Source organism: Pongo abelii, chromosome 19, assembly GCF_028885655.2.
Source record: "Pongo abelii isolate AG06213 chromosome 19, NHGRI_mPonAbe1-v2.0_pri, whole genome shotgun sequence".
NCBI lineage: Eukaryota > Metazoa > Chordata > Mammalia > Primates > Hominidae > Pongo > Pongo abelii.
Genome location: NC_072004.2, coordinates 9,845,367 through 10,422,082, shown reverse-complemented (window position 1 = coordinate 10,422,082; position 576,716 = coordinate 9,845,367). Strand labels below are relative to the sequence as shown.

The following is a 576,716-nucleotide window of genomic DNA, read 5'->3' as shown; positions in this document are numbered from 1 at the left end:
GGTTCCCAGCTAGGACAGCTGAGGTGGCTGCTGTGTTTGCAGAATGGTCTCTATAAAAGTGGAGCTGAGATGCCTCTGTCCTGTCCTTCCTCAAAATTCTTGAAGGTATGTATATGTGGAAGAACACTTACTTTTACATTCCTGATGATGACGATTTTTCATTTAAGGGATATCTACTGTTTCCCAAATTTTAATTATTCTTTCCACCATTCTTAAGGATGACATTGTACACAATATAGTTACTAGTATTTTGTGATTAAATGGGGAAAAAAAGAATCCCGCATTCTCTTTATTTTTTCTTTCAACAGTAGTTGTCTGCTTTGAGTCTGCCACCTTCTTCATCTGATAATACAAGAGGTAAGAATAATTTATTATTACACTCTAAAGAACAAAGGAATCTCTATATTGCTACATCTTAATGAGCTACCATTTTATTTCCTAGTTTAGTATTGGGAATAGGATATTGGGGCAGCTATTCTTTAAAAATGCCTTCTCATAAAATTTTGACTTTTCAGGCCACTTAATCAAACAAAACTTAATGAAACTTCTCTTTCACATGTTGTTAGAACTTCAGAAAGAATGCAGCCATCATATGTAATATTTAATGAGAACTACTACAACTTAACCCATAAAGATATATCAGAGAGACCGCATGATAAAATCAAGGTGTGTTTATCTGCAAGTCGATATTTCTAGGTGCCAATCCAGGCTTTTCACTGATTCTATTTGCCTGGGTCAAGCCAGTTAGCCTTTATGTATCTCGAAATACAGTGTGTTGCAGTGGAATTAACAAACCTGCATTTAGCGGAACAGGACTCATGTCCCAGCACCGCCACTTATCACCCACCTCTATGACACTGAATGACCCTTAACCTTTCTAGGCCTTAGTTTCCTCATCCGTAAACGAGGAGGCTGGATTCTATTGACTGCTAAAGTCCTTCCAGCTCTTGCCAACTGTGATTGAAGTCAGTGGTTTTCAAGGACTCCTCCACAGAATCAAAACATTTAATGGAACCCTGCTAATGGAGAATCAAAACTAATGGAATCCTGCTAATTGTGCATGTGGAGACATGTACTTTTAGTATTATGTTAAGGGTATATATAATCATGAAAACCTATTCTACACTTAAGAATTATTTTAAATGAGTTTATATTTAACATAGCAGCTATATTCATTTAGAAAAGAACAGAAAACACTGTTCATGTGGAAATGTTCCTTCCTCAAACTTGAGGCAATGATCACTGTGTGGGTGGATTCAAGGACCCCCTGCAACAACCTGAGGCTCTGTGGGGGCTTGATCCCCAAGTTGGGAAACAATTAATCTATAATAAGACAGGAGATGGGAAGGGTAGCAATCATCTTTCTGTGTTTCCTGGATACACTGCATTATAGTAATCTCCACGTGGTAGTGTGTTGTTAATTCAAAGTTGCCTGGTGTAAAAACAAACACAGAAACAAAATATAATGTAATATAATAACATTTCTTCTTCAAAGAAAAAAAACCTGACATTAAATGTTCCAATATATATCCCCTGAAAATATGTCTAAGTTTCACAGTGTCATCAGGACACTTTTACAGATAAGACTGATTTTGAAAATAGAGTATGTGGAAATTCCATAGCTAACATTTTAAGTTGAGAGAAAGTTAATGCTGATGACAAAAGATCAAGACTCTGGAAAGCCTACAGAAGGTGGTGGCTATTGCTGTTGTTGTCGCCATCATTCCTGTCATTGTCATTGGCAACCAAGACACTTCTGCTCCACAGAGGTCACCTTCTTTTATTCTGGCCACTCACCCTGTCCTTGCCATCAGGACAGCAGGACTTATTTTATTTTCTCATAATTAATTTGTCAGCGGGGAAAATTTTTTAAGTTCATTTTGGCTTGAAACTTTATACTGGCTATCCATTTCACAAAAAGTATTTAGAAGACTGGTTAGTATTTTTAAAAAGAGGAGAAGAAAGAACGAGATTATAAACCTAAGAAAATAAGAATCAGATTTTAAAATATGTTATGTTGAAATCCAACTAAAAACAAAGAGAAATACAGACTCAACACATACAATCACTATAAAATTTTATTAAAAATTAAGAAGTTCTTTTTCTCCAAGAATCTTTTAAAGTTGTTTTTGGTTTAGATACTACTTCTGACTTTCAAACAATTTCGAAACTAATAAAGGAGACTTTAATTTTAACTTACAGCAAAATTATATGTTGGATATTCAGCTTTCATTGTAGTTATTTTTTCCTTTACTTACCTAATACCTGTCAGTTAACTAGGTGTTTATTTGTAATGATTAGATCTGGACTTATGTCCTGAAAGAACAGGTGTATCTGTCCACATTCAATTTTAGTAAATCTGACATCCAATTTTAATAATTTGGGATGAGAGGAAAATTTGCCTAAAGATCTGTATTTGAGTTTTTTAAGACAGGTTCATTTATACTGTAAAGCCACTGGAAACAGTTATTGTCCATTTCTTTGTATCATCACAATGTTAAGGGGGGAAGTTGGAAATAAGAAAGAAAAGTAGCAAGAAAAAGAAAAAATTCTGAACATGCTTGGAGCATCACAAATGTTGCTGATTGAATGTTGATTCCTCCACATTTCTCAACTAAGGTTTACAAGATAGAGGATGGAACTTAGGCTTAAAGTATCACAAAAATTAAGCTATCAACATAGTGCTTTCAAATCAATGAGCTGATCTCTCAGCTCCTTGACATAGTACACAGGAGTGGTCCCTAAAGGCAGGGGTGAGGAAACAAGCATGGAAAATTAAGCACATTAATATGAAATCAACAGAACAATTCTCCACCCCAACCCTGAATCATCATTTGGCTCTGTTTCTTCCTCTAGGTATACTTAGTCCAGTACTGCCATCAATAACCTGCAGCCATGAGTTCCGACTCTGAGATGGCCATTTTTGGGGAGGCTGCTCCTTTCCTCCGAAAGTCTGAAAAGGAGCGAATTGAAGCTCAGAACAAGCCTTTTGATGCCAAGACATCAGTCTTTGTGGTGGACCCTAAGGAGTCTTACGTGAAAGCAACAGTGCAGAGCAGGGAAGGGGGGAAGGTGACAGCCAAGACCGAAGCTGGAGCTGTGAGTAAAAACACCTGGAGCTGATTAGACTCTGCCTCATTTTGGGTTAATTTAGGTGATACTTATTTTTTTGACCTGGCCTTTTCTGCTACTTATTTGATATGCACTGGCTCCTTCTTTTCTTAACAGACTGTAACTGTGAAAGAAGACCAAGTCTTCTCCATGAACCCTCCCAAATATGACAAGATCGAGGACATGGCCATGATGACTCACCTGCATGAGCCTGCTGTGCTGTACAACCTCAAAGAGCGCTACGCAGCCTGGATGATCTACGTGAGCACCCTTTCAACGCTATTTCTCACTCACTCCACATTCTACACGTTAGCTAAAATAAATTAAGGGCTTTCAATAAATTTGGCTATTGCACTGTTCTTTTATGACCAATTGTTTGGTTAATGTTGTAAACTCTGATATGTTTTTAAATGTACATGTGGAAAACCATTTACTTAACTGAATTGCTTGAAAAACTGAAGCATTTTGTGCAGCAGCAATGATGGAGGGAGGCAACAAATGAATGAAACTTTATGAGAACTAACACAGTACTTAGGTCCCGCTCTACTTGCCCTTAAAGCAGTATTTCCAAGATAGATAAATAAGGTGATTGCTGATTGAGCATCCCCGTCCTTTCCCACAGACCTACTCGGGCCTCTTCTGTGTCACCGTCAACCCCTACAAGTGGCTGCCGGTGTACAACCCTGAGGTGGTGACAGCCTACCGAGGCAAAAAGCGCCAGGAGGCCCCGCCCCACATCTTCTCCATCTCTGACAATGCCTATCAGTTCATGCTAACTGGTGAGTGAGAATTACAATTTCCATAGCCATTTGTAAAATAGTTGTATACTGATATCAGAAAAAAACATAGGGCTAGTATTCTGAGAATAAATGTTCAGCACAAACATGATAACAGAAATAATAAAATTAGGGAAATATATTTAGAATAAAATGCACTAGTTCCAAACATAGAAGAAGTTTTGCTTAGATTTCTATGCTAAGCACTAGTTCCAAAAATGGAGGAAATTTTGCTTAGATTTCTATGCTAAAATCCAAATTAACTAATGCTAGTTCCACCTCAAAATTAATTAAATTTAGGCATCAACTCTGCATTTGAATTATAGATAATACATAATCTCTCCTAAAAAGTAAGTTTTGAAGTCTCACAGTGACAAGTTATCACAAGCACAGTACGAAACTTTAAATTGGACATTGACATAATTTTGTACTATGAACCAGGTGACTGGATGGGACACAAAATTGTTATTAATCTGATATTGATAGATTATTTTCATGGATAAAATGGTAAAATGATGCATTAGTCTATACATTAGAAAGGTAATGGGATTATTAATTAGCACATCTTTGATACTTATTTTTAGAAAAACCTTATGAGAAGCAAAGCACAAATTCATATAGTTATTTTTGCAAATGGGGAGTTTTAAAAGACAATTTTGAGTTTATAAGTGCTGTGTTGACCTATGTGTTAAGTGCGTTTTTCTAAATATTATCTTTGGCTTCTCTTTTACAGATCGTGAAAACCAGTCAATCCTGATTACGTATGTAGATTTCATTACTTTCTTTCTGTTTTGATCATTGTAGTGGCTACTACTACCTTAGATTCTGACCTTTTCTTCTGTTTGAACTTGATAGTGGAGAATCTGGTGCAGGGAAGACTGTGAACACGAAGCGTGTCATCCAGTACTTTGCAACAATTGCAGTTACTGGAGAGAAGAAAAAAGAGGAACCTACCTCTGGCAAAATGCAGGTGGGCATGATAGTCATCTAAGGACAGAATAACAGATTTTAAAATCTAACCACGTGCCCATCAACAGTAGACTGTATAAAGAAAATGTAGTATGTATACACCATGGAATACTATGCAGCCTTAAAAAAGATCAAAATCATATTTTTGCAGCAACATGAGGAGGCCACTGTCCTAAGCGAATTAATGCAGGAACAGAAAACCAAATACAGCATGTTCTCTTATAAGTGAGAGCTAGACATTGAGCATGAATGGGCGTAAAGATGGGAAGAATAGACACTGGAGACTACTAGATGGGGAAGGGTAGGAGGGAGGCAAGAGCCAAAAAACTACCTATTGGGTACTATCTATGCTCATTACCTGGATGACAGGATCATCCATACCCTAAATCTCAGTGTCATGCAATATACCCATGTACAAACTTGCACTGTATCCCCTGAATCCAAAATAAAGGTTAATTTTTTTAATTGACTGTGGTGCTTCAAAATCATAGCAGCTAATTGCAAGTGATGCCAGAATTTGGAAAATAACTCTTGGAAGAGCTTGTGAGAATGAGATGAATAGGGCAATGTACTGGCAAGTATAATAGGCAAAAATTCTCACAATCATTTTTTAGGTGCTTTTCTGGGCCTGGGGGATGCAGAAATCAAGACCACATCACTGGAGTATCCCATTCCCCTTCCCAATTTACTTTCTTTTTAACTTATTTTAGAAAGCCTTTCCCAAAGTTACAGAATACTGTGCAGGGGCAATGGGGAAGGGAAAGAGGTCAATGGGAAATTATTTACTGCAACTTTTTTCTTTGTCTGTCTTATTCATTTCTCTTAAGGGGACCCTTGAAGATCAAATCATCAGTGCTAACCCCCTACTGGAAGCCTTCGGCAATGCCAAGACCGTGAGGAATGACAACTCCTCTCGCTTTGTAAGTCTCTTGATCTTCATTTTCATGAGGATCAGCACTGACTCTTGTGTGCATGTGGTGTCAATATTTTTTCCACCTGTTTGGTCCACAGCTAAAGAATAGTTTCTGATTTTAATGTGTACAATAATCCCTCCTTTTCTTTTTTAAGGGTAAATTCATCAGGATCCATTTTGGTGCCACAGGCAAACTTGCTTCTGCAGATATTGAAACATGTAAGTTAATAAATATTAGTGATTGAGAATCTTTTTCTTTGTGGGTACATATTAGAAAATCTTGTACTTATTTCTGTTGTGTGAAATTTTCAAACACTTAATTTTTCACTGTGGTATCTTCTTTTAAATGAGCTTAATCTGACTTTCCAGATCTGCTAGAGAAGTCCCGAGTTACTTTTCAGCTAAAGGCTGAAAGAAGCTACCACATATTTTATCAAATCATGTCCAATAAGAAACCAGAGCTCATTGGTAAGACACATGTTTGATTTATTTCTACCAAAGAATAACAGCCCTTCTAAGAAGCCTCTCTGAAATGTTTTTGATGACCAAAGCAATGCTGTCTATATATTGTTCTTTTCCATGTGTTCAGAAATGCTTCTGATCACCACCAACCCATATGACTTCGCGTTTGTCAGCCAAGGGGAAATTACTGTGCCCAGCATTGATGACCAGGAAGAGCTGATGGCCACAGATGTAAGTAATAGGTGCAAAGTAGTAAAAAGTAAATTCATTTTCCAGTGTACAACACTCTCCTCTATTAGGGTGGAAAGCAGTGGCAGAAAGACTATAAATAGGTAATACAACCCTTTGGGCTTTCTTACTTTTGGAAACAAATTATAGGATATTTCAATACCCTCCCCCTACATGTGTTAAAAAGATTTCACTGCCTGTAATAAATGTTGGGTCTTTAGTATTCCTTAGCTAGTAGGCTCCTTTTATTCTATCTTTCTTATTAGTCATTTTTGGTTGATATTTATGCTCCAATATTAACGTTTCTCTGCTATTTTATGCCAGACCTCACACCTAAGATTCTGGGAAGGAACTGCAATATTATTACAACTAAACATGGAACTCCCACTGTTCTTCTACAGTCACATGTAAACATAAGCCTTATTTTGAATAAACCTCTGTGGGCTAATGATATATCCCTCTCTACTCCCTAAGCAGCATTAGAAGAAGTGGGTTTTCTACTTCAAAAACACTCATTTTGGGGACTCCATAAGCCTTTATATTTATTTTTGAAACAACACACTCTCTCCCCACCATCACCTCTTTTTTAAGGATTATTGCTTTTTGGCTTACTTTCTTTATATGTAAACTTTATATATATTTCACGTTTTCTTTTGATTTCTAAATAATCTTCCTTATTTTTAACTTTAATATCAGTGGGACTATCCCAATACCCCCGAGTTAGGGTTGACAGTGCTTGCAAAACTGCTTTTTCTATTAAAATATTATTTTCAAGAAGTCAATAATTCATTTGTGTGGCTTTATATTATAAATATCAGCTTGTACTCTCTATAACTTATTATTATCTTTGTGTGTCCGAAAGTGATAAGGAGTTAAGAAACACACCCTGGTCTGCGAGGTTTAAAAAAATGTAGCAGTCTTGCTCTAAGACTTCTGTAATAATGTCTAGTTTCTGTAAATAGGTAGAGTTAATGAGCTGGAAGTGGAAGTCAATAATCTGGGGAAAGAGTCTTAGGTAAGAATGGCAAATAAACATATTTTCCTCTGCCTGCTCTGAATCCTGCCCCCATTTATAAGCCTTTTCAAAGCCTATGTGGGCAACTAAAAAGGTAATCAAATTCGATAGAGAAAAAAGACACAGAAATATTACACTAAACGGCAAAATTCCTTCTTTTCATAAATGTCTCTTCTCTGCATGAGAAATAAATGACTAGCTAAAGTTTGCTACCCCAGGCATCTCATGGTCAGCTCAGCTGTGGCTTGCTATCAGAGAGGCATGTGGAGAAAGACCCACAACCATTGCTGTTCTCCTCATACCCTCTTTCCAACTTTATCACTCATGCCCATTAGCGGGGGAAGGTAGACTGGGATTATGTATTAGGATAGGACAAATAGGAGAATAAGAAGCAACAGAGAGACTCGTGAGACTGGAGAAAAGAAACAAAAATAGCCAAAAGACCTTGAGAAGCATGTGCCTGAGAAGCAAAGGGGGGCTGGGGTGGAGAAAAGGGGCAAAGCACTGGCCTTGGCATCAAAAGTCATGGCTCTGAGTCCTGGTTCAGTGAGTGTGGACAAGTCACATCATATGCTGTGACCAAATGGACTCATGACTCAAATGGAAAGACTGATGCATACCTCTTGGTGTTGCCATGTGGATCAAAAGGTAAAGCATATGAGTGGCAAAGTGCTAGTCAAATATAAGGCAATGCATTTTGAGAAAAAAGTGGGAGACAGCCCCGGTGTTCTGAGGGATTCTTCCATGGTGCTAATTGGGGATGAGTAAATTCAACTCTTTTGACAGAGTGCTGTGGACATCCTGGGTTTCACTGCTGATGAAAAGGTGGCCATTTACAAGCTCACTGGAGCCGTGATGCATTACGGGAACATGAAATTCAAGCAAAAGCAAAGGGAAGAGCAGGCAGAGCCAGATGGCACGGAAGGTACCACCCCCTGTTGGTATCTTCCACTTGACAAAACTGACATAGTGAACTTTTCAGAGGCAGGGACCGTGTTTTTACTTTCTCTGATCTAGCTCGTGAAGGGCAAAAGTATTACGACAAGGAAATTACACACTGCCTGACGTTTTACATTATTGAGCAGATTTGTGATTTCTGCTCATTCCATTCTTCATTGGCTTTTCGTAAGTTCATATTTGCTATTTGACTAAAACATATTTTATTTCAGTGGATAATCTGTGTGCCCACATGCACTGAAAGAAACAGAGATCTGAATATTTCTGTCACTACTCCTCTAGGTTAGGGTTTCTCAAATTATTTTTATCTGTGGTCTACTTTTGCCACGTTAAATATCACAGAGAGCATCGATTCCCCAACCTCCAATTTATCATCACAAGAAATGACTAAAATTAGTGCAAGTGGTGGCAATGCTTTTGAGGCAATATGAACAAATGAATAGGTTTCAATAACATTTGCACATCTTTTTGAGTAAAACCTTTTTTCTTTGTCATCATCATTTACATTTTAAATTGTGTAAGCCATGGTCAGTTTCACCATTCTCACCTTGTTCACACAGTTGCTGACAAAGCTGCTTATCTGACAAGTCTGAACTCTGCTGACCTGCTCAAATCTCTCTGCTATCCCAGAGTCAAGGTCGGCAATGAGTTCGTCACCAAAGGCCAGACTGTGCAGCAGGTAAACATGACTTAAATTCTCTGATTTATTTGAACCGCAAGTGACTCAGGAGTTCATCACTGTTTTCAATTTAAAAAACTAAACTATCACTTCTATTGAAGGTGTACAACGCAGTGGGTGCTCTGGCCAAAGCCATCTACGAGAAGATGTTCCTGTGGATGGTCACCCGCATCAACCAGCAGCTGGACACCAAGCAACCCAGGCAGTACTTCATCGGGGTCTTGGACATTGCTGGCTTTGAGATCTTTGATGTGAGTAGTGAACTGACAGAAAATTAGCAAGTGCAAATCCTCAGTCATTTTATCAATCTGGTTAGAGCATACAAAATCACTTTTACAAAATGTACCTTACAAAATATACAAATGTAATTCCTACTGAAAAGAGTCTTTGAAAAGATATGAAAAGTAAACAGGTATAAATAGGAAAAGAGAAAATTCTATTCTTTTGAGTCTAGAAGTCTCAAAAGTTGATCCCTGAGAGGTTAAAATAGTCAAAATCTATCCTGGATCCAAGCAGATGAGCATGAAAACACCTTTTTAAAATTACTCTGAGGGAATATTTCAGAGTCCTCATTTCACAGTATTTTGCCTAGTATGCATGATCTCATGCAGTTACTTGGAAAATAAGTATTCAAAGAATCAATTCTACTTTGTTTAGAACTATATAATAGGAAAACAATCTGAAGGTTTATAATTTAATAAACCAAAATGCCTTAAATTCAAAAGAAAATACTAATAGATACTCTGTAGATAGAATAATTAAGTTATGTGTAATTTCCTATATTTATCTTGTCCTGTAGTTCAACAGCCTGGAGCAGCTGTGCATCAACTTCACCAACGAGAAACTGCAACAGTTTTTCAACCACCACATGTTCGTGCTGGAGCAGGAGGAGTACAAGAAGGAAGGCATCGAGTGGGAGTTCATTGACTTCGGGATGGACCTGGCTGCCTGCATCGAGCTCATCGAGAAGGTTCATATGACTTTTCTAGCTTTCAAAACATGAAAACCAAATTGCTTGCCTCCCTGTGCTTAATCATACTCCCTGTTCTCAAAGAACAAGCAGTGCTGTTTCCTGACACACTCGTATATTCTGACCAGTTGTGAGGTGTGTCCCAAGTGATCTGTTATTAATAAGTAGAGCAGTTTGTAGAAAAATGTTTATCACTCACACACATATGGATTCGCATTTATCCCTCTAAAAACTTAATTCTCTCTCACTTTTCTTCCTAAACGATTTCATGCATATGGGAGAAAGGGATGAAATTACAGCTATTCCTCTGGGTTGTGTAATTAACCCTGGTGCACTCACGACAATGTATTGTGCATTTATCATCATCCCTCATGTGTAACAAGGCAGGCTATGTCAACATGTCTTAAAGATCAGAAAGTTAGTCCTTCAACCGTTGCAGTCATTAAGTCTTTCTCCATTCACGATAACTACTGAATAAACACCAAACCTCTGTATCACTTACCTAGAAAATGGGCCCTGAATTCCCCATTACTAAGGGGGTGGAGCAACAGTTACATCAGATCTAGATATGTTAACACTCATCAAGCAATTGTTAAACACTTCCAAAAGTATCTTGGGAGCTTGTCATATACTTATTGATATCAATAAAGTGTATGTGTGAACCCCACCCTAAGCAGTGGGAAGGGAAGAGTAAATGCAATTGCCACCTAGGAAAACTTAAAATACTCAGGTTAAAATTCACAAAAATATGAAAGATAAAAGAGTTTAAAAGCAGACTAGGTCTGCACAATTTGGGGAAAAGATATGTTAATTTGGTGATATAATATCTCTACTATTCATGAAAACTTTACGGTCCTCAGAAAAGGCATTTATTTTATTCTTTAGTATTTCAGTTTCTGTATCACCAAAATAGTCTTAGGGGTACAATTTGTGAATTTGTTAAATCATCAATGTTGAATTTTCTTTCAGTCTTTCCTACAAAATACATTAAGAAAAAAGCCAAACTCTTAGAAAGCAAAACCAAGTTACTATCACTTAACTCCACAGTGGTAGAGAATATAGGTTAAAGTACAGAATTTTAATGATACAACATAAGACGCAATTTTCTCCTAGGAATGGATCATTTTTAGTCCTTACACATAATCTCTCTTCCCTTCATACTTCTGTCACCTTTAGATTCGAGGTAAAGGAAGTTATATTGTCAGTAGGAAAGAAAGTAGTCAGATATATACATTTATGGAATAAAGAATTCAATTTTGAAGTGATGTTTTCAGAATCTGATTTTATACACTGAACATAAAGTGTGCCAAATGGTTCAGATTACTTTTTTTAACTGAGTCTTTCTAGCAAGTATATTTCCCATATGTTCTGGGTACATAATGATTGCTTCACATGTCATGCCTATTTAATTTATCATTCAAAGTCTTCTTTTGAAACATTGTATTTTCAGTTTTCCATCAATTACATGGAGCATAACTTTCTGAGGGACTCATGATTATCATCCCTTTTTTCCTATTCTTAGCCTATGGGCATCTTCTCCATTCTAGAAGAGGAGTGCATGTTCCCCAAGGCAACAGACACCTCCTTCAAGAACAAGCTGTATGAACAACATCTTGGAAAATCCAACAACTTCCAGAAGCCCAAGCCTGCCAAAGGCAAGCCTGAGGCTCACTTCTCGCTGGTGCACTATGCTGGCACCGTGGACTACAACATCGCTGGCTGGCTGGACAAGAACAAGGACCCCCTGAACGAGACTGTGGTGGGGCTGTACCAGAAGTCTGCAATGAAGACTCTGGCTTTCCTCTTCTCTGGGGCACAAACTGCTGAAGCAGGTCATGTTTAATAGCATTAATATGTTACAAGAGTCACAAAATAGATATACACTGTTCAACAGAGACAAATGTAGCTACAGCAAAACCTGACACGAAAACACTGGCCAATACATGCCTAATGAAAGAAAGTGTATTTAGTAACTGTGATACAGTCTTACAGTCATAGACTTTCAGAGCTAAGTGACACTATGGAGCATTTAGCCCACAGCCTGATTTCACTGATGAGAAAACAAGAATCTCAGAGAGGTTAAATGATTTGCTCAGGATCATAAAACTCACTTCTATCATTTTAAGAGTATTGGTTCTTTCAAGGTTCTCCAGCTAGGCTGGAGATAAGGAAATCCTTTGTCAGGGCCCTAGTGCTTGGGGAACTGAAGTTCTGTTCTCTTAAGTGTTCTAAGACCAGATGTGCAAGAAACACCGTGGAAGCACAGGCAAATGGGAGCCAGGATTTCCCTGCAGGTGAGCAGAGGTTCACCTACCCGGGACCAAGTGTGCAACTCTGCCTGTTCTCCAAGTGAGGCCTGCACTAACGAGGCATTACTACTCTGTTTCCTTGGCCCTTCCTTCAGAGAACAGACATTGCTGACTTGGAGTAGGGGAGTCCCATCCCCTACCCACATCTACCCCTTACACTCACAATTCTTTTGTTGTTGGTTTTTTCCTGAATGCCTATAAAGTGAGCCAAATCTTAGACTTTCTTAATCTACAATTGAGGGAGGAGAGACATGGAAAGAATAGAAATGATGCAAGCGAATGAGTGCGAATTTAAATTCTAAAGGGAATTTTGGCAGTCCTGATGTTTATGGATAGTACTTAAAAGGCAGTTGCAAATAACTTTATTTTTTCCATTTTGTTTTTTAGAGGGTGGTGGTGGAAAGAAAGGTGGCAAAAAGAAGGGTTCTTCTTTCCAGACAGTGTCAGCTCTTTTCAGGGTACAGTATATTCTTGAATTACAGATAAATACTTTCATTAAAAAACTAAACTATCAAAACAGAAAAATTTTTTAAAGATATTTATGGTGAAAGTGAATAAAGTAGTATAGCATACTTTTTAGTGTACTACTAAAGGTTTTGTAACCTTTTTAAATGCCTTAGGAAAAAAAATTAGCACAAAAAAAACTATGTATCTCTTCACATCAATCTTTATGATACATGAACCATTGCCCCTGAGCTCTACATCCAAGAGATCTGGTATTGTACAAATTTCACATGAAATCAAATGCTCTTTTAAAAATAACCACTGTATTCAATTATATCTCCTTCATGTGACAAAAATCTCAATACAAAGTTTCTCTGGTGGTGCTTGAGAATAACAAACTGAAATTAACTGATTTTGTGTAATCTGTAATTTCCTACCTGTGCTCCACATATATGATTCCTCTCTGTTATGATAATTTGTTTTTCCTTGAGACAGCTCATTAAAATGTTAAATGAAAGACAAACATTGATAGGGACTCCCATGTAGATGCAACTAGAAATGATTTTAAAACTTTTCATATGGTTCCACAGGAGAATTTGAATAAGCTGATGACCAACTTGAGGAGCACTCACCCCCACTTTGTGCGGTGCATCATCCCCAATGAAACTAAAACTCCTGGTAAGACATTTCTGATATCCAGACAAGCTCCAGTGTGTGTGTGATAGACCACGAAGTATGGCATGTGGATTCATTCTTTTAGGTGCCATGGAGCATGAACTTGTCCTGCATCAGCTGAGGTGTAACGGTGTGCTGGAAGGCATCCGCATCTGTAGGAAAGGCTTCCCAAGCAGAATCCTTTATGCAGACTTCAAACAGAGGTTTGTATCTCATTATTTTTCCCTTTCAATGTCTTAGTCTACACAAAATCACTATATAATTCAAACAGTTTTAAACTTTTCCTTGAAAAATGACATGCAATTATTTGAAAATTGATCATAAAAGAAAGAAGCTTAGGTTTATATTATCATAAGTTTTTCATCATGTCTTCCCAAGTTTTAAATAAAGCACTGTCTGACTTTTTAAATGGCATTTTGTTCGCCAAAACTTAATCTATCATCTTTTCAATGATAGCTACCAAATGTTCTACGTTTTTCAGTGAAGAAAAACCACATTTTTATATTTTTTTTATTCTGACAGATACAAGGTTCTAAATGCGAGTGCTATCCCAGAGGGTCAGTTCATTGACAGCAAGAAGGCTTCTGAGAAACTTCTAGGGTCTATTGACATTGACCACACCCAGTACAAATTCGGTCATACCAAGGTATCACCAGTCCAAATTTCTATCTGTCATAATTCTATCACTTTTAGACTTTCCCTTAAGTGGAAATAACATACTTAACTTGTTCTTTCATAAGGTTTTCTTTAAAGCTGGCCTGCTGGGAACTCTAGAGGAAATGCGAGATGAAAAGCTAGCTCAACTCATCACGCGCACTCAAGCCATATGCAGAGGGTTCCTGATGAGAGTGGAGTTCAGAAAGATGATGGAGAGGAGGTGAGAGCCCACACACAAGTCTTCCTTCTCCACACTTTCATAAATGAATCCACTGCAGTCATTACTTTTGTTGAGTGATGATCACTTTCCACATTATTCTCCATTTGCATCTTTTTTTCTTTTCCTACAGAGAGTCCATCTTCTGCATTCAGTACAACATCCGTGCTTTCATGAATGTGAAGCACTGGCCCTGGATGAAGCTGTATTTCAAGATCAAGCCCCTCCTCAAGAGTGCAGAGACAGAGAAGGAGATGGCCAACATGAAGGAAGAATTTGAGAAAACCAAAGAAGAGCTGGCTAAGACAGAGGCAAAAAGGAAAGAACTAGAAGAAAAGATGGTGACACTAATGCAAGAGAAAAACGACTTACAACTCCAAGTTCAAGCTGTAAGTATTATACATTGCAATTCAGCCACATCTTATTGTTTTTAACGTTTTAAAATGAATGGTTTCCACTGAAACATTTGTTCTGATTGTTTGCTGTTCAAAAACACCAAGACTCGGGCATAAAGAAGCAATAGATGCAAAGTCACATATCATGCTGCACATGTTCATATGTGCATTCACACACAGTTTGGTCATCAGTGAGCAAATTCATAAAAATATCAATAGACATTTTCCTTTCTTTATGGAACTTTCTCTCAGATCAGATTATTCTTTCTTTAGTGTATTTTTGTGCATAAAATAGAAGTTATGTTCTTTTTATCAGGGCAGAGAAATGGCTAAATTAATCCCCTCTTAAATGTGAGAAAACTGAGTCCTACAGTGAACAAGTGACTTTTCCAAAGTTGCAAAGGTTAGTAAAGTGGCAGATTTTTGCCAAAGGGCTAGTTTTCCTGATTTGGCCTTCCACACATGAATATCTGAAGGAAATCTGTTATTATACTTGATCAGTAGATAACAGTATTAACATTTTGTCTGTTTCATTTTAAAAGTTAGCAACTGGTATACATGTTGACCAAACTGGTAGTCACTGAAGTTTCTACCTTATAATAAATTATTGTGTGCTTGTAGATATAGCTCAGACAAATGAAAATGCTTAATTTCTCCCTTTAGGAAGCAGATGCCTTGGCTGATGCAGAGGAAAGATGTGATCAGTTGATTAAAACCAAAATCCAGCTAGAGGCCAAAATCAAAGAGGTAACTGAAAGAGCTGAGGATGAGGAAGAGATCAATGCTGAGCTGACAGCCAAGAAGAGGAAACTGGAGGATGAATGTTCAGAGCTCAAGAAAGACATTGATGACCTTGAGCTGACACTGGCCAAGGTTGAGAAGGAGAAACATGCCACAGAGAGCAAGGTACAAATCATGATCCATTTTAGAATATTTGTAAGTACCTTGATACTGAAGTATTTTAATTAAAAATTTAATCTTAAGATGACTGAATATGAAAAATGACACTGTCATAACTATGTCATCTCTTTAGTCTTTACCACTTCAATCTACTTACTTGACCTTTACCTCCTACTTTTTCAGCCATTATAGGCCTGGGTTAGCTACTGGTTCTCATTTTCCATCTCAGACTGACATTATCCTAGGATACTATAGTATCATGTTTTTCATCAAGATAATAGGTTGTCATTGACATTCCGGTCATCTGTTCAAATCTAAAGGTGAAAAACCTCACAGAAGAGATGGCAGGCCTGGATGAAAACATTGCAAAGCTGACCAAGGAGAAGAAGGCTCTCCAGGAGGCCCACCAGCAGACCCTGGATGACCTGCAGGTGGAGGAGGACAAAGTCAACACCCTGACCAAAGCTAAAACCAAGCTAGAACAGCAAGTGGACGATGTAAGTGTGAAAAAGAAAACGTTTCCCCTTGCGATGAAATAAACAATTGTAACATGAAACCAGCACTGATGGTCATAAGCCTTTAACGCTTGGTCTCTGAATAAAGTTCTTGTGCTATTTGTTGTATCTTTAAATTTTTTTCTTATGTATCTTTGAAGGCTACTAGCATAGGGTTCAGTGCTTAAGAGCTGAAATAAATAAAATGTATCATAAATTTAGCTTGAAGGATCTCTGGAACAAGAAAAGAAACTTCGCATGGACTTAGAAAGAGCCAAGAGAAAACTGGAGGGTGACCTAAAATTGGTCCAAGAATCCACAATGGATATAGAAAATGACAAACAGCAACTTGATGAGAAACTCAAAAAGTAAGTATGGTATAATTCAGCTATAACCTGCTTGTTGTATGTCACTGCAAATGAAACATACGCTAAAAAGATCTCCAAAACGTTACATCATGACATATGGAAAAAAATAATGACATCTTTGACCTTTTTATTTAATTAAACTAATACAATTATTAATCTGTAAAACATTGTACTACTCACTCCTTCAACACCAGCAGTATAAAAAAAATCTTAGATTATACATAGAAAAGAAGATTGGTAAGAGAAGTGATTATAAGCTAATGTGTTGCTCTTCTAATAGGAAAGAGTTTGAAATGAGCAATCTGCAAGGCAAGATTGAAGATGAACAAGCCCTTGCAATGCAGCTACAAAAGAAGATCAAAGAGTTACAGGTAAGTTATAACCTCCACCTTTTCTGGGCATTACAGGAAACAAAATTGACATAAATTCACATTAATGTTGACATATCACAACCAGGCCCGCATTGAGGAGCTGGAGGAGGAAATCGAGGCAGAGCGGGCCTCCCGGGCCAAAGCAGAGAAGCAGCGCTCTGATCTCTCCCGGGAACTGGAGCAGATCAGCGAGAGGCTGGAAGAAGCCGGTGGGGCCGCTTCAGCCCAGATTGAGATGAACAAGAAGCGGGAGGCTGAGTTCCAGAAAATGCGCAGGGACCTGGAAGAGTCCACCCTGCAGCACGAAGCCACGGCAGCTGCTCTTCGGAAGAAGCACGCAGATAGTGTGGCCGAGCTTGGGGAGCAGATTGACAACCTTCAGCGGGTCAAGCAGAAGCTGGAGAAGGAAAAGAGTGAGCTGAAGATGGAGATCGATGACCTTGCTAGTAACATGGAGACTGTCTCCAAAGCCAAGGTCTTCCTTAATTTGTGCCCTTTTCATCTTTATTTGCAACAATTCAAAATGACCAAGTTTATATATGACTATTTTTAGCCAAATTACACAAACATTAGATGCCATCTGAAGCTTAAACTTACTCCTAGTACACATTATTGTATTGAATCACTTAAGTTCTCTTAACTTCTTTGTAGAAAACACTTTAACCTTTGATACTATTACCATGAAAAAAATATATAATTACAAAAAAGGTTTACCTAAAAACCATACTCTAAATGATGCAGAATTTAAATGATGTTCACGCTTTCAAAGAGAATATAATTTTGATAATCGTGTGTTCATTAATTAGCCAAATTCAATGCCTCTACTACTTTATAGCCACCACGCAAGATTGATAGAAAAGTAAATAAAAATCAGCCCCTTTCCACAGGTAGTTACAGATCTCTAAATCCCAGCCTCTGGAATAAAACTGTATTGTCTCTTCCTGTTTTTTACCTCTCACCCCAGGCAAACTTTGAGAAAATGTGCCGCACCCTAGAGGACCAGCTTAGTGAAATAAAAACAAAGGAAGAGGAGCAACAACACTTAATAAATGAGTTGTCAGCCCAGAAGGCACGTTTACACACAGAATCAGGTCAGTAAATAAATAGCATCAGCCTTCGGAGAGGTGACGAATGAAAGACAAGCCTTTACCTATCAAATACAAGTAATTTCTCAAGCTCTACACATTCACTTATCATGTCTTACTTATTCTTCCATCTTTTTATTATGAGACAGTAAAATGCAATGATTCTAAGCTACAATTGGGGAAAAGAATTAAGCTCCCTGGGCTCAGGAGATTTTTTATGCCTCAGCATTACTCAAAAGTTCTCGAATTCTAAAATATCAAAGAAAACTCATACATTTTTTAAAAGGCAAGAAATAACCTTCTCAACAGCACTGAAAATCTTGAGGGTTTTTTTCGTCATATGAAATAAGAGGGTTACAATGTTATTCCATTCTTTAAATTATTGTTTACCTAGACAACAGAACTAAATCATTGCTGTTTTGTCTTCCACAGGTGAGTTTTCACGACAGCTAGATGAAAAAGATGCTATGGTTTCTCAGCTATCCCGAGGCAAACAAGCATTTACACAACAGATTGAAGAATTAAAGAGGCAGCTAGAAGAGGAGACTAAGGTGAGAATTCTCCAGCTGATACTTTCAATCACTTGAACCTTGCAACATAACACACTATTGAACTTTGCATAGAGAATTTCAATGATCAGAAGATAAACTTATATCACATAGTTTTTGGTTGGTCTAGGCCAAAAGCGCTCTGGCCCATGCCCTGCAGTCAGCCCGCCATGACTGTGACCTGCTGCGGGAACAGTATGAGGAGGAGCAGGAAGCCAAGGCTGAGCTGCAGAGGGGAATGTCCAAGGCCAACAGTGAGGTTGCCCAGTGGAGGACCAAGTATGAGACGGACGCCATCCAGCGCACAGAGGAGCTGGAGGAGGCCAAGTATGCGCTTTTAGTGCAGGGGGGCAGGAAGAAACAAAAGTAAAGGCAGTGAAGGAAAAATAGAAGAAAGAGAATATTCCAGGCTTGGGGACACATGAAAGACTTCAGCTTATTTTATTATAGGTTGGTGGATTCCACCGTATTCTTCTTCTTAAAGCCCAGTGTATGTCCACTGGAGAATGGAATGAGACCAGATCCCTCCACCCATTCCGGTCCAGAAGCATCTTAAATTTCTTTCCACCAAGATGGATTATTAATTATCAGAATATTATTTTGAATTAAATAGAATTAGTATCCTTTAATAGAAGGAAAAATTGAGACATTGAGACTATCTGGTAAATTATTATGAGTATTACAATTAACAATAATCAGTTTTTCCTTACCTGGAGTATTGAATGTTTATATTAAGGTTGTCATATGCTGTCATTATTTCAACTAACAACCTATATCAATGAATGTATTCACTAATTACACGTACTGTTTGTGGACTACAAGTCATGAGATTTACAGATTTACACACAGAAAGAAAAAAAGCATTATATTCCTAGTGAAAGAAGCCTTTCTAAATTTATCTCAGTAGTTGTTAGAATTAAACAGGATGAAAGAGTTTGTAGCAAGCATTTCCAGAGAGAGTTCTAGATAAGAGTGTGGGCTGGGAAAGGTCATGAATTACATAGGTTGGTGAAAAGAGTAGTAGATAAGATTTTGGAGGAAATTTGGGAAATGCAATAATGCAGTAATATTTATTATCAAAGGCCACCAAATCAAGAAAGTTACTGATTCATTGTATGACCTTGAACATATCACTCTGGGCTGCAGTTTCCTCATTTGCAAAATACACAGAACCACACTAGAAAATGCTTAAATTCTTTACTAGAAAATGCTTAAATTCCTTACTAGAACCATACTAGAAATTCCCTTACAGAATCACACTAGAAAACGCTACCATTCCTTGGTGATATGCCTTCTGTTCATGGTTGCCATTTCTTCCTCAAAGTAAATAAAACTCAGCCCTTTTCCACAAGTAGTTACAGATCTCTAAATCCCAGGCTTCAAAAGAGAAATGTATTGTCTCTTCCTGTTTTCTACTTCTCACCCCAGGCAAAGTTCAAGAAAATGTGCCACACTATAGAGGACCAGCTTAGTGAAATAAAAACAAAGAAAGAGGAGCAAATTTTCACATTGCCTACTCAGCTCTAGTGCTAACATATTGTCTCATACACACACATACACACACACACGTGCTTCGTAAATATGTTTGGCAATACCTGAGATGGATAAAAATAAGAACTCAACAGGGAAAACAGAATTCTAAGAGAGTGAAAATGTTTAGAAAAATTCAACAACTTGTAGGCAACTCTTGGGGAAATATGCTTTCCTAGTCAGCAGCTTTATAAAGGGCACCGTGGTGACTCTGAGTCTGCTCTTGGTCACTCATACTGACCCAATTTTCAGGAAGAAGCTGGCCCAGCATCTGCAGGATGCAGAAGAACATGTAGAAGCTGTGAATTCCAAATGTGCTTCTCTTGAAAAGACAAAGCAGAGGCTACAGAATGAAGTAGAGGACCTCATGATTGATGTGGAACGATCTAATGCTGCCTGCATAGCTCTTGATAAGAAGCAAAGGAACTTTGACAAGGTGGTCCACAGTACCAGCTCCCCGGGGGGAAACTGACATCATTCTTGGTTTCAAAGGCTTATTTTCTATATACTTCCAGGTTCTGGCAGAATGGAAACAGAAGTATGAGGAAACTCAGGCTGAACTTGAGGCCTCCCAGAAGGAGTCGCGTTCTCTCAGCACTGAGCTGTTCAAGGTGAAGAATGCCTACGAGGAATCCCTGGATCATCTTGAAACTCTAAAGCGAGAGAATAAGAACTTACAACGTGAGTCACTGTAATCATTCTATTTCAAAAATGGTAGGGAGGTATCTTTTCAATTTTTCTTTCTACTCAACTGAAATTTGGTACTTTATTATCATAGAGGAGATTTCTGACCTGACAGAGCAAATTGCAGAGGGTGGAAAGCATATCCACGAACTGGAGAAAGTAAAGAAACAACTTGATCATGAGAAGAGTGAACTACAGGCTTCCCTAGAGGAAGCAGAGGTACATTTTTCATTTGCTTAGCTCTGCATTATAAATAAATTGAAAATTAATAGCAACTGAGATCTCTATCATGTTGCAAATCTTTAGGGAATAACACATGTAATTCAGTGAAAAATACTGAATTGTACCTTGAGAATGCAGAGCTAATAGGCTACATTAAGATGTATGATAGTTTATGGGTTTTTAAATGCCTTCTTGGAGAAATTATCATAATGTGAAAGAAATAAAAAGCTCTTTAGGTAACCTAAATAAATGTTGCTTTTATTAAGGTATCTCTTGAGCATGAAGAAGGCAAAATTCTTCGCGTTCAACTTGAGCTAAATCAGGTGAAATCTGAGATTGACCGAAAAATTGCTGAAAAAGATGAAGAACTCGATCAGCTAAAGAGGAACCATCTCAGAGTTGTGGAGTCAATGCAGAGTACACTTGATGCTGAGATCAGGAGCAGAAATGATGCTCTGAGGATCAAGAAGAAGATGGAGGGAGATCTTAATGAAATGGAAATCCAGCTGAACCATGCCAACCGCCAGGCTGCTGAGGCACTAAGGAATCTTAGAAACACACAAGGAATACTGAAGGTATGCTGGGGTAAATACACATAGTGTTGTACAGTCTCAGTGCCATTGTGTAACTCAAATTTTAATGTTTTACGAGGACTATGTGTCATAAATCACCTAAGCAACATGGTAATCAGTTCAAAGTTCAAAGTTATACGCACACAACTGAAAAAGAGCTTAATTCTGGAAGGCCCAGGACAGAGTTTGCTTTGTTATCTGCAGAGAAGCACTGTGGTGAGGGGTAGGGAGATAGAGGAAGTGATGAAAGAGTTTGGCTACATGCCACTGCTTAAATCACTTCATTAATCTGGACTTCATTTGCTTAATATGTAAAATAGCACCACTGGACTAGCTGAAGTCTAAGGATACTTTCCTGATCCAAAATTTTGTAGAGCTAGCCATGGTATTTTTTAATGATTTAGGGTCTAAAATAATAAAACATCATGTTCTTTTGAGTAGAACTGCAACCCTCAGCTACAAAGAATTTATTGTTAAAGGTACTTGCAGATTGCTCCTATCTAATCATACTCTAAGTCATTAAGATCAAAGAGTGTACATGACCATAAGTTTGCATTTGCTTTAAGTGGAGCATGAATAAAAGGCTTTTTCTCTTTCTGTGTAGGACACTCAGCTACATTTGGATGATGCCATCAGAGGCCAAGATGACCTTAAGGAACAACTGGCAATGGTTGAGCGCAGAGCTAACCTGATGCAGGCTGAAGTTGAAGAGCTCAGGGCATCCCTGGAACAGACTGAGAGAAGCAGGAAAATGGCAGAGCAAGAGCTTCTGGATGCCAGTGAGCGTGTGCAACTTCTGCACACTCAGGTGAGGTTCAAGACTATGGTTTAGAAAAAGTACTCCCTGAAGCTGAAGATAATTTGAGAAGATAAGCTTGTTTATAAAGTAAAAAGTAATCTTTGTCCCTTCCTGGAGCTCTGGAAAATGTATAGGGTGCTGTAAGGATTTACTGGGACCTAGCTGGTTCACGAGTATATTTATGGGCTGGCATAATCACGCTGAGTTGAAATAATCTGGAATTCTAGAAACTTTTATTTAAAAAGCGCAGAAGACCACCTACAAATAAACATACACACAACATTTGTAGCTGTCTTGTCTTATGCAACTCTAAGCTACAAAAAGATAGGCAAATAAAATAGAGGAGAAAAACAAAAAGCCACTAAATAATATTTATGTATCACATATGCACAGAATGCTAACCTCATGGGATACAAAGAGAAGCTCTTTAGTTCAAATTCGTGGAGGCCATTATTAATACTAGTCAGCATTTTTTGTATATAGTGAATTTGTTAAATAAATGGTGGTATATCCTCACAATGGCTAATATGTAACCACTGCAGTATGCATTTATTGCCATGGGAAGATGTTTACATTATAGTAAGTTAAAAAAGCAACTTAAAAATAATATAGGCTGTGTGATCTTTTTTCCCATATAAACATATAGGAAACATCCAGAAGGATAAATAAAAGTTTATCCTTTATCTCTGGTGAGAGCGCAATAATTATTTTTTGTCTCTTGTCTGCTAATTTGTATGTTCTACTATCTTTTACAATAAATATATATTACTGTATACTTCAGAAAGTTGCACTATATAAACGTAACTATTATAGAAGTGTTAAAATCACATGCTTTATATAATTTTAAAATCAAATTAATATGCAACATTTTTCTTATTAACAGTATCTAAAGTTGACTATTCCAAATACTGTCAACTTGCCAAAAACAGAAGGGATTCTTGGTTCATTTTTATCCCAACAAGACTACTATTTTTTTTTTTTTTTTTTTTTTTGAGACGGAGTCTCGCTCTGCGGCCCAGGCTGGAGTGCAGTGGCGCGATCTCGGCTCACTGCAAGCTCCACCTCCCGGCTCACACCATTCTCCTGCCTCAGCCTCCCGAGTAGCTGGGACTACAGGTTCCCGCCGCCATGCCAGGCTAATTTTTTGTATTTTTAGTAGAGACGGGGTTTTACCGTGTTAGCCAGGATGGTCTCAATCTCCTGACCTCGTGATCTGCCCGCCTCGGCCTCTCAAAGTGCTGGGATTACAGGCGTGAGCCACCGTGCCGGGTCAACAAGACCACTATTTATGCATTTATAAATATGGAAACAACCAACATGAGTTAATAGCTAAAAATTACTGATTCATTTTAAATGAGCTGTGGTGTGGTGCTGCACGGTACAGCACTTTGAGTTTTGCGGGTTGTGTTTCATGCTTACAAATGGCAACAGTAATAGTTGAGTACGTTTGATATCAGAAATTAAATTTAGAAGTTTGATTAATAGAGCTATATATAGAAAGGAGAAAAGGCATAAACTTAGAATTATCTTCTAATTTGGTTTTTATTCTAAACATTTCTTATGATCAATAATTTTTGCCTGTGTACACTAGGTAAAATGACAACGTCAATTGTTGTAATTAAATGTGCTTCTCTTCTCTTTCATTAATTTGAAACAGAACACCAGCCTGATCAACACCAAGAAGAAGCTGGAAACAGACATTTCCCAAATCCAGGGAGAGATGGAGGACATCGTCCAGGAAGCCCGCAATGCAGAGGAGAAGGCCAAGAAGGCCATCACTGATGTAAGCAAGATGAGCATTTGTCTTACTGACACATGCATGCTGCCTGCTATCATCAGAATTCATTATTTTCGCAATTTATTTGATAACCAGGCTGCCATGATGGCTGAGGAGCTGAAGAAGGAACAGGACACCAGTGCCCACCTGGAGCGGATGAAGAAGAATATGGAGCAGATGGTGAAGGACCTGCAGCACCGTCTAGATGAGGCTGAGCAGCTGGCCCTGAAGGGCGGGAAGAAGCAGATCCAGAAACTGGAGGCCAGGGTGGGTCTCCACAACTTCACTCAATTCCTTGTGGCCAGTTACAGCCAAACTGGTAAACATCTTTGTTCCCTTCCAGGTGAGAGAGCTTGAAAGCGAGGTGGAAAGTGAACAGAAGCGCAATGTTGAGGCTGTCAAGGGTCTTCGCAAACATGAAAGAAGAGTGAAGGAACTCACTTACCAGGTGACCAGTGTTTTCATATCTTCCAGGCCTACAGCTTTCAAGAAAATAATGAGTTGTTTTAAAATAATGGCACTATCTACTTGCCCCTCTTTCAGACTGAGGAAGACCGCAAGAATATTCTCAGGCTGCAGGACTTGGTGGACAAATTGCAAACCAAAGTCAAAGCTTACAAAAGACAAGCTGAAGAGGCTGTGAGTATCTCCACAGTGGAAATCAAAGGTTCAGATGCACATCCAGGTTTTGTGGGGCCTAAAGTTTATAGAATTTAGGGGGCTTTCTTTAAATTGGGAATACATAATTAGGTATGAACATGAATATTAAGAATGAGAAAAATGAACCATAAATTACTGGAGCCTTAGAGATTTGAGTTTACTTCTTCTGACACCTCTTTAAGCAATTTTCCAGACATGTTAATATACAAATGTTTCTTGGTTGCAATCCACTTCCCTCCCTATCTAGAACATTCTACAACCCTCAGCACTCATATGGACCTGTGCAAATGAGGGTATGAATTCTAAGCCTCATTTAACTTCATGATAAATCCATCTTGGGACCTTTTTTTTCAATTCGGCTGCAGTTATCTTTTTACTTCTGTTAATTCTGAAACCTTCCTTAGGGTTCTTGGCACCAAATGCCACTACTGCACCTATTTTTTAAAGTTTGCTTTTTAGAAACAAGATGGAATTCAGATCCCTGCTACTTTGTTCTCCAGTTATCACTGCAGCCTCTTCAGTTTGCCAGAGAGTCAAGTGAGAGAGAGACTTGAGGAGGGTCATAAGCACACTCATTTACATAGGCGAGTTTGTGAGATGCCTTGCTCTCAAATAACTATGTTACTAAATAATAAAGCCTTTTTCTCTTCTTTTTTTTTTTTTCGAGACAGAGATTCGCTCTTGTTGCCCAGGCTGGGTGCAATGGCACAATCTCAGCTCACTGCAATCTCTGCCTCCTGGGTCCAAGAGATTCTCCTGCCTCAGCCTCCTGAGTAGCTGGAATTACAGGCGTCCACCACTACGCCGGGCTAATTTTAGTAAAGACGGGGGTTTCACCATGTTGGCCAGGCTGGTCTCGAATTCCTGACCTCAGGTGATCCACCCGCCTCAGCCTCCCAGAGTGCTGGGATTACAGGTGTGAGCCACCACACCTGGACAACAGAGCCTTTTTCTTTCTCATTCATGAGGCAAATCCTGAAGTAACAAAAGCAATAACAATCAGAAAATGTCCAATTTTCTTGTTATCTCAAATGCATCTCTGTTCTCAGGAGGAACAATCCAATGTCAACCTTGCCAAGTTCCGCAAGCTCCAGCACGAGCTGGAGGAGGCCGAGGAACGGGCTGACATTGCTGAGTCCCAAGTCAACAAGCTGAGAGTGAAGAGTCGGGAGGTTCACACAAAAGTCATAAGTGAAGAGTAATTCATTCTAATGAAAGAAAATGTGACCAAAGAAATGCACAAAATGTGAAGTTCTTTGTCACTGTCCTGAATATCAAGGAAATAAAATCTTTAGATAATTTTGCATCTAAAAATACATTTGTCTCTTAATTATAAGCTCTTTAGTGCTATTAGAACTAATTCCTTTATTCAACATTTGTGGAGCTCCTAATATGTGCAATGAGAGATAGTAACAAAAATGAATGTAGGCAGTGAACCCAACTTTAATAGCAGGTAAATGAAACAAGATGCTCTGAGGAGACATGAAGGTGACAAATGCACTCTCAATTCCATTCAACCAGTTTTACTGAGTATCAACTACATGTCTGGCACAGAAATGGACACCAAAGATATGACAGTTATCCCTGTCTTTGAGGAGTTCAATCCAGTGTGGAAGATTGCAATTCAAACAGATATATGCTATATGTATGTGCAACATACATACTCTGACATAAGTGTGAAAAACAAGTGTGGTGATAACATAGAGTGAGCTGCTAACTCTGGAAATCCAGAAAGGCTTCTCAAAGGAGACTATGAGCTGATTCCTAAAAGATGACCAGACAGTTATCAGGTGAAACAGAAAAAAAAACATATGATCATTCTAAGAAAAGAAAACAAGCTTGAGATTTCAGCATAGTTTTAGCATAGGCTTCATGAGCAAAGGGGAGCAGATGAGGCCAGATATGGAAGTTAAGGCCTGATTGTGAAGGGTATGGCCTCACATCAAATTGGTCCAATTTCTTAAAGAGGAGAGTTGACACAATTATGGCAGCAGTATGGAGGAATGAGTAAGGTGGGAAAGATCAAAGCCTTCAAAGACTGTTTAGGAGGCTATTAAAATGGTCAAAATTAGAGATGATGGTGAAGGAAATGAACAAGAATGGATGATGGTGATGGAAATAAACAAGAATGCAGAATGAAAGCACAGTTCTAACACAGTATAAAGAAAGGGCTTGAAAGAATGGAAGAAGTTAAACAGTTTCACAGCATTCAAACCTCCCAGTTACTTTGTGGTTACAGATTTCATTTCCTTTTGGAAGAAGTTATTTTCCTCTGAACTTTCTCCTTCTCCGAGAAAAACAGAACTTTTTAGATAAATCTTTCTGTTGACCTTCTAATTCTACATGCAGTTCTGCTCACTTATGAGGAATACTTCACCTAGGCCATGATGCAGATGAAGTTCTGTTTATTGTATGTAGAATTAGAAGGTCAACAGAAAGATTTATCCAAAAATCTAACTGTATGTAGAATTAGAAGGTCAACAGAAAGATTTATCCAAAAATCTAATTGTATGTAGAATTAGAAGGTCAACAGAAAGATTTATCCAAAAAGTTCTGTCCATTTTTGCTCCAGAAAAGGAGCCTGACTTTTCTCAGTATCTTGCACATTTTAAGGAGGAACCATAAAGGAAATTTCATTCTTAATTTCAAAAAGAGTATGACCAAAATTTTATCATAGCCATTGCCATAGTGTTCTTCTCTTTGATATTTTATTAAAATTTAAAATTTTGCTTCTTCCAAAAATAAGATAAGAGAATACCAATTTATTCTTTATAGTGGTGCTGTCTTTTCAAAGTTAGTCTTTTCTAATGGAGGAGCTGCTTTGGGAAATCTCCTTCGCCAGTGTGGGAATCCTAACTAGTAGTGAGAAGCTTGCTTCGTAAGAGGAGAATTTTAAAGGGGTAGAAGATAATTATCAGGAATACTTCACCTAGGCCATGATGAAGACTAATGAAATATTCTCCCTAGAGCAAGCATTTATTATCGCTTTTTAATTAAGCTCTGCAGAGTTAATCTACTGACCTCAAAAGCACTGGGCAATTACTTTATTATTCTGACTCCTAACTTAAATAATTGCTTATGTAGAGAGTCGAGAGTGTATTCTATTATATATGGGTCAATTATTATGGGTTTCCTGATTGAAGGAGCAAGCATATAAGTCACAGTTATTCTGGTCAATATTCTTTCTCATCTTCCTCACAGACTAGCTGATTTATAGACATATTTCCTTATCTACTAAAATAAAGCCACACATAATAATCTAGGACAGCTTATAGCGCTCTTCATCTTTCCTTTAATTGATACGAGGTATTACTGAGATTTGGTAACTGTTTCTAATCTAGTGCTGCTGGATCTGAGAACCCAAACAGGATGCATGCAAGGAGAAGGCAGAGGCTGTCTCCAAGAACACACAAGTCTGAATTAGGACAAATAGAGGTAGTTTAAGTTCAATTCCTACCTGATTGTAACACTAACACTTAGTGTGACAGAAAGAAAACGAGACTGGAAAAGACTTTGAAATGTTAAAAAAAGCAAGGGACTTCTCTAACTTACAGATAAAGCTATTTAAAGTGTACACACAGAGAACTAGGCAAAGACGACCATACCCTAGTGTTTTTGGTAAGTCAAGCATCATGACACTAATAAAACCTCCTAAGAATCTTGGCTGGGCATGGTGGCTCACGCCTGTAATCCCAGCACTTTTGGAGGCCAAGGCGGGCGGATCACGAGGTCAGGAGATCGAGACCATCCTGGCTAACACAGTGAAACCCCGTCTCTACTCAAAATATAAAAAAATTAGCTGGGCATGGTGGTGGGCGCCTGTAGTCCTGGCTACTCGGGAGGCTGAGGCAGGGGAACGGCGTGAACCCGGGAGGCGGAGCTTGCTGTGAGCCGAGATCGCACCACTGCACTCCAGCCTGGGCAACAGAGTGAGACACCGTCTCAAAAAAAAAAAAAAAAAAAAAAAAAAAAAGAATCTGTAATAAGGCCAGTCCCTTTTTTTCTCTATGTTCTGAGAACTTAAAAACCATGGTTACTAGAACCAAATTCTGTGACTGATACTGGAAATATCATAAATCTTCTTTCTACTCCATTCATAAGTGTTCAAATAACCAAACAGGTGTTAAGAATAGAAGAAATCTCACGATCCTTCTATTCCAGAGCATTACCTCTTCTATGTGTCTTATATCCAAATCTCCTATTAGAGTCTGAATTCTTGGTACCCTAAAGGATGGTCATTTTATTTACTCTCTTATTCATCTGAAAATGTAGTAATTTCAACTAACACCCTGACTAGAGTTATTGGCCAAACAACTAAGAAAGCATCTAAGGAAAGACGTTCCTTGAGATGTGCTTGAAGAAAAGGTAACCCTAAAGCAGGAAAAAAGGGAAGATTTTTAAATGTCCCTACAAAGGCCATTTAATCACAATTTTGCTAAAGGCTCACCCTGGGCATTAAATTCTCCAGTGTCATTCTTTATGTGTGAAGGGGTTTGTGAACCTCCCTATTAATCAATGGTTCTCAAATTTAGCCAGCACCAGAATCATCTGGAGGGCTTGTTAAAACACAGACTGCTGGGCCTGATCTCCAGAATTTCTGACTCAGTATGTATAGATTGGAGCCAAAGAATGTGTATTTCTAACAATTTCCTACGTGATGCTGATGCAGGGACCACATTCTGAAAACCACAGCTTTATATTACCATTATCTTTCACAAAGAAATCAGATGCTATATTCTATAGCCCCACATTTACATCTACAAATTAGGCCACAGCTCCTCTGGGCTTGTTTCTTTATCCATGAAATTAGGAGGTTGAGCTAAAAATAATCTCTAAAGTCTAATCTAAATGTTTTTGATTCCAAGTTAGATAGCACTGGCAGTAATAATGATGCAATTATAATATCTTATATCTATAGGACCCTTTGCTTCATTTGTAAAATGCTTTTTCATGTGCAATTTGTCAGTCACTGGATTCTCACAACCATGTGAGATAAACAGAATCCTTTTGGGAAACGAGGTACAAAGGAGATTGTGCTTTGTCAAAAGTTGTATGACTAATAGAAGGGAAAGCCAGACCTAGGGCATGATCATCTAACTCTTCCTTCTGGAAATAATACACTGTTCTGAGTTCCACCATACCCTGACAAGCAAAAGGTTCTGATGACATTCTTCCCTTACAAATAAGGTCAGTAATCTGTCATTTCACCAAAACAGAGGCTCTTCACCCAGATATCCATGTGGCTTCCTCCTTAATGTTTTCAGGATTCTGGTCAAATTATACCTTATTAGAGAGACCTTGCCTGGCCACCCAGTATAAAAAAACAAACATTTCTCCCTACCCTGCCAGTTATGCTTCTTATCTCCTTGATTTGCTTCATATCTGTCCATGGCACCACTTAACCAGTAATTTATTTGTTTAATATCAGTCTCCTTCTGCTAAAATATAAGTTCCATAAGGGCAGGGACTTTGTTATGCTCACTGTTGAATATCTGATGAACATTGCCTGACATGTAATGGGTGCTCAAGGAATATCTGTGGGGTGAATGAATAATAAGAACTTAACCTGTGCCATGCACAGTGCTAGGTATCTTACACATATTATCCATAAGTAAATCCTAAAGAAGTGTATATTTTAACACCTTTTCCTCAGTAGTTGATGGAACTACAAAAAAAAATCTACAAGGAATCTTCCACTTCCAGGAAGATAGAGTATTTGTACTTTTCCCTATTCCTCTCATTAAGTACAACAAAAAACCCTGGGCATTATACATAAAACTTACATAAGAGATTCTGGAAGATGGAGAAAAGATGGAAAAGCCAGGGACCTGATAAGGTTTGGCTGTGTCCCCACCCAAATCGCATATTGAACTGTAGTTCCCATAGTCCCCACGTGCCACGGGAGGGAGGTAATTGAATCCTGGGGGTGGTTACTCCCATGCTGCAGTTCTCGTGATAGTGAGTGAGTTCTCATGAGATCTGATGGTTTTTTAAGGGCTTTTCCTCCTTTTGCTTAGCACTTATCCCTGCTGTCACCATGTGAAGAAGGACCTGTTTGCTTCCCCTTCTGCCACAATTGTAAGTTTCCTGACGGAAAAATGGTTTCCTGGACTGGGTCCAGGGCCCCCCTGCTGTGTGCAGCCTTGGAACTTGGTGCCCAGTGTGCCAGTCACTCCAGCCATGGCTAAAAGGAGCCAAAGTATAGCTCAGGATGTTGCTTCAGAGGATGCAAGCCCTAGTCCTGAAGAACTGTGAGTCAATTAAACCTCTTTCCTTTATAAATTACCCAGTCTCTGATGTGTCTTTATTAGCAGCATGAGGATGAACTAATACAGGACCTCAGGACCCAAGGAATGACATAAATTCCCTGAGTTTTCTTTTTGACTTCTATGCCTCAGACTTGGAACTGAAGAAGCAGACAATACAGAAACCCAAGTGGATGAAGATTTTAAAAGCCCAACAGGGGCCTTCCTCTCTAGCCAGAGGACAAAGAAACAGGCAGCCTAGCAAGACAGAAAACTTAAGACAATAGCTTTTTAGACAATAGCTTCTCTAGTGGAATCAAACAAGAGAGAATAAGACTGTGACCCCTCCCCATCCCCAGCAAAAGACGAGTGGAAAGCCTATACTTCTGCCTTTATGAGGCTATAATAAGATGCCCAACACCTGCACTAGAGGATGATGATGCCAACCAAGCAGGAAAATGGGATTTTCATCCCTGCTGGTCAGTAATGCCCTCCTACTGTATATCAGTAGTGATAACATTGGGATCTTCGACTCCCATGCACTGGGAGTAACAAGGTACCCCTTGTCCTTCCCACCACCAGAGGAGGCCTAGAGGAAAGTCAGCACTTTCACTGTTGCTCAGTACTAATAAGCTTACCCCCATGCAACAGTAATGAAAAGATACTCCCCATTCAAGTGCTAACAGAAGGAAAACTGAACTTTCAACTCTATCTGGAAGCAGTAAGGTAGCATCATCAGCCCTGCTTCCTGTATTAGTCTGCTCTCATGCTGCTAATGAAGGCATACCCAAGACTGGATAATTTATAAAGGAAAGAGGTTTAACTGACTCACAGTTCCACGTGGCTGGGGAGGCCTCACAATCATGGCAGAAGGCAAATGAGGAGCAAAGTCATGTCTTACACAGCAGCAGGCAAGACAGCTTGTGCAGGGCAACTCCCATTTATAAAAACCATCAGATCTCATGGGACTTATTCACTACCACAAGAACAGTATGGGGGAAACCAACCCCATGATTCAATTACCTCCACCTGGCCCTGACCTTGACATGTGGGGATTATTACAATTCAAAGTGGGATTTGAGTGGGGATACAGCAAACCATATCACTTCCCTTATTAGAGAAGTGTAATAGAAAGCCAATTAAAGGGTTTAAATAAGATCCAGATTCCAAGAACAATACAAAAACGCCCAAGTTTCAACTGAAAATCACTCATTATGCCAAGAAAATCTCACACTGAATGAAAAGAAGATAAATGAGTTAAAAAAGCCAAAACCAAGATGATAGAGATGTTAAATTACCGGACAAAGATTTTAAAACAGACATAACAAAAGTGCTTCAAAGAGCAACTATGAACATGCTTGAAACAAATGGAAAAACAGAAAGCCTCAGCAAATAAAAAGAAGACATTAAAAAAAGTGGAAATTTTAGAACAGAAAAATACAATAACTGAATTAAAAAGCTCAGTGGGTGGGCTCAACAGGAAAAAGAAGAGGACAGAGAAATCAGTGAGTTGGAATAAGAATAATTGAAATAATCCAACCTGAACAACTGAAAGCAGTAGATGAAAAAAATAGTAGACAGAGCCTTAAAACAAATGATCTAATATTCATGTTATTAAAATGCTGGAAGAAGAGGGTGGGGCTGAACAGTACTTAAAGAAATAATGGCTGAAAACTTACAAATCTGTTAGGAAACATAAACCTACAGATTCAAGAAGGAGTTTACCTACACAAGATAAACTCAAAGAAATTGACACCTAGGCATATCATTAACTTCTAAATACTAAAAGTAAAGCAAAATCTTAGAAGCAGCCAGAGAAAAATGACATCTTACCTATAGGAGAAAAACAGTTTAGATGACAGGGGATTTCTCATCAGAAATCATGAAGGACAGAAATAAATGGTACAATATTTTTCAGTAGCTTAAAAGCAATGTCAACTCAGAATCTTATGCCCAGCAAAAATAAGCTCCAGGAATGAAAGGGAGATGAAGACATTCTTAGATTAAGACTATTTTAAGTCTTAAACCTAAGCCTTAGATCAAGACTATGAGAATTGTCACCAGCAGACCTACCCTAAAAGAATGGCTAAAGGAAAGTCTCTAAGCAGAAAGGAAAAAAGTAAATAAAGAAACCTTAGAACATCAAAGAGGAAAAAAACATGATAAGCAAAAATAAAAGTAGGTAGAAAAGGTTTTTTGTTCTTGAGTTTCCTAAATTATGTCTGATGATTGAAACAAAAATTATATCACCTTCTGGTGTGGTTCTAAAAGTATACAGAGGAAATATTTAAGACAATTACAAACTGGGAGGGTAAAAGGACTTACAGGGAGGTAAAACTTCTCTGTTTCACTTGAACTGATAACATGACAACAGAAGACAGTGATGAGACACACATAATATAATACCTAAAGCAAACTACTAAAAATGACATACAAAGAAACACACACACACATACACACACGTGCCATAGGGAGGACTGACTTCCAGCATGACAGCGTGAGGAGCTCCACTGATCCTCTTCCCAGTGAAATAGGTGAAAATTATCTTAAACAAAACAACATTTAAAGTCTCTGTAAATGGTTCTAAAGAAACAGAAAAGGAAAAAACATCAAGAAAATCTACACAAATACAGTAAGAAAGGTAACGTTCTGTGGTATTGAACCAAAATCACTTCCTGCCTCTTACCATCCCAGCACAGAGAGATGGGACTCCAGTCCAGATTGCTACAGCTAACTACAGGATTTCCTCTCCCTCGAGCTCCCAGTCAGAGGGCTTTCTTTCTAGAAAGCACAAGACATTAATATTTTTCATCTCACCTCCAGCTACCCGTTTCTGAGGCTAAGACCTGAGCAAGTGTGAATGAAAGGCTTAGGCTCTCTTTTCTGCCCAGCTAGCACTCAAGGAAGCTCTACCCTGGGTGCTGAGAATATTGGGGCCCTGATCACCCTTGACCTGACTTATGAGGTGGAGGTTCCACACCAGGAGAGATAAGCCAAGAGGGCCTTAGGCTGCTGCTCATCCCCACCAAGTGCTCAGTTCCCAGAATGGAGGTGTCAATCAGAAGATTAAAATTGTCTCCACCACCAGCTCCAAAGCCCTGGCTCAGATTTTGCCTGAGGGGAGAAGTGAGTCATAAAACAGAGCTCCTAATCTTTGCCCAAAGGAACTGATTTCATTTACAACAGAAGGCAGAAAAATTAAAACCCAAGTGCACTTTCAAGAACAGGGCACATTGTGGTAAAAACAAATTGCCACGAAATTAAAGATATAGACTAAACTGTATGCCAGCTAGTTTTTAGGAGAGAACCAGGTAATAAGATAGCTGGGAGAAGTCCCCCTGAGATCAAAACAAATATTAAACACTGACCTCAGAAATTATGTTTTCAAAGGAGGTAGAATTTGATTGGATTAGTTCATACAGCAATTTATGCCCAAAGGAATTATTAAAATCAATAAAGCTATCGGCCACCAAGTAGTGGAGTTTGACATCTGGGTGTGGTCAGGGAAAAAGAGGAAGAGAGCCCTCTCAAAACCACTGTCATCACAGGGTGGCTGTGGGCATACCAAAGCTGCACCTCCCTGAGTAGCAATATCAGAAGCTTTAAACTGTGGGTGGGAAACAAACTTCACTAAAATAAATCAGCCAGTTAAAAACAAATATTCTTGTGTTGACAAGAATAAGTTCCAGTGTTTGATAACAAAGGAGGTTGACTCTAATTAACAACAGTATATTGTATATTTCAAAATAGCTAGAATAAAAAAATGGAAATGTTCCCAATGCAAAGAAATGATAAATATTTGAGGTGATGGATATCCCAAATATTTTGACTGGATCATCACACAGTGTATTCATGTATCAAAATATCGCATGTACTCCATAAATATGTACAAATATTATGTACTAATTTTAAAAATAATTAAAACTTTTAAAAATAATAAAAGTAATAAAGAAATTGTTTAATAACAAATAAGAAAATAAAACTGACAATCCCTGGAGAGGGCAACACTACCCAAGGTTGCTATAATACATTATCTAAAATGTCCAGTTTCCAACAAAAAATTATGATACATGCAAAGAAATAACAGAGCATGATCCATACACTGAAAAAATCCGGCAACAGAAACTGCTTGTGACAGCAATCAATGTTGAATTTAACAGAAAAAGATATCAAACTAGTTATCATAAACATTTTCACAAAAATAAAGAGAATATGATGAAAGATGTAAAGGAAAGCATAATGACAATGTCAGATCAAATAATGTCTATCAATAAAAACACAGAAATTTTTAAAAAAAAAACAGAATTGTCGAGTTGAAAGTATAATAAATGAAATTTTAAAATTCACTACAGGAGCTCAACAGGAAATTGGAACTGGCAGAAGAAAGAATAAGTGAACTTGAAGAGAGATTGATAAAGCTTATGAAAGCTAAAGAACAGAGAGGGAAAAAAGAATAATAAAAAATGAAAGAGCCTCAAAGAAATGTAGGACACAATTAAGTACACCGATATATACACAGTGAGAATACCAGAAGGAGAGGACAAAGAGAAAGGAGCAGAAAAAATATTCAAATGTATAACAGATGAAAACTCCCTGAATTTATTGAAAAACAATTATCTATACATCCAGGTAACTCGATGAACACCAAGTAGGATACGTGCAAACAGATCTATAGATACATCATAGTAAAAATGCTGAAAATTAAAGACAGGGAGAAAATCTTGAAAGCAGTGAGAGAAAAATGACTCATTACTTATAAGAGAACAGTATGATTAACAGCTGACTTCTCAGCTGAAATAATAGAGGCCAGGAGAAATAACATGTTCAAATGGTCAAAGACACATACACACACACACACACACACACACGCACACACACACACACACACACACAAATCAACCAAAAAATCTTATACCCAGCAAATCTATCTTTCAAAAGTGAAAGTGAAATAAACAGTTTCCCAGATAAAAACTGAGAGTATTTGCTGATAGCAAACCTGCTTCATAAGAAATACTAAAGGAAATTCTTCAAGCTGACAGCAAGTAACTCCAGACAGCAATTCATATCCACACAAAAAAAGGAGTACCAGAAAATGTAAGTATGTAATTATAAGACAGTATAAATGCATATTTTTTTATCCTTTTTTCTCTTAACTGACTTAAAAAGCAGTTGTATAAAATAATACATATACATTGTATGGTTGGGCCTGTAACATAAAGAAATGTAATATATGTGAACATACTTGCCAATACAGCATAAAGGAGTTGTGTGGGAACAAAGCTGTATTGGGCTAAGGAAATGACTATAAATAGTAAAATAATAACTTTAACAATGTACTGTTGGGTTTGTAACATTAAAAGCTATAGGTAACAGTAATATGACAAAAATGGGGAAAAATGGAATAGAGCTATGTAGAAGTAACTTTTCTATATGTCGCTAGAATAAAACTAGTATGAATCTCAAACTGGTTCTGATAAGTTAAGGTTTACAGTATATGGTAAACTCTAGTGTATCTATTAAAAAAATATAGTGAAAGGAGTGGGCATGGTGGCTCATGCCTGTAATCCCAGCATGTTAGAAGGCCAATGCGGGAGGGTTGCTGGAAGCCAGGAGTTCAAGACCAGCATAAGAAATAAAGTGAGAACCCATCTCTGTAGAAAAATTTCAAAATAAAATAAAAATATAGTGAAAGAATTACTAAAAAGTTAAAATGCTACATTAGAAAATTTTCAATGCAAAAGGAAGCAGTAAGAAAGAAAAGAGGAACAAAAAAGGCATGGGACATATAGGAAATAATTACAACTACACCAATAACAGCACTAAATGTGAATCAATGTGAATGTGAATTAAGCAGTCCAATCAAAAGCCAGAGATTGTCATAATGTATAAAAATATATGGTCAAACTATGTGCTGTCTACAGAAGCCACAAATATAAGTAAAAAGATGAAAAAATACATTATCTTGCAAACAGGAACCATAATAAAATGGAATGGCTATACTGATAGGAGACAAAACAGACTTAAAAAAAAGTTACCAGAGATAAGGAGAAACATTTTATAATGAAAAAATAATAAAAGGATAAGCCCATCAGGAAGACATAATACTTATACATATATTTGCACCTAATAGCAGAGGCACCAAAACATATGAATCAAAAACTGACAGAAATGAAGGGAGAAACTGACAATTCCACAATAATGACTGAAGATGTCAATAACCCACTTTCAATAATGGATGTAACAATTAATGAAGATCAATGAGAAAAAAAGGAAGACTTGAAAAACACTATAAACCAAATAGACCTCACAGATATCTATAGAACACACCACCCAGTAACAACAGAATATACATCCTTCTCAAGTTCAAATGTAACATTCTCCAGGACAGACCACATGCTAGGCTATAAAACAAACTTCAGTAAACTTAGAAGGATAGGCATGATACAAAGTATGTTCTCTGACCACAATGGAATGAAATTAGAAATCAACACTAGGAAAAAAATTGAGACAATCACAGATTTGTGGAAATTAAACAACACACTCCTAAATAATCATGTGTCAAAGAAAAAATCAAACGGGAAACCAGAAAGTACTTTGACATGAATGAATATGAAGATACAATATACGATATACAAAAACATATGGGATGCAGCTAAAGCAGTGCTTAGAGAGAACTTTATAGTTGTAAATGTCTATATAAAGAGAGAAGAAAGAGCTCAAATAATAACCTGATTTTCCACCTAAGGCAGAGCAGGTGGGAAAAACAAATGAAATCTAAAGCAAGTAGAAGAAAGGACATAATAGAGGCTAGAGGAGAAATTAATGAAATCGAGAACAGAAAAACAATATAGAAAATTATAGTCCAATATCCCTAATAGATGCAAAAATCCTTAACAAAATTTTGGCAAGTCAAATCCAACAATGTCTAACAATACAGTCATGTGTTGCTTACCAACGGGGATATGTTCTGAAATATGCATCATTAGACAATTTCCTCATTGTACAAATATCACAGAGTGTACTTACACAAACCTAGACAGTATAGCCTACTACACACCTAGGCTATGTGGTATAGCCTACTGCTCCTAGGCTACAAACCTGGACAGTATGTTACTGTACAGAATACTGTAGGTAACTGTAGCAGAATGGTATTTGTGTATCTAAACATATCTAAATATAGAAAAGGTACAGTAAAAATACAGTATTATATCTTATGGGACCACCATCATATATGCAGTCCACTGCCAACCAAAATGTCATTATGCAGTGCATGACTATATATGAAAACAATATTAACAACAACAATAATAATAATAAATCATGACCAAATGGAATTTATCACAGGAATGCAAGGTAGGTTTAATATTCAAAAATCAGGTAATTCATAACATTCACAGAATAAAAAAGAAAATCATATAACTATCTCAACTGATGAAGTAAAGCATTTGACAATATCCAACACCCATCCATGAAAAAAAAAAACCTCTCGGCAAACAAGCAATAAAAGAAAACTTTATCAATCTAGTAAGAGGCACCTACAAATAAAGCAGAGCTAAGATATCTTGCTTAATAATAAAACAGTAAACACTTTCTGTCAAAAAATGGGACTAAAAGAGAGAGGAGAGAGAGAGACACCATGTTCTTGGACTGGAAGTCTCAATATTGTAAATCTGTCAGTTTTCCACAAATTGATCTATAGTTTTAGTGTAACCCTAATCAAAATCCTATCAAGCTTTTTTTGATAGAAGTTGGCAGTTTGATATTAAAATGCATATAAGTATATAAAGTACCTACAGTAGCCAAAGCAGTCTTGAACAGTAAGTAGTACAAAATTGGAGAACTTACTCTACAGACTTTAAAATTTATTACAAAGCTACAGTAATTAAGAGAGTGTGGTATTAGTGTAAGGGTAGAAAAACACTTGAATGGAACAGAATAGAGTAGAATGGAGAGTCTGGAAATAGATCCAATATGCATATAGCCGACTTTTTACTAAGTTGCTAATGCAATTCAATGTGGAAAGAAAAGTCTCTGCAACAAATGATGATGGGTCAATTAGACATCTGTATGGAAAAAAATAATAACGCATATACAATAATTAATTCAAGGTAGACAACAGATTTAAATGTAAATACTAAAATTATATATCTCCTAGAAGAAAATATAGGAGAATATCTTTGTAATCTCATGCAAAATTTCTTAAACAGAACACAGCAAGCACTAAATATGAAAGAAAAAATGATAAACTGGTCCTCTTCAAAGTTAAAGCTACTGCTCATCAAGGTACTGTTAAGAACACAAAAAGGCAAGCCACCTACTAGAAACAATATATGCAATACATATACTGAAAAAATGACTTCTAAAGGACACAAACAAAACAATATTCTTTAAAAATAATCCAACAAAAATGGGCAAAAGACAGACATTTCATAAAGAGAACACATGAAAGCCTAATAACAAAACTAAACGTTGCTCAATATCATTATCTAGGGATATACATTTTAAAACCACAAAGAGATTCCACTACAAACCAACAAGAATGGCAAAATTTATAAAGACTAATGATGCTGAGCAACCACATTGCTCATATATCACTAGCGAGGATGTAAAACACTACAGTTACTAGACACCTACCTCTTGATCCAACAATTCCACTCCTTGTTAATTAACTGAAAGGAATGAAAGATATGTCTATAAAAAGATAAAAAATATATACCAGCAAGAGAACAGATGCAGAAAATATGGTACATCCTCACAACAGAGTACTACTCACCAATAAGAAGAAATGAACTACTGATACATGCAAGAATGTGGATGAATCTAAATAACATTCCTCTTTGGCATGAGTCATATGAAAGGTCAGTTGTTTCCTTTGGTTGAAGAGAATATAATTACAGAGTTTTAGAAAAGGTAGAGATGTCTTAAAGTGGCTGTAATTCATCTGCTTTTACTCACTGGAGAGAGAAAATAGAGGAACTTTTAGGGCAGAGGAAATCTTAGGAATTGTAAGCTAATTTCTGGCAAGGACTCTTAGAGCAGAAGGGTCATTAGATACGGTAACTTAATGTTCACCCTGGGCTTAATTGTAAGTGGATACTAGCAAGAAGAGCAAGGACAAGGGATGTAAGCCAGACCTTGGAAGGGCCTTTACTGTAAGTTAAAATAAATGAGTTGTCACACAAGAATGGTGGAAGAGATATCTGTACGTTATAGAAGGGTTGAAATATACCAATAATTAGCCCTTAGCAAAATATATCTCACAGTTTAGTATTCTTATATATGTTACCTATAAAAACTCTTTACTTCATTGTTTATTGCTATTTTAAATAAGATTTTCAGTTTTCAGTATATCTCAAAGAGAACCAGTGGAAAATGCATTATGCTGATCCAAATCTCAGATTAAGGCGGGTTTCAAGTTTCAACCACTGACCACATCATCGGAGCACCACCACTTAACAGGTGGCAACTTAATTAAATTACAAGTGACTGAATTGACAGTTGTTTCCAAAATTTTGCTATTAGAAGAAATGTTAAACGCACAGTCTTGAGCATCCTTCCTATTTCAGTGTGCTTCTGCAGGAAAAAAAGTGAGAAGTGAAATCACTGCAATTTTAAATTTCAAAAGATACAACAAATTGTCCTGGAAATTTACACCTTTACTCACAACATGTAACATTCACCTCTCCGCACCACCATTTGCTACCATTATTTTTTTTTTTTTGTCAACTTGATGGGTAAAATACACTAGCTCTTTGTTATTTTATTTTGTACCTCTTGAGATTAAGCATGTTTTCATGTTTATTACCTATATGTATTGCATCTTCCATGAATTGTCTATCTTTTGGCTATTTTTTCTACTTGCTTGTATCTCCCTTTCTTTTCGATTTGAAGGAGACGTATGTGTGTGTGTGTGTGTGCCGAATATAACTTCTTTATTTAAGTTGCTAATAGTTTGTCCAAGCCTGCCACTTGTCTTTCAATTTGTTTGTGTAGACTTTTTTAATCATTGAGAAGTTTTACATTTTGATGTGGTCAAATGTCTGATCTTTTTGCCTTATTAAAGATCTCCCCCTACTCCAACAGTATCAATATATTCTCCTATAATTTATTCAATACTTCTTTGTTTTTATGCTTAAGACGTTAATTCATCTAGAACTTATTTTTATAAATGGTGTCAGCCAAGAAAGTAATTTAACATTTTTTCAAATGGTAAGTCTCAATTTTAATTCACTGAATTGTTCTTCCTTTCCTCTAGTGAATCAGAAATGCACCTTTATCCTATACTAACTTGCTATATATACAAGAGTCCATTTCTGGACTATATTATGTTCTACTGTTATATTTATCTACATTAATTATATATTGTTTTAATCCCATATTTTAAAAATGTGTTTTGATGTCAGGTAGAATGGCTTGTTAATTCATTGTGTGGTAAAAGCTTTTTATTACTGGAAACTTGCTTTCTTTTACTTAGAACTCCACTACTGCAATTCTCCAACCAGAATACATGCAATATCTTTTGTCTGCTACTTCCCAGTCTGGCCATTTCTTATAATATCCAACACCCATTCCTGGAAAACAAACCAATAAAAACAAATGTCTAAACAACAACTTACGTGGAATGTTAATAACACCATTATTTATAAAAGCCAAAAACTAGGAAGAATTCAAACGTCCATCAACTGGTGAATGGATAACAAAATGTGGTACTTCTATATAATGGACTACCACATATACATTCATAAAAAGAAATGAATTACTGACACATAAAACAACATAGATGAAATTCAAAAAATTGAATTTTCTTCTAGGATATGAACACACAACAACCAAACACACTCACAAAAGATACAAAGTTAATAGTTAGATAAAATCTGCCTCCCCAGCACCCAACTTTCTACACCTGGAAGTTTAAAAAGCAAAATAATTTGGGAATTGAAATGAAAACGCTAAGGGAAAGAAGCCAGACACAAAACATTGCCTATTGTAGGATTCCATTTCTATACAATTTCTTAAGAAGGCAAAATTATAGAGACAAAAAGCAGATCAGTGGTTCCCCAAGGTTTGGGGTTTAATGAGACTTAACAGCAAATGAGCAAAAGGAAACTTTTTGGATTGATAAAAGTGTTCTAAAACTAGATTGTGGTGATGAATGCACAACTTTATATGTTTACTAAAATTCATTAAACTGTATACTTAAAATGGATGACATTTAAGGTATGTAAAATTCTACCTAAATAAAGATGTTTAAAAAAAAATACCCTGATCTATGAACAAAGCCACAAAAGAAATGTCAACTAATTCTAGAATGAGATATCATACAGGTGACAGTCACTGTTCATCATGCAATCAATCAATCAATAAACTACAGCCAAAAACTGGGAACAATCCAAAAATTTGTCTGCAGTAGAATGAATAAATAAATTATCATATTACCATATAATGTAATACTGTACACAATGAATATAAAACACAGTTACATGCAACTTCATGGAAAAATCTCACAACAATAATTTTGGGCAAAAGAAGTAAGATACTAAAAAATAAATTTAGTTGTATTCACATGAAGTTCAAAACCAGCAAAACTAAACTAGGGATGCATATACAAAATTTTAAAACATTAAGAAATGCAGAGAGATAATTATCATAAAAATAAATTCATAGTAACCTTTTAAGGAAGGAAGACATGAGTTATAATACAGAAGATCATGAGAGTTTCGTGGGGTATTGGATACTATTTGAATTGTTTTATTACTTACATCCACACACACGAGCACAATCACAGGAACCACAATCCTCATTCCCTTTGGGCATACTAGGGTATGAACACACCACAACTGCACACACTCACAAAAGATAAAAATAATTAACAGCTAGATGAAATCCGCCTGCCCAACACCCAAATTTATACATCTGGAAGTTTAAAAAACAAAATGCTTTAAATAATTTGGGAGTTGAAACGAGAACCAAATTTTAAACTAATTATAAATAATCAAAACAAATCTAAGGAAATAAAGCAATTGATAAAACTAAAAGAAAATAATAAATTAGAAAATAAAAGCTATTCAGTAAAACTAAATGAAAAAGATAAAACTTTGGCAAATATGATTTAAAATAAAAAGAAGAATAAAATTAATATAAATAATAAAATGAAACAGATGACTAAACTGAGATTTTTTATTATAAAGAGATATGCACAAAAAAAGACCCAAAAATATAAAAACTCACACAAAATAAGCAATTTTATAGGAAAATATAAATTATCCAATGGGCCAAAAGACAAGTAGAAACTCTACAAAGACTAATCAATAATCATAAAAAAAAACTCAATAAGAGTAAAAAAATTATATTCCACAAAGGCTAGAGGTCAAAAGAATTCCATGGAGGAACTCTATCAAACCATCATGGAACAGATAATTCACATCTCAAACACAATGTTATAGAAAACACAAACAAATGGGAAGCTGCTCAGTTTATTTTACAAGACTAATATGATCCTAATATCAAAACAAGAAAATGATAGCACATAAAACTTTGACCTAGTCATATATGAACTCAGATGTAAAAATTCCAATAAAAATTTAGAAAACTGAAAGCAGCAGAGAATTAAACAATATTATATCAATAGCTTTTATTTCATGAATTCTAGGGTGGTAAAGGTGAGAAAAACCACCATATAATTCACTCCATTGACAGGTTAGGGGAGAAAAACCGTAATCTCAACAGATCTAAAAAAATTGGTAAAATCCAATCCATTATGTGTAGACATAATTCACATACCATAAAATTCACAATTTAAAGTATATAATTCAGTGGTTTTTATTAGATTCACAAAGTTATGCAACCATCACTATTAATTCCAGAATGTTTTCATCACCCCAGAAAGAAACTCCATGTCCATTTTCAGTCACTCCCCAATTCTCTTCTCTCCACATCCTCTGGCAATCACTAATCTATTTTCTTTCTCTATGGATTTACCTATTCTGGGCATTTTAGATCTACAGAATCATCAAATATGGGCCCTTTGTGTCAGGCTTCTTTCACTTAACATAATATTTTTAGGTTCACCCATATGGTAGCATCTAACTTCATTCCTTCTTATGGTTGAATAATATTTCATTGTATTAATAGATTCCATTGTAGGATCAACAGGATTTTGCTTACCTACCTGTTGCCTGATGGACATCTGATTGTTCCCACTTTTTGGCTATTACAGATAATGTTGCTATGAACTTTATGTACAAGTTTTTATATAAACATGCTTTCAATTCTCTCGGGCATATACCTAGAAATAGAACTATTTAACTCATTTTTATGATCCAAATGATTAGCAAACTAGATACAAAGTATACAGTAAATATTATGTTTGGTGAAACATCAGATGCAATCCAATAAAAGTCAAGAACAAGATAAGGATGCCCTTATCTTGCAGAGGATATGTACACAAGTATCTCAGTATTAATACTGTATTAATACTATTCAACACTGTCCTAAATGTCATAGACAATGCAATAAGGGGAAAAAAATAACATATAAGTGACAAGAGAAAGAAGACACAAATTGTGATTATTTGTGCATGACACATTGAAAATCCAAGAGCATCAAATAAATTATTAGAGGTGATAAGAGAGTTCGGCAAGAGGGCCAGATAACAGTTAACACAGAAAAGTCAGTAACTTTCTGAAACACCATGTATCTGTTAGGGATTGTGTTTGTATGTAACAAAAAAAAAACCTCAGTAAACAATGCCTCAAAAAATTAGTGCTTTACTTTTTTCTTCACACAATGAAATTCAGCTCACAGGTGTCAAGGCTAAGGTCTCCAAAAATTTCTTGACCTTTCTTTTAAGGCTGTATTTCTAGCCATTACATCTGTGTTCTACGTAGGAGAAAGATAGAGATAGGAAAGAAAAAGGTAGTATGAGCAAAGTCTACTCTTTTTTAGAAAAGAGCTTTTCTGGAAGCTCCACCCAGCAACTTCTGCTTGCATTCCATTAGCCAAAACAGTGTCATATGGTTACCCTATGCTGAGAGTCTGAATATAATAATATATAGTTTGGCATACTACTGCCACAAACAAAAGTGAAGCTCTGATTATGCAAACTTGTCTGCCACATGCCAGTAGTAACCAAGTAGAAAGTGTAATAGAAAAAATAATCCTACTCAACATATCAACAAAAAACTATAAAATTTGTAGGAATAAACCTAACAAGGAACCTAAGATCATTATGGAAAAAACTTTTAAAAATGACAAAAAAATATTTTTTAAAAGGACTTGGAATAAACAGGAAAATCTATCATACTTATAAACTGAAAGACTCACTTTTATAAAGCTATCAACTCTTATCAAATTAATCTATTAAATCAATTTAATCAAAATCAAAATTCCAATAGAATTTTCCATATAACCTGAAAAACATGATTCTAAAACTCATATAGTAGAAGGTAAAAATTAACAGGACAACTTTGAATAATTAGGGAAAATTGGCCCTACTGGTCTTCACAACCTATGCTATCGGCATAGAAATACAGTACAAAATATGGAATCCAGAAACAGATTACATACACACAAACACACACACAGCTGGATTACAAATCTCACTATTTTTAAGCATTAGATTGAAAATACAGGATTACAAATCTCACTATTTTGTAAGCATTAGATTGAAAATACAGAAGAATATATGTATGACTCTGAGTTCGAGTTAGAGAAAGTTTTTCTTATACAATACACACAAAAAACCGAAAATATAAAAGAAAATTTTTTATAGCTCTGACTACCTAAAGGTGTAAAACCTCTAGAAGACTGAGATCCCACAGTAAAGATCATTATTAAATCAGGAGAAACTTTTTAGAACTTGTATAAAAAAAAATATTACAATATTAAACCTATGGAATTTTACATAGAAATTTAAAAATGAGTAATATCAAAATAATCCAGCAATAGAGGGAATGGTGAGAACATATATGAAACAAGACTGACCATGGACTGATAATTATCAGTGCTGGATGATGAATACACTAGATTCATTATGCTATCCCCTTCTACTTTTGTATATGTTTGAAATTTTTTCATATTATTATTTATGTACTAACATAGCAAATGATCCAAGAGTGTAGAATGAAAAAAGAAAGTTTGTAAATAAATAAACTATAATACTATCTATATTTTAAATATCTATATTATATATTATAAATTTTCTATGGGCCAATTTCCTTAGACCAGTTTTACTAATTTATATTTTCCTAGAAAATACATATGTAAATGTACAGAAAAGGTCTGCAATATTACAAACCAAACGGGTATCCATAGTTACCTTGGGAGAAAAGGGAGATACCAGCATTGTGAGTGTTCATCAAAGGGAAAATTTAGCCTAATCTCTAAGGCTTTAATTTTTATGTAATTACAATGTAAGAGGTTACACAACTGCAAATATTTATCAAACTCATAGGCCTGGAATTGTTCTGCATCCTATCTGTGGTGGTAGCTACATGAATCAATACATGTATAAAAACTCATAGAATCATACAACAAAGGAAATAAATTCTATTATAAAGTTTAAAAAATTTTTTAAAATACAAGCAAAAAACCTCATAAAACTGTCACTTAAAAAGAGTGAATTTGACTCTATGTAAATTATACTTCAATATATCTGACCTTAAAAAAAGGAAAGAGTTTAATTTAAAAAAATCATAATTTATTTAAAGAATAGGGTATAAATGACATTAGTGAGATATTAATTGTTAAAGCAGATTACAAGGCATACATGTACTATATACGCATCTATAATATGATCCCACTTACATGCCTCTCTATCTTATTTCTGCATTCGAGATTACAGAGACTTTTTTTACTTACCTGTATTTTTTTCTGTGATAAACACATATTATTTTCTACTAATAATGTTTTTCAATGTTAGATGAATGGGCACTGGCCCAATGGTGGAGACTCAATGTAGAATCTCTGCTGTCTAAGCCTGGACTTCAAGAGTGAGCATCTGTAGTGGCCCAAGGGAATGCAGTGGGGGGTTCCTGTGGCAACAAATAAGGAAACGTGCTTAAGGCCCTGACAGCCGTGTGTCCCGGGTATCTGATCATTTGGCTACCACAGGCATGCATGAAAGAGTTTGCCAAATTGAATACAGCTCTTAAGAACTTACTCCGAGGCCCCATCAGGCACTGTCAAAGATTCCCTTCCCAGCACACTAGAAAGCATTCTCTGCTGGCAGATCGGTCTCTGTCAAATTATTTATAGGAGATTGGTTTGCATACTCAAAATGATATGAATACTTCTAATTATATCCAAACATGACAAATGTCACTACAAACTATGCTGAGGGTTCATGTTGCCAAATGTCTTGCCCTAACAAAGAGGTGGTAGTTGCAGCATCAGCACATTAGTTCCTATATAAGCAGGACTGACCCTTGTGCCTTATCTCCACCAAGTACCCAGAGGTAAGTGATGAGGGCCTTGGAACTCGAAAAACCCCAGGTGGGGCAAAAGGGCTAACCTCGTAGCTATCTGTGAGCATTAAACTGCTCTCTCAATCTTAACTTTTGTCTTCATAGAACCAAGCTTTAGGGTAGGGAAACTTCAATTCTGTAACTATAATACTGGAATTTCGGAGCATCACTAATAAGAAGCTTGTTGTTTTACAGAGTGGAACACTTCTGAACCTGCATTTTCATCTGGGACTCCAGAGGTAAGACTTGGCTTTATTAATTTATTGATGACAGACGGGATATAGTCTAATGAAGCTGTGAACAATCCTTAATTATACACCATTTCCATGTTTTTGGAGTCATATCAGGAAAGATTGTTTCCAAATGAGTGTTTATAAATGCTAGAAAATAACTTTTTCAAAATGTCTTCTTCTCAGAGATTATCCTCATTTGAGTTTCAAGATTAAAAGACCGTTTAGGACAGAATTAGCTTTGACAGTGAGTTCTCAGCTGTGCTTAGAACTGTCCAGTGGCAACAGACTAGTCCATGCCAGTCTTCTTCTATGGCAAAGCATTGAACACTTAAGACATTTTATAGACGCTTTTAAAGACTCCAGAAAGATTCTTTCCTAAAAATATAAACACAAACACCATTATTAAAACCATTATATTTTAGCTACCTTTGATGATTCATTATTTGTTGTTAGAAAGACTTATTATTATTTACTTAAAAGGTCTCAAGTGTTACATCCACGGGGTGTAATACCATGACTAAATACCATGACTAATTTAAGAGGGATCCTGCCCTTCCCTAAGTAACTTACTAATTGAAAATAAATGAAAAACTCAACCAATCTAACATGTCCACATTGCAGAGGCCTATCTATTAATCAGAAGACAATGGCTTGCATGCATGTGATATACTCTTAAACTTTTTTCTCTGTTTTCTGGATGGAAAGAAAAGAACCCCATGGAATTTATGTGGGAAGAAGAGCCTTTGTGCTGAAGCCCTCATACCTCTATGGTTAGATCTGTTAACTGACAGCTGAAATCTCTCATGTCAAAAAAGATTTTGGAATCAAGGCAATGCTAAGTCTGTTGGGAACAAGCCAAATCACAAAAAATTCAGAGTACTAGAATGTATTATGTTCTTCTAACAATCCGCTGAGAGATATAACACCAAATATCAACATAAAGATGTTAAAAATAATTATTTGCTTTATGAGAGAAAATGGTCATCTTAAAAGGCAAAGGTTTTTTGATAGCTTTGAAAATATGAACCTTCATTTGAACAAGACTAACTTTCTTTTCTCACTATGTGATTGTCCTGGCGTATGGCACAGACAAACATTATGCAGAAAGAGGAGAGGGAATTAAATAATGACAGTTGCTATAAAACAATCCATCAATAGTTTTAGCTGTAGAGGTTTCATTCTGATTCAATTGTAGGTACCCTATCCCTGAGGATCAAGATATGTGATATGTGATCTGGAAAGAAAATCCACAGTCCTAAAAATGAAATCTCAAATTACAGTCTCACTCCAAACTTGTCCTTTAAACTATGTTAGAACACTGGGGAGTGCCAGTTTGGAGGAACAGTTACAGCACAGGCTATGTTCAACATTTCTGTCATTTCAAATCCTAACTCACATTAGTGACTTCTGCTTTTTATTTCTCTCTCTCCCGTTTCTCTCCTCCCTAGGCAGAATCCTTTGCGAAATAAATCACAGCCATGAGTGCGAGCTCGGACGCTGAGATGGCTGTTTTTGGCGAAGCTGCTCCCTATCTTCGAAAATCAGAAAAGGAGCGGATTGAGGCCCAAAACAAGCCGTTTGATGCTAAAACATCTGTCTTTGTGGCGGAGCCCAAGGAATCCTATGTGAAGAGCACTATACAAAGCAAAGAAGGAGGGAAAATAACTGTAAAGACTGAAGGTGGAGCAGTAAGTGAAAACAGGGAGAAAATACTCCTCATTTTATTTCTTGGTTCAAAAGTTGAAGCCTAACTTACTGGGAATCTCCAAGCCTGTTGCCAATGCAAACACCCTTCTAGTCAGTGTAGAGACATCAGATGTGGAAGGCAAAAGAAATTCACAGCAGTACCTTCATGTCTTCCCTTCTCAACTTCGCACAGGACCTCACCCCACTATGTATGGCCTTCACCATTTCCCTTCAATTCCCCACTTCCTAGTCTGAATCTCCAAACTTGAGAGAAATGAAAACAAGCTCCTCCTATCAGAAGTTAAATATTTACTTAGTTAAATAATGTATTAATATTCCCATTCCTTCCAAAAAATGAAGTTTCTTAATGAATGAAAGAAAAAAATAAAAATCCAGCCTATTAAAATAAGAATAAAAGGATATAAACTGATAAATCTGGGATAAGAGAATGTGGGAGGAAAAAATCTTTTAAAAAGATAGTGTCCTAGCTCATCATAGGAAACAGGTTTTCTTAACATTAAACTCTGAAATGAATATATTTCATGCCTTTTTTAAGAGGACATTAAATAATATAATGAGAAGTATGTGTGATTATAGTTTTGTACCAAAATATACAGGCAAACATAAACCCTACCTCCAACCATTAAAACAAATTGGTCTCAGCCAGGCGCAGTGGCTCATGCCTGTAATCCCAGCACTTTGGGAGGCTGAGGCAGGTGGATCACCTGAGATCAGGAGTTCGAGACCAGCCTGGCCAACATGGCGAAATCCCATCTCTACTAAAAATACAAAAATTAGCTGGGCATGGTGACGGGTGCTTGCAATCCCAGCTACTCAGGAGGCTGAGGCAGGAGAATCACTTGAAGCAGGAAGGCGGAGGTTGCAGTGAGCTGAGATCGCGCCACTGCACTCCAGCCTGGGCAACAAAAGCAAAACTCTATCTCAAACAAACAAAAATGAACTGGTTTCTTGCTTACTCACCAGACTCTAACTGTCAGGGAAGACCAAGTCTTCCCTATGAACCCTCCGAAATATGACAAAATCGAGGACATGGCCATGATGACTCATCTACACGAGCCTGGAGTGCTGTACAACCTCAAAGAGCGCTATGCAGCCTGGATGATCTACGTGAGTGTCTGTAAACACCTTTTTATTTCATGTATCTCTCTGAGTAAAAATGAGATCCAAATGATAAATGTTCTGATCTTCCCAGACCTACTCAGGCCTCTTCTGTGTCACCGTCAACCCCTACAAGTGGCTGCCGGTGTACAAGCCCGAGGTGGTGGCTGCCTACAGAGGCAAAAAGCGCCAGGAGGCCCCGCCCCACATCTTCTCCATCTCTGACAATGCCTATCAGTTCATGTTGACTGGTGAGTGAGTGAGGCGTCTATTTACAGAAATGTGTAAATAGAATCTTTGCGGAACAGACAGACCTCTTCTGAGCCTCATTATGTTATAATAATACATTCTAGCCACATGGGGCTTCACTGTTTTCAAAAAACTTTCACAGCTGTGACATCTCATGCTCTTCCCAGCAGCTACCTCCATTTTACAGACGAGAAAAGTGAGGCTCACTGAATTCACTGTCCTTCCCAAGCTAACACAGATAGTTAAGTGGAAGCCTAGCTGAAACAATTACTAGACCACTGTAAACATATTTATTGTTTTCCATATTTTGTTACTTTCCAATTTGGATAGAAAAAAAATGTTCAAATAGACTTTTTAAAAATACCCAGGCTCACAGCAATCAACGAAAAGAGTTATCAGCCACAGCTGGAAAACTTTGTGAATTCTTATGTTTATTGTTGAATGACACAGCTAATATTGCCAGCCTTTAAGGGTAAAACATGAGTAAAGAAAGCTATGATTTTCCTCCCAAAGATTTGAAGCAGTTTCCTATTACAATGAAAGGAAAAAATCTTTTCTGAGAAAAATGTTTAAATTGTATGAAAGTCTGTTACTCCTGCCTTATCAAGGCATAAACAACCAGCTTTGATACGCATTATAGGCCCAAATACAGCATTAAAAACTTTTATCTTCACACACCAAATGCACTGCCTTTGGAAATACTTTCTATTCCTGAGTTTCCTGTTGTTCCATGGAATTTTGGAAACTAAGGTGTTTTTTCTTTCTTTTTGGTTTGTATTTTTGCACTTGTTTGTAAATTGTCTTTTCAAGGGGCAGAATAAAGAGGAAGGGATAAAACAGGAATCTCCCATTACAAATTGGCCATCAATTCTACAAGGATTCTATGCCAGTAAACTGTTCTTTGATTGTCAACAAAGCTAACTACCTCCCAGAAATTATCCAAACGCTGGCTCATTTCAGAGGTTTTAATACTCAACAGCTGCATTTACACAGCTATGTACACTACCCCTGTCCTCCCACTCAGCAAGCTCCCCGCTCCCCAGGGTTTGCGGCTGCTCCAAATTCAAGGTTACTTATGGCTCCCAAACATGATTTTTGTAAAAAATGGTGCAGAGCTCTAGCCTTTGAGCTGGTGAATGTTATTTTAGCATTGCCAAGAGACCAGAACATTGTTTTCTTATCTGTGCTCCCACTAGATGTGATATAATCTTCCACGGTTTTGCTTATACTAGAAAACAAATCTATCTGAATAGGATGCAAAATCTGCATCGACTTCCCTGAAGAGAAGGCTAAAGTTTTCTAAAATCTATGTCTATATCTACATCTAAATAACATCCAGATTTGTATCTATTTTCCCTGAATAGATTTTTAGGTTTTAAATTCTCTAAAATCTATAATCTAACACTATAGAATTAGAGATTTAACAAATCAGCAAATTGATATAAATACAACATATCAGTCACATAATTAGTGACATTTGTTTTTATTATTTAGAAATGCATATAAGATTAAAAGGAAAATAAAAGCAGAGGAACACATATATTCACAATTCCAGACCCCTTCCTTATTTAGTATTGCCAGAAGTCAAATTAGTGACATCAAAAGCTGAGAAGAGGCCAGGAGGATGTATTTGACCTTAACTAGCTATGTACTTAATATTAGAAAAGTCACTTCCTCCTTTACAGGTCTCGGTTTCTTTATCCCTTAAATGTAAGAGTTGGCCTAAGCAATTTCTAAGATCTTTTATGACTTCAAAATTCTGTAATTCTAATTGAAGTATTTATAAATAAAATTATAAGATGTCTGGGATTTTCTTTAAAATAATTCAGTGAGCTTGGGATGGGGTATAGATAATATAAAATTGGCCAAATGTTAATAGCCATTGCATCTGTATGATGGGCACATGGAGACTCATTATATTATTGTCTCTACTTTTGTATATGTTTGAATTTTCCATAATAAATGTTTTAAAAATTAATCAAATATGTACCTTACACTCATTAGGATGTTTACTATCAAAAAAATCAGAAAATAACAAATTTTGACAAGAACTGCAGAAATTAGAACTCTTGTGCACTGTTAGCGATCATGTAAAATGATTCAGCCACTGTGGAAACAGTATGGTAGTTCCTCAACAAGTTAGAAATAGAATTGCAGTATGATCCAGCAATTCCACTTCTGAGTATATACCCAAAAGAACTGGAAACAGGGTCTGGAAGAGACATTTGTACAACTATGTTAATAGCAGCATTATTTACAATAGCAAAAACATGGAAGCAACCCAAGCATCCATCGACAGATGAATGGATAAGCAAAATGTGGTATATACATGCAAGAAGATACCCTGCCTTTAAAAGGAAGTAAATTCTGACATATGCTAAAATATGAACGAACCTTGAGGACATCATGCTGAGTGAAATAAGCCAGTCACAAAAAAGACAAATACTCTATGATTCCTACGTGAGGTACCTAGAGTAGTCAAATTCACAGAGGCAGAAAGTAGAATGGTGGGTGCTAGGGAACACGAGGAGTAGGAGATGGGGAGTTAAGAGTTTAAGGGATACAGAGTTTCAGTTTGACAAGATGAAAAGAGTTATGGAGATGAAGGGTGGTGATGATTTTACAACTTTATGAATGCACTTACTGCCAGTGATCTCTACACTTAAAAATGGTTAAGATGGTAAATTTTATGTTATGTGTATCTTACCACAAAAATTAAAAATACAAAAAGGAATAGATGATTCTTTGCTCTCATTTTCACAAATTTTACAGTGAGAAGCAATTGGCTATTTTGGAGGATAAGCACAAAACCAAAACCAAAGGTGACATCTTCAAAAAGTTAAAAAGAACAAGCTGTGTTTGATCTGAACTGATTCAATACTCTTCATATTAAATATGCATTTTTTTAACTGATGATTTTGAATTCTTTCACAGATCGAGAGAACCAGTCCATCCTGATCACGTATGTGATTTTTCTTCTTCTCTGATTTGCAAGGATTGTCTTAGATGTTGACAATGCAGGCCATAGTTCTTTGATCTCTTCTCTGATTTCTGTCTGACAGTGGAGAATCTGGTGCCGGAAAGACTGTGAACACCAAGCGTGTCATCCAATACTTTGCAACAATTGCAGTTACTGGAGAGAAGAAGAAGGATGAATCTGGCAAAATGCAGGTAGGTCTGGTAGCCAGAGTCAAAGCCTCTGTCAAGGCTCTCAGACATCTGGAGTCCCAGATGTGAGAACTGCTCCTTCCTTTGCAGGGGACTCTGGAAGATCAAATCATCAGTGCCAATCCCCTACTGGAGGCTTTTGGCAATGCCAAAACCGTGAGGAATGACAACTCCTCTCGCTTTGTGAGTCTCTTGGTCACAAAGGGGTCTACTCAACCCCTGACTTCCAGAGTAGCCACGTCCGAATTATTATTTCAGTTGCATCTCTCTTTGTGTTTCAGTTTTCTAATACTAAATATTCTTTTCAAGGGTAAATTCATTAGAATCCACTTTGGTACTACGGGGAAGCTGGCATCTGCTGATATAGAAACATGTGAGTAACAGGGCCATTGAAAATCAAAACAGAGAGACAAGTGATTTCATTTGCAGGGATATTTTGCCACCCTTGCTGTGCATGAAGCCTGTTAAAAGGGTAGTCTGCTGCCAGTACTGCCTGTAAGCTAATGCTAGGCTTACCCATAATCCACTGAGTGCTCCCTTTATCTCAATCTCAGACTTGATGGTTCTGTAACACATCCTAGAGAAATTCCTGCCTCAGAAGCAACTATGATTTTTTCCAGGACAAAAACTGGGCTACCTATGGGTTTCCAATACATCTCTGTGGTTTGCTCCTGATCTGAGTTTTGGTAGATGTTTCCAAGGTAGCCCCTCACCACAGAGTGAATCCTAGGTGATCCAAAGAAGGAGAGGATATTAGGGATCAACTAAAATACAGAGGTCATGGATCCTTCATGTGAAAAATATATTTGTTTTAGAGCAGGTATGCTTCAGTTGCTGCTCTTAGACAGTGAGAATCACTGTCCAGCTGCAATCGGTCATCAAGTTGAAATCTCATTGGAGCCAAATGTAATGCCCCAAATTTGACCAAAGACGTGAGGTTCATTTACTATCTCAGAAGCATTGATACTTTTTTCTAACTCGATGTCTATTTCCCTCTCCAGATCTTTTAGAAAAGTCCAGAGTTACTTTCCAGCTAAAGGCGGAAAGAAGCTACCATATTTTTTATCAGATCACTTCCAATAAGAAGCCAGATCTAATTGGTAAGAAAGGACTTAAAGTCATAGAGGGAAGTTAGTATTTTTATTAACAATGTCTAATGTAAAACATATGCCCTGAATTCTGTGACCCAGAAATGCTCCTGATCACCACCAACCCATACGACTATGCCTTCGTCAGTCAGGGGGAGATCACAGTGCCCAGCATTGATGACCAAGAAGAGTTGATGGCCACTGATGTAAGTCAAAAACACTAATTTAAAAAATCCATTACATATGGAAATGACAATAGCAAACTACTGTAGGTGTGGTTACCTTAGGATATGTATAAATTCTCTTATAAGTTAGTCTCTTCAGCCCTAACCTTTGTCCTCTCATTTTTCCTGTTAGAGTGCCATTGACATCCTGGGCTTCACTCCTGAAGAGAAAGTGTCCATCTATAAACTCACAGGGGCTGTGATGCATTATGGGAACATGAAATTCAAGCAAAAGCAGCGTGAGGAGCAAGCTGAGCCAGATGGCACAGAAGGTACCAAATGAAACTTTATCTGGGTTTAATGAGAGAATGTAGCAAAAAAAAAAAAAAAAAAAATCCTATTTTACACTCACATCTCCTTTGTGGCTGGACTTGTGACTTGTGAAGGGCATATACACATTTACACACACTGCATGCTTTCCTCACCCCCTCCCTTCCTTACATCTCCATGTCTCCATCATTTCCATCCAGCCCAAATAAGTCACAAACAAACCCCAATAGCCACTTATAAGCACGAACTATGAGATAGAATGAGGTATAATAGTGCTCCTGGTAGGCCTTGGCAATGAAGGTGGGTATATGAGATAACTGTAGACTGCTCTATTTCAGCACTAGATAGGAAGACCCTAGGAAATGACAGCAGAGAATATGCCCAAATACAGGACTGGGGAGAAAGATACCCCTAGAGTCATCTGTAAGCATGTGTGTATTGTCTGTATATAAATCCATAGACAATATAGACAGCAAGTAAGATTTAAAAAAAGGAATTGAGAAAAAAGATCATATAGTCTACATATGGAAAGAACATGCAATATACAGGATCTACCCCACAAAGATAGTTATCGCTCTTTAAAGCCTTTCCTGACCACCTCGAATTGACATTCTTTCTTCCTCCTCTAAATGTTTCAGCAGTTACTGGTGTACCTGACATGTGGCATTTATTTACATTATAGTCACCGACAGAATTTTAGAAAGGGACTCTGTAGGGATCACCCAGTAAAATTTAATCTCCACATTTTTACACAAAGAAATTAATCCAGCAAAATTTAATAGGAAGGTGAAAAACTAAGATAAGAATCATAATATTCTGACTTTTACCCTCTCTAACAGTGAATATTTATCTTATCCTTCCAACTACACCTAATGTGTCTTAAAAACAGGGACTATGGCTTTTACTTATAAAAAACTGCAAGACGGCAATAAATACTACATATGTTTACGGTTGATAAAAAATTTCTTAAAAACTACTTGTAATAAATCACTAAAGGTCAGTATAACCAATCAAACATTTACTGGCAACCACATGCTCTAAGGTTAGAGAACCTCATTTGGCCTTTTATAGAATTATTTAAGCTTTTTATTTAAATAATAAATTGAATTGGAGAAAAATGGAAAGATTAGGTAAAAGAGAATATCCTTCATGAAACAACATGTCCTGAACTGTGTCTCTGCAGTCGCTGACAAGGCGGCCTATCTCCAGAGTCTGAACTCTGCAGACCTACTCAAAGCCCTCTGCTACCCTAGGGTCAAGGTTGGCAATGAGTATGTCACCAAAGGCCAGACTGTGCAGCAGGTAAGTGCATGACCTCAATGAATCACACACATCTCAAGCCTTCATGGCATGTCTTTAACAACACCAACGAACATTACTCTATCTGTGAAGGTGTACAATGCGGTGGGTGCCCTGGCCAAAGCCGTCTACGAGAAGATGTTCCTGTGGATGGTCACCCGCATCAACCAGCAGCTGGACACCAAGCAGCCCAGGCAGTACTTCATCGGGGTCTTGGACATTGCTGGCTTTGAAATCTTTGATGTGAGTTATCTTAACAAGAATTAAGAAGGAGGCAATTGTGGGCTTTGATATATTAGGTATTATCATTATTCATCCACATTTATAGTGTCCATATTACTTGCTCCAACACTGCACCTAGAACAAAGGTTATCTCCAAAACAGGAGGTAACATAATGTACTACTAATAATAGCTAACACTCACTGGGCCAGCAGTGTACACTAGGGACTTCAAAACGTTACCTTATTTAATCCTCAAAACAACCCAAGGAGTAGCTAATATTCCCCCAACTTATATAGAAGAAACTGAGATGCAGGGAAATCAAAACACTAGCTAAAGATCCCACAGGTGCATAAGACAAATCCAGGACAGCAACCCAGATCTACAGCATTTGATCCATACACAAGGCTTCTTCACAGAGGAGAAAAGGCCCAAAGGTAGAAGCCTAGAGACAGATGATAGTCTGTCTCTCCTCTTCCAGTTTCATCTTACATAAACTATTTGACCTCCAGGGCATCAGGTCACCATCTATAAAATAAAGGAGTAAATTATTACAAAGACTTTTTTGGATCTTCAACTGCTATACTATATCAGGTCCCTCCTTTCACATACCTGACAAGGGGGATTTGCTAAATGTCTGATATAAATAGAAGAGAAATTACCCTAATGATTTCACTTTATACACCAAGACCTTTATATTAAAGGTCTTAAGATCAGCTTTCCTTAATAATGTAACAGCCAAAGGTGAAAATGTGAACTTTTTTTTGAACTGGAGAGTGGGAGTGGTGAAAGAAGTGAGGCTTTCCAATCAACTCCTTTTTCTTTTACCTTTGAATCGAAACCACAACACAGGACCATGGTTGAACTTTTAAAGTATATTCTTGCCCATGCAATCTTAGAGGAGAAAAGGTAAATTCTACCAGAACTTTTGTTCTAACATTGATATCTGGGACCCTCAACAATGCCTGGAATTCATGAGAAAGGCTCATGTGAATAATGATTTTTTTTTTTTGAGACAGGATCTCACCCAGCTGCCCAGGCTGGAGTGCAGTGGCACAATCTCGGCTCACTGCAACCTCCACCTCCAGGGTTCAAGCAATTTTCCTGCCTCAGCCTCCCGAGTAGCTGGGACTACAGGTGCACGCCACCACACCCAGCTAATTTTTTGTATTTTCAGTAGAGACAGGGTTTCACCATGTTGGCCAGGATGGTCTCAATCTCTTGACCTCATGATCCACCCACCCCGGCCTCCCAACGTGCTGGGATTACAGGTGTGAGCCACCACACGCAGCCAATGATCATTTTTTGAAGGGACAACAGTTAGTTTTAATTGTATCTCATTACTACATTCCACATTTTTTCAATAAAAGAATTTTTTCAGTAATGAATTTTACTACTATAAAAACTCATTTGATGTTGGAAATCTCTACTATTTTGTGTAGTTTAACAGCCTGGAGCAGCTGTGCATCAACTTCACCAACGAGAAACTACAACAGTTTTTCAATCACCACATGTTCGTGCTGGAGCAGGAGGAGTACAAGAAGGAAGGCATCGAGTGGACGTTCATTGACTTTGGGATGGACCTGGCTGCCTGCATTGAGCTCATTGAGAAGGTCGGTTTGGTTTCCAAAGAAGGGCAGACTGTGAGGGTCACTTTCCAGAAATCTTAAGCAATTCCAGAAAGTATTACTGTAATCTCAAATGGTTTGTGATCTGAACAAATTGGAAAATTACTATTTAGAAATTACTTCCTCTTTTCAACTTTTACATAAGAAAGATCTGACAGTGTTTACTTTTATTCTGTTCTAACCATTCTTATTCTGATACTGGATCAAATCCAACTTTCACACAGCACTGAAAACTATTTGAGATGTTCTGCTTTACTACAACTACTATCCTCATTAGTTCTTGATCTATCTCCATTATGATCCATGATGTCAACAATAAAAATATTTTTCTATATAAAAATTAATGCACACATGACAGTTAGTGCTTTCATGAAAGCTAATCTGTTCAAAGTCAAGAAGTCAAACTGCATATGCTACTTCATAATCTATTTTATTTATTTATTTATTTATTGAGACAGGGCCTCACTCTGTCGCCCAGGCTGAAGTGCAGTGGTGCAATCACAGCTCACTGAAGCCTCAACCCTGAGGCTCAAGCAATCCTCTCACCTCAGCCTCCCGAGTAGCTGGGACCACAGGCACGTGCCACTATGCTTGGCTAATTTTTGTATTCTTTGTAGAGACGGTGTTTTGCCATGTTGCCTAAGCTGGTCTTGAACTCCTGAGTTCAAGTGATCCCCTGTCTTGGCCTCCCAAAGTGTTGGGATTACAGGCGTGAGCCACTGTGGTCGGCCTATAATCTATTTTAAAGAAATTAAATACCCAAAATATCTTAAATAAAATTTGGTTGTTTATACTGTTTACTGCATAGCGTCAACATCATAAGTCAGTAAGCTCTTTTCATAGTGAAGAAAAACTCTGACAATAGATTTATTCACTGAATAGGAAAAAGGTGTGATAATACATAACATTTTAACATGTGGTGTTGAGGAAGTTTGTATCCAGCTATTCTTTTAATTGAAAGTAATGCTACAGATTGAATGTGAGAAGAATAGTGGAAAAGTCATTCTAGTGATAACAAGGGACTTCTTCAAGCTGTGACCCTGGTTTATTTCATATATATATTTAATTGGGGTGTTCATAATTCAATCAAATGACAGCCACCATGTCTATCTTTTCAGAGAAGTTAGGTTGACACCAATGTTACTTTTCTGAATTCAGCCACTAGGCATCTTCTCCATCCTGGAAGAGGAGTGCATGTTCCCTAAGGCAACGGACACCTCCTTCAAGAACAAGCTGTATGACCAGCACCTGGGCAAGTCTGCCAACTTCCAGAAGCCCAAGGTGGTCAAAGGCAAGGCCGAGGCCCACTTCTCTCTGATTCACTATGCTGGCACTGTGGACTACAACATTACTGGCTGGCTGGACAAAAATAAAGACCCCCTGAATGACACTGTGGTTGGGCTGTACCAGAAGTCTGCAATGAAGACGCTAGCCAGTCTGTTTTCCACATACGCTAGTGCTGAAGCAGGTACTTTCTGTGTCCTTAATCTAAACTAAATCCATTCTCACATAATGTTATAATACATGTTCATATAAGCCTCTGGTATTCTATTCTTATTGATGGGTTTTCTTTTTACCTCAGACAGCAGCGCGAAGAAAGGTGCTAAGAAAAAGGGCTCTTCTTTCCAGACTGTGTCTGCCCTTTTCAGGGTAAAGTACAAATTTAATCTGAAATATCTACTCAGTTTCTATGAATTATCATAATTAAGGATTTAGAAAAAATTATGAGGCAATAAAATGTTAATAGGAATCACTTCAAATATCAGCTCTCGTCAGAGTATAGCCAAAGAAATACTACTCCTGTAGGAAAGGATGCTTTACCCATTATTCCTTATTATGATTATCTAATGTATTCAGGATTGCCAAAATGTCCTTAGAAATTTTCTCATTATATAATGAGGCTGATTTCTAAAGAAGTATAGCTAAACTTCAAAGCTGTCCCCGTGGAAGGCCATATTCTTATTCCACTTTGAATGTTGCCCTTTGAAAATGTTCCTGAGTTCCTCTTTGAGAATGAGCCTCAGATACACTCTTTATGACATCTTTCACCAAAACATATCTTTGTCCTCTGAGGTGAATTTAATTTTTCATTACGGCTGAAAATCATCTAAAGCCAAGCCCAGTGACTTAAATGGATCATTAATATACGAAATATCTCTTGAGATTAAAGAATAATAATTTCACTACAAAGTAATGTCATTTTCCTATGTAGCTTAAAAACTGGTTCTTATATATGGACTAATAATGGCTTTTTAATCAAAATGTGTATGGCTAAGTCTCATTCCTTATAAAACTAAAATACAGACATGACATACAACCTATGATCTAAACAAGAAAACTACTCTTGTTCTTTTTCTTTCTCACAACCAATTTGCATTATCTTACCAAATAGACTTTTGTTTTATCAACTTGTTTTCATACATGTTTTCAAAATTAGGAACTCACATTACTTATTTTCTTCATTTCCTAATGGTTAACTGAGATGTGGAAAAAAAAATCTGCCTTCTTGGCCGGGCACGGTGGCTCACACCTATACTCCCAGCACTTTGGGAGGCCGAGGCGGGCAGATCACGAGGTCAGGAATTCAACACCAGCCTGGCCAATATGGTGAAACCCCATCTTTACTAAAAATATAAAAATTAGCCGGGCGTAGTGGTGCGCGCTGTAGTCCCAGCTACTCGGGAGGCTGAGGCAGAAGAATCACTTGCACCCAGGAGGCAGAGGTTGCAGTGGACTGAGATTGCACCACTGTACTCCAGCCTGGGCAACAGAGCGAGATTCTGTCAAAAAAGAAAAAAAAAATCTGCCTTCTTAAGAGTATATCTAGTCTCAGGTACCCAACACCCACCAAGCCAAGGTTACATAGTTTCATTATTTTATTTTATTTTTATTTATTTTTTTAATTTTTTTTTTCGAGACAGAGTCTTGCTCTGTCACCCAGGCTGTAGCGTAGTGACACGATCTCAGCTCACTGCAAACTCCGCCTCCTGGGTTCAAGTAATTCTCCTGCCTCAGCCTCCCGAGTAGCTGGTATTACAGGCACCCGTCACCACACCTGGATAATTTTTGTATTTTTAGTAGAGATAGGGTTTCACTATGTTGCCCAGGCTGGTCTCAAACTCCTGACCTTGTGATCCGCTTGCTTCAGCCTCCCAAGGTGCTGGGATTACAGGCGTGAGCCACCATGCCTGGCCAGTTTCACAATTTTAGACTCTTCAAAAACCAAAACAAAACAAGAGGTTAAGAGGTCCCAGGGAATATTACACTCAAGTAAGGAAAGGCAAAAGTTAGGACAATTGCTAACTTAGGTTACCACTGTAAACTGCTACTGTGAAAATTATTAGCACTGAGAGAGATGAAAGAGACCTCACAAACAATCTCAACTATTCTCAGATAATGCCCAGAGAAACAAAAGGGATTTTATACAGTCAGGCAGCTCATTAGTGGCATAGGAAAGCCATCATGTTTTGTCTTGTGATTCTTGGCTGAGAACCCTTCCTTGTACATCACAAGGTTACTGAATTGCAATTTGTTTATGAGACAGATCCCTGGTGTTACAAAGGAATACCTTGGAGGTGTGCATTCCTTCCAAGCACTTTGGCCTTTTTGTTATTTGGCAGGCTAGAACTCTTGAGACCCTCAAAATACAGAACAATTGAAGCCTCACAGATGCATGCCTAGTAGTTAAAGGACTGTCTAGGTTCATTCCACATAATTACAAAAAACAACCTGAAACAGAACTTTTTCATCAAGTCCTTTCTGTCTGGTTTTCTAGGAAAATTTAAATAAATTGATGACGAATCTGAGGAGCACACACCCTCACTTCGTACGGTGTATCATTCCCAATGAAACCAAAACTCCTGGTAAGACACAGAGAGTGAAATAATCAAACAAGCACAGGTTTGAAAATTAAATGCCCAGTAATAAGTACTGTTCTATATTTTTAGGGGCAATGGAACATGAACTTGTGTTGCACCAGCTGAGGTGTAATGGTGTGCTGGAAGGCATCCGCATCTGTAGGAAAGGATTCCCAAGCAGAATCTTATATGGCGATTTCAAACAAAGGTCAGTCATCTTTGTTGTATTTCATTAACACTGTGAATTAGTATATATTAAAAAATTAAGAAGTCAAATAATATAGTCTTGTGGTAGTAGGATAATACAACAGGTTAGAAGGATAGCAGGAAGCAGGCATGCAACAGAAAATCATATTGTTTTACTATCTGTCCTTAAACGGCAGTTGGATTTTCTACTTTTATTTCTACTCTCAGATGTTTGTTGATATTTCTTTTTGGTGTCACTTTGTTGGCATGTGGTCACATTTTCCTAACCATTCTTTCTTTCTTTAACTGAGCAGATACAAGGTTTTAAATGCAAGTGCTATTCCAGAGGGACAGTTCATTGACAGTAAGAAGGCTTCTGAGAAACTTCTTGCATCTATTGATATTGATCATACTCAATATAAATTTGGACATACCAAGGTATATCATTATTTATTTACACCTGATCCAGGTACCTTCTGCCATTTCTGCATCGCCTGCAGTATGGAGATGACTTGTGACTCTCTCTTTCTCCAGGTTTTCTTCAAAGCTGGACTTCTGGGTCTTCTGGAAGAAATGAGAGATGAAAAATTAGCCCAAATTATAACAAGAACACAAGCTGTCTGTAGGGGATTCCTAATGAGGGTAGAATATCAGAAGATGTTGCAAAGGAGGTAACAATCATTCAGAATATCAGAATTATAAGGTCCCTTAAGGACTATCAATCAGTCTTCTTCATTCATTAATTCTTTCATTTGGTGGCTAATAGTTCCTCTCACCCAATTCAGAACTCACTCCTACAACACAGCAGCCTTTGCTTCAGCTCTCACACTTGGATTCCCTTCAAAACTTCTCTCCTACCTCCAGCCATCTCACATACAGCCACAGGAATAGTTTGCAGTAAGCAGTATTTTCATCAAGCCAGTTGCTTGCCTGCCTGTCAGGGCCCTCTCTATTCCCCACCTCATCTATCATTTCCAACCACATAGCCTTTTCCAGCCAGGCTAAACAATTTGCTTATCTACTATTCTCTCATTTGCTTATCTTCTTATCTCATCTCTCCCCTCATCCTAATTTATCTATTTACCAATTTAAAACTTTAATTTCCCCTTTCTGTAACTAATCTCACCCAGTTAATCTACCCAACACTACTGCATTCCCTCTACTTACACACACACTGTGCATTCATTTTTCTCATCTGTAATCATTTAGGCCTGCACTGGAAGTGTTCCTGAGTCTTTCCCATGTGTGAACATTATGGTTTGTGTCAAGGTATCTGCTTTCACACAGTTATAAGTCTTAAAAACTGGACCTATAGAGATAGAATTTACATTTTAACAAGCTTGAAGAAACATACACATTGCTACAAGGTAGTCAAACCTAGCCAGTCTATGGCTATAGTTTGCAGTAGGGGTACCTTTTATTACTATTTTTCACTTTATTTCAATAAAATAAATTTTAGAGCTCAACAGATGCTGAATGCCTCACAAATATTAACAATCCAATTAATCAGTTAAGACTGAGGCACTTGAAGGATTTGAGATAAGCCAGTGTATTATCTGAAGAAGCTAGCAAAAAAAGTTTATAGAGTGGATAATTCACTGTTGTTCAAAATAAGAGGAGCAACTTCAAGGAAGAGAAGACAAATCATTCGCTCAGTTTAGGTGGGCCATTCAGAAGGCAACCTATGTCATTTCACAGTTCTCATCCATATGCCCACAGACAGGCAGCACAATCAACATGCAATCACCATGCCCACTAATCAAATCACTAACTCAAATCACTAATACTGTCATATGTCAAATGGTATGTGCTGATCATACATTCAAAATATTCACCCCTAAAGTCACTCTCTTTGCTAGTTTGACAGGGATTGAGAACACAGAAGATCTGCTCAATATGAACAGTACTCATATTAGCAAGGTGGTTATACTGAGGGCTACTGACCATGAGTGTGAGCGTGAGAATGTGTGTACACGTGTGTGTGTGTGTGTAAAGCCTGCATATAATATATAGAGAATGTGACATATTTATTTGTGAGGGGCATTCATTAAAAGGGAAATTTGTGTGTGATAAGTAACAATAACATTGGCTCTAACGGATCAGTCTACACTGATATTTTCACGTCATCGCAGAGAAGCACTTTTCTGCATCCAGTATAATGTCCGTGCCTTCATGAACGTCAAGCACTGGCCCTGGATGAAACTCTTCTTCAAGATCAAGCCCCTCCTCAAGAGTGCAGAGACTGAGAAAGAGATGGCCACCATGAAGGAAGACTTCCAGAAAACCAAAGATGAACTCGCCAAGTCAGAGGCAAAAAGGAAGGAGCTAGAGGAAAAAATGGTCACTCTCTTAAAAGAGAAAAATGACCTGCAACTCCAGGTTCAATCTGTGAGTACTCCATATTCTGAATGCACCATGTTACTGAAGCTTTTTTGAAATACACATATACTTTGGATTTACAAATGATCTCTACTTGAAAAAAAATCTCAAGTTGCTGTTTTTAATACCTCATTTATCTTTTAATATTCTATGGGGAAGAAAAGGCACAATTATTTCCAAGTTACAATGGGAAAAGGAAAGATTGAAGAATTTGTTTAATAATATCACAAAATTTAACAGCCATAAAGGAAGTAGCTTAAAGCCAATCCCCCAAGTCTCAGTCAAATATTTTACCCCTTTGCCTGGGCTACTTTAGCCCAGCATTAAAAGTATAGCCCTATTTTCTAAATGCAAGTCTATGAGATTTAAATTCAAACTTATTTCTTTCTGTATCTCCTTTCCCCAAGCGCCAAGATTTAGCTCAATAAATCTATCTGTATTTAATGGAACTGAACTACTAGCATGTCAGGCAGAGCAATGTGTCCTCCTGATTCTTCCTCTGATACAAATTTCTAGTTCCTAGCGTCTGTTTATTGGTGCAGGAAGGAGGGGCAGTTGGAGTGGGGAGTAGGTTTGGCATGAGCACTTTGGTCAAAGGTAACCTCCCATTTCCTTGGTTCAACAAATCTAACAGTATCATAAACTAACCTGTGAAAAGGATAGTTTTCCTACTTTTTTTCAGCAACTTTCAATTTTTCCTTCTGATACCTTCATTTATAAGAATGTTACTTTTTTCCAAAAGCACAGGACTGTAGCCTCTCTATCTTACCATCTTTTCACAGTTATCATTAGTCAGTGAGTAAATATGTATTGAGTATATCACTATTAAAAATAAATACATTAAGCAGTAAAGCTCAAAAAAAGAAAAAAGAAAAGAATCCCCCAATAAGTTCCCATTATATTCCATTTAAACGTTTTTTAAAACTCAAGAACAAAACAAACACTGGGAAGTTAAAAAATATTCCCCAGGCCAAGGTAACCTAATAAATTAGACTGGATTGATTTTTATTTGAATCCTTTCGTTAGTCACTTATAAAAACTTTATTGAGCTATAAGTTTCTGAGAATTACTTTCTCATATATTCTAAAATTCATTTTGATAATTATGGGGGGAGGGGAGACGGTCACAAACGGGATGGACAAAGCAAATGTGGCATAACTTAGCAACTGGTGAATCTAGGTTCATAACATATCACTGTTCATTCTATTTTTTTTTTCCTAACTTGACATATGGGCTTGAACATTTTCAAAATTTCAGGGGCTCAACATAGACTTCCCACATTAACCAGATTTAGAAGGGAATAGGAAAACAAAAGCAAACAAAAACGCAAAAACAGAAAGGACTAAGACCAGTTCATCAGTCTTTCCTTAACTAGAACTGTCCTGGGCAGAAGAACCTCTAGCCTAGTCAATGGTACAACTCTCTGAAAATTATGTTGCAGTTTAGGCCTATTGCCCATGTTGTGTATAAAAATAAAACAATGAAACCACAAAACTTTAAGAACATTTTTGTTACACCGGGGAAATCTGAATATAGACTGTATATTAGATAATATTATTGTATCATGATAATATTTTCATTTGTAATAACAGTATTGTAGTTATATAGGAGAATGTTCATGTTCTTAGGAGAGAAATGCTAAAATATGATATCTGCCATTTACTTTCAAATGATTTAGGAGAGTGTGTGTGCACGCGCACATGTGCATATATATGTGTCTATGTGTGTGTTTAGAGAGAGAAAAAACAGTACAATGTTAAAAATACGAGGATTTAGGTAAATGGCATATGGCAGTTTATTGTATTATTCATACATCTATTCGGTAAGTTTAACAGTTTTCAAAATAAAAGTTGGGGTAAAAGTTCCAAAAAATAAAATTCATCTTAAGATTAATGGGTAATTCTTTAAATAGAAATGTAAATTTTGAACAATTATAGCACTGTATGAACTATCAGGAAGGTTTTAGTGTATTAAAAAATATGACATGGAAATGTATTTAAGTTATTTTTCTTCTTTTTCTTTTTTCAATACAGCCTAGCAATTAGTGGTTTGAGGGGGACAGGGAATGATCAAAACCAAAACTAATCAATTTAATTAAATCAAAATCTTTAAATATTACAGCTGAAAAGCTCTTGGCAATCATTTATTCCAACCCCCCTTTATATATATAATATAACATATATATATATATATAGTTGAGAATAAAAGGAATAAAGCAATCTGCCCAAAGTCATACATATGCAAGCAATATTGGGACAAGAACCCAGGCTTCCTTTTGCCCGATTTAGAGGTCTTTCCACTCTTCTACAAATTATTTTTTAAATAGTCAATAGCTCCAATCCAATAACTTTGCAAACTAGTTTGCTTCTAAAGCTATAGTCTCACTTCCAATAAGCTGCATTTCTCCAGACCATGTAATAATGTTCTATTAAATTAAATTTATATTCATACTGAAAAATTCAAAAGAATTCAATAAAACTATTATTTTTGTGCAAAAAAAAAAGTTTCAAAATAAGTAACAGACTCTAAGTATCTGAATGCATCTCTCCATAGGAAGCAGATAGCTTGGCTGATGCAGAGGAAAGGTGTGAGCAACTGATTAAAAACAAAATCCAACTTGAGGCCAAAATCAAAGAGGTGACTGAAAGAGCTGAGGAGGAGGAAGAGATCAATGCTGAGCTGACAGCCAAGAAGAGGAAACTGGAGGATGAATGTTCAGAACTCAAGAAAGACATTGATGACCTTGAGCTGACACTGGCCAAGGTTGAGAAGGAGAAACATGCCACAGAGAACAAGGTATCAGTCATATTCTACAATACTGTATAGAGGTTCTGCCACCAACTAAATTGCTTTATAGGAGAAATAATCTCTTTCTTAACCTTTGTAGGTGAAAAATCTTACAGAAGAGATGGCAGGCCTGGATGAAATCATTGCAAAACTGTCCAAGGAGAAGAAGGCTCTCCAAGAGACCCATCAGCAGACCCTAGATGACCTGCAGGCAGAGGAGGACAAAGTAAACATCCTGACCAAAGCTAAAACCAAGCTAGAACAGCAAGTGGATGATGTAAGCACATTTTAAATATCCCTTTGAAAGATTTTTAAAAATATATATACTTTCAATTTTTACCATATTTACTTTCTTATTAGCTTGAAGGGTCTCTGGAACAAGAAAAGAAGCTTCGAATGGATCTAGAAAGAGCAAAGCGGAAACTGGAGGGTGACCTCAAATTGGCCCAAGAATCCACAATGGATATAGAAAATGACAAACAGCAACTTGATGAAAAGCTTAAAAAGTAGGAGCCCTTTAGAAAAAAACTTCTATGTTATATCATCTTTCAATTCATATGAGTATTAATACGTCTTGCTCTTCTGTCTAAAGGAAAGAATTTGAAATTAGCAATTTGATAAGCAAAATTGAAGATGAGCAAGCTGTAGAAATTCAACTACAGAAGAAGATCAAAGAGTTGCAGGTGAGTCATCTCACCTCTATTTTTTCTGCACACCAAAAAAACAATGAAGTTGAGATGAGTTTATGTTTATGTGCTTCTTTCGTTCCCAGGCCCGCATTGAGGAGCTGGAGGAAGAAATCGAGGCAGAGCGGGCCTCCCGATCCAAAGCAGAGAAGCAGCGCTCTGACCTCTCCCGGGAACTGGAGGAGATCAGCGAGAGGCTGGAAGAAGCCGGTGGGGCAACTTCTGCTCAGGTGGAATTGAACAAGAAGCGGGAGGCTGAGTTTCAGAAACTGCGCAGGGACCTGGAGGAGGCCACCCTGCAGCATGAAGCTATGGCGGCTGCTCTTCGGAAGAAGCACGCAGACAGTATGGCTGAGCTTGCGGAGCAGATTGACAACCTGCAGCGGGTCAAACAGAAGCTGGAGAAGGAGAAGAGTGAGCTGAAGATGGAGATTGATGACCTCAGCAGTAACGCAGAGGTCATTTCCAAAGCCAAGGTACCCAATACTGTCTCTAAATGAAGGTAATCATTTGTAAGAACACCCATTGTTCTCTATCACTAAACATTGTTTGCAGGCATTTAACAGCACTACTTAAATATTTTCTAACCTAGTATATCCCACTCTATGGTATTTTTTTAAATGCTGGTTATAATCTATTAAGGTTTTTTTTTTTTTTGGGACGGTGTCTCACTCTGTCGCCCAGGCTGGAGTGCAGTGGCGCGATCTCGGCTCACTGCAACCTCCTCCTCCTGGGTTCATGCCATTCTCCTGCCTCAGCCTCCTGAGCAGCTGGGACTACAGGCGCCCGCCACCAAGCCTGGCTAATTTTTTGTATTTTTAGTAGAGACGGGGTTTCACCATGTTAGCCAGGATGGTCTCGATCTCCTAACCTTGTGATCCGCCCACCTCAGCCTCCCAAAGTGCTGGGATTACAGGCATGAGCCACTGCGCCTGGCTTATTAAGATGATTTCAAAATCCACTTTAAGCAAGTGTCAATATCATTGGAATAAATGGTCTCCAATGACCAGTTTAGGCACACTATGCACTCACCATGCCTAAATTCTTGCATGTTCCACAGAGTTGATGTCCTAACTTTCTACTCACACTTGACATGAATTTATTTACTCTACAAATATTTTAAGAATCAAGTTTTAACCTTTTTATTGCATTCGATGTCTCATCTTTCATTGCTACATATCCTGTAGGGAAACCTTGAAAAGATGTGCCGCTCTCTAGAAGATCAAGTGAGTGAGCTTAAGACCAAGGAAGAGGAGCAGCAGCGGCTGATCAATGACCTCACAGCACAGAGAGCGCACCTGCAAACAGAAGCGGGTAAAGACATCTTCTCTGGGTCCCAACACCATGGACTACATAAAAAGGATTCTAGGGGTTCTAATAAATAGCAATATTCTCACTTTAGAGAAAGATAAACAAATGATCAGAGTTTGCTGAGAAGGTCAAAAAGGAAAGAAAGCAAAACTGAGCAGACAAGTTTACTTACAACACTTCTATGGCAATGCTGCTTTTAAATCTCCAGTTCTAACCAGTGCTAAAAAAATACTTAGAGGCAGATGAAGTGTAGATTAAACACATCACACACAAACAGACACACACACACACACACACAGGTTGAGTATCCCTAATCTGAAAATCAAAAATCTGAAATGCTCCAAAATTCAAAACTGAGGGCTGATATGATGTCCAAAGGAAATGCTCACTGCAGCACTTCAGATTTTAGACTTTCAGATTAGGGATGCTGAACTGGTAAATGTAATGCAAATATTCTAAAATCAAACAAAAATCTGAAATCTGAAACACTTCTGGTCCCAAGCATTTCAGGTAAGGTATATACAATTTGTGTGTGTATATATATATATATATATATATATATACACACACACATATATACATATATACACACACACACATATATATATAAATATAAAAGGTTTAGGCTTATTTTTATGCCAGTAAAAAATTCCCTTATGTCTATTATTCCTAGGTGAATATTCCCGACTATTAGATGAGAAAGATGCTTTAGTCTCTCAGCTTTCAAGGAGCAAGCAAGCATCTACTCAGCAGATTGAAGAGCTGAAATATCAACTAGAGGAAGAAACTAAGGTGAGTTTTGCCAAAGATTTTTTTGACTAACCAAATGTAAACCTGCCCAATTAGGCTCTACTTGGGATGTGTAAGTTAAATATCACTGAATACATGAATTTATGTCACCGAACTGCTACTTCTGCAGGCCAAGAACGCCCTGGCACACGCCCTGCAGTCCTCCCGCCATGACTGTGACCTGCTGCGGGAACAGTATGAGGAGGAGCAGGAAGGCAAAGCTGAGCTGCAGAGGGCGCTGTCCAAGGCCAACAGTGAGGTTGCCCAGTGGAGAACCAAATACGAGACAGATGCCATCCAGCGCACAGAGGAGCTGGAGGAGGCCAAGTATGTGCTGTGAACTCTAGAAGAGGAACTCCCAGAAGCAGCTGTGATATTTATGATGATGATAACATAACAACAGCAAAAGCTAACATTTATTGAGTGCATACTGTGTCAAGTATTTTATATATATATATGTATGTATGTATATCAGCTTATTTACCTTCATAACAATATTATATTGGTATCAATATTCCAATCCCCATTTTAAAGATGAGGAAGTTGAGGCTATAAGTTGTTAACCAACTAACCCAAAGGTATCTGCTTAATAAATGATACAGCTGGGTTTGGAGCCTGTCATTCTGATTCTACAGCCCACCTTCTTAGGCATTGAGTAGAAGACATACCTCTTAAAGCTCACGTTGGAGGCCACCAAACCATACATAATGTTTAGGGTTGGCCTAAATAAAGTGAAGCCTTAGTCTGCATGTAGACAAACGGAGAACTTCAAGTAGGTCTCCTTGGGCATCAAGCCAAAGGTTTTTCTCTACCATAAGGATGTGTACTTGGCACACAACTGAAAATGAACTGAGAATGTGGAGAATTCAGGAGGCAAAAAAAAAACCTGCCTTTGTTTAAACTGCATGAATTGTCCTGATTTATATATCAATTTATTTCCCTGGAGAGACTGTCCAAATATAATGATCAGAAGAAACTGGCTATTCTCTAGGGAAAAAAATACATAAAATGGAATGGAAAGTCTGAGAAAGCAAATGAATATGCTCAGTATATTTCTGGCCAGTAAAATATCTAGTTAACCTCAAATCCATATTAGAGTGAGAATGGATATATAAGTCAAACAACAAGATTATCCTGGCTAATAATTTTCCACAGTCATACTCAATCAGAAGTCTTGAAAATCCTGAGTTACTTAGGTAGTAAGGCACATACAATGGCAGCACCAACAGCAGCCTCTAAGAATTCTATAATATTCCAAGGACTTGTTTCCAACTCTTCACCACTTTGGATCTTTCCATACAGTTTACCAATCTAGAAAGCAGTTCTGGCTGCCACCTTTTTGAAAATCATATGCTATTTGCCAGTATAGAAACAGGACTGTGGCCAGGCACAGTGGCTCACACCTGTAATCCCAGCACTTTGGGAAGCCAAGGCGGGCGGATCACCTGAGATCAGGAGTTCAAGACCAGCTTGGCCAACATATAGTGAAACCCTGTCTCTATTTAAAAAAAAAAATACAAAAATTAGCTGGGCGTGGTGGTGCACGCCTGTAATCCTAGCTACTTGGGAAGCTGAGGCAGGAGAATCGCTTGAACCCGGGAGGTTGCAGTGAGCCGAGATCGCACCACTGCACTCCAGCCTGGGCGACAGAGGGAGACTCTGTCTCTCAAAACAGAAACAAAAGAAAAGAAACAGGACTGTGAAAAGGGACCAAGGAGGTTATCACTTTGCTTCTGGTCTTGGCCATTCTCCTGACTGCCTGGCTAACTTTTCAGGAAGAAGTTGGCCCAGCGCCTGCAAGAAGCTGAGGAACATGTAGAAGCTGTGAACGCCAAATGTGCTTCCCTTGAGAAGACGAAGCAGCGGCTCCAGAATGAAGTTGAAGACCTCATGCTTGATGTGGAAAGGTCTAATGCAGCCTGTGCAGCTCTTGATAAGAAGCAAAGGAACTTTGACAAGGTGGCCCAGACTGCTTAAACTTTAAGAGTGTTTTACTTGGTATTCCTTTCTCCTTGGATCAACTCATGATTTATTGCTTTTCAGGTACTATCAGAATGGAAGCAGAAGTATGAGGAAACTCAGGCTGAACTTGAGGCCTCCCAGAAGGAGTCCCGTTCTCTTAGCACTGAGCTGTTCAAAGTGAAGAATGCCTACGAGGAATCCCTGGATCAACTCGAAACACTAAGAAGAGAAAATAAGAACTTGCAACGTGAGTCCTCACAGTCTTCCCTACTCCATATATCCCTGGGAGGACCTTTCCATGTTGCCATCTTTCTGACCATTTCTCTCCTGTCTGTTCAACCACAGAGGAGATTTCTGACCTCACTGAGCAGATTGCAGAGGGAGGAAAGCAAATTCATGAATTGGAGAAAATAAAGAAGCAAGTAGAACAAGAGAAATGTGAAATTCAGGCTGCTTTAGAAGAAGCAGAGGTACATATTACCTTGTATTATGTTATGGAGAAACAAAGACAAACATCAGTTTAAAAAAAAGTGGGGCTACTGATAATTTAAACTTACAGGATCTTTACGAAGGACAACTTGGCAATACTTATCAAAATCCTTAAAAATGTAAATACTCTGACCTATCAATTCTATTTCTAAGATTTTATCACCCAAAAAGTGTCAAATGGAGTAAAGCTTTAAGACAAAGATGTCCAATCTAAGAACAAAAGTAAGCAAATTACAGAACAGTCATATGATGAAATTTTATATAGCCATGAAATATGATTATTTTAGAAAAATATTTTACAGTAGACAGTAATTTTAAAGACACAAATTTGCATAAACAATATAATTTTCATTATGTAAAAATATATAGAAGTAGGAAAAAAGACTAGAAAAAATACACCACATTAAAATGTTTATCTCTTTACTGGGGGAACAACAGCTAGGTTTTCCTTTATGTATTGCCTCCACATTATACAATGCACGTATATTATGTAATCGGAAAAAAATCAACATATTTTAAAACTGATGGTTTCTAGGTCAGGGGCTAGTATATCACACAAGAACATTTTAATTTCTAAAACAGATTGAGAATTTATATTTACTGTACATGAATTTAATTATATAATTTTATTAGTACTAATATGAACAATATTTGTATAGCACAAAGCACCTTTATTGCAGAGCTGCCCTATATAATCTGTCACTAAATAAACAAAATAATGATTTACCTAGAAGATTCCCAGAACTACTGTATTATACTTTGTAAAATTAGACAAACTGATATTGACAAGAGTTTGGCTCACGAAGGAATATACTCCAAATACTCAGGCTCTTCTCCATTATTAATTGATCACTGTTTTGTTAAGGCATCTCTCGAACATGAAGAAGGAAAGATTCTGCGTATCCAGCTTGAGTTAAACCAAGTCAAGTCTGAAGTTGACAGAAAAATTGCAGAAAAAGATGAGGAAATTGACCAGCTGAAGAGAAACCACACTAGAGTCGTGGAGACAATGCAGAGCACGCTGGATGCGGAGATTAGAAGCAGAAATGATGCTCTGAGAGTCAAGAAGAAAATGGAAGGAGATCTGAATGAAATGGAAATCCAGCTGAACCATGCCAATCGCTTAGCTGCAGAGAGTTTAAGGAACTACAGGAACACCCAAGGAATCCTGAAGGTAAATGGGTCCACATTCGCCTCCCAGATGAAGCGGGGAAAGTACCTGTCATCCATTTCCCAAACACCTTGTTAAACCATCCTTTTTTTCTCTTAACAAATTATACAGCTGACCACACAAAGGTAACTGAATTAAATACACATAGAACATACTATTTTTAAGAAAATGTTATGTAGAAGAACAAACAGATGCCTAGGCATTACAGCGTGATATGAAAGAAAGTGAACAGACTTGGGCACCAGACAGGCCTGAGGTTCAGTCTTAGTTTTGTCATTTACTAGCTGCCTGATTTTAAGCAAGTTATTTAACCTCTCAGAACCTCTGTTCTTTCTTCAAAGTAAGAATGAAACTACCCACCTCACCGAGTTACTGTGAAGATCAAATGAAATAACAGATGTCAAGTCCTGGATAGAGCATATGGAAACTGCTCCACAAATGACAGACATTAGTGACTCACACATGACACAATAACCAGTTAATGGCAGAAACAGAACAAGAATCTATGTCTCCTGATAATTCTCTCTTACCCTAAGCAAATGACCTAACCATACTCAGATGCATTCAAACGACAGGCATAGGTCATCTTCTGTTCCTGGCACCAGTAAATCTCCCAGTTCATCTCCTGGGATCTTCAAATCCTCTTCAGAACACTTAAGGCCTTTCTCTGTTTTTCACTTATCAGGAAACCCAGCTCCACCTGGATGATGCTCTCCAGGGCCAGGAGGATCTGAAGGAACAGCTGGCGATCGTGGAGCGCAGAGCCAACCTGCTGCAGGCCGAGATCGAGGAGCTGCGGGCCACTCTGGAACAGACAGAGAGAAGCAGGAAAATCGCAGAACAGGAGCTCCTGGATGCCAGTGAACGTGTCCAGCTCCTCCACACCCAGGTGAGACCCTCACATCAAACAAATTGCTGGTGTACTGGTAGTTGATGCATTCGCATTATAACATGAAAGTACTCAATTTGTATAAATATGTGTATGTAAACAAGGATGGGGATATGCTCAAAAATACTCATTGCCATTATCTTACAGTAATTAGATTATGGGTGCTTTTTTGTTTTTTGGTGTGTGTTCCTGTTTCTTTCTTGGGGTTTCTACCCCTCCCCCCAAAAAAAGCTATTACTTTTTTATTTAAAAATAAGGTTTGGCTATTTACATTATTTTAGAAACCATGAGGTAGAATAATATTGAGTAAAGATACCTGTTGCCTCCAAAATCTGAAAATGTTCCATGCAGTGTTTCTCATCGGTAGCACTTAAGCATTTAGCACTGCTGTGTTCACTGTCCCCATGCCTTATAGCACATTTAGCATTCCTGACTTGCCCAGGCTTTAAATGCAGTAGCACCGCCTAGTCATTTTGACAACCAAAAAAATCTGCCCCTAAACATTTTCAAATACCCATTGAGACAATATTGCTTCTCTCTGTGAAACACTGAGTTGAAATCTTAAGAATATGTTTTCATAAGACAAATTCAGTGCTCTCCAAGGGAACAAATCGTGAAAACTCAGAGAGAATAGATTCCTTCTAAGGAAGAAACTCTCAGTGCCTGCCACTCACAAAATGAATCTATTATTTTCTATTTCCAACCTTCCAGAGAGAGAATAACTAGTGATGTCTGACTGAAATATAATTAAAAGAACAATTAACTAATGTATGCCAATAAGGCATTCTCAAACCTCAGAAGTCCTTATGCATAAATCAGGTGGACACTGGGGAAGTTGGGGGAAAGGAGTTCCTACCTAACAAATAATTAACATTTTCCACTGAACAAATAATTAAAGTTTAGTGAAATGTTGCCAGCAGATCCCCTGCACGAACCAACAAGTAAGACACTTGTAAAATCCCAAGAGGGCAAACTGCAAATTTTGTAAATTTCTACTGACTACTTTTAACAGAATACCAGCCTCATCAACACCAAGAAGAAATTAGAAAACGACGTTTCCCAACTCCAAACTGAAGTGGAAGAAGTAATCCAAGAATCACGCAATGCAGAAGAGAAAGCCAAGAAGGCCATCACTGATGTAAGATGAACATTTGGCTTACTGACACACGTATGCACCTGCTACCATCAAGTATCATTACTTTCTTAATTTATTTCCTAAATAGGCTGCCATGATGGCTGAGGAGCTGAAGAAGGAACAGGACACCAGCGCCCACCTGGAGCGGATGAAGAAGAACCTGGAGCAGACAGTGAAGGACCTGCAGCATCGTCTAGATGAGGCCGAGCAGCTGGCGCTGAAGGGTGGGAAGAAGCAGATCCAGAAACTGGAGGCCAGGGTGGGTGTCTCAATCTTTCTAAATCTGGGAAGAGAAAAAGGGCACTCTCTCTACCCTTCTCTCTTCCTACACAAGACTCCCATCCTGTCCTGGGGTTGGGAACACCCACCCCATGCCTTCAGTAGGTCTTGGGCTAATTAATATCCCCCAAGACTGACTGTGTAAGTATTTTTCTTGGCTACAGGTACGTGAGCTTGAAGGAGAGGTTGAAAATGAACAGAAACGTAATGCAGAGGCTGTTAAAGGTTTACGGAAACATGAGCGACGAGTAAAAGAACTCACCTACCAGGTAAAGGGAATAGCCTTACAGAATATCCAGTCTTCCTGCCCAGAAGGAAATTGAAAACCTTATGACTATTTATTTATATGCCACTCACAAACAAATACGCATTAACTTGGTACATATAAGGAGTAAAGACAGTTGCTTATCACAGACCTATACTAAAACTTAGGGAGGCCTTCAGATTTCTAAAGTTTAGAAAATAGCATGAGAGTAAAGAACACAGATTTTAAAGGCAGATAAACTGGGTATTAGTCCTAGTTTGGCCTCTCTTGCTTCTTGAACTTAACACTCTAAACCTCAATTTCTTCACCTGTAAAATACGGATAACTGTCTATTTTCCAGGATAGGGAGGTAAGGACTAGAGAAGATGTGTGCAATTCTCTAATACAGTGCCTGCACACTGGAAACATTTAACAAGGGTGCTACTGTTAATTCTATGAAGAAAATCTCAGAGTTGATCAAGTTTACCCCAGGCCCACCTGCCATCATGCCAAATGATTTTATTTTAGTACCCAGAGTAGCCTTATCTCTTCAGAATGAATGCAGATTATTTGTTTCAAACTTTCAGACTGAAGAAGATCGCAAGAATGTTCTCAGGCTGCAGGACTTAGTAGATAAATTACAGGCAAAGGTGAAATCATACAAGAGACAAGCTGAGGAGGCTGTAAGTATCTTTAAGCCCTTGAGGAAAGAAGGAAATTTCTTTTGCAGTAGAAAGTGTTTTAAAAGAATGCGTCAATAAGGAAGAAGACAAAGTGAAAATCTACCACTCATATTTTAAGAGGGATGATTTTATAAATATGAATTTGTCCCGCCAAATCTAAATTACAGAATAAGACTTCAAAAGATTTATTTTATTTTTTTGAGACAGAGCCTCACTGTGTAGCCCAGGTTGGAATGCAGTGGCGTGATCTTGGCTCACTGCAACCTCTGCCTCCCAAGCTCAAGCGATTCTTATGCCTCAGCCTCTCCAGTAGCTGGGACAACAGGCCTGCGCCACCACACCTGGCTGGTTTTTGTATTTTCAGTACAGACAGGGCTTCACCGTGTTGGCCAGGCTGGTCTCGAACTCCTGGCCTCAAGTGATCCACCCACCTCGGCCTCCCAAAGTGCTGGGATTACAGGCATGGGCCACCACGCCCAGCCAAGATATTTTTATTATTGAGCAATTTGTAAGGGTTGAGGGGGGGCAAGTTCTAAACAGCTCACTTACTTGATAGCTGCAAATGATATACAGTAGAAATTCTAATTAATACCATCATAAATATTCCTCTCCCTCTAGACATAGAAAAAATCAAGTTCTCAAAAGCCAAACATCAATCTTTTACCCCACCTGACTTCTTCACTCGCTACTAGTGTCATCAGTGGGGGCTCCTGCCCCCACATTTGCTGTAGCTAATATAAGAACATGTTAGAAGATTCTGTATCTATACTCTTTCTGGTTATCCCTCCACACTTCCAGACACATGTGATAGGTAGGAAGTAAATAGGAAGGAAGAAAAGGAAAGAAAAAAGGGAGAGGCATAAATGGCAATGAGTCAATTAACAGAGGAGACTTTCTGCCTAGTCCCATCTTTTCCCTTTCTTTATATACTAGAATCAAAATATATACTAAGTGATATTTCCCCAATTATAATTTGGCCTTACGTTTACTTACTGATGTCTATAAGGGTACACAGGTCTCTTCCTCCTTTCCATACAGAACATACATCATAAAAGGATGTATGGGCTTTATATGAGGCTGTCTCCTCCACTTCAAAACTCTCCTTTCATTCTTTAAAGTAAAAACTGTAGTTGAAGTTATCAACTCTGTTTAGATTTGAAGTCGGATATGCTAAATAGACCGTAAGAAGGAAATACCTGATTTGAGGAACTAATCTTGTCTGGTGATAAGTGCAATGAGAACCACACAGTCTAATTCTCACAATTTTATCTCTATTCTTAGGAGGAACAATCCAATGCTAATCTATCTAAATTCCGCAAACTTCAGCACGAGCTGGAGGAGGCCGAGGAACGGGCTGACATTGCTGAGTCCCAGGTCAACAAATTGCGAGTGAAGAGCCGAGAGGTTCACACAAAAGTCAGTGCAGAGTAAACACACCTGCCTGATGCTATCAAGTGGCTGAAGAAAGGCACAAAATGTGCTATTTTTGGTCACTTGCTTTATGACGTTTATTTTCCTCTTAAAGCTGAATAAATAAAAACTACAGTAAATGTGTACTTTCATTTTTTCACTTGCAAAGCTATTCATGCTCACAGTTCTCACCTAGCTAATAATATCTTAATATTATATATGGCTTTGCAGAGCACTCAATGTTTAAACCTTCAGCACCACCCAACAGTCCCTTTCCCACCTCTTCACCCCCCACCAACACACAGACAAATATCTTTTGCTGAGCTTGTTTTTATTATATCTCTCTAGATTGTTACAAATTACTAAGAAAAACACTCCCTGAGGCTGCCCTCCGTATGGGCCCATTCATTTACTCCACAAACGATATTGAGCATCTACTATGTGCATCAATATAATAAATCAATAAATAGTGCCAGCCACTAGTTAAGTTTTGTGTGAACAAAATATAGTTTCTTCTCTCTAGGAGCTTATATTCCACAATGAAAGAAAAGCAATAAATGAATTCATAACTATGTAATGAGCCAGATTATAAGTACTAATGGGAAATTAGAACGTAGGAGGGAAGAATTTACTATTTTTTTTTTCCGAGACACAGTCTCACTCAGTCGCCCAGGCTAGAGTGCAGTGGCGCGATCTCCACTCACTGCAAGCTCCACCTCCTGGGTTCACACCATTCTCCTGCCTCAGCCTCCAGAGTAGTTGGGACTACAGATGCCCACCACCGCGCCCAGCTAATTTTTTGTATTTTTAGTAGAGACGGGGTTTCACCATCTCAGCCAGGATGGTCTCAATCTCCTGACCTCGTGATCCACCCACCCCGGCCTCCCAAAGTGCTGGGATTACAGGCGTGAGCCACCGCGCCTGGCCGCATTTACTATTTTATAGCCAATAGTCAAGGAAGGCATCTCTGGTAAGAAGACATTTGAGCAGTGACCTGAAGGAGGCAAGAGGGTAAACCAAGTGAGTATATGGGCGCACAGCACGTCCAGGCAGAGAACAACAGAAAATGCAAAGGCCCTAAGGCAAGGGCAGGTAGGGAATGTTAGAAAGGCAGGGAGGAGGCCAAGCAGGGCAGGAAGAGAATGAGCAAGATGAGACAGTTAAGGCATAAGAGAGGAACCGAGAGGTCAGATCATGTAGGGCCCCTTGGCCACTCTAAGGACTTTTGCCTTTACTCAGAGTGAAGTGAGAAAGCTTTGGAGGGTTTTGAGCAGGGCGATATTAACATACATTTTAAAAGAATCATTCTGGCTGCTGTGTTGAGAATAAACTAAGGGAGCAAAGATGGACACTGGGAAACTAGTTAGGAGCCTACTGAAAAATAAAGGTTAAAAGATGACAGTGGCAGTTGGATGCGGTGGCTCACACCTGGAATCCCAACACTTTGGGAGGTCAAGGTGGGCAGATCACTTGAGCCCAAGAGTTCGAGACCAGCCTAGGCAACATAGCAAAGCCCCATCTCTACTAAAAATAGAAAAAAAGAAAAAAATTAGCAAGGCATAGTGGCACATGCCTGTAGTCCCAGCTACGGGGGAGGCTAAGGTGGGAGACTCACCTGAGCCTGGGAAGTCAAGGCTGCAATAAACCAAGATCGCACCACTGCACTCCAGCCTGGGAGACAGAGTGAGACCCTGTCTCAAAAAAAAAAAAAAAAAAAAAAAAACTAACAACAACAACAAAAACCATGACAGTGGCTTAGGGCAGAAAAATAACATCAGGAGACAAAGAGAAGATGGATTCCAGATTTATTGAAGGTAGCTAGCATACATAGGATTGTCAGATAGATTGGATGAGAGACAAAGAATGAACTCATAAAAGAGGGACAGAAAATAAGACAAAAAAAAAAAAAGGCTTGATGGAGTAGAACCTCCAGAAAGAGAGGAAGCAGCAGAACAAAAACGAAATCTAGACAAAGACTGTACTTTATTCACTCCTTCTTCTACCTTCTAACATTTACTCTCCCCCAACCTCTAAACTATCAGCCTCAATCTTTTCATTATAAATTGTGTAGACCGCAATCTCAAATGTGTCTAAGTTAATAACAAAAGTTTAAAACAAAAAAGAGGAAAAAATTTTAAAATAATCTCCAAAAAACAAAATTTTGGATCAAAGAGGAAATCAAAACTATAATTATAAGAACATCTAGAAAGAAACAAAAGAAAAAATCTTTGTGACCTCAGCTTAGGCAAAGATGTCTTAGATATGACACCAAAGACATAGGTCACAAAAGAAAAAAATTGATCAATTGTACATCATCAAAATGTAAAGCTTCTGCTCTTTGAAAAACACTGTTATAAAGAGAATGAAAGGACAAGCCACAGACTGAAAGTATTTACAACTTACATCCCTGATGAAAGATTTATATTCAGAATATATAAACACATCTAAAAATCCAGGGAAAAGGAAACAACATAATACTTTAAAAGGCAAAAGGTTTAGACAAACATTTCACTAAACATACAGATAATAAAAAGGCATCTGAAAAAACATTCAACATCATGAATCATGAGAAAAATATCAATTAAAACACAGTAAGATACCACAACACACTTACTACAATGACTAAAAGACCAAAGTGTTGGCCAAGAATCATAATGTAAAATGTTACAATGACTTAGGAAAACAGTTTGGCAACTTCTTTAAAAGTTAACAAATTATCTATATGATCTAGCCATTCTATTCCTAGGTATTTACCAAAGAGAAATGAAAGCATATGTCCACATGAAGACTTATACACAAATGTTTATGGCACATTTATTTGTAATAGGGGCAAAAACCAAAAAGAAGAACCAAAATATCCATCAACAAATGAATGGGTAACAAATTATCATATATCCATACAATGAAATGCTCCTCAGCAATCAAAAGAAACTATTAACACAAAAAAGGATGAATCTCAAGATAATTACATTGATTGAAAGCAGCACCCCCTCCAAAAAGTACATACTATATGATTCTATTTATATAAAATTCTAGAAAATGAAAACTACAGTTTTCATCACTCCCTGGCTAGTGATGCAGAGGGAGGGTTTGTGCAGGGCACAAAGAAAGGGTAGAGGGGATTACAAGGGAGCAGGAGGAAATTTGGGGGGGATCGATGAACATGTTCATTATTTTGATTGAGATGATGGTTTCACGGGCATCTATGTATGTAAAAACCTATCAAATTGTGCACTTTTAATATGTGCAGTTTTAAATGTCAATTATACCTCCATAAATCTAAAATTCTGCATTAGGGGAAATACCACAATTATAGTACTCTGGGAAAATAATTAATAATTAGAATACTGTATGCCAAACTTTAAAGCCAGAGTTATACTTTTTCACAGAAATTGCATGAAGCCTGTTTATCAGTTTGTTGACATATTTACTATGTTGAATCTTCCAATTCTTAACTACACTCTGTTTCATTTAATTAGATCTTCTTTTATTTCTTTCATCAGTGTTTGGTAGTTTTCAGCATACAAGCCATATACAAGTTTTGTTTTCAGCATACAAGTTTTGTTAGATCTATGTCAAACTTTTTTTTTTTTTTTTGAGATGGAGTCTCACTCTGTTGCCCAGACTGGAATGCAGTGGTGCGATCTCGGCTCACTGCAACCTCCACCTCCTGGGTTCAAGCCATTCTCCTGCCTCAGCCTCCTGAGTAGCTGGGATTACAGGCGTACACCACCATGTCTGGCTAATTTTTGTATTTTTTAGTAGAGACAGGGTTTCACCATGTTGGTCAGGCTGGTCTCAAACTCCTGAACTCATGATCCGCCCACCTTGGCCTCCCGAAGTGCTGGGATTACAGGCGTGAGCCACAGTTCCTGGCCCGTCTAACTTTTTTTTTTTAAGTGACTGTAAATAACATCATATTTCTAATTTTGCCGTCTACATGTTCACTGCTAACATACAGAAAAACAACTGATTTTTCCTCTTTTTTTTTTTTTTTTTTTTGTTGTTGTTTTTTGAGACGGAGTCTTACTGTGTTGCCAGGGTGGAGAGCAGTGGCTCACTGCAAACTCCACCTCCCAGGTTCAAGTGATTCTCCTGCCTCAGCCTCCTGAGTAGCTGGGATTACAGGCACGTGCCACCACACCCAGCTAATTTTTGTATTTTTAGTAGAGACGTTTTACCATATTGGCCAGGATGGTCTCAATCTCTTGACCTCGTGATCTGCCTGCCTTGGCCTCCCAAAGTGTTGGGATTACGGGCGTGAGCCACGGTGCCCAGCCTTCTGTTGTATTTCTTAAGATTTAGATCATAATTGCAACTCTGCTATTCTTAGAACAAAGAATGAGTAAATGTTGCAGTTGGGACAAAAGGGACAGATGTCTCACAGTCGTATGTGATAACATAATATGACATCCTTTAAGTTTTGCAATGCAATAATAAAATACATCCTTTTTCACAAAAATGCACGACTTCATCAATATTTTTAAGAGCCTCCCTAATCCTTTGATCCTGAATTCATTCTCAGGAAACATCTATTGGGTCATCATTTTTGTCCATTTTCAGTTCTTCAATTGTTAACTAGGTCAACACTGCTGAATGCACGCTGGTCAATAGCTTTGCAAAATTCAAGCCAATTTTTTTTACTACTTCCACTGACTTCACTAAATTCTGCAACTGTTCCAAGATTTCTCATTTTACTTTGCATTCAACTTAAATGGATTATTGCATATTTACAATACGTAATGATCAACAAGATCATTAGTGAATACTTTTTGTTTTCCTATGCAATATCATTATTGTGAAGGCTCCAATAACAGGGACTCCACTATTGCAAACTGAAAACTATCTTTAGCCTTTGCCCAGAAAGTCTATTCTGCAGATTTAACAATTAAAGATATGCATAAGCATTTATGTACACATATATATTTAGCAGAATATTTTAAAGAACAGAAACTTAGAGCACCCTGAATGCCCAATAATAGAAAATTTGTTGTATAAATTATGTTATCTTCAAAGCATGGTACACTATGTAACTATTAAAAATCATAATCTAAAAGAATAGTTAATATCATGAGAAAATTTTAAAATGTGTTCTAAAAGCAGAATACAAAACAGTGCTTGCAGACTGATATCTCAATTGTGTATGTGTTTAAGAATACATAAAAATTGGCCAGGCGTGGTGGCACATGCCTGTAATCCCAGCACCTTGGGAGGCCAAGGTGGGTGGATCATGAGGTCAAGAGATCAAGACCATCCTGGCCAACATGGTGAAACCCCATCTCTACTAAAAATACAAAAATTAGCTGGGCATGGTGGCATGCACCTGTAGTCCCAGCTGCTCCAGAGGCTGAGGCAGGAGAATCACTTGAACCTGGGAGGCAGAGGTTGCAGTGAGCCAAGATCGCACCACTGCATTCCAGCCTGGCGACAGATTGAGACTCCATCTAAAAAAAAAGAGATGGATGGATACCATCCCGGCCAACATGGTAAAACCCCGTTCCCGTTTCTACTAAAAAATACAAAAATTGGCTGGGCATGGTGGCACTCGCCTGTAGTCCCAGATACAGGGGAGGCTGAGACAGGAGAAACACTTGAAACCAGGAGGCGGAGGTTGTAGTGAGCCAAGATCGCGCCATTGCACTCCAGCCTAGCAACAGAATGAGACTCTGTCTCAAAAAAAAAAGAAAAAAGAATACATAAAAACATGGAAAAAATGTGAAAGGATTTAAACCAAAATTTAGGTAGAGATGACTTCTATGCTAAAATTTTAGGCACGATTTAAAATTTTCCTTCAGTATGTTTGATTATATTTTTCAATGTGTGTACTATTTTTGGAATTCTTTTAAAGGCTCATGTTTTTAAAATAAATAAAAGTAACCTGCCTCTTAAGATTTCATATCCACTTCTCATCAAAGACATGGATATAACTGACAACAGTAAGGTGAAGAGAGGGTCATTTGATGGATGAGACCATTAGCACAGCTGCTGAAAGCTGTTGCCTGTCATTCAAGCTCTCTGTAAGGATTAACATTCCAGGACTGACACACAGCAGCTGTCAGTAAGCAAACTTAAATTCTGCCTCCTGGCTGTGGCAGAGGTCTGGGCACATGTTCCACATATCAGTGTCCCTAGGAACCATCACTGCAGACTCCATCGGTCACATTTTCCAAAGCGAGAAGCTGAAGAATCAGCCGTGGGCAGATGGAAAGAACCTTGCTTAAGGTTGGAATTTGCCAGCCTGATTCCTCCCTCCTAGTTCCAAGGGCCACTAAGATGCTGCTTCCGGAGGCCGCAAGGAAAAAGAAAGCCACTCCATGGTGAAGGAGAAAAACATCTCCCTTGGGGAACACACCCAAAACAGGGCTTCTCTTAGATTCCAATAGCCTGACCTTCATAAGAGGGCAGACTATTTTCTCAGCTCCTCACAGAAACTATGGCTTGTGGCTTTCCTGGGGAAACTGAGGTACTGCGCAGTGTGAAGGCTCAAATTATAAGAAATTATGTTTAAAACATGGATGGGAAAGGTAGTACCTTCTGAGCAACAAAATCATCACTTTTTCCACTATTTGGAAAAATAATTCAATTGGTACCCACGGATTTGAGTATCTGAACCTGACTTTATATAAGAATATATGTGTGGCCGGGCGCGGTGGCTCATGCCTGTAATCCCCGCACTTTGGGAGGCCGAGGCGGGCGGATCACCTGAGGTCAGGAGTTTTAGACCAGCCTGGCCAACATGGCGAGAACCCGTCTCTACTAAAAGTACAAAAATTAGCCAGGCGTGGTGGCGGGTGCCTGTAATCCCAGCTACTCAGGAGGCTGAGGCAGGAGAATCACTTGAACCCGAGAGGTGGAGGTTGCAGTGAAACCAGATCACGCCACAGCACTCCAGCCTGGCGACAAGAGTGCTACTCCGTCTCAAAAAAAAAAAAAAAAAAAAAGGAATATTTATGTGTACCCCATGTACAACATAATAATATGGCTATGTATGCACTGAAAATTTTCAAACGGGCTTTGTTGACAAGAATTTTAAATTTTCTGTCTGGCCCAGGCAGTCATGGGACTTGCCGTCAAATGCCCTCTCCACACTCAATTTCATACCCTCCCCACCACACAGTCCTTCACGGATCTACTGTCTGGAATTACACAGCACAAATAAATCGCGGGGACGAACAAGGTCCTGCTCACTTGCAAACTCTTAAATGCACACTTACTGGACAGGTCGCAGTATGGCCTCCAGGCCTGCCGCAGCTATGGCGGGAGTCGCTTCTGGCCTTTCCTTCCCGCAGACTGACCCCTCCCATAATGCCCTGGGACGCACCGGAAGTGACTCCCCTACTCTCTGGACAATTGAAAACATCGTTTCTCTCCTGTAGTGCCGGGGTGTCTCCTTCGAAGCACACTGCGGCTGTCTTCTTTTTTTTTTTTTTTTTGAGACAGTTTCGCTCTTGTTGCCCGGGCTGGAGTGCAATGGCGCAATCTCGACTCACCGCAACCTCCGCGAATTCAAGCATGCGCCACCACGCCCGGCTAATTTTTGTATTTTTAGTAGAGACTTGGTGTTTCTCCATGTTGGTCGGCTGGTCTCGAACTCCCGACCTCAGGTGATCCGCCGCCTCGGCCTCCCAAAGTGCTGGATTACAGGTGTGAGCCACCGCGCTCGACACACTGCTGCCGTCTTTTGACGCATTATCAGCACTTTGACCCACTGCCTCCCTCCCCACAACTAGATCATAGTTGTTGAGAAAACAAACTTTCTCTTCAGTTCCTGAAAAAATGTCTTCATTAGCCTTCTGTTGAATGAAGAGCAGACATTCAATAAATTTTGTTGGACAGAATGACCCAATATTGAGTAGAAAAAGAGCAGATAACAGATCCAACAGTCAGCACAGAAAAAGGAGGAACAAAACAGCCTTTATAACAACAGCTGACATTTGAAACCCGAAGTCCTTACCTTAATTTCCAAGGCTCTAAACCATCTGGCTCTTGCCTACCTCTGCCACTACATTCCCTACTACTGGTTCACTCCGCCCCACTGGCCCACCATCTCCCAGAGCCTTTACATTTGTTTCCTCTGCCTGAAATACTGTCGCCCTTTGATATTTTCATGGCTTACTCATTCACTTCACTAGGTGTTTGCTCAAATATCACCTCTTCAGAGAAACTTTCCCACACAGCCGCAGTTTCCTTATCCTGCTTTTCTTTCCTTCAGAGCATTTATCTTTAATTGATATATCTGTGACTTTATCTATTTTGTTCTCCAGTACTTAAAATCCTCCCAGCATATGGTAAGGTTTCAATGAATGTTGAATGAATGAATGCATGTTAACCACGTTGCTAGCTCTCTGCTAAGCCCTATGTATGTATTACAGCTTTGCAATTAACAGTTCCAGGTGGGAATTTCATCATCATTCTAGCTTGGATCACTCTAGGAGATCTCAAACTGATTCCATCTTTCCTTGTCTTGGTCAGGCTTGTCTTGTCAGGAGGTTGCAGTGAGCTGAGATCGTGCCATTGCACTCCAGCCTAGTGACAGAGTGAGACTCCGTCTCAAACAAACAAACAAACAAAAAAGAATACATAAAAACATGGAAAAAATGTGAAAAGATTTAAACCGAAATTTAGGTAGAGATTTTGAGGACTTTGCCATGATACTCCCCAACAACCTATCAGGTATAGTGATGAATTTACCACCACTTGCCCAAGACAGTCCTGGTTTTAAAATGGAAAGTCTCAAGAACTCCCTTAGCCCCAAACAAACTGGCATGGTTGGTCACCTACTTTCAGATATCCAGGCTCCTATCTTCCCTGTTTTGTTTTACTGCTATGTGGGGAGGAATGAATCTACACAGAAAATTGGCTACATATACTGGGTAGAATGAGAGGACTACAAAGACAGTGGACAGGCTTTGGCAGCTGGTGGGCCTCACCAGACAGCAGCATCAAAGACATGAACAACATTGGAGACATTGACTTGGCTCCCAAAGCCCTCTGCCACTGTCAATGGGTGCGTTCACCAAAGAAAGCTCATGTTTTTCAAAATCACAGGGTTCTCTGTTGACATAGCCTCAACCACTCTCCCCTTTCCCAGACTATCATATCACATCCAAATAATACCCTGCCATGCATTCATTAATTCACTTAATTGCCACAGGAACCTCCTGAGTTAGTTATTGTTAACATTCCCATTCTACAGGTGAGAAAACTGAGGCTGAGAAAGGTTAAGTAACTTGCCCAAATTAAAGTAGCTTGAATAGTGAAGTCAGAATTTGAGACCCAGCATTCTGATTGTCAAGGTCCATTCTTAGTGACTGCATTATCATGCAGATTTTAATGATATAAGTACATACTTTTACTGCATCCAACAAGCTTTTTTAGGACACATTAAGACCTCAATGGTAGTAGTTAAAAGTAATCAGTCATGCTTTCCTTAGCTCTAATGAGGTTTTAAGCAGCTGAAGTAACCAAAACACAGCAAATAGACCCCGAGGTAGGAAGCAAACAGCAGGAGATCCTAACTCTCACAGACATGAGTCAAAGCTATGAAGCCAGGCTGGAAAGTCTCCAGTTTACTGAACAGACCTAGCTGGTAGGATTTTATTCTCTGAACACAATGTTCTCAGGTCATCCACACAACCTCTTCATGTTATTTTCGGTGAAGGATGCCTAGTTTATGTGTAATTCTGAGAAGCATGTATAATTCTGATAGCATTAGTGTCTTACAGGATCTTGTAAAGCCAGAAGCAGCTGTCTTCAAGTGAAAATACAAACTGGACTTGGAGTCAAAATATGTTTGTTTTAGCTCTCACTCTGCCACTTATTAGCCGTATGGTTAGTCATTTATCCTCACCAAGCCTCAGTTTTCCCACCTACAAAACTGTGATAAGACTCTCTTCTCATTGACATTTAATAATCAATTTAAATAATGCTTTTGATAAACCCTATGAACTTTTTGCTTCGCACATTTTCAGTATATAAATACCAGCAGTGAAGAAGTTTATATATTCTATTTGAAAGAGTTCCAAACTTGCTCTGTTGAGTTTGAGAGTAGAATGGAGAAGGGTCTAATTTTATGCTTAGCATGAATTAGATAACCTGTCTAGAACTTCAATTTCTAATTCTGTAAGGTAGGAGTTACTTTAGACAATATTCAAAGCCTCCTTTATTTCCAGAATCTATGTTGTCATTCAAATCTTTAGTTAGGCAATTCAAATATGAATGGGGGCCATTCACCAATGTGACTTTCACCCAGAAATTTCTGTTCCTGGCTGGAAAACGTCCTGCTGCTTTTTGAAATTTCATCTGTTACATAAGCCCTGAGATAGCCTGAGTTGTAAGGGGTGAGGTATGATCCCACTATTAGCACAATTAATTGCCCTTTCTTCTCAAGTAGCCTTCTGAGGAGTGACCTCAATCACACTTTTTTCCTACTCTTATTTGGCCTTGCTACTGCCTCCTTCTTCCCACTGTGCTATCCACATTGACATTTCCTCTGAATGCATCTTAAATAGTGATTTGTGAAGAGATTTGTCCCCAGGAAAATCAGAAAAACTTTTTCCTCCTCCTTAACACCTGCTCATTCCTTAATCCCTTGCTGCCACCCCCACCATCCTGCTGACATTGCTGTCAGGATCACCTCCCTGGCCAATCCAGTGCCCTGTTCCTGGTCCTCTCTTTCTCCAGCTTCTCTGTAGCACTCTTCATGATAGCCTCTCTCTTGAAAATATCACCTCCCTTGACTTATTTTGACACTAATAATAAAGTTACCTTCACTTTAGAGTAGACGAAATGATTTTGTAATAAGACTGAAGAAAATTTCCAGTCATAGAAATCGTTTCAGGTTTGAGAGAGGTGGGCTGATAGTGTGGGGTAAGAGCTGTGGACTTGGGGGAATAGTGATGAAACAGAGATGATGAAACCCTGAATGAGGAATCTCTCAGAGGTGATGGATATGACTATTACCTTGATTACGGTATATGCATATGTCCCGACTCATCAAATTGTATGCTTAAGTGTATATAGCTTTTTGTATATCAATTATGCTTCAATACAGCTGTAAAAAAAAAAAAAAAAAGAAAGAAAAAGATGAGTCCCTTTCCCCCTGAAAAAGGGCCTATATGAATAAAAATAGGTGGTGACCAAACTTGTTTCTAAAGATGAAAGTGGTCTTCTTTACTTGATGACTTTTATGTTGCTGAGTAACCAGAAGAGTAGAAATGCACGTCTATGGCAGAGCTAAATGATTCCACATAATAGAGGAACAACTGAGTACCGTAGGGGTGCAGAGAAATTCCTGAAAGGAAGAAAGGAAAAGACATTCAGCATCAGTGTAAAGAAAAATGGACTTTGTAGAACAGACATTTCTGATGGAAACAGATAATGTATTCTGAGGTATGTAATATAATCCTCTTCTATGTCTCCCCTAAAATATCTATGGTAAATTCTGCATTGCTCATTTAGATTTTGGGGGATGGTGGATTATATGCTGAGACCAGGTGAGGGTGGGTGGACATGAAAATATACAGTTTGGCATGGGCTAGAAGCTGACTGCACATAGAGATAGCCACATCTAGATGGCATAGACAGGATTTCATTAGGTCCCTGCATCATTCTCGTGACTTGGACAGAAACAGAAAAATTTTTTTCTGATTTTGCAGCTGAAGGGGAAAGACTCCAGAGTTGCTAAGAGAAGGGAGAGGGGCTCACCCCAGTCAGAAAATGGCAGAGGTAAGCTGGGGACTCTCTCAGGTCTTCTGACTCCAGCAAGATCTTACTGCTTCTCACTTGGTATTTGCTTACTTGCAGAATGAACCTTATTTATTTTTACTTACTTTTTTCCTCTTTTTCTGCTTTCATTTCCTCTTCTCATGTCCACAACACCTAGCCTTCCTGTGAGCACTCAACTTTCACAAGAGTTTAAATTATCACCTCTAGACAAATGATATCCCCCAACACAGAGGATGACATCTCTAGCCTTGACATCTCCTTTAAACTTTGAGCCCTTATCTCTGCCACATCATCTCACACTCAATATGTCCAAAATCGACACTCATCTTTCTCCACTTCAGTGTCTCCTCTGGGCTGGTGTCATGGCCCTAGATTCCAGGCTGAAATGAGGGCTGCATGACAGGCAGGATCCTTTGACGACTCCTCGCCCCTCAAACTCGGCAATCATCAAAGCCCTTTGGGTCCTGCCTTTAGGGGACCTCTTGAGTTTTCTCTCTTTCCTTTTGAACTTCATTTTTATTCTCTGGAATTGAGGCCCTCTTCATTTTACACCAATTTTTTTAAAATTTTTTCTGCAAACACTTAACTATGATGACTTAACCATGTTTTTTTTGTTTTTTTTTTTTTTGCAACGGAGTCTGGCTCTGTCGCCCAGGCTGGAGTGCAGTGGCATGATCTCCACTCACTGCAAGTTCTGCCTCCCGAGTTCATGCCATTCTCCTGCCTCAGCCTCCTGAGTAGCTGGGACTACAGGCACCCGCCACCACGCCCGGCTAATTTTTTTGTGTGTGTATTTTTAGTAGAGACGGGGTTTCACCGTGTTAGCCAGAATGGTCTCGATCTCCTGACCCCGTGATCCACCCGCCTAAGCCTCCCAAAGTGCTGGGATTACAGGCATGAGCCACCGTGCCTGGCCAATTATTTTTTATATTCAGTGTAAGTGATTGTTAATATACACTGAGTAGATTTTAATATATTGATATAATATGGGGTAGAGCCTTAAAAAATAAGCCTAGAACTCACAAAGGTCTTAAATGGGCCCTAATATACACCTCTTTTTTAATTTTTTTTGAGATGGAGTCTTGCTGTGTCACCCAGGCTGGAGTGCAGTGGTGCGATCTCGGCTCACTGCAACCTCTGTCTCCCAGGTTCAAGAGATTCTCCTGCCTCAGCCTCCCAAGTAGCTGGGATTACAGGCACTCGCCACCATGCCCAGCTAATTTTTGTATTTTTAGTAGAGAAGGGGTTTCACCATGTTGGCCAGGCTGGTATCGAACTTCTGACCTCAAGTGATACACCTGCCTTAGCCTCCCAAAGTGCTAGGATTACAGGTGTGAACCACCACACTTGGTCCCTAATATACACTTCTTTTACCACTTGGGGTTTGAAATTTCACTGTTCCTGCTTTGCCTAAATGGGACAGTGTAGAAGAAAAACTACAAGCCCACGCAATGCTCTTCTCACTGACTCTGCATGGCAGAATCAGAGCCACCAGGGCTGGACTCAGAACCACCAGCCACCAGGACTCACAACCACTGCCAAAGCCACCCTGCAGTGCTGGGGGGAATTTTAACACAGATCTGAAAGCCCAGGGGCATTGAGGGGTAAAGTCTAAGCATCTAACAGCCTGCCTGCCCCCACGAGCCATCAGAACCTGTCCAATCATCTAGGGAAGTTTTACACCAAGATTTTTTCAATAGCCATAAATTGCTTCTAGGCCGCCAGGTTCTCTTGCCATCATTACATCATATCAGCAGTTCTAGACTCATCCTCAGATACATATGGTTGTGTTAGCGTGAGTGTGCATGTGTGCGTAATCTGCTCACTTTCCTGCTCACAAACCTCAAAAGGCCTCCCAGTGATCTCAGAATAATGCCTGACTCCTTTCCTGGGCACTGAAAATCCATCACAAATAAGCACAGCCCGCTTCTGCCTTCACCTCTGTATTACCCCCGACCCCACCCCAGTCCTGTGCTGTGGCCTGGCTCTCCCAGTTGACCTTCCTAAAATATCCTGGGAAGACTTGTTTTCAAGCCATGATCCCTCAGTTCCCTAAGCCCAGAACCTCTTTCCTGTTCCCCTCACCCAGTTAAAAGTCTGCCTCCTTTAAGAGACAGGAGAGGCTAGAGGAAAAGGCATGGCTTTGGAATCAGAAATCCTGGATTTCAGTTCTGGTTCAATTGCGTGCTAGCTGTGGGGCCTTTTAGCCAATCCCTTACCCTTTTAGGCCTCAGTTTCCCCATTTAGACAGTGGGAATAATAATAATATGAATCGTATAAACCCCTCAGCCTGGTAGAGAAAAATAAACATAATAAAATATATAAGATCGTCATGTAAACTGAAAAGTACTAAAAGATTATTATTATCTACAGCCACTACTCCCGTCCAGATCTCTTCCCTCCTTCAAAATAAATAAAATGTTATTATTAATATTTATCATAACAATTCTGCTAATATTTTATATATACAACACACTTCATGGTTTTCAAATACCTTGTACATACATCGAATCGACTGTCCACAATCCAATCAGTTTAGGATAGTTTCATCTTGGGAAAGTGATTTATCCTTTTCATGTCTATGTACTTCTCTTCCCATCTGCATTGTCAGCTCCTTTGGGGCAGTGATCTTAGCTCATACCCCTGTTCCCCATTCCCAGCACAGAGTCTAATACCAAGTAGGCACTGATACATGATGCATTTCCAAAAATGAGATGTTACAGGCATACGCTCTAGAGCCAGAGAGCACTTGAAACTCGTTTCAGCTGCTGACTAGTTGTATGGCCTTGGGCAGGTTGCTTAAACTCTCAGTAGTCGTATAATAGGAATGATATTAGCACCTACCTCACGGGACTATTATAAAGCTTCAGTGAATCAATATGGATAAAGCCTGGCATGTAGTGAGTTCTTAAGTCTTTTTTCTTTTCTTTCTTTTTTTTTTTTATGTAAGATGGAGTCTTTCTCTGTCGCCCAGACTGGAGTGCAACGGTGCCATCTCGGCTCATTGCAACTTCCACCTCCTGGGTTCATGTGATTCTCCTGCCTCAGCCTCACAAGTAGCTGGGATTACAGGTGTGCACCACCACGCCTGGCTAATTTTATTGGTATTTTTAGTAGAGATGGGGTTTCACCATGTTGGCCAGGCTGATGTCGAACTACTGACCTCAAGTGATCCACCCGGCTTGGCCTCCCAAAGTGCTGGGATTACATGTGTGAGCCACTGCACCCAGCCCAGTTCTTAAGTCTTAATTATTACCATTAAGTGAAACTCAGCCATTCTTTTCTTATCACTTCAAGCCTTTCAACATATGAGTCAGGATGACTCCCCATGAGTCATCTTGATTCATTTATTCACCAGAACGAACATTTACTGAGCATCTGCTACGTGCAAAAGGCTGCACCTCGAATAAAAGCAACTGTGCTTATGGCTGATCACTCTTGGTTGCTTTCTTCTGGGCCAGAACTTTGCTATGGATTATGTAATTCAGCCCTTCCTCTCTTGTTTTCTGGAACAGGAAATAAATAAGTTTGTGTTCCAACATCAAATCACCTAGGGAAGTTCCAGGTCTAAAAAAAAAAGTATTCATATTTCTTTACTGAAGGGCTTCTCACATCCCTTAATATGCTAATATTTATGATGAATCTCTAACAGGAGGGAATAGAGTTTAACACATTTATTAAGCTCATTTAACCACAGGACCATTTATTTCGAAGTGACCCTCCCAATCTACATTCTGTCAAATCTACTTTAGAAAATACTTTGTGGAAGCCAGGCGTGGTGCCTCATGCCTGTAATCCCACCACTTTGGGAGGCCAAGGCAGGTGGATCACCTGAGGTCGGGAGTTCAAGACCAGCCTGACCAACATGGTGAAACCCTGTCTCTATTAAAAATACAAAATTAGCTGGGCCTGGTGGCACATGCCTGTAATCCCAGCTACTTGGGAGGCTGAGGCAGGAGAATAGCTTGAACCCAGGAGGCGGAGGTTGTGGTGGGCCGAGGTCACACCATTGCAATGCAGCCTGGGCAACAAGAGCAAAACTCTGTCTCAAAAAAAAAAAAAAACAAGAAAGAGAAAGAAAGAGAGAGAGAAAGAAAGAAAAGAAAGGAAGGAAGGAAGGAAGAAAGAAAGAGAAAATACTTTGTGGAAGTCCTATCTCTACCTACTCCTCCTCTGGTCTAAAATTCACTTTGATTAATGCAAACTGTCTTTTGGAAATATCCTACCTACATGAAATTCTACCCACTGGAGACTGATTAAGGAACCTTTGATTCAGCAAACACTGATTATATACAATTTAAACAGATCACACTGTATTGCAGTAAATGGCTCTAACTTCTACATATACAGTTGTTCCTACATAGTCAAACATCACTTATATTTTAGCAAAAAATAAAAAATCTCCTAAGTAACCATAATAATTGTCACAAAGACCACGTATTTTCATTAGAACCCACTAGAGCTGCACTCAGAACTTATTTACTCTTACTTTAGCCTGATCTTAATTTTGTAATCTCTTTCCCAATCAATAATACAAAATCAGGCTAGTAAAGACAAACTTACCACATAAAGAAATTACACCTGAGAGGCTGGCCATGAAGGCAAAGATAGAAAATCCAAAAAGTAAGGCCGAGTGTGGTGGCTCACACTTGTAATCCCAGCACTTTGGGAGGCCGAGGCGGGAGGATCACTTGAGGTCAGGAGTTCGAAACCAACCTGGCCAACATGATGAAACTCCATCTCTACTAAAAATATAAAAATTAGCCAGGTGATTATAGCACATGCCTATATATAACACATGGGATTATAGCACATGCCTATAATCCCAGCTACTTGGGAGGCTGAGACAAGAGAATTGCTTGAACCCAGGAAACGGAGGTTGCAGCGAGCCAAGATCACGCCACTGCACTCCAGCCTAGAGGAGAGAGCAAGACTCTGTCTCAATAATAATAATAATAATAAATAAAAGTGTACACCAAAATTCCCAGCAGGAACCATTAGTGCAGGCATGATCCACTAAGAACCAGATCCTTGATGACTTTATTATATCATCTCCCAGACCCCCAGAGTGATCAAGAAAAGCTTAAATTCTATTCTAGATAGTAGGTTACACAGAGCAGGATAATGTAAAATACATTTTGGAAAGCTTTTCTTCCAGTAGATTTTTAAACAAACAAATACATAAATAAGACTGGATGTGTTAAAAGGTCAACCTTAAATTTCCGGAGATTTCTGAGACGAGAAGCACACCATCCCATACCAATGCCGGGTAAATGAGGTGTAGTTACTGTCCACACTACTGATCACCCATTGCTTGACAAAGCATCCTGTGGTTTGTGGTTTTGCCCTTCAGTGACCTTCTTAGCACTCTCTGCTCCAGTTCCACTCAGCCCCTAGGACTCTCTAAGTCTCAAAGGTCTGTGTCCAACGTCAAAATCCCTACGCAGCTGACTTGGCATTATGCAGCCTCCGCTGGTCATTTATCCAAGTAACTTAACAAGAGTGAGAGATCAGGGCTACGACGCATTTACATCTAACAAGTAAATGGTGATCCCCCAAATATAGCCAAGTTAGAGTGCTGGGCTGGCAGATTTGGGAGTATAAAGAGAGCTGGGGGGTCACACTCCCGAAATTGCTGTGACTGCAGCATCTCTAGGTAAGTGCTCACAAGTGCCCACTTTTTTGCTCCATGTAGCTATAGTTGCACCTGATCAGGTTACCAGTCAAGGGGGGAAGACAATGAAGTAGGCTTTACAGAGGGCCTACTAAGTGTGAGGTCTTGTGTTGAGGGCAAGGTTGGAGACAAGATGGAAAGACAAGACAACTGCCTTTCAAGAAACTTTTACAAGGGGTGAAAAGACAATAATATAAGCAATTATAAGACAAAAAATATTCACCTGCAGAATAAAACTGAGTATAATGCATGATTCCTCCACTGATTACTTAGGTCGATGTTATACTGTTCAGTTAGCAAATTAACTTGGTAACTTGTGGTATCTCTTCTGGGATTGCTTAAGCTATTATTTGAAATTTTTATGGTTATTTAATTTGTTTCCCATGTCAGGATTTCTGAAAAATGGTTGTGGGAAGAAATAATCCCAAGCATCTTACCCATCTCACAAAGTGTCCTAGTCTGATATGAATTGACTGGTGTGCAGACTGTTCTCACACAGCATATTTTATGGACTTGGGACTGGATTGTGTCTGACAGTGCAATAGCATCCCTCAGACACTTGTGATACTTTGAATTCAGGCCACCATCTCTACAGAGAACTTTCTGTTATAGACTCATAGGGCTGAAAGGAATCTTGGAGATTTTCTGGTGCATCTGATTCATTTTACAGAAGGAAACAGAAGCCCAAAGAAATCATACCAGCTACTTAACAGAACTGATATTAGAATTTCTGTAGCTCTGCCTCCATATTTTTTTAAATTGAGGATTCAGAATATAGTACATAATACTTTAATTTTTTAAGAAATTGTGAGAATTTTAGGATATAGCTGGAGATTATTTAAGATGCATTAAAGACGGAGAAGGAAGGAGGTAACAAGGATAGTAAACCAAATCCTAAGTGTCTGTTCCTGCCTAACTAGGGCCTCATGAAATTTTCCCCTGGCTCCATAAAAGCACTGAATGGTAAATGGGAAGTTTGCTTAGATTACACTTGATATTGAAAATTTTTCAGACACTCATGCCTCCTTGAGATAGCCACATAGTTTATAAACTCCTAGAGCTGAGATTCCTTAGTCCCATGTGACTTTTCAGCTGCCCTACCTTCATCATCTTCAAAGGGAATTTAGAGCATTGAAGAGAATAAAGAAGTCTTTGTCCACAATTTATAACTTTTCTCCTATTGCCAAAAAAAGGTGACTGCCCCTAAGCATCCAAGCTGCAATCTGGAGCATTCCCCTCCCTACTTTCTTTCTTCCCTGACCCCTCACAGCCCCCCAGTCAGAAGCAGTTTCTCTAAGTTCCCATAGCACTTTGTTTAGACTCCTTAAACATTTGTCTTAATCCTATTCAAAGACTTATTTGAGCATTCTCTTATCCCTTACTAACTTTTGCATTCCTACAGGGCAGATACTGTTCTTTCTTCTTCATACCCCCTTAAGGAGCTGACACAGTACATTGTGCACACAGAAGTTTCTCAAGAGAGTATTAATTAAATGTTGTAATTAACCAACTATTTAAAGAATAATGATTTTAATCAAAAGTAAAAATTCAAAACAGCAAATTTATTTCATTCCACACCATCTACTGTTTATCTATTTAAGGTAGATAAACTGGAACAAACACGGTTTCTATATTTATTTAAACTCTTTGTAGCTCATTTGGGTTTTTTTTTTTTTTTTTTTGGTCTGTTTTTTGTTTCTCAAATTATCCCCAGGAAGACGCTTTATTCCTGAAGGACACTGACTGTCACTTGGGAAACAAGAAGGTAAGGGTTGTTTTCAGCTTGATCATGAATGCAATCATTGAAATTAGCAAATGGGATTTTACATGTTCTCATTCTTGCCACACTCATAAGAAAATGAAATTGATGAATTTGAAACCAATAACTTAACTATTCTTAAAGGTAGATTTTAAAATATATACAGGTTTTACTGAAGGAAGAATAGCTTCTTGTACTTGCTCATTACACCGAAACGTACAAAATATAATGCAGAATTTTGACATACAAGCTCCAAGTCAATATACAGTACTTAGTTGGCCCAGAACATGATGTTCATAGGGTCCAAATGCAGTCTTCTCACAAAGGCTAACTTTGCTGCTCCTTGAGCAGAGTCTGCACTCCTGAATCCACACAGCTGCACCTTCCCTCACATGTAATACTGAAGGAATGGGGAGGGATCTGTTCAATCCTATGCCCGGTGTGGTAATAAAAACCCTATCCCCTTAAAATGTGTGTTTATTAGAGGTAATTCTAAATGACTTGGAACCAAAAAAGCCAAGGTGTCATTGAATCATGACCACATCATTGCTGACAAGACACAGTAGCGGTGAAATTCCCAGGAGAGGGATGAAAATTGAGAGTAGTGTCATGGTACACAGAGGGTAAACAGAGAGAAAAGGGCCCTCACAAGTGGGTGATGGAGATTAGGCAGGCGGGGGTGGTCATCTCAATTAGAAGGCCCTTAAAGACAGGAACAGAGGTGGTTGAAGGGGCACAGCTATGCAATGTTGGAAGCAGGTCCTGCTGTTGGAACAGAGAAGAGGCTAATTAAGGAAACTCTAGAGGGTGGTGCTCAGTGGGCAGCATGAGTCATGCCTAGAGACTTGGGTCAGATCTAACAAGGTGAAGTTTATCAGTCAAAAATGAATGGTCTTCCCTTGGGTCCCAACTCACAGTTGCATAAATATAGGGAGAAGATCTGACTTAGCAACTGCATGCATGGAGAGGACTGAGGGGCTTTGCTTGACAGGGAGTGGTGCGTCAGCAGTGTGAGACGTGGCTGCCAACAGGCAATCACCACCTCAGGCATGACACCTAGGTCAAGAGAGGTGAGGGCACACTCCAGTGGAGGGTGACATGTGGTTTGGATATCACACTTTAAAAGATTAACAGGAGTGGGTTCAGGGAAGAGTGACTGAGATGGTAAGGGATTCAAAAGCATATCATAGAAGAAGCAATGGAAGTTGAGGCTATTTAGCATGGAGAAGATAAAGCTGAGCAGAACACAGAACAGCCATCAAAAGGGTGAAGAGTTGTCACGTAGGAAGGTTTGAACTCGTTCTGCTGTTACCAAGGGGTGGAATGAGAAACTATTGTCCTGAAGTTATGGAGAGCCAGATTTTAATTTAAAGCAAGAAGAATATTTGGCCTATCAAACCTGCCCCAAAGGGAAAAGAGTTGTGCCTAAAAGTATTGAACTAGGTTAGATGCACCATTGCAGGAATATGGAGGGATAACTCAAGCATCATCTAGGTAATACTACTAGGAGATACTGGGTTCTGAGTCACGGTTAGAGTAAATGAAGGGAGAAAAATCTCTACTTGAAAACTGTCAGTGAGGCCCAGATGGAAAAGCCTTGTTTTTCCAGGAGGACTAAAAATATGGCTCAACTATCAGTTATGGCAGCCTTTCCCTGACTTCAGACTTTATTCTCCTATTGCCATCACAAGTTTTGCAATAGCCATGTTAACACCAATACTGTCAATTTACTTAATATTTGTATTTACATTGATTCATTTTCTTTTCTTATTTGTTTTTAAAGTTACCCTGTATTCTTGCTATATCAGCATTAGCTGAGAAATTTGTAAGATATTTAAAAGCTCAAACCCAACTCCAGACCTAGTGAATATTCACAGTAGGACTCATATGCCCATTTAAGTTTGACAAACACTGATTTATGTCATAGAATACATGGATGTAGCACGCTTCCTAAATGTTAAACAAATATTACCCTATTTCCATCGATTCTGATTTTTTAATATTTTTTACAAATTTATCTCTGAAATGAGGATGCATATTACAATCTATGAAAGAAGCACTGCAGTTTAAATCAGCTGCATTTTTTTTCTTTATTTGTGGAACTTATAATTGATGGCACATTTTGATAAAATAAGGTAATAGGCTTTAAAATAAGCATACAAATATTAAATTAAGAAATATTTGCCTAAAATTATTTGTGTACAAGCAATGAGACTGTGCCATGGTTTTGGCTTTAGAAAAGCAGAGTAGTTTCATACAAGCAAAGTAATGCTTTAAACCGGTAGTTCCCAAACATCTCTCTGAGGACCTTATCAAAACATCAGAGTCCCTGGTCCCAGCCATAGAGATTATGTTGCAGATGGTTTTGAAGTAAATCATCTTCCAACACTTTTGGGTATCATGCTTAACGCTAAGTCAAGCTACATATTATAAGGTCGTAAACCTGTAACCAGTCAGGATTCCCTTATGCAATAGGGCAGCCATTCTCAAAGTGTGGCCTGTGGGTCCTTGTAGACTCCCAAGAACTTTTTAGGAGGTACATGAGGCTAAAACAATTTCACAAATAATACCCAGCTGTTATTTGCCATTTTCACTGCATGAGTGATGCAAAAGCAAGGATGAATAAATGGCTGGTACCTTATTACAAATCAAGGCACCGCACCAAACTGTATTAGTAATTACTGTATTCTTCACTACCATACACTTGCACTAAAAAGTTTCATTAATAATTTTATGTGATGAAATGGGAAGTCCACCAAAATTTGATGGTTGTCTCCTGGAAAAGCACATGTGCATTTGTGTGAGTTGCAAGCTGAACTAGCCACTTTATTCATAAAGCACCATTTTTATTTAAAAGACCAACTAGCAGACAAACTATGGGTTATTCAGACTTGGATATTTGGCAAACATGTTCTCCAAAAGGAACAATGTGGTTGTCATCTTGAGGAAAAAACTGACAACATTTGTTATAAATCACAACTTTGAGCCTTCAAGTATAAACAAGAACGCGTACAGGAAAATATGTATTTGCCACCATTAGCTTGACAGCTTCCTAGTACTGAAAGAATTTTCAAATGATATCACAGTGGTGATATTGATTATTGTAATTTTTTTAATATTGTGTAAGAAAATGTGTCCACATTTGGAAGTACTATATAATTCAGTAAACCAGTATTTTCCAAACAACCAGTGTATGAAATCCACATATGGGAAAAGAAGATCCACTCAAAATGCAAGACAGACTAGCAGATTATAATGTAACGGAGTACAAAATGTTTATTGATATGGCTTCAGATTCCACATTGCAACTAGCCTTTAAGAAACGACCACTTGTCAAGTTTTGGTAGAGTATCTAAGAAGAAAATTCACAATTATTTGAAAAGGTGATTAAAATACTCTTTCCTTTTCTGAATTACATAGCTAAATATTTTATATTTACTTTCACCAAACGTACAGCAAAGGCATGAATACAGAAGCAGATATGAGAATCCAACAGTCTTCCATTAAGGAGACATTAAAGAGATTTGCAAAAAATGGAAAACAACACTACCTTTCTCACTAATCTTTTTGTTTTGGAAAATATGGTAATTTTTATTAAAATATTTATGTTGGCCAGGCACGGTGGCTCACGCCTTTAATCCCAGCACTTTGGGAGGCTGAGGCAGGACGATCAGCAGGAGGCTGAGGTCAGGAGTTCAAGACCAGCCTGGCCAACATAGTGAAACCCCGTCTCTACTAAAAATACAAAAATTAGCTGGGCATGGTGGCGGGCGCCTGTAGTCCCAGTTACTCAGGAGGCTGAGGCAGGAGAATCACTTGAACCCGGGAGGTGGAGGTTGCAGTGAGCTGAGATTGCGCCACTACACTCTAGCCTGGATGACACATTGAGACTCCATCTCAATAAAATAATAAAATAAAATATTTATGTTAATGTAATGAATTTGATAGTAATTTTTAGTTAATTAATAAATATTTTTTAATTTCTCAATTTTAATTTCCAATATGGTAAATATCAATAGATATGACTTACATAAACCAAATCTTATGGGGCTCTCAGTCATTTAGTTTTAAGAGTGCGAAGGAGTCCTGAAACCACAAAGTTTGAGAACCGCTGCTGCAGTGAAATCCACCTAAGCCATTACATTGGGGACTATCTTCAAAGAAATGAGAGAAGAAAGCCATGTGGATGAATTCTTTCTCATCCTCCAGGTAGTAACTGACAGACTCTAAACCAGCATGATGGCTGCAGGCCAAGAGCCTTATTTGTGGGTGCTACGTTTGAATTCCAGTCCCTTACTATGAAAACCTAACCACGAACCCACAGATGGTTCAGCAGAGCCACTGGACAAAGTATAACTAAAATGCAACTTATCTGAATAAGGCCCCGCGGGAAGTGGATGCTTTTCTTTATGTAAGACAGAACCCCACAGAATCACAGGAAAGGATATTTCAACAATGGCCAGTTACCAATAAAGAGAGCAATTTCATAAAGGCTAAGATGGGGGAGAGAACTATAACACGTTCAACTTTCCCACTATAAAAAGAGGACATAAAAGACCTTATTCAAAAAATATGATGTATTTCAGGCCGGGCATGGTGGCTCACACCTGTAATCCCAGCACTTTGGGAGGCCAAGGCGGGCGGATCACCTGAGGTCAGGAGTTCAAGACCAGCCTGACAAACATGGCGAAACCCCATCTCTACTAAAAATACAAAAATTAGCTGGGCATGGTGGTGGGCGCCTGTAATCCCAACTACTCGAGAGGCTGAGGCAGGAGAATTGCTCGAACCCGGGAGGCAGAGGTTGCAGTGAACCGAGATTGTGCCATTACACTCCAGCCTGGGAGACAGAGCAAGGCTCCGTCTCTCAAAAAAAAAAACATTTATTTCTTAAGAGAGATGTGGAGAGATATGTGTGGGTGTGCATGTGTGTGTGTATGACTTGACTCCATTTTATGTCAGTTACAGAATTAAGTGGGAAGGAAAAGAGGAGAGAAGGGAAGGAAAGAGGAAAGAGACTTGAGGAAAACAGGTAGTGGAGTAGAGGGAAGAGGTGCAGAGGAGGAATGGGAGAAGCAAATTCTGAGAAAAGGAACAGTCCACACAGGACTTACAGAAACCTTAGACAGGAGCGAGGAACAGTCCACACAGGACTTACAGAAACCTTAGACAGGAGCGAGGCTGGCTTCTCCTTTGTAACTGGGAAGAGGCTGCGCCCCAGAGAGCTTAAGTGGTTTGATCAGTGCTAGGACTTTAAGATGAATTTTCTGCATTCTATGCAGGGACAATACATTACATAAAAGAAGGAAAAAATACATAAAGAGAAGAGCAAGAAAGGCAGCAAAGGGAGATAGTTTAGGAGAAAGTGATACAAGGGATAAGAGAGAGACTAATACCCCCTACACACACACACCCCCATACACACACACACACACACACACACACCATGCATCAAGTTCTAAGGTGGGTATTAATCTAACTAAACAATGTTGGTCACACCCTGACACTGCTACGCACAAAGTTTAGAGACTGCGTTTGGAGTTTAGAGGCCCAGTACTTCCCGATCTCCTATGCATAGAAATTACCTGGGGATCTTGTTAAAAAGCAGGTGCTGATTCCATTATCTTGGGTGGGTCTGAGATTCTGCATTTCTTAATGAAGTCCTGCATGAAGCTGCTACATTTCAAGGACCACTCTGGGAACAGGAAGGCACTATGCCAGCCATCCTCAATGTGGTCCCTGGATCAGCAGCATCTGCATCACCTGGGAACTTGCTAGAAATGCCCATTTTGGGGCCCCACTTCGGACCTACTGAATCAGAAACTGTGGGGATGGGGCCCGTAATCTGTGCTTTAACAACCCCTCAAGGGGATTCTGGCATGTTAAAGTTTGGGACCATCGCCCTGGGCCATTTTGCCTCCCATCATCTTGTTATTTAAACAAATGTGACAAATCTTCATGTTCAAGTCATTCACTTTTCACGGAGCTAACCGAAATGTCTATTAAGAATTATCAGCATTCCAATGATGATTTTCAAATATTCTTAACATTTTAGAATGACACTGAGATCACAGGCTCAAACACGATGAGTGATTTAGAAAGTGCTCCCTAGGCCGGGCTTGGTGGCTCACACCTGTAATCCCAGCACTTTGGGAGGCCGAAACGAGTGGATCACCTGAGGTCAGGAGTTCAAGACCAGCCTGGCCAACATGGTGAAACCCTCTCTCTACTAAAAATATTTAAAAAAATAGCTGGGTGTGGTGGCGGGCACCTGTAATCCCAGCTACTCGGGAGGCTGAGAGAGGAGAATCGCTTGAACCTGGGAGGCAGAGGTTGCAGAGCCGAGATCGAGCCATTACACTCCAGCCTGGGTGACAAGAGCAAAACTCTGTCTCAGAAAAGAAAGAAAGAAAGAAAGTGCTTCCTGAAGCCTCTTTTATGGGGTTCACCTTGGTTCTAATTGATTCAGACATGCACACATGGAGCTGAACTAAAATATTCCCAAAATCAACACTCAGAGGATAAAAAAAAAACCTTCATACTTTTTTGTTAGAATAAAATATCCCCTTTAGCTTATTCCCGCTTTCACACTTTAAGCTCCTAGATCTGGCCATAGATCCCTCAGGACCTATGTCCAATCTAGGAGCCTTTGAATCTGGCCCACTGTTTGAATAGCATAAGGGTAGGGGCCCTGCAGCTTCAGCAGTCATCCAAGCACAAGACTCAGCAGTCCCTCTGGTCTTCCCAGCCCTCTGCAGTCATGAGCTCTGATGCAGAAATGGCCATTTTTGGAGAAGCAGCTCCCTACCTCCGGAAACCAGAGAAGGAGAGAATTGAGGCTCAAAATCGTCCGTTTGATTCCAAGAAAGCCTGCTTTGTAGCGGATGATAAAGAAATGTATGTGAAAGGCATGATCCAGACTAGGGAAAATGACAAAGTCATAGTCAAGACCCTTGATGACCGGGTGAGTGTTGATTCCAGATGTCTTTGATAATATGGGCATGCCCATTTTTCTTTGGAGTAGAATATTAGAAATTGCATGCTGGTCCTTTGGAATCTGAAGACAGAACAAAACTTAGTTTATCTGTTCTGCAGTGAGGTAGCAGGTGAAAGCTGCTATTACATGCATCTTCACTCTTGTCTCTTTCCTTCTCCAAGGACTTGGGCTTTGAGGGGGTTTTGTGGTGTTTGCTTTAGAGGAAAGCAGCAGGTGAGGGCAGAAAAGGTTGGTCTATTTAAGGAAGAGGCTGATACTGGATGGGCTGACCAATTATACCTCTCTGGGCTGCAGAGTGGCTGCTACAGAGGAAGCTCAGGAGCCATTGACTCGTTTAATGTGGAGAATTATCATGTACCATTCAGTACTTACTGGACATCCACCAGGTCTAGGTCATAGCGTTGATCGCTTTGCAAATATAAGCATACCTCTGCACCTGCTTTCCCAAAGTTTCCCAAAGATGTATATGGCAGGTATGAATCTCATTTCACAAACTCAGGCATATGAGACAGACCTTGCTTTTATTTTTTGTTATTAAACTTAACCTCTGATTCCAGTCCTTTTTCAGTGGGCTGGGAAAAAATGTGTTCAGTCACTCTTGGGGTGCCCCCACCACCACCTCAGGGACGTCACATTTTCAGAACCTTACACAGCACTACACGGGGGACTCACAGCCTCCCTGGAGGATCTATTAAGAAACAAGTCCCAGTCCTTAAAGATTCAGGATCATAGGCTTTTCTACCTCCCCTTTGGCTACCTTGGGTGTCTGTCTCTCTTTTTCTAGTCTTGGGTGATGGAGTGGAAGGGCCTCCCTTCCTCAAAAAAATTGGTCTATGCCAGCAAAACTCCTTCCTTTTACCTTTTCTGCGAAACCCTCAAAGTTTTCCTAAGGACTTAGGCTTCTGGGAAACAAAATCCAGGAAGTATTACAAGCTCTTTTTCTTTTCTTGCCCTATTTTTTTTTTTTTTTTTTTTTTTCTGAGTTGGAGTCTCGCTGTGTCGCCCAGCCTGGAGTGCAGTGGCGCGATCTCGGCTCACTGCAAGCTCCGCCTCCCGGATTCACGCCATTCTCCTGCCTCAGCCTCCCTAGTAGCTGTTCTTGCCCTATTTTCTATCTCTCCTGAGCCATGGAGTGCAGAGCCAGCTTGAATGGGGGAGAGAGGTGGGAAAAAAACAAAGGGAAAAAAAAGTAAATAATATTCTGAAAATATTCAGCAAAGAACCATGATGCACCCCCAAATGTTTGAACTATTAGAGCAGAGGTACAAATAATTATGGGAGCCTTGAAGCAATAGGGGAGAGAGGAGATGGGTCGTGGAGGAGTTGGTGCTGGAGCTGAGCTTTGAAGGTTTCTAAACAAAATTTTCATGAAAACATTCCAGCCGAAGGAACCCTCATGAGCAGAGATTTTGAGGTGGAAAAGCACAGAACACTTTGAAGCAGTTCTTTGTAACCTTCCAACCTTTGTCTCATCACAGCACTCACAACAAATAGGGTAAACAGAGGCAACCTGGCATTAGGACCCAAGGGCTCCAAAGCTCTGCACACCTGTAACCCACTCCTGGTACACACGACAGCAGGATGACTGAGGGGCATCAGACTGGAATTGGCTACATAGTTTGACCAGAATCAGGTTCTTCAAGAACTGTTATTTATGGATCATGTTGGGGTATGGAAATGATCCATAAAATTATCCATCACAATGGGGTAATTGCTTCACAATATCTCACTACTTCCACCACATCAGTAAAGTGTAATGTGGGCACTTCGCTCACCCATTTATTACCTGCTTTTCCTCTCAATACCCAGACGCTCACTCTGAACAATGACCAGGTCTTCCCCATGAACCCTCCCAAATTTGACAAGATTGAGGACATGGCCATGATGACTCACCTGCATGAACCTGCTGTTCTGTACAACCTCAAAGAGCGCTACGCGGCCTGGATGATCTACGTGAGTGTCTGTGAACACCTTTTTATTTCATGTCTCTCTCTGAGTAAAAATAAGATCCAAATGATAAATGTTCTGATTTTCCCAGACCTACTCAGGCCTCTTCTGTGTCACCGTCAACCCCTACAAGTGGCTGCCAGTGTACAAGCCCGAGGTGGTGGCTGCCTACAGAGGCAAAAAGCGCCAGGAGGCCCCGCCCCACATCTTCTCCATCTCCGACAATGCCTATCAGTTCATGCTGACTGGTGAGTAATTTCTTTGATTCATATTTTTTGAAGCCATCCTTAGTTAATTTTTCAAGCTTTTGACAGGCATTGGCCATCTGAATGGTGCAATAATCAAAGGATCTTTGAAGAGTCAGATGATTTGGGGATGAAAAGCAAGGAGTACAACGTCTTCCATTGCCAGTCACAGTGCATGACAAGGCCTGTGGTTATGGCTGAAGCTACACTGAGCTCATGCTTATTTGGGAGAATGTGGAACACAAGGAGATGCCCTACCTTTGTCCCCAGGGAACCCCCAATCCAGGTGTACTTTGAAGAGAAACCATATCAGTAGCCACTCAGGGAATGCTACGTTGGAGAAATGGGTAAAGCAGTGTTCCTGTGTTCTTCCCCAAACTCAGGCTCCCCTTCACCTCCTTAAATTTCCAGAATGACCTGGGGAGTAGGGACATGGTAACACTGTCATGCCATGATGCCTAATATCAAGTCTGTTCAACCTTCACCTGACTTGACTTGGAACAGATACTAGAAGTAGAAGCATGGCTGGGTGCAGTGGCTCACACCTGTAATCCCAGCACTTTGGGAGGCTGAGGCAGGTGGATCACCTGAGGTCAGGAGTTCAGGGCCAGCCTGGCCAACATGATGAAACCCTCTCTCTAGTAAAAATACAAAAAAATTAGCCAGTCATGGTAGTGGGTGCCTGTAATCCCAGCTACTCAGGAGGCTGAGGCAGGAGAATTGCTTGCACCTGGAGGAGGAGGTTGTGGTGAGCTGAGATCTTGCCACTGCACTTCAGCCTGGGCAAAAAGAGTGAAACTCCGTCTCAAAAAAAAAAAAAAGAAGCAAGCATCTGAATCTGAGACCTGTAGATGCTTAAAAATCATCTAATGCAATGGTGCCCAAACTTCTGTCATTTCTGTCTCACAATCACAATCCTTGCCATGTCTGCAAACTTAATATTTTTCTTGAAATTAATTCATGTTACATTAATTTTAAAGGGAAGACTAATACCATGATTTCTATTAGTTTGCTATGGCTGCTCCAGTATCACAGACTGAGGGGGCTTACACAATAGAAATGTACTGTCCCACAGTTCTAGAGGATTGAAGCCCGAGGCCAAGGCGTCAACAGGATTGGTTAGTCTGAGGACGCTGAGAGAGAATCTGGCCCATGCCTCGCTCTCCTAGCTTCTATGGTTTGCTAGCAGAAATATTTGTTGTTTTTTATTTGTAGAAGCATCACCCTGATCCCTGCCTTTATCTTCATATGGCATTCTCCCCGTGTGCTTGTGTGTCTCCAAATTTCTTCTGTTTGTAAGGATACCAGTCATATTAGATCAGGGGCTTGCCCTACTCCAGCATGACCTCATCTTGACCGCTGCATCTTGTTTACATCTTATTTCCAAATAAGGTCACATTCTGAGGTACTAGGGGTTAGAAATTCAATATGTGAATTTTAGGAGGACACAGTTCAATCCGTGCTCTATTGTAAATGAAAAACCAGTATCACTTTTCACAAGTAGAAGGTAAAGGTAAAAGAAAAATGCAATAAAACCAACCAGCATCTATAAATGCTGATGAAAAGCTGTGGCCCCACAAGCTCTGAACCCGACACTTGCTGCCTTTATGGAAAAGGGCAATGGGAAAGAACTAGCAGGGAGCGAAAGATCTACAAACATGAGTAACTTCTACACTGTGGGATTCACTACAGTGAGTAGTGAATCGTTCACCTCCCAGGCTGGTCATGTTGCACATCCCACATTTGAGAAATCTGCCTAAATTGTCCCAAAGAAGATTAGACATGCCCAAATCATACCGCTGGTTAATGGCAAAGACATTAACTAGAGCCTATGTTCTCCAACCACCCCCAATGTTACTTTATTTTAATGTTCTGTTTGTTGTTTATTTGTTTTGTTTTGCTTCCCTCTGCATTTCTAGATCGAGACAACCAGTCTATCCTCATCACGTGAGTAACACCTCTTTGTACCATCATGACTTGGAAACCAGTGCCCTCCCTTCCACTCTCCTTTATCCTGTTTACTTTTAAATTGGCAGCGGAGAATCCGGGGCTGGGAAGACTGTGAACACCAAGCATGTCATCCAGTATTTTGCAACAATTGCAGTTACTGGGGACAAGAAGAAGGAGACACAGCCAGGCAAAATGCAGGTGAGCAGCCACCTGCATCTGGAGGCTTATTGGAATAAGTATAATTTAAAGCCTGGATGAGCACCAAGTGTATGCAGGGTATGCGCTCAGTAGAAATGGCAAATAGGAAAAACTCTTTCTTTCCTCTCTGTATCCTCACACAGAACGCGTCTGCCATCAAATGTATGGGGTTTTTCCATGCCAAACAATTCTCTAATTCTCTGCAGACACCAACTGGGTGTCCTACAATTCAATTCAATTCTGATGCTAACTACCTAGAGAAAGTATCAAATCACACAAGGGCTCAGTCCTGCAAAACTGACCCCACTTTAGACACCAGGGACCAGTCTGGGCCTCCTGAACTTCTAAGCAAGCAGCTATTAATTGGAAGGATCTCAAGACCCCCATCTCAGGTTTGATAATTACCTAGAATGCTCCATAGAACTCAGAGAAACACTTTGCTTACATTTGCCAGTTTGTTATAAAGCATGTTACAAAGGATGCAGAAGAAAAGCCAAGTGGAAAAGATGTCTAGGGCAAAGTATGGGGGAGGGGCAGGGTCTCTGCAGGTGACATCCTCCCAGTACCTCCAGGTGTTGATCAACCTGGAACCTCTCTGAAGCCTTCTGTGTAGGGTTTTTATAGAAGTTCCATTACATGAGCATGATTAATTAAATCACTGGCCATTGATGATTGACTCAACCTTCAGCCCTTCTTTCCTTCCCAGGGGTCAGGAATAGGGCTGAAAGTTCCAACTCTCTAATCACGTGGTTGGTTCCCTGGCAACCAGCCCCCATCCTGAGCTGTCCAGGACCCCGAAGCCACCAATCATCTCATTAGCACACAAAAAGACATTTATCACTTCAGATATTCCAAGGGTTTTAGGAGCTGTGTACCAGGAAACTGGAAAAAGACCAAAATATACCATTCCTATTATATCACAGTATCACATGAAGCAAAGCAGGAAGTGGTTCCACCAGAATGGACTTGAGTTCTGGCACCAGCTCCATCAGCTACAGCTGAGGGACCTTGACCAACTCCACATCCTCCTCTGGAGAAGGAATGTTTACACCAGTGGTTTTCAAACTGGAGTACACATCAGAATCAACAGGAGAGATTCTTAACAAAGGGCCTCAGAGCCCAGGCCCAGAATTCCTGATTGTGTAGATCTAGGGTGGGGCCTCATAGTTTGCTTTTTTTTTTCCTTTTTATTTTGTAGAGACACGGTCTCACTCTGTCACCCAGGCTGGAGTACAGTGGCGCACCATCATAGCTCACCGTAACTTCAAACTCCTGGGCTCAAGCGATCATCCTGCTTCAGCCTTCCGAGTAGCTAGGACTACAGGAACCACCATGCCTGGCTAGTTTTTTTAAATTTTTTGTAGAGATGGAGTCTCACTGTCTTTCCCAGGCTGGTATCAGACCGTTGGCCTCAAGTAATCCTCCTGCCTCAGCCTTCCAAAGTGCTAATTACGAGTGTGAACTACCATACCTGGCATTTCTCATATATTCCCAGATAGTGTTCACGCTGCTGGTCCAGGGACCACCCTTTGAGAACCACTAGGTTTGACGGTAGTTTCTAAATTGCTCTGGGCCCAGAAGGATAAAGCAGTCATGGAGGTGAAGGTGAAAACTCTGCTTTCTATAGTGGATTTCTGAATAATTATTCTCATAACATATGTTTTTGCTACATAAAAAAACCTTTTTGAGAACCACTGTTTCTATTGTATCATCCCCTGGGTCCCTTGCTTTGCTCACATTCTATTTCTCCTTCTGAACACAAATATCTATATTAGGTGGGTCATATTACATGCAATAACAGAGGGGCATGTTATAAAAATCCATGATTTATAATGAAATGTTATCAGAAAGGCAGTCTGGATGTTCTGATGGAGGGAGTAATATTCCTGCCTAGAACCTGGCATGACCAGAAGTCACTTCGATGCTCTGCTAATAAGAGCCTGTCTAGGATGGGACCTTGAAGATGCCTCAGGTCTGGTGGGGGTGGGGGTGTGGGTACTGCACTGACCACCAGGTGGAGCTGGTCGACATCTCTACCTGAACCTGCCCAGAGCATCCACCGTTTTAGTCACCAAGGGGCTACTTTAGAAAACCATCCAAAGTCCTCTTTTTCCTCTTCTTGTTTATTATTAGGGAACCCTGGAGGATCAGATTATCCAGGCCAACCCGCTGCTGGAGGCCTTTGGAAATGCCAAGACTGTGAGGAATGACAACTCCTCAAGATTTGTAAGACCCAGCCCAATTTTCAAGTATCCTCCCAAAACCATACCCTCTCCTGAAATGCTGGATATGAAAAACTGCCCCATAAACTGGAATATACGGGGGCCTTTTTCTACCCCCAAGTGATTGAGATCAATCTACCCACGTGGAATATTTTGATACACTTTGAGGAAGGTGTTGGCTTGGTCCTGGCAGAGGGAAGATTTGCCATCCTACCCTAACTAGGCAATGTCACCTCACAGCATCCTGAAGTCACTCACGTGATTCAAATCCCACAATTAGAGATCAACTTTATGCTAAAATGGGTCTCTCTGTGTGGAAACATTTTAAAATGTTAACATCCATTAAGCCATATCTATTGGCCTAGCCACGGAAACCTTAGTGCGAATTAAGTTAGCAGATTTGACCTCTTCCAACTCAGTAGGGACTGGGAGCAGGGAAAACCTAGTGAAGGCAGAAGAGCTCAAAAATTTGAAATAGGCTGGGCGCGGTGGCTCACGCCTGTAATCCCAGCACTTTGGGACGCTGAGGTGGGTGGATCACTTGAGGCCAGGAGTTTGAGACGAGCCTGGCCAGCATGACGAAACCCCATCTCTACTAAAAATACAAAAGATTAGCTGGGCATGGCGGCACATGCCTGTAATCCCAGCTACTTGGGAGGCTGAGGCAGGAGAATTGCTTGAACCCGGGAGGCGGAGGTTGCAGGGAGCCAAAATTGCAACACTGCACTCCAGCCTGGGCAATAGAGGGCGACTCTGTCTCAAAAAAAAAAGAAAAAAAAAAAAATTGGAATAGATTCATACTGAAGATATTGAAGGATATATGCCATCCTTCAACTTTTTACTTAGGTTTGGCTTAATCAAAAAGACATTTACTTCCCATTGGAAATAAACACACATCCAGCCCTCTATTTCATTTCACTGGCCAGTGAAGCAAGTACTCAGAGGCGAAGCCATCATTTGTGCCTATGGTTGCAAAAGTACATTAAAACTTCACACATCTTAATAGTTGGATAGTCTCAAACTTGTATTTTGTCGCCTAAAAGATAAAATGGTTATCAATGAGGAAGTAGATAATCCATCAAGGACCACGGCTCTGAGCCTTGACTTTTCTTTCCTTGGATATGTTCTTTGTACGCTGTGCACTGCCAGTTTGCACCTGTATCCTCCCCAGTGCCCAAATAAACTCCTCTTCCTTGTGGAAGATCTGGGCACGTGTTACATGGCAGATGTATGTTACCCATGCCTGGACCAAGTTAGTTATTGCACTGGCCTGACACCAGCTTAAAGTGAAAGACAATACCTTCAGGCACTCCCTCTTCTCATTCCCATTTACTTAGTTCATGGGCCTCTACTCCTAGCCCTGACCCAGAAGTCACAATCATTCTAATTATTTTGTCCTCTTTCCACCCTCCAAATATTTGCAGGCTAGGGATGACTTCCATTGTCTTCCATTAAGCAGCTAAATATACTGAAGACACAGCACTTACAGTGCACGTGGGCCTTTACTGATCCTTCACTAACTTTTCCTAGGGCTCATTCAGAAAATATTTAGGCTATTACTAAGTACCATCCACATTTCAGACACTGTGGGAGAAAAAGCAAGAAAACATTTTTTGTCCTCAAATTTGCTCACAGTGTCATTGAGGACCAATTAAGCAGATAATGTATGAAGCAGGTGCATACACACAAACACGCATATGAAATTTTACCTCCCACTCCCCAGAAAGTGGGCCACCTAGACCCTGAGTTGTTCTTTTGGCAGCCAGGGAGCCAGGCCTGAGCCTGAGCCCGGGCCTGTGAGCCAGATTTGTCTGTAGTCAGCCATATGTGAAACTCAGGCAAGAAATCTCAGAAGTAGCATCTATTAAAATACAAGCAAAAAAAAAAAAAAAAAAAAAAAAAGTCAGACAGAACAATCCAACCAGTTACAATTAAAAGGTGTTAGGAAGATTTAAGAATCCAGGTATAAGAGAACAGGATGAAAACCAGGTAGGAAGTCAAGAATGGAGTAGTCCCAAGAAGAGAGCTGGAGAAGGAGCCTGCAGGCATCCCCTGAGTTGTAGGAACGGGGACAGGTGCTTGGGTAGAGCTACCTGAGTCCTTGCTGACCCAGCTTGGGAGCACTGGGCACCAGGTGGAGAGGTGCCCATGTTCTGGCATCCCTTCCTTCTGAGCCAAGGAGAGGTCACGGTGGCCAGTGTCAATGACAGTGAAGAATTGTTGGCGACAGATGTAAGCATGCCATTTGTTTGTTTGTTTATGCACAGAATTATTGAGTTTATGAACTGAGAGACATGTTAGTGAGCTAATGGGAAAACTGAAATCCAGGGATACTAAGTGATTAGACTCAAGATCTCAGAGATCAAGGGCTCAGAGAATCAGCATAGATTGGCCCCTCCCTACTCAGCTCCTCCTCACAGCATTCCAAAATGGGAATCCAGAAGGTTCACCAAAGCAGGCCTTCAGTTCTGTTCTCTAGCATTTTTGCATTTATAATTTATCTGTGGCAGCATCTATCTAAGGCCAGCCACAAAACCATATAAATCAAATAACTGTAACGTTTGTCCACCTGTTATTGGACAGGGGAAGTTCATTCGGATTCATTTTGGAGCCACAGGAAAGCTGGCATCGGCAGACATTGAAACCTGTGAGTCCAGACACTCTATAAATCTGTTGGTGTTTTGGCCACAAAAGCATCTCCTGGGAGCCTGAAATCACGTTATTTTTGTTACCTTAGATCTGTTAGAAAAATCCAGAGTGACGTTTCAATTATCCAGTGAGAGAAGCTATCATATTTTCTACCAAATTATGTCAAACAAGAAGCCAGAACTAATTGGTAAGCTCTTGGAATACCTTTCTTATCTTCCAAATCGGTGACATTGGGAAAAAAAAAGAAAAATCAGAGTAAGTTACGCATAAGCTATTAAAGGGATATCTGTGTTTCACAGACCTGCTTCTGATCTCCACCAACCCCTTCGACTTCCCCTTTGTGAGCCAAGGAGAGGTCACGGTGGCCAGTATCGATGACAGTGAAGAACTGCTGGCAACAGATGTAAGCATGCCATTTATTTGTTTGTTTATGCACAGAATTATTGAGTTTATGAACTGAGAGACATGTTAGTGAGCTAATGGGAAAGCTGAAATCCAGGGATACTAAGTGATTAGACTCAAGATCTCAGAGATCAAGAGCTCAGAGAATTAGCACAGATTGGCCCCTCCCTACTCAGCTCCACCTCACAGCATTCCAAAATGGGAATCCAGAAGGTTCACCAAAGCAGGCCTTCAGTTCTGTTCTCTAACATTTTAACTGGAATGCATTTGTGCATTTATAAGATCTGTAACCTAACATTTGTTGAAAGTTTTCATGTTGCAAAACCATCTACATGGTTCTTCAAGAAAATTTAGAAAATATAAAAAAGTATAAAGCAGAAAACCAACCCCACTCTGTAATAGCCTCTCCATTTTTCTTTCTGCCTTTCACTTTAGGCTCACCTTAGACACTCAGCTCCTCAGTACACCTGTCAGGCCTATGGTGTTTATTTTGGGGAAGTACCTGTAGGGTTAATAATCATAATAACAATAATAACCAAATATATTGAGCACTTACATGTGCCAGGCACTGAGATAAGTGGTTTTACCTGCATTATCTCATTATAGTCTCAAAATTATGTCATTATTGTCTCCATTTTACAAATGTGGAAGCTGATTCTTAAAATATATATAATTTTCTGGAAGACACAGTCCGTCGATGACAGAGTCTTTCTCCTTCCTTCCTTCCTTTCTTCCTTCCTTCCCTTCTCTCTCTTTCTTTCTTTCTTTCTTTCTGCTCTCTTCTCTTCTTTCTTTTTTCAGACAGAGTCTCGCTCTGTCACCCAGGCTGGAGTGCAATGGCATGATCTCGACTCACTGCAACCTCCGCCTCCTGGGTTCAAGAGATTCTCTTGCCTCAGCCTCCCAAGTAGCTGGAACTACAAGGCATGCACCACCATGACTGGCTAATTTTTTGTGTGTATATTTTTAGTAGAATTCGGGTTTCACCATGTTGGGCAGGCTGGTCTCAAACTCCTGACCTCTGGTGATCCACCCAGCTCAGTCTCCCAAAGTGCTGGGATTACAAGCATGAGCCACTGCACCAGGCCCAATGACAGAGTATTTAAACACAGGTCTGCCTAACTACAGAACTTACATTTTTAATTAAAGTATACCGTCTGTGAGCAATTCATCTCCACCCTTGTTGGCTCCACCCATACAAAAGCTGCAAGAGCTTGAGAAAAGGAGTCTTGTCCATCATCCTAGAGACACTGCCCCATGACCAGCTTCTTAGCCTTCATTTGGTGACATTTCCAGCTGATACTAATTGTTTTAACACAAATAGAAACATTTTCATGATCAAATAAACTTGTTATCTTAGGTCTAATAGTGTTAAAAGAAAAATTTTAGACAAATTAAATTTAGCAGAGTTTATTTGAGCAAAGAACGATTCATGAGTTGGACCACACTCAGCACCTGGAGAGGCTCAGAGAGCTCCACCCAGCAACATGGCAGGCAGTATTTACAGACAGGAAAAGGAAGTGACATACAGAAACAGCTTGATTGGTTACAGGTCTGCCTTTGCCTTATCTGCAGGTGGTGTGATGAAGCATTTGCATTATATGGACAATGTCCCATCAGTTTGGCAGCCTGTGATTGGCTGAAGCTCAGCTGCTGTGATTGGCTGAGACTTAGTTGCTGTGACTGGCTGAAGCTCAGCTGCTGTGATTGGCTGAAGCTTAGCTGCTGTGATTGGCTGAGACAGCTATTTGTTACAAGAATATACTCTTAGGTTGCAGTTTGTTTACATACTAATTTAGGTTATAGTTTGCTATGTATGGAGGCAGTTTTAGACCAAATTTAATTTAAGTTGTTATATATTTTTAATGAGGTTTCCCCAGTCTTCACTAACTTGTAAGCACAGAAAGGGCCAGGCTAATGACTGCTACAAGGCCCCTATCCCCTGAGAAAGGCCCACCTAAGGAATTCTAAAAGTCACCATGCCTAAGTCATGTCCTCACCGAGATGCCTTCTGCCAGATGCGGCTGTTGCTACTTCCTCTCACGGAGCTTTTTTTTCTTTTTCTTTTTTTTTTTTTTCCGAGTTGGAGTCTCGCTCTGTCCCCAGGCTGGAGTGCAGTGGTGCGATCTCGGCTCACTGCAACTTCTGCCTCCCAGGTTCAAGCAATTCTCTGCCTCAGCCTCCCAAGCAGCTGGGATGACAGGCATCTGTTACCACGCTCGGTTAATTTTTCTATTTTTAGTAGAGAAGGGGTTTCGCCATGTTGGCCAGGCTGATCTTGAACTCCTGACCTTGTGATCCACCCGCCTCGGCCTCCCAAAGTGCTGGGATTACAGATGTGAGCTACCGCGCCTGGCCTCACGGAGCTTTTATAGCCTGCCTGGTATAGTCTCCCTTTTTATTAACTCAAAGTCGACTGATTGGTAACCTCATAATGGGAGTGACATCCCATCATATACCCAGGTTCCACCTGCACCCCTTTGGAGATGACATTCTCCAAAAGGGTCCCCAGGCAGTGACGCTTTCACCCGCTCCTTTCAGTGTTTTTGAAAGAGTTATTTCTCTTTTAACCTACAATGACCCCTCCCTAGGACAGAAATATGCATCCCTGAAATGGGATATGGATTCAAGGGATGGCCATCATGGCCTCGGAATCTCTCATCCCCATATATCCCAGCTCCTGGCATAGGCTCATTCTTCACTAAAGGGGGTGCCACTCCAAGAATGCCTGACTCTCCAATATCATCCTGCTGGTGTTGGCCTACTGGGTCTATCCTACCTGCTCACCAAACACGTCCAAACATGTTTCAATCCTACCAATGGACACTCTACAGACTCAGGCTGCAAACCCTACTGCATAATCAATATGTGTATCCCAGAGAAGGATTTCTTTTTGTTGAAACCTTTGTGGTGGCAGACAGGCAACGTGATTATAAAACCAAACTAGCAATGACCCTAGGTTTTGAAGGGATCGAGACCTAACTCCAGTCCCAGTCTTATCACACCCTCCCTGTATGACAGGCTACTTACCAACTAGACCCTCAATTCTTCATCCAGAAATTTGGAAAAACCTGTACAGCTAAAGGGGCTTCATGGGGATTTAATAACATACAGATGATGCCTACCCAATGTCTAGCACATAGAAAGAGCTCTGCAAAACTTGCCCCTTTCTCATTTGGTGAATGATGATACCATCTTTGATGATCTTCTCTTCCAGATCTAATATTCCATAATGCATATTGTCTTGAGTCAGAACAATGCTAGAATTCCTGGATTACAATGCCAAACTCTTAAACCATTAAACATTATTTCCCAGTCACTCCCCATGACATTCCCAGCTCTCAGTATCATACAATGGTTCCCAATCGCCTCATCCAGAAAACTGCCCCCCCAAATCTATGTACAGTGGGAAAAGATCATAATCAGTTCTATTTTTTTTTTTTTTTTTTTTTTTTTTTTTTGAGATGGAGTCTCGCTCTGTCTCCCAGGCTGGAGTGCAATGGTGCAATCTTGGCTCACTCCAACCTCTGCCTCCCAGGTTCAAGTGATTCTCCTGCCTCAGCCTCCTGAGTAGCTGGGACTACAGGCGCCGGCCACCATGCCTGGCTAATTTTTTGTATTTTTAGTAGAGATGGAGTTTCACCATGTTGGCCAGGATGGTCTCAAACTGCTGACCTCGTAATCTGCCTGCCTTGGCCTCTCAAAGTGCTGGGATTACAGGCGTGAGCCACCGCGCCCGGCAGTAATCAGTTCTTACTTGATAGAAGAAAACAGACAATTCACATCTTTTTCCCATAGTCTCCACCCACCCACACAAACGTGATACAAATGGTTTCTAATTTACCACACCCCACCTGTCATCCACTTATTTGGACAAATGCTGTCTCACATGCTATACAAAAAAGAGGTAAGGTCTTTACCAAGAAAAGGTTGCATATGGATCCCTGAGTCCTACTAGGACAGTTGTCCTTTTTTTCTTTCCAGAATGCCATTGACATCCTGGGCTTCAGCTCAGAGGAGAAAGTTGGGATCTACAAACTGACAGGAGCCGTGATGCATTATGGGAACATGAAGTTCAAGCAGAAGCAGCGTGAGGAGCAGGCGGAGCCGGACGGCACCGAAGGTAACTTCATCTGGGAAAGGGATGCGATTGGGTCCAGCTGTGTTCGTGTGTGGGCGAGGCCACGTGACATAAACTGCATTTATCTAAGAACTGTTCTTCCAAAACTGCATAAATCAAATCTGGGTTTCCTGAAACTCATTGTAGCACACACTAGGAAGTCCGCTCACTAAGTCAAGGACTCCTAGAGTGGTGAATCCTTGAAAAACAAAAAGCATCATTCTTGTAAATGAATAATCACCACCCTCTCCACTATCTTTCACCATCTAAATGTGCCTGTTTACTTTTTGTTTTGTTTTGTTTTTGTTTGTTTGTTTTGTTTTTTTTGAGATGGAGTCTCGCTCTGTCGCTTAGGCTGGAGTGCAGTGGCGCGATCTCCGCTCACTGCAAGCTCCGCCTTCCGGGTTCACGCCATTCTCCTGCCTCAGCCTCCCGAGCAGCTGGGACCACAGGCGCCCGCCACCACGCCCGGCTAATATTTTGTATTTTTAGTGGAGACGGGGTTTCACCGTGCTAGCCAGGATGGTCTCGATCTCCTGACCTCGTGATCTGCCCACCTTGGCCTCCCAAAGTGCTGGGATTACAGGCGTGATGTGCCTGTTTTTTTTAAGGTGGACTTTTATGAGACAATATTGTTAGGTGAACTTCTCTTTCTCGCCACCAGAATGCAGTCTTAATCACTCAGGCCTAAAATGAGGCCTTTGGCAAAGCGGGAGCCAAGTTTTGTTCCTCCCATCATCTCCACCCCAGCATCTGTTGAACTTGACCCTGAACCAAGAATGGTGAACGGTTCTTCCTCCCCATAACTCTCACCTGGCTGATCCTACCGCCACCCTCTGCCTCATCCCTAAGAGGCCTGGAACTAGAGCACAGGGCAGCAGGAAGGGCTGAGCAGTGACTGACTCCCGCCCATACGTCCTGCTCATTAGACTTCTTAGCTCTCACGATGCTTCTTACAAGTTCCTTGAATTAAAGCCTGGCAACACGGATCGTTCTTGATAATTCTGCCTTTTGATTACAGCCCCACAGTGTGTGAAGCAGTGCGCTTTAAATTCTCAAGTAATAAAAAGGAAGTGCAGCCATAAATGAAAGGGTGGAAAAATCTACATAACCTTATCAGTGTCCCATAAATGCTTACAGCCTCCTATCCTGGGCCTGCCTGGGTTAATTCTCCCCTTTTGTTAACTTAAAGTCAACTGCTTGGTCACTGCATCATGGGAGTTGTACAGGTTCCGCTGCACTCAAGTAAAGGAGATTATACAAGGCATGTACACCAGGGAGCACACCTTGGGTGCCATCCTAGAATCCTGCCCATCACAGTGGAGGGGACTCCAAGTCTTCACACAGGAAACACTTCTGACTGGGGCAATCAGGGAAGGCTTCCTGATAGAAGGGGCACTGACTTGGACTTTGAGGGATGAGTAGGATTCTGAAAAATTGGGGGAGAGATCAGTTCAAGCAGAAGAAACGTCATGAGCAGGCCAGGCACGGCAGCTCCCGCCTGTAATCCCAGCACTTTGGGAGGCCGAGGTGGGTGGATCATCTGAGGTTAGAGGTCAAGACCAGCCTGGCCAACATGGTAAAACCCCTTCTCTACTAAAAATACAAATTGGCTGGGCATAATGGTGCCCGCCTATAGTCCCAGCTACTCGGGAAACTGAGGCAGGAGAATCACTTGAACCCATGAGGCGGAGGTTGCAGTGAGCCAAGATCGTGGCATTGCACTGCAGCCTGGGTGAGAAGAGTGAAACTCCATCAAGAAAGAAAGAAAAGAAAGGAAGAAGGAATGAAGGAAGGAAGGAAGGAAGGAATGGGGGCAGATCACCTGAGGTCAAGAGCTCAAGACCAGCCTGGCCAACATGGCAAAACCCCGTCTCTACTAAAAATACCAAAATTAGCCAGGTGTGGTGGCGCCCACCTGCAATCCCAGCTATACAAGAGGCTGAGGCAGGAGAATCGCTTGAGCCCAGGAAGCAGAGCTTGCAGTGAGCCAAGATCGTGCCACTGCACTCCAGCCTGGGCAACAGAGCAAGACTCCATCTCAAGAAAAAGAGAATTTTAAAGTAACAATTTTGCCATCACTTTGGGAAGGTCTTGAGTGTCAGGATTAATGATTTAGAGTGTATGGCAGGCCACGGAAGCTGCTGTTCAAGTAGCAGGGGAAGTACATGCAGACAACCTGAAATTAATCTGTCAGCAGCCAGGCTCACCAAGAGTGGGAAAACTTGAAAAAAAAAAAAAAGTATCAGGCTCCTCAGCAACAGTGCATTGATACACATATTGATATACCTCAGTAGGGTCCCAGGCCCTCTTTCAGCCCTAGCAGCTGTGTGTGTGCAGTGCTTAGGAGCAGAAAGTGGAGGGCTATAATCAAGGCCTGAGCTCCAATGATATCAATGACGATACCAACCCAAGTTAATATTTGCTGGGTGCTCACTAGTCACCAGGCATGCTTCATGACAACCCTATAACATGGGTACGGTCACTGTCTCCCATTTTACAGATGGCAAAACTGAGGCACAAAGAAGCAAAACCAAAATCTAAACCTAGGCAATCTGACTCTAGAGCCCACGCTCTTTGCCACTATAACTGCTGGAAGCAATGGAGAGGCCAGGCATTTTGAGAGTGAAATGAGCAGGACTTGGTGCCTGCCTGAACAAAGGAATGTCAGGGGCAAGAGAGAGAAGGATGTATCACCCCTTTCAAGTTTAAATGACAAGAAGAATAATGGTACCATCCACCTGAATGGGCAAAGCAAGAAAAGGAGATAATTCGAGGAGAGAGTAAAGCATGCATCTGGCCTCTGATTAAGTACTTAACATAGACTGCCCTAGATTTTTATTAACTCATCTCCCCACCCAGCAACGAGGCAAGGGTCCCAACCAAGAAGTTGTCCCTGGGGGCTGGGCATGGTGGCTCACACTTGTAATCCCAGCACTTTGGGAGGTGGGCAGATCACAAGGTCAGGAGATCAAGACCGTCCTGGCCAACATGGTGAAACCTCGTCTCTACTAAAATACAAAAAATTGGCCAGGCGTGGTGGCGGGCGCCTGTAATCCCAGCTACTCGGGAGGTGAGGCAGGAGAATGGCATGAACCCGGGAGGCGGAGCTTGCAGTGAGCTGAGATCGCGCCACTGCAGTCCAGCCTGGACAACATTGTGAAACTCCGTCTCCAAAAAAAAAAAAAAAAAGTCCCTGGGGAGCAGCATTTCTCTGCCTTTTTGATGAGCTCAATACAGGCCACCAGGTCCTTCTCAAAGTCAATGAACGTCTGCTGAAGTATATGAAAACATATAACCCATGAACTGTAGGAAACAGCCAAAAGTTTACTGCTTTTGACCATCTCCAAACATTTAAAGGCAGGGTCAACTTTTGTACTTCTCTTCCAACTATAAGCATGGTACTTTGCTTAAATTAGGAAGGTGCCTCATGTATATTGTCAACTGTCCAAATGGTGGCTCCTTTACTCATATAACATTTTAATGTATTGTCAGACTCCAACATAACTATGTAATTAATTTTTTTTTTTGAGTCGGAGTCTTGCTCTTGTTACCCAGGCTGGAGTTCAATGGCATGATGTTGGCTCATTGCAACCTCCGCCTCCTAGGTTCAAGCGATTCTCCTTCCTCAGCCTCCCGAGTAGCTGGGATTACAGGCGCTTGCCACAATGCCTGGCTAATTTTTGTATTTTTAGTAGAGATGGGGCCATGTTGGCCAGGCTGGTCTCAAACTCCTGACCTCAGGTGATCCACCCGCCTCAGCCTTCCAAAGTGCTGGGATTACAGGCGTGAACCACCGTGCCTGGCCTGTAATTAACATTTTTTTATGAAATCGAAATATAGGTCAAAATTGGCCACGGAGTATCTTATTGTTAAAACCGCATCTAGGAGGCAAATTGGAAGTTCCTGAGAACCATGGGCCCCTGGATATGGGATTAAAGCTTCAGTGAACAAGTCCAGACCTGGTACAGATATGACAACATGAAAACATTTAAGAAAATTACAGAAAACACTTCTGGGAGAAGCCGGGGGCTGACTGGACACTTTAGCAGCTACTGTTTTTGCATGATGCCATTTTTTTCTCTTCCTTCAGTGGCTGACAAAGCTGGCTACCTGATGGGACTGAATTCTGCAGAAATGCTGAAGGGCCTGTGCTGTCCAAGGGTGAAGGTTGGGAATGAATATGTCACTAAAGGGCAAAATGTCCAGCAGGTAATGGAGATGCTCTGAATCCAGTTGACTGAGATCTTTTGCTATTTGAGCCATTATCTTAAAGCTCCTTCAGTTGCAGGTATCAGAAATGCACACGAAATCAGCTTTCACATTAAGAGGAAGTTCATTTTTAGGCTTCAGAGGCAGCTGAAGGAATGCAAATCATCAAGTGCCCATTGGATGCCATGAGGACCTGGAATTAGAAATTGAAGAGCCCTCTGGAGCCAGGCAGCCTCCCTCCAGCTCCTCTGGGATTCATGGGCTGTTGAGTCTCTCCTCTGTTGTGTCCTTGCTAGGCAGATAAGTTTCCTGGACCTCTCTTGCCCGTGGCCACCCCATAGCTCCCAAGTTTATATCTCTGTTTCCAGCCTCACCCTGAGACTGAGACCAGTGTCTTTTGATCCCTATTCCAAATTCTTAGGAGAGATACTCAATTAATCCAATCTGGATCAAGTGTTCACCTCTGGTCTAATTAAGTGTGGCCAGGGGCTGGAGTCAAATGCTATAACCATGTTGTTAGAAAAATATCTTTGTAAATAAGATAGTTCTCAAAGGTGAACAGCATGAGCTGGGCAAACACCTCATAAAATATTTAATATTACATTGAATGATATGAAATCGCCAATATTCAACTGCTTTTGATTTTCTTTTTTTCTTTTCTTTCTTTCTTTTTTTTTTTTTTTGAGACAGAGTCTCGCTATGTCGCCAGGCTGGAGTGCAGTGGCATGATCTTGGCTCACTGCAACCTCCGCCTCCCAAGTTCAAGTGATTCTCCTGCCTCAGCCTCCCGAATAGCTGGGATTACAGGCACGCGCCACCACACCTGGCTAATTTTTGTATTTTTGGTAGAGACGGGGTTTCACCATGTTGGCCAGGATGGTCTTGAACTCCTGACCTCGTGATCCGCCCGCCTTGGCCTCCCAAAGTGCTGGGATTACAGGTGTGAGCCACCACGCCTAGCCAATAGCTTTTGATTTTCAAGTCAATTTCATATGTTTCAACTTAATGCAGCCATAGAAACACTAACTCAAGGGTTGAGTGGGTGATCCTTTTTCAAGGTGACCAACTCGGTGGGTGCTCTGGCCAAAGCCGTCTACGAGAAGATGTTCCTGTGGATGGTCACCCGCATCAACCAGCAGCTGGACACCAAGCAGCCCAGGCAGTACTTCATTGGGGTCTTGGACATTGCTGGCTTTGAGATCTTTGATGTGAGTTGTGACCTTCTACTTTCTTGTCTGCTTTGCTGAATCTCCAATGTATTGTCCAAGCTCACTCAAATTCTTCGGTATTTGAATCACCCAGTTCAACAGCCTGGAGCAGCTGTGCATCAACTTCACCAATGAGAAACTGCAACAGTTTTTCAACCACCACATGTTCGTGCTGGAGCAGGACGAGTACAAGAAGGAAGGCATCGAGTGGGAGTTCATTGACTTCGGGATGGACCTGGCTGCCTGCATCGAGCTCATCGAGAAGGTAGATACTGCTCCCTGGGACAGCTCCTCCTTATTGGGGACCCTCCCCTTCTTGCTCTGATTCTTTTCTGCTCACAGATTGGTGCCCCTAGCCCCCAGGCTGCAAGCCTTCAGATAGATAACTGAATGCCTTTTTGCAAAGAGAATGAATGTCCTAAATCTGTTCTGACACTTAAAGAGGTTTATGGGTCATTAAAATCCAAGGGCTCAGTTATCTCCAAGAATGTGATGGAACCCCAGTAAGGACTGTGGTATTTCTTACCTATTTGACTTACCCAAAGACCCAAGGAGGCAGAACCATGGAGCAGTGTGGCTCTTGGAGGGATGTTAATACGAAAACAGGAATGGACATTAACTTTTTTTTTTTTTTTTTTGAGACGGAGTCTTGCTCTGTCACCCAGGCTGGAGTGCAGTGGCGCAGTTTCACCTCACTGCAACCTCCACCTCCTGGGTTCAAGCGATCCTCCTGCCTCCACCTCCTGAATAGTTGGGACTACAGGTGCCCGCCACCACGCCTGGATAATTTTTTTTTTTTTTTTTTTTTTTTTTTTTGTAGAGTCCAGGTTTCACCATGTTGGCCAGGCTGGTCTCAAACTCCTGACCTTGTGATCCGCCCACCTCAGCCTCCCAAAGTACTGGGATTACAGACGTGAGCCACCACGCCTGGCCGACATTAACTTTTTAAAAAGGAATTCCCGTAACATTTGAGCACTGCTCATGTTGGAATGAGTATATCTTCCTAAGGTGGCTACTGAGAAATTGAGACATTATTGTTCAAAATATTACATTACTTTACGGCTATATATGAAACTTTACTTTTTTTGTACACCTATTGAAAAAAGTATGCTACATTTATACACACATAATTTTATCCTATATTCTTTTGTTCAGCAAATATTAATTAAGCACATACTCTATGCCTAGCACTTTCTGGTCATCCCCCAAACAGACCAAGAGTCTTGCTCTCACCGAGCGTACATGCCAGTGTTCCTGGTACCAGAGTGAAAGCACCAAAGAAGCTTTTTTGGCTTCTCCAGACCATGCAGCAGGGGTATGCACTATTATATGTGGAGGTGTAGACTCTGTTATCCTCTTTCCAGCCTATGGGCATCTTCTCCATCCTGGAAGAGGAGTGCATGTTCCCCAAGGCAACAGACACCTCCTTCAAGAACAAGCTGTATGACCAGCATCTTGGAAAATCCAACAACTTCCAGAAGCCCAAGCCTGCCAAAGGCAAGGCTGAGGCTCACTTCTCGCTGGTGCACTATGCCGGCACCGTGGACTACAACATCGCTGGCTGGCTCGACAAGAACAAGGACCCCCTGAACGAGACTGTGGTGGGGCTGTACCAGAAGTCTTCGCTGAAGCTTCTCTCCTTCCTTTTTTCCAACTATGCTGGTGCAGAGACAGGTAAAATTCTATCATTTCTTTCCCTCTGTGGGACGTTCTGTGTAATGACTCCTAACCCAGAGCTGCTTGTGAAGAACCAGTAATCAGACATGAGCTTCAGCTGAGTATGATGTTTCTCTTGCAACTCCATTTTTCTTCCTCCTGCTCTTATTCTTCCTCTTCCGTAAGAGATTGAGCTCTATGGAGGTAAACAGGACCTCTCAGTGGCCAAGATAGTCAACATCACATTGTTTAATAGTTTTCTATTGAGGTATAATTCACGTATGGTAAAATTCACCCTTAAATCTATTTAGTGGTTTTGGCCAGGCATGGTGGCTCATGCCTGTAATCCCAGCTCTTTGGGAGGCCAAGGTGGGGGCCGATCACTTGAGGTCAGGAGTTTGAGACCAGCCTGGCCAACATGGTGAAACCCCGTCTCTACTAAAAATACAAAAATTAGCCGAGTGTGGTGGCACACACCTGTAGTCCCAGATACTCAGGAGGCTGAGGCTGGAGAATTGCTTTAACCTAGGAAGCAGAGGTTACAGTGAATGGAGTTTGCATCACTGCCCTCCAGCCTGGGTGACAGAGTGAGACTCTATCTATTTAAAAAAAAAAAAAGTAGTGGTTTTTAGGATATTCACAATGTTGTGTGACCATCACCACTGTGGAATTTGAGGACATTTTTCACACCCCTGTAACCCATGAGCAAATTTGTTTTTTTTTTGTTTTTTTTTTTTTTTTTTTTGAGACAGAGTCTTGCTCTGTCTCCAGGCTGGAGTGCAGTGGTGCGATCTCGGCTCACTGCAACCTCCGCCTCCCAGGTTCAAGTGATTCCCCTGCCTCAGCCTCCCAAGTAGCTGGGACTACAGGTGTGCACCACCACGCCCGGCTAATTTTTTGTATTTTTAGTAGAGACAGGGTTTCATCATGTTGGCCGGGATGGTCTCGATCTCCTGACCCTGTGATCCGCCCGCCTCGGCCTCCCAAAGTGCTGGGATTATAGGCATGAGCCACCATGCCTGTCCCCATGAGCAGATTTCTATCCCTAGCCTCTGGCAACCACTCATCAACTTTCTGTCCCTGTAGATTTGCCTATCTACATAGGCATGTAAATGAAATTATATACTGGATGCTCTTTTGCATCTGGCTTCTTTCCCTCAGGTTACTGTTCTCAAGGTCTGTCACTGTTGTAGCATGTATCAGGACTTTGTTCTTTCTTATGGACAAATAATAATTCATTGTATGAATATATCACATTTCGTCTGCACATTCATCAGCCGATGACCTTTTCGGCTACTGTGCATGATGTTGCTATGAACATTTGTATAGAAGTTTATATGTGACCATATATTTGCAATTCTTTTGGGTATATACAGTACCTAGGAGTAGAGTTGCTCGGTCATATAATAACTGTGTTCAAAGTTTTCAGTAACTTCTGAACTCCTTTCCAGAGTGGTTACACAGGGGCCAGGCGTGTTGGCTCACACCTGTAATCCCAACACTTTGGGACGCTGAGGCGGAAGGATCATTTGAGGCCAGGAGTTCAAGATCAGTGTGGGCAACACAGAGATCCTGTCTCTAAAATAAAATAAAATAAAATAAAATAATTAGCCAGAAGTGGTGGTGCACACCTGTAGTCCAGCTACTTGGGAGCCTGAGCTGGGAGGATCACATGAGATTGGGTGGCTGAGATTGCACTGAGCCATGATTGGGCTACTGTACTCCAGCCCGGATGACAGAGTGAGACCCTATCTCAAATAAATAAATAAGTAACACAAGCCAGTAACACTTTTTAAGATTACCAGTAAATATACTTTTAAATAGTTGCCAACATACAGTTTTAACATTATATGCCATTTTAAATGCATACATTTAATAAATTAATAAAATATATGAAATATAATTATTCATTAGATAATGAGATCATTTTTAAAAAATGAAAGCCTAATTCCTCTGGGCAAGGGAATGTAATAAATGGGAAACGGGCACACATGTAAACCTCAATGATGAAAATCATTTTCTTTGAATCTAATCACAATGTCTCTGTAACTACATTGTATAACCTCGCCTAGAGATAACATCAACTCTAACGTAAGACCCTGTGTGGATGCGGATTTGGGGAAGCGACTTTCCTGCCTTCCCTTCCCCAATCCAAACACGCAGTCATGCTAGACCCCGGGGACAAAGTGGGGTGAAGGGAAAGGAAGATGGGGGAGACTGGGACATGCCATTTTCCCCCAAGGCTGCATCTTGATTAAGTATCAGAGAAAACTGAGTCATTCAGAAAAGGTAGACTCCAAATTAAGATGGCAAATTGGGTTGTTTCCTTTAGGAAAGAAAAAGAAATCAACCTATAAAATATTGTTGAGAAAATTCCATTTTATTACTTTCAGTTACTTACTCTTTAGAGATAAGCAGGGATTAAAGAATAAAAGGAGGTAACTTCATGAAAGAAACTACAAACATTGCCAGACATGGTGGCTCACGTCTGTAATCCCAGCACTTTGAGAGGCCAAGGTGGATGGATCACTTGAAGTCAGGAGTTCAAGACCAGCCTGGCCAATATGGTGCAACCCGTCTCTACTAAAAATACAAAAATTAGCCAGGCATGGTGACGCTCGCCTGTAGTCCCAGATACTTGGGAGGCTGAGGCAGAAGAGTTGCTTGAACCTGGGAAACGAAGGTTGCAGTGAGCCGAGATTGTGCCATTGCACTCCAGCCTGGGTGTCGCAGCAAGATTCCATCTCAAAACAAACAAACAACAACAGAAAAAAAAAAGAAAAGAAAAGAAAAGAAAGAAACTACAAACATTAAGAGGGACATTTCAATCTTGCGAATTATTCAGTTTGCTTTCAGGTCTGATTTCTAAAGAAAAGGACTCCCCTTTTATACTGAGAGTTTAAGTTATACTCCCAGTTAAATGCTACCCACACCCCACTCCCACCCCATTCCCACAATGATAAAGCTGAGGGTTCTCAATCCTGGGTAATTTGGGGGCATTTTAAAAATAAACTAACAGGCCAGGCACGGTGGCTCACGCCTATAATCCCAGCACTTTGGGAGGCCAAAGTCAGGAGTTCAAGACCAGCCTGGCCAACATGGTGAAACCTCATCTCTACTAAAAATACAAAAATTAGCCAGGCATGGTAGCACACGCCTGTAGTCTCAGCTACTTGGGAGGCTGAGGCAAGAGAATGGCTTGAACCTGGGAAGTGGAGGTTGCAGTGAGTTGAGATGGTGCCATTGCACTCCAGCCTGGACAACAGAGCAACACTCCATCTAAAACAAACAAACAAAACCTCAGGTCTCTTATGTCAAAAGGAAACCAGAACTCAGGGCGGGGAAGTGGTGGTTCAGGAAGCCCACTGCTGGGTCCTCTGGGATGCATCTGGCATGCCCTTCTGTGTCTGTCTCCAGGCGACTCCGGAGGAAGCAAGAAGGGCGGGAAGAAGAAGGGCTCCTCTTTCCAGACCGTGTCGGCCGTGTTCAGGGTTGGTGTTTTGGCAGCTTCCACATTCGGTTGTTTTTCTGCCCAGTGAAATGGTATTTGCTAAATGTGCTTGTTTTGGTTTATGTCCCAGGAAAATTTAAACAAATTGATGACTAACTTAAGGAGCACCCACCCTCACTTTGTACGATGTCTGATTCCCAATGAGACCAAGACTCCTGGTGAGTACCAGCAGATCTTGCCAAGTATTTGAACAGAACAGGACGCCCTGAGATAAATGCAAAATTCTGTGGGTGTGCGTTTGGAAAGAGTGATGGTCTGTATCACTTCTGAAAGTAGTCTCTGAAATAGGGTTGCCAGATTTAGCAGATAAAAATACCAGATGTACCCAACACAAAGAAATGATAAATGTTTGAGGTGACAGATATTCTAATTATGCAGATATGATCTTTGCACATTTCACGCTGGTATCAAAATATCATGTGTACCCCATAAATATGTTCAACTATTATGTAACCACAAAAATGCTAAAAACAAAATGCCATATTAAATGTTATTAAATTTCAATTTCAGTTAAACAATGAAAAATGTCTTAGTATAAGTGTGACATATGCAATATTTGGAATATACTTCCTCTAAAAAAGTATGCATTGTTTATCTGAAATTCACATTCAACGGGGACATCTGTATCTTGCCTGGCACCCCTACTATGAAATCATATTCAAAATATTGTGTGTATGTACATAGGCACATCAGATCCAGAGCTTTCATAAGATAAAGGCTCTGTTTACCCCAAAGTTAAATACCACTACATTTGGCAAAGAACCATCTTAGATATCCCATAATCAAAATAGCATCAATAACAACTGTTTGAGGCCATACTGCATGTCAATCACTTTGTTATATTTATCTCGAATCCTTGCAACAGTTCTCTGCAAGATACGCGTATTGATCTCCAGTTTATAAATGAGAAAACTGAGAATCAGAGACTATATATAAATACAGAACCCTGTGCAATGGAGGACTTCTTTAACTGTCACTTCATCCTGATTTGCAAATATTCTTGGAGTCTAGCTTTTTCAGTGTCATTTGTCACAAAAAGGAAAACAAACTGTCACATGGAGCTGTGGCTATGGGGTAGCTCACTCACCAGCTGAGCTGTTCTATGCCCAACACGGGCCTCCCAGCTCAGGATTAAACATCCTGCGTCTGCAACATTACGAGTGAACAGAGGTATAGGTTGTCGGGGGGAAAGAAAAACAAAACAGTTCACCTATTACCACGTGATCCTAAGCAGAGTATTTGAGCACTTTCTGCCTCAGCTTTCTTGTCCATAAAACAAGGATAGGCCGGGCACGGTGGCTCACGCCTATGATCCCAGCACTTTGGGAGGCCGAGGCGGGTGGATCACGAGGTCAGGAGATCGAGACCATCCTGGCTAACATGGTGAAACGCCGTCTCTACTAAAAATACAAAAAAATTAGCTGGGCGTGGTGGCAGCCGCCTGTAGTCCCAGCTACTCGGGAGGCTGAGGCAGGAGAATGGCGTGAACCCGGGAGACGGAGCTTGCAGTGAGCCGAGATCGCGCCACTGCATTCCAGCCTGGGCGACAGAGAGAAACTCTGTCTCAAAAAAAAAAAAAAAAAGAAAAAACAAGGATAAAAGTGGCATTTTAATCTATTATTTACTTCTTTAATAAGCACTCATAAAGTGGTTACTCACTTTGCAAATATTAGCTCATTTAACCCACCTTAGAGGGTTGTCGTGAGGGTTCAATGAGTAAGTGCAAGTCAAGCATTTACAACAGGGCTGAGCACATTGTGAACACCCAGCAAATGTTGGAAGCTAATTATTATTATTATTATTATCACTCAGAACTAGAAACTTTAAATCCCCAATAGCCAGGTGTGTTATAGTTAGTGAAACTGCATCTTCCATGAAAGTTAGGTTCTAAAGTCTAAGTCAAAGGCAATAACCAACTACATCATTGTGATATGCATTATCTGGGGCATCCTGCAGCCTCCTGACCAGTGAGCCGGCTTCTCCAGTGTTGGGAAGAGTGGTTTCTTTGGTTAAGAATCACATGAAATAATTGGCTTGTATGTAGGTCTTGGAAAAAATCCATTTCTGTTACTGTCGTCGTTGAGTACATGCTTGCATAAATCAAATATGCTTGTGGCCTGACTCCTCTCTAAGCAGATGGCCTGCAAGGTGTCGGGGGATAGCTTCAAACTGTGCTTCTGGGAGGAATGCTTTTGGTAATCCACTCGCTTACTTTTTTTTTTTCTTTGAGACAGAGTCTCACTCTGTCACCAGGCTGGAGTGTAGTGGCATGATCTCGGCTCACTGCAAACTCCAACTCCCTGGTTCAAGCTATTCTCCTGCCTCAGCCTCCCGAGTAGCTGGGACTACAGGCACACAGCACCATGCCCAGCTAATTTTTGTATTTTTAGTAGAGACAGGGTTTCACCATGTTGGCCAGGATGGTCTCGATCTCCTGACCTCGTGATATGCCCGCCTCAGCCTCCCAAAGTGCTGGGATTACAGGCGTGAGCCACTGCGCCCTGCCCTACATTTTCTTTGGGAAGGTAAATGTTGCTGAAATGTCTGTCCTTTCCTGTTGCGTTTGCTTCTCCTTAGCTCTGGCACCTACCTCTCTGTTTTCATGTCAATTTCTGGGAATAGCCCAACACTGATACAGAAGCCTGGTGACACCTTAGAAAGCACATAGTGTACCCTCTTTATTTTCTAGAAGACCAGAGACTATGGAGATTTCCATGCCTCACCCCAGGGCACCTAGAGCAGGGGCTGGGAGTCACGATCCATGATCAAATCTCAAGTCCCTCCCCACCCACAGGCACATAAGGGGCTTGCTAGTTGTTCTCCCGAATCCTCTGGGGCTTCACGGGCACAGGTCCTCTGCTCGCCTGCTGAACAAGGGCCCCTCAGGAGCAGGCTCCAACCTCTACTCCTCTCATTCTCCTCTTGCAGCAAACCTGGAGCCTGCTGAGTCTGTGCTGCTGACTCACCAAAAGCTGGCTTGCTGCTGTTTTTAAATGTAGGTTTTATTATTGTTAAGGGATGGTGAGGCCAACAGACTAGAAGATGGTTACTATTAAAAAGACAGTCACGGCCGGGCATGGTGGCTCATGTCTGTAATCCCAACACTTTGGGAGGCTGAGGTGGGTGGATCACCTGAGGTCAGGAGTTTGAGACCAGCCTAACATGGTGAAACCCTGTCTCAACTAAAAATACAAAAATTAGCCTGGCGTGGTGGCGCATGCCTGTAATCCCAGCTACTTGGGAGGCTGAAGCAGAATTGCTTGTACCCGGGAGGCGGCGGGTGCAGTGAGCCGAGATTGCACCACTGCACTCCAGCCTCAGTGACAGACGGAGACTCCGTCTCAAAAAAAAAAAAAAAAAAAAGACACAGTGCTCAAGAGGAGGGGGCCTGCCACAGAGGGCCACGAGGGGAAGCAGCAGGGCTAGGTTTGGGGGTGGGGGAGTAAGGAGAAATCACAGGCCAGAGCCTCGAGGTTCGTTCCCATGGGATGGAGCGGGCGAGGCAGCATGAACAGGCCAAGCAGGTTCAGCATTGACAAGTTTGAATGGTTTCAGCAGGCTTCAAAATGTAGGGACTTTCTCAAGTTGGCCGGTACCCAGGGCCCTGAGGTGACCAGGACAGGGAAATATTGGCCCAGAGTGTAAGAGCCCTGTGAGAGCCTGATAAAGGTAGGGGTAGGGGGTTAAGGGCTTTGGATGGCTGGTTTGCATGTGAACGATGTGCTTGCAGGAGACTTTCTTGCCATCTCCTGGAATAGCTAGCCCCGGGAAGGGCAGTCTCTCCTGAGCCAGCAAGGCCCCATGATGCCGGAGCATAATAAGATACAGCATATTTCAAAAGCATGGCTAATACCACTGCCCACGGAGGCCAAGATGGCTGGAGAAAGGAGTGGGATGGAAGCAATACACTTGGAGAAATAAAGAGGAAAAACCCTTCAGCAGCTGGAGCAGAAGGATGACAGAATAGCTCAGGGAAATTTTTAGAAGTTTTACGCGTTGGTACAAAAGCAAAGGAGGCCCTTTATATGGACCTGATAGAAAACATCTCAGGCCGGGTTTAAGGAAAAACAAAGCAAGCCCTAAGAGAACTCAGCTCAGGATTCTGAATCTGCATAAACCAGAGGGGCCCTGTGAGAGAGGAGAGTGCCGTCTCTGCTCTGCTACAGCCTTGCAAAGCCCTTCACCTCTCTGGGCCTCAGTCTCCCCCAGGGCCCTGCCACCCCATAGGATGCCTCTGCGGGAATTAGAAAAGATCTCCCAGTCCTAGTGGGACACGACCCCTAACAGGATGGACAGCCTGGCAAGCAGGGTGGCATCTCTGGCCTCCCCACCGTAAAATGATGGTCCTTTCAGCTTTCTTCTGGCTCTAGAAGCTTCAATTCTCTTGTAACTATGCCGTTTTCTTTCTGCTCCTGGCACTTAAGAAGAAAGAGGCCTCAGCCACATGGTTAAAGCAAGTGTTAATCATGCCTGCTTTCATCATTTTAACCTTTGTACTCATCTTTTTTCTCTCTCTTTTTTTTTTTTTTTTTTAAGACAGGGTCTCACTCTGTCGCTCAGGCTGGAGTGCAGTGGCGCCGTCTCAGCTAACTGCAACCTCTGCCTCCCCAGTTTAAGCAATCCTCCTGCCTCAGCTTCCCGAGTAGCTGGGATTACAGGGATGCACCACCACACCCAGCTAAGTTTTTGTATTTTTAGTAGAGACGAGGTTTCACCATGTTGGCCAGGGTGGTCTCGAACTCCTGACCTCAGGCGATCCGCCCACCTTGGCCTCCCAAAGTGCTGGGATTACAGGCGTGAGCCACTGCACCCAGCCTGTACTCATCTTAACTCATGTAATCCTCAACCGCCTGATGAAGCAGATACTACAGGTTGAATATCCCTTTATCTGAAATGCTTGGGACCACGAGTGTTGTGAATTTTAAATTTCTGTGGATATTGGAATATTTGTATGTGCCTAATGAGATATCTTGTGGATGGGACCAAGTCTAAACACAAAATTCATCTGTTTCATATGGGTCTTATACACATAGCCCTAAGGTAATTTTATACAATATTTTAAATAATTTTGTATGTGAAACAGTTTTGGCTGCGACCTGCCTCATGAGGTCAGTTGTGGAATTCTCCACTTGTGGCATCAGGTTGGAGCTCAAAAGTTTTCAGGTTTTGAGTTTTCTGATTTGGGATGCTCAACCTACATTATTATCCTTATTTTACGAATAAAGAAATTGAGACAGAGACAGGCCAAGTCCGCGAAGCTAGTAAACGGCACAGCTGGGATCTTAACCACTCAGAATCATCATCTGAGAGCTCATGGGAGTCGAATTAGACCATTTCTAAGGTTCTCTCCACATCGGTGGTTCTATGAATTTTTTAATTATTGTATTTATTTATTTATTTGTTTGAGACTGAGTCTTGCTCTGTCACCTGGGTTGGAGTGCAGTGGCACAATCTCGGCTCACTGCAACCTCTGCCTCCCGGGTTCAAGCAATTCTCTTGACTCAGCCTCCCAAGTAGCTGAGACTACAGGCACCTGCCACCACGCCCGGCTAATTTTTGTATTTTTAGTAGAGATGGAGTTTCACCATGTTGGCCAGGCTGGTCTCGAACTCCTGACCTCAGGTGATCCGCCCACTGCGGCCTCCCAAGTGCTGGGATTACAGGCGTGAGCCACTGCACCTGGCCAGTTCTCTGAATGTCTGAGACATTTTCTCCTTGCTCTTAACCATGTTTTCTCTAGAGAATCACCACCTGATAGGACTTTCAGAAATGATTAAATGCCCCATGTCTGCACTGTTCAACAGGGTGGCCACCGTTACATGAAATGTTTACATTTACATGAAAAGTTTTAAAATGTTAATTAATTTTTAATTTTAATGAATTTAAATGTAAATAGCCACATGTGGCCGGTCACTACTGTATCTGACAGTGCAGCTCTACCAAAGCCTTAAAAATCATCTAATTGTATAGTGATGTCTCCCCACAGCTACCAGGGAAGCATGTGGGCATTCTAGAAGCTTCCCTAAGGTTAAGTCAAAGCCAGCCTTGGCCCCACCACTCCCATCCCAGCAACTTAGGGAGCCCACAAAGAGAAGCCACCAGGTTGCCATAGCCCCTCTCCTCTAACCCCTCACGCAGACCTGAGACAGAATTTTCTCCATCCTAGTTTGATTTGTGCCTGACCCAGGCTGGTTACCACGAGCACCCACATTACCTCCCCAGAGGGGCTTGCCCCTCTACCTCCTCTCCTTCCAGCTAAGCTCCATTTCTCCCCCGATTCCTAGAGCAGGGGCTGAGTGGTCAGCAGATGACTGCCGCCCTACCTTCAACCCCCTTCTGGGTCCCCTCCCACAGCCTCTTCTTTTTTTTTTTTTTGAGGTGGAGTTTCACTCTTGTTACCTAGGCTGGAGTGCAATGGCTCAATCTCAGCTCACTGCAACCCCCGCCTCCTGTGTTCAAGCGATTCTCCTGCCTCAGCTTCCCAAGTAGCTGGGATTACAAGTGTGGGCCACCACGCCTGGCTAATTTTTGTATTTTTTGTAGAGACTGGGTTTCACCATGTTGGCCAGGCTGGTCTCAAACTCCTGACCTCAGGCGATACGCCCACCTCGGCCTCCCAAAGTGCTGGGATTATAGGCGTGAGCCACCACGCCCATCCGGCCTCCTCTTCTTTGCTGGGTTACTCTTCTGCAGCCACAGCCTGAAGATTTTTCCATCCCCATCCTTGTGTAGATGCAAGAAGACATCTCAGGTTATCCCATCACCCCGTACTCACTCTGCAGCTTTTGCAGCCTTGCTGCAGAGTCAGGGCTGAGGACAGAAAGCGCAATGCTTTGGCTCTTATTGCCATGGTTATGGGGTGCTAGCATCTCCCCAAGAGGTTGGGATTATTTCTACTGCGGGACCTGCAGGCAGGCTGTAGCCACCCCCAGCCCTCTACCTTGGAGCTGGCACTGACTCTCCCACTCAAGCGTGGATGTGTTGGAGGGTCTCATGGTGCCTCAGACAGTCAACAACAAAGGAAGGGGTCACAGGCACACCTCCGGGACGTTCTCTCTCCAGGTGTGATGGACCACTACTTGGTCATGCACCAGCTGCGCTGTAACGGGGTCCTCGAGGGCATCCGGATTTGCAGGAAGGGATTTCCCAGCCGGATCCTCTATGCTGACTTCAAGCAGCGGTAGGCTCCCTCTCTCCTATGCATCTCTCTCCTTCGAGGGCACCTTTTGCATTTCCCTAAGACATTTCTTGACCTGCGTATTTGGTGAGCTCCCAAGCCCCCCAGAGTTTCCACAGACTTCATCTCTTGCTAGAGGAACTGATCCCATGCCCACAGTGAGTGCTGGGCCAGCCCAAGTGGTTCCAAATTCAGAGCCCAGACCCTCTAGCCTGATTGTGGCTCTGCACCAGGATGTCTCAACTTCCGTACTACGGACATTCACGCTAGATCGTCCTTTATTGTGGAGGCTGTGCTGGGTGTGGGAGGATTTTAGCAGTAACTCTGCCCTCTACTCAGAGATGTGGTAGCAAACCACACCCCTCCCCACCGAGCTGTGACAATCAAAACTCTCCAGACATTGCCAAATCACACCCAGCTGAGGCCCACAGCTCTAGACTAACTCTCTCCTCTGAGCCGCCATTGGGTTGCCCAAGTCCGGGCCTTGTCCAGGATGGAGGACAGGAGAGGACCTTCCAGAAGGAGGAGAACTAGGGCCTGCAGGTCACGGTAGATTTCAAGGCCTCTTTTAAGCCAGAGAAGAACCATTTCCTCTGAAAGCAAACTTCCCGCCATGCACTCAGCTGGGCCCCCTTCTTTCATGCTTCTCTCCCACCCACCTTGCTTCTCTCCCAAGGGGGCTGATTCAAGCCCCCCTGCTAGAATCAGCCCCTAGCTATTCCCATCTCCCAGATCAGCTGTACAGTATTCCACTTCCTCCTAAGGCTTGAGCAGGAGAAGATTCTAGAAGGCTGGTCTCAGCTATGAAGCCTTTCGGGGATTGGAATCCATTCAGGAAATGTCCTCTCTCCTTAGGTATCGGATCCTCAATGCCAGTGCCATCCCTGAAGGGCAGTTCATTGACAGCAAAAACGCCTCGGAGAAGCTCCTCAACTCCATCGATGTGGACCGGGAGCAGTTCAGGTTCGGCAACACCAAGGTGAGCACAGGCGAGGCTGGGACTCCCCTAGTAACCCCACAGCCCTGGGCTGCTTGTTAGCTGATCAGAAAAAGGGTCCCCTTCCCCTTCTGGTCCACCTGACCGTCCTTGCCCAGTCGCCCAGGTAAGGGGAGCTCTGTGTCTAGGTAGACAGAGCTTGTCTCCCTGTTGGTTTGTAAGTGGCCGAAAGCTTAGATTGGAAGCCTGAGCCCCACCATGCGGCAAGGACAGGAAAAGCCAACGGGGAACTCTAGTGTCCCAGAGGTAAGAAAGAGCTGAAGAGAGAGGAGAACGTAGAGAGGACTCCAGCGATACTGAGGCCTTGAGGAGAAAGACTATAAACAATAAAACCAGCTACCAGGCGGGGCGCAGTGGCTCATGCCTATAATCCCGTGCTTTTGGGAGGCTGAAGTATGATTTCTTGAGGCCAGGAGATGGAGGCTGCAGTGCGCTTGATCACACTACTGCACTCCAGCCTGGGCAACAAAGTGAAGCCCTGTCTCAAAACACAAAAACAAAGACAAACTAGCTGCCATTTATTGAGCACGTGAGGATCAGCCCTGTGAGAAGCCTCCTGCACGTACTTCACTGACTCCTCACTAACCAGAGAGGTGAGAGTGATGGTGATAAGGGTGGCACTTACTCATCAGGTTCTTGGGAGGTCAAGAAACTTACTCAAGGTCACACATGGATAGATAGCAAGCGGCAAAGGTCAGCTTCAAATCCTCGCCTGCCTCCAAAGATCCACATCTCAGAAACGGGCAGGCTGGGGGTCCCCACCAAGGAAGAGCCTGCTGGCCCCAGAGGGTGCTTGGTTTCCCTGGAATGTTATGGAGGGAGTGGGCGAAGTGGGCCTGAGGGTGGGACCAACCTTCCCAGATGGACAGAAGAAGAGGGTGAAGCCAATGCATCTGTGAATCTCTCTGATCTGGGCACAATTGCGTCCCATGGTTTCTTTCTGGACTCATCTTTGTTTCCAGTACGTGAGCTCTGTCAGAACTGGTCTCTGTGGGTTGGTGGGGCCTGGAACACACGTTGTTTTTGTCGTTGTTGTTGTTGTTGTTTTGTTTGTTTGTTTTGTTTTGAGACAGAGTCTTGCTCTGTCACCCAGGCTGGAGTGCAATGGCGCAATCTCTGCTCACTGCAACCTCCACCTCCCAGGCTCAAGTGATGCTCCTGCCTCAGCCTCCTGAGTATCTGGGATTACAAGTCCCCACCACCACGCCCGGAAAATTTTTGTATTTTTAGTAGAGATAGGGTTTCACCATGTTGGCCAGGCTAGTCTCGAACTCTTGATCTCAAATGATCACCTGCCTCGGCCTCCCAAAGAGCTGGGATTACAGGCATGAGCCACCGTGTCCAGCTTGGAACAGACTCTGGACCAGGCTGCCTCACTGCCCAGGAGGAGCCACTGAGGAGACCAGAGCTGCTGAGAAGCAAGTCCTGGAAACGGAATTGCTGCCCCTGCTGTGCTCTGAGGGTTGAGCCTCAGAGTTGGGCAGAAACAGGCCCCCTCAAGGGCCCGGCTGAACACCTGCTGGGGAAAAAGATCAAGGCTCCTCTGTCTTTTAATGCAGGTGTTTTTCAAAGCTGGGCTCCTGGGGCTTTTGGAGGAGATGAGAGATGAGAAGCTGGTGACGCTGATGACGCGCACACAGGCCATGTGCAGGGGGTACCTGATGCGGGTGGAGTTCAAGAAGATGATGGAGAGGAGGTGATACAGACCCTCACCTCCACCTTATCCTGCTCTCTCTGCTTAGCAGCTGATTGTCGCTTCCTGCTTTTAGTCTTGGGATTTCCATGTGCTTGCTCTTTCTTTCCTTCATTTGTTTAACCCACATCTACTGAGTGGCAATCCTGGGCCGAGCGCTCTGCATGGCGCTGGAGAGACAGAAATGAACCCTGCCTCACGGGGTCACAAAGGGAAGCAGACGCGTGCATGGCTGGTTTTAAAGCCTGTGACAAGCTCAATGTTCCAGTTCTAGTCGGGGGATAGGGAACTGGCAAGAATAAGCCCCCAGCCTGATGAGGGGGTTGGAATTGGCATGAAGGTGTCAGCAAGAAGAAAGCACTTTCTTTTTTCTTTTAGACAGAGTCTTGCTCTGTCATCCAGGCTGGAATGCAGTGGCACAATCTCAGCTCACTGCAATCTCCACCTTCCAGGTTCAAGCGATTCTCCCACTTCAGCCTCCCTAGTTGCTGGGATTACAGGTGTGCACCACCATGCCTGGCTAATTTTTTTGTTTGTTTGTTTGGTTTGGTTTGGTTTTTAGTAGAGATGGGGTTTCACCATGTTGGCCAGGCTGGTCTTGAACTCCTGACCTCAGGTGATCCGCCCACCTTGGCCTCTCAAACTGCTGGGATTACAGGCATGAGCCACTGCGCCCAGCTGAAGCAAGCACTTTCTGAAGCTCTACATAACCTGAGAGTGGGTGGTCTGGGAGGAAGCTGGACAAGCTGGTGGCTGTCATTGGAATATAGAACAAGAGGCAGGTAGTGGAGGTCCCCATATGTCACATTCAGAAACCCAGGCTGGACCCTGTCATTGATGGAGAGCTGTAGAAGGTGTGTGCAGAGACAAGGGGTAGGATTGCGTCACTCTGGCAGCTAGGAGAGTGAACACAAAGGCTATGACGGGGCAAGGCTACAGTGTGGTAGAAGTCCAAACAAGGGATGACAAGGACCTGAAGTAGGACATGGTTGGGTGAGAGAGGAGGGCATGGATTAAAGGAATGTTTAAGTCTTTTTCCTTCGATAATTCAAGAGAAGGAATAGCAGCATTGATGACTAGTCACCTGCAGGGATTGGAGGGAGAGAGGAGTGTGGGAGGGAGCCTGTTCTCCCTGGTTCCCTGATCCCGTGTGGCTCTGACTGTCAGAGCCATAATGAACCGCCATCACGTATGCGTCAGGAATCACTCCCAGGCATCAAGCTTGGTGAAGCAAATGGAAGCCAGCACGGAGATGAAAAGAATCTCAAGAAGGGAAAGAGAAGCCAGTGTTCAGGAATCCTTAAGCTATGTAAATATAAGGCTGTGGAGGGTGAAGGGGAGGAGATCATGTGGGTGACGCTGGGATGAAAACAGCAGTAGAAATTAGGAATACAGGCTGGTTGTGGTGGCTCACGCTTGTAATCCCAGCACTTTGGGAGGGCGAGGCAGGCGGATCACCTGAAGTCAGACGTTTGAGACCGGCCTGGCCAACATGGTGAAACCCCATCTCTACTAAAAATATAAAAATTAGCCAGGCATGGTGGTGCACACCTGTAATCCCAGCTACTTGGGAGGCTGAGGCAGAAGAATTGCTTGAACCCAGGAGGCAGAGGTTGCAGTGAGCCGATATTGCACCATTGCACTCTAGCTTAGGTAACAAAGCAAGACTCCATCTCAAAAAAAAAAAGGTATCAAAAAAAAAAAAAAAGAATAGAAAAGAAAGAAATTGGGAAGACAGATCAACTCTACCAGGGCAAGAGACTGGGAAATGACCAAGGACAAGTCCTGGGTTTCTTCAGCAGGAAGAGGGACCCCCATATGGCAAAATACAATGAAACAGGAAAAATGTTGATGGAATCTAAGGCAGAGAAAGTTTCAAAAGTTAAGAGCTGATTAATACATCAAACGTGGGAGAAAGGCCCAATAAAATAGGAATGAAAGCTATTCCTTGCATTGAGCATTAGGAGGTCACCGACGCCCTCAGGCGGGCACTCGCAGTAGAGTGGTGGAAAGGGCAGCCAGGTGACCAGGAGCACGCAGGTGGCCCCACGCCCTCTCCTACCTTCCAACCTGTGCACGTGCCTCCGTTTCCTCTGCCCCTCATTTGCAGACCTACTCTGGATCCAGAGGATCTGCCAAGCTTGGCTGCACCTCCTTCCCACCTAACCGAGAAGGGTGGAGGATGGTGTCTGTCGGGGACAGGTTGGGGGTACAGAGACCAGACCTTGTTGGATTTATTAATGTGAGTACTAATTGGTGTACAGGGACTCCATCTTCTGCATCCAGTACAACATCCGCTCTTTTATGAACGTCAAGCACTGGCCCTGGATGAACCTGTTCTTCAAAATCAAGCCCCTGCTGAAGAGTGCAGAGGCCGAGAAGGAGATGGCCACCATGAAGGAAGACTTTGAGAGGACCAAGGAAGAACTGGCCCGATCCGAGGCTCGCCGGAAGGAGCTGGAGGAGAAAATGGTCTCACTCCTGCAGGAGAAGAATGACCTCCAATTGCAGGTCCAGTCTGTAAGTACCTTCTACTTGAGAACGCAAAACACAGACTCTGGAGGACAGAAAAGGGGGAGGAACATTGAGGGCGCCATCAGGTGTCTATTCGAGAGACAGTGGTGCCACCCAGTGGTCACGCGGAGTATTGCAGCACCACCTTGCTCGTAAAAGGATGCCTGGTCCCGGGCTTAGCAAAGTAGTGACTGCCGGAAATTATGTCTGCAAAGAGAATTTGTGCTCTCCCTGATTTCTCCCCTCATCGTAGAGTTAGATATATTTTGCTGTGGGCATGAGGGATATATATGTGTCACATGAATATGCACCACAGCTTTTAAAAATCAATAAAAATAAAAATAATCAAAATTAAATAACCCAATTCAAAGTAGCAAGAGTAATTTTCTATATATTATTTACAATAATATGTAAAAAGTGCTTTAGGCCGGGCGCAGTGGCTCATGCCTGTAAGCCCAACACTTTGGGAGGCCGAGGTGGGAGGATCGCTTGAGCCCAGGAGTTCAAGACCAGCCTGGGTATCATGGCAAAACCCCATCTCTATAAAAAAAATTTTAAAAACTAGCAGGCACGGTGGTGCATGTCTCTAGTCCAAGATACTCAGAAGGCTGAGGTGGGAGGATCACCTGAGCCCAGGTAGTCGAGGTTGCAGTGAGCTGAGAACATGCCACTGCACTCCAGCCTGGGCAACACAGTGAGACTCTGATCTCAAAAAAAAAAAAAAAAAAGTGCTTTAAAGATATATAGTTTTATTGAAGAAATGGGGCAGTATAGGCTGGACGCGGTGGCTCACGCCTGTAATCCCAGCACTGTGGGAGACCAAGGCGGGCAGATCACAAGGTCAGGAGATTAAGACCATCTTGGCTAACACGGTGAAACTCCGTCTCTACTAAAAATACAAAAAAAAAAAAAAAATTAGCCAGGTATGGTGGCACACGCTGGTAGTGCCAGCTACTCAGGAGGCTGAGGCAGGAGAATCGCTTGAACCCAGGAGGTGGAGGTTGCAGTGAGCCGAGATCGTGCCACTGCACTCCAGCCTGGCAACAGAGCAAGACTCCATCTCAAAAAAAAAAAAAAAAAAGAAGAAAGAAAGGAAAAGAAATGGGGCAATATAATTGTCTCTTTCACAGAGTGAAGGCGTTTATAATTTTCCCTTTTTAATAAATCCCCAAATACTTTTACCTTTTGTTTTTATACAGAGCATTTTCCACTCCCCTTTTCACTTTCCCAATCACTATAGTGAGTTAATAGGAGCACTTTCCCAGGTACAGCGGACAAAAGAACAGTTCTTGGAACAAGATAACTGGGTTTCTATCCCAGATGCTCCACCTGATAGCTGCGTGACCTTGGACGAGCTACATATCCTCTTTGTGCTTCCGTTGTCTCGTCTGTAAAATGGGCATAGTCAGAGTACTCACCTCATCCAGCTGTTGAAGAATCAGAGTGGTTAATGCCTGTAAAATGCCTGGCACACAGCTCATGTTTATAGATGTTCAGTAAACGTTAGCACGCATGCTTGCCAGTCTCCTCCCGTGCATTACCCTGCAGTGTGTGTCTTAAAATACTCTTATATGGGCCGGGCGTGGCTCACGCCTGTAATCCCAGCACTTTGGGAGGCCGAGGCGGGTGGATCATGAGGTCAAGAGATCGAGACCATCCTGGCCTACATGGTGAAACCCCCTCTCTTCTAAAAATACAAAAATTAGCTGGGCGTGGTGGTGGGCACCTGTAGTCCCAGCTACTCAGGAGGCTGAGGCAGGAGAATCACTTGAACCCAGGAGGCGGAGGTTGCAGTGAGCCGAGATTGCGCTACTGCACTCCAGCCTGGCAACAGAGTGAGACTCCGTCTCAATAAATAAATAAATAAATAAATAAATAAATAAATAAATAAATACTCTTATATGGGAAGATACAGCCCAATTTAGAACAGAAGTAGCTGATCTTGGTCTGTCCAAGAGACTCACTGCAGCATCTTCTGGGACATATGTATTCAATCACGAATTCTTGGGTGTTTTTAATTTTCTGTTCTGTGGTTCGAGGAGACACAGCTAAGGAGACATAGGCAGAACTTTTCCGTTGAAAGGACCAGGCCTGGTGGCTCAGGCCTATAATCCCAACACTTTCAGAAGCCAAGGCAGGAGGATCACTTGAGCTCAGAAGCTCGAGACCAGCCTGGGCAACATAGTGAGAGCTTATCTCTAGAAAATAAATAAATGTATACATTTAAAAACAAATTTAATGAAAGTTAAAAGATAGTAATGTTTTGAAACTATTTTGTCAGCTTGAGATAACATAGAGTAGATGAGTCATTTTCCAACTGGTGGTAGCAGGAAGAGTGAGATGACCAGCTGTTCAAATGTGGCAAATTTCTAGAGACTTCATTCTTTAAAGTGAACTTGTAATTTCACGAACTCCTCTGTTTGAAATTATTATAAGTGAGGCCAGGCATGGTGGCTCACACTTGTAGTCTCAGCACTTTGGGAGGCTGAGGCAGGAGGATCACTTGAGGCTAAAAGTTTGAGACACGCCTGGGCAACACATGGAGGCCCCACCTGTACACACACAAAAAAAGAAGCCGGTCATGGTGGCACATACCTTGTAGTTCCAGCTACTTGGGAGGCTGAGGTGGGAGGATCACTTGAGCACAGGAGTGTGAGGATGCAGTGGGCTATACTCACACCACTGCACTTTAGCTTGGGCAACAGAGCAAGCCCTTGTCTCTAAATAAATAAATGAACAAATTATTATATGTGAATTTCTATAAGCAATGTCCTTGCTAGTTAAAAAAAAAAAAAAAAAAAAACATGTATACAGGCCAGGTGCAGTGACTCATGCCTGTAATCCCAGCACTTTGGGAGGCCGAAGCGGAAGGATCACCTGAGGTCAGGAGTTTGAGACCAGCCTGGCCAACATGGTGAAATCCCATCTCTACAAAAAATACAAAGATTAGCCAGGCATGGTAGCACACGCCTGTAATCCCAGCAACTCGGGAGGCTGAGGCAGAGAATCGCTGGAACCTGGGAGGCGGAGCTTGCAGTGAGCCAAGATCGCGCCACTGCACTCCAGCCTGGGCCACAGAGCGAAACTCCATCTAAAAAAAAAAAATGTGTTTATGGGTGATATCTAAGTTTATGTACACGTGTGTGTGCATGTGTGTGCATGACCCATTTCTTGGCTTAGGTGTAGATAATAGGCTTTTAGAGGGTGATACCCTTTCTTTGTAGCATTTTCAAAGAGGCCAATCAAAACATAAAATGAACTGGTTCTTTCAGGAAACAGAAAATCTGATGGACGCTGAGGAACGGTGTGAAGGACTCATCAAAAGCAAGATCCTACTGGAAGCAAAAGTCAAGGAGCTGACTGAGAGATTGGAAGAGGAAGAGGAGATGAATTCTGAACTGGTTGCCAAGAAGAGGAATCTGGAAGATAAATGTTCCTCTCTCAAGAGAGACATTGATGACCTGGAGCTGACCTTGACGAAAGTTGAAAAGGAGAAGCATGCCACAGAGAACAAGGTGCACAAACCCCAGGGACTCCCACAGTGTCTTAACCAGGCTTCACTCTCTCTCTGTAAGGAGGAGAAAGAGTGGCGTAGGAGTCCAGTCAATATAACATTGCCCAGAAACGGGATGCTGGAGTCAAGGTGAAGGATAGTTAAGTCCCAACAAGTTCTGTCCTCTGCTGTCTTTTCTATCCTATAGACTCTTCTTCTTCTTTTTTTTTTTTTTTTTTTGTGAGACGGAGTCTTGCTCTGTCGCCCAGGCAGATCTCGCTACAGTGGTACCATCTTGGCTCACTGCAACCTCCGCCTCCCGGGTTCAAGCAATTCTCCTGCCTCAGCCTCCCGAGTAGCTGGGATCACAGGCGCGCACCACCATGCCCAGCTAATTTTTTGTATTTTTAGTAGAGACAGGGTTTCACCATGTTGGCCAAGTTGGTCTGGAACTCCTAACCTCAGGTGATCCACCCACCTCAGCCTCTCAAAGTGCTTGGATTACAAGTGTGAGCCACTGTGCCCAGCTCCATAGGCTCTTCTCAACCCTCCCTGGCTGTATCACAGACTTCTAGCATTTCTTTGAGAGGAAGGACTGTTTCATATTCTTCTTCATTTCCCATAGCGTCAAGCACAGGGATTGCAAACAAGAAGGCCTACAGGGGTCAGGCAGATAGTGAAGGAGGCAGAAGACTGGATAATACCAAGGACTGACTGAGAGGAGCGGGTACCGGCAGGACAGAGACTGATGCAGCCTTTGGGAAAGTTATTTGGAATTACTTAGTCAAATTAAGAATCCAGATACCCTACGACCCAGCAAATCTGCTCCTGGATGTATAGATCAAGGAATTCTTCCACCTGTCCACAAGGCGACATGTCCTAGGGTGTTTGTAATGGCATTGCTTGCGGGAGACAGCTGGAGGCAGTGCCAGGGTCCACCACGGGGAAAACGGAGAACTAAAATGTAGTAGATACACAGCAGGGAGCACTACGTAGCCATTAGGAGCAATGGGGTGTGCACACCAAATATTAAATACCTACTGCTAAATGGTGGAAAAATGTAAGAAAATGAAATATAGGGCCAGGTGCGGTGGCTCATGCCTGTAATCCCAGCACTTTGGGAGGCCAAGGTCGGCAGATCACGAGGTCAGGAGATCGAGACCATCCTGGCTAACACGGTGAAACCCCGTCTCTACTAAAAATACAAAAAATTAGCCGGGCGTGGTGGTGGACGCCTGTAGTCCCAGCTACTCAGGAGGCTGAGACAGGAGAATGGCGTGAACCCGGGAGGTGGAGCTTGCAGTGAGCTGAGACTGCGCCACTGCACTCCAGCCTGGGTGACAGAGTGAGACTCTGTCTCAGAAAACAAACAAAAAACTGTAACACTGTAAATGATAACATTGTAAACTGCTATGTGGACTAAAGAAAATACGGCCAGATTCAGCCCATAGATTAGGAGTTAGCAACTTCTGATCTGGAAGCCTGTTGGATGCAGAAAAAGGTTTCACTTACTTCCTTCAAGTTCCGTGTTGGGTGCCCTCCTCCTGCTTCCCGATAACACAGCACTCCCGTTCTGAATTTCCGTTCTTTCTTTCTGTCTTTATTTTTGAGACGGAGTCTCGCTCTGTCGCCAGGCTGGAGTGCAATGGTGCAATCTCGGCTCACTGCAACCTCTGCCTCCTGATTTCAAGCGATTCTCCTGTCTCAGCCTCCTGAGTAGCTGAGAGTACAGGTGCCCACCACCATGCCTGGCTAATTTTTTTTTTTTTTTGCATTTTTCGTAGAGACGAGGTTTCACCATGTTAGCCAGGATGGTCTCGATCTCCTGACCTCATGATCCGTCCGCCTCGGCCTCCCAAAGTGCTGGGATTACAGGCATGATCCACCGCGCCTGGTGTGAATTTTCTTGCATAGCACCTCACGCCTCTCCTCCCCTTCCTGCCTCATTCTAAACCCTGTTCAGCCAACCTAACAAACACATTTCCACAGACGTATTATGAGCGAATACAGATTGATGTGTTACCCTTCAGAGGTAGCACATTTGCATTTTTAAAGTGCCCTTCCTTGTAAAATATAATGCCCTCCTTAAATGAATAATCCTAATGGGAGAATTTGAGGCACCATGATAGGCCATTAAGGAAGATGAAGAACTGACAGTCTGTCAATTCCAGGAGGTAAAAAAGTAGTAGCCAAAAAGAAAAGGGAAAGAGGAAAAATGAGCAAAGAAGCAATAGCTTTTGTTGATGGGAGCTTCTGGCTTAATCGTTTCCATGTTAAATCGGTGTTGATATTGTCCCAGGTAAAGAATCTTTCCGAAGAAATGACAGCACTTGAAGAAAACATTTCCAAATTGACCAAAGAAAAGAAATCTCTACAGGAGGCCCATCAGCAAACACTGGATGATCTTCAGGTTGAAGAAGATAAAGTCAATGGTCTAATCAAAATAAATGCCAAGCTTGAACAGCAAACAGATGATGTGAGGATATTTTACTACTATGCTTTAGCATTTATCACTTGTGGAAGCACAGACAAGAGACGGTCTAACTAGGACACAGGGCTTGAGAGGTCAGACTCTGGAATCAGCATCCCTAAATTCAGATCTCAGCCCCACCCTGACCCTGAAGGAGTCTGGGATACTGAGCAAGCTGCTTACCCTTGCAAAGCCTCAGTTTGTGCCTTGTGAAATGGCGATGTAAATAGCTCCATCTCAGAGGGTTTTCACAGAAAGCTCAGCACACAGAAAGTGTTCAGTAAAACATAGCTGCTACTACTGCTATCATCACCATCATCATTATTATTAGCATCCACTTGTAGGTCCTTTGGGTTCCAAAACCTCCAATCCTGTTGTAACGTTACTAAAGATGAGTTCCACTTGTGGCCATGAAAATTACTATTTCCGCCCCCGTCACATGACATTATTGTTCTTGATGTAAGAGCCACGTTTGAAGTTTTCAGGTTTTACTCATTATTGTGGCTAGAGATTTTCTAGATAACTTTTAACGTTTCTGAGCCCAGGGTAGGTGTGCTCCTCCTCTACACCCCTGTTTCCTGTTCCTATGTGTGCATGTGTGTGTGTGCACACACATACACACACACGAATTCCTTGCCTCCCGTGGTCGCATGTTAGCAGGGAGGGCGTGACGGTATGCAGCACAGACCTTCACAGTGCTGTCCACAGAAGCCCCCATTTGTATTGTCTGTGCAAGAGTGTGTACCCATGGGTACCATACCCCTACAGGGAACATAGTCTGGGCCAGGCCAAGTGGGAATCAGCTGAGAGAGGCACCAGGAGGCCCCTGAGGGATCCAGCCCCACCCTAGGTAGCCTTTTCTGGAAGACAGAAGAGAGGGGAGGTAGGGGCAAGACTTGCTTCCTCCTGGGGCCAGAGGCTTGCAGCCAGCACCCTACAGGAGCCCCAGGAAGCCCCAGGCCACGTGTATGGTTGCACCAGATAAAAGGGGCAAACATTTCCCCAGCAGGGGCTTAATTTTCTACCTGTGTGTCTTCTCAGCTTGAGGGTTCCTTAGAGCAGGAGAAGAAACTGCGGGCGGACCTGGAAAGGGCGAAGAGGAAGCTGGAAGGAGATCTGAAAATGTCCCAGGAATCCATTATGGATCTAGAAAATGACAAGCAGCAAATAGAAGAGAAATTGAAAAAGTAGATATTTCTTTTGCCACCTCTGTGTCTCAGCCTAAATGCCAACTTTCACCCCCTCCAAGAGGCTTGTATTTCATGTTCTTTTTTTTTTTAATCTATTTGCAGGAAGGAGTTTGAACTCAGTCAGTTACAAGCCAAAATAGATGACGAACAAGTCCACAGTTTGCAGTTTCAAAAGAAGATTAAAGAACTGCAGGTAAAAGCATCAAAACCTTCCCAATCATGACAATCCCTTTGCAAGAGCGCCCCTCCTCACTCCTTCCCCCTTGTTTCTTTAGCTGCTTCTTTCCTTCCTCTTGCTAAAGCTAGAGAAGATGTCCTGTCATTTCCTTTAGTTTTTGAAAATAATATTTTAATGTTCTAAGTAACCCATAAACATACTTCCTTGCAAAGGCTCAAAATAGGCCCAGTAAAGCTAAATATTATTGATAAGGGTGCTTTGATCACCATCCCTAAGCCCAGTGCCCTCCCCGTCTTCTGAGAATTAATTGCCAGTTTCAGTGGGATGTGCATCTTTCTGCCTCTTTTGCTATGTGTTTTTGTACACATTTAAGACCCCAAAAAAATATATAGTGCACATGCAGAAAAGGTTCTTGTTTCTTTATATTCTTAGCATATCACACTGAGAGTATCACTCTGCAACTTGCTTCTTTCTTTTGGCAACATGATCTGCAGAGCTATCCATGATAGACATAGATTGGTGTCTACCTGCTCCATAGACTTCTAGAACAAGTCTCCATCACAATCAGTTTGTGCCTTCTCTTATCCATGGACACTTAGGTTGTTTCCAAGTTCCAAGTTTTTTCACCAATTTAATGTTATAATGTATTCTTTTTTTTTTTTTTTTTTTTTTTTGAGACCGAGTCTTGCTCTGTCACCCAGGCTGGAGCACAGTGGCCCAATCTCAGCTGCTCACTGCAACCTCCACCTCCCAGGTTTAAGCTATTCTCCTGCCTCAGCCTCCCGAGTAGCTGGGACTACAGGCGCCCGCCACCACACCCGGCTAATTTTTGTATTTTTAGTAGAGGCGGAGTTTCACCATGTTGGCCAGGCTGGTTTCAAACTCCTGACCTCAAATGACCCACCCGCCTCGTGCTGCCTACCCGCAATTCCTCGACACCCAGCCCCTCTCAACGGGGGCTGCCCCCTCCTCCACAATAACATTCCTGATAGAGTAATCCTTTCAGGCCCGCATAGAAGAGCTGGAGGAGGAAACTGAAGCAGAACACACACTCAGAGCCAAGATTGAGAAGCAGCGCTCAGATCTGGCCGGGGAACTGGAGGAGATCAGCGAGAGGCTGGAAGAAGCCAGTGGGGCCACTTCAGCCCAGATTGAGATGAACAAGAAGCGGGAGGCTGAGTTCCAGAAAATGCGCAGGGACCTGGAGGAGGCCACTCTGCAGCACGAAGCCACGGCGGCCACCCTGAGGAAGAAGCACGCAGATAGTGTGGCCGAGCTTGGGGAGCAGATTGACAACCTGCAGCGGGTGAAGCAGAAGCTGGAGAAGGAGAAGAGCGAGCTGAAGATGGAGATCGACGACATGGCCAGCAACATCGAGGCTCTCTCCAAGTCAAAGGTACCTGACTGGCCCTTCTGCTCTCGGAGAATGCAAGGCATTTGACGGCCACCTGCCCCTGGGCACGTGTAATTTGATGCCTCCAAACCACTGCATGCTCTACACTGAAACCCTCTTCCCTATTTCTGCCTGTTTCCAGTTCCTCAAATTCACTCACGTCCTTTGTCTTATCCATTTGTGCTTCTGTAACAAAATATTTTAGACTGGGTAATTTATAAACAACAGAAATTTATCGCTCACAATTTTGGAGGCTGGGAAGTCCAAGATCAAAGTGCCAGCAAATTCGGTGTCTGTTGAAGGCCTGTTCCTCACAGATGGTGCCTTCTCATTGCATCCTCATGTGGTAGAAGGGGTGAACAGGTTCTCTCGGGCCTCTAAGAACACTAATCCCATTCATAAGTGCTCCACCCCCATGACCTTATCACCTCCCAAAAGACCCACCCCCCAACACCACTGGACTAGAAATTATGAATTTTGGGGGGACACAAACTTTCAGACCAAAGCATCAAGATCACTTGATTCAAGCACAATTGGATGATCTGGCACCACTGTTTCGCTCTTGTTCCCCAGAATGGATTGCAGTGGCGCCATCTCAGCTCACTGCAACCTCTACCTCTCAGGTTCGAGCGATTCTCCTGCCTTAGCCTCCCAAGTAGCGGCACACGCCACCAGGCCCGGCGAATTTTTGTATTTTTGGTAGAGATGGGGTTTCACCATGTTGGCCAGGCTGGCCTTGAACTCCTGGCCTCAGGTGATCCACCCGCCTCGGCCTCCCAAAGTGCTAGGATTATAGGCATGAGCCACTGTGCCTGGCCGATTGGGGCTCTTTAAGAAAAAAGTACACAAACATATGAAAATTAAGCATGAAAGTTAATATTTATAATGAGACAAAAAAGTCGCAGGTTACCCTGAAGACTCAAGTTCTTTTCTCCTGAGGCCTCTTTGGGCCATTTGCCAGAAATGCCTTCTAGAATATTCTGCTTGTGATGGCTCCTCTTCCCTCGAACCTTCTGCAGCTCCCAGACTCTCTGTGGCTCATGCAAATGCAGGTCCTGAAGCTTATTTCACAAGCTTCATAGTGAACCCACCTCTGTGCATGGCCTCAAAGCAAAGAACTCCTCGTGGAGCATGTGTGCTCCTCGATTTAACACCTGCCCTCCTTGCAGGGTGCTCTGAGCTGTACTAGGAGCTGTTTGGCTGGGCTGGAAGAAGCAGTGGTGACCCTAGAAGTGGGGCTGTGGGCCTCTCACCGAGGGTTTCCCAGGTCAGGGCATCTGTCCAGAAAAGGAAGGGAGATGTGGATCAGAGAACTAGAGTGGTCTCTCCAGCGCCCCCTGCTGCCAGTGTTTAGGGTCTGCGTCCACACAGCCCTGTACCTCCTAGATTGCTTCTTGACTCCGCGACTGCAGCCTCTGGCTCCGGCTGATGACTCCTTTTCTCTTTCTTTCCTGCTTTCCCATGTGTTTGCCCTTTTTCCCTTGGTTTTCTTTCTTCCTCTAAGAACTTGGTTCTGTATATGTTCCCCTCCCACACCTCTCTCTCGGCAAGCCAGGCCAGCCTGCAGGGGTAGCTGGGTAGGAAAGGCCTCCAGCATCCCCCACGCACTGTACCTACAAACAGCCCCCACTCCAGCCTCCCTGTCTCCAGAATTGCCGTGTGCTGCTCTCTGTTCTCAACTTTAACATCCAGGGGAAGCAGCACTTCATGTCTCTTAACGCTTTTTCAGTTGTCCCCTTTGATGGTTCTCCTTGCAAGATGCCATCGCGTTTCAACTCTCCCTGCTTTGATTCCTTCATGTTTACATGTCATCTTCTCAAAGAGATCCTAAGCTCCTCCAGGAGTCCCTTGGAATTAGTATACCTGCTTCCTCCACTGCCATCTCATACTTCCCATTCTAAAGAAAAACATATGCTCTATACATTTTATTTTCTATTTTATGGAGCAGCAGGAGGAGAGAAAGGTCAACACACACAAGGGTTTTGAACAAACTTCACAAAAATACAGGCCAACTGGAAGCCAGGGAGGTGAATCCCTTCATACTGCCTGCACCATGGGGAACCTTCTGTGTTATTGAATGAAATGCTTAACACTGTCATCTGAATATATTGCTTGCAAATATTCACAGGCTTGTATTGCTTGCAGTTATTCACGAATCGCTTATATTACAAGAGGATCCCAAAGATCCACTTAAAAGTGACATCTTCTCAAAGGGTTGTTTACAAATCATTAAATACTTATCTACCTGATGTTCCAAGCGATTGGTGATTGAGCTGCATTCACAAATCTGAAATGATTACGTTTTTTGTTTGTTTGTTTTTTTGAGACAGAGTTTCGCTCTTGCCGCCGAGGCTGGAGTGCAATGGCGTGATCTCGACTCGCTGCAACCTCCGCCTCCCAGGTTCAAGCAATTCTCCTGCCTCAGCCTCCTGAGTAGCTGGGATTACAGGCATGTGCCACCACACCCGGCTAATTTTTCTATTTTTAGTAGAGATGGGGTTTCACCATGTTGGTCAGGCTGGTCTCAAACTGCTGACCTCAGGTGATCTACCCGCCTCGGCCTCCCAAAGTGCTGAGATTATAGGCATGAGCCATGGCGCCTGGCCGATTATGATTTTTTTGAAACTAACCTTTTTTTGTTCTGTACTTTCATTTTTATTTTACCTGACAAGAAACTAAACGATCACACTGTTCAGTTCAATGCTGGGCACTAGGAATCCATTTCTTCCCATTCATGTTGACTTTCTGTTTGTTAAAGAGTAACATAGAAAGAACGTGCCGGACGGTAGAAGATCAATTTAGTGAAATCAAAGCCAAGGACGAGCAACAGACACAGTTGATCCATGATCTGAACATGCAGAAAGCAAGACTGCAGACCCAAAATGGTGAGAATGGGCAGGGCTCTGGGGTCCAGCCGGGCCATAGGAGAGGGTGGTCGGTAACACTGACGTGGGGGCCACATCTGTTTGGCAGGGGAGCTGAGTCACCAGGTGGAAGAGAAGGAGTCTCTGATTTCACAGCTGACCAAAAGCAAGCAGGCCCTCACCCAGCAGCTGGAAGAGCTTAAGAGGCAAATGGAAGAAGAAACCAAGGTAAAGATATAGAGTCAGATTGAACCTGAGAAGCCAGGCCATATGACCACTTCACCCGTGAAGCTGGTCGGAGCAGTGCTACATCAAGAAATCTGCTGCGGTTGGGTGCGGTTACTCACGCCTGTAATCCCAGCACTTTGGGAGGCCAAGGCAGGTGGATCATGAGGTCAGGAGTTCAAGACCAGCCTGGCCAAGATGGTGAAAGCCCGTCTCTACTAAAAATACAAAAAAAATTAGCTGGGTGTACTGGCAGCTGCCCATAATCCCAGCTACTCGGGAGGCTGAGGCAGAGAATTCCTTGAACCCGGGGGACGGAGGTTGCAGTGAGCCGAGATCACGTCACTGCACTCCAGCCTGGAAGACAGAGCGAGACTCCATTAAAGAAAAGAAAGAAAGAAACCTGTTGCTTCTCCTGTCTGCCTTGAAGCATGGTGGGAACCTGTCCTTTAAGGTTAGAGGGCCTTGGCATTGGATCTCCTTCTTCAGAGATAGAAAACCATACCCATGGTGGTCCATCCCCTGGGCTCCTCTGTCCCCCACAGGGTGGTCTGAGAAACTCCCCTTTCCAGCCAGGGCACCTCCTCCGCATCACTGCACACACTTGACCATTCTGCCCAGCAATTCATCCCGGCCACCGAAATCCCCCTCCCTCTTTCTTCTTCATTATTCCTGGTGTGTCACCTCCTATACCATCTGATTTTAAGCTCCCCTCCTCCAAGAAGGCTCCATGGTTTTGGGAGCACCCTTGAGACTGTTGCATAAACATGAACATCATCATCTTCTTGATTTCAATGTCTAGATATTGTGTTTATAATACATGTCTCCCGACAGATCTATAAACTCATGGAGGGCAAGAATAGTTTGTCCCCACTGTACCTACTGTGCCCAGTAGAAGAGTGCACACAGCAGGTGCTTGGTGCTGCCAATTCCTATTCAAGTATCAGAATAGGGGACCAAGAGTCCAAAAAACTGCATGAATGGAATTCCGAGGTTGTTGCACACTGGCTAAGACTTATAGGGCAATCTTTTGGAATTTTCCCAAGCTCCACCTTTTTCTTCTGAAAAAGGACAAGCGCCATATTTGTCTCCCATCTTTCTGTTGTATAGTAAAGATCTTTGGTAGATGAGGGGAAGGGGGAAGTGGTGAGAACCCAAGCCTGAACGAGTACTGAGAACGGCCACTGCAGGAGCGGGCTGTCCTTTGGCCAGGATATGGCAACAGCTGAGTTTTCCTTCTTAGGCAAAGTTTGTCATTTATTGCCTTTTTTTTTTTTCGAGACGGAGTTTCACTCTTGTTGCCCAGGCTGGAGTGCAATGGCACGATCTTGGCTCACCGCAACCTCTGCCTCCTGGGTTCAAGCGATTCTCCTGCCTCAGCCTCCCAAGTAGCTGGGATTACAGGCATGTGCCACCATGCCCGGTTAATTTTGTATTTTTAGTAGTGACAGGGTTTCTCCATGTTGACCAGGCTGGTCTCAAACTCCCGACCTCAGGTGATCCGCCCGTCTCGGCCTCCCAAACTGTTGGGATTACAGGCATGAGTCACCACGCCTGGTCTATTGCATTTTTAAAAAGATGAAAATGTACAAATTACTGAAGTGGGCTGACAGAACTCTCTCTTTGATGGTGGCACCAGAGGGCGTCTTGTGGCCATTATAGTCGGAGCTAAACTGTTGCCCTTACATCCCTCCACATGGGAGGGATTGAGGGACGGAGGCCTCTAGGCATGTCTTCTCTGCCTAGGAGGAGGAAGTCAGGCCGTGGAAACAGCGAAGCTCACATCAGCAATCCCCAGTGTAGGGACATAGCCTACTAGTGACATCAAAAGATGCTTTCAGGCTTCTCCTGGTCACAGCATTCCATACCATTGCATCAAGTAGTGAGAAAATTATTCCCTTTTTAATTGTTCCAATCCATCTGATTATATCAAGGAAAAGGCCTCAGTGTGAACCATACTTCCTTAGCATTTGCTTATTTACCCTATTAAGAAATAAAGGGTAGACCCCAGGCATGGAGTCCCAGCAGGCAACAGTACCTAGCTAGAACGTGATAACATTGCTTTATTTCCATTGCACTTATGGTTACCTTCTGTTTATGGCAAATGTCAATGGTTTTCCACTTACTGTCCTGCGACAGTTTACTCTTTTGTTAAATATATTTAAATATAATTAAGGAGTCCACTTGAAAAAAATTAAATAAACCAGGTGATATGCTGATAGGGCAAAATTGGTGAAGACAGCATAGGGATAATTCAAGTTGGGGGAAAGCGATTTAAATGAAAATACCTCAACTTGGAAAAGGGTCAAATGTTTTTGCAATTTGTCACCGCTGTCATTCCCAGGCCAAGAACGCCCTGGCGCACGCCCTGCAGTCCTCCCGCCATGACTGTGACCTGCTGCGGGAACAGTATGAGGAGGAGCAGGAAGCCAAGGCCGAGCTGCAGAGGGCGCTGTCCAAGGCCAACACTGAGGTTGCCCAGTGGAGGACCAAATATGAGACGGACGCCATCCAGCGCACAGAGGAGCTGGAGGAGGCCAAGTAGGGGCTCCAGGGTGGCAATAGCAGAGGGGGTCTGAGAACACAAGCCAAGGGACCAGGAGTCTTTACATCTTGAGAGATTCTCTCTTTCCTGCCCATGCCTTTGTGGTTTCTGAAACATTCAGATTGTACCCCCCACCCTCTGGGGGTCTCCCTGTCCTTCTCAGGAACTGTCCATTCCACCTAGCTCCCTGGGGGTGCTCCTTAGGGACCTGCTTTGCCACCAAGCATTTTGAGAATCTCTCGGTGACACTTGGATCCTCTCCACTCACCAAATCCTAGGTCTTGGTCTCATCAAACACCAGTCCCTTCCATGCTATTCATTTCTCTTCCCATCTGACAGTTACCTTCTGAAATATTCCACCTTTGCCAAGGGGGAAAAAAATCTGGTTTTCCTAGGAAAAAACTGGCCCAGAGGCTGCAGGAAGCAGAGGAGAACACGGAGACGGCGAACTCCAAGTGCGCATCCTTGGAGAAAACCAAGCAGAGGCTGCAGGGAGAGGTGGATGATCTGATGCGGGATCTGGAGCGCTCCCACACCGCCTGTGCCACCCTGGACAAGAAGCAGAGGAACTTCGACAAGGTCCGTCCCCAGCCGCTTTCTTTGTGAAGATGGCATGAGGATAATTCAAGTTGGGGAAATGCTATTTACATGAAAATACCTGAATTTGGAAAAGGGACAAATGTTTTGCAGTGGCAGTGGTGAAAACAACAGTTTCACACTTAGATGTGTGAGATACCTGCACATCCTAGAAGGCCCCCAGTTGGAGCATCATTTCCCAGTTTGGGGGACTTGAGGTGTCTTCTTGACTACTGTGACAGTCCCTCCAAAGGCAACTTTATTTTTAGTGAAAGCTAATTCCGTTCCATTGAGATTGTAATGTCTGTGAGAATGCAGCAGAGGGTCTGCAGGAATATCACAGTTTGAGGTGCCTGATCTAGAACAGTGCTCCTCCTCTTTCTTTAGTCCCTAAGGATGGAAGGGCAAAACGTTGGTGTTACTGACAGCCCTTGTTTGCATGAACTCTTCTGAGTCACCCCTGCTTTCTGCTTCTCCCATGTCCCTTTGTCATCTCCCAGGTCCTTGCAGAGTGGAAGCAAAAGCTGGACGAAAGCCAGGCTGAGTTGGAAGCTGCTCAGAAGGAGTCCAGGTCACTCAGCACTGAACTCTTCAAGATGAGGAATGCCTATGAGGAGGTGGTGGACCAGTTAGAGACACTGAGGCGAGAGAACAAAAATCTGCAAGGTGAGCTCTCTCCACCACCAGTGTGTGCTATGTCCCCCTCTCCTCCTGCCAAGCCCTTCCCCATTTGGCCACAGCCATCTCCAGATGCCTCCTTCCCACTGCCCCACACAATCCTCACCCATCATGCCTCACATTGACTCAGTTTGCCCCAAGGCCCAAACCTTTTTAATGTAAGGCACGGCAGCAGCTAAGTCTCATTTTTGAGAACTGAAGGCACAGTGGGTTGCTGAGCCCACTGCTCCGTTAGAGAAGACCCTTCAGTGATTCGGTCTCTAAGTGCCTTTGTATTTTGCGCATGCCACTGAATCCCTTAGGACCTCAGACTTCTGATCTACAAAATCAGAAGACCACACCCAACACTTTCCAAAGCGCCTTCTGGTTCTGCAGACTATGATTCTATGCGTTTTCCCCACAGTTGTTTTCTCTGGTCTGCTCTATGACAATTTTGTATATGGTACTTTTGAAGTTTTAAGTTTCTATTCTTTACTTGTGGTTCCTGTCTGCCTAGTGCAGGTGAGGCAACACATCCCTGTCTTGCCAACACCTCATTGAACGGCTGCCCTGTATTCTCTCCTGTATAAATGTCATGAATGAATCGCCCATCCCTGAATTGCCTGGCAAATGCCGATACTATAAACTGGAGCCTGTTGAAACAGCCTAAATCAAGCCTGTCCTTTGCAGAAGAGATTTCCGACTTAACTGAGCAGATTGCAGAAGCTGGCAAGAATCTTCAGGAAGCGGAAAAGACCAAGAAGCTAGTGGAGCAGGAAAAGTCAGATCTGCAGGTCGCCTTAGAAGAAGTGGAGGTAAGTGTCTGGGATATGACATTCGGAAATTCAGGAGGACAGGGAACTGCAAGAGGCTGCCCTTCACCATCCCATGGGGCCCTTCCTGCCAGGAGGCCCTGAGTCTCCACTGGGAGTAATATTCAGCCATCCCAGGGGCTGAAACATCCACGGGCTGCTACTTTATCTCCTAGGTGTCCTCTGGTACAGTTCCCCTTTGAAAATAAATAAATGTGTTCATTATGTTCTTCAATGTCTTCCTCTCAGGAAGCAGAAAATCAATCACCTAACATCCTGAGAGCAGTGCAGAATCTCTCAGTTATGTTTAACATAGAGGCACAGACAATCATCTTTGGCTATCAAGAATCCTGTATAATCAAAACACACCCAGAGTCTCCTGATGCAGTAATCGGTGGTGGCCAGGATGACTGGTGGTTTCTAGGGAAATACGAACCGACACAGGATAACAGGAGAGCAGTTGACCTGTCATTTTAGAGAATAGGTTGACTCCTGATTTATGGTCACTATTAAAATAGACACCCTCAATAAAATTTTCACTAATTAAGAAAGATACTCTATCTCAAGTCATAAGATAATTTGTTCATGAGCGATGCAAAGTTTTAGTCCCAGTTTCATCACTATTAGGGATATTTGGGAGCAAGCCAAATACTCAGACCTCTCTGAATATTGTTCTCTTCATCTATAAAATGGGTATAAGAATACCTATTTGCAGCCGGGCATGGTGGCTCACAACTGTAATTCTAGTACTTTGGGAGGCCGAGGCAGGCAGATCACCTGGAAGGTCAGGAGTTCGAGACCAGCCTAGGCAACATGGTGAAACCCTGTCTTTACCAAAAATACAAAAATTAGCCAGGCACAGTGGTGGGCACCTGTAATCCCAACTATTCGGGAGGCTGAGGCAGGAGAATTGCTTGAACCCAGGGGGTGGAGGTTGCAGTGAGCCAAGATTGTGCCACTGCACTCCAGCCTGGGCAACAGAGTGAGACTCTGTCCAAAAAAAAAAAAAAACCCTATTTGGGCTGGGCACCATGGCTCACACCTGTAATCCCAACACTTTAGGAGGCCAAGGAGGGAGGATCACTTGAGCCCAGGAGTTCAGGACCAGCCTGGGCAACATAGACAGACCGTGTCTACCAAAAAAAAAATTAAATTTAATTTTTTAAAAAAAACCAATACCCATTTGATCGTATGGGGATGAAAATACCCATTCAGGAAGGTGGCTGTCCACGGCACTCTCAATCACTCCTTTGCTTTCGTCAGGGTTCCTTGGAACACGAGGAGAGCAAGATCTTGCGCGTGCAGCTAGAGCTGAGCCAGGTGAAATCCGAGCTAGACCGCAAGGTCATTGAGAAGGATGAAGAAATCGAGCAGCTAAAAAGAAACAGCCAGCGGGCAGCAGAGGCTCTGCAGAGCTTGCTGGATGCTGAAATCCGCAGCCGGAACGACGCCCTGAGGCTAAAGAAGAAGATGGAGGGAGATCTCAATGAGATGGAGATTCAGCTGGGCCACTCCAACCGCCAGATGGCAGAGACCCAGAAGCACCTGCGCACGGTCCAGGGCCAGCTCAAGGTGAGCACGGTGGCCGCCTCTGCGTACCTGGACGGGCCCCCAGCCTGCCAGGCGGCTCTGGCCTCACTCTGGGTCTCCCCTGCAGGACTCCCAGCTGCACCTGGACGACGCCCTGAGGAGCAATGAGGACCTCAAGGAGCAGCTGGCCATTGTGGAGCGCAGGAATGGCCTCCTGCTGGAGGAGCTGGAGGAAATGAAGGTGGCCCTGGAGCAGACGGAGCGGACGCGCAGGCTGTCAGAGCAGGAGCTGCTGGACGCCAGCTACCGCGTGCAGCTCCTGCACTCCCAGGTGCGTCGGCCCTCACTCCTCCGCTGAAGGTCCACCCTGGGGCAGATAGCGCCCCCCTGCACCCTGCAGCTGCTTCCGCTATCCCTCCGCTCAGGGTTCACGCCGTGGGAAGGAGCACCCGGTTTCTCCCAGACTAGTGGCCAAAACCAATTTTCTTTAAGCTTGCTTCTTGGAATAACTGACTCTTGATTGACAGATTTCTGAGCTTTCTCTCATCCAAACATTAAACATCTTGCACGTTGTGGGGAAATCAGAGCAAGGAAGGATTAATTATTACGTAAGGCACCTGGAAGTACTATTTAAGTGGAAACCTTAGAATATTAAGATTTTATTTCAAAATAATTATTTTTGACCCGGCTCAGCGCCACAACTATAATCCCAGCACTTTGGGAGGCCAAGATGGGAGGTTCGCTTTAGCCCAGGAGTTGAGGCTGCAATGAACTATGATCATGCCACTGCACTCCAGCCTGGGCAACAGAGGGAGACCCTGCCAAAAAAACAAACAACAACAACAACAACAAACACAAAATAATTATTTTTATAAAAGTTTTTTAAACTCCTTTGTTTAAAAAAATAGAAAAAACAAGCAAATACATGGAAGAAAAAAGTCAAGCATATTATTAACATACTGGGGTCTCTGATTCTTAGGCCCATTGTGAATTATATAAATATTATATTTTTGCCTCTAATCCCAGGACTTTGGGATTGTTTGATCTCAGGAGTTTGAGATCAGCGTGGGCCTCTCCAAAAAAAAAAAAAAAGTTTTAATTAAAAATAAATACATATATATATAGTAAAAATATGAGCAATCTTTTGCAACCTCTTTTTTGGATTTAACAATCATGAACATATTTTGACATCTTTTTTTTTTTTTTTTGAGACAGAGTCTCGTCCTGTCACCAGGCTGGAGTGCAGTGGTGCGATCTCAGTTCACTGCAATCTCTGCCTCCTGGGTTCAAGCGATACTCCTGCCTCAGCCTCCTGAGTAGCTGGGATTACAGGTGCACGTCACCACACCCAGCTAATTTTTGTATTTTTGTAGAGATGGGGTTTCACCATGTTGGCCAGGATTGTCTCGATCTCCTGACTTCAGGTGATCCGCCCGCCTCAGCCTCCCGAAGTGCTGGGATTACAGGCATGAGCCACTGTGCCCAGCCTCGACATCTTTAGTCTTCTATATGATTTTTAATGACAGAAAAGTAGGCTATTCTACTTGTATATTATGGTACTTTCATTTAATCAGTCCTCTGTGGTTATTTTAGATTGTTCTCAGTAAAAACTTTACTTTTAGAAAGACTGTTTTGATGAACTTCCTCATAACTAAATTTTCATATACTTCCATGATTACTATAATCTTAATATTTCTAGAAGTAAATAAATTTCTAAAAATGAAATTTCAGGGTCCAAACAGCAAAGATATTTGTAATGTATTATAAATTGTTCTTTAACAAGGTTGTCCCAAGTTTTATTTCCACTGGGGAAATGTGTGAGAGTTCTCTTCTATAAATTCTCAAATATTCTAGCTCTTATTTTAAAAATCTTCACCAATTTTATTGCTGAAACATACCTCACTGAGTTTTTAGTATTTTTTTTATTGCTAATGAGGTGGAACATTTTATCACATTTGTTGGCCATTTGAATTTCTTCTAGTATGTTTTACCCATTTGTAGTTTTTGCCCTTTTGATTGATTTGCCTTATTTATATGTTAAGAAAGGGAATATTTTCTTCTGTAATATACATTGCAAATGTTTTCCAGTTTGTCATCACCCTTACAATTCTATTTATGGCATATTTTGATTATTTGAATTATTTTTCATTTTATATGGTATGTCTATCATCATTTCCTTGTTCCAGCACTTTTTACTGAATAATCTATCCATCCTCAAATATTTGAAATTCTACTTTTATCATTTACTCAATTCTTTGATGTACAATCCTTGGGTCTGTTTCAGGACTTTCTGTTCAGTTAAGAATAAAGAAAGAATGTACAGCACTGTACCCAGCAGGTCACCCACGGGAAAAATAAGAAATGGAACAGGATCACGATTTACTTCCTTCCCCAGCCAACCCTCTCCCTTCCAATTTTTTTAAGCGCCCCAATAGAACCCACACCCCTGATATCTAATTCTTCTTGTAGAACACGAGCCTGATAAATACCAAGAAAAAACTGGAGGCTGACATAGCTCAGTGCCAGGCAGAGGTGGAGAACTCAATCCAGGAGTCCAGGAACGCAGAGGAGAAGGCCAAGAAGGCCGTCACGGATGTGAGCTCTGTTCTTCCTTTTCAGAGATGGGGTTTGGAACTGAGAAAGGGGGGCCTCTGAGCCAGGGCATGGCAAGTACGTTTCATCTCTCATGACAACAATCGGTTAGTGGTGGCTTCCCAGACAGATGTAATGAGGTACAGTCTCAGCAGCGGCAAAGTGGGAGGGGAGGCTGTGGGGAATCAGCAATGACTGGCCCCAGTCAGACAGGGGAGGCTCAGCACCATGATCCCAGCCTTCGCCTTTTCTGCAAACTCTGGGTAGGGATGGGCGGACAGGGCCTCTGATGTGTCCTGTGAACTTAACCAGGCTGCCATGATGGCTGAGGAGCTAAAGAAGGAACAGGACACCAGCGCCCACCTGGAGCGGATGAAGAAGAACCTGGAGCAGACGGTGAAGGACCTGCAGCACCGTCTAGATGAGGCTGAGCAGCTGGCGCTGAAGGGCGGGAAGAAGCAGATCCAGAAACTGGAGAACCGGGTAGAGTGTTTGAGAGGACTCTTACTCTGAAAGTGACAGCCTCGGACAGAACCACAGTCCAGAAACTGAGATGGTGGGAAAAGGCCACTGAATGAATAGATTGCAAATTCAGTTTCAGGACTGCTTGAAAAATTCCCTGTGAGCCTCATTTCTCACCTCTTTCTGTTTCACCTGTTCCTATGCCCCAACACACACACACACACACACACACACACACACACACACACACACACACACACACACACACACACACACACACACACACACATCTATTTTGGTATGCTCACACCTCAGTAAATGTAATATAGTGATGTGTGTTAATGTTCACATTCCATTTGCTATGTAGATTCAGATGCACACACATACATGGAAAAAGCTATTAACATATACTTTACAGTCATAAAATTACTCATTTTGATGCATTTACATTTTGGACTAAGCTTCACTTTGATCAACACGGCCCATCCTACATAAAATCTGCAGTTTCCGTTTTCTCCCCATCTCAGGTTTCCTTCCCTCCCCAGCTTTTCTCATCTGTCAGTGCAGGCTGCAATTCTGGCACAGGTATGTCTCTTGCTCCAGCCCCAAAAGAGGGCAATCAGGGCTTCTTCCTTTAGGTTGATGCACCAGAAGAGTTCAACCCCCCAACACCTGGACATCCTGCTCTTTCTTTATCTGGAGCGTATCCTGCAGTTATTGTTCAGTTTCTTTGCTGACTGTTCCCTTTGTTTCCTGTCTGCCTTGCTTTTCCTTTTAGACCCATGTGGTTTATTTCAATCATTTTAAAATGGGCTGCATTAGCGGTTGACATTTTGGAGGAGGGCTCTGCGGAGGAGGCTGTTCGAATGTCTCTTGTCCCAGGGAGACAGGAAATGAAAGAGTGGGAGGAAAGGAGGATGAGGAGGAGGAAAAGAGAAGGAGACAACTTTTCCCAGCAGGAAAGCCTCCAAATACTGTCATTCTTTATGCAAACCACCCGAGGATATCCTCCCCAGGCACATGGTCCCATTAAATGTGAAAGGAATTTTTTTAGGAGGGTGCTAAAAACAACAAGGCCATAGACTTTTTGAATAACAAAAGTAAACACCAGGGAAGTTAGAACTTCCCCCAAAATTCTTTAATGTTTATTTTCAATTATCCCCAGTCCTATTCCACTACAATGAGTTTAGGCCTGTTCTTCTCATGGATCCTTCCTATAGGAAAAGGATTAGATCTCATGACACCTTCTGCCATACTTTGATTCCTGAGTTAGCAGGGAGCCCTCGGCCACCCTTCCCCTCCCTTGGTGAGGCACCTTGACTGTCCTCCCATCCCCTGCCCAGTTATGTGACTTCCATAAACCTTACAGAAGCCTAGAAAGAATTCCCAGGAAAACAAATGTTTTGTAGAACCTGATGGAAGACATTTCCTGGGTCCAGGAGGTGGAGGGTGGGGAGGTTTTGGGAACAGCACCCAGAGTAAGCCCATCCCATTGGTAGTTTTCAAGGTTGATGTAGTGAGTCTCCAAGCCCAGAGTCGCCACTGCTCTGCAGCCACTGGGATTCCCAGTGGAGTGGAGCATGCAGCTGGCTGCTGCCCCTCCCTGGCTTCAATCTCTGGATTGTGGAGTTGGGACCACAGCTGGTGACTTATGTCCTCAGTGGCTGCCCTTTCCCCTCAAGACTTCAGGAAAGGCAGAAGCAACTGTGAAATTAACAACACCTGTGTAGTGCTTTGTCATTCTAACAACACTTTCATATACTTTAATTCGATCTCCACATTTGAGGTAGGCTGGGTAGCTGGGTAGGAAATATTATCTCCATCCTAAATATGCAGAAACTCATGCTCAGTGGTGGCGACTGACTTGCTTTGGGTCTATCAAGTGGGCGTGGAGAGTGCTTTGACTACTCCTGGCCCAGGTTCTCTTCATGATCCCTGCTGCCTTACTTGATCTGTAATCAGGGCCACCATGAACAGCTGGGCAGGTTTCACCTGCAAGGATAAGTCAGGTTAGCTTTTGCTGTCCTTGCCAAATGACCTGGCTCCACAAAAGGGGACATCTGAGCAAAGCCTGACCCACCAGCTATGCTCTGTGCACCTGAGGCTGCCTCTGCCCAATGAGGGCATCTTATTCTCACTTGCACAGAGCACCTGCATTGTCAATAAAATGTGGCTCCTGAGACCTAGGAGGAGACATCTTGGCAAAATCCCATTAGGGGATCTTTTTTTTTTTTTTTTTTACTTTAAGTTCTGGGGTACATGTGCAGAATGTGCAGGTTTGTTACATAGGTATAATGTGCTATGTTGGTTTGCTGCACCTGTCAACCCATCATTTACATTAGGTATTACTCCTAATGCTATCCCTCCCCTAGCCCCCTGCCCCCTGACAGGTCCCGGTGTGTGTCCATGTGTTCTCATTGTTCAGCTCCCACTTCTGAGTGAGAACATGTGGTGTTTGGTTTTCTGTTCCTGTGTTAGTTTGCTGAGAATGATGGTTTCCAGCTTTATCCATGTCCCTGCAAAGGACATGAACTCATCCTTTTTTATGGCTGCATAGTATTCCATGGTGTATATGTGCCATATTTTTTTCTATCCAGTCTATCATTTATGGGCATTTGGGTTGGTTCCAAGACTTTGCTATTGTGAACAGTGCCTCAGTAAACATACGTGTGCACGTATCTTTATAGAATGATTTATAATCCTTTGGGAATATACCCAATAATGGGATTGCTGGGTCAAATGGTATTTCTAGCTCTACATCCTTGAGGAATCGCCCCACTGTCTTCCACAATGGTTGAACTAATTTACACTCCCACCAACAGTGTAAAAGTGTTCCTATTTCTCCACATCGTCTCCAGCATCTGTTGTTTTCCTGACTTTTCAATGACCATTGGGGGATCTTGAGTTCACTCTAGAATGATTGGCCCATGAGTCCATGAGAGAAGCCTAGGAGAGGAGATTTGAATTCTGTGTTCCTTTCATCCTACCCAGGTGCGGGAGTTGGAAAATGAGCTTGATGTGGAACAGAAGAGGGGAGCTGAAGCCCTGAAGGGAGCCCACAAGTACGAACGCAAAGTCAAGGAGATGACTTACCAGGTAGAGGTCCCAAAACCTCCTCAGTGAATGCTGTATGGACCAAGCCCCATCAGAAGTGGCCATAGGTTTGCGGGCCCCTGCCGTGTGTACTCTGTTTGCAGGCTGAGGAGGACCGCAAGAATATCCTCAGGCTCCAGGACCTGGTGGACAAGCTGCAGGCCAAAGTGAAGTCTTACAAGAGGCAGGCTGAGGAGGCGGTGAGCACAGGAGGTCCCCGGCAGTGCCCACAGACAGACAGTCCCTGGGGCATCCTGGGTGTCCCCGCCATCCTGGTTGGTAAAGTCTCCTGAGCCTCAGGCCTGAGTTTGCATTTGCAGGCTATAAACACAGAGACACCTGCCCTCTTCCTCTCCTGCTCCATGTTAAGCCTTCACGACCTTCACCATCTCTGTGCCCTCTTGCCTCACCCTACTCAGCCAGTCCCCTCCATCCCCTTCATCCTGCCCACCGTGACTCACTTGACACCCCCTAGAGCATGTTAGCCTACCCTGCTGGCGTTGGATCACCCGGACTCTCCCAAACCACCCCAGCCTACCCTCAAAGCCATTCCTGCTCCCATGACCTGACCTGAGATACCTCATCCTAATTCCCACCATCCCACTGCAGCCCAACCTCCTAGGCATCTCCAGCCCTCCTCAGCCCTCCCTAACTCCCTCCACTCCATCCCATCCTTTTTGATCCACCCTTTGATCAAATAGGTGAAATCAATAGGAAAGAAATGGAATGGGCTGAAATCAGTGTTTCCCAGAGTGTCTTCTGAGGACACTGGTTCTGAGGGATGTTAATAGCAGGAAGGTGGGGCTGCCGTGGGGAGGAGCTTATTCTTTTATAGAAAAGAAATCGTTTGGGAAAATCTGAGTTAAACAAAGTTACACTCGTTGCTTTACTTCAAGGATATCTCAGATTTTGTAGATGTTGTAGAGTTTGATATGTCATCAACTCTACAAAGTGGAAGAGGGGTTCCAGAATATACCATTTCTCACACTTTATTGACTTTGGAACCTTCTTATTGTATGCAGAGCATCCCTCAGGGCTACTGTTCTGAGGACCAAAATTTAGGGGAGCCTGCCCTGGACAAATGACTGAGCTTCTCCCATTGCTCTTTTTCCTCCCTTCCCTGGAACCTGGTTGGTTCAATCCTGACCTCAGGGAAGCAGATTTGAACTGGTTCAATATTGAGAGCAATTCATGCACATGGGATGAGTATAGTCCCAGCAGGATCAGCAGGCTAGAGGGTGCCCAGGAGGACACCTTAGTCAGGAATCCTTGACATTCCCCCAAATAGACCAGTACAGTGGCCTGGCCTTAGACAGATGGTGCTAGGCAGAGGCACAGGATGAGGGAGACTTGGGCCATTGGTCTCTATACCTTTAGGTGCCTTGGGAGAGCTCTGGACTTAGGTCTCCCCCAAAGATCTCTATGGAACAGATACCATATAGAAGAGATGCAAGGGAACATGTGGAGGTCCTAGAAGGGACAATAGCACCTGCAGGGTGATCCGAGGCAGTACACATGGTCGTGAGCTGGGAGCCTTGTCCTCACACTCTGGAGAAAGCTTACCTGCCCTCTCTGCCATCAGGGAATCCAGGGCCCTGGTTGCTCAACTCCTCAGAGGCCTTCAGAGACAGGGCACCTCATAATCAGACTGAGGGGCTCTACAGCCTCATACCCACTCTGTCTCCTGTGCAGGAGGAGCAGGCCAATACGCAGCTGTCCAGATGCCGGAGAGTCCAGCATGAGCTAGAGGAGGCTGCGGAGAGGGCGGACATCGCTGAGTCCCAGGTCAACAAGCTGCGGGCCAAGAGCCGAGACGTGGGCAGCCAGGTAAGAACAGGTACCTGAGATGTAGGGGCCAGCTAAGAACAGATATTGAATACGGGGGCCACGTAAGAGCGAATGCCTGAGTGTGGGAGGCCAGATAAGGGCAGGTACCTGAGATGTGGGGCCAGGTAAGAGCAAGTACCTGAGTATGGCTTCTTCCCAAGAAATCCCAAGCCCCGGGGGAGTCCCATGGACCACACCGGGAGAGCTTGGAAGATGACTGTTGATCCTCTCCTTCCTGCTGCTGGTTGCACACTCCCAAATGCTACTGTTTTAGCAAAGACTCCTGTGGTTCCAGACTCTTGAGAGAATGAGCAGTGAGGCACGACACTGTCATCCCTGTCTCTCCCTGTTGCTACAGATGCTGCCCATGAAGCCCCTGATTTGCAGGGCATTTGTCCTGTCGCCAGTAGCTAGATTGGTTTGCTTTTACAGTGTGCAAAGGGAAACAATGCCATTCCTTAATATTCCTCTGAAGTTCCAGATTTTCCAGCTGCTTCACTTCAAGATGATGTTCAGTCTCCCATTTAGTTGACTCATTTCCTACGTACAATTATTTTTTCTCCCACAGAAGATGGAAGAATGAGGCTCACCTGATGCTCGTTGCCATGTGACACCTCCGAGAGAGTGGAGGGAAAATGTATGAGAAATAAATTATCCTAAATACTCGGATTCCTGGCTCTGCTATATTTATTGTCATGGTCCATTTCTCTTCTATGAAGCTGATATTTAAATTCTTGCTGCTCTATTGTAAATATAAAATAAGGAATGTGAAAGTGGAGGATCTTTGCTGCAAGTAGAAAACATGGAAATCCAACCCATGGCCAGGTAAATCACTAGCTTCCACAAACATTTAAAAATAAAGACCCTATATCACTCTACATCTCTCAGAATAGCTATTATCAGAAAGACGAAAGTGTTGGTGAGGATGTGGAGAAAAGGGAACTCTTGTGCACTGTTAGTGGGAATGCAAATTGGTACAACCTAAGAGCAGTTTTTCAAAAACTTAAAAATGGAACTACAATATGATCCAGCCATCCCACTACTGGGCATATATCCAAAGGAAATTGAATCAGGATCCTGAAGAGATATCTACACTTCCATGTTTATTGCATCACTGTTCACAATAGCCACAATGTGGAAACAAACTAAATGTCCATCAATGGATAAATGGATAAAAAAAGTGTATATACATATATATGTATATATCTCATATATATGTATATAGCTTGTATATATGTATATATCACCACAATGTGTACATATATGCAAATGTACATATATATGCAAATTTGAATATACATATTCATATACTATAGGGAATACTATTGGGCCATAAAAAAGAAGGAAATCCTGTAATTTGTGACAACATAGGTGAACTTGGGGGACATTATGCTAAGTGAAATAAGCCAGATGCAGAAAGACAAACACTGCATGACCTCACTTCTGTGTGGAATCTAAGATAGTCAAACTCATAGAGGCAAAGAGTAGAATAATGGTTGCCAGAGGCTGGGAGCAGGAGGAAATGGGAAGATGTTTGTCAAAGGGTACACATTTTCAGTTATACAAGATGAATACATTCTGGAGATCTACAGCACCAGGCCTATCTATAGTTAATAATGTATGCATGTATTAAAACATCAATTTGCATACCTTAAGTATATATAATTCCTTTTGTCAATTATACTTCAATAAAGCTGAAAACATCCAAAAGGAAGGAAGGAAGGAGGGGAAGGAGGGAAAATAAAGATTCTTTCAGATAACTGTAGTGCATTTTCCTCCTAGGAAGTCATAATTCTTGCAATTCACTTCCTCACTTTCTCTCTGAATTTACAGATAGGGACACTGGGGCCCAGATGGATTAAGCACTGTGACTATAGTTGTCTAGGGCAGAGTGGAAATTACACCCTGGAGATCCTAGAATTGCGGGCCGCGGAGCAACTCTGCTTTTCTATCCCATCCCTTTTAGAGGCTTCGTCGTACAACTCTCTCATGCCTACCCACAGTTCCCCTTAACATCTGAGAAGGTAGCAGGTACTGTCAAACTCATTCACTCCTAGGAAGACAGATGCTTTAGAAAAGGTTGGATAGGGGCTCAGGTACCACCTTGCTCCTCCTTCCAGCTAGGGTAACTCCTCCCCACCTGCATGGAGCCTCCTCAGGCTGTTCAGGGCCGAAAGGAAAAGGGAGCAGCTGGGTCCAAAGAGATGTTAATTTTCCAAGTCCAGGACGAGACTGGACCCAGGCACCATTCTCCCTCCCCAGTGGGAAAGAAAACTACTGCTAGTTTCACATCTCTCTCTTGGATCTTAAGGATCTCATCCACTCTGATTATGTTGATTTGCTTACCCTGAAGGGGCACAGTAACATGGAATAAGGACCCTTATGGGTGGATTAGGAGCCAAGACTAAATGTGAGCCTCATCCTGACCACTTAATAGCTGTAGCTGTGTGACCTTGGGTTGATCACATATATTCTCTGAACCTGAGTTTCCTCATTGGTCAAACTGACCTGTGTGGACAGAAGCACAGGCTTTACGTTCTGGCAGACCTAGATGGAATCCCAGTGCTGTCACATACCAACTGTGTGGCCATGGGCAAGTTATTCTCATTGCTTAGTCTCAATTTCCTTATTCCGTAAGGTGTAGATAACAATACAAATCATAGCTTTTCCAGGAGGGATGAGGGGGTTGGGGTGACAGCAAGAGACACAGGGTTTCTTCTGGGATAACAGATGTTCTAAAATTGATTGTGGTGGTGGCAGCATAACTGTGAATATATTAAAAGCCATTCAATTTTACACTTTAAACAGATAAATTGTATGGTGTATGATTACATCTTAATAAAACTGTTTTAAAAATTCATAGCTTCTATTACCTGATAGTAAGTACTGGCTTACTATGTACCAGGCACTGAGATAAGTACACTATTCTCTAACATCTTAGATTATTCCTTCTCTCTGGCCTTCTAGATTCTCCTTTTCATCTCATCACCAGCCCACCCCAAATGCCTTTGACACAGTGGGGTTGGAGATTGAGGAGGATTGGCAGTAGCGGTAGCAGCAGAAAATGATTCTGAGGTCACCTTCCCCTAACTTCACCACTACCATTATTATGACTATCATCATCACCATCATCATCATCATCATCATCACCATCATCATTATCACCATCATCACCTTCATCACTATTAAAATCACCATCACCATCATCATCACCATCACCATCTTCTCAAGATCACCATCATCACCATCATCATCATCACCACCACCACCACCTTCTCAAGATCACCATCACCATCATCATCATCACCACCACCATCACCATCATCATCACCACCACCTTCTCAAGATCACCATCATCACCATCACCATCATCACCATCACCATCATCTTCTCAAGATCATACCATCATCATCACCACCACCATCACCATCATCATCATCACCACCACCTTCTCAAGATCACCATCACCATCATCATCACCACCACCATCACCATCATCATCACCACCACCTTCTCAAGATCACCATCATCACCATCACCATCATCACCATCACCATCATCTTCTCAAGATCATACCATCATCATCACCACCACCATCACCATCATCATCATCACCACCACCTTCTCAAGATCACCATCATCACCATCACCATCATCATTGCTGAAAGAGTCCACTGAAATGATCTTTTCAATTGCCTCAATCTTCACAGTCAAAAAAATCCAAAGTCAGGAGGGAGAATAATATTATTTCGAACACACAGAACAACACTGTATGATGCTAAGTTGTCACACGCCCATTTTTCTCTTTTCCATTCCATCCTCCCAACAAGCCTATTAGAAGACCAAGCAAGTATAATACCCTTATTTTCTGGAGATGATGCAGACAAGTTATGACTTGCCCAGTGTTTGAGGAGGAGATGAGATTGCAGCTCTTCAGTCTCACATTGGTGGGTTTTCCCTCTGCAAGGACAGGTGGTCAGGATCCTGAGTCCTAACCTGTCAGGGTCCCAATTCTGCTACCACTCACTAGCTTTGAGACCCTGGGCAAGTTACTTCATGACTTTAAGCCTCTGTTTCCCCAGATGTGAAATAGAGTGTAACAGTTTACTTTATAGGGTTGTTTTAAGAAGCAAATAAGAATATGCAAGAAGCACAGGTGGTCTAGAGTGGGGCACACAGTAAGCACTCTGATAACCTGTTATCGTGATGTGGAGGGTTGAAACCTGGCCCCAGGAGGTAGGTGGAGTACAAGACAGGGATTCAGTTGGACAACAGTCTGGGGTTTTGGCTGTGTCTCTAAGGTGTTTTCTCTGGTTTGAGAAGTTAACATATGGAGTTGGGGGTCATTTTTTAAATCCTGTGGATTCACTTCTGCCTGACACGCCAACAAAACCAAATCTGAATTCCATCTTCTCAAGAACTCCCAGTTCAGTGGGGGCTCTCTAGGATTAAGATACCCCCAAGAAGCTGTGCACTTACCTGGCTCCCATATCCCAGCTCCTGACCCCCAGATCTCTGAGTCAGAAGAGAAAGAACCTTCCTATATCCTTCACAGTACATAACATTGTCTTACACTTCATCAGAACTCTGATTATTGAAGGAATGAATTAATGAATGAATAAAAGAAACACCAGGTACACCCTGATGGTAAGTAACTAAAGATACATATCTTTTTTCTTTTCTGGGGACTAGAAGAAAGAGAAGAGAGTGAAGCTGAGGTTTGTGTGCTGAGTTTTCTTTCCCAGCATGTATATGTCAAATTTCATCTGGCAGCTAGAAACCAGTCTTAAGTCCTCAGGCTGAGCTGGGTACCTCTGGACCCTCCTACTCTCTTGCAAAATGGAAAAGGAGGTAGAGGGGACCTTGCCTTGGGTCTTCCACACCATAAGATAGGGAGTGCACAGAACAAGAACAAAAGCAAGAAAGCCTGGGTTCCTATCCTGGCACATCAATACTTTCCAGAGGGTCTTGGGCAAGTCAGGAAATGTTCCTGAGCCTCAACATGGGGCTAAAAGTCCTGGCATTACCTACCTACAGGATGCAGTTGTTAAAAGGTTCCCATGCAATGCACAAAAATGTTTCCTCAACTATGCAGCATTGCCCAAATTGAAGATGGCATTGTTGCTTCTGTTTTACTAACAATAATGAAAAGAATAATGCTGTTGTTGTTGTTGTTGTTATTCAGGAGTAAAACCGAGCCTCCAGACCTGAACTTTCAGCTCTAGGGAGTTGGAGAGCAGTGCCTACCCTGGCCTAACGCCCCCTTCAAAACAGAGTTTTGCTGCCACCTCCTGGCTGTGGAAAGGCATGCTTTTCATTACACAAATGACCTGGAGATGAAACTCATAAAATCTTGGATTCGCTCTTCAGAGTCAGAGGTGTCACTGGGAATTATGTTCATCTGGAACAGCCCACTGGTTTTGCAAATGACAAAAATCCAGATTAGTGATATGTTCTGGTAACTCCTCAAGATATAGCATCAGAATCAGATATCCCAGGTCTTTTGGCTCCCAGACCAGGGCTTCCTCAACTGAGTATCCACAGAAAAGGACCTTGCAGAATCTTGAGATAGAGGGCTAAGACTCACTGGACAGACAAAGAGTGGTCCCTAGTGATGGCCTTGGCAGTAAAGAGTATGACATGGCCAACGGTCTCTCCCCAAACTTCATGCTCCTCATGCCAGGCTGGAAGAGAAGTGTTGGTCCCAGGGGAGAACCAGTATACCTACACAAATAGCCTCCTGCCCTTCGCAGGAACAGGTGACCAGACCCTAAAAATTTCTGGGATGAAGGTGGCCCATAGCAATTCCAAAAGCAAGGTTCCCTGGCCCTTTTCCTAGCCCAACACAAAGGACAGGACGTGCACTCCACGGCAGAATACTCAAGGTGCCATTTGACCCTTGAGACCCTTTCCACCTTTCTCCAACGTGCTCAATGCCCCAAGAGGTTGACATCAATGGGATCCCTTGCCCTGGCCTTTGGGTGGGCCTAGCCAATGGGGAGCTGGGCTAGAAGAGCAGAGGGAAGGAGGAGATTGAGAGCAGTATTTATTCCCCGTGTCTCTCCCTGTAGTCTAAAATCCCATTCCATGTCAGGTATCCCAGTCCCCCAACCCTTCTGTCTCCAGGTTCTGGTAACCAAGTCCCTCCTACCCCCAGCCTGTACCTCCTCACAGGCCTAGGGAAGATAATGGAGCCCTGTTAATAGACCTGGAATTCTACTCTACCTCTAGTTTTTCTATACCTGCCCACACCTTTGTAGAGAGTCTGTTCCTCAAACACTCCTCATATTATGCTAATTTGGATGTTGACATGGTTTGGATTTGTGTTCCCGCCCAAATCTCATGTCAAATTGTAATCCCCAATGTTGGAGGAGGGGCCTGATGGGAGGTGATTGGATCATGGGGGTGGATTTTGCCCCCTCGCTGTTCTTGTGATAGTGAGTTCTCATGAGATCTGGTTGTTTAAAAGCGGGTAGCACCTCCCACTTCTCTCTTTTCCTCCTGCTCCAGCCATGTAAGACATTGTCTGCTTCCCCTTGCCTTCTGCCATGATTGTAAGTTTCCTGAGGCTTCCCCAGAACCTGTACAGCCTGCAGAAACATGAACCAACTAAACCTCTTTATAAATTACCTTGTCTCAGGTAGTTCTTTGTAACAGTGGGGGAACAGACTAATACAGATGTGCTATCTGTTTTCTGCAGGTTCAATTTGCCTGATACAGGACTCCTGCCCTACACATCTATTTTACTGCTTTATGGCCCCTTCTACAGAGCAGGACCAGCTGACCATGCGAAGTAAGAGTGCTGTCTCACAGCTATTTGTGAATATCTTCAGGTCATAAATTCCATTCAGTAGACAGTAATGTATTCAGTTTCATTGCACACTTCAACTTGGCACTGACCTTCACCAAAATCAAGCTTTTAAGATTACTTTCAGGTCTCTTTTTTAATTCAAGCCAGAGCTTACACTCCTAACTCTTGAAGAAGCCATCATTTCTACCTTGGCACTAAGTGAGATCAGTGGTGGCCTAGAACTAGCTCATTCCAGCTCAGAAGAGCCAATTATAACATTTTCAGGAATTTTGTGAGCCAGGTGTTAAACAGAGACGCTACCAAAATTAAATTATGTAACTTACAATTAAATAAATTATATTAATAAGAAAGGTACTAAATAGTCAAAACTTACAACTTCTTAATTATCTACTACATTGTATCTATAATCTCTTGTAGTTACCTACAACTATTAAATCTGTGTGGTGAAAATACTATCTAATCATGTGCTCTTTGTACCTCTTTCCATCTCTGCATTCAGTGTTGTTATGTTGTTAGCTTGGGATTAGCCATGGCTGGAATATTTGCACCACAGAAATTGGCAAACACTGCAGAACAGGTTTTTTCCTTTCTTTGTTAAACGTTTACCAGCACATTACTGAGTGGACCCAGTGAAATCCTAGTAAAAACACAACTGCAGCTCTGTATATAAAACACTTGGAGGCCGGGCGCAGTGGCTCACACCTGTAATCCCAGCACTTTGGGAGGCCAGGCAGGTGGATCACCTGAGGTCAGGAGTTCGAAACCAGCCTGGCCAACATGGTGAAACCGCATCTCTACTAAAAATACAAAAGTTAGCCGGGTGTGGAGGCACACACCTGTCGTCCCAGCTACTTGGGAGCCTGAGGCAGGAGAATCACTTGAACCTGGGAGGCGGAGGTTGCAGTGAGCAGAGATTGTGCCATTGCACTACAGCCTGGATGACAGAGTGAGACTCTGTCTCTAAATAAATAAATAAATAAAATTTAAAAAGATATTGGAATATGTAGGGCCACCCACTCTTCCTAACCACCCACAAGTCCAACTAGGTAAGCTTATACAAGGTAGCAAATTGAGAAATCTTCTCAGGACTAGGGATTTACGTACTGCACAGTGCAGGGAAGGGAGGGAAGGCAGAAAGACAAGTGTAAACTATGCTGACCGAGTCTCAACTTCACTGCTATACTCTATGATAAGAATTCCTTCAGCTGTAACACAAAGTCAGCTACAAGTCTTTCGGGGGGAAAAAAAAGGAAAATGTATTGGTTCACCTAAATGAAAATTCCAAGGGTAGTGAATTTTCAGGCTGACTGGATCCATGGATTCATGGTTAGATCTGGGTTTTAAGATGATTTCTTAATTCTTTCTCTCTTTCCTTCTCTCAGTTCTGCTTTCCTCTAAATTAACTTTAACTTTATTCCCAAGAAGGTGACCCCTTTAGGATGACAAAATGACCAGACCTCTAACCTATCTCTTAAAATCTTAGGAGCCTAAAGATAGTTCCAGCAAAACCCTAGGGCTGATTCTCATCGGCTCTAATTGCCTAGCATGGTCATGTGCCCCTGGTCAGGAGGTGATAGGAGGATGTGGTACTTTGATGAATCAGATCTGATTCATGAGCCCACCTCTGAAGCTTTGGGTGGAACCAGCCCCACCCAGACTGCATGAACTGAGAGTCAAAAGGGGTGTTTCTTATCCCTCCCACTACTAGGTCAAGTTCCTATTCCCAGAAGAAACAGTGTGGAAAGAGACAAGGAATTCCATGATGAGGGCTCACTAGACTGCACTGAGTCTATTTCTCACTTTTAAATTTCAGCTGGTCATGCCTTCCCATTGGATCATTGTGTAGACAAAACCACACGATGGCTGCAAACGCCCTCCACCCCCGCCCAAAATAATCTATCTAAGAATGCCAGTAGGCACTTCCCCCTCTTCTGTACTTATCCTCACTTGTCTTTTTCCTACGAAAGAGACAGCGCTGCTAAGATTCTAAGATGCAGGCCATATCTCTTTCTTCTCTTGCTGTTGAACCAGCTGGCACTCAGACCCAGCAGACACCTCTCGTCCTTCAACTCCTGCTGAGAGTCCAACTTCCCTTAATGAATATCATTCCCCACCCCCACCCCCATGACCCAAATTCCATGAGAGGCCTCTCACTGCTGACAGGAGGAGAAAGAGACCATTGCTCAGAGCCACTGCCCCCAGCCAGGAGTTTCTCGTCCCATGACTCAGGAAGGAGAGATCCGAGTGGCGCCAGACAAAACATCTGGACTTAAAAAATCTGGACATGGCTGGGATCCGGACCCAGGGCCGCCCACAGCAGGTTGGCGGCTTCTGCTGAAGCTAGCAGACAACTCATCCGTTCAACCAGGAGCTGACAGAGGACCTATGATGTGCCAGGTGCTGTGTATTAGTCTGTTTACATGCTGCTGATAAAGACATACCCGAGAGTGGGCAATTTACAAAAGAAAGGGGCTTAATTGGACTTACAGTTCCACGTGGCTGAGGAAGCCTCACAATCATGGTGGAAGGCAAGGAGGAGCAAGTCCCATCTTACATAGACGGCAGCAAGCGAAGAGAGAATGAAGACGCAAAAGCGGAAACCCCTGATAAAAGCGTCAGATCTCGTGAGACTTATTCACCACCACGAGAACAGTATGGAGGAAACCTGCCCCCGAGATCCAGTTCTCTCCCACCGAGTCCCTCCCACAATGGGAGTACAATTCAAGATTAAATTTGGGTGGGGACACAGAGCCAAACTATATCAAGCTGTTCCAAGCACAGAGAGCACCATAGTGAAATAAATAACAAGAATTTGAACTGCCTTCCTCTCAAAGATATCCCAAATTCATCTCGTGCATCAACTGTCCCCCCCCCACGACTGGTTCGATTCTGATCTGCCTCACTTGCTCTCTCCCTTCCCTAGGAAATGCTTCCTTTCTGAGCCCTTTGCTGATTGTAATCATTCTCTTCTCAGATTATCTTGGCATTGTCATTATCATCTTAATATCTTCTAGTAGACAAGGCAATCCTTACATGGCTACCAGAAAGGATGAAGGTTCACAACAACCTTTTTATAATAATGAAATAACTGCAAATAATCTAAAATGCTTAGAAACAGATGACTGCCTGAATATACTAGTAATAATTATAATCAGAGCAGCTAAAGTTAATTGGGTGCTTATGAGGGGCTAGATGGTGTTTTAGGAGTTTTTGCATGCCTCAGCTTATTTAATTCTCACAAAACCGCTATGCTGTGGGTTCTTATTTTATCCTCATTTTACAGGTTGGGCTCAGAGAGGTTAAGAATTTGCCCAGCATCACACAGCTAGTAAGTGATGGGGCCTGAGTTTATAACCACCATGCTACTCTGGGATTACTTGGAGGGTTATGTACACGTTAAAGGGCAAAAGCACATCCAACATTTGTCTGCCTTGAGATGTATATATTAATGCATACTAAAAGAAGTTAAATGAAAGAAGTCTACATTAATATACTCACACTAATCATAACCATGTGAAATGTATGGACATGTCAGAAAAGCCAACATTCAGGGGAACGAAATGGAAGTTCTAATCTATTTAAGTCTTCATTTCTCTGTAAAGCTGTGTATAATTTTTTTAAGTTGTCTACCTATGAGTTTTATGCCCTCTGGGCTAGACAAATTATTCACTAATTTGACAGATGAATCCTTGCTGAGATGTTAATGAGTGAGACTGTCTCAATCCCTTCACGCCTTCCCAGAAAAGACATTTTATAAGAACTTCTGAAAACAAAGCCTTGGCTCAAGACTGGCTTTCGGGGAGTGAGCTTGGCTCTGGGCAGTCCTAAGAGATGAAAGAAGAAACATTGGGTTAGTGGAGATGGGGCATCCTTGTGAAGGGTCTTGGCCTCGTCAGAAGCCCCTCTCCAGAGCAAACAAGGAACCCCTCTCTCCTCTCTATGCTATCCTCCCTTCCCCTTAAGTTCCCCAGGATGCTTTAAGGAGTGAGTGGAGGAAGGAAAGCCCAGGTTACTAGAGTCAAATTGAGGTGACTCTAGATGGGGCAGGCAGGGGTCCTCTGAGAGATCAGTGAGAGCAGGAGGCACACCAGGGCAAGAGTCCAGGTTAGGCAGATGCACATTCCACTGTCCAATTCTGGGGTAATTTCCTTCCTCCAGCTGCAAGAGCTTCCCAGAAGCCTGAGCCATCTGAAAATCCCCCAAGGGCTGGAGCCAGCCCAGGAAACACTGAACAAAACAGCTACAAATGCTGGGAGGATGGGGAGGAAGAATGAGAAGAGAAGAGGAGGCACTGGCTTAGGGGCAGAGAAGAGATAGCATCTATGGGGCCATCCTGTATGGTGTGGGGAGCAGATCTGGAAATATTGCGGATGTGGAAGAGTTGAGAGAACTGGTCATATTTAGCCTAGAGAAGAAGCTTGGAGAATGGGAGGATGGTGATTAGCTTCAAATATTAGGTAGACACTCATGAGAAAAGATATCAGATGTATTCTGCACTGCTTTAGTCTAGACCTTGCTATTCTAAGTGTGGTCCATGGACTAGTAGCATAAATATCCCGTGGGCACTTAGAAATACAAAATTTTAGGTCCCTCCCAGATGTAGTGAACCCATCCTTCACAGGATCCCCAGGTGACTTGTGCCCACATTAAGTTTGAGAAGTGCAGATCTGGAGCACTGCCACTCAAGTCGTGGTCCAGGAACAAGTGCTCATCTCCTGAACTGTTTGTTAATGATCTTCCATGGGGTAAGTATAGAAATTGAGAGCGTTTGGATGCTTTTTCTTTTTTCTTTTTTTTTTTTTGAGATAGAGTTTCACTGTTGTTGCCCAGGCTGGAGTGCAATGGTGCGATCTCAGCTTACTGTAACCTCCTCCTCCCGGGTTCAGGCGATTCTCCTGCCTCAGCCTCCAGAATAGCTGGGATTACAGGCATGTGCCACCATGCCTGGATAATTTTTTGTATTTTTAGTAGAGACACGGTTTCACCATGTTGGTCAGGCTGGTCTCGAACTCCTGACCTCAGGTGATCCGCTCGCCTCAGCCTCCCAAAGTGCTGGGATTATGGCGTGAGCCACCGCACCTGGCCATTTGGACACTTTTAAGGCAATTTAATGCTGTGGTGACATCCAAGTTCATGGTCAGCAGACACATCCCATTGAACAGAATGTATTTTCAGTGTTGCAGAACTGGTTGTACCTGGAAGGTCCACATGGATGGAGGTGGGAGGATCCTTCACCACAGAGAGTTTGAGAAGCTGTGTACAGAAAAGTGGTTCCCAAACTTCAGCAAGTCTCAGAATCACCAGGAGGGCTTATTAAAATGCAGACTGCCAACCCCATCCCCAAAGTTTCTGATTCACTAGTTCTGGGGTGGGGCCTGAGAATCTGCATTGCTAACAAGCTCCCAGGGGGTGCTGATGCTGGTGGTACTATAACCACACAGTGAGAACTACTGATCTAGATTAAAAGACAGGTCCAGAGCAGTAGATAAGAGTTATAGGACCCAGACTCTAGCTCAATATGAAGAATATTCTAACAGTATTAAACTAACCCCAAAGCTAGCAGAAGCAAAAAAATAACTAAAATCAGAGCAGAACTAAATGAAATTGAGACCCAAAAATCCATACAAAGGGTCAACAAAACCAAAACTTTGTTTTTCGAAAGGATAAACAAGAGTGATAGACAACTAGGTAGATTAAAAAAGAAAAAAGAGAGAAGATCCAAATAAGCACAATCAGAAATGACAGAGATGACGTTACAACCGATCCCACAGAAATACAAAAGATCCTCAGAGGATACAAAGGCATAAGAATGATATAATGAACTTTGGGGACTCAGGGGGAAAAGCGGAGGGTGGTGAGGGATTAAAGAGTATACATTGGGTACAGTATGCACTGCTCAGGTGACAGGTGCACCAAAATCTCAGAAATTACCACTAAAGAACTTATCCATGTAACAAAAAACTATCTGTTCTCCAAAAACTATTGAAATAAAAAATATCCTGTCTTTCCCCCAAGAACTATTGAAATAAAAAATAAAATCTTGAGACTGTAATGAACACCTCTATGCATATAAACTAGAAAATCTAGAGGAAATGGATAAATTCCTAGAATTACACAACCTCCCAAGATTGAATTAGGAAGAAATTGAAACCCTGAACAGACTAATATCGAGTTCTGAAATTGAATCTGTAATTTAAAAACCTACCAACAAAAAAAGCCCTGGACCAGATGGATTCACAGCTGAATTCTACCATGCTTACAAAGAAGAGCTAGTACTAATTCTACTGAAACTATTGCAAAAAATTGAGGAGGAGGGACTCCTCCCTAACTCATTCTATAAAGCCAGCATCACCCTGATATCAAAATCTGGCAAAGACACAATGAGAAAAGACACCTACAGGCCAATATCCCTGATGAACATAAGCACAAAAATCCTCAACAAAGTATTAGCAGATTGAATCCAGCAGTACATCAAAAAGTAAATTCACCACAATCAAGTAGGCTTTATTCCTGGGACACAAGATTGGTCCAATATACACAAATCAATGAATGTGATTCATCATATAAATAGAGTTAAAAATAAAAATGATATGATTATCTCAATAGATGCAGGAAAAATTTTTGATAAAATCCAACATCGCTTTATAATGAGAACCCTCAACAAACTAGGCACCAAAGGAACATACTCAAAATAATAAGAGCCTTCTATGACAAACCCACAGCCAACTTCATACTCAATGGGCAAAAGCTGGAAGCATTTCCCTTAAGAACAAGAACAAGGCGAGAATGCCCAGTCTCACTACTCCTATTCAATGTAGTTAGAAGTCCTAGGCAGAGCAATCAGCCAAGAGAAAGAAATAAGAGGCATCTACATAGGAAAAGGAAAAGTCAAATTATCTCCCTTAGCTGACAATATGACACTATACCTAGAAAACCCTAAACACTCCAGCAAGGCAGGGCGCGGTGGCTCACACCTATAATCCCAGCACTTTGAGAGGCTGAGGTGGGAGGTTTACTTGAGGTCAGGAGTTCGAGACAAGCCTGGCCAACATGGCAAAACCTTGTCTCACTAAAAATACAGAGCAGTTTGGAGATTTATCAAAGAACTTAGAACTACCATTCAGCCCAGCAATCTCATTACTAGATATACACCCAAAGGAAAATAAGTCGTTCTACCAAAAAGACACATGCATTTGTATGTTCACTGCAGCCCTATTCACAATAGCAAAGACATGGAATCAACCTATGTGCCCATCTATGGTGGATTGGATAAAGAAAATGTGGTACATACACACTATGGAATACTACTCAGCCATAAAAAAGGCTTAAAGATTTATTACAGAAGCAGACTTGAGAATCAGCTATCTTCTAGTAAGCCAGAAATTCTAAAGATTTGCAAAAATGTAAGACACTACTACTTTCAACTCACTATTTTTTGTTTTGTTTTGGGAAATAGTCATTTTCATAAAAATAGATTATATTAAGGTAATGCATTAATTATTGCTATCTTAAATGAATTAGTAATGTTTGTAATTTCTCAGTTTTATTGTCTAGTATGGTAAATTTCAACAGATAGGACCCAAATAAATCAAAATTCTTTGGAGTCTTCAATAATTTTTAAGAGTGTAAAGGGGTCCAGAGACCAAACTTTGGGAAACCTTTTAGCTAAACCTTGAAGAAATCTATCGTGGCCAGGAGTTATCTCCTTCTACTCCTCTCTCAGCACAGCCTCAACCTGCCCCCAGTGAAGTAAACATGCCCAGGGTTCAGTGGAGGAAAAGGGAAAAGGAAACCTCCCACTTCCTTTCCTGGAATGTGCCCTGGACAGCTCCCCTAGAATGCCAGAGGAAGTGTCACATCCTGTTCTCCCAAACAAATGACTGTAGAGGTCTCCTCATCACTGAAGGTGCTGAGCATGTCTGAGCCAGTAAAGAGAAAAGAGGGATGGAGGGAGACTCCTAGAACTACAGAACAAGGAGAACTCCTTATCACACCCACACTAGTATGCTGATCCTGCTCCCAGCCAATACTTCCACTAATCGCTTTGGAGGGAATGTGAATTTAGCTGCTGTGCTGGTTTTAGGGGCCCTGTACCATCGCTTTCTATAATCCCCTGTCTTTTCCCTCCCCCGAAAAAAACAAGCACATGGGGGCATCCCCCCATCGCATATCCTGCAAGCTTACAAAAACTAGTTATCCACCAGGCTTAAGGGAAGACTGGTATAAATGATCTGCGGTTTCCCATTGCTTCCAGCATTACAGAGCCCAGAGCGGAGAAGCTGTATCTGTGCTCTACTCATTACTGTAAAATGACTAGTGTAATACATGAGGAGATGCTTCGCGGCTCTGGAAAAAAACAGTGCAGTGAAGATGGTTGTGAAACACTCATGTCAGGATTGCTATATTTCTTTTTTTTAATTTAATTTTATTTTATTTTATTTATGTATTTATTTTTGAGACGGAGTTTCACTCTTGTTGCCCAGGCTGGAGTGCAATGGCGCGATCTCGGTTCACCAAAACCTCCGCCTCCCGTGTTCAAGCGATTCTCCTGCCTCAGCCTCCTGAGTAGCTGGGATTACAGGCATGCGCCACCACACCCAGCTAATTTTGTATTTTTAGTAGAGACGGGGTTTCTCCGTGTTGGTCAGGCTGGTCTCGAACTCCCGACCCCAGGTGATCTGCCTGCCTCGGCCTCCCGAAGTGCTGGGATTACAAGCATGAGCCACCGTGCCCAGCCAGGATTGCTATACTTCTTGGCTTTAAACACCGATGAGAGTGAAACTTTTAAGGAAGAAATAATTCCAGTTTTACCCAAACTTTTCCAGAGGAGGAATGGGGACAAGAAAGTCATGCCCTAGCTTATTTTATGAGGCCAGTATTATCTTGATATCAAAACAAAAATTATAGGTCAATTTCATATATGAATATCGATGCAACAAATCCTAAAAAACATATTAGCAAACTGAATTCAGCAATATATAAGAAAAATAATATAACCTGATGTAAGGTTGGATTTATTCCAGGATTTTAAATTTAATTTAACATTAGAGAATCTATTTGAGTTAATATACTACATAAACAGGTAAAAGCAGAAATTCATGTGATCATTTCAATAGATGCGGAAAATATATATTTGATAAAATTCACAGCCATTGATGATTTTTAAAAATGCTTTCTCTTAAACTGGGAATAAAAGGGAACTTCCATGATGTGAGAAAGAGTCTCTACAAAAGTCTGATAGAAACATCAGATTAAGGAAATGTTGTAACCTCTTCCTTTGAGATCAGGAATAAGATGTGAATGCCAACCATCATTATTTCTATTCATCAAGGTACTAGAAGTCCTACTTAATACAATACAGCAGGAAAAAGACACTTAAAATACAAGGATTGGGAAGGAAAGAACAAAATTATTATTTGCTGATTGTATACAAAGAAATTTCCAAAGAATCAATATATAAAATATTAGAATTAATAACAGGGTTTAGCAAGGTAGCTGTTTTCAAAAATCAAAATATGCTAAATGCAATGAGGTATACTGAATTGGCTCTTGGAAGAGAAAAAAAAGACTAGTGGAAAAACTGGTGAAATCCAAACACAGCCTGGAATTTACCTGTTAGTAATGTACTGATGTTGATCTGTTAGTTTTGGACAAATGTACTGTGGTTACATAAGATGTTAGCATTAGAGAAGGCTGTGTTTGGGGTATACAGGAACTCCCTGTACCATATTTGCAACTTTTCCATAAATCTAAAATTATTTCCAAGTAAAGTGTTTATTTATAATTTTTGTTGGTTTAAAATTTTCTTTTTTTGGAGACAGGATCTTGCTCTGTCACCCAGGCTGGAGTGCAGTGGCGTGACCACAGCCCACAGCTGCTTCGACCTCCTGGGTTCAAGCAACCCTCTCACATCAGCCGCCCAAGTAGCTGGGACTACATGCACACACCACCAAGCCTAGCTAGCTATTTTTTTTTTTTTTTTTTTTTTGTAGAGACAGGGCTCTCACTATGTTGCCCAGGCTGATCTCAAACTCCTGGCCTCAAATGATCATCTTACATTGGCCTCCCAAAGTGCTGAGATTACAGATATGAGCTACCACGCCTGGCTATACAATTTTTTTGACTTAAAATACAAAAGTAAATTGTACTTGTATATACAAGCATCAGCTAATTTCAAAGGTTGAAAATTATTTTTTAAAACTCTGCTGTTTCTAATCAAATAAAACAAATCAGGTTCTTAGCAGTAAATCAAACAAAGCATGTATAAGACTTCTATGAGAAAAATCATAAAACACTCTCATTAAGAGTGTTCTGAGGTGAGCAGGTCTATGCAAACCTACAGCCAAAGACCAAGGGAGCTGAGAAGCCAAAGAAAGAGGCTGACAAATCCAGTTTCTCAGGAAGAAATATTTAATGGGGACTCATGAACAGAAGTGATGTCTCTGGTGGCCATGACACAGTGGATCCCCATACCCACCCTTCAGAAAATATCTTTTCTATAGCAAGCTTTTATGGTAAAACAGGTGCAGCTGGTCATATCTCAGACTTTCTTATTGCAACTCATGACCACTGGAGAGGTTAGGTGGCCATCTTTATGATGGATTATCTGTGCTACAGGTATTGTTTTAAGACCTGGCTGCAGACCACCTTGGTATGCAGGAACTACACATTGGTCATCATTGCAGTTTAGCTTCAAGATGCCTTTTGCCATACAAGAGGTTTTTTTTCCTACACACAACTATTTGATTAAAAGACCTAAAGATATACCACATTCATCAATTAGAAGACTCGATAGTATAAAGGTATCAATTCCTCCCAAATTGATGTATTCAGTGCAATCCAAATAAAAAGTCTCTACAGAGTTTTCTTTCTTCCCTCCTTTCCCTCTCCCTCTCTGTATACATCTCTCACTCTGTCTCTCTCTATCTCTGCCTTTCTCTGTCTCTATCTCTGCCTTTCTCTGTCTATCTCTCTCTTTTTCATTGATGGAGTTTAACAAGATAATTCCAGATTTTATAAGGAAACGTAAAAGATCAAGAATAGCTAAGACACTATTGGCCAGGTGCAGTGGCTCATGCCTGTAATCCCAGCACTTTGGAGGCTGAGGCCGATGTAATGCTTGAGTCCAGGAGTTCAAGAACACCCTGGGCAACATGGCGAAACCCCATCTCTACTAAAATACAAAAAATTAGCCAGGCATGGTGGTGGATGCCTGTAATCCCAGCTACTTGCTGAGGCACGAGAATTGCTTGAACCAGGGAGGCTGAGGTTGCAGTGAGCCAAGATCGTACCACTTCCAGCCTGGACAACAGAAGGAAACTCTATCTCAAAAAAAACAACAACAAAAAAAACAGCTAAGACACTCTTAAAGAAGAACAAGGCAGAAATGTTTGCTCTACAAAAAGACTCCTGGGGCACTGAGAAGAACATCTCTTTTAAGATAAAGCAGCTTGATTTCAAGAAATAGTATGCCACAGTAAATAGTGAATATTTGTTGAGAGTGCTTGTTACGTGCCAGGTACTGCTCTAAATCTTCTTGTACACTCATTCCATTCCTCACAACATTCCAAAGAGATAGACAGCATTCTTACTCCACTAACAATATGGGAAAACTGAAGTATAGAGTTTAAGTGACATGCCCAAAGAGCTATTGACAGACCCGGAATTTGAACCCAGATTGTCAGGGTCCCACATTTAGTCATAATGATATAATTCAGAACACGGATGAACTTATTGGTAAGGTGAGACTTAATACTTTTTTATTTGTTTATTTATGTAAAAGAAAGAGAAATGTAATTAGAAGCTGAAATCTGAACCAGAACATTTCTATTGAAGTATGAAGCAAACTAAAATATGACATGATTTTGATGGAGTGTAAAGAAAGAGTGTCCATTTGACTTTGACACTTGGGAATTTTCCGTCAAATGGAACAGAGTTAATGAGATAGGATTACATTTCCTCTTGTTATGGGTTGAATTGTGTCCCTCAGAAAGGGTAAGTTGGAATCCTCATCCTCAGGACCTCAGAATATGACCTTATTTAGAGATAGACTCTTCACAGAGGTAATTAAGTTAACATTAAGTTAATTAGGGTCATTGGGGTGGGCACTAATCCAATAGGACTAATGTCCTAATAAAAAGGGGAAATTTGGACACAGACATGCACTTAGGGAGAATGCCATGTGAAGATTGCATTTATGCTGCCAAAAGTCAGAAGCTAGGAGAGAGGTCTGGAATTGATCCTCCCCTAGTCCTTGCCCTAGAGAAGGATGACCCTGTCAGCATCTTGATCTTGGGCTTCTGGCCTGCAGAACTGTGAAATAATTTATTTCTCTTGTTTAAGTCACTCAGCTTGTGGTACTTCATTAGGACCACACTAACAAACAAATATACCTCTCTACAGTTCTGATTACACTGCTTGGCTCAACAATGAAAAATAGTTAATGTCTTTTGCTGGTTTTCACTTTTTAGAGTCAATCTATAGACAAGGCACAGAAAACTTAATTTCATTCATATGGACTCTTGAGGGACATCAAATAGCTGAAACAATTTTGAAAAGAACAGAGTTGGAGGTCTCATACTTCCTGATTTCAAAACTTACTACAAAGCTACAGTAATCAAAATAGTATGGTATTAGCATAAAGACAGACATATAGACCAATGGACTAGAATAGAGAGCCCAGAAATAAACTCTCACATATATGTCAATAATTTTCAATAAGGGTACTGATATGGTTTGGCTCTGTGTCTCCATCCAAGTCTCATCTTGAATTGTAATCTCCATAATCCCCACATGTCAAAGGAGGGACCTGGTGGGAGGTGACTGGACCGTGGAGGCGGTTCCCCCCATGCTGTTCTCATGATAGTGAGCAGTGAGTGAGTTTTCTAAGTGTTTGGCAGTTCCTCCTTCACACACTCCCTCACCTGCTACCATCTAAGACATGCCTCCCCTCCCACCATGATTGAAAGTTTTTTGAGGCCTCCCCAGCCATGTGTAACAGTGAGTCAATTAAACATCTTTTTTTTATAAACTCTCTGGTCTCAGGTATTCTTTATAGCAGTGTGAAAATGGACTAATACAGGTACCAAACCATTTAATGGGGAAGGGGTGGTTTTTTCAACTAATAGTGCTGAGTAAACTGGTTATTCAGCTTATTCACATGCAAAAGAATGAAATTGCATTTTTGCCACATACCATATACAAAATTAACTCAAAATAGATCAAAGATCCAAAATTATACAACTCTTAGAACACATAGGGAGAAAGCTTTATGATATTGAATTTGGCAATAATTTCTTGGATATGGTACCAAAGGCCCAGCCAATAAAAGTAAAAATAGATAAACTGGACTACATAAAAATAAAAACTTTTGTACATCTCACAACACAATCAACAGAGTGAAAAGGCAACCTACACAATGGGAAAAAATATTTGCAAATCGTATAATTGGTAAGGGGTTAACATCCAGAATATATAAAGAACTCCTACAACTTATTAACAATGAAACAAATAACCTGATTTTAAAATGGGCAAAGGACTTGAATAGACATTTCACCAAAGAAGATATACAAATGGCCAACAAGCACAGTAGTTTTGATTTGCATTTCCCTAATGATGAAAAGATGCCAACATCCCTCATTATTAGGAAAATGCAAATCAAAACTACAACAAGATATCAGCTTACACTCATCAGATGGCAACTATCAAAATAAAATAAGAAACTAACAAGAGTGAGCAAGGAGGTGGGAAAATTGGAAACTTTGTGCACTGTTGGTGAAAATGTAAAACAATGTAGTTTCTATGGAAAGCAGTATAATGGTTCCTCAAAAAATTAAAAATAGAATTGCCATGATCCAGCAATTCTGCTTCTGGGTATATGCACAAAAGGATTGAATGCAGAGTCTCAAAGTGATAGATGTACAGTCAGTCACACTCATAGCAGCATTTTTCACAATAGCCAAGAGGTGAAAGCAATTCAATGTCTATTGAGGAATAAATGCATAAGCAAAATATGGTATATCTATACAACAAAATATTCTTCAGCCTAAAAAGAAATGAAATTCTGCAATATGCTACAACATGGATGAACCTTGAGGGCATTATGCTAAGTGACATAAGCCAGTCACACAGACGCAAAACTGTATGATTCCACTTATATGAGGTACTTAGAATAGTCAAAATCATATTGATGAAAAGAATAGTGGCTGCCAGGGACTTGGAGAATGAAATGGAGTGTTGTGGGGGTTTTTGTATTTTTCATTTGTTTGTTTTTTGAGACGTGGTCTCACTTTGTCACCCAGGCTGGAGTGCAGTGATGCAATCATAGCTCACTACAGCCTCGACCTCTTGGGTCAAGTGATCCTCCTACCTTAGCCTCCTGAGTAGCTGGGACTACAGGCATGCACCACTATACCTGGTTAATTTTTTTTTTTTGAGATGCGGGGTCTCCCTATGTTGCCCAGGCTGGTCTTGAACGCCTAGGCTCAGAAATTAGCCGGGGATGGAGGTGCATGCTTGTGGTCCCAGCTACTTGGGAGGCTAAGATTGGAGGATCACTTGAGCTCGGGAGGTCGAGATTACAGTAAGCTGTGATCCTACTAATGCACTCCAGCCTCCCATCTCAGCCTCCCAAAGTGCTTGGATTACAGGTGTGAGTCACTGGACCTGGCCTGAATTGTTTAATGGTTACAAGGTTTCTGTTTTACAAGAGTTCTGGAGCTGGATGGTGGTGATGGCTGTACAACAATGTGAAAACTTAACACTGAACTGTACATGTAAAAAAAGTTAAGATGGACGGGCGTGGTAGCTCATGCCTGTTATCCCAGAACTTTAGGAGGCCGAAGCGGATGGTCACTTGAGGTCAGGAGTTCGAGAACAGCCTGGCCAACATGGTGAAACCCTGCCTTAACTAAAAATACAAAAATTAGCTGGGCATGGTGGCAGGCACTTGAAATCCCAGCTATTCAGGAGGCTGAGGCAGGAGAATCACTTGAACCCGGGAGGTGGAGGTTGCAGTAAGCCAAGATCGCACCATTGCACTCCAGCCTGGGTGACAGAGCAAGACCCCACCTCAAAAAAAAAAAAAAAAAAAAAAAGGTTAAGACAGCAAATTCAGCACATTTTATGTTATGTATATTTTATCACAATTTTTTTAAAATCCCAGTTTCAGTTACAGAACAGAATATAAATATTATAAACTCTGACAGGCTAAAACTGAGCATCCAGTGGACAGATGTCAGGAGTTAGGGTGGAGGGGGCAGAAGAGAGGCAAAAGATGAGTGACAGCACTGATCTTCTCATCCTCCAGAAGGGAAAGTTCATTGATACCATCTAAAGTTGGATAACACACGCAGCAGAGGGTAAGTGGATTATTTAGAGTGGTAAAGCTAGCTACAAGTGGGGCTAAAAACAATCATGTAACTGAAAACAAAACAAAACAAAACAAAAACTGCGAGTGCAAGCCAGATTTCTTCCTGCACAAATTCCAAAGTCAATTTTATACCATGTAAAGTTGATATCCCCAGAAGAAGAAGCAATAAATATATGAAGGGAATTACAGTGGTAAAAGAAATTCCAAAATACATTAACAGCTATTCCATGGTGGCAGAATAGTGTCAGTTTCGTGGTGGGGTTGAGCTTCCACGAGATGCAGTGCCTGTTCCTTCCCCATCGGCACCCCGTGTACCCAAACCGTATCTCAGTAATTCCCTTTCCCATCCACCAACTCCATTTCCAGAACTTTCATTATTTGAAATAACCCACCATCCATCTCCAGAACTCTTGTCATCATATAAAACTGAAACTCTACAACCATTAAACAACTCAGGCTGGTTCTTCAAGACCTGCCAAATCGTTACCTTTTTGGAGGAGTCCCTTCAAGACTCCCTCCTGCTACTTCGTGAACCTCAGTCCTGTATTCCTCAATCCTAGAACTTGCCTTACTCTGGTAGCTAAGTGTATTCTTCACCCCCTGAAAGCTATCCTTGATAGCTAAGGCTGCGTGCCTCCCGGTGCGAGGGACGTGGCTTCAGCCTCACAGTCTTCTATGACTTAGGAATAAGAACCATGTCAGGGAGTTGTAGAAGTGTAAAGTGTCCAGTTTTATAGGAAGATAGTTTGAAGATAACAGATCCACAATAGCTAAAGAGCTCTTTGTGTGGTTGGATTACAGATTAATTTTTTCTATATTATTCTCATTATTTTTTCAAATTTCCTACAGTGATTTTTTTGTATTACTTCATTTAAAAAAGTTACGCTCCCTCCAAAACAAGCAAACAAAAAAACACACAAAAATTTAGTATAGCACCTGGCACAGAATGGCCTCAACAAATGCTAATTCAATCTTCTTACCCCTCCATACAGGTGGGGTTTTTTTGTCTGTTTTTGTTTGCTTTTGTTTTGTTTTGTTTTTTTTACTCTTTGGGGTCAGGGACACCTTTGTCAACCCCATGAAAGCTGTAGACACCTTCCCCATAAGCAGTTGTGTACACAAGCAAACACATACACACAAAACGTTTTTCATGTGATTATTTTAGAGTAAAATAAATAAATGAGTGAATGAATTAATTAACAAATGAATAAATGAAGAGATCTACAAAGCCACAGAAACATCATTCCCTCAGACTCCCCCAGCATAACCTTAGGTAGCAGAAGTCAAGGCCAGCTAGGTGCCGTTTCCAAGTACTTTGGGAGGCTTGGGAGGCTGAGGCAGGAGGATCACTTGCATCCAGGAGTTTGAGACCAGCCTGCACAACATAGCGAGACCCCCATGGGTTTTTTGTTTTTTTTTTTTTTTAAGAGACGGAGTCTTGTTCTGTCACCCAGGCTGGACTGCAGTGGCGTGATCTCGGCTCACTGCAAGCTTCACCTCCCGGGTTCACGCCATTCTCCTGCCTCAGCCTCCCGAGTAGCTGGTACTAAAGTCGCCCACCACCACCCCCGGCTAATTTTTTTGGACTTTTAGTAGAGACGGGGTTTCACTGTGTTAGCCGGGATGGTCTCAATCTCCTGACCTTGTGATCTGCCCGTCTCGGCCTCCCAAAGTGCTGGAATTACAGGCATAAGCCACTGTGCCTGGCCGTGAGACCCCCATCTCTACAAAAAATAAAAAATTATCCAGGCGTGGTGGTGCACACCAATTACTCAAGAGGATGACTTGAGCTTGGGAGGTCAAAGCTCCTGTGAGCCGTGATCCTGCCACTGCACTCCAGCCTGGGTGACAGAGTGAGATGCTGTCTCAAAAAAAAAAAAAAGTCAAGGCCAAAGGATACAGGTGAGAAAGAACGTCCAAGCCAAGGTTTAGTGGAATCCCTCATGCCCTGGTCCCCAGAGGGTTCTGGCTGTCAACACACTCCACGGAAGATTCAGACACACTCTGAGCTCACCTGCTCTGTAAAGATTCTCTCTCTACTGAGGTGAACCCAAGAGAGCCACCAGGACCCATAAGGGCTTGCTTCAGACTCAGAATAGCCCCAGGCATTCAGAAAGTTCAGGAATGTGTTCAGAGAAAGGTGAAGGATGGGCTGAAGGGGTTGGGGATGCAGAGAAAAATCTTCTTAGTGAACTAGAATTCCTGTCTGGTGCCAAGAACAAACTGGGAATTCCCAGAATACTTCCTTTTGTTTTTTCCTCTTCAGCATCCGTGCCCTTCCCAAGAACCCTGGCATCTGACAAAAGCTGCCAAAATTCTATTTTCAGATGTTATGCAAATCATCTCCCCGCCCCTGCCTCCCCTGGAGAGCCCAACTGAGCAATGAGCAGAGAAAAAGTGAGGAGTGGGGAGGCCGCCCTGACATAGCAGAATCTAGAAGGCAGTGAGAGTGTCATGGGGTCAGGGGCTCAGCTAAATACCACCATGCCTGCCTATAATAAAGTGCAAACTGGGAGGAGGTGGGCAGCAGATGCCCAGATCACCTAAACTAATGTCATTCAGCTATTCTAATTTCTGCAGAGTCCTGTCAAAGTGGGATTGTTTGTTTCCAGGCACAACTCCTGGCAATTATTACCCCAGGGTTATTTACTGCCACCAAGGACAGAAGAGGAAGGAAGTGGCAACTAAGAGGCCTGGGACTTCAAGGTTTGCTCCTGGACTTCATCCTGTACCAAAAAATTGTGGTTGTCCCTGAAACTAAGGGACAAGAGGAAATGGTATATTTCAAAGAGCGTGTGCCCTTCCCATACCAAACAATCCCCAGAGGCAAAAATAATACTAATAACGACCACTATTTATGTTTATTGAGTGCCTACTATGCTCTCCACACCTTCCTAAGCTTTTCACCCCCCTACAGTCCTGTAAGGGAGATACTATCGTGCCCATTTTGTAGACGCAGAGACAAGGGTTAAAATTTACCCAAAGCCACACTGTAGAAAGGGAAAGAGCCAGACTCTCCCCGGGGGATGGGGTTCCGGAGCACTTCACTGTACTGCCTCGCTAGTAGCAGGGATGGCAAGGAAAGCAGAAAATCCCGGGCTGGTGTTCTCTGCAGCCCTCCCAAAGGGCCCCTGATCCCTCTCCAGAGGCTACCTGGGTCAGACCTTAGGATCTACACGGCTTTAGGAGTCACAGGGGCTCCATCAGGGCAGCTGTGGTCCAGAGGCCACTGGTTCTCCTACTCAGAGGCTCTTGGGGCAGGTTTTGGGGTCTGCAGTCAGTCCCCTTTCTTCCTCCCTATCACATCCACACCTCCACCAGGTGGGCTCTGGGGCCCCAAAGCAGGGGCTCCATGCCCAGCTGCAGATCCTGCGTGCTAGCCTGGCTCACAGGTAGTCATTTACTGTGAGGCAGAGCCAAGCCTACCTCCCGTGATCCCCACCCCCACGCCCAGCTTCCTCACGCAGGTCCCTGTGGGGGCAGTTCCAGCTCCTCTGCTCAGGCAGGTGCAAGGAATACAGTGGACACTGACAATCATTCTGCATTTGGGGCATGGGATTTCCCCTCCCCATTCAGTCGCACACATATACACGCACCCAAGAACTCCTTATTTCCTGGGGACCACAATGGCTCTCCTTATCCGACAGAAGAACAAAGCCTTTTTAAGCCTCAGCCTGTAAGATCAGTGCCAGCCTATTTCCAGGCACTTGTAAGAATCCCTTTCATTACCATCAGCTCCTCTTTCTGCCATTGGCCATGTTGTAAGTCTTTTCTTGAGCCTCCCTTTTCTCTCCCTGCATCTTGGACTTGTGCTTCTCCAACTCCCTGTCGCTCTTTCAGTTTGCCTCTTCCTGCTTTTGTCCTTCCTTTCATGGTTAACATTGATCTCTGCCCGGTGGGTTTTGTGAAGTTTCCTGGTATGAATCTTTCATCTTCAACCTCCCTTATCTGTGGTTATTTTAACAGTAGCACCTTGTGGGAGGATCCATTCTCACTCCTCAGACCTAAAAAGTTCCTTTCTGATGCATCAGACCTGCCCAATTTCTATAAATATCGATTCATCAATTTGTTTACTTTGTTGACTTTATCCTTCTTCCAGTCTTGTTCAACATTACATCCCTAGGCCGGGCGCGGTGGCTCACACCTGTAATACCGGCATCACCTGAGGTTATGAGTTCGAGACCAGCATCACCTGAGGTCAGGAGTTTGAGACCAGCCTGACCAATATGGTGAAACCCCGTCTCTACTAAAAATACAAATATTATCCAGGCATGGTGGTGGGCACCTGTAATCCCAGCCACTCGAGAGGCTGAGGCACAAGAATCGCTTGAACCCAGGAGGCGGAGGTTGCAGTGAGCCAAGATTATGCCACTGCGCTCCACCCTGAGTGACAGAGTGAGACTCTATCTCAAAAAAAAAAAAAAAAACAAAACACACACAACAACAAAAAATTACATCCCTAGTACCCAGCTGGGACAGTGCCAAGCATACAGTAGCGACTCGATAAATATTTGCAGAATGTGTTAAATCCTCTTCTGTAAAATGGGGTTCTCAGTAGTATCTACCTTGGGGTTCTTGGGAAGAATAAATGAGTTAATACATGTAAAGCACCTAGAACTGTGTCCGGCATGAAGTGAGTTTTCTATAAATGTTATCTACGGCCGTAATTATTCACCGCAAATCCAGTGTGTACTAGAGGGGAGAAATGGGAAAGACGTAATTCCAGCAGGTGAGGCAGCCTGACAAGCTGCTACGGAGAGGCAGGAATGAGAGACTGTAGGATCTCTAGGATTAGAGCAACGATCCTCACCTGGAGGAATTGGGAAAGGCCAAGCTGGGAATTGAGGGCTGACCTGGAGATGGTCAGATGAGAAATGAGAAAGGGCGTTTCGGGCATGTAACTGAAGTGCAGAGGGGGAGGCTGAGGAAGGCTGGAAAGGTACTTTCAGACCAGACTGGTAAAGACTAAGCACATTACACTGAGCGTACAATTAAAATAAAACAGAGGAAGCTATCCACATGGGCTATTCAGGATTCTGTCCTCAAAATATCCCTAAATTAGACTCTCCCTTTCCCGGACTAATCTCAAGGTCCAATAGAACTTCCTCTTTTCAGAAGCGTGGCTGGATTTTCACAAGGGAACAGTCATTTTTTCTAAACCTGCTCCCTAAAACTGGTGACTTTTCAACTATTTTTAGGGTATATATTGACATGACAAAACTTAAGACTATTATTAAAAAGGATTTTAGGCAAAGCAGAGTACAGTCCACAATCAAAGCAATATGACCAGATTATAAGCATCATAGATTTTCATTTGCCAAACTTTCTGCCTTTCAAATCAAGGGTGTCTTGAGACAAAGTCTCAATAATTGACTTATTCAACAAATATTTAATGAACATCTACTATGTGCTAAGCACTATTCTGGAATTTGGGGCTAAATAACTGAACAAAACAGCAAAAAATCCATGCCCTTATGGAGCTTGATTCTAGGGGTGAATCATTTTTAACTTACTACTGATATAGGCATATGTGGGATCTTTGCCACAACAATATCTTGAATTTCCTATAAAGAGAGTTAATGCATTAAAACTGAAGCCAAGGCCAGGTGTGGTGGCTCACATCTGTAATCCTAGCACTTTGGGAAGTGGAGGCAGGAAGATCACTTGAGGTCTGGAGTTCAAGACCAGGCTGGGCAACATAGTGAGACTCTGTCTCTGCAAAAAAAAAAAAAAAAAAAAAAAAAATTAATTAGCCATGCGTGGTGGTGCACACCTATATAGTCCCAGCTATCCAAGAGGCTGAGGAGGGAAGATCCCTTGAGCCCAGGAGTTCAAGGCTACAGCGAGCTGTGATTGTACTAGTATACTCCCACCTGGGCAACAAAGCAAAACCTTGTCTCCAAAAACAAACAAACAAACAAAAAAACTTAAACCAAGAGGCATATGGAGGGTAGAAGAAATTAAGAAAACTTGGCCAGGCATGGTAGCTCCCACCTGTAATCCCAGCACTTTGGAAGGTCAAGGTGAGCGGATCACTTGAGCCCAGGAGTTCCAGACAAGCCTGGGCAACATGGCTAAACTCCATCTTTACAAAAAATACAAAAATTAGTTGGGTGCAGTGGCATGTGCCTGTAATCCCAGCCATTGGGAGGCTGAGGCAGGAGAATTGCTCGAGCCCGGGAAGCAGACGTTGCAGTGAGCCAAGATCGTGACACTGCACTCCAGCCTGGGCGACAGGAGTGAAAGCCTGTCTCAAAAAAATAAAAAGGAAAACTCAAGTAGGAATATGGCAAGACGAATCCTTTCATCAACCCATTCCCCCATTTCTGGTTTCCCATACTTGGCTCTATCCAGAGTCAGATCCATGTTCTCACCTTGTTCCTCACAGCATCCTTCAGCCAAACACTGGCAGACAGTACCAGTTAGGATGTATTCAGCTGCAAGTATGAAAGAACTTAACAACAAAGGTTTAAACCATGTGGACATTTATTGAAAGTGGTCTCCCTTTGCCTGAGCAGCCCAACTAGGTCATCTTGACACTTTTTTTCTTTTTTCTTTTTTTTTTTTTGAGACAGAGTTTCACTCTTGTTGCCTAGGCTGGAGTGCAATGGCTCAATCTTGGTTCACAGCAAACTCTGCCTCCCGGGTTCAAGTGATTCTCCTGCCTCAGCCTCCCAAGTAATTGGGATTACAGGCATGTGCCACCATGCCCAGGTAATTTTGAATTTTTAGTAGAGAAGGGGTTTCTCCATTGTGGTCAGGCTGGTCTCAAACTCCTGACCTCAGGTGATCTGCCTGCCTCAGCCTCCCAAAGTGCTGGAATTGCAGGCGTGAGCCACCGTGCCTGGCCTCTCTTTCTCTTTTTTTTTCTTTCTTTTCTTTCTTTTCTTTCTTTCTCTTTCTTTCTCTTTCTTTCTTTCTTTCTTTCTTTCTTTCTTTCTTTCTTTCTTTCTTTCTTTCTTCCTTCCTTCCTTCCTTCCTCCCTTTCTTTCTCTCCTTCCTTCCTTCCTCCCTTCTTTCTTTCGTTTGTTCATTCCTCTTTCTTTTTTTCTTTTTTTTGACAAGGTCCTGCTGTGTTGCCCAGGCTGAAGTAGCTCACTATAGCCTCAAGCTCCTGGTCTCAAGCAGTCCTCCTGCCTCAGCCTCCTGAGTAGCTCGGACTAAAGGTACACACCACCATACCCGACTAATTTTTTAAATTTTTTTGTAGAAGCAGGGGCTCACCATGTTGCCCAGTCTCGCCTCAAACTCCTGAACTCAAGCAATCCTCCCCCTCAGTCTCCCAAAGTACTGGGATTACAGACATCAGCCATCATGCCCGGCCCAGCCTGCATCTTTTTACCTTTCTACTCTTCCACTCTTAGTGTTTTGGCTTTCCTTCCACATGCTTGCAGCATCATGGCCACAGGGTGACTGCTGTACCTTTAGACATTACCTCTGCATTCCAGATGGGAAAAAGAAGAGAAAGGTAACATCTCAATTTATCTGCTACATAAGGAAAAAACATGTTCCCAGAAGCCCCAAGTAGACCTCCTCTTCTCATTGGCCTGAGTCAGGTCACATGACCACACCTAGCCCAAGGGAGATTGGGAAATTCTGTACTTGGATTTCCTTCTTCCACAAGTAGAGGTAGCAAGATAAAGAAGCAAGTCAGAAATGGGTTGTGTAGGCAACCAACAGTGTCTGCCAGAAAAGCCCTCAGAGAACCACAAGACATCAGGCTGAAGATTGCGCAAGCCATCTTAGGCTGGGAAATTTTTTAAAAGCTTTTAAAAATTGGCACATTTTAGGCTGAGTCCAAACATTGTGAGTTAGACCAGAACTAGGCCAGTCTTGGGAAAGTCTAGGCTGGAAACTCCCAACTGTAGGAAAAGCTTCTATGTTCAGATGCATGGCTGCAGGCTCTGCAACATAGCCAGAAATTCAGGGAACACAGATGATGGGTTATATTGTGGAGTAAGGCAGAAGTATTACGTTAATGTGACTCATTAGTTGTTAGAAATTAAAAGCTAGAGGCCAGGTGCGGTGGCTCACACCTGTAATCCCAGTGCTTTGGGAGGCCAAGGCAAGTGGATCATTTGAGGTCAGGAGTTCGAGACCAGCCTGGCCAACAGGATGAAACCCCATCTCTACTAAAAATACAAAAATTAGCTGGGCTTGGTGGTGGGCACCTGTAATCCCAGCGACTCAGGAGACTGAGGCAGGAGAATTGCTTGAACCTGGGAGGCGGAGGTTGTAGTGAGCCAAGATCACGCCACTACACTCCAGCATGGGTGACAGAGCAAGACTCCATCTCAAAAAAAAAAAAAGCTAGAGGAAGACCAAGTCACATCTCATCTTGATCACATAAGACCATTGACTCAGGATACAATTTCATGACATATAAGAACGAGATTGAGGAATAAAGTTCACTTTCCCATCAAGTGTGATCTTTTCCCTGACCAGCTGAATAACATCTTTTATCCCAGTCACATGAACACTTGCCTCCACCATCATTATGAGTCAAAGTGTCTCATTCACGCCAACTCATGGGGCTTTGGGCTCCCACACATGAAAAGTTGGAAAGTGACGATCCAGTCAAAACAGAAGTTTGGCATCTCACAGTAAGAAGGAAAATAAAAACCTCAAAGTTTTGTTTGTGTCTCTTCACATGTGTTTGTGAGAAAACACACCCACACATAATGTCAAAAGGCCACACTGGCCTGATTGCATCCTAAGCCCAGGCCTTTCTCTGTATCTCTGACCACATTCAAATGTTTTAATTCAACAAGGGTTTATGGATTTCTACAATGCCTTTCTTTCATCTGGACAAGTTAAACCAAGTTGTTCTGTAAAGAGAATACAATTCATCATCATGCTGCTGTGTTTGGAGACAATTTTGGTAAAATGAGCGCCATCCTCTACAAGTTGTGAATTTACTCCTCTGCTCATCCATCCACCCATCTACTCATCCTCCTATCCACCTATCTTTCCACCCATCTATCAATCCGTCTACTTATCCATCCATTTATCCATCTATCTATCCATCTATCCATGCCACAAATGTATCCATTCATTTCCTTGGGGCTTTCACTATCCTATCTTCTTCCTTGCTTAGCAGAGAAGGAGTTGCACCCAGTTAAGGCTTCACTTTTCACATGGAATGCCTTGCCCACTTCTTCATTTTGTGAAATCCCGCTAATCCTTAAAATCCAAGTTGGGCTCTCTTTTGGAAGACCCTTCGTGGACCTCCATTGTGAGACCATAGTGTTCCATCTTAATCCTTATGGTAATTATGTTTTGTGTTCTTTTATTTTTATTTTTATTTTTATTTTTTTTTTTGAGACAGAATCTCACTCTGTCACCCAGGTTGGAGTGCAGTGGTGCGATCTCGGCTCACTGTAAGCTCCGCCTCCCGGGTTCACGCCATTCTCCTGCCTCAGCCTCCCGAGTAGCTGGGACTACAGGCGCCTGCCACCACGCCCGGCTAATTTTTTGTATTTTTAGTAAAGACCGGGTTTCACCATGTTAGCCAGGATAGTCTCGATCTCCTGACCTAGTGATCTGCCCGCCTCGGCCTCCCAAAGTGCTGGGATTACAGGCGTGAGCCACCGCGCCCGGCCTGTGTTCTTTTATTATGTAGTAAATTGCTGTCTTCAACATCTCTTCACTGTTATTTTCCAATGCTCTTGTCTTTTTTAATGGAAATATTCTGCATGATTTCTTATCTCCGCAAGTAAATTGTAAACACTGTGAGAAGGGAGACTCTGGTTTTTACTTCTTTGCAAGCTTCCTTCACAGCTGGCTTCTTGCCCAGTATTATGCAAATTATAGGCATCCAACAAATATACATACATTAACTGGGTGCCTAGTTTCCTCATCTGGGAAGTGGGGACAACGTTGGTGTTATAGAAATATTGTGGGGCTGGGCACGACGGCTCATGCCTGTAATCCCAGTACTTTAGGAGACCAAAGTGGGCGAATGGCTTGAGCCTAGGACTTCGAGACCAGACTGGGCAATATAGTGAGACCTCATCTGTACAAAAATTAAAAAATTAGCCAGGCATGGTGGCATGCACTTGTAGTCCCAACTACCTGGGAGGCTGAGGTGGGAGGATCACTTGAGCTTGGGAGGCAGAGATTGCAGTAAGCCGTGATGGTGCCACTGCACTCCAGAATGGGCAACACAGCAGGACCCTGTCTCAAAAGTAAATAAATACATAAATAAATATTTAAAAATAAATACTGTGTTAATTGAGATAGCATATAGTAAAGAGCTTCATGAACTGCAAAATCCTAAAGACATTATTACTGACACTAATACTGCTTTATTTGTAATAAAAATAAATAACAATTAATAACCACATGCTAAGTTACCTGCAATCTGAATGAATTCATGAACATTTCATTAGTACTTACAGGATAATTTTATACTGTACAAGGCACAGGCACTAGAGCTAGAAGGTAGATGGAACATAGTCGTTGTCTTTAAGGGGCTCATGTTTTACAAAGAGGCAGAAATATAGGTGGCCTGTGATTGTATATGAGGCTGCAGAAAGCACCATAACACAGACACAAAGTGCTCAGGAACGCTTAAGAGATTCCTTAATTCTGCCTGGAGGGGTTAGGAAAAAATTTGTGGAAGGATTGTCAGTTGAGCTAAACTTGAAAGATAAATAGAAGTATAGTAGATGGAGAAGGAGGAAAAGAATGTTCTAGGAAAGAAAGGACATAGATATACAGGTGTGTATGGGGAAAAGGAAGCAGGATTGTCTGATGACGACCTGAAGTTCCTTGGGGAAAAGGGTAGACAGCAGATACTGAGAACCATGCCTGACCAGTAAACCATGAGCCCATCGGGAGCTTTGTGAACCATATGAAGGAATGTGAGCTTGATTCCAAAGACAATACAAAACCACAGAGGAAGAAAATGATTGGATTTGTATTTCAGCTAAATGACTAGCAGTGGCAATGCTCTCTGCTGCAAATAGTAGAAACTCAATTACAAACCATAAGAACGCGTATTGTCTCACCTAACTGGAAGTTGATGGCTAGGCAGGCTGCAGGCACAGCATAATCAACCCCTCTAATACGCATGCTCCTTTCACAACATTTACTATTGGCTTTATTCTTGGATGGTTGTAAAATGGTCATTCCAGTAACACATCCAGGCACAACTAAATTCTGATGCATCCTCCCAGCGGACACCACTCTCCCATCACCATTATGTCTCATTAGATCACACAGCCCTGGGACAAAACATAGGCATTGGCCATGGCTATGCTCAAGGAGAAGACAGGAGACAGGGAGATCAACTGAGAAGATAGTGCAGATCACTGGCATAAAGTAATAAAACCCAGACCAGAGATGTGGCTGCGGGCACAAAGAGGGAAAAACAACTTGCCACTTATCTGATATGGAAGAGCCAGGAGTTGAGAATGCTCAAAGCTTCCAACCTTGGGTGTCAAAGTGATTAGTGTTCTGTTGCCTGAGGTAGGTGTCTGGGTGGTCACTTGGTGATATGGTTTGGTTGTGTCCCTGCCCAAATCTCATTGTGAATTTTAGCTCCCATAATTCCCATGTATTGTGGGAGGGACCCGGCAGGAGATAATTGAATTATGGAGTCAGTTTCCCCCATACTGTTCTCATGGTGGTGAATAAGTCTCACAAGGTCTGATGGTTTTTTTTTTTTTTTTTAGACAGCCCAGGCTGGAGTGCTGTGGCACGATCTCTGCTCACTGCAAGCTCTGCCTCCTGGGTTCACGCCATTCTCCTGCCTCAGCCACCTGAGCAGCTGGGACTACAGGCACCCACCACCACACCTGGCTAATTTTTACTGTATTTTTAGTAGAGACGGGGTTTCACCGTGTTAGCCAGGATGGTCTCGATCTCCTGACATCATGATCTGCCTGCCTCGGCCTCCCAAAGTGCTGGGATTACAGGCATGAGCCACCGCACCCGGCCCCTAGATCTGATGGTTTTATAAGTGGGAGCTCCCCTGCACAAGCTCTCTCTTGCCTGCCACCATGTAAGATGTGACTTTGCTCCTCCTTGCCTTCCGCCATGATTATGAGGCCTCCCCAGCCATGTGGAACTGTGAGTTAATCAAACCTCTTTCCTTTATAAATTACCCAGTCTTAAGTATGCCTTCATTAGCAGTGTGAGAACATACTAAAACACTTGGTATGCCCCCAAGGCCTGCCAGACAAAGACTGCGAAAGAGGATTCACCCAATGTCCCTCTTATCTGAAGAGCCAATATAGTGCAGTAGTTAAAGGACTGACTCATGTTATGCCACCTGTTTTCCATGCCTTATGAGCTGAGAACCCGGGGTAAATTCTCATTTCCTCATTAGTGAAATGAGTATAATAATGCTTAGCTCATAGGTTCTTATGTTAAGGGGTGAACATAGAACCTGGCATAGATAAGACATCATGAAATGATAAGGAAGGAGACCAGTTTTAGCCATTGTTCAGTCACTTACTCACTGTATGATCTAATCCAACTACTCAGCCCACCAAACCTTAATTTACTCATCTATAAAACAGGGGAAATACCTATCCATGGGGTTGCTGAATTAGGGAAATATGGCAAGTGCTAACGTGGAATTTTGGTGGTTTTCTTCGCTGTCCAAATGAGAGAGACAGAGCCCTCTTCCAAGTGGAAAATCCTGGCTACTCCTCTCCCAGCCTCCCTTGAAGCTGAGGAATGGCCAGGTCACCTAGACTCAGTCAAACATATGTACGTGCTCCTCAGCCTTGAATGAGCGTGGAGAGGGGAATTGGAGCAAGGAAAGAAGAACCAGGTGGTGTTAGCAGTGACAGTAACATGCAGTTTCATGGCCAGAGTGGCAGTGGTGCCAGCCTCAGTGTCCAGTGTCCAGGCCTGAGGGGTCTGGACTGAGTGCATGGTTTGGTTTCTAGTGCTATCTTTTTCTCTTTGACTGAACCAGTTCTGTGGCATTGATTTTTGCTACTCTCTGACTGTAGAGCACCATTTTGTTCCTGCCTATTTGCTCCACCTGGTTATCAAATCTTTCTGAGAAATCTATGAACTACCCCAATAGCCTTAAAACGGGTGAGGATTTTTTCTGCTTTAATCAGCTTCAGTCATTTTCCGGGCTTATGACTAGGAATCCTGACGACACCAAGGCCCAGCATAATGCCTAGAACATAGTGGGAGTTTAATATTGGTTCTTTTTCCCTCTTGATTCCTTATTCTGTGGTTGTTTCCTTGCACCCAAGTTTTGTTCTAGCTACATGGTGCGATAATCAGGGGAAAGAAAACCTCTCCTTTGCAAAGAAAACACTCCATTCCATAATCATTTGCTCACTGTTTCCCATGAAAGTTCATTCCACAGCCTAATAAACCTGAGCTGGAGAGAGTGAGCAGCAAGATAATGTTTTTAAATGTTTAAAGTTTCCAGGGCAAACATAAACTCGATCACCAAGTCCCAAAACAATGACAGTCAGCGGACATCTGTGAATGGTTAGAAGCAGAATTGGGGGGAGGAGGGGGGGGGACTAAGAAATAGAATGACTCATTTGCATGATAATGGTCTCTAGGATTCATAAACTGTTGGACCTAATTAACTACCCAGAAGAGGTAGAGTATAAAAATATAGATGAGTTCATGAAGGGTTTGTTTAATTCATGGGTACTGGAATCATATTAGGTGTTAAAGAGGACACTGGGGAGTTCTAGGGGACACACCTTTCATCTTGGGTGAAAACTGCCACTGGTTTTCACAAAACACACTAAGTATGACTCAGAGACAGAATATTGGGCTGACTCTTACTGAGGAACCACAGAACTCATTTAGTCTACACCTCCTTCCCCACAATCCCCACCAGTCTAACATGGGGATCTCCCCACAGCAGCCTAGGCAAGGAGTTATCAATCCTTGACCATTCAGCCTCTGCTGAAGTCCTTCAGTGATGAAGCAAATTTTTTGGCCCAGCAGAGTGAAGCGGCAATGTGTTGGCATGTGTTGTTTCTGGCTCCAGAATCCATTCTCCCGTCTTATAGAAGCAGCTCTCTCATTCACTTTTGCTCTTTCTCTGAAACGATCTCTTCCCCACTACATAAGATCTTAAAGGGGCAGGGCACGGTGGCTCACGCCTGTAATCCCAGCACTTTGGGAGGCCGAGATGGGCGGATCACGAGGTCAGGAGTTCGAGACCAGCCTGGCTAACACGGTGAAACCCTGTCTCTACTAAAAATACAAAAAATTAGCCGGGCGTGGTGGCAGGTGCCTGTAATCCCAGCTACTCGGGAGGCTGAGGCAGGAGAATAGCTTGAACATGGGGGGCGGAGGTTGCGGTGAGCTGAGATTGCACCACTACACTCCAGCCTGGGTGACAGGGCGAGACTCCGTTTCAAAAAAAATAAAATAAAATGGGCCGGGTGCAGTGGCTAACGCCTGTAATCCCAGCACTTTGGGAGGCCGAGGCAGGCGGATCACGAGGTCAGGAGTTCGAGACCAGCCTGGTCACCATGGTGAAACCCCGTCACTACTAAAAACACAAAAAATTAGCCGAGCATGGTGACAGGTGCCTGTAATCCCAGCTAATGGGGAGGCTGAGGCGGGAGAATAGCTTGAACCTGGGAGGTGGAGGTTGGTAAGCTGAGACTGCACCACTCCACTCCAGCCTGGACGACAGAGTGAGACTCTGTCTAAAAAAAAATCTTAAAGGGACTGTCAGTGAAGTAGTCCTGCCTTCCCTCAGCCAAGCCAGGTTCATCACACTCTTACTCCATTAACTTTGGATGTTGGGTGCAGTTATGTCAAGACCTTTTGAAGAGAAGTAGGGCTAATTTTTGCCAACAGAAACATCCCATTTACTTGTTCCTTCTATCTGGAATCCTAGATGTCTTTTGTTTCTGTGATTTTCCAAACCCAAGTCCCCTCTATGAGCTGCTCCAAATTATACAATAATTCAAATTATCCTTGAATAATTTTTTTCCTGAATATGTTAACTGGAGTCTATTTCTATTGTTTGCAACCAAAGAACCCTAAGATATTTAACTCATAATGGCAATAGTAACAGTGCCTAATAGTTAGAAAGTTCTTTCTTATATCATAATGAACTCTTCCTCCACGGGATTTCCAGCAGTTTATTCTGGGACTGTTTGCTAGAGCAGCTCTTTGTCAATAGTCTTCATAAGACTGCCATTCGGACATTTGAAGACAAAGTATTTTTCCTTAATTATCTCTTTTTAAAAACATAAATCATCATGATTTCTCAACAGTTACTTGTAGAATATAGTTTTCAAGTCCAACAACATCCTGGGGTCTCTCCTCTGAACCCTTAAAATGTGATTCCCATTAGGAGCATATGAAGAGTGTAATGGGATCATTACTTCTTCCAGTCTCCTAATGTCATAAATGATCACTTTTTAGTGTCAACATTATTACATTGCTGGATTAGATTAAATGTATTTTATCAACTAAAACTCATTTTTTAAAACCCATTGCTGCCTCATCATATAAGCAACACATAATCTTTGTAGAAAATTAGAAAATCTAGGGACGGGCGTGGTGGCTTACACCCGTAATCCCAGCACTTTGGGAGGCCAAGGCGGGTGGATCACCTGAGGTCAGGAGTTTGAGGCCAGCCTGACCAACATTGTGAAACCCCTCTCTACTAAAAATACAAAAATTAGCCAGGTGTGATGGTGCACACCTGTAATCCCCGCTACTCAGGAGGCTGAGGCAGGAGAATCGCTTGAACCTGGGAGGTGGAGGTTGCAGTGAGCTGAAATTTTGCCACTGCACTCCGGCCTGGGCGACAGAGTGAGACTCTGTCTCAAAAAAAAAAAGAAAGAAAAGAAAATTACAAAACCTAAATAAACAAAACAAAAGACAAATAGAAAGCTCTTACAACCCAATCTCCAGTGATATTTACTATGAACATATTATTTTGAAACCTTCCAGACTATTTTCTATGCTTATTATATTGTCTTTTCTTTTTTTTTTGAAACGGAGTCTCGCTCTGTCACCCAGGCTAGAGTGTGGTGGTGCGATCTCGGCTCACTGCCAGCTCCACCTCCCGGGTTGATGCCATTCTCCTGCCTCAGCCTCCCGAGTAGCTGGGACTACAGGTGCCCGCCACCATGCCTGGCTAATTTTTTGAATTTTTAGTAGAGACAGGGTTTCACTGTATTAGCCAGGATGGTCTCGATCTCCTGACCTTGTGATCTGCCCATCTCAGCCTCCCAAAGTGCTGGGATTACAGGCGTGAGCCACGGCACCCGGCCTATTATATTGCCTTTTCTATTGGAATTGTAATATTCCAATGCATGTTGTATATTTTGCACCCTCTGGAGAGATGTGGGTTATTTATGGGTTTTGCATGCTTTATTTTGTTTTTGCTACTATAAACAATGTTTGGATAAACATTCTATACATATTTTTACATATACTTGTCTGATGGTTTCTTAATAACTGAGAGATAGGCTTGCTAGGTCAACAGATGTGTTTTGTTTTGAAGCTTTTGATTATATTTAACCAAATTACCCTCCAGAAGCCAATTTAAACTCCCATCAACAGGTTATAAAAGGCTAAGACTCCTAGAATTTTCACAGGAGATCTTGTCAACCCAGCTGCCCTTATCCTATAGCAATAATTGATTTTAAGATAAGTGTAATACTGTGAATAATGCAAATACAGGTGACTCACAGACCCAGTGACATCTTGGGTAACAACTTCTTGAGAGACCCTAGAGCTACCCAGATAAGGTACTGCCAAGTTTCCGACCCACTGTGATAACAAATAATTGTTTAAAGATGCTGTATTTTGGCTGGGCACGGTGGTTCATGCCTATAGCCCCAGCAGTTTGGGAGACCAAGGCAGATGGATCACTCGAGCTCAGGAGTTTAAGACTAGCCTGGCCAACATAGTGAGATCCCATCTCTACAAAATAAAAATTCTTTTTAAATTAGCCAGGCATGGTTGCATGCACCTGCGGTCCCAGCTACTTGAGAGACTGTGGTAGGAGGATCACTTGAGCCCAGGAGGTCGAGGCTGCAGTGAGCCTTGATCATGTCACTTCACTCCAGCCTGGGCAACAGAACAAGACCTTGTCTCCAAAAAAGAAAAAAAGAGAGAGAAAGATGCTTAAGTTTTGGGGTAATTTTGTATGCAGCAACAAATAACTAAAACATCTTCAGACTTTTTGTATTGGGTTGTTTTTCTCCTTCTTATTAGTTTATAGAATTTTAATAAATATTCGAGACACTAATCTTTTGTTAGCTATAAGGGACATAAGTATATTCTCCTAATCTTTGGCTTGTCTTTTTACTTAATTTATGGTGCTTTTTAACATAATAAACATTTAATATTTAATATAATCAAAATTACCAGGTTTTTTTCCTTTATAGTTCATGCTCTTTGAAGTTGATTTATGAAATCCTTCACTACCTTGGTGTAAAAAAGATAGTCTTCTAGACCAGGCGCCGTGGCTCATGCCTGTAATCCCAGCACTTTGGGAGGCTGAGGTGGGCGGATCACCCGAGGTCAGGAGTTCAAGACCAGCCTGCCCAACATGGTGAAACCCCGTCTTTACTAAATATACAAAAAAAAAAAAGATAGCTGGGCATGGTGGCAGGCATCTATAATCCCAGCTACTTGGGAGGCTGAGGCAGGAGACTTGCTTGAACCTGGGAGGCAGAGGTTGCAGTGAGCCAAGATCGTGCCATTGCACTCTCGCGTGGGCGACAAGAGTGAAACTGCGTCTCAAAAAAAAAAGATAGTCTTCTATGTTTTCTCTTAAACGTTTTAAAAGTTATTGTTGTACTTTTCATTCTTTAATCAGTCTGGAAATAGTTGTTGAATTGATTTGGCCAAAACCCTTGCCTCTAATTGCTCCATATCCTGGAATTGTCATTCCTATGACCCACTAGTCATTCTTTTTTGTGGATCAGCATCTCAACTCAATCTCTATGTCTTGAGAACCCTCATCCCCATAAGTCTCAGTACAAAGCAGCGCCTGCCTCTCACTATGGAAGCTTTTCATTGTTGATACTCTTTCCCAGACTCTCTTGCAGCCAGGAAGTAAGACACATGACTTAGGATCTGTCAATCGAGACACATTCCTCTTGGACTTTGTGTTTTTTGTTTTGTTTTGTTCTTTGATATTTGTGTGTGTGGATTTTTTGCTTGTTTTGTTTTGTTTTGTTTTGTTTTGTTTTGTTTTTTGTTTTTGAGATGGAATCTCGCTCTGTTGCCCAGGCTGGAGTGCAGTAGCACAATCTCAGCTCACTGCAACCTCCAGCTCCCGGGTTCAAACAATTCTTCTGCCTCAGCCTCCCTAGTAGCTGGGATTACAGGCACCCACCACAGTGCCTGACTAATTTTTGTATTTTTAGTAGAGACAAGGCTTCACCATGTTGGCCAGGCTGGTCTTGAACTCCTGACCTCAAGTGATCCGCCCCCTTGGCTTCCCAAAGTGCTGGGGTTACAGGTGTGAGCCACCGTGTCCAGCATCCTCTTGGACTGTGAATGATGCAAAGTGACAACTGATGATGCAAAGAATCATCAGTGATTATGAAGCAGTGCTTTTCCAGCCTGGGTGCCCTTTGCAGTCACCTTAAAGTCTTGTTGAAGTGCAGGTTGCTGGGTCCCACCCCAGAGTCTAATTCAGTAGGTCAGGGAAGGGGCGTGAGAATGCACATGTCTAAGAGTCTTCCAGGTGATGCTGAGGCTGCTGAGTGGAGGAATACCCTTTCAGTAGAGTAATGTCTTTGGTGACGACTGTGGCAGGGGCAAGACCAGGCTCCCAGGACAGCAGAGTTGCTGCTGTACCCAGTGTCAGTGGTGGAAGCTGGGTCAGTTCTGTGGTGGGATTTGGGGCATTGTTTCTGGCTGGGTAGCTGTTGACACGAGTCCTCCAGCACTCCTGGCAGTTCTGTGAGCTATCCCTGTACTCTCTAAATAGATTCCCTTGCTGCTGAAATCAGCCAGTTAGTTTCTGTTGCATGCAACTACGAATGCTGGCTGAGTCAGGACCCATTTTGCTGTCTTTTAAAACTTCCCTTGAAACCTAAACCATCCTTGAGTCTGTTCTGACTTCTCTCTTCTAGATTTGCACTGTTGTTTTGCATCCCTGGGATTTATGCCACTGAATTCATCTTTAGTACATGTCTGTTAAAATATATATGTTATTTTTTCTTATTTCAAGAATAATATATGCTAACTACAAACATATTTGGAAAATAAAAGAAGGCTCAAAGAAGCAAATTTAAAATCATCTTTAATCCCACCACCAGAGACAATTGTTATGAATATTTTGTTATACTATTTCCAGGCTTTTTTATACATATACATACTTTTTTTATATATTTGGGATGATACTCTATATATTGTTTTATAACTCCTCCTTTTTAAAATTCCAACTATATAAGTAAATATTTTCCTCTGTCAAAATGTATTCCACAAGATGGTTTGCAATGGGGACATAGCTTCCAGCTTATGAAGTACTGTAATTTATTCAGCTAATCCCTGACATTTGACATGCGGGTTGATTCAAATGGGTTACTATTATAAATAACACTGCCAACTTCTGATTCAAAATGGCACATTTTGAATTGGTTAGCAATTCCTACTATAACCTCTCCAAATTCTCAAAACTTTCTTCATTCAACAAATATTTCTTGAATGTCTAACATGTGTCATGCACTGTTCTAATTGCTGAAGATAAAGAAACGAACAAAATAGAGAAAAACCCCCACTTTCATTGTAGTTTACAATGCAGTGGGGTGAACAGTAATAATACTACGTGTCAATAATATATACACAAACATACAATATGTTAATAATATACTACTAATAAAATAATAATGATGACAGCTACCACTTATTAAATGTTTGCCATCTGCCAGATATTACACTAAGCCCTTTCTGTGCAGTTAATCCTGAGGCCCTATTATCATCTCTGTTTTTCAGAAAACACCACTGATTCTTTAACTTACTCCCACCCCACTATTAATGCAGGCAGACCTGGTGCTGAATCAGTTAAATCTGACCCTTCCCCCCAAAGCCTATGATCTTAACTGGTGGCTGCAAGAAGACGCTACATTATGGAGCAATAGAATCCCAGGTGAGCCTGATTTTTGTTGTTGTTTTTTTTTAGCTCATCTCTTTTATTAACTCATGCAATTACTTGTCTTCTGGTTTGTGGACGCAGTAAGTCAGACAACATTTGCCACAATAATGTCTGTCAAAGTGGCTTGCCGTAAACACTCCAACACCACATTCACCAGAAGGGCACCCGCGATGAAGGCAACTAATTTTTCCATTCTCATCCACCTTATAATATTTCAGGACAGCCAGCTTAACCTTCTTTCTCTTGTGCTTATTCTTCTTGGGAGTGCTGTAAGACTTCTTCTTCCTTTTCTTAGCACCACCACGCGGTCTCAACACAAAATGAAGAGTAGACTCTTTTTGAATATTGTAGCCAGACAAAGTACATCCATCTTCCAGTTGCTTGCCAGCAAAGATCGGTCTTTGCTGATCAGGAGGAATTCCTTTCTTATCCTGGATCTTGGCCTTTACATTTTCTATCATATCTGAAGTTTCAACCTCGAGGGTGATGGTCTTCCCCGTAAGGGTTTTCACGAAAATCTGCATTTTGGTGGCAGCTCCACTGCAGATGGTGGATCGAAAAGGAAAGGAGAACCTGTTTTAATGAAGGAAGTAGACCACGATCTGTGCTTGTCAAACTTCACTTCAGCTGTAGACTAAGAAGGCACGGGACTATTCACAGGCAATTTGCCTTCTACCTGTTGACAAATATCAGATCATATTTTGTGCATGAGTGAATTAAGAGAACAAAACCATCATGAGATCTATAAAAAAAATACAGAAAGAAAAAAATGCATGATTCGGATGCAGAGGAAGAGCAAAGCACTGGAAACCATCCATTGTCAGATCAATAGGAACATGTCAGGAAACTTTTTTGCATAGGGCAAAAAAGACGTGGCCTTTCTGAAACATAAAATCATTAGGAGAAGACAAACTCAGATGAAAAGGCAGCAGGCTTAGATAAATGAAAGTAGCATTAAAAGGGTAATAAAGAAGGATTAAAAGGAAACTAAAAACAAAAACAGATTAAAACTCGTAATTCCCTCATAAAGGGTAGAACTGATGCTGCCAAACAAAAAATTACAATCAGACAATACCTTATATTGGTGAGGACCTGAGACAGCTGGAACTCTTGCACATTTGTTATGGGAAAACAATTTGGCAATATCCACTACAACTGAAAACGCACATACCCTATGACCACGCAATTCCACTCCCAGGCAGACACTCTGGGGCAGTGGGTCCAAATATCGTTGAATGTTAGCATCCCATGATGGTTGGTTGCTTTTTTTCCTCCCCCTGAGACAGTCTTGCTCTATCTCCCAGGCTGGAGTGCAATGGCATGATCTCGGTTCACTGCAACCTCCGCCTCCCGGGTTCAAGTGATTCTCCTACCTCAGCCTCCCAAGTAGCTGGGATTACAGGAACCAGCCATCATGCCTGGCTAATTTTTGTATTTTTGTAGAGACAGGGTTACACCATGTTGACCAGGCTGGTTTTGAACTCCTGACCTCAGGTGATCTGCCTGCCTCGCCTCGGCCTCCCAAAGTGCTGGGATTACAAGCATGAGCCAATGCGTGTGGCCAGATTCCCACGCTTTTTTTCTTTTTTTTTTTTTATTATTATACTTTAAGTTCTGGAATACATGTGCAAAGCGTGCAGGTTTGTTACATAGGTATACACGTGCCATGGTGGTTTGCTGCACCCATCAACCCGTCACCTACATTAGGTATTTCTCCTAATGCTATCCCTCCCCTAGCTCCTCATCCCTCAATAGGCCCCAGTGTGTGATGTTCCCCTCCCTGTGTCCATATGTTCTCATTGTTCAACTCTCACTTATGAGTGAGAACATGCAGTGTTTGGTTTTCTGTTCCTGTGTTAGTTTGCTGAGAATGATGGTTTCCAGATTTTTCCACGTCCCTGCAAAGGACAGGAATTCATCCTTTTTATGGCGCATAGTATTCCGTGGTGTATATGTGCCACATTTTCTTTATCCAGTCTATCACTGATGGGCATTCAGGTTGGTTCCAAGTCTTTGCTATCGTGAACAGTGTGGCAATAAACATACGCATGCATGTGTCTTTATAGTAGAATGATTTATAATCCTTTGGGTATATACCCAGTAATGGGATCACTGGGTCAAATGGTATTTCTGGTTCCAGATCCTTGAGGAATTGCCACACTGTCTTCCACAATGGTTGAACTAATTTACACTCCTACCAATGGTGTAAAAGCGTTCCTATTTCTCCACATCCTCTCCAGCATCTGTTGTTTCCTGACTTTTTAATGATCGCCATTCTAACTGACGTGAGATGGTATCTCATTGTGGTTTTGATTTGCATTTCTCTAATGACCAGTGATGATGAGCTTTTTGCATATGTTTCTTGGCCGCATAAATGTCTTCTTTTGAGAAATGTCTGTTCATATCCTTCACCCACTTTTTGATGGTTTTTGTTTGTTTTGGTTTTTGGTTTTTTTGAGACAGAGTTTCGTTCTTGTTGCCCAGGCTAAAGTGCAATGGTACGATCTTGGCTCACTGAAACCTCCACCTCCCAGGTTCAAGCAATTCTCCTGCCTCAGCCTCCCGAGTAGCTGGGATTACAGGCATGCACCATCACGCCCAGCTAATTTTGTATTTTTAGTAGAGATGAGACTTCTCCATGTTGGTCAGGCTGGTCTCGAACTCCTGACTTCAGGTGATCCACCCACCTCAGCCTCCCAAAGTGCTGTGTTTACAGGCGTGAGCCACTGCGCCTGGCCAATCCCATACTTTTTAAGATCCAGACTTGGCCAGGTGCAGTGGATCATGCCTGTAATCCTAACAATTTGGGAGGCCAAGGCAGGAGGATCACTTGAGTCTAGAAGTTTGAGACCAGCCTGGGCAACATAGCAAGACTCTGTCTCTAAAAAAAAAAATGTGTTTGAAAAAAATCAAATAAAATCCAGACACCAAAGTTGGACTCTGTGCCAATTAAATCAGAATGTCTTGGGGGTGTGAACCATCTGTCAATAGTTTTGAAGATCCTCACATGATTCCAATGTGCAGCCAATTTGGGAATGACTGCTCTAGAGAAATCTTTGCATGTGTGCACCAGATAACATCTTCTAGAATGTTTACAGAAGTATTGTTTGTAATTGCTGGAACTCAGAAATGTCCTAATATCCATGGACAGAACTGACACAATGTGGTGCATTTATACAATGAAATATTATATCACAGTAAAAAGGAATTAACTGGCCGGGCGTGGTGGTTCACCCCTGTAATCCCAGCACTTTGGGAGGCCGAGGCAGGTGGATCAAGAGGTCAGGAGTTTGAGACCAGCCTGACCAACATGGTGAAACCCCATCTCTACTAAAAATAAAAAAAAAAAAAATTAGCCAGGCGTGTTGGTGCACGTCTGTAATCCCAGCTACTCAGGAGCTGAGGCAGGAGAATTGCTTGAACCCAGGAGACGGAGGTTGCAGTGAGCCGAGATCGCGCCATTGCACTCCAGCTTGGACAATAGGGCGAGACTCCATCTCAAAAGAAAAAAAAGGGAATTAACTGCACCCATGCCCATCAATAAGGATGACTCTTACAAACATAATTGGGGTGAGGGGCAATTCACAGGAGAGCATGTACAAATTGATGTTATTTACAGAAGGGAAAACCTTGCATAACTAAACATCACTAATCATCAGGGAAATGCAAGTCAAAACCACAATAAGATCACATATTGCTCCACTTAGGATGGCCATTATGAAAAAGACAAAAAATAACAAATGCTGATGAGGAGACAGAGAAAAGTGAACGTTTATACACTGTTGGTGGGAATGTAAATTAGTACAGCTATTACAGAAAACAGTATGGAGGTTTCTCAAAAAGCTAAGAATGGAACTACCATATGATCCAGCAATCCCACTACTGTGCATATATCCAAAAGAAAAGGCCAGGCGTGGTGGCTCACACCTGTAATCCCAGCACTTTGGGAGGCAGAGGCAGGTAGATCACCTGAGGTCAGGAGTTCGGGACCAGCCTGGCCAACGTGGTGAAAATCTCTCTACTAAAAATACAAAAATTAGCTGGGCATGGTGGCAGGCATCTGTAATCCCAGCTACTTGGGAGCTGAGGCAAGAGAATCACCTGAACCCGGGAGGCGGAGGTTGTAGTGAGCTGAGACTGCACCACTGCACTCCAGCCTGGGTGCACAGAAAGACTCCATCTCAATAAATAAACAAACAAACAAACAAGGTATTGTATAAGGATACACAGGTCATATATTTGTTCATATATATCAAGAAATGCAAGCGGATGATAAGCACAAAACTCAGGATAGTAATCACCAGAAAGGAAGAGAAGGCTTCTAAGATGCTGGAAGTGTTTGATTTTTTAAGCTGATAATGGTAGCTTATTCCTTATACATATGTTATAAATATTATTTTGTGTATTTTAATTATTTAATTAAACCTTGAGAAAAGCATTTAAAAAAAATTTTTTTTGAGTCAGGGTCTCACTCTGTTACCCAGGCTGGAGTGCAGTGGCACCATCATGGCTCACTGCAGCCTCAACCCCCTGGGCTCAAGCGATCCTCCCACTTCAGCCTCCCAAATAGCTGGGATTACAGGCATGGAACACCATACTCAGCTTGTGTGTGTGTGTGTGTGTGTGTGTGTGTAACACCATACTCAGCGTGTGTGTGTGTGTGTGTGTAGACAGGATTTCACCATGTTGACCAGGCTGTTCTCCAACTCCTGAGCTCAAGCAATCTGCCCACCTTGGCCTTTCAAAGTGCTGGGATTATGGACATGAGCCACTGCACCTGGCAAAGTTTTTTAAAGATAAGATTTGGCTGGGCGCGGTGGCTCCTGCCTGTAATCCCAACATTTTTGGGGGCCGAGGCGGGCGGATCACCTGAGGTCAAGAATTCAAGACCAGCCTGGCCAACATGGTGAAACCCTGTCTCTACTAAAAAATACAAAAATTAGCCAGGCATGGTGGTGTGTGCCTGTAATCCCAGCTATCCAGGAGGCTGAGGCAGGAGAATCACTGGAACCTGGGAGGCAGAGGCTGCAGCGAGCCGAGAATGCACCACTGCACTACAGCCTGGGTGACAGAGCAAGACTCCATCTCAAAAAAAAAAAAAAAAAAGATAAAGATTATGCATAGGAGCCTACTTGAAAAATTCTTCTAATATTCAAAGAAAAGAAACAAACAAAAAAACATGATGAAAGGAAAGTATAGCTATAGAAGAGAATAGCCATAATTATACATTTTCTGCAAGGAAAAAAAATTTTTAATTCCTACTTCTTAAAATTAATTTATGTAATCTTAGATTTAGATAAAAATTTTGTGAGCCAGGAACCACAAAGAAAAATAGTTTGAAGGCTGAACTACAAGCAAAGATAAAACGACATCAAGGTTATTGAGTAAATGCATTGGGATAAAGTGGTTGTAGGTGCTTGCCCATGGCCTTGAATATTTCCTTCAGTAAGTTTTTGGAAGTAGCATTACTGACACATAAGAGATGTTCAATAAATAGCTGTTAACGCCGGGTGTGGTGGAAAATGCTTATAGTCCCAGCAACTCAGGAGGCAGAGTTGGGAGAATAAATTGAGTCTGGGAGTTTGAGTCCAGCCCGGGCAACACAACAAGACTTCATCTCTATAAAAATAAAAATAAATAAATAATTGCTAAATGCAGGTAGCATTTATGAATGAACATAGAGAATTCTGTAAAAATATACCCCAAAATGTTGTCAGAGCTTACTTTTGAATGGTGGACTAAACGGATTACTTCCTTTTGCTTTTTTATTTTCTCTATTATTTTCCTTTTCTGCAATTCATACATATGACTTGTGTGATAGCAAAAAGAAAAAGTACTTTTATAAATACAAGAGAAAAGACTCAGACCCTTTCTGGGTCTTCCCTGGAAAAGCTCATGCTCACTGAAAACAGCTTGTCTAAATTCTAAACAACGAAGCTAAAAGGAATCTCTACTCCCAGGTTAGATTCCGACAATCTATGAACCTCCTTGTAGTAGCCAGCCTCCACGGTCCTCAAGGATCCCCACCTCCTATTATCCATCCCTCATCCCCATGTGTAACCCCTTCCATGTTGCATCCAGATGGTCGGTGAGATCAGCCCAGCATGGCAGAAGTGATGGTATGTCACTTATGAGACTAGAGTTTTTTTCATTTTTGTTTGTTTTCTCTTTGAAAGGTTATTTTTTTTTTAAAAAAAAAACCTTATATCTTTTATATTTCACATTCACCTCTCAGACTATTTAATAGTACCCATTAACGATGTTATAAAAAAGACCACCAGCTGCTTGAAATGGCTGCAAATTTACCATGTTCTGGCATTAAAGTGATTTCAACTCTTTGGAAAAATTGGTGTAATAGTAAGTACCAAGATTTCGAATTCCCAGAAGAGAAGAAAAATTTAAAATCAGGAGGAAATTATTTAGTAAAAATTCAAGGCTAAAAGGAAATGTTAGAAGGAAGCCAAAACCAAAAAAACTGTAAAAAATAGCATCTTCTCTCCAGAATTAGATTAAAAAATACACTCAACCCCACTGTAGACCCACTCTGACTTCCATTTTTATTGTCTTCTCCCTCTCAGATCAGTCGCTCTGGGGGAAGCCAGCTACCATGTTGTGAACAGCCCTAGGGAGAGGGCCATGTGGCAAGGAACAGAGCCTCCCACCAGCCGCCATGTGAGTGAGCCATCTTGGAAGTGGATTCTCCAGCCTCAGTCGAGCCTTCAGATAATGCAGTCCCAGCTGAGATCCTGACTGTAACCACATAAGAGATCTGAGCCAGAACCACTCAGGTTGGCCACACCCAGATTCCAGATCCTCAGAATCTGTGATAATAAAAGTTGTTTTAAGTGGCTACGTCTTGGAGTAATTTGGCCTGTCAAAAATAGATAGCAAAATACACATCTAAACTAGGTTAGTTGCTTTTAGCACCAGGAAGAGATAAGGAAAAAGAAGAGAGGACAAGAAGGGATGAGGGCTCATCTTTGAGAGGAAGCAAAATTCCTTCTGAAGTAATTATATCTTCAATCATGTGCTATGAGGACCCTTGACCTGTCACTCAAAATTGGGGAACTCCAAGGGAAGTGCCTACGAGGTAGAAGAGAGTCTGAAACCCGGAGCACATACTCCTTCATTTTCTTAAATTACATATTAATAGTTGGCTACTCACAATGGAGCCCAGCATGAAGCTTGTGTGAGCAGTTGTGGGGTGGCACATTTGGTCACAACAAATATCCTCTGGAACATCATAGAAGGGGACCTATGTAGTTCCCACTAGGAACTAGGTAAAGTTGGGTAACTCAATATAGTTATGCCAGTTGAGTAAGGAAGGGAATCCTTTGATGGGAGTTAGAGTGGCTGAGGCTCTGAAAAAAACATGGCCACTAGCCTTTGAAGGTCCACTGGGCTTAGGACCTTGGACAGAGACACATCACCTGGGCCATGACTTATACTGAGCATGACATCACAGCAGAATCCTACCTGGGACATCACCTAGGTAGAGCCAATCAAGCAACCAAATAACACTGAGGACCCAGTCAGATAGAGAAACGTGGCCTGGCCAAGAAAGGAGAGGTCTGCCTTCTCCACTTCCCACTAGGGGACTCTTGGAGCAGCTATTGAGGGACTGCAAGGAAGAAGAGAAGAGACAGCAAAGGACAAAGCTCTCCGCTGATGCCCAAGCTCGGAGTAGGGTTCTGAACCAGACAGTGGTGGAGGATAAAAATACCTGAACGGCGTGAAATGTTTACTCGAAATGAAACTATTTTAAACTGGAAATGACTGGACAGGGCTGGTATTTATAAGACTGGGCTTACTTCAGTTTTTCCGCTGCTGAGTGTGAAAAAGGATTTTTTAGCAAAAAGGAAGTGAGTTACAAAAATAAAGCGAACTTCTTGTTGGCACATGGCTAAGTGGGGCCTGTTCAATTAAAGCAGTTAAATAAATAAATAAGCAATGAGACTTGAGCTGTGTGCTCCACCTCCTCCTGAATGCTAAGCTGATCAGAGGCCTCTGTGATCAGAGAGGCAGCTGCACTCCTCAAGCCCTTTGACAATCACAAATGCAGACATTTTTTAATTCTTTAAGAATCTCCTGCCTCTTGCAAATACTATTCGTTCTTAAAGTCTAGACCAGCTACGTTCAATGGAACTTTCTGTGATGATGAAAGTGTCTTATATCAGCCACGCATGGTGGCTCAGGCCTGTAATCCTAGCACTCTGGGAGGCAGAAGCAGGAGAATTGCTTGAGTCCAGGAGTTTGGGACCAGCCTTGGCAACACAGTGAGATCTCATCTCTATAAAAAATAAACAAAATTAGTTGGGCATGGTGGTGCATGCCTGTGCAGTCCCATATACTCAGGAGGCTGAGGTGGGAGGATTGCTTGAGCCCCAGGAGGTCGAGGCTGCATTGAACCATGATCATGCTACTGCACTCCAGCGTGGGTGACAGAATGAGACTCTGTCTCAAAAAAAGAAAAAAGACAGAATAAAATAAAATAAAATATCTTATATCTCCACTATCTAATATGATGCCACTAGCCACATGTGGTTATTTAGGGACTGAATTTTAAATGTTATTTAATTTTCATTAGTTTTGATGTAAATAGTGACATATGACTGGTGCCACTACGTGGAACAATACAGTTCTAGGTGGCATTGTACATCTTTCTTTCTACTGAACTTCTGGAAATCTGGTTTCCTCATTGTGTAGTGCAGCGTTTTCTGTTTATTTGCTACTGCAAACTCCAAAGTGACAGGGTCACTTTGGCTCAAAGCTTCTAATACTTCCACATCACCCACCAATTCTTCCGTAAGTATCCTCAGAACCAAATTTAGAATAACATTTACGATAATGTTTACATCTGGAAAATTCGAGCACAGATTGGATACCTCAGAATATTAAGGAATAACTAAAATTACATATTGATATACTTGCAGATAAAATGATACAATGTCTGCAATTTGCTTTAGATAATAGAGTGGGGAGTGGATAGAGGAAATGAGACTATTTGGTCATTGTTGAAGCTGTGTGATAGGTCCATAGGCATCCCTTAGAGTAGTCTACTTTACATAAGTATAACTATTTTAATTTTTAAAATTTAAGAGTCTTTGACAAAATGGGAAAATGCCTATGTTATAAAATTAAGTGAAAGGGAAAAACAGGCTACAAAATTATAAATATACAGTATAACAAGGAATTTATATAAGTGGAAGCACAAATACAGAATGTAGTATAGTGGTTAAGAGCCCAGATGGCTTAGTTCAAATCCTGGCTCTAACACCAACTTGGCTGTATGATCTCAGATAATTTTTTTTTAGCTTTACTAAACCTCAGTCTTCTTATCCACAAACTAAGGATCATACAAGAATGCACCTCTTAATGCTGTAGAGATTAAATAAGCCTATTTATTAAATACTTAGCCAACATCTGGCACACAGTACAAATCTAATCGCTTATCTTTGAGGAATAGATGTATGAGTGTCACCACTATATTATCCAATTTTCCACCAGAAGTATGTCTTTCTTCTATATTCAAGGGAAAAATATGATTTTTAAAAGAAAGGAAAACAGAACAGCTTACTCCATTGCTACTTCCGTGTTCTGAGAAACTGTTAGCAAAGTAAGATAATAATTTATCAGATGTTCTAAACTTTAGCAAAAGAAGAATTCCAGCTTACGTCTGCATAACTGGAATTCCTAATGAGACTCTTTTGTGGCTTGGGGATGTGTGTTAGGAAAGCATCTTCTCCAGGCTTCCTCTGGCCCCATGTTGGGTGGGGTCTTGTTTCTGTGGTTGTCCTCCCTATTCCTGACCCCAGAGCTTTCCATACTGACAGGCAGACCACTTAGTAACTTCTTCACAGATAATGCTATACAATATTCCCTTTCTATTGGACTTGTATCTTTCAGATAAAATACACCCTTCCATTGTCACTTGCTAGTTATGATTCCCCTCCTAAGTAGCAATGATGCTAATGAAATTATAGTTTTCTTCTTCTTTCAGTAGTATGAACATCTTACCTTATCCATTTCCCCCACACCCTTTGCACTGGGAGATGGACGTGTAAGACCATAAATAAAGTTCTTGTCCTGTTGCCTCTATTTTTGCCCAAGAATAACTGAGCACTGTCTCTATCATCTTTCTCTTTCTTTCTTTCTTTCTCCCTTCTTTCCTTCCTTCCTTCCTTCCTTCTTTCTCTTTCTTTCACAGAGTTTTGCTCTTGTTGCCAAGGCTGGAGTGTAGTGGCATGATCTCGGCTCACTGGAACCTCTGCCTCCCCGGTTCAAGCGATTCTTCTGCCTCAACCTCCCAAGTAGCTGGGACCTACAGGCGCCCACTACCACACCCGGCTAATTTTTTGTATTTTTAGTAGAGACAGCGTTCACCATGTTGGCCAGGCTGGTCTCAAACTTCTGACCTCAAGTGATCCACCCGCCTCGGCCTCCCATCCCAAAGTGCTGAGATTACAGGCATAAGCCACCGCGCCTGACTCATCCTGTTTCTTTCTAATCACAAAGACTGTTTTACATTTTCTCAACTATCGGTGTACATGACAGTAACCAAACTGAAATTACATTAAACCAGATTGACAGGAGAGAGAGAATTTAAAGATATAGTTTCACATAACTAAAAAGTCCAAGAGGTACGGTTAGCTTCAGACATGGCTAAATCCAAGTGCCCTAATGTTTTCAGGAATTTCTCTCTCTCCATCATTAGACTCAGCTTTCTGCTGTATTCACTTCATTCTCAGTCTCATTCGAGCTCGGTCTCACACTAGCTATCATCATAACAACTCTAAGAAAGCATATCTCATTCCTAATCATTTGAGCAAAGTCCCAGAGAAAACTCTCATTGGTCCAGGCTGAGTCACGTGTCCACCTCTGAACAAATCACTGAAATTTTGATAGACTCTTACCAAGTTGCATATTCACCCATGAAGCCAAAGGATGTGTCGACCCTCTTCGGCTGCATAGACTGTGAAAACGCCTGGTTTTCCTTCAGAAATAAAGAGGTTATTAAAAGAAGATGGCAAAGGAATGCTGAGCAGACAAAAACAACAGCTGTTTACTATGTAGCCCACAGGAATCTTTTAAGTGTCCTTTGATGTCATTGGGTAATCTGCCCAGCACATTCTTCCCCGACTTTGCGGTACTCTCTGTGTTTTGCCAGTAGCCTTGTACTCTCGCATCTTGGGCTCTGGCCCAGGAAATGAAATCCTCACCAACACCATCAACATCTTTTGCTCACCAGCTGCTCACTCCCAACATCTTTTCTCTTCTCCCCAAAGTCCCAGCCATCAGCCAGATGAAAAGATGGAACAGCCCCAAATCCTTCAATGTCCTTCTCAGAACTTTAAAACTTCCAGACACATATTTCAAATTTATTGGGACTGTGCCATTTATCCACACATGAGTCAGCAGAAGTGGGTAATGGCTAGAGACTCAGTGCAAATATTCCATCAGCTCACATCCAGAAACACGGTGACCCTCTGAGCATGCCCCAGCTGGTCTCAGGAAAGAGTCAATGCATTCTGGGAAAGCACAAAGGTTGGGGTTTTGTTGTTGTTGTTGTTGTTTTCTACCTGGCTGTGGCTGCTTCTTCCATACATATACATCACAGTACCTGGCAAAATGCTGAGAACATATGAGAGGTTCAATGATGTATGTCCTGTTTCCACTTTGCCCTTTCCAAGTGCCCGTAAGAAACAAACAGGCTGGGCATGGTGCCTCATGCCTGTAACCCTAGCACTTTAGGAGACCTCGGGTGGATCACCTGAGGTCAGGATTTCGAAACCAGCCTGGCCAACTTGGCAAAACCCTGTCTCTACTGAAAATACAAAAATTAGCCAGGCACGGTGGCGGGCACCTGTAGTCCTAGCTACTTGGGAGGCTGAGGCAGGAAAATCATTTGAACCCAGGAGTCGGAGGTTGCAGTGAGCTGAGATTGCGTCACTGCACTCCAGCCTGGGCGACAGAGCGACAGAGTGACACTCCATCTCAAAAAAAAAACAAAGAAAAGAAAAAAGAAAGAAACAAACAAAACAGAATAAAACAAAATAAAGTTAAAAACTCAGCGGAAGTGGCCAGGCGCAGTGGCTCACACCTATAATCCCAGCACTTTGGGAGGCCAAAGTGGGCGGATCACGAGGTGAGGAGATCGAAACCATCCTGACCAACATGATGAAACCCTATCTCTACTAAAAATACAAAAATTAGCTGGGCGTGGTGGTATGCGCCTGTAGTCCCAGTTACTTGGGAGGCTGAGGCAGGAGAATTGCTTGAACCCGGGAGGCGGAGGTTGCAGTGAGCTGAGATAGTGCCCCTGCACTCTGGCCTAATGACAGAGCGAGACTTTGTCTAAAAAAATAAAATAAATAAAAAATTAAAAAAACTCAGCTGAAGATGGGATCAGGAAAGAAATGCTGGAGACTTTATCTGCAATGTGTTTTTCAAGCTAGGTGGTGGGTGCATGAGCGCTCATTGTATTATTAGCCAGTCTTATGAAACATTTTATACATTTTAAAATCTGCAGCTTGTCTTAGTCCATTTTGTATAGGGAATACCCCATAGCAGAATAATTTCTAAAGAAGTAGGTTTATTTAGCTTCCACTTCTGCAGGTTGTACAAGAGACATGGTGTCGGCATCTGCTTGGCTTCTGGAGAGTGCTTCTGTGCTGAGTCAAAATGTGGCAGAGAAGGTCAAAGCGGAAGCAGACATGTAAGAGAAACTAAACCTGAAGGGCATCCTGGCTTTATAACACACCCCTTCCCCAAATCCAATCTCATGAGACCGAGAACTCACGACCTCAAGAATGGCACCAAACCCCCATGATCCGAGCACTTCCCATTAGGTACCATCTCCAAAATAGGGATCAAATTTCAACATGAGGTTTGGAAGAGACACATATATAAACCATAGCAAACCTTAGCACAGGTTGCAACCCAAGCTGGCAAAACAAAAAGGATGCCAGTGCCCGACTTGATTTCCCACAGTCCAGTGGATGATATCCAGGCTCCATGCCTGGGATGCAAGGTTCTTGGTGACCTGGCCCACATGTTATGGACTGAATGTCTGTGTCCTCCCAAAATTCATGTGTTCGAAGTCCTAAATCACAATGTAATGGTATTTGGCGTGGGGGTGGGGATCCTCAAGATGAGATTAGTGCCCTCATAAGAAGAAGAAGAGACAACAGACCCCTCCCTCCCCTCGCCTCCCTCCCTTCCCCCTCCATCCCTCTCTCCATCATGTGAGAACATAGCAGGAAGACAGCCATCTGCAAACCAGGAAGAAGGCCCTCATCAAGAACAAAATCTGTCTGCACCTTGATCTTGGACTTCCAGAACTGTGAGAAATTAAGTGTCTGGGCCGGGCGCGGTGGCTCACGCCTGTAATCCCAGCACTTTGGGAGGCCGAGGTGGGTGGATCACCTGAAGTCAGGAGTTCGAGACCACCCTGGCCAACATGGCGAAACCCCATCTCTACTAAAAATACAAAAATTGGCCAGGAGTGGTGGCAGGTGCCTGTGGTCCAAATTACTTGGGAGGCTGAGGCAGGAGAATCACTTGAACCTGGGAGGTGAAAGTTGCAGTGAGCTAAGATCACGCCACTGCATTCCAGCCTGGGCAAGAGAGTAAGACTCTGTCTCAAAAAAAAAAAAAAAAAAAAAAAAAGAGAGAGAAATTAATGTCTGTTGTTTAAGTTCCCCGGTCTATGGTGTTTTGTTATAGCAGCCTGAGCTGACTAAGTCACCACTCTCCTTCCCACAGCCAGAGTGTCAAGCATCTTGAACCATTCCCAGTTCCCTGAATATGCCACGTTCTCCTTGGACTGGGCACTTTGGAGTCTGTCTTCTCTCCCTTTTTCTCGCATAATTAACTCCTGTTTGTTTATTGTATTTGGTCAAGTAGGCTAACGAAAAGCTCCCATAAGGCAGTGGCCTGAAAGATATAAATTTTCTCATGCCTGTAATCCCAGCACTTTGGGAGGCTGAGGCAGGCGGATGGCTTGAGCCTTGGAGTTCAAGACTAGCCTGGACAACATAGTGAAACCCCATCTCTACAAAATAGACAAAAATTAGCTGGGCGTGCTGGCACGCGGCCGTGGTCCCAGCTACTCAGGAGGCTGAGGTGGAAGGATTGTTTGAGCCTGGGAGACAGAGGTTGCAGTGAGCTGAGATCACACCATTGCACTCCAGCTCGGGTGACAGAGTGGGCCCGGCCACCAGTGCTTCGCATTTTCTACACTGAATACATTTTGGGTAAAAGCATGGAGTACCCACTGCATAATTGCAGGGGCCAGGGAAAAATGAAAATGTGAGACCCCTTATTCAAAACTGAGAATTTTAAGATGGTAACAGCGGAGCATTACACCAAGCATCAGGTCCTTCTGCATGCAGGGCCCTCTACACCTGCACAGGTCACATACCAGGAAGCCAGCCCTGCAAGCAGGAGTAAATAAAGGAGTGGAGTTTAGTAAACTGAATCATCCTGCGTAAGAAAAGCTACATATCTGTTGTGTATCCCTATGCAATGCATGGAGATGAATCAAATCATGCTTGTAAATATTTGGGAAGGAACTCTTTGCTACCCTACAGGCTACGTTGAATAGAGGTCATCCCCACGGTGAGGGCATTTCCCTTTTCCCTCTGCCTTGTCATTTGCAGGGTAGGACACCACAGCTGGTGGGTTGCTAGCTCCTTAGCAATCCAGATGTGTGGCGTCTCATCCTCCTCTTGCCTCCTACAGGGTCCTCCTTCCAGTGAGTCATCGAAGCAGCAGTAATCATCACAGTAATTTTCTTACAGCCTCAGAGACTCTTGGGGTTGGGAAGACCTTAGAAATCATTGCCAAGTTCTTCTCTGGCATCTGCTCAAACACCTCTAGCGACAGAGATCTTCCTACCTCCCCAGGCAGCTCCTTCTGTTTTTGACAGCTCTGCAGATAGAGTTCTTCCTAAAGTTGAGCCAAGATCTACTTCCTCGTGACTTCTACCCACTGGCTCGGAGCCACACAGGGGAATTGTAATACCACTCCTGGGCCCTTCAGGTGTCTCAAGAGCTCTAATGTTCACCCAAAAGCAGAGGATGTCAACAGGCAGCACAGAGGTGGAACACGGGCCACAGATGTACTGTGTTTGGCCCAGACAAGGTTAAACTTTTGTTTTTTTGGATTGGTTACCAGCATTGAAAAATCTGGAGAATTTATATTAAATGTAGAATTCAGGTCTCTAAAACTTGGAAGCTCTAGCAATACTTGGCTCATCTAATCCCACAATCCTATTTGCCACTAAGAGGACTGAAAATTGGTAGTGGGTGGCCAAGTAGCACCCTGCACCACAGCCAGCTGCCTTGGCTACTTGATATCCACCATGCATCCTCATTTAATTTAATGTTAGGACCCTTGTACTGATGAATATGTTAATGTACCCAGCCTCCCTACTATGGGAATAGCCAATGGGTTATAAACTCAAGTCTTTAAAGGCCGGGCGTGGTGGCTCACGCCTGTAATTCCAACACTTTGGGAGGCCAAGGGGGGTGGATCACGAGGTCAGGAGATCGAGACCATCCTGGCTAACATGGTGAAACCCCATCTCTACTAAAAAAAAAAAAATACAAAAAATCAGCCGGGTGTGATGGTGGGCGCCTGTAGTCCCAGCTACTCAGGAGGCTGAGGCAGGAGAATGGCGTGAACCTGGGAGGCGGAGCTTGCAGTGAGCCGAGATTGCGCCACTGCACTCCAGCCTGGGTGACAGAGCAAGACTCTGTTAAAAGAAAAAAAAAAAAAAAAAAAAAGAAAGAAACTCAAGTCTTTAAATTAGCTTCGGGGAAAAGTTGTTCAAAGGGATGACTCTCCTTCTCCCCGCTCCCCAACCCCCGGCTTTTTTTTTTTTTTTAACTTTTCTTCTTCCTGCTGAGAATGCAAAGGTGTTGCTGGTGCTCCAGCAACTACATTGTGACCATGGTAACCTTGAGGATAGATGCCACATGTAAGAATGTTGAAACAAACAGATAGTAGGATTCTGGGTCAATAACAATTATAGATAGAATAGAATGGCCATATCAGCTCTGCCTACTTCTGAACTTCTTTTACTTAAAGTGAATAAATTTGAAAACCAAACATAAGAGTGCTAAAAACACTCTTATTTTAGGTAGAAGTCATTAGCAATGAAAAGCAGTTCGTACCTAGTATATAACTTTTTTATCAATGCCTTTTCTTTTCTTTCTTTTTTTTTTTTTTCTTTGAGACAAAGTCTCACTCTGTTGCCCAGGCTGGAGTGCAGTGGTGCGATCCCTGCTCACTGCAACCTTGCCTCCCGGGTTCAAGCGATTCTCCTGCCTCGGCCTCCCACATAGCTACAGGCACCTGCCACCATGCCCAGCTAATTTTTGTATTTTTAGTAGAGGCGGGGTTTCACAATGTTGGCCAAGCTGGTTTTAAATTCCTGACCTCAAATGATCCACCCACCTTGGCTTCCCAAAGTGTTGTGATTACAGGTGTGAGCCACCATGCTCAGCCTGCCTTTTCTTAAATTAAGGTTTTATTACGAGAAGCCTCACCATACACAAACATAGACAGATTAATATCTATGTGGAAAAGAATTAGTTAGGACCCTTACATTATGCACAAAAATTAACTCAAAATAGATCGTAGACCTTTTTGTACCTGCTAAAAGTATAAAACTCTTAGAAGAAAACAGAACAGTATATCTTCACAACATTGGTGTGAGCAATGATTTCTTAGATAAGACACCAAAAGCGTAAGCAATAGAGGAAAAAATAAACTGGCCTTCACCAAGATTAAAAACGTTTGTGCTTCAAACAATACCATCAAGAAAGTGAAAAGACAACATATGCAAATTATATACCTGATAAGAGACTTGCATTCAGAATAGATAAAGAAGTATTACAACTCAAATTAGAAGATTTTTAAAAAATCACTTTCAAATGTGCAAAGGATTTGAATAGACATTTTTCTGAAGAAGGTATACAAATGGCTAATAAGCACATGAAAAGATGCTCAACATCATTAGCCATCAGGGAAATGCAAATCAAAACCACAATAAGATACCACTGCACACCCACTAGGATGGCTAGAATCAAAAATAACAAGTATTGGCAAGGATGCGGAGAAATTGGAACTCCTGTGCATTGCTCGTGGGAATGTAAAATGGTGCAGCTGCTGTGGAAAACAGTTTGGCGTCTCCTCAGAAAGTTAAACATAGAATTACCATATGATCCAGCAATCCCACTTCTGGGTATATACCCAAAAGAATTGAAAGCAGAAACTCAAACAGATATTTTGCACCAATGTTCATAACGGTATTATTCACAATAGCCAAAAGGAGAACACAACTTGTGTCCATCAGCAGATGAATGAGTAACATGTGTTATATAGGTAATGTGGAATATTATTCAATCATGAAAAGGAATGAAATCTTGATACGTGCTGCAACATGGGTGAACCTTGAAAACATTACGCTAAGTGAGAGAAGCTAGACACAAGAGGACAAAGATTATATGATTACACATATCTGCGGTACCTAGAGTAGGCAAATTCATAGAGACAGAAAGTAGACGGACTGGGGAGAAAGGAGAATGAGGAGTTACTGTATAAAGCATACAGTATTTCTATTTGGAGCAATGAAAAAGTACTAGAAAGAGAGTAGTGACTGTTATGCAAACAATATTGCAAATGTACTTAATGCCACTGAGTTGCACACTTAAAATGGCTAAAATAGACAGGGTGCAGGAAGCGGAGGCAGGCAGGTCACTTGAGGATAGGAGCTCAAGACCAGCCTGGCCAACATGGTGAAACCCCGTCTGTACTAAAAATACAAAAATTAGCTGGCAGGGCGCGGTGGCTCACGCCTGTAATCTCAGCACTTTGGGAGGCCGAGGCAGGCAGATCACAAGGTCAGGAGATCGAGACCAGCCTGGCTAACACAGTGAAACCCGTCGCTACTAAAAATACAAAAAATCAGCCAGGCGTGGTGGTGGGCACCTGTAGTCCCAGCTACACAGGAGGCTGAGGAAGGAGAATGGTGTGAACCTGGGAGGCAGAGCTTGCAGTGAGCCAACATTGTGCCACTGCACTCCAGCCTGGGCAACAGAGCCAGACTCTGTCTCAAAAAAAAAAAAAAAATAGCCAAGCATGGTGGCATACACCTGTAATCCCAGCTACTCAGGAAGCTGAGGCATGAGAATTGCTTGAACCCAGGAGGTGAAGGTTGCAGTGAGCCAAGATGGTGCCTCTGACTCCAGCCTGGGCAACAGAGCAAGACTCCGTCTCAAAAAAAAAAAAAAAAAGGGTTAAAGTAGTACATGTTAAAGTAGTATATGTTTTACCACATAAAAAAATAAAAATTTAATAAGAGTATAACAACTGTTGGTAAGAATGTGGGGAAACTGGAACCTTCATACATTATTGGTAGGAATGTACAAAATGGTGCAGCCATTTTGGAAACCAATCTGGTAGTTCCTCCAAATGTGAAATATAAAGTTACCATATGATGCAGCAATTCCACTCCTAGGAATACTCAAGAAAAATAAAAACGTGTCCATACAAACATTTATACATGAATGTTCCTAGCACCATTATTCATAGTAGCCAAAAAAGTGGAAACAATCCAAATGCCTGCCAGCTAATTAGTGGGTAAACAAAATGTGACATACATACAACTGAATGTATGTATCATACAACAGTCAAAAAGAATGACCTACTAATACACACTACAGCATGGATGGAGCTAGAACACGTGTTAAGTGAGAGAAGCCAGTCTCATGAAAGACCACATATTGTATGTTTCCATTTATATGACATATCCCAAATAAGCAAATATATAGGGACAGAAAGTAGATTACAGTTTTCCCTTGGCTGGAATGAGAAGGAATGGGAATGGCAGAATGGGAATACCCATACTGCTAATGGGTATGGGGTTCCTTTTGGGGGGGTGATAAAAATGTTCCAAATTTAGATTGTGGCGATGGTTACTCGATTCTGTAAATATACTAAAAACCATTGAATTGTACAGTTTAAAATGAGTAAATTTTATAGCATATACATTATATCTCAACAAATCTGTTTTTTTCTTTTTCCCCTTTTAAAATCTTATTTGTAAAATTTTAAGGAATACAGGAGCAATTTTGTTACACGGATATACTGCATAGTGGTAAAGTCTGGGTTTTTAGTGTAGCACTAAATGTATGCTGTACTCATTAAGTTATATCTCAATAAATTTATTTTAACAAAATAGACCAGTGAAATGAAACCTCGTGCACCTGTTTTAGCTTCAATAATTATTAACTTGTGTCAATTTATTTTCATCGGTACCCCTACTCTCCATTTCCATATTCTTTTGAAGCAAATTCCAGGCATTTTTTTTTTTTTTTTTTTTTTAGACAAGGTCTTACTCTGTCACCCAGGCATGATCTTGGCTCACTGCAACTTCCACCTCCCAGAATCAAGCGATCTTCCCACCTCAGCCTCCCAAGTACCTGGGACTACAGCCGCACATCAGAATGCCCAGCTAATTTTTCTATTTTTTATAGAGACGAGGTTTCATCGTGTTGCCTCAGCTGGTCTCAGACTCCTGAGCTTAAGCAATTCACCCTTCTTGGCCTCCCAAATTGCTGGGATTATAGGAGTGAGCCACTGCACTCAGTCCCAAACATCTTCTAATACAAAATTTAAAACCAGAAAAGTGCTACGACATGGTTGGCTGGCCCAAGCTTGGTTCTCCAGTCTTCCTGGAAATATCGAAAATAATACAATATCTGGTAGTAAATCCCTTTTTTTTTTTTTTTTGAGATGGAGTCTCACTCTGTCACCTAGGCTGAAGTGCAGTGGTGCAATCTCAGCTCACTGCAACCTCTGCCTCCTGGGTTCAAGTGATTCTCCTGTTTCAGCCTCCAGAATAGCTGAGATTACAGGCGCGTACCACCAAGCCCAGTTAATTTCTGTATTTTTAGTAGAGACGGGGTTTCATCATGTTGGCCAGGCTGGTCTTGAACTCCTGACCTCAGGTGGTCCACCCGCTTCAGCCTCCCAAAGGGCTGGGATTACAGGTGTGAGCCACCGCACCCAGCTGTAAATCCCTTTCTGCTCAAACTTTTCTGCAACTAAGAAATTTGACTGTTACAGCTACAATTGGCAGTGATCTTTAGTATATATACATCCACAGAGAGTGTTTTGATCGAGCTGTGGTAGCTAAAAAAATAGTGTTAGAGAATTGTCCATCCAGAGTGAAAACCTCTTTAGAAGCCCAGAAGCCTTCTGGATACTAGACATAAAATTAGGTCTGTTCACGGGTGAAAATGCACTGGAGGAGAGATTATTCCTTCCCAGGGGAAACTCAAATATTAAAGAACTGATACCTATTAATAATGTCCAACATATTATTGTGTTGGTTCTTCACTATCTTGGATTCTGACTCTGATTTCCTAAGGAGAAATATGTTTTCTTTCCTGAATGGTAATGAATGAAAACATCATTCTTTTGCCCTTGGGAGTTGACTGATTCCTTGGCTCCTCTTGTCACATATTCTGCAACCTGGACTCACTCTTCAGCTCCTCCCTATGTCATGAGTAAGCTATGTAGGCTCTGGTTAACATCTCCACCCAACCATGTTAGCATAAAATAAGATTGATGGCCTTGGGCTTTGGAATCCAACTGGCCTGTATCAAATGTCCAGTTCTAGCTCCTATTAACCACGTGACCTTCAGCAACTCACTCAACTTTTCTGAGTCTCTGTTGCTTCATCTATAACATGGGAATACCAACTCCACTTTTGCAAGTTGGTTGAAAGGATGGCATGAAATTAGCTTTACAAGGCACCTAGAGCAATGCCTGACATGAAATAGCCCTTCAGCAATTGTGATTCCCATACTGCCTGCCACCCTTTATTAGCAAATATGAAATTGGGTTAAATTTTGAATTTGCATCTTCTCAATCAGAGAATATTAGGCTCTTGTCAGTGGTGTTATTTTGATTTTAAGGTTTGCATTGTTTTTCCCCTAAATATATTACCTTTATATAATAAGAATTATAGCAATAATAAACATTTATTGAATGCTTGCTCTGTAGCAGACACTGTACTAAGATTTTAGTATCCTATTTCATCTTCGTCAGCCTTACTATGAATTGAGGATTATTTAGAGAAAAGAAAACTCAGGTTTAGGGTCAATTTATTCACCTAACACCACACAACTAGTGAGTAGCTGGGCTGGCATTCAAAGCCCACCTGTCTGTTTCTAGAATATTCCCTGTGCTGCTTCCCCATTTGCTCTGAGCTCTGTCTCTAGGATGCTCAATTCTCACAGCTTCCTATAGAAGATCACTGCTCCCACCTCCAGGCCCTAGACCTACCGGGGTCTGGGGGCAGTTTTTATCAGGGAATTGGTGTGTAAGAGGCTTCCTGGCTGACAAAGCCATTACCTAGCTTTAGAATCTTCCACCAGGCATGGTGGCTCACGCCTGTAATCTTAGCGGTTTGGGAGGCCGAGGGGTGGGTGGATCACGAGGTCAGAAGATCGAGACCATCCTGGCTAACATGGTGAAACCCCTTCTCTACTAAAAATACAAAAAAAATTAGCCTGGCATGGTGGTGGGCGCCTGTAGTCCCAGCTACTCGGGAGGCTAAGGCAGGAGAATGGCGTGAACCCGGGAGGTGGAGCTTGCAGTGAGCCGAGATCGGGTCACTGCACTCCAGCCTGGGCTACAGAGCAAGACTCCATCTCAAAAAATAAAAATAAAAAAAATAAAAAGAATCTTCCTACCACTCTAACTCATCTCTGTTGTCTGGGCTGCTTGTCCAGGGATTGCTCCCAGAGTCCTTGGTATCCTTCTTGACTTGACTCAGTGCCTTGCTTGGAATTTGGACTCCTGTTAACCACTGATTCCATGCCACCTTTCTGCTCTTGGCCCATGGATTTGCCTTAAGGGCAGGTCCTGGCTGCCTGCCCAATTGTTGATCATCCACCCAACCTAGACCACCAATGGCTTTTGTGACTTGTGTGTTTCTTGACTTTGGCTTGACCACCATAGTAGACAGCTTTTGAAAGGCTCTCAGTGATGATCCTGCCTCTTGCTATTCACACTTTGTGCAATCGCCTCTACAGAGTGCCTTGCTTCTAAAGACTTTGACTTCTGTCTTGGTCAAATTCCCTCTCTCCTTCTCTCCCTCTGGTGCTTTCCCTATCCCTATCTCTCTTTCTCTCCATTCTCCCCCCACTCTCATTCACACTGATGAAGCAAGTTGTCATGTTGCCACCTGCCCCATGGGAAGGCTCATATGTGAAGGAGGGACTGAGGACAGCCTGAAGACAACAGTCAGCAACGAACTGAGATCCTTAGTCCACTTGCCTATAAGGAACTGAGCTCTGCCAACTACCACAGGGTGACCTTGAAAGCAGACCCTCCCCAGTTGAATTGACAGACACCTCCATTGCAACCTGTGAGACACCCTGAGCATGAGCACCCAACTAAACCATACTAAGATTCTTCACCCACAGAAAAGAGATGATGTGTGTGCTACTAAGCTTCAGGGTAATTGTTATGAAATGATAGAGAACTGATCCAATCATTGACTTACAGGCTTCCATTAGGTGTACCCTTCATCCATGCTGTAACTTTCCAGCTAGCCATGCCACTGCCACACCACCGGAGCCACCAGATTAAACGGATCAACTAAACATGCCTCAGAAATGATTTAATGGCTTCACACGAAGAGTATAGCTACTACAGTCCGAATATTTGCATCTCCCTAAACTTCATATGTTGGAACTTAACCCGCAAGGTGCTGGTACTAAAAGGCCTATGGGAAGTGATTTAGTGCTCTTGTAAAAGGGCTTGAGGGATCCTAATTGTCCCCCTTTTGCCGTCCTGCTAAGTAAGGATACAGCAAGGCACAGTCTTGGAAGCAGAAAGCAAGCCTTCACCAGACACCAAATCGGCTGGCACATTTTTTTTTTTTTGAGACAGAGTTTTGCTCTTGTCACCCAGGCTGGAGTAGAATGGTACAATCTCGGCTCACTGCAACCTCTGCCTCCGGGCTCAAGCGATTCTCTTGCCTCAGCCTCCTGAGTAGCTGGGATTACAAGCATGTGCCACCATGCCCAGCTAATTTTTGTGTTTTTAGTAAAGATGGGGTTTCACCATGTTGGCCAGGCTGGTCTTGAACTCCTGACCTCAGGCGATCTGCCTGCCTCAGCCTCCCAAAGTGTTGGGATTACGGGCGTGAGCCACCACACCTGGCCCAAAGCAATGCCTACTGGTACCTTGACCCTAGACTTCCCAGCCTCCAGAACTCTAAGAAACAAATTTATATTATTTATAAATTACCCAATCTGAAGTATTATGTTATAGCAGCAGGAATCGACTAAGAAAATTGGGCTTATTCTTTTAGAAAACTACATTCTCAGTGGGGGGAAATACTGCCACCAAAGGGACAGAAATTGGTTCCTGGGAAGTAAAAAATTGTACTTTTTGTGTATAAAGAACAGATGTATGTACAATAAGCAAACAGACATACAATATCTCTGTGGTATTAAAATTTCACTGATGTGGCCGAGTGCAGTGGCTCATGCCTGTAATCCCAGCACCTTGGGAGGCTGAGGCGGATGGATCACCTGAGGTCAGGAGTTTGAGACCAGCCTGACCAACATGGTGAAACCCTGTCTCTACTAAAAATACAAAAAAAAAAAAAAAAAAATTAGCCAGGCATGGTGGCGGGCGCCTATGGTCCCAGCTACTCGGGAGGCTGAGACAGGAGAATTGCTTGAACCTGGGAGGCGAAGGTTGCAGTGAGCTGAGATCGCGCCACTGCACTCCAGCCTGGGCAACAGAGTGAAATTCCAGCTAAAAAAAAAAAAAAATTCACTGATTTGTATTGAGCGGGTCGTAATCATGGAAAAAATCAGGTTGAGAAAACTCTGCTTCAGGATGACAAATCTGGCTGCCCCATGGAGGTTGGCATGCAATAGGGAAATATGAGACAGCAGAAGCATTGTAGAAAACTGGTATGAAAGGTTAGGCATGCTCTAATAAGACACTTCCAGAATCTTCCCCAAGCCCAGTTAGGTGCCTGGCCCTCCTGGAGGCGCTCTTCATACCCTGCACTTCCCCCATCACAGAGCTCAACAGGCTGTTTCTTTTCTTTTTTTTTTTTTTTTGAGATGGAGTCTCACTCTGCCGCCCAGGCTGGAGTGCAGTGGCGCAATCTCGACTCACTGCAAGCTCCACCTCTGGGGTTCACGCCATTCTCCTGCCTGAGCCTCCCGAGTAGCTGGGACTACAGGCGCCCACCACCACGCCCGGCTAATTTTTTTTTTGTATTTTTAGTAGAGACGGGGTTTCACCGTCAACACGCTGTTTCTAAGCTCCTTTCCCTTGTCAGGCAATCTGTTGAGGACACGGACCATGCCAGCCAGTGCCTGGCACACAGTAGGAGGCTGAGAACAGACCTTTGTCCACAGCTGGTTGTGCACCTTGCACTGTTTCTCCCCAAGCTCTAGGAGACTCCCATGGGCACCAGCAGCTGCTCTGCTCCAGGCATCGTCCCAGGTCTGCTCTGCTCTGCCCCGAAGTGCTGAGGTTGCTTTTGTTCTCCAGGGAGGTTTAGGAAGGTCCCCCTCTCCTCACTGCTCTACTCCCTTGGCCCTGAGGTCACAATCAAAGCACTTCTGTTCCTCAGGGACAGGGCCAAGTAACAGCCAACAAGCCACACCCAAAACCTTCAGGCCGTGTGGCTGAGCCCAGCTCCTTGTGCCAGGCCCGTATTCTCTCCCAAGTGCCCTGTGGTCCATACTGGGGGACTTCCTTCCAGTAGCCTCCCTGCCCAGTTAACAAGGCATAAGATAAACCATGGGTGTGACCACAGCTTACCACCCGCCTCTCTGGAGAAAATCTCTCAGACCCCATGGAAAGTGATGGGCACAAATCAGTCCTGATATGGGCCCAAGTCGCTGACCTCGTGGTCCAGGTAAGCCTGAGCCTGGAGGCCTCCACTCCGCAACAATCACCACAATTTGAACGTGTAAATAAATTCTGGAACAGTTTAGGAGATCTCATGACTTTATGGAAATGTTTCACAAACATACTCATCACTAAGATACACAGGTAGAAACTCAAATCCACTTGAGTTCGAGGTGAGAATCAGAACAAACAAGACCTGAGAAATGAGATAGGCATCCACCTTTGACCTAGTTTGAAGACTCAACCTGCTCTGACTCAGGTGTGGATATCTTTGTGCCAACTCACTAGTTGCATAGCCTTGAGCTAAAGTGGATGAAATTTTCTATGCCTCAATTTCCTTGTCTATAAAACAAGGCTGGCTGGGCGCGGTGGCTCACGCCTGTAATCCCAACACTTCGGGGGGCCAAGGCGGGTGGATCACCTGAGGTCGGAAGTTTGAGACCAACAAGGAGAAACCCCATCTCTACTAAAAATACAAAATTACCCGGGTGTGGTGGTGCATGCCTGTAATCCCATCTACTCGGGAGGCTGAGGCAGGAGAATCACTTGAACCTGGGAGGTGGAGGTTGCAGTGAGCCGAGATCATACCACTGCACTCCAGCCTGGGCAACGAGAGCGAAACTCAGTCTCAAAACAATAAAACAAGGCTAATAGTAGTACTTTCTCAAGGATTGTTGAGAGGATGAAATGAGGTGATCCCTCTAAAGGACTACAGACCATAGCTGGCACATAGCTAGTGCTCAATGAATGTTACTCCGTTGACCATGGGGCCCATCATGGTAGACACTCCACATCCATTACAGGGGCAGACCCAGTGTGTTTCCCACTGCAATGTCATTTTTCTCCCCCTTTTCCCCTGCTGCTAGAGGTGGCTCTCCGTGCTAGCTTTTGGAAATACTGAGTATTTATTTCCCCAGGCTCCTTCCCAGCAAAAGATAGCCATGGTTCAGTTCTGGCCAATGAGATGTAACAGAAAATGTGTAGGGGGTGTCTGAGCAATGTTCTCCTCCTTGGTAAGAGAGATGTGTGGAAAAAACTCTTCTCCTTTCATGCTTTGGGCACTCTGGTGTGAAGACCTGATGCTTGGAGCTGATGCAACCATCTTCTCACCATGAGAGAAGAGCCACATGGGTTGCAGAGACTTAGACTCAATGCCTTGATATTACTCATCACTGATGTCATTGATCCTACCCTGGAATCACTTACCTTCTGCTTTCTCATTAGCTAGAACAACTCAATACATTTTATTTTATTTTATTATTATTTTAAGACAGTCTTACTCTGTTGCCCAGGCTGGAGTGCACTGGTGCCATTTCGGCTCACTGCAACCTCCACCTCCTGGGTTCAAGAGATTCTCATACTCAGCCTCCCAAGTAGCTGAGACTACAGGCATGTGACACCACGCCCCAGCTAATTGTGTGTGTGTGTGTGTGTGTGTGTGTGTGTTAGGGACTGGATTTCACCATGTTGGACAGGCTGGTCTCCAACTCCTGACCTCAGGTGATCCGCCCGCCTTGGCCTCCCAAAGTGCTGGTATTACAGGCATGAGCCACTGTGCTCAGCCAATACATTATATTTTAAAGCAACTATAAATTCCACTGTCTGTTACAACCGAGAGTATCTTAATTAGTATCATAAGCTAAGGAATCCTTACAACCTAACCCTCTTGTGCAAGTATTGCTCCAATTTCACAGGTGAAGAAGCCAAAAGCAATGTGGCAGGAGTTTGGAAGATATATTACCTAATTTAATCCTCATTAAAACCCTGGAGGTAGGTTTTATCTCATTTCCAATTTCTGTCCACGTTTAGGAGATTCAATATTGCCCAGTCTCACAAAATGTATACATGGACTAGATAGGACTTCTATCCAGATCTTCCAATTCTAAATAGAATGTTATTCCCAACATTCTTTGGTACTTTGATTCAGCATCAAAATCCTTTCGGACATTTTACTTCACTGCTGATGTCGAATAAATAAAAATTCAGCCACTCTAATTTAGGTCATGTCAACCTGAACATAATTATGTTCATTGCTTAGAAAGTGCATTTGCTGACGAAATATTAGTCATAGTGAGAAAGAATGGTGGCTACAGCTGGATGAAATTCACAGCCCTAAGACCCATGTGCCAATGTATATTTCTGTCTTTAGGCGCTCAGAGAATTTATATTCCCCATCCGCACTTCAACTGGTAATTGCCCAGCGTCTGTTCTTTTTAAGTCTTTATTATTTTTTATTCTCTCCCAGATGTTGAGTTGGGCTGCGGTGATTTCAGGATTTCAGTGAGAGGTCCAGCTGCTGGGTTTGGGAAGTATCCATGCTTTGTTCCTTTTCAGTCCTTCAACTTGAATTTATGATGAGGTTTTGATGAATGGTTCCCTTCTCCCAGCCCTGCCCTCTTTGCATGTGTCTGCGTCTGTGATATCTTTGGTTTAATTATGTGGATGTGTCTCTTGTTAGAAAATTTATGTGATGACTGTTACCAAGATCCAGGAGCCAGAACCAGGGGTTTGTGATCTAAACATCCTTGACTCCACTCTGCAGTATATCCAAAGTGAAGCTGGGAAGACCAGGTAGCTTGTTAATTTAAGGCTCTATCAGCTTGAGAGTTTGAGAAAGCATCAGCCCTGCAGTGAATTGCAGACATATGATGGGAACCAAGGATTTGAAGGACCAAGGCAAGATTAGGGGCAGAGGTAAGGGAGCATGGATAGAGATGAATGGGAGAGAGAAGATGGGGATGGATGGGTGAGTGTATTTATGGTATTCACATAGATAGAACCATACAATTTGGACCCTTGCCATCCAGAGACTGCTGGCACCATCCAATAAACTTGGTTAAATTCACTCACTTCTTGACTTTCCAACTCAATTTTTTTTTCAAAAATAGAGGCAAGTTCTCTCTATATTGACCAGGATGGTCTTGAGCTCTGGACTTAAGTGATCTTCCCACCTTGGCCTCTCAAAGCACTGGGATTACAGGCGTGAGCCATCATGCCCGGCCTCTAACTAGATCATACATTCTTTGAATTCAAATCTATTCTAGTTATTTCTTGCTGTGTAACAAATCACCCCCAAATTCAGTGGCTTAATGCAACAAAAGTCATTTTACTATCTGTCATTGTTTCTGTGGGTCAGGAATTTGGGACAGTCTCATCTGGACAGTTCTGGCCAGTGGTGTCATTTAATTGCAGCCAGACAGTGGTTGAAGCAGCTGAAGACTGGCAGGACATCTTTCTTCAAGTAGGTTCAGGGCTTCTCTATCTAGGGGAGTTTGAGCTTCCTCACAGCATGGCAGACTTGGGGACAGCCAGACTGCCTCCATGGCCACAAACTTCAGAAGGGAGTATTCCAAAGTAAGGGGACAGCGGCATTGTTTGCTATGACCTTTCTGCTATATTTTATTGGTCAAAACAGGTGCAAAAGTTCACTTAATTTCAAAGGAAAGGGACATAGACGGCACCTCTTGATGAGAGGAATGTCAAGGTTACCTTGTAACAAGTGCTCCTGGGATGGGAGAGCCCTTGGTGGCCATATTGGAATACGTGCCTTCAAAAGACTTAACCTTTCCTATCTGTTTATTGATTATTCATTTTTTTACCTCTCCTATAGTTCCTATCATTGAGCTACCATTACCAGAAGTGCTCCATGGGTGCTGACAACCTGATGCAATTCAATGCAACAAATTATTTATTGATTCATTTTACAAATTGCTCATTGAGCACATACTAGTGCCAGGTACTGAGTCAGGCACAGGGGATACCATAGTGGGCAATTCTGCCTGTCCTCATGGATCCTATCACCTACTGAAAGAGATGTGCCACCGATTATTGAATAATCAAAGAAATATTATACATTGGGACTGTATTAGTCTGTTCTTATGCTGCTAATAAAGACATACCCAAGACTGGGTACTTTATAAAAGAAAGAGGTTTAATGGACTCACAGTTCCACATGGCTAAGGAGGCCTCACAATCATGGCAGAAGGCAAAGGAGAAGCAAAGGCAGGTCTTACAAGGCAGCCGGCAAGAGAGAGCAAGTGCAGAGGAACTCCCATTTATAAAACCGTCAGATCTTGGGTGGCCGAAGCGGGCAGATCATGAGGTCAGGAGATAGAGACCATCCTGGCTAACACAGTGAAACCCCGACTCTACTAAAAATACAAAAAATTAGCCAGGCATGGTGGTGGGCACCTGTAGTCCCAGCTACTTGGGAGGCTGAGGTGGGAGAATCGCTTGAACCCAGGAGGCAGAGCTTGCAGTGAGCCAAGATCGTGCCACTGCGCTCCAGCCTGGGCAACGGAGCGAGACTCTGTTTCAAAAAAAAAACAACCATCAGATCTCATGAGACTTATTCACTCCCACAGTAACAGTGTAGGGGAAACTTCCCCCATGATTCAGTTATCTCCACCTGTTCCCACCCTTGACACATGGGGATTACTATAATTCAAGGTGACATTTGGGTGGAGACACAACCAAACCATATCAGGAATAAACTATAGGAAGTAAGAAAACCATGGGGTTCTGGCCAGGCACAGTGGCTCACACCTGTAATACCAGCACTTTGGGAGGCCAAGGCAAGAGGATCAACTGAAGTCAGGAGTTCAAGACCAGCCTGGCCAACATGGCAAAACCCCATCTCTACTAAAAGTACAAAAATTAGCCAGGTGTGGTGGTGCGTGCCTGTAATCCCAGCTACTCGGGAGGCTGAGGCAGGAGAATCACTTGAACCTGGGAGGTGGAGGTTGCAGTGAGCCGAGATCATGCCACTGCACTCCAGCCTGGTGACAGAGAGAGACTTCATCTCAAAAGAGATGGAGACTTCATCTCAAAAGAGATGGAGACTCCATCTCAAAAAGTAATAATAATAATAATGAAGCTCTAAGTTAAGTGCTTAGGACAGCATGGAGCTGGTTACAGAGAGGGCTGGGCAGAGCCAGAGACAGCTTTCCTGAGGAACCCACTTAAGGATGGAGATTAAGAGTTATGAGTTATGTGCCAGGCAGGGGCACCAAAGGAAGGCCAGGAAGACCTGGGCATCGGCAGCCAGAGTGCACAGGGCTGGCTGACAGGCAGATGTCCTGTGCTGGTGAAGATGCTGAAATCGTGACTCATGGGAAGCCTATTCTTTCTCATGGGGGACTGGGGAAGTGTGTCTGTCAGGGCTCAGCCTGGAAAGTAAATGCCACTCCAGGTATTTAGGAGACCAAAAAGTTTATTAGAGGGAAATAGAGGCTTGGAAAGTGGCAGTCAGGAGGGCTGCTTCAAGAAATGACAGAACGTGGGCATCCCGAGGAAGGGTCTCATGACATTCTCAGCAGCTAGTGGTACCAGTGAAATGGGTGAGCTCAGGAAGGTGACTCGGGAATGATGAATGTTGCTGCCAAGCGAGTTCAGTGCTGCTGGATAATGATGGCTTCTTCTGCTCTTCTCTCTTCCAAATGCCAGGCCAGTGCCTCGCAAGGTACAATCTAACTCAGCGCCATACTGGCAAAGCATCTGGGGGCACAAAGCCCCTGAGCTTGATGTTCTTGCATGTTTTGGGTCATAGCCAGGGCCAGGACTAGGGTGGAGTGCAGGAGGCTCCTAGGGTGTAGAATGTAAGGAGACACTCCCAAGTGGCCCCTACACTTGCATGACCCTGAGAGTAACTGGCTCCTGAAAGCTTGCACCCTAGTCCCAGACCTGTATGAGATGAATTTGGAACTGCCTTCTGACTGGGGGTGGCAGCCCTCAGCAAAAACTTCTGGGTCAGGAAAGGCTCTATGGAGAGAGCCATGTCTAAGCTAAGACTAGAGTTGCCTGGGTGGAGGGAAGATGTATTCCAAGAAAAGATAATAGCATGTAGAAAATCCTAGAGACCTTCGGCTGGGCACGGTGGCTCACGCCTGTAATCCCAGCACTTTGGGAGGCTGAGGCAGGAGGATTGCTCGAGCTCAGGAGTTCGTGACCAGCCTGCGCAACAGGGTGAAACCCCGTCTCTACTAAAATACAAAAAAATTAGCCAGGCGTGGCGGCGGGCACCTGTAGTCCCAGCTACTTGGGAGGCTGAGGCAGGAGAACTGCTTGAGCCTAGGAGGCGGAGGTTGCAGTGAGCCGAGATTGAGCCACTGCACTCCAGCCTGGGTGACAGAGTGAGATTCCGCCTCAAAAAAAAAAAAAGCAAAAGAAAATTCTAGAGACCTTCGAGCTCCTGGCTCGGTAGCAGGATTGAATGACAGAAGTCATTTTACCAAGATGATGAGTTCTTCTAGCATTTTCTTTTGTCTTCTAAATGTTTTGGGTACAGACTGGTATTCTTCTGGATCCTGGTGAGTGACACCATGGGATTGCAGAACCGCACTCTAACCATGAAGAATTGGGTGGAGCAAGGTAAAGCTGAAGGAGACCCATCAGTTCCAGAAAAAATGGCTCAGGCTACAGCATGATGGGGCTACAACGAGGGACTCTCAGCCTCAGTTAGAGCAGAAATGAGGAAAAATGGGAGACAGAAGATGCTTTTATATACGAGAGGGGGTTCAATTCTGTGGTACCAACCACTTCTTTTGTTTGTTTGTTTGTTTGTTTGTTTGTTTTTTGAGACGGAGTTTCGCTCTTTCGCTCTTATTGCCTAGGCTGGAGTGTGTTGGCGCCATCTCAGCTCACCACAACCTCTGCCTCCCAGGTTCAAGCGATTCTCCTTCCTCAGCCTCCTGAGTAGCTGGGATTACAGGCATGCGCCACCACGCCCGGCTAATTTTGTATTTTTAGTAGAGATGAGGGTTTCTCCATGTTGGTCAGGCTGGTCTCGAACTCCCGACCTCAGGTAATCCACCTGCCTTGGCCTCCCAAAGTACTGGGATTACAGGCATGAGACACTGTGCCCGGCCGGTACCAACCATTTCTAATCATGATTACTAACACCAACCTGGTCCAGTGTACCCTAATCTCTTACTTGCATCAGAACAACAGCCTCTTAATGGACTCCCCACCTCTGCCCCTGCCCTCTACTGCAGGGGTCTCCAACCCTGGGCCCCAGACCAGTACCAGTCCACGGCTTGTTAGGAACTGGGCTGGCCACACAACAGGAGGTGAGCAGTGGGCAAGCCAGCGAGGCTTCATCTGCCAGAGCTTCTGATTTTATAAGAGAAATCACATGTCTGGATTTTTATGTCAAATCCAACACTTATGTATTGGCAAGTAAAGTTTTTCTTCAGCATGGAGCTGACCAAATAAATTGGAGGCACCAAATCTCTCATTTGTGGCCCCTGGTTTTGTGGAAAGGAGTGGTGCCACATTTGGGAAGTGGACTCCAAAGTCTGATGATGAGGCCCTAAGAGTCTTGCGTGGAGTGGGGGTGGGAGGTGGGGCCCGCAGCCCCCACCCTGGGCCGCTGGTTTACATGCTCCGCCACGGCCACTAGGGGGTGCTCAAGGCTTCCTCCCCTCTGATCGCACTTGGGCAACTCTGCATACCCTAGAAGCCAACAGCCAGGAACTCAGTCCCTCTGCAGGGCCAAGGGGAGGTGCACAAGCAAAGTGGGCCAAGACTCTCAGGCCCACGTGGCAACTTCTCTTTGGACTTCCCTTGGGATTTCTCTTGGGAGCTCCCTGTGTTGGAATTGTTCTGGCTCCTCTAGTTGTATTCCTGCCTCTCAGACCCTTGGTATCCAGATGCACTTGAGCAGCGTCCACCTGCAATAGCCAAGCAGGAACAGGCCGGGAGGGGAGGAAGGGAGCAGCAAGGCCCAAGCTGAGGTTATGACCAGAAGCTTCAGCACACACACTGGGGAGGACTGAATACCTGTTTCCTTAACCAGCTTTGGAGGACAGGCAGCTTATCAAGAATAGGGGGACTTGGAGGTGGGCGCACTGGCTCACACCAGTAATCCTACCAGTTTGGGAGGCAGGAGTGGGCAGATCACCTGGGGTCAGGAGTTCAAGACCAGCCTGGCCAACATGTCGAAACCCCATCTTTACTGAAAATATAAAAATTAGCCAGGCGTGGTGCTGCATGCCTGTAGTCCCAGCTACTTGAGAGGCTGAGGCAGGAGAAATGCTGGAATCTAGGAGGCAGAGGTTGCAATGGGCTGAGATCATGCCACTGCACTCCAGCCTAGGCAACAGAGTGAGACTCCTTCCCAAAAACAAAAACAACAACAAAAAAAGAATAGTGGGACTTGGGAACCTGGATAGTGGGACTTGGGGACCTGGACTACTATGATCTGAATGTTTGTGCCTCTCCAAAATTCATGTGTTGAAACCTAACCCTCAATGTGTTGGTATTAAGAGGTGGGGCCTTTAGGAGGTGATTAGGTGATTAGGAGGTGAATGAGGTTGGTGCCTTTATAAAAGAGGCTTGAAGGAGCTTGTTCGCCTTTCTCACCATATGAGGACACACAGAAGGTGCCATCTATGAGGCATGGGCCCTCACCAGACACTGAGTCTACTGGCACCTTGATCTTGGGCTTCCAGCCTCCAAAATGTGAGAAAGAAACATCTTTTGTTTATAAATTGCTCAGTCTGTGGCATTTTGTGACAAAGACTTGAACAGTCTAAGACATGGCCCAGTATTCTCTGTCTCATAGTTACTAATGCTATCAGGAGGGAGGTGGTATCTCTGTTTTTGTAGACAAGGACAACAGACTTGGAGAAATGACAAACCCAAGGCCACATAGCTGTGAGTGGTGGGGTTTCATTTGAACCCAGGGCTGTGTGATGCAGGAAACTGCGTTCTGTCTACTCCACAGCTCAGCCCAGGAAAGAATGCCTAAGTGAACCATAAAAGCACAGGGTCACACCCGTGGTACTAGAAGGGAACTTTAAAGTCACTGAATTTGATGTCCCTTCAGACCTGACACCCTTCTTTATTGCTTCTAACTGTTGGTCACTAATGAAAACTCTTGTGAATAAAACCAGCAAGGTTTCCCTCCCCTCCTGGCTGTCACCCACTTGGATTAGAATCTTTGTCTCTCTCTGTCTCTCCCCAGCCTGTGGGGCCTGACCACTGATAGCTTTGTCCCCTCTCCTTGAGAAGGTCTGCTCTGTGTTTGACTAAAGACCCCATTACAGAAATGAAACTCTCCTAGCTTCTCTAACAATGCATCTTTTATTTAAAAAGACCCCATTTAGCAAAAAGACCCTATGCTGGGATTTGAATCAAAAATCAGTAGAAGCAGAAGCCGGGAGCAAAAATGATGGGCTCCTTTGTCGCGGATCAGAGCCAGGCCCAGGAGGAGCATGTTAAAGAAAGGTTGTTCAGGCCACACCTTTGGGGCACTTTGAACCAGCTTCCCTGTAGAGGTTCTCCGGACGTTGTTCTGAGAAAGAGTGAGCTGCCCCCCGGCTTCCTCTCCTCACCAGCTGCAGACTGGCATCCCTGTCTCCCGGAGCTCTCTGGTTCCTTTGGTCTCCTCTTGTCTGCTTGGCCAAGAGAGACATCACTCACTTGTGCCATGATGTCAGAGCAACAACAGGCCTGTGCAGATGTGCAGAGGGTGGGCGGTGCACGTGGGGGTGGGGAGCAAGCCTGGGTCTCATCAAAGCTGATGCTGATATGAGATTTAGTTCCTCTCTCCCACTCACTTCATTTGCACACTTTAACGCAACTTGCTGAATTACATGAGTTCGGTTGATAAGCCCTCCCTCCAGGAAGTCTTGCAAGAGAAAGCACTTGCTGTGAATGCGCTAATCAGATCCAGCGAGAAGTTATTACAGCACCTTTCCCTGAAATGCGATAATCCCGTTTCTAATTTACTGATTATGCAATAAGAAAATGCCTTCGTTAATTTCATGAGAAAAGCACATTAACCTACTTACAGATCTCATGTTTCTTCATGAAATCATGAATAGCATCAGTTCCCTTTAATAAATGGAACGCTTAAAGAAAATCAAGAATAATTGCTTTGTTTATTAACATTCGGTGATTCACATTTCAAAAGCAATTTCAATAAATACAGTGTGAATCTGAAATGGGGCCTTAAGGTAATGATCTGCATGGAGTAAAACAATGTTCCTTTGAACCCGGGGCAATTTAAAATTCGTGTTTTCTAAGGTGTGTGTATCACCAATGTATGCACAATGTATGCACAGTGATTCAAATTATGTCCAAGAATCCAAGGTTATGGTGAATGCATCCAAGGTCACTCCTGCAAGTGTTTTTGTGTTTACTCTTCAAGGACAACAGGAACCTGCCTGGAGTGCGTGGTCCTTTTTTTTTTTTCTTTTTCTTTTTTTTTTTTTTTGAGACGGACTCTTGCTCTGTCACCCAGGCTGCAGTGCAGTGGTGCGATCTCGGCTCACTGCAACCTCCACCTCCCGGGTTCAAGCGATTCCTCTTGCCTCAGCCTCCCAAGTAGCTGGGACTACAGACGTGTGCCACCACGCCCAGCTAATTTTTGTATTTTTAATAGAGACGGGGTTTCACCATGTTGGCCAGGATGGTCTCGATCTCTTGACCTCGTGATCCGCCTGCCTCAGCCTCCCAAAGTGCTGGGATTACAGGCGTGAGCCACTGCACCCGGCCTGCATGGTCCTTTTCTCTGCACATCCCACTCCTCCCACATCTTCAGTGAGCTGGAGGCAGAAGCAGAGAGCAGACTCTTTTCTCTGACGATCACTGGAGACCTTTGGGATATGGATTCTGGCAACACAAGTCTTATTTCTTCACCTGCTCTGTGCTTTCCAAACTTCCTCTGCCACTGTGGTAGCCTGAATAGTGCCCTCCTAAAAGCTGCCCATGTCCCAATCCCTGGAGCCTGAGAATGTGTTACCTTGTTTGGCAAAAGAATAAACAAGAAAAAAAAAAAAAAGACTTCGGAGATGTGATTGCATTAAGGATCTTGAGATGGGGGATTGTCCCGGATTATTCAGGTGGTCCTAAATGCCATCACAGGTATCCTTATAAAAGGGAAGCAGGCTGGTTTTGGTAGCTCACACCTGTAATCCCAGCACTTTGGAAGGCCAAGGCAGGCAGATCACTTGAGGTCAAGAGTTCAAGACCAGCCTAGCCAACATGGCAAAACCCCATCTCTACTAAAAATACATGTAGTAATCTCAGCTACTCAGGTGGCTGAGGCACAAGAATCACTTGAAGCCAGGAGGGGAAGGCTGCAGTGAGCCAAGATTGTGCCACTGCACTCCAGCCTGGGTGACAGAGTAAGACTCTGTCTCAAAAAAAATAAAAACAAACAAACAAACAAAACACACACACACACACACACACACACAAAAGAAGCACAAAAAAAACCAGGGAAGCAGAGAGACATTTGTATACACACAGGAGAGGAGGTGATGTGACTATGGAGGGAAAGGTTCAAATGATGGGGCCACAAGCCACAGAATGTGGGCAGCCTCCAGAGAACCTGGAAGAGGCAAGGGAAGGGGTCCTCCCCTAGAGCCTTCAGAAGGAACACAGACCTGTTAGCACCTTAATTCCAGCCCAGTGAAACTGATTTTAAAGTTCTGGCCTCCAGAACTGTAAGAAAATAAATATGTGTTATTTTAAGTCACCAAGTTTGTAGTAATTTATTACACAACCACAGGAAACAAACAAAGCCATCTTCATGATTTCTGCCGTATCTGTGTACCAATAGCATTTTTGTTTACTGACATGTTTCTTTCAATCAGGTCTGAGCTAACATAGCTATCTATTTTCACTTTGTCCTAGCAATAATATTCATGAATCATGCAAGTTCAATATACATAAAATAAATATTCAATGTAACTCATTTATTTATTATTTTATTTTATTTTTTTGAGACAGAGTTTCTCTCTTGTTCTCCAGGCTGGAATGCAATGACACGATATCGGCTCACTGCAACTTCCACCTCCCGGATTCAAGCGATTCTCCTGCCTCAGCCTCCCGAGTAGCTGGGATTACAGGCATGCACCACCACACCCAGCCAATTTTGTATTTTCAGTAGATACGGGGTTTCTCCATGGTGGTCAGGCTGGTCTCGAACTCTGGGCCTCAGATGATCCACCTGCCTTGGCCTTCCAAAGTGCTGGGATTACAGGCATGAGCCACCTTGCCCGGTTCAATATAACTCATTTTAAATACACATCTCTATGTCCTCTACAATTATTGAGTGAACCATCAGACCACTAATAGAAGTGATCAACTTTCTGTGAAACATTAACCCAGCTCCACACAGCTCAGGAAGAATCTATCATGCAGCTGAGCTTTCATAACTGCTCTATTTCATTCAAATTTCACTTGAAAATGATCAGAAGAAAGAAAGAATCAGCCCCTTTAAAAATAGAACCCATTTCTCCTGCAAAATTTCACAGAGCCAGATTTTAAAATGCAGAAATGAGCAGAATCTTAAATTCTTCTTGATAGAGTTACTATTACTTTGAAATGGGAAAAACCACAATTACTTTTGCTCAACCTAATACCATACAGATAAGGAACCTTAAAGGGGAAGGAGGGAGCCATCGAGTGTGCTAGCAGGGAGCTGGGTCTGGTGGCAGACTCTAGCTAATAGGAGTCTTCTCTTCCCAGCCTGAACTGGAATTGTGGGTACCCAATGTTTTTCTCTCTTTTCTGCCTCAGGACACAAAAATACATAGGCAAAGCAGGAATTACTGTGCAAGGGAGATGTAAAGATTTTTAATTAGTTTTTTTTGTTTGTTTGTTTTTGAGACAGTTTCATTCTTGTTACCCAGGCTGGAGTGCAATGGCACGGTCTTGGCTCACTGCAACCTCTGCCTCCCGGGTTCAAGTGATTCTCCTGCCTCAGCCTCCCGAGTAGCTGGGATTACAGGCATGCGCCACCATGCCCGGCTAATTTTGTATTTTTAGTAGAGATGGGGTTTCTCCATGTTGGTCAGGCTAGTCTCAAACTCCCCAGCCTCAGGTGATCCACCCGCCCCAGCCTCCCAAAGTGCAGGGATTACAGGAGTGAGCCACTGCGCCTGGCAGTGCAAAGATTTTTAATGCTGAAGAATGGTGAAGTAGTCGAATTGAAACGGCCCCTTGCCCCTCAACTGGAGAAAAATACGCTGATTGTAAAATACTTTCTCACGACTCAAGCAGAGGAATGGGCAAAGCAGCTTTCACCCCAAGAATTGGAACTGCCAAAACAGGCACAACCAGGGAGATCTTCAATTCCAAAAAGAGTCAGACTAGTACTGTTTATACCTGGGAGTAGATATTGATAAGCAATGGTTACTGAGAGTTAAATCTAAAAGGAGCCAGTCCTGGATTTGCACTTACATTTCCCCATTTTAATTATTTATTTATTGAGATGGAGTCTCGCTCTGTCATCCAGGCTAGAGGGCAGTGTCGTGATCTTGGCTCACTGCAACCTCTGTCTCCTGGGTTCAAGCAATTCTCCTGCCTCAGCCTCCTGAGTATCTGGGATTACAGGCACCTGCCACCATGCTAAGCTAATTTTTGAATTTTTAGCAGAGACAGGGTTTCACCATGTTGGCCAGGCTGGTCTCAAACTCCCAACCTCAGGTGATCCGCCTGCCTCAGCCTCCTAAAGTGCTAGATTACAGGCATAAGCCACCATGTCCTGGCCATTTCCCAATTTTTTAAAAAACATTGTTTCATCGCGAGACATTATGGCATGTGGGAAGTGCTCCAGACATATCTGAAGACTCATGATGCCCAGTTCTGGTGGCCCACACCTGTAATCCCAGCACTTTGGGATGCCGAGGCAGGAGGATCGCTTGAGCCCAGGAGTTCAAGACCAGCCTGGGCAACATAGACCCTGTATCTAAAAGAATAAAATAAAATAATTAGCCAGGTGTGGTGGTGCATGTCTTAGTCCTAGCTACTTAGGAAACTAAGGCAGGAGGATCATTTGAGCCAGGAGTTTGAGGTTGCAGTGAGCTATGATTGTACCACTGTACTCCAGCCTGGATGACAGAGTGTGACTCTGTCTCTTAAAAAAAAAAATGAATGAATGAATGATAAATGATTAGATCCTCTCCTTTAATTTATACATCACTTCTACTGTTGAGAAAAGTAATTTGAAAACAAAATTCTACTTTTTAATTCTAAAAGGTTGATAGCTTGGATCACAAGCCTATGATATGGGGCTTCACCCACCAAGCCTGGGGCAAGCCAAGGCCTCTGATTACACCTAAGGCAACAGTCACAGGTGTTCTTCTTTCCCTTTGTACCTAGGCACTGCTCTGGTCCATCTTCTGATGGCCAGCATCCACCCCAAGATTCTAGCACTGTCTTAGTTTGTTTCCTGCTGCCATAAGAAAATGCCACAGACTCTACAATTTATACACAATAGAAGTTTATTTGGCTCATGGTTCTGGAGGCTGGCAAGTCCAAGAGTATGGCACTGGCACCTGGCGAGTGCCTTCATGCTGTGTCATAACATGGCAGAAGGGCATGCAAGCATGAGCAAGACAGACAGAGAAATGGAAGCCAAACTTCATCTTTTTATTTATCCTAGGAACCCACTCCCAAGATAACAAACCCATAACTAGCCCACTGGCATGATAGGATTAATTCATTCATGAGGGCTTTGCCCTAACCATTAAAGGTCCAACCTCCCAATACCATTACATTGGCAATTAAATGTCAACATGTGTTTTGGAGGGGACAGTCAAAGCATAGCAAGGAGGAACCTTCTCCCTCCAGTGTCAGTTGAACCTCAGCCATGGTGAACCACTGTGATGTTTACCCTTCCAGGATCATTGCTCTTTCTTTCTTTCTTTCTTTCTTTCCTTCCTTCTTTCTTTCTTTCTTTCTCTTTCTTTCTTTCTTTCTCCTTCCTTCCTTTCTTCTTTCTTTCTCTCTCTCTTTCTTTCCCTTTCTTTCTTCCTTCCTTCCTTCCTTCTTTCTCCTTCCTTCCTTCTTTCTTACTCTCTTTCTTTCTCTCTCTCTCTCTTTCTTTCTCTTTCTTTCTTTCTTTCTTTCTTTCTTTCTTTCTTTCTTTCTTTCTCCTTCCTTCCTTTCTTCTTTCTTTCTCTTTCTTTCTGTCCCTTTCTTTCTTTCTTTCTTCCTTCCTTCCTTCTTTCTTCTTCCTTCCTTCTTTCTTACTCTCTTTCTTTCTCTCTCTCTCTCTCTCTTTCTTTCTTTCTTCCTTTTCTTATTGGTTACTAGTATCCAATACATTCCTTTAGAAGAAATCTTCAAAATTGTTGGGTTAGAATTGAGCCAGCCCTATTTTCTAGGGGTGGCTGTACATCATAGACTAAGCCAATCAGCATAGTTCATGTCCTTGGCCACAGTGAATGTGCAAAGGAGGAGTCAAAGAGAATCAGGCTGAGAACTTTTTATTCCAAATGCCTCAAGGAAGAATCTTCATATCTGGGCTGAACCTGAGAGTCAGTAGGACTAGAGCACCTAGGTGCCATGGTAATAAGAGAATTTTAGGAGAGCAAAGTTGCCACGGACTCACAGCAAATCAGAGGAAACCAGAAGTGAGATAGAAAGGTCAGAACATTGTTTGAGACTCTAGGTTCAGCCATACCCGAAGCACTATCCCCCTGCACCCCTCAATTATATGAATCAATGCATTATTATATTTTCTTTTTTTAAAGTTGGGTTTTCTGTTACATGCATTTGAAAATACCCTGAAAAAGTGAGGCTGAGGCACAAACTGCATCTTTGTAAGAACAGGGCATGTACCTCTTCTAGAGAGGCACATTATTAAAAGGTGGCTTACACCTGTAATCCTAGCACTTTGGGAGGCTGAGGCACGCTGATCACAAGGTCAAGAGATTGAGACCAGCCTGGCCAACATGGTGATACCCCACCTCTACTAAAAATACAAAAATTAGCTGGGCGTGGTGGTGCACACCTGTATTCCCAGCTACTTAGGAGGCTGAGGCAGGAGAATGGCTTGAACCTGGGAGGCAGAGGTTGCAGTGAGCAGAGATCATGCCATTGCACTCCAGCCTGATGACAGAGTAAGACTCTGTCTCAAAAAAAAAAAAAAAAAAAAAAAGGGGGTGTACCCGCCTGCTTTGGCTGGGGGCATGGCCAGACGTCAAGTTCAGCCTGGATTGAAGTCCCCTTCTTGCCCCATCTGCTGGGTTTCCTTGTACAGGGAATAACCTCCATAATTATACTTGGCAGTGACTGAGAAAGAATTTTCTCCTTTAAGTAGCCAGCCTCCAAAATGGCCCTCATGATACTCACCTTCTGGTATTCATACCGTTATGTATTCCCTCCCAGCCCTGTGTAGGGCTGACATGTGGATCCAACAAGATGTAGAAATAAGATGTGAAGGTCAGGTGTAGTGGCTCATGCCTGTAATCCCGGCACTTTGGGAGGCTGAGGCAGGAGAACCGCTTGAACCCGGGAGGCAGAGGTTGCAGTGAGCCGAGATCACGCCATTGCACTCCAGCCTGGGCAACAAGAGCAAAACTTTGTCTCAAAAAAAAAGAAACGTGTAACTTCTGAGAGTGAGCCACAAAACATATTGCAGCTCTGTCTTACTGGCTCTGGGATCACTCTGTCTGAGGGAAGCCAGCTGCCATGTCATAAGGACACTCAAGCAGCTCTATGGAGTGCTACACATGTGGAGGAACTGAGACCGCCTGCCCACAGTCATGACTAGCTCACCAGCTATGTGTATGCCATCTTGGAAACAGCTCCTACAGCCCCAGTCAAGCCTTCAGGTGATTACAGCCCTGACTGACCTGTTGACTGGAACCTCACAAGAGACCTCAAGCCAGGAGTACCAAGCTCAGCTGCTGTTGACTCGACAGACCCACAGAATGTATAAGATAAGAAATGTAGCCAGGCCAGGTGCTGTGGCTCACGCTTGTAATCCCAGCACTTTGGGAGGCTGAGGTGGGCAGATCACGAGGTCAGGAGATTGAGACCATCCTGGCCAACATGGTGAAACCCCGTCTCTACTAAAAGTACAAAAATTAGCTGGGTGTGGTGACAGGTGCCTGTAATCCCAGCTACTTGGGAGGCTGAGGCAGGGGAATCGCTTGAACCCTGGAGGCAGAGGTTGCAGTGAGCTGAGATCGTGCCACTGCACTCCAGCCGGGTGACAGAGGGAGACTCTGTTTCAAAAAAATAAAAAAGAAAAAGAAATGTAGCCAGGCATAGTGGTGTGTGCCTATAGTCCCAGCTATTGGGGAGGCTGAGGTAGGAAGATCACTTGAGTCCAGGAGTTCGAGACCAGCCTGGGCAACATAGTGAGACCCTGCCTTTAAAATGTAATTAATTAATTAAAATCAATATAAACAAGAATAGCATCAATTTTTTAAAAAAAAGCACTATTTATTGTTGTTTTAAGCCACTATATTTTGAAATAATCTGCAATAGACAACTAGAGTACTCTATATCAGTCTTCTCTTTCCCAGACCTATTTCCTGGCCAAATTCTCTGCCAGGGGTCTCCCTTGATTTCTTTATTAGTCTACCCAGCCCTGCTCCAGGCAGCCTCAGTCTCATCCTCTTCACTCAATGGCACTTTTCTAGAAATCACCCTTTGATGCCTCTGCTGTGCTTCCTCTGCTTTGTATGTATGCCATCTTGGAAACAGCTCCTACAGCCCCAGTCAAGCCTTCAGGTGATTACAGCCCTGACTGACCTGTTGACTGGAACCTCACAAGAGACCTCAAGCCTGCCTCTTCTCCACCTGAAGAGAAACAGCTCTTTCTCCCTCATACATTCCCCATTTTTCTCTTGACAAACACCATGACAACAATTGCAGTGGATAATCCTTGTGATAAGAAAATAGGGAGTGAGAGGCGGTGGCTCACGCCTGTAATCCCAGCACTTTGGGAGGCCAAGGCGGGTAGATTGCCTGAGGTCAGGAGTTTGAGATCAGCCTGGCCAACATGGCGAAACCCTGTCTCTACTAAAAACACAAAAAATTAGCCGGGCTTGGTGGCACACTCCTGTAATCCCAGCTACTCGGGAGGCTGAGGCAGGAGAATTGCTTGAACCCGGGGCAAGGGGAGGAGAGGGGCTGTGGAGGTTGCAGTGAGCCGAGATTGCACCACTGCACTCCAGCCTGAGTGACAGGGCAAGACTCCATCTCAAAAACAAACAGAAAAAAGAAAAGAAAATAGATTTCTTTACGTATCTCAATAAAGTGGGAAAATTGCGTTTTTGTTTTGAGGCTGTTGTTCCCTCCTCCAGCTTTGCAAATGGCACAGAGGGGAAAAAGCTCCCATATCCCTTTCCTGTGGAGAAGTCCAGGCAGTCAGAAGAGCCCTGTGAGTTCTGATTTTCCACGGGGCTTTTATGGTGGCAGAAGGGGGCTGGGGAGCAGGCTGCCACCATCGTCATGGCAACATGCTCCCTGGTGGGTCCTGGGCTGCACTCCCAGGCAGGGGAAGCAGCTCCCAAGCGTGTATCCCTCACGAAGTGGGCACCGGAAGGCGGGGCTGCCCAGGAAACAGTGGGGGCTGGGGCAGCGAGGCCCAGCAGGTGTTCCATCCCTGGAGGCAGGCAGCCAGGTGGGCCAAGCCAGCAAGTCCAGCCCTAGAGAACAGGGTCAGCTTGTCCCAGGACCTAACCAGAGTCATCCATGTGGGCAGATCTTTGCCCTCCTGTGCTGTTCCTACTCCCTGATGACGTGCTCAGTTCTGGGCTACAGGTGACCCTGCCTCTGGAAATGAAGGTCAACAAACTGTCATTCACTGTGACAGTGGTTCCCAAACTTGGCCGCACATCGACATAATTGGGGGATCTTTTAAAGATGTGGATGCAGCCAGGTGCGGTGGCTCAGACCTGTAATCCCAGCACTTTGGGAGGCCGAGGTGGGCGGATCACTTGAAGTCAGGAGTTCCAGACCAGCCTGGCCAACATGACAAAAACCCATCTCTACTAAAACCACCAAAATTAGCCTGGCGTGATGGTGGGTGCCTGTGGTCTCAGCTACCTGGGAAGCTGAGACATGAGAAATGATTGAACCAGGGAGGTTAAGGCTGCAGTGAGCTGAGATCGTGTAACTGCACTTCAGCCTGGATGACAGAGCGAGACTCTGTCTCAAAAAAACAAAAATAAAAAAATAAAAATAAAAATATGGATGCCTGTCACTCCCAGCCATTCTGAAATCTCCAGGTGATTCTGGCATGCAGTAAAGCATGGGAAACATTGCACTATGCTAAGGTTCTGGGCTGGACCCGTGCATAAACATCACCTGGGAAACAAGAATAAAGACACCCAGACCTCCTCATTTCAAAATCTCCTGAGTTGGTCCCAGGTATATACCTTTTTCACAAGCTTTCAGTAATTCTGGAGAGCTGCTGGCGGTGCATGTCACTCATCCAGCATAACATAAGGCAATGCTTTGTAGCATGGGTGGCAGTAAGGAATGTGGCAGGGACTGGGTGAATTGGAGACTTCCATAGGCCTCACTTTATCCATTGGGGTTCACTGTGGATGGGGATGTTGCATTGAAACCATTAAGTTAGGCCGGGTACAGTGGCTCACGCCTGTAATCCTAGCACATTGGGAGGCCAAGGCAGGTGGATCACGTGAGGTCAGGAGTTCGAGACCAGCCTTGCCAACATGGCAAAACCCCATCTCTACTAAAAATACAAAAAATAGCCAGGCATGGTGGTGGGCCCCTGTAATCCCAGCTACTTGGGAGGCTGAGGCAGGAGAATCACTGGAACCCGGGGGTTGGAAGTTGCACGAGATCATGCCACTTCACTCCAGCCTGGGTGAAAGAGCAAGACTCTGTCTCAAAAAAAAAAAAAAAAGAAAGAAAGAAACTCTTAAGTTAAACTATGCATATAGACCAAAAATGATCTGGCATCGATATTTTTGCATGATTCAATCTAATACCAACTCACTAGGAGACAGTTGTTCCTGTAGGACAATCGCTTCTGTAAGATTTTCAAGAAAGCCAAGTGTCAGAGTGTAAGGTTACAAGTCACCGCACAAGAATACTAGGAGGCCAGTAGGTTCAGATCCCATAAAGAGAGAGGAGGTGGATGTTGGAACTCACCATAGGCTAAAGTATCTTTATCTCCTAACTAACCTGGTGAAGGGCCACAGGTACAAAAATCTATGTTCGTTATTTCCTTACTTATTATGAATACTTAATTTCCCTTTTAATCTTTTTTAGATTGCAAAAGTAATACGAGCTCATTGTAGCTAATGAAACAATGCCAGGATAGTCTCCTCTCACCCGCCCCTCCACGCCCAGCCTCTTCCCCCAGGTGACCAATATTAACAGCCATCTCATTTCATTTTAGTTAGAAAATGAGTTGTTCTACACAAATGAATTTGCCCAAGAATCAAAACTGTTCCTTTCACTTATGTTTGTAATACATGACCAGCAATCACTAGCAATAATTTCTCCAGTAGCAGCTTTTCTTCAGAATTATTTCTGTCCCCAGATTACCCCTAATTCCTGAAGTTCTGTCCAGGGCAAATGGTTGCTCATAAGTCAGGGTTTTTTTTTTTTTTTTTGAGATGGAGTTTCACTCTTGTTGCCCAGGCTGGAGTGCAATGGCGCGATCTTGGCTCACTGCAACCTCCACCTCCCTGGTTCAAGTGATTCTCCTGCCTCAACCTCTCCCAAGTAGCTGGGATCACAGGCATGTGCCACCATGCCTGGCTAATTTTGTATTTTTAGTAGAGATGGGGTTTCTCCATGTTGGTCAGGGTGGTCTCGAACTCTCGACCTCAGGTGATCCGCCCACCTCAGCCTCTCAAAGTGCTGGGATTACAGGCGTGAGCCACCATGCCTGGCCAGGGTTATTCTTTTAGTGAGTGCCTTAAAGAATATATGCTGAGATTTCTGGGGTGGCTGCAGTGAGGAGGCCAGTAGGAAGCACCTGATACGCACAAATTTATAGGAAGCCATTAGTTTGCACTAGCTCCTGTACCAGGCCCAACAGACCAAACCAAAATGGAGTGAACTCATGCTAAAGTTCCACGCTACCAAACAGAAGCTAAGTTGTTAATCTGACCTTTTGAGAAACCAGGAGAGAGAGAGATAATCCCCCAAACAGGCCAGTTTTAGCTGACATGATAAGCAAGAGCCCTCTGCTTTAACCTTTATTTATTTATTTTTTTGGAGGCAGGGCCTCACTCTGTTGCGCAGGCTGGAATGCAGTGGCACCATCAGGGCTCACTGCAACCTCACACTCCTGGGCTCAAGCGATCCTCCTGCCTTAGTCTCCTGAGCAGCTGGGACCGCAGGCGTGAACCAGCACACCCAGCTAATTTCAAAAAAAAGTTGTAGAGACGGGGTCTCACTATGTTGCCCAGGCTGGTCTGGAACTCTGGCGGCCTTCAAGTGATCCTCCAGCCTCGGCCTTCCAAAGTGCTAGGAGTTACAGGTGTGAGCCCCTGCACCTGGCCTAACCTTTAACTTTTTTTTTTTTTTTTTTTTTTTTTTTTAGATGGAGTCTCCCTCTGTCGCCCAGGCTAGAGCGAGTGCACTGGCAAGATCTCAGCTCACCACAACCTCCACCTCCCAGCTTCAAGTGATTCTCCTGCCTCAGCTTCCTGAGTGGCTGGGATTATAGGCATGTGCCACCACGCCCAGCTAACTTTTGTATTTTTTAATAGAGATGGGGTTTCGCTATGTTGGCCAGGCTGGTCTGGAACTCCTGGCCTCAAGTGATCCACCTTCCTCGGCCTCCCAAAGTGCTGGGATTACAGGTGGTGAGCCACCGTGCCCGGTCTTTCAACTTTGAAATAGCAGTCCACATTTTGTTTCTGCTTTCCCCAGCTCTTTTCTGAATATAAAACCAACCTCCTCTGCTCAGCTCATGGGAACACTCATTCTGTTTTACAGAAGAAAGTGGTGCCCAATTCTAGAATCACAAATAAAAACCAATTAAGATCTTTAAGCTAAATTTGTTGTGCTTGTGTCTTTTGACACTTACAAACAGTTTAAATAACTTGAAATCCTTTAACCACTATGGGTGAAGATTATTCAAGAAAGTATTACACACTGCCTTGACTTTCAAAATGGAATGATTCTGGGTCATTGTCATTCTTATAGTACTTTATATTTGAATAATGTTTATATTTGAGGAGTAGTGCTCTGTCTTTTAATGAATATTGATTACCAGCATCTTAAGGGGCTCTTGATGGTTGCTAAATAGTTCTGGCTAAGATACTGTTTGTTTTCTTGAGTCTTTTAAAATGATTCTCTCTGATCCCTATCCCCACCCCTCATTGCCAGTGTCAATCTGTCGTTAGCTGGTGCTCCTTCCTGCTGTCAATATCTTCTTCCATACATTATTGTTAGAGGCGTTTGAACCAGAGCAACTCCATCTTGAATAGGGGCTGGGTAAAATAAGGCTAAGACCTATTGGGCTGCATTCCAAGGATGTTAGGCATTTTATTTTTTTATTTTCTTTTTTTGAGAGGAAGTCTCACTCTGTTGCCCAGGCTGGAGTGCAGTGGTGCGATCTCAGCTCACTGTAAGCTCCGCCTCCCGGGTTCACGCCATTCTCCTGCCTCAGCCTCCCGAGTAGCTGGGACTACAGGCGCCCGCCACCATGCCCGGCTAATTTTTTGTATTTTTAGTAGAGACGGGGTTTCACGGTATTAGCCAGGATGGTCTCGATCTCCTGACCTCGTGATCCGCCGGCCTTGGCCTCCCAAAGTGCTGGGATTACAGGCGTGAGCCACCGCGCCCGGCCAAGGACGTTATAGGCATTCCAAGTCACAGGATGAGATGGGAGGTGGCCACGAGATACAGGTCATAAAGACCTTGCTGATAAAATAGGCTGTGGTAAAGGAGCTGGCCAAAACCCACCAAAACCAAGGTGGCGATGAAAGTGACCTCTGGTGGTCCTCCCTGCTCATTATACACTAATTATGATGCATTAGCATGCTATGGGACACTCCCACCAGCACCATGACAGTTTACAAATGCCATGGCAACATCAGGAAGTTACTCCGTATGGTCTAAAAAGGGGAGGAACCCTCAGTTCTGGCAATTGCCCACCCCTTTCCCGGAAAACTCATGAATAATCCACCCTTTGTTTAGCATATAATCCAGTAATAACTATAAGTATCCTTAGTCGAGCAGCCCAAGCCACTGCTCTGCCTATGGAGTAGCCATTCTTTATTTCTTTTTTAATAAACTTACTTTCACTTTACTCTGTGGGCTAATCATGAACTCTTTCTTGCATGAGGTCCAAGAACCTTCTCTTGGGGTCTGGATTGAGACCCCTTTCCGGTAACATTATTATCTGAAAAACGCTAGATTAAAAAAATCTGTTGTTAGAATTGTTTGAAAACTGTGAGTGGATAGGCTCTAACTGAGATTCTGATGCTCTTTCAGAGGAGTAGGTATATGGAGTAACGAAGGTGCATATATTTCCTTTTTTTTTTTTTTTTTTCCTATCACCAAGGCTGGGGTGCAGTGGCAAAATCTTGGCTCACTGCAACCTCAAACCCCTGAGCTCAAGCGGTCTGCCTGCCTGAGCTTCCCGAGTAGCTGGCACTACAGACACACACTATCATGCCTGGGTAATTTTTAATTTTTTGTAGAGACATGTGGTCTCACTAGGTTGCCTAAGCTGGTCTTGAACTGCTAAACTCAAGCAATCCTCCTGCCTCAGCCTCCCAAAGTGCTGGGATTATAGGCATGGCCTTCCTTTTTTTTTTATTATGAAAAATTTCAAACTTATAAACAAGTAGAGAAGATAGTCTCATGAACCCCATTTCTCTACTGCTCCCTTCAACAATGAACAACATGGTACAGACTTTTCACCTTGTTTATTCAAAATTCCTTTTGCTCAGTTGTCACTGAATTCTGGATTTTTGTTTGTTTGTTTGTTTGTTTGTTTCTTAGACAGAGTCTCCCTCTGTTGCCCAGGCTAGAATGCAGTGGTGTGATCTCAGCTCGCTGCAACCTCCGCCTCCTGGGTTCAAGTGATTCTCCTGCCTCAGCCTCCTGAGTAGCTGGGATTATAAGTGCATGCTGTCACGCCTGGCTAATTTTTGTATTTTTAGTAGAAACGGGATTTCACCATGTCGGCCAGGCTGGTCTTGAACTCCTGACCTCAGGTGATCCGCCCGCCTCAGCCTCCCAAAGTCCCAGGATGACAGGCGTGAGCCACCATGCCTGGCTGAATTCCAGATTCTTGAAGCATCTGGATATTGGCCTCTGGGAATGCCGGGCTTCCCTGTGTTATTATTTTAACTCTGACTGCCCAGAGAGGCCCCAGCCATGTGCCCTTTCATTTTCAAGATGGTTCTCATGAAGCCCTTTCTGCCCAGTGTCCAGGCTGCCCCACAGGTCCCCATGAACTTGTTCCTGCTTCTCAGCCTCTGACCTTCTGACCTTCAGGTGACCGTGGGAAGGGCTTGGGAAATCCTCCTTTGTCTGACAGGGAGATCCTGTTGGGGAAGTCCACAGGTATGTAAATGTGCGTTCTATTACCTCATCCAGGTTGTACCCAGAGGCTCTGGAAGGAATTTTTATTAGTCTACAGTGTAAATAAGCATTCCCTCTACCTCCCTACTCCCTGTGATACCAGGCCTGGAAGTTTCCACAGAGCACGCTGGCTCCTGAATACATCAAGTCAAGTTTCTTCTGGTCTGAAGCCAGTTCTCTGCAGAAGGCACGCTGTACATTCCCCACAGCTGGACTCTCGGCCAACCACATCCCCCAGACGGCTTTCTGCAATCTTTTTCAAGCCCTAATGAAATAGGTCCCCCCATCCCTGTCCTGCAGATGAGGAAATTGAGGTTTACAGAGGTGAAACTCCTTGTCTTAGGTGTGTAATTACCAAGCAAAACAGTTGGGACTCGGATGAGCCTAATCATTGGAGTCTTCATTAATAAACGGAGAACTAATTATAGTCATTGAAGAGACTGTTCCTTTTCTGTTGTGATTAATTCCGAATTTATTTTTATCTTCAAAAGAATGAAGACTCGTGCCGGGGATTTGTTCTGAGAAAGAAATGCGCTATTCCTGACAGTCTTCCTTGGCCAGCCCCTTTGTCCACAAAAAAGCCAAGAACCTGTGGCCAGGTCATTCCTGTGCGTTTTGTTTTTTTCTGAAGCTCAAGATTCCCCAGGAATTTATGTCAACCTAAACTACTTTTTTTTTTTTTTTTGATGGAGTATTGCTCTGTCACCCAAGCTGGAGTGCAGTGGCGCGATCTCGGCTCACTGCAACCTCCGCCTCCCGGGTTCACGCCATTCTCCTGCCTCAGCCTCCTGTGTAGCTGGGACTACAGGCGCCCGCCACCATGCCTGGCTAATTTTTTGTATTTTTAGTAGAGACGGGGTTTCACTGTGTTAGCCAGGATGGTCTCGATCTCCTGATCTCGTGATCTGCCCGCCTCGGCCTCCCAAAGTGCTGGGATTACAGGCATGAGCCACCACGCCCAGCAACCTAAGCTGCTTTTAATGCACACTGGAGAACCATTTTTACACAATAGAGGGACACCACCTACAAATGAAAACCTCAGTTTCTGCCACAACACTGGGGAAATTAGGATCTGGCTTGTCTTCGGGGCAAGAGAAGCAGACTGGGTGTGTAATCAAGGGTAGTTCTGCGTGCGTGCCTGCGTGTGTGTGTGTGTGTGTGTGTGTGTGTGTGTTTCAAGAATGAGGGAACCGTGTGGCCCTGGGCAAAGGAACCACAAGGAGGGATAACAGAGAGCCCGGGAGGGACAGCAATTTTCGTAAACTTCTTTTCTAAGCTTTTCTTAGACAGCCCACCCTTCTTTGGGTGGATTTTTCCAAGCTTCAGATATGTTAATAGCGACGTCACATCGGAGTTGGGTCCTGGCCCTGGAGACTTTCTGCCTTTCTGTCTCTTTATGTGGCTTTGCATATCTCTGCTCAGCTGGGCTCCTCCGTGGATATTTTACTGTTATTTACTCCCAAAGGGCAATCTCATTTCCATATTTCTGTGCTGCTGTTAGGGAACATTGAGGATGGGGCTGGAACTCCTTTCCACACCCACCAAGCAACAGCAGTGAAAAAGCAGACTTCAGTTTGTGTTATTTCTGGTCACACAACTTATTTCTTCCCTTCTCCTTTTCTCTTGCTTCATGCTGCTTCTGCAAATGAAACCTTTAGCTTACACCAGGGAAGCTGTGTTTGTGAGGGAGTGGGTGGAGATCTTGGAAGACCTGAGAGAAGGCTGGCCTTTGTTTTCTCTTTCTTCTCCACTCTCCCACCCCGTTCCCCTCTCTCGTCCCTTTCCCTTCTTTTTTCTGTCCTTCTCTTCTTTTCTTATTCTATATTCTCTGTCTCCTGTTCCCCACAATTTTTTCTTTCCTCTTTGATCTATCACTGTTTTCCATCTGCCTCTAGCTTTGCTTCCTCTTCCCTTCTCTTCTTTTTCTTTACTTTTTTTTTTTGAGACAGAGTCTCTGTCACCCAGGCTGGAGTGTAGTGGTACAATCTCAGCTCATTGCAAGCTCTGTTTCCCAGGTTCAAGCGATTCTCGTATCTCAGCCACCCAAGTAGCTAGAATTACAGGCGTGTGGCACCACAGCCAGCTACTTTTTGTACTTTTTAGCAGAGAAGGGGTTTTGCCATGTTGGCCAGGCTGGGCTTGAACTCCTGGCCTCAAGTGATCCACCTGCCTCCAGCCTCCCAAAGTGCTGGGATTACTGCTTTGAGTCACTGCACCCAGCCTCCTTCCCCCCTTTTTAAACATTGGTGGGCCTGGCCAAACAAGATGCCAATGTAAACCCTTCTTATAAGTGAAGACACTCTAGGCCAGGCGCGGCGGCTCACACCTGTAATCCCAGCACTTTAGGAGGCCGAGGTGGGTGGATCAAGAGGTCAAGAGATACAGACCACCCTGGGCAACATGGTGAATCTCCGTCTCTACTAAAAATACAAAAATTAGCTGGGCATGGTGGCGGGCGTCTGTAGTCCCAGCTACTCGGGAGGCTGAGGCAGGAGAATTGCTTGAACCCAGGAGGCGGAGGTTGCAGTGAGCTGAGATTGCGCCACTGCACTCCATCCTGGGCGACAGAGTGAGACTCCATCTCAATAAATAAATAAACAAATACACTCTGAGAGTATGGATGATACCTGAAAATAAAACCCCCCTTGTCCTTTAAGATAGGATCTTGCTCTGTCGTCCAGGCTGGAGTGCTCTGCTACAATCGCAGCTCCTAATTTTTGTATTTTTGTAGAGATGAGGTTCACCATGTTTCCTAGGCTGGGCTCAAACTACAGGGCTCAAGTGATCTGCCGGCCTTGGCCTCCCAAAGTGCTGGGATTACAGGTGTGAGCCACTGCACTTGGCCCAATAACCTTTGAAATATGGTCTGAAAACCCCACAGTACTCTGGGGATTTTGTTGAAAACACAGATTCCTGGGTCCCATCCCAGACCCACTAAGTCAGAATCTCTGGGAGGGTGGCCTAAAAATAGGCATCCTTTCTAACATGTTTCTCCAGTGATCCTTATACACGTTTAAGTTTCAGAATCTTTGGCTGGAACTCTGGCTGAGATTCTGGATGAGAAAATCAAGGAAGGGATGGATAGAACTCTTCACACTTCCTCTTCTATGGAGGCCCAATGCCAGGTTTCTTCCGGACTCCAAGGGGAGAACTGGACCCATTTACTTCTCTGAAGTCATGATTCCAAAATGCTTATTTTCAGTATATTAACTTTCTTTCCCAGTATCTTCTTGAAACCGATTCTCAAGATCACTGAGAAGTACATAAAACTTCCATTATGGTGCAGGAATACAATATTAGAACGGCTATTTGAATATTACATCTTCTTCAATATTACCTTTTTAAATTTTTAATTCTATGATAATATGCTTATTAGTTTAGTGGTTCATCTATCTAATTCATAGATAATAGAAGTAGATATCTCCGGGAGTTTTACTGATAGGGGTGCACAGTCAAAAAAGTTTGGAAAGCATCTCTGTAGAATTTAGACTACAAATTCTTTGAGATTAGAATACCATTGTGATTATTATTTTTTTTTGAGAGAGAGATGAAGTCTTGCTCTGTCACCCAGGCTGGAGTGCAGTGGCATGATTTCAGCTCAATGCAACCTCCACCTCCCAGGTTCAAGCGATTCTCCTGCCTCAGCTTCCCAAGTAGCTGGGATTACAGGTGCCCGCCACCATGCTCAGCTAATTTTTGTATTTTTTTAGTAGAGACGGGGTTTCACTATATATTAGCCAGGCTGGTCTTGAACTCCTGACCTTAGGTGATCCATCCACCTCCCAAAGTACTGAGATTACAAGCGTGAGCCACCGCACCCGGCCAGAATACTATTATTTTTTAACAAACCATATCGAAAAATAGCATCCACACAGAGAAGCGCACAAATTAGTATACAGACTGGAGAACAGCTCATGTAACTAGCAACAGGATCAAGGAATAGATTATTATCAGCAACCTAGACACCCCTGTGCCGTCACTACCTTTCCCCAAAATAACTCCTCTCCTGACTTCTAGGAATGTCATATACATGGAATTGTTACAGTCTCGCCAATGCACCCAGTGTAGCATTGGTGTACCTTGGTGTTGCCCAAGGTATCACCCGAAGTTCTTTGTCTCATGACCAAGAAAATTAAGGAGCATAGACACCAAGGGTTAGGTTGGAGCAAAAGTTTAATAAGCGAAAGGAGAAAGCTCTCCATTGCAGAGAGGGGGCCTGAAAGAGGGTTGCCATTTCACAGTTGAATACAGAGGCTTTTATAAGAAACCAGTGAGGGCTGGGCTTCTCATTTGTATAAGGTGTGAATTTCTGGTAGCTCCACCTCATCCTCCTAGTGCACATGGGGCTCCTTAGCTTAAATTACTCCATATTGCTTTGTTCCTCTTACTGCACATGTGTCAGGGGATGGAATTTTCCATTGTGGGCACGTCTGGGCAAGTCCCCTGTGTAGCCTTTCTTATCTATGTGGCTGTTGGAATGTCTTAGGCAAGCCCCCCTGTGCAAATTCCCTAATCTGTGCCTGCAGTTTGATTTTTCAGGCTCTTCTTTTGTTTGAAATAATTTTACCGAGGACCCACCCTAACTGCCTGCCTGACTGGTTTCTTCCTTCCTCCTCTCTCAGAATCATGATGTCTCTGCTCTTTAGTGTTTGGCTTCTTTTGCTCCACATTACATCCATGGGATTCACTTATATGTAGCAATAGTTTGTTTATTCTCTCTCTCTCTCTCTCTTTTTTTTTCCAGATAGGGTCTTACTGTGTCACCCAGGCAGGAGTACGGTGGTGTGATCTCAGCTCACTGTAGCCTCGACCTCCTGGGTTCAAGCGATCCTCCCACCTCAGCCTCTTGAGTAGCTGGGACTACAGGTACATGCCATCATGCCTGGCTAAATTATTTTATTTTATTTTTAGTAAAGATGAGGCCTCACTGTGTTGACCAGGCTGGTCTCAAGCTCCTGGCGTCAAGAGATCCCGCCACCTCAGCCTCCCGGTATTCTGGGATTACAGAGGTGAGTCATTGTACCAAGCCTGTTTATTCTAAGTGTAGAGTTTTCCATTGTATAAATATGTCACAATTTATCAATTCTAGTTTGATAGATATTGGGTTGTTTCTAGTTTGGGGCTGTTATAAATAGTGCTGCTATGAACATTGTTGTACATCTTCTGTTGGACATATCAACATAACTTAGTTGGTTATATTCCTAGAAGGGGATTAGATGAGTTATGGAGAACGCTCAACTCAACTGTGCTAAATACTGCCAATTTTCCAACAGGCTCTCACCAGCAGTGTATGACAGCTCCGGGTGTACCACAGCCTCTCCAATATGTGGTGTTTTCTGTTCTGTTTTTATCTTCATTACTTTCTGAGTGTATATTGATACCTTCTTATGATTTAATCAAAATCAAAGAAAAGCAAATCATGCTCTCTTGATGATTAATGATGTTGTGCATCTTTCAATATGACCAATAGGTCATTTGGATATCTTCTTTTGTGAAATGCCTGTTCAAGTTCTTTGCCCATTTTTCTATTTGGTTGTCTATGTTTTCTTTATTGATCTATATGAATTGTTTTATTTTAAAACCTATTTTTCTTTTTTTTTTTTTTAGAGACAGGGTCTTGCTGTGACACTCAGGTTGGAGTGCAGTGGCACAATCATAGCTTTCCTAGGCTCAAATGATCTTCTTGTTTCAGCCTCCCTAGTAGCTGGGACTACAAGCACATGCCCCCATGCCCGGCAAATTTTTTATAGAGATGGGGTCTCACTATGTTGCCCAGGCTGGACTTGAGCTCCTGGCCTCAAGTGATCCTCGAACCTCAGCCTTCCAAAGCTTTGGAATTACAGGCATGAGCCACCATGCTCAGCCAGTATTCTTTATATAGCTGTCATAGTTATCTCTCTATCCCTAGGCCCAGCACACTGTCCATTTTCTAATATGTGTTTAACACCTCTTCGAGCTGTTGTTGAATGAAATGGCACACATGAGTTGAGAAAGATAACTCTTGTTGGGTGATGAAAATCATTATGAATTTTGATTTTTGCTTAACACTAACAATTTTTTGAGGTATAATTTATATACCTCGAATTTTACTTGTTTTACGTGTACGGTTTGGTGACTTACTGTGTTGCGTGATCATTACACAAACTAATTTTAGAACATTTCCATCACCCCAAAGAAACCTTGTGTTTGTTTCTTTCTTCCTTGTTTGCAGCTCGAATTCCAGGTGACCACTAATTTTTAAATCATGTCTATGGATTTGCCTTTTCTGGATGTTGCATATAGATGGAATCATATAATACATTGCCTTTTGTGTCTGGCTTCTTTCACTTAGCATAATGTCTTTGAGGTTCATCCATGTTGTAGTGCGAATCAATATCTCCTTCTCATGGCTGAGTAAATATTCCATTTTATTGGCATACTACATCTTGTCTATCTATTCACCAGCTGATGGACATTTAGATTATTTCCACTGTTTGACTTCTGTGAATAATACTGCTATGAACATTCACTACAAGTTTTGTGTGGACATATGTTTTCATTTCTCTTAGACAGATGCCTCGGAAGAAATTGCTGGGTCATTAGGTAAATTTATGTTTAACTTGCTTTTTCTTCCTTTTTCTTTTTTTTAGACAGGGGTTTGCACTGCTGCCCAGGCTGGAGTGCAGTTGTGTGGTCATGGCTCACTGCAGCCTCGATCTTCTAGGCTCAGGTGATCCTCCCACCTCAGCCTCCTGAGTAGCTGGGCCCACAGGGACGTGTCACCACATCCTGTGGCTAAATTATTTTATTTATTTTTTATTTTATTTTATTTTTTGTAGAGACAGGGGTCTTACTATGTTGTCTGGGCTGGTCCTGAACTCTTGGCCTCAAGGGATCCCACAGCCTCAGCCTCTCAAAGCATTGGGATTACAGGTGTGAGCAACCACGCCTGGCTATGTTTAACGTTGTAAAGAAATGGAAACCTTTCAATTTCTCTGCCATCCATAGGCTGATAGAAAGGTATATAAGGTTGTCTTGGGTAGAAATGAAATATCAGCCACTACATAACTATCAAATGCACAGTGTGTAGAGAAAGCTCTGACACAGGTTTATACAACAACTTAGCAAGTAGAAAATCTAAATATGAACAGGGTCCAAACAATCTATGCAAAAGTAGATCAAGAAGTACTGAATGCCTGCTTTTTGTATGAGTCAACGTTAGGCTTTAAGAAGGATAGATAGGGTAGGCATAGTGGCTCATGCCTGTAATCCCAGCATTGTGGTAGGCAGAGGTGGGTGGATCACCTGAGGTTAGGAGTTCGAGACCAGCCTGGCCCACAGGGCAAAACCCCATCTCTACTAAAAATACAAAATTAGCCAGGCGTGGTGGTGCATGCCTGTAATCCCAGCCACTCGGGAGGCTGAGGCAGGAGAATCACTTGAACTTCGGAGATGGAGGTTGCAGTGAGCCAAAATCATGCCATTGCACTGCAGCCTGGGTGACAAGAGTAAAACTCCGTCTAAAAAAGAAAAAAAAAAAGACAGATGGAAATTTAAAACAAAGATGCTATTCCTCTCCTGAGTTACTAACAGTCTAACCAGTAAAATAAGACTTAATAATAATAATTATTTTTTAAAAAAAAGCAGAAATAGGCTGGGCGTGGTGGCTCACGCCTGTAATCCCAGCACTTTGGGAGGCCGAGGCGGGCAAATCACGAGGTCAGGAGATTGAGATCCGCCTGGCTAACATGGTGAAACCCCGTCTCTACTAAAAATATAAAAAATTAGCTGGACATGGTGGCGGGCGCCTGTAGTCCCAGCTACTTGGGAGGCTGAGGCAGGAGAATGGCATGAACCCAGGAGGTGGAGCTTGCAGTGAGCCGAGATCGTGCCACTGCACTCCAGTCTGGGCGACAGAGCGAGACTCCATCTCAAAAAAAAAAAAAAGCAAAAATAAATTAGCTAGCTGTGGTGCTGTGCACCCGTGGTCCCAGCTAGCTTCTCTGGAGGCTGAGGTTGGGAGGATGGCTTGAGACGCGAGGCGGAGGATGCAGTGAGCCAAGATCACACCATTGCACTCCAGCCTGGGCAATACAGCCAGATCTTGCCTAAATTAAAAAAAAAAAGCAAAATAATTAAAGATTTAAATACTATATCAAGATAGTAATAGAAGATCAGAGAGGGAGAAGGCAGGAGGGAAAATTGATAAGGGAGGAATTTATCTTTCCTTCAAGATCCTGGGAGAAAACAGAAAGCCAAAGTGTGTTTCTACAAAATTTGTGGCATCCCAAAGATGTAAGAGTTCCTCCTTCTATTGTTGCTCTAGAAATCTTAGTTAAAAAAGAAGTGTTACGTAATAAATCACCAGGACCCTTGAACTGGACAGATAAAAACAATTGCTAACATAGGGGCATTTAATGTGCCAGGCACTGCTCTAAACAGTTTACATGCTTCCTCACTTAATATTCTTAATAACTCTATGATATTAATACTACTGTTGTCTTCTTGTAGTGATGAGGAAAATGAGGCTCAGAGATGTAAGTAAATCACCCAATGGCACACAGCTAGAAAGTGGCAGAAATGAGGTTTGAATAAAAGCAGTCCAAAGCCAACATATTTAACCACTAACTACATTTAACCACTTAAATTCCCATATTCCAGTTACTGGATTCGATCTCCAATTACAGATGGGGAAATAGACCCAAAGGTATGGGAAGACTTGAGGATTTGGAGGTTACTTGATTGATGAGATCAGGAACAGGAGTTCCACTAACTGCTAGTCCAGTCTTATTTCTATGAAGACTGACATTGGGTATCACCAGAGAGCCTTTTCTTTTCTTTTCTTTTTTTTTTTTTTTCTGAGATGGAGTCTTGCTCTGTCGCCAGACTGGAGTACAGTGGCGTGATCTCAGCTCACTGCAACCTCCACCTTCCAGGTTCAAGCGATTCTCCTGCCTCAGCCTCCTGAGTAGCTGGGATTACAGGCATGCGGCACCAAACCCAGCTAATTTTTGTATTTTTAGTAAAGATGGGGTTTCACCGTGTTGGCCAGGCTGGTCTCAATCTCCTGATCTTGTGATCTGCCCGCCTCGGCCTCCCAAAGTGCCAGGATTAGAGGCATAAGCTCTCACAGGCCATGCCCGGCCTAGAGAACTTTCTCTTAAGGTGCTATTTGTGGGTGAGTCACTAGGATACCTGCTTTCTAACTGGCAGGGGGGGCTACAGAAAGCAACACTCAGTGTACAATAAGCTAGAATTGAGTTCAAAGCTGGTTCTGCTGTTGACCAGCTGTATGATGGTGAACAAGTCACACTCTTTGGGCCCAGTTTCTTTACCTGAAAACTGGGACAACAGTCACCTCATCAGCTCATAGGATTACAGGAATGAAATGAATTAAGTGGAGAAATTAACAGCTATTATCATTTTTGGTTGCTGCAGGAATGTTTGAGGTGGGTCACGTAGAACTCGAGTGTGTGGCATGCTGTGTAGGCTGCGATTTCTCAAGTCCAAACTGGATCACGGTTCCTCACGGGCACGCAGAGAATTTGGGGTTGCAGGATGGCTGGAAATCAGTTGTCCTACCTTGATTCAGGCCACATCATCAGGAATGAAGCCTGAGAACAGCCTGCTGGAAGTCACATATTTTCCTGATACAAGGAATTGTATCTCTTTTAAAACTTCATTGGGCCAGCTATTTTTAATGACTGTTTTTGATATGAAGTTATGCAGCTCCGCGTTAAGGGACTCTTAGTGGTGACTGTGGTCAAGAGTTTGTTTCTTTATATTTCTGGCCAAGCAAATGTTCAAGACTTTGCAATTGATGGACTATTACAAATAATCTGCATGTGTCACTTTGCCCATGGCTGGAGAACAGATGGGCTGCTCAGGTGAGATGGCTTAGCTGCAGACTACGGCTCAGTAGTGACTCTTAAAGCCTGGGCATGAGTATTTTTAAAAAGTTGTGTAATGACTTTAATGTGCAGCCAGGATTGAGAACCACTGAACTAGGTGAAAGGCTCTGTGCCAGGGTCTGATTCAAAGCATAGACAGGTGTACAAGATCTTCAGGCTTTTGGAGCCCGGCCTGACTGGTTTTGTAATGGATATCTAGGCAGGCACAATAAGAGGTGAAGCTAGAGGAGGCGTTGTGGAGGGCCTGAAATGTACAGGCGGAGAAGTTTGTACCAAATTTAAAAGGCAATAGGGAGCCACAGAAGGTGACTGGGGGAGGGGGAAGGAGTAGACAGAGGTATACAGGCGTATTAAAGGGTCCAGCTTTTTTTTTTTTTTTTTTTTGAGACGGTGTTTCGCCCTTGTTACCCAGGCTGGAATGCAGTGGTGTGATCTCCGCCCACTGCAACTTCCGCCTCCCGGGTTCAAGCCATTCTCCTGCCTCAGCCTCCTGAGTAGCTGGGATTACAGGCGCCCGCCATCACGCCTGGCTAATTTTTGTATTTTTAGTGGAGATGGGGTTTCATCTTGTTGGCCAGGCTGGTCTCGAACTCCTGACCTAAAGTGAGCCATTTGCCTCAGCCTCCCAAACTGCTGGGATTACAGGCGTGGGCCACCGCGCCTGGCCAAGTCCAGCTATTTACAGGCTAAAAAATGTACTTTTTAAATTTTTTAAAAATTTTTTATGGAGTAGAATAGCAAAGAAACCAAGCTTTCTTTTACTTCTGTACGGTCAGTTCAAGGTCAACATTCTGCAGCACTCAGGTTCACTGGTCCCTGGAGAGCAGGGACTGGCCCAAATGATCTTTGTAGTACCTGGCACATCGCATGGAACATGGCAGCTTCCGGGTAATGTTTGTTGACTGACTACATGAGTGTAGACTCTTTAGTCAGCCCATCTCGATTTCGGGAGGGCTAGTACCCTGGGCCGGCCTTCCCTCTGCAAGTAAAAGCATTGGTGCTGTTCGTCTCACCGTTTGCCTTTCCTCCATTTATCCCCATCGACTGTTTCCAATTCTATCAACTCCGACCCCGTCTCCTTCCCATTGCGTCCCTCCAGCGTGCCACGCTGCCACCAGGCTGCTGGGCTCAGGCGCCAGGCTTCAAACCTGTCCTCACCCGTTGTTCAGTTTCCGGTGAGTCAAGTTCAACCCCAGGTTCAACCACTACAATGACAACCACAAACGATCCCTAGCAGACACCTCGAAGAAGCCGCCCGCACGCCACGGGCCGCCAGGCCTACAAAGCAGGCACAGAACAGAGGGGCGTTTCCATTTCCGCGGTCCCCGGCGGTGGGGGCGCGAGTGGGAGCCCCTCTCCCCAGTGACAGGCTCCTCTGCGAGGGAGCGCGCAGCCCTCCGCGGGCGTGGCCGCCCTGGCCCCGCCCCGGCCCGCCCCCTCGCCAGAGAGCGAGCCCCCGCCCGGCCACCCGGCCGCCAGCCCCTCTCCACCGCAGCCCGCCGCTCCCTCCCGCGCCGCGGAGTCCTGCCGCGGGGGATGCTCCCGGTCCCACCTCCCGGGGGAGCTGCGCATTTCCGCGCGCCGGGGCGGCCCCGGCCCCGGCCCCGGCCAGTCCTCGCGGCGGCAGCCCGCGTTCCGCGTTCCCGGGAAGTTGTCTCCGGAGCCCGCGGCGCCTGGGTCTCCTCCCCCTGAGCCCCGCCCCCCAGCCCAGAGCTGGGATCCGCGAGCTGCCCGGCCCGGGGGCGTCGCCGCTCGCTCTGCGAAGCCAACGAGTCTCCGCTTCCCTGCGCGGAGCGCGCGTCCCCCGCCTGCCCGAGGACCCCCGCGCACCTCAGAGACGGCGCGCGCCCAGAGCGCGGGAGCCCGGAGCGCCGGGCGCCTGGGACCCCGCGGAGCCGCTGCCCAGCCCGTGGGGCTCGGCGGGGATGCAGGCTGCGCTGTGAACCCGGGCGCCAAGGCCATGTCCGGCGCTCGCTGCCGGACCCTGTACCCCTTCTCCGGGGAGCGGCACGGCCAGGGGCTGCGCTTCGCCGCGGGCGAGCTGATCACGCTGCTGCAGGTCCCGGACGGCGGCTGGTGGGAAGGCGAGAAGGAGGACGGGCTCCGTGGCTGGTTCCCGGCGAGCTACGTGCAGTTGCTGGAGGTAAGGGGCGAGGGCCGGGGCTGGAGGAGCCGGGGCTGCGGTCCTCGGTGCGCTCGCGTACCTGTTGCCCGTTCCGGGGATGCCGCAGCGTCCCGGTCGGAGGGGCCCCCCGGGGGGCAGCCCTTGCCGACGCGACCTGTAGCTCCACGCTCCTGGGGGGCAGCGACGGCAGCGGGCGCCCCTCGGGGCGTGGGCAAAGCGGACTCGCGGGGAGCTTCCCTCTTGCGCCGGGCCTCCCGAGCACACCGTGGCGGCTCTGAGGAAGCGAGAACTTGTTGCCTGTGTAAGTTCAGGAGCAGGCGGGAGCGTTCCCGGCAGTGGCAGGGGCCGGTGAAGGGTCTGGCGGTCTTGGGAAGATGCACGGAGGATCAGGGGTCCGAGAAAGTGGCACCGACTCGGTCCCGCAGTCCCGCGTCTCCACTCGGGAGTCTAGAGCCTGACGACCCGTGGACGGTCGTGCTGACTTGGGTCAGGCTGCCTGGCCGCCTCGGGCCCACCCACTTGCTGGTCAGCCGAGCCTGCTGGCCACCAGCCCGAGCCCCCTCATCAGGCTTGATCCCGGGGTGCCGTAGTACCCACCCCGCCACTGCCCTCTCCCCTGGTCCAGCTCCCCCAGGCTAAGGCTCAGACCCCGAAAGTGGCTTGTTCTGGGGTTCTGGCCTGGCCCCAGGGCTACACAGGACCTGCTGAGGCAAGGCGGCTGGCTGTTTATTGTCTGTGTGACAGGCTGTCCTCTAATCACTGAGCTCACTCACAGTCACAGCCTGAGTGAGACTCGAAGTTTCTAAAGTCCTTTGTGTGTGGGGGGATGACCTCCCAGGACATCCCCTTTACTAGAAGCCCGCCTGCCTCCAGGATTCTTGTAAAGACTAAATTAACAGTTACCTTCAATTGTGTCAGTATTCCTAAACATTCTGGTAAAACACTGCCCGAAGAAATCATGGAGGCTGAATTTATTTATAATTTAACTCTTGACCTACTTCACAGAGAACAAAGTAGCAAATTTTGACTGAAACTGCTCAGTGCAATTCATCGGGGGTGGGGGGTGGGGGGAGAGAAAGAAAGAAGTGAAATGGTTACAGGGTGAGTCCGCCTGAGGATGTATCCTATGGCAACATTGTCAGCAAGAGCCTGGCCTTATAAAAGTACATTAGGTTGCTTTCAGGTCCAGAGAACAACAAAATCTCTCCTAAAGGCATCAGTAGCATTTGAGCAAAGTTTAGGGGCTGCTGGAATGAGCTTTCATGGGCTGTCAGCAGAGTATGTTGGAGGAACCCTCTTGGTTCTGTATCTGGAGACTGCCCTACTTGTAGGAGAGGCTCAGGTGTTCCCTGCCCTGGCTTTTTCAGTTCCTTTCCTGAGATTCGGATGTAAAAGAAAGTGAATGTATTGCTTCTTACATGAGAAGCAAGGGGCCTCCTTGTTTCTAGCTTGAAGCCCTGGGATAGATACGTATTTTGGGAGTTCTTCGGGTGGTCTCCCTTTTCCAGGAAATTCTGATGTGGAAATTTGGCTGATGGATGTCTGTCCGGTGAGGAGCATCCCTGGCTGGGCTGAGCCAGTTGTGTTTTGTGTAGGGGTGAGGCTGGATAGGTGTTAGTTAGCAAGAGTGGAGTGCTGCTTTTTCTTCCGGGAAAGGGACGGTAGACCAGGGCCAGGGGGCAAGCAGAATTAACAACCGGGACAGTTTTGGGTGTGTCTGTCCCATCCTCTGACATATACAAAGGTAGGAGATCTCCGGTGTCTCAGGGCCTCTGAAGACCATTCCTGACTAGTAACTTGCAACAGAAGCATCCATCTGCGTGAGCAATACTTCTGAGCACCTGCTCGGCACAGTACGTGCACATTATCACCAGTTCCCTGACAGCTCTGTGAAGGGTGAGGTACTTCCCCCATTTTATAGCCAAGCAAGCTGAATATGAGAGAGGTGAAGTCAGCTCCCCAACTAGTAATGCTCGCATGTTTTGTTAGCAGCTCAGATGGCTGAGTATCACCCCCTGCGCCTGTGCCTTTTTTAAACATGATAGCCCGAGTTCAACTATGCCAAACAACATGTGAGTGAAGGGTCTGGATCCATGGGGAAAAGGGGCAAGCGCAGCCCCTGAGGTCAGCATGTTGGTGACAGCACCGCGAAAGGGAGGCTGAACCTCTAGGGCTAAAGTGAGGACAGCTGCATCCAGGAGCAACTTGGAGGATCTTCCCTGCTAACCCCAAATTGTGACTTTTACTCAGAGCCAGCTGGGGGTCTTCCCACAGGGGGCCTGAGTCCTGTGGCCTAAGTACTGGATGGGACTCTTCTCAGGGCCAAAGCAGATGCAGTTTCAACAGGGGGGGCTTGTGGGTCAGGTGCTTGGCATCTGGGAACCTCCTACATGAGCAAGTTGGACCTCAAGGCTGAAGGCTAGGTAGAGATAGAGGATATGCAGGCAGAGTCGCTTGGGATGGGGTGAGTCCTGAAGGGCAGACTCAGAGAATGCAGAGTTCCCCAGGCTGGTAGGTAGACTGGCCAGCATCTGGACTCATGAAACTAGAGAGGGGGCCCATAGATACTGGAGATGGCGAACCTCATGAGATGTCAGCCCATGTGGTGCTGTCACTGAGCTTGCTTGGGAGCATGGGGTTCAGAAGGCCAGGGCAGCTGTTGGAGAAACAAGTACAGACAGGTGGACTGTACTAGCCTCCTGGGCTAGGGATGGGATTGTGGGTACACAGATGAACATGGCATCTCTAATGTGCTCCCTTCTCCAGCAGAACTTTCACCCTGATGGAAAGAGTGATACTAGGAAACCCCATCTTGGCGGAGGGGAGCGAGGCATTGAATACTGTGTGCACACTGGATACTTCCGAAGGAGATCTTCCTTGTTCAGATGAAGCAAGGGGAACCGAGAGACCCAGCCTTTGCAGGAAGCATACACAGGGGAGGGGAGTTGGGAGCCAACTCTAAGAGAGTCACCAGATCTGACCCTGTGGCCAGCTAGCCCTTGGGAGGAGGCCAGCTTGGAGGAGGTCTTGGTTTTTGGGGCAATCTCTTTGGTCAAGACTCCAAGGAAATGGTATAGCACATACTTGGTTGGCTTCCAGAGAGCAGCTTGCAGGAAAACCTCAGCACAGGCAGGGAAGTGTAGAGGTCTCTGGTAGGCCCAAGGACTCTGGCCACAAGGGTTCTTCCTACTCAGGGGGTGGTGCAGCTCTTCAAAGGATGGGCAGAGGGAAACACCTACCTCCAGAAAAGGAATAGGCCTTACAGCCAAGGCCCACAGCTGGTTATTAGATAAAATCAACTAGAAAAATCTTTCCTGAGGGTTTCTTCTGCTATGACGAGGGAGAGGAATTGAGAAGTCTTTTTTTTTTTTTTTTTTGAGATCGAGTCTCGCACTGTTGCCCAGGCTGGAGTGCAGTGGCGTGATCTCGGCTCACTGCAAGCTCCGCCTCCCGGGTTTACACCGTTCTCCTGCCTCAGCCTCCCGAGTAGCTGGGACTACAGGTGCTCACCACCACACCTGGCTAATTTTTTGTATTTTGAGTAGAGACGAGGTTTCACCATGTTAGCCAGGATGGTCTCAATCTCCTGACCTCGTGATCCACCCGCCTCGGCCTCCCAAAGTGCTGGGATTACAGGTGTGAGCCACTGCGCCTGGCCGAGAAGTCTTTTTAACATCATTTGAGAGATATGGTAGAGGAAGAGACCTGAGACCAGAGAATAGGAGCTGTGGGAGCATGTTCTGCCAGCTCCAAGCTAGGCCTGAGATTGCCTCCATAGACCTGGGAACCCCACATGTGGGAATATTTCCACCAGCTTTCTGGGATACATCAAGGCTGAGAAATAGCTCCTGGGGGAGGTGGATAGAGAAGCCTAGATCTCCATCTTGGGGAAGATTTGGAGAGAAAGACATGGTACCAGGACAGGCCCAGGGGCTGGACAGGTCAGTGGTTGGAGGGTTTAATAGTGTCCAGGAATTCCTGTGGCCTGTACTTTGCTTGAGTGGAGAGAAGAAATTAGGGACCTGGGGAATGCTGTAAGGCATCTACAAAACTTCCCAGAGCTTTTGGGAAATAATTCTGGGGGACAATGGGATTGGAATGCAAACAAAATAGAGCTTTCTTTGAACTAGATGGTATTCTTAGAATCCAGGATCTGGCTGGATAATCTGGACTTCTGGGTTACTAACAGAATATGACACTGTTTGCTAGCAAAACTAGAATGGCTGCTGAGGGTCACCCTTAAACTTGATTTCCTTTACTCTACCCTTTGTTCTCCCATTTTGGGTTCATGCAGTTGTGCTGCAGGAGTTGATAAGGAGTGTCTGTGGGAGAGAGTGGGCTGTGCTATGGATAATTAAGGAATGATGTTTTATCTATTGCCATGTAACAAGCCACCCCAAGATTTAGTGTTTCAAAACAACAATTTATTATTATCTGGCATGGTTTTGTGGATTGACAGGGCTCAGCTGGGTGGTTCTTCTGCTGGTGTGTCTCAGTGTCATGCAGTTGCAATCAGATGGTGGCTGGGGCAGAGTCTTGGAGGCTCAACTAGACTGCAGCCTCCAAAATGTCATCTTCACTCACCTGTCTGGTGCTTTGATGTTCTTCCATGTGGCGCCTTTCTCCATGTAGTGTTTCATTCTCCAGGGCCTTTCCACATGGCCTTTCTCTTCAGCAGGGTGGTTGGAGTTATGTGGTAGCTGGCTTCTAAGAATGCAAAGGCATACATTGCCAGGCCCTCTTATGGCCTAGGCCCAGAACTGGCATATCGTTTCTGCCACATTCTACTGGGAAAGTAGTCACAGGATCTGTCCAGAGTCAATTTGGAAGGGAGATGGGTACAGGTGTGGTTACAAGGGAGGCATGGTTCATCCAGGGCCGTATTGCAGACTGGCTCCCTCAGAAGGCTAGGGAGAACATACATGGGACAGATGATCCATTAGTGGGGAGGTAGTGCCAGGCCAGACTGATGAGAGAGAGAACCCCAAGAGGGAGGTAAAATGCAGAGACTTGGCAGTTCTACCTCTATTGCAATCCTTGGAGGGTTTTTTTTTTTTTTTTTTTTTTTTTGACTCTGGAGGTTTCTTTCTAAAGGCCACACGATAAATGATGCAGCTGGAATTTGAAATCAGATTTGCTTGGCTCTGGGCCTGTCCACTAAGCCATTGACATACCAGTCCAGCTTTTTTTAGGCCAGGGCTGTTCAGTGCTGGTGATTCATAGACAGTGGATCTGAACTCCCTGACATCTAATAGATGTTTGCTATATTACACAAATTGATTTTAATACAGAGCCTTTTCCTTTCTTTCTGCAACATGAAAATCACCCAAAATGAGTGTGACCTTGTCTGTCATGCTAGTATTTTTCAGACAGTCATCAACTCTGTTCACAAAAGGTGTAATTAGGGCTTGTGGCTCGGAGGGGTGGGTAATTGTGACTTAAAAGACCAGCGTGCTTTCTGACATCTTCACTAAATCACCCTCCTCCTTGGTATGGGGGCTGTGGCCAGTATTTGTAGCTCCTGGTGTTAGAAAATGACCTTTGGCCCACCACTCTGTCAGCCTCAGCTCAGAAGGAACCACCTCCTTTGTTATACTTGTGTGCTGGACTGGTCAGTGGCTACCCCACAGGACTTTAAAGCAATGAGCAAGGCTTATGGATTGAGTGGATTCAGGGCATTTTCACAAAAGTTCCCTTAGCAACAAGTCGGCGGGGATCCCTGACATCTGTTCACCACTCTGTGGATCCCTGATGTCTGTTACCACCTAGAAACATGAATGAGAGGCTGACCTTCACACACTCTTCTCAGTCTGCAAAAGCCCAGCTTTTTTCTGACGGTGTAGTAGACCTTGTCTGTGAACACGGATACTGATCCCCACTTCGCTGGTGAAAGAAAATGTTTTTGGTAAACCAGGAAGCCTTGCGTACATGTAAGGTATTTTGACTATTATCAGTCCAGCCCAGGGGACTGTGCTGTCTTATTACTCACAGCAGCAAGGCGACACATGACAGGCTTTCTAACAAAATGTCAGGAGGGATTCCTCTGTACTTAAATGCAAAATTAGTATATTTCTGTGTCTCCCTGCTATGGCGAGGCTTCTGGGGTGGTGTTTATGCCTATGGCGAGAAGAAGAAGTGGCGGCTGGCAGATCTCTCTGGCTTTTCCTTGACTGACCAGAACATGTTGTGACATTGTGAAAGTTTAGTTTCAGTAGGTATATGAACTGTGAGAAGTTTTTGAGAAGTCTTAAGAGGACCCACCCACCTCCTTTCTTCACGCTTTCTGTCTTCCCTACCATCTTTAAGAATTTGTTTTTAGTTTAACTTCCTATTTCTCTGTCTACTACTCTTCTTGAGCTTGGAGCTGGTATTCAGATTCAGCCCCTAGGTACTCAAATTTCACATGTCAAAACTAAACTCATCATCTCTCTCCTCTTTTTTTTTTTTTTGAGATGGAGTCTTGTTCTGTTGCCTAGGCTGGAGCGCAATGGCGCGATCTCGGCTCACTACAACCTCCACCTCCTGGGTTCAAGTGATTCTCCTGCCTCAGCCTCCTGAGTAGCTGTGATTACAGGCTTCCACCACCATGCCTGGCTAATTTTTGTATTTTTAGTAGAGATGGGGTTTCACCAGGTTGGCCAGGCTGGTCTCGAACTCCTGACTTCGTGATTCACCCACCTCAGCCTCCCAAAGTGCTGGGATTACAGGCGTGAGCCATCGTGCCCAGCCCTTTCTCCTCTCCTTACTGCCTTCTTTTTTTTTTTTTTTTTTTTTTTTTTGAGACAGGGTCTTGCTCTGTTGCCCAGGCTGGAGTACAGTGGCATGATCATAGCTCACTGCTGCCTTGACTTCCTGGGCTCAAATGATCCTCCAAGTAGCTTGGATTATAGGCACCTGCCACCACGCCTGGCTAATTTTTGTGTTTTTTGTAGAGACAGGGTTTCACCATGTTTCTCAGACTGGTCTCAAACTCTTGGGCTCAAGTGATCCTCCCACCTTGGCCTCCCAAAGTGCTGAGATTACAGGCACGAGCCACCGTGCCCAGCCTCTTCACTGCCTTCTTCTATTCCCAGCCTTTAAACCAAGCTTGTGGAACATGTGGCCCAGGATGGCCTTTGAATGTGGCCCAACACAGATTTGTAAACTTTCTTTTTTGAGACGGAGTTTTGCTCTCGTTGCCCAGGCTGGAGTCCAATGGTGTGATCTCGGCTCACTGCAACCTCTGCCTCCTGGGTTCAAGCGATCCTCCTACCTCAGCCTCCTGGGTAGCTGGGATTACAGGCATGCGCCACCATGCCTGGCTAATTTTGTATTTTTAGTAGAGATGGGATTTCTCCATGTTGGTCAGGCTGGTCTTGAACTTCCCACCTCAGGTGATCCACCTGCCTTGGCCTCCCAAAGTGCTGGGATTACAGGTGTGAACCACCGTGCCCGGCCTTAAGTTTGTAAACTTTCTTAAAACATGAGGGTTTTTTTTTGTGTGTGTGTGTGTGAGATATATATTTTTTAGCTCATCAGCTATAGTTAGCATTAGTGTATTTTATGTGAGGCCCAATACAATTTTTCTTCTTCCAGTGTGGCCCAGGGAAGCCAAAAGATTGGACACCCCTGCTCTAAACTTTAGTGAATGTCACCACCATCCGTCCACCAACTCCCCTGATATCTCTCCCCTTACCTTTCCTTTCCTGTTCAGTAGGTTAGCAAGCCTCATCCCTTCCCTTCTTCCTTAGAAGCATTTCTTTTTTTTTTTTTGAGACAGAGTCTTGCTCTGTCGCTCAGGCTGGAGTGTAATGGCACGATCTCGGCTCACTGCAACCTCTATCTCCTGGGTTCAAGCGATTCTCCTGCCTCAGCCTCCTGAGTAGCTGGAATTACAGGCACGCGCCACCACGCCCGGCTATTTTTTGTATTTTTAGTAGAGACGGGGTTTCACCATGTTGGTCAGGCTGGGCTCAAACTCCTGACCTTGTGATCCGCCCGCCTTGGCCTTCCAAAGTGCTGGGATTACAGGCATGAGCCACCGCGCCCGGCCAGAAACATTTCTTAAAACCTTCTCCTTCTTAACTTTCATTGGCAGATCTTTTCTGTAAAAGGCCAGGAAACATTTTAGGCTTTGTGGGCTACGAGGCATAACTGAGTTACGGCTGCCTCGGTGTGATCTGTAGTGCGCCAGAGGCAGTGACAAGCAGTGAGAGCACCCCATATGGTCTCTGTCACAACTAATCCACTCTGCTGCTGTAGTGCAAAAGCAGCCAGAGATAATCCGAAACCAATGGGTGTGCCTGTGTTCCAATAAAACTTTATTTATGGACTGAAATTTGAATTTGTTATAATTTTCATGGGCCGTGAAGTAATATTCTTCTTCTGATTTGTTTTCAACTTTTTTTTTTTTTTTTTTTTGGGAGTTGGAGTCTTGCTCTGCTGCCCAGGCTGGAGTGCAGTGGTGTGATCTCAGCTCACTGCAGCCTCCACCTCCTGGGTTCAAACCATTTTCATGCCTCAGCCTCCCAAGTAGTTGGGACTATAGGCACATGCCACCACAGCCGGCTAATTTTTGTATTTTTAGTAGAGATAGGGTTTTCGCCATGTTGGCCAGGCTGGTCTCCAACTCCTGACCTTAAGTGATCCACCCACCTTGGCCTCCCAAAGTGAGCCACTGTGCCCAGCCAGCCATGTGACTATTTGGGGGAAAATAATTTGAGGCTGAGGGGGACTGCAGATGCACATAACCCTGAGTAGAGGAGTGTGTTTGATAAACCTGGGAGAGCCAGAATATTCCAGAATGGTTAGAGTGGCAAGTAGCAGGGGAGGGGTTGGGGATGTGCGGGGGAAAGAGAGAGAACCTGGGGAGTTGGGTCATTTTCTAAATGCAGTGGAAAAGCCTTTGGTTTGATTGAAGCGGGTGGCATCTTCGGATGTGTTCTGGAAAGCTCTTCTAGACTGTAGGGTGGAGAATGGATTTGAAGAAAACAGGGAGGGGAAGCGAGGAGACCAGTGGGGAAGCTCAGAGCAGGGTGATGGAAGTGGAGATGGTGAGAGGTGGGTGGATTTGGAATGTATTTTGCAGAGTGTCAACAGATCTTGCTGGTGGGTTGATCGGAGGGAGTAAGGGAACCTCAGGGGGTCTCACTTCTTGCAGGTCACTTGTAATGCACTTTTTCCCTTTTGTATTTTCCCCATCTGTCCATCCTTTATTCTGCCACTAGAAATCTCTTCCCAAAAAAAGGAGGTAAAAGGCAAATACAAATTTGGAAAAAGTTCCTTAATGTAGAAAGTGCTTTTATAAATAAAAAAAAAACAACAAAACCCAAAACAAAGAGGAACATATCAGTATAAGAATGGGCAAGGAACTTGGATAGACACTTCATAATAAAACATATACAGGCTGGGCACGGGGGCTCATGCCTATAATCCCAGCACTTTGCGAGGTTAAGGCGCGCAGATTGCTTGAGCCCAGGAGTTCAAGACCAGCCTGGGCAACATGGAGAAACCCAAATTTTTTCTCTACAAATACAAAAAAATTAGCTGGGTGTGATGGTGCATGCCTGTAGCCCCAGCTACTCAGGAGGCTCAGGTGGGAGGATCACTTGAACCCAGGAGGTCAAAGCTGCAGTGAGCCAAGACTGCACCACTGAACTCTAGCCTGAGCGAAAGAGTGAGACTCTGTCTCTTAAAACAAATGAACACACACACACACAAAACCATATAAAAAGTCCTCAACTATTTAGTCTCACCAGTGATCAAATAATTGCAAATTTAATTAAAAAATAGCTTGAGGACAGAAATATGTAAAAAAAAAATGGTATTGGCAGGGTGTAAGGAAATGGTCCTGAGCTTCCTGAAGGACCATTTGGCACTATACCTCCAAAACGTTAATAAGTACATGTTCTCTGTCCCAGCAATTCCGCTTCTAGAAATTTTTTCTCAGGGAGCATCTGATATATCAGGCAAGCTGTAAATATCAGCGTATATTATATCACAGCCTCTGATAGCACAAGATGAACGACAACCTCAATGTACACCAGAAGGAACTAGTTAAAATCAGGTTTACCTGTGCTTAGCACAAGGTCAGAACATGCGGAAGGGGTTCAGTAACTATATTGAAATGGATTTTTTTTTTTCTTGAGGTGGAGTCTTGCTCTGTCGCCCAGGCTGGAGTGCAGTGGCACGATCTCGGCTCACTGCAGCCTCTGCCTCCTGGGTGCAAGTAATTCCCCTGCCTCCGCCTCCTGAGTAGCTGGGATTACGGGTGCCCACCACCATGTCTGGCTAATTTTTCTATTTTTAGTGGAGATGGGTTTCACCGTGTTGGCCAGGCAGGTCTCGAACTCCTGACCTCAAGTAATCTACTTGCCTCGGCCTCCCAAAGTGCTGGGATGAAACTGAATTTTAAAAATAAAAATGTTGGTTAATGATGCTAAATGTCTTTGTGGAGCTAGCATAGTTTCTCCTCATAGTGAGGCAAAAAGAGATGGTGTGTCCAGAAATGAATTACTTTTCAAAAGTGGGAACTGTGTGTACCAAACATTCTGTAAGTATCCTTTTGTGGGAAGAATAGGTAGAAGGAATACATGCTGGCCTGGGACCACATTCTTATAAATATCCTCAATAACAGCAAATCTTTTGAGGGGTGGATTTGATTTTTTTTTGGAAACAGCCGAAATTCATTCAAAGCCAAGTCTGGTGTGTCTGTTCATGTGACTGTCTGTCTGTCACCTTGTGGCAAATAGGATTTAAGGCAGCTTACCAAAAAGCATACGGTACAAAAGATAAAAGCATAAACACATGAGGAAATCTGTGGAAAAGAAAAAATCAGATGACTCCGGAGTGAAGTTTGATGAGCAAAGAGAGTAACTGAGTTAAGTAATGCTGTTCAGGGCTAAAAAAGAGGTCCTACCTTAAAGTAATGATGAATTTGAGCAGTGGATGAGGAGTAACAGAAATATTCTGAAAAAGGTAGCATTGTGGGAGTGTGTGCTATATGGGTCAGGATGGGTTATGATGTGCCACCGTTTAACAATCTCAGTGGTAAAGCAACATGGGTTTGCTTTTTGCTCATGTTGTAAGTCTATTGTGAGTTGTTTGAAGCCGCAAGACCTCCAGGACCCAGGATGATGGAGCACCCAGTGTGTGGAATCCTCAGGGACTGTGTTAAACAGCACATGGTTCTTAAAGCTTTTGCCCAGGAATGACACATGACACTTCTGCTGGTATTTTATTGTCTAAAGCACAGCCACACCTAACTTTAAGACAGTGAAAAAATACAATCCTGCCGTGTGCTTGGAAGGAGAAAAGGAGCAAGCTGAATCTAGGTAGATGGCCCTGTTGACCACCGCATGGGTAACCGCTCATGCGGACACCCCAGTTCCTGTCTGTTTCAGTTTCAGCGTTTTATCATCACACCTAGAGAGTGCTTCTCAAACTGAATTCAGTGCTGCTACAGCAAAGTGGTTTCTGCTTTTTTTTTTTGGAGACAGAATCTTGCTCTGTCGCTCGGGCTGGAGTGCAGTGGCACAGTCCTGGCTCACTGCAACCTCTGCCTCCCGGGTTCAAGTGATTCTCCTGCCTCAGCCTCCTGAGTAGCTGGGATTACAGGCACGCCACCACACCCAGCTAATTTTGTATTTTTAGTAGAGATGGGGTTTCACCATGTTAGCCAGGCTGGTCTTGAACCCTTGACCTCAGGTGTTCCGCCCGCCTCGGCCTCCCAAAGTGCTGATATTAAGGCATGAGCCACCGCGCCTGGCCCAAAGTGGTTTCTTAAAATGAATTCCCTGGATCTTGTTGAATACAAATTCTGACTCAGGAGGCCTGGGATGGGGCCTGCGGTCCATGTGCATGTCTGACAAGCTTCCAAGAGATTCTGCAGAGTCCACAGTGCACACTTCAGCAGGTGCCATTAGCTCCTGAGAGCCATGGCTACTTTTTCAAATTGGCCTCCTCCCTCCCACAAGCTATCCTAGCATCTTGTACACTGCTGGGCACACTAGTAGATACTTGGTCTATACTTTTTTGAACAAATGTGGTCATTTTCTTTCTTTTTTTTTCTTTTCTTTTTTTTTTTTTTTCAGTTGGAGTCTTGCTCTGTCGCCAGCGATTCTCCTGCCTCAGCCTGCTCAGTAGCTGGGACTACAGGTGCGCGCCACCACGACCGGCTAATTTTTGTATTTTTAGTAGAGACAGGGTTTCACCATGTTGGTCAAGATGATCTCGATCTCTTGACCTCATGATCTGCCCTCCTCAGCCTCCCAAAGTACTGAGATGACAGGCGTGAGCCGCCATGCCTGGCAAAATATGGTCATTTTCTAATACCAGACTCCCTGTGTTTTTTTTGTGTGTGTGTGTGTGGTTAGTACATCTGTCACAACCTTGGTTCAACAAAAATACGTTTTTCTATTTGAGCAATTACTATAAGTCGTGGTTCCTTCAGGGCTCAGCAGATACAATCAAAGTCTGGTGCTGAGGTTGGTGGCTCTTCTACAGGGAGCCCTTGGTATGTGCTCTCCCCTCCAGGGTGACTTGGGCAGGTGACCTCTTTCAGGAGACTGCAGGTTCACACTTAAGGTTTTCTGTTGAAACCATCCAGACATTTAAGATTCTTCATTTTTTCTCAGATGCCTCAATTCCTCCTCCCTTCTCATTTGCTTGTCAGATGCACAGATAACTCTAGGGTTAGTCAACAAAAAGCTAATTAAGTTGTAAAAATTCTTTAGAGATGCTATTTTAAAAATTCCACAGAAATGAGTCCTTGTCCTAATTCAGTCATGAGAGAAGATCCTTATTTTAGCAGTGGCTCATGGAAGAGTGTCATTGAGCCATTTTTTAAAATTTTTTATATAATTAGAAATAGAAATAAGAAAACTTAACTTTGAATTATTTAGTTTAAGTCTGCTGCTCTCATTTAGCAAGTGTTTTATTGATAAATAGCTACAAACATTCATTGTGCATGGAGGGAAAATACAACCATGTTGAGTGGTAGTTGGTAATCAAGGACGTGCATAAAACAAATCTTATCTGGAGTTTGGTCTAATATATCCTTTGTTTTTTGTTTTGTTTGAGACAGTGTCTTGCTCTGTTCCCCCAGGCTGCCATGCAGTGGAGTAATCTCCACCTGCCAGGCTCAAGCCATCCTTCTACCTCAGCCTCCTGAGTAGCTGGGACCACAGGGGCATACCACCATGCCTAGCTAATTTATTTTTTTGGAGATACAGAGTCATGCTATGTTGCCCGGGCTGGCCTCAAACTCCTGGGCTCAAGCTACATAGGTTTGCTTTTTGCTCATGTTGTAAGTCTATTGTGAGTTGGTTTGAAGCCGCAAGACCTCCAGGACCCAGGATGATGGAGCACCCAGTGTGTGGAATCCTCAGGGACTGTGTTAAACAGCACATGGTTCTTAAAGCTTTTGCCCAGGAATGACACATGACACTTCTGCTGGTATTTTATTGTCTAAAGCACAGCCACACCTAACTTTAAGACAGTGAAAAAATACAATCCTGCCGTGTGCTTGGAAGGAGAAAAGGAGCAAGCTGAATCTAGGTAGATGGCCCTGTTGACCACCGAATGGGTAACCGCTCATGCGGACACCCCAGTTCCTGTCTGTTTCAGTTTCAGTGTTTTATCATTGCACCTAGAGCGGTGCTTCTCAAACTGAATTCAGTGCTGCTACAGCAAAGTGGTTTCTGCTTTTTTTTTTTGGAGACAGAATCTTGCTCTGTCGCTCGGGCTGGAGTGCAGTGGCACAGTCCTGGCTCACTGCAACCTCTGCCTACCGGGTTCAAGTGATCCTCCTGCCTCTGCCTCTCAAAGTGTTGAGATTATAGGCATGAGCCACTGTGCCCAACCCAGTCTAATATTTTCATATTATAAAGAAGGCTTTGGGCCGGGCACGGTGGCTCACACCTGTAATCCCAGCATTTTGAGAGGCTGAGGTGGGTGGATTACCTGAGGTCAGCAGTTTGAGACCAGCCTGGCCAGTGTGGTGAAACCCCGTCCCTACTAAAAATACAAAAAAAATTAGCCCGGCTTGGTGGCACGTGCCTATAATCCCAGCTACTCAGGAGGCTGAGGGAGGAGAATTCCTTGAACCCAGGAGGTGGAGGTTGCAGTGAGCCACCGAGATCGCACCACTGCACTCCAGCCTAGGCAACAGAGTGAGACTCGGTCTCAAAAAAAAAAAAAAAAGGCTTCGAATACGTGGGGCCTGGCTTCTGGTGTAGGGACATCAGAGCCTAGCTGTACAATATCACTATACGTGGTGTGAGATCTGTGCTTCTCCAACATGAATGAGTGTGCATATCACTCGAGGCTCTTGTTAAAATGCAGACTCTGGCTAGGTGCGGTGGCTCACGTCTGGAATCCCAGCACTTTGGGAGGCCGAGGCGGGCGGATCACAAGATCAGGAGATTGAGACCATCCTGGCTAACACAGTGAAACCCCGTCTCTACTAAAAAAAAAAAAAAAAAAAACAAAAAATTAGCGGGGCGTGGTGGGTGCCTGTGGTCCCAGCTACTCGGGAGGCTGAGGCAGGAGAATGGCGTGAACCCTGGAGGCGGAGCTTGCAGTGAGCCGAGAATGCACCGCTGCACTCCAGCCTGGGCATCAGAGCGAGACTCCATCTCCAAAAAAAAAAAAAAAAAAAAAAAACCAGACTCTGATTTAGTAGGTCTGAAGTGTGGAAACCTGAATCTGAAAGAAAAAACCAAACTCTCTGCTCACACTCCACACTGTTTTTCCACACTCGCACAGCACCAGACACATCTGTGACTCGATTGGGGGTGGCGAGTGTTTTCCCACACACCAGGCAGTTCTTCAATGGACACCAGCTCGGCCTCTTATATTTCTATTGGGTTGTGACATCGTCTTCCTGGCATTGAAGTCAGATCCTACAGGCTAAGAGTGCAGTCCCACAAGAGTGCCCCCACTTCATATGTCAAGTAGTGTCACTTATATTTCTGATTGACCGGCTATAAATTGGGGTTCCCACTGCTCCCTGCTTGGGTTTGATTAATTTCCTAGGATGGCTCACAAAACTTGGGGAAACACGTTTACTGGTTTACTATAAAGGATACAGATGAACAGCCAGAGGAAGGGGTGCATTCTGCAAGTTGAAGAATTTTTCTAAGTTTCCCAAGACTGCTCTGAGGGCCAGGAGAACCTGGGAGAAGAGCTTGGCACCTTGTACACACTCCGTAAGTGGAGTTCATATTTCTGCATGCTCTAGTGATCATAGTTGAATGCTGGGGGCTGCCTGTTCAATGCCAGGGCATATGGGGGTAGGGATGTGCAGCTTCCGTGCCTTCTCTGGACTCTCCTAGCATCTCCATGTATTCAGCAACCCAGACGCTTATCAAATCTTGTTCAAGAGTTTTTATAGGCTGGGCAGGGTGGTTCATGCCTGTAATCTCAGCACTTTGGGAGGCCGAGGCAGATAGATCACCTGAGGTCAGGAGTTCAAGAGCAGCCTGGCCAACATACAAAACCCCATCTCTACTAAAAATACAAAAATGAGCCTGGTGTGGTGGCACACGCCTGTAGTCTCAGCTACTCAGGTGGCTGAGACAGGAGAGTTGCTTGAACCCGGGAGGTGGAGGTTGCGGTGAGCCGAGATCACACCACTGCACTCCAGCCTGAGTGAGACACCGCAACACTCCATCTCAAAAAAAAAACGGAGTTTTTATAGAGCTTGGACTCCAGCCTCCCGTGGCCCCCCTTTTCCTGGAGGTCAGCAGGTGGGGCTCAAAAATCCCAACCCTCTAATCCTCTAATACCTTGTTCCTGGTGACCAGCCCCAACCTGGACTATCTGAGGGCCCCCACCCTAAGTCACCTTATTAGCATCCACTGAAGTGTGATCAAATGAGCTCATTATGAATAACAAACAACATTCCTATCAGGAAATTCCAAGGGTATGAGGAGCTATGTGGCAGGACCTGGGGACAAGGACCAAATATATTTCATATTACACCACACTGAGATTCTGCATTTCCCGCCAGCTCCCAGGTGATGCCACTGCTTCTAGTCTGCCGGCCACAATTTGAGTAGCAAGGCGTTTGAATACCCTTAGGGGTTTTCAGTTTGTCTGCAAGACATGTTAAATCCTGGAATTAGATTGGATTTAGTTTACTTTCATTCTTTCTCTTTAAAAGTGGATTATATGAGGCTACGCAGGGTCATGGAAAGAACACAGGTTTTGGAATTAGACCTCTGTGAATATATTTAATCCGAGGACAGAGATATGGTGGCTGGTGTTCCTGTTTGACCAGAGGGGTTTCCTTGAACACGAGGTGGAGGTGGGCCTCAGAGAGGCTTTCCTGGGGCCAGTGCCAGGAGCCTGGCTAAGGAGGAGGTGCAGGATTCAGCCGCTGGAAAGGCGGGGGGTCAGGGTCTGGACTGCAGTATGAACCAGGACGATGGAGAGGCAGCCAGGGATGGTCTTGCTAGATGCCAACAGTGTTAGGAGAAGCATATGCAACGGGGACATGGTCTCTACATCTTCAGACAGTTTATCAGCTCCAAGGGGATAACTGGTTGTTTTGTGTGGTTTCGTTTGTGAACTGGAATGTGAGCCCTGCAGCTACTCCCAGTATGGACAGCTTAGACAACAACATCCAAGGGTCGGGCAGAAACCCCTTGGGAGGTGGGGGCAGCAGAGTGCTTGGCAAGAGGGTGGCAGGTCTGCGTACGTGGCAGGTCTGCGTACAAATCCCAGCTCAGCCCCTGCTACCCGTGTGAGAGCCCAGGCAAGTTGCAGAATCTTTTTTTTTTTTTTTTTTTTGAGACGGAGTCTCGCTCTGTTGCCCAGGCTGGAGTGCAGTGGCACAATCTCAGCTCACTGCAAGCTCCGCCTCCTGGGTTCACGCCATTCTCCTGCCTCAGCCTCCCGAGTAGCTGGGACTACAGGCACTCGCCACCACGCCCGGCTAATTTTTTGTATTTTGTTTAGTAGAGACAGGGTTTCACCGTGTTAGCCAGGATGGTCTCGATCTCCTGACCTCAGGATCCGCCTGTTTCGGCCTCCCAAAGTGCTGGGATTACAGGCATAAGCCACCGCGCCCGGCCAGTTGCAGAATCTTTCTAAGTCTCCTAGGGCTCCTCTGAGGATCAGGAGAGCCTGGTAGAAGAGCTTTGGCACCTTGTACACACACACTCTGTAAGTGGAGTTTACCTTCCTGTATGCTCTGTTGATCATAGTTAGATGCTGATAGCTGCCTGTTAACTGGAGTTTCATTGGGGCACACAGGGCGGATGCTGTTGGGGAAGTAGGGCGACCCTTTTCCAAGGGCCTCTCTGAGGTCATACTGCAAGACTGTCTGGTGCAGCATTATCGATGAGGCACAAATCACTTGTGAGTCTTATGAAATGCAGATTTGGATTCAGTAGGTCTGGGGTGGGGCCTGAGATTCTGCATCTCCAGCATGTTCCCGTGGGATGTTGCTGGTATTGGGATAACACTTGGGGAGTTGCATACAAGATGGTATAGCATTTTCCAGAGGGTTTTCGGGGCGTAGGTCCTACAAGTGAAAACAAGGGAAGCTGCAGCATCTGGCCATTGCTACTTTATTTGAAACTGCTACATAATGGTTGCTGCTGCTCAGCCTGGGCTAATTAGTCTTAACTGCTTCTTACCTGGGTTTGATGGGCCTCCGGCTGCCTGGGCACTCCCAGAAGAGACTCTTTTTGTAATGAGGAAAAGGCTATTTATTGGGAGAGGTAAAACTCAGGAGGCTGCTGAAGGACTTAAGCATTCGTTTTCGTCTTTTGCCTGTTCTTGGGGCAAAGGAAAGGTTTGTTTCAAGGGGCTGGATGGAAAATCTCTTCTTAAAGTGTTGCTGTGGAGCTCAGAATCTAATCCTGGGCCCGTGTTGTAGGGCTCTACACTACAGATGGTGGTGGTGCCACAAAGCCGGTGTCTCCTGCAGCCCCTAGATGGAACTCACGGGTCCTTGCTCTCGGAGACTTAGTCTGGATTTCTGCAGTGTGCCCTAACAGGAGTGGCTGTCCATTTTATCCCCCTGGTGATGTCCATCTGTCACAGGGTGAACCCCAAAATTGGGGCTGAGCCTGGGAGGCCACGTGGGTTCTCGGCTTCACACAGGAAATAATTCAAGAGTTAGCTGACAAAGTAAAAGCAAGTTTATTAAAAAGTAAGGGAATAAGGCCGGGTGCGGTGGCTCATGCCTGTAATCCCAGCAGTTTGGGAGGCCGAGGCGTGTGGATCACCTGAGGTCAGGAGTGCAAGATCAGCCTGGCCAACATGGTGAAACCCCATCTCTACTCAATATGCAAAAATTAGCCGAGCGTGGTGATGGGCACCTGTAATGCCAGCTACTCGAGAGGCTGAGGCAGGAGAATCGCTTGAACCCAGGAGGTGGAGGTTGCAGTGAGTCGAGATCGTGCCATTGCACTCCAGCCTGGGTGACAAAAGTGAAACTCCAGCACACACACCACAAGTAAGGGAATAAAAGGATGGCTACCGCTTAGTTAGCAGTATGGGCTGCTTGACTGACTATACTTATTGTTATTTCTTGATTATATGCTAAACAAGGGGGAGATTATTCATGAGATTTCTGGGAAAGGGGTAGGGAGCTCTGGGAACTGAGGGTTCCTTCCCCTTTCAGACCATATAGGGTAACTTCCAGTCATTGCCATGGCATTTGCAAACTGTCCTGGTGCTGGTGGGAGTGTCATTTAGCACGCCAATGTGTTATAATTACCCCATAATGAGCAGTGAGGATGACCAGCGGTAGCTCTGGCTGCCATCTTGGTTTTGGTGGGTTTTGGCCGGCTCCTTTACTGGATCCTGTTTGATCAACGGGGTCTTTGTGACCTGTACCTTGTAAAACAAGTCCTGTCAAATTCCTATCTCATATCCTCCAAAGTGATGGTGCGGTGATTTTTGTAGCCAGTTTGATCACGGAACTCTGCTGCTTAACATTTTTCATAGGTTCTTCATTGCCTTTACAATATAACATGCCTTAGCCTTGTTTACAAGCCCTTCATGACCCAATCCCTGTCTACCTCCCGAGCTGCATTTTAGCTATTTATTCACGTGCATAATATTATCAGAACCACATGGAACTACCTGATTCTTGGGTACAGTTTTGCTTTCTTTTGCTTCTGTGCCCTGTGCATGCTGTTCCTGTTCCTCGAAGTAACCCTCCTCCCCCATCCTCTTTTTTACCCTTACTCCCTTTTCTTTCTGTTTGACAGCTCTATTGAGATATATCCCCATTCTATTCTATTCTATTCTATTCTTTTTTTTCTGAGGTGGAGTCTCGCTTTGTCACCCAGGCTGGAGTGCAGTGGCTCAATCTCAGCTCACTGCAATCTCCACCTCCTGGGTTCAAGCGATTCCCCTGCCTCAGCCTCCCGAGTAGCTGGGTTATAGGCATGCACCACCACACCCAGCTAATTTTTTGTATTGTAGTAGAGACAGGGTTTCACTGTGTTAGCCGGGATGGTCTTGATCTCCTGACCTCGTGATCCGCCTGCCTTGGCCTCCCAAGGCTGGGATTACAGTCGTGAGCCACCGTGCCCCACCCCCCCGACCCCACCACCCTCATTCTTGTTCTAGACCCCTTAACACTTACCCTACTGGGTTGGAATTTTATTGCCACCCACTACATTGTGGAATCCTTGAGCTCAAGGATTGGGTCTCTGATCTTTTACGCCTTTAGTGTCGTTGTACAACCAGGCGAAGGCACTTGATAAGAAAACAAAAGGTTATAGTTCCCTCATGTTGACTTTGGTGCCAATGAATACAAGATTCTGAGTTTGCTGCCCATGATAGTTACTTGGCTTCACGTGGGGAAAAAAGTAACAATAAGGAGTTACAATAAAATAAATACAAAACAATAAAAATCCCATGCAGGCATCTTACACATGCATAGGATAGGTAACAAGATTGATTGGGGAACAGAGTGTGTGTGACTCAAATAGAACATCCCTGCTGCAGGGCAAATAACTCAGATTCCATGAAGTCATTGTATATATAGGGCAGCAAACCATTATTATTTCGTGCTGGAGAGAAAAACAGGCGTTGAAGAAATCGGCCTCCCTTGGGATTGATTTGATTACTGGGTGACTACTCCTAGGATGGGGGTGTTCTCGATTTGTGGGCATCTTGGCAGGCAGTTTGGTGCAGTGGTGATGAGCGTGGTGTTTAGAGCTGATCAGATCTGGGTTTGCATGCTGGCTGTATGAGACTTTGGGCATATTATTTACCTTAACTTCTACCTCAGTTTCCATAGCTTTTTTTTTTTTTTTGAGGCAGAGTTTTGCTCTGTCCCTCCAGGCTGGAGTGGTCTCGGCTCACTGCAACCTCCGCCTCTCGGGTTCAAGCGATTCTCCTGTCTCAGCCTCCCAAGTAGCTGGGATTACAGGCACCCACTACCATGCCCGGCTAATTTTTATATTTTTAATAGAGATGGGGTTTCCTCCATGTTGGCCAGGCTGGTCTCGAACTCCTGACCTCAGGTGATCCACCTGCCTTGGCCTCCCAGAGTGCTGCGATCACAGCCATGAGCCACCACGCCCAGCCGTTAGTTTCCATATCGTTAAGTGGGAATAATAAGGCCTACATCAGAGGATTGTTGTGAAAGTTACAATTGTTTTCCTTCACGTAAATGCTCCACTGAGAGCTTGACATCAGTGCTCAGTATTTGCTGATGGTCACTGCCATATTACGTATTTTGCATCCATTGCTCAGAATGCTCGTCATTACTATTTGCCTTCTTTATTAATAAAAGAAACCTGCTCTCTTGGAGCATCCTTCCCAACCTCTTGGTCACCATTTTGGGTGGGGATCTTGTCTTTCTGACCCCTGGCCACTGTCATCTTGAGTCAGTTTCCATCTTGGTTCTGTTTGTCTGGTTTTAGCGCTATCATTGAAGACATCTTTGTCCAAGGAAGTCACAGCCCTTCTGTGGATCTTTGAGTTTGTTATAGTGTATTTGGACCACAAACATAAACCAAAAATTCATATTCATAGTCTCAGTCTCCTCCTATCCAGATCCTCCCTGCATATGATAAAATGTGACCAAGAATCTTAAGAGGTTAAGGGGATTGAAGGGGAGGGGAATCTTAGATAAGGTGACAGATAAACCATCATGGAAACACGGAGTTTTCTGCAACAGATTGCATCCAGGATCTCCTCAAATATCTCCCTGCTTGGTATAAGGGAAAATACTCTCCTCTCATTTGGTGTCACAGGACCTATGAATTTTTTTTTTGTTGTTGAGACGGAGTATCGTTTATGTTGCCCAGGCTGGAGTGCAATGGCGCGATCTCTGCTCACTGCAACATCTGCCTCCCAGGTTCAAGCAATTCTCATGCCTCAGCCTCCAGAGTAGTTGGGATTGCAGGCATGCACCACCACGCCTGGCTAATTTTGTATTTTTATTAGAGACCGAGTTTCTCCATGTTGGTCAGGCTGGTCTTGAACTCCCGACCTCAGGTGATCTGCCCTCCTTGGCCTCCCAGACTGCTGGGATTACAGGCATGAGCCACCACGCCTGGCCAGATGTTTTCAAGTTGATGTGTCTTGTGACATGGCAGAGGGGACATTGGTTCCCTCTTTCAGCCAACTACAGTTTTTGAGCTCTATCTGTGCCCCAGCACCTGTCTGGCCTGGCCGTATAATCGCATCCTCCAAGATGGTGGTTGTGGGGCTCTCTCTGCTCACCTTTTTTCTCTAATTCCCTCTGTTAACCAGCGAACAAAGAGAAGCCCTCCGCTGTCTGCCATGACAGCCCACACAGGGAAGAGGGCAGAGATCTTCCTGTTTCTGATGACTTCTTGCTTTGAAAAGAGGAGGCAATTTTTGCTTGTCAGCAAAAAAAAAAAAAAAAAGGGGTGGTGGGGGAGGGAGGGGAGTTGGTGGTGAAGCTCTTTCAAAGATTGGCCTGTCCCTCTAGCCAGATTACTAATGCATGCTGATTAGAATGTGTGCTAGGAGAGACAGAGAGACAGTGAGCTGGGGTTTAAGGATGTTCACAGGAGAGGTATGAGACAGGCTCCGTGTATGGTTTTCTGGAGCCCTGTGGTGGGTGTGGCTGTCAGATCCTGATAGGGTTTAGAATTTCAGATGGGCTTCTTCTGCCTCACCTGGGAGAAAATAGCCAGAGTGGACATGAAGCCGGACTCCTTCCTCATCTATGCAGAGTCCTCTATGTCGAGTCATTCAGAGAGTGTGGGGGTGGGGGCGGCCGGTTTGGGAGATGTTGGTAATGGACTTGCCAAGGCATTGCCAAGCACTCCACGGGCACCACAGAACCATCTCTGGCCTAAGCCCTTCGTCCTGGTCCAAGAAGCCAGCGATACTTCTTGGCATTGCCGAATGGAGAGGCAGGGGAGCTGAGCTTGCCTGGAATCCCCCATCTCCCAGCCCTGGTGCTTGCTTCAGGGGCCTGGATAAAGCAGCTGCTCGTTCTGCTACATACACTCCCAGGGGACTGTGACTCAAGCTCTGGATCACTCCCTCCAGGAATCCCTCTGGCTCTATGGGACCCAGTTTGAAAACCCAGTGTTATGTGATGCTAAATGCTGACATTCCTTCCCTGCTTTGCTCTCGGAGGTGCCTAATGGCGCCAGCGCTGACCTAATGCGGCCCGTGTTCTGGTTTGTTTCTGAATTGCGTGTTGAGGTGGTTGGGGGGCTTTGTTACTCTGGGTGGTTGGTCTGCTTTATTATTAGTCTTGGGGAAATGATTTCTCTGAGAAGCAGTAGAAGGTGTAAATTATGCTTCACTGCAAATCATCAAGACTATATATATATTCAGCTACAGCTGCAAGTCTCTTGCAAATGAGGACTGATGTAAGATGCAGCCAAGTTGGAAAGGGTTACGGTGCAGACAGGCAGCTGACGTGATTGATAATCATGCAGTCACCTGTACTTGGCTTTCTATGGCTTGTGGTCTGGGGAGAAGAGCAGCAGTCATGCTTAGAGGCTATACTCCATCTGAGAAGGCTGGAGGGCAGCAGTGAGAAGGTAACACCTCCATAGGAGCAGACACAGTCTCCATTAACCTGGTCCTTAGTAAATATCTCTTGTGTTTCTACCGAACCAGGGACCCCACACATGGCATCAGCAGCATCCTCTCCACACCTGATCTCCACTGGCTCCCCATTGCTTGAAGTCAAGACACTCCTCATCTGGCCCTTGCACAAATATGGACCCTGTACAAACTGCATCTGGCCTCACTCCCTCTCCACCCTCCTTACTTTCCCTCTCCTGGGGAGCGGGAAGCACCCTGACACCTCTGTGCCTTTGTTCGGCTGCAGCTTCTGTCTAGAGGCCCTTCTCATCCCTGTCGAGGGCATGATGATCTTTATCAAGATCCGGCCCATGGACCCCTTCGTCTGTGTGGCCTTTGCTCTCCCCCAGGCAGAGTTCTTTCTTCTGCTGGCTTGCATGGGGATCTCCTGCTGGGATGGCACCAACCACATGGGACTGCGATGCCTTATTTATTTGACTGTTTCCTCCATTACACTCTGAGCTCTGCAGGGCCAGGAAAGCCACTTCCTAAACTTTTGTAACTACTCTGGTCTGGCATGGTGCTTGGCGTCTCTGAAGTCTGGCTCAGTAAGTATTTGATGACTGGATGGGTGAATCAAAGAGGATAAAGGGAGAGCTTGCCTTAAGAACTGGGGATATCTTGTCTGATTTTGGCTCACGGCTTAACCAGCTTGGGGTCACAGATGGCCAAGGTTGGAAGGAGTATAGCCAGGTCATCTTGGAGTGCTGACCATTAAGGGAAGGCCACTGGCTCCTGGAGAACAAGGCCATTGAGCCCCAGGCCAGGACTCCCAGGATTGGCAAGTGAAAGGCAGCTGGATGCTTGGAGTGGTCCTCTCTCCTCATCTCCTTCTCAGTAGGGCTGCTGCGGGGACAGCTGGGTGTAGCTGAGGGCCCTGGGTTTTAACTGCGGTTCCTTCCAACACCCCTTCCACAGAGTTATCGGCTCTTTGGCCTTGCAATGTTCATGTAAGATCTCTGACCTTCAGTTTCTTCAGCTGTCAAAAGGGTGGTGACACCCATTCTGCTGCCCATTCAGGGTGACTAGAAGGATTTTGAGGGTGACTGGAAGGATTTTGAAGGTGATGGTGGCTGTGTACGGGATTTGAAGTTTACGGGTGATGAATGCAAGCGCTGCTAAGGGACACTGTGCAGGGAGGAGAGTGGGGGGGAGTCTCTCCCCAGCTCTTGCACCCAGCTGTCCCGACTCAACCAGGTGGCTTGGTCTAACCCCTCACCTCTCTGCTGTGGTCATCCTTTCTCCTCTGGCCTCTTTGAAGTTGCTTCTGAGGCCTCCTCCTAAGACCTCCTCCTCTGTCCTCTGCTATCCGATTAGGAAAGCTGTTGGAATTCTCGGCCCAGACAAGCTTTAATCGTTTGCAGTAAGAGCTCTGTTGCCTCCTTCATCCTTCCCTGCGTTCAGTTAAGCCCCTCTAAGGCTCGAGGTGTGTTCTCAACCCTGGGATATAGCTGAGAATGAGATGGAGTGGACAGGACTCAGGGGTCCCTAGGATCAGAGGGCTCATTGTCCATGGGGAACCAGACCTAGTGATAAGGGGGATGTGCTCAGCACAGTGAGGGACCCCAGGGGTTAGTCGGGGCTATGGGAGTGCTCAAGGATACCATGGGCTGAGTTTGGATCCACTCCCCACTCATATTTGAAGTCCCAACCCCTAGTGCCTCAGAATGTGACTGCATGTGGAGAAACAGTCTTTAAAGAGGTAAGTTAAAATGCATGGCCAGCTGTAGTAGCTCATGCCTGTAATCCTAACCCTTTGGGAGGCCAAGACAGGAGGATCACTTAAGGCCAGGAGTTCAAGACAAGCCTGGGCAACATGGTGAGACCTTGGCTCTACAAAGTACAAATAAAAAGAAAAAGAATTTTTGACTACGCTGTTTTAGGTCAAGGAAAATAACTAACTAACTAACTAAATAAAATGCGGTCATTAGGGTGGGCCCTCATCCTGTATGACTGGTGTCCTTGCAAGAAAGGGAAGTGAGGACACAGATACACACAGAGGGAAAACCGTGTGAAGACATAGGGAGAAGACGGCTGTTTGTAAGCCAGTGGGGAGAAGCCTTACAAGCAACCTTGAGCTTGGATTTCCAGCTTCTAGAACTGTGAGGAAATAAATTTCAGTGGTTTAAGCCACCCAGTCTATGATTCTTTTTTGTGGCAGCCCCAGCAAACTCACACAGGCCCCTTAGCCTGGGCTTGGGTAGGCAACCTATTTACATAGTTCCACTTGGGATCAAAACCTTGAAAAAACATAGGGACCTAGGGACAGTTTGCCTGTCCCACTTTTCTTCCTAACGTGTATTCCTAGCTAAAGGGTTATATAGTTCACTTCTTTACCTTATTATCCTTAGAATGTGAACTCCAGGCCGGGCATGGTGGCTCATGCCCATAATCCCAACACTTTGGGAGGCCGAGGCAGGAGCATCACTTGAGCCCAGGATTTTGAGACCAGCCTGGGCAACATAGTGAGACCCCCATCTCTACAAAAAATAAAAAAATTAGCCAGGCGTGGTGGCATGCACCTGTGGTCCCAGCTACTTGGAAGTCTAATGCGGGAGGATCGCTTGAGTCTGGGAGGCCGAGGCTGCAGTGAGCCGTGATTGTGCCACTGCACTCCAGCCTGGGTGACAGAGTGAGACCCTGTCTCAGAGAAAGGAATGTGAGCCGCATGAGGGCAGAGCTGCATCAGGACAAAGCCCTTGGAGGCACTGGCACGTGTCTTTTGGAAGAATTCTGTCTGAACCAAGGGCCTGAAGTCAAATTCCTCACTCTGGGCCTCAATCCAGAATTTTTTAATTTTTTTATTTTTTTTGAGATGGAGCCTCGCTCTGCCACCCAGGCTGGAGTGCGGTGGCGCGATCTCGGCTCACTGCAAGCTCTGCCTCCCGGGTTCACGCCATTCTCCTGCCTCAGCCTCCCGAGTAGCTGGGACTACAGGCGCCCACCACCGTACAGACGGGGTTTCACTGTGTTAGCCAGGATGGTCTCCATCTCCTGACCTCATGATCTGCCTGTCTCAGCCTCCCAGAGTGCTGGGATTACAGGCGTGAACTACTGCGCCCGGCCAGAATTTTTAATTAAAATAGCTGGTTTTCTGCATCCGGGTGTCTGTTTGGTACTCATCCTGCAAGGTGACTTGCTGTTGGTTCTACAGACTGCATCCCCTGTATCCCTCTAATCTCTACTCAGTCCCCAAATGTGATTAACTTGTTAAAAATCAGAGAAGAAAGGTTCCTTTATTAGCTTTTGTTTACACTGGGTGGATTGAGCCACAGACTATATTACACTAAGTCCTAGCAGCCTATGAGTTTGCACGTTGTCACCCTCCAGAGGGTTCACTTAATGAGGCCGGGGATTCCATCATTACAGTGTCCCAAATGCCTATGACAGTGCCTGGCTCAGGGTTGGGCACTTACTCGTGTTATTCACTTATTCATATGTGGGAATGAACAGTTCAGCCAGTATAAAGGACAGGTAAGTACACACCGAGGGTTTTCCAGGGAGAGATCAGCTGGTTTTTCTGTGAAGATGTCAGCTTCATCCCTCCACCGTGTCCCTGTGCCCATGGTTCTGTTCCCTTTCCAGGCTGCTGCTGCTGGTTCTTTCTTTGGGTCTGCAGCCAACCCCCGCCCCCATGAAGGGTAAACCCAGCATCATGTTACCTCCTCAGTGTAAGAGGAGAGAGGGACTCTTTTTTTTTTGAGACGGAGTCTCGCTCTGTCGCCCAGGCTGGAGTGCAGTGGCTCGATCTCGGCTCACTGCAAGCTCTGCCTCCTGGGTTCACGCCATTCTCTTGCCTCAGCCTCCAGAGTAGCTGGGACTACAGGCGCCCCCCTGCCACGCCTGGCTAATTTTTTTGTATTTTTAGTAGAGACAGGGTTTCACCGTGTTAGCCAGGATGGTCTCGATCTCCTGACCTCGTGATCCGCCCATCTCGGCCTCCCAAAGTGCTGGGATTACAGGCGTGAGCCACCGCGCCTGGCTGAGAGAGGGTCTCTTTTTATACCTCAGAGCTCCTTGGGTCCCTGATTTCGGGAAACTCATGACTTACCTAGGAATCATTCCTCCTTCTCTTCATTTTTTTTCTCTCCCTCCTCCCCGCCTCCCCTTGTACTTTAAAAAAAAGTTGTGTTAAAATTCACATAACATAAAATTCACCATTTTAATGTTTAGTGGCATTTAGTACATTCACAGTGTTATACAACCATCACCATTATCCAGTTCCAGAAGAGTTTCATCATCCCCAAAAGTAACCCATACTCATTAAGCAGCCACTCCCCATTCTCCTCCCTTCACCCGCCCCCAGCATCAGGCAACCACTAATCTGTTTTCTGGTTCTATGCATCTGCCTATTCTAGGTGTTTCATAGAAATGGAATCAGAATGGGTGGACTTCGTGTTTGGTTTATTTCCGTTGACATGATGTCTTCAGGGTTCATTTGCGTAGTAACGTATCAGTACTTCATTCCTTTTCATGACTGAATAATACTCCATTGTATGGATATACCACGTTTGTTTATCCATCCATCAGTTGATGGACACTTGGCTGGTTCCCGTGTTTTGGCTGTTGTGAATAACACCATCCACTTCTTTTTCTGGTCTTTAGTTCTGCCTCCAGATGCTGAATCTTTAGTCTTTTGTTGAGACTGCATGGGTTACTGGCAATGGAAAAGGCACTTGAGAAATAAGAAGGTAGGCAGTGAGTGGCTCTGGCTACAAAGTGCTTCATTAAAATCTGTCAAGCCTTAGTTTGCTCATTTCCTAAATGGGTGTAAAATTCCCTGCCTTGCTTACTCAGCCCTGCAGAATGTTGTAAGAGGCGCAAGTCATAGAATGTGAGGTTAAGCCCTTCCTAAGCTATAAAGTCAGATGTCAAGTGATAGTTCTGTATGTTCCTCATTTTTTCTTTGATTGTCTCCCTTTGTTTCTTTTTTTCTTCTTCTTCTTTTTGTAATCTGCTTCCTCATTTCTCCTTTTGCTAATTGCTGCATCTGAATTCTGTTTTCCTTTCTTCTTTCTTCTGCTTTCAGCTGGCCTGGGGGCAAAGTTGAGAGCAATACAGAGTGTTATGCACAGTGCTGTGCTGGAGGTGAACAAGATGATTGGCTGCCCCCTGGGCAATCCTTGGGCAGGGCCGGACATGCGGCAGAGGAAGGAGGTTAGCTGCACTGGCTGGTGGGTGATGAGGTGAAGTCAGCCGGGACTGGACGGGAGGAGTGGAATGAGGGCTGCCGTGGCAGGCCATCCTATCTGGCTTAGATTTAGAGACTTCGTTTACACATAGCTTTGAGGTCTTTTGCAGTCCAGGAAGTAGATATTAGAATCCAAACAATTAGATATTAGAATCCAAACAAGTAGGTATTAGAATCCAAGCAAGCAGACCCGAGGGACACTTAGGGGAATGCAGCAGATGGAGGTGTACGCTTTTCTTAGTATGTTGCTTTTGCGAATGCTAGATCATCCGCTGTCCTGTGTGTGCTGTTTTCCCAGCTGAACTTGAAGCGTCTTGAAGACAAAAGTGATGACAGTCTTTTATTTTTGTGCTTGCTCCTGGTGCCCCTCAGAGAGTTCTGAACTTAAGTGGCATTTGCTGTATGTGTTGAAACGTCACTTGTTTAGTCCTATAGCGGTTACAGAGGGCTTTCATGCAGGATTTCTCATGTAATCTTATCAACAGCCTGGCGAGGTGGATTCCATTTCTCAGATAAAGGTAAGGCTCAGAGAGGTCAAAGAACTTGCTCAGGACACACAGCCAATCAGAGGTTTCAACACTGCTTAGGACCAGCATTCTTCACTGCTTCACCCGTCCTTTACAAGGACTGCCTGGTTTTTATGGCAGATAAGAAGCATGTGGCTGTGATTATTTAGGGAGATGGGAAATGAATCCTTATGCAATTGGATCTTGTTCATTTTCGAGATTTTTTCCCCCTAGCGTCTTAGAATTTTCAAGTCCCAAAGAAGTTCTGTAAAAGTTGCAGGTGGTCTTTCCTATTACTCAAGCACTGTAGATTCCTTTTGTCTCAACAAACTTCAGAGACGCTTCAAGGAAAGCCGATTTCCTGCTAAATTGATGTGTTCCTCATTTGTTACCAGAAGACCTGATTTAAGGAGCTATTCTTGGTGACAGGCAGGGAGCCAGCTGTGAATGGGGTTCTGGGTTCGCTGTCAGAGCCCTGCTTGGACCAAGTTACTCAAAAGTCTGGCTCCGACTGGGTCTGGCAGGAGGGGCTGGTGCGTTGGAGTAAGCGAGCTTGGGGAAAGCTTGCCCGGAGGAAATTCGGTCAAGATGTTCAGTTTTAACACCTTTGGGTTTCTTCCAAACCAAAAGAGGAAAAGATTCTGACTGAAGGGATGAAGGAAGTTTTAGGATTTTCCGTGAATGGAACTCAGAGCTTGAGGGATCCTGGATTCTTTGTGGCTCAAGTGAAGCTACAGAGAGAGAAATGGTGCCTGGGAGTTAGGAGGACTTTTGCCCTTGGCTGGGACTTAGGCAAATTGCTGAGCTTAGAAAACAATTGATCCCAGTGGTTCGCTGGCTCAGCCACAGAAAGTGCCAGCTGGCCTTTGAGTTGCTCAGGAATCTGTGGTGGTATTTATGTGTGGCAGAGGGATACTTCTGAGCTCAGAGACCACCTCCGAGGTGACAGAGCTGCTGGGCAGAAGATGTAAGTTTAAAAGGCCACTTTCTTCCTCATTGGAACCTTTCAGCAGATTAACAAGATAAGGGGCTCATTCACTGAACAAATGCTCGTTCAGTGCCAGCTGTGTGCAGGGCACAACCTGGAAAGTAGGAGATGTAGTAGTAGTAAACCCACAGACATCCTGACTTTATAGAGTTTACATTTTAGTTAGGGGTGACAGACAGCAAGCAAAACTAAGCAAACTGCATGGTGATGTAGAAAATGTGTCATTTTAAACGGGATGGACAGAGAAAGTCTCATTAGGAGACGACATCTGTGCAAAGCCCTGGAAGATACGATGGAGTAAGTGCATGGATTCCTGGGAGAAGGGCATTCTAGCCGGAAAACAGAACAGCATGTGCAAAGGCCCTGAGGCCAGAGCATTCCTGGAGTAGTCAGGGAACAGCAAGGAGGTCAGTGTGGCTGGGGCAGAATGAGTGTGTGTGTTGTGGGGGAGTGTTGGAGATGGGGACAGAGAGGTGACCAGACTGAGGAGTGGGTGGGGCCAGGGCATGAGGGCTTTTGAGACCCTCACGAGGACCTGACATTTACCCTGAGTGCCAGGGGAGCCATTAAGCAGAGGAGTGACTGGAGCCCGCTGGATGTTTACAAGGATCACTCTGCTGCTCAGTTGGGAATGAGTGATGGGGGGTTGGTGGGGGGAGCAGAGGGTAGAAGGAGGGAGACAAGGTGGTTATTGCAGTAATACGAGCAAGAGCTGATGCTGGCTGTGACATGGCTGTCACCATTGGATTTTGGATGTATTTTGAAAATGAGACCAATGGGATTTGGTGATGGGTTGCATGTATAAGGTTTGAGAGAGAACTCAAAGCGAGTTTCAAGGTTTTTGGCATAAGCAACTGGGAGGAAGGAGCTGGTTTGAAATGAGAAGGTGAGGACCGGAAGCAGCAGGTTTGGAGAGGAAATCAAGAGTTACGTTTGAGATTCCTATATATGTTCAAGTAATGATAGTGAGTGAGCATTTGGAAAGAGGACTCTTTAGTTCAATGTAGGTATAAATTTGAAGTCGTTATGGCGTAGATAGTCTTCAAGCCGCTGTACTGGATGAGATCACCTAAGGAGTGGGGTGGATAGAGAAGAGGTCTGGGGATGGGGCCTGGAGGCACCGCAAAGTAAGAGGACTGGGCAGAGCAAGCCAACTGTAAAGGAGGAGCAACCAAAGGATGGGTGGAAAACCAGGAAACCAGACAGTTCTCCCTGGGTTCAGTGAAGGCAGCCATGGAGTCATCGGGACCTTGACCTTATCGGCAGCTCTCAAGGAATGGAAAACCCTCAGGGACCGTCAGCACACCCTAGATGAGATCTGAGATATGGTCACAGCCTCAGGGATGACGCACCCTTCCTGGTGTTGTTAGCATCTGTTTCATTACAAACAGCATAAACTGTGCATGGCTGTGTTTGCGTGTCTGTAACCCCACCCAGACTTCACTGGCAGGCTTAACCCACAAGAAATTTTAGGGAAGGAGTTACTGTCTACAAGGTTTTACATTGTGCTGAGTGTAAATGTGAACTTTTAAAATTATTAATTTTTTTTTTTTTTGAGTCAGAGTCTTGCTCTTGTTGCCCAGGCTGGAGTGCAATGACACGATCTTGGCTCACTGCAACTTCCGCCTCCTGGGTTCAAGCGATTCTGCTGCCGCAGAGTAGCTGGGATTACAGGTGTGCGCCACCACGCCTGGCTAATTTTGTATTTTTAGTGGAGACGGGGTTTCACCATGTTGGCCAGGCTGATCTCAAACTCCTGACCTTGTGATCTGCCCGCCTCGGCCTCCCAAAGTGCTGGATTACAGGCGTGAGCCACTGCACCTGGCCTAATTACTAATTTTTTTTTTTTTTTTTTTTTTTTTTGAGACGGAGTCTCACTGTCGCCCAGGATGGAGTGCAGTGGCGTGATCTCGGCTCACTGCAAGCTCTGCCTTCCGGATTCAAGTGATTCTCCTGCCTCAGCCTCCCGAGTAGCTGGGATTACAGGTGCGTGCCACCATGCCCGGCTAATTTTGTATTTTTAGTAGAGATGGTGTTTCACCATGTTGGCCAGGCTGGTCTCAAACTCCTGACCTCGTGATCCGCCCGCCTCAGCCTCCCAAAGTGCTGGGATTACAGGCATGAGCCACTGCGCCCAGCCTAATTATTAATTTTTTAACCACACAATTAATATACAAATTAGACCATACATTCTCAGTAGGGGCGATATCACCCCGAAGGGGGAAGAAATGGGTTCTGAGGTGCTAACGACATCCTAGGGCCTACAGCGGTTGGTGGCTCTCCAGCGGTCCGCAGTACGTAAACAGACATACAGCCTGACTGTGGTATTAAACTTTCGTGGTGGTGGGGGAGTGATTAGGTAGGAAATATCTTAAAAGACTCCTTAGAGAGGGCAATAATGAAAAAAAGGTTGAAAAACCCAGTATTATTCTAGAGCTCCCCTGAACTACTTCCCTAGGCCTCTGTGGAAAGATACTCTGATGATTTGTGGGTTTAGTTCTTTTAAATAAAGAAAACCAAGCTATTATTTCTTAACTTCTTTTTTTCTCACTTGATAATGTATCTTGAAGTTTTTTTTTTGTTGTTAGCACGTATACATCAGTGGTTATTTATAAAAACTGTGTGGTATTCTATAGTATGGATGTAGCATACTTTATTTTCTGTTCCTTAGTTGATGGATATTTAAAGTGCTTCTAATTTTTTCTTTTTGCTATGTAAAGTACCATGGCAAAGAATTGAGCCTGTAATCCCAGCTGCTTGGAAGCTGAGAAGTGGGAGTACCTTGAGCCCAGGAGTTAGAGTCCATCAACCTGGGCAACATGACATAGTGAGAGGCCAGGTGCAGAGGCTCACACCTGTAATCCCAGCACTCTGGGAGGCTGAGGTGGGCAGGTGGCTTGAGCCCAGGAGTTCAAGACCAGCCTGGGCAACATGGCAAAATCCCGTCTCTACAAAAAATACAAATGTCAACCAGGCATGGTGGTGCATCCCTTATAGTCCCAGCTACTCGGGAGGCCCGGGTGGGAGGATCACCTGAGCCCAGAAGGTGTAGGCTCCTGTGTGGGCTGTGATTGTGCCGTTGCACTCCAGCCTGGGTGACAGAGCAGGACCTTGTCTCAAAACAAAACATATTGAGACCCCGTCTCTAAAAAAAGACACAGAAAAAAAAGACCTTTGCAATTTTTGCACAAGTGTCTGTGTTCGATGACTGTTCTCAAAGGTGGCAGAAGAAGATGACATGCTTGGTTATAGGGCCAATGCCCTCTAAACATGTTGAAATCTTACGAAGGGGATATGAGCCAAGCCACCATCTCACCCCAGGCTTGGTAACCGGCCCTCACAGTGCAGCCCATTGTCTCCTTAATCTTTTTGACACCCACGTGAGGTTTATATTTTTTTCATGGCCTACTCTAGCCATGAGAAAACTGAAGTTTACAGATATAACTTTAAACAAGTTAGAAATAGACAAGCGGAGGCTGGGTGCGGTGGCTCACGCCTGTGATCCTAGCACTCTGGGAGGCGGATGGATCACCTGAAGTCACGAGTTCAAGAACAGCCTGACCAACATGGAGAAACCCTGTCTCTACTAAAAACACGAAATTAGCCAGTTGTGGCAGTGCATGCCTGTAATCCCAGCTACTCGGGAGGCTGAGGCAGGAGGACTGCTTGAACCCAGGCGGTGGAGGTTGCGGTGAGCCGAGATCGCACCATTGTACTCCAGCCTGGGCAACAAGAGTGAAACCCTGTCTCAAAAAAAAAAAAAAAAAAAAAAAGAGACAAGTGGAAATAGTAGATTGGTTTAGTCACGTTAGAAATAACTAGAAGGCCACACAGCAGATAGTGGCAGAGTGAAGTCCCAGAGCAGGGTCTCCACCCATCAGCTCATGAAAGGACAAGTGATAGACTCTTGGGGATCTCTGGAGCCTTTGATCGAATGTGCCTGTGGGGGCTGTCCCAAGGTGTAGCTCATAGAAACCTGGGTCCTGGCTTTATCAATATGCTGGTCTTTTTTAATCAGTTACGAGTTCCTTATTTTGCAAACACGAGAGTGCTTGAAATGTTTTTATCATCTTGTATTTTCTCTGACTAAGCAGAATAGGGAAAATTTTTACTTAAAACATTAGTTCATAATAAGTAAAGGCTGCAAAATACCATGTATAACAAAATTCCAAATTTGTAAAACCAACAACGACAAAATGTGTGTGTGCACATAAAAGAAAGTCTGGAGGAAGATTCATTGAGAGGTTAATGATGGTTTAGTTTGTTTGGATTTTCTGTGGTCAAAAGAATGTAATACATTATAAAACGGAAGCATCAATGCATATTTCATTAAAAAGCAAAAGGAAGAAAACTAGAGAAAGTGAAGGATATTTTCCTGACTTGGTATGTGCAAACTCTGATGCCTGTTTATCTAATTGGAGTTCTCCTTGGGAGTGAGTTGAAGGAGATCCCTTGGGCCCCCATCCCCTGGAAAGGAGCTGGTGGAGGGCCTGGTGTGGTGACTCACACCTGCAATCTCAGCACTTTGGGAAGCTGAAGCGGTAGGATTGCTTAGGCCAGGAGTTCAAGACCAGCCCGGGCAACGTAGTGAGACCCTGTCTCTACTAAAAATTAAAAAATTAGCTGGGCATTGTGATGTGTGCCTGTAGTCCCAGCCACTTGGGAGGCTGAGGCAGGAGGATCTCTTGAAGCTCAGGAGCTTGAGGCTGCAGTAAGCTAGGATTGCCCCACTGCCCTTCAGCCTGGATGACAGAGTGAGACCCTGTCTCTAACAAAAGAAAAATAAAAAAAAAAAAAAAGAAAAAGAAAGCCACGAGTCCTGGGTTCCTGGTGCCTTTTGCTCTGAGACCTCTGCGAGGCCGACCAAGGACAGGATGACTTTCCTGTGTAATAGGGAGGCATCCTGAGGCCTGGGTAGGACCCTCTGGGTGTTGCCTTTGGACGGGGCAAGGTGAAAGGATGTCTGAATCAGTGCACGCAAGTGTCCCGTTTCCAGATCATGAGAGCCACTGGCTTTCCTCCAGGGGAGCTTCAAGTCTCATGCCCCCGTGGGAGCTTCAGGTTGGGAGGCTGGAGTAGGGGAGCCTCTATATAGGAGGGGTAAGTATGGTATAAAAATGCAAGCAGTGGATCCTCTGCTTACATTTACTTTGGGGGTGCAGTTTTATTTTAAAATGTCCAGAGAGAAAAGAAAGGCTCGACCTTTTAAAGGCACTCTTGGCAAAAGCCAATGTTTTTCAACCATTGGACGAAGCTTGCCTGCCTAATGAGCAATCTGTAGAAATTGACGCATAAAAGGCATTGCTAAGTAAAGAAGAGGAGGTGGAGATCGATGAGGGCACCAAGCTGGTGCCACAAGAAGTCCTTAGTCAAGTTGAAACAAAAGCTCCCATGGCAGCATGTGTGCTGGGCTCCTTTTCTGTTTGAGAAGCAGCAAGATGAAATCATGGTACATCTCTAGGGCATGAAGAGTTAAACTTTTCTTTTTTTTGTTTTTTGTTTTGTTTTTTTTTTTTTTTTTGAGACGGAGTCTCGCTCTGTCGCCCAGGCTGGAGTGCAGTGGTACGATTTCTGCTCACTGCAAGCTCTGCCTCTCGGGTTCACGTCATTCTCTTGCCTCAGCCTCCCGAGTAGCTGGGACTACAGGCACCCGCCACCACACCCAGCTAATTTTTTTTTTTTTTGTATTTTTTAGTAGAGACGGGGTTTCACCGTGTTAGCCAGGATGGTCTTGATCTCCTGACCTTGTGATCCGCCTGCCTCAGCTTCCCAAAGTGCTGGGATTACAGGCGTGAGTCACCACGCCCAGCCTTTTTTTTTTTTTTGAGACAGGGTTTCGCTCTCATTGCCCAAACTGGAGTGCAGTGGCATGATCTCGGCTCACTGCAACCTCGGCCTCCTGGGTTCAAGCAATTGTCCTCTCTCAGCCTCGCATGTAGCTGGGACTACAGGCACTTGCCACCACGCCCACCTAATTTTTTGTATTTTTAGTAGAGACGAGGTTTCACCGTGTTGGCCAGGCTCGTCTCGAACTCCTGACCTCAGATGATCCGCCCGCCTTGGCCTCCCACAGTGCTGGGATTACAGGCGTGAGCCACTGCGCCCAGCCTTTTTTTTTTTTTTTTTTTTTTTTTTTCCCTTTTTTCATTATTATTTTTCGAGACAGGATCTCACCATGTTGCCCAGGCTTGTCTTGAACTTCTGGACTCAAGCAATCCTCCTGCTTCAGTCTCCCAAAGTGCTGAGATTATAGGTGTGAGCCATGGTGTCTGGCTTCTTTTTCTTTTCTTTTCTTTTTTTTTTTCATTTTTAAAGAGAGACGAGGTTTTGCTATGTTGCCTAAATTGGAGTGCAGCGGCTATTCACAGGTATGATCATGGCTCTCTGCCACCTTGAACTCCGAGGCTCAAGCAGTCTTCCTCCTGCTCAGCCTCCCTAGTAGCTTGGACTATAGGTTCACACCACCACACCTGGCCAGTTAAACCTTTTCTAGGACAGTTTTCTCTGAAGAGAAAGTCCAGTCATGGCCATATTTCTTTTTTTTTTTTTTTTTGGAGACAGAGTCTCGCTTTGTCGCCAGGCTGGAGTGCAGTGGCGTGAACTTGGCTCACTGCAACCTCTGCCTCCTGGGTTCAAGCGATTCTCCTGCCTCAGCCTCCCGAGTAGCTGGGACTACAGGCGTGCACCACCAAGCCCCGCTAATTTTTGTATTTTTAGTAGAAACGGGGTTTCACCATGTTTGCCAGGATGGTCTCGATCTCTTGACCTTGTGATCCACCCGCCTCGGCCTCCCAAAGTGCTGGGATTACAGGCATGGGCCACCACACCCAGTCCATGGCCATATTTCTAATCCTGGCTGCACAGTGCAAAATCAACTGGGCAGGGAGGCCCAGACCACACCCAGACTGATGACGTCAGACCAGGTGAAGCTCCCCAGGTGACTGTAAGGGGCAGTAAAAGGTGAGAAACTGAGAAATCTGAGCTGGGACCTCATGGGAGCCTGGGGGATTGTTAATGACAGCTGTCATGTCCCAAGTGGTTTCTTTGCACCAGACGGTGTGCTAAGTGAGCACGTTATCTGCGTTCTCTAATGTAATCCTCACTGCATGAGCAAAGTGCTTTGAATTTGTTCGTTTGACAGGTGAGGATTGGAGTACCCGACCTAAGGGCACCCAGCTAGAAAGAGGTATCCCAGGTCTCTGTAACTCAACATGAGCTTTAAAACCTCAGGGTAAAGCCGCCCCATGGGGAAAGTCTCGGGGACTTGCCGGGAGAATGGGAATGCCAAGGATGGATTGGAACCAAGAGCTTGTCGGCACTCAAAGTATGGCCCTATCCCCCAACCCAGGTGGAAGAGTTGAGGTAAGATGCAGGAGTGATAAAGAACAGACAATATTCAGGAGGTACTAATTAAAAATATGTTAGATGCCTTTCTATTTCTTTCAACTTTAATCTGTGTATTTCTCTCTAAAGCATTTTTGTAGCTAGATATTTTGATTTCTTTAAATCTTATTCTAATCTATGTTTCTCTTTCTTTTTTTTTTTTTAAATTGAAAATTTTTTGGCCCAGCCTGGTGGCTCGTGCCTGTAATCCCAACACTTTGGGAGGCCGAGGCAAGTGGATCACTTGAGGTCAGGAGTTCCAAAACCAGCCTGGCCAACATGGTGAAACCACTCCCCCGCACCCCGTCTCTACTAAAAGATACAAACATTAGCGGACATGTTGGCGCATGCCTGTAATCCCGGCTCCTTAGGAGGCTGAGGCAGGAGAATAGCTCAAACCCAGGAGGCAGAGGTTGCAGTGAGCTGAGATCACGCCACAGTACTCCAGCCTAGGTGACAGAGTAAGACCCCATCTCTACAAAGAGAAATAAATTTTTTTTTCTTTGTAGAGACGGGATTTCACTATGTTGTCCTTGCTAGTCTCTTACTCCAGACCTCAAGTGATCTTCCTGCTTTGGCCCCTCGAAGTGCTGAGCTTATAGGCGTGAGCCATCGTGTCTAGCCTGTTTCTAAAATATTTTTTTGTTGTCCTTTTTACATTTATTTTTTAAACTGTGATAAATCACATATAACAAAATTTACCATCTTAACCATTGGATGTCTGTAGTTCAGTATTAAGCACATCACATTGTTGTATAGCCCTTACCGTGATTTAGCCCCAGAACCGTTTTCATTTTGCAGAACTGAAACTCTGAACCCAGTAAACAGTCACTCCCCATTCCCTCTCCCCAACAGCCCCTGGTAACTCCATTGTCCTTTCTGTCTCTGTGAATTTGACTATACTAGGGACTTCATATAATTGGAATCATATACTTCCCCTCGTGTGATAGGCTTATTTAGCTTAGCATTTAAACATTTTTAATAGGCAAATAATTTCTGCTATTCTTTTATGACAAGTTATTGATTCATAGAAAAATATGGACTGATCAGATGTGGCTGTTTTTCTCACTTAATACATCTCTGGAAACTTAACACATTAAATAGCCAGTGACATGAAAAGATCAAACTTTTAAAAAGTGACTCGTGGAGCAAACTGGGACTTCGGCAATCCCTTGATATTTTTTTCCTTCTTTAAAAAAATCAAAAGATACAAGCTCCCCCAGAGTGCTTGTCAAGAATGAGTGGGAGGGGGGACCCCAGGAAACTTGAAGGATACATTAAATTCTTTAAATAAATTCAGGAAGTAACAGCCAGGAGTGGTTCACACCATTCATAAAATATGCAGCTCCCTCCTAGAGAGAGGATTCAGTGTGATGTTTTTCCCCCTGAAATAAGCCCGCCCAGCCTCTCAGCACAGACTGTGTGATTCTTACACTGGGCAGCGCCTGCTTCTTCAGACCGGGCTGTCAGAGCAGGGACAATCCCAAGCCAAGTCACTGCTTTCAGTTTATCTCAGAGGGACCAGCATGTGCCTGGGTGATATTAGCACCTTAAGAGTGGGAGCCTTTGGAAGGGTTCTGCCAGCATGCTGGGAAGGCTTTTTTTTTTTTTTTTTTTTTTTGAGATGGAGTCTCGCTCTGTCACCCAGGCTGGAGTGCAGTGGCATGATCTCGGCTCACTGCAAGCTCCGCCTCCCAGGTTCACACCATTCTCCTGCCTTAGCCTCCCGAGTAGCTGGGACTACAGGTGCCCGCCACCACGCCTGGCTAATTTTTTGTGTGTTTTTTAGTAGAGACGAGGTTTCACCGTGTTAGCCAGGATGGTCTTGATCTCCTGACCTCGTGATCCGCCCGCCTCGGCCTCCCAAAGTGCTGGGATTACAGGCATGAGCCACCGAGTCTGGCCTGGGAAGGCATTTTTGTAAGGCAGATTGGCAAATGGACATTTGCATTTCGCTTCATCATCCATCATTGTATGTTTTTGGCTTGGGCTGGAGGGCATATTTGATTTAAATGTAATAGTTAATGACTGAGTGGAACAACTGAGATCTGTCAAGATTAACTGTTGAGCAGTCAGCTGAAATGTGTGGGAATGTGAGTCTGCAGGAAGCTGAAGTTCAAAGTCTGCGACCTTCCTTTCCTGTTGACATGGTAAAATCCTGTTATAATGCTCGAGTCAGAGGACAAGATGGCACCTACTGTAGTCGATATTTGTGGTCTGTTGTCTCTGATTCTCCTTCTTCTGGTAACAACACTTCCATTTTTCTTTGGGGAACCAAAGATGCAGTGGGTTCATGGAAAATGAATGAACTATTGGTTGGAGCTGGTTTGAGTTTGGTTAGAGCCAGGCCTCTCCTAAATCCTCCTCACTACAGTGAACCAGGAATGGACATGTCCCCCGAGCTGGGTTCATGAGATTCCTCCCTCCCTAGGACCTTTTGTTGTATGGTTTGGGAAAGAAATGCTTTCTTCCCCTGGGGTTGTTAAAGCTAGGAAGATTATAAACTTGGAGCTGCCATGACTATCTTTGGTAATACTTGGGAAGCACCTGAGAATGAAGCTAGCAAAAAACAAACAAAAAATGCGAACAAACAAAACAGAGCCGCGACCCTTGTTCAAGCACTTGGATCCATCTGCAACTGAAGGCCAAACACTCTTGAACTTCCAAGTTATATGAGCCAATAAATACTGCCATGCCTTCATCGTGTGTGTGTGTGTGTGTGTGTGTGTGTGTACAATTTCTATGGCTTCCAACCTACTGTATCCTGTCAAAAACAGCCATATTATGACCAGGTGTGGTGGCTCACGCTGGCAGTTCCCGCTACTTGGGAGGCTGAGGTAGGAGGATTGCTTGAGGCCAGGAGTTTGAGGTTTTAGTGTGTTACGATTGTGCCTGTGTGAAGCCACTGCTATTCAGCCTAGGCAACTTAGTGAGACCCATCCCTAAAATAAACGACAAGCAAAGCACATACTTCCTGAACTTTCTATATTATAGTTAGAGGAAAATGTCATATTGTGCACCTGTGATGTGATCTGCCGGGTGGCGAGGGTGAATCCAGGCGGTCATGGTGAGATTGCAGAGGTTTGGTATGCCGTGGAGAGACCACTAGACAGGGAGCTGGGATTCACAGGCTCTAGGTGCCTTTATTCTCCCTGGCTAGGTAACCGGGGCAAGTCTCTTAAGCTTTCTCAGCCCCAGCTCTCAACATCTGTAAAACAGAGGAATTAAACTAAGTGATCTTCGAAGTCGCTTTTAGCTCTATATGATCCTGTAACTGTTTTACTTAATATCTGTGTTTTAAATGGGCAGTAGAAATAGGGACAAAATCAAAGAGAAACAATTAAAAATACCCCTTAGATCTCTACAAATTGCTTGAAGATCCACCTTTTTTTTTTTTTTTTTGCAATTTTTAATGTAAATTTTTTAAGTTGAAGTATAACCTACATACAGAAAAACGGTCATACCTGGCCAGACAGGGTGGCTCATGCCTGTAATCCCAGCGCCTTGGGAGGCTGAGGTGGATGGATCGCTTGAGCTCAGGAGTTCAAGACCAGCCTGGGCAATATGGGGAAACCCTGTCTCTACAAAAAATTAACTAGGTGTGGTGGCACGCACCTGTAGTGCCAGCTACTCAGGAGGCTGAGGTGGTTGGATTGCTTGAGCTCAGGAGTTCAAGACCAGCCTGGGCAATGTGGGGAAACCCTGTCTCTACAAAAGAATTAGCTAGGTATGGTGGCATGCACTTGTAGTCCCAGCTACTTGGGAGACTGAGGTGGGAGGATCACTTGAGCCTGGGAGGCAGAGGTTGCAGCGAGCCAAGATCGTGCCACTGCACTTCAGCCTGGGCGACAGAGTGAGACACTGTCTAAAAAAAAAAAAAAAAAAAAAGGTCACACTTCGTGTGTATAGTTTGATGTGTTTTCATAAACTGGGAACACTCTTGTAACAAGCATCTACGTCAGACACAGAACCTTACCCAGGACCTAAGAAACCTTCTCTCCAAGTCAGTACTCTCTTCCAAAGGTGACCCTGATCTTGACTTCTAGATTGTGTAATAATTTTGCTTGGTTTTAAATTTTACATAAACTGAGCATAGAGAAGTTATTCTTTTTGGTGATGGAGGTTGGGGAGGGTGCATCTGGCTTCTCTCACTTAACACCTTGTTTGTGAGATTCACCTATATTATGGGTGGCAGTAGTTCATTCTCATTGTTGTGTAGTGTGTCACCCTTTGAATAAATACACCATCAATTATTTATCCTGCTCTTGGACCTTTGGGTTCTTTCATACTATTATGAACAGTGCTATCTTGAACATTCTCATACATGTTTTTGGTGGACAAAAGCTCTCATTTGTGTTGGGTTTTCACCTAGGGGTAGGATTGCTAGGCCATAGAATATGTATATCATATGTTTACCCTTGGGAAATACTACCAAATAGTTTTCCACTCCCACTGGCACTGTCTGTGACTTCTCATAGTTCTACATCCTTGTCTGTGTGTGCCATTGTTGGTTTTAAAGATTTTAGTCATTTGGGTGAACGTGTAGGGGTCTCACATTGTGCATGTGTGTTATCTTTACTATATATATATATATATATATATATATATATATATGTATATGTTTTGAGACAGTGTCTCATTCTGTTGTCCAGGCTGGAGTGCAGTGGTGTGATCTTGGCTCACTGCAGCCTCCACTTCCTGGGCTCAGGTGATGATCCTCTCACCTCAGCCTCCCAAGTAGCTGGGACTACAGGTGCATGCCACCATGCCCAGCTAATATTTTGTATTTTTTAGAAGAGGTGAGGTTTCACCATGTTGCCCAGGCTGATCTTGAACTCCTCAGCTCAAGTGATCTTCCCACCTTGGCCTCCCAAGGTGCTGAGATTACAGGTGTGCCCCACTGTGCTTGGCCTCTTTACCTTTTTAATTAGCATTTTTTCAGCATTTTATTATGAAAAATTTGAAGAGTTGCAAGAATTACAGTGCACACTTGTATACCCATCATCAGATTCCGCCGTTAACATTTTCTTATACTTGCTTTATTGCATATCTAACCTTCTGTCCTTCCATCAATCGTATTTTTTTTGGAAACATTTCAAAGTAAGTTGAGAACTGCAGTATACTTCATTCTAAGGACTTCAGTATACAGAGCATTAACTTACATACAGTGTAATGCACATATCTTTTTTTCTTTTTCTTTTTATAGAGGTGGGATCTTGCTATGTTACAGAGGCTGGTCTTGAACTCCTGGCCTCAAGAGACTCTCCTACCTCGGCCTCCCAAAGTGTTGGGATTACAGATGTGAGTCCCCTGCACCTGGCCTTGTTTTTTTTTTTTTTAAAGGAAAAAACAGGATTAGCTGGGTGCAGTGGCTCATGCCTGTAATCCCAGCGCTTTGGGAGGCCGAGGTGGGCGGGTCACAAGGTCAGGAGATCGAGACCATCCTGGCTAACACGGTGAAACCCCGTCTCTACTAAAAAAATACAAAAAAATTAGCCAGGTGTGGTGGTGGACGCCTGTAGTCCCAGCTACTAGGGAGGCTGAGGCAGGAGAATGGCATGAACCTGGGAGGCAGAGCTTGCAGTGAGCTGAGATCGTGCCACTGCACTCCAGCCTGGGTGACAGAGTGAGACTTCGTCTCAAAAAATAAAAATAAAATAAAAAAACAGGATTTTGTTCTGTTGCCTAGGCTGGAGTGCAGTGGCACGGTCATAGCTCACTGGAACCTCAATCTCCTGGGTTCAAGCAATCCTCCCATCCCAGCCTCCTAGAGTAGCTGGGACTACAGGTGGACACCACCATGTCCAGCCTATGAGTACCTATATGCTTACTGGCCATCTGGGTTTCACATTGTGTGTGTCTAAGGGTGATATGCCTAAGGGTGATATGTCTAAGGCTGGCTTTTAAATTTTTTGCAGGGAGGGTGAAGAGTCCAGTTGACTGACGGGAGGACCAAGGGTATATTCGTGTGACAAACCTGGTCCCAAGGTGTCTACTATTAACTGGAAGCAGATTCTCACACCTACAAGTCTTCCCAGTGTCACGGGCCAGGAAATGCTGATTTGTTAAAATTCATCCCAAAATTGGGCAGAGCAGTGAAATTTCCAACCATGATGCTTAAAGCCTTATCTTCTAATCATTTCCAGTTATGTAACTTTTTTTCCGACGAGTGTCAGTCTAGCAGGATAACACAAAATCATTAGCAGATTTATAAAGCGGTTTGACCAACGGCTGCCAGAGGAAGTGTGACTTTGAGTTCCCCATGTAGGCGTCAGACTTGTCTTCATATTGAAAGGCAGGGGAGTTGGTGCAAAGAAGGGTGTTCCCGGGGGCAGTTGACAGTAATGGATCTTTAAAAAAATTATTCCCCTTGATCAGCTCCAAGGTTGGCAGGCCTTGTACTTCAGGGTGTCAGGCCCTGTCCCCAGCCCCTTCCTAGGCTGGGGACTCTGGGTTTGCTGTGGGTTTGTAAGCCGTGGGTGTTTCCCCCTTCTCCCAGGGGTCCCATCTGTCGAATCTTGTGACTGGGCATGTGTGGCCTTGTCATGATGCATGGGTCTGTGTCGGGGGAAGAGGAGGGCCACCCACATCCTCATTTGGCTTTCTGTTTCTTCTCAGATGTCATTTTGTGAAGGAGCCACTGACCAAGGCCTGGTTAGGAGGAAGTGGTCACCAAAATACTTTGGTGTCCAGGGCTTGCAGAGAGCTTGTCCTCAGTGGCTGTGTCTGAGTTCCACTGTTGAGGGTGCCTGGAGGGGGATCTTGATTGGGAAGGCAGTGGGGAGTTTGAAGGAGGGACTGTTTATAGAGGCTTGGGCTGGGTAGGGGTTGGGGAAGCACGCCCAGAGAGGGGAAAAGGGAGGAAGGCCTGCAGCAGGAAGGGCCGACTGCTCTAAAGAAGCCACTGCTACTCCCAGCCCCAGCCTGCAGCCTGCTGGGACGGAGCTGGTGAAAATGCCCCAACCTCGCTTTCCTCATGAACCTTCATCTCCTACCTATGACTTTCACTGGCCAAATTGTCTTTCACTGTAGCCAGAGGGTGCGAGGGTCCTTGGAGTCCCTGTGGGTCAGCCTTCTGGTGCGGGAGCCGCAGGAGAAGGGCCAAAGCTAGATCCCGACAGGCAAGTGGAGAGTCACCAGCCCAGAGATGTTTCTAGAGCTTTGTCCCATGTTAAAACACAAAATTATTTGCTCTGGGAGAATATATTTAAAACTTATCTTGACGAGTTTGGAAGAGAGCTTTGGCCTAGGAACTGATCTGAAATCAAATGCAGACATATAGGGTGGGGGATCTTGGTCATAAAGATCCTCCTCCTGCTTGGCTTGAGTCAAGAAACAGGCGAGGGGCACCCATGGCTGTGGCATAGAGGGCTAGGACAACAGAGACACTTTGCAGGAATGTGGGTTTAGGAGGTGGAACACCAGAATGGGCTCCCCAGGGTGGAGGTTTGGAGAAATCTGCTTACGAAGGAAATATTATCAAGGACCAAAAAAGTGATGGAAAGAGAGGGACATCGTGGTGGAGCTAAGGATGCGTGGAGCAAGAAGGAAAAGTCAAGTCAGACTTGGGAAAGAAGTCGGAGTTAGAGAACCTCGTCTCTAGGCTGGGGCATGGAACCAGTAAGGAAGTCAGTTGCATGGTTGGAGGAGAATGTATTCCCTTCCAGCTTGACTCTTGATGATGAGTTGCTCATCCATGCCTGTGTGGCATAGTGGTTCAGAGAGTGTGGGGTGTCAATGCCAGGTGTACTACGTACTAGCTATGAGTCCCTGGGCAGATTACATAACCTCTCTGTATCTCAGATTTCTCATCTGGAAATAGGACCATTATAATACATGTCTCTTAGGGTTATTTTAAGGATCAAATGAGTAAATACAGGTAAAATTTCAAACCACTGCTGCATATTTAACCCTTAGGGTCTCTGACACTGTCATGAAGGCTGCCTCTGAACAGGAGAGGACTGAGTGGACCAGTTTTGGGATGGGAGTGGGAGGACCTGAAGAATGGTACCACCAGGGAAGAGAAAATGGGAGGGGAGGCCATCGTCTAAATTGATCCCTGACATAGCAGTGGGAAATGAGCCAAGGAAACTGGCTTGAACTAGCTTCTATTTGGAGGCTTGGCCATTTGCCGCAGTTATTCGAAGCTCACCAGTCATTCACACATTGTTACAAATACTTTTATGAGGACCTTTGGTTTCTGAATAGGGCAGAGCTGGGGGTGAGCCTGAAAACATGGCTATCAGAAGGAAGAGTCTTGGGAGACGGGAAGTGGAGAGAGAGGAATTGTTTTTGCTTTAATATTTCTTGTCTTAAAGAGTTATTGGTGGCCGGGCACGGTGACTCACACCTGTAATCCCAGCACTTTGGGAGGCCGAGATGGGCGGATCACCTGAGGTCAGGAGTTCGAGACCAGCCTGGCCAACATGGTGAAACCCCATCTCTACTTAAAATACAAAAAATTAGCTGGGTGTGTTGGTATGCACCTGTAATCCCAGGTACTCAGGAGGCTGAGACAGGAGAATCGCTTGAACCTGGGAGGCGGAGGTTGCAGTGAGCCGAGATCGTGCCATTGCACTCCAGACCGGGAGACAAGAGCGAGACTTTGTCTCAAAAAAAAAGAGTTATTGGTTTAGTAGGATTTAGGGGTGGAGGTTCCCATGCAGATTGTGGACATGGGTTGTGTGTGTGTGTGTGTGTGTGTGTGTGTGTGTGTGTGTAGCCTGGGTTGGGGATTGGGGTGATGGTAGCTCCACCTTTATGAAGCGTTTCTCCAGGACACACTTTTCCTGAACACAGTGCAGTGAGCACCACTTCTCACCTATAGTGAAGGTGTTTTCTAGCTGGCTGGGGAGCATCACCCATAGACAGCATGATACAGTTGTTAAGAGCACAGGGAAACCAGTGGGTTTGGACTGAGTTTTGAATCTCTGCTCAGTCACTCTGTTTTTCTTTCTTTCTTTTTGAAAAATAGAGATGGGGGGTGGGGCGGCGGTCTCACCATACTGCCCAGGCTGGTCTCAAACTCCTGGCCTCAAGTGATCCTCTGGCCTCAGCCTCCCAAAGTGATGGGATTACAAGCGTCAGCCACTATGCCTGGCCTGTGAATTTTTTTTTTTCTTCTTGAGATAGGGCCTCGCCCTGTCATCCAAGCTGGAGTGCAGTGGCATGATCACTGCTAACTGCAGTCTCGACCTCCTGGGTTCAAGCGATCCTCCCATCTTGGCCTCCTGAGTAGCTGAGACCACAGATGTTAGAGACAGGGTCTCTCTATGTTGCCCAGGCTGGTCTTAAACTCCTGAGCTCAAGCGATCCTCCTGCCTCGGCCTCCCAAGCTGTCTGGATTACAGGCATGAGCCATCAGACCCAGCCTGGCCTGTGTGAATTTTTAATATGTATATTTTAATATATATTTTAATCAAAGACTACTGTTAACCAGCATTTATATTCTATTTGCCAAAAAGGGAAGAGTCTCAGCATATTTTTATTTTCCTTTTTATCTTTTCTCTACCATGTCCCATGATGAAATTATTTGGAATTATAGATCCAGATTACATTATTATTGTGTTTATAACCTCAAACTCCTGGGCTCAAGCAGTCCTCCTGCCTCAACCTTCCAAGTAGCTGGGACTACAGGTGCGTACCACCACACCCAGCTAAATTACATTTTAAAACTTGTTGTTTTTGGAGAGATAGGTCTTTCTATGTTGCCCAGGCTGGTCTTGAACTCCAGGCCTCAAGTGATCCTCCCATCTTGGCCTTCCAAAATGCTGGGATTACAGGCATAAGCCACCTCACCTGGCCTGCTCGGTCACTCTGACCTGCAGGAAGTTGCTCAAACCTTTTGGTACATCAATTTCCTCATCCATAAAATGGGCATGATAGTGGGACTTAGTTCATAAAATAGGAAATGTAAATGAATGATTTAATACATGTAAATAATTTCAAAGAATGATGATAATTTAAAAAACATTATTATTTTATTCTTCTACTGATTTCTTATGGATTCCTTCTGTTCCAGCCAGTCAGGCTTCAGGTTTCTCATTGATTTCTTTTTTTTTTTTTTTTTTTGTGAGTCAGAGTCTCACTCTGTCACCCAGGCTGGAGTGCAATGGTGCAATCTCAGCTCACTGCAACCTCTGCCCCCCGGGTAGAAGCAATTCTCCTGCCTCAGCCTCCCAAGTAGCTGGGTTACAGGCACCCGCCACCACACCCGGCTAATTTTTGTATTTTTAGTGGAGACGGGGTTTCACCATATTGGCCAGGCTGGTCTCTTGGCCAGGCTGGTCTTGAATTCCTGACCTCGTGATCTGCCCACCTCAGCCTCCCAAAGTGCTGGGATTACAGGCGTGAGCCACCATGCCCAGTTTTTTTTTGTTTTGCTTTGTTTTTCTTTTGAGACGGAGGTTTGCTGTGTCGCCTGGGCTGGAGTGTAATGGCATGATCTTGGCTCACTGTACCTCCTCCTCTTGGGTTCAAGCAATTCTCCTGCCTCAGCCTCCTGAGTAGCTGGGATTACAGGTGCCCGCCACTATGCCCAGCTATTTTTTTTTTTTTTTTGTATTTTTAGTAGGGACGGGGTTTTACCATGTTGTTCAGGCTGGTCTTGAATTCCTGACCTCAGGTAATCCACCTACCTCCCAAAGTGCTTGGTAATATTACAGGTGTGAGCCACTGTGCCCAGCCAGGTTTCTCATTGATTTCTGAAGAAGTGTAAGAAATGGACACGCACCTACCCCGGCTTGGCCTGTCTGGCCCTCCTCACCATCTCCCTGCGTCCTGCAAAGTCCTCCTCTAGAAACTCTTGCTGATCTTCAGCTCTCAGGGCCTTGTCTTCCTTGGGAGGAGGCACCTAAGCGGCACCTGCACATGCCACCCTGAATTGACAGATTGGAGCATTTATGTGAAGATAGAGAGGACTTGAAGGCTGCGTCTCCTCCTCTGCCATCTTGCTCTCCTCTGTCATGTTTAACATGGCCCCTTGCACACTGCAGCAGTGCACGAGGCACTGGACTGGGGGAATGTCTATTTGGAGTCACATCTTGGCTGTGCGACCTTGAATGAGTCACTCAGTCTAGGTGGGTCTCCTTTTGTCATGTGTGAAATTAAGCTAAGTACTGGGAACTCTAAGGGTTAAGAGCTAATGCGTGCGCAGTCTGTTCTTCACTGGGAAGTGATGCTTTACAAAGTCAAGGTATTGTGTTAGGTGAACGTGATAACCACTAGACTACGGAAACAATCCTTAAGGTATTGTGATGAATCTTCTGTGTTCCATCTGCATGCCTTAGGCGGTGCTGAGCACATAATCGTTTCTCAGTAAGATTCTCTTGGGGAGTCGATTGCTGTCTAAAGTGGATTGCTACAGCTTCTGTTTTGATCTGCCTATCATAATGTTCTATCTCCCATCTTTTCAGGGAACTTCCCCTATTCTCACCCCGCCATGTGACTTTGGTGGGGCTTGTCAACCAAGATAGGTTGCTAAGCTGGGAGGAAGTTACCAGTGGCTCCCTAGTTGGGGCAGAGTCCACCAACAGGTGACAGCCAGTCAGAGGTGAGAGAAGATGTCCTGTTGACATTGTGTGAGTCCCTGGAACCAGGCATCACTAAACTCCAGTGATACATGCTGATAAATCCTCCTTTCTCTTGGCTTAAACTTGTGGATTGGATTTCTGCTACCGGCAACTGAAAGTCCTGGCTCTCTTTTCCTTCCATTTTGGAACGCAGCAGTGATTCTCTCTCTTCTTCCATTAACAAAGGGAAACTGAAAGGGTGTCAGAAGGAAAAGTCAAAACTGGAAAACTTTATTTAGGTTGGGTTATGGTGGCTCGTGCTTGTAATCCTAGCACTTTGGGAGGCCGAGGCAGGAGGAGCGCTTGAAGCCAGGGGTTCGAGACCAGCTTGGCAACATTAGGGAAACCCTTTCTCTGTTAAAAGTTTTTAAAAAGTAGCTGGGCATGGTGGGGTACACCTGTAGTCCTAGCTATTCAGGAGGCTTAGGTGGGAGACTCACTTCAGCCAAGGATGTCAAGGTTGCAGTGAGTCATGATCATGCCATCACACTCCAGCCTGGATGACAGAGTGAGACCCTATCTGTAAATAAGTAGATAGATGGTGGGTAGGTAGATTGATGATAGACTCTTCTTATAATCACATTAAATGCTGTCATTAAATGACATAGAATAATATTTAATAACAAGATAAAATGTCACCAAGAAAAATGAACATGTGACAGTTTTGTTAGAAAACAATACTTAAAAGAGGCTTCATCTGAGCTTCATCAGTGACAAGTATTTAAAAAAAAAAAACAAAAAACCTTTAACTTGGTATGTTGGCCTGTGCCTATAGTCCCAGCTACTAGCAGGGCTGAGGCAGGAGAACGACTTGAGTCCAGGAGTTTGAAATCTGCTTGGGCAACAGAGCAAGACTCCATCTCTAAAAAAAAATAACCAAACTTAAAAAAAGAAGAAGTCTCACATCTGGAAATATGCTTTTAAGTCGGATCCAGGGAACCTCAGAACCAGCCTCAGTTCACAGGCTTCTGCTTTTTTATAGAGCACTTGCTGGGTGTCAAGCATTGTTCTATTCTTTTTAATCCTAACAACTTCATGCGTTAGGTTCTACTATTGTCCCCATTTTACAGGTAGGAAAACTGAGGTACAGAAGTAAAGTGACTTGCTCACTCATGGTCACACCATGATGATGCCTGGATTGAATGAAATTTAACAGCCTTGGCCAGGTGCAGTGGCTCACGCCTGTAATCCCAGCAGCTTGGGAGGCTGAGGCGGGTGGAGCATTTAAGGTCAGGAGTTCGAGACCAGCCTGGCCAACATGGTGAAACCCTGTCTCTACTAAAAATATAAAATTAGCTGGGCGGTAGTGATGCGTGCCTGTAATCCCAGCTACTCGGGAGGCTGAGGCAGGAGAATTGCTTGAACCTGTGAGGCAGAGGTTGCAGTGAGCCGAGATCGTGCCACTGCACTCCAGTCTGGGCAAGAGAGTGAGACCCTGTCTTAAAAAAAAAAAAAAAAAGGAAATGTAACAGCCTCATTACTGAGTCCAGATGACTCCAATTTGCTGCCTCTTATAGGTGTTCATTCAACAACTGCTATAGGCAAGGAGAAAAGTTACATTTCAAAGGCGCACTACCTTCACTGTATCCATTTACACTTTTTTTTGTGTGTGTACTTAACCAGTTAAGAGAGAGAAAGAAAGAAAGAGAAGAAAAGGAGAGGAAGTAAAGGAAAGAGTCAAAGGGGAATGGGTGGTCGGGAGAAAGGAAAACAGAAAGTTGAAGTGTGCAAGAGAGTGCCTGGGGTTTGAGGTTGGAGGTCAGATGAAATCAACGTAAATGTCACAACCACACTTCCTCTTGGGAGTTGGTGAATTAGTCATCACCTAGTATGCTGCCCTTTTAATTCCTGATTAGTTGGTTAACCACTATTTCTAGGTCTTTAAAAAATAGTTAATATTTTTTTCTTTATTGAGATGTTATTTACATAACATAAAACTCAGCTCTCTACAGTATATAGTTCAGTGGTTTATAGTATATTCACTGTGTAGTATTCTAGTATATTCACTAACTGCAGAACACTTCCATCACCTCGGAAAGAAACCCCTTCCCTGTTAGCCGTCACTCCCCATCCACCCCATCCCCTTACCCCTAGCAACCACTAATCGATTTCTGTGTCTGTGGATTTGCCTATTCTAGGCATTTCATAGAAATAGAATAATATTACACGATATCTGGCCTTTTGCATCTGGCTTATTTCACTTAGTGTAATGTTTTCAAGGTTTATCTATATTGGAGCATGCATCAGCACTTCATTCCTTTTCATGGCTGAGTAATATTCCATTATCCCGATATGCCACATTTTATCTGTCCATCAGTGGATGGACATGTGAATTGGTTATACTTTCTAGCTATTGTGAATAATGCTGTGACAAACATTGGTGTACAAGTTTTTTTGTGGGACATGTTTTCAGTTCTCTTGGGTCTCTAGCTAGGAGTGGAATTACTGGATCGTATGAGGACTCCGTGCTTAATAAAGAACTGCCAAACTGTTTCTACCTCTCTTCCACCTCTAATCCTCAAACGGAATTGATGGAAAGTCACAAAAATATAAGTTGGTTTTTGTGTTCTTCGGCTGCAGTATCCTAAAATTCTATAAGGTGAGATATATTATTTCAAAATGGGGCCGGGCGCGGTGGCTCACGTCTGTAATCCCAGCACTTTGGGAGGCCAAGGCGGGTGGATCAACCGAGGTCAGGAGTTTGAGACCAGCCTGGCCAATGTGGCAAAACCCTGTCTCTACTAAAAATACAAAAATTAGTTGGGCATGGTGGCGGGCACCTGTAATTCCAGCTACTCTGTAGGCTCAGGCAGCAGAATCGCTTGAACCCAGGAGATGAAGGTTGAAGTGAGCCGAGATTGCACCACTGCACTCCAGTCTGGGTGATAGAGCAAGACTCTGTTTCAAAATAAATAAATAAATAAAAATGAACAAAAATGGATCCTCTTCTATTTAGGCTGACATGCCTTGCAGCAACCTTCTGGAGCAGGAAGATGGTTTATTGGATCATATGGGGCAGGGTTCTCCATCATTTATTCATCATCCAGTTGACCTGATACTGTTCTGTTCAAGAGATGATTCTTTTTTTTTTTTTTTTGAGATGGAGTCTTGCTCTGTCGCCCAAGTTGGAGTGCAGTGGCACCATCTCGGCTCACTGCAAGCTCCGCCTCCCAGGTTCATGCCATTCTCCTGCCTCAGCCTCCTGAGTAGCTGGGACTACAGGCACCTGCCAACAGGCCCAGCTAATTTTTGTATTTTTAGTAGATATGGGGTTTCATCGTGTTAGCCAGGATGTCTCGATCTCCTGACTTCGTGATCCGCCCGCCTCAGCCTTCCAAAGTGCTGGGATTATGGGCATGAGCCACCGCGCCTGGCCTTTTTTTTTTCTTGAGTGTCGCTCTGTCGCCCAGGCTGGAGTGCAGGGGTGCAATCTTGGCTCACTGCAACCTCCGCCTCCTGGGTTCGAGTAATTCTCCTGTCTCAGCCTCCAGAGTAGCTGGGACTACAGGCACGCACCACCATGCCTGGCTAATTTTTTTTTTTTGTAATTTTAGTAGTGACGGGGTTTCACCATATTGGCCACGCTGGTCTCGATCTCCTGACCTCGTGATCCACCCACCTTGGCCTCCCAAAGTGCTGGGATTGCAGGCGTGAGCCACCGCGTCTGGCTCTCAACTGGGAGAGGATTCTTAACCAGCAGCAAACAGTTATCCAAGGGGTCTAGGTTAACCAAAACCAAAGAGGCAGCTTTTCACCCCACAAAAATAACCTCCAACACCAGAACACAACCAAGAAACTTAAAAATGCAAAAAAACTGTGGTTTTTTTTTTTGACTCCCTCTTTCTCAAGCTCCTAAATCAAAAATGCCTGTGCTAGCCAATAATTAATGTTTATGTGTGCTTTATGATTTTTCAGGTGCTCTCACATGAGATACATGATCCGCTCTCACAGCGGCTCCGTGAGCTCCAACGAGCAGTTACTATTTCCATCATCTCGATTTTTCAGCTGGGGACATGGGAGGTTCAGAATTTGTGATTTGCGGCCAGGTTAGGAAGTGGCAGTTGGTAAAAGACAGACTTAGCATTCAGACCTTTTGACTTGGAGTTCTGTACTCTTTTTATTATGAGCTCTTGGTAGTGTTCACACCATTTTAAAAATCTAGATAAAGGTACTCTGATTTTTTCCCCCAAGAGTCACATTAATAGAGTTTGAGCTTGGCTTTGGGAAGCTTCGATAAACATCATAGTTGGATCTTTGGCATGAGAGAGAGAAATGCCGTGTTTTACCCCTGATCCCAACACGTGTGTGCAAGCCCACTTGCCCAGTATATTTTTACAAGTGTATTTTCTGTGTTCATGCATGTGAGGTTTCTTAGCCCCCTTGGCTGATCTAAAATCCTTACTTTTGAGCTGTAAGAGGCAATATTAGGATGTTCCTGTTATTTTAAGTAGCTAGTAAATTCCAGACTGATGGAGAGGCTCAGCTGTTGGCTCGAAAACCGTTTACAGAAACTTTGGGGATGTTTCCTTTTGTCTGTGTGTTTTAGAAATCAGCTTAATTGAGGTTTTCTGAGCATTTTTGTAAATTTCAGAGAGGCAGTTGTATATTATACTTCGCTATGATTAAACACGTAGACACATACACGCCACCCTCTGCCCCCACGCAAGCCCCACTGCTGGCTTTGCCTGGAAGTGTGAAAACACCAATTTGTTTATTCAAAAGCCATAAACCAGGCACACAGTGGAATATGTGCAAGTATGATGAACAAAGTATTTTACAGTGCTTAAAAGCTAATCGAGTAGGTATGGATCAGTAATTTGTAATTAACATATTAAAAAAACCCAGCAAACCATGTGACTAAGCATTTGAAGAGGGCTTTTGGCTTCTTTCTTGCTTAACTGTAATTCTTGACTTAATAGGTAAATCTCAATTTTGAATGCCCACAGGAGCACAGATTCAGAGATGGTAGGTCCTAAATGAAGGAATTTTTATTGTCTAACTGCAGGAAGACAGAGATCTTTTTTTTTTTTTTTTTTTTTGAGACAGAGTCTTGCTCTGGCGCAATCTCAGCTCACTACAAACTCCACCTCCCAGGTTCATGCCATTCTTCTGCTTCAGCCTCCCGAGTAGCTTGGACTACAGGCGTCCACCACCACGCTCGGCTAATTTTTTGTATTTTTAGTAGAGACGGGGTTTCACCGTGTCAGCCAGGATGGTCTCGATCTCCTGACCTCGTGATCTGCCTGCCTTGGCCTCCCAAAGTGCTGGGATTACAGGCGTGAGCCACCGCGCCCGGCCAGCGATTTTTAAGCTGTTAACCCTTGAGCATGGTTTAGCCTGTTTCATACTGAGGTGGTCAGTTTTGAAAGCGTCCAAGCTGAGTGAGCACCACAGTGCTCCTGGAGGGGGTGTTTAAACCCCGATTGCTGGGCCTTCTCCCAGAGCAGCTGGTTCTGTAGGTTTGGAGTGGGGCTTGAGCAACTGTACTCCTGGCAAGTTCCCAGGTGATTCTTGTGCTGCTGGTCTGTGGTCCACACCGAGTGGTGAGGCTCTAGAAGGTTCAATCCCTGACTCTTGCGGGGACTTTGCCTTGTAAAGAAAGATGTGAAATGCAGTCATAATTGGGAAAACTTGGCCAGGACTTGCTCTCCAGGGCTGTCTTTGAGTGAGACATCTTTTCTAGGGTTGCCTTGGGAAGAAGGTGGGTTTGATGGGCTGGTTGGGCACACTGGGCTATAAAAAGTGAAAACATTCCATTTCTTATCCGCGCCTTCAATTTAATACTAGTTTTGGGCCCAGATACCTCAAAGTTCTGGGATTATCTAACTTGGTTCTGTGGAAGCTCAGGGTGCCTTGGTGCTCAAGGTAGACAGTTTTACTCCTGAATTTGGGGAGTACCAGATGCTTCCTCTGCCTTCTTGCATGTGTGTGGATGCCGTTTCTGGATTTGTCTTCTGTAGCCACCATTCTCTCAAGGTCCATCGGCACAGGACCTGATCCGTGACAAGGGTCTGCTGGTTCAAAGGGCCTGGGCCTCGCCCTCTGGAACCCTCCCAGGAAGATCCTGGCTTTGGGACTACAGGGGCAGGTTCTCATTGTTGAGATGGTTGTTCTTGCTCCAAAAACAAAATAATGAGCCATTCCACTTCATTCAACTCCAGGGTTACTGCCCTTACAGAGCTGGGAGGTGTCTCTCATTTCGGGGGGGGGGGTCTTAGAATATATTGCTATTTCCCCCTTCCCAAAGACCCCCTCCCTCAGTTGACTCCTGGGCCATCCGTCCTGACCCCTAAAACCCACCTCCCCCACCTGGCCCAGCTATACTGTCGGTTCAGCAGCAGGCGTGGTTGTATCCCTGGCAGAAACAGCAGAACTGCCAATGCCCCCTGAACCCATGCCAGGACTGGGGCACAGATCCAGCTGCTGCTGCTGCTGCAGGAACTCAGAACTTGGTCCTGGGGGGCCTGAGTGCTGTTTATCCTCAATGTTGCCCAGGACAGGCCACCAGGGCCTGGTTCTATGGCCTTGTAAGGTTTCATCCAAGCCTCTACCACCTCCTTCCTAGAGCTAACTTTTCTGACAGTGAGCCCTTGGATAGCTCTTCTGGTCTTACACACTGCCTGAGCTTCCCCCAGTCACCTTTTCTTTAGATTCACCCAGGCATGACTTGCTCCAGAGGAACCCTGAAGTTCCATTGTCCTTCCTGTGTACTTTCCCCCGTGCTTCTCTGATATACAGAGAGTGTTTTCTTTCCTTTTGATGTACACTTGAGCATTGAATGCAGGCGTCTCTGCGGTTCTTTTCCTTAGCAATACCTGCCCCGGTGCTGCTGGCTGTCAGCCCCAGACACCAGGGCGTCTGCAGCCCTGAGCTGAGCCAGGCTGTCTGCCAGTGTGGGGCTGTGGATTTCTGTTGGTCTTCTCCCTTTTGCCTGAGGACAGCAGCCATTCCTGCACCATGGCCCAGCCACCGTTTGGAACCTACTAACTCCTTCTGTCATGTATTGTTCCGTCCTTCCTCATCCAGTTGCCTGTCTCTGATTATGACTTGGTTTCTAGAAGGTTCTAATCAGAGACGGGCAGGAACTATTGATCTGGCCTGTTGTACCTGCCATGCAGTTCTTATCTAGCTCAAAGACATAACAGACTTTTTCTTAGAAATGTAACAACTGGCCAGGCACAGTGGCTCACGCCTGTAATCCCAGTACTTTGGGAGGCCAAGGCGGGAGGATTGCTTGAGCCCAGGAGTTCAAGACCAGCCTGGGCAACATAGCAAGATCCCATCTCTAGAAAAAATGTTTTACAAAATTATCTGGGCATGCTGGTGCATGGCTGTGGTCCCAACTACTTAGGGGGCTGAGGTGGGAGGATTGCTTGAGCCCTGGAGGTCAAAGCTGCAGTGAGCCATGATTGCACCCCTGTACTCCAGCGTGGATGACAGAGCATCTCTGTCTTAAAAGAAAAAAGAAAAAAAAGAAATGTAACATCCACAGAAAAGGATTTGCATAATAATTTACCAGATCCTTTCTTACCTGATACTGGGGATCTACCGAGATTGGCCACTCATTTTGGGTTGATCTTAAAACTTTGATAGAATTCAGGGGCCCCAAAAATGCCTCTTGGGGCCTGTCCTGCTCTGAGCATAGTTGTTCCTCTTCACTTTGGGATAATATCACTGGCCCGATACTGCCCATGAGAAGCAGAGGCTCACCTGTCCTCCTGGGTGTCTTTAGGCAGCCATGGTCAGAACACATACCTGGCTCTGTTTTAGGGAGAGTAAAACGAGCAGGTGGGCACAGCTGCAAAGTCCCCAGCTTTGGACAGGACCCCAAAGGGGAACCGGTCACTAGCCTCCTCTGTACCCCACAGTCCTTGAGTTACTAGAGTCTCCTGCAATCACATCTTGCCAGCAGGCCTTGCTTTTCTGCCGCTCTGAGTCCCCCGTTCCCTGCTCCAAGCTGCTGGAATATGGAGCCCACTGCCTGGCAGAGCTCTGAGTGTTCTCAGCCCTTCCTGCCAACAGCTTTGAGGCTCTGGGCTAGGTGGGGAGGGGGTGGGGATGGGCCACCTTAAGCCCCCTCCTTTTCACTTCCATTTTCCAGCACGCTCACCTGCTTGGCACTAACTGTGACACCCTCCTTGCCCATGCAACCCAACAGACACGTGTGAGTTTGCTAGGGCCACCTTAACAAAGTACCATGGATTGTGGGGCTTAAACAACAGAAACTATTTTCTCGCAATTCTAGAGACTACAAGTCTGAGATCATAAATGTCAACAGGTTGGTTTCTTCTGAGGTCACTCTCCTTGGCTTGTTTTCTCCATGTGTCCTCACATGGTCCTCCCTCTGTACCTGTCTGTATCCTGTATCCTAATTTCCTCTTCTTATAAGGACACCAGGCATGTTGGATTAGGACCACTCTCATGACCCCATTTTAACCTAATTACCTTTATATCCAATTTTTTTTTTTTTTTGAGACAGAATTTTGCTCTCGTTGCCTAGGCTGTAGTGCAATGGCATGATCTCGGCTCACTGCAACCTCTGCCTCCTGGGTTCAACTGATTCTCCTGCCTCAGCCTTCTGAGTAGCTGGGATTACAGGGGGCGTGCACCATACCCAGCTAATTTTTTGTATTTTTAGTAGAGATGGGGTTTCACCATGTTGGCCAGGCTGGTCTTGAACTCCTGACCTCAGGTGATCCACCCACCTCTGCCTCCCAAAGTGCTGGGATTACAGGTGTGAACCATCACGCTTGGCCGCCTATCTCCAATTATAGTCACATCTAGAGTTACTAGGGGTTAAGACTTCAACATACAGATTTTTTTTTTCTTTTCTGAGATGGAGTCTGTCTCTGTCACCCAGGCTGAAATGTAGCGGCACAATCTCAGCTCACTGAAACCTCCGAGTCCCGGGTTCAAGCGATTCTCCCGCCTCAGCCTCCCAGGTAGCTGGGATTACAGGCACCCATTATTATGCCTGGCTAATTTTTTTGTGTGTGTGTTTTTAGCAGAGATGGGGTTTCGCCATGTTGGCCAGGCTGGTCTCGAACTCCTGACCTCAGGTGATCTGGCCATCTTGGCCTCCCAAAGTGCTGGGATTACAGGCTAGTTTTTTTTTTTTTTTTTTGATTGGGAGGACACAGTTCAAGTTCATGACACACTCCCTGTTACTGATGTCTGAACCCCCATGAGTTCAGCCGGCACCCTTGTATAGAACTGTTTGGGTGGATCAAGGTTGCAACCAATTAAAAAATTATCTAAGTTTGAAATATATTGGGGATACCTCAGAATCTTTTTCTATAAGAATTGTGATTGGTTTTGGTTCTGTCATTTTATGTTATGTTTTCTGTTTTTAAACCTTTAATAGGCCAGGCACGGTGGCTCATGCCTGTAATCCCAGGACTTTGGGAGGCCGAGGCGGGCTGATCACCTGAGGTCTTGGCCAACATGGTGAAACCCCGTCTCTACTAAAAACATGAAAATTAGCCGGTAGTGGTGGTGCGCTCCTGTAGTCCCAGCTACTTGGGAGGCTGAGGCCAGAGAGTTGCTTGAACCTGGGAGGCAGAGGTTGCAGTGAGCCAAGAATTGCTTGAACCTGGGAGGCAGAGGTTGCAGTGAGCCAAGATGGTGCCACTGCACTCCAGCCTGATCAACAGAGTGAGACTCTGTCTCAAAAAACAAACAAACAAAAAACCTTTAATAATATGTTATTTACTATATGATCAGTTTTATTGACTTTGTGTCAATAAAACCTGGGATTTCAACCCAGGTGCATTTCTTCCAATAATTTGAAATATTTACAATCTGCTTTTAGTTCTGGTAGTTATCTTTGTAACTACTATGTAACTTTTTTTTTTTTTCTTCCTTCTCAGAGGGAGTCTTGCTCTGTCACCCAGGCTGGAATGTTTTAGTTCTGGTAATCTTTGTAACTACCTTGTAACTTCCCTGCCCCACTCCAACTGTGGCCACCCCACCCCCACCCACACCCCCCCTCCCGCTTCCACCCCACTGCCACTGCCCAGAGGGAGTCTTGGGCTGTCACCCAGGCTGGAGTGCAGTGGCGCGATCTTGGCTCACTGCAACCTCCTCCTCCCAGGTTCAAGCGATTCTCCTGCCTCAGCCTCCCCAGTAGCTGGGATTACAGGCACCGCCACCACACCTGGCTAATTTTTGTATTTTTAATAGAGACGGGGTTTCACCATGTTGGCCAGGCTGGTCTGGAACTCCTGACCTCATGATCTGCCCGCTTTGGCCTCCCAAAGTGCTGAGATTACAGGCATGAGCCACTGCACTCAGCCTACTATGTAACTTTTTAATATACGCCATCCTCAACTTTTTAGGCAGTGCCTACTGACTCATCACCATGAGCTTGACAGAGTTATTCTGAAAAGTGTTAATCTTAACAAAAATAACATTTATTATACTTTATTTTTAAAGAAAATGTAAAAGTTTAACCCTTTCCATGGTGCTGCATTGTACGGTATCTATCGTACACATTTTAAAGGTGGGGAATTCAAGGCGTAGAGAGGTACCAGAACTTGCCCGAGGCCATTTATGTTAGTATCTAGCAGGGCTGGAATGTGACCTGGAGTCTGTGATTCCAGAGCTTTGGCCTTGATGGGCCTGCACATTTTAGGAAACTGCCTCTCCTCCCTCTTTGAAGCCGGGCTCTGTGGAAGGGAGTAACTCAGAGCTGCAGGTCTTAGTGGGACTTGGATCTACCCTGGGAATCTGGGTGTGTCTGTTCAGGGGTGCCCAGGCACTCATTGAAGCAGTGGCTTTTTTTTTTTTTTGGCACAGTCTTGCTCTGTCGCCCAGGCTGGAGTGCAGCGGTGTGATCTTGCCTCACTGCAAGCTCCGTCTCCCGGGTTCACGCCATTCTCCTGCCTCAGCCTCCTGAGTAGCTGGGACTACAGGCGCCTGCCACCACGCTAGGCTAATTTTTTTTATTATTATTATTATACTTTAGGTTTTATGGTACATGTGCTCAATGTGCAGGTTAGTTACATATGTATACATGTGCCATGCTGGTGCGCTGCACCCACTAACTCGTCATCTAGCATTAGGTATATCTCCCAATACTATCCCTCCCCTCTCCCCACACCCTGCAACAGTCCCCGAAGTGTGATGTTCCCCTTCCTGTGTCCATGTGTTCTCATTGTTCAATTCCTAATTTTTTGTATTTTTAGTAGAGACGGGTTTCACCATGTTAACCAGGATGGTCTCAATCTCCTGACCTCGTGATCCTCCTGTCTCAAAGTGCTGGGATTACAGGTGTGAGCCACCACGCCCAGCCCCTAAGCAGTGGCTTTGATATCCCCTTGATGTGGCCTGGGAGCATCTTCCCAAGGTAGGAAATTCCAGAAGTGAGTCAGGGCCAGGGCCCTGGAGCCACTTCCCTGGGTCCCCAGAAGCAGCCTTTCTGTGGCTGTCAGAGGGGCATAGCTGGGTGCAGACCAGGGTGGGGCCAGCCTAGCAGCTGGCAGTATTGACGGAGACCCCTCTGTGTCCCACTCCCTGCTTGGGGGAGCCATTGGGGCGTAATGGCCAGTGTGGGACCCTTCATCTTTAGCATTTGTATCTGCAGTGTTGTGTACATACAAGTGACTCTTTCTGTTTTAATCTGTTAGCATAGAGGGGCGGAGTAGCAGACTGAGTCTCCATGGCTTTCCACTACCCCAGCCTTCAGCATTCCATCTCCAGCTTCTCTAGGGACATTCCCACCGCATGACCACCTGTCCTGTGGACTTGCAGTGAGGAGCAATTAGCTGTCAGTCAGGGTTTGCATGGAGAAGCAGATTGAGTAGGAGAAACACACATAAACATAGATGTAGGCATATTCATGTACATAAACACACATGCAGACGTAGACACATACACTAGCTATATAGACATACGTGCATATAGCCACAGACACACATGTATACACACAAACACATAGACATAGACACACAGGTACACACACACAAATGCAGATATACACATTTTTATTTATTGACTTATTTTTAGACAGGGTCTCGCCTTGTCACCCAGGCTGGAGTGCAGTGGCAATCACGGCTCACTGCAGCCTCCTCGACCCCCTGGACTCATGATCTTCCCACCACAGCCTCCCAGGTAGCTGAAACCACAGGCATGCACCACCACGCCTGGCGAATTTTTAAATTATTTGTAGAGACAGGGTTTCCCTATGTTGCACAAGCTGCTCTCGAACTCCTAGGCACATGCAGTCCTCCCGCCTTGACCTCCTAAAGTGCTCGGATCACAGGTGTGAGCCACCATGTCCAGCCCCTGCACTTTAAAAGAGAGTTTTTACAGAATATTAGTCTTATGTCGTTGTGGGGCTGGCTAAGTAGTCTCTGCTGGGCTGTCATTTCCATGTCTGATGCTGGAGCTTGAAGTCTACGGGAGAGGTGAAGTTAAGAGAAAATGATGAGCAGGCTGGAACCTGTGGGCATGAGCTGGAACCCCACAAGGATGGAATAAAATTGTCTTTGACTTTGATAGTGTGGGTATCCTGCAGAATCTGGGGCCCTGTGTCATGGACCTAACCAGTGTATCCTGGCTCAGGAGTTGGATAAGCTGACAAAAGCTCCAGGAGAGGGTGGAGCAGTTGTGGGCCTAGCCACTGCTTCATGCCAATGAGGCAAGTCAGCAGATCAGCAACAATGTGTTTGAGCTGCAGAATCTCTGCTTCTTCTCTTTCCCTCACCATATCTCCCAGAAATCTTCCTGTGGTCACTACCCTAAGCAGAATGTGTAAGGAAAGGAATTCTGGGAACTGAAGTTCAGCCTAGCCGTGTTGATACAGTAGAAAGCCGTCACACCGCTGGAAGATTGAGTGAGCTGGTAGGAAGACAGCAGACTTGGGAGTCAGAACTATTTAAATTGTAATCCTGACTTCCTTGCTGTGGGAAATTATCTGATCTGTGCCTCTTCATTAGTGGGGAATAATAATACAAATGCCCTCTTTGCAGAGTTATTAATTAGATTAAATGGAATTAAGAATGTTGAGTATCTCACTTTGCTCCTGGACCTGGGGTAAGAAATCTCAGACCTTTCACAGTTCTTGATACTAACCAGGAACATAATATCTCTACATAATAAAGTTTGACTCTGTCCCCTGGACAAATGGTTTCTTCACGTAGGGCTTGTATATTCCTTGTTTTAGGTTTATTCTTAGGATGTTGATAATTTCTTCTTGTTATTGTGAGTGAAATTTAGTTATGTTTTAAAATTGGTTATAGGTGATACATGGTTCCAGAATGTTGCTAATAAATAGCTGTGTTCCTGTCTTTAGTGGGAATTCCTCTGGAGTTTCCTCATAACTCTGATACTGGCTGTTGGTTTTAGATAGCATTTATATTTTCTATTTAGCATTTTAATGTTCTTTTTGTGTCTGTTTTTCAGTGTCTTCCTGGAGAATATAAAACTAGGCTGGCACTAATACCAAGAAGAGGTATTTTTAAAGGCACAAATAGATGTGGGATTTTATCAAATGATGTCTTGTTAGCATCTCTCAAGATGATCATATATTTTTTTCATTTTTGAAATATTAATATGATTAACAATATGAATAGACTAGCAGGATAGAATATTGAAATCCAAGGTGACTTGATGGAAAGAGCATAGGACAGAGTGCCTGGAAACCTCGATTCTAGTTCTAGGTTTTTTTTTGTTTGTTTGTTTTGTTTTTGTTTTTTTTTGAGACGGAGTCTCTCTGTGTCGCCCAGGCTGGAGTGCAGTGGCACGATCTCGCCTCACTGCAACCTCCACCTCCCGGGTTCAAGCGATTCTCCTGCCTCAGCCTCCTGAGTAGCTGGGACTACAGGTGCGCACCACCGTGCCTGGCTAATTTTTTGTGTACTTTTTAGTAGAGACGGGGTTTCACCATGTTGGTCAGGTTGGTCTCAAACTCCTGACCCCATGATCTGCCCACCTCGGCTTCCCAAAGTACTGGTAATACAGGCGTGAGCCACTGCGTGCAGCCTCTAGTTTGGTTTTTTAATTTCAAATTTGACCTGGACAAGCCAGTATATTTTATTATTCCCTTTAACAAATATCCCACATTCATATTTCCTTTTCTGTAAAATGGCGATAGTTATGCATGTCCTCCCTTCCTTACTAGGGAGTTGGAAGGATAATCATGAATTAAGAAGTCCTTCCTTTACATTTATTTAAGTGCCTTCACATCTGTAAAAGAACTTTGGCGGGATGCGGTGGCTCACGCCTGTAATCCCAGCACTTTGGGAGGCCGAGGCGGGCGGATCACAAGGTTAGGAGATTGATTGAGACCATCCTGGCTAACGGGGTGAAACCCCGTCTCTACTAAAAATACAAAAAAAAAAAAAAATTAGCCGGGCGCTGTGGCAGGTGCCTGTAATCCCAGCTGCTCAGGAGGCTGAGGCAGGAGAATGGTGTGAACCCGGGAGGCGGAGGTTGCAGTGAGACGAGATCGCGCCACAGCACTGCAGCCTGGGCAACAGAAGCGAGACTCCGTCTCAAAAAAATAAAAAAAAACCTTGAAGAAAGCATAAAATGAAGGGACCTGATCTTATTTACTGTACCTTGGTCAACCAAAAACTCTTTTCTTTCTCCTCCCTCCCTTCTTCCAACAAATATTTATTAAGAAACTTCAATGTGGTCTGGCGCGGTAGCTCACGCCTGTAATCCCAGCACTTTGGGAGGCCAGGGTGGGCAGATGACCTGAGGCCAGGAGTTCGAGACCAGCCTGACCAACATGGCAAAACCCCGTCTCTACTAAAAATACAAAAAGTTAGCTTGGTGTGGTGGCGTGCACCTGTAATCCCAGCTACTTAGGAGGCTGAGGCAGGAGAAGTGCTTGAACCTGAGAGGCGGAAGCTGCAGTGAGCCAAGATCCTGCCATTGTACTCCAGCTTGGGCAACAAGAGCGAAACTGTGTCTCAAAAAAAAAAAAAAAAAAAGAAACTTCTGTGCTAGGAATTGTTCTAGACACAGGGAATACAGCAGTTACAAAGTAGACAAATTTCCCCACCATGCAGCTTACATTCTAAGAAACAAACACTCATATACATGTCAGCTAAGCTATATATACTATGAAGATAAATGAAGTTGGGGAGAGGGGTGAGGGTGACGGGGGCAGGTTGTGGGGAGGTTTACTTTAAATGGGGTAGTCAGAAAAGACCTCTCTGAGGTGATGTTGGAGCGGAGAACTTAATGGAGAGACGGAATGAGCCATATGGAAATCTGGGGAAGAAGGTTCCAGGCAGAGGGAACAGCAAGTGCAAAGACCCTGAGGAATGGCGGTGATGCCCACGAAACTCGAGTTGGGTGAGCAGGTAGGAGAGGGAAAGGATTTGCGGTCTCTCTCTCTCTCTCTTTTTTTTTTTTTTTAAGCTGGGTCTCGCTCTGTTGCCCAGGCTGTAGTGCAGTGGCACGATCTCAGCTCAGTGCAACCTCTACCTCCCGGAATCAAGTGATTCTCCCACCTCAGCCTCCTGGGTAGCTGGGACTACAGGTGTGTGCCACCATGCCCAACTAATTTTTTGTAGAGATGGGGTTTCGCCATCTTTCCCACGCTGGTCTTGAACTTCTAGACTCAGGTGATCCTCCTGCCTCGGCCTCCCAGAGAGCTGGGATTTTTACAGGCGTGAGCCACGATGCCTGGCCAGATTTGAGGTCTAAGAGGTCAAAGAGGGTCAGATAATGGAGGAATTTGTGCCCCTCCCACAGTTTTTTTCTAAGCGTGAAGGGAAGCCATTGGAGGCTTGTGAGCTGTGGGCGACATGATCAGTCTTTGTGTCTTGCAGGATCACTCTGGCTGCCCCATGCAGAATAGGTTGAAGCTGGTTTTAAATTGAGGCAGACGGACAGACGCGAGGGGTCACTCAGTCTGGGATGATAACAGTGGAGATGGTGTCATGTGGAGGATTTGAGTCCCTTTTTGCAGGAGGCGCTGTCTGGATTTGCAGTGCATTGAAGATCTCATCTTCGGGACAGCTAGTTGGCTTTTCCTGTGAGAAGAAAATGCATCAGCCACACTGCCTTCCCCAGTCTGGGAAATCTGGCTTGCCTTTTCCACAACACCGTTGATGCGGAGTTGGGAGAAACCCCGAGCTTACCCCCAGCAACTCTCCAAACCTCTGGCTGGACTAAGTGTCAAAAATAACTAAAGGGTTTGGATGTTCCCAGGAGAAATTCTGTTCTGAGGCCCAACCCAGAAACAGATTCCATGGTTTGATCTGATACCCAGAGGAAGTGGCTCCCCACTTGCCCAGCCTCCCCCGTGGATCTGGGGAGGCTTGTTCAGAAAGGAAGATGAGCAAGTTGGCCTCACGCCACGCAGTTAAAGTTTGCGTTAGTTATAGGACACTTCGCCATGGGGACATTGTGATTAATTAATAGAAGACGGAGACAACATTTGGGAGGCATTTGTTTTTATTTGGGCTGTCTGGTCCCTTCAGACGGTCCTTGGTGCTGTTCCGAGCTGAACCACCCCCCTGCTCAGTGGGGCCAACTCGCTAAGTCATGCTCTTGTTCTTTAAACTGTCTCCCCACATCTGAACTCCAAAAAGTCTCATCTTCATCTCTCCCTAATATTACAGCCTCAAGTCTTCCCCTACTGTTTTCTGCTAAGTTGAGTTCTCTTTTGATCTTCTGCTGACAATTTATTTCCTTCTCAGAGCATAGGCATCCAGGCCTGAGCATTGAAAACACCCTCCTTTGCTGATGGGTACCCCCCTCCCCCCAGTTCAGAGGTCTGTGGATGTCTGCATCGGGTCTGGTAAGCTTATTGGACATGGAGCTCAGAGGTGGTACCAGAGCTGTGGGTGGATAGGAAAGAAAAAGAAGGCATTGTGCCCTCTCTGCAGGCTTATTCCCACCACGTGGAGACGGGAAACCACACATTAAAAACAACATTAAAAGACGAGATTGGGAACTTAAACAGATATAAACCAGCAGAGCGTGATGGGGGCATTTATAGCTGCTCACCCCGTTAATCAAAGAGAAATTTCTCGGGCTGGCTCAGTCCCTGGACTTTCTGATGGAGAGCCAGTCTGAGTAATGGACAGAGGGACAGCATTGCAGAGGTCTGGAAAGCTAGTTTTGAAGCAGAAGGTGGGACTTGACTCTGGAGGTGGGCCTTGGACACCCAGCCAAATTGAGGACTAGCTAAAACAGAGGCGGGGTGGAAGCAGCTTTCCAAAACACACACCCACCACTGTGCCAGGTCATTTTACCATTGCTATGGCAACACCTGGGGATTACTGCCCCTTTGCATGGCACTGACTGAGGACCCCAGAGTTACCACCTTTTTCCTAGAAATTTCTGTGTAAACTGCCCTTTAATCTACATGTAATTAAAAGAGGATGTAGGCCAGGCTGCGTTGGCTCACGCCTGTAATCCTAGCACTTTGGGAGGCCGAGGCAGGCAGATCACAAAGTCAAGACATCAAGACCATCCTGGCCAACATGGTGAAACCCCGTCTCTACTAAAAATACAAGAATTAGCTGGGCGTGGTGGCATGCACCTGTAGTCCCAGCTACTTGGGAGGCTGAGGCAGGAGAATCGCTTGAACCTGGGAGCCGGAGATGACAGTGAGCCGAGATTGCACCACTGCACTCCAGCCTGGCAATAGAGCGAGAGACTGTCTTTAAAAAAAAAAAAAAAAAAAAAAAGGTGGATATAAATATGAGTGCAGAACTGCCCTGAGCTGCTACTGTCTGCCCAGGGGGTAGCCCTGCTCTGCAGGGGCAGTCACAGGGCTGTAACCCTGTGGCTTCAATAGAGTTGTTTTCTTCCATCCTACCACATGGATTGCCCTTGAATTCTTTCCTGGGGGAAGCCAAGAACCCTTATGGGGTAGGCCCCACTTTGGGGCTCACCTGTCCTGGATCAATTTCAGGATAAGAGAAAGGGCCAATCCTTGTAGAGCAAAAGGGATCCTCGCACAGTGTTGGTGGGGAATATAAATCAGTTCAGCCATTATGGAAAACAGGATGGAGGTTCCACAAAAAATTAAAAATAGAATTACCATACTATCCAGGGATCCCACTACTGGGTATATATCTGAAGGAAATAAAATCTGTATGGAAGAGGCGTCTGTGCTCCTGTGTTCATTGAGTCCTGTTCACAATAGCCCAGAGAGGGAATCCACCAATGAATGAATGGATACAGAAAATGTGGTACAGGTCAAGCATCCCAAATCAGTGCTGTCATGATGCTCAAAGAAAATGGTCATTAGAACATTTTGGTTTTGGATTTTTGGATATGGAATGCCCAACCTGTATATATACACAATGGCAAACTATTCCGCCTTAAAAAAAGAGAAAATCCTATCATTTGTGACAACATGGATCAACCCAGAGGACATTATGCAAAGTGAAATAAGCCAGGCCACAGAAAGATAAATACCATGTGATCTCATTTATATGTAGACTCTAAAAAAGTTGAACTCATAGAAGCAAAGAGTAGAATGGTGATTACCAGGGGCTGGGTGGGGTGGGGCTAGGGGTTGGGGGTGGGGAATATGCTGGTCAAAGAACACAAAATTTAGTTAGGAGGATTAAGTTCAGGAAATGGTGACTGTAGTTAATAATAGCGTATTATATTTTAAAAATTGCTAAAAGAGTGGATTTTAACCGTTCTCACCACAAATAAGTATGTGGAGTAATGCATAGATTAATGAGCTCAGTTGAGCCACTCCACAGTGTGTGTACACCATAAATATATGTTGTACACCATAAATATATACAATTTTAATTTGTTAATTAAAATAAAATCTGGCCAGGCGTAGTGGCTCACACCTGTAATCCCAGCCCTTTGGGAGGCCGAGGCAGGCAGATCACTTGAGGCCAGGAGTTCAAGACCAGCCTGGCCAACATGGCCTGTCTCTCCCAAAAATACAAAGATTAGCTGGGTGTAGTGGAACCTGCCTATAATCCTGGCTACTTGGGAGGCTGAGATAGGAGAATCACTTGAACCCAGGAGGTGGAGGTTGCAGTGAGCTGAGATCGTGCCACTGTACTCCAACCTGGGAGACAGAGCAAGACTCCATCTCAAAAAAGAAAAAATAAATAAAATATAAAAATATATAATCTAATTATAAAATTTGAAAAAAGTAGACAGGACTGATTTTGAAGGGAGGGGTATACGTGAGAGAGTTGGTCTGTCTGTTGGTCTGTGTGTCTTTTGGAGAAGGATGCCTGCAGAGGAGAAAGACCAAGTCAGAGGGGCTTGGGAGGAATTTAAAGTCTTTTGGTGAAAAGAAGGAAAGGGATGTTGGGGTGGAGGTCGGAGTTGCAGCTGCTAAGCCTGTGAGTCATTTTGAAAGAAGGGGATAAAATTTTAAATGTTGCTACATGTTATGAATGAAGCCCCTCCCCCAGCCTTTTTAAAAGAGACTTCAAAGATTAAATTGCTTTAAAAATAAATTTTTTTTTTAGTTGAGACAGGGTCTTACTCTGTCGCCCAGACTGGTACAATCTTGGCTCACTGCACCCTCCGCCTCCTGGGTTCAAGCGACTCTTGTGCCTCAGCCTCCCAAGCAGCTAGGACTACAGGCACGCACCACCATACCCAGATAACTTTTTTGTATTTTTAGTAGAGACGGGGTTTCGCCATGTTGGCCAGGCCAGTCTCAAACTCCTGGCCTCAAGTGATCCACCTGCCTTGGCCTCCCAAAGTGCTGGGATTATGGGCATGAGCCACCGACCCCGGCCAAAAATAATTTTTGAATGATGCCTGAGTGATGTTTCTTTAAATGTGATACCACGTGGAGTCGGAGTCAGGCCCGAGTAGACAAAGACTGAGATGATGGGTGTGCACGCAGGGCGGTGGGGTGAGGTTAAAAATCAGGAAGTTAGACCAGGTTTAAAAGGAAGAGGCATTCTTAAGGGGGAGAAGTTACCAGCTATCATCACCTGGGCAAAGATCAGGTAAATCTGAATAAGAAGTATTTAGTTATGGGCACCAGATGTTTAGGAAACAAAAGGGGTAAGTGAAAGAATTGTGAGTACGTGAGCATGTATCCATATGTTCACGAGTACATGTATTCATACATTCATGAGTACATTTTCATGCAGTACTCATGCAATCATTGAGTACATTTTCATACCTTCATGAGTATGTGTATTCATTGAGTACATGTTTTTATACATTTGTCAGTACATGTATTCATATGTTCATGAGTACATGTTTTCATGCATTAACACATTTTGTTTTTACACATACATGTTTTAATACACTCATGAGCACATGTATTCATTTTCGAGCCCATCTATTCATGTATTCATGAGTACATGTTTTCATTCATAAGTACATATATTCACTGAGTACATGTTATATGTTCATGAGTACATGTATTCATACATACAGGAATACAGGAATACATGAGACTTTGTTTTGTTTTGTTTTGTTTTTTTAAGACAGTCTCGCTCTTTTGTCCAGGCTGGAGTGCAGTGGTGTGATCTTGGCTCACTGCAACCTCCGCCTCCCAGGTTCAAGCGATTCTTGTGCCTCAGCCTCCTAAGTAGCTGGGATTACAGGCAAGTGCCACATGCCTGGCTAATTTTTGTATTTTTGGTAGAGACGGGGTTTTGCCATGTTGGCCAGGCTGGTCTCAAACTCCTGACCTTAAGTGATCTGCCTGCCTTGGCCTCCCAAAGTGCTGGGATTACAGGCGTGAGCCACTACACCCTGCCCAGGAATACATGAGACTTTGATGCTCTGATTGCTAACCCAAGCAATGTTGGCTGTAATTATCAGGCCCCCCCGTGTTTAGAAACTTTAGCTGGGAAAGTAAAACTCAGTAATCACAGGTAAACAGAGACCAAGTAAGCGCTGCTCTTCGAGGTCTAGATATAGCTGTGGCAAGAGGCACGCTGGGGAGGAAGAAAAGTTCTGGATAACCTGGAGGGGTCTGGGAGGAGTTTCAGAATGTAGTTGTGGCCTTGGCTTGGGTGTGGAAGCAATAGCAAACTCAGCAAGATACCTTTTATTTTTTGATAACGGCTTTATGGAGATATAATTTGCATACCATTCAATTCACCCCTGTAAAGTGTATAAATCAGTGGTTTTTAGTACATTCATGGAGTTGTGCAATCATTACCGTCGTCAATTTTAGAACATTTCCAGCACCTCAAAAAGAAATGCCATACCCATTAGCAGTCATCTCCCATCCCCCCAACCACGCCTTCCTTAGGCAGCCACTTATCTATTTCCGTCTGTATAGATTTGCCTATTCTGGGGATTGCTTATAAATAGAATGATACAATTTGTGGCCTTTTGTGTCTGGCTTGTTTCACTTAGCAGAATGTTTTTGAGGCTCTTTCTCCTTGTAGCATGTATTAGGACTTCATTTCTTTTTATTTCTGAATAATAGTGCATTGGTTTGGATAGATCACATTTTGTTTATTTGCTCATCAGTTGGTGGGCATCATTTGGTTGGTTTCTACTTTTTGGCTCTTTAGGAGGAATCCTGGTATGAACGTTTGTGTACATGTTTTTGGGTGGACATGTGTTTTTAATTTTCTTGGATGTATATCCAGGAGTGGAATTGCTGGGTCACGTAGTAAGTATGTTTAACCTTTTGAGGAAAGGCCAGGCTGTTTTCCAAGGCTGCCGCACCACCAGGATTGTATGAGGGTTCCAATGCCTCTGTGTCCTTGCCAACATTTGTAATTATCTCTCTCTTTTTTTTTTAATCATAGCTGTTCTAGTGGGTGTGAAGTGGTATCTCACTGTGGTTTTAATTTGCATTTCCCTGAAGACTACTGGTGTTGGCTGGCCATCTTTTCTTGTGCCTTATTGACGATTCATGTTTGTTTTTTTTTTTGAGGCTGAGTCTCGCTCTGTCATCCAGGCTGGAGTGCAGTGGCACGATCTCGGCTCACTGCATCCTCCGCCTCCCGGGTTCAAGAGATTCTCCTGCCTCAGCCTCCCAAGTAGCTGGGATTACAGGCACGCACCACCACACCTGGCTAATTTTTGTATTTTTAGTAGAGACAGGGTTTCACCATATTGGCCAGGCTGGTCTCGAACTCCTGACCTCGCGATCCACCTGCCTTGGCCTCCCGAAGTGCTGGGATTACAGGCGTGAGCCACCATGCCCGGCCTCATGTATCTTCTTTAGATAAAGGTCTATTTAGAGCCTTTGCCCATTTTGTAATTGAGTTACATTATCAATGTCTTTTAATTATTGAGTGGTAAGTATTCTTTATATATTCTAGATAAAAGTCCCTTATCAGATACGTGGTTTGCAAAATTTTTCTCCCGTTCTGTGGTTTGTCTTTTCACTTTTTAAATGATGTCCTTTGGAACACAAAACTTAGTAATTTCAATAAAGACCAGTTTACCGATTTTTTCCTTTGATTTCTTGTGCTTTTGGTGTCATATCTATGAAGGCATCACCTAGTCTAAGAAGGTCATGAAGATTTACACCTATTTTTTTGAAGAGTTTTTTTGTTTTGTTTTTGAGATGGGGTCTCACTGTCACTCAGGCTGTAATGCAGTGGTATGATCATAGCTCACTGCAGCCTTGACCTCCCGGTCTCAAACAGTCCTCCCACCTCAGCCTCCCAAGTAGCTGGGACCACAGGCATGTGCCACCCTACCCGGCTAATTTTTAAACCTTTCATAGGGATAGTGTCTTCCTGCGTTGCCCAGGCTGGTCTCAAACTCCTGAGCTCAAGTGATCCACCTACCTCAGCCTCCCATCGTTGCTGGGATTACAGGCATAAGCCACGGTGCCTGGCCAAGAGTGTTCTAGTTTTAGCTCTTACATTTAGGCTTTTGATCCATTTTGAGTTAATTGTATGCTGTGTGAGCAAGGAGTCCAGCTTCATTCTTTTGTATGTTTGTATCTCTCGTCGCAGCAGTTTGTTGAAAAGATGGCCCTTTCCCCCATTGAGTGGTCTTGGCATTTTTGTTATCAAGGCTCCTCTTACCTATGTTATTTATTTACGCCAAAGGGTGAAAATATGTCTTCTCATATATGTCTGCTGACCCACAGGGAGATACCAAATCAATCAGGATCATTTAGGTTAAAAGATCATTTGGTTTGGAATTTGAAAAAAGAAAAAGCAGGCCAGGTGCAGTGGCTCACGCCTGTAATCCCAGCACTTTGGGAGGCCGAGGTGGGCGGATCACGAGGTCAGGAGATTAAGACCATCCTGGCTAACATGGTGAAACCCTGTCTCTACTACAAATACAAAAAATTAGCCGGGCGTGGTGGCGGGCACCTGTAATCCCACCTACTCGGGAGGCTGAGGCAGGAGAATAGCGTGAACCCGGGAGGCGGAGCTTACAGTGAGCCAAGATCACGCCACTGCACTCCAGTGTGGGTGACTCTATCTCAAAAAAAAAAAAAAGAAAGAGAAAAGAAAAATCAAAACGATCGCTTAAAGTTTTCACTGAAAATGAAAACAGGCAATGAGTGTTGTTGCATAAATGTAAGGAATGAAATGCTGGGTTTTATGTTCTGGCCTAGTTAAGGGGGTGAGAGGGGGAGGCATTTGGCCTCAGCTAGCTTTGGAATTTAATGATCTGTGGATTGATACTCAGAACTGATTGTATCAAGTATGGAATCCCGGGCTGTGGGTTTGTGGGTCTCCCATCCACCCCTGCCGTCCACTCCCTCTAATGGCTCCTGGGAGCAGCTGGAGGTCAGCACAGGGACAGCCAGGCAGAGGGAACAGTCGTCTGTGGACTCTCCACAAGTTGTTTCTTGGCCTTGATTTAGGAAGGGGATTAGGAAATTGTTTCCTCTCGAAGTCTGCACCGCAGAGTGGAATCCTGGAGCACTGTGGCCTCCACCTCCCATGTGTGGGTTGGGCACTGGAGCCGCCCCGGAACTGCTGGTGTGGGCTGGGGAGGATGCACGCATGGCCTCTGTGTGTGACTCGGGGGCCCCAGCCGGGGCAGGGCCGAGCGCTGGCTCCCAGGCCTGGCTGGGCTCCCTGGAAACTGGACTGAATCCCTCACCGGCGCTGACTCTCCTCGGAGTCCACCCAAGCTGAACGCCTGAGAGCAGAGGATTAGCTAAGCCCCAGATGTTTAGGGGTCTGACTCAGTGTGTGTGTGTGTGCTCTGCTGAGAGCTTATGTGGCCCGAGTGGTGGTCCTGGAATTTGCTCAGATCTTTGCGCGGGTTCTGGTGTTTAATCAGCATTTCCAAGGAGATGCTTAGGATTCCAGGATTTACTCGATTTACTCAAGAGATTCCTCTCCTAGTCCACTTCGCCTGGTTGGAGCTTGTCCAGTCTTGGGGGTTTAGGGGGACAGAGAGTGGCGTTGGTTCACACCTTGGAGGGGGCCTTCTGCCCCTGCTTTCCATCAGAGCCCTGGAATCGGGGGATTTTCTGCGCAAGGTCTGGTGTTTTCCTGGTTCAGATTAGCATCTGTAAAATTAAAATTCTTGAATAAGGATTGTGTCCTGTGGCCCTGAGTCTGTCCCTCTGTGAGTGCACGGCTAAAATACTTTCAGGGCTGCTGGGTGGGACTGTTTGATGAGGTGCTGGGGCAAAGAAAAATGGAGCGTTCCCCACAGGAACTCGAGCCCAAGTCTCCTCCAGGCCGTGGAGTCGGTGTGCAGTAGTCCCCGCCTCCTGACCTGCTCGTCCCCAGCTGGCACACTCACCTCCTGGGCCGTTTGGTTCATCTTTACACAGCAGGCTGTGCAAAAGTGAGAGGGCAATATGGGGCCCCTGGAAACCAGGGGTTCCCCTGACGCAAGCTGAGGCTGCATCTGAGGAGGGGCTCGTGGAAGCACCCCTTTCTTCTTCCCAGGGCTTCCTGTTAACTCACTGTCCAGAGCCATGGAGGGTTACACTAACTTGATTTAGGGCTCAAGATGCAGGGAGCATCAGCCAGTCATTGGGAACACATGGCCAGCTGGAAATCCACACTCTCCCAATTGTGTAATGTTGCCAATTGATTTAAACTGACAACAACAACAACAAACAATGTGAGGTGCCGGCCAGCACCTACCAGCAGGCTGGATCCAACCTTCAGGCCAGTAAACAGCCTGCACTCACACCCAGGTTTCTAGACTCCCAGCCTCTGGTGCAATCTCCCTTCAAGGATACCAGGACTCTCTAGGGGAAGAAACAGAGACCCAAAGAGGTTAAAAAAAGGTCACACAGCTTAAGCGGCAGAGCTGGGGTTTGAAGCCAGAACTGGCTCACTGTCTGCTGTGCTCTCACTGGGACTAGAGTCGGAGCCGGCTTGGTTCTGGAGCATGGTCTCTTCCCCGTGCCCCACGCTGGGATTGGCTCCTAACCCTCAAAAGAAGGCTGTTGTTTAACAAGTGAGTGGCTTCCTCGAAATATAGGCATTTCTCAGGAACAGGAGGAAGATCTTGAGAGTGTATGTGTGTGCGTGAGTGTGTGTGTCTGTGCATGTGTGTGAGAGCGTGTGTGTGTGAATGTGTCTGCGAGAGTGTGAGTGTGTGCATGTCTGCGTGTGTGTGAGTGTGCTTGTGTGTGCGTGTGTGCGTGAGTGAATGTGTGCGTGCGAGCGTGAGTGTGCGCGCGTGTCTGCGCGTTTGTGTGTGCGTGCGTGTTTGCGCGTGTTTGTGTGTGCATGTGTGTGGGTGTGTGTGCGAGTGTGTGTGCGTGTGTGAGAGTGAGTGTATGAGTGTGTGTGAGAGCGTGTGTGTGTGGCATGCACACATTCATGTGCATGTGATTTCTCTTTCCCTCACACCATTCATTAAGGGTTTCTTCCCTGAGAACTCCAGGGAGTTCCAGGAGAACGACAGGATTAGAGCAAATACTTTCTCCTGTCTGAGAAGCGACTCCCCCATTTAACCCTTCCCCTTCCTTGAGTCCCTGGGACAATCACTGCTGGAGATTTGGTGGCCAGGGAACCCAAATAGTGTGGCCACCACCCCCGACCCCTGCTGTGGGGTCCCTGGCAGGTCAGAGGGCTGCTCTGCGATGTGGGGCTAGGGAACACATCAGTGCAGGCTTCATACTGCACAGATGGGCAGCACCCGTGGTGGTCAGAACGCACATGGAGCCAGCCTTGTCCAGCTCTCTTTGGCTCTGCTGATTCCAAGTCTGTGATAGGAATCGGGGTGGGTGTATGTGAGGGTAGAGAGGAGTGGAAAGGAAGTGTTTATATATATAACACGGGGTGGAGGGGCTTCTAAAAGATTTACTAGCTAAATATTTTCCGGATGTTTTCATCATCCTTTAAGGCCCTTCCAGAGAAAGGCTAAACAAGACTTAGTCTAATTCCCCCAGTGGCCAGTGGCTCCCACCCACAGCTGACCCCCTCACACCTGGGCCTCATTCCCTACACCACCCCGCCCTCCTCCCTCCTCATCTCCCCATCACCCTTTACTCCCCTCTTTCATCCAACCGGGAAAGATAGAACAATCCCCATTTTATCCTTTTATGATCATATTATACACACAATTGTTTGACCTTTTTTTTTTTTAAGATGGAGTTTCGCTCTTGTCACCCAGGCTGGAGTGCGTTGGCACCATCTTGGCTCACAGCAACCTCTGCCTCCCGGGTCCAAGCGATTCTCCTGCCTCAGCCTCCCGAGTAGCTGGGATTACAGGTGCACACCACCACACCCAGCTAATTTTGTGTTTTTAGTAGAGATGGGGTTTCACCATGTTGGCCAGGCTGATCTTGAACTCCTGACCTCCAGTAATCCGTCTGCCTTTGCCTCCCAAAATGCTGGGATCATAGGCATGAGCCACTGCGCCCAGCCTTGACCTAGTTTTTTTAAATTTAATATTCTCAGAGTATATTTCTATCATTAAATATATTTACAGGTTTGTTTTAGTGTTTGTTAGTCACAATTTGGATGAACTATTAATTTGCAATCCCCTTATGATGGACACTGAGGTTGCTTCCACACCCCCCCTTTTTTTTTTTTTTTTACTGCTATTAAAAATTACTGAAGATAGCCATTCCTTGTGATGATATCTTTTTGCACGGATAGTAATTTCCCGGAAATGTGGACCACTCAAGTGCACATTTTGACCCATGGTGTCATACTGCTCTTTATTTTTATTTATTTATTTAATTTTTTTGAGGATTCTCACTCTGTCACCCAGGCTGAAGTGCAGTAGCGCGAACTCGGCTCACTGCAGCCTGTACCTCCCGGGTTCAAGCGATTCTGTTGCCTCAGCCTCCTGAGTAGCTGGGATTACAGGTATGCACCACCACGCTCAGCTAATTTTTGTATTTTTAGTAGAGACAGGGTTTCACCTTGTTGGCCAGGCTGGTCTTGAACTCCGACCTTAGGTGATCCACACGCCTCAGCACCCCCCAAACTGCTGGGATTACAGGCGTGAGCCACCGTGCCCCGCCCCACACTGCTCTTTAGAAAGGTTGTACCAAGTCCTTGAGAATATCCAGTGCCCCATTCGCTGGCTAAGCCTGGCATTTGCAGGCCGAAAGAGAGCCAGCAAATCATGAGATCTGTTGCCACCTGCAAATGGTGTGCTGTGGGAGCTAGGCAGGCCAGAGCCCCGATCTGCCAGTGGGGATTTGTGTGCACGTGTGGGATGCCTAGGGTGTCTGGGTTCCTTCCTTTGAGATTTAGTAAGGAACTGTGTTGTGGAGGCTGCACTTTCCTTTAGGAGCCTGTCCCATTGGGTCTCTCCAGGGAGTGAGTGTGTGTTTCTGGTCAGGCCTTATGGGCTCAAGTCTTGCAGAGTGAGGGAGGGGCAGTTTGCACTGGGCTCTAGACGGTCATTTCCATGTCCACCTTCAGCTTGGCCTTTTCTTGTTGAGGGCTTGTGCAAAGCCCCACCACGAGGGGCTGGTTGGAGCTGGGAGCTGCACGGGGAGCCCGCCCAGGCACAGTGGCGGCTCTGTTTCCCACTCTGCCTCCTCAGGGGCCCCCATTCACGGGAAGGAGAGTCACACATTCCCCCTTGAGATAAGAATAGAGCACGACTGTGCCCCAGGACAGAGTCCAGCTTCTTCAGCCAGCCCTGCGAGGCCTGGCAAGGGCTCCCAGATGGTACTGGCATGAGTGGGCCCTGGCTGCCTGCCCCACTGGCCTCTTGTGCATTGTGCGGCCCGGACACTGGGTACAGTGTGTGTCTGTCTGGGGCCCCCTCCAGGAAACCCACTGTCTCCAGGCTCTGCTCAAGATGGAGGGGCTTGTCTCAAATCAGCTGTTCCAGGGCTCTGCTGCGCCCCTTCTCTTAACTGTGGGCCTTGGACTCCAACCTCCCTGCCTTGATTCCTCCAGCCACTGGTGTCTATTCCTGGATGGGCAGAATGGAGCCCACATTTGTTGGGGGAGCAAGCTCTAGGTGAGGCCTGGTGGCTGGATGTTGGAGGCAGCAGCCTGGGGACCCCAAAAGCGCTGAGAGATGATAAACAGGACCAGTAGGGGCCACAGATAGTTTGAGTGAGTGATGATCAGAGTTTTGGGGCTTTCACCCTTAGCCCTGCCTGTGTCTGAGGCTCAAGATGGAAGAGCTGAGAGTCAGATCAGCAGCAGGACTGGACCAGGCAAGAGGCACGGGTGCATTCTGGCTCCTCTTGGAATCATTCTGGGTGACCTTTAATGTACTTTCCAGCATTCAGATTCTAGAGTAGGGCTTCTGAAAGTGTGGTCCCTGGACCAGCAGCAACAGAACCAGCATCTCTTGGGAACTTGTTGGATGGAGCTGCATATTCCCAGGTCCTTCCCCAGACCTGCTGGCTCAGAACCCGGCAGTGGAGCCCAGCTGTCTGTGTTTTAACATGCTCTGGGCCACAGCTCTAAGTAGGATGACAAACAATGCTTTCCGGAGTCTGACAGGTGACTCCAGTGAGTCCTGAGGACAACCACAACCTGGAGAGCATATGCCCCATCTGAAGGCCGGATGCAGTGGCTCATGCCTGGAATCGCAGCACTTTGGGTAGGCCAAGGCAGGCCAATTGCTTGAGCCCAGGAGTTTGAGACCAGCCTGAGCAACATGGCGAGACCCCATCACCTCAAAATCTAAAAAAATCAGCCAGGCCTGGTGGTGTGCACCCATAGTCCCAGCTACTTAGGAGTCTGAGGTAGGAGGATTGCTCAGAGCCCAGGAGGTTGAGGCTACAGTGAGCCATGATCACGCCACTGCACTCCAACCTGGGTGACAAGGTGAGACTGTGTCTCAAAATCAATCAATAAAAATATATAAAAACTTTATTTTATTTATTTTATGTTTAAACATGGGGTCTCCCAGCCAGCCTTAAAAAAAAAGATCTTCAGCTTGCACTATTCTAGATATTTCAGTTAATTCTACAACTGTCTGAGGTAGTGTTTTGGGTTTATGGGTAAAAAACCAAGGCTCCGTGGAGGTAAATAACTTGCCATATGGAGGAGTTGTGATTGAAAGCTGGGGCTTTTCACCACAAGTGGGGGTAGGCTTTCAGCCCCCCTCTTCATGGCTGTTAATCAAACCAGCAGTCAGCCACAAGGCCAGGGAGGGTGAGGCTCCTTCTGCTAGGGAGTTGTTGTTGAGTCGGGTCCCAGGTGGCCTTTCTCACTTTGTTCTGAGAAAATGGGTGTGTTTTTGAGTATTTGAATAGGGCCATCACATAAACTGACTGGGAAAGTGCCTAGAATGGAGGCTATCTGGGTCTCGATCTCAGTGTGCACGTGTCTGGGAGGGAGAAGAGGGATGAGGGTTTCTAGAAGATACTGGCATGGGCACTGGCTAAAGACAAAGCTCTGTTTGCAACCCCTCAGTGGGAGGGAAAGATGAATGAAAACACAGGGGCTGGCCAGTTTTGGGGCCTTAGGAGTTTCAGAAGCATCATCTCCTGGGTGGGTACCACTGGTGTGCACAGATGAAAGTGTGCTCTCGGCGGGGCGCGGTGGCTCACACCTGTAATCCCAGCACTTTGGGAGGCCAAGGCAGGCGGATCACGAGGTCAGGAGATCGAGACCATCCTGGCCAACACGGTGAAACCCCGTCTCTACTAAAAATACAAAAAATTAGCCGGGCGTGGTGGCGGGCGCCTGTAGTCCTAGCTACTCGGGAGGCTGAGGCAGGAGAATGACATGACCCCAGGAGGCGGAGCTTGTAGTGAGCCGAGATTGTGCCACTGCACTCCAGCCTGGGCAACAGAGCGAGACTCCGTCTCAAAAAAGAGTGTGCTCTTGGGAGGTGCAAGTCACACTGTACAAGGAGGAGTGAGTCGTGTCCTCCCTCTGTTTACACCTCCTTGGTGATGGTGCTGATGCCATTTTGGGCCTTGGTGTGTGCTGTTTGACTGTGGAAGTTGTATGGCTGGCCTTCGGATTGTGCCTCAGCGCCCTTGTTGGAGGCGAGGCACGTGTTTTTGGAGGCTCCAGGTAGCCTGGGCCCACTACCTTCCAAAGTCCCCCATGGGAACTGGTCTCAGTGGTTTCTGAGATGACTGTGGGAGGGGGTGCATTCCATGCTGGGGTGCTGGTGGCACCCAGGCATCTTCTGAGCTTCTGAGACTTGGTTGGGAGGCTTGGGGCTGGGGAAGCCCAAGGGAGAGGTTGACGGGGAACAGGGAAGCATGCTCGGTGGTCTGAGGTTGCATCTTCAATACCCCATGCTTTTACTTATCTCCTCAACCCACAGGTGAGCATATCGTTTCATGGGCGGAGAGAATATTTAAAAACAGATCTGTCGATTCAGGAGCATTTAATAATAATAGACAGCATTTACATAATATGATTTTCCAGACACTGGCCTAAGCACTGGACCTTTGTTCACTCTTTTAATCCTCACAATAGACCTGTAAGTAGTATTCTTATGCCTGTTTTACACATGGGCAAACTGAGGCACAGAGAAGTTTAATAATTTCCCCAGCATCACCCAGCCAGTGAGTAGCAGAACCAGGCCATCTCTCTCCAGAGCCCAAGTTCTTTTTTTAAATTTTTTTATTTTTTATTTGTTTTTTGAGGCAGAGTCTTGCTCTGTTGCCCAGGCTGGAGTGCAGTGGTGCGATCTTGGCTCACTGCAGTCTCTGCCTTCTGGATTCTCATGCCTCAGCCTCCCAAGTCGCTGGGACTACAGGTGCATGCCACCACGCCCGGCTAATTTATTTTTAGTAGAGATGGGGTTTCACCATGTTGGCCAGGCTGGTCTCAAACTCCTGACCTCAGGTGATCCACCCTCCTCGGCCTCCCAAAGTGTTGGGATTACAGGCGCGAGCCACAGTGCCTGGACTAGAGCCCAAGTTCTTAACCACTGGCCGCTGTATACATTCCAATCTTCTGCACCCCAGCCCGTAGAGAGGAGATGGAAGACCGTCGCAGCTCCTGTAGCTCTGCCACTACTGCCACCCGAAACTCATCTGCATGCCCACTTTGGGGTTCCAGTGGGCCTTTGCTTTCATGTGGCAGTTGTGAAGGAAGGAAATGGTGAGAAAGGATGAGAGGAGGGGTGGGGGCAACTGCCGTAGCTGCCATTCTCCACCCTCCCTCCCCCTAGCTGCCTGCCCTTTCCTCTCCCCCAGCTGCCCATGTGGGAAGCTGTTGGAGGGTGGAGGCGCCAAAGCAGCTCTCCTGAGAATCTTCACTGTGCCTTTTTGTTGTTGTTGTTTTGTTTTTGAGACAAAGTCTCACTCTTGTCCCCCAGGCTGGAGTGTAATGGCGCGATCTTGGCTCACTGCAACCTCTGCCTCCCAGGTTCAAGCAATTCTACTGCCTCAGCACCCAGAGTAGCTGGGATTACAGGCGCCTGCCACCATGTCTGGCTCGTTTTGGTATTTTTGGTAGAGACGGGGTTTCACCATGTTGGCCAGGCTGGTCTCGAACTCCTGACCTCAGGTGATCCACCCTCCTTGGCCTCCCTTCACTGTGCTTTTGAGAACAGACCTTCTACTCGTACTCTTAGGATTGAGTCCTGGTCTCGTGGAACCATTTGTGGGAGACTCAGTAGCGGAACCAGGAGGAAAGGCAGTGGCCCCCCATCCTCCACAGCTAACACTCTGGCTGCTCTCAAATCCTCCCAACTTTTGAGGAAGATGAGAGCGGAAGCATTGGCTGGCCTGGCTCCTGGTGGCCGTACCTTCTGTTGGTAGCTGTGTCTTCTACTGGGGCCTGGACCAGCACTTCCAGCTGGATATGGAGTGGGAAGAGATGGGTGGGTCCAGAGCTGGGGGGTTGTCATGGGGAGGGGGGGACAGGCATGAAGGCCAGCTTTGCATTTCTTCCCAGCAGGAAAACTCTGGGTGCTCTGCTCACTAGCAGTCCTGCCTGTGGTTAGCACTTCCGAAAGCGAGTGCCAGCTTGTGGTCAGAGGCTTGAGCTGCCAAACACGTTTGGCCTCCTGGTGTGCCTGGGTGTGACATCCTCTTCTGCTCTTCCTCTGTCCCCAAGCTGCCTGGCTCTGGGCATGAGTGTAGTCAGGCAAAAGGAACCAAACTCGCCCAGCAGGTGCTTGGATCAGCACTGCCAGGAGAAGACAGCCTGAAGGACCCACTCGTTGAGCTTGGTGCTTCTAAAGAAGATATGCTGGGTCTGAAGCATGAAATGTCAAGTTAGCTGAGGAGGCCGAACACCAGCAGGTGCTTTGGGGTGGCACCAGGCAAGTTCTAAGGACAGTGGGCAGCTTCTAGAGAAACCATTGAGTTGTGGTTTCCTGTAGCTGAGAAGACAGCAGTTCTAACTAACTCAGGGTGTGGTGTGCTGGGAGAGGAAGGAGAGAAGTGGGCCTTGGACCTTGAACAAGAATCAAGGACACTCTTGGGAGCATCCCCAGCTTGTTTAGCATGTTTCGTCATGATTGGCATAGTCGTAGGAATCCCCTGAGACATGCTCTTTTATAACCTTTCTATAATTAGTTGTCTTAACCTCTGTCTCCTTAAATAAAATGTCAGCTTCATGAGAGCACTGAGGGCCTGGGGCAGGCCCATGGTGAGCATTCAGTAACTGCTTAATGAAGGAATAAATCAATACAGTGAGCAGAAGAGCTAGAAAGATCTTTAGCAAGGGTAACATCTTGAACTCTCTAAAATTGCCACCCACACTCCAGTCTACCCTGAACTCCTGATTCCCCTTACCATGTTCTATTCCCCCCATCACCTTCTGACATTCTTTAGAATTCACTTTTTTATTGTGTTTAGTGTCTGCTCCCTGCAACCCATTCCCACCTCAAGCTGGAGCCGTCACTCCAGGAAAGCAAAGGTTTATTTCCCTTCTGCTTTTTTCATTGATGTGCCTCCAAATACCTAGAAACAGTGCCTGGCACGTGGTATATCCTCCATAAGTATTTGTCAAATGAATGAATGGCTGAAAGTGCCCGGGAAGCACTCAGCAGTGCCATCTGTCCCTGGGAATCCCCTTACAGTGCATGTCACCATGTGAGCACGTGTACGTTGTGCTGGTGTCCAGTGGGAGGAGAACACTTGCCTCCTCTGGGAGGTGCTGCACAGGTTGGCCACCTGCCCTGGGCCTGCTTGGTCCTCATGGTTAACTGGGCCCCTGGGGTAGAACCACCCCCCAATAAGTTAAGACAGCCCAGAGATACACAAGGGCTTTTTTTTTTTTTTGGAGACAGAGTCTCACTCTGTCGCCCAGGCTGGAGTGCAATGGCACAATCTCAGCTCACTGTAACCTCCGCCTCCCGGGTTCAAGCGATTCTCCTGCCTCAGCCTCCAGGGTAGCTGGGACTACCGCCATCACGCCCGGCTAATTTTTGTATTTTTAGTAGAGATGGGGTTTCACCTTGTTGGCCAGGCTGGCCTCAAACTCCGGACCTCAAGGGATCCACCAGCCTTGGCCTCCCAAAGTGTTGGGATTACAGGCGTGAGCCACTGTGCCCAGCCCACGAGGGCTTTTTGGAATTGACTGGCAGGGCAGTGAGGGCCCCCAGGGCAGGCCGGAGAGGCTGACCAGGTAGTGAGTGGAGCTGTTCACAGATGAGGATTTCGAGCCTGTGGTTGGGCTGCATTCCAGAATCCAGCTGTGTTCCCATGACTTCCTTCCCGCCTTATGGGCTGTGAGAAGTGGAAAAATGCCGGCTGAGAAACTGAGGGCTCAGGTGATATCCCTGTTTACTCCATCTCTATCATCTTCTCTTGCAACGAGTGCCTGACTTAGAAATGTAATCCAGGGTGATCTTGGCTGTCTCCACGCCCTGAAGAGCAACAGGGTCCTGGTGCTGCCTGTTACCCTCAGGGAAAAGTGCAGACCCAAGTAGGTCCAGCTGCGTCCTTGACATCTCCACTTGTCCTGTCCGGGACGCAGTTGCCTAGCCCAGGTCTGGGCTACCGTGGCTTCTCACAGCTCAGCAAATGGCTAGTTTGTCCTTCCAGCTGCTGGAGGCAAAAACCTTGATTCCCCTTTCTTTCTCACATTCCACATTCAGCATGTTGAGAATGCAGGTTGGCCCTTCCTGCAAAACAGATCTTTAAACACAGGATCGCTTCTCACCACCCTACCACTGTAGCCTTGGACTGAGCCATAGCTGCCACCACAATGCGGCTGGGCTGTTGCAGGCGCCTCCTGGCTGCTCTGCTGGTCCCTAGTCTGTTGTTTTCACAGGAAGGGTCTGATCACATCATGCTTCTGCTTACCACAGTCCCGTGGTGCCCCATGTCGGCAGAGTGAAGCTGCGGAAGCCCTACAGTGGCTGATGAGGTGCTATGTAATTGGGTCCCCATTGCTGTCCTGACCTCAGCACCTGCTCCTCCCTGTTCGTCTCACTCCTGTGTCACTCCTGCCTCTGTCCTCTGCCTTCCATGGTGTTTCTTTAAATGCTCCAGGCATGCTTCCTCATCAGGACCTTTGTGGCCCAACTCCTTGTGGGTGCTGAGTATTGGTCCCGTGAAGATGTCTGTCTACCTTCTAATCTCTGGAGCCTGTGAATATGTTACCTTCTGTGGCAGATGGGATTTTGCAGTTGTGATTAAGTTGAGGACTGGAGATGTGGAGATAATCCTGGATTATCCACGTGGGCCTCATGTAAGCCAAGGGCCCTTATGAGAGGGAGGCGGGAGGGCCAGAGTCAGTGTTAGGAGATGTGATGTTGGAAGCAAGAGGCTGAGTGACGGGAGGAAGGGGCCAAAAGCCAAGGAATGTGGTTGGGCTCCAGAAGCTGAGAAAGGCAAAGAAATGGATTCTCTCCTAGAGCCTCCGGGAGGAACCAGCCAGCCCTGCAGACATCTTGACTTTAGCCCAGTGAAACCCATTTCAGACTTTTGACCTCCAGAACTGTAAGATAATAAATTTTCATTTTTTGAAACCCGTTAGTTTATGGGAATTTGTTACAGCAGCCTCAGGATATGAATAGACCCCTTTATCTCCTTTAAGTCTCTCACTCACTCTGGCAGGCCCACCCCTTTGCTCTTTTTTTTCTTTTTTCCCCCCATCATTTATCACCTTCCAGCAAAACTGGATCATTGACCTGTCTGTCTGGCTTGTTGTGGGTTGTGTATCTCCCCTGCTAGAATGTAAGCTCCCTTAGGCATGGATCTTTGTCTTGTTAGCTGATGTATTCCAGTATTGAAACCTGTGTCTGGTGTATAAGAAGTGTTCAAGAAACATGTGTCGAATAAATAAATGAATGAATATGAATGAATGATTCCTTGGTTTGGAATACCTTCTCTTCCCATCATCTCTGCCAGCTGCCCTCTAAGTCCACTTCAGACCCACTCCCTACCCCCAAGAGCTCTCCTGTAAGTGACTTCCCTGGCAGGATGCGGCTGGTGCTATCTGCTGGTCACCTTTCCTGAGCACCCAGTGGCTGTGAGCAGCCCAGCCAGTTGCAGAGACCCGCTCAGCCCAGGGCACTCTCCTTCAGCTTGCATTCCCTAGGGGAAGCCCTGCAGCAGCCAGGTACTCTGGAGAATATTCATTTTGTTCCGTGCATTTCTTACATATGAGCATTGTCAGAGTCTAAGGGACCCAGCTGATCTCTAAACCCAACATTTTTTTTTTTTTTTTTTTGAGACGGAGTCTCACTCTATCCCCTAGGCTGGAGTGCAGTGGCACAATCTCAGCTCACTGCAACCTCCGCCTCCCGGGTTCAAGCAATTCTTCTCGTGCCTCAGCCTCCTGAGTAGCTGGGACCACAGGCACACGCCACCACACTCGGCTAATTTTTGTATTTTTAGTAGAGATGGGGTTTGGCCATGTTGGCCAGGCTGGTCTTGGACTCCTGATCTCAAATGATTCACTTCCCTTGTCTTCCCAAAGTGTTGGGATTACAGTTGTGAGCCACCATGGCCGGCCAACCCAACCTCATTTTGATGATGACCTGGAGAGGTGAGGGGTCCCACCAAGGTGCTGAGTGAATTTCTAGAGCTTCCAGGTCTCAGAAGTCCTGGTTGGATGATCTGTTTGGGGGAGCTCCTTCTCTCCACTGCCACCCCCAGGAACAGCGTGCCTCACTCATAGAAGGTACTTAGAATTTGCGTGGATATTGGAGCCTTGGAATCTGTCATGGCTGGGGAGGTTGGTGAGTGGGGCACGGTTTTAAGGGAAGGTATAATGTTCTCCCCAGCGACTAGGGGCGGGGGAGAGCAAAGGATTTGTCTCGTTGTTAACAACAGTAGTATGGAGGATGGGGAGTTTGGAAAAAGGAAGGGAAGAAAAGACAAGAAATGGTAATGAGTATGGGCAAGAGTTGTGTGCCCACAATGGGCACCTCATGCTAGGGGACCCCCAAGTGTATGGACACTGCCAACAAGGGGCAAGGAGGGATGAGAGAGGCCTTCTCTGTGCTGAGGTGTGCTTCCTTGGGGCACAGCTGCAGCCTGTAAAGGGTGAACAGTTAGGAACACTTCTTTCTGCCATCTTCTCTGGGGAGGACACGTTTTTGCAACACTTCCTGAGTTGGGGAGGAGGTGACACTTTGCCCCCCACCCTCCTTCAGACTGCTGATGAAGTGTGCTTAGTTATGAACCTACAGCTGTGTTTTTGCAGCGCTCCCCCTGCCTGTGCACCCGCCAGTCCCACTGGGGGCTCCCCTCCCTCCTTCCGTCCCTGGTCCTTCCCTCTGCTGGCTGGTGACTCACTCAGCTCTTGTGCAACAGCCCAGGCCCTCGCTCAGAGAAGAGCTGTTTTCCTCCATCCCATAAGCCCCCGTCCTGATTTATGTCTTTTCATTTGGGTTAATGCTTTCCACATTTAGGTCTGGAGATTAGCATGTGGCTCATTGCTGCAACCACCAAAACCCCAGTGCCAGCTTGGGTCTGGCACAGAGAGGCAGACAGACAGACAGACAGAGGACAGCTTGGAGCATGACCCCCAGCCTGTTGGTCTGCAGCTGGCCCAGCCCTGCCAGCCGCAGAGGCAGAGCGAGGAGGCAGCCCTGACTCCTGGCTTGCTGGAGAATCATTCTCATGCCAGTTTCCTGTGAAGGGCACGCATCTTGGAATGGCGTGAAGAGGAGATTGCCCCAAGCCTGTGACTTCTCATTGAGGAAACTGTGTGTCGGGAAGTGAGAGGCACAAGTTGTAGGGTGCTGAAAACTGTGATCTCTGTAGCTTGCAAAGCTGTCACACAACACAGTGTGTGTGTGTGTGTGTGTGTTTGTGTGTGTGTGTGTGGTTTTTCTCTTCTCTTTAGAACACTAATATTACCTTTGTTGCTATGGTGTTGTTATGGGGGTGGCTAATTGGACACAGCCCTGATGCTGGCTGGTGTGTGGTGTCCATAGTGATTATCAGACGGCAGCCATGGGACCTGCTTTGATTTTCTTCCCTGGAGTGAGAAGCAGGCAGAGGATCACTCAGTGGTGGCTGTGTATACCCTGCCTTTGGTGGTGGCACCCCAGTCAGAAACGGGACCCTGAAGCTGGGATTTAGGTAAGGGGAGGACCTTTCCAAGGCTCGTTTACAGCTCAGATTTGCAGAGGACCAGGTATTTGGGAACTCCTCTTCTGAAGAACCAGATTGTGGGGCAGGGCACAACGAGGGGCCTGTTGCATCTTGGGAGCACAGGGCTGCGTGCCCTGGTAACCTGGGCCCACTCACCTGGCAGGCACTGGCTTCCTTCCCAGTGAGACTGTAGCATTGACGGAGAAGTGCTTGGTGGCTCATGCCTGTAATCTCAGCACTTTAGGAGGCTGAGGCAGGAGGATTTCTTGAGCCCAGGAGTTTGAGATCAGCCTGGGCAACTTAGGGAGACCCCCATCTTTACAAAAAATAATGAAAGAAAAAAAAAATATTAGCCAGGCGTGGTGGTGCATGCCTGTAGCCCCGGCTACTCGGGAGGCTGAGGCAGGAAGATCACTTGAGCCCGGGAGGTTGAGGCTGCAGTGAGCTGTGATCACACCACTGCACTCCAGCCTGGACAACATAGCAAGACCCTATCTTGAGAAACAAAAGAGACGGAAGTGTGTTTGGTCACTATGTATACCCAAAAGTATATCTTTGTTAATTTTATACTTATCAAATAGGTAATATATGCTCAGGTCTGATATCTGAAAGGTACAAAAAATGTAGAGTGAAAAGTTGGTCTCCTTCCCATCCCTGTCCTCATCCTATCAGTTCCCTTCCCCAGGGGCAAACAAGTGATCAGTTTCTTGTGGGTACTTCCAGAAGTAGTCCAGGAATTTCCAAATATGTTTCATTTTATTTTCCTTAACCCAGATATTATTTTTCTGAACACATGTGTCCCCTCTATACTTCTGCACCTTGCTGGTGCTACTGATGCTTTTTGTTAAATCATATAACATACCTTGGAGTTTAGTCAATAGAAAGAGCTTCCTCCTCCTGTTTAATGCCTGCCGTACTCATTTCACCAATGGGCATAAAGATTGCTTCTAATCTTTCTCTGTTACCTTTACCTGTTGCTGCTGTGGATAGCCTGGTATATCCATCATTCTGCACGTGGGTGAGTGTCTCTGAAGGGCAAGTTTCTGAGGTTGAAAGGTTGGAGCAAAGAATATATGTGTTTGTAGTTTTGACAGAAAGGGCCAGATTGCCTCTAACAAGACTGTTCTAGCTCACACTTCTGCTAGCAGCGAGTAGGAGTGCCTGCTTTCCCATAGCCTTGCCAGCATCGTGCACTTTCAGATTTTTTTTAAATTTCTGCATGGAAAAGTTTGCCTTTACTTTGTGTTGAATTTCTCTCCCATGGCTCCCCCACTCTATTGCAGCCTCCCCCACTCTATTGCAGCCTCTCATGCAGGCAGTGAGTGGATGGGGTCTCTCCCTGCTTCCCTGGGCCATAGGGAGTGGACCCTCAGAGGACCCTCTGTCTTGCAGAACGTTGGGTGGACTTGGTCTAGCCCCTCTGCAGGCCAGTAGGTTGTTTTACACATAGATCTTAAGGGAAAGAATCCTTTGCAACACTTGAATTTTCTACTTGTGATGACACTACTGGACTCTTTTTTCTTTTTTTCTTTTCTTTTCTTTCTTTCCTTCCTTCCCTCTTTCTTCCTTTTCTCTCTCTTTTCTTTTCCTTCCTTCCTTTTTCTTTCTTTCTTTCTTTCTTTCTTTTCTTTCTTTCTTTCTTTCTTTCTTTCCTTTCTTTCTTTCTTTCTCTTTCTTTCTCTCTTTCTTTCTTTCTTTCTCTTTCTTTCTTTCTTTCTCTTTCTCTCTCTTTTTCTTTCTTTCTTTTTTCTTTTCTTTGTTTGTTTGTTTTTGCGATGCAGTTTCACTCTTGTGGCCCAGGCAGGAGTGCGCTGGCACGATCTCAGCTCACCACAACCTCTGCCTCCCAGGTTCAAGCAATTCTCCTGCTGAATTCAGCCTCCTGAGTAGCTGGGATTACAGGCATGTGCCACCACGCCTGGCTAATTTTGTATTTTTAGTAGAGGTGGGGTTTCTCCATGTTGGTCAGGCTGGTCTCGAACTCCTGACCTCAGGTGATCCACCCACCTCAGCCTCTGAAAGTGCTGGGATTACAGGCGTGAGACACCGCGCCTGGCTAGACTCCATTTTCTACATGCTACTCCTATTATCTTTTCCTACTTCCCTCCTCTCTCTCATCTCCATCTGCCCCACCTTGCTTCTGCCTGAGTCTTCCTCTTGTTTTCCAGTGTTCTGTGTCTTCTGCCTCTCACTTTCCAAAGATAGAGTCTTTTCAGTGAAAAGCCCCACACGTGGGCAAACACCCCTGGAAAGCATCCCTCGCTGTGTGTCTTCGGTCACATGCTCAAGGATGCATCCACTGTGAATGCAGTGACAGCGTTTCTCTCCTCCCAGGATTTTCTAAGTCAGGGAGCTGGAGGTGAAGCTGTAGCAAAGAATGCCTGGAGAGATGCCCTCAGGCAGCACAGCCTGGTAGAACTCTCTTTGAGGATGGCAATGTTCTACCTTTGTGACGCCCAGTACGGTAGCCACTAACATATGTCTGGTAGAACTGTGGAAGTGGTTCTTTCATTTGGATTAATTAATATTGAGGGACTGTATGTGTCCACTGACTACCATATGGGAGAGCACAGGTCTAAACTGTACGCTTTTAGCATGAAGATAAGAGTCTAAGAAGCAGAGTGTATCTGGTCTAGGTTTCCTCAAGTCGAAACACGGCAGCAGTTCCTCATCAGGGTATCCAGGCCCCATGACCTGGTCCAATTTTGGAACTCCTGAATTTCCCCTATTGGAAACACAATTGGGGTTAGGCTGCCAGACCCACCAAGGAGGGTCGCAATTCCAACTTGGAATATAGGCCTCCCTTAAAGACTTATTTATTTATTTAGAGACGGAGTCTTGCCTTGTCTCCAGGCTCGAGTGCAGTGGCGCGATCTCGACTCACTGCACCCTCTGCCTCCTGGGTTCAATTGATTCTCCTGCCTCAGCCTCCCAAGTGTATTTCTGTTTTTTTTTTTTTTTTTTTTTTTTTTTTTTGAGACAGAGTCTCACTCTGTCACCCAGGCTGGAGTGCAGTGGCACAGTCTTGGCTCACTGCAAGCTCTGCCTGCTGGGTTCATGCCATTCTCCTGCCTCAGCCTCCTGAGTAGCTGGGACTACAGGTGCCCGACACCACGCCTGGCTAATATTTTGTATTTTTAGTAGAGACGGGGTTTCACTGTGTTAGCCAAGATGGTCTCAATCTCCTGACCGCGTGATCCGCCCACTTCGGCCTCCCAAAGTGTTGGGATTACAGGCGTGAGCCATTGCGCCTGGCCATTTCTGTATTTTTAGTAGAGACGGGGTTTCACCATGTTGACCAGGCTGGTCTCGAACTGCTGACCTCAAAGGATTCTCCCATCTCAGCCTCCCAAACTGCTAGGATTACAGGTGCCAGCCAACACGCCCGGCCCCCTTAAGGACTTTTGATATCCATAGATGTACACAGCAGTTACTAACCTACAAGTTGTGGACACCAAAGCAAACTAGCCCTGTCTAAATAGAGCATCTTGTGTTATTTTACTTTTTAATCGACGCGTAATGTTTTCCGTATTTATGGGGTAGATGTGATATTTGGTTGCGTGTATAGAATGTATAATAATTGATAAGTCAGGGTATTTGGGGTATCCATAACCTTAGTGTCGGTCATTGCTGTGTGTTGGGAACAAACATTCTAGCTGTTTCAAAATGTATGATATATTGTTGCTAACTATAATCCCTCTGCTCTGCTATCCAACATTAGAACTTGTATCTTCTGGCCAGGCACAGTGGCTCATGCCTGTAATCCCAGCGCTTTGGGAGGCTGAGGCGGGCAGATCACTTGAGGTCAGGAGTTTGAGACCAGCCTGACCAATATGGTGAAACCCCGTCTCTGCTAAAAATACAAATCAGCCGGACGTGGTGACATGCACCTGTAGTCCCAACTGCTTGGGAGGCTGAGGCTTTGACAGGAGAATTGCTTGAACCCGGGAGGCGGAGGTTGCCATGAGCCAAGATTGCGCCATTGCACTCCAGCCTGGGCATCGCAGCGAGACTGTCTTAAAAAAAAAAATAAATAACTTATATCTTCCGTCTAACTGTATGTTTGCACCCATTAACCAAACTCTCTTCATCTCCCCTCTTTCCCACACACCCTTCCTAACCTCTAGCTATCTACTCTCATTTCCACGAGATCAACTTTTTTAGCTCCTACATATCAGTGAGAACATGGGATCTTTGTCTTTCTATGCCTGGCTTATTTAACTTAACATAACATAATAACCTCCAGTTCCATTCGTGTTGCTGCTAATGACATGATTTCTTTCTTTGTCATGCTGAATAGAATGCCATGGTTATATATACCACATTTTCTTTATCCGCTTGTCCATTGATGGACACTTAGGTTGATTCCATAATTTTGCTATTGTGAATCGTGCTGCCGTAAACATGCGAGTACAGGTGTCTCTTTGATATCTTTTTTTTTTTTTTGAGACGGAGTCTTGCTTTGTTGCCCAGGCTGGAGTGCAATGGCACGATCTCGGCTCACTGCCACCTCCACTTCCCGAGTTCAAGTGATTCTCCTGCCTCATCCTCCTGAATAGCTGGGATTACAGGCACCCACCACCACGCCCAGCTGATTTTTGTATTTTTAGTATAGAGGGGGTTTTACCACGTTGGCCAGGCTGGTCTCGAACTCCTGACCTCGTGATCCACCCGCCTCTGCCTCCCAAAGTGCTGCGATTACAGGCGTGGACCACCACGCCTGGCCCTGTTTTAGTATTTTTAAGTAGAGACGGAGTTTTGCCATGTTGGCCAGGCTGGTTTTGAACTCCTGATCTCAGGTGATCCACCCTCCTTGGCCTCCCAAAGTGTTGGAATTACAGGCGTGAGCCACTGCTCCTGGCCTGATGTCTTTTGATATCCTGATTTCTTTTTGTTTGGATAAATACCCAGCAGCGGGATTGCTGGATGGTATGGTTGTTCTATTTTTAGTTTTCTGAGAAATCTCTGTACTGGTTTCCCCAGTGGCTGTACCAATTTGCATTCCCACCAGTAGTGTACAAGAGATCCCATTTTTCCTCATCCTTGGCAGTATCTGTTATTTTTTATCTTTTTAATGATAGCCGTTCTAACGGCTGTCATTAGCAGCAACATGAATGGAACTGGAGGTTATTATGTTATGTTAAGTTAAATAAGCCAGGCATACCCGTTCTAACTGGGGTAAGATGATAGCTCATTGTGGTTTTAATTTGAATTTCCCTGGTGATTAGTGATGTTGGGTATTTTTTTATATACCTGTTGGCAATTTGTATGTCTTCTGTTGAGAATGTCTATTCATGCCCTTTGCCTACTTTTTAATGTTTTTTTTTTTTTTTTTTTTGCTGTTGAGTTCCTTGTATATTCTGGCTATTAGTTCCTCATCAGATAAATAGTTTTCAAATATTCTCTCCCATTCAATAGATTGTCTTTTCACTTTGTTGATTGTTTCCTTTGCTTTGCAGACCCTTTTTAGTTTAATATGGTCCCATTTGTCTATTTTTGGTTTTGTTGTCTGTGCTTTTGAGGTCTTAACTGTAAAATCTTTGCCTAGACCAATGTCCTGAAGTGTTCTTTCTAGTAGTTTTATAGTTTCGAGCCTTAGTTTAAGTCTTTAATCCACCTTGAGTTGATTTTTGTATATGGCGAGAGATAGGGGTCCAGTTTTATTCCTCTACGTATGGATATCCAGTTTCCTCAATACCGCTGATTGAAGAGACTGTCCTTTCCTCAATGTGTATTCTTGGTGCTTTTGTTGAAACTCAGTTGGCTGTAAATACATGGATTTATTTCTGGATTCTCTGTTCTGTTCCATTGGTCGATGTGTCTGTTTTTATATGAACGTCATGCTATCTGGTTACTCTGCAGTGCAATTTTTAAATATCTGAGCTAAATACAAATACAGATCCTCCAAAATCTGAAACTTTTTCAGGACTATATGATGCTCAAAGAAAATGCTCACTGGAGCATGCGTTAAATAGAAAATCACTGTGCATGGTAGACACACTTGACAGCAATAAGTTAAGCATACCCTGAGAACGACCCTGTATGGTAGATGCACCAGAATGTGTGTGCGGATTTCCATGCTAAAGAATCAGGCAGTGGCCAACGCAGATATTCATTTCTTACCTATGAGAAACATCTGAGCCGTTGGCCAGTCCAGTGGAACACAGGCCATATGGAGGACCAAGGCCCTTTCTTTTGGGTTAAATGAAGGTTGCCAGGTGGAGGTTGTTAGGGAGAGGCTGCAAAGTGAAAATGCTCTATAAACTGCATGCTTTAGGCAAGTGCTTGCAGTTCTCCTGCCTAGCTGGCCACACTGGGCCATGTGGTTCTCCGGCCCAGCCCGCCACTGGACTGTGGTACAGTGTTTCTCTTGCCCAGACCCTCTCTGGACTGTGGTAAGGTGGTTCCCCTGCCAAGCCCTCCACTGGACTGTGGTAAAGTGATTCTCTTGCCCAGACCCCACTGGGACTGTGTGTAAGGTGGTTCTCCTGCCCAGCCCGCCACTGGACTGTGTTTAAGGTGGTTCTCCTGCCCAGCCTGCCACTGGACTGTGTGTAAGGTGGTTCTCCTGCCCAGTGCCCTACTGGACTGTGTGTAAGGTGGTTCTCCTGCCCAGCCCGCCACTGGACTGTGTTTAAGGTGGTTCTCCTGCCCAGCCTGCCACTGGACTGTGTGTAAGGTGGTTCTCCTGCCCAGCCCGCCACTGGACTGTGTGTAAGGCGGTTTCCCTAACCAGCCCACCACCACTGGACTGTGTGTAAGGTGGTTCCCCTGCTCAGCCTGCCACTGGACTGTGTGTAAAGTAGTTCTCCTGCCCAGCCCGCCACCACTGGACCACTCTGTATGTAAGTTTCCCGCTGATAAAACCCTGTGTCTCATTGGCTGGCTCTGTGTCTCGTCTTTGGCCTCTTGAACCTGGGGCCATTCCTATAAAGGTTAATGGAGGCCCAGCAAGACAGACACGTAGGACTTCACCTTGTAGTGTTATGTAAGAGGAAGTGTGTTAGTTTCCCATTGCTGCTGTAACGAATGCCACAAATGCAGTGACTTAAAATGCATTTATTTACTCATAGTTCTAAGGATCCAAAGTCTGAAATGAGTTTTACAAGGCTAAAAATTAAGGTGTCGGCAGGGCTGGTCCTTCTGGAAGCTCCAAGGAGAATCTGTTCCTTCCTGTTTTCATCCTCTTGAACTCCTTCCTTGGCACCTGTTTCCACCTTGGTGTAAGGAACCACTTTACCACAGTCCAGTGGGTCTCTGGCATCAGCCTCTTTCTTCTTTGACCTTGTCTTCCTCTTAGACCCTTGTGATTGCATTTAGAACCTACCCAGATAATCCAGGATAACTCCCCACCTCAAAATCCTTAACTCAGCCATGCCCTGCAAAGTCCCTTTTGCCATATAAGGTAACATTTACAGCTTCTGGTGATTAAGATGTTAATCTATTTCGGGGGGGGGGCACTTTCAAGCCTACCACAGCGGGTACCTTTTAATAATTGAAGAAGAGCAGGCTTGTGTGAGAGGAGGTTATTTGCCAAGTCGGTCACTCCCCAGGTGTTCTGAGTTGCTGGAATTGGTTAAGTGATCTTTAACTAGAGGCTAGGAAGGGTATGTGGGTGGGAAGGAGGATGAAAAGAGGTTGAGCTATTCATGTTGAAGGTCTAATGCTCTAAAGATGCAAATCTCAAATCTCCTAAGGAAGGTGGAAAAAGTACAAAGATTCAGACTCTATCCTGCTTCCGTGAGCCTGGACCTGTGTGTTCTTCATTAGCTCTCCCGGTGATTCTGATCCTCAGTAAAGTTTGAGACTGTTGAATTTTAGACGTGGTCTCGGGGATTATCTGTGTGCCTGCACGTGGGACGTGAGACTTGAGTAAGAGCCAAAGCTGGGCTGCAGACAGGTGCTGGAGAAGATCAGAGGAGGGGGCTGGTGTCTGCGGAAGAGCCGCCACCTGAGCCACACCTGGAAGGTAAGAGAAGGTGTGGCCTTCCCTGAGAAGCAGTGCAGGTGCTCCAAGCAGAGGGAGAGGCCTTACAGCAGCACCGAGGTAGGAACACACATGGCACATTTGGGGATGTGGAGGCCGTTTGGGACCAGAAGGTGGAGGAACAGGGAGTTGATTTGACAAGAGGAATGTTGGTAGGAGTAACCTGCTAATGTTTGCAGGGTTGACTGGAGGGCAGAGGTAGGATTCTGTTTATAGTACCGCCCAGGAGGAGAGGATAAAGGCCCCACCTGGGTGGTGGCAGGGAGAATGATGAAAAGGTGATGGTTGTGAGAGACTCCGGAGGAAATACGAACATGACACGGTCTGGCAGTCCACTAACACTTATTGAGCAGAGTCATCGGGCAGATGCAGGATGAGGAGCTGGAATGCAGTGGTGAGTAAGACTACCCAGGTCCCTGATCTCATGAGTATACTTTGGGGTGGAGAGGTAGGGTAGAGTTGGAGAATAAGCCGACAGACACAAGAAAGGCATGAGCTAGTGGTACGTACTCTGCAGAGTTACACGGGCTCATGCGATTGGGAGGAAGTGGGTGGCCTCTTTGGATTGGGAGCTTAGGGGAGGCCTCTCTGGAGCAGTGACGCTTCAACTGTTGTCTGGATGACAAGAAGCAGCTGGCCACGGGGAGGGGAAGGGGAACAGCATTCCAGGCAGAGGTGACAGCAAGTGCAAAGGTGTGATGCAAGATCAGACCTGCCTCATCCTGGGAATGCTAGAACAGCATAGTCTAATAGAACTTTCTGCAGGGACGGGGATACTCTAGGCCTGTACCATCTAACATGGTAGCCACTAGTCACGTGGGACCTCTGAGCACTTGCAAAATGGCTAGTGAGACTGACGAACTGAATTTTATTTGAGTTTGAATAAGAGTCAAAGCTGGGCTGCAGGCAGGTGCTGGAGAAGATCAGAGGAGGGGCCCGTGTTTGCGGAGGAGCCACCACCTGAGCCACACCACACCTGGAAGGCAAGAGAAGGTGTGGCCTCCCCTTAAAAGCAGGGCAGGTGCTCCAAGCAGAGGGAGACGCCTTACCAACGGCGTCGGGTAGGAATACGCATGGCACGTTTGCATTCTATTTGAGTTTGAATTAATTTAATTTTAACTTTAAATAGCTGTATGTGGCCAGAGTCTCCTGCATTGGACAGCACAGAGCTAGAAGGTCAGGGCGGCTGGAGGGGAAGAGCAGAAAACGGTGTAAGGTGAGGTAGTCAGAGGCAGGCTTTATTGCTTTATTAATTAGGGTAAATGGTTTGGATTGTTTTTTCTAGGAGTAGTGCAAAGCCTTGGGATGATTGTAGTTACAAGGCTGACATAATTTGATGGATGTTTTATAAGTTCCCTCTGGCTGCAATGTGAGAATGAATTGGAGGGGATGAAAAGTGGAACAAGGAGATCATTGTAATAATATAGGGAACAGTGTGGCAGCAGTGGAGAAGGAAAATGTGGATGGATCAGAATGTTTTAGAGACAGAACTGGTAGGTGAGAGGAATTGGATGTGGAAGGTGTGTGGACTTGAGAATCCTAGATTTTGGGGTGTAAGCAACAGGATGATAGATGGTGGTACCATTTATTAAAATGAGGTATGGAGAGCAGGTCTAGTTTTGTTTTTGGAAGTGAAGAAAATGAGTCGTTAGATTCGTTAGATTCCTCCTGAGTGTCAGTGTAGGGATGATAGGTAGCCAGGTGGCCATGGGTCTGGAGAGCTGGGACAGGTCAGGGCTAGAGATATTAATTTAGAGTCATTGGGAATAGAGAATGTCTGAAGCTATGGAACAGGGTCAGGCCACTACGGGGAGTGAGTGGATAGAAAAGAGGTGGGGCAGGAGTGAGCTCTGAGCACTGTGACGTTTAAGAACACACAGAGGATGATCCAGAAAGGTGACTACTTGAGAGAACCCATGAGATGTCATGGGAGCCCAGAGCAGTCATGGTTTCTGGAAAAAGGGGACACTGAATGTTGCTGGCTGTCCAACGACTCTAGAAGAGAGACAGATGCCCTTGGATTTGGTGACAACATGGAGGTCACTGGTGACATTGAGGAGAGTAGGCTCAGTGGAGTGGGAAGGAGGGAATTAGAGGTAAGAGATTTGAAGCTGTGACTACAGGCAACATTTTTGGTGAAAATTTTTTCTGTTAGGAGAAGAAAATGAATAAAGGAATGGAGAACTGGGGTCAAAGGATATATTTATCTTTAATTTTTTAAATCGAAAGATAGGTGTTATGTGCTGATTGGTAGAAAGCAGGTAAGTTGCCTTTGTAGGAGGAGTTACTGTTGTGGGAGGGAAGGCTGTGAGTGTGGGCTCTGATGTGGATAGGATGGAGTTGGGCTGTGGGTTGATGAGCAGCTGCCATGGGTTTGGGTTTGCTTCTTTTTTTTTTTTTTTTTTTTTTTGAGATGCAGTCTTGCTCTGTCACCCAGGCTGGAGTGCAATGGTGCGATCTTGGCTCACTGCAACCTCCACCTCCCAGGTTCAAGCAGTTCTCTTGCCTCAGCCTCCCTAGTAGCCGGGATTACAGGCATGTGCCACCACACCCAGCTAATTTTTGTATTTTTGGTAGAGACGGGGTTTCTCCATGTTGGCCATGCTGGTCTTGAACTCCTGACCTCAGGTGATCCGCCCGCCTCGGCCTCCCAAAGTGCTGGGATTACAGGCGGGAGCCATCGCGCCTGGCTGGGTTGCTCCTATCTTTCTAAGTGAAGTGTGAGACAAAACATTTCCCATCATCTGAGAAATGAAATCGTTGTTTTGGAAAATGGAAAACAATCTCACTGGGCAGCTAGAGTAAGGTCGCTAGATGGCATGAACTGTGCTTCTCAAATTTGAATGTGCAAACCAACCACCTGGGGGTTGGTTGGTTGGTTTGTTTGAGACAGAGTCTCACCCTATCACCCAGACTGGAGTACAGTGTTACTGTCACAGCTCTCACTGCAGCCTCTACTCCCCGGGCTCAGGTGATTCTCCCACCTTAGCCTCCTGAGTAGCTAGGACCACAAGTGTGCACCACCACGCCTGGCTAATTTTTTGTAGAGGAGGGGTTTTGCCATATTGCCCAGGCTGGTCTCAAACTCCTGGGCTCTAAGCAATCTGCCCACCTCGGCCTCCCAAAATGTTGGGATTACAGGTATGAGCCACTACGTCCGGTCAGGATTTGTTAAAATGCAGATTCTGCATTTCTAACAAGCTTCTAGGTGACAGGAATGCTGCTGGTCCCTCCCTGGATCCCACTCTGAGGATCAAGATTCCACAGCCCTTCTTCAATGGGAAGTTTAGGAAGAGACACAGTTTCCTAAAACGTGCCCAGGATATGCCTAATTACGTGCCCATTGAACTTACATTTGGGGCAGAGTAAGCAAGAGTTGAGTGCCTGTTTGAGATTTGTGGCTCTCCATTTAAAATGGGTCTTGTCAATGTTGGAATTATCTGGGGAACATAAAAACCCAGAAACCAAACCAAAACAAAAAACAGGGCCTGGGTATTTTGATTTTGATGGAGGTTGTGAATTAATTGGTATAGAGTGTGTCCTGGGTACCCTACTTTTAAAAATCTCCTCTGGTAATTCAGATGCTCATCCAGGCTTGAGAAGTCTGGATTTAAAATACCAGGTCAGGGGATGACCACTGGAGTAGGTAGCCAAGGTAGTGTGGAGGCAGGGCTGCCCTTAGAACGTGTGGGCACTTGTCTATATAAGCAATGTGGGTCACTCAAAATCAGCATGCGGAGGCCATTCTAGCTGCCCAATCTTGCGTAGTCCCACCAGAGAAATACTTAGTCAGCTAGCCGACTAAGAGACTACTATGCTGGAAACTCTGATTTTCATGGCTGGGACAGTAGGAATTAGTTCTCCTTGAAAATTCCAGACTCTTTGTACAAATTACCCTTAATTTAAGCTGAATTGGTGTAGCATAATTCAGGGGTCACCTTGTGCTCCCCTCTGAATTAGAAGGCTGAATCTCAGTGGTCAACAATGGGGAAGATTCTTTTTTTTTTTTTTTTTTTTTTTTTTTACAGGCACTCTTTCTTTTCTTCCTTCTAGATTAATCAGATTCTTTCAGTGGGTTTTCAAAACTCATTCAGCTTAGGTCTGGTTTGTTTTCTTCCTTGAAAAAAAATGTATTAATATAATACCACAATCTCTGAGCTAAACAGTGACCCTATAGGCACACCGTTCGGAGCTCCTTAGGATGTCTGGTGTACCTTATACATGGGCACTATTTGGGGAGGGAGTTGCTTAGATCATTCTGCCAGTCTCTGCTGGTCTCAGGCCCCTTAGAAAATTTCAAAGAAGGCAGTCAGAGGGCAGGGCCCCATGTGCCAGGCAGCCTGGCCAGGAACAAGGGCAGAAGCACAAAGAGCGTGAAAAACTGAGAAGTCAACTTAGATGGGTCCTGGCATCCATTTGCCAAAACCCATGGTGGGAACAGTCATAGAAGTCAGGGGCTAATGCTTCTCTTTAACCAATGAGAGGGAGTGCCTGGAAGAGTCAGCCATGACTGTAACAAGGAGTTGTGGTAAAGTCCGAAGGACCCTGGGTTTTAAGTGGTAGCAGCCCAAGTCAAACCAGCTGAGCGACAGTCACAAAGTGTGGGGTGCAGGGATTTATTGGCCCTCATGAATGAAGAGCCCACAGGCGTGTGGCTATAGGTACAGCCTGTTCTAGAGATGTGTTAGGTGGCCTCTAAGATGGCTTTCTGTGCTCCCTGCCTCCTGGTCACTCTTGTGTAATTCCTTCCCCTTGATTGTGGGTGGGACACAGTGACTTGCTTCTAACAATAGATATGACAGAATGTCGCTCCTGAGAGCAGGTAACAAAATGGCCGTGGCTTCCGCCATGCTTGTTTTCTCTTGCCTGCTGCTGGTTGGCTGTCCTAGGAAGAGACACATGTGGCAAGAAACTAACAAATGCCTCAACAGCCTCAACATGAATGAGTTTGGAAGCAGATTCTCCTCTGATTGAGACTTACGGTGACTACAGCCCTGGCTGACATCTTGATTGTAGCTTTGGGAGAGACCCTGGGTAAGGCTCAGGGTCTGGGAAAACTGTGCGTGGACCTGCTCCCCAGAAACTGAATCCATAAGTGACCATATATATATATATATATATATATTTTTTTTTTTTTTTTGAGATGGGGTCTTGCTATGTTGCTTAGACTGGTCTGGACCTCCTGGGCCAAATGACTGTTGTTTTAAGTCACTAATTTTTGGGCAAATTTGTTATACCCAGTAAATAACTAACAGAAGAAGCAAAGGCAGTGTCATCAGAAATCTCCATCTCTAGGCTTTGCATCCCTCTGTTTTAGCTTCATTTTCTAGCTTAGCAATCTTCTCAGAAAACCCTTTTTATCCCACTTTGGAATTATGAAGTTTTTAGAATCTTTCTAATTCTAAAAACTTTCTGATTCTAAAGATTAAAGACTTTAGAATCTTTCTGATTCTAAAAACTTCATAATTCCAAAGAGGGGAAAAAACCCAGGAAAGTCACCTAGCAGCTTTCAGATGGAGCCTGGATGGGGGCGTTGGGAGGTGGATCAGCCCCATACTCACCACCTGGGCTGAGAAGGGAGCAAGGGTGGTACCCAAAGGAAATCCAAGTCAGCTGATACCTGAGGGAGGAGAACGGATGTCTACCCACAGTGGTAACTGGTAAGATATGGTAGTGATGGAATCCTTGCTCTCCCCTGGATGGGATTTGAGAGATCTGGTCTAGCTCTCAGGCAGAGATGGAAGCAGGATGGTTAGTGTTAGAGAAGCTGCAGAGACCTGAAGGAATGAGGGCAGAGAGGAGCCCTCTGGGAAGTGGAATTCTGTGCTGAACTTTGTGTGAGTCCATGCGCTTGAATTCACACAAAGGGAGAAAGATGGTGAGGAAATCAAGATGAACAGATACAGATCATTTCTTTGAGTGTCCGGCAACGTGTTTTTGATCATCTGTGCTAAATAGGAGATAAGGTTGCAGGTTGAGCTAGAAATATAATGAAATCAACCACAAAAAGTCAAGGATACAAAGAACCGTGTATCAATTATTCATTTCAATTATATTTTAAACCCGAATAATTCCACTGAGTCTTCTTTTAACCCAAAGTTTTCATTTCCTCCTTCAGAGCCTTTAAACTCCTAATAAGGAGGATAATAGATGGATCTCAACCTCCTCTTTTCTTGTCTCTTTCCATTCCTGATCTTCTATGTAGGTGCTAAGGAACTGGTCTAAGAAGCTAAGAATATTCCCTGAATCCATTAGGACAGAAGAGTGTTCTGGCCCTCCACTGTCCCTGTTATATGCTTTGAGAGATTGACACAGTCTTAAGTCCTAAGTGAATTTGGAAGAAAGATAACTAATTACACTCTTAGGTTTTGAATATATTAGGTTGGTGAGAGGGTATACTTCGGGGAGAAGGCCAGGGGAGAGGACACCTAAGGACTGGGACACTTAGGTGCTGCACCCAGGGTGACTAATCTTGCAAAAGTCACAGAGATTCAGCTTCCCTTTCAAAATGAAGAGTTGTATATGTACACACATTTGCATTGTTCTATCTGGCTATGCCTTGCCCGGGATGGGTCTCTTTCCTATTGTGTTGAATGTCTCCACTCCCCCGCCGTCCAAGAAAAAGTACATTGGAGGAGAAATTAAGCAATGTAATTCATTCTTCACTTTCAGCACCCCCAGTGCAGGGTGCCCTGCCAGAACCACTCCAGGGCGGTGGAAAGATGCTGCTCTCGGATCACTTAACAGCATGATGGTGTTTAAACTTTTCACTGGCCAGAAAGATTTGCAAAGTCCCTGCCTGCTCTGGCTGTACCCTGCTGCAGGCAGATCTGCCTGTTTCGGCATCTGTGGTAGAAGCCTCAGAGGGCCATGTGGAACCTGTTTTGGGAGAGCTCCCCGGGAATGCACCCTGAGCTTAGCAGTGGGCTGGTGGAACAGGCGCCGTTTGGTAAACAGGGGTAGGCATAGGGAGGGTTTGGATGGGTGTGTCTCCACCTCTCTATGCATTTTCTGATGACTCACAGGCTTATTACTGGAAGGGGCCTCTGAGACAGATCATTAAATCCAGCAGGCTTATTTCACAAGCATAAGGAGACAGGGCTTAGAGAAAGTCCTGCCACTAGAGCTAATGGACAGGTGACATTCGGTACCTATCTCTCGCCTCCATGCCCATGGTCACAGCTCTGCCCCTCATCTAACCTGTTTTATCTGCATTCTTTTTTTTTTTTTGAGATGGAGTCTCGCTCTGTCGTCCAGGCTGGAGTGCAGTGGTGCGATCTCGGCTCACTGCAAGCCCTGCCTCCCGGGTTCAGGCCATTCTCTTGCCTCAGCCTCCCGAGTAGCTGGGACTACAGGTGCCCGCCACTACGCCTGGCTAATTTTTTGTATTTTTAGTAGAGATGGGGGTTCACCGTGTTAGCCAGGATGGTCTCGATCGCCTGACCTCGTGATCCGCCCGCTCGGCCTCCCAAAGTGCTGGGATTACAGGCGTCAGCCACTGTGCCCGGCCACCTGTTTTATCTGTATTCTGAAGGAGAGTGCCTGGCTAGGGATATGCCCACTTCCCATGGCTCTGAGCCAATCCTTGTAGCTCCTGTCATACCTATTGTAGCATATGATCCCACTTTACACTCTTCCTCTGCCGTCTTGGCCACTGGGACAAGAAGGCCTGACCCACCTTTGGCAAACAAAGGCTTCTTTCTTGCTTGGAGCCTGAACCACCTCATCACCTTATCACCCTGCATCCTCATTAGGTTCATTCTTTTGTGGTGGATGGAGAGATCTGGACAAAAGCGGCCACTACAGGACAGCGCGGAAGAGAGCAGTGGGCAGCCCTGGCTTCATGGGGTGAGTGGAGAGTTGTGGCTGGAGGTGTCTTTTGACATCAGCTGGGGAAGCCACCTCCTGCTCTCCTGGCCAGGCTAGTCCTAGAGGGAGGTCCCCACAGCTGCCCTGACCCCTTGTAACCCGCGGCTCCAGCTCACCCTTTATTCCGTGTGCTCTGGCTGCCCAAGAGTCTCCTGGGGAGAAGGAAAGGGTGGCATAAGGTGAATGGGGGCATGGAGTGGCACAGAAGTTAGGGGACATCCCAGGGTCTCTTGGGCACAAGGAGGCGAGTCCCAATGTCCCCCTTTTTTTTTTTTATTTAGACGGAATCTTGCTCTGTCACCCGGGCTAGAGTGCAGTGGCACGATCTTGGCTCATTGCGACCTCTGCCTCCTGGGTTCAAGTGATTCTCCTGTCTCAGCCTCCCAAATAGCTGGGATTACAGTTGCCCGTCACCACCTGTGGCTCATTTTTATATTTTTGGTAGAGATGGGGCTTCGCTATGTTGGCCAGGCTGGTCTCGAACTCCTGACTTCAGGTGATCCACCCGCCTCGGCCTCCCAAAGTGCTGGGATTACAGGGGTGAGCCACTGTGCCCGGCCCCCAGTGTACATTTTTTACCACCCACCCCCCGACCCAGAGCGAGGGCAGAGGTTGCCTAGTGTGTACCTGCCGTACCTGCCTGCAGATTCCTATAGAAGCACAGAGCCCACGTGGGTTATTACGGCTCTGAGGTCCTGAGTTTGTAAAAATGTGAAAAACTCAGCAGCCTGGAAGGGAGCTCATGGAGGCCAGGGCTTTGAGCTTGTGCCCTGCAAGAGTTGCTGCACCTGCCTCACCTGATTTGTATGTCCAGTGTGTCCTGCTCACCCTGCTTTTTTGGAGGTGAGCTGTGTGCCCCGGGTCCTCTCGTCACCCTGGGAATGTGGCTGTGTGTGAGGTCTACACCTGGCAGAGCCCTGAGAGACTGAGTAACCCCATCCGGGGAGTCTCTCTTCTGCTCTGCCATCTTCCTCCCATTTAGTCAAGCAAGTATTTTTTGAGTCACCTCCTGGGTTAATGCAGAGATGTTATGAGTGGGCCCTGACCACCGCCATAGGAGCTTGCAGTCTTGTTGGAAGAGCCCAGTTTAAGCAGGGAACTGTAGTAAATGCATTCAGAATGTTATGGGGGCTCAGAGAAGGGAGGGGAAGGTGAGGAGGCCTTACAGAGGAGTAGGATTCACAGAGACTAGAGAGGGAAGGCAGCCCAGCACCAGAGATTGGCATGGGCAAAGGCACAGAGGGATCAGAGGAATGCTTGGGAATTAAATAAGGCAGCTGGCTTGAACAGTTTTTTGGGGTATTTGTTGTGTTTTTGATTTAGAAAATGTCTGGCATAGCTGAGGGGTGAGGGGATGGTGAGATGATGAGGGAAGGAAGGAAATTGCAGCCTCGCATGGGACCCTTTCTATTGCAAAGGCTAGAAAACCAGCCCAGTATGGCTTAAGCCAAGAAGGGCGTGTTTTGGACGCCACTCTTGGATCTGTAGGTTCTGTGGCTACAGGATCCAAAGATGTCAGGATGTGCGCTTTCTCACTTGAGCTGCACGTTGAAAACTGGCAGCTCCAGACTGATGTCCTCCCTGCTCTGAGACCATTGGCAAAAGACAGCTCCTTTTCCATAAGATGAAGCCCCATGGAATGCAGTGGCTTGTCAGAACCAGGTGCTGGTTCTGAATCGACTGGGGTGATGGCCTTAGGCGTGGGTCTGTTGGGTGGGTAGTGCTGTCCATACCTGAGAATGGAGAGGTGCGGCTCCCCACAGGAAAATGGAGTGCCATCCTTGGAGGAAGGCGACTGTGGGGTATGCAGGCCCAAGTGACAGATTCCCCACTGGCTTACCACAATGTGGAAGCTCCCTGAAGGACTTGTGCTTGGATTTTGCCTGTAGGGCCCATTAGAAGTTATTTTGAGTGAGGAGACCCTCCCCTGGCAAACAGAAGAGGGGAGGCATTTGGAGGCACAGAAAAAACTTGGAGAGATTTTGGCAGTTGAGTACAGGGGATTTGGGAAGTGGTTGACTGTAGGGAATTTGATAAATTGAAAAGTCTGATTTTGGTTTGGCTTCTAGGGACTATAACATAGGAAATATATATATGTGGCAGAGACTGGTTGGGGCAAACAGAATTTGCCTTTGCGCATCCTGAACTTGAGGTGCCAGTGGCCTGTGATTCTCAGACTGAGTGTGGTTTATCGGACAAGTTGGGCCCTTGGCGCAGACTTGGGAGTGATCTGCAGAGACACTGCTGAGGAATCAGATGAGGAACCTGGCAAGATAATGCCATGGGGGAGAAAGCAGGACCGGGGATGGAGCCCTGAGGGACATGCCCACAATGGGCAGAGCCAGGTTGAGGAATGAGGAGGAACAGGAAGGTGGGGGATCAGTGACTTCAGAGAACACGTCATGCTGCAAAGGAAGGGAAAGGACTGGGTTAAAGAGGTTTGTGCTGTGTGTAGGGGATGGAGCACATGGGCAGATGTGTTAAGATCTGAGAACCTTTTTTTTTTTTTTGAGATGGAGTCTCGCTCTGCCACCAGGCTGGAGTACAGTGGCATGATCTCAGCTCACTGCAACCTCCGACTCCCTGGTTCAAGTGATTCTCCTGCCTTAGCCTGCCGAGTAGCTGGGATTACAGGCATGCACCACCATGCCCAGCTAATTTTTGTATTTTTGGAAGAGATGGGGTTTCACCATGTTGGCCAGGATGGTCTGGATCTCCTGACCTTGTGATCCGCCCACCTCAGCCTCCCAAAGTGCTGGGATTACAGGCATGAGCCACTGCGGCCAAGATCTGAGAAACTTATACATTTTACTGGGCGCAGCCAAGATCTGAGAATCTTACACATTTGTCATCAAACTGGACCTTCAAAGGATGAATTTTATTGTCTATAAATTCCGCCGCAGGCCAGCCGTGGTGACTCATGCCTGTAATCTCAGCGCTTTGGCAGGATCACTTGAGCCCAGGAGTTCGAGGGCCCAGTGATTTCTGGAGAATTTGGGATAGCAGTTCCTTCTGGGATAAAGAATGGTCAGATCAGGAAGGGACACTCAGAAAGCTTCATGGATTTTACTTTATAACTATTATGCTACACATTTATGTTTTATGCAATTTTTGAATGTATATTGTGTTGTCTAATCAAAGTTTAGAAAATAGATTTCGGGGAATACTGATAAACCTTCCTATGTGCCAGGTGTAATTTACACTTCTTGGCACATTCAGCGTCCATAAGAGCCCTGTAAGGAGGGTCCTATTATCATTGTCAATGCGTGAGGAAACCTAGGCACAGGAAGTTGTGCAGCTGGGACTTGAACCTAGACCATCTGGTTCCAGAGCCCTTGCTGTTAAGGGCCACGTGGAAAGATTGCATGTGGCAATCTGGAGGCCGTCCAGTTGAGTGGTGAGGGGTGGAAATCATATTGCAGATGACAGAAATGGAAATGAAGGGAGAGTAAGGCAGCGAGAAGGTTGTTAAAAGATGGGATGATAAACTATATCTTCTTGCTCTGCCTGAATGGTGCATACAAAGACTTACTGTTTTATTAAATTCTGTTAATCGCCTCGTGAGGCAGGTTTTTAGCATCACTGTTTTAAAGATCCAGAGAGTGGCTGGGTACGGTGGCTCACACCTGTAATCCCAGCACTTTGGGAGGCCGAGGCGGGCAGATCACCAGGTCAGGAGATCGAGACCATACTGGCTAACACTGTGAAACCCCGTCTCTACTAAAAATATAAAAAATTAGTCAGGCGTGGTGGCGCTTGCCTGTGGTCTCAGCTACTTGGGAGTCTGAGGCAGGAGAATTGCTTGAATCCAGGAGGCCGAGGTTGCAGTGAGCCGAGATCACGTCGCTGCACTCCAGCCTGTTCTACAGAGCAATACTCTGTCTCAAAAAAAAAAAAAAAAAAAAAGAAAAACAAATATCCAGAGAGTTCCCATGGCTCGCCTAAGAGCAGGGGTAGGCAGTGGAAGGGACCTGGAGCTCTGGCCTTATGACCTATATTCTTTCAACTCTTGTGTTGATACTGTAACTGTGAGGTCCTGACAGCTGGCAGCTGAGCTCGTATCCTTCAGGAATGACCCAGCTGTGCATTCAAGGAGATACCAGGTGTGTCCTCTCTGCTAAGTAAGTGGGTACCACACAGGGCACAGCTGCTCAGCTGCCTGCCAGGGCTTGCTGAGTGCCTGCGGCCTGCAAGCTGCTGATCTTGGGGTCTTTGCCTTAGGTTAGCGATTAGCAGTCTGTAGCTCATGGACCATTGGTCGAATTCCTTAGGTTCATGGCAGCTGTCATAGGTCTGTGCTGAGGAAGAGGGATAAGCAGCAAAGAGTTGTCCCCTATTTGCAAGCTGATTCGATGTGCCCATCACTTAGTCCATGGGTTAAGGAAGTTCCCACATCTTTGCTTTATGCCAGAAGGAGACCTTGATGGCTGTCTCCTGAGAGGGTGCTGAGCCATGTCTGATTTCTTGGGAGTGGCTAACCAGCAAAGGACTTAAAATGAGAGGTTTCAATAACACGATGAAATACGTAGTAGTGTTCGGTGAAAAAAATGGGGTCAGCTGAGCATAAGAGTCTAATGTCAACTGTATTGAGAATAAATTTCATGAAATACTCATAGCGAGATTATAGGTATTTGACTTTTTCCCCTCATAACAACTGTTCGTAGGATTGCAGGTGGTGAGAGGGAAGGTTTTGGCCCCTCTTTCCATGGGAGCTCCAGATTTTGATTCTTGTTTTAAACCCTCAGCAAGCTTTTCAGCTTTTTTTTTTTTGAGACGGAGTCTCACTCTGTTGCCAGGCTGAAGTGCAGTGGCGTGATCTTGGCTCACTGCAACCTCTGCCTCCCGGGTTCAAGCGATTCTCCTGCTTCAGCCTCCTGAGTAGCTGGGACTACAGGCACGTGCCACCATGCCCAGCTAATTTTTGTATTTTTAGTAGAGACTGGGTTTCACCATGTTAGCCAGGATGGTCTCAATCTCTTGACCTTGTGATCTGCCCGCCTCAGCCTCCCAAAGTGCTGGGATTACAGGCATGAGCCACCACGCCCAGCCGCTTTTCAGCCTTTTAAAGAACTCAATATAAAGGCTCAGGATATTAGATATGAATGGAATCTTAGAAGCAACAGCTTCCTTATAAAGGTGAGATAATGGGGGCTTGATAAGGGATTGATCTTGTCCAAGATTGTGTAGCATTGGGACTAGAGCACAGTCTCCCGAACCCTTTCCTAAAACCCTAAAACACAGCCACAACATTGACATAAGTGAGCAGCAGCACAGTTAGCGAGTATGGTGGACTAAAGACTGGCTCCTACAGATATTCAGGTCCTTATCCCTAGAATCTGTGAACTTATATGGCAAGACGGATTTTGCAGATGTGGTTAAGTTAAGGATTTGGGGACTAGGAGGTTATTTTGGATTATCTGGGTGGGTCCTAAATGCAATCACAACTGTGCCTCCGAGAGAGATAGGGAGATTTTGCCAACACATACAGAGGAGAAGGTGATGTGACCATGGAGACAAAGATCAGGGTGATGCAACCACAAGCCAAGGAATGCTGGCAGCTACCAGAGAATCTGGAAGAGACAAGGAACGATTTTCACCTAGAGCCTCCAAGGGGGGCATGGCCCTCCTGACACCTGGATTTTTGACTTGGTTTTGAACTTCTGACCTCAGAATATTGTAAGAAAAAACATGTGGGTTGAAGCTAAGAGGTTTGTGGTTGTTACAGCAGTCGTATGCAACTAATGCAGTGAGCACTTGTCAAAGTCAACCTGTCAAACGCTCACTTGCCGAGATGTCCCTTGGGGAAAAAAAATGATCCCTGGACAAATAACTTTGAACCTTAGTGAACATCCGCGTGGACATTCATTCATTTAACGTGTTTCTATTGCATAGCGATTGTGTATTAGGCTGTATTCTGGGTGCTGGCCATTTCTAACACAGTCCCTGCCCTCACTGTTTAGATTCTGCTGGGGAAAGCAGACCACTAAAAGCCGCTAACTGTATAATGAAATATCAGGCTAGTAGTGTACTGTTTTCCTCTCTCAGAGCAAAGGGTGGCAGGAGATGGTATTTTAGATGTGGTTGGCAGGGAGCGTCTTGGGTTGGTTGAGCAAAGACTTGAATGAAATGAGGGAGCAGCCTTGTAGGTATCGGAGGAAAGAATGTTCCAGAGAGAGAGAGAGAAGAATACATGTGTGAAGTCAGAGAGGTGGACACTGACTTGGCCTGTGTGAGGACTCGGAGGAGGCCATTGTGTCTGGAATAGAGGGAGAAACGGGGGAGACTGTTTAGGCCACTATAGATGTGGGATTTTACTTTGAGGAAGGTGGGTGTCCACTGAAGATGTTTTAGTCAGGACACGTGTTTTTTTTTGTTTTTGTTTTTTTTTAATTGAGACAAAATTTCATGACACAAAAGGTTTCATGATGTCTGGATCCCAGGAGTTTGAGGCCAGCCTGGGCAAACATGGCAAAACCCTCTCTCTACAAAAAAATTACAAAACTTAGCCAGGTGTGGTGGCATGTGCCTGCAGTCCCTGCTACTCGGGAGGCTGAAGTGGGAGGATCGCTTGAGCCCAGGAGGTCACGGCTGCAGTGAGCCAACATGGTGTCACTGTACTCCAGCCTGGGTGACAAAGCTAGACTCTGTCTCAAAAACAAAACCCCGGCCGGGCGTGGTGGCTCATGCCTGTAATCCTAGCACTTTGGGAGGCCGAGGCAGGCAGATCACGAGGTCAAGAGATCAAGACTATCCTGGCCAACATGGTGAAACCCCATCTCTACTAAAAATACAAAAATTAGCTGGGCGTGGTGGTGGGCACCTGTAGTCCCAGCTACTCGGGAGGCTGAGGCGGGAGAATCGCTTGAACCCAGGAGGCGGAGGTTGCAGTGAGCTGAGATCGCACCACTGCACTCCAGCCTGGGGACAGAGTGAGACTCCATCTCAAAAAAAAAAAACAAAAAAACAAAAAAACCCAAAAAAGTCACCACTGTAAAGTAAACAGTTCACTGGCATTTAGTACATTCACAATGTTGTACAACCCTTACTTCTCTCTCATTCCAAACATTTTCATCATCCCCAAAGGAGACCTCATACTCATTAAGCAGTCAGTCCCCCAGCCACTCAGCCCCTGACAACCACCCATCTGCTTTCTGTTTCTGTGGAGTTTCCTGTTGTGCTAGATTTTTAATGGGTCTTTTTGGAAGGATCACTCTGGCTACTGGGTAGAGGATGAATGGGAAGTAAAACATGGCCACGATAAAAGCAGGGAGAGCATTGAGGGGAGCAAGAGCCCTGGCCTGTGTGTGGCCCTTGGTAGGGGTGGAGGAGAGAGGCAGTGAGAAGGGTTTGGAGTCAGGATGTGTTCCATCGTTGCCTCTGAGAGTCCTGTGGGGAGAGAAAAGCCTGCTTGGCTTGGTTTGATCCACATTTGACAGTGGAACCCCACTTTTCAAGTGGCTCTCCAGCATGTCGAAGTGTTCAGAACACACACTGATGTGGTGGAAGGAGTGCTGGATTGGACTTGGAGTAATCGTGTTCTGAGGTTGCCATCCCATCGTTTTGAGACTTTGGGCCAGTCACTCCCTATCTGGGCACTCCACGTCCTCATCCAAAAACTGAGGATGTTAACTGGCTTCAGTGATTTCATGCCCTGGCACGAAATTGCTGTCATTTGTGAAATGCACTGGCATCGAGGGAAAGCAGGTGTTTTTTTGCAACACCACAACCTGAATTTTTCCCTCTCTACCAGGCTCTGAAAGCCAAGAGTGAGCTGCAGAGAGGGCTAGCATGGTGGAGTTTGAAAGTGGACTCGAGTTCAGGATTTTAAAGAGCTGTTTAGATTTGCAGTTCCCCATTCTGACGGTGTAGTATGCTTGTGTCTCTGTCGGCTGTGAGGTGTGTTGCAGAGATCTGTTCTTACTAATTCTGAAGTTTGTGAGAGATTTCCTTTTGTATATAAATCAGGACAAACTCAAGGTTATTCCTGTAACACATACTCTCATTTACATTGCATCCTGATGTGTGTGTTCTTTCCTCATTTTCCATGCTATGAACTGAAAAGCCTTAGTTTTTATTTTAAGCGAAAGGAATAAAATGCCCATCGTTAAAACCAAAATCAAATTGTACTAAAGGATTTAGAATGCAAAACAGCACACTCACACCTCACTCCTCCCCTTTCCAGCCACGCTTCTTTTTTTTTTTTTTTTTGGAGATGGAGTCTCTCTCTATTGCCCAGGCTGTAGTGCAGTGGCACGATCTTGGCTCACTGCAACCTCTGCCTCCCGGGTTCAAGCCATTCTCCTGCCTCAGCCTCCCGAGTAGCTGGGATTACAGGTGCTCGCCACCATGCCTGGCTAATTTTTCATATTTTTAGTAGAGACGGGGTTTCACCATGTTGGCCAGGCTGGTCTCAAACTCCTGGCCTCAAGTGACCTACCCGCCTTGGCCTCCCAAAGTGCTGAGATTAGAGGTGTGAGCCACTGCACTCGGCCTCCAGTCACACTTCTAAGGGTTTGCTTTGAGTTCTCCTGGTGGTTGCCTCCAGAATTTTAAATAAAACAATTGTATGTTGTTTCTCGATTTATTAACTTTGAAACTACCAGGTTCCTGTTATAACAGACAAGGAATGACTTCTTTACACTAAGCACTGCCTCTCCTCCTTGCCTTTCTCACCAAGTGTGATGGTTCTCTTATTTTTACTCCTTCTGTCAGCAGTGCCTTTACTGACAACTAGGTTGTAGGAACTGTAGCCAGAATGTGATACCCACGGAATGCTTCTGAAGGACTTAGTTCAAACTGGGGGTTAAAATAAACAGCGCTATGAAACTCATGGTCTTTAAATCTTTTTTTTTTTTTTTTTTTTACTGTGTTCTCTTTCTCTGAACCCGTAGGAGGAATTTCTTTTGGTGTTAGCACAGGAATGGTTGTGCTTCCCCGGAACAGGTGGTTTATTTTATCTTGAGGACACTGCAGACCATGTAGCCAAGCACACTTCTCCTTTGGTACTGGCTGCAAAGCTCCATGCCAGATTTGTGGGCTTGCATCTTGTGCTGGAGGATTGGATTGAAGAGGTCTCCAGTTCACCCTGACCTTATCTTTTTTTCTACTGTTATTTTATCTTCATTTAGTTTTTCACTCTGGGTGACTGGATCGGGGAAGACAGCGCATGGGAACTTTCACTACTTCTTTTTTCTTTTCCTTTCCTTCTTTTTTTCTGTTTTGAGACAGAGTCTGCTCTGTGGCCCAGGCTGGAGTGCAGTGACACAATCTCTGCTCACTGCAACCTCTGCCAACCTCTGCCTCCTGGGTTCAAGCGATTCTCCTGCCTCAGTCTCCTGAGTAGCTGGGATTACAGGCACCTGCCACCATGCCTGGCTCATTTTTTTGTATTTTTAGTAGAGACAGGGTTTTGCCATATTGGTCAGGCTGGTCTCGAACTCCTGACCTCAGGTGATCTGCCTGCCTCAGCCTCTCAAAGTGCTGGGGTTGCAGGCATGAGCCACCATGCCTGGCCCACTAATTCTCTTTTCAAATCCTGCTTGTCTCAGAGAAGCTATGGTTCAGCTTGAGCTCCCCTCTCCTCCTAGCTTTTCCTTGCTCTGAAATGGCCCTTTGAACTTGACATCCCTTCCCTGGGTTTTTTGTCTACATTGCATTTTCCCTCCCTTCCAGCATGGGAAGCAACTGCTCCAGAAATAGAGACAGCATGGCAGCTCGCCCTGTATAATTGGGATGATTTATTTCCCCGTTAAAGACACCAGGCTGTGTGAGGATTTACCTTGAATCCATTTAGATGTCTTGGCTGAGCCTTGTAAAAAGATGCTTAGCAATTAGTGCTGCGTGGAACTGCCCCTCCTGCCCGGGCTGCACAGATTTAACAGGGTCAGAGTGGCCAAGGAACTTTATGTTGGGATGCTCGAGTCTCCTTTTCCTGAACCCCTCATTGCCTCAGCCTGGAGGCTCAGAGTATTGGAGTGTTAGAGCCAAGAATGATGGTTGTCGGCAGCCAGCTGCCTGGGGTCTTGTACTTGCCCCTCTATCCCTCCTAAGGTCACCCATGGCCCGTCCCAGTGGTACCCCTAACAGAGCCACGGTTGTGCTAGCTCACTCCTTATGCATATATATATATAATTATTATTATTTTTGAGATAGAGTCTTGCTCTGTTGCCCAGGCTGGAGTGCAGTGGCGCAATCTCAGCTCACTGCAACCTCCGCCTCCCGGGTTCAACCAACTCTCCTGCCTCAGCCTCCTGAGTAGCTGGGATCACAGGCATGCACCACCATGCCTGGCTAATTTTTGTGTTTTTAGTAGAGACGGGGTTTCACCATGTCGGCCAGGCTGCATCCATATATTTTTTAAAGCAGCCCCAAGCCCTTCTTCCCTTTTATTTACTGAAATTGTGTAGCACCCTAGTGCTGGCTGGAGCGAGGATGGGGGCACCAAAGGCTCCCCTGCTGACTCCTCTGCTCTTGGGGTCTCCCTCCCCTCCTTCCAAATATGCCACTTAGTAGACAGAGTTTCCTTATTTTCACTTACTTTCTTAGAGGATTCTGAGAGACTTGTGGGTTTTCAGAAGTGAGAGGGGCCTTGGAATTCAGCACTGCTTCCTTTTCTCTATGATAAAGAGGTCAGAAATGTTCAATCTCCCCCAGGACCCCATTGCGGCCTTCTTTTCAGAGTTCAGTGGGTAACAGACCTGGCTGTGTTCGGGGAACCCTGACGCTTACTGCTTCAGTCCCCTGTGATGAGGAAGGCTTGCAAACTGTTTGAGGAAACTGTCCAGAAAGCCTCCCCTACCTCCTTCCTTCCTTTCTTCATTCATCAGTGAACTCAGTGAACCTTTGTTGACTGTCTGCAGCATGCAACCATGGCTGCTGGGTGCTGTGGACAAGGAAACTTGGCCCTTTGTGTCCCAAGAGCTTACAAGCTCATCGTCCACCTGGGACACACATGCCGTACTCCCACCTAAGAAAGGCCTTTGATGATGAGAGCTACTGACTTGGTGTTGATCATGAGTGTGCCTCAGAAAACATGCTGGGCCAGTTCTCTATCAGTGATCTCGTCATTGTGGGGAGGGCTACCTGCTTAGCAGAAGTCGGGGTAGCTGAACCCATGTGCTCTTGTGAGTTTGCGTGTAGAGCTCTCCCGGCGAGCCCGGGCTGAACTCACCCTAAGATCTCAGTCTCCTGGTCTGGTGGATTGTCCCTTTGGGGTCTTCCACATGCACACCAGAGCTTTACCACCTTCCAAAGCATTAAGTGGGAACCACAGTTTTCACAGACCCGTATCAGTCTCTGCTGGTGCCCAGTAGAGGTCCTTTGTCAAGTTTGTGACATTATTTCATAACTGGGGAGCCACTCAAGATTCTCTAGGTTGGTCTGATAGGCTCCTTGCAGCCTCTGGGCCCCCTCTTTCTGTAGAGACACTGGGGTTGTTTTGGCTTATATGACACGGCTCTTCTGCCCTGACCTCAGCTCCCTCCAGTGTCATTATCTGTGATGCGTTCCCGTGAGCTGGTGGCTAAGTAATGTCTCTTCCAAGATTCCTCTTCCTCCTCCCTGGAAATGCCTAGGACTGAACCAAATTACTCTGAGATTATACCTGACCCACGGCAGGATCTGCCAGAATTATTTCTTCCACATGCCACCCTTCAAGATGTATTAACGAACAAGCTTTGGTCTGAAATCAGAATTCTGTACCTCCCAGCAGTTCCTAGTGATTTTAACAGCCTGTACAACCCCAATTTCTTCCCTTTTCATGTCGTGTTTCATTCCCTACCCTACCTTTGGCTTTCACTCAAACTCTGTCACCATTCTTTCTGCCGATCGAGGATCCCAGGTTTCTTACAATGGTTCCGTAACAGGGACCATGCCAAGGATCGGGAATGCCAGGTGAAAATGAAGGAGATGTAATCCTGGCCTTCAGAGTTGCAGGGGGACACACATAGACCCTGCTTATCTCCCCAGATATGATCAGTGCTGTCATGCACACATTCCAGGCTGATTAGCTAATGACTGTGGACGGGACTCGTGCACTGCCAAAAATGTGAGTCACACAGTTCCAGGTATGGACAACAGTGAGCATGCTTTGTTGCCATGGGAACACGAACATGTATTCATCTCAGTGCAGAAAGAATTCACTTCCACTCCTCCAGTGTAAGGATGTTTCCTACACCATTCCTCAGGCACCAAGGCTGCTCCTCACCCCCACCCTCTGCACCCCCATTCATGGTCGCGCCTGCCTGGGTGGGTGCCCTGGCTCAGTGTACACAGTTGACCCCCCTCAATATGTTGTAGGTGCAGCCAACATCCCGTCATGCCTCTGACACCTCACTGAAGTCTCAGTGACTGATTGTTTCTTGAGGCAAGGCAGGAGGATGAAGTGACAAGAGCTAGGCTTTTTCAAGTTAGACAGATTTGGCTCCAATTCTGGCTCTGTCACTCAGGAGCTCTGCCACCTTGGGAAAACATTTTTCTTGCTCAGCGTCAGTGTCTCCGTAGGTAAATTGGGATAATCCCTATGTTACCAGGCTGTTGGAAGGACTAAATTAAAGTGTGTCAAAGTGCTTGTCACATCACTCAGTAAGGGATGGTTCCTCTTTCTTTTTCTTTTTTTTTTTTTTTTCTTTTGAGACGGAGTCTCGCTCTGTTGCCCAGGCTGGAGTGCAGTGGCACGATCTCGGCTCACTGCAAGCTCTGCCTCCCGGGTTCACGCCATCCTCCTGTCTCAGCCTCCCGAGTAGCTGGGACTACAAGCGCCCGCCACCACGCCTGGCTAATTTTTATTTTTATTTTTGTATTTTTAGTAGAGACGGGGTTTCACTGTGTTAGCCAGTATGGTCTCAGTCTCCTGACCTCGTGATCCGCCCGCCTCGGCCTCCCAAAGTGCTGGGATTACAGGCTTGAGCCACCGTGCCTGGCTGGGATGGTTCCTCTTTCATTCTGTCTCCCAGCAGCCCTAGGAGATGGAGGTGGGGAAATCGAGATCCTGAGAAGTTGGCTTCGTGGTTGACACTCCCAGGGACAGGTGTCCACACTCCAGAACTCTGGGCTGTCGGCTTGGTCTCCCTTGGGCTGGTTGGATGATGTGTCACTCAGGGTTCTTTGACTATAAATATTAGAAACTGATTCTGGCTGATGTAAGCCAAGTGGAATTTATTGCAAAGATACTGGAAGGTTACAGAATGGGCAGAGACTGGGGAAACCTCCTGAAAACAGATAGAAACCAAGGTGCTCAGCAGTGTGAGGCCAAGAAGTAGGAATCATAAGAACAGTCTTAGAGCAAAAACAGCATGGTCAGGCCTGTGGGTCAGGATGGATGACCTCCATGCATCCCTTTCTTGCTCGTCTTACCCATGATTTAAAGTATCAGCACAAAGTGTCCTGAGGTGGCCATCAGTCACACACCTGTACCCTGTGAAGGAGCCACCGGGGACCACTTGGCGTTTGTTGTGGAGAGCTGGCACCTGGATTAATAGCCCTACAGAGAAAGTGCCCAGTAGGGGAGAGAGAATCCCCTTAAAAAAGAGTGGGCTGCTATTAAGATATAGGGAAAGGGGCCAGGCGCGGAGGCTCACACCTGTAATTCCAGCACTTTGGGAGGCCGAGGCAGATGGATCACCTGAGGTCAGGAGTTCAAGACCAGCCTGGCCAACATAGTGAAACCCCGGCTCTACTAAAAATACAAATATTAGCCAGGCATGGTGGCAGGCACCTGTAATCTCAGCTACTTGGGAGGCTGAGGCAGGAGAATCACTTGAACCTGGGAAGCAGAGGTTGCCGTGAGCCGAGATTGTGCATCGCACTCATCAGCCTGGGGAACAAGAGCAAGACTTTGTCTCAAAAATAAAAAAAAAAAAAAGATAAAGGGAAGGGATACTGGGCAGCTGAAATAACAGATATCTGCTGTAGTGATCTCGGACAAATCTCACTTGGGGCCTCTTTTCTGGAAAAGAGACTCCAGGACCAGCTGATCTCAACGGACCCTTTGGCTTCTAATAGGACCACTGTGATTATTAAATAGACAACTCTACCACTGGGAAGAAATGAATTAACATTATAAACCACCTTAGTTTTTTATTCTCCCCCTAAAACTTCCTGCCCCCGCCAATATAGGCCATTGATAACCCATATTTTTAAGGTCTGTTTTTATTTATTTATATATTTTTTTGAGAGGAGTCTCGCTCTGTCACCCAGGCTGGAGTGCAGTGGCATGATCTTGCCTCACGGCAACTTCCACCACCCAGGTTTAAGCAATCCTGATGCCTCAGCCTCTCTGTGAGAGCAGCAGGAGGCAGCCAATGCCTAGGTAGGTAGGGGCAGGTCCCTGGTGAAACCTCACCTCCAGGCTGAAGACAGCTTAAAGCCTGAAAGCCAAGCTACCATTTAAATCCTTGGACCAGACTGAGAACTTGTCTTCCTGTTTGGTGCGCTTTCCTCTGATTGATCCCTACCCTTCACCTATTTTACGTATACCTACCCTTTCTTAATTGGTTTTCTGTACTGCCAGGCCCACTTTCGCGTGGTGTCTTTGCTTTAACCTTTTTTGCATACTCACAAACCAATCAGCATGCACTCCCCATTCGGAGTCCATAAAAGGCCCTGGACCCAGCCACATGCGGGACTTTCCTGCCTTCAGGTAGGGGGACCACCCCTGTGTCCCCTCTCTATTTAAAGCTGTTTCATCATTCAAGAAAATTCTTCTCCGCCCTCCTCATACTTCAATGTTCAGTGCATCCTCATTCTTCTTGGGTGTGGGACAAAAACTTGGGAATCAATGCACAAGCCAGACTCGGCCTGGGAAGGCCAACTGGGCAGGGCACCTCCTGCAGCAGATAGCATGCCCTGGGCAAGGCCTCTGGCATCGCCAGCCAGAGGTCCCTGACTGGCAAAGGGACTGAGAAAAATCCTGCATCACCGAGTAGCTGGGATTACAGGCGTGCACCACCACACCCAACTAATTTTTGTATTTTTAGTAGAGACAGGGTTTTGCTATGTTGGCCAGGCTGGTCTTGAACTCCTGACCTCAAGTGATCCACCCACCTCAGCCTCCCAAAGTGCTGGGATTACAGGCATGAGCCATCACGCCTGGCCTAAAATCTGTTTAATTTTTAATAAAATATTTAAGTCTACAAAAAATTACAGAGATGTTAACCAATGTGTCTGCCATTCATATTTTTAAAATCAACTTTACTGAGCTACAATTTCTCATGAAATTTATTATATGCCTACAGGCCAATGAGTTGACAAATGTATACACCCTTGCAACCACTACTTGAATTAGTCAGTGTGTAAGACATCTTCCCAGAAAGCTCTCCTTTCCCCCTTTACAGTCAGTTTCTCTCCTCTGTACCCACTCGTCTCTCCAGGTCACTTCTGAATCTGATTTCTATCCTCTAGGTTAGTTTTGTTTGTTCTAGAGTTTCACAGAAATGTGTCATGCAGTATGTACTCTTGAATGTGGCTTCTTTTGCACAGGATAATGTCTGACATTCATCCTCATTGTTGTACCAATGGTTCACCCCTTTTTATTGCTAATGAGAGTTCCATTAGTTGAATGTACTGCAATTTGCTTATCCTTTTGTCAATTGATGGACATTTAGGTTGCTTCCATGATTTAGCTATTATGAATAAATCTGCTGTGAACATTTGTGTATAGGTTTTTCGGACACATTTTCACTTTTCTGGCATAAGTACGTAGGAGTGAAATTGCTGGATCATATGGTAAGCATACATTTAACTTTATAAGAAATGGCAAAACTATTTTCCAAAGTCACTGCTTCAATTTCCTCATCACTCACAGCAGCGTATGAGCTTCTATTGTTCTACCTCCTTGCCAGCATTAAAAAAAATTATTTTAGCCATTCTAGGGAGTATGATGTAGTTTCCCATGGTGCTTTTATCTTGTATTTTCCTGAAGGTTGATGATGCTGAACATTTTTCATGTGCTTATTACCATCTCTGGATTTGACAAGTATTAACATTGGCCAAATGTCAGTCAGAAATAACACATTATTTGACATTAAAAATCCTGTGTGTTCTTCCAATTCCTTTCCCTTCTTTCTTTCTCTTCCTGGAGGCAACCACTGTTCTGGGGTTGGCATGTGTTTCCCATGAGCATGTTTAAAATCTTTATTAACGTGTGTATATCCAAAATACTGTTTAGCGATGTCTTGTTTTGAAACTTACATGAGATGTGCCATACGGCATTTATACCTTGGTAATTTACTTTTTTCACACAATATGTTTTTGAGTTTTTTTCATGTTGGTGCATGTAGAGCTAGTTCATTTTAACTGCTGCATACTGTTCTAGCATGCTCACAGGCCACCTTTGTCTCCATCGGTGGACACTTTAGGTCATTCTAAGCAATGGCGTAATGCTTATCCTTGTGCCTGTCCCCTCGTGTACTGGCCTGGGTGTTTCTTGGGTCCACATACCTAGAAGGAAAATATCTGGGTCTGAGAATGTACATCTGGACTTTCCTAAATAGTGTCAAATTGTTTTTCTGAGAGGTTTTGCAAATGTAGACTGCCACCCACAGAGTATCAGAATTTCCGTTTGCCTTGCCAACACATCAGACTTCTTATTTTTGCCATCCGAGGGTGTGAAATACCACACCTTGGATTTAACTTGCATTTGCATTTCCTTCATTGCTAGTCAGGTCATGTCTGTTTTCAAATGTTTATTTACCATTTGAATTTCCTCTCTTGTGGGTTTCCTGTGTATACTCTGCTCATGTTTCTATTGCGCAGTCTTTCAGTCATTGCTTTACTGTTTCATTTTCTAATGATGTATTTTGTCATGTAAAACTTTTTCGTTGCAATCTAGTCAAATTTATTAATCGATTACTTTATGGATTTTGCTTTTTATGCCTCATTTAAGAACTCTTGGCTGGGCACAGTGGCTCACACCTGTAATCCCAGCGCTTTGGGAGGCCGAGACGGGTGGATCACGAGGTCAGGAGTTTGAGACCAGCCTGACCAACGTGGTGAAACCCCATCTCTACAAAAAATACAAAAATTAGCTGGGTGTGGTGGCGCGTGCCTGTAATCCCAGCTACTCAGGAGGCTGAGGCAGGAGAATCGCTTGAACCTGGGAGGGGAAGGTTGCAGTGAGCCGAGATCGTGCCATTGCGCTCCAGCCTGGGCAACAAGAGCAAGACTCCATCTTAAGAAAAAAAAAAAACAAAACTCTTATGGTGAGGTCATATATGGTCTTAACTTTTCTGAAAGTTTTAAAGATTTTTGTTTGACATTGAGATCTTTGATCCATTTGTAATTTCCTTTTATTGTTTGTTATAAGGTAAGAGCCCAATTGTACTCTTTTTCTGAGGAGCCTGTCATCCTGTTACTACTTATTTTAAAAAATCCCTCTATTCTCACCTCGCTGATTTGATGACCACCTTTGCTGTATGTTTTTATAAATGTATGTTCTGTTCCTGGGGTCTTTCTTCTGTTTCATTGGTCTATTTGTCTATCTGTTCACTATTTTAATTGTAACTTTGCAAGAAGTTTTACTATCTGATGGAACAAGTCCTCATTCTTCTTCAAAATTGTCTTGGATGTTCTTGGCCCTTGACTGTTTCCTGTGAATTCTAGGATTACCTCCTTGAGTTCTGTGAACAACTGTTGCATTAAAATGGCACTACATTTTGAGATTAATTTGGGAAGAAAGATCTCCTTGGTAATATTGGGCTTCCTATCTAGAAACAAGTTGTATATTCCCATTGATCTAGATCTTCTTTATTGTATCTCAGTGTTACTGGAAAGGGGTCCCGAAGCAGACCCCAAGACAGCGTTCTTGGATCTCATGCAAGAAGGAATTTGGGGAGAGTTCATGGAGTAAAGTGAAAGCAAGTTTATTAAGAAAGTAAAGGAGTGAAAGAATGGCTACTTCATAGGCAGAGCAGCTCTGAGGGCTGCTGGTTGCCTATTTTTATGGTTATTTCTTGATTATATGCCAAATAAGGGGTGGATTATTCATGCATTTTCCAGGAAAGGTGGCAGGGGCAGGGGGCAGTTCCTGGAACTGAGGGCTCCTCCCCTTTATAGACCATATAGGGTAACTTCCTGGCATCTGTCAACTGTCATGGTGCTGGTGGGAATGTCTCTTAGCATGCTAATACATTATAATTAGCGTATAATGAGCAGTGAGGATGACCAGAGGTCAGTTTTGTCGCCATCGTGGTTTTGGTGGGTTTTGGCCGGCTTCTTTAGCACAGCCTGTTCTATCAGCAAGGTCTTTATGACCTGTATCTTGTGGCCACCTCCTATCTCATCCTATGACTTAGAATGCCAAATCTACTAGGAGCGCAGTCCAGTAGATTTCAGCCTTATCTTTTACCCAGCCTCTGCACAAGATGGAATCACTCTGGTTCAAACACCTCCAATGTCAGTACATTACATTGTCTCCATACAAGTCTTTTACTCTTTAGTTATATTTACTCATAGCTCACTTATAGTTTTGTTGCCATTGTGCATGGTGTATTTTTTTTTCTTTTCTTTTAAATTTGATGTTGTCAATGAAAAGAGTCAAACTCTATAGAATATTTGAAGAGTTTTATTCTGAGCTAAACATGAGTGACTATGACTGTGTCACAGCCCTCAGGAGGTCCTGAGAACATGTGGCCAAGGTGGTCAGGGTGCCGCTTGGGTTTATACATTTTAGGGAGATAGGAGACATCAGTCAAATACATTTAAGATATACATTGGTTTGGTCCAGAAAGGCGGGACAGCTTGAAGCTGGGGCTTCCAGGTTATAGGTAGATCTAAACTTTTTCTAATTGGCAGTTGATTGAAAGAGTTATCAACAGAAAGGAATGTTGCAATAGGAGACCAAAGTTTCATCATTTAGATGAAGCCTCCAGGTAGCAGGCTTCAGAGAGAATAGATTGTAAACGTTTCTTATCAGACATAAGGTCTGTGTTGAAGTTAATGCTGGGGGCTTATAATGAAGCATGTCTGATCCCCATTTCCCTTCATGATCTGAACCAGTCTTTCAGGTTAAATTTTAGAGCATCCTGGCCAAGGAGGACGTCCATTCAGATAGTTGGAAGGACTTAGAATTTTATTTTTGGTTTACAGTGTTTATGTTTATTTTTATCAAACTAATAGAATCTTAAAAGAGCATTCTCCTACCATACTCCACCCCAAATGCTTCTCAGAGTCCACCACTTGTAACACTGGGGCTCTATCTCCATTTGGGGTTTTTGTTTTTTTAGAGTTGGGGGTTTGCTATGTCACCCAGCCAGGAGTCCAGTGGTGTGATCATAGCTCACTGCATCCTCTACTTTGGTCTGTCGCTCTTCAAGTCTGAACAGTTGTCATCTTGATCTTTCTTCACCATCATCTGATTCCTTTCCTTTCCTTCTCTTCTTTCTCTGCTCAAGTGATCTTCCCACCTCAGCTTCCCAAGTAGCTGGGACTACAGGCATGCACCATTACACCTGGCTAATTAAAAAAAAATTTTTTTTGTAGAGATAGAGGTTTTGCTATGTGGCCCAGCTGGTCTTGAACTCCTGGCCTCAAGCAATCCTCCCGCCTTGGCCTCCCAAAGCACTGAGATTATAGGCATGAGCTGCTGCACCTGGCCCTTTTTCTAAATGATATATTTATACTGTTGTATATCCCCCTACCTACCAATTTTACACATTGTCTATTGAACTTCTTATTGCAGAAGATTAGACCTGGCTTTTCCACCAACACTTTACTTTCTCCTTTCCTCCATACATAACCTCTTCCCTCACCTCCCACAATGGTGATACTATGATGATATCAGGGTCTGATGTTTACATTATTATGCCTTTGTAAGTTGAGCTACTGATTGGCTTCTGCTTCTTCGGTGGAACAACAACAAGAAAGCAAATAAATCAAAACAAAAGCAATTGTTTTTATTCACTTGGTTTTCTCTGACCTTTGTACCAATTCTTCTCTCTTCACTAGCCCTTTAAAAACTTCCCCAGGCTAGGTGCGGTGACTCATGCCTGTAATCCCACCACTTTGGGAAGCTGAGGCAGATTGATCTCTTGAGCCCAGGAGTTTGAGAGCAGCCTGAGCAACATGGTGAAACCCCATCTCTACTAAAAATACAAAAATTAGCCAGGCATGGTGGTGCATGTCTGCAGTTTCAGCTACTGGGGAGCCTGAGGTGGGAGGATTGCTCGAGCCTGGGAGATGGAGACTGCAGTGAGCTGTGATTGCACCACTGTACTCCAGCCTAGGTGACAGAATGAGACCCTGTCTCAAAAAACAAAAAACAAAAACACACACACACACCAGAAAAAACAACAAACTTCCCCATGTACTGTCACCACATGAAATAATCTATTGGGTCTGTTTTTTCATCTCTATAGAAGCATCTATTTGCTCTGTTCTGGTCTGTTGCTCTTCAAGTCTGATAAATAGTTGTCATCTTTATCTTCCTTCACCATCATCCTATTTCTTTCTTTCTTGTCTGCTTTTTGGTCATTTCTTAGATCTCATGTCTTCCCCTTTTCTTGGTTTTCTCCCTTGTTTTGTTGGATCACACCCTGCAGTAGCTTCCTGAAAAAGGAAATAGGTCTGATCTTAATCTGCAGTATGTTAACATTTGCCTCATTGCCCTGTTTTCAGTATGGCTTGTCACCTGTCCTCTAGGTGTCCCTGAGTCCAGAAGCTCAGGACTAGTTTGCCTTGAGAGTCAACCTGTTGTTTTCTGCTATTGGGATAGGGCAGTCACTTAGTTACTGAGGGTGTGGAGGAATCTGTAAGCTCTCCTCCAGCCTCCTTTTTAAGTCTTTACCTCATAGATACTTTGTGCTGTGAGCCTTCCTGGGCCTTTCTGAGCTTCTGCATTATAAACTGGCTGATTTCTTGTCATACAAGAAGACATACAGGTTTCTGTTCACTCATCTGTGCTAAGTCCTTGCCATTTATCCATTTGTTTTCCATTGGCCAAAATTATGTTGACATGTCTCATTTATTGTCAACTCTTACTTTTTTCTTCTTTGTGGCTTTGTTAATGGGGTTTTAGGAGGGCATGGATATAAACAGCCCGTTTTCAATCAGCCATTTTAATCATAAGTATTTATTACATTTTCTGATTATTGTTGTTTACTGTAGTGTAAGGGAACCAGAGATCACCTCTAACCTCCTTGTTAGCTCTTAACAGGCTCTTTGGCTGGATCTGGAAACCAAATTGACACCAGGCAGATTAACATGAGAAAAGTATATAAATTTTATTAGTTTTATATGTACATGGGATCTTCACAAGACAGTGAAGCCTGAAGAAGTGGCCAAAGCAACATATCTTTATACTTTCTAGATAGAGTGATAAACTTGATCAGAAATAACAAAACAAAATATGGCAAAGGGCAGTCAATTTTCTGGTGGAGTCACTAGAAGATGTATGAGAGGTGGGGTAAAACAGGTGAATTATAAGAGTTATTCTGTTCATGATGTTTATTCAAGTCCATTGCAGGCTCGATTCCAAGGCTCTGGCTATATGCGCTGTTTTCTCGCCCTGGTACTGAGAGGGCAGCCCTCGTACAGGATTCTCTATCGCTTGGTGCATGCAGGAGGAGACAGTTCAGCTCGTCCGTTCTGAAACTACAGTTTCTCCAATATTTTCAACTTGAAATCATCAGTATACCAATCTGGCATGTTTTGTGATGGCATATCCTTTCCCTCTTCAGTAGTTAGTTACTGTAGAATATTGGTAATTTTTATCACTAGATCTTGAACTGTCTTATTAGTTCTGATAGTTTGTAGAGTTTCTTGATTGGAGGGGTAGACAATTATAATGTACGAGGATGTCAGTGGTTTCTTCCTTTGCAATCTCTTTTCTTTTTTTTCTTTCCTTTCTCCTTTCCTTTCCTTTCTCTCCCCCGACTCCCCCCTTCCCTCTCCCCCTCCCTCTCTCTTTTTCTTCCTTTCCCCTCCCCCTTCCCCTCCCCTTTTCTGTCCCCCTTCCATTTCTGTCACCTCCCCCTCCCCTCCCTTTCCCTCCCCTCCCTTTCCCTCCCCTCCCTTTCCCTCCCCTCCCTTTCCCTCTCCTCCCTTCTCCTCCCCTCCCTTCTCCTCCCCTCCCTTCTCCTCCCCTCCCTTCTCCTCCCCTGTCCCTCTCCCCTCCCCTTCTCCCTCTCCTTCTCCCCTCCCCTTCTCCCTCTCCCCTACTCCTCCCCTTCTCCCTCTCCCTCTCCCCTCCCCCTCCCACTTCTCCCTCTCCCTTTCCCCTTCCCTTTCCCTTTCCTCTTCCTCCTCCCCTTCCCTTTCCCTTTCCCCTTCCCTTTTTCCTTCCCCTTCCCTTTCCCCTCCACTTTCCCTTCCCCCTTCCCTTCCCAAGGCTGGAGTACAATAGTGCGTTCTTGGCTCACTGCAACCTCTGCCTCCTGGGTTCAAGTGATTCTCATGCCTTAGCCTCCCAAGTAGCTGGGATCACAGGCATGTGCCACCACGCCTGGTTAATTTTTGTATTTTTAGTAGGGATGGGGTTTCACCATGTTGGTCCGGGGAGCGGGGCGTGGTCTCAAACTCCTAGCCTTGAGTGATTTGCCCACCTCAGCCTCTCAAAATGCTGGGATTACAGGAAGGAACCACTGCTCCCAGCCCTTTTTTTTTTTTTTTTTTTTTTTTTTAAACTGAGATAAGGTCTCACTCTGTCACCCAGGCCGGAGTGCAGGGGGACAGTCATAATTCACTGAAGCCTCAGTCTCCTGGTCCCAAGTGATCCTCCTTCTTCAGCCTCCTGAGTAGCTGGGACCACAGGTGTGTGCCACCACACTCATTTTGCAGAGGTAGGGTCTTGCTATATTGCCTAGGCTGGTATTGAACTCCTCAGCTCAAGTGATCCTCCCACCTTGGCCTTCCAAAGTGCTACGATTACAGGCTGAGCCAGCACTAATCCTCATATTTATTTCTTTTTGTTGCCTTACTGTGTTATAATATATTCAGGGCAGAAAGGAAACCATGATGGTGAATAGCATTGTCTTATTCCTGACTTTAACAGAAAAGCTTCCAGGGTTTTCCATTAAGTATGAAGTTTATTTTAATTTCCTTTTTCTTTCGTCTTTCTTTCTTTCTTTCTTTTTTTTTTTTTTTTTTTTGTGAGACAGTGTCTTGTCTGTCACCCAGGCTGGAGTACAGTGGCACAATCGCAGCTCACTGCACCTTTGCCTCCTGGGTTCAAGCGATTCTCCTGCCTCAGCCTCCTGAGTAGCTGGGATTCCATGTGTGTACCACCACGCCTGGCTAATTTTTGTATTTTTAGTAGGGGTGGGGTTTCACCATGTTGGTCAGGCTGGTCTCAAATTCCTGACCTCGTGATTTGCCCACCTCGGCCTCCTAAAGTGCTGGGATTACAGGTGTGAACCACCGCTCCCAGCCCTTAATTTTCAATAGTTATAATTTATCAGACTTTAGTCTTGGTGTGTGTGTTTTAATCACAAATGAGTGTCGAGTTTTGTCAGGTGCTTTTTCTGCATCCAGATTATCCTATTTTTTTTCTTGTAGTTTCTTTTGATATGGTGAGTTTAATAAGTTTTCTGATATTTCAATATCTCTGCATTTCCAGGATTTGCTAATGTTTATTTAGAATTTTTACACCTATTCTCTAAGTGAGGTTAGGAGCTTTTACTTCCTTTCTTCTCCCATTGTTTTTCTTTGAACTTGATATCAGGGTATTATAAAAAGGAGCTGAATGTTTTCTATTTATGGAAGAGATTGGATTAAGTGTTTTTTTCTTAACGATTTGAGAAAACTTACCAGTAAAACCACACCTACAGGTACAGTTTTTTAAGGTAGATTTTAGACTGCCAAATCAATTCGTTTGAAGGTTATAGACCTATTCAGGTTTTCTATTTCCTCTTGAGTCAATTTGGAATTTTTATTTTCCTGGAAAATTGTCAGTGGCAGGAGAGAACAAATAACCAGGGAGTTCCAGAACTTGGGGGAAAATAGCATCTTTGTCTGATTCGTGCTACCCAACACTGAGAAGGTAGGAGGGAGGAGATCGAAGTGAAACCCTTCCAGGGTTTTGTATTATTCAGAAGCAGAAAAGAGCTATTGATTACCTTTCTGCTTGAAGTCAAGTGTACATGTCAAAAATGTCAGTGTAACCACCTAAGTGGTATAAATAGACTATAAATGCAAAGTTTGTGGAGGGAGGGGAATAAAGAATATGCAATCAATCCAGCAGAAAGCAAGATGGGAGGGAGCAAGAAAAGCAGAGAAAAGCCTGGCAAGGAGAAAGCCTGTCCTTACGATGACCTTTGGGCAGCACCCCCCTCCCAGGAACTTTCTGGACGCCCACTCCTTTCTCAGCACCTGTTTTCTCCTGTTATCATTGCATACGTCCATCACACTGCTGCATGGCTGCCTGCCATCTTTCTCTCTTCCAGAAAGTAAGCTCTGCCTGGGACAGGGCTGGGGTCATTCATCTGCATATTCTCAGCGCCTGACATATAGTAGGTGCCCAATAAATGTTTGAGTAAGCCTGAAGCACAGATAAATAAGTAAACAGGTGGATAAATACATCCTGAGATGTTACTTTGCCAGGCTCAATGGCTATGGGAAAACATTTTCATCTGAGATCTCCTTGGTTGATAAGTGAGTTAGAGAACTGAGGAAGTAGCTGCAGCCTTGAATTCAATTGAGAAAAAAGTCAGAGTGAGATGCCTCGACTGAAACTGTCTCAAAATTCCTCAAGCACCCGTGTAGCTGTCACACACTTGATCGGTACCTAGTAGTACCTAGAAATTCCCTTGTGCACTGGTAAAATAGCTCATAAGTTTTAAATTAGTGCTGCTCAAACATTAATGTGCGCACGATTCACCTGGGGCGCTTGTTAAACTACAGTCTGATGTAGGAGGTCTTGAGGGGAGCGGGGCACAGATGCCGCGTTTCTAGCAAGCTCAGTGTTGCTGGTCTATGGACCACGTCTTATATAACAGCAAGGCTTTCAGTAGCAAGGTGTAGATTGTCACCTGCTCTCCCCAGGTGCTTGAGGACAGCAAAATGATCCTGTGCTTGGAGAATAAGTCCTGTGCTCTGACTTCCAGGATTGTTACCAGTGAGTGCGAAGGATCCAAGCCTACACTGGCTGGGGAGGAGTGCCCCTCGACCTTAAACTGTGCATCCTGAAACAGGCCTGTCTCCAGCTGTGTCAGAGCCCCTGGGGTGGAATTAGTTCGCTGAGGTACCTGCATAGTGATTACATCTGCCCTCATTTTCTTGTTTCTCAGGCTGAGCCACACGGCCTGTTGGGACACATCGAGTCCTGGGAAGCCCTCATCTGTGTGATTCACACGTCACTTGTCACTGTTCTCTGGCTGTGCCACGCTTTATGTATGCAATCAAAATCCCATTTCCTTGCCTCATTCCAGCGAGCCTTTGCCTTGCTGTCACTCTGGTCCTGGGCCGGGGAGGGCCACCTTTTCTATTTCCGTCGTGCCGCCTGCCCTGGGTTAGACATAGACCACTTCGCTCCATTTACCTAGAATGATGGAATGGGCCTGGGAGTGATGACGCCACTTTCTTGTTGTTTTGTTTTTGTTTCCTTTTTTTTTAGTTCCCCATTTTTAGAGAAATGGCACAAAACCAGTGGGAAATACCCCAAATTGCAGATAAGCCACTAATGCACCAATCCTGGGGCCAGACAGACCACGGGCGCTGGCACTTCCCCGAGCCTCTCTCCCCATCACATCTCGGAAACGGTGCTGGCAAGCTGTCTGGTCTGTTCTTTACCATACATTTATATTGACTCCTGTGGATCGGGGTAGGCTTGTGGACAGATAGATGCTTCTCTCAGAGAGGGATGGAACCAGGGGTTTCTAAGGCGATGGTATGGCTCTAGGGTTTTACAGAAAGCATATTTGAAGGCAGAAGCATCTGTTAGACAGCAGGAGAACCTGGAATTTGAATGCGCATGGGACTCCTGCCTTGGCTCTTCTCCACACATAGTCTTGGCCTTCAGGAGCTTTGTCCTTCTCAGGGTGGACAGAGGTAATGCAGCCATGGACTGAGGCTTGGGAAGGGGAACAGGGATGCCAAGCCAGCTCCTCATCCCCTCCAGTGAAGATATTGTAGAGGGGACTAAGTTAAAGCTGGGGCTGCCAGCAGGGGCCTGCATGCTGGGTTTGTCTTCTGGGGCCCCAGTCTTTCCTTATTCCTGAATCTTGCCTGAACCAGCTATCGGGGCAGGTAGTGTCTGGGCCGGGCAGGTAATAGTGCTGAGTGAGGCAGGTACAGGTGCTTCCTCAGGGCCAATGACTTCAGATCAGCCCCCACCTCCAGCCCTAGGGATCCTGGTTTAATGGGACAGGGGCTTCCTAGGGCATTTCTAAGCTCTCAGGTGATTCTCATGGGCAGCCAGAGTTGCAGACTACTGTGATAGAGAACGGTGGAGAATGTGGCAGCATTTCTCCTCATCGTGTCGATAGCACCTTCAGTATGGCCCACTTGAGTTTTCAAGAGACAACTGAAATCTTTATTATTTTTTTCTCTTTTTTTTTTTCTTGAGTTGGAGTCTCACTTGTTGCCCAGGCTGGAGTTCAGTGGCGCGATCTTGGCTCACTGCAGCCTCTGCCTCCTGGGTTCCAGCGGTTCTCCTGCTTCAGCCTCCCAGGTAGCTGGGATTCCAGGCACGTGCCACCATGCCCAGCTAATTTTTGTTTATTATTATTATTATTATTTGAAGGGGTTTCACCATATTGGCAAGGCTGGTCTCGAACTCCTCACCTCAGGTGATCTGCCTGCCTTGGCCTCCCAAAGTGCTGAGATTACAGGCATGAGCCACTGTGCCTGGCCTTTATTTATTTTTTCACAAGACCTTTCTTGGTTTTTGTGTGCTTGAAGCTAAGTCAAAACTTTTTTTTTAAAAGGTCTGCAGGTCAAGCAAAGCACATCCAGTGGTCCTGTAGGCAGACTCTGGTCTGCAGGGTGAGCCCTCGGCTGTCTGATGCTGCCTCCGATTGCACCCACCTCCTCATGTCTGGCTGTTCTCTGTGACACAGGGGTGACTATACTTGTAGTTTGCGTTCACCCATTTTCTGTTCTTGTGGCCCCAGTCCCACAGCCAACTCTGGGAAAATAATGTATCCTGGGCACAGACCCAGGGTGATTCGCATCTTCCCACAACAACCCTGAGTAGTATGTGATATTTTTGGTTCCATTTCTCAGATGTGCAAAGCCACTTGCCCAAGGGGGATGGTGGAGTTGGGCAAACACAGCTCTGTTTGCCTCATGAGCCTGAGCTCTCAAGTCGCCTCACTGGCTCTCTCTGCTTGGAGTTCTTTGTGGTCCTGCTGGCTGGGAACACCCCACCAACTGGCTTCTGTGTGGGACCCTCTGACGCAGTCAGGTGGCTCCTTTGAGTTCATGATTGGGCTGAGCAGGTGTTCCAGATGCCAGGCCAGAGGATTGTGTAGGAGTCAGACAGGGATGGGGATGTGGGAGTCCCTGGTTTCTAGAGAAATATTTAGGTTGGTGCAAAAGTAATTGCGATTTTGTCCATTTTTATGGCAAAAGACACAATTACTTTTCACCAAGCTAATATCACATTCCCGACTTCTGCTGTCTGTATGCTCTTCCTTCGCCCCCACCCCAACCTCTGTCCCCTAGGTTGTGATGTCCCCATTCTGCCTCTGCCTCCCTCTCTCTAGACTCTAGATTTAGAATAGGGCAGGAGGGACGGCATCTTTGCTGGCATTTTCTCTCTGCAAGACCAGGATAGTAGCCTGGTAAGCTGAGCAGAGCCCATGAAAACAGAAAGAGAATGAAGGGAGGCTGGGCACAGTGGCTCACGCCTGTGATCCCAGCACTTTGGGAGGCTGAGGCAGGCAGATCACTTGAGGTCAGGAGTTCGAGACCAGCCTGGCCAACATGGTGAAACCCTGTCTCCACTAAAAATACAAAAATTAGCCAGGCATGGTGGCGCAGGCCTTTAGTCCCAGCTACACTGGAGGCTGAGGCAGGAGAATCGCTTGAACCCAGGAGGCGCAGGTTGTAGTGAGCTGAGATCATGCCACTGCACTCCAGCCTGGGTGACAGAGCAAGACTCCATCTCCAAAAAATAAAAATAAAAAAAATACTAAAAAAAAAAGAGAGAATGAAGGGAGAGCTGGGCTGGGAGGCTGGGCAGCTGACCCAGGCTGGTGGCTGGATGATTCCCAGGACTTAGTGGCCAGAAAAGTTGGAGAATAAATGAGATTGAATGAGAGAGGAAGGAGATGGAACAAACCTCAAGACTGGGGATAGAGGAGTGGGGTGCATAGAAAGCCGGGAGTCCCTGCTGGGACTAGTGAGCTTGACAGGGCAGGTCATCTAGTGCCTATAGTCTACTATAACATTTCCCGAGATGCTGTGCCAAGGTGGGTTTAGGTGGTCTCTGGACGAGACTTTCAGTACCAGTGAATCACATCAAGAGAAGGGTATTCCTTTTGTAGTTCTCTCCTTGCTTCTGATTACATTGAGGAGAAAGTTTTGGGAGGTGCCAGGTGAGGGCAGGCCTCAGCAGGTAGCAGTATCCAGCAAAGATTGAATAACATTGCTTGGTGTTTGTTGTGGTTATTTTTATGGTTATTACAGATTTCTGGCAAGTGTCACTAGTTTTCCATTCACAGACTCACATATTCAGTGAGTCAGTGCAATTTTTAAAAGAAAAAAGTGAGTCAACTAAAAATATTAGCAAATAAGAGGAAAAAGTGGTATGAGAGTATGCTGAAAATTATAATGGTGATCAGTGAAAGAAAGGCTCCCGGGAGATACTGGGTGTGGGAGGTTTAGGGTCTCCGGCTGTGGGGTCAAATGGACCGGAGTTCAAACCCATTAACACTGTGACCTTGGGCAAGTCGCTTTGCGTCTCTAAGGCATAGTGACTCCATCATAAAACATTAATATTAAATGAGCTCATGCTTGTCACGTGCTTGGCGCAAGGCCTGACCCAGCATCATAGTAGTGGTGGTTATTATGTGAAGTGTTTATTGGCATGAAATACTGAACTCAGAGGCTGGTGTTCCTGGGCTAGCAAGGATCACAGGCCAACATGGAAGATGAGGCTTGTGAGGGAATGAGCTCTCTGTCCACACAAGTGTTTGAGAGGCTTGTCACCTGTCTAGGATTTAGTGGCAGGATTCTGCTACTGGATGGGACAGACAAAAGGGGAGATCCCTTCAAGTAACCATTCCACGGACACGGTGCAGAGAGAGTCAACATAGCAGGCCGGGGTGCCCTCCTTAGAAAGGCCTGCTTGCAGCATTGGCCCTTGGCTGGTGTCTGGGAACTTGCATTTAGGAAGGGCTCCCACTGTTCCCTAAATAGTAAGGGTGGCTGTTCTCTAAACTGTTCATGTAAGTGATAACGGTTTGTGCTGAATACCTGGATTTCTTCAGGGAGTCTGCAATTCGTGTTTATGCTAGGCAGGGGATGCCTACATGAGCAGCTCCTTATAAAAACTCTGGGCACTGAGTCTGTAATGAGCTTACCTGCTAGACAATGTTTTACACATGCTATCAGGACTCACTGCTGGAGGAATTAGGCACATCCTATGTGATTCTGCTGGGAGAGGACTCCTGAACTTGCACCTGGTTTTCTCAGGACCTTGTCCCAGGTTCTGTGTCCCTTCGCTGATTTTGCTTTGTATCCTTTTGCTGTAATAAGACCCTTTAAAAAAAAATAGAGACAGGATCTCACGGTGTCACCCAGGCTGGAGTGCAGTGGTAGGATCCTAGCTCACAGCAGCCTCAAACTCCTGGGCTCAAGCAATCCTCCCATCTCAGCCTCCTGAGAAGCTGGAACCATAGGCATGTGCCACCATGCCTGGCTAATTTTGTGATTTTTTTTTTTTTTTTTTTTTAGAGACAGAGTTTTGCTATGTTGTCTAGGCTGGTCTTGAACTCCTGGCCTCAAGCAATCCTCCTGCCTCAGCCTCCCAAAGTGCTGGGATTACAGGTGTGAGCTACTGTGTCTGGCCATAAGTCTTCACCAGAAGTAAAATATATGCTGAATCCCATGAGTCCTTCTGGGAAACGTCAGAGCTGAGGGTGGTTTTGGGAACTCCCAGCATAGCCTGCCTCTGTCTTCAGGTCAGAGAAGGAAACCCAGGGCTTTATCTGGGTCAGTGGGTCATCCTGGTTCAATGGGTCAGGGGCTTCCTAGCAAAGGTTCCGCAAAAGTTCTCCTAGGATCAAACTTAGGGAAGCGCTCTGAAGGAGTTGGTGATGCTTCTGGGAAGAGCCAGCCTATCAAGCACATATGGGGGTGCCTGTCCCTCTTTGGGGTGCTGTGCGATGTCACTGCTTCGTACAAAGCAGCTTAAAAGGTTTGGGAGGAAGTATTGGGGTGTGTTTATGTGTGGCTGAAGTCTCAGGTATGGTTTGTGTTACGCCTCTGAAGGACAGAGCACAATCCCAAAATAGTTTTCACAGGAATGACCAAGCTAGAGACCATTGGTTTGGACCTATAATATCAGAGAGGCCACACCCTGATTCTTTACAAAATGTAACAGTGACCACACCTCAGTGGTTAGTGTCAAGGTTAAGGAGTGTTGATATCAACTTCTCTCTGAAGGACCTGATTCCGTTATGTATGAATGTATTTCTGCTGGTCTGAGCCTCTGTTTAGACTTACAGGAGATGGTTAATGATCTCTGATGAGGCTCACCCTGAGCCAGGACTGGGCAGGGTTAATGGAGAGTGTCTGGGCTGTATTTTCAAAGAACTGTCATGGTGTAGGGGGACTAGGACAGGTGTTTGCAGACATTCCTAGCTTGAGGTTGGCCTGATTGTTCTGTGTGAATCACCAGGCAGGTATTCAGCATTGGTCCTGTTGGTCTTCCTTCTGATTACCCCCTAGCCAGAGGGAGTGGTGGTGTAGGGCTGAGGTAAGCTCAGAAATGGGGCACTTGGCCAGGTGTGGTGGCAGGCACCTGTAATCCCAGCACTTTGAGAGGCCGAGGCAGGATCACAAGGTCAGCAGTTCGAGACCAGCCTGGCCAACATGGTGAAACCCCATCTCTACTAAAACTACAAAAATTAGCCGGGTGTGGTGGCATGCGCCTGTAGTTCCAGCTACTTGGGAGGCTGAGGTAGGAGAATCGCTTGAACCCAGGATGCGGAGGTTGCAGCGAGCCAAGATCGCACCACTACACTCCAGCCTGGGTGACAGAGTGAGACTCCGTCTCAAAAAAAAAGAAGTGGAGCACTTCTCTGCATGAAGAAGTGAAGGGAGTTGGAATAAAATGGAAGGCAGAGGAGCGTCTGCTGTGGTGGGCTGGAAACTCCACTCCCCCCACCCATCCCTCCCCCAGATTTCATCAGAGCCTTTTGTAAAGGATGGCAGAACCATGGAGCTGGGAGAAGGAGCTATCACTTGCCTGCAGTGTCAGCAAAGAGAGGCCAATTTTTAATGCTTTGTGTACATTATTAACTCTTTTGATCCTTGTAACAGGTATTATTATTAATACTTACATCATCATTACTATTTTTTGTCTTCACGGGAATTGCTGACTTGAGATTGTCCAGCTAGATCAAGCAACTTGTCCTGGCAAAGTGTGGATTTGAACCCAGGCAGTCTGGCTCCCAAGTCTACTCTCTTTACCACTACACTGTCAGGACTTGGTGACCTGGAAATGCTCCCCCTGACTCCAAAATTCAGTGACCCCAGGAGCCAGTCCAAGCAGAGAAAGGCTGTCATGATGTCCTGCAGGCTTTCTGAACTAGTTATATGTTTTTTCCCAATTAATAGACCTTGAAATAAATAGTTAACTGTTTTTAAAAAAATTGACCTTGTAGGCCAGGCACAGTGGCTCACACCTGCAATCCCAGTGCTTCGGGAGGCTGAGGTGAGGGGATGGCCTGAGGCCAGCTATTCAAGACCAGCCTGGGCAATATAGCAAGAGTCCGTCTCTGGGGAAAAAAAAAAAAGTAGTCTGGCCAGGCTGGGTGTAGTGGTTCACACCTGTAATCCCAGCTCTTTGGAAGGCCGAGGCAGGCGGATCACCTGAGGTTGGGAGTTCGAGACCAGCCTGACCAACATGGAGAAACCCCATCTCTACTAAAAATACAAAATTAGCCGTGTGTGGTGGCACATGCCTGTAATCCCAGCTACTCAGGAGGCTGAGGCAGGAGAATCGCTTGAACCCGGGAGGCAGAGGTTGTGGTGAGCCGAGATCGTGCCATTGCACTCCAGCCTGGGCGACAAATTAGCCTGGCCTTGGCTCCTTGTCACAGTCTCTCGTGCGCTTCTTCAATCTCTACTTTCCTCTCCCTCCCACTTGTACTACAGATGGTGCCTTCTTACCCTATGCCGTAGCAATCTGGTCACTGGGGAAATGGGGGTATGGAGAGGGGTGTACTCTAATTCCTTTAATCTTATTTCAAGGTCAAGTTACATTTTGGCCCCAAGCATACAGCCCCCTAACTTGAGCTCTGGATAGACCTCCTTTGGGACTCCCAATCCTGCTGAACCTCCCTGGCACTCTGTGCTCTTGCATATCTTCCACTCTGAGTCCAGCTCCAACATTCTGGCTATTTCTTCTTCCAGTGCTCTGTGACTTGCACAGTTGGCCCCAGAGGTCCCAGCCAGGAGTACCTGGGGAAGCATCAGAGGTATTGACAGCAACATTTCTGATCCATGGTCCGACTTGGCCTGATGAGGGCAGCTGTTAATGGCTCTCCAAGATATGCTACATCCTAATCCCCAGAACCTGGGAATGTTATTTTATTTAGAAAAGAGGTCTTTGCAGGTACAATGAAGTTAAGGATCTTGAGTTGAGAAGGTTTTCCTGGGTTATCTGAGTAAGCCCTAAATGTAATCACAAGCATCTTTATAAGACAGAAGCTGAAGGAGATTTGACTATAGACAGAAGACAAAGGGTATGATTGGGGAGGTAGGATTTGAGTGATGCAGCCACAAGCCAAGGAATGCCAGTGGCTACCAGGAGCTGAAAGAGTCAAGGACTGAGTTCTCCCCTTGACCCTCTGGGAGCAGTATGGCCCTATCAATACCTTGATTTCAGCTCAGTGATACTAATTTTTGGGCGCTTGGCATCCAGAACTGTGAGAGAGAATACATTTTTGTTGCTTTAAGACACCAAGTGTTATAGTGGCCAAAGGAAGATTTTTAGAAATGCAGATATCTTTGGAAGCTTACCCACAAGTGCAGGCTCAAGAAAGGAACCAAATCTCTAAATTTTCCCTGCTTTACGTTCTTTAGTTTTGATTGTTGCTATCTGTATACCTTGCCCTTTACCAAGGAACTGTTAGCCAGGACTCTTTCTATTAAATGTTACAGAAATCCTATTCAGGCCAGGTGTGGTGGCTTAGGCCTATAATCCCAGCTCTTTGGGAGGCCGAGGCAAAAGAATCACTTGAGCCCAGGAGTTTGAGACCAGCCTCAGCAACGTAGTGTCACTCCATCTGTATAAATAAAAAATAAATTCACTAGGTGTGGTGGCACACACCTGTAGTCCCAGGTACTTGAGAGGCTGAGGATCACTTGAGCCTAGGAGTTTGAGGCTGCAGTGAGCTGTGATTGTACCACTGTACTTTAGCCTGGGGACACAGCGAGATCCAGTGAAAAGAAATCCCACTCAAATTGGATTCAAACAAAAAAGGAACAGTCCCAGGAAGTTCAGTTTCAGGCATGGTTTGATCAAGTGGCTGAAACAGTGTCAGCAGTCTGATGTTTCTCTGTCTCTGATTCCCTCTCTTCCTCATCAGCCCCCTTCCTTCTGCATTGGCTCAGTTCTCAGTGAGACTTCTGCAAGGTGTCAACGTGACCATCAGCAGCTTCAGGCTTGCATCCTGTCATAGTAATACATCTTTCCCCAGTAATTCCAAAACCAAATTCCAGGTATCCAGCCCCAGATGGGTAATATGCCCCTTCGTGAACTAGTACTGTGGTTGGGGAGAGGGCACGTGCTAATTGGCCAGGCATGAGCCACTTGCTCCCGGAAACCTCGAGGGCTGAGAATGGGGTAAGGTGGTTCCACAGTAGAAAAATCAGGGTACTTCTTTCAGAAGCCAGGGTACGTATGGCCGCTGGGCAGGCCCACACAGCATACAGATGCTACGAGAGCCTGCTGTGCTTTGTAGGTCACAGACCCCCAGGGTGTGCTTGGAAATGCCAGATCATGCTGTGAGGCTTTCCCTCTGCCCCGGCCTCTGGCACGAGACTCCCACGTGTGAAAAGCAGACTCACAGTCCCTGCGTGTTGCGGAGCCCGGGAAATGAAGACGTCGATCCGGGAGGCCCCAGAAGGTGTAGGGGATTGAGTGAGGGAGGCAAGAAGCTGCAGCAGCCACCACCGCTGGGACCTCATGTTTACAAATCACATTATCAGAGCATCTTTGAACTTCTGTTGGCATTTACGTGACTAATGTTGGAGCTGGTGAGGGCCACATTGGGAAATGGAAAAGGGAAGTGGGGACGAGCGCTCGTGCTAAAATGGGGCTCTCTTTGGCAATGGCCTTTGGAGGAGGTGACTCACTAGGGGCATTGAGGCAACAAAGGAACTGCTGTGGCTGGATGAAAAAAAGACGCTTCCTCTGCCCCCCTCACCACCCGTGTAAGGGGAAGCCCATGACCTGAGTGTCTTGAAGGAAGCATTTGGTCAGGGAGGGTGACCCATGGTGGAGCCATACTAGATGGTGGTCAGGAACCTGCCTTGGTGAACAGGTTAGAGTGGAGGTGATGCATTAAGAGTTCCAGAGCCAGATGTGCAGGACTTAGCCCTCAGTGTCGTATCTTGTGAGCAGCATGACCTTGGACGAGATCCTCCCCCTGACACCCTGATCTCGGCACCGCCATTATTAGCTGTTTAAGTGTATGCACTCTGCCCCAGTTTGCCTGGGGCAAACTGCCGAACTCTTCGAACCTTGAATTCATTCTCTGGAATAAGCATAATCGTAGAACCTAGATGATTTGTCAGGGCTTTCCTGGAGCTGCTGCTTCCCTGCTTTGGAGCAGAGATGGTAGCTTTGGCAGAAAATGGTGGATCATTGCAACAGAGAAGTTAATTAAGAGGTTTCCTCAGCAGAGAGAGCAGGATGGCAGGGGCCCTCCTGTGGTGTAGGACATGGGGATGTCTTTGTGAGTATCACGCGCACGCGCGCACACACACACACACACAGACACACAAACGCGCACGTGCACACACACACATGTGCCAGGTGCCACCATGCCGTTGCCTATTATTTTGATGGAGGTAGGCAGGAGCAGGGACTCCTTTTGCAAGAATGACAAAGAAGAGGCATTAGCAAGTTCTGCCTGTCTGTTCCTCTGGGGGAAACCCCGTGAAACCACCACAGAGCCACTCAGCTTTCCTTTCTTGGCACACTCTGGGAAACCCAGCCCGCAGGCAAGTGGGAGCACAGAGCGAGGCAAGGGTTGCCTTTGCTGGGGGGAGGGGTCCATCCTACTGTGTGCCCCCTGATGTCTGCACAGTGTGGATGGAGCTCCCTGGACATCCCCACCTTCCCCTGGGCTGCCCCAAGTACTGCAGGCCTCACCCACGTGGTGCAGGACTGCTCGGCTACCCACAGGATCCTGGGGGGTGAGAGGGCATTTGCGGTGGGAGCTGAGATCTGCAGGGTCATTAGGAATTAGCGTCAGCTAATGGTGGCTCAGCACTCCTGGGGGAGAGAAGAAAGGAAAGGGAGAGAATAGGGATGTGAGCAGCCCTGATTTGCTGGTTCAGGGATTTCTGAGACCAAAAAGCAACCCACCAGCAAAGCAGAATTAGCTGTGTTATTTAAAGTTATTCACATCAGGATATTTAAATGATCTGTGCCCACTGTGTTCGTGTGGTTTCTATGGGCAAGATGCATTTTATGTTTTTAAAGTTTGTTTAACTTTTCTCTATATCCATGGAGAATCGTTGGAAGATCAAATGATATCCTGATCAGTTGTAGAATTTATTTTATTTTATTTATGAGACAGAGTTTCACTCTGTCACCCAGGCTGGAGTGCAGTGACGCAATCTCGGCTCGCTGCAACCTCCACCTCCCAGGTTCAAGTGATTCTCATGTCTCAGCCTCCTGAGATTACACGTGTAACCTGAGATTACACGTGTGCACCACCTTGCGCAGCTAATTTGTGTATTTTTAGTAGAGACGAGGTTTCGCCACGTTGGCCAGGCTGGTCTTGAACTCCTGACCTCAAGTGATCCACCCGCCTTGGCCTCCCAAAGTGCTGGGATTACAAGCATGAACCATTGTGCCCGGCCTAGAATTTACTTTAAAGTAATTACCAGAATGGTAAATACTCCTCCTTCTTGTAGGTCAGAACTTGTCTGTGATCTCTAAAAGTCCTGAGCTTGATCCCTCCGTGGACATGCACCTGGGTCGGGGGCACTGGGAACCAACTGAAGCCTGGTCAGTGTGTCTTGTACCAGGGTTTTCGGCCGTGTTGCTGTTGACATTTTGGGCTGGATGATTGTTTTGTTGTGGGCGGTGGTCCTGTGCATTGTTGAGTGTTTAGCAGCATCCTTGGCCAGTAAATGTCACCAAATATTGCCCCATTGGCCCCTGGGGGCAAAAGTGCCCCTGGTTCAGAAACACAGGCTACACATGGAGTGCCATATTGTTCCCCTAGAAACCGGGAGAGGAAGGAGTTCCTCTGTTCTGGGCTGAGAGGGAGGCTGGGAGTGGGAACGCCCAGCACAGTTCGCTGTGGGAGAAATGAACCAGGGGCCTGAAAGGGGGTGGGTGCCACAGCTGCCCCCTCCCACAGCTTCCCCCCAGAGGCTCCAGAGCTGTCACACTGTCGTTAACGACACAGCATTCCTGTCAGTGCTTGTGTGCATCTTTGGATGAAACTAGAAAAGAAGCTGAACTATCTTCAACTGTGCCATAAAAGAGGATATAAAAAAACTCAATAAAACACGAAAATGTCAGCCGAAGCAGGATTGCTCGCTGGGGCCTTGGCAAGGAGGGGCAGACAGCAGGCTGGACGCCCCTGGCGCTGTTTGTGGGAGTCGTGGGTGGGGAAGAGAGACTGGGAGAGCCCAGCCCATGCTGGGGGCCACCAAGCCTGGGCTCTGGGCCAAACACACAGCCCCCTGGTTTCTTGAGCCCAACCCCAATGCTGTAATTCTGTTTATTTTGCTGAATATGAAATCCATATGGTTCTGATTTCTTCCTTGTAATCCGTCATCTCTGTGTGGCTTCGGAGCCAGCAACCATGCAAAGTGGCTTTGAAGTTGTTGTTCTGGGTAAGTAGGAAGTTGTGTTCTTCCAGGGTTCAGTGGGGCAACCATGAGGTTTGCATTTGGTTTGGGAACTGCTCCACGAGAGGGAAGCAGATTGGCACAGTCGGTTTTGGTCCTGGCTTAGGAGCTTGGGCTGGGTCAGAAGGGAGACCATTTACAGAGCCTTCGGTGGATTTGCACAGCCAAGGCCCCTCTCTGGCCCTCAGCTTAGGTCAGAGGTACTCTTGGTTCTAGGTGTCTCTTTGGAAACAACAGGTGTCTCTGCAGGGAGCTAATGCACTCACTCAGTCTCTCCCACCTCCGTCATGACAACCCGTAAATGTGTCCAAGACTTGCCAGATGTCCTCGGTGGGGGACAAAGTCGCCCCTGGTTCAGAAACAGAGTCTACATGTGGGATTGAGGGCCACATGGTAAATGTATGTTTAATGTTACAGGAAACTGCCACACTGCCCTGCAGAAGGACCATACCATTTTGTGTTCCCACGAGCAAAGTGTGAGAATTCCAGTTGCTCTGCATCCTTGCTGGCACTTGGTATTGTCAGTCTTTTTAATTTCAGTCTTTCTGGATCACACTTGATTTTGACATATATGAATGAGCCCCAGAAATGTCCAAGATTTGTTCAAGGCCCCTAGCCTTGTTAGGAGCTCCTTGAAGACCAGAATCTAGACATTCTGTCTTGGGGACTGCGGGCTTTCTGGGTGGTGGCCAGGTGTACAGAATGAAAGTGACAGGGTTATTCCATGTGCCAGACCTGGGAATCAGTAGCTTCTGTCTGGCCCTGGGGCTTCAGCAATATCCAAGAGGAATGTATAAAAAGGAGGTGGTGGTAGCAGGGAAACGTTGCACATCCCGGAGTCATGAGGTTGAAGACCCTACCTGCACTGTTGCTCCCTCCGCCCACTTCCGGCTCATTTTAAGCTGGAAGCTCAGAGAGGTACAGAAGCCTGCCCAGTGTCACTTGGCTAGCTGGTGGCATCTCGACTCTTCGTTATGGCAGGCAGTGGCAGAAGGCCAGCCTTGTTTCCAGAAGCATCCTTACTAATGCACCAGAGCTGCTTCTCCTTGGCGCTTTAAGGAGTAGAGTTTTTGCAAATTGCTCTGCCTGGTTGGATCATCACACTCCCTCAGTGTCTTGGCCTCGGGTCCACTCCAGACCGGAAGGAGCATGTGCAGGGGATGACGGCTGTAGCTGAAAGCAGAGTGGGTGACCTAATGGGGAGGTGGAGGTTCATCAGGACCAGGCACTTCTCCAGGGGCATCCCACCCACCCTCAGGGGGAAGGGGCCCAGCTGCCCTGGAAGGCTGTGGACATGCTTTCCCGATTGCAGAATACTTCTCTTTCATTTTGAATATCATTTGTTTGGTTGCCACGGCAACGTCAAGTCTCTATTTTAATGCTAACCTGCGTGGCTGCAACTTTCTATATATAAATGCTGCTTTGCACAGTGAATTAGTCGATGCCACGGGGAAGCAGCGGATGTGGGGATGGTGGCAGAAAATGACCAGCGTGTCAGATTTGCATAAGGACACACCACGAGGCTGAGGTGAGTTGGAACCAGGGCTCTGCTGGTTATCTTTGATGCAGATGCTCGAAGCTAATTGGACCAGGTTGAGTGCGAGTCAGCCGCCACTCCTGCAGGAGGAGAAATCTTCCTTGGATGACCTCTTGCTTGGCTAGGGTTTGGCTCTGCTTTGGGGGGATTTGAGGGATTCTTCTGTCTTCCCGTGTATCAGTCCTTCTCATGTATCCAGTGAGTCTGGGTTGCACTGTGACCCAAGGGTCTAGAAAGAAGAGAAAGCCACTTGGGCAGGGGACGTATCTGAGATGAGCTCTGTGGGAAGTGAGTTTTTCTTGATTTCCTGGGATTTACCTCAGTTTCCTGTTTTGGATCTTCTCCTCCGTTTGCCTTTTCTTAAATTCCCCAGTGTAGCGAGATTTTGTAGAGGCCACGTGGTTCCAAGTAGCATGATAGAGTTCTCAGGAGAAGCCTAAAAAGGTCCTTGGGAACCAGCAGATACAGCTCCCTCAGGTTCTAGATGAGGGAGATGCTCAGAGAGGTGACACGCTGTGCGAGACGTCACACAGCCGCTCTGGGGAAAGTGGGATGGGAAACCAGGCCCACACCGGTCTTCTGACTTACTCATGCATGCCACATTTGTGTGCATTCTGTCATGGGACTAGGCAGCGTGTGGGTGTACACAACAGTGAAAGGGGTACAGCGCGGACAGCACGCCCGGATGTTCCTTTCTGGTTTTGCAAGCCGGAGACGTGTAATGAACACAGGATTGTATAACTTGATCTGGATCGGCTTCTGGAAAGAGCACGGAAGTTTGAATCTACAAAACTTGGATTTGGGTGGATTCAGCCACTTTCTACCTGTGTGACTGTTTTGTCAACTTTTCTGAGGCTCCATTTCCCCACCTGACCTCAAGATGTGCTAAATATCTTCCCCTGGCATTGCAATGAGTCAGTGTTACAGCCAGTGTGAACCTATTGAGAACTGTGATAGGGGTGTGATGTGTCTGAGAGCAGAGTGTATTGCAAACTATAAGGCATCCCACCATAGCGGGCCACATCTCTGTTCTCCTGAGGCTGGGAGAGGATGGCACCGGTATCAGAACACTGGTCCAGCCAGAGGAGTTGGTCTGAAGATGGAGTTCTTCAGACAGCTCCTCTGATCAGTATGGTGTGAAATGTAGTACAATTTTATTGCTGTCAGAATATGTCATTTCGGGCTTCTCCTATAACATCAAACATTTGACAGTTTTTTTTTTTTTTTTTTTTTGAGACGGAGTCTCGCTCTGTAGCCCAGGCTGGAGTGCAGTGGCGAGATTTCGGCTCATTGCAAGCTCCGCCTCCGGGTTCACGCCATTCTCCTGCATCAGCCTCCCAAGTAGCTAGGACTACAGGCGCCCGCCACCACACCCGGCTAATTTTTTGTATTTTTAGTAGAGACGGGGTTTCACCATGTTAGCCAGGATGGTCTCAATCTCCTGACCTTGTGATCCGCTCACCTCGGCCTCCGAAAGTGCTGGAATTACAGGTGTGAGCCACTGCGCCCAGCCCATTTGACAGATATTTTAAGTGTTGGAGCCAAAGACTCAGACCTTGTTCTTTTATTTATGTATTTATTTATTTATTTATTTTTATTTTTTATTTATTTATTTTTTCCAGAGTCAGAGTCTCACTCTGTTCCCCAGCCTGAAGTGCAGTGGCATGCTCATAGTTCATTGCAGCCTCGAATTTCTGGGCTCAAGCGATCCTCCCACCTCGGCCTCCTGAGTAGCTGGGACTACAGGTGTGCATGATCATGCCTGGCTAATTTTAAAAGTTTTTGTAGAGACAGGCTATCACTATGTTGCCCAGGCTGGTTTCAAACTCCTAGGCTCAAGCAATCTTCCCAACTCAGCCCCTCAAGTAACTGGGACTGCAGGCATGCACCACCATGCCTGGCTAATGTTTAAATTCTTTGTAGTGATGGGGTCTCACTATGTTGCCCAGACTGGTCTCAAACTCCTTAACTCAAGCGATCTCAAAGTGCTGGGATTATAGGTATCACCCACTGCACCCGGACATTGGACCCTGTTCTAGAAAAGAGAAAAATTATATGACTATCATCTAAGTGCCCAGGAATGATATACAGTCTGCAGGGGCTGGGAGATTCAGAATTGAGGATAATTCACTTCTCCCTGGCGGGTCAAAGAAAGTGTCATGAAGGAATCCTTTATAGGGGTTGTTGATTGAGATGGATTTAAAAAAAGAGATTCTAAAAATGGAGATTGGGACCAGGTAAAGCATTGTTTTCCAAACCATACATCATGAGTCACACAGTGCAAGCAATCAGTGTCAACCCGCACAAAAACCAGAGCAGAAAAATATCAGCACGTTACGTGTGGCAAGGGCAAGCATTGTTCCATGAAACTTTTGCTTTGTTTTTGTATATTGAGTTGTGAAGTAAAATGTGTTTTTTATTGTGAACCAGACTTTGAAAATAAAGTTTGAAAACTGCTGGCCTCCAGCGGTGGCTGAATGGGCCTGGACTGTCTCCGGGAGGTGGCTGCCGATTTCCTTGTGGGGGAAAACCTGGCCAACCTGGAAAGGGGGAGGGGATGGGTTTTCAGTGGAGTGGGTATCAGGATGCAACGTCATTTTGGGAAGCTGATGTGCAGTGCGGTACAGACAGGGACGAACAAGCCAGTTGGAAAGCGGGAAGTCTGGGAACGGGGAGGTGGCCAGGGCCTGAGGTCCGCCAGGGGACAGCTCCTGTGGGCAGAGTGAGGATGCTTATGGCCACATCACTGTGCATTCTTCCCAGCGGCCCCAGAGCACTCGTTCCTACTCTACCTATCTCTGCAGGTTTGGGTACTTCACACCTCCCACGAGGCGTGGATCCAGCCTTGCTTCCCACCATGCCCCACGTTCCCAGGTGCTAGCTTCCAGTGCTTGGGTTTGCTACCCATGGGCATCTCTCTGCTCACCACGATGGCTGTGTCATTTCGCATTCAGACCCGAGGATGTGCACCTATCCTACCCCAGGCCACTGTGCCTGGCTGGCTTCCTCCTCCGTTCCCAAATTGCTGCTCTTCTATCAGCCTGCTTGATGTGTGGCGTCGCCCCTGACTGCTTTCTCCTGGTGGTGTTTGCCTCATTCCTTAACCTGTTTCAGCTTCCTTATGCACCTCCTCCACTTCCAAACCTTCTCGGCTGATGAGCTGCTCCTTTCCAGAGACTGAGTAGGACAGGCTTTCCAGGGTCCCTTCTGCCTCAGGAATCTTGTCTTGTGCTTCCTTTCCAAAGAAGGTTAGGCCCAGGCTCAGGGAGCCCAGTTCTCGGGTGGGTGGGAGCGGGCCACACATTTGCAGCCCTTGGAAGGGGGTCACAGATCCCCTGGAAGCGGGCATGCAGCTGCACCCACCAGTGTAAGAGGTCCTGGCTAAAAGGATGTGTGGTGTGGAGCAGACGTGCTGATTGGTACTTTAGTCTAAGGTGGGTGGTATTCAATTCGTTAGAACCAGGGAACTCCCTCTTCAAACGACTGCTTATAAAGGTCCCCAACAGTTACAGTCAGGGGTTGCACACTGGTAGCCAGTATGCAAAATCAAATGCAGACTCATGGGGGGTTTTTTGGTGGTGGTTTTGTTTTTGGTTGCCCATGGTTTCATTTAAAAATGTTTTAGTTGGTTGCCAACATCTTAAAATCTGCAGGTTTTACATTAAAAATCCAGATTTCCAGCTTCTCTTGCAAAAACGAGACGCTCTAGCAACACCGAGCCTGCCGCCCTGCTTGGCAACAATATGCTGATGATAAGTAGTGGGTTTCCAATTTGCGCAGTCCCCACCCATCTCTGCTGTTACCAGCGCTAAGGCCAATAGTGGAACAGTTGCCATTATTCATTTCATTTAGATTCCTTTTCTTATGGTTAGGGAAAGCAGGAAATATTCCCTGCACCCATGTGTATGAAACGAAGGAAAGTAAGAGGGCCATGCTTTTCAAAAAAAAAGTTAAAAGAGTCTCTTTCTGAAAGTGAATTTGTGTTTCCTAAAGATTAATCTTCTAGGTCCAGAGGTCGATTTAGAACAGACCGTCTTTGTTTTTCTCTTGAAACCAGTGATTCTCAAAGTGGAGTGCCTACGTGTGCAGCAGCTGCATCAGTTGGGGGCTTGTGAGAAATTCAGATAGTTGGATGGTACCCAGACCTACGGATCCAGAAGCTTGGAGGGTGGGCCTGGCAGACTGTGTCCTAACAGCCGTTCTGACGCATGCTGAAGCTTGAGAATCACCACTCTGATGCTCGGGGGATGGATAGGAAGCCAGCACCTGTTATTGTCACTTTCTCCTCTCCTTTTAAGACCCATGGGGGAGAGAGGTGAGGCTCCCTAGCCAAAGAAGAGTTAAGGATCTCACTGCTGTGCCCCTCCAGGCAGAGTCAGTACCTGCGGAGAGGGCTGGAGGAGTTCTTCCAGATTCTGAGATCTCAGCAAATCTCAGTCCCGTTTTTTCTAGACGATTCAGCACTTGCATCTGTGGGCTCCACAGATGCCACATTGATGAAGAGTCCTGGTGCCTTCAACTGTTCTGGAGAGATGGTTCCTGGGCTCCCTTCCCATGGGGCCGGTGGTGTGTGACCCTACAAACAAGGGCTTCTCCAGGATGACCAAGTATTCAGGCGCTGGGGGTCCTTGGGTGAAAATATACCAGTTCTTTAAAATCATATCAGCAAGAGCCAGCCACATATGTACATTTCAGATCTAGCATTGGTAACTCAGACTGCTGTTTTCATAGAAGATCACTTGGCCTCCTTCAGCTTTCTCTCTGTCTAATGGCTTTAGTTACTTTAGTGGACAAGTGCACGTGAGTCAAGAAACCACGTCTTTTCCAAATGTATTTACTTGGAGGGCCCCAGGCCCGCGAAGCCGTTGATGATCTTTTCCCCTTGATCCATTTTATTCATTTGTGGTTTGGGGACCCCTGAGAGCATTTAAGTAGCCCAGACCCCTCCTAGGGTAAAATAGATAAATGTGTGGGCAGTGCTTTTGTCTCTGCCTTCTCGTTTCCCTCTCTTCCCCCGCCTTGCTGCCTGGATGACCCCGGGAAAGTAAGAAACCCACTTTCTAGGTGAGCTGAAGACCCTACTCAGAGACCAGGAAGAACTCCATCTAGCCAATGTGTGTTTACTGTGTACATTTTCTGTGCCTGGGGATGGATTTGAGCGTGACACTATTGTTGTTCTCAAGGAGCTCCCATGAGTAAGGGATGAAGGCCACTCATCTCAGGCCACCCAAAGGAGAGCCGCTGTGGGGGTGAGGTGTGGCTGTGCACAGGGGAGGAGAAGCTGGGCATGGGCAGGGGCTAAATTGCCCAGGAGAAAGCCCCAAACTGAGGAGCCTGGCCCACTAGACAGAGCAAGGTGGTTCCCCTTCTGGGCTGGAGAGTTGAACCCAGGCTCCCAGAATTCAGCCTACACGAGAGGGGCTTTCTGTTGCCTGAGCATGAGTGCGTCAGGGTGAGGACGGAGCCTCTGGCAGCCTGTGCTGCTTGCTTTGCGTGGGTGGGCAGGGGGTGCCTTCTGGGGCTCCCAGCTCTGCCAGCTGAAAAACAAAACTCACAGCTACGCAGCGTGTGGCACTCAGTTGGCATCCTTCTAGGGTGTCATTTCACTCGAGGGTGCTGGTCACGGCTCTTTGCTGTGGAGATGCTTCTCTTGGTAGTTTCCTACCTGCCCTCTTAGACCTGTTTCTCCCGGCTGGGACCCCTCCCACCAGTTAATGAGGCTCCTCACTGGCAATCTGCTGTTACCTTCTACCTGATTATCAATTTGACAGTTGATGATCAAGGCCTTGGCAGGTCATGGCTTCGACTGTAACTTCCACCCTGGAGTATTTGCCTTTGGATATCGTATTCCTAGACGCTGCAGAGGAGCCTCAGGTATGATGGGAAAGTGTTTTGGGAGCTGCCTTTTGCAGTTCTCGGTCAGGGACCATGTTTGTTTCTGGGGCTTGTTTTCATTTCAGCCCATCAGCTTTCTATGATTGTAGATGGAGGAATCGGGGGACAGTGTGGGGTGAGATGGAATTAGCACCAGTCTTGGAGACAGACCACTGGGTTCAGGCTAGCCTGATTATAAAATGAAAATAAATACTTCCCTCCCAGGGTTTTTATAAGGGTCAGATAAACTACTGTATGTCAAGTTACTGGTCCACAGTAGTCCTTTAGCTACTAAAAACAACAAAAAGATAAGATCTAATGGAGAGATAAAGGCAGTGAATGTGATTTGGGGGATATCCAATGCTGGGGAAAAAGGGAAACTTAACCCGTTTTTCCGGCCTGTTATCTAGCCTGTCTCATTGGGAGCTTGAGCAATCCATCTGGAGTACGATATTTTCTTGCAGTGTCCTTGCGCATGGCAAGAGTGTTCAAATGAAGGCATGTGCAGCCATTTTCGGAAGTTTGCCAGGGTCTTGCACTGGTTTGTTTGCAGTTCTTGGTCAAGGACCATGTTTGTTTCTGGATCTTGTTTTCATTTACCCCAGCAGCTTTGTATGGTTGTAGCCCTCGTGGACTTGCGTGTGTTCTCCGCCCTGTGAGTTTTACTGGCAGGTCTCCTTCAGCTTTCTGTCTGTCTAATGGCTTTAGTTACTTTAGGGGACAGTCCATGCGAGCCAAGAAACCACGTCTTTTCCAAATGTATTTACTTGGAGGGCTCTAGGCCCGCGAAGCCATTGATGAGAACCTATTCTGATGCTTCTTTGAATTCTAGTCTCGTCATTCACGTGCTCTTTCTGTTGTTCCTTCAGTCAGCTCAGTCTATGACAGAATGGTTAGAAGGTGTCATTCTGGAGAGTTTAGCCGTGCTGTTGGGAAAGTCTGGGCAACATGAGTGACTCAGCGTTGGTGACCTCAGTTGGTGGCTTTTCTCAAGAGGATGGGAAAGTATGGGACGAAGCTAATATGTACCCACCGTTGTTTCTACTGTCTTATTAAGTCCCCGCAAAAATTCAATGAAGTAGGTGGTGGCCTCTGTGTTTTCCTATGTGGGAAAGAAAAAAGATGAGGTTTGTAGAGGTGAAGTGACTTGGCCAAGGTTATATGGCTGAGAAGCTGTGGAACCTGCATTTGAGCTTCCTCTCTGCTTGGCTGAAGGGCAGAAGCTGGGTTTAGGGGTAAGCACGTGGATGTCTGTGGTCAACTGAGTGGTTTGCGGGGCATATATCTTCTGTTCTTAGCCCCGCCCACACCCCAGTGCAACAAGACATACCTTCTTTTGAGAATCTCTGTAGCAGAATGGAAGTTTTGGTTTCTAGAAGCTGCTGGAGTCTTCCAGGCCCCCTTGTTTGAATGGAGCTTTGCATCTCAATGATGTAGGGGAAAAAAAATTAGGCAGAAGAGGATTTGCCAAAAGGGAAAGTCAAGAGGGCTTATGACTTCACCCCTCTTGTATACACAGATGTTTCCTCCCTGGGCCCTTCCTTTCATGGGGTCTGCCTGGCTGCTAACAGACGGGAAGTAGCTTGTGCTTGAGCAGAAGAGAGCTGGGCCTGATGGAGGGGGTCACCTTTCCCAGCAGTGTGGAGGTCAGCTTGGGGAGTGGTCCTGAATGGGGCCTTGGTTCTGCTGTGCCGTCTGACCATGTGCTAGCCCTCTAGTCATGGGGGTGACATCTGCACCCAGGCTTAGGGTGGGCAGAGGGCAAGGAGAGGACTCTGTGTGGTTACTGGGGAGACTCAGTGTCCAAGCTCTGTCTCCAGGCCTCAGTTTGCCCATCTGTAAAATGGTGAGATGTGATTGGATGATTACTAAGGTGCCTTCTGTCTCTAATTTTTGTGTTAGCCTTGCATTGGTTGAGAAAGTCATTTTGTCTTTGAGAGATAATACAATAAACCCTACCTGATAAATAGTGGTCATTTTAGGGGATGTCAAATGTGATGGGATATGTCAAGGAGGGTTTTATTGGACTTGTTTAAATATTTTTAGTAAGGTGATATTCATGTACTAGCTGATAATAGAAAATAAGCTTAGAATTTTAAAAAGGTATTAAAATTAATATGCTAATTATAGAAAACATGGAAAATATAGAAAAACAGAAATAAGAAAATGATTAGGGGCATTCTTTTTTATGCTGTGTATATTTTTCTCCACAATTGGGATCATATAGTGTATTTGGGATTGTATATGATGATTTGCTGATTGTAAAAGTAATTTCAGGCTGGGCGCGGTGGCTCATGCCTATAATCCCAGCACTTTGGGAGGCCGAGGCAGGCGGATCACAAGGTCAGGAGATCGAGACCATCCCGGCTAACATGGTGAAACCCCGTCTCTACTAAAAATACAAAAAAATTAGCCGGGCATGGTGGCAGGCGCCTGTAGTCCCAGCTACTCAGGAAGCTGAGGCAGGAGAATGGTCTGAACCTGGGAGGTGGAGCTTGCAGTAAGCCAAGATTGTGCCACTGCACTCCAGCCAGGGCGACAGAGCGAGACTCCGTCTCAAAAAAAAAAAAAAAAAAAGGAATTTCAAAACAAGTTTTAAAAATCAAAAAATAAATATTTTTAAATAAAGTAAAATTTTAAAATTGGTGAAAGAAATAGAATTGAAACAACCAGAGAATCCCCCAGTACAAAGATAAGCTTTGTTAATGTGTCTGTGTCTTTCTTTAGTACTTCATTTGGGTGAGGGAGTGCTATTTTCCATATTGAGATCATACCGCATACTTTGATTTCTAAAGCAGGGACAGCTCTTAGAGGGAGGATGATATAAAGAGGGTTTTGATGACAGAAAGCTTTGCCATGGCGTGGTTTATTGGTCTTACCCGATTTAAGGAAGAAAACAAGACTTGGTCCATTCAATATGAGTTTTTAACATGCAGAAAATCAAGACTGAGTTCCACAGCAAAGAAAATGGCCACTGTGGTGCCTTACATAGCACAGTGTTGCTTTGGTGGACATGAAAAACAAAGACTTCTTGTTTGTGGGTCCTCCCAGCAGAGTGTCCCTAAAGCTTGAATAGTCCTCATTGTGGGCATATGCCTGGACAGAAAGGGAACATCAGTTATGCGTGGTCCTCACACATGGCCCAATGCTTCATCTGCACTGGCCTTGTAGGAGAAACTCGTATCCTGGTTCTGGGATGGACAGGAGCAGAAAAGGAGGTGAATGAAATACTAATTCACTAATCTCCCCCCCGCAGTGAGCTGGAAAATCCACCAGGCAGCACACAGTTCACTGGATTTTTGCATTGGGAGTTTGTCTGTACTGAGCAAGAAATGACTTACATATGCATTGTATTTGTAGTATTACTTCCCAGTGGCTGTGTTGTCTTCCTAATTTTCTCTGTCAGTGCCTGGAGGGTAAGGGGGTGGTGTCTTCACTTGCATGGCTCTAACAGAACCTTCCTATTTCTTTCATTTGAATACTCATACAAGTTGATGGATTTGTATGTCTTGAATTACAAAGTTTTGGGTAAAAATTCACATTTGCAGTTTAGCTTCAGCAAATATTTATTGAATACCCACAGCAATGGACATAACAATGACTGTACCCCGTGAAGCTTTAAACTCAGTGGGGTTTGTCTTCTAGCACATTCCAAGGGGTGATGCCAGGCCTTGTATGCACCATGATAGAGCAGTGAGCAAAACAAAATCCCTGCTGTATGGAGCTTTTATTCTAGTAGAAAGAGCTCTCTAGCCATTGATAGGGTAGAGGAGAAATCTGAGGAAAATCTGATTTCCTGGGTAACCCTTTCTCTTTTTGCCTGTTTATATGAATGATTTTTTTTTTTTTTTTTTTTTTTTTTTGAGACGGAGTTTTGCTTTGTCGCCCAGCTGCAATTGCAATGGCGCGAGGTTGCGATGGCGCGGTCACCGATCACTGCAACCTCCGCCTCCTCGGTTCAAGCAGTTCTCCTGCCTCAGCCTCCCAAGTAGCTGGGATTACAGGTGCGCACCACCATGCCTGGCTAATTTTTGTATTTTTAGTAGAGACAGGGTTTCACCATGTTCACCAGGCTAGCCTTGAACTCCTGACCTCAAGTGATCTGCCTGCTCTGGCCTCCCAAAGTGCTGGGATTACAGGCATGAGCCACCGCGCCCAGCCTATATGCACGATTTTTGATTATTTTTGTAACTGATTATTAATTTCATTAATTGATTGTTAATTTTAATTGCAGTTGGTTATTAATTTTAACCTATTCTGGGCTTTAATAATGGAATATTTCTTAAACATATATGTTTTGTAGACTCTTGATTTCCTTGCTTTTTGTCCTTTGCAATTTTGGGACACTTTTCCTGTTAGCCCCTCAAGTCACTGATTTAAATGTTTATGTTTGCAGTTACTCACAACTGCAACTAAATATGGATTTAAATGAGCAATTTTTATATAATCCTCACTTCATCCGCTATCTTCTTTGTCATCCTTTTTATTTGGACTGCTTTTTTTTTCTGTTATGATTTGTTGTTCCTCTTTCAAAGAAATCACAGCTTCTTACATTCTGACAGTTTCCTGACAGTTTTTCTTCTGAATGATTTTCTGAGACGTGCTCTTCCTTTGTGCTTTCAGGATGGTGTTTCCTCACCCTGCTTTTGCATATTTCCCCTCTTTATGCATTCTTGAACACGGCAGGATCTATGTAAACGTGGCATGTACCAACAGAAAGTATCAACTATCACTAGCCTTGGCACACTGTCGGCTTGGGGAAGGTTGACTTCCCCTCACAGCTACCTGCTTGTAGGTTCGATGATGCACCCATCTCTCAGTCCAGTTTTTGTTTTCGAATTGGCCTTTGTCTGGTGAACTGTCACGTTACTATCTGGTTCTCTGATACTCCGAATTGATGGAGAACATGAAAACTCACAGTTCCCGGGGTCTTTTCTCAGTGCCCTGCAGCCAGGGTATTGGCTGGGCTTGGCCTGTAGCATCTGTACCTCTCTGAACAGTGAGCACCCTTCCCACCCTGCACTTCCTGTTCTCTTGTTTTCCGGGACTTGCTGTACCTAAATGGATGATGGGCAGTCCTCTCAGACAGCATCTGTGCTGAGAGAAGAGGGCTGGCTGCTTACTTAGTGTTCAGGTCAGTGCAAATCCTGCATCTCAAATTAGAGACACGGAGTGGCAGAGGCATGAAGTGCAGCTCAGATTATGGGCAGAGAGTGGTGAAGGTGTGAAGTCTTATTTCCCCTTTTACAACTCATCTTGGTTTGCAAGATTTTCTTTTCTTTTCTTTTCTTCTCTTTCTTTCTCTTCTTTTCTTTTCTTTTTTCTTTTTTTTTTTTTGTTTTGAGACAGAGTCTTGCTGTGTCACCCAGGCTGGAGTGCAGTGGCGTGATCTCGGCTCATTGCAACTCCGACTCCCAGGTTTAAGCGATCCTCCTGCCTCAGCCTCCTGATTAGCTGGGACTACAGGTGCCCACCACCACGTCTGGCTAATTTTTGTATTTTTAGTAGAGACGAGGTTTCACTGTATTGGCCAGGCTGGTCTGGAACTCCTGACCTCATGATCTGCCCGCCTCAGCCTCCCAAAGTGCTGGGCTGACAGGTGTGAGCCACCACACCCAGCGGTTTGCAAGATTTTCTGTACTTCCTTCATTGGCCTCACAGTTCTCGAGTTTTTTTTTTTTCCCCCTCCGATTCTGTTTGTCATTTTTGGATTTTGTTTTTAAGATTGGATGAGTTGTTTCCTGTTCTTTTCCTCTTATTGTTGGTTTGATAGGCAGTGTCCTGGGGCGGCTGTCAGATTTTTCTTACAGGGAAGTCCCCTGCATCTCCTTTTGCCATGTCCTTAATCTCCCAGAGATTCAGTCACACGCCGAGTACCATGTTCCTGTCGTTGTGGGGACGTGTTCAGTAGAGAATTCAAGTTTGGTTTTCTGGATTAAAAAAAAGAATCTCCAGAACCACTTTGTGGATGCTGCGTGGTGACTTGATGTGTAGCCAGAGACAGTGTTTCTCAAAGTGTGCCGAGTTTCCGACTAAGGATCCGTGAGATAATTTTAGATCATGTGGAGATGACAGTTTTAAAGTTATATTTATTTTAGTGTGTAGTAGAAAGAAACCAAATCAAATCTGTGATTTCATAGATATTATTGCTTAGGGCCAGACTACATTTCAGTGGGATATAAGTCAGTTCGAAAAAAATATTGAGTAAATAATAGTGCGGCTGGTACACAGTGATGAATGGAACGAGGTGTCACAGTAGGATATGAATGACTGCAGGAGGGGGAAATCAAGCTATGGGATCCCTTAGAATCAGGGCTGTTTGGAGGCCATTTCAACTGGGTGCCGTTTCTGATATGTCCACTTGATACTTGGGAATTTTTTTTTGAGATAGAGTCTCACTCTGTCGCCCAGGCTGGAGTGCAATGGCGCGATCTCAGCTCACTGCAATCTCCGTCTCCTGGGTTCAAGCGATTCTCCTGTCTCAGCCTCCTGAGTAGCTGGGATTACAGGCGCCCGCCACCACACCTGGCTCATTTTTATATTTTTAGTAGAGACAGGGTTTCACCATGTTGGCCAGGCTGGCCTTGAACTCCTGACTTCAGGCGATCCACCTGCCTTGGCCACCCAAAATGCTGGGATTACAGGCGTGAGCCACCACACCCGGCCAATACTAGGAATCTTTAATGGGGTTGGGACACATAGAAATTTTATAAGGGTCCTAGGGCTCTACCATGATATGTACAAGAAACTGGCTGCAGTCACCTCACGGGAGCCCTCTGCCCAGCACAGCCCTTGGTCTGGAGCCAGCCACGGTCTATGGCCTGTCCTCTTTCTTGTTCTCTTCTTTAATGGCATCTTATCTAAAGATCTTGCTTCGCTTTGCGTCCTATGCTCATAGTTCCCTGTGTGCCTGTGATCCAAGTCTACACCCATCACTCTTCCATATTTCTCTTTCCAAGATAAATGAGACACACCCTCTCTGTATTCAGTGAGTATTTTCTTTGGCATGTCACTTGGACACTTTTTTTTTTTGAGATGGAGTCTTGCTCTGTCGCCCAGGCTGGAGTGCAGCTCTGCTCACTGCCGAGATGAAGTGATTCTCCTGCCTCAGCCTCCCCAGTAGCTGGGATTACAGGTGTCCACCACCATGCCCGGCTAATTTTTTGTATTTTTAGTAGAGATGGGGTTTTCACTGTGTTAGCCAGGATGGTCTCCATCTCCTGACCTCATGATCCGCCCACCTCGGCCTCCCAAAGTGCTGGGATTACAGGCGTGAGCCACTACGCCCGGCCGGACACTCTTAACTACAGCTGACCCTCAGACAATGGATTTCAACTGCACAGATCTACTTAAATGTGGATTCTTTTCAATTAATATATTGGAAAATATTTTTGGAGATTTGTGACAATTTGAAAAAAATTGAAGACAGACTACTTAGTCTAGAAATACCAAAAAAATTTAGAAAATGTTAGACATGCCATGAATACATGAAATATATTCGATACTAATTTATCATGTACTACCATAAAATACATACAAATCTATAGAAAGTCAAAATTTTTAAAATTTTACCCACACAAACACTCAGACTGTATATGGCACCACTCACATTTAAGCAAAATGTAAACAAAGGCAAAGATGTAGTATTAATCATAACTGCATAAAACTAGCCATAGTATATACTGTAGTAATTTCACGGCCACCCCTAGTTGTTATTGCAGTGAGCTCAGGTGTTGAGAGCATCGGCTTGTGATGTGATGCTAATCAGCCCTGGATGAACAGTTCATCACTCCAGTAAACTGGGTATCGCAGTAAAATGTGAGCCCTCACTGTTGTATGTATTTTTCATCATGTTTAGTGCAATGCCATAAGCCTCGAATAACACCATGGGACCCATAGAGTGTGCCACTAGTGATGCTGAAAGCGTTTCCCAGAAGCAGAGAAAAGTCCTGACATTACAAGAAAAAGTTCAGTTGCTTGTCAGGTACCGTAGATTGAGGTCTGCAGCTGCAGCTGCCACCATTTCAAAGGTTTCATCTTTTAAACAGATGATGTAAACTTATGGGATCAGTAAATATGGTACAGTACTGTAGGTGTATTTTCTCTTTCTTATGATTTTATTTATTGATTTAGAGACAGGGTCTCTGTTGCCCAGGCTGGAGTGCAGTGGAGCAATCTTGGCTCACTGCAGCCTCAACTTCCAGGGTTCAAGGATACTCTTGCCTCAGCCTGCCTAGTAGCTGGGTCTACAGGCATTCACCGTGCCAGGTTAATTTATTTTTATTTTTTATCTTCATTTATTTTTGTAGACATGGGGTCTCAACTCACCAGACTGCCCAGGCTGGTCTCGAACTCCTGGGCTCAAGCCATCCTCCCACTTCAGCCTCCCAAGGTGTTGGGGTTACAGGTGTGAGCTACTGTGCCCGGCCCCTTATGATTTTCTTAACGTTTTATTTTTCTCTAGCTTACTTTAGGAATAAAGTCTATAATATGGATAACATACAGAATACATGTTAATCAACTGTTTAGGTTATCGCTAAGGCTTCCAGTCAACAGCAGGCTGTTAGTAGTTAACTTTTGAGGGAGTCAAAAGTTATGTACAGATTTTTAACCGCATGGGGAGATGGGGGTTAGCACCTCTAAACCCTTGTGTTGTTCAAGGGTCAGCTGTACTTATTTCGTCTTGTATCTCCCCTCCTCATTTGGTTTCTCTGCCTGATTCTCAGAACTCACATCGTCCATTCCTCATGTAGTCCCTGAGTGTTGGGCACTAGTCTGGTTAGAGGCGAAAAAGATGAAGACCTGGTTCTTGCCTTTGAGAGTCTTGGAGAGGAGCCCTGGGGGTGTTGCATGCGCTAATGAAAGGCACAGGAGAGGGAGGGATTGGGCCTGAGGTGTGCTGGGGGAGAATTTCTTCTCCTACTGCTTGGGCAAGAGCATGCCCCAAGGTTCAGCTCAAGGTCCTTTCTTTCTCTGTGAACTCCTAGTCAGCCTGTACGATCTCACCACCATCTCTGAGCAGATGCCTCCAGCTACACGTGCCCAGGGCCAGACTCACCCCTACTCCCCACCGAACACTTTGAACTTGGATCTATGGCCAACAGACTCTACTGCATCCCCCTAAACTGGCTCTCACCATAGCCACATCTCTTCGAGTTACTGGTTCGAACTTCTGTCATTTCTTTCCGCGTCAACTTCACTGTCTCTCATTTCCTTATGTCCCATCCTTTATCAAACCTTATTCTGCTTCGTACATCATGTTCCTTGGGCTCCCATCAAGCCCTTGTTTTTTATCCCTGCTGTGAGGCGAGTTCTTTATCTTTTGGGAAGCCTCCCTGGACCATCCCAGCCAAAAGTGACCTCGTCCTCCTCTGGATTCTGAAAGCTCTTATTGTCTGCTAGCTTATCACATAGCATTTGGCACTGTTGAAGACTCCTTTGATACTTACTCCTTTTTTTGGCCGTGTTTGTGACTTAGCTTCCGAATTTTAGGAGTCAGGTCCTACATACAATACCTGCCTGCATCCCACACAGGATTCAGGAAAGGGTAGTTAGTAACTATTAGTTGGTTGACTGATCATGCAGAGAGGGGGCCACATATGGAGGACGGGGGTGTCCCTGAGACCCTGTACCCTGGAGACTGCTTGGGCTGATGAATAATTTTTCCATTCATGACTGTGAAGCATTTACAAAAAGTGAGTCATCACCCTACCCAGATGTGCTTTCTTATTAATTATCTTTTTTTTTTTTTTGACGGAGTCTCGCTCTGTCACCCAGGCTGGAGTGCAGTGGCACTATCTCAGCTCACTGCAACCTCTGCCTCCCAGGTTCAAGTGAGTCTGCTGCCTCAGCTTCCCAAGTAGCTGGGACTACAGGCACGTGCCACCACGCCCAGCTAATTTTCGTCTTTTTAATAGAGACAAGATTTCACAATATTGGCCAGGCTGGTTTTGAACTCCTGACCTCATGATCTGCCCGTCTTGGCTTCCCAACGTGCTGGGATTACAGGCATGAGCCAACGTGCCCGGCCTATTAATTATCATTTTAAGACAACTCAATTCATCCTACAGAGGACAAGGGCCTGCAGCAAATAAGGCCTATTTTGGTTGACAGTTTTCAACTTGACTGAAACAAAAAAAATAATAAGAGGGTTGGTCTTATCTGATGCCGTTGAACTCAGGAAAACTCAGCTTGGTGGAAATATCATCAGTCTTTTTGCTTTGGGATCACGGATTCTCTGCTGTCTGCCGTTTGTACATATGGCTTCATATGTAGCACCCTATCTATTTGCAGAGGCCACAAGGAGAGACCAGTAGCGTTTTTCACAGCCAACACTAATCACTAAGGATGGTTAATAAAGGAAAACCAAAGTGACTTCTGGATTGAGATGCTAGGATGAACCCAAACAGTAAACCCTTAGAATGTATTCGTGAGTCTTCCATACTCTGAGAGATTAACTTTGGGGAATCCTAAAGAATTAAATGTCTGTAGGACTAGTGTGTTCTGCTGAGGTCAGGCCACAGCAGATCAGCCTCCTGGTTTGTAATGGCCCGGAAAGGTCCTTTGCCCTTGGCTGGGGGCCCTACTGGGATTTGCAATGACAGTGATTTCTGTGTGTTGCCTGGAGTGATGCATTGTTGTCTGTGATTGTATCTGTTCCTCTGTGTGATGCAATGTCAAAGTGCTGTCAGAGACAGCTGTTAATGTTTAACAGCCTCAAAACTGTCCCCTCTTTGCTGTTACAAAACTGAGGAGTCACAGGCTATGAAAGCTTTCATGGTCATTTTAATTCCACAAACCTGCAAGGACTGAAGGTGAAGGTCTTGGCCATCTAGGTTCAAATGAAGTTTTGCTTTTACCTTCCTTTTTTTTTTTTTTTTAAGACAGTCTTGCTCTGTCACTCAGACCGGAGTGCAGCGGCATGATCTTGGCTCACTGCAACCTCCGCCTCCCGAGTTCAAGCAATTCTCCTGTCTCAGCCTCCCTAGTAGCTGGGATTACAGGCACGCACCACCACGCCTGGCTAATTTTTGTGTGTTTAGTAGAGGTGGGGTTTTGCCATGTTGGCCATGCTAGTCTCAAACTCCTGACCTCAGGTCATCTACCTGCCTCAGCCTCCCAAAGGGTTGGGATTACAGGCGTGAGCCACCGTGCCCGGCCCACTTTTACCTTCTTATGGGTGAGAGCCCATCTCCAAGAACAGAAAAGTACCTTGGTCCTGTCTATTTCTGTAGCATGTCTGACCTCAAAAGCGAGTGTGTGGATTCGTCACCCAGCCTCTCCTCCCACATTGCAGAGAGAAGATGCAAATAACTCAGCGCCAGTGGGGGACTCCCCACCGCTGGATGTGATGCTCTCACCTCCTCTTCATAGCTGGTATGGGACCATTTTGGAAGTGTAGGCTTGAGCATTGCCTTTCTCTTGTTTTTATGATGGGTGAGAGAGGGGAGAGAGAAAGAAGGTGGGGGGGGGGATTCTATAGCCGGTTTCCTCCCTCTAGTTTCTCCCTTACATTTGACCTTTTTATACCCTGATATCATGATGATTTCTACAAAGCACAGCCCTGATTGTGACTTCTCCCTGCCTCAGAATCCACTGATGGTTTCTTCTCCTTTATAGAATTGAAATTTCTCAGTTCTTGGTGTCCTCATGGCCTCCCACGATCTGACGCCATCCTTCGCTACTATTTTTCTCACCTCACATGCCTCTTAAACTCTAATGAATGGATCCACCTGCTTTTCCCCCACAGCTTCTACCCACACAGTTTCTCTCTGACCTTGGTGCTCAGGCTGGCCCCACGGCCTAGAATGTTGCCCCTGTGGCTTGTTCTTCTGACCCATCCTGCCCAATCTCTTGCAGGAGCCTCTGTTTTCCTCTGTTAAATGAGGACGATCATAGAATTTTCCTTTTTGGTTTGTTAGAGGGATTAGTGACATGAAACATGTGAAGCGTAGAACAGCGCCTGGTCCAGAGTGAGTGCTCAGTACAAGATCCTCACAGCCACTCCTGCGGCAGATTGAAACCCAGCAATTAGAGAGGGAGGTAGAGTCCCCCCAGCAGCCACATCGGTAACTTTGAGAAGGAAGAGATGAGCCCTGCTGTCAGGCATGTAAGAGAAAAGACCGGGAAGGTGGGATGCAGACACAGAAAGGAATTGATATGTCCAAGGGAAAGGCACATTGTCACCCACTCCGGGAGCCCCAGAGTGTACCACACTCCTAAACGGAAAAGTCCTCGATTGACATTAGGATGCTGGCTGTGTTACCTCAGTCTCCCCAAGATTGAACACAAGATGAACCAGGGTGAGTGAGTCCTGCTATAGGTGGCCAGCCTCATCGTCTTTATTTATTTATTTTTTTTGAGACAGGGTCTCACTCTGACGTCCAGGTTGGAGTGCAGTGGCATGATCTTGGCTCACTACAACCTCTGCCTCCCGGGTTCAAGTAATTCTCCTGCCTCAGCCTCCTGAGTAGCTGGGATTACAGGCGCCCGCCACCATGCCCGTCCAATTTTTTGTATTTTTAGTAGAGATGGGTTTTCGCCATGTTGGCCAGGCTGGTCTCGAACTCCTGACCTCAAATGATCCGCCTACCTCGGCCTCCCAAAGTGTTGGGATTACAGACATGAGCCACTGTGCCTGGTCCCAGCCTCAACTTCTAGGTGGGCTTTCTCTTCACCATTGCCAAGAGGCTGGGGCAGCTTCCCTCTGGGTGTACATGGAGAGCCTGAGGTGGTGTATCTCATGAAGTGGCTTATGGGTCACAGGGTCTTTTGATCTAAACTATCTCTGTGGGTCTTGGGGGCTTCTTTTTTTTTTTAATCATGGCAAAATATACATGACATGAAATCCACCATCTCCATCATTTTAAAATGTATAGTTCAGTGGCTTTGAGTATACCCACTTGGTTGTGCAGCCATCATCACCACTATTAATCTCCAGAATGCTTCCGTCTTGCACCAGTGACACTCTGGACTCATTAAACACAAACTCCCCGTCGTCCCTTGCCCACAGCACCTGGTCATCTCCATTCTGCAACCTGTCACTATCAATTTGACTTCTCTAGGTGCCTCATAGAGGTGAAGCAAATGGTATTTGTCCCTTTGTGTCTGGCTGTTGCACTGAGCATAATGTCCTCAAGGTCCATCCACATGGTTGCATGTGTCAAAATTTCCTTCCAATTAGCCAGGCATGGTGGCACGTACCTGTAGTCCCAGCTCCTTGGGAGGCTGAGGCAGGAGAATCGCTTGAACCCAGGAGGCGGAGCTTGCAGTGAGCCAAGATTGTGCCACTGCACTCCAGCTTGGGTGACAGAGCAAGACTTCGTCTCAAAAAAAAAAAATTCCTTCCTTCTTAAGGCTGAATAATATTCTATTGTGTTTATTTTACCACAACTTGCATTGTTTTCACCTTCTGGCTCTTGTGAATAATGTTGCCATAAACAGGCAGCAAGACCCTCCCTTCAGGACTCTGCTTTCAGTTCTTTTTGGTGTATACCTATTAATGGAATTGCTGGACCATATGGCAATTCTTTGTTTAATTTTTTGAGGAATTAACACACTATTTTCTGTAGGGGCTGTACCATTTTATATTCCCACCAGCAGGATACAAGGGTTCCAAAAGTTCTCAGTCCTTACTAGTGCTTGTTCTTTTCTGTTTTGTTGATGTTTATTTGTTTGTTTTGAGACAGAGCCTTGCTCTGTTGCTCAGGCTGGAGTGCAGTGGCGTGATTCTAGCTCACTACACCCTCCGCCTCCCAGAGTCTCCTGCCTCAGCTTCCCAGATAGCTGGGATTACAGGCATGCACCACCACGCCTGGCTAATTTTTGTATTTTTAGTAGAGATGGGGTTTCACCATGTTGGCAAGGTTGGTCTCGAACTCCTGGCCTCAAGTGATCCAGCTGTCTTGGCCTCCCACAGTGCTGGGATTACAGGCATGAGCCATTGTGCCTGGTCTTGTCTGGTTTTTTTGAAGAACCTGTCCTAATGGGTGTGAGCTAATATCTCACTGTAGTTTTGATTTGCATTTCCCTGATGATTAGTGATGTTCAGCATCTTTTCATGTGCTTATCGGTCATTTTTATATCTTCTTTGGAGGAATGTCTTTTGCTCATTTTTTTAAATTGGGCTGTTTGCTTTTTATTGTTCAGTCTGGACTTTTTTTGGACCCGGGGTAACTGCAGTGCCTACCCTTTCAGCCACTGGTGATAGTAACAAAAATCCTAGCTTTCATTGAGCATTTACATTGTCCACTAGGTGAAATGTTTACATGGATGCCCCACCCCTACCCCCTTTAATCTCTCACAGCAATCTTTTGAGAAAGATACTGTGATCATCTGCATTTTACACTTGGAGAAATTGAAGCTGGAGCTGTTGCCCAGGGTCTTGCAGCTAGTATGTAGTAAAAACAACAGCTTAGCTCTGGTCTGACTCCATCCTTAGACAATAGTACTTATTTTCTTACCCCCACCCAAGGAGCTGGTATTGAAACCTCTTCATAAATAAGTTTATCCATTTGCTTAATTGGGAACCACTCGGTCCTCAGGATCTTGGTTTCTCTAGAAAACCATATTTAATTCTATATAAAGAATCAGTTCCTAAAACCCCAAAGGTTTGCATCTGAAAGCAAACACAGAAATATGCGGCATTTTGAGTGCTAAATTGTCAGCTGCTCCAAAAAGCTTTCTAAACGGAATGATAACGATATATTCATCAAGGATCCAAGCCCTGCCCAAGCTCATTTAGTTGGTGGCTGCAGTATTGCTCTTGGGGTCCAATCCTTTCTCCACTTGTAACTAATGACTTTGTGATCCTCAGGCCCCTTTCAGTGGAGACCTCACGTGAGCCTGTCTTTGTTCGTTATCTGTCCAGGTTTGGTGGTGGCAAGGGCAGAGTGAAGGCAAGAGACCTTCATCTCGCCCCTCTGGAGGCACCAGCTTTCCACACAGTGGTTCTTTGGGGGAGCATTCTCCGTTCTTTTTATGTTGGTTTTTATCTGGCCTTGGGTTCACACAGCTGGGGCCGGGGCCAGGGCCAGAGCCGTGACTTAGGATTGGGAAGAAGTTGGCCAAAACATTCCCCAGTAGGGCTTGGGCAGGCCCAGGAAGTCCCGCCTAAAACACAGTGGACAAAGCTGCCCTTGTCCACAAGCCTGGGGTGGGAGGCATCTGGTCAGTGACACAAGCTTGGCCATTGTTTGTTGTGACCTCAGCCAACGTTTTTTAGCTGAGAAAGGGGAAAAAGAGGGAGAGTGAAAAAAAAAAAAAAAAAAAAAGGCCTCCAGAAACATTGCATCTGGAAAGTCCAGAACAAGTTGTTAATTTCCCAGCAAGCACTGGAGCGAATTTGGAAGGAACTGTGCAATGTAGTGGGTTCTTTGTGAAAGAACAGCAATAAGCAAAGCCACAGGAACCTCTGCTGGGGTGCCTAGAGCACTGGCCCTGGGCTAGCGACTTGCCTCAGCCCCATTTCCCGGAGAGGCTGCCATGGAGAGGAAGCCAGCGGAGTCTTGGTGCTGAGTCTGAGGGCTTCAGGCAGGACCCAAGACTCTCCTCTGAGGTAGCAGCCCCCAGAGAAGGTTAGCTGTTCTCTGATGGTAAGAATTGATTTTTCTTGCCTACAGATGTATGCTCCAGTTTGCTTTTCTCTGCGTGTTTCTAAAATGACTGTGCCATGTTAAAGAGGCAGCTCTGAAAACTGAGATTTGGGGTCTAACTGCTGAGCTGTGGTGGTCTGGGGACCCTGTGTGCTAGGGGGCACCTTTCACAGATCCAAGGCATGAGCAGGGAGAGAAAAAAAAAGACATGGGTCATTTTGTGAGAAATCAGGAAAAGCAGATGGGAGGAGGAGAAAGATTTATGAAGGATGTCTTGGAGAGGAAAGAAGTCTTGGCTCCCCTAGTTACCTGGGGAGCAGTTTCGTAGTTGGAGCTGTGGGATGGAGAAGCAGAGTGCTGATGTGATTTTAATGGAGTCCAAACCTTGCTTCCTCCATGTAACTTTTTCCAAGTAAGAAACTTGGATTTCTACCCACCTATCTGGCTTTTACCCCATGGCCCAGTCCTAGCTGGGGCACTGTAAGGCAAAAGCCATTTGAGGACTATAAAACTTTATGAAGGTAAGGGGAAGCTCCTGGGGTCATGGCTCCCTAGCAGAAGTACCTGCCCAGTAATGCACTGTGCTTCCAGGCTTGGCTGAGACATCTTTCCAGTTTAGTGGTGGAGGCTGTAACAGTGATGATGGAAGCTCTTCTGATACTTAGAGGTACAACAGCCTTGTTTCACCAATATTTCCACCCCCAGAAGTTACACATCCATCTTCTTTCTTTGCAAAGTAGGACCTCCAAGAGAGTGGCGATCACTCTCTTGAGGCTCTGTACAGCTGTGAGGGGTCCAGTTTGCATGGAAAGGCTGGCCTGTTTCGGCACATGGTCTCCCTCCAGGATGTGCTCTCCCACCTCCCTGGGCCCGTCAGCATCTCTGATTCTGGCATGGCTTCCTGTTCCTGCAGTGCCAGGGGAAGGGAGACGGTGCTTGTTATCCAGGAGCATCCTCTAACGGGTTAGTTGACCTAGGACAGTCCACAGCAGTGCTTCTCAAAGGTTAACATGCATCTGAACTACCCGGGGACCTTTGAAATGTAAGATCCGGTGCTGAGGCAGGGCCTGGGGCTCTGCATTGATAGCCAGATCCCAGAGAACTTCATGCTGCCAGTGCAGGGGCCACACTTGGAGATTTGCTGCTGTGAGGAACCCAGACCAATCACTCAAGTTCTGACCAAGGTGTGGCTGCCTTGGGTCTGACTGTAGAGCACAAGGAGTTCTGGCAGGCCTGTGTGTGGATCGTGGTTGGGTGCTTCATGGGGGTGGAGGGATTAGCAAAGAAGAAGAACACTGAAGGATGTGCAAGGATCTGGGAAGAGCCGAAGTCAAGCTCTTGGGAAAAGGGCATGTGGGATGCAGAGGCTGTCGGTGGGCTGCCCCCAAGCTGAAGTGGACTGTGTGTTAGGGGTGTAATATGAGCAGTCAGCCAGAAGTGCTAACTGCTGACAGGCCCAGAAAAATTCCACTGGAACCTGCCTTTGGTGCATCCAGGGTGATGCAGAGACAGAAGCCCAGGATTCCAGGGCAGAAATCCAGTTGCTAGGCAAATAGAGCTAAGACCACTCACGTGACTCGGAGGAGTGACAGGGAAGAGGTGGACGCATCAGGACAGAACTCAGTGTGGTGAGAGGTGGAAGCACAGAATCTGGGGTGCAGTAAGGCAGGATCCTTTGTGTTTGGGGCACAGCCCATGTTTCAGGAACAGTCAGATGCCTCCTAGACATGATGCCCATGTCTACACTTGAATGTGACTTTTTTTCTATTAAAATGGCATGTCCTTAAAACATATATACTAATGCTGACATTTAGAATTATTGGGCTGGGCGCAGTGGCTCACGCCTGTAATCCCAGCACTTTGGGAGGCTGAGGTGGGCAGATCGCCTGAGGTCAGGAGTTCAAGGCCAGCCTGGTCAACGTGGTGAAACCCCGTCTCTACTAAAAATACAAAAATTAGCCAGGCGTGGTGATAGGCACCTGTAATCCCAGCTAATTGGGAGGCTGAGACAGGAGAATCGCTTGAACCTGGAAGGCTTAGGTTGCAGTGAGCCGAGATCACGCCACTGCACTCCAGCCTGGGTGACAGAGCGAGACTCTGTCTAAAAAAAAAAAAAAAAAAAAAAAAGGATTATTAAGTATTAGGCTATATATATGTATATATGAAAGCCCTTGGAGACCATCTGGTCCAACTTCCGTGTTTTAGAGATGAAGCAATTGAGGCCTCCTAGCAGAGATGAAAGAGGTTGCTCAAGATCTTCCAGCAAGACTTCTGCAGCTTTACCAGCCCCGATTCCCATCCTGTGTTCTTCGCACAGTGGCACAGAGCAGTGGTAGGTCTCACACCTCCATAGCAAGGCCCTTGGCTGTCACCATTTGTCTACTTTATATGTGCCAGCGGCAGCAGCTCCAGAAATGTTAGTTGAATCGGGTTGGTGAGAATTGCACCCCTTACTGAGTCTTGGAAACGGTTCTAGCCCTTATTAGACTTCATTTCCCTCCAGAGCTCAGGGTTCAGACCTCATCAGGAACCATCTCTCGGAGTCAGAAGTCTTTGATTAGAATCACTTGGAGCACAGGCCGTAGGCACTGCAGTCAGTGGAATGAGTCTCCGTGTTGGGGAAATGAGCTGCTTCCATTTTCCTTTAGTGCCCGCAGGCCACTCCAGCCAGCAACTAGTGGCCACAAAGCCAGGCCAGCTGGATCGCAGGTGGGCCGTCACAGGCACCTACCCTTATACCATAATGAGCTTCAGTCCGTCTTCCTTTACAACAGCACTAATTCCCCGAGGAAGCCTGCTTTTGCCCCCGGTGCATCTGCGGGCAGTGGCTGTGTTGCTTGTGCTTGAAGATCCTTTCTGGCGAGCAGGCTGCTTTGCATGAAGTACCGAGCCTGTTACTGATCGAGCTGGCAACTTTGGACTCCCTCCCTTGCTTCTGAACTTAAATCCATTTTGAGTGCAGTAGGACGCTTGGTAAATTTGGTTCTGGGGTTTTCCTCAGAAGTCTTAACAACTTTAGAAGGTGCTCAAAACAATGACATAAGGCATTTGGGGGCTTTGCAGCTTAATACTAAAGGAAGGCTAGGGAGGATAGTCTTTCTCTCTCTCTCTCTCTCTCTCTCTTTCTCTTTCTTTCTCTCTCTGGGCCATATCAAGTTTGGCAAAACCCTCTTATTCTCAGGCTTTTTCCACTGCAAAGGGAAGTTGACCAGCGATCCTCTAGAGGGGCCCTCACCCTTCCAGGAACTCCCTAGGGAGTCTGTTAGGTGAACAGTCCACAAAATGTCCTTCAAAAGTGTTTTCTAGGTCAGGACAAGTGATATCATTATAGATATCAACTAGCATAGAAAACCTAGGATGTATTTCAAGATCATTCATCTTTAGGATGAAGAGAGAAGTAGTGAAGTCTAGCCCAACTCCTTCCTTTGACAAATAGGGACTTTTCAGCATTAATTGGCCGTAACAGGGACCTGTGGCAAAGGGGAAGAGAATCCCCAACTGTTCGCCTCCCCATACAGACCTGAGGTCATGTGCACTATCGCATACCCTGATTTGGGCATGCATTTCATTTCCAATTTTTGGTACATCACTTCGCTTTGCTGGTGTCTCAGACAAGCCTTTCTTTCCCACCGATTCTAAGTCAGATTTGGTTGAGTAAGTGAAAGGGTATCTAGACCAAAAGAGTTTGAGACCTCTTTCTCTTTAGAGCCCAGAAGTGTTTGGAGGCAAGCTTGCAGCGAGCAAAGCAATATTTCATCAAGATTTGTGTCTTGTCAGTCCTCTGTCATCTCTTTTGTTTATGTGGCTGCTGTTCTTGGAAGCTGAGCTGGACATTTAACTGCCTTGATATTTCCCTTGTAGTTTTAGGCTGTGTTACGAAAGCCATCCCACGCATGGGTTATAGGACCACGAGGCTGGCAATCCCCCTATTTTACGGGTGAGGAAACAGAGGCCCAGAGAGGCTAAGATAATTGTACACATCACAGCTCGCTGTCTGGGAACACAGTACCCCTTTATGCCTAGGCCTGTGTGCTGTCTCCTAATGCTTTTGTCATCCTGAGTTGGGGCTAGGATATCAGAATGGCCCACACTATTTTTATTCTGCTAGGGAAGGGGGAGGAGGAAAGAAGCAACATTCCTCAACAGTTCATCAGGAAATGGAGAGTTTGAATAAAATGTCTCTGTTAATCAAAAGCCGTTGAGCACAGTCATTCAGGTTTTCTGGCTTGAAATCCAGAAGCTGGAACCGGCTATTGGGAGGAGTCTACCTTGTCATTTAATAATTACATTTTTAATTGTGCTGAAACATCAGCACAGAGAGACCTTGAAATGGAACAAAATGTAGGGTTTTTTTTTTTTTTTTTTTTTTTTTTCTGAAGTTCCCCAACCCCTCCAGGCTTCAAGGCGGGGAAGCAGTCCCTGCTTCCCTTACTATTTCTGGAGCTGTTCTCTGTATTTCAGGGGTGTTTGTGGGATGACACTCCAGGTCCTCCACCCCAGATCCTGTGGTTCTAAAACACAGTCATAAGGCCTTTAGGCACCTGCTCCAAACCCCTCTATCAGAGGCCAAAAGAGTGACTCTGATATTTGGTGGCACAATTATGCTGGTTCGTCAATGCTGAGATTCTTCCAAAACATGCTGAAGAGTGGGCGTCTCTCAGATCCCCATCATGCCGTATGGCGCCGCTGGGGAGATGCCACCAATGAAAAGGACCGGCCATCTCAGATGCAAGAAACATGCTCACATGCAGAGTTTTCCTCATTTCTTCCATTGTCTCCTCTGGAACCCTATTAACTGGCCCTTCTGTCTTACATTCGTACAGCAGGTGCAACCACCATAAAAATCTCGTTCTCCAGAGTCAGAGGAGGAAGGGTCATGCAGGAATAGGGGTTCTGCAAGGCCCACATAGAAGGCGTTTCTTTCCTACCCTCTGCTGACCGCTTGATTCTTGGATGCTTCAAGGCTGTGACATGGCTTCTGACCCAGGAGGGGCCGTCCAACTCATCCTCGCAGTTTGCAGGATCATTTGCAGATCTTGTCATCAATCCTTGTCCCCCCAGAGACTCCATATTTCCAGCTTGGCAAGTTTCCCTGTGAGGGTTGGTGGGTTGACTTCCTGTATCCTTGCTGCAGGGACTGCATTGTAATTATGTTCGTCAAAATTCCTGGTTAACCAGATCACTCCATTTCTTTATAGGGTCAGAAAATACAGAGTCTATTGTTCTGTGTCCTCTCCCTGCTCAGTCTTGACAAACATACCCAATGAATTGACTGGCCCTCAGGGATGTGCTGGGGGCTTGCAGGGTGGCTGCGACCCTTGCCAAGCCTACCAGGAGCTGGATAGGTCTGGAGTGTCCCAAGTAGTTCAGCCTTCAGGCCCATGGCTGGGAGAAAACTCCCACGGCCCTAATGTCTCCCTCTCATGATGGGTGCCAGTGACAGCCACAGTGTGAGTCTTCCTCTTGCCACTTCGTGGACAGAGGACAGTGATGGTGTTGGGGGGGAAGTAGCTAATACAGATGAAGAAGAGTATGCCGGACACTCCATGGCAACTGGAGTTGCAACCTGGTTGGGGAGCCCAAGCGAGTCACTTTTGGATTCGTCCAAGGAGGCTGGTGAGGGTGGGCATCTGATGTGAGCAAGTGGGATATTCAAGCCAGCGAGGTGCAGATTATTGCTGCCACATCCATTGTCACCCCATTCATTTGTCTATACCAAGTAGTGAGGCCTGAGGACACTTGGATAGTGCCAGGTTTGGAAGAGGCCTGAGGACATTTGCATCTAAATGACTAAAGCCTCATTTGAGAAGTTTCTTTTAGGGACTTGAGGAGGCAGCCTTGCTCACTAGGTGATTTCTAATAAGAAGGGTTTGAGGTGACACACAGAGGACTCTGGTAAAACCTCCGACAAATTTTGCAAATAGAGAACTGGGAGAAAGGAAGGTGACCCTCCTGGTTCTTTGGCTTCTTGCTGGTGAGAACTGCAGGTGTGCCTCATGCACCTGACCCACTTTTCACATGAATCCAACCACAGTTCCACAGGACATGGTCATGCTCAGGCCCAGGCCCAAAAATAGCCGCATGCTCTTCTCTGTGTTTTGGCCCTGGAAACCCTTTGAGGGCTTACAAAGCCAAACAGGTGTTTCAAATGAGGTCTTTGGAAAGCCCTGGATTCCTACTGATTTTTCCTTCATCCACAAAGTGCTTTGGTCCCAACCTATCCACCTGAGTGGATTCCAGGGCTCAGGATTCCCCGTGGAAGCTGACTGCCCCCTCGGGGCCAATACAATCCGGTAGAGGTAAGACTCAAAAGACTCACAGCACCAGGGGCTTGTCTCTCCAAGGCCCCTTCCCTCTGTTGTGTTCCCTCTGGTTGAGAACCTGTCAGTTTCTAGGAAAAGACAAGAGTGGACATGAGAAGCAAGGACAGAGGATGGATGCCAACTGGTCAGGTACCTGATACCTGATATTTGGCCAGAGGGACAACAGGACACGGATGCTTCATTATGGGGATGGAAGGAAGGGCAGCGTTTTTGTTTCCATCTCCCTTGGTGTTCTCATGATCTTAGTGTCCCTTTTGTCTCTTGATCTCTTCTAGTATATATAATTATTATTATTATTATTTGAGATGGAGTCTTGCTCTGTCACCCAGGCTGGGGTGCAGTGGCATGATCTCGGCTCACTGCAATCTCCGACTCCTAGGTTCAAGCAATTCTCCTGTCTCAGCCTCCCTGGTAGCTGGGATTACAGGCATATGCCACCACGCCCAGCTAATTTTTGTATTTTAGTAGAGACGGGGTTTCACCATGTTGGCCAGGCTGGTCTGGAACTCCTGACCTCAAGCGATCCACCCGCCTTGGCCTCCCGAAGTGCTGGGATTGCAGGCGTGAGCCACCACACCCAGCTAATTTTTGTATTTTAGTAGAGACGGGGTTTCACCATGATGGCTAGGCTGGTCTCGAACTCCTGACCTCAAGCAATCCATCTGCCTCGGCTTCCCAAAGTGCTGGGATTGCAGGCGTGAGCCGTCACGCCCAGCCTAGTAAATTTTTTTAAGTGGAGGGTTTTGTTTTGTTTTTTGAGACAGGGTCTCACTCTGCTGCTCAGGCTGGAGAACTGGGTACAAATGTGGCTCACTGGGGCCTTGAACTCCTGGGTTCACGTAATCCTCCTGCCTCAGCCTCCCTAGTAGCTGGGACAAAAGGTATGCACTACCACATCTGGCTAATTTTTAAATTTTTTGTGGCAGTGGAGTTGCTCTGTTGACCAGGTTGGTCTTAAACTCCTAGGCTCAAGCGATCCTCCTACGTTGGACTCCCAAACTGTTAGGATTATAGGCGTGAGCCACCGCACCCAGCCCTTTTCTAGTACTGTCTATATTTGAGACTCAGGTTATAATTCATTTTTTTACAGTATGTATTGAGAATAGCAACATGTATACATGGTTGTATAACTAGATTCATAATTACGTTTGCATTTCTGTAAGCTGCTTTCAGATCAGCCTGGATCCTTTTGTACCGTGATTTCATCATTCTTCACCTTTATTTGTCTTGCTCTTTCAGGCAGTTGAAGTACATCTCTTGAGTACTTCTACTAAGGAGGACATGAGTACTTGTCTCTGGAAGAATATGTTTCTGTTGCCTTCCCTTGTGAAAGACAGCTTGGCTACCTTGAAGTACAATGAAGGTCTTGGTATTTTCCCCATCATGCACCGGAGGTGTCTTTTGAGATGAGGCTACAGAGAAGTTTGAGACCAGCCTTCTTTTTATTCTTGCACTGGTCTTCCCACGTAAATGATTACAGGACTTTTATCCTTATCTTTGCTGTGTAAATATGTTGTTAGGATATGTCTGCTGGTTGGTCTTTTGAAATCCGCTTTGCCTTGAACAGCATAGGACCTCCCGTGCAGCCCAGCTCAGGAACTTGCCTCCCCATCAACCTTCGTTTATTCTTTCTTTTCTGTTAGAGCTTTTCTGCTGGTCTCCTCTTCAGGAACACCCAGTATCCATGTCTTGGTTTGCTGTTCTGTCCTCACATTTGCATTTTTCCCATTTCCTTTGCATTCTGGGGAAAAAACAATTCTCGTTTGTTTTGTACATAACTAATTCACTTTGTTTTGCAGTACTAATTCCACGTTTTATTGCAACCAATGTGCATTTTCCTTCTGTTAGAACCTTTCAGACTTCCCTATAATTTTTATCATTTCCTGTTCCTTTTTTATATCATTTTGTTTTTTTTTTTTTCCCAAACTAACTTGCCTTGTTTTGTTCTCTTATAAGTTTTTGCTCTTATATCATAATGTCATATCTTCCTGCCCGTTGTTGAGGTTGCTAGATACTTTTCTGAGATGTTTCTTCTGGATACTATGTGAGATCATGAAGAGAAGTTTGTGTTTCTCTTGAGGCTTCTGGATGTTCTTTCTCAATCTATTTTCTGCAATAAAAGAAACAATACATATTATCTTGCCTCCCGCTTCCCAGTTTGTGCAGCTCTTACAAAATACCCGAGACCAGATAATGTATGAGGAACAGGAATGTATTTATTTATTTGAGACAGTGTCTCTGTCGGCTGGAATGCAGTGGCACAATCATAGCTTACTGCAGTCTCTAACTCCTGGGCCCAAGCAGTCCTCCCCCCTCAGCCTCTCAAGTACCTGGAGCTACAGGTGCGTACCACCACGCCCAGCTAAATTTAAAAAAAGAAACATTAAGGCCAGGCGCAGTGGCTCACGACTGTAATCCCAGCACTTTGGGAGGCTGAGGTGGGTGGATCATGAGGTCAAGAGATCGAGACCATCCTGGCCAACACGGTGAAACCCCGTCTCTACTAAAAAGCAGAACAAAATAAAACAAAATACAAAAATTAGCTGGGTGTGGTGGTGCATGCCTGTAATCCCAGCTACTTGGGAGGCTGAGGCAAGAGAATTGTTTAAACCTGAGAGGCGGAGATTGTAGTAAGCCAAGATCGCGCCACTGCACTCCAGCCTGGCGACAGAGTGAGACTCTGTCAAAAAACAAAACAAAAAAAAACTTTATTTTTGGAGAGATGGGAGGGGGGGCTGTGGGGTCTCACTATGTTGTCCAGGCTTGCCTTGAACTCCTGGCCTCAAGCAAACCTGAGTAGCTGGGATTATAGGCACAAGCCACGGTGCCTAGCGCAAGAACAGGACTTTCTCACAGTTCTGGAGACTGGGAAGTTCCAAGATCAAGGTGTTGGCGGGTTCTGTTGTCTGGTGAGGGCTGTTGTCTGCCTCCAAGATGGCACCATGTTGCTGTGTCTGTGAGATAAAGGAATAGCGTGTCCTCACATGGCGGAAGGCAGAAGGGCAAGCTAGTGAATGCTGCATGAAGCTGCTTTGATAAGAGCCTCAATCCCACTGAAGGAGGTGCCCTCATGGGCTGGTCACCCCTTAAAGGTCCCACCTCTTAATCCTACCATGTTGCCAACACCTGAATTTTGGAGGGGACATGTTCAAACCATAGCAGAGTCCATTCAATAGATCCATTAAGAGCTGGGATTTGTTCACAGGTGGAGCACACACACCTTCTCCTCCTCCCACTCCCATTCCCTGTCTGCTTTTTTTGGTGAGATAGCCTCCTCAAATGTTTCTGAAGCCTAGTTCCTACTACAATTCTCAGTTTTCATTCATTCATTCATTCATTCATTCATTCATTCATTGTTCTGGGCACTGTGCTGAGATTAAAGCTATGAAAAGAGGGATAGGGACGTGGCCCTGTCTTCCCGAATCTTATAGTCTGTTTCTTTGTTGATAGCAGCTGTCTCAACCTCCTCCTTCCAGGCCAAGTCTCTGAATCTCTGACCTTTAGAAGAAAATGAAGACTCTGCCAGGGTCCAGCCTGTCTCCTGCATAACTACTGGGTGAAGACTGCAGTCCTCAGGATGTGTTGTGACGTTGCCAGGGGTCCCCTCCTATTTTCTGTGCACTGAAATTTCTGAGTATGGCTAGAAAGGCTGCTGGAGTTGGGGAGCGCAATACTTTCACCTGTGAGACAGGAAATGCGCCCAGTATTCTTAGAGACACAGACTCTGGGGCTGGTGATGTCACTGTTGCTTGATTTGTGTCTTAACCCAGGCTGGAGGAGAGTATCCTTCTCGGGTAGCTGTTCCCAGCTCTGTGTAGGAGTCTGCCCACCTAAACAGGTGTCCACCAGGAAGGCGTGACGAGGGAGTTAATTGCCAGTCTCCAGCCGTGCTGGGTCTTGATCTTCCTGGTGGGCTCTGGCAGCCCCATTAGTAATTGGTTGACTCCCTGAGGAATGCAGAGCTGGCAGTGGGGCCACTCCTGGCTGCTGAGTCCAGGACTACTCCGGGACTCAACCCTCCCAGGAGTGCCCAGCCATGCCCTGGCTGCTTCTGGGTGTCCAGCTGCCTCCGTGGTTGGGGAAGAGAGAACTTGCTGGAGAGTCCTTTGTGGAGGAGCCTTCAAGCAGTGCCAATCACGGCACTGGGCTCATTAGCAAGCATTGCCATAGCAACGGGTCTGCCAGAAAGTGGCTCGTTAGGCTGACAACTTCAGAGCTGTTATATATAGATCTGGGTGTGGGGGGAGAGGGGGTGTGGGGCCCTGTGGATATGCTTTTCTTTAGAGCTCCTATTGCTTCTGGGTTTGGGGTGTGAGAGGACGCAGAGTGGGAGACCTTAAAACCGTCTGATCTGGCTGCTAAAGCGAGTGTCTGACGACCACCCATTAACGCCAGCAAGTAGCGTTTGCTCACGGCTTTAGAAGGTAAGAGTCAGGTGTTCTCAGAAACCTCTGGAGGGGGAGAGAGTCCCGGAGGTGGAGGTGGCACCTAGGTTGAACTTGAGCTTGAAGCATGGTGGGAGCGGAGTAGCAGGGTCTGTACTGCCTGGAGGCTGCAGAGACAACCTCCACTGTCTGTTAAATAGTTTATTTGAAGGGTTTGGGGCAATGGGACAGAATCTTTTTCTTTAATAAGTCACTGTGCAGCCCAACACTGTCTTTTTACAAATCATGCTTATAAAAATTCTACGATCTCAGTTTTCATTTCAGAAGTGATGTTTTTTCTCAGTTGCTGCCTCTAACGCTGCAACGGAGTGGCTTCAGAGCACAGGACTCACCCAGGATCACTATTACAAATGCAGCCTCCCAGGCTGCTCTGGAGACTGAGTCAGGCCCGAGAGTGTGCACTTGAACTCACATCCCAGGTGACTGCTGGGGTGGCCCACGGTGACCATACTTTGAGAAACACTGCTGTAGGGGGATTTGTTTTTGATCTCTAATCTCTGGGTGACTTTGCTTGCCTGCTTTTTTTTTTTTTAAAGGAGGAATCAGTAGCCACCATTAAGGGGAAAATTTTGGGGGTTGTGTTTTTTTTTAAATAAAGAGACAAGGAAGTCAGCCTACAGCTAGGGAACGTGACGGCCTGGACGCGGGCGGTGATATTTTTGCACATCATATGCTCACTTGGGGACTGGGAGACAAGCAGGAGGATCAGGCTTGAGTTGTTGTCATCCTCCTTGGGAAGGAGCTGGGGCGTCAGGTGGTCTCAGTGAGAAAATGGAGCTGAGTAGGTGTAGCTGGGGAGAGATGTGGCCCAACTTTAAGGTAACTGGATAGAAGTCTCTAGAACAAAGCTATTATTTTAATTAATTAATTAATTAATTAATTTTGTGTAGAGATAGGGTCTTGCTACATTGCCCAGGCTGCCCTTGAACTCCTGGCCTCAAGCAATCCTCCTGCCTCGGCCTCCCAAAACGCTGGGATTACAGGCATGAGTCACTGCATCTGGTCAGCTGATATTTTTAAGCAGTTTGTTTTTACCATTTAACTAACCGTGCCACACTGGGCAAGTTATTAAACTCTCTGTGTCTCAGATGCCTTGTTTTAAAGCGGGGATAAATGCCATCCATGGGGCAGGCTTGTTGTGACGAGTAGCTGATTGTCTAAAGCACTCAGTCCAGTCTGGCATGCATTATAGATATTTGGTGACTGGTGAAAAGTCATTATCGATGGGTACAAATGGATCTGAGCTCAGATATTTCTCAAGTCCTTTCTAGAGTAGGGTTCTGAAGTAGTGTAGAAACCTCCTGCTATTACGTATGAAATAGCGTGTGTGTGTATGTGCACCCATTTTAGGGGACAGAAGATCCATAGCCTTCCTCAGATTCTTAGAGGATGCACTTTCCATATATATCATTGAGCAGGTTGCCTACTGAACAAGGAGGCCCAGGTGAGGGTGGATGGAGAGGGACTGAAGCCTGTCCTTGCAATCTGGCCAAGGGATGGTCCCTTCCAGAGGAAGAGGCCGCGTTTTATTATTCCCACAAAGACACCCTGTATTAGGTAAAGAATTTCTGAGTTAGAAAAAACTTCCTTCATTTTCCCCCAACCCCACTCCTGCTACCTCTGATCTTGTTCCTTCCAGATGGGGTCTGTCCCCAACCCCTGGGCCTGTGTCACCTCTGCTTCTAGTACAGTTCCCATGGGAAAGTGCTGACAAAATTGAAGGGAAAAAGCCACAGGACTAAGGAAGAGAAGGGAAGGATTTAACTTGGAAGGAAACTAATTAGAAGAATAAGATTGAGAGAGACCTTAATTATTGGGTGGTTATGCACACTGTATCCTCTGGATGCCTGGGGGCCGGCTGCTCCTGCCCCTCCGTGGCCATGAAGGGTGAGGTAATGCTGGCGCTGTTGGCCCTTAACTGAGAACTTGAAGGTAGCGAGGTCTAACTTCTGCCTTCGCCACATCTTTAAAAAAAAAATTTTTTTTTAATTTTTTCTTTATTTTTGAAACAGAGTCTCACTCTGTCACCCAGGCTGGAGTACAATGGCGCGATCTTGGCTCACGGCAACCTCCGCCTCCCGGGTTCAAGTGATTTTCCTGCCTCAGCCTCCTGAGTAGCTGGGATTACAGGCACCTGCCACCACGCCTGGCTAATTTTTGTATTTTTAGTAGACACAGGATTTCACCAGGTTGGCCAGGCTGGTCTCGAACTCCTGACGTCAGGTGATCCACCTGCCTTGGCCTCCCAAAGTGCTGGGGTTACAGGTGTGAGCCACCGTGCCCAGCCAAAAAAAATGTTTAATTGTGGTACAATACACATGACAAAATATTTACCATCAGTGATATATTTATGTATTCATGATATTGTGCGACCATTACCATGATCCAGTTCCGGAACATTGTCATTACTCCAAAGGGAAAACCTGTACCCATTCTCCCCTCGCCAGGCCGCTGGAAAAGACGAATCTATTTTTGTCTGTATGGCTCTGCCCATTCCGGGCATTTCATATGAATGAAATCATACAGTATGTGGTCTTTTGTGTCTGGCTCCTTTCACTTAGCATAATGTATTCAAGGTTTATTCATGTTGTAGCATGTATCACAGCTCCATTTTTTTAAATTTCTGAATAATATTCCATTGTATGGCTGTACTACACTATCCATCCATCTGTTGATGAGGGATTTGAGTTGTTTCTACTTTTTGGCCATTATGAATGATATTGCTATGAGCATCCATGTACCCATTTTTGTTTGACTGCGTGTTTCTAGGTGTTTGTGTCTATACCTGGTTGTCTCCATGTCTTTTGACTTTTAAAGTCAGCCATCAGGAGGAACGCTTTTCTAAGAGAAGAGAAAGGTGATGGGACTATGGCTGCCTCGGGAGATGGAGGCAGAGTGTGGCCCTGCAGGAGGGAGATGTGGAGACCATCTTTGCCACATCAGCCACATTAGGAGATGGGCCTGGTGGCCCCAGTGCCCTCCTCCTCCCCTCTTTCAGCATCTCATGGTCCTTCACGGCTCAGTATCAGGGTGCCTCCCACCTTCTGTAAGGTCCTGAATTTCCTCGTTGCAGGAGACCTCCGTGGTCATCAGTGCCTTGCGGAGAAGGGACAGCATCATTATTGCTGTTCCCTGGGTGGGACACTGAGGGTCACGGGTTGGGTCCACTGGCTCTCCAGCTCCTGTAAGGAGTGGTCTCCTCACTGCCCAGCCCTCTCACCAGAATGCACTGGCCAGCTCTCAAGCTGTTAACCTCCCCAGCAGGTGTTTGCCGTTCAAGTCGGGTAGTATTGGAAACAGAAACCTCAGAGAAGTGACTGATGGTGACATTTCAGACAGAGGGATGGTGAGGCTAGGGTGGAGGTCGGTATCGCCGTAGACAGACTGTGTGAAGCCCTTCCAGTGGAAAACCCCATTCATTGCGCATCCCTCAGGACGGGCGCTGCCCTAGGTGCTGAGTTGCGCATTGTTACCCTCTCCAGTGTCTTCCACAACTGGGCTCATATTATCACCCTTCGTTTCACAGATTCGAGAATAGCCTGGTGAGTCAGTAGCCTGTGGTCACATGGCTGTCAAGCGGTCCAGGCAGGATTGGCACTGAAGGCTGTTCGAGCCTGAGGGCTGTTTTCACTGTGCCTGTGGGTTCCTGTCTCTGCACCCCTTTTCTGGCCATGTCAATATTGGATCCTTCCCATTTCCTCCCAAGTTATTTGGATAAGTACCAATATGGCTTTCCCACGTTTGATTGAAGGAGAAACTAGAGTATTTCACTCAAGGAGAGGACACCTGGCATCTTGCCCCTCTGATTGTAGAATCTCTTTCATCAAACACTCATGCCTGTAGTTGTATTTTTTTCTTCTTTGTTTTGAGACAGGGTCTCACTGTGTCACTCAGGCTGGAGTGCAGTGGTGCGATCACAGCTCACTGCAACAACCTCCTAGGCTCAGGCTATCCTTCCACCTCAGCCTCCTAAGTAGCTGGGACCACAGGCGTATGCCACCACACCCAGCTAATTTTAAAAATTATTTGCAGACGGAGTCTTCCTATGTTGCCTAGGCTGGTCTCAAACTCTTGGGCTCCAGCCATTCTTCCACCTCGGCCTCCCAAAGTGCTAGGATTACAAGCGTGAGACATTGCACCTGGTCCTAACCCTCATTTTTAATCCCCTGACCCCCCACCCATGCCGACTTTATTTCCAATCCCCTATTGGACAAAATCTACATCTCCTGTGCATGGGATACTTCTTTCTCTCAACATGCATGCACGCACGCACGCACACACACACACACCTTGTTATAATCCTATTTGTCTTGCATATATTTTGGTTATCTTTCAATCCTGGAGAGACCAAAGCAGTGAGGAGGCCCAGGTAAACCTGCCCAGATATGGGCTTGTGCTTACTGGACGTACTGGTGAGACAGCAACCCGGGACCCTGGTGGGATGCCACACCGTGTTGAGCCTGGCTGCTGTCCACCTCACTGTCTCCTGCTTTCTTAGAAGACAGTTTTCCATACGGAATCAAACGGGCGCTGCAGGTTAGCAGGTGTAGGAGATGGAGCGTCCAGGGCATAGGGGAAAGCTTTTAATTAAGTTGTGAAAATGCATTATGAAACTTACACCGCAGCTACGCAGAGGGCAGAAGGGAGGCTGTGTTTACTTAAAGTCCCCGAGCAGCTCAGATTTACTCGTTCCCTCCGACGACATGCAAGGCACTACGGGAAGCCACGGCACGTGGTTTTGCAACCTTCACAAAGCGTGAGAGCAGCCTGGGAGCTGTGTGTCTCTGCTGCTCTCTGTCATTCTGTTATCTTGTTTTCCTAAGCGGGGGTCACCAGGGACCACCACTATGGGCACAGCTGGGGTATACTGAGGACATTTGGGAGCCGATTACCTTTACTGTTTGTGAACAGCCCCTGGCTTTGCTGAGAAATTCATGGCTACTCTTCGTGTGGCTAGAATTCTGATTTTAATCAATTTACTTCAAAAGGCATAGCAATCTTATGGGCTATTTTGGACTCTCTGTCCTAATTTTAAAATGTTCTTTAGCTAACCACTTTTATTTCTGTGTTTATGGGAGAAAATTTAGGGGGAACAGATATGTAGAAAGGAGAGTGTAATAATTGCCTGTAATCCCAGCACCCAGGGATCATGGCTGTTTTTTGTTTGTTTGTTTTTATATTTTTGTTTGTTTGTTTTGAGGTGGACTCTCGCTCTGTCGCCCAGGCTAGAGTGCAGTGGTGTGATATCTGCTCACTGCAACCACCTCCTCCTAGGTTCAAGCAATTATCTTGCCTCAGCCTCCCGAGTAGCTAGGACTACAGGCTCATGCCGCCACGCCTGGCTAATTTTTTGTATTTTTAGTAGAGGTGGGGTTTCACCGTGTTGCCCAGGCTGGTTGCGAACTCCTGAGCTTAGGCAATCCGCCCGCCTCGGCCTCCCAAAGTGCTGGGATTACAGACGTGAGCCACCGCGCCTGGCCATGGCTGTTTTTTTAGCATCTGTCTACTCGATATCTAGTTTCTTTATATGTCATATACATTTTTCTCTGATTTGTTTTTTAACGAAAAGTAACTCTATACATGGTTAAAAGAATTAAGCCGCATGTAAATGCATACAATGGGAAGTTAGCGTCTGCTCTGTCTCCGAGTCCTAGTTCTTTTCGCCAGAGTGATCTGGACCCTTGGCGAGAGAAGCTCCATCCAGCTCTTCATGGATTTTCGGCATTATTATAGAATGTTTTGCATCTCGCTGTGGGATGACTTGCATTAATTACTTCTGCTAGGTTTGCACAGCAAGCCTGGGGCCTTGTCTGCTGCTGTGCTTCGTGGTCTGGGAATTTCAGGCTTCAGATTTCACAATGGGAGCTGGTGGAGTGACAGGGCCCCCTTGCAAGCGCAGCACCCTGTGAGTGATTTTCTAGGGGGCCGCGGAGAAAGTCCAGCTCCATTAGCTGAATGGCATTTTCCTCTCTGCTCCCAGAGGAGGTGTCCCCTGTGCAGGGGCTCTGAACGCTCAGGTGCTTCTAACCGCTCATGCTCACGCAACCCCTGAGGTCACGTGTGTGCTGCCTCTGACCTCAGGGGTTTGTGGCCACAGACTTCCCAATGTCACGCTACTGTAGGGTGAATTCATCAGCCTCTGCCTTACCGGTTTAAAAACTCTTGCAAAAATGCCAAATGGGTGTGACCTTCTCTTTCTTCTCCAACAGAAGCCTGGAATGGTCCCCCCACCACCGGGAGAAGAAAGCCAGACGGTCATCCTTCCACCTGGCTGGCAAAGCTACCTGTCGCCTCAGGGCCGGCGGTACTATGTCAACACGACCACCAATGGTGAGTCCCGCTCGGGGGAGCATCCTGCACCAATTCCCTGGCATTCTGGCTGTCTAGAGGGGCAGGTTTTTTCTCCCTTCTTCACCTCTCTGTTTGGGGGTTTTTTCTTCTTAAGTCTATGCTCAGGGGCTGCAGTAAAGTCTTACTCCTTACACTGTGCCGGGTGGTAGGGGTGCAAGTCTGGGTCTGTAGCTCTGGGAGTATCTTGGAAGGAAGGCTGCCCTTTATGGTTGGAGTCTTCCTTGGACCCTGACGTCCACCCTGGGTATCTGTGTTAAACCCAACCTGTTTGTCTGGGCTGTGTTTTCTGAACGGTATCTCAAAAGGTTCTGTGGTCAACAGCTGGCTTGAATAAAATGAACGAGGCGAAGCCACTGCATGACGTCTTGGAATTTTGAAGGTTTTAATGATCTTGAAGCTTCAATACAGGGATTGCAAATGCGAGGTTTCCCTAATTTCACTACAACGTCATCTGTTTCCTTAAGTATCTCACTGGCTGGCATTTCTCCAGATGTTCTTTGGGAAATGCCAGGGGTACTTATGGGTTATTTATCCCATCAAATAGTACAGATTCCATGTGCATCTGAGTTGAATAGGACCACACCTCAATGCCCCCAATAATTAGGGACCTCCCAGGCCTTCAGATGACCCCAGGATCCCCAGAAGTTTGCTGTAGATGGTTTATAAAAGGGGGTGCACCACGTGGCAGGTTCTGTAACAAGGTGAGCAGAGGGCACTGTTGCAGGCTGTGGTCTTGGGCAGGGCAGGACAGGGTAAACCAGCTAAACAGAGCTGTGTCTTGACCTCCGTGACTCCCCAAAGAAATTACCATGAGAGAACTGAGAGGATTTAAACCAAGGAAAATGAGATTTAGTGGGAATCACAGACATGCATTCCAAGGCAGAAGATGAAAATAGTACCCAAGTCCAGCTGCTGGCTCAGCCTTGGCCTCTCACTCCTCTGTGCTTACCTGGGGGTATCGTTACTACAGCTGATGATTATAAGCCTGCACCAGGAGGGGGTCCTAGTGACTGGGGAGCCAGCTACTGTTTAGCAGAGACACAAAGAAGGCAGCTGGTTTATTCGTATCCCCTGGCAACCTGACCTTCCGCAGGCTCAAGAGGGGTGGTCTAGTGGAAGAGGTAATGAAGTTTCTAGGAAAAGGGAAGTAGGACTATTTCTGACCGTTCTAATCTTACACTTCCTCAAAACAAACACATGAACAGCTTTGCACTGTTACCGGAGACTTGAAATTTCAGAGAAGAGTGTGTCTATGAATGCAACACCCATCTGCCAAACACAGAATTTGGACCGTAGGATCATGAGATCATCAGTTATTTGGGACAACATTGGATCTGAATTATTGGAAGGTCAGGTTGCTAGGGGATATGAATAATTTGGATCCATTATCATCCCAAATAAGCTACTCTATTGCAAAGGGGCATGGGGGGAAATGGCTTTCTGAATTTCAGTATCTTGATCTTTTTTTAAGTTAGAGAATAGTTTGTTTTCAGGGTAAAAAATTCAATAAGTGCAAAAGGATTTCAAATAAAAAATAATCCCCGGTCTCACCTTTTAAACATATGTACACTTATTCTTTTAAAATAAATTGGAAAATATTGTCTATGTTGTCCTTTAAGTTACTTTGACAGTGTATGTGGACATCTTTCTATACTTTGTACATTTCAGTCTAACTCATTCTTTTAAACAGCTGTGTAGTAATCCATTGCATGGGTATGCTATTAATTTCACCAGCACTCTATTAATTTAAGTCACATTTTATATCAATAGACAGTGTGTGGCAGCTTTTTTCTGGGACTCAGATTTTAGCAGATGCCACTGGTGACAGCTTTCTTATGGGTCCTGGGATATAGTGATCCCACGGAGGCTCCAGGCCAGGGGTCAGTGAACTTTTTCTGTTAAAGGGCCAAGTAGGTCAGTATGTAGGCTTTGAGGGTCACGTGGTCTCCGTCCCAGCCACTCAGCTCTACTGTCACAGCATGAAAGCAGCCCTGGATGATAGGTAAACAAATGAGTGTAGCTGTGTTCCAATAAAACTTTATCTATGGATCCGAAAATAGGAATTTCAGATAACTTGTGTGTTATAAAATATCATTGTTCTGGCCGGGTATGGTGGCTCATGCCTGTAATCCCAGCACTTTGGGAGGCCGAGACAGGTGAATCACTTGAGGTCAGGAGTTCCAGACCAGCCTGGCCAACATGGTGAAACTCTGTCTCTACTAAAAATATCAAAATTATCCAGGTGTGGTGGTGGGCGCCTGTAGTCCCAGCTACCCAGGAGGCTGAGGCAGGAGAATTGCTTGAACCCGTGAGGTGGAGGTTGCAGTGAGCCGAGATCACGCCATTGCACCCCAGCCTGGTGACAGAGCAAGACTCCGTCTCAAGGAAAAAAAAAAACAAAAAACGTGAAAGATGATTTTCGTTGGCAAGTTCACTGGGCCATATGATAGTTGGTTTGACCAGTTGGTCCCTTGGGGCACAGCTGCTGGTCCCTGCTTCAAGCTGTCTGTTGGCTCCACAAGGACTTGTCCTATTTGCCCTTCCTCTCTTTATTTATTTATTTATTTATTTATTTTTTTAGACAGGGTCTCACTCTGTTGCCCAGGCTAGAGTACAGTGGCACAATCATGGCTCACTGCAGCCTCAACCTCCTGGGCTCAAGCACTCCTCCCATCTCAGCCCCCTGAGTAGCTGGGACTGCAGGCATGTGTCATCACGTCTGGCTGATTTCTTTATTTATTTTTTATTTTTTATTTATTTGAGACAGGGTCTTACTCTGTTGCCCAGGCTAGAGTGCAGTGGCACGATCATGGCTCACTGCAGCCTTAACTTCCTGGGCTTAAGTGACCCTCCCACCTCAGCCTCCTGAGTAGCTGGGATTACAGGCATGTGCCACCACACCTGGCTTTTTGTATTATTATTATTATTATTTTTTGTAGAGATGTTTTGCCATGTTGCCCAGGCTGGTTTTGAAATCTTGGCCTCAAGTAATCTACTGGCCTTGACCTTCCATGGTGTTGGGATTACAGACATGAGCCAGTGTGCCTAAAAACAGTTTTGTTTTGTTTTTTGTAGAGAAAGGGTTTCAGTATGTTGCCTAGGCTGATCCCGAACTTCTGGCTTCTGCCTCTGCTTCCCAAAGTGCTGAGATTATAGGCATGAGCCACCGTGCTCGGCTCTCTCCTTCTCTTTTATGCTAAAAATAATTCCAGCACCTACCTTGGTCTTAACATTCTAGATGCATACCAGTTTTATTCATTACTTGTTTAACTCATTGTTTTTTTTTGTTTATTTTTTTCTTTTTTTCTTTTTTCTTTTTCTTTTTTGAGACGGAGTCTCGCTCTGTCACCCAGGCTGGAGTGCAGTGGCACGATCTTGGCTCACTGCAAACTCTGCCTCCCAGGTTCACGCCATTCTCCTGCCTCAGCCTCCCAAGTATCTGGGACTACAGGTACCCACCACCACGCCCGTTTTTTTGTTTTGTTTTTTTTTTTTTTAGTAGTGACAGGGTTTCACCATGTTAGCCAGGATGGTCTCGATCTCCTGACCTTGTGATCCACCCATCTCGGCCTCCCAAAGTGCTGGGATTACAGGCGTGAGGCACCACGGCCGGCCTTAACTCATTGTTTTATCTGTTTGATTGAATCATTCATTCAACACATAGTTGAGCCTCAAATATGTACCAGGCAGAGTGAGTCTTGGATACTGGGGATTTAATAAGAACAAAGTCTCTGCCCTCAAAGTGTTTATCTTCTTATAGTGGGAACAGATTTTAAGTGAAAACCTATTTGATTCAATCAGGAAAGGGTTGTGAAGCAGGAGTCCAGGGTGTTTTAAGAGCATGTCACAGAGAGACCCTTGGGAATCAGGGGAGGCTTCCTGGAGGAGGAAGCTGCAGGATGGGAAGGATAAGGAAGGAGTAGGGGATGGGAAGTGTCTTATTGATGGCAAAGAGTCAGCTGTGTTTGTAGGGATCACGCAGCCCTTGAACATCATATTAATAATTTCGCTCAATAGTCTAAGGGAGAAGGAAAGCAGCTATCTTTCTGATTCTCCTCTGGAATCGTTTCTTAGACTTGTTTTGTTTGGCTGTAGGGATGTTTTAAATATTTTTTAATCTGCCTGCCTTTCTGCAGGAAGGCATCTGTGAGAATAGCCGCTCATGTTTATCTTACCTCCTGACTCCTGGAGGCACCTGAGCTTGTGCCTCCTCACTGCTGGGCCAGCTGCATCTATCTGCCTTTCTGCTTGGCCCCTTTCTTAAGCATCTTTGCTCTGTCCCTCTCCAGGTGGCATTTCATCCACATGCTAGCCCGGTGCCCCGAAAGTGCGGTCCCGGTTCTAAGCAGGCCATTCTTCTCTTCCTCTTTGTCTGTCTACCTTTTTTCCAGGCACTTCTAGTCTTTCTCCCTTAATCCCTAATCTCTTCTTTTCCAGAGGGTGCCTGGGGATAATAGGTGTTCTGTCCCCATTTTTACACCTATAACCAGTTGAAAGTCTAATTTACATTTGTATTACCTTGCCTTGGCTAATCTGCTTCTTTTCTTTTTTTTTTTTTGAGACAGAGTCTCGCTCTGTCACCAGACTGGAGTGCAGTGGTGCAATCTCGGCTCACTGCCAACCTCTGCCTCCCTGGTTCAAGCGATTCTCTTGCCTCAGCCTCCTGAGTAGCCAGGATTACAGACATGTGCCACCACACCCAGCTATTTTTTTGTATTTTTAGTAGAGACAGGGTTTCACCATGTTGGCCAGGATGGTCTTGATTTCCTGACCTCATGATCCACCCCTCCTCGGCCTCCGAAAGTGCTGGGATTACAGGTGTGAGCCACCGCACCTGGCTGGCTAATCTGCTTATTTTCACATCCATTTAGGATTTTATGGATGAGGTTGTCACAGTGCTAGCCACTGAGCCGGGCTCTGGGGATCCAAAATCAAACTAGATGCTGTCTCTGATCTCAGAACCTGCAGTTCTAATAGGGCCAGAGACACATATAAACCTATAAGTGTTCCAAGTATTTGTGCGGAAATCTGGGGGCTGGAGGAAGGGAGTAGTCAGCTTGATCTGGGTATCAACCAAGTGTTTGCAGGGGGAGGGGGCGGCCTTGACTCAGGCGTTCCAAGCCAAGGTTACAGCACGCGTGAAGACCAGGCAGGAGAGAAAAACAGCGGATGTGTTTGGCATTGGTTAAGGAACAAAGAGGTGAGAGAGAGAGTCAGAGGCCTTGGGGCATTTTGAGGAGTCAGGTCTTTATCCTGTAGGCAACAGGAATCCATGGGAAATTTCCAGGCGGTGGCGTGACATGATCAGAGTATTGTGGCAAGGCTGCTTGTGCGGCAGAGCGAAGCCTTTAAGGCCGGTAAGCGTGGAGGCTGACAGACTAAATGAGAGGAGAAATAATGAGGTCAAACACCAGTTCTACAGCAGTGGCTGGAGAGGATGTGGCTGTGGCAGGTCAGGGATTGGAAGTGCCTGGATTCCTCCAGGTTTTCTGCCTTGTGTGATGGGACCGTACAGTGAGTATAGGGTGTACAAGGGAGGAACAGGTTAGGAAGAAAGAAAAATGAGTCCATGCTGAGTGTGTGGTTCCCTGGGGTGCGTTCAGGGAGAGATGGCTGGCATTTGGATGGCTACGGTGTGACTTCGAGGACTTCTGAGCTAGAGATGGGAACTTGGTGAGCCATGTGGATACGTGGTCTGACATGCAGAGAGCGGAATGGATTTTGCCCCTCCTTGCCCTGTTGGCCCGGCCACTGTTGCGCAGTGACCAACCTGCCCAGCCACAGAGGATGGCCCAGGATTTGCGTTTCATCAGCAGAGAGGTGAGGTGATGAGGACGCAGACGATCACCCAGGGCCTTGCAGCACAGGTTTAAGGCAGCAGCCAAGGAGACCTTGAAGGAATTGTCAGAGATACGAGGAATCCAGGAGAAAGTAATGTCATCAAAGGCAAGGGAGAGAAGATTGTGAGGGAGGGGCAGTCAAGGACAGACTGAAATATAGATCAGGTTTATGATAAGAGTGTTGTTTTAAATCGCTGGGGAAAGCACAGATTATTTAGTAAACGGCGTTGGGCCAGATGGCTAACAGGAAGTTTCAGTGGTTAATGCAGTAATGCCGTTGCTTTCATATAAACTTCCCAGCGCCATCAGAGCATGGTCCGTGGACTTTGGGAAGTCCCCATCTTTCTTGTGGCTCTCTGGAAATTTCATCATGCAGAGCAGCCTTCAGTTCAGCCCCAGGAACTCCCGGGGTTTTGGTATCAGGAAATTGCTTGTCTTGCACTGTCCATGGAAGCTCTCCATTCCCACCAAAAGTTGACTGTATTCGTAACGGTTTGTGTTGTGTTTAGTGCGTGGATAGTGAGCTATTATCAATAGCCTACCCCATCCAGGGACCTCAGCTAGCGTTAAGGAGACTGTCTTAGTCTGTGTGGGCTTCACTAACAAAATACCATAGACTGGATGACTTATAAACAATGGAAATTTATTTATCACAGTTCAGGAGGATGGGAAGTACAGGATCAAGGTGCTGGCAGATTTGGTGTCGGGTGTGGGCCTGCTTTCTGGTTCATAAGGACAGCTGCATTCTCACGTGGTGGAAAGGACAAACAAGCTCCCCTGGGTTTCTCTTTTTTTTTATTTTTTTATTTTTTTGAGACAGAGTCTCGCTCTGTCACCCAGGCTGGAGTGCAGTGGTGCGATCTCAGCTCACTGCAACCTCTGCCTCCTGGATTCAAGCGATTCTCCTGCCTCAGCCTCCCAAGTAGCTGGAACTACAGGCGCCCGCCACCATGCCCGGCTAATTTTTTGTATTTTTTAGTAGAGACGGGGTTTCACCGTGTTAGCCAGGATGGTCTCGATCTCCTGACCTCGTGATTTGCCCTCCTCTGTCTCCCAAAGTGCTGGGATTACAGGCGTGAGCCACCGCGCCCTGCCTGGGTTTCTCTTTTAATGGCACTAACCCCATGATCGTGGAGCCTGCATGACTTAGTCACCTCCTAAAAGCACTGCCTCTTCATACTGTCACATGGGGAATTAGGTTTCAACATGTGAATGTGGAGGGGACACAAACATTCAGACCATGACAGGGACCTCTTTCTTATACAACAAATAATTGTATTTCAAGAGATATAGCACAACGTTTTTTGCTCCATTTATAATTGAAAGGTCGGCTGGGTGTGGTGGCTCTCACCTGTAATCCAGCACTTTGGGAGGCTGAGGTGGGCGGATCACTTGAGCCCAGGAGCTCGAGACCAGCCTGGGGACCATGGTGAAACCCCGTCTGTATTAAAAATACAAAAATTAGCCAGGTGTGGTGGCACACACCTGTAGTCCCAGCTACTTGGGAGGCTGAGGTGGAAGGATCACTTGAGCCCAGGAGGCGGAGGTTGCAATGAACTGAAATCGCACCATTGCTCTCCAGCCTGGGTGACAGAGCAAGCCACTGTCTCAAATAAATAAATAAAATAAAAATATAACTGGAAGGCCAGGCATGCATGCTTCCTCACTTAATGTTAATATAGTCATAGGTATTCAGGCCCTCTTTTTTGAGAGATGCTATCCTTTTAGATATGTTTAGGATACATTTTACCATTTGGACATTAGGGATATTTGAAGCCAGTATAGATAGATGGCCAAGATTAGTTTAGTTTAATGTATTAGTCAAGATTTTACTACTTATTTATTAATCTTTGTATACTCTAAATCCAGTAGTTTTATCTGTGTCCTTTTTTTTTTTTTTTAAACAAAGAGTACCATTTGAGTTGGTATCTTTTTTTTTTTGAAATGGAGTTTCACTCTTGTTGCCCAGGCTGGAGTGCAATGGTGCAGTCTCGGCCCACCACAACCTCCGCCTCCCAGGTTCAAGCGATTCTCCTGCCTCAGCCTCCCTAGTAGCCGGGACCACAGGCATGTGCCACCATGCCCGGCTAATTTTGTATTTTTAGTAGAAATGGGGTTTCTCCATGTTGGTCAGGCTGGTCTTGAACTCCCAGCCTCAGGTGATCCACCTGCCTCGGCCTCCCAAAGTGCTGGGATTACAGGCATGAGCCACCGCACCCGGCCTTGAGATGGTATCTTAACCCTTTCTCCCCCACTATAAGGCAGAGCCTGATGCAAGGGTTGAGTGTTAACACCTTATTTAGGAGGTATCAGTACGGAGGGGTGAGGGTAGGGATGCAAGGGAAGGAAAGCCAAAGAACAATGCCCAGTGATGCTGGCTGGTGTTTGACAGTGAAATGCACAGTCCCAGCCGGTCACTTAGTGGATATGTTCACTTCTGGAAGGGCTGCAAGGAGGAGCCATGCCCTGGAGTAGTCCTCAGGAAAGCAGAGATGTTTTATCTGCTCACCTCCTTCTTGTCTCCTATTTCACACTGGCCAAGCCCCTCCCCTTGCACAGCTATTTCCCTACACATTTGGGTTGTACCATCTAACTCTACCAACCTCCCAGAAAGCCAGATTCCACCATCCAGAGTGATGCTTTATCCAAGCCCAAGGCAGTGGCCAGCACAGCATGAGTGAGGTACCAAGCAAAACAGAAGGTGGCTGTTGATGGAACTATGAAGAGTCCAATGCCTGTGTCCCTAGGCAGAGACTCTCCTAGAACTGAGTGCTGTGGTGAACATCTGTCTCCACTCTCAGACCTTGATCACTTGATCTTTCATAAAAGTGGGTTGCAGAGGCCAGTGATTTTGCTTCGTTATCATCCTAGGAGGAAGCTTCTAAATCCTCTAACTCAGGGGTTGGCAAACTGTGGCCCATGGGCCAAATTCAACTCAGAGCTGTTTTTGTACATGAAGCTTTCTTTATTGGAACACAGCCATGCCCTTTTGTTTATATATTGTCTATGGCTGGTTTTGCATGGAGATTGTAGAGCTGAGTACAGACCGTCTCCAACTTAAAATGGTTGGACTTAACGATTTGACTTGGTGTAAAAGTGATACTCATTCACTAGAAACTGTACTTTAGTTCAGTATTCAGTAAATTACAGGAGATGCATAACACTTTACTACAAAATAGGCTTTATGGTAGATGATTTTGCCCAACTGTAGGCTAACGGAAGTGTTCTGAGCACGTCTAAGTTAGGTGAGGCGAAGCTATAGTATTCAGTAGTTTAGGTGTAATACATGCATTTTTGACATACAATATTTGCAAGTTACAATGGGTTTCTCAGTATATAGCCCTGTCATAAGTTGAGGAGTATCTGTAGTTGCAGCAGAGACCACGTGGCTCACAAAGTGAAAATATTTACTCTGACCCTTAACAGAAAAAGTTTGACAATACCTGGTTTAAGAAATAGAACCAGGCTGGGTGCAGTGGCTCACGCCTGTAATCCCAGCACTTTGGGAGGCTGAGGTGGGCGGATCACGAGGTCAGGAGATCGAGACCATCCTAGCTAACATGGTGAAACCCCATCTCTACTAAAAAAATACAAAAATTTAGCTGGGCGTGGTGGCGGGCACCTGTAGTTCCAGCTACTCGGGAGGCTGAGACAGGAGAATGGCCTGAACCCAGAAGGTGGAGCTTGCAGTGAGCCGAGATTGCACCACTGCACACCAGCCTGGGCGACAGAGGGAGACTCCAAAAAAAAAAAAAAAAAAAAAAAAAAGGAAATAGAACCTGTTTGTTTTACACATACGGAAATGAAGTCCCAGGTAAAGGGACTTGATCCAAGTTATCTGGTCATTTATAAGCCAAGCTGTGACCAGACTGCCCAGTCTTCTAATCTTTTCTTTTTTGCTTCAGTATTTGGAGGAATGGGCATGGGTGGCAGTGACTTAAGTTGGAATGAGAATAACTGAGTTTGTGGATTAGTAGATAAAGAAAAATAATCTGAAATAACATTTTTTAAGGGAAACCTATGCATCTTATGAAAGCATGAACCCAAATCCAGGAGAGTTGAAAATTGTTTTTAAGCTTTTTATTTTATTTTATTTTTTGAGGTTTTTTTTTGAGTTTATTTTTTGAGTTTTAAAGTTTTTTTTTTCTTTTTTTAGAAGGGTCTTGCTATATTGCCCAGGCTGGTCTTGAACTCCGGGCTCAAGCAATCCTCCAATCTTGGCCTCCCAAAATGTTGAGATTACAGGCATGAGTACCACACTCAGCCTTTTAAGCTCTTTTGATGAAGAATCTATATCTATAAATGTGTTATTATGTTTGTGAGCAAAGCTTGGAGGACTACACCAGGATGTGAGCTTTTGGATTCCTTTGCCAAATAGTAATTTTCTTGATTTCTTGCTTTATTTTTTCTTTAAATGAGTGGATTCCCATTTAACTTTATTATGCCAGGAACTAATATGAGTTTCTGGATAAGTTTTCCAGTAGAACACTTTTTAACTTTTCTTTGTTACAAATAATTGGATCCTTTTCTAACTCCCCCAATAGAATGAACGGCCCTGATAATTCCGTGTTAATAAAAGTTACTCTGAGAAGGTTCTATTCCCAAAAACATCCATCTATTTTCTTCTGTCCATCTGTGTTGAGCAAATGTGAGACTAAAAAGATGTACATGTGGCACATTTGGTTGATTAAATTAGGGTTGTGTGCATGTGCGCGTGCGCGTGTGTGTGTGTGTGCGTGTGCGCGCGCGCGTGTGTGTGTGTGTGTGTATGAGAGAGAGAGAGAGAGAGAGCCAGCCTAATTTATATAAAGCCTAATTTTGGCTTTATAATTTTTCTTTAATGGATTCTTAGTGGAAGGCTGTTAGAACTTAAAGCTGCCTATTAATCCGCTTCTGTGTGGGTTTTGTTTTCTCTTCCAGGATATCCGTTCTAATGTGTAATGTTTAGGTAATACTTACGTGCATAACACACCCCTCATTTTTCACCGGTGTTTAAGGCCAGTAATCTCCCATTTGTGGCAAATGCCAAGTGACTTAAAGTCAGTCACACTGCTAGTATGAAGTTGAAGACCCACCCAAGTAAAAAGACAAAAGAGACAGATTTTGTTGTTTGCTCTATTCTAGGAAGTTGAGTTACTTTGCAAGACTGTTTATTGGTAAACAGTGTGAGAGCGTTCCTCACTGTCTGTTAGGTGGAGTCAGTGATTAGCAGCATGTGGTTCAGATATGGAAGTGGAACAAAAATGTATAGAATAGGATCCAGAAATCTTCTAGAATATTCAGTGACCCAGAATATTCTACTCCTAGCTGTATACCTAAGAAAATTGGAAACACATGTCCACACAAAAACCCGTGCATGGATGTTCAGTTCAGAGGAGCGTTATTTATTATGGCTAGCAGCAACCCAAATGCCCATCAACTGATGAATGGATAAACAAAATGTGGTTTTATCCATACAGTGGAATATTATTCAGCCCTAAAAAGGAATGAAAGTACTGGTTGATACATGCTACAACGTGGATGAACCTTGAAAACATCACAGTAAGTCAAAGAAGCTAGACCCAAAAAGCCATGTGCCAGATGATTCTGTTTATATGAAATGCCTAGAATAGAGAAATCCACAGAAAACCACCCTAGTGGTTGCTTGGGGCTGGAGTTAATGGAGAGTGACTGCTGATAGGTACAGGGTTTCTTTTTGAGACAATAAAAATGTTTTGTTTTGTTTTTTTTTTTCCTTATGATGAATTTATTTTTTTTTTTTTTCTTTTATTATTATTATTATTATTATTATTATACTTTAGGTTTTATGGTACATGTGCCCAATGTGCAGGTAGAGACAATAAAAATGTTTTAAAATTAGGTAGTGGTGCAGGTTATACAACCCTGTGACTATACCAAAAACCATTATATTATATGCTTTTAGAGGGTGAATATAATGATATGTGAATTATATTGCAGTAAAAGTGTCATTAAAAACAGGCATGTGTGGGCATGGTGGGCGTTTATGACTTTCTTGGCATCCTTTAGAAACCGTTCTCCTTTTTTTTTCTTTTCTTTTTTTTTTTTTTTGAGACAGAGTCTGGCTGTGTCGCCCAGGCTGGAGTGCAGTGGCGCAATCTCAGCTCACTGCTGCAACCTCTGCCTCCCGGGTTCTAAGGGATTTCTCCTGCCTCAGCCTCCCGAGTACCTGGGATTACAGGTGCCCACCACCACGCCCGGCTAATTTTGTATTTTTAGTAGAGATGGGATTTCACCATGTTGGCCAGACTGGTCTCAAACTCCTGACCTCAGGTGATCCACCAGCCTCAGCCTCTCAAAGTGCTGGGAATACAGGCATGAGCCACCGTGCCCGGCCTAGAAACCATTCTTCAGACGTCTTGGTTAGGGAGTCTTTCTGTCTGATTGCCAAACTTTGGTGGGTGTCAGAAATACCTCGGAAATTGAGTTTGTTTAAAAAACAAAACAATACACAGATTCTATCACTGACTTTCAGAACCTATTTGGAAAGAGAAAAAATGTCTACTTTATATTTTTCAAAGTTTTCTAACAGTCACCACCTATTTTTACTTGCAAGGACACTTTGCAATAATAAAATGGTGGAGGCACCGTCAAATATGATAAAGTTGAAGAACAAATTTAAATCCAGTTTCCTCTTATACAAATTTAATGAGAAAACACGACTTCTTTAAATAGGTAAACATGCAGCGTAGCCCCAAGGTTAAAGGTTGTATAACCATAAACAATTGTAGAATCTCATGGTGGAGCTATTGAAGACAAACAACTCAGTTTTATGGTGACAAGACTTAGAATGAGTATAAAACTGCCAAGAAAGGCCCTTCACCTGGCCGGTGTTTATATTCTTAAGTGTCACCAGCGTGGCTGACTTGTGTATATTTTCCAGCCTTTATTCCTGTCTGTGTAAGAGGATGTAATGGCAGGTCTTATAATTTCAAAGCTTTAGGGCCAATAGCTCAAAAATTGTTTGGATCTCAGCATTTTTGCTGTTAAAAAAATACGCATGCACTCTGCTTTCAACTTTGTTTCTAGCTGAGGCTAAGTCAAAGAATTTGGGGCGGCTGGGCGCGGTGGCTCGCGCCTGTAATCCCAGCACTTTGGGAGGTCGAGGCGGGTGGATCACAAGGTCAGGAAATCGAGACCATCCTGGCTAACACGGTGAAACCCCGTCTCTACTAAAAATACAAAAAATTAGCCGGGCATGGTGGTGGGCGCCTGTAGTCCCAGCTACTCGGGAGGCTGAGGCAGGAGAATGGCTGGACCTGGGAGGTGGAGCTTGCAGGGAGCCAAGATCGCGCCACTAAACTCCAGCCTGGGTGACAGAGTGAGAGTCTGTCTCAAAAAAAAAAAAAAAAGAATTTGGGGCTGGTACTGTTTTCATTTGTACATTCTGCTTAGCACCCTGGCATCCGGACAAGATGAACAGCATCCCTGCCTTCAAGGAACCTAGAGTCTCATGTGCAGCAGTTCAGGCTTTGGAGGTTTGGAGGAGTTGTAAAGTTTCTTCTTTCATTTTTCTCTTCTATGGAGATCTTTAGACTGGGGCATCCTAATTTGCCTCTACTTTGGTTAGGATGAATGTGCTGGCCTGTAGTCACTTGTCTCTTTATCATTCATTATGTGGCAGAGCCCAGTGGCTTAGTGGAGTCCAGGCACTAATCCCATAGCAGGATCTCTACCAGTCATTAGATTGACCAATACTCGTTAATTACAGGCCAAAGGAAGTACAGGTCCGCTGTGCATTGTGTACCTATCAGGAATGACTTTTGCTTGATTTGAACTCTTTTTGAAAAGTGCTGGTCTGTGATTACTGGACTCCTAGGGAAATGGCATTATAATGTTTTGGGGATGGCAGGGAGGTGGCAGGCAGGCAAGGTCAGGACCTCTGGAATCCAGGAGAGCTGTCCTGCAAAGACACAGGGAGGGTAGATGTCACTTGCTGGCTTGTCATTAGACTAGAGACTGTCGACAGAAGCTTCCGTTCTGTGAACACAGTGCTTAAAAATGTTAGTTTTCAACATTGAAAAATTGGGAGTTTTTTTCATAAACATCTGGATATCTATCTTCTTTCAGAAAATCGTGAGGTGTGGCCCCACCAGCCCCACCTTCCTGCGTGAACACAGCTGGTTGGGGCTGAGAAGGTTACCACTACCTGCCATTTTTTTTTTAATACTCAATTGGGCTTCATGCATGTGTTTTCCGTGTTTAGTTCTGTGGGTGTCTGAGTTTGGGCCCAATGAAAAGAGGGTGCCTAGTGATTTTACATCAAGTATTGCGGGTGAGGGTGGCATCAGACACAAAGTCAGGAAGATATATATATATGTGTGTGTGTATATATATGTGTGTATGTATATATGTGTGTATATATGTATATATATGTATATGTATATATACGTATATGTATATGTGTGTATATATATATATATTTTTTGAGATGGAGTCCTGCTCTGTCACCCAGGTTGGAGTGCAATGGTGCAATCTCAGCTCACTGCAACCTCTGCCTCCCGGGTTCAAGCGATTCTCCTGCCTCAGCCTCCTGAGTAGCTGGGATTACAGGCATGTGCCACCACACCGGGCTAATTTTTGTATTTTTAGTAGAGGCGGGATTTCACCATGTTGGTCAGGCTGGTCTTGAACTCCTGACCTCTTGATCTGCCTGCCTTGGCCTCCCAAAGTGCTGGGATTAGAGGCATGAGCCACCGCACCCAGCCTAGGAAGACATTTTATGAATGAACTTGGAAATGAGAGATTATGAAAGGGGACCAAGCAAGAGAATAAAAAATCTAGGGCAACCAGACTCATTAGTCAACAGGTATGAAGCACCAGTTTCAAGAGGGATCTTAAAACCCATCCTACTTTGCCTTTTTTCTGGGGCTTTTATGTGTGTCCAACATTATTAGCACAGGAAGCTCTGCCATTCTGGGGCTTGTGTGGAGCCTGTGGGGTGGGGTGTGGGAATGGGAGCCTGTGGTGCGGTGGGAAGTTTTGGGCTACAGGGAGGATCTGTCTGGATGGACATAACCAGAGTGAGCTTTTAAAGGGTTAGGTCCCAGGGAGTCAGTGAAACTCCTAGTATACATGGAAATGATCTGTAGGTTATATTCTAATCAGTGAGTGGGCAAGGACCATGTGAATTGATTATCAAGTAACAAGTATTTGCTAAATGACTTCCGTGTGCTGGGCTCTAATTAACCACTTGGATGGCTTCTTGCAGGGGTGGTGTGGGTGAACACAATGCGAATGGCTTCTTGTTTGCAAAGACAGAATGCTTCCTGAAGTGGATATGAGATTGTTAAAATGAGACTTTCCTTTGGGTTGGAGTTCATTTCCTTTCCTGCCTGAGTATTGTGCTGAAAGTCCTTTCCACCTCTAGACACCCTACGAGGCTGTGAGTTGCAACTCCTACGAGCTCATCACCCACGAGTGTTTGAGACGGTGCCTCCCTATGCAAAGCTGGCATGAGGTCCCATCGATGAGATTGTTATTGTTGGAGGAAGACCTTGGAGTGGGGTAATAGCTTTTTTGTTACTTCATTCTGAGTTGGATTCCAAAGTAGGTAGTACTCATCCAAGAGGTGTAGGAGGAGGAAAACGGGGTGAGAAGTTAGTCATGCAGGATGCTATTGTTTACTGCCTGCCCACTCCCTGTGAGCACTGTGCCCAGTAGAGCAGAAGGGGCACTGAGATGGCACAAGGGTCTTGTCATCCTTGGACAGATGTTGAGCTGTGCTGTGCAGGTAGCAGGCACCCTGGATATTTCTGTGGCATGAAGCTCCTGCCCTCTTGCCAGCTGTGGTTAATGCCTATCTGCGTGCCCAAAGATACCCTCAGCCCCAAAAGAGTCACTTCTGTGAGGTCAGTCGAGAGTCAAGCCATTTATTGAGTGATCTGCCACAGGGATGGACTATTAGAATAATATGTTGGGATAGGGTCCTGCTCCCACTCTGAAAACTTGGCCAGATTGTGGGGACCCCATGGGGGGTCTTGGTGGCTGGTGACATGTGGAGTGGGGAGGTCGGAACAAAAGCAGTTTTCCAACTGGTACAGAAAATTGTCATTGCTTTCATAATCAATATTACTATACTCATGGGCTTTGGGTGAACACCTGCATGGACTTGTGCTGTGGTTGGAGCGTGGCTATCCTGTGCTTTCTTTACTGCCCGTCTGGGCCATGCCAGACACCTGCAGTCTCTGCTGCGGAACCCCCAGGCTCCTCTGTTTCTCATTTGTCCAGACTTTCTCATCCCCAGATCAACTTCCAGGTGTTAGGTGGACCTCTATCCCAGCCTCCTATTACCCCCAGCCAGCTCCAGCCTTCTGCTTCATGTTACGGGTTGAGTTGTGTCCCACAAAAGATGTCCAAGTTCTAACTCGCCAGTGCCTGGGAATGTGATCTTATTTGGAAATAAGATCTTTGCAAATGATCAAGTTAAGATGCGGTCTTCCAGTGTGGCAATTCCTCAAGGATCTAGAACTAGAAATACCATTTGACCCAGCCATCCCATTGCTGGGTATATACCCAAATGATTATGAATCATGCTGCTATAAAGACACATGCACACGTATGTTTATTGTGGCACTACTCACAATAGCAAAGACTTGGAACCAACCCAAATGTCCAACAATGATAGACTGGATTAAGAAAATGTGGCACATATACACCATGGAATACTATGCAGCCATTAAAAAGGATGAGTTCATGTCCTTTGTAGGGACGTGGATGAAGCTGGAAACCATCATTCTCAGCAAACTATCACAAGGACAGAAAACCAAACACCGCATGTTCTCACTCATAGGTGGGAATTGAACAATGAGAACACTTGGACACGGGGAGGGGAACATCACACACCAGGGCCTGTCATGGGATGGTTGGGGGAGGGGGGGAGGGGGGAGGGATAGCATTAGGAGATATACCTAATGTAAATGACGAGTTAATGGGTGCAGAACACCAACATGGCACATGTATACATATGTAACAAACCTGCACGTTGTGCACATGTACCCTAGAACTTAAAAGTATAATTAAAAAAAAAAAAAAAAAAGATGTGGTCTTCCTGGAGCATAGTGGACCCATATCCAATATGGTGGCATCCTCATCACAAGGAGGAAATGTGGACTGAGAGACAGACACGCATGGAGGGAAGACTCTGCGAAGGCACAGGGAGAAAGCCATCTATGAGGCAAGGAATGTCCAAGGCCACCACAAGCTAGGAGAGAGGCCTGGGACAGATTCTCAGAAGGAGCCAACCCTGCCAGTATCTTGATTTCAGACTTGTGGCCTCCAGAACTGTAACAATACGTTTCAGTTCTTTAAGCCACCCAGTAATGTGGTATTTTGTTATAGCAGCCCCCTGGAAACTGACACACTTCCCCCGCCCCACACTAGTGGTTATCTTTGAGCACTGATAGCAAAGCAGTGGTATCGTGTCCTCTAGGATGCTGTAAACAGGTTGCAATCTGTCCCCTACGTTTCAATACCCGGCATGAGGTTCAGGTGGCATGAGCAGCAGGAAGGGTGGCTTGTTTTCCCATTGCTTTGCCAGGCCATCAGTGAATGTGGGGTGCAGCCTCTTGCTTAAAAGAGCTGTCGTGGTAGCAGTTCCAAGAGAGACGGATTTTTTTTAAATTATGTGTTTTTGTTTTTTGGTACAAGCTGCAGAAAAGAGGGACTTAAAAAACAATTAATTTCCAAATACTTTTGATCCTTCTCTTGGCTGCTCTGAACCATACCAGAGAGGACTTGGCTGAAGGTCTTGCCTGCAGCTCTGCTGTTTCCTGGTATGTTAAGCTCTTCCTTGCATTTCCAGGATCCCGAAATTGCAATTCCCCCATCTCTAAAAGAGAGAGCTGGGCTAGTTTTTAAAACCTTTCAGGCTCTGTATTTCCCCCAAGAGACAACCCTGATGGCCACTGCAGGGGAGGGCTCAGCTCCTGCCTCCGCTTCCCTTTTTTCCCCGATTCCTGCTGGCTGGGTGCCTCCCTGCAGTGAGACGACACCTCATCAAGTTGGGGAGAAGGTGCTTCTTTCCAAGGCATGGGATTAGGGAGGGTTTTATTTCCTCTTTTTACTTTTCTGTGTTTTCCAGTGTTTCTTCCCTGGACCTGTATTACTTTTATAAGTAGGATAAAAATAATTTCTCTGAAATAGAGGAGAGGGCTGGAGCTTAGCACCAAGGCTTGCTTTTGCTTCCCGTTCCCTAGCGTAACCCTCGTGCTCCTCTGTTTCTGTTGATCTTTCTCAGATTTCTGTTTTTATTCGTGTCCTCTTCCCTCTCTCCTGCTTGAATCTTCTAGTTGTATTTTGGGGTGTTGCTAAGCTAAACAAGTGGTCTTATGTTCTGGCCATCAGGGGTTTGTTCCAGGGCCAAGCTGTGTGAATGTGAACCTGAGCCTGAAAAGGCCCAGGGCTTTTTTTGTTTGTTTGTTTGTTTTTATATGATACAAGGAGCATCCAACAATGCCCATCCCGTGTGCTCTCTGCCACTGGAGAAGGAGTGTGCCAGGCTGGAAGGCAAGGAGAATAATGACTCCTTGTCTCAGACCAAGACTTCACTTGCTTTCTGCTCCTGGTATATACAAATGATATGTGCTGATTGGGGAGATGAGTGCCATTGCAGAAAGGTACGGAGAACGGAGAGGACAGAGCAGAGGCAAAGCCTTGGGAAGCGGAAGAACAGAAAGGGCCGGGGCACATGGTGATTTTTGAATGCCGCGATCCCTGGCTCCGCTCTTTCGTATGAAGAGTAGATTCTTATTACACGGTGTGCAAATGCAGAACTTTCTTCACTAGCAGAATTTAGAGACAGAGATGAAAATCTCAAGGAACTTTTATGACGACCTGAGTATCTGGGGACATGGCTGATTTCATGACTCTCAGTGAATCCGCCCTGTTGCGTTCACTCTTCTTTTCCTAGATCTCTCTGACCAACCTGATGTCATTTCTGTAGTTTTCATCATTACCACCCGTTTGGAGGAAATGGTGCAGGCAGAGGGTGCCTTCAAGAGTAATTGGTGGGTTGTTTTGATTCTTGTGCCTTTCTTTTAAAGGGCCCTACCTCCAACACCTGGATAAAGGTAGCACCTGGTGCAGAGAAAACCCTGCCCTTCTTTGTCGCCTTCTAGACCAGTGTTTCTCAAAGTGTGGTCTCCAGACCAGCAGCATCAGCGTCGCCTGGGAACTTGTTAGATGTGCAGTTTCTCAGGCCCTACCCCAGACCTACTAAATCAGAAACTCTAGGAGTGAGACCCACAAATTTGCATTTTAATGCTCCCTCCAGGGGACTATAATGCTTATATCACACAGCATCACAGGACTGGCTTGAAACTGACCATCTCAGTATGAAACAGACCAAGTCCTAGTGAATGGCTAGCAGCTGCAATCTGTTTTAACCAGTCCTCCAAGTGATTCTGATGCGCTCTGACGTTTGAGAAGCGCTCCTTTAAAGCTGCCCCTGTTCCTAGCATCTTACCATTCCTCTGCACGAATGAAGTTTTCAGTCCTCTTTGCAGGGAGGTTTTTAAACCTCCTGCAATTTCCCAAGGAATCTTATTTCCTTATTTCCTTCAACTATAAAATGCTGCCTAGTTCTGCTTCATTTTGTGTGGTCTTCTCTATCCTGAATGCCCTTTTTAATGTTTGAGAATAACTTTTTTTGCCCAGAATTTCTATACATGTTTTACAGTGCTGGTTCGTGATAAGGACTTTTTCTGTGTGCCTGAAGGAGGCATGGGGCTAAATGGCCATCCTCTTCCTTGGGAATCCAGCAAGTTTACAAGTGGCTTTGTGGCCACACCTGAGAGATTATTGCTGATTTCTATTTCCCAAAATAGCCTTAGCTGTTTCTGACTATTTCCCCCAAGTCCTGTGAAAAGCAATACTCAGTGATTTTGAGCATAATTTTTTTTTTTTTTTTTTGAGACAAAGCCTTACCCTGTCACTCAGGATAGAGTGCAGTGGCATGATCTTGGCTCACTGCAACCTCCGCCTCCCGAATTCAATCAATTCTCCTGCCTCAGCCTCCCAAGTAACTGGGACTACAGGCGCACACCGTCATGCCCAACTAATTTTTGTATTTTTAGTAGAGATGGGGTTTCACCATGTTGGCCAGGCTGGTCTCGAACTCCTGACCTCAAGTGTTCCACCTGCCTCGGCCTCCCAAGGTGCTGGGATTACAGACATGAGCCATGGCACCCGGCCTTGAGCATAGTTTATACATGTAAAGTCACACCTTTTACTGGAAAGTCTTCTATATATGGATTAGCAATGCGAGCAATTGAAGTTAATAAAGGCCGAGTTTCTCAGAAAACAACAAAAAGTTGATGCATAAGTGGAAAAATGCCCATTTTATGGGATAAGTTTCCAAGCAGTTGTGTGGCATGATTTTCCATGGAGAGATTATGGAAGCACTGCTTGGAGCCTGTTAAAAAGCCACAGTTCAACATGGTCACCAAAGAATATTCCAGATATCAGTCTAATGGCCTCTGGGCCGGTGTTGGCCATTTACAGGGCAATGTGCTCTGATGGATGTCTTTGGGCAGGGACTGTATTGTTATAGGACTGGAAACCCACTCATACTAACTTAGGAAAAAAGGACATTTATTAGAGGGATATGGGGACATCTCACAGGAATGCAGGCATAAGGATGGGAAAATCAGGTGCTGAGATTGATTGTCCTAACTGTGGGACCTGGTGACGTCTTATGCTACTTCTTTTCCTTCCCTTCGCTTCCCTTTTGCTTTTCCTTTTCCTTTTCTGTCTTTCTGTCTTTCTGTCTTTGTCTGTTTTTCTTTCTGTCTTTCTGTCTTTTCCACTTTTTAAAATAGAGACAGGGGTCTCACTATATTGCCCAGGCTGGTCTCGAGTTCCTGGGCTCAAGACACCTACCTTGGCCTCCCAAAGTGCTAGGATCATGGGCGCGAGCCACAGTGCCGGCCTATGCCACTTCTTTCTCTGGGTTCTCTTCATGCATCTTTCTCTCTGCAGTCTTGCCTTTTCTTCTTCAGCAGCCATTTGGCAGAAGTGGCCACTCATGGTGGAAGAGGACCACCCCAAGTCCTGTTCTATACAACTCTTGGCAGGTCCAGTAGCAATAGCCAAGTAGTCACGCCTATAGCATGTGGATCCAAACTGGGATTTGGGCAGTTCTTAGAGAAGAGTCTTGAACGTGTGTAGTTGGATATTGTGAAATATATATTTGGTCTTCCATCCAGCTCCCTGGCATAAACCCTTGGAATCTCCAGAATCTCTTAGTCTCTTGTTTGCTAATGAGATGATGGGTATCTGGGATCCCCTAGGCAGCTTCAGGATGGCAGCTGGTCACAGGAAAGACTAAGCCATGATTAGAAAGTTGGAACTTCAGCGCCTACCCCACAAACCTCTGGGGAGAGGAAAGAGGCTGATTATCAATTCCCAATGAAGACGTCAATCGTGTCTATGTACTGAAGGCTCCGTAAGAACCTAGAAAAACAGGGTGCAGAGAGCTTCTGGTTAACTGAGCACATGGAGCCTGCGGAGTGGTGCCTGGAGAGGGCGTGGAAGCCCCATGCCCCTTCCCCCATCCCTGGCCCTGTGCATTTCTTCCATCTACCTCTTCATCTGTATCCTTTGTCATAGCCTGTGTAATAAGTGGGTAAAGGTTAGTAAAGCGTTTCCGTGAGTTCAGTGAGCTGCTTTCACAAAGGAATGGAACCCGTGAAGGGCGTTATAGAATCCCTGATTTATAGCCTATCTGTCAGACGTGTAGGTGACAATCTGCTGCTTGTGATTGGTGTCTGAAGTGGGGCGTATTCTTGTGGGATTGAGCCTTCAGCCTGTGGGATCTGATATTATCTCCAGGTAGATAATATCAGAATCGAATTAAGTTATAGGACACTCTGCTTGTGTCCGCTGGAGACTTGCTGGCTGGTATGGTGGGGAAAACCCCCATATACCTGATGTCAGAAGTGTTGAGTGATGTTGAGTAGAGAGTAGGAGAAACAGTTTACTTTTTCCTGTGTTATCAGATGTAGCAAATGATTGTCATTTTTTATGTTTTATTATTCTGATTGTGATTTTTAAAACTCCGCTTAATAGATAAGTACGCCAATCTTTTCCTTTTGTGATTTCTTCCCTTTGAGGCCACACTTTAAAAGGTCTTTACCAATAAAAGATGGTAATATTTTCTTCTAGCAGTCTTATGGACTGTTTCCCCCCACCCCACCCCCCACTCCCGCCCGGCCCCTTTAAAATATTAAGCCATATGGAGTTTAATTTCTGAAAATGAATGAGAAAGGGACCTACCTCAATATTTTTCAAATAGTTCGCCCATCGTTCAAACAGCTTTAACTGATTCAGCCTTTCACCATTGCCTTGAGAAGTACCTCTTTACCATACGCTAAACTAGTCTGGCTGAGTCTGTTTCTGGTCTTTTTCCCCTTGGTTTCTCTCTCTATTCCTACACCAAGTTTTTTCTGTTTTCTATCATGGAAATTTCTCATAGATTCAAATGGGATGTACTATAAAAATACAGTCTTCTGGCCTGACGCAGTGGCTTATGCCTGTAATCCCAGCACTTTGGGAGGCCGAGGTGGGCAGATCACCTGAGATCAGGAGTTTGAGACCAGCCTGGCCAACATGGAGAAATCCTGTCTCTAATAAATATGTAAAAATGAGCCGAGTGTGGTGGCGCATGTCTGTAATCCCAGCTACTCGGGAGGCTGAGGCAGGAGAATCGCTTGAACCTGGGAGGCGGAGGTTGCAGTGAACCAAGATCACACCACTGTACTTCAGCCTGGGTGACAGAGCGAGACTCTGTCTCTAAAAAATAAATAAATAAATAAATATATATGTGTGTGTGTGTGTATATATATGTGTATATATATGTGTGTGTGTGTATATGTATACACACACACATATATAGTCTTTTTTTTTCTTTTTTTTTTTTAATTATACTCTAAGTTTTAGGGTGCATGTACACAACGTGCAGGTTTGTTACATATGTATACATGCATGTGCCATGTTGGTGTTCTGCACCCATTAACTTGTCATTTAACATTAGGTATATTTCCTAATGCTATCCCTGCCCCCTCCCCCCACCCCACAACAGGCACAGGTGTGTGATGTTCCCCCTCCTGTGTCCCTGTGTTCTCATTGTTCAATTCCCACCTATGAGTGAGAACATGCGGTGTTTGGTTTTTTGTCCTTGTGTTAGTTTGCTGAGAATGATGGTTTCCAGCTTCATCCACGTCCCTACAAAGGACATGAACTCATCCTTTTTTATGGCTGCATAGTATTCCATGGTGTATATGTGCCGCATTTTCTTAATCCAGTCTATCATTGTTGGACATTTGGGTTGGTTCCAAGTCTTTGGTATTGTGAATAGTGCCACAATAAACATACGTGTGCATGTGTCTTTATAGCAGCACGATTATAGTCTTCCTACTTTGGTTTCATTTTTAAGAATGAACCAGCATCAAATGCTTCATGTGTATTCTTTCGGCACATTTGCCTTGCATATACAATCACAGACGTTTTATTTGTGCTCTTTTGTTAAAGTGAGAACCTTTTGTACATGTAGTGTGTTTTGGAGGCTTTCACTCCAGCACTCATGCACTTCAGCAGCTCCACAGAACACCACCCTGTCAATACATCATTGTCCCCTGTTGGTGAACACTTAGGTCACTTCCCAAGAGTCTTTTCCTTCTAATGAAAAGTGCTCCACGAAATACCTTCATACTTATATTATTGCACACCTAAAACTGTTGTTAGGTCAAAAGATGTGTGCATTTGGGCTTTTGATGGATATCTCCAAATTGCCTTTCACAGAGAGGCATTTTCCCCTGTTTTTGCAGATCCTGTTTAGATAGGGGTTATCAGTCACAAAGGAGCTTATTTTCCCCATGGGTGAAAACATAGTGTCTTACAGTCTTAGCTTGTATTTCTCCAATTTTGAATGAGAATGAGCATCTTTTTTTTTTGGTTATTGATCATTTGCAATTGTTTTCTCTATAAATCACCTGTATATGTTCTTTGCTCTTTTTAAACTGGGCTGCTCGCTGATAGGTAGTTCATACCGTGCGAAGGGAATAGAGGCTTTATCTGTCTGCCTGGCCCCCTTCTTGATCTTCCCTGTCTATCTTTCTTTTTATCTACATGCATATACACATGTATCTTTAAAAATCAGCCATCAGCCATGTTACTGAACGTAATTCTAATAGTTGATTTGAGCTGAGTCTTCATTCATTCATCAAACAATTACTGAGTGTCCTTGGTGCCCGGGAGACAGGTCCACATTTATTTAATGCAGTCACAACCCTCAGAATACATCTGGTGGGAGGGATAGGTATGAAAGCAGGGGGTGTAGCTGAGGCAGAAAGAGATTCTTCTTCCAGCCAGCCTGTTAGCTCCCTAGGGCAGAGACGATGCTGTGAGCCCCCCTGTTGCTCCCCAGTGCTCAGAAAGTCTGAATGAATTGACAAGGAGCCTAGGGACTGGACTGTTAGGCCACCTGGACCCTTCCGGTGCCATGTCACGGTGAGAATAGCTGGCTGCCTCACTTTCCTTGTCAGCTCCAAACACCTGGGAATAGGATTGCTTAAAACTTGTCTTTCCTGTCCTCTAACTCAGGACTTGGCCCTCAGGGGCTTAAGATAAGACTTTGGGAAGGAGGCCAGGCCCTGCTAGAGGCACCTCCCTCACTCCTGCTGCCTGTGCCCACACACTGGAACCTTCTCCCCGGAACCTTTTCCCTCCGGGCTTCCCTCACTGCAGCCCTCACTGCTTTTGTGCCTTCTCCTTTCTCCTCATCTTCACCTATTCTAGAAAGACTCTGAGGACTCAGTCATGCTCATGGGTCTGTGGCAATCTCTCCTAATTCATATAGTACCCCTGGGAACTCAAGTAGGTAGCAAAGACCCATGTCAAAGCCACGGCTCTTAGAAGGTTGGGGTAACATCTGGGGGGTTCCTTAAATTACTCTACATTGCTACCATGTACCTTGCCTGATCCTAAGTCTAACCCACTCCCTGGGGCTTTTGTCTGGGCCCAGGTACCTCCTGATCCTTGGCTGGATTCCGTGACTGTCCTGCTATGGACTATACTAGTTTTCCCCACATGTGGTCAGTCACTGAGATCACTTGATAAAAATGATGATTTGAGTTCCTCCCAGCCTACTCAACCAGAAGCTCCAGGTGTGAGGTCTGGGCATCAGTATTTCTAACAAGTGGCGCCAGTAGTTCTGGTGAGTAACTGGATTGGGAAATGAGACCAGAGCTTTGCCAAACACCTGTGCTTAGGTTCTGGATCTGGAGCATCCAGGCTTTGGATTCGTTAAGGTGTCTTTTCAGTTTCTCAACGATAAGATGGGAGTCATATGCGTGAGCTGGCAGTGGGTTACCGGCACCTGTTGTCTCGGTGACAAGACACATTTCTCCCAACATTGCAGTCAACCTTCCTTGCCCTTCAACCCAAGTTTGGGTCAGTGATCTTTTAAATGCTCACGGATTCCCGGTGTGTTTGCAGGGGTCTACATGCTGTAAGGAGGCTGGTAGATCAGGGATCCTAATGGGGATTGAGAGACAGGCTTGGACAGCTCCAGGCAGCACCCCCTACTCCCTGCAACCCTTCGAATTCCTTGGCTATTCCTGGATTCCTGGCCCTGCTCTTTCACAGGCCCTCTGTGCAGGCTGGAGCCAGGCCAGAGCTTGGTTCTGGCAAGTGTCAAAGGGCCAGGGCACTGACGGGGCCTCTGCTTCATCCCATCAGTAACACAGTTTCTGTATCATCTGTGAAATGGGCACAGGAGCCCCTGCTCCCCACCGAGATTGTAGGGTTGCCATAAGAATTTTGTAAGCAGCCGTGAGTGGGAAGTTGGGGACCACTCATAGTGACGTCTCCCTGGTTAACTAAGGGATAGCCTGACACTGCAGCAATGCTAAAGAAGGCATTCTAGCCCCCTCTTCACCCCTAGCACCCCTCTTTTGAGAGATGTGCTCCTTGTAGGCATCAAAAGGAGGGGTGAGGCAGGGATCCAGCTTCTGGGGTAGAAGTTGGGAAGCAAAGAAGAGGAAGGAAGGAATGGAGGTGGTTTTGGTTTTTTGTTTTGTCTTATTGTTGGTCTTAGTGTCTGTGAGGGCTTACTCTGTGTCAGAAACTGTGCTGAGAGCTGTATTTACCTCACTGAGTCCTGTCCTCAACACCAGGAAGCTGGGACCCCTATACTGCTATCCTGTACTTTACAATAGGGAAACTAAGGCCGAATAACACGGTCATTGTTAGAAGGAATAGATCTGGGATTTTTGAACATCTGTCTGTAAGATGCCAGCGCCAGAGCTCTTAATGAGGGATTCTCAGACCTGAGAGTATACCAGAATCACCCAGAAGGCACCCAACAGGTTCCAGATAATGCTGATGCTGCTGGTCCGGGGACCATACTTTGAGAACTACTGCCCTGGATGATCCCATCTGGCCCCTGTTACCTCTGACCTCATCTTCTATTGTCCCTTCCCCACAATTCCTCTTCAGCCACACTATCCTCCTTGCTGCTCTCTGTAATGAAGGACATGCTTCTGCCTCAGAATGTTTTTATTTTATGTTCCCTTCATTTGGGATTCTCTTCCCTCAGATATGTGTGTGGCTTGCTCCTTCCCTCTGTGATAGGAGCCTTCCAAGGTGGCCCCCAACACACCCACCTCCTGATACACTCCTGTGTCATCCCTTTCTACCTTCCCTCCTGGGTGGTCCATGAGACTGTCAGATTCTGGCAGTCATGATGGAGTGTCACTTTTGAGACTAGGTTGTAACAGACATTGTACCCTTTGCCTTGCTTTCCCTTGGCTCGCTCGCTCTGGGTGAAGTCAGCAGCCATATTGTGCAGAGCCCGTGGCAAGGAACTTTGGCTCCTGCCAGCATCCGTAGGGCGAGCTTTCTTCTTTTTTTTTTTTTTTTTTCTTTTTGAGATGGAGTCTCTCTCTGTCACCCAGGCTGGAGTGCAGCGGTGCTATCTCGGCTCACTGCAAGCTCCGCCTCCTGGGTTCACGCCATTCTCCTGTCTCAGCCTCCCCAGGAGCTGGGACTACAGGCGCCCATTACCACGCCCGGCTAATTTTTTGTATTTTTAGTAGAGATGGGGTTTCACCATGTTAACCAGGATGGTCTCGATCTCCTGACCTCATGATCCACCCGCCTCTGCCTCCCAAAGTGCTGGGATTACGGGTGTGAGCCACCACCCCCGGCCAGGTCAAGCTTTCTTACAAGTAGCTCCTCCAGCCCCAGTCAAGCCTTCAAATGAGGCAGCAACCACTGACTTCCTGACCCCAACCTCATGGGGGAACCTGAGGCAGAATTGCCCAGCTAAGCCACTCTCTGATTCCTGATGCACTAAAACTATATGAAATAATGAATGTTTGATGGTTCCAACTGTTAAATTGGGGGTAATTTGCAATGTAACAATAGATATATAATACATTTCTCTCAGATCTTCATTCTGTGTTCCTTTTTTGGTGAGGCCTTCCCTGGCCATTCTTAAATTACAGCTTCTTTCTAATAACACTTTCTATCCCCCTTCCCTGCTTTTATTTTCCTTAGTGTGTACCAACAGCTAACCTGATATGTTTTGCTTATTTTTTGTCTCCTGGCACAACTCCCTCCCCCAATCCCATTAGAAAATTTTTAAGTTTTCACTTACAGAAAATTTTATACACATACGCATTTTATACACACATGTATGTGTCTAAAATTAATTTAATTAAAGATTGAATGGCATAATGACCACTAGAATTTAAGCTGAAGGAGGAGTTTAACCACTTATATTTCTTGCAATATAACCCCATGTCCAGCACAGTGCCTGACACAGAATAGGCCCTCAAATATGTGTTGAATGAATAATGATAATGTTCATATTGAGGATGATTCTCAAATAAAGGGTTGTTTATGGATTAAAATACATTGTTTTGCTGCAGCTCCCAGAGTCCCAGCCTAGAGCTCAGACACGGTGAGTGTGGCCAGAAAATGGCGGTCTTTGTTGTCAGACCGAGTTCCAGAGATGCCACCTCTCACTGAGGCCTCAGTTCCTTCCATTAAAAGTGGAAATGGGCTGGGCGCAGTGGCTCATGCCTGTAATCCCAGCACTTTGGGAGGCTGAGACGGGTGGATCACCAGGTCAGGAGATCGAGACCATCCTGGCTAACACGGTGAAACCCTGTCTCTACTAAAAATACAAAAAAATTAGCCAGGCGTGGTGGCAGGCACCTGTAGTCCCAGCTATTCAGGAGGCTGAGGCAGGAGAATGGCATGAACCCGGGAGGCAGAGCTTGCAGTGAGCTGATATCGCACCACTGCACTCCAGCCTGGGTGACAGAGCGAGACTCCGTCTCAAAAAAAAAGAAAAGGAAATGACAGCACCTATCTCATAGGTGTTTCGTGACCACTGAAGGGGATGCCAGATGTGGAAGGGCTTGGCATGACCAGGCGTAAATGGATCTTCAGAGAGTAGTCGTTTCTTTCCTGCAGAGAAACTGTGGTTGTGACTGAAATATCACTTACTTTTTTTTTTTTTTTTGAGATGGAGTCTTGCTCTGTCGCCCAGGCTGGAGTGCAACGACGTGGTCTCTGTTCACCACAACCTCTGCCTCCTGGCTTCAAGCAATTCTCCTGCCTCAGCCATTTACTTTTAAGAGGGAATTTCAAATGTCTTGCAGCAATGGCTGTACTAGAAGGCATTGAAAAGCCAGAGATGGAGGAAACTCTGGTGCACAGGAGGGGACCAGGTCTCTGTGAACTGCTGCTGTTGTGTCGGCCAAGGGAGATAAGCAAGGGCCTCCAGGAGAATGTGGGCCGATTGCAAATTCTGCATCTGCCTGGACCAAGGCACCGGGGCTCGCTTGGAGGACAGGGCAGCATAGCCTGGGGGCAAGCCGGCTCCTGGGTAGGAGGGGACAAGGGCTGAGAAACGGAGTGGCAGGGCTGCCATCTGACTAGAAAAACCTGGCCATAGCCTAGGCAGACCCTCCTTATGAGGACTACAGGGCAAGGAGAGAAGCCACGGGTAGAGAGACCACCAAACCAGGGCAAGGAAGAAAGAAAAGTTGGTGGTGGGGGAGGAGGAGATAGAGCAAGAAGCACAGAAGGGTGAGTATAAAGAGAGGCAAAGAGGAGAAGACTGCAGGAATCTCAGATCAAAGTCAAGACCCCTAAGTCCATTTCCGTCTGCTCTGGTATCTGTGGTTATTTTTACCTGATAACCACAGGGGGCAGCAGAGAGCGGGCACAAGCCAAGAAAAGTGGACGAGCCCCAGCAGGAGGCCACTGGGGGCCAGAGGCTTGCAGATGGGCCTGTGGCCAGTCACCATAACCAGTGGCTTAGGTCCAGGGGCTCCTTGTGGCTTTCCCACTGGAGCCCAATATTCCTAACGCAGGCAGGATGCAGCCTTAACAAGGGGAAATGAAGCCCGGAAGTGACTATTTAAAATTAATAACTTCCGCCTAGCTCACTGTTTTTAAAATTTATTATTATTATTTTAAAGAAGGGGCATCTGTGCTTCGACACTCAGATTTACATAGTCTTCAAGCTTTCAACTAGACTCTCACTTTACAAATTATTCATTCACTCACTCATCCATTCATTTATTCATTTATAGAGATAGGGTCTTGCTGTGTTGTCCAGGCTGGACTTGAACTCCTGGATCCTATTGCATTAGCCTCCCAAGTAGCTGGGACTACAGGCATGTGCCACTGTGCCCAGCTGTCTTTATAAGTTTTATTCTACGTGGGGTAGACACTGTCATTCGCTGAGGAGAAGATTAACATCTTTGGCTCTTAGCATTGATGCCAAAATAGTACCTCCCTTAGACTGGTTTCATCCATGGCCAGTATATGGTTCTCTGGGTCTCAGCAGAAGAGGTCTGAATGGAGTTCTAGTTACCACTAGGAAAATATGTGTTTTGTGTGAATTAGGTGGGGTGGGAAGAGGCTCCCCAGGGCACATCTCACTTCTTCCACTCTGACTGCACTGTTCCTCCTAGAGCCTCTGGGGCCTATGTGGCCATGGCTCTGTTAGTAGAGTCTGGGCAGTCATCCGGGATGACCTGAGACCACAGGGATGGACGTCCAGAGAATGCAGAAGGGCCTCAATCCAGCATCTCTTGAGGCCTGGAGCTGCTGCTTTAGTCTTACTGTGACTTGCTCAAGGAGCCTGGTGTGTTGTAAGCAGATTAGGGAGTCTTGTATTGGAAAAGACCTGAACACGGCTTCCTCCTTGTGGGTGGTATGGTCATCTGGGGTGACTTGTCCTGCTGCTGGTGAGGTCACCCAGCCAGAGCCCCAGTGGCTCTCTCCAGATGTCTGCCTGGCCTGGCCTGGCCTGGCTCAGCTCCATCCCTGCCCCAGGCTCACAGTGTCTTTGTGTTTTGGGTTGGTCAGATCTCGCCAAGACAAGGAGATAGACTGGGCTGAATCCTTCAGGCAGCTGCATCGTCCCTGATGGGGCCCATTTGGAGGTTAGAGTGGAGGGATATGGTACTTATGGAGACTCCAGCTTATGGGGGGTCTGGGAGTGACCAGGCCAGTGAGGGCAGGGAAAGGGGCCTCCCATCGGGTCCCCACATGGACAGCAGCATTCAGACTGCAAGCCAGCGTCCACCTAGGGTTTCAGAGCCTCCTTCTGCAGCCCCTGGAGCTGCTGGCTGCTGTTCTGGCTGCCGCTGCTACTGGTAGTTCCCTTCATGGAGGGCTCAAGGATGGGGGATGGGGAGAGGAACAGGGACCAGCAGCTTCTCTGCTCAGTAGTCCAGATATTATTTTGGGTCCGCAGTGGTTGGTGGTGGCTCGCAGGCAGTAGCAGACAGCGATGGATGGATGGGTGCAAGGATGAAAGGAGTAGTCAGTGCATGAATTGTGACCCTCTGCTCCAACCAGAAGATCAAAGGCAGTGTCTACACATCAGCTGGTGGGACTTCCTGTTAAAATAAGGTCAATGGTGTCAGCCACCGAAGGGGTGGTGGCAGCAGCACGAAGGGAAAGTTTTCTGGGACCTTTTCCCTGCTGTTTATTCCTGGAGAGCACATCAGGTGGGAATCTCTCTTGTGCTGTCACAATGTCCATCTTTCTGTTGGCCCATCTGTCCTGGCATCCTTCAGGCCAGGTGCCGTGTTTGAGAGGGTGAACCAGCCATGGCTTCGGCCCTCAAGGAGATAAGGTGTCAAGGTTAGGATCTGAGCTGTCTGAGGGATGGACAAAGTGCTGATTTCCTAGAAAAAAGCTGGATGGAATGTGTGTGTTGCAGGACTTAGGCCAGGTTCTCAAAAAGACTTGAGGCAGATTTATGTGCAGGAGTTTCAGTAGGGTGTGTGCTCCTGGGAGCAACCGCTGGGGAAGGAAGGAAGCAGCATTGCAACGCGGCCACCAAGGAGGCCTAGGCAGCGCCATGGGGAGCCCTGAGCTGGGAGGGGCCTTCAGAATTGTTTGATTTGAGACAAGGGGATTGGTGGGCCGTTGATCCCCTCTCACCCCAGTCATTAGATGTGCACCCTGCACCCCTACCCTAGGCATAGCCTTGGGCACGGCAGCTCTCTTTGGCTAAGGGCACTTCCCTGAGAGGGACTCAGCTATGAGCCTCTGCAGCTAGAGAGATTTGGGTGGTGCACTACAGCACCCACTCTAGAAAGTCTGGGGAAGAACTCTTTGCAGGGAAGAAGAGCAATCTTGGTAGGCTGCATGGTGGAAGAGACATTTCAATTGAGACTTGATGAGTGAACAAGGTTGTGATATCCAGGGACGGGGAGCAGGAGGCGGCGGCTGTGAGTGAACAATATGCGAAAGGCGTATTTAGAGATCGGCGAGGCAAGTTAACTGGGCCTGAAGTGAAGCCAGTGGGATGTCAGTCTGGATGCAGTCAGGGTTGGGATCCTGGAGCACTTTGCCAGGAGGGCAGTGGACTTCGGAATTGATTCTGTGTGCCATGTTGGAAAGGAGCTAGCCAGGGATTTTCGCTGTGGAGTGACCTCCGGTGAAAGCTGGGCTCTAGGGTGAGTGGTCCACTAGCTGTGAGCGGACGGATTTCAAAAGGCAGGGAAACTCGCTCTGGAGTGACATGGAGAAGAGGAGAGGAACGTGATGGAGGGGCATCTCCAGGCCCTGGGAACCAGTTAGATATGAGGGATGGGACATAGGGTGGAACTGGTGACGGTGAGTGAGCCCTGTCCCTGGGTGTCCAGGGACCAGGGAACCCAGGAGACCCAGGAGGAGAGGGTGGAGAGGGGAGCCCGGTCTTGACTCTGTGGATGTGAAGGCAACAGTGCGGCCTCCAGGCAGGGCTGATTCAACGGGCAGGAGAGAAAAGAAGCCTCCCTAGGAAGGAGCCTGAGGCTGGATGGTGCATCTGCCTCCTGGGGATGCCCACCTCGCTGCTTTTGCTCATCTAAGCTCCACCAGGCTCATCTCTCTGTTTTATTTAGTGCTGAGAAAGCACATACCATGTGCCCGATGTTAGCCTAAGTGCTTTGTACAGGTGAACCCAATTAATGCTCTTTCCCAGCCTACTTAGGTACCATTTTCATCCCCATTTTATAGTTGAGAAAAACAAAATATAGAGTTCAGGTGATTCCAGAGGTCACTCAGCTTATGAATGACTTATGACGTGGGCCCTAAGCAGGGCAGTGGTCTTTGAAGTAAGTTCTCCAAGCCTTCCTGCTCTTGCCAGCCAGTGCGTCCCTTGGGGAAGCTCCTAAGCCTGCTGGCAGCCTCTCTCCTTGTCACTCCTCATAAAAGACCCTACTACTCTCTTGTTTATGTTCATACCCTCTCTGCTTTCCAGATCACCCTCAATTCTGTTTTCTCTCCCTTAAGACTTGAAGGGACCATATTACCCCTGTTATGCCTGCCCTTGGAGTCCAGGTTCACCCTTCCTGAAACCCAAACCATGGGCCTTAAGACTACCCATCACAGCTAGAGAGCCGGGAGTATTGGGGCCTACGAGACCAAGTAGCCGAAACTCTTTATTTTGGATGACGCATCAGAGGACCAGAGGGTGGTGCGATTTTCCTAGGGCTGCACGGTAGTTTAGGAGCAAAGTTGAGTCAAGAACCCAGTTTTGTTTTTATTGTTTGAAACAATTGAATTTTCAGTAATGGAATTTTTAACTAAATAATGTTATATCCTCATATCAGACTAACTTTAAAAATGACTTAGCGCTAGAGGCAAGTATGTGGGCCTTTGGTATGAATACAGTATCTCCCTTGGGTGGATACCTTATTGAACTCATCTTACATAAGAGGAAACTGAGTCACAGAGAATAAGTAGCTTGGCCAAGGATAGTGGTGGTGAGAGGCAGAACTGGATTCGCAGTCTGGCTCTAGAATCACCACACTAAACAGAGCCTAATCATTTTGCTATACTGCCCCCTTCAATGATTTTGGAAAGATTTTAAGATTTATTTTTATTTTATTTGTTTATTTATTTTTGAGATGGAGTCTCACTCTGTCACCCAGGCTGGAGTGCAGTGGCATGGTCTGAGCTCACTGCAACCTCCACCTCCCGGGTCCAAGCGATTCTCGTGCTTCAGCCTCCTGAGTAGCTGAGATTACAGGCACTCACCATCACACCCAGCTAATTTTTGTTATTTTTAGTGGAGATCGGGTTTCACCATGTTGGGCAGGGTGGTCTCGAACCCCTGACCTCAAGTGATCCACCCGCCTTGGCCTCCCAAATTGCTGGGATTACAGACTTGAGCCACCGGGCCCGGCCTATTTTCAGTTTTTGAGACAGGGTCTTGCTCTGTCACCCAGGCTGGAGTGTAGTGGCGCCATCATGGCTCACTGCAGCCTCGACTTCCCAGGCTCCAGTAGTCCTCCCAGCTCAGCCTCCCGAGTAGCTGGGACCACAGGCACGTGCTACCACACCTGGCTAATTTTTGTATTTTTGGTAGAGATGGGGTTTCACTATGTTGCCCAGGCTGGTCTCAAACTCCTGAGTTTAAGCAATTCACCCACCTCAGCCTCCCAAAGTATTGAGATAACAGGCATGAGCCACTGTGCCTGGACAGATTTTGGAAAGATATTCACAAAAATTGATACATAAAAAGAATCTACAGTTTGATTTTGTCTCATTTTAAAGAGGAACATATGCTTAGAAAACAAATCGACATATGGATACCAAAATTTTGATGGTAGTGACCTCTGAATGGTGGGATGATGGGTGATATTTATTTTTGTGTGTTTTCCTGCATTATCAAATTGTATGTAGTGAGAAAGTATTATTTTTATCACTAGATAACTTCATAAGAAGTCTCTGCTCACGGCAGTGAAATGGGTAGTGTTTGGGGGACAATACTATAGCTGCAATATTAGTTTTCTCTCTTTCTCTTTCTTTTCTTTCTTTTTTTTTTGAGGCAGAGTCTCATTCTGTCACCCAGGCTGGAGTGCAGTGGCACAATCTCGGCTCACTGCAACCTCTGCCTCCCAGGTTCAAGGGTTCTCCTGCCTCAGCCTCCTGAGTAGCTGGGACCACAGGCACGTGCCACCACGCCTGGCTAATTTTTGTATTTTTAGTAGGGATGGGGTTTCACCATGTTGGCCAGGCCGGTCTCGAACTCCTGACCTCAAGTGATCTGCCCACCTAGGCCTCCCAAAGTGCTGGGATTACAGGTGTGAGCCACTGTGCCCGGCCAGTTTTATTTCTGATTAGAGCCTGTAGCAGGGCATTGGAAGAGGGAGAGGTGACCAGGCAAATTCAGCAGTTAGAGCTCAAATGAGACTTAGAACTGCGAAATCAGGAAGAAACTTGGAAGTCACCCCCAGGTGGCAGAGGGCCCCTGTCATTACAGGCTCCTGCACCTCTGTGCTTTGGAGTTTCAGGTAACAGTGGACATTCGGGGAGAAATACCTGGTTGGCAACTTCAGGGTTCCGGGAGAAGAGTCTAGAGCCCCGAGACAAAGTGGAGGTGAATGAAGAGGCAGGTTGGGGCAGAGGATGTTTCAGAGGATCTTGACATCTCAACAGGAAGTCCATCTCCTTCTGGCCCCAGCCTCATCGAGAAGGGTCCCCAGCAAAAAGAAGCTCTGTGCTCATGGGATGATGGAAGGGGGCAGGGGGCAGAAAGGGAGATGGATGGATATGGGAGCAGAAAGCAGGGTCCTGTCTGGCCAGGGTTGGGGAGGAGGGCGATTGGCTGTCTCTATTTTTCTCCAGCTCTGAGCATCTCCTTCTGCTCTGTGAAACTCAGGTTCTGCCCTGTGACATTCTCAAAGTGATTTTCTTTGTTCTTCTTTGACCAGAGACCACCTGGGAACGTCCCAGCAGTTCTCCTGGGATTCCAGCCAGCCCTGGCTCTCACAGGAGCTCTCTGCCTCCAACAGGTAATGTTCGCTGTCTGCTTTGGGGCAACTGGGAGGGCCCTGACACAACATTCAGTGGAGAGGCTGAGATTATGGGTCCTGGGTCTTAAACCTGGCTGATGTAGCAAACCCAGGGAGGGGTTGGGCCGGGGGTGGGGGTGGGGGGGCGGTCCCTTAGGCCTGCTGCCAAGCAGGTTGGTGGTTGGTGTCTCCCTGGCAGTGCCAGCAGCAGCTCTGGTGGCCTCCTGCACACTCCTCCTCAGGCGCTTAGTGGGAGGAGATGGCTGGGGGAGGTGAGGTGTCAGAGCTCTTTCCTGTCTGTCCGGGGCAGGAAGACCTGAAGTGTGGACAGAGCCACCCTGTGTGGCTCTTGTGGACATCACGGAGTAGAAGCTAAAAGGAGGTAGATGTTTACAAGGCAGCTTTCAGGTAAAACACCTGAAACAGTGTGAGGGAGACCTTTTGAGGGTGTGAGTTCCCCATCTGCAAAGGTAATCAAGCAGAGGCAGTTGAGATGGACATTCTTTTTTGTTTGTTTGTTTGTTTTTATTTTGAGACAGGGTCTCATTCTGTCACCCAGGCTGGAGTGCAGTGGCGCAGTCTCGGCTCACTGCAACCTCTCCCTCCTGGGTTCAAGCGATTCTTGTTCCCCAGCCTCCTGAGTAGCTGCAATTACAGGTGCGCACCACCACGCCCGGCTAATTTGTGTATTTTTGGTAGAGACGGGGTTTCGCCATGTTGGCCAGGCTGGTCTTGAGCTCCTGGCCTCAAGTGATCCACCTGTTTTGGCCTCTCAAAGTGCTGGGATTAAAGGTGTGTGCCACTGCGCCCAGCTGAAATGGACATTCCTATAATAGGTGGAAGGTTTGTCCAGGGGCCTCTTGGGAGACAGCTAGGTCTGAGATTCTGGAAGGCAGGTTATGGGACCCATCAGCAGGGAGAACAACATCTGCTTTCATGTGGCTTTTTAAAAATGTCACCTCCTCCAAGAAGCCTTCCCTGACTACTCCGTTTAGAGCCCTCACCCAGTCACTTTAGATCTCAGCCGCATGCTGTTTTAATGTCCCCAGCATCCTGTTCCTAGTTGATCTTCGCTCTCCCATGCTAGACTGTAAGCTCCCTGAGGGTGGGGACTTTGTCTGTTTCTTTTGTGGTGTCTTCAGTCCCCAGAGCCTGGCTTCCGTGTTGAGCTAATTCACCTGTGTCTCCACCATCCTATGGTGTGTGAAGCACACTTGTTGGTTTTCGACTTCAAGAGTCAATCTGGCAGCAAAGCATGAAAATCAAAGTTGTGGTTGGGGCTGGGAATTTAATCTTCCAGTGCCTTGAGCGTGACATCCTCAGCTTCTGTGGAAGGGAGGTGAGAGCCTGCGTAAAGTTCTTGGAAGACAAAGTAATTCCTGGTCTAAATAGTTTACCTGAAGCAGCACAGGGAACAATCACAGGAAGGACCTAAGGTAGTCACAGGACTCTGGAATACTGGATCGGAAGAGGGAGGTGGGACGCAATGCGAGTGGCCAGATCCTCACCTTTCAGAGCAGGGAGTCTTTGGATATTGTCTAGCATTGAGACCTGAAGACATGAAAGTGCACATTCAAAGCATATTGCTTAGGCATATGACAGTTGCCAGCAGAGGAGCTCAAAACTGGAAAAGATGGGAAAATATTACCTCTAGAAAATCAGCCGAGGCGTGGGAGAGGTGATAGGAAGGTGGGTGTTTTCTTCAAAAATTATTTTAGGTTTTCAAAAGCATTTTATTTATATTTATATTATTACTTAAATTTTTTAAAAATTAAGAAAGGAATCCCCAGTGGGGAAGGGACATGGGGCAGCTGTGATGGATTTCCTAGGGAGACGGTGAGTGCTGCTGTCTCAGACCAAGTCCCCAGAAATGGGCCCGTTCATGCTGTAGCTGCCACGTGACAGCAGGCAGTTCTGAGCCCACTGGCTTCTCTTTCACTGTTGTTCTTGTGTGTGTGTGTGTGTGTGTGTGTGTGTGTGTGTGTGTGTTTTTAACAATCAAAATGCCAGTGTGAATGACGCAAGGTGTGTCCTTTTTCCTGGCTGGCTCCAGGCCAGCCAGACACTAAAAAGGAAACCCAGCTGTCTTTTCCAGCCAGAGTGGTCGGTAAAGGAGGACAGGACAGGGAGGCCAGCAGAGGGAGGCTTGGACGTGTAGAGATAGCAGGTGTGACTCACAGCCTGCCCTGTTGGTGGGACTGGTCGAAACTTGCCCTTTGAGTCATGGGGTCACTTCTCCAAAGCCTGCTCTCCTGGCACCCTCCACAGGCAGCATCTTGTCCTCTCTGCTGTTGATGGGGGCTGTCCTGCAGAAGGGGGGCTCACAGGAGCTGCCTCCAGTCCCTGGCTTAGAGACCTGGGTTTAACAGGCTCCCTTCTTTACCCTACAAGTGTATCAAGAGCCTCTCTCTGTCCAGCGCTGCATTGTGTGCTGGGCCCCTAAAGGGGGCTGAGAAAGGTGGGGAGATGGGTGGAGAAGGTCAGATATAGAGACGAGAATTGCCAGCATGGCTAAGGCTAGACTGAGTGTGTTGACAACTCCTGTCCGCTTCTGCCCCCATCCCCAGGGTGCTGGGGTAGTATTTCCTAAGGTGGAATCCTTGGGATCCCAGATCTATCTGTGCTCCATGAAGGAGGATGGAGAAGGACAGGCGCATTAGCATTCTGAAGACTGCAGGAAGGCCTGAAATGAAGAAACCTATTTAACTCAGTTATTTTGTGCTTTGTTTGTTTGTTTGCAACATACCACATATGTGTTAAGCTTTCCTCCCTCTATTGGGTGATTTTGCCTACCAGGGGACATTCGGCCATGTCTGGAGATATTTTTGACTGCCAGCACCGGGGGGAGGCGCTACAGGCATTTAGTCAGTAGAGGCCAGGGATGCAGCTGAACATCCCACAATGCACAGGCAAGTCTTCACAACAAAGAATCACCTGGCGCTAAATGTTTACTAGTGCCGAGGTGGGGAAGCTCAGTTCTAGAGTGACCCAGAGCATCAGTTCAGCGCTGCTCAAGGGTTCCCAGACCATGACCCATTGAAGCAAGAAGCGGCAGCTCCCTACATCAGCATGAAGAGTCCTGTGTCATTGATTCTAAGACATACATTTTCCCCTGACACATTAATATCTTGGAAGTCAGATGCATCTTACAATCAATAGTATATACTAGTTTATTAGAGACATGGTCTTGCTCTGTTACTCAGGCTGGAATACAAAGTCATGATCATAGCTCACTGCAGCCTCCTCCTCCAGTGCTCAAGCAGTCCTCCTGCCTCAGCCTCCCAAGTAGCTGGAACTACAGGCATGTGTTGCCACACCCAGCTAATTTTCTTATTTTATTATTATTATTATTTATTTTTTTTTGTAGAGACAGTGTTTTGCCATATTGCTCAGACTGGTTTTGAACTCCTGGGCTCAAGTGATCCTCCCAAAATTACCCAGATTACAGACATGTGCCACTGCTGGCCTCAATCACTGGCATCCTAGATTTGTGAAATTACAATTTGTTAAACTGGGGCCTTGGGCATGTTTCTCCTTGCCAGGCCTCACTTTCCCCGTTCATAAACTTGAGGGCCTGGAGGGAGATCAAATGATGCCCTGCCCATCCGTGCATGCTTTTGGATTATTTTGTTTGTTTGAGGTGGGGTCTCGCTCTGTTGCCCAGGCTGGAGTGCAGTGGTGTTTTATAGGCACATGCCACCTTGCCCAGCTAATTTTTAAAGAATTTTTCATAGAGACAAGGTCTCACTATATTGCCCAGGCTGGTTTCAAACTGCTAGACTCAAGTGATCCTGCAGCCTCAGCCTCCCAAAGTGCTGGGGTTACAGGCATAAGCCACCATGCCCAGCCAGCTTTACTTTTGCGTTGTAGCTTTGTTAACTTCTGGAGAGAGTTTGAAGGGCCATCCACAGAGCTGGTTCATTCTTATTAGTACAGGTTTGTTGGATACTGGTAAACAGAGGCAGCCAGGTTGCCAACTGGGTAGAGAGTTCTAGAAACATGCCTAGAGTCCTCCCCCAATCCCCCCCTCCCCACCCCTGCACAAACTAGACTCCAGTCTTTGAATGTTGGGTGCCACTTAGGATCAGCCCTGGGCTGGGGACTTTGCCTGCATTCCGTCTTTTAATATCACCAGAGTTATGGAAGCTGTGTTTATTCAGTAGCTTTACTAGAGGTGTTTAATGCCAGGCTTTCTGGGTGAGACCCGCATGAGTAAGAAATAAAGTTTAAACCAAAACAGAACACCTAAGACGCCATTTAGTAACTGCTGCAAATATTAGAAGTCCTCTTTGGGCTGGGCTTAACGTGCAGTGTGGAAATACTGATTTGTAGAGAGAAATAGTAACAGGCAAAGGGAAAGAAAATGAGTGAAAAGGGAGATGCTGGGAGTTTCACGTATGAGTCATTGGGTAGAATGAAGACAGTACAGGGCAGTGTTGTCCAGTAGAACCCTCTGTGACAGTGTAAGCATTCTTTCTGTGCGCTTTCCAATATGGTAGCCACTAGCCACGTGTGGCTCTTGAGTACTGGAATGTGACTGGTATGCCCAAGGAGCTGAATTTTTCATTTAATTTAATACCTTGTTAAAATTTGGGGAACAATTTTTAATTTCCAGAAAAGCTATAAAGACAGTAACTTCCTGTGCCTTCTTTACTCAGTTCTCCCAGTTGACATCTTACATAACCACAGTACATTTGTCAAAACCGTGAAATTGCCATCGTGCATTACGAGTAACTGAATGTTAGACTTTATTCAGATGTCATGAGTTTTTCCATTCATGTCCTTTTTCTGTTCTTGGATCCAGTCCTGGAAATCATATTGCATTTAGATTTTATTTAAATTTGATTTGTTTAAATTCAAATAGGCATCTGTGGCTTTTGTGTCAACAGTGCAAATGTGGAAAGTGAATTCCTTTCTGAGCCTCTGGGCCTGGGATGTGCATTGAACTTACGTGTTTTTCTTAAGGATAAAAGAAATCTATTATTTATTGAGGTGGTCCTGGTGGGCGGTTGCGGGAGTGTTTCAGGAAACATGGGTTCAGGATCTGGCTTTGCTCAGCCTTGGGGCTTCAGCCCATGAGGGATCATCCTTAGGCCTCCAGTAGCCTCAGGGAACCCAGATTAAAGGGGAGAGAGTGGATGCCTTTGCAGAGGCTGAAGGGCAAGGAGGACCTTCCTTTGAGCCTGAGGAGCCGGCCAGGGGTATGGTTAGGGAGGCAGCTGTGCTTCCTCTGAGCAGGGGCTCTCTGGGGAGGGGGCTCCGGAACCCAGAGCTTCACCCTCGCCCACACCTTCTTCTCCAGATCAGGAAGCCTGGAACAGCTCTCCTCTCCCCTGCGGAGCAAAGGAAGACCCTCGCTTCTTGCGGAATTAGCCAGTCTCAGGTTCAAAGCAGCTTCCCCAGCACTCTGACTTAGACCTCCCCACTGACTCCAGGGAAGGTCGTGACACCCTCTGTTGGAAGAAGTGCATGTTCCCCTAGAACCAGTGTTCTTGCTGGCTGAGTCTCCTGGGACCTTACAAAGGCCTGTTTAACCTCTGATGTCCTGGAAAGCAGCCACAGGTGTTTCACTGTTCACAACCATGTGGGAAAATCTTTTATCAGTTCTGTCTTTGGGAACGCAGTTCACATCTTAGACAACCAGGAGAGACAGTGAGGACCAGGTGGCCAGAGAGAAATTTCTGGAACAGAAAGGTATTTATGTAAAACTGCTCCCCTAAATGGACCACGGTAGACAGTGGATCTTCCTGAGAAGGTGAGCACTGTGACCAAGGAACCTGCGAGGCCTTCCAGGGTGTGGTGTGAGGAAGGAGGCTGTAATTGCGCCCTGTGTCATCAGACCGGATGAGCACGGAACTGCCTCACTTCAAACCTTGCGTTCTATGGCCATGACTGCGTGTCCCAAAGTGGATTTCATGGTAGCCCTGCTGTATTTCCCTCAACGGGTTCTGTGTCTGTGTGCGTGGAAGGATGCTGCATGCTCTTGCCTTGTTTGAGATTTCAAGCGCATGTCAGCATATTCTAAAAGGCCTACTGTAAATAAACTCAATCTGAATAATGGGGTATTTGTCCTAAATTCTTTGGACCATAACACTGACCCTTTACTATCACTGCATAACACTTACAATACACATCTGGCAGAATTGCTATCCTGTTTAACATACCTGGGGAAATATTAGGCTGTACTATGTTTAATATGTGATAGATGGGGAAGGAGAACGGGTGAAAGGAAGGAAAAAGGGGGGAGTGAGAAAGAAGGAGGGAAGGAGGATGGGTAGAAGGAAGGGAGGAAGGAAAAAAGGAAGCAGTAAGGGAAGGGAGGGAGGGAAGAAGAGAGGGGAAGAGGAAAAGAGGGAAGCGAGGATTTCAAGAACCAGGGCTTCAGCACTCCCAGGTTCCTTAACTTTGTTTTTTTTGTTTGTTTTGGAGACGGAGTTTCGCACTTGTTGCCCAGGCTGGAGTGCAATGGCACAATCTTGGCTCACCGCAACCTCTGCCTCCCGGGTTCAAGCAATTCTTCTGCCTCAGCCTCCCAAGTAGCTGGGATTACAGGCGTGTGCCACCACCCCTGGCTAATTTTTTGTATTTTAGTAGAGATGAGGTTTCTCCATGTTAGTCAGGCTGCTCATGAGCTCCTGACCTCAAGTGATCCGCCCTCCTCAGCCTCCCAAAGTGCTGGGATTACAGGCGTGAGCCACTGCACCCGGCCACCAGGTTTCCTAACTTTGAGGAATGAAATTACTATGTTTATTCCAGAGAGAGGAGAAATTAGGCCAGACCTACAGGAGGTATAATAAGAGAGTATTCATGGCTGATTTTCTTACGTTCTTTTGGGTTCCTCAGGGAACAGGAACCTGGAGAGTAGGGCTCCGAGGATGCGACTTTTTCCCTCAGGGATCGGTACTGAGATATGGAAGCCGAGCTGAGTGTGGGGCTGAGCCCTGGGTGGCGGAGCTGCTGGCGCTTCTTTGTTGCTTGGCCTTTCTCGATAACTTTTCATATTCTCCTTTCTTCTCTGTTTCTGTTGACTTCTCCCTACCCAGACCTCCCTCTCCTCTTTTCTACCCAAATATCTGTCCCCTCCTCTCATTAGACACCTCCTAAGCCCTCTCAAGTTGCTTAACTGCCTATAAGGGAAATGAAGTGTGTGGGTGCGTGTGTGTATTATTTATATTTGAAGCTGCTAAGGTTACTAACTAGATAGAGCTTTTAGTTCCCTTTTTAAAAATCTTAAAAACAGCTGAGTGTGACATTTGCCTTTTTTTCCCTTGTATCTCCAGACTGAATTATGTTCCCTTTATGAGCGATCCTTGACCAATTTCATTTTTCCTCCCCAAGAGGCTGGAGGGCCCCAGAAGCACCCACTTCTTGCCTCATTTGTTTTGTGGCTGACCCTGGGTGAGCCGGGAGCCCCGAGGACAGGGAATGGCAATGAGGAATGCCGTGGGTGAGGGTTGCCAGGATCTTGTGGGCTATAACTATCTAGATCTCCACTGAGACGTGTTCTGAATGTGCCCGGGAGACTTCAAGTGATAACGCAGCCGGACAGGGTGTCCGAGGAGAGCTGCTATGTGGGGGAGAAGGGGTCGAATGGAAAACTATGTTTTCTTTCCTCGTAATTGTTTTGACATGAGGAGTAATTAGCCATCAGCTGACAGACCAGAACTGAAGTGAGAACAAGGGATTGGATTAGCGGCAAAATGTCTCCGCTTTAGACAGTTCCTGGCGGCTGCAAGTGTGGGGAAAGACTGGGGCAGAGGAGAGGCAGGACCTGGGCAGGCATTTGGAGGGTCTGGGGAGGAAGGGAGTCAGGGTCTCCTCAGGAGCTGGGACAACCTTGGTTCATGGGGACTCAGCATCATCAAAGATAGAGATTTATTACCTACTCGGATAAAAACTTGTGCATTTCATTTTCGACAGCAGACTAAACATGGTTCCCTTGTGTAGTTTTTGATTTTAAGATCAGGTTCATGTTGACTTTGTAAAATAGACCTGGAAGCCTGCCACACGTTTCTATGCATGGGTATGTCTTTCTTGAGTGTGTGAATGAATTTGTCCATCAAACCATCTGGGTGCAGTGCCTTTTGGGGAGAGGTCATTTTGCAAAGGTTTGACTTCTTTGTGGCATCTCTTGAAACCCTTTTGATAATTTGAATCTCATGGGAGGTTTGGTGTTGAAGATACAGAATTCTAAGTCATATGTTCTTGCATTTAAAAAGTTTCTACTATAAGTACAGCACGGTGGCTCACGCCTGTAATCCCAGCACTTTGGGAGGCTGAGGCTGGCGGGTCACTTGAGGTCAGGAGTTCGAGACCAGCCTGGTCAACATAGTGAAACCCCGTCTCCACTAAAAATACAAAAATTAGCTGGGCATGGTGGCGGGCGCCTATAATCCCAGCTACTCAGGAGGCTGAGTCAGGAGAATCACTTGAACCCAGGAGGCGGAGGTCGCAGTGAGCTGAGATCGCCCACTGCACTCCAGCCTGGGTGATGAAGCAAGACTCCGTCTCAAAAAAAAAAAAAAAAAAAAAAAGTTTCTTCTGTATTTGTTGTGCCATTGTTTTCTTTCTAATCCCTAATTCTGAGCATTTGTGTTCTCTTTCCCTCTCAAATTACCCTGCCTTATCTGCTGTTTTTATTGTTGTGATATACACACACAGAACCAGCCGTGGTTTGCTAATGGTCTTCTGTTTCCTGACTCATTAATTTCTGTTACCACTTTTCTATTCCTTTCTCCTGTTTCCTTTTGGCGTATTTTATTGGCCTTTAAAATTTTCTCCTCAGATCTTAAGTTGAATGTTTAGTCCATTTATTTTTGTTCCTTTGGGTTTGGTAATGAAATAATTAAGGCTGTGGATTTTCCTCCAAGTCTACTTCAGACTTTATCCCATTTGTTTTGATATATTCTTCTTTATTATTTTCTAAATATTATGTAATTGCAGTTTTAAATTCCTTTTTGATCTGGCATTATTTAAGAGGGCAGTTTCTTACATTTCTAAGTGTTTAGGAGTTGGGGGGATGGGGATCTTGTATATTTATTCTTTCATTATTAATATCTACTTTTATTGCTTCCCTGGTCAAAGAATGTGGCCTGTGTTTTTTATACTTTTTGCCATTTATTGATAGTTTATCTGTGGCTTAAATGTGACCAAGTTTTTAAATGTTCCGGGGCTTCCTGGCAGAAGATGTTATCTTTGTTTGTAGGATATGATGTTTACTACATGTATTTCAATCAGCCTTTTAAATTAAATTATTCGGGTCCTCTATCCTCCTTGTTTTTGTCTGTTAATGAGTCCTAAACTGAAAGCAGTGTCCTGAGATTTTCTTCTGTTGTCTTTAGGTTTTTCGACATCTGTGTTTTATTCAGATAGTTCTATGCTATTTGATAAAATTTCTCCACTCTCATGCCCTCATTGTGGGGTGTATTTATCATCAGGCTCATGTCTTTCCTGGCATAGCTTGATGCCAGTCGGAGTGGATTCTCCTTGGCCCCCTCAGCATTTTCCCTGATGTTATTGGAATCCTGGCCTCTCCTCTTAAGCTGCCTTCATAGCGGGTGGATGGTATCTGCACTTGGCCGGCTGCCTGAGGGATGTGGGTGTGGCCCAGGCTTGTAGCTGGCCCTGCAGGGTGGATTAGTTGTTTCTTGTTGCTTCCCCAAGCTTCCACTGCTCTAGGGGCCTGCTGTGGATCAGCTTTCTATTTCCTTGGGATGTGTGCAACCACCTTATTCTGGAATGGGGGGTAAACCCTGTAGCTGGGGGAGAAGCCCAGCTGCCCACAGACACTCGGCTGCATGTGGCCCTGCTTGGCCCTGGAGTGTTCGCCGCAAACGGTGGAGAATGGGACACCGCCTGAGCAGGAGACGGGTTCTCCGTGGAACGGGCTTCATCATCCCATTGCCCAACGCTTGCCTCCAGCCCTTGTCGCTCCAAATGAGTAGGTGTTGGTGGTAAATTTCAGCCATATTCTCCTGTGCTTCCTGCCACACTATACAGTTTTCTCTAGAAGAATCATGAATTGGACATCAGTGTATAGATCTTCCTCCAGTCTGACCCACACTGTATATACGTGTTGGCAATTACGTGAAGCCTGGGTCGGGGGATGGTGCATCGTCCTGGTCTCCTGAGATCACGCAGGCTTGTGGTTCCTGGGGACTCAATTCAGGAACGAAAGCAATGACCTTCCCCTTCCGCATGCCTCCACTCCCCCACTTTTTTGAGACAGGGTGTCACACTCTGAAGTGTGGGCTGGAGTGTAGTAGTACAATCACAGTTCACTGCAGCCTCCACCTCCCAGGCTCAAGCTATCCTCCCACCTCAGCCTCGCGAGTTACTAGAACTACAGACACGAGCCACCACACCCAGCTAATTAAAAAAAAAAAATTATTTTGTAGAGATGAGGTCTCACGGTGTTGTCCAGGCTGATCTTAAACTCCTGGGCTCAAGCAGTCCTCCCTCTGCCTCCCAAAGTGCTGGGATAACAGGCATGAGCCACTGCCCCTGGCCATCCCTCCCTTTTTAATTTTTTTTTTAATTTTTCTATTTTTAAAAATAGAGATGGGGTCTCACTATGTTGCCCAGGCTGGTCTGGAACTCCTGGACTCAAGCGATCCTCCTGCCTCTGCCTTATAAAGCACTAGGACTACAGGCGTGAGCTACCGCACCCTGCCTTTCATCCTTCCCTTTTTAAAACGAAATGCTTTATGACTACTTATAACTTTTGTAATTATCAGTTTGTTGGATTCTCACACCAACAAAGTAGGTCAGGAGAATGGATAGAATTATCCCCATTTTACAGGTACAGAAGCTGAGGGTCACTGAGTAGAAGCTGCTCGTCTAAGCTTATGTAGTCATATTCCTGCGAGAGTGGTACCACCTGGGAACCAAGATCATGTGGGTCCCAGTGTGAATTCGTGATGTCAGGAGCGTGCGTGTGGCGGCATTGGGGCTTGAAACCATCCATGCTGGGAGTGTCTTTGGCACAGAAATCGACAGATGCTATATATCAGGGCTCCCCTTGTCCCTTGGAGAGCAGGTTTATCAGCAAGCGTTGGGAGCATGAGTGAGTGTCCCCCAAGAGACATAGAGTTATACGGGTAGAATTTTAGAGCCTCAGATAATGTGGTTTTTTGTTTTTTGTTTTAATTTAGACAGAGTTTTGCCCTTGTTGCCCAGGCTGGAGTGCAATGGTGCAATCTCAGCTCACTGCAACGTCTGCCTCCTGGGTTCAAGCGATTCTCCTGCCTCAGCCTCCCGAGTAGCTGGGATTACAGGTGCCTGCCACCACGCCTGGCTAATTTTTTTGTATTTTTAGTAGAGACAGGGTTTCACCATGTTGGCCAGGCTGGTCTCAAACTCCTGACCTCAGATGATCTGCCCACCTTGGCCTCACAAAGTTCTGGGATTACAGACATGAGCCCCAGCTCCAAGCCAGATTATGTATTTTTAGTTCTAGGAGAACGGTGACTCAAGAATGACGTGCATATGACCACCTGACTGTTAATTGACAGAGCCTAATTTCACGGTGACCAGTCAATCCAGTCCACTTTCTAGCATATTCACACCCCGCTGCTCTGAGTTTGAGGGTGGAGAAGTTACTAAGAAAGATGAGGGAAATTGTCGGAAGGTGGTGGAGAGCCCCCCGCCCCGACTCTACGGAGGGTGATTGGACCCGTGACTGACATTTGTAACTACAACTGATGTGGTATTTGTAGCAATGGCAGCTAGACCATAGTGACTTCCCCTCCTGTTAGGCACATTCCTTTTGCTCTCAGGTTAAAGAAGAAACTCAATCCCCTAAGAATTCAGTAATTTGGGTGCTGAGGATTAGAGAGATGCCTTCAACTCATTTCCAGCTCTGCAGATACAGATAAGATCAGATCCTGAGGGATGGTCTTCGCCACGCAAGACCTCTCAGAGCCAAGAAAGGAGGTGGGAAAAGGGGCTGCAGTGGACGAAAGGCGGGGGTGCCCGTCTGTGGCCCACACAGCATCTGAGCCGTGTCTCTGTCCCTGCAGTGAATGGATACCACGCGTCAGGGACCCCAGCGCACCCTCCAGAGACTGCCCACATGAGTGTCCGAAAATCCACCGGTGATTCCCAGGTAAGGGGTCCTGTTAAGGGAGGTGTAGAGGTCGCTGCTTCTGCAGGCCTAGGAAACTTCATTACAAAGTCCATCTTGGGAGTCCAGGTGGCTGCAGCCCAGTTCTGCCCCCAGGGAGAAAGTGGTTGCTGTGTCTGGGTTGTTTCAGCGTTCCCTGATGGGGAGAGGGTTGGATGATTGTGGTCTGCTGGTTTTCTAGAGGTTGAGGGTGGTTTGGAGGAGGGGCTGACGGTGATGGGGTTGAAACCATTAGGACAGAGAGTTCCATTCTCTGGTCTGGATTCCTGATACTTGAAGCCTGTGTTTCTCACCACTTTAAGAGTATGGATGTGCCAGACAATTTTCCTTTTCTCTACCCTACCCCTCCCACGGACAGATTACCCAGAATGGAATTTAGTAAAATTTGATCATCTCATTTGATAAAGTAGCATAGAGACAGCTATGAGATGGAAGGAAATGGGAGTATGTTGTATGATTTCCAAACTGTTTCCTCAGTCTCCGTCCTACTTGATGTTTATGCAAACGTGTGAGTTAGGTGTCAGTAACAACTCAAGGTATGCATGAGGTCACCGAGGCTCCAGCCGGTTTTGTGACCTGTGCAGGCTCACAGGATTACTCAGTGGTTAGACTGGACCTTGATGTCAGTGCTTACGGCTTTTCTAGTTGCGTTAAGCTGTGCCTAAAACACTGAGGACTAGCCTTATTTAGTCTACCCATAAATGATCAAGAAGATGTTCTTAATGAAGCTTCCAAACTCCAGCAGCCTTTTCCAGGAATTAAAATGCCAGAACCCTGGGGGTGATAATGAAAATGATGACAATAATGATCATTGATGATGATCATGATAATATTGATGATGTTGATGATGACAGTAGCTGCATATGCAGTGGATTCTATGTACCAGTCACTGGAAGAAGGAAATCTATACTTAACATAAGGAAAAAATGACTGGAAGAAAAATAAACCAGAGGATTGATTATGGTTCTGTCTGCATCTGAGACCATGGTTCTTAATCAAGGGACATTTGGCAACATCTGGAGACCCATTGGCTGTTAGTATAATCAGCTGAAATGTGACACTCAGCTTTATCATGGACAGGAGTGTTAATTTGGGGGAACGTTATTAAGTCGTTCTCTTAGGATACTGAGTGTTGGGCTTCGATTCAGTTCAGTTAACTCTGGAAGAGAATTTGAACCTCAGTGTATGTCAGGACTTCTTATGTTCTGATGGACTTAGAGTGAGCTGGGCCTCTTGTTAAAATACAGATTCTAATCCAGGAGATCTAGGGTGGGGGCTGAGGTTCTGGGTTTCCAGCCAGCTCCGAGGTGACGCTGATGCTATAGGTCTGAGGACCACTCCTGAGCAGTGGACTAGCAGTCAGTAGCACACAGCTGGCCTGTCGGTCTCCTTCTCTCCTCTGCTCATGTCACCCATCATGAATCAACCCTGGCTTTGTATGTTTCGTGCTGAGCTCCCAGCTTGCCTTCTCAACGCAGATCCTGTTAACCTGTTTGAAGTGAAACTTACTTGTCTCCTGATTTGAGACGGTTTTGGAAGACATCAGCCTAAGTTTTGATGTGGTTCAGCAACAATGACAGAAATCTGGCGTTACCCTGGGCATCATCAGGAAGAATATAAGAAACAGCTCCCCATCCTCAAAGTCATTCTTTCTTCCCTAAGAAAACATAATCCCTTCTGAAATACCATGAAGTTGTTACTCATCTATTTTAAAGAATGGACACAGGTATAACTGATATCTCAGAAGTTGATTTAACAGTGTGCATTATAAGCCATCGATACAGAGATTTCTCATCTAGTGTCTATTCTTGGGGTATCTTGAGGGGTTCTGATTTATGTGCAAGGCTATTCACTCATGCATTATTTACAGCACCATAACCCTAGACCCAGCCTAACTGTCCTGCAACAGGGGGTGGGTTAAAGGGATGATGACGCTGGAGGTTAGCCAGTGATATTAGGCAGCCATTAGCAAGCATGCTTCTGAAGAAAATGCAATAATTTGGGAAAGTACTCACAACATAATATAGAGTAAAAAAAGTAGGACACACATTGCATATATAGTCAGTCTTATTTGGCAGAAGAAAATCTATACTTAGGAAGAAGGACTAGAAGAAAAACTGGAAAATGTACAGTGGCTCTGTCTGTGTCTGAGATCATGGCTATCAATCAGGGACATTTGACAATGTCTGGAGACATTCGGATTGTCACACCTGGGGAGGGGGTGCTACTGGCAACTAGTGGGTGACACCAGGGATGATGCTAAGTATCTCGCAAGGCACGGGACACCACGACAAAGAAGTGCTCAACTTGAAAACATGAGTCGTGCTGAAGTTGAGAAACTGGTCTAAGATCTTGGGTCATTTTATTTTCTTTACACTTCTTGCTATTTTTCAAATTTCCTAAAATGAACACATTTTACTTTTATAGAAGACAGATACAATTTTTTACTTAAAAAAATAAAAGCTACAAAGTAGATACCAGTATGGGGAATTAAGGAGAGGCGAGCTCTGGAGACTCAGGCCCGGGTAGGTAGTGGCTGCCTAAAGACAGGCAGATTGAGTCAGACTCTTTTTGGACGGTAACCTTGGGAGCTGAGGTGTCATCAGGGTAACAAAAATAAATCATGCAGTACATGGAGAGAGCGAGTGTGCGTTGTTCACCAGTCCCAGGATCGAGAGGTAGAGTGTTATTCTTTTAGGCTGTGAAAGGGTAACATTTGGATATAAAAGCTACTACTTTTTTAAATTAAAAAAAATTAGGAAACAGGGTGTCCCTGTGTTGCCCTTGCTGGAATGCACTGGCTGCTCACAGAGGTGATCATACATCACTGTGGCCTCAGCTTGGAACTGCTGGGCTCAAACAATCCTCTCACCTCAGCCTCCGGAGTAGCTGGGACTGCAGGCACAGGCCACCATGCCCAGCTAGCTACTACTTTTTGTCCTGGTTTGTGAACCTGCAGGCTGGTTATCCAAAAAGGTGCCAAGAGTTAAACATAGAAATAGGTTAAGAAGGTTCGGTGTTTACAGAGAGCTCTACCAACAAAGGGTCCCCAGGTATAGAACCAACTCCAGCATGCAGACGAGTAGATTCACCATCCCTGCTGTCAGTTACCGCTCATGATAACTACACTTAAACATCAATAAATGAATAAATGAGCAAAGGAACACTTGAGATGCGGCGTGTGGGGTGGATAAAGTGGCATGTTCAGGATTACAGTGGCGAAATCTAGACTGGAAAGCCCCAGATCTCAAAACCCGGTTGTGATCTCTTTCCGCCCCTTGCTTAGCTGCCCCTCCTTAAGCAAGCTGATCAGGAAGATTAGAATTTTGGGGGGTAGGGGCCGGGCGTGGTGGCTCACGCCTGTAATCCCAGCACTTCGGGAGGCCGAGGCGGGCGGATCAGGAGGTCAGGAGATCGAGACCATCCTGGCTAACACTGTGAGACCCCGTCTCTACTAAAAATACAAAAAATTAGCCGGGCGTGGTGGTGGTGGGTGCCTGTAGTCCCAGCTATTCGGGAGGCTGAGGCAGGAGAATGGCGTGAACCCGGGAGGCAGAGTGAGCTGAGATCGCGCCACTGCACTCCAGCCTGGGCGACAGAGCGAGACTCCGTCTCCAAAAAAAAAAAAAAAAAGAAAAAGAATTTTGGGGGGTGGGGACAGGGATTTTCCATGGACACCAGTAGCATGTCCCCACCATACTGTGTCATGGGGAGGACTGATAGTGGGTGCCCCACAGTTCCTGAGGGTGCCTGCCCCGCTCCTTCACTCAGCCCTTGGAGACCTGGGTGGGTGGGCACAGGAGGTGGTGATCTGGTGCCACCCAGTGGAGGGTTTCAATTCTGCAGCCCTGGGGCAGTCGGCCCGGGTACTGGATAAATGCAGCCCACCTGATTGGGGGCCAGAGGCGAGGGATCAAAGGCGAATCGTCTTTTTTTATTTTTTATTTTACTTTAAGTTCTGGGATACCTGTGCAGAACGTGCAGGTTTGTTACATAGGTATACATGTGCCATGGTGGTTTGCTGCACCTATCAACCTGTCATCTAGGTTTTAAACCCCACGTGCAGTAGTTATTTGTCCTAATGCTCTCCCTCCCCTTATCCCCCATGCCCCGATAGGTCCTGGTGTGTGATGTTCCCCCACCGATGTCCATATGTTCTCATTGTTCAGCTCCCACTTATGAGTGAGAACATGCGGTGTTTAGTTTTCTGTTCCTGTGTTTGCTGAGAATGATGGCCTCCAGCTTCATCCATGTCCCTGCAAAGGACATGAGCTCATTCTTTTTTATGGCTGCATACTATTCCATCATGTATATATGCCACATTTTCTTTATCCAGTCTATCATTGATGGGCATTTGGGTTGGTTCCAAGTCTTTGCTGTTGTAAATAGTGTAGCAATAAACATGTGTGCATGTGTCTTTATAGTAGAATGACTTATATTCCTTTGAGTAGACTTAGTAATAGCATTGCTGGGTCAAATGGTATTTCTGGTTCTAGATCAAAGGCTGTCTTGCTGCCTTTGCAGAATCGTGTCCTAGCAGGTCCCTTCCCTTCCTGTCCACCAGTGCCTGGGCCTTTCTGTGATCCACCTTTCAGTTGTTCTGGCTTCTCAGGAACTTCCCAGGAAGACCCTCTAGACACAGGAGAGAGGAAAGAGAATGGGACGAAGGGCTTGGAAACTTAAGGGACCCATTGGAGCATGGAGTTCAAAGTGGAGAAAGAGGTGAGATGTTTAATCTCCACCACCTCCTACCTACCTCAATAATTCAATAACACATGTTCTTATTGAGCAATTTCGGTCTTTGTCAGGCACTGAGACATAGGTGATATCTATAGCCCTGCTTTGATGGAGTTTTATGGCTGGTGTGGGAGAAACAGTAGATAAATAATGGTGCAATTTCAGCAGTGATAAGGGCTGGAGGAAGTGGATGCTGTGAGAACCTAGCCTGGTGCTGGAAATGTCAGGAATTAAGGTACCTTAAGAAAAGATGCCTATTCTAAGACTGGAATGATGAGCAAGGGTTTCACTTGGCAAAGAGGTGGGGAAAGAATAGCTTTCCAGGGGAGGGAATAGCATGGTGGATGCCTGGAGGCAGCAAGGGGGAACCGTGTTTACCCATAGAGACCCAGTGTGGCTGTGGCTTACTAAATCAGCAGGAATAGGGAGGGTGGGAAATGAGGCTGGGGTAGTCTGCACAGGCCTGCCACGAGGAGCTCAGGGGTTATCCTAACTGCACTGGGAAGCCATTGAGGGGTTTTGTACAGATCCCATCTGCTGAAGGGATGGGACCCAGATTATTTGCAGGGGGAGGAAATGGGCTGAGAAGACATTTGGAGTGGGGGGCCTGCTGAATCATTTGTGAATGACCCCCTCCAGTTCACCAAGCACTTCCTGTGTGGTATCACCCCCTGCCAGGCCTCAGGGTGATGCAGAGATGCCCAGGTGGGGTGTCCTGACCCCTGGGCAGGCCTTTACAAAATAAATGGAGGGGAAGAGTTCTCTGGAATCATAGGCAAAGGAAATTTAAAACAAATACTCTCATTATAGGCATTTGCAAGCCTTTGCAAGAGTAGAGGGAATATATAATAAGGTACCACAAATCTATTAATTAAGCCCAACGATTACCTGCCTTTGGCCAATCTTGTTTTATTTGTGCTCCCATCCCCTGCCCCTAATCCCCTTGCCCTCCACACCCTAGATTATTTTAAGCCACATTTCTGACTTACTGTTTAAAATGCAAATATTTCAGAATGTATCTTCCAGGAAGAAGACATAATGATAATACCGTTATCATATTTAAGAAAATATTAATTCAGTAATACCACCTAATAGATACACTCCAGATTCCTCAATTGTCTCAAAAAATGCCTTTTTTTTTTTTAAGAAAGAAAAAGGCGGGGGGGTCTTCTTCTGTCCCTCAGGCTACAGTACAGTGACACCATTATAGTTCGTGAATCCTAGAAGTCCTGGGCTCAAGCGATCCTCCCACCTCAACCTCTCAAAGCCTAGGGTTACAGGTGTGCGCCACCATACCTGGCCCCCAAATCCCTTTTGTAGCTGCTTTTCTCCCCAGTCCAGGATCCATTCAAGTTCACACACAGATACACTGGTTGCTGTGTCTCTTTAGTTTATCTCTGTCTCCCCCTCCCCAAAAAAAAAAACTGCTTTATTGAGCTATAATTCACATACCCATACAATTCACCCATTTAAAGTGTACAATTCAGTGTTTTTTACTATATTTACAAAGTTTTACAACCATCATCAAATCTATTTTAGAACATTTTCATCAACCCAAGCAGAATCCCCTGAAGACTTAGGCAGCCCCTAATCTTTCTGCCTCTATGGGTTTGGCTGTTCTGGACATTTCATATAAATGGTATCATACTATCTGTGGTCTTTTGTGTCTGGCCTCTTTCACCTGGAATTCCAAGTTTCATTCACATTGTGACGTGTATCAGCACTCCATTCCTTTTTATGGCTGAAGAATATTCTGTCATATGGATAGAACGTTTCATCCAAGTTGTTGCCTCAGTCTCGTTGCCTGTACACTCAATCCCTTACACCTTTTTTTCTTTTGCTTTTCATCACCTTGACAATTTATTTTTGAGGAGTCCAGGTCAGGTGTCTTGTAGAATAACCTGCATTCTTGGTCTGACTGTTCTCTTATGCTTAGGTTCAGGTTCTGGAGTTTGGGCAAGAATGCTGGACAGGGCACTTGGGGTTCTTTTTACTGCATTTGGAGGCACAACCACCCAGGTTAGCACCCTACTCATGAGGCTCAGTTTGCACTCTCGGTTAAGGTGCTGACTGCCAGATTTCTCCTTTGCAGTGGTACATTTTCCCTTTCTAATTTGTCAGTCATCTGTGAGGTGCCAGTGTAAGAGCCTGTGAGTATCCTGTGCCCTGACAGTCTTTCCATCCACTGCTTTCAGCATCCGTGAGGATCGTGGCCTGAGTCCCCTTTGAGGCTGGGGTTTGCAAATGGTGGTCATCCAATTTCTTGTACATTTTTTATTGGCATTCTTCTGAAATAAATGTTCTCTCCCTTCCCCTTTGGAGTTAGTTAGTTAGCTGCAGTCACTCATTCCTATTTGTGCTCAAATTGTCCCAGATTTGGCCTGTGGTAGCCCTTTAAGTTGTTTATGTTCTTCTGTTATCTCTCCATTATTCTCTGAATACTTTCTTACCTCTTGGTACAATAGGATATTCCAAATACCTTGCCTTTGAAATTAGTACCAAGGAGCTTCCGTTAATATTTGGAAACCAATTTCTAGCCAGTAGATGTTGTCACTGTGATGAGATGTCATTCCTTCTGGGCCCTTTCAGTGGAGCATTATGAGAGTGTGTGTGTCACTTGCGTGTGTGTGTGTGTATAAAATGCATGTGATATGCATATGAAGTTGGAGCAGTAGGCACAGGTTGTCAACAGCACAGGCAGAGCCTGAGATTGCCCGTGACCTACCTTGGCTCTCAGTGGTTGAAGTAAAACACTGCGAATAGAGCAGAGACCAGGCAAGGTGCTGACACCTACACGTGGAACACCCACCCTCGATGCCATTACTTGTATTCCTATCTTAGCCAAGTTACAGGGAGGAGGTGCGACCTCTGCGTCGAGCCTTATTCTACAGAGATTTATCCACAGTGGTCCCAAAATATATGTTTGTGGTTGATGGAAATCTTTCTTGCCCTCGTGCAAAGACACATGGAAAACAAGATATTGTCTCAGGTCTCAAAGTGGAGAGATGGCGGAAGATAGAGGAAAGAGTTAGGCAGGCTTGGATTCTAATTTCCACTCCTCTATTTACTATAGCCTTGTGACTCTGGACAGTTTTACTTCTGCAAGCCCCAATTTCATGATCCGCAAAATGGAGTTGATGGCATTTAACTTGCTGGGGTTGTAAGGATGAAATGAGATTAAATATGTCAGATGGCTAACCTGGAGCCTGCTGTAATAAGCACTCAGTAGAAGTCGCTCTTGCATTGCTTCTCCCTTCTTAGCCCCCTCATCACCAACATCATCAGCATCCATAGGTAGACTCGAAGGCTGTTGCCAAGGCTGCTGGAGTGCTGGTTCCCTTCTCTGGGGGGCTGCAGTGGGAACACAGTGGTGATGGTGGTAATGTGTCCGTGACAGGAAGACAGACTCCTGCAGACTGCAGAATCCATCCTAAAGGCTACCCTTTCCCCTTCCTGCCATGTATTTGCTTGGCTAGTGTCTGTAAGTGAATGAACCTATGGAGAGAGAGACTCCTATCCCTGTCCCTTCTCCTTGGTGGCTGGTACCTCCTGCCATGTAGCCTCTGTCTGCCTTTCTCCCCGTGCAGTTTTGTCAAGTTGCCAAAATTGGCAGAGCTGATAACTTGGGAAGGTATAGGGTGGGCCAGCTGGATGAGATGATGCGCTAAAAATGTCTATGGAAGCTGTAGCTGGCCATAAAGTTAACGTTGGCCAGGAGCCTGTTGGGGTCGCTAGAGGAGTTGCCGTAAGTAGAGGTACCTCAATGAAACCACTGTGTAGATCAGATCCATGTGTCTCTGAGTGAGGTCCACAGATTCTGCAAATCAGAGGTGCTGGCACCACCTGGGACCTGCTGGATCAGGCCCAGCAGCTGAGAGTGCAGCTGGGACTCTCTTTTGGACACTTTCCTCAGTTGATTCTGATGCACCTCAAAGCCTGAGGACCAGTGATAACCGTCCATTTTACACATGGAGAAATTGAGGCTCAAAGAAGTCAGAGTCTCTGGCCAGGGTCTCAAGGCTAGTAATCATTTTCTTGTCTGTGAAATTAATGCTCTGTAAGGTTCATTTTTGCTACACACCTTAAGGATATCAGTTTTCCTGAGTTGACTTTAATTAGCTACCCAAGTAAGACTGTGTGGGAGTAAGGGTATGAGACCTTAGCAGGGGCATAGTCAAGCTCCCTGGTTTGCCTAATTTGCTGACGGATTTCTGAGGCAAAGGCTCGCCCTCACCTGCAGATGGTCATTTGGCCAGGTGTCCAGGGTCGTGCTGGCCTGAGGGGCGGGGTGCCCCCCACCCCGAGCCGGTGGTTCCCTCTTGTTGAAGCCCCTCCATGCTTTTTCTGGCCTTTATCTATAAAGTGACAGCCACTTCCTTACCTTCTACCAAGGAAGAGTAAGGCCAGGCTGGCCGCAGTGGCTCATGCCTGTAATCCCAGCACTTTGCGAGGCCGAGGCAGGTGGATCACCTGAGGTCAAGAGTTCGAGACCAGCCTGGCCAACATGGTGAAACCCTGTCTCTACTAAAAATACAAAAATTAGCCGGGCTTGCTGGCGGGAACCTGTAATCCCAGTTACTCAGGAGGCTGAGGCAGGAGAATTGCTTGAACCTGGGAGGCAGAGGTTGCTGTGAGCCATGATCATGCCACTGCACTCCAGCCTGGGCAATAGAATGAGACTCCATCTTAAAAAAAAAAAAAAAAAAAAAGTAAGGTCGTGCACAAGTCCTGGGGCACATGTGTGATGGCCATCTGCGGTGCCTTAGGGGTAAGCCTGCTTCCGAGGTCGCTGTGTGGCTCAGGATAGGAGACGTCCCAGGTCCTGCTTTTGGGGATCTCTGGTATTGAACCCCTAACATAATTGCTAATAGAACAACAGAGACCCGGAATCAAACATTCTTTGGAGTTATAGGCTCTTAGGACACGTGTAGCGTTTTCCACTGGCAGTCCTTAATTTTCTCTGCCAGAATGATCCCAGGACTTTGGCAAGCTGCTGAGGACCTCAGGGCTCAGAGGTACTTGGGACTCTGGTTTTCTTGCTGGTAGTGGAAGACCATCAAAAGGCAATCTAAAGACTGAATGGAAGCTGGAAGTTGGCTTGGCGGAGAAATCCCTCCTGGCTCACGGGGTTGGGGGAGCGGGGAGTCAGGGAGGTGACCGAGCAGCGCCCGAGTGCACATTGTGTGTATTTAGGTTTGACCTTTTGGACCCGGGGGGTTTCAGAATAAAATGTCGTGTGCTGAGTCCTCAGTGCCTGGAGGTGGTGGCCTTAACTCTCTTCTCCCCAGTGGATTCCGCGGCTTCAGGCAGCAAGCGGCACGCGGAATGTTCACCAGCAGAGGGCAGCGGAGGGGTTAACTCCCCAAATCACAGACTGAGAGAAGAGGAGGGGAGACCTGGTTTGGAGCAGTTCTCTCAGAGCCTGTGCAGGAGGCTTCCTTAATTCGCCTTCAGCCCGAGAGCTGGGCGTGGGAACAGTGTTGGGTCAGGGAGACCCCTGCCTGCCCTGGCCCAGAATATGGTGACTTAGGAGTTGACAGCAGACTGAGCATCCCTGAACTTCCCCAGCGCCTCCACCCTCAGGGAACCTGAATGGGGGGAAAAAATGTCCAATATGGAGAACAGCTTTGATGATGTTTCTTGCCTCTCTCCCCAGAACCTGGGATCCTCATCGCCAAGCAAAAAGCAGAGCAAGGAAAACACCATCACAGTAAGTGGCTCCCGAGGGGCGCCCTCAGGGTGGGCTGCGAGCTGGGGCATTTGGCTGGGCTGTTGCCATGGCGATGTGGACCGCCAAGCAGAAGTGATGCCCAACCTGGAAACGGGGAAGTTCCAAAGCTCGGATTTCACTGAAGGTCCCCATCCACATCCCCCTCCCACCTCCCCTTCTCCTGTCAATTTGACATTTCACTTCTCTCCTGGTGAGCAAGTGGAAGGAGGGTGGCTGGGATGATGCAGAAGCCGTTTTTTCAGAACAGGAGGGGAAGGTATGCGTGCGGGAGTGGGTTGAAGGGGGTGGACTGTGCTCAGCGCAAGTGATGTGACGTGTAAATTACAGCCACGGCAGGGTTGCTTTTGTGCGGGGTAACTTCTGGAAGATGTCAAAGTTAAAAGCAAGAGAAAGCATCCTAAGAACAGAGTTCCTAGGAGTCCCTGAGGGGAGCAGGCAGCTTCTGCCTAGAGCGGCCAGCCTGCCTCCCAGGGCGCTTCAAGATGCCCACCCCCATGTGGAGATGAGGGGGAGCCCACCCCATCCACCCCCATGCAGAGATGAGGGGGAGCCCCACACCCCACCTCTGCTCCTCAGCCCTGTGTTTGGGGCAGGTGGGGCTGGACATCATTGCCCCCTGAGGGGCACAGGCCTGAGAAGTGTGGTCTCAGGTTTGCTATTTTGGCACAAGGGCAGGAGAGCAGGGAACGGGGGATCACTCTCTTAGACTCCAACTCACACAGCTCTGAGCCATTCCGACCATCCCCGTGGAGACAAAACCAAGAGTGGGCGCATTTCCCTGCTTCATCCAGGCTGCGCATCCTGCTTTGGGAGAAAAAGTTTAGGTAAACAATTAACAATTGCTGCAAATTTTGTGTGCATTTATTATGCACACGTAGTGATCCAAGCAGCTCATTTAATTGTCCATTAGCTATATGAAGTGTGAGTCGTAGAATCAATATAGTATAACGATGATGAACGTGGACTCCGAGGCCAGAGTGTCGGTTATATTAATGACTGTGCAACAGCCTGGGGCAAGTTTCTTGACTTCTTCCTGTCTCAGTCAATAACTGTCAAGTGGGGAAATGGGGGGTAGTGGGTGGTCTGTGCCTTAGGGATGGTGTAGGGACTAAATGGGTCCATCCATGGAGAGCACTTAGAACAGAGCCTGCATATAGTAAGGGCTCTGTACACACTGTCATCTGTCATCACCCTGTTTGCAGATGAGGAAACGGAGGCACAGAGCCGTACGTTGCTCATAGTCACCCACCTGGGAAGTATCAGGATTTGAAATCTATGCCCTTTCCACGGTGCCCCTTCTGGAGCTGGCTTGGGTCCCTTGTGTCATGAGCTCCTTTGGAATGCCCTGTGCTGATGGACGGTGTCTCCAAGGGCTGGGCAGAACGACTCAGCCTGCTGGGACTGTGAGGTAGCAGCAGCCTCCCTGTTACTGGTGGAGTTGATGGAGCTGGTGGGTAGGGGGTGTGGGCAGGCTCAGGTGCAGCATTCCAGAGGGTGCAGTCCGCATCTTCAAATTGTCACAAAATGCCCCAGAATGCTGGGGCACAGCAGGAGCTCTCCAGAGTCTTCTGAAATACATAAAAAGGAGGGGGAGGAGAAAGTGGGGGTTCGGAATGGGAGACATATTTGAATTCTAAAAGAAAAACAAAAATGCAAAGTGAAAAGCAGAGTGTTATGTCATGGAGGGTTTGCCTTAAAGGCATTTAGTGATGGTGCCCAGGCCACGGGGTGGGGCACCTGCTGGACTTTATCTTGCAGCCAGAGCTTCGGGTGTGGTCAGAGTGGGCTGATAGTGGCCCTTGTTGGGCCCTTGATGGGCAGCACACCTCGCCCATCTTTGCCTTCCCTGTTCCTTCCTGCTGAGCCATATCATTGCTTCTCATGAGGGAGTCTGCAAATTGTATTCTGAAGCCTCCAAGACCTTTTTTAGAATGCAGATTCCTGGATGGTACCCCAGACCTTCAGTTGTTTTCTCTGGAGCCAGACTGGAAAATCTGCATTTGAACCAGTGTCCCCAGAGGTTTTAAGTAAACACTCATTCCTTGGAGAATTTTTCGCCAAAGAAAATGAGCAAAGGAGGGACTGGCCAAAGGTCACAAAACAAGTGAGGAGCAGAGCCCAGGACTTGAACCCAGGTCTCCTGGCTGCCGGCCCAGGACACTTCCCACTGTACCACCTGGCCTTGGCCCTGGCCCTGGCCCACAGGTCTCCAGGCCTTGGTGCCTTTTCCCTTCCACACAACACCGCTCTCCCATGCCTAGCCTCTTCCTCTGGGTTCTGATCCTCCAGAGTTCATGGTTTCCCAGGAAGGAGATGCTCAGGGGGGAAGGGATGGCTCAGCTCTCAGGAGGCTGGGGCATGAACTTCCCTGTCTGTGGTGTGTAGGGATGAGGTGAGCCACTTCCTGTGCTGTCTGATCCCACGGAGCAGAAATTTCCAGGCCTGGTCAGCAAAGGGTGGTGGATCCAGAGCAAGAATGGAGCTGGATTCTGACGCTCCTTTTTCCCCAGGCTACGGATTTTCAGGGGACAGACACATGGGCTCCCTGACAGCAACGGGCTGGGGCTGGCAGCCTTGCTGGGTCTTGTTTCCGCTGTCCCTGGTGTGGGGCTGGCAGGTGGAGTGTGCTGTTTGATTGGGAGTGACGGGTGCTCATGGCAGCTCACAGCTCTTGGCAGGAGCATGAACGCGTCTGAATCTAGAGGGTTTCAGAAAAGATGACAACAAAGCCACCCGGCCACACTCTCACCTGGAAAGAGGAATTTGGGGACACCTGTGGTCCTCAGCTTCAGGGCTTCCCAGCGTACCACAGAACCCGGGGTGGGAGCTAGGGGCTGGAGGTGAACCCTTGGGGTCCTGTCTTTTCTTCTCTGTTCCACAGAGCTCCAGGGCTGGCTTTTTCCTTTCCCATACCCTCCCAGATCAGCTTTCCTCTGGGAGAAAATTCAGAGCCTGTTGGACTTGAACCCTCAGTTGTCAAGCTATTTTCCCTTCTCTGCTGCAGGCAACGTGGTCAAACAGGCTGTACAAGGAGCCTGTAGCCTCTGTTCGGCACAGGCTCCTGCTGGGCCAGGACTTGGGGGAGGGGCGTGCCTTGGGGCCTCCCTATGTCAGCCCCCTTGGTCACACGTGTGTTCAGTGGCTCTCACACCTCAGCCAGGTGGTTTTCTGGCTGCCGTGTCCCACTGCGTACCCCTCAGAGAGCTTCTGGGAGGCAGCCCTTGTGCTTCTGGCTGCTCTTGTGCAGAAAAGCCCTGCAGGAACCCCAGCTGCACAGTGGACCCCAGCAGTTGGGTAGGGATGGGGGTGTCACTCCATTTACCTGAGGGTTGGAGAAAACAGAGTTGGTGCAAGAGCGAAGATGCGGCTTTGTTGGGGACACTGGTCTCTGGGGAAGTGAGGGTGGGACTGCCTGCTGGAACATGTCCTGAGCAGTACACGTGGGGAGGCGTGCCCCCCTCTGGCTCCCTCTTGAGCACCCTTCCTTTTTGAGCCCCTGCCTTTGGTGGGGACCTGGCACATTTATACCTCAGTGTGTTGGAAAGGTAGTGTGACAGAGGCTAAGAGCCTAGACTGAAGCCGGCTTGCCTGGGTTCAGACCCTGGGTCCACCTATTCCATGCACAAACTGTGTGATCTTGCATAAGTGACTGAGCCTCTCTGTGCCTCAGTTTCCTTATCTGTAAAATGGGGATAATAATAGCACCTGCCTTGCAGAGCTGTTGTGAGGATTCAATGAACTAATTCATGTAAAACGCTGGGAACTGTGGCTGGCACATTATTTGCTTTTGTTGAACAAACAGAAAGTGAATCTTTAGGATGGCAGTGAGGCTTCTGCTATGCCTGGGAGGCCTCGGGAGGAAGATGAGGTCTTTCCAGAGGTGTAGCTGGACCCTGGTATTAACCATCTGGAAAATGTCACCCAGGGGAGGACAGGAATCCACATGTGGAAAGTCCTGTCCCACCTTCTCTTCCCTCCTTGGGCTTTGGAGCACTGCAGGATGGAGCTATGTGGCCCTCCCAGCCCTTCTGATCCAGGGACATAGGAGCCTTGACTTTGAGGTCTGGATATCACAGAAGGACACAGCAAGGATAAAAGTGGTGACCCGGGAATTAGGAAGCTGGTTCTAGACCCTGCTCTGCCACTTATAGTGAACTAGAGTTAAACGTTCTGTGTCTCAGTGTCCTCATCTGTGCATGAGTTTGCACTAGACCATTGCAATTGCTTCCAGGACATCTGCGCACACACACTTCTCACCATGCCCCTCTGCTGCCACTGCCTCCCTCTCTCTGAAGGGACTGTGGTTCCATCTTCCATCCCAATGTATGGAAACATGCTTCCTCTCCACCCAGGTCAGTCAACTCAGGGTTTCTCAACCTCAGCACCATTGATCTTTTGGGTTGGATAGCACTTTGTTGTGGGGAGCTGTCCCGTGCATTGTAGATGTGTATCACCTTCCCTGGCCCCTACCAACCAGAGGCCAATAGCATCCACCCCTGACCCCACACAGCTGTGACAACCAAAAATGTCTCCACATTGCTAGATGTTTCTGGGGTGGGGGAAAAATTGTCCCTGGATGGGCATCACTGAGTTGACTTCATGGTGCTGTCAAGGCTACTTGTAGAGTATCCCAGGCTTCTTCTAATCCCCTCTTGCCTATGCTGGTCCCAGCTGCTATCATGACTCCCCCGTCCCCCATCACTGCACACTTCCCTGGTGGCCACAGTCACGTTCTACCTCCAGTGCATCCTCTATGCTGTAGTGGGGGTGCTCACCCCAGACAGCAGCCTGATGAGTTGTTACTCTCCTGCAGGGTGCTTCTGTGGCCCCCCGCTGTCCTGCTGCCTTCAGGACAGACCTCGGCACCCCTGCAAGATCCCCTCTCACCTCAGTCTTGTCTACTCCTGACTCAGGAGCAGCCAGAAGCACAAGGGCTGCCTCCCAGAAGCTCTCTGAGGGATATGCAGTGGGACACAGCTCAGCCAAACTGAGCAACACGGTCCCCACCTATAGGGCATGTCCTCTCATCCTGGGTCCTTTCCCTTCCTGCAGTACCCTTTTCACCTTCCCGCCCCTCTGTCTGCCTGGGCCCTACTATTATTACCTAAATCTAAGATTCCTCCCCTGGACCCCCAGTCCTTCCAGTTACCTCAGCACCTCAGGCTTACTCCACTGGCAGGTTTATCCCGAAGAATTACAGTGACTTATTTACGGAACTGTTGAGAGCAGAGATGATGCCTTACATCCCTAGCCTCCGGCCACTGCACCAAGAAACATCTCCTGAGCACCCACTATGTACCCAACACTGCACCAGTGAGGAGGGAAATGGCAGGGAAAAGATGGTCCCCATCCCCTCGTAGAACAGGCTGTCTGGCAAGGAGGAGAGACATTAAATAAACCATCACGAGAAATATCATTACAAATGTATGCATGCAGCTTGCTGGGAAGAGCTGGTGTAGTGCGTGGCACTGAGCAGCCTTTCGACGGATGTTCGAATGCAAAGTGACGAGCAAATAGCCCATCACATAGCTTCGTGGTCGAGGCTTGAACTCTGCAGCCAGCTGGATCTGGATTCGGATACCTTGCTTCTGTGATCCTCAGTTTCCTCATATACGATGAGGCTGTTCTTCCTCCCCTGTGGAGTTGCTGGGAAGATGAAATGAGAATACATGCAAAGCCCTAAAGAGGGTGCCTGAGTCAGGGCTCCCCTGCGGGAGTGAGGATTTGGAGAAATCCCAGTGGGCTTCCTGGGAGGGAGAAATCCCAAAATGAGAGAGGACAGAGACAGTGGCAGGCACCTCGGGGCTCCATCTGAGGACTGGTATCCTCAAGGAGTGGCAGAAGCAGCAAGGTGATGAGTCTTTAATGAGCCCCCACATTCTACTGCTTTTACCCTTCTGCCCCAACCTGTTTTCTGTTCCTGCATTAGTTTGCTAAGGATAATGGCTTCCAGCTCCATCCATGTCCCTGCAAAGGACGTGATCTTATTCTTTGTTATAGCTGCATAGTATTTCATGTTGTATATGTACCACGTTTCCTTTATCTAGTATATCGTTGATGGGCATTTAAGTTGATTCCATGTTTTTGCTATTGTGAATAGTGCTGCAATGAACATATGCGTACATGTGTCTTTATGTAGAAAGATTTATATTCCTTTGGGTATATACCTAGTAATGGGATTGCTGGGTCGAATGATAGTTCTGTTTTTAGTTCTTTGAAGAATCACCACATTGCTTTCCACATGGTTGAACTAATTTACTCTCCCTCCAACTGTGTATACGTGTTCCCTTTTCTCTCCAACCTCGCCAGCACCTGTTATTTTTTGACTTTTTAATTATAGCCATTCTGATTGGCATGCCATGGTATCTCATTGTGGTTTTGATTTGCCTTTCTTTAATGATTAACGGTGATGAGCATTTTTGCATATGCTTGTTGGCTGCACATATGTCTTCTTTTGAAAAGTGTCTGGGCCGGGTGCGGTGACTCACGCGTGTAATCCCAACACTTTGGGAGGCCAAGGTGGGTGGATCACCTGAAGGTCAGGAGTTCGAGACCAGCCTGACCAACATGGTGAAACCCTGTCTCTACTAAAAATACAAAAATTAGCCAGGCATGGTGGCGGGCACCTGTAATCCCAGATACTCATGAGGCTGAGGCAGGAGAATCGCTTGAACCCGGGAGGCGGAAGTTGCAGTGAGCTGAGATCATGCCATTGCACTCCAGCCTTGGTGACAAGAGCAAAGCTTTGTCTCAATAAAAAAAAGAAAAAGTGTCTGTTCATGTCCTTTGCCCACTTGCCATGTAGGATCTTAAGATCAGGGCTCTGTAGCTTGTTTATCTGTGTGTCTTCCATTGTGGTGGGCACAAGTTCTCCCCCAGGGGCTGCCCCTGTCCCTGCTAAATGGATCACAAATGCTGGTTCTCAAAGTGTGGTCCCCAGACCTTCAGCATCACTTGAGAGCTCAGACCCCATCCGGAGCTCCTGAAGCAGACAGCGGGGGGGTGGGACACAGCAACCCATGTCCTCTAGGTGACTCCGAGGCATGTTCATCCTTGACTCTGGGACAAGAAGGGGACTGAGTGGTACTTAGGTGGGTCTCAGTCCTCCTCAGGACTTCCATGGCCTTTTAGGTGGTTGGCTTGGAGCCAGCCAGGATGCATCATTGAAGGGGCTGTCCTTGGTACCGTCTCCCTTTCTGGCTAGCAGGGTCTGTCTGCACAGGCCTCTTGGGGTGCGCAGTGGCATCCTCACTTTGAGGGTAAGTCAACTCAGGAAGATTCTGGGGGAACAAGACTGGCCAAGACCCATTTCTGCCTGCCTGCCCCACGTTTGGCCAAGCCTCTTCCTGACATGGGAAAGCCCTTTCTTTTTTCTTTTTTTTTTTTTTTTTTTTTTTTTTTGAGAGAGTTTTGCTCTTGTTGCCCAGGCTGGAATGCAATGGCGCGATCTTGGCTCACTGCAACCTCCACCTCCCAGGTTCAAGCGATTCTCCTGCCTCAGCCTTCCCAAGTAGCTGGGATTATAGGCATGCGCCACCAAGCCTGGCTAATTTTGTATTTTTAATAGAGATGGGGTTTCTCCATGTGGATCAGGCTGGTCTCGAACTCCCGACCTCAGGTGGTCCGCCCACCTCGGCCTCCCAAAGTGCTGGGATTACAGGCGTGAGCCACCGCACCTGGCCAGGAAAGTCCTTTCTTTGTGGGGAAATGTTTCCCCAACAAGAGGGCGAGGCCAAGAGCAGTTTGAGTGGGGAAGGACGAGGGAAAGGGGAGAGATGCCCGCAGGGCAGGCCACTCCAGAAGGCATTCAGACCCGCCTCTGAGTACCCACAACTCTGCTCGTTCCATCATTCTTAATGCTCAATTTACTTTAATGTCATAGTTAATTTATCATTAAATTTGATTGAAATTTTCATGGACTGCTTTATTCAGCAAAATAAAGGTGGACTGTGATGACCGTGATTTGTTGAAATAAGAATAACTGGAACACAAAATAAGGAATCTGTGCACTTTTGAAATCCGTCCCTTGTTTTCATGATTGCCTGCTTGGCAGTGGGTTGTGGGCGCAGGAAGGAAGGAGACTTGTCTCTGGACACACCTTGGGGACTCGGCCCGAAACCAAGGCTTGGGGAGACAGTTTTCTGATGCTGGCTTCAAGAACTGGCCCTCCCTTCTCTCACTCAGGCTGCTGACGCCTGGGAGAAATCTCCCCAGCCTCAGCTGATCTTCATCTAGCCTTTGTTTTTTTAATCCATCACAGTGCTAATTTTTTTAGAGTTCAGGAAGCTGTGTGCCTTTTTTTTTTTTTTTTTTTGAGACGCAGTCTCGCCCCGTTGCCCAGGTTGGAGTGCAATGGCGCAATCTCGGCTCACTGCAACCTCCGCCTCCGGGGTTCAAACGATTCTCCTGCCTCAGCCTCTCGAGTAGCTGGGATTACAGGCGCCCACCACCATGCCCGGCTAATTTTTGTATTTTTAGTAGAGACAGGGTTTCACTATGTTGGCCAGGCTGGTCTCCAACTTCTGACCTTGTGATCCGCACACGTGGGCCTCCCAAATTGCTGAGATTACAGGTGTGAGCCACCACACCCTGCCACAAGGTGCCTTTTAAACAACTATCTTGATTTTCCTCACTCATCGTTAGATTCAGATTAAATATTTTTGACAGGATTTTTTTTAACCCAGGCTAAAGTGCAGTGATATAATCATAGCTCACTGCAGCCTCCACCTCCCAGGCTCAAGAGATCCTCCTACTTCAGCCTCCCAAGTAGCTGGGACTACAGGTGTGCGCCACCATGCCTGGCTAGTTTTGTTTTTTATTTTTTGTAGAGACAAGGTTGTGCTATGTTGCCCAGGCTGGTCTCGAACTCCTGAGCTCAAGTGATCCGCCCACCTTGGCCTCCCAAAGTGTTGGGATTACAGATGTGAGCCACCATGCCCTGGCCAGGAATCTTACATGGATAATGTTGTATTCTTAGAAGTTACACATTTTGAAAAGGAGAAAGAGTCTCAGCGCAGTGGCTCATGGCTGTAATCCCAGCACTTTGGGAGGCCAAGGAGGGTGGATCACTTGGGGTCAGGAGTTTGAGACCAGCCTGGCCAGCGTTGTGAAATCCTGTCTCTACTAAAAATACAAAAACTAGCCAGGTGTGGTGGCGTGCACCTGTAATCCCAGCTACTCGAGAGAGGTTCAGACAGGAGAATCACTTGAGCCAGTGAAGCAGAGGTTGCAGTGAGCCGAGATCGTGCCACTGCACTCCAGCCTGGTGACAGAGCAAGATTCCGTCTAAAAAAGAAAGGGAGGGAGGGAGGGGAGGAGGGAAAGAGGGAGGGAAGGAGGGGAGGAAGGGAGGAAGGGAGAAAGGGAGGAAGGGAAGGAGAAAGAGAAGAAGGGATTATCCTTGGCAGAATTTGGTGCAGCCCTGTCATCTCCAGGGTCCTTCCTGCCTCTGATCCTTCTGCTGAGTCGCGTTTCCCTCTAGGGTGGTGGGGACCTCAGCCCTCGCCTTAACCACTTGTAAGGATCCGGGAGGAGGAGGCTCCTTCTTTTGTTGGGGACTTCTCCCCAGACTACGACTGAGGTCTGTGCCCTGGCAGCAGGGGAGGGGTTGTGCACTAGATTTACTTCTAGCCACCCAGCAGCTTCCTGAACCAGAGGTCACAACTGGAGGTCCATGGGCCTGACTTTGCTGGCAGAAGAGTTTTTTGGGCCTACATGGTGTTATTGTTTTTATTATTATTGTTTTTAACCTTGAATTAATTGCCAACACTTAAAAATGGCGACACTTTGCATAAAAAATCCACATTTTCAGCTTCCCTCGAGTCATCACATAGTCCGTCAGCACTGGACTCCTCAGAAGGGCTTGATGACAGTTGGCAAGAGCTGAGCAGGATCTGCCCCTTGAACGCATCTCCACAGACTCTGAGCCCTGCCCAAAGCGGAGGCTGTCCTCCCTCCTATCCCAGCTGCAGTTTCTGTGATGCTGTCCGCCTTCCTGTCCCAGCTGCAGTTTCTGTGACACTTGGGCACCTCACTGGCTTGCACGCCCTGCCTAGCATTGGAGTTTGTGTCCTGGGCCCAAAACCTCAGGGCTGCACCATTTTTTAATGTGTGACATTTTCCACTTCAGCAGGTGCTTGGGCTGCAAGGAGGGGTTGAAGACTTATAAGGCTTAGGTGTTGCTCCCACAGAGGAAGCAAATTAGCCCACGTCCTAGGAGAGGTGGGAATGTGGGGCCTGAAGCTGCCTCCACACAGTGGGGAAAAGCCAGGGAGCATTGCAGATGTGCTCGGGCAGAAAAGTCTGAGACGACCTGAAAATTTCTGTCCTTCACTCTCCTTAGCTAGGGCCAGCCTTACATGTGCAGCCCAGATTTTTTTTTTTTTTTTTTTTTTTTTGAGACGGAGTCTCGCTCTGTCACCCAGCCTGGAGTGTAGTGGCGCAATCTCGGCTCACTGCAACCTCCGCCTCCTGGGTTGAAGCGATTCTCCTGCCTCAGCCTCCTGAGTAGCTGGGATCACAGGCACATGCCACCACACCTGGCTGATTTTTGTATTTTTAGTAGAGAAGGGGTTTCACCATGTTGGTCAGGCTGGTCTCGAACTCCTGACCTCATGATCCACCTGCCTCGGCCTCCCAAAGTGCTGGGATTACAGGCATGAACTGCCATGCCCGGCCCCCCAGATTATAATTTTAAGGGGTATTTGTTTGTATGATACACATCATGACATAAAATTTGCAAGGTAATCTCTCACCCCTGACCCTCACCCACACAGTTCCTTTCCTTGGAAGCAAACGATGTTATCAGTTTCCAGAAGTATTCTATATGCAAATAACCAAATGTGTATTATACAGGTGACCCTTGAACAACATGGGGGCTAGGGGTGCCGCCTCCCCACCGACAGTCCAAAATTGACATATAACTTTGGACTTCCCCAGAACTTAGCTACTAATAGCCTCTTGTTGAGTGGAAGCCTTACTGACATGAACACATATTTTGCATGTTTATGTGTATTATACACTGTATCTTTACAGTAAAGTAAGCTAGAGAAAATAAAATGTTAAGACAATTGTAAAGAAGAAAAATATAATTACTGTTCTTTATGTGGAAGTGGATCATCCTCAAGGTCTTCATCCTCAACATCTTCACGCTGAATGGGTGAAGGAGCAGTAGGAAAAGGAGGGGCTGGTCTTGTCTTCCTTTTTAAAAAGGAACTGTAATACTCTTTGCTTGCTTTGTTTTTTTTTTTTTTTTTAACCTTCACCTAACTATATATCCTGGCACACTTTCCTTATTAAATTTTCTTTTTTTTTTTGAGATGGAGTTTCGCTTGTACAATGGCATGATCTCAGCTCACTGCAAGGCTGGAGAGCAATGGTGCCATCTTGGCTCACTGCAACCTCTGCCTCCCGGGTCCAAGTGGTTCTCCTCCCTCAGCCTCCTGACTAGCTGGGATTACAAGCATGTGCCACCACGCCCAGCTAATTTTGTATTTTTAGGAGAGACGGGGTTTCTCCATGTTGGTCAGGCTGGTCTCGAACTGTCAACCTCAGGTGATCCACCTGCCTCGGCCTCCCAAAGTGCTGGGATTACAGGCGTGAGCCACCGCGCCCAGACGCTTTCCTAATTAAATTTAAGAACTTTATCACCATGTCCTTTCTGATTTACATAGATGTCTGTCTCATACTTTGTTTAACCATTCCCCCACTGATGGACATTTGAGTTGTTTTCCAGCCTTTAACGACCATAAATAGCGCTGTCGTGAAAAAGCGTGTATGGACGTAACTGCCCCCATGCAACTGTATCTGTAGGATAGACTCTTGTGCAATTGCTGGGTCAAAGGCACCGGATATTGATCCTAGTAAACTGCCATCTAGAGAGGTGGTACTGGTTCACAGCCCCTCTGGGGTGGGGGTGAGCGCCTGTTGCCCCTCATGTGAAACGCTGGCCCCTGGAGCACGGGAAGATCCCTGTGCATGTTCTGTCAATAGGGAGGCTGCTCTAGTGCCATGTCCCCCAAGAGCAAAGCCTTCCTCGCTATTCCAGTCTACAGCAGGGTCATTCTTTCTTGTTCTGTGCCCTACAGATAAACTGTGTGACATTCCCTCACCCAGACACGATGCCGGAACAGCAGCTGCTGAAACCAACCGAGTGGAGCTACTGCGACTACTTCTGGGTAAGCAGCACCTCAGTTTCCCCCACAGTGTGACCCCGGTGACCGGGAGTGGACACCCAGGATGGATAGGAGGGACCTGGATCTCAAAGTGGAGGGGCCTTTCTCGTTGGAGCGTGAAGGGCTGGTGTTAGATTTTGCATCTGAGACAGGAACTTAGGACCCTCTTGGAGTCCAGCTCATTCCATGAATCTCAGGGATTCAGCAGGACTTCTGTTCACGTTACAGACACTTCAACCAGAATGTAGGTAAGCGGGGGGCCATTTTCTCTGATGCTCAGTGAAGGCAGGAGACTAGAATCTGCCTCAATAAATGAACGTGGGCTGCATACCTGCTTGTCGCTTACATGAATGACGTTGGACAATTGCTTCACCTACTTGGGCCTCACTGTCCTCATCAGAATTGTGAGGCAGTTGGGCAAAGGATCTTCAGAGAGCTCCAGCTTGGATAATCCTGTAGTTTTAAAACTTTTGCAGATCGCTTAGCGAACACAGAGTTTTAGTTTTGCAAGATTAAAGAAAGTTTTGCGGGTGGATGGTGGCGATGGTTGCACAACCATGTGAATGTACTTCGTGCCACTGAACTGTATTCTTAAAAATGGCTAAAATGGTCAGTTGCGAGCTAGGTGTATTTTTTTCACAATTCAAGTAAATAAATTTTTAGAAATGCAGAGTCCTGTACCTCAGAATATTCTGGGAATGGTCCTGGGCCATTTGCATGTTAAAGTCATAGTGACTTTCAAAATTAGATCACCCCTTTCTGGAATCAGATAGTGGAGATGGTCGTACAACCCTGTGAATATATTAAAAACCACTAAATTGTACACTTCAAAAAAACAAGTGTCCAAAGGCTCCAAGGAATAGTAAATAAGTAAAAACTTGTTTTCACCACTGTGCAGAATGGATTTCTTGAGACAGAGTCTCACTCTGTCTCACCCAGGCTGGAGTGCAGTGGTGTGATCTTTGCTCACTCCAGCCTCCACCTCCCAGGTTCAAGCGACTCTCCTGTCTCAGCCTCCCGGGTAGCTGGGACTACAGGTGTGTGCCACTACACCCAGCTAATTTTTTGTATTTTATTTTATTTTTTTTAGTAGAGACAGGATTTCATCATGTTGGCCAGGCTGGTCTCAAGCTCCTGACCTCAGGTGATCCACCCGCCTTGGCCTCCCAAAGTGCTGGGATTATAGGCGTGAGCCATCGTGCCCAGCCGGATTATCTACACTTTTTTAGATTTGCTAAGCGAATACTAGATAAAAGTGCTTTTCTCTTTCTACAAAATCACTTGTACCTTAGAAGATACACAGAGATCCCTGTTGCCTCCACGTCTCACCAAGGCACAATTTCTGTAGCTCCGGCTATGCTGCATCCAGGGTAGAGATCTGTGCATTGGTTGAGGAAACAGTGTAAACGGGCTTATCTTTGGCATCAGACAGACCTGGGCAGGTGAGCTCAGAGGTGGGGTAAGCAAGCATCAGAGTGCGCAAGACCTTCTAGGCCCCAGTGAGTGAGTTTTATTCTGTTTGTGGAAGGAGCATGTTAGAAGGTCTTAAGCAGCAATATGATGTGATCTGATTCATAGGCATTGTGCAGGCGGGGGTGGGAAGTTGACGGGTGAGTGGAAGAGACAAGGAAAGATGGTGGTGGCAGCAGAGAGGGAGAGATGTACCTGGGTTCGGAAACATCATCTCTCAAGAGGGGTGCAGTAAATGGAGGGTTCAAGGAGAGAGGGGTTTGAGCCCTGGAAATGGGTATCCTAGTTACTGGAGGTCAGCGTGTGGGGTCTCAAGCCTTGGAAAGCTGGCAGGAATGTCTGATGCCGCCTGCCTCCAGCAGCGTCCGGAGGGCGACACTTGTGAGTTCTTATCTTAACTCAAGCTCCCTGGGGACTCTGATACTTAATCTGCAATCCACTTATCCCCCTAACCATCAAGGCCTTTTCCACTAATAGAAATTTCTCTGTCCTGACACAGTCATTAAAGCCTGTTTCTTCTGGCTGGTTTTCCCGAGAGTGCATGGATAACTCAGCCTATCCATCCTAGAAGGGAGGCAGATTTGAGCTCAGTATTTGGGTAATTTTCCTTCTGCTTTTTCATCAAGATGTAGCATTCGTAGAGTGAAGCGCAGCGATCCTCAGTGGACATTGCTTTTAAACTGCAAGAACAGCCTGACTGTGACCCCGTAGGATGGTGATCTCCCTGTCATCAGGGATGTTAGCAGCGTGGCCGGAGGACTTTGAGTTATGGCACCCGAGGGTGCCACACCGGGGGAACTGGGAAGGTGTCCATAAAATCCCTCATCTACTTGATGATGGTAAATGGGGTTCCCTGCAGGTATCAGCAACCCCTTTTCTTTCCCCTCTCCTAAAATGTCTGATCTGGATGGGATCTGAGAGATGCAACCCACCCCTATTTCAAGGGTGTGGTCTGGGGAGATATTGCCTAGGATTGGACACCCTGCGGCTGAGCAGAGACAAGAACCTGGGTCCTACCAGATGCTGGGACACTGTTCTCACCAATGCACCTCTCTCTCTGGGATATCAAAAACCTGTTCTGAACACCTTCTATTAAGTAGCAAAGTGTTTGACCCTGGGTTCCTGATAGGGAAAAGCTGTAAGGAGGAGGACACTTTTAGACATGCCTGGGATGGCCCTGGGAGCTGGTGCTCCAGCAGCCACGGCCGTGCGGGCAGATGTGTGGGTGAATCTCAGGCAGCGGAATGGCAGGGAAGGGGCATTCTGTATGCTTGAAGAAATGCAGGTAAAATAAAATAAATCATTTAATTTTGAAATTTTAAGATTATTTGTTTGCAAAATTAATTGGCTGCTAAGTATTTATTTCCTTGACTTGTCCATCCTCCCCAAGTTTGGACTTTTATTTGAAAGTAACTAATAACAGATACCATTTATTGGGTACACAATATGTGCTCAGCAATCTGCTCAGCTATATACATATGTCATTTACCCTGAAATGACCACATGAAGGTGGGGCTGTTATTTCATCAGTTTTGCAGATGAAAAAGCTTAGGCCTGGAGTGAGTGAAGAACTTGGCCAGGGTCACCCAGCCAGTATTTCAGGGCAGCCTGTCCTGTTCTCTCCTCCAGCCTCCCTTGAATCCACTTTCTCCCTATGATTTACTTTTCTCTCCTGTGATCTTTTATGAATGTGTGGTTAGAGGGTGTCACTGCCCTACCAGTGTAAGAAGTTGGTAGAAGACAGGATGGCTTAAGGCTGGGGGTACCTGCTCCTGAGCTCACACATAGTCCAGCTTGGAGTCAGGATGCCAAGATTCGCCGAGGGCCAAGCCAGGCTCTGCAGCCACCTGGTTGGAAGTCGTAGGCCGTTAGGCATCACAGCCGGCGCTCTTGGACACTTGCCTTTCTTCCTTTCGGTTCCCAGGTTGGGAAAGTTAAGGGGCTTGGATGTGGGGATGAAGCAACTGTAAGAGCCTGAGCATCAGAAAGCGCTGTTGGGAGTGGGAGCACCAGGAGAGAGATCCGAGTTAGGACAGCAGGCACATCTAGGAGCTGTCCTCCCTGTAGGCCATTCTCCCTGGCTCCAGACTCAGACATGCCCTAAACTGTTGTGCTTCTGCTTCCTTTGTAGGCTGATAGGAAGGACCCCCAAGGCAACGGCACTGTGGCTGGGTTTGAACTACTGCTCCAGAAACAGCTGAAGGGCAAACAAATGCAGAAGGAAATGTCAGAATTCATCCGGGAAAGGTGAAGCCTGGGCTCCTCCCAGCCCTGGGGCCTGCTACCGGTGTTCCCCAGGGCCGCGTGGCCAGGGGGCGACAGCACAGGACTCAGTACTGCACACTCAGCATTGGGCTGGTTAGCATCAGGTGGCAAACTCATGGCCCCTGGGACGGATCTGGTCAGCAGATGTGTAGCTTTGGCCAATATAGTGTTTTTAAATATTTAAACCAACACTTAAAAAGATGGGTAGATTTCATATTAAAAGCTGGATATTTAGCACACCTTGAAAGAGCAAAAGCGTTGGCAGGATTTCCTCCGCATCCCTCACGCGACAGTTGGCTGGAGCTGAGTAGCAGCTACTCTTGTAGACGGGCTGTGTGTTCCCATTTTGCCACAGTCTCGACCACTCCGTACTGTCTTCTCCCGCAGACTACTTTACTCCTTTACTTATGTACCTGGCCATGATTTGAAGCACTGCCCTTTACTATAACCAATGCGGGGAATGTTACAGTTCAATTCATCGTTAGCCAAAACCTGTGTCCCAGGGCAGGAGATGTTGAGCCCTCCCCCTGCCCCATCCCTGCGTCAGGGATTATAACAGTGTTTTGTCCAAAGAGCTTGGGAACACAGATGAAGAAACAATAAATTTAGCCCAATGGAAATGGAGAAATCTACAAAGAGAAAGAGAAGTTCCTTCTCTATCTCCTTCCTCCTCTCTCTGTCTCCAGGTTCTGAGGTTCTGTTCAGCACACACTCACATACCCACACACCTGCACATACCCACCTATCACACATGTGCACACACACACACAAACACGCAACTTTCCATCTGGAGTTGGAAATATTTATAGCAAATTGCAATATCTTTTAAAAATATTTCCTTTTTTTTTCTTTTAGACAGAGTCTCGCTCTGTCATCCAGGCTGGAGTGCAGTTGCGCAGTCTTGGCTCACTGCAACCTCCATCTCTGGGGTTCAAGCGATTCTCCTGTCTCAGCCTCTGGAGTAGCTGGGATTACAGGCGTGTACCAACATGCCCAGCTAATGTTTTTTATTTTTAGTAGAGATGGGGTTTCACCATGTTGGCCAGGCTGGTCTTGAACTCCTGACCTCAGGTAGTCCACCCGCCTCAGCCTCTCAAAGTGCTGGGATTACAGGCATGAGCCACTGCGCCCAACCAAAAATATTTCCTTTTTAATTATAACAGCAATAATCAAGTAATAATGCTTCGGTGTTTTGAAGCACCCCTTTCCCTTAGAGGGCCTATTTTCGTATGAGATTGGATGTGTTCAGGGTGGTATGGGCATAGACAGAGGGCCTATTTTCAATTTGTGTAATCAAATCCTTATTTTATGACCCATTAAACTGGTGGGAAATGGAGAGGTTGCACAGCTGGAGTTTAAGAAAACAATGGTATAAAACAGGCAAACAGGAAAATGGCTGTAAAAGCCAAAGCTTGATGGTTTATATTTCCATAACGTCTTGTTAGCAAATAATTGGAAACTGCCATTTCAGGACATTCCGGGCTTCCTAGAGAAAACGCTTACACCATCCACCTTGGGATCTCGTAGGGAAGGCCCTTTAGTGCCAGGAGAGGTGAGAGCTGAGAGGCTCAGAATTGGGAGCTCGCCCGGCTCGAGGACAGCTGCTGGCTGGTTTGCTGGGATCTTGGTTTCGGGAAGTGGGGCAGAGGTGGAGGTGACGCACGCTTTGGTCCTGGAGGTGAGACACAGGAGGCAGACAGCGTATGCACCTCGTGTGTCTGGTGCGTGAGGTCGGCATTGAGGAGCCGGGAGCGTGGCATGGATAGATCTACTTTCTAGAGATCTCTCTTGACCACAGTCTGGAGGTAAAGGTAGGGGGATGGAGAGGAAGTGACAGAGGCAGATCAGTTGGAATGAGACTCAGGAGGACCTAGAGACCAGTTGAAGGTGGAGGTGAGGGGAAAGCAGTGCAAGAAGGAACGAGATTGTGAGTCTCCTGATGCCAAGTCATGCAATTATTATTACTCGGAATGCTGCCGTCAGACTTTGTCAGCTGCCCTCTCTCCATCATCGTACCCTTTGGGTGCCAGCTGCTTGAGCGGCTGGGAAGCAAACGCTGTGGTCCCAGCATCTCTGGAGCTTTTCTGTTCACCGCGTGATGGACCAAGGGCTCTCTGAAGCCTGGGCCCTGGCCAGCTCTGGTTGGCATAAGCATAGCTCCTCTGTCTCCCACGGTGGCCTAGAGGACCACTTAGGTGGTGAACAATACCTCTGACAACACGCTTAACATGGACGTGCCAGATAATACAGGACAATCCCTGGGGAGTTGCCTTGCAAATGTGTCAAAGGCCTGCCTGCCGGAAGCTACATCCAAGGCAACTTTCCTCTCCAGGGAAGTAGAATCTACCTGCAGCCCTGGGCACTGCCAGGTTTCCATGGAAGTACTTGTACCCAGCAGGCTTGACAATCAGAGGCATTGGGGGTGTGAGACAGGAGGGAGATGTTCTGTTCTGCTGCTGAGGGCCCGAGGCCACCTGGGAGTTCTGGGGCTGGAAGGGAAAGGGGACAGCACTGGGGATTGCTGGTAGTCCATCACAGGTTGCAGACATCCATTCCTTCCTTCATTCATTTATTCGTTCAGGGGTCTTATGTTTCCCGTTCTGTGCTAGGAACTATGTAAACGACAGCTCTCGTCTTCACAGCTCTAGGAGACAGGAGAAAATATCCCACTTTGAAGATGAGGAGATGGAGGTCCAGACAGTCTTGTTCATTCATTTATCCAACAAGTATTTATTAAGCACCTACTGCATGTCAAGTGGACAGACAAGAGTCATGTGGTCTCAGAGCTTATGGTCTAGTGGGTTCCTTTCCACGGCTGAGGTGTGCAGGACAGCAGGGCAGCAGGGCAGACCCACGATCTGGCACTGGAGAGCTGATGTGTGTTGGGTTTTCTCTCTTTGCAGGATAAAGATTGAAGAAGACTATGCGAAGAACTTAGCTAAGCTCTCTCAGAACTCCTTGGCTTCACAGGAGGAAGGGTGAGTGGGTAGGAGAGAGGTTGGAGTGGGGAGGATGGGGGTCACTGAGGAAGGGGGATCTGCCACTCATCACTGATCACTGGCATGGCCCCACTTTGGATGGGGAGCTCTCCATAGGCCTGGCTGAAGGTGGGCACTCATGGCTCAGGTAGGTGCTCATAACTTAGGTGTATGCCCGTGGCCCAAGCTGGGCAGCCATGACTCAAGGTGTGGGCGTCCACACTCAAGAGGGCACTTCCAGCCGGGCGGGTGGCTCACACCCATTATCCCAGCACTTTGGGAGGCTGAGGCGGGTGGATCACAAGGTCAGGAGTTCGAGACCAGCCTGGCCCACATAGTGAAACCCCATCTCTACTAAAAATACAAGAATTAGCCGGATGTGGTAACGAGTGCCTGTAGTCCCAGCTACTTGGGAGGCTGAGGCAGGAGAATGCCGTAAACCCAGGAGGCGGAGCTTGCAGTGAGCCGAGATCAGGCCATTGCACTCCAGCATGGGCAACAGAGCGAGACTCCGTCTCAAAAAAAAAAAAAAAAAAAAAAAGGCACTTCCACATTGTCTTCTCTTTAGTGACCAAGAGCCACATTCCAGATGTTGGAGTATGTCAGAATCCCCTCTGGTCTGACCCCTGGTTGCTGGGCAGCAGCCTCTAGGTGCCCACTCCAGCTCCCCTTTCTCTAGGGGCAGGCTGGGAGGAAGCTGGGTGTGAGAGGGTATTTGTACCTGACCGCTTTGTCTGGAGCTCTCTCCTGTGGGCTTGAGGCATAGGCTCCCTTCCCATTAATGCTGTGACTGTCCAGACCTCCTTGAGTGGGACCTGGGCTGGGAGAAGCTTAACCCAACCCTTCCAGCCACAGAAGGACTCCTAGTGGGTAAAAAAGTCTCAGCCCTTATGCACCCCTAGGGGAAATGGAATATGGTGTAGCCGCTGTGGAAAACAATCTGGTTGTTCCTCAAAAAGCTAAACATAGAATTACCATATGACCCAGCAATTCCATTCCTAGGTTTATACTCAAAAGAATTGAGTACAGGCACTCAAGCTAATACATGTGTACAGAGCAGCAATATTCATAATAGCCAAAAGGTGGAAACAACCTACATTCCACCGAGGGATGACTGGATAAACAAATGGTGGTGTATGCACAATGGATATCCATGGATAGACGATGGAATATTATTCAGCCATGAAAAGGAATGGAACACTAATACATGCTCCTGTGTGGATGAGCCTCAAAAACAATCTGCTAAGTTACAGAAACCAGGCACAAAAGGTCTCATAGTGTGTGATTCCATTTATGTAAAATGCCCAGAACAGGCAAACCCATGGAAACAGAAAGTGGATTGTCATTTGCCAGGGGCTGGGGGAGGAGGGGAATGGGTTGTGACTGCTTAGGGGGTACCAGGTTTCCTTCTGGGGTGTGTATTCATCTGCTTGGGCTGCCACAACAAGATGTCCCAGACTGGGTGGCTGAAACTACAGACATTTATTTTCTCGTGGCTCTGGAGGCTGGGAAGTCCAAGATCAAGGTGCCGGCAGGGTTGGTGCCTGGTAAGGACTCTCCCATTGGGTTGCAGATGGCCGCCTTCTGATTGTTCATGCAGCCTTTCCTTGATGTATGCTCAGAGAGAGAGAGAGAGAGAGAGAGAGAGAGAGCTCTGTGATGTCTATTTTTTTTTTTTTTTTTTTGAGACAGAGTCTCGCTCTGTCGCCCAGACTGGAGTAGCCTGATCTCAGCTCACTGCAACCTCCACCTCCCAGTAGCTGGGACTACAGGCATGTGCCACCATACCTGGCTAATTTTTTGTATTTTTAGTAGAGACGGGGTTTCACCATGTTGGTCAGGCTTGTCTAGAACCCCTGACCTCAAGCAGTCCACCCTCCTCGGCCTCCCAAAGTGCTGGAATTGCAGGCGTGAGCCACCGCGCCTGGCCGATGTCTATTTTTATAAGGACCCTAATCCTATCAGATCAGGGCTGCACCCTTATGACCTCATTTAACCTTAATTACTTCCTTAAAGGCCCCATTGCCAAATGCAGCCACATTGTGGGTTAGGGTTTTAACGTAAGAATTTTGGCAGGACATAAACCTTTAGTCCATACTAGCATGACAAAAATGTTTTGGAACTAGATAGAGGTGGTAGTTGCACTCACAAAACAGGCGTTTGATTTGGTCTGGTCCTAAATGCGCCTGGATCGATCACTTTTAAACGGTTAATTTTATGTTATATGAATTTGACCTCAGTAAAAAAAAAAAAAACACAAACACAAAGACTCTCAGGAGGTTAGAGCTGAAAAGGTCCCCAGAGGTCCTCACTGTTCTGACCTCCCTCTGGTGCTGGTCTGTGTTTGAATTCCTCCTCCAAGGGGGAGTGAACCCCCGAGGAAGGAAGACGTTCTGTTGTGGGATGGTTGTGGTTGTCAGCGAGCCGTGATGTTAAGCCAGTCCAAATCTGCCTTCATGGCTTGAAATCCTTCAGGGGACTGAGATTTTGCCAACCCAAATGTGGCTTTGATTAAGCCCTCCACATGGGTTGGCTGTGCAGCCAGGCGGCCTCCTTTGAATGGTTCTCACCCTCCCCGCCAGCCACAGACCACAGGGCAGCCCAGCAAGACCAGCGTCCCTTCCACAGATGTAAATGAGGTTAGTTCATTCCTGGCCTCCTTGTGCTGTGTGCACGGGGCCTGAGATAGGGGTAGGAAGGGGGCACATAAAGAAGCAGCTCTTGCTGCCTGGCAAGGGGCTTTCCTAAGTATCCCCATGCCCTGCAACCACTGTGCCACTCTGGAGTCTTCCGGCTTCCATCTCTCCAGCCTGGGCTGCTGCCAAGGACACTGTGTCCTGGCCAACATGCACAGCATATGCTCCTCACCCGAGCAGTCCAGCTCCATAAGTCAGGCCCACACTACCATACTGTACACACATGCCCGGGCAAACACAGAGACAAACACAACACAAGCTCACATACATGCATCAGGGCCATTGCCCCGTAGGTGTACACATTACTCCTCGCCCTGCATGCACACACAGCAGCCCTATGCACACACTCCTGCAGCAGGCACTGGAACATGAACACAGGAGCCCCCTACATACAACGTGCAAAGACACTGATTTACATTTACACACAGCTTTGGACATTTAACCCCATCTCCTTGAAGACTTTCAAAGCAAAGCAAGAGTCTAGAAATTTGGAGCAGTTGAGGAAGATGCTGCTCAGGGAGGCTGGAGAGGCTTTTGTAATTCAACTTCTGTGTCCAAATTAGATTTCACAGGACATGTGCACATTGGTAAATAAACAGAATTTGGTAGTTTATTCTGCCTTTAGTTTTTCTCTCCTGTGTGGAAAGGAAATGGGATTTTGGTTTTCCTGGTTGGCAGTCATGAAAACAACATGCATTTTAATTTGGTGTACCTCAAACTGTATGTTGGAACAGAGATGCACCGCAGGTTTTGTTTTGTTTTTCATTAACCGTTTATCAGATGAAAAAATCTCTTTTCAAATGAGAGAATTTGTAAGTAGCTTTTTAATAAATAGTGATGTGATTCCAAAGAGCCTGGAATATTGGAGAGCAGGGAGGCATTCACCAAGGATGCACTGGCTCAGAGGGACCCATCTGAATGTCTGGAGACATGTCCTCCCACTTAGCAGTGCCTGGCCTGGAGGTAGAGCTGAGGATGTTGCGTTGGGTGGGGGAAAACCATGGTTCTTCCTTTCCTCCCAGTTGCCCAGAGATGACGTTCTCAGGCCACCACGGCTGTCCCTGGGCCATTTACCCGCCATGTGCTCTGCTGACAGTAGACTGACAGCTCTGTGGAAAGATGCATGTGTTCATACAAAGTCTGGGCACTGCCTGGGGCCTTTTTGGCTCTGTGACTCTTGTTCATACCTCCCACAGGCTGCTGTGTGTGGCTCAGCTGCAGGGGCAAACCCCTCTCACCTCCCTTTAATCCAGTTCCCACTCCTCCCAGGACAACCTTGGTATGCTTCGAATAGTGTTGGCTTTCACCCTAGAGCTAGGAGGCATCTTGAGATAATTTGTGTGTATGGTGTGAGGTAGGGCCAAGATTCCTTTTCCTCCTATGGATGTACGGTTGTCTCTGCACCATTTGTTAAAAAGATCATCTGTTTCCCCCATGGAAACACCTTAACCTCTTTGCTGCAGTCAATCAGCCCTAGCTGTGTGACTCTGTGTTCCGTTCTGCTGATCTGTGTAACTGCCAGGACTACTCCCACCACCCCGGACCTCCTACCCACCTGTTGAATCAGGTGGGACACCCAAGCCACCCAGAGGGTGTGGAGTGCCCCAGCACAGCTTCCTGGATCTCAGGCCCTTCAGGCAGAGACAATTGTCAACAGCTTGGATTGCCCCGTTTCATACTCCAGTGCTTCTCTGGTGGCTTCCCCTGCCAGGATCACTGAGGGGACCTTTCTTTGCTGCTAGACTCCTAGATAAAATCAGGCAGTCATTTCCCATAAACACCCACCTTGGCCTGAGCCAGCGCCACCACCACACAGGCCTGGCCAGCCATCAGAGGGATCTGCTGTGCACTGTTGGGCAATTCTCTGCTGCTGGCTGCTGTGCTCCAGACCCAGAAGCCTCACCACATGCTGTCTTTTAATCAGCTTTTGCCACTCGACTTTAATGAATTCTCTGGGGGAAGTGGCTTTTGGATGATATTAAGTCAACGGAACATTCAGCCTGGATTTACTGGCTGTGTTGAAGAGGCTGGGAGCAAGAAAGCAAGGGTATCACTTGGAAGGGTCATGCGGTTAAAGAGCTCCAAATCATAGAGAAAATAGCCTGGGGCCTGCATTGGCAAGTCTTAGGGACTTCAGGAGATCTCTTCTACATGAAGGCCTCTCCTTGGAGTGGAGAAGTGATGCCGCTAAGAGGACTTGGCCCTTCTCTAGTAAGCTGTGGGCAGCATCAGGGCTCACAGCTAGAGAAGCAGTGCTAGAGGAGACCGTGCTTCCTAGGATGGCAGTGGGAGCCTTCTCTGCCCTGTGGCTGCATCTAAGTCACTAGACCCACACAGTCCATCTTCGCCCCTCTTGGAAGCCAAGCAGCTGGGTTTTTCCCATGAGCAGTGCTGTGTGGTACCTTCTGTTTGAAAAGAGCTTCTCCGGCTGGGCATGGTGGCTTATGCCTATAATCCCAGCACTTTGGGAGGCCGAGGTAACCCCTCCGTGCAGCCGCTCTCAGTTGGTCAGGAGTTCGAGACCAGCCTGGCCAACATGGCAAAACCCTGTCTCTACTAAAAATAGAAAAATTAGCCAGATGTGGTGGTGCATGCCTGTAATCCCAGCTACTCGGGAGGCTGAGGCAGGAGAATCGCTTGAACCCAGGAGGCAGAGGTTGCAGTGAGCCAAGATCGCGCCATTGCACTCCAGCCTAGGCGACAGAGCAAGACTCTGTCTCAAGGAACAAACTAATAAACAAATGAAAAGAGCTTCTCCCTGGAATAGAACCTGTTTTCCTTCCTTGATTTATTAGCACATGCTTGCACCCCCGTCAGCAAACCAGGGAGGGGTGATGTGAAAGCTCTGGGGACAGTGATGGCCCAGGGGTCAAGGCCCTCACTGCAGCTGAGGCTTTGGAATGTCCCCACACCTGCTTCCTGCACCTCCCTGGGTCCTTGTGAGCCTCTGGATTTCTAGGAATCCCCCCACGCCCGCCTACCTCTCGGCTGTGTGCCACAATCTGTTCCCTTAGCTCCAGAGGTAAGGTGAGCTCACTTGGACCTTGGTGGCTTATCTGACCCTGTGAGTTGAATCGTGATGCTCATGTCTTTTTTCTGCCTGGCCTCTGCCTCATCCGCGTCCACATTCTCAGCTGTCATATACCTCCCTGAGACCTGGGGTGGAGCCCCACCATCCTACCTCAGGAAGGGCTTTGGCTTCTGACCTGAGTCTCATGGTCTGTGTTGCAGCTCCTTGGGAGAGGCGTGGGCTCAGGTGAAGAAGAGCCTGGCGGACGAAGCAGAAGTTCACCTCAAGTTCTCTGCCAAGGTAACCCCTCCCTGCAGCCGCTCTCAGTTGGTCTTACACACTGGGGTACTGAAAAATAGTTAACAACTGTCTCTCCAGTTTGCCCTGTTTGCCATTTTCCCTGGTGTAAACTTCAGGCTATCAACATGAAGTCACGGAATACGGAGTTGGGAAGAGATGCCCAGTGGCTCACCATGAGGTGGTGCATTTTTGTACAGATACAGTAGCACAAATAACCATCAATATCCACCAAGAGCATGGAAAATAGTAAAGTGTAGTTAGGAGGTGGTAAGTGCTGGGTATATTGCCTTTGTTTTTTATTTCTTGTTATTTTTAAAAAGACAAGGTCTCACTCTGTTGCCCAGGCTGGAGTACAGTGGCATGATCATAGCTCACTGCAGCCTCAGCCTCCTGGGCTCAAACGATCCTCCCACCTCAGCCTCCCAAGTAGCTGGGACAACAGGTGTATGCAACCACACCTGGGTAATTTTTTATTTCTTTGTAGAGATGGGATCTCGCTATTTTCCTCAGGCTGGTCTCGAACTCCTGGCTTCAAGCAGTCTTCCTGCCTCTACCTCCCAAAATGCTGGGATCACAGACCTGAGACACTATACCTGGCCTATTACCTTTGTTTTTAATATAATTTATTCAATTATAAGTTTATATCATTTCCTTTTTGATAATGGCTGTGTTTAACAACCAGCAAACAGAATTCCTGAAAATTTAACATTCAGCTCTTGGGAGCCATTGGGAGCAGGGCTTAGCACACCCCCCCAGTTTCTCAGGGCAGCCCCTGAGTGATGAAGCCCTGCTTTCTTTTTGCCTGGCTTTCAAAGGGATGGAGTAGCATGTCCTGTCTCTTCCTAGTGTCAGGAAATACTAGCTTATGCCAAAGGGAGAATTTTTTTTTTTAATTTGTGGTTGTTGCAAAAGTTCAGACCAAGTAAAGGGTCCTTCTTTATTTCTTTCTTTTTTTTTTTTTTTTTTAGAGACAGAGTCTTGCTCTGTCGCCCAGGCTGGAGTGCAGTGGTGTGATCTCAGCTCACTGCAACCTCCACCTCCTGGGTTCAAGCAATTCTCCTGCCTCAGCCTCCCGAGTTGCTGGGATTACAGGTGCCCGCCACCATGCCTGGCTAATTTTTTGTGTTTTTAGTAGAGATGGGGTTTCACCGTGTTGGCCAGGCTGGTCTTGAACTCCTGACCTCGTGATCCGCCCGCCTTCGCCTCCCAAAGTGCTAGGATTATAGGCGTGAGCCACCACGTCCAACCATAAAGGGTCCCTCTTTCATTTAGTTCTGAAGATACTAGCACCAGGACTTGAGGGCAGGGTGTTTCTGTCCCATTCCTATCCTCAGGGCTCAGGATGGTGCCTTGCATGTAGTAGATGCTTAATAAATATTTTCTTATTGAGTCGTGAATGAACAGAGCCCTCTGACTATCTCTGCCCCACCCCCAGTCTTTTCAGGTCTCCTTTCTCTCAAGATTTCTTCATGTTTCCAAATGACTCTCCCCTCCCCACTCCCTGGCACATACCTCCAGGTTTTCTCTCCAACTCTCAGCTAATTTTTAGATGAAAAATAAACTAAATCTCTCAGTGAAATAATCCACTCTAAAGTGTACATGATTGGTGGGGCTACCCACTAACAGGCTTGCCTTTTAAAGAAACAGGGGCCAGGCATGGTGGCTCACGCCTGTAATCCCAGCACTTTGGGAGGCTGAGTTGAGTGGATCATGACGTCACGAGATCGAGACCATCCTGGCCAACATGGTGAAACTCCATCTCTACTAAAAATACAAAAATGATCTGGGCTTGGTGGCGCATGCCTGTAGTCCCAGCTACTCGGGAGGCTGAGGCAGGAGAATCTCTTGAACCCTGGAGGCAGAAGTTGAAGTGAGCCGAGTTGACGCCACTGCACTCCAGCCTGGCAACAGAGTGAGACTCCGTCTCAAAAAAAAAAAAAGGTGGGGGGGGACCTTTCAGAGTGCACCATCCCAGTGACCCTGGCCTCCTCTCTCTTCCCTCTGCCCTCCCACCATCACTAGTCAGACACAGCAGGGTAAAGTGCCTAAACTCTGAGTCTCCCTTCTTTTACACATCCTTGATCATTTGAAGGTAGCATCCCTCAAAGATGGTTGCTCCCACCTGGGACTTCCACGTTGAGCACTCACTGGTCCTGTGTCTCTCCTAGTGCCATTCCCACTGCAATTGCAATCCCTGCTTTGGGATCCCATACGATGTACCCCGTGGTGGTACTCAGCACACAGAAGGCAGAATGAATGACTCAGATGACTGAAACACATGAAAGGACTTTCTAAAGAGCTGGGTGGGAAGAGGGAACAGAGCTGCTACAGCTCCCCATGGCTTAGTGTGCCCCAAGATTGAGTTGACACCCAGATGTGAGGGAGAGTTCCCAGCCAGTGAAGGCATGCTAACTAACCTCATTACACCAAGCGCTTCAGTAGAAAATTGCTACTCAAGTCCTGGCAGAGAAGGGAACTCCATGAATGGGTCTTTTTCCTGCATTGCATCCGAAACAGCAAGTTACTTTTCAGCTGCAGATCATGAGTAGCTTTCCCCCCAAGGCCTCCCTTCTCCTGTCAGAGCCCCCAGCAGCTCCATTCTCTGCTACGGTGGAAACTTCCAATGACTGGCAAGATGCCTGAGCGTGCTGTCATTGTGATGGGGTGGGGCTGGGAGCCAGAGCTGTGAGCTTTGGAAAGGTCACCTGCTGGGTCCCCGGGAATCTTGGTGGCATTTATTTCCCCATCAGTAGGACCCCTGATTCTTGATTGTTTAGAGTACTCAACAGGTGGCAAAACGCTCTCTGACGTGGTAGTGGTGACATAAGTGGTGTGGATGGCTGTGTGCAGGATATAACTCATTGTTGTCAACCACCACACGGGATAGCATCCCCATTTCACAGTGAGAAGAGGTGGGGTGAGACCACAGCCCATGGTCACACAGCCAGGTGGGTTCAGTCACAGAGGAAGCAAAGCAAAGGACTGAGCAAATGGGAGACTTGGTCTCCAGAGCTTTTCTTCCAGCAACACCCCCTCTTTGGCAGACCAATGGCATTGAAAACACAGCCTCTTCTTGAGCCTCTGCTTTTCCAGGGGTTGCAAATGGGCTGCTGCAGACTGGCCCTGGACAACCACATGCTCAGAACATTTTAAGTTAGTGTTCAGGACACAGGGTGGACCTCACCAGTCAGCTGACGGGAAGCTCGTGAAGACCCGTCATGCAAAACAGACTTTGCCACGAGAGGCTCTCGGCTGCTTCCAGCCTGTCGGTCCGTGTTGGTGGCCTCAAGCGGTCATCGCAGCAGCCTAGTGGTTTTATGGAGAGTCCTTGAGAAGAAAGTGGCTCCAAGGATGTATTTGACTGCCATGAATAATATAGCTCCATATGCCGAAAACCCTTTTTAACGTCTGCTCCAAAAGACTTATTGAAATTCTGCTCCGAATGCTGTGTGTCAGGGGTAAAAGCTCTTTAAGAAATGCACTTTTGTTGCAGCAATTTTTCTGTTTTTTCTGGTCCACTAGCTCAAGCCATTGCTAATAGCAACAGATTGCTAAAGAAATGAGAGTGCTGTATACAAAGAAAGTTATACCTGGCTCCTGCTGAAGAAGGGAGAAGAGCAGAATTCCTTCTGCTGGTAGAAAATCTCATGCGGTAGAGGCTGTGCGTTCCATCAGAAGATTTAGGGGACAGGAGTGAGGAGACATGAGTTGTATCTCAGTACTGTCACTACCAAGCTCTGTGACCTTGAGCAAGTCACTTAGCTCCCCTGGGGTTTCATTTCTTCACATATGAAATGAAGAATTCAGACCAGATCAGTCTCTTTACACTTATCTGACAGTGACTTACAATGGTGCATTTTACATGAGTATTCAGAACACGTCTATAGGTGTCCACTCCGGTATCTGCACACAGACAGTCACACACATCTGTAGCTGAAACAAATGTTTCATAAAACAGTATTTATCCTCCTACTTAAAATGTGCTCTGGTATTTTCTGTTCAAGTCTGGTCTGTTCTCACCAAAAAGCTGGTCCTGGCCCATTAAATCGATTTCACAACTCTTGGCCGCACACTGTCTGAAAAATATCAGACTAGACAGTGTCTGAAATTCCTACCAACCTGGAATTTCTCTTATTCTCTTCTGATGTGTGAGATGAAAAGGAAGCAAAGAGAGCGAGAGTTTTGGAAAGAAAAACTGATGGGCCCATGACAGGCCGGCCTGAGTTTGCAAGGGCACTTTCAGGAAGGACTTCTGACTCCTGGTTCAACAGAGACGCTTAAAAGTTAAGAATGAGTACTAAAGATACCAGGCTAACCATTTTAAAGGAAAAAAAAAATTAGGTCTTTAAAAAGTACTTAATATCGGCTGGGCGCAGTGGCTCACGCCTGTAATCGCAGCACTTTGGGAGGCCAAGGCAGGCGGATCACGAGGTCAGGAAATCAAGACCATCCTGGCTAACATGGTGAAACCCCGTCTCTACTAAAAATACAAAAAAAAAATTAGCCGGGTGTGGTGGTGGGTGCCTGTAATCCCATCTACTTGGGAGACTGAGGCAGGAGAACGGCTTGAACCCGGGAGGTGGAGCTTGCAGTGAGCCGAGATTGCGCCATTGCACTCCAGCCTGGGTGACAGAGACTCCGTCTCAAAAAATAAAAATAAAAAAATACTTGATGTCTGTAGAGAGACAGAGATGCCAGGCATCCTCATCTGTGGAATCAAATCACTTGTGATAGTTAGCAGCATCACGTTTCCAGAATGTCATTTGAATTTGGGGAAAGCTTCCTGGTATATTGGCAGGTTCATGGGCTTTTCCCCAGACTGCAGAACCTGGGGCTGGGATCCAGGAAACCTTAATGTTGAAAACTCTTCTGGGTCATTCCTGGGCATATTAAAGCCTGAAAGTCACTTGCTTTCCACGTCCTTAGAAAGAGACCCCAGAGTTTCTGAGTCAGCAGGCTGAGCTAACTCTCCCAGATTCCCGGAGTCGTACAGCTCCTGCTATTCAGCAAATGCCAAACCTATATACATGGGAAAGGGGTTTATTTATTCTCATAAGCTCTCAAGATTTTTGTAGCATCCTGCAAACTGCCACCAGATGGGGATGTTTTCCTATACGGGGAAGGTTTCAGGGGCTCAAAAAAAATAATAGGACATATTTACAACTAACATGAGGAGGAGAGAGGGGTGTTTGGATGGCCAGTTCTCTGTTAGTCTGTGAAGGTCATCCAGCGACGAAGCTGTCTTGTCACCCAGGGGATTGAGCTCTGAAGAGTTTGTCATTCTCTCTACAAATACAGAAGGGGCGCCTGCCCAGCACCAGCCCAGGTCAGACACTGGGCACAGCAGTGCTCAACCCAGATGGGGCCCCTGCCCGCTTGGAGCTCCCGGCCCCGTGTAAGTCAGTTGCTTAGAACAGGGACACCTAAGTCCTGGTTGTATCCAGAGAAAGATACTTTACAGCAAAAACCTGGCAAGAGGGGGAGGAGGGAAGCCACAGAACCCTCGTTGGGATATCATCTGTCCAGGGAAGTTGAGCTGTGCTCCCTAGAGACACTTCTGAGACAGGTGGAGGCGGATTTGCGGTGGTGGGGTGGACATAGGTTGAAGAGAGTTGCCTGATTCCAGGCAGTGGGGTGGGAGGGGTTCACAGGGCTAGGGTGCCACCTGGCGTTGACCACAGCAGGTCCCGTTGATCTGTTTTCTTATAAATGTTATGGGCTGGGCGCGGTGGCTCACGCCTGTAATCCCAGCACTTTGGGAGGCTGAGGTGGGCGGATCACGAGGTCAGGAGATCGAGACCATCCTGGCTAACACGGTGAAACCCCATCTCTACTAAAAATACAAAAAAAAAAAAAAAAAAAAAATTAGCCGGGCCTGGTGGCGGGCGCCTGTAGTCCCAGCTACTCGGGAGGCTGAGACAGGAGAATGGCGTGAACCCAGAAGGCGGAGCTTGCAGTGAGCCGAGATCACGCCACTGCACTCCAGCCTGGGCGACAGAGCGAGACTCCGTCTCTAAATAAATAAATAAAAATAAATAAGTGTTATGCTCACAGAACAAATTTTAAGGAAAAGTTCTTTCAAAGGGGGGGTGGGGTGGGAAAGAGGGAAGGAACAAAAGAGAAGAAAAAAGCTTAAAACCCTGATGCCACCCAGCTCTTCTGATAGCACAAACCCTTTTCTCTGGCCCCTGGGATACAGGGCGGTTCCCTTTGGTGCTCCAGGCAGCCCAGCAAGCTGAGAATGTCTCCATGAGCGCAGTGCCGGAGAGTTGCCCTTGTGAGTTTCTAGCAGGCCTCGAGCAGTTCCCACCATCAGTTCCTCGAGGTCTGGACCCTGTCTAGCTCACCTTTGTATTCTCAGCACCTGCCATGGAGTAGATGTTCGATAAATAGGACTGACCTGAGACCGTCTAATTGAATGGCATTCATTCGACTGTTCTTTACTGAAGCCTCATACCCCAGTCACTGTGCTAAGTGCTTGGAGACACAGATGCTGATGTGGTTTCTGTCCCCAGAAAGCTCTCAGTTTGGAAAATAAGGGAGAGAGACACAAGAACAAAGCCGTGCAAGAAGCTGTGGGATAAAATAAGTGTGTGAGGTCATTGATTATTATTATATATATATTTTTTTGAGACCGAGTCTCACTCTGTCACCCAGGCTGAAGTGCAGTGGCACAATCTCGGCTCACTGCAACCTCCCAGGTTCAAGTGATTCTCCTGCCTCAGCCTCCCGAGTAGCTGGGATTACAGGCGCCTGCCACCACGCCCAGCTAATCTGCGTGTGTGTGTGTGTATGTAGTAGAGATGGGGTTTCACCATGTTGGCCAGGCTGGTCTCGAACTCCTGACCTCAGGTGATCCACCTGCCTCGGCCTCCCAAAGTGCTGGGATTACAGGCATGAGCCACCGTGCCCGGCCCATTGATTATTAACTTGATTTAGCCATTCCACAATATATACATATTTCAAAACAGCATATTATAAACCATAAATAGACAGTAAAAAATTCTAAAAATTTAAAAGCTGCAGAAGCTCAGAAAAAAGTGGTTAACAGATGGGGAAATCAGAAGGCTCTAGTTGCTAACCACTTATCCTGTAGACATTTGTGCTGGGGCCTCCTGAGCTAAGATGACCTGTGTCAGCTGAGACCTGATAGGCAGCCACGTGTCGGGATGGCTCTCACCTTCCTGCCAGGTCGCTGCCCCAGACTCATCCTCACCTGCCTGGGGAAGTAGGGGTACCCCTCCCATCCCTCCTCCCTGCACTGGCTTACAGCTGATGCCCTGGGTCCTGAGTGTTCGTCTCCACTCTCCCAACAGCTTCACAGTGAGGTGGAGAAGCCCCTGATGAACTTCCGTGAGAACTTCAAGAAAGACATGAAGAAGTGCGACCACCACATTGCCGACCTTCGCAAGCAGCTCGCCAGCCGCTATGCCTCGGTGGAAAAGGTGAGAGGCCCAGGACGCTGGGCCGGGGCAGGCGCGTCGGGAGCTGCCTGGAAGAGGGGGGGACTGGGAAGCCAGCAGTGGCTCCATACACCAAGGCTGAGTCTTTGTTCTCAGGTAGGGGAACAGGGGGATGTCCAAGCCTTGTGCCCATGCCTGAGCACCCCACCCATCCAAGGGCAGATAGGAGCTGCCTCCCTGTGGTGCTCGAATGACCACCCAGAGGGCCAGGGGTGCGAGGAGAGGCTGCAGCTGCAGTCGGCGGTCGGGTTGCTGTAGGCGACCAATTAAACCCCGAGCCTGGCAGTGCTGCTGCTGGTTCACGTGGGGCCCTGTGTTTAAGCCTCACCTGGCAGAGTCCTCCTGACTCAGTCACCCCCTCCCTGCTCTCCTTCCTGCTCAGGGACGAGGCTGAGTCCTGGGTGGTCTTACCTCAAGGGAACTGATGTTCAGCCTTAGAGGGAAGACAGCGTTCCCCAGGGACTGATTCCCAGCCCCCAGTGCCTTAGAGAGGAGAAGGGGGCTCAAACTGCTGGGACACCCTGGGCCCAGCCAGCTGCTGCCACCAAAGGACCAGAGATGCCACTGGTGGCCTGGAGGAAAGGCAGTACAGTGAGGGGAACGAGAGGGCCGAGGCGTGTCCAGCTCCGGAACGGGAGGGCTGGTGCTACATCCTATTAAGTGCTGTAGGGAGGTGACACAGGTGGCCTTTGTGGTCCCTTCCAAGCGTGGGGGTGGTGATTTTAGGACTGCATAGGCCCCCAGTCTGTATACAGGCTCCATCGGGAAAGAAACGTGATTTGAGAGATTGATGTAGGCTGAGTCCAGATGTCACTGGAAGAGGCAAGGACGAAAAGAGCTGGGTTGTAGCCTCTATCTAGCTGGGTGGTGCCACTCTGGCTTCTGGGCCTCTTTGGACCACTGTGGCATCATCCACACAAACAAGGGGCAAAAGGACTCCAAAGGGAAGCTGGGCTGCGTGGCCCAGTAGGCCCACTGGCTCCGAGCTTTACGAGCAGCTTCTCCGTGTCCTTGGACCCCAGGCCCGGAAAGCCCTCACAGAGCGGCAGAGGGACCTGGAGATGAAGACCCAGCAGCTGGAGATCAAGCTGAGCAACAAGACAGAGGAGGACATCAAGAAAGCGCGGAGGAAGTCTACACAGGCTGGTGAGTGCCGGGCACCTGCCTGGCCTGGTCAGTGTGCACAGCAGGAGAGGGCATGGGGCTAGAAGATGAGGTGACTGGGGAGGGTGCATCTCTCCTTTGCAAGACTGCAGCGGGGAAATTACTTCCCTTGTTTCCTAGGAGGTACCCCCTCTTCTCTCCTCTCTGACCCACACCCAGAGATCTCAAAGAAAGAGACTTTGGGGGTCAGAGGAAGGAGACAGGCCGGGCTAGTTCTGGGGCATGGTAGAGGCTGGACTCCTTACTCTCTCTCTGGTCGTGGCTTTTTTTTTTTTTTTTTTACCCAAGCCCCAGATCTCTGACCAGGAGGTGGACAAACTCCTTCATGCACTGAGAGCTCAGGGCCCTGTCCCTGTTCAGAGCCCACAGAAGCACACAGCTCACCCAAGCTGCCCACTTCCCCAGGAAACGATGCTCTCTCTGAAAGTTCACCTATGGGGATGGGCTCCTGCCCTGGGAACAGAGGCTGACACTTTGTTTAAAGAAATAACCAGATTTCAGTCTCTTGGGAATAGTCTCCCAATGAGTTGGTTTCTGCTTCCACCTAGTGGTCAAAGTTAGCTAATACACAAAGAGGAAGAGAAGGCCTGGTAGAACCAGTGAAAACCTCGGTAACTAGATCTAAAGGAAGCCACGTTTCACTGTACGAGAGGACACGCATGTTGCCTCTGGAATTAGAATGTGTGCCATAGTATTAGAGTTTGGTCTGTAGGTCCCTTTCACCTCAATTTCTGGTGAACCTGTTACAATTCCTTCATTATAGAAGAAAGCAGCCACCTTACGTTTCAAAATAAGGTAGGATAGAAATAAGTCAATAAAAAATAATGTAATAGAAGGAAAACATTTATTATACAGATCTTGTAATACACAATAATAAATTACAGGATCCAGAAGTAGAAGGCACAATATATTTATTGGTGGGGGCGGGGGGCCCAGAAGGGGAAGAGATCTGTTTAAATTATTAAGTTATTAAAAAAAAAATTACAGGCCAGGTGCAGTGGCTAACACCTGTAATCCCAGCAATTTGAGAGGCTGAGGCAGGAGGATCAGTTGAGCCCAGGAGTTCCAGACCAGCCTGGGCAACATAGTACCTCATCTCTACAAAAAAATTTGAAAAAATTAGCTAGGCATGGTGGTGCATGCCTGTAGAATCAGCTACTCAGGAGGCTAAGGTGGAGGATGGCTTGAACCCAGGAGGTTAAGGCTGCAGTGAGCTATGATCACGCCATTGCATTTCAGCCTGGGTGACAGAGAGAGACTCTACCTCAAAAAACAATTATATTGCAAAAACAGTATTGGTACATGGCAAAATATTTTAATCAGCAGACAAGAATATAAAATGCTATTCACAGAAATAATCACCATCTCTTCCTAGTGTTTTGATTTTTAAATATTTAAATTTATATAAATTTGATCATACAATCTATCTTCTGAACTTATTTAATGTATCTTGGAAATACCTCTTTTTCATTTCTGTAAATCTTTTGGCCCATCCATTCATGCATATCAAACTTTTTAATGGCTGGCCAGTGTCCAATTGTATGATTGTACCCAAATTTATTTCATCATTCCCTTAATTGAGGTTTAGGACTCTTAGATTGTTTCAGAGTGCTTGCCAGCCAGTGAAGCTGTGTTATTGTACCTGCATCTTTGTGTGTGCCTAAGACCAGATCTGTATATAGAGAGAATATAGATGCTGAGTCAAAGGGTATTATTCATCTTGATGGATATTTCCAAATTGCTTTCCAGAGAGAGCACCCATCAACAGTATCTATGAATAATGCCTGTTCTCTAAATGCTTATCAACATTGTGTGTTACCAAGATTTGAAATCGTTAGTGAGTGGGGAAAAATGATATTTTGTTTTTAATTTGCTTTTCTCCATAACCCAGGTTGAGTATGTAAAATATACATATAAATCATTTTGTACTTTCTGTGAACTAACTAACTCATATCCTTTCCCCATTGACCATAGATTCTTTATCAGGGAGATGAACCGTTTTTCATTTTAATTGCAGATATTTTTCCTAGATTGTCATTTGTCTTTTAGTTTTGTTCTTTGTAATTGTTTTTTGCTTGTCTATTTTTTCTTGCTGTTTTTCTGTACAGTGATATTTCCCATAAGAAGCCTAGATTTCAGAGCTGATTTAGATCTTTTTTTTAAATCACCTAGAGGGTTTTTTCTTACTTTTTTTTATTTCAGGTGTTTATTTTTGTTTTTGTTTTTAAAAAAGTGAAGGCTGGCCGCGGTGGCTCATGCCTGTAATCCCAGCACTTTGGGAGGCCCAGGTGGGCAGATCACGAGGTCAGGAGTTCGAGACCAGCCTGGCCAACATAGTGAAACCTTGTCTCTACTAAAAATACAAAACTTAGCTGGGTGTGGTGGTGTGTGCCTGTAATCCCAGCTACTTGGGAGGCCAAGGCAGGAGAATCGCTTGAACCCAGGAGGCAGAGGTTGCAGTGAGCCGAGATCGTAGCACTGCACTCCAGCCTGGGCAATAGAGCGAGACTCCATCTCAAAAAACAAAACAAACAAAAAAAAACAGTGAAATATTTAACCCGCCAGACATTTATTTTTCTTTACACTGGTGGTCTAACCATATTCCACAGGTTCTTATTTGTGGTGTTTTTATTTCTGCTATTTTCAATATGTTTTGCTATTTAGGTTTTCATTTGATCTTTGAACCAGGAATTGTTTCAAAGAAAATCTTTACATGTTTACAAGCAAGGGCTTTGTTGTTGTTTTCTAATCTTGCTATTTTTTTTTTACATAGTTTTATTGCATTGTCATCAGATAATATGGTCTCTCATTCCTGTAGTTTGGAATTATTTTTTGATGAAAGTGACAGTCCTTAGACCTAACTCTGAAAAATACCGCCTCTTCTGAGCACTCGCTGTGGCCAGCCTCCATGCTTTAGAGCATTGTCTCTTTTGATCAGCACAGTCCCCCTGCAGGGAGGTATTTTTATACCCTTTACAACTGAGAAGACTGATGGCAGAGAAAATGAGAACCTTCCATGAGGTCCACAGTGGTGGAGCGGCGAAGCCAGAATTCAGTCTCCTCTCATTCCAGAGACTCTGCTTGTCGCCATTTTGCTGGACAGCCTGTTGCTCAGGAAGTGCCACCTGTTCTTTCCTTCTGTTCCTTTCCTCCCTCTTCCTCATCTTTTCCAAGGCTACTAGAAGGAAGGACATCAGATCCTCAGGGATCATCATCATCATCATCATCATCTTCATCACCACCATAGCCCATATTAATATTTGGCTCTCTACACCCATCTCTATTCTAAACGCTTTACATATATTGACATATTTATTCCTCAGAACAACTTGGTAAAGGTGCAGTCGTTACCTCCATTTTACAGATGAAGACACGGAGGCAAGCGCAGGTTAACCAACTTGTCTACGATTACATAGCTAATAAGTAGTTGAGCTGGGGAGCTGGGATGACAACAAAGGCATTCTTTTTTTTTTTTTTTTTTTTTTTTTTCTTTTTTGAGATGGAGTCTTGCTCTGTCACCCAGGCTGGAGTGCAGTGGTGCGATCTCGGCTCACTGCAAGCTCTGCCTCCCAGGTTCACGCCATTCTCCTGCCTCAGCCTCCCGAGTAGCTGGGACTACAGGTGCCCGCCACCACGCCCGGCTAATTTTTTATATTTTTAGTAGAGACGGGGTTTCACCTTGTTAGCCAGGATGGTCTTGATCTCCTGACCTTGTGATCCGCCCGCCTTGGCCTCCCGAAGTGCTGGGATTACAGGCGTGAGCCACCGTACCCACCCAACAAAGGCATTCTTGTCCCACAATCCATGGGACAGTACTGTTCTAAAAGTTCCAATTTCAAGCTCTTGGGCTGCCATAGAGAGAAGGTACAGCCCCCTTCACCTACTCTGTTTCCCAATGCTGTGGAAGTTCCTGAAGCAATTTCTCAAAATCAGGATTGACACATAGGGCTCAGGGAGTTTCACAGTGTACAGAGCAGCACGCCGCCCTCCTCCTCAGCCAGGCAGGAGCTCTTGCTGGAAATGCATTTGCATTTGAGAGGCTGAGGCGGGCGGATCACAAGGTCAGGAGTTCGAGACCAGCCTGGCCGATATGGTGAAACCCCGTCTCTACTAAAAATACAAAAACTAGCCAGGGATGGTGGCGCATGCCTGTGGTACCAGCTACTTGGGAGGCTGAGGCAGAAGAATCACCTGAACCCGGGAGGTGGAGGTTGCAGTGAGCCGAGATTGCGCCACTACACTCCAGCCTGGGTGACAGAGCCAGACTCCATCTCAAAAAAAAAAAAAAAAGAAAGAAAGAAATGGTTTTACGGTGCAGTATCCACTTTCTTCTCTCCAGTTCAGTGCCTCTTGGGATCAAGGGTCCAGTCGTTGGCCTTGGACCAAGAACAAAATGAATAAATGCCTTGATGTGGGCTCTGTTACTCAAGGCACACTTGCGTCTGGTGTGTGGCACAGCTAGTGGCGTGGTTCGCAGCTAGGCCTTCGGTATGGAGACATAACCTTCCCTGTTCCCTTTGACTTTCCTATCAGAGTACCTATGAGCCATAATGACGATACCATAGGAGTAACTTCGACTCTACTCGGATTACTAAATTCCACTCTAGCATTCTGCTTCTAGAATTACTAGAGAAAATTACTTCACTTTGGGGTTCACTCATGAACTTTTTCCATCATGAGCGAACACCATGATGCCTTTCTCTTGCTGGAGCCCTGTGAAGATGAGGAAGCTATGCTGAGACAAAGCTGTGCACGAGAGCTGTGCTGCCCCGCCTGCTGTGTGCACACGCATTACCAGAGCATCTCGTAAACATGCAGTCTCTGATTCAGTAGGTCTCGGATCTGTCCTGGGTTTCTGAATTTCTAGCCGACCCCAGGGGATACAAGTGCCACTGGCCCACAGACTGTGATTTGTGTAGCAAGGTTCCAAGGTGCTGGTACACTTAGTAATGTTTGCAATTACTAAGTGTTTTCTTTGCACTTAGTTTCTTGCAATTACGGTGTGTTTTCTTTCTAATTACAAAATGTTCCCAACATACATATGATAACAAAGTAATAGAGTAGTCATAAAGATTGAATAGTTATGTTTGCCTCGGATCTTTCTGTGATGACATAAAATGCGATAGAAGGAGCTGATTCCTGCCCACTCGCCCTTTCTCTGTTTCCCAGGTAGCCACTCTCCTGAAGCTGGGGTGTGTTGCTCCAGTGCATGTTTTAGACTGTGACTACAGACGCGTTGTTTTGTGTTTCAGAAGGACATCTTGCAGGGTGTTCATGCACACACACACACACACACACACACACACACACACACTCTCTCTTACATGATCCGCAAATTTATCTTCCTTAATTCTTAGTACCAAATTGTGTGTGACATGTTTTAACCAATCTGGACTCCCCGGTGTAAAATAAAACTGCTGTCTTTAGAGAGAGAAGCATTTCTTGGGCTCATGATAGGATCGGGGGTCCTAGGAATACCCTAGACACACACACACACACACACACACACACACACACATACACACAATGAGAACCACCATCCTGAACCCTTGGTATCTGGCGTCAGGCTTCAGGGGGACACCTGAGCTAGTTTTTCATGGAGCTGGATTTCCGCCTTCCTTCCCTGTCTCTGCTTTCTTCTTCTTCCTACTGCCATCCCTTTTCCAACTTGCCAATGGCCACCATGACCCCAGGGGGAGGAGAAGGCTTGGCTGTGGGGCTCAGGGTGGGGCACGGAGTCATGGTGAGGATAGGGTGCATCATGATGATGACTGTGTCTTTTTCCAGGAGACGACCTCATGCGCTGTGTGGATCTCTACAACCAGGCCCAGTCCAAGTGGTTTGAAGAGATGGTGACCACCACACTGGTAAGTGGTCAGGGGTGTGGACATGGCAGTACAGAGGCTGATGCAGAGCAGCCCCTGGTGGTTGTTGGTGGGCATGGGGATGATGGCGTGGAGTGACCCTAGAGATGGTCATCAAATCTACTTCAGTGTTGGGGTCGAAACCTCAATGTGAACCAGCTTATGTGGATTCAGATCTCTGCTCCAGCGCTTCCTAGCTGTGCAGATGTGGGCAGGGTTGGGTTGGATATGGCTCCATCCTTCCTGGCTGTGCGGACGTGGGCAGGGTTGGGTTGGATATGGCTCCATCCTTCTTGGGCTGTCCTCTGCAAGGTCAGGGTCAACTGAGGACTCTCCTCAAGTAAGTGGACAATGGCCTCTTTAGGAAAAATAGCCAAGCTATAGGAAGAGAGGACCGCCCCATACGTGCACACACACGAGTTGCAGGTCCTTGATAGGAGATCCTTGCAAAGTGGATGGATGGGTGAGGATGGAGCTAGGCAGGGGGGTGGAGGGAGGCCTCTCACCAAGGGTGAACAACAGGCGGCAGGGCCGATGATGCTCTTCTGAGTATTTCTTGCAAAGGGGCAGCATCTCCTTATCGGTCAGCACCTGCCTGAGTGGACAGTGAAGTGTGGCTGGTACTTGGGCCAGATGGGACAGGAGGCATCATGCCAGGTGCTCATCGGATCAACCCACTGCCTAAAGCCACCCCTGTCCATCCAGCACAGGACTAACCAGCTGCCTTCCCCAGGTGTCAGCCCACCAGAGCAGATTAGAGGCCTCCACCAGGGACAGTGACCTAGTTTTCCTCCTGGTTAATCTCCTAATTAAGCCCCCTGCTTTACCCCCCTTTCTGGTTAATCACCTGGGCAGTGACCTAGTTGTATGCAGAATAACAGCCGGATCCCCTAGATTCCAAAGACACAAAACCACCTAGAAACCAGAGGACAAACCCTTTCCACTCTCCCCTTTGACAAAAGCTGTGCCACATGCAGCCCGGTCTGCCTCCCTGGCCCGGTCTCTATTGCGGCCACAGCACTAGCCATGGGCAGAGGAAGGGAGGCTGCTCAGCAGAGGCCCAGGGACAAGGTCCCAGGAATGTGTGGCATGGAGCTCCCACATATGCCCCCTTGTTGTACCCCATCAGGGCACCAGGGCCAGGGCTGCATGGGTGCATTGCCATGAGTAACAGCCCGATGGACTCTGGTTTAAATCCTGTCCCTCCCATAATTCCATGTCGCTTTGGGTGAGCCGTGTTGTTGCCTCTCTAGGTGTTAGTTCCCTTGCTTGGAGAATGGGGATAATAACAGAAATGATCTCTTAAAATTGTAACGAGGACAGTTAAGGAACGCATGTAAAGCCCTCAGCACTGTGCCTGGCGGAGCAGGCTTTTCAGGAAGTAAAACAGCAGCTGCTGCTGTCATCAGCTTCACCTTCACCTTAGATATGGGGCACTCTCTTCATCAGACCCCAGAGAGTCAGATGGGGCAGGATGTCCACAGCCAGTGACTTGCATTTTGTGGTCTTGGTGGGAGGACCCCCAAGTGGAGGGGACATGCTCAGAGTTCTCTGGCCTTTGCTTACTTGGCAGGAGCTAGAGCGGCTGGAGGTGGAGAGGGTAGAGATGATCCGGCAACACCTGTGCCAGTACACGCAGCTGCGGCATGAAACAGACATGTTCAACCAAAGCGTGAGTTTCTAGCCCAGCGGGGCTCCCGGGCGACACGGGGCCTGGGGAGAGCCGCCTGGCACTAGGCGGTGGCAGGTTAAGTGGCTGCTGCAAGTGAATCTGTCCTAAAGGCGGGCAGTGGGCAGGTGCTCTGGCCTGGGGGTGGCCTCGTGGACTGGGCCTGTCAGGATTGTCCTGGATGTCCATGTGATTCCGACCCTGGCACATGAAGTGGACACACATGTGAGCTGTTACCCCGAGGAGAAAGAAGCTCGTAACAGTTACAGTAGCTGAAGACGTTATTAAATTTCTTAAAAAACAAAACCAAAAAAAAACAACTTCTAGAAATATTCAGAATTCCTAAAGCTCACGTTGTATTTGTCCTGTTCGCTGGTGGTGAATGTGGGGTGGAAGGGAGAGAGAGACAGGCTTTAAGGCCCTCCTCTCCTCTCATCCAGGCCTGGGGTCTGCAGGGTGAGAAGCAGGGTTCGGATGCGTTCTGGGTTCCCCGTTCACAGCCCTCTTCATGTGCTGTCCCTCAGATGGGCCTCCCCTGGGGCCCCAGAGCCCTCTAGAGAGGCTGCTCTGAGAGACACTAAGGCGAGGACAGCATGTCTCAGAGGAGACCTCCCCGGCTTGGCCGCCATCTCTAACAATGTCACATTTTCTCTGTCTCTTGCAGACAGTCGAGCCCGTGGATCAGCTGCTTCGAAAAGTGGACCCGGCCAAAGACAGGGAGCTGTGGGTCAGAGAGCACAAGACGGGCAACATCCGCCCTGTGGACATGGAGATCTAGATGGGCCTGTGCAGCTTTGGGGGGTCCTACTGGGGAGGGGGGCTGGGCTCCCACCATGGGGCCCATGCCAAGTGGATGCCCCCACCCTGTCTCCTGGGCCATTGAGGAGAGAGGAGAGAGCTGGTGATTCCAGAAGGGTGACCCGGACAGCCTAGCTGGGGGCTCCCCCATATTCCCAGGCCCAGAAGACAGACCCACAGCCCTGCCCTTGTCTCTGAGGCTGAAGACCCCCTGACTCCCGTGCTGTGCTTGCCGCTCTGAAACAAACTGAGGCTGGAACTTGGTGGTCCCTGCCGAGTTTCGTAGGGGTCACTGTCACATGCTTGTGCCCTGGAAGTCCCAAGGCTCTTCCTCCAGCTGGTTCCCTTGTCTCCAGGGCTTTGGAGGATCAGGGGAGGGAGGTCTCTGTCTCTAAGCCAGGTGTCAGGATCAGAATCATGGGTAGAAGGTGCCATTCAGCTCACAGCCGCACCCAGAATCCTTTGCAGCCCTCCTTCTTTATTTTTTTTCCCATTGCATTCTGGGAATCCACATCTGGCTTTCTCAGCCACTGTTCATCACCAGGGGTTTTAGGAGGAAGGCTTGGCTTCTGTCTTCCCAGACCCACCATGCCTGGAGAGGTCAGGATGGAACTACCTCATTCGGCAAATTAGCCCCAAATTGAGCGCTGAATCATGTCCTATGAGATCAGGCGCCATCTGTAAAGTCTCTGGAAATGCCAATCCATCCTTCCCCCAGCTGCTTGCTCGGGGAGGCCCCTGCCCCCACCCTGCCAGCCCTTCCCAGTCTCATTAGAGGAAGCTTTCCAAAGTTCTCAGTTATCAAGACCTCATCCAGCTCGTCCAAAGGCTTCAGGGATGGAAACAAACCAGCTCGTCTCAGAGGCCAGCAAGCTGGGGCCTGTCCGCCACGGTGCCCTCTGCACCTTTGGGCTGCCCTGGCCCCTACTCTTCCAGGCCGCCCACCATAGGCTCTTAATGGGGCTGGGTCAGTCCTACATGGGAGCTGGGTTAGGGCAAGTCTTTGCCATCCCCCAGATGGCTCTGTCTTCTTGTGTATGGCAGGGCTGGGATTGCTGTCCCTTGTACAGTTTTCTGTCACTGGTGGGCACTGGACAGGCATAGCAGACTCTCTTGTGGCCACACTAGGTTGTCGCCTTTCAGGCAGTGTCCCGCCACCTTTGCTTCCAGCTCCTTCTGGACATTCCAGAGCCCTGCACCAAACCCTCACTTGGTGTCTGCACCTCCTTTCCCTCTGTCCATCTTCCAATCCCTGTAAAAGTCTGGTCTGAGTGTGACTTGGGAAGCTTTCAGTGCTGCTGTTTGGCCCAGCTCATTACTTTCTCCCTTTCTCTACCACAGCAAACACATTCTCCACCATGTCAGTCTAAAGAGTCTGAAGGGGCCGGGAGAAGCGTGAGCGAGGGGCAGATTCTAGTCGGGAGCCCATGCCCTGGAAATCCATCTTTCTTCATCTTTCCCGTTGACCACTTTGGGTTTGACCTGCACATCTGCAATGAGGGCAGAATTCAACAAGCACAACTCACCGGTCTTTCGGTCAACGTGCTAGAAACCGATGACTTATTAATCTCGAATTTTTTGGTGCCTCTTTCATTGAATGAGAATTGCTTTCTTATAGTTCACATGAGAAAAATGCCTAATATACTAAAGTAAACCAAACGTTGTCACTTTTCGCTTGTTCTTGAAACATTGCAACCAAAAAGGCCAGCGCAAAGGCCTTCACCGACATGAAGACCTCCTGGTAGGATCTGTCCGTGGGATGGAGAACCACTCTGTCCAGATCTGGGGTTGGGTCGTGACACCAGCTACCAATTTTAGAATATTATTTCTTGGTTTGTTTATGAAAAATGGGTGCTAGTGGTAATTGCTTTGTGGCTTAGTAAACTACTTTGTGGATGATTTCCAAACATTCAAAGCCAACAGCCTCGTTATTAACAAGATATTTTGAGTACAATATGGCTCATTGACTTTTCCATTTCATCTGAGGATTCCAGAGTCCTCTGTTCATCCCTGGGATAGAGTGAGCCCTCTTGCGTCTTCCAGGGTAGCTCAAGTTGGCCCAGTTTGGGCCAGTCCTTTTTTGGAGGTCACTCTTTCCCCCCTCATCCCCTCACCTTCTTCTCTTTACCCGCTTCACGTACTTCCTTTCTTTCTTCCCTCTGTTATTCATTCATCAAGCAAGTTAAAGCCATTGTGCTACAGATCTAATCTGAGGACACTATAATGGCCCTGTCATCAGGGAAGCCCATGATCTCTCGTTTTCAGGGGCCTTACCGGTCAGCAACCTTGGCATTGATATATAGGTACTCTGCAGACTTAAAGTTTTCAGAGGTAAGTCTGTTGTGCTGATTAATCTACATTCATTTATTCAGCGAATGCTCAAGACAAGCCAGGCATGCTGAGAAGCGGCGCTGTAGTTGTGTGTAAGATGGGCATTCCTCTGCTCTCTATTCTCCATGTCAACGGAGAAGAGTATAATAAGAACATTGTACCCTCTCCACACTTAACCCTCTGGGATTCTTTATTATAATATAAACTGCTGTCGTGAGGCATTTACCTGTTGGATGGAAGGTAGACAGCAACAAGATTTTAATCACCTGGTCACCAGACCCTCACGGCCCATATCCAACTCGAATTTCATCAGAAATTTCTTTGTTTGCTTTAAATAACTCTTTACAAATAAGGGCTGGGCACGGTGGCTCATGCCTGTAATCCCAGCATTTTGGGAGGCCGAGGTGGGTGGATCACGAGGTCAGGAGATCGAGACCATCCTGGCTAACACGGTGAAACCCCATCTCTGCTAAAAATACAAAAAATTAGCCAGGCGTGGTGGTGTGCACCTGTAGTCCCAACTACTTGGGAGGCTGAGGCAGGAGAATTGCTTGAACCTGGGAGGCAGAGATTGCAGTGAGCCAAGATCGGGTCACTGCACTCCAGCTTGGGTGACAGAGCAAGACTCCATCTCAAAAAAATTATAAATAAATAACTCTTTACAAATAGGAAAGTGAAGCCCAAGGGTACCCAGTGAGGCTGTGAAATGGCCAGTGAATTAAGAGCAGGGCTGGAGTCCAGACCCCCTATCCCTATGAGGAGGGGCCCATTTCTGGTTGAAATCAAGATTAGGATGCAACTGAGAAAATAAAAGACTGCACTTTGGAGAGGCGAGCACGCTATCCGGGTTGTTGTTTTATGTCTTGGTGCTTAGGTGAGGACTTAGCTGGGTTTATTCAAAGTGGGTGGGTCTGGGCTATTCTTGAGAATGTCCATTCCATTTCTGAGAACAAATCAGCCCCTTCTACCTGCCTCCACCCAGGAGACTGATGCACAAGATCTGTTTGTGAAAGCCTGATTTAAAAAGAAAAAAAAAATCCTTAAGCCAAATGGTGTTCCAAGTTGGTTGCCATGACAACCTCCAGGAAGAGCCACTTGTTACCCTCTATTCTTTCTAGTGCTTTCCGTCAGTGGCAACACATAGGCCCCTTGGACCGTGGGGACAGTGGCCCTGAGATTCTGTCAGTGGGACCACCCTGGGCCTCCTTTCTACTTCCACTCAGCACCCTGTTGGCCAAGGAGAATTTCTGCGGTGGGAGGCAGTGCTGTGCTAGGGTTGATAAACAGCCAGGCACACCAAAACAGTGTACCAACGAATTCACCAACCAGGGGTTTGTTTCCCTACCCTTTGTGAAAACAAATCAATTACTAGATGAGTGGATGGATGCAGAAAAATCTGGACTGAGCCAAAGTCCCTTTTGGAAATACAAGCCATAAAATTCGAAGGACATCAGCGACCTTGGCTTGTTTAGGTGATTTTACTTCCAGCTGCAGGTAGTCTTGACAAGGAGCGTTTAAACAGAAGGCTCAAGATGCGCTCCTTGTGTAGGTAGGAGAGAGCGCTTCTAATGTTAAGTGGGGTACAGATCAGCTGCCCGCCCACATAGCCTGGACATCATCTTATCCCCATAATCCTTCCCATCCCTACAAGGCCCATCGCCACCACCTTTTCCCAGGTTTATTGAGGTATGATTGACATCCAGTAAAATTCACCCTTTGGAAATAAACAGTTCTGTGAATTTTGACAAATTTAGTGTCTTGTGACCATCACCAAGATCAACCTGTTTTTAACACTCCAAAAAATTCCCTCCTCCTGCCCTCTTTCCCTGGCAACCCTGATTGATTATCTGATCCTATAATTTTGCCTTTTCTAGAATGTCATATAAATGGAGTCACACTGATGTCGCCTTTTGAGTCTGGCATCTTTCCCTCAGCTTAATGCTTTTGAGTCATTCACGATGTGTGCGTGTGGTTTGTTCCTTCTCGTTGCCGGGAAGTATTTCATTGCATGGGCGTGCTACTCTGCTTCTTTATTTTTACACTGAGCCTTTCGCCCTGGAAGTTCTTGGCCCAGGGTCTTCAACTTGTTTGCACGACCGCTTCCAGCTTGCTGCTTCCTTCGGCTCCCCAGGCTCCGCCTCCAAATGCCAGCTGTGCCCACAAGCTGTTCTTAGGGCTCACACTCGCCTTTTGGCACGTGGTGGGTTTTTGGTAGTGCACAAAGAATCCAGGGATGGGAGAGGAAGGGATGGATGGGTGCTCAATTGCCGCTCGCATCTGCTGCAACCTGAAGCTTGCATTTCAGTCAGCAGATCTGCTCCCTTCTGGGACCCAGGCTTCAGTGTCACACGGTCCTTGGCTATGTATTGGGCGTTGGAGGCTTTGAAAGGCAAGCAGAAGCAGCATGGACAAGAAGGCTGGGGCTGGCCCTGGGGCTCATCACGATGCTTTCCTGGATCTGTTGCTTCATCTGCAGCTGAGGGTGTTTGTTCTAGATGAGTGTCTCAGGCCACCGGCAACTGCATGTACCTCCTCCCTTTCTCATTTCCAATGATGTACCCTATATACGTGTTCATGCTGTGTCTGGCTCTCATCTGCACAGTCGTGCATAGAAATGCCTCAAGTCCTAGTGAGAGAGATGCCTTGGCACGTTTCCATTTAGATTCAAATGGAGCTAAAATTAAGAGTTTTATGAGCTGTTAAGAATGAGGTAGTTTCTCCTAGGACCCCCCCCAAAGAAAGTGCAAGTAATGACCGTTTGGGTCTCGTTCGCTGATCTTTGATAGTATGTTCTGGAGTCTACTCCCCAGGAGCCAGGACAGGCGTGAAGATGGAGTCCTTGTCGCAGCTGGAGCCTTGCCTAGCTGGTGGTCACACAGCCTGGCCTGTGCCTGCACCCCACTGGATGGTGGTACATGGTGGCAGGGACAGGACCACACCCAGCTAAGGCCAGGCCAGGCTGAGTGTGACCCCCGAGGTAAACACTCCTCTAAGTTATGTCTTGTGCATGCCCCCTGCTCAGTGAAAGGTGAGTCCGGAGACCAGCTGGGTACCTCTCTATGCGAACCAGAGACATTTCTGGATCCAGGCCAGGTGAAGATGAGGGCCAGGAAGCCTGAGCCCCCGGGGCCTCAAGGTAGGGAGCCGAAGAGGCTGCCGGGATTCTGCTGGGTTGAGTTTTGCCAGGGAGGACTCTTGTCTCCCCCTCAGGAGTATTTCTGTTGAGGCTTTCCTGGAGGTGAAGAAGCAATTCCCGTTGGAGCAGGTTAGAGCGAGAATCAGAGGGCAAAAACCAATTCTCTTCTCCCCACGTTCTAAATGCTGGGGCATGGCTGTCAGGAGGCCTTGCTGGGAGGCGTCTCTGGGGGTGGGGTGAGGTTGGGGCGATGGCCTTTGGAGATTGCGTGTGGTGCTCAGGACTGTTTCTTGGTGTTTGAGGGAAACTTTAGTGGGATTGCAGTGGAATGTAAGGTCAGGGCACGTGGGTGCTCTCTCGGGGTGGGGTGACTCCGAGACCTAGAGGGAAAGCCTCCTATGCAAGGGGAGAGCACAGGACTGGCCCTGCTCTGCGCCCTCCTTTGTCCCATAACCTGAAGTTAAGTCACATCCCCTGTCGGGGCCTCCGTGCGCTCGTCTGTCAAGTGGGGGCGCTTCCCTTCCAGCATCACCTGCAGCAGACGGGCTCTCGGGAGTCGTGGGTTCCAGGCAGCTGTGTGGACCCAGGGACAGACATTCAAAGGGACGCCAGCCATCCTTGGTGACAGGGGCCCCAACTTAGCATCCCTTCCCTTCCATTAGGAAGGAGATGACCGGAAGCAACCCCTTCACAGACACGAGCACATTGGCAAACCCTATGAGAGTGGAATTTTCTAACAAAATAAACTTGCTTGTTTGATCTGTTTTCTGTAACTTTTGCTAAATACTTTATACATTTTTCATGTTAAAGAGCCGTGTCTCCCGCCAGCACTCCTCACCCCGGTATGAATGTGTTTCCTCCACATTGTATATCCTTCCACCCTCTGGCTGCCTAGATCAGTAAATAAAATTGATGTAATATAATTTATAAGTAACACTGTTGAAACCCTGATCCCAGTGGAGGCTGTAACCCACCTGCCCCCGCAGCGCCACCCCTGACCCCTGTTACCTGCATTTGTGTGTATTAATGCTGAAGAATTAAATGTTTAAAGAGTTTAAATTTTGAAGGCGTTTGCTATATACAGTTGTCCTGCATTATTATAAAGAGTTTTCAGGAAGTTAAATCCCATCTCGTTTTTTTTCTTCTGCTCTGTGTGTATCCTTGAGATGCCTAGATTCATCCCATGTAAAATAAAATGTCCAGAGACACTGGGTCCCCCTAGGCGACCCTCTTTCCTGGAGGGCTGCCACATTCTTCATGTGACCTGTCTTGGCATCCCTCCTAGGCTCTCGAGATTGGTGGTGATTTCACCTCCGATGACTTAGCGGTAGACAAAGGGCATCTGGACACTGGCGCCCAAATGGATGCTATGCTCCTGGCCTCAGGCCCCTCCCTCTGGTGACTTCCTGTCTCTGTGGGTTCCAGCCCTCTGCCTCCCTCCCGTCTCTGGAGCTCCTGGCTGTTTCTTTTCTCATCCATCCATCCGTTCATTTATATATATATAGAGAGAGAGAGAGAGAGGGAGAGAGAGAGACAGAGACAGAGACAGAGTCTTGCTCTGTCGCCCAGGCTGGAGTACAGTGTGGCACGGTCTCAGCTCACTGCAACCTCTGCCTCCCGGGTTTAAGCGATTCTCCTGCGTCAGCCTCCCGAGTAGCTGGGACCACAGGCATGCCCCACCTCGACTGGCTAATTTTTGTATTTTTAGTAGAGACAGGGTTTTGCCACGTTGGCCAGGCTGGTCTCGAACTTCTGACCTTAGGTGATCCGTCTGCTTCAGCCTCCCAAAGTGTTGGGATTACAGGCATGAGTCGCCGCGCCCAGTCCCATCCATTTATTCATTCAATAATTACTGAGCATCTGGTATATGCCAGACACTGCTCTAGGTCCTGGGAACACATCAGTGTGAGAAACAGAGCCCTGCTCTTAGGGAGCTTACATTCTAGCAGACAAAAACCATAGACCTACTACGTTCTGTGATGTGGGTGTGGACGGTGTTAAGTGTTGCGGAAAAGAAAACCAGGACAGGGTGAGGGTGGGTACGTTGCAGGATTCAATAGGGTCATTTGAGTGACCTCATTGAGAAGGTGGTATTTGATCAAAGACAAGGAGACCTTGGAGGGACCCTGGAAGGTCACTGGAGGAGAATGTTCCAAGCAGAAGAGATGCCCGCGTGTCTGAGGCCAGCCTGGCTGGAGTGGAGGGAGTGAAGAGGGAAGAACAGATGAGGACTCTGGGCGACCCTTTTTCCTGGAGGGCTGCCACATTCTTCGAACGACCCGTCTCAGCGTTCCCCCCAGGCTCTTGGGATTGGTGGTGATTTTACCTCTGATGACTTAGCAGAGAGACAAAGGGCATCCGCCCCCTTTCGTCCCTTCTTGGAGGTGCCAGAGGCCACCTGCGAGAAATAGTGGGATGAGGGCCAGTGCTGCCTGCTGCAGGCTTTTGGCTTTGACTGGGAGAAGTGGGCAGCCATCGTGCATGACCTGATTTCATGGCCATGGGGCTCACTGCGGGGCTGTAAGGGGACAAGAGCAGAAGCAGGAAGAGCTGTTAGGAGGCAGAGGTGATGCTGCCTGCACAAGGCAGGTGCAAGGGAGGCAGGAAGAACGGTCTGGTTCTGGATGCACCTTGAAGGTAGAGGCAAGATGATTTCTTGATAGATTGGAGTGGGTTTTGACCAAAAGGGAAACACTGAGAATGATGCCAAGGACCTCAATCCAAGTCATCGAAAGGATGGATTGTCATTTTCTGCAATGGGGACAGCTGTGGGAGGAGGGTCCTTCCCCATTCTCTGTCTCCCCCGCCACCTTCTCCATACCCCTTTTTCCCTCTCAATGCAGACTTCTCTGCAGGTGCTGGCTCCAGGCCAGAGGGCACGAGGGTCATCTTGGCCTTCAGCTCATAGCAGGCAAGGTCGAGCAATGGGGAAAGGGTGGGGTCTGGGTCCCAGCTAATGGCCAAGATGGAGCTCCTGCTTGAGGGGACAGGGCCAGCTTCTGGGAAGCATCTTTCAGTCCAGTGAGGAGAGCGAGATGCAAACTGGAATCCTCTGCCTGGAGATGAAGCCTTCTCCTCTAGAGCAGTCTTTGGGTTTTGGGAGAGTTTATGGCCCCAGCTCAGACTTAACAAATCGACTCACAATACATCATCTCCAACAACTTGTTTGGCTAAGGAGCATAAGCTCTCCCTCTGATAGAAGATGTTTATGCAGGTTTTCAAACAAACCTCCAGGTCATGACCCCTCACTGTCAGCATCAACACAGCTGCCTGCGGTCCCCTGGGGCCCCTCCTGGGCACAGCAACCTGAAGAATGTGGACTGTACCAGGCTGCTTCTGACCTGGGTCCAGCTCCTTCCTCCTTGTGCCTGGAGAGGACAGCAAAGACTGGAGGGCTCTGGCTACCTTCTGCCTCGCCCAGGGCCTCTTTCATTGACACGGCAACCCCACCTCCTCACCTAGTTGTCCTCTAGGCTCAGGCCTCCCGTGATGTAGACAAAGGAAGCCTAAATGGACAGCCTGGCAGACCTGGACTTTCCTTCCTCCTGGCATTGCCATTTAGCAACCGTGTGACCCCAGGCTGGTGACATGCCTTTAGGAGGCCCCGCGTCTCACTTGTAACACTGGCCTTGCCTCATCTGCTGCAGGCTTGATGTGGACAGGGGTGCGATCCAGGAGGCACTTCCGGTCGCCTCCTACTAGTGGCTCAGAGCAAGGGGCCGAGGCCTCTGACTTCACTCTCCCTCCATCCCCAGGGCTGCCTCAGGGCTGCCTGGAAGTGGGAATGCCTGGAAGTGGGAAGCTCTGGAAGTGAATGCGATTCCAAGGTGTGGCTTGGGCTCGCTTGGTTCATTTGTTTGTTTTCAAGGCTAGTGACTGTCCTGTTTCTTACTGCTTTTGAGAATAAATGCGTGCTACAAGATGGTGAAAGCCTAGGAGAGGAAGGACTCCTATTCAGAAGTAATATTCTCACCGGGCGCCGTGGCTTACGCCTGTAATCCCAGCACTTTGGGAGGCCAAGGCAGGCAGATCACGAGGTCAGGAGATCGAGACCAGCCTGACCAACATGGTGAAATCCCATCTCTGCTAAAAATACAAAAATTAGCCGGGCATGGTGGTGAGCGCCTGTAATCCCAGCTACTTGGGAGGCTGAGGCAGGAGAATCGCTTGAACCTGGGAGGTGGAGGTTGCAGTGAGCCGAGATCGTGCCATTGCACTCCAGCCTGGGTGCAGAACGAGGCTCTGTCTAAAAAAAAAAAAAACTCACAAAGTGATGGAAAAAAATTAGAAAGTTCACACACACACATGCACGCATGTGCACACCCCCCAACATGCAGGTTTCCTGAGAAATCTCTGAAACTGTACTGGGCAGAGCGGCTGGGAGGGATGTCTGACCCTCGGTGCCTGAACCTCTCACTCCTTCCAGAGTGACATCAGGTGGGCCTGGCAGGTGGCTTTCTGCCAGCAGCAGGGACCTACCTTCTGCTGCCACTAGCCTGTTTGTTAGCAGGCTAAAATCCCCACTTTACACTTCGAGATGCAAGGCGGGCAGATCACCTGAGGTCAGGAGTTTGCAAAACCAGCCTGACCAATATGGTGAAACCTCGACTCTACTAAAAATGCAAAAAAAAAAAAAAAAAAAAAAATTAGGCCTGGTGGCAGACACCTGTAGTCCCAGCTTCTCAGGGGACTGAGACAGGAGAATTGCTTGAAACCAGGAGGCGGAGGTTACAGTGAGCCAAGATCGCGCAACTGTACTCCAGCCTGGGCGACAGAGGGAGACTCCATCTAAATAAAAACCACTTTACCTGCCTGGAGACTGTGGGGTTTATTCTTCATCATTCTCACCCCAGAGCAAAAAGAGACAACCCTCCATCCATGGCGGCAAGGCTGGGGTTCTGAGTGTGTCCCCTCGAGCACTGCGCTCTGCTAAGGAAAGTGCACGCCCACTCTCCCTTCCCTCTGGGTGACAAGAATCCAGGTGTGCAGCGTCCTCACTAGGGTACTTCCTCGTGCTTCATACTCCCTGTTGAGCTGGCTGCAGGGAAGTGAAGCCTGCCTTTGCACAGCTCCCTGTCTCCGGCCACTCAATTATTTACCCATTCACTCAGCAAACATGTTTTCTTGCCTGCTCACTCCAAGTCCACTGCAGATGGACGCCCTACAGCCTGACATGGAGCCGCAGATAGATTGTGTTTGGCTCACACCGTGTTTGTTTTTTTTTTTTTGAGATGGAGTCTCACACTGTTGCCCGGGCTGGAGTGCAATGGCACGATCTCGGATCACTGCAACCTCTGCTTCCCAGGTTCAAGCGATTCTCCTGCCTCAGCCTCCCGAGTAGCTGGGATTACAGGCACCTGCCACCATGCCCGGCTAATTTTTTGTATTTTTAGTAGAGATGAGGTTTCACCAAGTTGGCCAGGCTGGTCTCGAACTCCTGACCTTGTGATCTGCCCGTCTCAGTCTCCCAAAGTGCTGGGATTACAGACGTGAGCCACCACACCCGGCCATGTTTTTTAAAATTTTGAATTAATTGCCAAAGTTGAAAAGTGTGGAAATTGCATAAAAAATTCTGATTTTTGGATTTCTCTTGAATAATTAAAAAAAAAACCTCACCATCCCATGTGACCACGTTCACTGGCAGCCCCTTCCCGAGGTGACACAGGCCTGGCTGCCCCCTGCTGGTCCCTTCAGGCAGTTCACCTTCACTCCCTGTGACTGATGGACAATAACAAAACCAGTGTTTAGCATTAGCCATGGGCCAGTTTCTAAGTGTGTCACACATATTGACTCACAGCCTCACAATGACAGTGTGGTAGATGCTATGATGCCCATTTATTCAAGAAAGACTTGCTGGGGGCCCAAGCCTATCAGGTTCTGGCAATGGAAATGCATCTGGGAACAACACAGACAAAATCCTATCCTTCACGGAGCTTTCATTCCGGTGAGGGAACATGGGGAGTGCCGATGACGGTGGGGGGTGTGCTATTATAGATAGAGGGTTAGTATAGGCCTGGCTGAGCAGGTGACATTTAAGCTGAGACGTGACTGCAGTGAAGGTTTAGAAGAGTGTCTCAGGTGGAAAGAGGTGAAGAAACACGCCTGGGGCCACACAGCTAGTTAAGTAGCCAAGCTGGGACTTGAACCCATGCTGGCTCCAGAGTCTGTGCTCCTAACCACTGCATTCTAGGGCTTGATGTGAGACGCCAGCCCTGCCCCGAGATGCTCAGAGTTAGTGAGGAAGAGAAACAGGGAACACAGCTGCTGTTAGAGGGCTGGGGCTGGGGGTGCCGGAGGCCCCAGCTCTGAGGGTTCCAACCTCCTGTCCTGTTCTAGTATCGTCCCGGGAGGCCGAGATGAATTGCCTGCCTGCCCTGGGCTCTTTATTTTAATCTCAGTAGGGTTCTGGGAGCACCCCCCCCCCATCCCCCACCCTACCCCGCCACCTGCACAAAGCTCCTGGGCCCCTCCTCCCTTCAAGGATTGTGAAGAACTGGTCGCAAATCCTCCTAAGCCACCAGCATCTCGGTCTTCAGCTCACACCAGCCCTGAGCCCCAGCCTGCGGCCAGGGGACCACGCACGTCCCACCCACCCAGCGACTCCCCAGCCGCTGCCCACTCTTCCTCACTCATGGGGAACAGCAAAAGTGGGGCCCTGTCCAAGGAGATCCTGGAGGAGCTGCAGCTGAACACCAAGTTCTCGGAGGAGGAGCTGTGCTCCTGGTACCAGTCCTTCCTGAAGGACTGTCCCACCGGCCGCATCACCCAGCAGCAGTTCCAGAGCATCTACGCCAAGTTCTTCCCCGACACCGACCCCAAGGCCTACGCCCAGCATGTGTTCCGCAGCTTCGATTCCAACCTCGACGGCACCCTGGACTTCAAGGAGTACGTCATCGCCCTGCACATGACCACCGCGGGCAAGACCAACCAGAAGCTGGAGTGGGCCTTCTCCCTCTACGACGTGGACGGTAACGGGACCATCAGCAAGAATGAAGTGCTGGAGATCGTCATGGTCAGTCTCCCCTCTCCCCTTCTGGCTGGGCGGTGCCGGGATCACGGGATCACTCCGGGCTGGGGGCCCCCTGCTGCGGCTGCTGCAGAGGGAGTGGAGCTATGGGTGGAGCGGGGGATGCAGGCCACTGGCTCTGAGAGCGTGGTGCTCCGAGATGCTGATATTGATAGAGGGGTGGGCACTTGCCCACAGCTTCATTGTCTTCCCGGAGCGGAATCTGAGTGTTTCCTAATACAGCCGTGTTATGCTTGGCTTCACGATGTTTGGGTCAACAATGGACCATATATACCACTGTGGTCCCATAAGATTGTAAGGGAGCTGAAAAATTCCTATTGCCTAGTGATGTCATAGCACAGTTACTTTATTTTTCAAATGCACTTAGTGTAGCCTAAGTGTATCTGTAAAGTCTGCAGTAGTGTGCGGTAATGTCCTAGTTCTTCACATTCACTCACTGCTCACTCACTGACTCACCCAGAGCAACTCTCGATCCTGCAAGCTCCACTCATGGTAAATGCCCTAGACAGGTCTACCGTTTTGTATCTTGGTTTTTTACTTTTTATTTATTTATTTTTTTGAGATGGAGTCTCACTCTGTAGCCCAGAGCTGGAGTGCAATAGCGCGATCTTGGCTCACTGCAACCTCTGCCTCCTGGGTTCAAGCAATTCTCCTGTCTCAGCCTCCCGAGTAGCTGGGATTACAGGTGTGCACCACCACGCCCGGCTAATTTTTGTATTTTTAATAGAGACGGGGTTTCACCATGTTGGTCAGGCTGGTCTCAAACTCCTGACCTCAGGCGATCCGCCCGCCTCAGCCTCCCAAAGTGCTGGGATTTACAGGCGTGAGCCACCGTGCCCGGCCCATTTTTTATCTTTATACTGTATTTTTACTGCATGATTTCTTTGTTTAGCTATGTTTAGATGCACAAATACTTACCATCGTGTGACAACTGCCTGCAACATTCAGGACAGTCACGTGCTGCACAGGTTTGTAGCCTAGGAGCAAAAGGCTGGACCATGGAGCTTAGGGGTGTAGTAGGCTCTACCATCTGGGTTTGTGCGAGGATGCTCTATGATGTTCCCACACAGAACTTGCCTAAAGATGTGTTTCTCGGAGTGTATTCCTGTCTCTGAGCGACACGTGACTATATTTACATTTTTTCTTTCTCTCCATCCTTTGTTTCTTCCTTCCTTTATTAAAATGTCCTTTGAAATTTTCAGCAGTACACATTCAAGTTGAATCACTGTTCATTCTAAACACACAATATGCTTCTCATATAAAGTAGAAAGAGGTCAAAGTTGGGGGCATGAACTCTGAGTTCTAGTCCTCATCTTCTCCCCAGCGCGGGGCGGGTCGCTGCACCGCCCATGAGCCCCCGCTTCCCACGCGCGGCGTGGCTCCCCAGCTCCTGACAGTTTCCCTGTGAGGTGCACACGCTTCCATATGGTTCCCAATACGCCTTCTCCCCTGTCCATACTGTCCTTGTGTCAGATCCTTTGTCGTGAAAGTAATGGCAAAAACCACAATTACGTTTCCACCAACCTCGTAGGTGTCTTGAAAATGGTTTATCTGATATATAAGTAACTCACGAAATTTAGAAACCTAGGGAAAAGAGACTAAAAATTGCCTCTAATTCCAACATCCAGGGAAAACTTTTCTTAGTATATCAGTATATACCTTTTCAGTCTTTTACCTATATAATTTTAAATAATGTTAAAGCTATGACATATTCACATATGATTTTTTATCATACATTTTTCAGTTACTCTTTTATCATGAGTGCTTTCCATATCATTACATATTCTTCCAAAACACTTTTTTTTTCCTTCAGACAGAGTTTTGCTCTTGTCACCCAGGCTGGAGTACAGTGGTGTGATCTCAGCTCACTGCAACCTCTGCCTCCCAGGTGTGAGCAATTATCCTGCCTCAGCCTCACGAGTACCTGGGATTACAGGCACCTGCCACCACGCCCAGCTAATTTTTGTATTTTAGTAGAGACGGGGTTTCGCCATGTTGGCCAGGCTGGTCTCGAACTCCTGACCTCAGGTGATCTGCCCGCCTCAGCCTCTCAAAGTGCTGGGATTACAGGCGTGAGCTTCTGCATCCAACCTCTTCCAAAACACTTTTAATAGCTGCTTGGAATTCTGGCTTATGGAAATGTGGAAATTATTGAACATTCCTATGTTTTTGGACATTAGGTTGTTTCCATTTCTTTCCTATTATACCAGTTCTAATTTCCTTCATTTGATATTTTTTTTTACTTATTCTTTTTCAGTCCCCCTGCGCCTGCCACTTACTTAATTCTTCTAATTCCATTCCTGTTAGTAGAGACTGTTGTTCAGATGTTAATAACTTTGTGTGCATTGGCAATCATGCTTTCATTTGCATGATTACAAATGCACAAAAGTCTTCCACGGTTATTAGGAGAAATCATAAATAAAACAGCAGAGCATGCAGCTTGTGGTCCATGGGCTTATCCTCAATGCTCAGCTTGGGCCTCCCATTCCGGCACGCGTGTGTCTCTCTCGTTGTTATCTTGGCACAGCCTGCAGAGAAAGCTCCCTCGGATTGGCTGTGGGGTCTCTGGGTGGCCTGGGACAGGGACTAAGTCTTCAGAGTGGCATAAACAATGCGGGGCCCAGCAGAAGCCTACAAATTGATATTCATTGAATAAAAGGAGGAGGAAAGGGAGGAGGGGGAAATGAGGGAGGGAGAGAGGGAAGGTAGGATTCAGGAAGGAAAGAGGGGGAAGCGAGGGGAAGGGAAGAAGGAAGGGCGGGAGGAGAAGGAAAGGAGGAGAGAAAGGAAGAAAGAAGAAAGGAAAGGGACGGAGGGAGACTCCATCAATGGCTGGGGCCATGCAAGGTGGCAGAAGGCTCTGCTATTCACCAGGTTACAAGTTCATGGGCAGAGCACTGACTGAGGGAGTCAAAAGTGAAGGGTTCTAGTCCCAGCTCTGACTCCAACTAGCGGTGTTGCTGTGGGAAAACCATATAACCTTCCTGGGCCCAGGGTGAGGATTTGATTATTTTTGCAGCCTTTCCCGAGCCTCTGAAGGTCTGTCCCTCCGTGTTGGAAGTGGGGTGGGCAGGCAGTCACTCCCAGCTTCTAGCTGGCACACCTGCACATGCTGCCCAAGGCCCTGCACAGATGGATAAGAGTGTAGGAGCCACCTACACTTGCATCCAGCTCAGGGCTTTGAGTGCTGCCAGCGACGCTGCTGCCCTGGGCTGCTGGCTTTGGCCTCTTTGCTCCTTTATCCAGCACCAGGGGGCTGAAGGGAAACTTCTCAAAGCTGTCGACCTTCCCTCCAGGATAATTTCACAGCCATTATTGCCCCTGCCTGACCTGCTCACAAGTGTCTCCAGGGAGGCAGAAGGCTCTGGCCAGAGCCAGTAACCTCCCAACTCCCACCCAACATACCTGCCTGCCCTCAGCATCCAAGGACCTAACGCTTTGGGTGTCCCCTCTGGACCCAGCCAGCGCTGGTGTTCCTGAGCCACTGGAATCACAGAAACTTGGAGCTAGAAAGGTGCAGGGAGCCCTCTTGTCCCTTTCCCTGATCTCACAGGTCTGGAGGCACTTCATGCTTCCCCTACGTTGCATACCCAACTGCTTTATTAGAGGGGAGGGAGGTGAGAAGGATGGGATCCTTGAGCCCAAAGCTAAGCCTTTTGCTGAATCCGTCCTTGAGCAGAAGGTTAAATGAGAGGCTTCCTGTACCATGGGAAGACCTTTGAAAAGTTCTTGTTGATGCCTCCCTCTCCCTCCCCCAGCCTTGGCCAATGATCTCCAAGGCCTTCCAGTGATAAGGAGGTGAGTGGGCTATGGCACAACACGAGGATACCATTTCTAGAATCAAAATGTCTGCATTCAAATCTCCACTCTTCTACTTCTAGCTGGGTGACTTCCAGCAAGTTAGTTGTCTCAGTTTCTTCATCCATAAAATGGGACCAATAATACCTTCTTCATAAGGTTATTTTGAAGATTAGGCATAAAAAATGTTTAGAAAAGTGACACCTAGGCCAGGCGTAGTGGCCCACTTCTGTAATCCCAGCACTTTGGGGCGCTAAGGTGAAAGGATTGCTTGAGCTCAGGAGTTTGAGACCAGCCTGGGCAACATAGTGAGACCCTGTCTCTACAAAAATTCAGAAAAACTTGCTGAGCATGGTGGTGTGCACCTGTGGTCTCAGCTACTCAGGAGGCTGAGGTGGGAGGATTGCTTGAGCCCAGCGTGTCGAGGCTGCAGTGAGCCATGATTACACCACTGCACTCCAGCCTGGGTGACATTGCAAGACCCTGTCTCAAAAAAAAAAAAAAAAAAAAAAAAAAGAAGAAGAAAAGAAAAAATAAAACAAAAGAAAAGAAGAAAAGAAAAGTGACACCTATTAAGTACTCAACAAATGTTAGCCATTATTGCCATAAGCCAGTCCTACTGAGCAACTGAGGTACAGTATGAACCCAGAGGAAGAGGTTTACTATTCTAAAACCTCTGGGTAGTAGGGTCTGAAGTAGTCATTCCCAAACTCCAACCTCAGGACTGCTGTAAGATTTTCATCAGGAAGCTTTTTCTTTCTTATTTTCATTTTTTTAAATAAGTGAAATTAATATGTCTATATGGCCAGAAAATCACAGTACGGAAAGGTACAAAATAAGAAGCAAAAGTCTTCTTTGCCTCTTCCCTGAATTCCCTGTCCCTTATGAGGGCCTCAAAAATACAGATGCCCAGGTCCTACCCCCAGGAATTTTGATTCAGTAGATCAGGTGGGGGCCTGTACATCTGTATTATAACTGCTGTCTGCTCCCGTGGGCTGGTCGGGCACTGAGAGAGGGACATCGTGATGGAGGTGACCCAAAGTCCCTGATGTGTCTTCCATAATGGTTGTACCATTTTACATTCCCAGCAACAGTGGACCAGGGTTCCCTTGTCGCACACACTTGCCAATGCCTGTTATTTCTTGTCTTTTTTATTACAGCCATTCTAACAGGCGTGAGGTGATATCTCATTGTGGTATTGATTTATATTTCCCTGGTGATCAGTGATGTTTCTAGATACCTGCTGGCCACTTGCGCATCTTCTTTGGAGAAATGTCTGTTTGGGTCCTTTGCCTATTTTCTTTCTTTCTTTTTTTTTTTTTTTTTTCTTTTAGATAGAGTTTTGCTCTTGTCACCCAGGCTGGAGTGCAATAGCGTGATCTTGGCTCATTGCAACCTCCACTTCCTGGGTTCAAGCAATTCTCCTGCCTCAGCCTCCCGAGTAGCTGGGACTACAGGCATGCACCACCACGCTCGGCTAATTTTGTATCTTTAGTAGAGACAGGGTTTCACCATGTTGGCCAGGCTGGTTTTGAATTCCTGACCTCAGGTGATCCACCCGCCTTGGCCTCCCAAAGTGCTGGGATTACAGGTATGAGCCACCACGCCCGGCCTCCTTTGCCCATTTTTCAATTTTGTTATTTGTTCTTTTTCTATTGAGTTGTAGGAGTTCCTTATATATTAAATATAATGTATATATTATATATATAGAGAGAGACAGGGTCTTGCTCTGTCACCTAGGCTGGAGTGCAGAGGTACAAAAATGGCTCACTGCAGCCTAGACCTCCTGGGCTCAAGTGATCTGCAACCTCCCGAGTAGCTGGGACTACAGACATGCCTACCACCTCCGCTAATTAATTTTCTTTTGTAGAGATGGAGTCTCACTTTGTTGCCCAGGATGGTCTCAAATTCCTGCCTTCAAGTGATCCTCCTGCCTCATCCTTCCAAAGTGCTGGGATGACAGATGTGAGCCACCACACCTGGCCCCTTATATATTTTTGATATTAACCCCTTATAAGATATATGGTTTGTGAATATTTTCTTCCATTCCGTAAGTTACCTTTTGATTTTGTTCATTGTTTTCTCTGATGTGGAGAAGCTCTTTAGTGTGATGTCATCCTGCTTGTTCATTTTGGTTTATGTTGCCTTCGCTTTTGGTGTCATATCCAAAAAATTATCGTCAAGACCAGTGCCAAGAAGCTTTCCCCCTGTTTTCCTCCAGCAGTTTGACGGTCTGAGGTCTTATGTTTAAGTCTTTAATCCATTTTGAGTAGATTTTTGTGTACAGTGTAAGATGTGGATTTTCCAGGGTTGCCAGCCCCTTAAAGTTCCTCCTAACGAGTTCTTTCTTTCTGTTTGGTACAGGCTATTTTCAAAATGATCACTCCCGAGGACGTGAAGCTCCTTCCAGATGATGAAAACACACCAGAAAAGCGAGCTGAGAAGATCTGGAAGTACTTCGGAAAGAATGATGACGGTGAATTCCTTTTCCTTCATTGCCTTTGATTTTTCAACCATGGGCTGTTTCCTGGAAACCCCAACAAGATTTATTCTTCTGAGTCACAGTGTCCAGGCAGGACGGGGGACACCTCATTCCATTGTGCATTTTCAGAGCTGTCTGAAGCGTTCGACAGAGGAATGGCCTTAAGGGTGGGCGGCAGCCACAACTGTTTTCTGTACAATTAGAACAAGAGCAAACTTCAGCTCACCCTAGCTTTGAATTAATATCAAGTCCCAAGTCAGTGGGATCTATATTTCTATGGTTTTACTGTGGGAAGTTGGTTTGGGTCCTCTGAGAAACACCACCAAGATAGGATTAGATTTAAATGAGATTGCAAGAGATTTATGGGAGGAAAGGCTGAAGAAGGAAAACAGGCTGGGATCGAGAGGAGGCTGGGAAAGCTATCAGACTGCCAAGCAGATCTGACCCCTGGCAGGGAGAGAGGGAAAGAAAGGAAGGTGTCAGGTAAGTAATGCCCGAGACTGCAGTGCATTCTGAGGAAGTGTTGACAGAGTCGATGGGGTGTCCTCAGTGCCCCTGTCAGTCTTGGTGCCCCTGTCCTGTCAGCCAGTGGCTGGAAGCAGCCTTCAGGAAGTGTGATCCTGCATTGTAGGCAGTGATGGACTCCAGCCCTCGGCTGCTGGGGCTGTGTGTCTGTGATGCTCACGGCCAGCACAAGAAGGATGCGGTAAAGGAGCTGGTATAAGGCTGCGGCTGCAAACACGTATGGCTGGAGGGGCAGGAATGATGAAAACGCGTTATGTGGACAGTCATCTGCAAGCAGTGGGGATTGGCGAACAGCAGAGGGTGCACCTCTGGTCTGATGGCTTCCAGCATATTCCATGTGGGACTATGGAACCCGTGGTTGAGACATCATCTGATTTTTTTTTTTTAAGAGAAGCCAGCCATGGAGATTTTTAAAATCCAGTGTGTCTCAATTGATAAAACACAGCATGGCCCAAACACATCCAAGGGTCCTGTATTAACCCCTTTGGTGACCTCTGGAGGCAGTCTGCTACCAAGGATCAAGAAGAAAATCCTGATCAGGATGCTAAATAATGGCAGAGAGAGATGACCCTGCTCCTCCTAATCTGCCAACAAATGATGAAATAAGAGAAGCACGAAGGTCATTGGTGTAGGAGGGATGTAGGATACAGAATTTAAGGAGGCGCTCATTCTCAGGGGTCAACAATGCACTCACAGGACCTGAAAGTGAGCGCCTCCTTAAATTCGCGCCTTGGTACTTTACCCACCTTTCCCTCATTGGCCCTGATTGGCACCTCTCCTTTGAGCACTTTCTCCTCCTTGCACAGACACTGGCTGCCAAGATGCCTTCTTTTGGCACTTTGCCCCACTGGCTCCTTAACTGGCTTCGTGACCTCCCTCTGGGTCTGTTTGTGTCAAGCCCTGTGTTCTGCTTTTTGCTCATCTGAAAACCTCCCTGGTGAACATCCCAGGAGGGGATGATGTCAGAAGCCCCGAGGTCGACATGTTACTCCTGTTCGTGATGTGTTGTACATGTTTCCACGTGGCCCATCTGGAGACAATGCCTCAGGGCAGAGTCAGGCTTTGATGGTGGGAGTTTGAAGCTCTCTGTGAACTCTCTGTGGGGTGGCTGGCAAGTTAAAACCCAAATTTTACCACCCAGACTTGTGCAGGAAGACACCCTGGATCCTAACCCAGAAGGGATTAAAGGTATCCAAAAGGCCCAGAACATAAGTCAGAAATCACATTCAGTTCAGCAAAGCTTTGTTGAGCACCAACTCTGTGCTAGGCACCGTGAACATACAACAGAAAGGAGCATCTGTCTCATGCTAGAGGTATTTCTGTGTGTGACTGCCTTCCCTGCCAGATCAACAGTTTCCCAGGGAGGGACTTCATCTCACTCTCTTCTATTGTACACCCCACCTCCACTCCCTGCGGTGGCCTCGGCTCCAAGCACAGTGGCATCTGGGCTCAGGACCATGCATTTAACTGGACTGATCTGAATACAGTTAGCCACCTGATTAAAAACACCAGAAAACCGGATGTGGCTGCAACAAGGCTGTCTCTCAGTCCTGATCCCAAATAAGGAAGCAGATGAGACTGGGGGACGCAGGGATGGATGCATAGGAAGGGATCATGGCGCGGTTGTCAGCCAGGAATCATGGGGCTGCCTGTGTGCTGCAGGTGCCAAAGAGACCTCTCTGCAAGCCACACTCCCCCTGGCATGATCTCATTGGGCCCTTCACTTCTCACTCCTATTTCTGGAGGGTTGTTGTTCCCTGCTTCTCAGCTGAGACTCTGGGCCTGACATCCAGATTGTTTTGCTATGCTCAGACCCCCAGAAGCTCCTCCTGAACTTGATCCTGGAAACTTGAGCTACTATAGAAAATAGAATAACAATTAATAGTTATTAATTATTGAAGTATTTAGTAACCAGCAAGGCAGGGGCACCAGCCAATCGGAAGAGGCACATAGCACAAGACTGGCATCTCGGGGCCCCCCCCAGTGCCAGTCATTCACCGCTCTTTGCTGTTCTCCAGGGAGCTCCAAAGGTCATGGGAAAGGAGGTGGGTATCTGGACTGGGGTGGGGGAATATTGAATACGCAGGGCCACTGAGTATTCAATATTCTCATAATAGATACATTCACACTGGGGATACTGGCTAGATGTCAGCCTCATCGCAGCTCACTTGGCTATCAATCCTGACTGTTTTATGTACGTATATATTTTTTTTCCAATGCACAGATAAACTTACGGAGAAAGAATTCATTGAGGGAACACTGGCCAATAAGGAAATTCTGCGACTGATCCAGTTTGAGCCTCAAAAAGTGAAGGAAAAGATGAAGAACGCCTGATGCCAACTGTTCAGCTGTCCTCCCTCCACCTACCACTCACGTAACACCCGTGAGCACCTGCACACACACACACACACGCACACACACACACACACACACACATGCACACATCTACCCCAGGGCCAAGAGAAAGGCCTGCACACAAGCCCACAGCACAGCTCCCTGCCAAACTGAAGCATCTGTAGTGACCCACTGGTTCCTTCTTCCTGGGTCTTCAGCATTGCCTCCCATCATGCCCGGTCCCACCCCTCCCTCTGCCCACCAGCCCATGGCCCTGTGCTAATCCCAGGATTAGGCCATAGGAGTCCTAAGTGTCACCCTGCTGTAAGCTCCTTTGTGGAGTGCTGGGTAAGCAGTTTCCAATAAACACAAGCTGAGCTGGGCACGTGGCTGCTGGTCATCCTTCAACTGGAAAAGGAAATGATTTCTATCCGTCACACCTCAAAGACAAGGCTGTGTTGCGATGGCAGCCCTAGGCTGGGCTGCTTTGGTGTGGAATGAGTCTAACGCGGTCCTGCTGTCATGGAGCTCATGGTCCAGAGGGGACAATGAACCTGGAAGGAGCCATGACCAGTGGCCCAGGTTACCATGGAAACGTGCAGAGCACCAGGGGAGGACACAGTGGAAGGGGCTGACTTGTCAGGGGGGATCAGGGACCACATCCCTGACGAAGGGAGATTTAAATTCAGACCTGCTGCACACAAGGTGGGGTACAGGGTCGGGGTGGGGAAGTCTCAAACAGAAGGCGGCCAACACAGAGCCGCTGAGGCACGAACGACCATCTCAAGTTCCAGGAGAAGGTCAGGGTGGCTGGAGGGTAGAAGGAGGAGGGAGAGCAAAGTGTGAGCTGAATCTAAAAGGTAGGCGGGGGCTGGACCACGCAAAGCCCTCCCTGCAGCCTGTGGTAAGCACTTGGGGGCTCCCCATGGGGACACCGGTGCCACTGTGGAATTGGAAGTAGGAGGGGTTTATGTTTGTAAAAGAAGTCCCCAGCAGGCTAAAATAAGTCAGAGCGGAGCGACTGGGGGCTCCCTGGGGACAGGAAGCCTGATGAATAAGCTTTTGCAGCCACTCAGATGGCCTGGGCCGGGGGAAAGGCAATGGGATGGAGAGGACCAGACCCAGTGAGGACACATTTAGGAGGTAGCATCCACCTGGCTGGCTGAGGGGGCAGGGGGAGGGAGGGCAGGAATGGCAGCCAGGCCTGTAGCTTGGGCGGTGGGTGAATAGCAATGCCATCTATGGAGATGAGAAATACAGAGAGTTGGGGTTTCAAGGAACAATGATGAGTTCAGCTTCAATATATTAAGAGGTGATGGCAGAGCCATAGATGGCCCTAAAGCCCCTTGTTTTAGAGACAAGGAAAAGGAGTCCCAATGACAGGAAGCAGCTTGCCCAAGGGCAGCCAGCTGATGAGCAGAGGTTAGGCAAGGGCTACCCACCGGCCCCCCACTGCCTCCTCAAAGCTCCAGGGCCTGGGATACCCAGGAACTCCATCAGTGGGTTCTCCAAGATCCCTGGATTTGTTGCTTTGAAGGCCCATTTATTCTCTAGCCTCAAGTTCCAAGGTGAGGTCAGAAAAATGCATGGATGCCCTGGATTCTTGACTGACCTGTCTGCAGCCTCTCGAGGCTGGGGAGTCTCTAGTTGCTGGTGTTGTGGTGATGCCTCCAGGCCCCACTTTAGCCACAGAGATGACACAATCACCACTGCCAGAGAGCACACCTCTGTGTGGAGAGCAAACGTGAGAATAAACACTTATGAGCCGTGCACCATGCTAGACTCTGCCGTCATTATTTCACGGAGATGTTATTATCTGCATAGTACAGATGAGGATACTGAGGGCAGGAAGTGTGAGTAGGAGTTGGTACTTAAACTGGAGTCCCTTTGATTACACCAGGCTTCTCCAACAGTTTTGACCTGGACACAGCAGGATAGAGAACTCTAGGATTGCACAATGTCAGAACTGGAAAGGGGAAGGAGGCTACAAGGCATTAGTCCAGAGGTTCTGGGAGGAGAAGGATTATTATTAGAATCATCTGCCCAAGACATTCTCCCATGTAGGCATAGTGGGCTATATAGGAGCCAGTTCGGTGGGAGATAAAGGACCCTGTGGGTCTGGTCCAGAGTGTTCTAGGAATATAAACAAAGGGCTCAATGCTCTTTCCACCACACTTCATGAATGAATCTGGTTGCTTGGAGGATGAGGCTTGGGGCTTTTCACTTCTCTCTGAGGTCAGGCTATCATTGTCACTTGAGTCTAAAAGGACAGACACTGCATAATCAGGTCCTTGCTGGTTTGTGGTTCAATAGGAGACATAAGGGGCCTCTGGAGCTTCCAGTGGCCAGAGAGCCAAAGAGTGAAAACCTAATTAGTACCTCTTTTTTTAGCTTAGGGTAGAAGGACCACTTGGGCTGGGATTCTGTGCAGCTCTATGACACTTTGTGGAAAATAAAGCATGAAGTTCAACTTGGCCTAAGGGAGGAGGCGGTGGAGATAGTGATGAGCTATGTCATCAAGACTCTTCCAGATGCAAAAGGTAGATGACCTGGCACAAATTGTTGTGGCACAAATAGAAATTGATTGGCTTTTATAGCTAAAATTCTAGGAGTAGGGCTAGCTTCAGGTCTGGCTTAATCCAAGAGCTCCAACAATGTCCCAGAGTTCATTTCTCCCTCTCCTGGTTCTGCTTTCTGCTGTCACCACCATTCTCAGACAGGTTCTTCCCATGCTGGCAGGATGGTCACCAGCAGATCCAGGCTGCCTTCTTCATGGTTCCAATTTCAGCAGAAAAGAGAAAATGCTTTCTCTTAAGAGTCCCAGCCAAAGTATCAGGATTGCTTCTCACTATCTCTGGTTAGTTATATGCCCATGCCTGACTCAATATCTGATGCCAGAAGGATGTACTGCTTTGCTTGGCCAGCAGATTTTTATGCCCATCCTTGAACTGAGGATAGAGTCAGGACAACTCAAGTTCCATGGACTGACAGTAGGAGATGAGTGGTTTTTCCAAGAGGAAAGTTGGGGTACTATAAGAAGGGCAGATTCTAAAAATAGATGTCTACTATAGAGACCTTGGAGAATTCATTTCCTGTCTCTAGATCCCTGACTCCTCAAGTACATGTAAATTCAAGGGCAGAAATTGGTCTCATTAAGAGCAATAATCCAAACTGCCCCAGCTTCTGTTGCCACCTGCCCACATAAGATCCCAGCCCCTTGTGCAGTGCCTCTTGGGCATTTTTAGCATCTCCAGGAGGTGTCCCGCACAGATTCACCCATAGATCCCTTAGTGCCAGGTGCCATTGCTGCTCCCAAGTACTACGTTACTAATCACAGGTGAGGCCACAGTGCTCCTAATGTGCCCAAGCTGTGTGCTGATCTGCTGAGGAGCCTTCTAGGTTAGAGTCTATTAGAACAGCCCCATGGGAAGTAGCAGGTGTCATGGAAACAGCTTTTGTCATTGCCTCCTGGAAATAGCTCTCCTAGCTTTTGTCTGAAGCTTCTCTCACCAGGCTCAGACTCTCACCATGGAGCCAAGTGGGGTTAGCCACCATGCTGCTGTCCACTTCGCTCCCATTTCTGCCCCTTAATGGTTATATAAACTCATCAGGCAAGCCCAGATATGTCTGTGTCTCAGGCTGTTAGGCTCCAGCTGGATGACCACTCCTTAAAAAATAAAACTGGGCCAGCCACACCTACATTGCTTATCACTTAAGAGTTGTGAGAATCAGTTGAGTCTGTGCTTGTGGAATAATTTCTGAGCTCTAAATGCTACATGGAAGAAAGACTCAGTTTATTTGGACTTTGGCAAAGTATTGTCAGTTTCCAGAGGAGGGTTCACCTCCTTCCCCTCTGCCTCAGTTCCAATGTTCTCAACCTTGGTCCCATATTAAAGTCACGCAGCTGGCATTGACGCCAAAGCACGGGCAGCAAAAGAAAAACAAATAGATACATTGGACTTCATCAAAATTTAAAACTTTTCTACATAAAAGGGGACTATCAAGAGAGCGAAAAGACAATCTACAGAGAGAAAATATTTGCAAATAATATATCAGATAAGGTATCCATATCCAGAATGCATAAAGAATTCCTGCAACTCAACAACAAAAACCAAACAATCCAATTGAAAAATGGGCCGAGAATTGAATAGACATTTTTCTATAGAAGATTCACAAAGGACTAATCAGCAGGCACATAAAAAGATGCTCGACATCATTAGTCATTCTGGAAATGCGAATCAAAACCACAATGAGATACCATTTCACAGCCATTAGGAACGGTTATCATAAAAAAAAAAAAGGAAAATAAATGTTGGCAAGGCCATGGAGCATTTGGAATCCTCTTGCATTGCTGGTGGGAATATAAAATGGCACAGCTGTTGGGGAAAATATAGAATCACCATATGATTCAGCAGTTCCATTTGTGGGTATACTCAAATTTTAAAAGCAGAAACTAGATGTTTATACATCCCTACCAATAGCAGCATTATTCACAATAGCCAAAACACGGAGACAAGCCAAGTGTCCATCAATGGATGAACAGATAAACAAAATGTGGTATGCATGGAATATTATTCAGCATTTAAAAAAAGGAAATTCTGACACACACTACAAGGTGGATGATCCTTGAGGGCACTATGGGAGTGAAATAAGCCAATCA

General features: G+C 45.4%; 6 protein-coding genes and 2 long non-coding RNA genes across 29 annotated transcripts in view; 5 read left to right on the top strand and 3 right to left on the bottom strand.

Moving 5' to 3' along the window:
• Window positions 1-26,074, top strand: part of MYH4 (myosin-4) — a 31,484-nt gene extending 5,410 nt beyond the window's left edge. Inside the window, exons 1-40 of one of the 4 annotated variants that reach the window (XM_054535445.2) lie at window positions 84-105; window positions 309-357; window positions 2,857-3,099; window positions 3,229-3,372; window positions 3,734-3,890; window positions 4,621-4,648; window positions 4,743-4,857; window positions 5,684-5,776; window positions 5,925-5,988; window positions 6,139-6,237; window positions 6,359-6,462; window positions 8,261-8,399; window positions 8,992-9,110; window positions 9,212-9,361; window positions 9,910-10,080; window positions 11,603-11,912; window positions 12,777-12,847; window positions 13,424-13,511; window positions 13,594-13,711; window positions 14,031-14,154; window positions 14,249-14,385; window positions 14,516-14,771; window positions 15,441-15,683; window positions 15,998-16,174; window positions 16,394-16,539; window positions 16,820-16,910; window positions 16,996-17,385; window positions 17,875-18,001; window positions 18,428-18,546; window positions 18,674-18,870; window positions 20,326-20,509; window positions 20,589-20,754; window positions 20,852-20,976; window positions 21,246-21,554; window positions 22,156-22,359; window positions 24,008-24,133; window positions 24,224-24,394; window positions 24,471-24,575; window positions 24,671-24,766; window positions 25,837-26,074. In XM_054535445.2, the coding sequence (XP_054391420.2) occupies window positions 2,896-3,099; window positions 3,229-3,372; window positions 3,734-3,890; window positions 4,621-4,648; window positions 4,743-4,857; window positions 5,684-5,776; window positions 5,925-5,988; window positions 6,139-6,237; window positions 6,359-6,462; window positions 8,261-8,399; window positions 8,992-9,110; window positions 9,212-9,361; window positions 9,910-10,080; window positions 11,603-11,912; window positions 12,777-12,847; window positions 13,424-13,511; window positions 13,594-13,711; window positions 14,031-14,154; window positions 14,249-14,385; window positions 14,516-14,771; window positions 15,441-15,683; window positions 15,998-16,174; window positions 16,394-16,539; window positions 16,820-16,910; window positions 16,996-17,385; window positions 17,875-18,001; window positions 18,428-18,546; window positions 18,674-18,870; window positions 20,326-20,509; window positions 20,589-20,754; window positions 20,852-20,976; window positions 21,246-21,554; window positions 22,156-22,359; window positions 24,008-24,133; window positions 24,224-24,394; window positions 24,471-24,575; window positions 24,671-24,766; window positions 25,837-25,989 (5,820 nt within the window). In that variant the 5' untranslated portion in view covers window positions 84-105; window positions 309-357; window positions 2,857-2,895 and the 3' untranslated portion in view covers window positions 25,990-26,074. Of the gene's footprint in view, window positions 1-83; window positions 106-308; window positions 358-2,856; window positions 3,100-3,228; window positions 3,373-3,733; window positions 3,891-4,620; window positions 4,649-4,742; window positions 4,858-5,679; window positions 5,777-5,924; window positions 5,989-6,138; window positions 6,238-6,358; window positions 6,463-8,260; window positions 8,400-8,991; window positions 9,111-9,211; window positions 9,362-9,909; window positions 10,081-11,602; window positions 11,918-12,776; window positions 12,848-13,423; window positions 13,512-13,593; window positions 13,712-14,030; window positions 14,155-14,248; window positions 14,386-14,515; window positions 14,772-15,440; window positions 15,684-15,997; window positions 16,175-16,393; window positions 16,540-16,819; window positions 16,911-16,995; window positions 17,386-17,874; window positions 18,002-18,427; window positions 18,547-18,673; window positions 18,871-20,325; window positions 20,510-20,588; window positions 20,755-20,851; window positions 20,977-21,245; window positions 21,555-22,155; window positions 22,360-24,007; window positions 24,134-24,223; window positions 24,395-24,470; window positions 24,576-24,670; window positions 24,767-25,836 lie in introns of those variants that run through there. The other 3 variants (XM_054535446.2, XM_054535448.2, XM_054535447.2) reach the window with 3 other exon arrangements.
• A 21,391-nt stretch (window positions 26,075-47,465) lies between these two features.
• MYH8 (myosin heavy chain 8) lies at window positions 47,466-79,086 on the top strand. Of its 4 annotated transcripts, XM_024235577.3 has the most exons (40): window positions 47,466-47,486; window positions 47,691-47,734; window positions 49,177-49,416; window positions 50,399-50,542; window positions 50,628-50,784; window positions 53,717-53,744; window positions 53,845-53,953; window positions 54,041-54,133; window positions 54,260-54,323; window positions 54,952-55,050; window positions 55,141-55,244; window positions 55,396-55,534; window positions 56,716-56,834; window positions 56,925-57,074; window positions 58,494-58,664; window positions 59,838-60,147; window positions 60,262-60,329; window positions 62,455-62,542; window positions 62,627-62,744; window positions 63,037-63,160; window positions 63,257-63,393; window positions 64,855-65,110; window positions 67,655-67,897; window positions 67,989-68,165; window positions 68,249-68,394; window positions 68,481-68,571; window positions 68,661-69,050; window positions 69,762-69,888; window positions 70,559-70,677; window positions 70,805-71,001; window positions 72,450-72,633; window positions 72,718-72,883; window positions 72,982-73,106; window positions 73,991-74,299; window positions 74,982-75,185; window positions 76,198-76,323; window positions 76,409-76,579; window positions 76,764-76,868; window positions 77,431-77,526; window positions 78,808-79,086. In XM_024235577.3, exons 3-40 carry the CDS (start codon window positions 49,207-49,209, stop codon window positions 78,955-78,957), a joined length of 5,814 nt encoding a protein of 1,937 aa, XP_024091345.3. In that variant the 5' UTR covers window positions 47,466-47,486; window positions 47,691-47,734; window positions 49,177-49,206; the 3' UTR covers window positions 78,958-79,086. The 4 variants fall into 4 exon arrangements, with proteins under 4 accessions (XP_024091345.3, XP_024091347.3, XP_024091346.3 ...); XM_024235579.3 differs by lacking the exons at window positions 47,466-47,486; window positions 47,691-47,734 and having other exon boundaries at window positions 49,207-49,416; window positions 59,838-60,142; window positions 60,254-60,329; window positions 78,808-79,073; XM_024235578.3 differs by lacking the exons at window positions 47,466-47,486; window positions 47,691-47,734 and having other exon boundaries at window positions 49,207-49,416; window positions 59,838-60,156; window positions 78,808-79,073.
• Window positions 47,714-86,243, bottom strand: LOC129051010 (uncharacterized). Its single transcript, XR_008514963.2, has 3 exons — window positions 86,151-86,243; window positions 63,157-63,286; window positions 47,714-48,103 (listed from the first exon to the last, which is right to left on the bottom strand). It is a non-coding gene; the product is annotated as an uncharacterized LOC129051010 (long non-coding RNA).
• Window positions 86,244-96,291: 10,048 nt separating this feature from the next.
• MYH13 (myosin heavy chain 13) lies at window positions 96,292-168,370 on the top strand. 4 transcript variants are annotated; one of them, XM_024235576.3, is made up of 41 exons: window positions 96,292-96,319; window positions 98,052-98,102; window positions 104,845-105,060; window positions 106,903-107,046; window positions 107,132-107,288; window positions 109,205-109,232; window positions 109,322-109,433; window positions 111,567-111,659; window positions 114,239-114,302; window positions 114,393-114,491; window positions 114,604-114,707; window positions 118,691-118,829; window positions 122,920-123,038; window positions 124,097-124,246; window positions 124,341-124,511; window positions 125,611-125,920; window positions 129,320-129,393; window positions 129,484-129,571; window positions 136,476-136,593; window positions 137,446-137,569; window positions 139,147-139,283; window positions 141,545-141,800; window positions 145,067-145,309; window positions 147,587-147,763; window positions 148,799-148,944; window positions 149,050-149,140; window positions 150,132-150,521; window positions 153,277-153,403; window positions 153,492-153,610; window positions 155,952-156,148; window positions 156,548-156,731; window positions 157,229-157,394; window positions 158,076-158,200; window positions 159,461-159,769; window positions 159,855-160,058; window positions 162,197-162,322; window positions 162,632-162,802; window positions 165,773-165,877; window positions 165,979-166,074; window positions 167,567-167,701; window positions 168,270-168,370. In XM_024235576.3, exons 3-41 carry the CDS (start codon window positions 104,857-104,859, stop codon window positions 168,282-168,284), a joined length of 5,817 nt encoding a protein of 1,938 aa, XP_024091344.2. In that variant the 5' UTR covers window positions 96,292-96,319; window positions 98,052-98,102; window positions 104,845-104,856; the 3' UTR covers window positions 168,285-168,370. The 4 variants fall into 4 exon arrangements, with proteins under 4 accessions (XP_024091344.2, XP_054393416.2, XP_054393415.2 ...); XM_054537441.2 differs by lacking the exons at window positions 96,292-96,319; window positions 98,052-98,102; window positions 168,270-168,370 and adding an exon at window positions 128,868-128,873 and having other exon boundaries at window positions 104,857-105,060; window positions 167,567-167,752; XM_054537440.2 differs by lacking the exons at window positions 96,292-96,319; window positions 98,052-98,102; window positions 168,270-168,370 and having other exon boundaries at window positions 104,857-105,060; window positions 129,332-129,393; window positions 167,567-167,752.
• On the bottom strand, window positions 144,082-177,109 carry LOC129051009 (uncharacterized). The gene is made up of 3 exons (XR_008514962.2): window positions 177,000-177,109; window positions 148,783-148,903; window positions 144,082-144,346 (listed from the first exon to the last, which is right to left on the bottom strand). It is a non-coding gene; the product is annotated as an uncharacterized LOC129051009 (long non-coding RNA).
• A 32,894-nt stretch (window positions 177,110-210,003) lies between these two features.
• LOC100461061 (ubiquitin-ribosomal protein eS31 fusion protein-like) lies at window positions 210,004-210,520 on the bottom strand. Its single transcript, XM_054537438.2, has one exon. It carries the CDS (start codon window positions 210,487-210,489, stop codon window positions 210,019-210,021), a length of 471 nt encoding a protein of 156 aa, XP_054393413.2. The 5' UTR covers window positions 210,490-210,520; the 3' UTR covers window positions 210,004-210,018.
• Window positions 210,521-270,546: 60,026 nt separating this feature from the next.
• Window positions 270,547-552,082, top strand: GAS7 (growth arrest specific 7). Of its 13 annotated transcripts, none has more exons than XM_054535439.2 (15): window positions 428,772-428,904; window positions 429,387-429,466; window positions 450,661-450,781; window positions 485,901-485,981; window positions 498,002-498,087; window positions 508,499-508,552; window positions 520,660-520,749; window positions 524,348-524,463; window positions 527,385-527,459; window positions 533,387-533,465; window positions 540,782-540,910; window positions 541,951-542,074; window positions 547,880-547,959; window positions 549,530-549,628; window positions 550,290-552,082. In XM_054535439.2, exons 3-15 carry the CDS (start codon window positions 450,670-450,672, stop codon window positions 550,401-550,403), a joined length of 1,239 nt encoding a protein of 412 aa, XP_054391414.1. In that variant the 5' UTR covers window positions 428,772-428,904; window positions 429,387-429,466; window positions 450,661-450,669; the 3' UTR covers window positions 550,404-552,082. The 13 variants fall into 13 exon arrangements, with proteins under 13 accessions (XP_002827074.1, XP_054391408.1, XP_054391415.1 ...); XM_054535441.2 differs by having other exon boundaries at window positions 428,786-428,904; window positions 429,325-429,466; XM_054535437.2 differs by lacking the exons at window positions 428,772-428,904; window positions 429,387-429,466 and adding exons at window positions 443,285-444,430; window positions 444,704-444,870.
• A 10,347-nt stretch (window positions 552,083-562,429) lies between these two features.
• On the top strand, window positions 562,430-573,826 carry RCVRN (recoverin). The gene is made up of 3 exons (XM_002827027.5): window positions 562,430-562,902; window positions 569,080-569,191; window positions 571,947-573,826. The coding sequence occupies exons 1-3, from the start codon at window positions 562,522-562,524 to the stop codon at window positions 572,054-572,056; spliced, it is 603 nt and encodes a 200-aa protein (XP_002827073.3). The 5' UTR covers window positions 562,430-562,521; the 3' UTR covers window positions 572,057-573,826.
• Window positions 573,827-576,716: the final 2,890 nt, after the last annotated feature.

What these genes read in the sequence shown, in the direction of transcription:
- MYH8 (XM_024235578.3), top strand. Translation starts at nt 49,207, where the DNA reads ATGAGTGCGAGCTCGGACGCTGAGATGGCTGTTTTTGGCGAAGCTGCT. An exon ending in ATGCAGCCTGGATGATCTAC is followed by an intron (nt 50,543 to 50,627) that starts GTGAGTGTCTGT and finishes TGATCTTCCCAG; the next exon opens with ACCTACTCAGGCCTCTTCTG. An exon ending in CTGCTTTAGAAGAAGCAGAG is followed by an intron (nt 73,107 to 73,990) that starts GTACATATTACC and finishes TGTTTTGTTAAG; the next exon opens with GCATCTCTCGAACATGAAGA.
- MYH13 (XM_054537441.2), top strand. Translation starts at nt 104,857, where the DNA reads ATGAGCTCTGATGCAGAAATGGCCATTTTTGGAGAAGCAGCTCCCTAC. An exon ending in AACCAGTCTATCCTCATCAC is followed by an intron (nt 109,233 to 109,321) that starts GTGAGTAACACC and finishes TTAAATTGGCAG; the next exon opens with CGGAGAATCCGGGGCTGGGA. An exon ending in AGCATGCCACAGAGAACAAG is followed by an intron (nt 145,310 to 147,586) that starts GTGCACAAACCC and finishes ATATTGTCCCAG; the next exon opens with GTAAAGAATCTTTCCGAAGA.
- LOC100461061 (XM_054537438.2), bottom strand. Translation starts at nt 210,489, where the DNA reads ATGCAGATTTTCGTGAAAACCCTTACGGGGAAGACCATCACCCTCGAG.
- GAS7 (XM_002827028.5), top strand. Translation starts at nt 271,061, where the DNA reads ATGTCCGGCGCTCGCTGCCGGACCCTGTACCCCTTCTCCGGGGAGCGG. An exon ending in GAGCTCTCTGCCTCCAACAG is followed by an intron (nt 485,982 to 498,001) that starts GTAATGTTCGCT and finishes CTGTCCCTGCAG; the next exon opens with TGAATGGATACCACGCGTCA. An exon ending in ACCTCAAGTTCTCTGCCAAG is followed by an intron (nt 533,466 to 540,781) that starts GTAACCCCTCCC and finishes CTCTCCCAACAG; the next exon opens with CTTCACAGTGAGGTGGAGAA.
- RCVRN (XM_002827027.5), top strand. Translation starts at nt 562,522, where the DNA reads ATGGGGAACAGCAAAAGTGGGGCCCTGTCCAAGGAGATCCTGGAGGAG. An exon ending in AAGTGCTGGAGATCGTCATG is followed by an intron (nt 562,903 to 569,079) that starts GTCAGTCTCCCC and finishes TGTTTGGTACAG; the next exon opens with GCTATTTTCAAAATGATCAC. An exon ending in CTTCGGAAAGAATGATGACG is followed by an intron (nt 569,192 to 571,946) that starts GTGAATTCCTTT and finishes TCCAATGCACAG; the next exon opens with ATAAACTTACGGAGAAAGAA.